Source organism: Pan troglodytes, chromosome 9, assembly GCF_028858775.2.
Source record: "Pan troglodytes isolate AG18354 chromosome 9, NHGRI_mPanTro3-v2.0_pri, whole genome shotgun sequence".
NCBI classification, from domain to species: domain Eukaryota; kingdom Metazoa; phylum Chordata; class Mammalia; order Primates; family Hominidae; genus Pan; species Pan troglodytes.
In genome coordinates, this window is record NC_072407.2 from 68,229,202 (window position 1) to 68,776,956 (window position 547,755).

Consider the following 547,755-nt stretch of genomic DNA (forward strand, 5'->3'; position numbering starts at 1 on the left):
ACTCCGTCAAAAACAAAACAAAACAAAACAAAACAAAAAAACCCAGGGGTGAGAGCCTTTGGGACTGATCACACATGAAGGCACTCACACAGCACATGTGCACACACACTGATACCTCAACTTCTTGGCAGAGCCCAAGCTGGACAGGTCAAGTGTGACACAGGTAACCAGGGGAGGGGTGACACAGGTCAGCCTTGACTGCATTCACTTGCCTGCTCCAGAAACATCACCCTGCACCCGACCCCACCGCCCCCAAGCAGTGGATGCTGGGGCCACTGGGGCAGCTGAGGGAGCAGGGATTCAGGTCTGGGGTGTGTGTGTGTGTGTGTGTGTGTGTGTGTTACATGACTTTGAAAGTCTCTTCCTGCTCTAACCGTCACTGGAGCCACAAGGAGGTCCTTTCAGAGGGAGCACATTCCAACCTCCTCAGTCACTAACCCCCGCCTTGTGGCCGTAGAAACGTTCCTGGCCTCTGACCTCACCAGCTTCCACCCAGGGAGGCCAGGAGAGAACCCCAGGGGGCCACAGCCATCGCTGGAAGTTTGGGGGCAGGGAGGCCTGAGGGACCCTGCCACTGTGCCTTGGTGGCTCTGTAAGACTGGCTCAGTCCCTTCCCATCTCTGAGCCCCAGAGAATCCCTGCCTTTTGGGGCTGCAGTGAAGGAGAGGAGGCTTGGCACCCTGTGCATTCTCAGCATAGCCAGGGCATTGGAGGTGATATTTATGTTTATCAGTTTCTATTCACTCTTTAATTGAAGTCTATGTTGTTTTTGTTTGTTTGTTTGGTTGGTTGGTTTGAGATAGGATCTCACTCTGATGCCTAGATGCCTAGGCTGGAGTGCAATGGCAGGATCGCAGCTCACTGCAGCCTCAACCTTCTGGGCTGAAGCGATCCTCCCTCCTCAGCCTCCCGAGTAGCTGGGGCTACAGGCGCGTGCCACTACGCCCAGCTAATTTTTTTTGGCTCAAGCAATCTGCCTTCCTCGGTCTCACAAAGTGCTAGGATTACAGGCGTGAGCCACCGCACCTGGCCTTTGAAGTTTACGTTTTTACTTGAGATTAAATTCATGTAACAAACAATTAACTACTTTAAAGTGTACACTTCAATGCCATTTATTACATTCACAATGTTGTACAACCACCACCTTTCTTTAGTTTCAAAACTTCATCACTCCAGAAAACACCCCACACCTATGAAGTAATTACTCCCTATTTCCCCCTTCCCTCATCCCCTGGTATCCACTAATTTGCTTCCTGTCGCTATGGATTTGCCCATTCTGGGTATTTCAAATAAATGGACTCATTCATATATTATGTGATCTTTTGTCTGACTTCTTTACTTAGCATAATATTTTTCTTTCTTTCTTTCTTTTTCTTCTTTTTTTTTTTTTTTTAGATGGAGTCTTGCTCTGTTGCCCATACTGGAGTGCAGTGGCCCAATCTTGGCTCACCGCAGCCTCTGCCTCCTGCACTCCTCAAGTGATCCTCCTGCCTCAGCCTCCCGAACTGCTGGGATTCCAGGTGTGAGCCACCGCACCGGGCCAGCATAACATTTTCTTTTCTTAGTATTATTATCTTTTTTAAAAACGGAGTTTCGCACTGTCGCCCAGGCTGGAATGCAGTGGCATGATCTCTGCTCACTGCAAGCTCCACCTCCTGGGTTCACAGCATAACATTTTCAAGGCTCATTCATGTTATAGTATGTATCAGTACTTTGCTCATTTCTATGGCTGAGTATATATAACCATTTATTTATTTATTTATTTTTGAGATGGAGTCTCGCTCTGTCGCCCAGGCTGGAGTGCAGTGGCACGATCTCCGCTCACTGCAAGCTCCGCCTCCCGGGTTCACGCCATTCTCCTTCCTCAGCCTCCCGAGTAGCTGGGACTACAGGCGCCTGCCACCACGCCTGGCTAATTTTTTGTACTTTTAGTAGAGAAGGGGTTTCACTGTGTTAGCCAGGATGCTCTCGATCTCTTGACCTTGTGATCCGCCTGCCTCGGCCTCCCAAAGTGCTGGGATTACAGGCATGAGCCACCACGCTGGGCGTTTTTTGGACAGATATCTATTCAAATCTTTACTTTTTTTTTTTTTTTGTAGAAATGAAGTCTCAATATATTGCCCAGGCTAGTCTCAAATTCCTGGCCTCAAGTACTTCTCCTGCCTTCACCTCTCTTCACGCTGAAATGACAGGTGTGAGCCACTGCTCCCAACCATTGCCCAGACTGGAGTGCAGTGGTGCGATCTTGGCTCACTGCAGCCTCCACCTCCTGGGTTCAATTGAGTCTTCTGCCTCAGTTTCCCGAGTAGCTGGGATTACAGGCATGTGCCACCGTGCCCGGGTAATTTTTGTACTTTTAGTAGAGACAGGGTTTCACCATGCTGGCCAGGCTGGTCTCTAACCCCTGACCTCAAGTGATCCTCCCACCTCAGCCTCCCAAAGTGCTGGGATTATAGGTGCCCGCCACCACACCTGGCACATTGCCCATTCTTAATTTTTTTTTTTTTTTTGAGACGGAGTTTTGCTCTTGTCACCCAGCCTGGAGTACAATGGTGCAATCTCAGCTCACCACAATCTCCGCCTCCCTGGTTCAAGCGATTCTCCTGCCTCAGCCTCCTGAGTAGCTGGGATTACAGTCACGCGCCACCACACCTGGCTAATTTTGTATTTTTAGTAGAGACAAGGTTTCTCCATGTTGGTCAGGCTGGTCTCGAACTCTCAACCTCAGGTGATCCAACCGCCTCGGCCTCCCAAAGTGCTGGGTTTACAGGCGTGAGCCACTGCGCCCGGCCAATTTTTTTTTTTTAATGTTGAGTTGTTCTTTTTATATTCTGGATACTAAACCTTTATCAGTTATATGATTTGCAAACATTTTCTTTTATTCTGTAGGTTGTCTTTTCACATTCTTGAAAATGTTCTCTTTTTTTTTTGGAGACGGAAAGATGTTCTTTGATGCACAAAATGATGCATTACTATTTTTTATTGAAGCCCAATGTATCTTTTTGTTGTTGTTGCTCATGCTTTGGATGTCTAATGTAAAAATCCATTGCCAAATTCGAGGTCATGAAGATTTACTCCTATGATTTCTTCTAAGAGTTTATAGTTTTAGCTCTTAGATTTAAATTGTTGACTAAATTGAAGTCAAGCACACATACAGTAAAGTGCACACATCAGTGTGTTCAGCTTAATGACTTTAAAATAATTCATTATTTTTTATTATTATTTTGAGACGGAGTCTTGCTCTGTTGCCCAGGCTAGAGTGCAGTGGCATGATCTCAGCTCACTGCAACCTCCGCCTCCTGGGTTCAATAAATACTCTTGTCTCAGTCTCCTGAGTAGCTGGGACTACAGGCATGCGCCACCACACCCGGCTAATTTTTGCATTTTTAGTAGAGATGGGGTTTCACCTTATTGGTCAAGCTGGTCTCGAACTCCTGACCTCAGGTGATCTACCTGCCTCAGCCTCCCAAAGTGCTGGGATTACAGGTGTGAGCCTCCGCACCCTGCCTTATTTATTATTATTTTTAAGACAAGGTCTCACTCTATCTCCCAGGCTGGAGCACAGTGGTGCAATCATAGCTAACTGCAACCTTGTACTCCTGGGCTCAAGCTATCCCCTAACCTCAGCCTCCCAAGTAGCTGGGACTACAGGTCTGCCACCATGCCAATTATTTATTTATTTATTTATTAGTAGAGAGGAGGCTGTTGCCCAAGCTAATCTCAAACTCCTGAGCTTGAGTGATCCTCCTGCCTCCGTCTCTCAAAGTATTGGGATTACAAGTATGAACCACCAAGCCCAGCCTCAATGACTTCTGCATCTATATAAACCCATGTAACTACCACCCTTATCATGATGATGTTTTTAGCAACTCGGAAGGCTCCTCTGAGTCACACTCCCCACCCATAAGTAGCCACTATTCTGACTTCTGTCATCATAGATTAGTTTTGCCTGTTCTTCAACTTCATATACATTTGACCATATGGCATGTTCTCTTTTGGTCCTGGCTTCTTTTAGTCAACATGTCTGCAGGATTCATCTGTGTTACTGAGTGACCTGGTAGCTTGGTCTTTTCTCTTGCTGCATCCCATTGCACAAATATTCCACAATCGGTCTCTCCATTCTCCATTCCCCTGCTGATGACTTGGGGGGCCTTCCAGTTTTGGACTATTATGAATAAGGCTGCCATGAATATCCTTGATACATCCTTTTGGGAGCCAGTTGTATTCATTTCTCTTGGCTATGTGCCCGGGTTGGGAGGAATTATTGGGTCATATGGTTGGTGTACATTCAGCTTGAATCGATCCTCTCCACCAGTGCTCCAACGTGGATGTACCATTTTGCATCCCACCCATGTTGTTCAATGGGTAACAGTTCCAGTTGCTCCACATCTGAAGACGACTTTTTTTTTTTTTTTTTTTTTTGAAACAGGGTCTTGTTCTGTCACCCAGGCTGGAGGGCAGTGGTGTGATCTCAGCTTACTACAACCTCTGCCCCCCAGGCTCAAATGATTCTCCTGCCTCAGCCTCCCAAGTAGCTGGGACTACAGGCGCCTGCCACCATGGCCGTCTAATTTTTGTATTTTGTGGAGACGGGGTTTCATCATGTTGGGCAGGCTGGTCTCGAACTCCTGACCTCAGGTCATCCGCCCACCCTGGCCTCCCAAAGTGCTGGGATTATAGGCATGAGCCATGGCACCTGACCTGGAGATGACATTTTAATTCACTTCTACAAACATTTATTTTCCTTGGTCCTGGCCCCATCCTCTCTCCCCTGAATGCTCTCCACAGCTTCCAGCTCAGCACTTCCCACCCTGCAGCCTTAGGGATAGTTTTAATCACAAAAAATTTTAAGAGTCTGAGCATTTCACCCTCAGACTTGGACCTACCCCAGCTGGAATTGCTACCCAGGAAGGCCTGAAGCCTGGGAAGGGATGGGCTAAGGGTGCTTGGCGTACCCTGTGTTCTTTTAGGTTACGTGCTGCCTGGGAGACTTGAGGGGCTAAGAGGATAACACTAGTGGCTCTTGCTCATTGAACACTGATGAACCAGATGCCATTCCAAGTAACATGTTTAATCCTCACAGCAACCCTGTGAGAGAGATGGTATAATACACCCATTTTACGGATCAGGAAATGGAAGCACAGAGAAATTAAGCAACTTGCTAAAAGCCACACAGTGAGGAAGGAAAGTGTGCAGAATCCAGATCCTCGTAAATCTGGCGGGGCTTGGCCGAATGCACAGGCTTTTCCTTCATAGGCACCTGCTCACTCTCAGCCCCAGGCTGCCAGACGGAGCCCCTCACCTTTGCACAGATGGCTCCCTCTGCCCAAGGGACCTCCCTTGTCCCCTCACCTGGCTGACTCTTATGCTGCAGCTTTCAATTTCCCCACCATTACCTCAGCAAGGTCTTCTGCGAGCCCCAACCCAAGTGAAATCCCTTAATCCCTTATGCAATGAGCAATACAGTCCCCTCGTGCAATGAAGGACATTACCTTTTATTCTCCCTGCTTGGAATAATGTTTGAAGGTATTGCATTTTGGAGACGGATATGCGTGTATCTATATGTATATCTGTATCTGCATCTACCAAGTTGATGGCCATAAAAAGGGGATGTGGAAAATAAATTATTTTGTTTTATCATATTTTATTTATTTATTATTTGAGATGAAGTCTTGCTCTGTCGCCCAGGCTAGAGAGCAGTGGTGCGATTTTGACTTACTACAACCTCTTCCTCCTGGGTTCAAGCAGTTCTCCTGCCTCAGCCTCCTGAGTAGCTGGGACTGCAGGCACCTGCCACCATGCCCGGATACTTTTTTGTATTTTAGTAGAGACAGGGTTTCACCATGTTGCCCACGGTGGTCTTGAACTCGTGAGCTCAGGCAATCAGCCCACCTTGACCTCCCAAATTGCTAGGATTATAGGAGTGAGCCACCACACCTGGCCTGGAGAAGAAATTATTTTAAAACGTCGTTTTTATTTTTAATGTTGCTTTACACTAAAACATTTAATTGCATTTCTTTTTCAACTAGGTAATACATTAAGATATTTTAAAATTCAAAAGCTACAAAAGGGGTAGAGTGAGAAGCCTCCCCTCCATTTTAACCAGTTTCTTGCGTATTTTTTCACCCAGAAGGTAGCCTATCTACATCCCGTATCGTTTCTTGCTTTTTGGTTTTCTAATAATAATCTTGGAAGATCTTTCACTGAGTATATGTAGATCTGCCTCGCTGGAAAGAAAAATCTAGCTGAGCACTGTGGCACACGCTTATAATCCTAGCACTTCGAGAGGCTAAGGCAGGAGGATCACTTAAGCCCAGGAGTTGAAAGCTGCAGTGAGCTGTGATCAGACCACTGCACTCCAGCCTGGGCAACAGAGTGAGAGCCTGTCTCACGAAAACAAAAACAAAAGCTACCTCGTCGTGGTTTATCTTACATTCGGTAGAATGCACACTTTGTTAATGTGCTGGTTATGTGTATACACCTGCATAGCCACGTTCCAATCCAGATACAGAACATTTCCATCCCCTTAGAAAGTTCTCTCCTGCCTCTTTGCAGTCGATTCCCCCACCCCAGGAAATCACTTAACTCATTTCTGTTGTCATCGATTAGTTTTGTCTGTTGCAGAATTTCACATCAATGGAATCGTTCACCGCGTGCTCTTTTGTGCCTGGCTTCTGTCCCCCACTGCATGGATGTACCACAGTTTCTTTATCCATTCTTCTGAATTAACTGAACTAAAAGTTGAATGGAGCCAGATGTCGGGGAGGTAGGGACGATTAAAGACTTAGTCCCAGGCGCGTGGTGGCGGGTGCCTGTAGTTCCAGCTACTCGGGAGGCTGAGGCAGGAGAATGGTGTGAACACGGGAAGTGGAGCTTGCAGTGAGCCGAGATCGCGCCACTGCACTCCAGCCTGGGTGACAGAGCAAAACTCTGTCTCAAAAAAAAAAAAAAAAAGACTTGGTCCCAGGCCAGGGGTGGTGTCTCATGCCTGTAATCCCAGCACTTTGGGAGGCCAAAGGGGGCAGATCACCGGAGGTCAGGAGTTCAAGACCAGCCTGGTCAACATGGTGAAATCCTGTCCCTACTAAAAATACAAACATTAGCTGGGTGTGGTGGCGCACTCCTGTAATCCCAGCTACTTGAGATGCTGAGGCAGGAGAATCACTTGAACCCGGGAGGCAGAGGTTGCAGTGAGCTGAGACCGCGCCATTGCACTCCAGCCTGGCCAATAGAGTGAGACTCTGACTCCAGAAAAACAAAAAACAAAAAAACCCCAGCAACTTCGTCCTCCTGGCCGCAAGGCACTTTCAGCCCAGAGAGGTGGTCAGACACTCAGACTAGTCCTGGTGCTAAGGAGACAGTGCTGGGGGGAGGAGCCAGAGAGTGCCAGGGCCATTACTGGAGCCCCAAAAGGAAGAGTTCTTTCCACCTGTGGTGGGGGTGGGTAGGAGAAGACTTCCTGGCAGACGAGGATTTGGGAAAAATATTCATAAAAAGTGGGGCTCGCTTTCCCTCACCAGCCACCCCTCCAGCCCAGGACTGTGGGGTGAACATCAAAGACACAGCTCCAGCCTGGCTGGGTCTCTAGTAGTTCAAGTGACTTCATTATGTGACTTCGGGTCAGTCTCTTTCCCTCTGGGAGCCTCAGTTTCCCCTTCCTGCAGATGAGTGGTTTACATACTGTGGACCCTGAAACTAGAGGTTTCCATGGAGATGGCAGGGGCTGGGATGGGGTTTTGGGCCCCTCATCCTTGCTTCAGTAAGCGTCACTCAGCAGGCAGGAGGGGCTCTGGCAGTGGACGACTTGGGTTTGAATTTCAGTTCAGCCACTTCCTGGCTGGGCAAGCTGGGCAATTCCCTAACTTCTCAATGCCTCAGTTCCCTCACTTGTAAAGAGAATGCTGGCCAGGCGCAGTGGCTCACGCCTGTAATTCCAGCACTTTGGGAGGCTAAGGCAGGTGGATCACCTGAGGTCAGGAGTTCAAGACCAGCCTGACTAGCATGGAGAAACCCTGTGTCTACTAAAAATACAAACTTAGCCGGGCATGGTGGTGAATGCCTGTAATCCCAGCTACTCGAGAGGCTGAGGCAGGAGAATTGCTTGAACCTGGGAGGCAGAGGTTGTGCTGAGCCAAGATCGTGCCATTGCACTCCAGCCTGGGCAACAAGAGCGAAACTCCGTCTCAAAAGAAAAAAAAAAGATGCTAATAATCAGACCTGCTTTTCACGGTTGTTGGGGAGTGACTGAGCCATGGCATGGACAGTGCTGAGCATGGCACCAGTACAGTAAGCGATGGATAAATGTTAGTGAGAATTTTCTTGCTGTTTTATTTTGTGCTTTACGGGCAATTTCCTCTGAAGGGAGATATCAGGGGCTCTGCTGTCAGTGCCCAGGATGGATTTGCCTGCTTAGCCTAGCCCCTTAAGTTTCTTGGAGTGGCTCCTGCTTCCTGCAGACCCAGGCTCAGACAGTTGGAGCCTGTCACCCAGTTCTCAGGCTCCCCCTAACTCCTCAGACCTGGGCCATACCCCGACCCAGTACCCCCTGGGTGCCAGCTCCTGCTCTGGGCCAGGAGTGGGATGAAATGCCCGTCCTGGATGAAAGGCTGGCAGGCCTGGGCTGGGCCAATAAACCGCCCCACCCATCCTGGGAGGACCTCTGGGCACCGGTGTAAACTGAGTCATGGGGGGTGAGGGGGTGAGTCACACAGCCTGGGAGTGGGAGCCAAATGGGACAGAGCTCGCCTGTGTGGGGTCCCTGGCCCCATCTCAAACAGCCACAACTCAGCCCACCTCCAACACCCATCAGGCCCCTGGCCCATGGCAGAGGTAAGCGGGGCCAGACCAGGTTCCCAGAGGGCAGGAGCCTGGAGGCTGGAGTCCCAGCACGCACGCATGTATCTGTGTGTGAGTTTGTGTCATGTGTTGTGAGGGGCGGGTGGCAGACCGGAAAGGGAGGCTCTGACTCGGGAGGAAAGGATGGATTGGGGTTTGGAAAAGAGTCAAAGCCCTGGAGAGATTTTGGCGGGAATGCTTCGCTGCCCTCTCCTGGCCTCTGAGGGTTGGGCTGATTTTCCTGCCTGAACCAGCTTTCTCCCTTTAGGGGAGGGAGGAAGAGGAACTGGGCCCTGGTGGGTGACCTCCCCGTCCTCTAGGGTCTACAGAGGGCAGACTCGGTCGGAGGAGGGAAGATCCCCAGAAGCCAATTTGGGCTTCGCCCCAGAAAGGTCTTTACCCTCGGGGCCAGAGCTGCTCAGGGACCAGGGACAGAGCTCCCTGGGACACGGGTGTGTACAAGGACTCTTGGGAGTTGTGGAGGTCCCCAGAGCATTTCTAGCCTTGACCTTGGCCAAGTTGCCAAGTTATTTAACCTCTTTCTGCCTCAGTTCCCTCATGAGTAAAAGGAGGAGGTCTGTGAGGACCATAATGAGTTAATGCATCTGAACTGCTTAGGGTGTGCCTGGCACAGAGTAGGTCTGTATACAGGTTTGCTGTTTTTCTTTTTCTAGACAGGTTTGCCAGGCTGGAGTGCAGTAGCTGGATCATGGCTCACTGAAGCCTTGACCTCCCAGGCTCAAGCGACCCTCCTCCCTAATAGCCTCCTGAGTGCTGGGAGTATAGGAATGTGCCACCATACCTGGCTTTTTTTTTTTTTTTGGTAGAGATGGGGGTCTCATTGTGTTGCCCAGGCTGGTCTTGAACTCCTGGGCTCAAGCAATCCTTCCGCCTCAGCCTCCCAAATTGCTGTTATTATAAATATGAGCCACCATGCCCAGCCCATGTTTACTTTTACTATTTGAGCCTGTTTTCTTATCTATAAAATGGGTAAGAAAGGACCCCTGAGGGAGGTGGCCCTTGTACAGGTTTCTCTCTGGTCCCAGTCTCTGGTTTTATTCCCTGGGAAGTTGCCCCCTAAGCCCTGCCACCCTGCCTGACTCTATCTCCCGGGGATTTTTTCCCAGTAAGCAAAGGAAGATGGGGTTGGTGGGCTTCTCAGCTGGGTGTCCTCAGGTTTACCCCTAGGTGCCTGGGGGATGTGTGTCAGAGGAGTGGGGAGTTTCCCTCCTCAGATGAATCAGCTGTGTGACCTGATCCTCATCCCTGCCAGAGCCCCTCCCAGCCGGCAAGAGTGGGGCGCAGCTGCCCCACTGGGAAAATCCCCCAAATCCTGCCAAAGCTCTTGCTGAAGCGTTCTCTTGACTCAGCTGTTTTAGTCCTCTTTGAGTCTGCCCAAGTTCCAACAGGAGTCAAGTCGGGCAGATTCTCTCCTTCCCTGGACAGACCCTCTGGAGCCTCCTCCCTGGGGTCTGGGGTTTGCAGTATGTGGGAGTGGGAGGAAAAGGAGTTGGGGCTTTTTCCTGGCCTCAGTCACCCTTCCCCTGGTTTTATAAAAGGAGCAGAGCACAGGACTTGTCCAAGTTTGCCCAGCACCCCCTGGGCCAAAGGCACTTCCCTGCTCCAAGGTAGGAACAGGCCAGCCAAATAGAGCAGAACTCACTGCCAGCCTGAGGGGGTGGGTTTTGGGGGGGCCATTGACCTGGCAGGGGGCCAGTTCCCACTGTAGACCTGGAGACCCTTCCTGCCCAGTAGGCTTCGTCATTGCACTCTCTAGGCCTCAGTTTTTTCATCGGTAAAAAAGGGACTTTCGGCGGGGCATGATGGCTCATACCTCTAATCCCAGCACTTTGGGAGGCAAAGGTGGGCGGATCACCTGAGGTCAGGCGTTCGAGACCAGCCTGGCCAACATGGCAACCCAGGAGGCGGAGGTTGCAGTGAACCGAGATCATGCCACTGTACTCCAGCCTGAGTGACAGAGTGAAACTCCATCTAAAAAAAAAAAAAAAATAGACTCTCAGTTTTGGCCCAGCTTCTCTCCCAGGTGGTTCTGAGGACCCAACCTCCTGTGTGCTTTAGAAACCAGATGCTGAGTCCTGCAGGGTCTCATCTATCCTTGCAGCCCCCACCCCAACAGCACTTCGATAAAGTGGAGGTTCAACAGTGCATAAGGTGCCCTGGAGTTGGGTGAACTGGGTTTGAATCTTGGCTCTGCCACTTACTTTCTTCATAACCTTGAGCCAATTATTGAACTTGTCTGGGTCTCAGTTTCCTCTTTTGCAAAATGGCAATAATAATAGAGCCAGGTGAAACTTAGATGAAATCATGTAGGTAAACGCTTAGCACCGTGCCTGGCTCTTGTCATGAATAGAATGAGGAAACTGAGGCCCAGAGAGAGAGTGGCTTTCATTCACTCACTCATTTATTCAAGAATGTTTGGCTGAGTGCAGGGGCTCATATTTGTAATTCCAGCACTTTGGGAGGCTGAGGTGGTAGGACCGCTTGCGCCCAGGAGTTCAAAGCTGCAGTGAGCCATGATCATGTCATCGCATTCCAGCCTGGGCAGCATAGCAAGACCCTATCTCAAAAAAGAGGCCGGCCGCGGTGGCTCACGCCTGTAATCCCAGCACTTTGGGAGGCCGAGGCGGGCGGATCATGAGGTCAGGAGATCGAGACCATCCTGGCTAACACGGTGAAACCCCATCTCTACTGAACATCCAAAAAATTAGCCAGGCGTGGTGGCGGGCACCTTGTAGTCCCAGCTGCTCCGGAGGCTGAGGCAGCAGAATGGAGTGAACCCGGGAGCCGGAGCTTGCAATGAGCTGAGATTGCGCCACTGCACTCCAGCCTGGGTGATAAAGCGAGACTCCATCTCAAAAAAAAAAAAAATGTTAATTTGGCATCTGCACTAGGTTGGGCCCTATGCCGGATGCTGGAGGATAAAGCATTGCCACTGTCTGAAGGGATCTTACAAACAGATGAGAGCAGCAGGCGGGCGGGAGCTGTGGGAGCCTAGGGGACATGCCTGCAACACTTGGGGTGAGGAAGGATCCGGAAGCATCCTGAAGAATTACACCTGAGCCAGTGGGTCTGCAACGTGACGCCAGCCAGGGAAGTGGGCGAGGGTAAGCTAAGCAGAGGCTACGGCACCAGCAAAGGCGTGAAAGTGAGAAAGGCCACCATGTGTACAAGAAAGTCACACGCAGCTCAACGTTCTTGGACAAGGAGTGCAAAGCAGGGAATGGAGATGGGATGAGGCAGAAGGGTCCAGCAGGGGCTGGAGTCGCCAATTACCTCATTCATTCATGTAATAACTTACGGAGTCGTTGTTCTGGCCAAGCACTGTGGTAGGCTCTGGGAACAGGGCTGAGATCTAGCCACTGTTCCTGCCTTCACAGAGCACAGTGTGGGCATGGGGCTTAGGGGCCAGCAGGAGACAGACATCAATCAAGCCATTACACAAGTCACCACACACTCTGGCCATCAGGGCTGCAAGGCAGGTGCTCAAGCAGAAGGAACAGCCCGAGGCCCAGGGTTGTGCACCAGGGGGTGAAGGAAGTAACAGATGGCTCCAGCAGGGTGAGCATGGGCAGAAAGGGGTGCCCGAGGGAAGCGGGGGAAGTCTATGGGAACCAGGTCACGGCCAGTGCAGGAGAGCAGACTCCATCCTGCAGGCTGTGGGGAGCCATGGAAGGGCTTTTGGCAGGACATGGCCACTCTGCAGGAGGGATCTGTTGACCTGGCTGTGGAGAACGGAGCGGGGACAAGAGGAGGGTGGAAGTGGCTTGGGAGACAGTGAGTTGTGGGCTGGGGCAAGGCACAGGGATGAAGAGGGGCTGTGTGTGTGACACACTCAGCTATGGAAGAAGCCAGTGCTGTTGACCCCACTTGGGCATCTCTGTGGGACCCATGAGGTACCTTGGCCCACTTTGGTGGAGTGCAAGGCCCTGGCAGCCCGAGGGAGGCAGAGCACCAGGCTCCAACTCGGAGACCACCCAGCTCTGGGGACTTCCCAAGGCTGGGCAGAGGGGGACTCAGCCCTGGGGAAGCTCAGGGTGGGGAGGAAGCTGGAGAGAGCACTGAGCCAGCATCTCATGACTCAGCCACTTCCACCCAGTCAGCCCGGTGGCATCTCTGCTACCCTGCTCTAAATTCCGATTCGGTGAGACTGCTGGAGGCTGAGTCAGTCCCGGCACGGCACGAGAGCTGTGTCCCAAGGGGCTCCCTGCCAGACACCCTGGCCCCCAATCAAGGCCAGGGCCAGGCACGGGGCTGGAGAGGTGGCGGGGTGCAGGAGCCAGGCTCCGAGGCTACAGCAAGTCCCAGCAGAGTGGGGCGGCCCAGTGAGATCACGTAAGTGAACATGCTTTGTGAGTTATGAAAAGCTCACTGTTTTCCTCAGTGGGCTCAGGGACCTCATTGCCTGAGGAAGGGACTGGGATGCAAGTCCTAGCTCTGCCCACCTCATCGCATGACACTGAGAAAACTCCTTTCCCCTCTTGGCTTCAATTTCCTTGACCGCAGAATGGGGCCAACATCTCCCAAAGGGGTTGGGAGAATTAAATTTAATGCATATGAAAGCGCTTTGCAAACTGTCTAGTGGGCCCTATGATGGTCAGGGTGGTAGGAGAGGAGAGTATGAATGGCAGGGCTTCCAGAGAGACTACCTAGGGTTGTGCAGGTTGTTCACTGCACAAGGATGTCCAGCCTAGGGTGCTGAAATCCAGCCCATCCCATCCTCTGCTCCCCAAACCGTGTACCCCGGCCTAGGACTGCTTGGACTTGGTACCTTTCTTTAATATGCACAAATGCACCCTGAGGGCTAGCAGTGGCCCCTTAGACGTTCCTGGAGGGGTCAACCCCTGGAATTATGGGAAATCTCTGAGAAACTGATTAGGGATGGAGGGGAAGGGGGGCTGGTTTTGCAGAGGTTCTTAAGAGACAGTGCCTAACCTCAGCAGTGAGGCACAACTTATTGCTAGGGGCAGCTATGGGGGCCTGGCCGGGTCAAGGGGGTAGTCTCTCCTGGCCCTGCCCCTCCCTAGCAACGAAAGCAGGTAACCACCAAGACAATATTTTAAAAAACACTCAAGACACAGACCCAAGCCGGGTTTTATTGAAATGCCAGGAGCAGGCACATGTCAAAGTAGCCAAGGAAGGGGGGACAGTGGTACAGGCTGTGTAAGTTGGCAGGGATGGGCAAGCCTCATGTCCATGGTCCTGGCATCCCCTCTGCCAGGGGATAAGTAGGCACAACTACCCTCCCCTCAAAATGGCATGCTCAGGCCAGTGGGGCCCCTACCCCTGGACCATGAAGGCTCCAAGAAGGGCTGGAAGCACTAAGTTTTCTCTCTCCTGAGGGGGAAGGAAAGAAGGGGAGATGCAGGAGGAAGGGGAGGTATAGCGGGGGATGAGCGTTCCAAGAAGTCTCTCCTCCTAGGTGTCTGCACCCAACTCATGGTGCTGGGCAGTGGAGAGGAGCAGCATTACAAAGGGAGGCTGAAGGCTCATCCCTCAGGGAACCGGAGCCCCCCAGCCTGTGGGGCTTGTGTCAGCCCTGAACAGAGGGCAGAAGTTCAAGGGGACTGAAGATGCAGGTAGTTCCCAAGTGACCTAGGAGTCCCCAGAGCTGGGGGGTGTGGCCTTCATGGGACAAGGAGGAAGACAGGAGGATCCAACCCCAGCATGGAGCGGGGAGTGGGCAGTCTCCCCAATTTGGCCCCTCTAGGTCAGTTCCACGTTGTTGGCACGGTCAAGCACTCGGGAGCCACGGGCACTGCCCCCAAGCTGGAAACGGCTCTCATAGAGAGTGGGGCAGAGGTGCCAGCGATTGGCCCGGTAGATGCCCAGGTAGGTGTAGACATCAGGCTTGTAGGTGAGCAGGCACTTAATGCCCGCCGCACGGATGGCTGAATCCGCCTCCAGTACACCCAAGCGGTCCGTGAAGTCGTCCGTGTAAACACAGATGACCTGGCGCCCACCCTCCTTGGCCCGTGGGCTCACCTTGGCCACCTGAAGCCGGCCTTCAACCACGGCCCGGGCAATGCCAGCCCAGGCGTGGTCCAGCTTGAAGCCCGGTGCCAGATGCATAAGCCACTTGCCCGAGAGCACGTGGTGGGTGATGGCGAGCTGGCGCAGGGTACCCGGTGTGATGGGCCGCCCACTGGTCTGCAGAGCTTCCCAGGCTGCCTGCAGGCCCTGCACGTCCCCGGAGTTGGGGCTGTAGCCCTGCCCATACACTGCAATCCAGCCCACAGGCTCTGAGTTGGGTGAACCGGGGTCCCCATAGCGGGTAACTTGGGATGGTGGGTACTTGGCCAGCCAGGCATCCAGCTCAGTGGCAGGCGTTGTGCGGGCATCAAACACTAGCCAGGGGTCCATGTCAGCTGCCATGGCCTCTGCAGCCAGGTGCTCGGCGGTGAAGCCATCCTCACGGCCACCTGGAGAGTCCTCCTCTTCCAGCTCCTCACCTGGTTCCATCCTGCTGTGAGGGAACCGAGTCAGGGCAGGGTCTGAGACAATAACTACAGATGCCAGGCACTGGATTAAACTGTGGCCTTGGGTAAGAGTTACTGTCGATGCGCCTCAGTTGCCTCATCTTTACAACGGGATAACAACTGTTCCTGTCCCGTAGATCTGCTATGAAAATTAGATGCCTGAGGAGTCAGCGCTCCAGAAGGGTTGCTGCAGTTATTACTATTCTCCTTGACTTACAGAAAAGGAAACTGAGGCTGAGAAAAAGGACTTGCCCAAGGTCACACCTGTAGTGCGTGGCAGGGCCGAAGGGTGAATCCAGGCGTGGGAGCAACCGGCCCCAGCTACACCTCCCGGCCCTGCCAAGTTCCCCTTTTCCTGGCAGGTATCCGGTGCGCTGGCATTTAATAGAGGAACGCAAAGAAGCGCACGTTCGCGCAGCTCCCGAGGCCGGCTCTGTAAGGCCAGGCCTCCCGGGCAGGCGTTATCGGGCCCACTTAATGACGAGGACGCTGAGGTCCAGAGAGGTTACAGGCCGTTCCGAGGCCAATGGGGCGGTTCCCAGACTCGAACCTGGGCTTGTTAGAGCCTGCAGGAGAGCCAGGCTCCGGCCGTGCCGCGCCCGCCGCCATTAACGCCCACGGCCCGAGCTGTGCTCCCGCCCCGGCCCTGCCCTGCCCCTCCCGCCGCCCGCAGTCACCTCCGGCCTTCGCTGCGTTCGACGCCGGCCCAGCCCCGGGCCCGGCTCCGCTCCTGCCGTGGCTCCGCGCCACCGCCGCCGCGCCCCACCCCCGCAACGGCCGCCGCCGCCGCCGCCGCCATCTTAGCGCCGCGCCACCTCAACAACTTTATAGACAAGCGCAGCCACAGGGCGGAGCCGCGGGCCTCAGCGGCCGCCGCGGCCGCGCTGTGGGGCGGGGCCGGCAGGGGAAGGGGCGGGGCCGACGGGGAGGCGCTGACTGGGGGCGGGGCCATCGCGGGAACCCCGGGATGGGCGGGCCGCGGGGGGCGGGGCCAACGTTCGCTCTTCTGGCCTTGGGGGCGGGCGGGAGCGGCGGTCCAGACTGGGGAGGGACGCGCACCGGCCAGGAGGCTCCAAAAGGAGGGCACTAGGGCCCTGCGAGCGGCGTCTTAACCGGCGGCGCTAGGACTCCGCGGGAAACGGCGGGGGCGGAGCGGGCGGCACCAGGACCCAGGGGAACCGCGGCGGGCGGGCGGCGAGCAGGCCCGGGAGCCGGGAGGCTGCGGGCGGCGGCGCTGGACCCGACGCGGCGAGAGAGGCCCCGAGATGCCGAGCAAGAAGAAGAAGTACAACGCGCGGTTCCCGCCGGTGAGCACGTGGCAGAGCCCGGCAGGAGTGGGCCGGCTCCCGGGTGGCTTGGGCCCAGTTCCCGCTGGGGAGGCGGGCGCGCCGCGGTGTTCGGGGGCCTGGACGCCCCGCCCCCTCCATGCCCTCCCCGCGTCCGCGTCCCCCGCCCCCTTTCTCCGGGGATGCCCCTTCCTCCCCCAGCACCCCCTTAGGGGACGGTGGCGACGGGGTCTGAACTCTGCTCCCCCACCCGCAGGCGCGGATCAAGAAGATCATGCAGACAGACGAAGAGATTGGGAAGGTGGCGGCGGCGGTGCCTGTCATCATCTGTATCCTGCCGGGGGCGGACCGGGTCTAGGGGCGTGGGGGAGGGAGGCAGCGGGTCGCCCTCTCCCGCCCCGGAGTTCTCCTTGACGCTCCTCAGCCCGGGCGCTCGAGCTCTTCCTAGAGTCTCTGTTGAAGAAGGCCTGCCAGGTGACCCAGTCGCGGAACGCGAAGACCATGACCACATCCCACCTGTGAGCGGCGAGGAGCCGGGAGGGGCCGGCGGGTTTGGCGCGGGGAGTTCACACACTGAGGGAGGCAGAGCCTGGGTGGCGAGGGAGGTGGGCGGCAGCCGGGACACCAGCAAGGCCACAGACTGGCAGAGGAGAGGCTGGGCTTCCAGGCAGAGGGAGCCACCTGAGTAAAGCAGGGCAGGCCCGGGAGCGGAGATCGGCCCGGGCTCCAGCCTGACATCTGGGGCCCCTTGCTGCCACCCACTGCGGGTTTGGGTGTCTGGGCCCCTCTTGAGTGCCAGCTCCTCCTCATCTCTTCCAGGAAGCAGTGCATCGAGCTGGAGCAGCAGTTTGACTTCTTGAAGGACCTGGTGGCATCTGTTCCCGACATGCAGGGGGACGGGGAAGACAACCACATGGATGGGGACAAGGGCGCCCGCAGGTGGGGCCAGGGCCTGGCATACAGTGGGGAAGGCCAAGGCCACAGGGCTTGGGGGTGGCCAAGGAGTAGGGAGAACTCCGGGCAGATGGACTGTACCTTCCCAAAGGGGCCGGAAGCCAGGCAGCGGCGGCCGGAAGAACGGTGGGATGGGAACGAAAAGCAAGGACAAGAAGCTGTCCGGGACAGACTCGGAGCAGGAGGTGAGTGAGGCCCCTGCCCTTGGTGATGGGACAGGCAGCCTCGCCCCAGGCTGAACTGGCAGGAGGCCAGCTCTCATCCTTTTCTGCAACCTGTTTGCTCACTGGTTTATTTGTAAATTGGGGCTATGAGGATCTACTGCTGTCCCTGCCACTCCCAGTGATGGGTTCGTGTCTTTTCTTGTCAACTCTGACCTCTGCGGTGCTCACAGGATGAATCTGAGGACACAGATACTGATGGGGAAGAGGAGACATCACAACCCCCACCCCAGGCCAGCCACCCCTCTGCCCACTTTCAGAGGTGAGCAGCCCAGAGGCATGGGAGGGTGCTGGCAGACTCCCCAGAGCCAACTTACTCCTCTTGTTCTCCCTGGCCCCTTGGTCTTGTTGATTGTGGCAGATTTGGGGGGTGGAAGGAGAATAACTGAGGAGGGCTTGAAGGCAGGAGACTGTTCTCCCGAAAGATCCTGCTCCACCCTGCCAGGGCCCGTGGGTGGGGCCTGGGCCTGCCCTGCGTGAGCTGCCCTGGGCCTTGGCCCCATGGATCTGGAGGGTGGTGGTGGGAGGGTCAGATGGGGGAGGGAGGGTCTTGGCAGCTGCCCCTGTGGAGGGCATGGTGGGGCTCAGGCCTGACTCTCTCCTGCCTTCTGCCCTGCAGCCCCCCAACACCCTTCCTGCCCTTCGCCTCTACTCTGCCTTTGCCCCCAGCGCCCCCAGGCCCCTCAGCACCTGATGAAGAGGACGAAGAAGATTACGACTCCTAGCGCCTTCTGCCCCCCAGACGATAGCCCCTTTTAGTTGGTTTTAGTTGCTCTGGGGGGAGGAGAGAAGGTAGAGCTGTTCTTAAATTTATTAAAAAAAATAATAAAAGGGAATCTCAGTGTCTGTTCCAGGCTCTGCGCAGGACGTCATGGTTGCCATCCCATCCACCCACCTGCCTTCCCCACATGAAACTGGGAGCTGGGGCCGGGTGCGGTGGCTCATGCCTGTAATCCCAACACTTTGGGAGGCTGAGGCGGGCAGATCACCTGAGGTCAAGAGCTCAAGACCAGCCTGGCCAGCATGGTGAAACCCCGTCTCTACTAAAAATACAAAAATTAGTTGGGCGTGGTGGTGCATGCCTGTAATCCCAGCTACTAGGGAGGCTGAGGCAGGAGAATCGCTTGAACCTGGGAGGTGGAGGTGGCAGTGAGCTGAGATCACGCCACTGCACTCCAACCTGGGCGGCAGAGTGAGACTCCATGTCAAAAAAAAAAAAAAAAAAGAAACTGGGAGCTGGGGCCGCGTCAGTGGCAGGTGAGGTGGCAGCGAGGGGAGAGAGGGGTCATCCTGGGAGGCTGGAGGCCCTGGGTCTGCTGAGTGCACCACGGCTGCGGACAGAAGGGAGTTGGGAGAGCTTGCAAGTGCTGGGCATGCGGGGGACACTTGCCCCGTGGTGCTGACCCCCGGTGGGCTGCTGACCCCCGGCGGGCTGCTGCCCTGCTCTGAGCAGCCCCTTGTCTCTCTGATGGAGACTGTTCTGCCCCCTGTAGGCTGCTGTGAAGGGATAAGTGGGACAGGGAACAGGTACAGGTCTTGGAAACTGTAGAGTCCTGTGTCCAGTGTAGTGAAGGGCAGGTGGAAACGAGCAAACAGAGAGAGATGGTGGAGGGCCTTGAAGGTGGTTTTTGAGCAGGGCAGTGACACAGTCTGTTCATCCAGATAACCTTTCAGAGCAGACCCAGGAGCTGTGCTGCCTGTAAAGCAGAGGTACTCGGTGAGGCTGGGGAGGGCGCAGGTGGCCCACATGGGGCCTCCTGGAGCCCGCAAGGCATTCAGTTTTAAAGGTCTGCTGGCATGGTGGCATATGCCTATGGTTCCAGCTGCTTGGGAGGCTGGGACAGGAGTTCCAGGCAGCAGTGAGCCATGATTGCACCACTGCACTCCAGCCTGGGCAGCAGAGCAAGACCCCATCTTAAAAAAAAATCTCAAAAAGAAAATGTATACATATAGTCTGTTTCTTAGCAAGCTCACTGGCTTTCTTGTGGGCACTGGTGGCAGCAGGGAACTGACTCAGAAGTCTGGGTGAGGGTGATGGCAGCTGGAGCAGGACGAGATAGGGGCACAGTGAGCAGTGGGCAGACTTGGGTCTGTGCTGGCCTCAGCCTTGAGCATGGAGATGGCTGACTGGACGTGGAGGTTGAGGGGATTGTTAAGGGTGACCCCCAGGTTTCTTTCTGCAGCAGCTTTGGTGGGCAGGGGCTCCTTCCCTGCTAGGGGACACAGGAAGAACAGGTTCAGCCTGAAGGTCATAGTCTGGCTCTGATGACTTGGGGGTGCCTGTGAGGCTGCTGGGGGAAGGTGCCGAGTGGATGCGTGAACATGGGACAAAGACGCGTGTAAGCCTCAAAAGCAGGTGACGTCGCCGAGCATGGGGTGCTGGGGCAGACCACCAAAGATGAGAGGGCCCAGAACCCAGGCCACCCAGGTTCCACAGTGGTGCCCATCCAGGTACATCTGGAAGCAGGGAGAGGTCAAGTGTCAGATGCTGTGGACAGGAGGTGGCGCCTGCAAGGTGTCCCTCGGCTTTCCTGGAGCCTCTACCAGTCCTGCTTGGGCCTTGGTGGTGGTTGTAGGGGGTGAGGGGGCTGGAGGTGAGAGACCCTGAGGCGTGTGGAAGCAGCACTTAGGGATGCCAAGCAGAGACCGCTCAGAGTGAGGGGCACAGGGGTGGGGGGTGGTTTGTTTATTTACATATATATTTACATTATATATTGTATATACATACATTTCTCACACTATATGGATGTATAGGGGTGGTTTTTAGATGGCGAGAATGCAAGCCTTTAGAGAGAGAGGGGCTGCAGGGATAGGATGGGAAAGAATTGATGGGGTGAGGTCGGGGAACCTCAGGCCAACCTCAACCTGCCAAGGGACAGGGCAGTAAGTGGGTTTTGGGGGGAGGACTGAGGTAACTTTTTTTTTTTTTTTTTTTTTGAGATGGAGTTGCTCTTTTGGCCCAGGCTAGAGTACAGTGGCGTGATCTTGGCTCACTGCAACCTCCACCTCCTGAGTTCAAGCGATTCTCCTGCCTCAGCCTTCTGAGTAGCTGGGATTACGGGTGCCCGCCACCGTGCCCAGCTAAGTTTTGTATTTTTAGTAGAGACGTGGTTTCACCACGTTGGCCAGGCTGGTCTCGAACTCCTGACCTCAAGTGATCCCGCCTGACCTGGCCTCCCAAAGTGTTGGGATTACAGGCATGAGCCACTGTACCCAACCAGAGGTAACAATTTTTTTGTATTTTAAATTTTTTGTTTTGTTTTGTTTTGGAGCCAGGGCCTCTCTTTGCTACTGTAGAGCAGTGGCACGATCATGGCTCACTGCAGCCTTCTGGGCTCAAGGGATCCTCCCACCTCATCTTCTGGAGTAGTTGGGACTATAGGCATGGTGTGTGTGTGTGTGTGTGTGTGTGTGTGTGTGTTTGTGTGTGTAGAGATGAGGTCTCACTATGTTGCTCTGGCTGGTCTCGAACTCCTGGGCTGAAGTGATCCTCCCACCTTGGCCTCCCAACATTCTGGGCTTACAGACATGAGCCGCCACACCTGGCTGGTCTTCACAGTTTTTATCTGATGGTGTCTGACTTCTCTGTGAAGCAGGGGGCGGGTCTCCTAACCTGAGTGAGGGACGCAAAGAAGGAGAAGATGGGTTAAAACACCCAAGACTGATGGGAGGGTGAAGGATTTGAGGCATGGAGAGGGGACAGCCCTGGGGAGCTGGAAACAGGCGTCTACGGGCCCTGCCTGCCTCTGGGTGCCCTGCTGTGGTAGCAGTGCTTTTGGTTTCTTTTCAGGAACCATCTCTCCTCTGCTGGAACCTGTGCTTTGTGCAGCTGAGCCCCCTCCCTGGGGCTGAGGGGTGGGAGTGGTGCACCAGGCTAGTCCATCACAGAGCCACCCACACTCCACCACTGGTTGGTGCAAGGGTGGGGTCCTGAGCCCTGGGACTTCAAGTGGGACCATCGGGAAAGGGTTTTGACAGGATCGCTGGCAAGATGACAGTGGCCACACTGGGGCAGCAGAGCTGGCGGAATGCATGTGGTCCGGGAGCTGTTGGAAGTCACTTATTACCCCAAGGGCCCATCCTGCCTGAGAACAAAGCCAGTACAGGGAGCAGAGCCAAGAGGTCCAGAGACAAGAGCTTCCTGATGCCATCTGGGCACCTGGGGCTGAGCTGGCTCGAGGCCTGTGGACCTTGGACTTCTTAAGTCACAAGAGCCAATAAACATTTTCCTCCTGTAAGCCAGTTGGGTTTCTGTCACTTGTCACTGAAAGAGCTCTGGTTGGCATAGTCTGTGGACAGGAGGTGGATCTCACTGGCCCAGGGGCAGCTTTCTCTCAAAACAGGTTGGGGGTAGACCCAGGGAAGGTAGACACTTGGGGTCACCAGAGCAGAGATTGTGCCAAGTGCATGTGAGGAGTGGGAGAGGGAAAAGCCCCTGGAGGCCTGTTGGCCGGGTCCATCCAAGAGGTGAGGGTCAGAACGGGGAGGGTTCAGGGTGATGCCTGGGAAGGCGAGGAGGCCGGGGTGCAGGGTGCAGCCCTCACTGCATCCAGGTGAAAGGCCCGAGGAGGCCTAGGTGGGCGGGAGGAGCTGCCCGGAGCAGCCGGCCTGCACCTCTGTATTCTTGGCCTGCTGGTTCAGCCTTGAGGCAGAGCACTTAAGACTGGAACCTCTGGAGCCAGGCCCAGGGTTCAAATCCTGACTCTTCCACTTACTAACCTCAGACAAATTCTCCAACTTCTCTGTGCATCAGTTTTCTCATCTGTAAAATCGGGTTAGTTGTTACCTATGTTAATGATATGTACTATATATTTTCTTTTTTTAAACATATGTACTATATATTGAATAGTCACTTCTCAGTATCTGGGGAATTTGGTACCCCATGGATACCAAAATCCGTGGATGCCCAAGTCCCAAAGTTTGCTCTGCAGAACCTGCCAACAGGAAAAGCCAGCCTTTCATATCCATCGGTTTCACGTGCTGTGAATATTGTATTTTTGATCTGTGGTTGGTTGAATCCACAGATGTGGGACCTGCGGGTGTGGAGGGCCAACTGTACTGTATATACCTGTATGAGGGCAAAGCTTGCTGATGTCATAAAGCCCAAACATACAGGTTCAAATGCAATGGAAGTTTGTATCTTGCTTACATAAGGTTCATAATGGGATTTATCTGATCAGTGGTAGCACTTCTCTAAGAGGGACTTCAGGCCTTGGCTCTTGTGGTGCCGTCTTCCTCAGCCCGTGACTTCCAAAGTCACTGTGGAAGGGGAAAGCTCAGAGCCCATGGAGGTTTTTACGGGCTAGTATGGGAAGTAGCCCAGTGCCTCTGCCCACCTCCCACTGGCTAGGAGTTTCTGCTGACCTCACAGGCCACGCCCAGCCTTTGCCAAGTGTTAGGATGCAGCCTCCTGAGACAGAGGGCAGGGGCCCAGGGGAGATGGTGTTCCTGGCTGGGCCACGTGGCCTCTGGGTGCCTCCTAGGAGTGGTGAAAGATGGCCTTTGCCCAATGGGTGCCACTGGACACCAGGAAGGGGCAGCCTGTCAGTGCCCTGTCTGCAGAGCTCTGCTGGGGAACCAATGATTTTCTGTCTTTTTTCTAGCCGTGGGAAGCCTTTAGCCTAGTCTGTCTGAATGTCTTGGTCTGATCTCAGCTGCGCCCGGAGTATAGGTGTGACCAGTATGTGGAAGAGGGAGCAGCTTCTGAGGCCAGCATGGCAGCCAATGACAGTGACACTCCCTGCCAGGTGGAGAGCCACTCTCCATAGCCCACCACAGGGTTCTATCAGCAGATGTTTCCTGAGCATCCAACATCATTACTCAGCAGGGAAATGAGATGACAGTCACCCACCCATTAAGAGTCTGACATCCCTGGCTGGGCACAATGGCTCATGCCTGTAATCCTAGCAGTTTGGGAGGCCGAGGCAGGTGGATCACCTGAGGCAGGGAGTTGGAGACAAGTCTGGCGAACATAGTGAAACCCCATCTTTACTAAAAATATGAAAAATTAGCCGGGTGTGGTGGTGGGTGCCTGTAATCCCGGCTACTCAGGAGGCTGAGGCAGGAGAATCACTTGAACCCAGGAGGCAGAGGCTGCAGTGAGCTGAGATTTCACCATTGCACTCCAGCCTGGGCAACAGGAGCAAAACTCCATCTCAAAAAAAAAGAGTCTGACATCCCCAAGTACTGCAGAGGAAGAGGCTACATGGCACTCATACACGGCTGGTGGAAATGTCAGTAAGTACAACCACTTCGGAAAACCGTTCAGCAGTTTCTTATTAACACACACACTTCCCCTATAACCCAGCAATTCCACTCCTAGGTAGCTACCAAGAGAGATGGTGGCATAGGGCCACTGGAAGACATGTACAAGCCTGTAGCCCCAAACTGGAAACAGCTCAAATGCCCATCAGCAAGAGCAGGAATACGTAAATGGTGGAATGTTGTATGATAGAACAGCAGTAAAAGGAACCACTGTCAATGCAACACCCTGGGTAGATCTTGTAGACCTTACGTGGAGCAAAAGAAGCCAAACAAAAAAGTACATGGGCCAGGTGCAGTGGCTCACACTTGTAGTCCCAGCACTTTGGGAAGCCAAGGTGGGCAGATCGCTTGAGCTCAGGAGTTCAAGAGCAGCTTAGGTAACATGGTGAGACCCTGTCTCTACAGAAAAATACAGACATTAGCTGGGCATAGTGGGGCCCGCCTATAATCCCAGCTACTCAGGAGGCTGAGGTGGGAGGATGGCTTTAACCCAGGAGGTAGAGGCTGCAGTGAGCTGAGATTGCTCCACTGCACTCCAGCCTGGGCAACAGAGTGAGACCCTGTCTCAAAAATTAATTAGTAAAAATGAAAAAGAGTACACCCTGATGTAATTCATTTAAGCCAAGCTCAGGAACAGGAAAAACTAATCAACAGTGATGGAAGTCAGTACATCCATAAGGGGTGGGGATTGGCTGGGGGTTGGGTACAGGGAGCCTTCTGGAAGTGTTCTTCAACTTGACCTGGGTTATGTATAAAACGATTAAGCTGTACACTGAAGATTGGTGCACTTCTTTGATACCTTCATAAAAGTTTTACTTAATCTTTATCTATCTATTGAGACCCTATTGCACACCAGACACTGTTCTAGGTAGTGGCGATCAAGTGAACAAAATGTTCTTGGAGTTTATTTCTGAAGTGGTGAGACAGACAATAAAGATGTATCATGCCAGTCATGGTGGCTCACACCTGTAATCCCAGCACTTTGGGAGGGTGAGGCGGGTGGATCGCCTGAGGTCAAGAGTTCGAGACCAGCCTGACCAACATGGTGAAACCTCGTCTGTACTAAAAATTCAAAAAATTAGCCGGGTGTGGTGGCAGATGCCTGTAATCCCAGCTACACGGGAGGCTGAGGCAGGAGAATCGCTTGGACCCGGGAGGCGGAGGTTGCAGTGAGCCAAGATTGTGCCATTGCACTCCAGCCTGGGCAACAAAAGCGAAACTTCGTCTCAAAAAATAAAAGATGAATCGCATGTCGGCTGGTGATCCATGCTGTGGGGAAAATAAATAAAGCAAAACAGGTGATCCAGGGTGATAAGGGAGGCCTGCATCCTTTTTTTTTTTTTTTTTAGAGACGGAGTCTCGCTCTGTCTCCCAGGCTGGAGTGCAGTGGCACGATCTCAGCTCACTGCAATCTCCGCTTCCTGGGTTCAAGCGATTCTCCTGCCTCAGCCTCCCGAGTAGCTGGGATTACAGGTGCCTGCCACCACGCCCAGCTAATTTTTTGTGTTTTTAGTAGAGATGAGGTTTCACCATATTGGCCAGGCTGGTCTCAAACTCCTGACTTTGTGATGTGCCTGCCTCGGCCTCCCAAAGTGCTGGGATTACAGGCATGAGCCACAACACCCAGCTTTGGGGGGCCAGCATTCTTAACTGAGTTCAGGCAAGACTCTGGTGACAGTGAGCATGGAGTGGGCGGGCTCACAGCCTTCCGTGGGGAGAGGGCTCCAGGGAGAGGGAAGAGCAAGGGCAAAGTCTGGGAGAATTGGATTTAATCTGTCAGTTTCCCTGTGGTCTCCTCTGCTCCCACTGTGTCAGCCACCACCCAGGGCCTGACTCAGGGGCCACCAGCTCTGGACTCAGCCCACCTTAGCTGGGAGGTGTCCTTGTGGCACTGACAGCCCCTTGGGCCTGAGAAGCTTGGTGCAAAGGGAGAAGGAAGAAGCATGGGGCACCTACCACACCCCTGCCCTGGGTGCTGCTGGACCTGGGGCCCCAGAGGCTGGGGAAGGAGGCAGAAGGGGAAGGAGGGTTGAATGACTGAGTGAACCTGCTCGTCCTCTCCCAGCCTCATCCCTGGCCTGGTCAGGGAGCTGACGTGCTGTGGGATCTCTTGATTTCCCCTTTCCCTCTCTGGGCTTTGCCCTCCACAGCCATGAAATAGGTCTGCGGATGCCTCCCCCGTGGTTGATGGGAGGCAGGAGGCGTTGCAGCAGCACGTTGCTCTGTGCTTGTCAGGTGTGAGGCCACCATCAGTTTCCCTGCACCCCCGAGCCCTCCTCTAGGAGAGATGTCCTCATACCCCCACCTTATGGATGAGGAGACTGAGGCTCTAGAAGTGACATAGTGGCCCAGAGGTAGGCAGGGGTTTGGTCTAGGCATGTATGTCGTCCAGGACTTGGAGAGGTGGAGTTAACAGCTTAACCCCCAATACACACCCAAGGGCCATCCCTTTCTCTGGAGCAGGGACACTTGGCTCCAGGACATAGACACGACCAAATTCCCACTCAATTAGGCTATGGGCCCTGAGGCAGGGGACTGGCACCCGTGCTCTGGACAATCTACCAGGGGCCTGGTCCCTCCCCTCTTTGGTGCAGGGCCTTTGATGAGAGTGGGTCTGGACTTTCTCGGGGGGCTCCTTGTATCCGGAGAGTGACAGGGCTATGTGACTGCCACCTCCCATCATCAGTGAACTATTTCTATTTTGAAATCCCATTTTTCCTATTGTGTGTTCAAATGTCGTTTTAAAAAATGGAATAAGGACTAAGATTTTTGCCAGTAATCAGAGAGCTGCAAAGAAAAACAGGATCCCACACGATGCCCATCAGATAAAACTGAAAACCAGATAAAACCTGTTGCTAGTGAGGATGCCAGTGAATGGAATTCTGGCATTTGGTAGGCGTGTAAGTTAGTGGGGATGTTTGAAAGGGCATTTTGGCAGTTGTGTGTCCCCTGGCAGGTCCACTCCTGGGTTAAACCTCTCACAAGCAGAAAGATGTGTCCTAGGCATGGTTTGAGGTGGCAGAAAAATCAGTGTCCATCAATGGAGAACTGCCTGGGCAGAAGGCAACAGGGATAGAGCTTAAATGCAGAGTGCTGAGTGACAAATAGTCAAATAGAGAACAAGAAACAAAAAACGCAGACATACATGAGAATCCTTTATATGGCATTTCTGCCACTTACTCTGTTACCTTGGACAAGTGACTTTAAGCTGTCTCTACCTCTGTTTTCTTTTTTCTTTTTCTTTTTATTTTTTTGAGACAGTCTCTCTCTCTGTCGCCCAGGCTGGAGTGCAGTGGAGCAGTCTTGGCTCACTGCAACCTCCACCTACCAGGTTCAAGCGATTCTCCTGCCTCAACCTCCTGAGTAGCTGGGACTACAGGTGTGTGCCGCCATGCCCGGCTAATTTTTGTGTTTTTAGTAGAGTCAGGGTTTAGCCATGTTGGCCAGGCTGGTCTCAAATTCCTGATCTCAAGTGATCCGTCAGCCTCGGCCTCCCAAAGTGCTGGGATTACAGGCATGAGCCACCGCGCCTGGCCTGTTTTCTTTTATAAATAAATAAAAGAAAGGCAAGGGAATGGTACTTGTGATCCAGGCCCTCCACCACGGGTCTGGTCCCTCCCCTTTTTGGTACAGGGCCTTTGATTAGAGTGGGTCTGGACTTAAACACAGGTGTGTGTGTGGAACAGGGCATGGAGAGGTGAAGTTAACAACCCATCCCGCCACACGTGAGGCCATTCCTTCCAGGTTGCAGGGATGCTCGGCTCCAGAACATGGACGAGACCGTATAGATACAAATATATATGTATATGTCTCTATATACACAAATATATGTATTTTTATATGTATATGTGTGTGCCTATATATGTGTGTATATATATGTGTGTGTGTATGTGTGTGTATATATATGTACACACATATATATGTACACATATATATATGTATATATATATTTTTTGAGACATGGGATCTCACTTTGTTGCCCAGGCTGGTCTCAAACTCCTGACCTCAAGTGATCCACCCTCCTCAGCTTCCCAAAGTGCTGGGATTACAGGCATGAGCCACCCCACCCAGCCTCTACCTCTGTTTTCTTTTCTTTTTTTGAGGCGGAGTTTCTCTCTTGTCACCCAGGCTGGAGAGCAGTGGTGCTATCTCGGCTCACCACAACCTCCGCCTCTCAGGTTCAAGCGATTCTCCTGCTTCAGCCTCCCGAGTAGCTGGGATTACAGGCATACGCCACCACACCCGGCTAATTTTGTATTGTTTTTAGTAGAGACAGGGTTTCTTCATGTTGGTCAGGCTGGTTTCAAACTCCTGACTTCAGGTGATCCGCCCGCCTCGGCCCCCCAAAGTGCTGGGATTACAGGCGTGAGCCACCTTGCCCAGCCTATCTCTATTTTCTAATCTGTAAAACGGGGATCATAATAGCACCTCCTTCAGGGACATGTGATGGTTTCATGAGATATGATATGTAAGTCGCTCAGCACAGTGCCTGGCATACAGTAAGCACCCAATAAATGGTGCCTGCTGTTATGGACATTTATGGAAATAAGATCCTGGAAAGCAGATTGGAAGGGCATGTACTAAACAGACAAGGGGATGTCGTGGCTCAAAGCAGCAGGAGTAGGACTGGGATGCAGGGAAGGGGAGAGTCCATTGAAAGGGGAAGCTTTAGGCTGGGTGCGGTGGCTCAAGCCTGTAATCCCAGCACTTTGGGCAGCCAAGGTGGGCGGATCACCTGAGGTTGGGAGTTCCAGACCAGCCTGACCATCATGGAGACACCCCATCTCTACTAAAAATACAAAATTAGCCGGACGTGGTGGCGCATGCCTGTAATCCCAGCTACCCGGGAGGCTGAGGCAGGAGAATTGCTTGAACCCGGGAGGCGGAGGTTGCGGTGAGCCAAGATCGTGCCATGGGACTCCAACCTGGGCAACAGGAACGAAACTCCATCTCAAACAAACAAACAAACAAAAAAGAAAAGAAAAGGGAAGCTTTTCAGGGCCCTATGGCTGCATGGAGTGCCCCAAACTAAGGCGCATGTCTGCTTGATTCTATGCACCCTGTGTTCAAAAAACAGAAAAGACATTGTCAGAATGGGCCCAACCTCAGGGGACAGCATCACATAGGGCAGGGTAAAGCATGGCCCTGCAGGATTCATGGGATCATACATTGTCTTCATTCAGTCACTCAAGAAATATTTGCTGAGCACCTACTCTGTGCCGGGCCCTGCTCTGGGCTTGGGGAAGGTGAACTCAGAGAAAACACACAGAGCCTCTGCTCCCTAGCTCAGTCCAGTTGGGGGAAGGGGCAGCAGACTGATGGTAAACAAATAGGTACATTCACGCCTCTCCAGGGGTAGTGGGGAGAGGGGACCCCGAGGAGGCCAGGGTGTTGAAGCCGCAGCAAGCAAGTGGGTGGGCAGGGCCCTGGTTCCTCCAGGGGGGTGCGGCTGCCCTGTTTTTAGCCACAGATGCTCTTCCATTCCAGCCTGGTGCCCAGAATCGGTTTCACTTTCCTCTTACCCGTTTTCTTAGAGTTTGGTTTCTGTTTTGTGGGTTCCCTGCCCCCCTTCCGCCTTTGTCTGGAGTTGCAGATTAGCCTAGTGGTTCTCAACCCTGGCTACATCTTAGAACCCTGGGGAGCTTTTTTTTCTTTTTTTCTTTTTTTTTTTTTTTGAGACAGGGTCTCATTCTATCTCCCAGACTGGAGTGAAGTGGCGCGATCTTGGCTCACTGCAACCTCTGCCTCCCAGGTTCAAGTGATTCTCCTTTCTGCCTCAGTCTCCCCAGTAGCTGGGGAGGCTACTCGCCACCACGCCTGGCAATTTTTTGTATTTTTAGTAGAGACAAGGTCTCACCATGTTGACCAGGCTGGTCTCAAACTCCTGACCTTAAGTGGTCCACCCGCCTCGGCCTCCCAAAGTGCTGGGATTACAGGCCTGAGCCACTGTGCCTGGCCGACCCTGGGGAGCTTTAAAATACCCATATCTGGGCCTGTCTTCAGTTAGATCAGAAGCCCTGAAGATGAGCCTTCCCAAACTCTGGTCTCGTCTTCTTAACTCGGTGAGAACAATGGTTGCCCTCCCAGTGCAGTGGTAGGAAAATCACCTATGCAATGTCAGGGCTCCTCCCCTTTATCTTCCGTTTTTCAGGGATCACAGCCCTGAGCTGCCCTTTGTCTAATATCTGAAAACACTTGTTTCCTGTGCTTTGTCCAGTTTCTTAGCTGTTTGTAGAAAAAGGGCAATTTCAGTTCACCTTACTTCCTCAAGGCCAGAACCTAGAGTCCCTCCTCATCCTTTGAACTCCCCAAGTCCTTCACCTGTCCCCTCTCCAAGTTTCTTCCCATGCTCTGGCTGGGATAACTGTGCTTGCAGGTTTCACCTCCACTTCTGGAAAGCGCCCCTCTTGGGGACACAGGGCCTGTCGGATTCACGTCTGTGTCTCCGGGATGTCTCACAGGGCCTGGCACGTGGTAGGTACGTGGTGGGCATGTTTTTGTGCATGGGTCTGCCCTGCCCTTCTTCCTTCAGGCCACCCCAAATCATATCTGTATCCCTAGAGAACTGACGCCCACCCCACTCCAACCAGGTGGCACCTCCAGGACCGCTGGTCAAGATACCCTCCCCACGGCCATTGGTCAGGGGTGGCCGTGAGACTCAAGACAGCACATGTGGCCGGGTGCAATCGCTCACGCCTGTAATCCCAGGACTTTGGAACGCTGAGGCAGGCAGATCACCTGGGATCAGGAGTTCAAGACAAGCCTGGCCAACATGGCAAAACCCCATCTCTACTAAAAATACAAAAATTAGCGGGATGTGGTGGTGGGTGCCTGTAATCCCAGCTACTCAGTAGGCTGAGGCTGCAGAATTGCTAGAACCTGGGCAGTGGAGGTTGCAGTGAGCTGAGATCGCACCACTGCACTCCAGCCTGGGCGATTGAGCAAGACTCCGTTTTTTTAATAAATTACCCAGTTCCAGGTTTTCTGTTATAAGCAACAAAGAATGGGTGAAGACATTTATTTTTATCTTTAATAATGTATTTAGGCCAATTGTATGCTAGGGAGACCTGACTACTACAAGACATCATTGTATGCTTGCTGAATAAATGAAATACCATTGATTAATTTGCAAACCACATTCCCAGTGCACCTGAGGTGGCTTCCAACAAGAACAAGGAAGGTAAAATTTAAAAAACAGAAATGGAGATTCAAGAATGTGGATGGGTGCAGTGGTATACACCCGTGCTACTAGTGGTGCACTCCCAGCTACTCTGGAGGCCCGAGGAGGGAGGATCACTTGAGCCCAGGAATGTGAGTCCAGACTGGGCAACATAGCAAGATCTTATCTCTAAAAACAAAAAATTTTAGGCCGGGTGTGGTGGCTCATGCCTGTAATCCCAGCACTTTGGGAGGCTGAGGAGGGCGGATCACGAGGTCAAGAGATCGAGACCATCCTGACCAACATGGTGAAACCCTGTCTCTACTAAAAATACAAAAATTAGCTGGGTGTGGTGGTGCACGCCTGCAGCCCCAGGTACTCGGGAGGCTGAGGCAGGAGAATCTCTTGAACTCGGGAGATGGAGGTTGTAGTGAGCCAAGATCGTGCCACTGCACTCCAGCCTGGTGACAAAGCGAGACTCTGTCTCAAAAAAAAAAAAAAAAAAAAAAAATTTAGGCCACATGGGATGGCTCACACCATAATCCCAGCACTTTGGGAGGCCAAGGCAGGAGGATCACTTGAGGCCAGGAGTTTGATACCAGCCTAGGCAACATAGTGAGACCCTGTCTCTAAAAAAATTATTAAAAAATTTTTTAAATAAAATAATAAAATATAATTAAAAGAGAAAATAAAGATCAGAAACAATAGCATACATATATAAATATGCAACCCATAAAGGCCTGTAAAAGTGCTTTATTAATTCAATATCAAATTTAGTTCTGAGCTTTCTGGCAGCCAAAGCAAAAAACTTTTTTTTTTTTTTTTCCGGAGAAAACTTCTTCAGTGGAAAGAAATTTTTTCCTAGACTTTAGCTGCAAAAGAACAGTTTCAGATGGGGCCCGCGGTGTGATGTGGTGAAGGCCAATCTCAGCCGCATTTGCACAGCCAAAGCCTGTAATAAGCCTCCCACAATGAGTCCTTGGAGAATGGGGTCCAGGCGATTCAGTTGTTCTCATTTGGGCTCGCCTTGACCTCTCAGTGGCTCTTGTCATAGTTGGTCGCTTGCCTCCTCTTTGAAACACTTTCTTCACTTGGATAGGGGCCCTCACTCTCTTGGCAATCTTTTTTTTTTTTGAGACGGAGTCTCGCACTCTCACCCAGGCTGGAGTGCAGTGGCGCCATCTCGGCTCACTGCAAGCTCCGCCTCCCGGGTCCACACCATTCTCCTGCCTCAGCCTCCCGAGTAGCTGGGACTACAGGCGCCCGCCACCACGCATGGCTAATTTTTTTTATTTTTACTAGAGACGGGGTTTCACCGTATGAGCCAGGATGGTCTCGATCTTCTGACCTTGTGATCCGCCGCCTCATCCTCCTAAAGTGCTGGGATTACAGGCGTGAGCCACCGCGCCCAGCCTCTCTTGGCAATCTTCTTCCCCACCGTGGGCTGTGGTCTTGTCTCCATGGCCACATCTCCCTGACCTCTCTTGACCTCTTAATGGTGGCGGTCCCGGGCTCAGACCTCTCCCCTGCCCTCCCTTCCCCTCCCTTCCCCTCCCCTCCCACTTCCTGGATGACAGGCCACTGTTTCCACCCCAGGCCCTCCAGTCTAATTTCTACTCACAGCCAGAGGGAGTGCAGCCATTACATCTTATGCCATTTCCTCATCGTCCTGTGATCACCTAAAGTTACTAAACAAATCTCTATTAAAGTGCCCAGTTTTGTGTAGTGGCCAAATCCCAGAACTTGATTTAGAATGAAGTATTCTTGGGCTGGGCGTGGTGGTACGCACCTGTAGTCCCAGCTGGTCGTGAGGCTGAGGCTGCAGGGATCGCCTGAGTTTGAGGCTGCAGGGACCCAGATAGCACCACTGCACTCAAGCCTGGGCAACAGAGCGAGAGCTTGTCTCAAAACAAACAAACAAACAAAAAAAACGAACACAGCTTTTTCCACTTCTGGCCATTGCAGCCCCCACTGATAAGGAGTCAGGGAAGTCGGGTCTGCGCCTCTCCCTGGCCCCACTCCCAGGCTTGAGAAGACGCTGCCTTTGGAGAACAGGGAGGGAGGGCAGTGGGTGCAGAGAGTGCATCCTGGATTGACACTGATGTAAGATGGCATCTCACTCCTTGGGTGGCAGCTGTCTAAAGCTGGCTCCTGCCCTCAGGGGTTTTATGGGCTCCCTTATGTACTACCCCCTTGACTGAAACTCCTGGCAAAGGGGCAGCCCCTCTCTGTTGACTGGCTCTGGTTTTCTTTCAAGTGGCATGCACTACCCCACTCTGTTGCATACCCTGTGCCAGAGAAAACAAGCCCGTGGGGCCAGACCCCTTTTTCCATTCCTGCGGTCCAGTGCCCACTGCAGGTCACCTCCTTTCTGGAGGCCTTTCCTACCAATGACCCACGGGGGTGCCATGACTGCAGGAAGCCCACCTCAAGCGCTCTGGGGGGCTTCCTTGAAGCACTTCTCACCAGATTTGAGGTTAGAAGGCAGCTCCCCAGCTCCACCCCCTGCAGACTCACTGCCATAGCAGCTCTTTCCAAATCAAATCACCGCAAACTGCCCCTTTCAAATCCACCCTCGATCCCTTTATACTCTTGCAGTGGATGAGGGGCTTTGACAGTGGCAACATGGGTTTCTGCTTTCTTTAAAATTTTGCAATTTGGCCAGGAGCAAGCACTTCACTTTGGCATTTCATATCCATTCCATTCTAGAGCCTCAGTCAAATATTCTTGCACGCTGTTCATCCTTAGGACAAACCCAGAATCCTTTCCCTGGCTCCCAGGCCCCACGTGATCTGACTCTTGAGCACCCCCCTCGTGGAGGTTTATTTATTTATTTTTTTGAGGCGGAGTCTCACTCTGTCGCCCAGGCTGGAATACAATGACGCGATCTCAGCTTGCTGCAACCTCCGCCTCCTGGGTTCAAGCGATTCTTGAGCCTCAGCCTTCCGAGTAGCTGGGACTACAGGTGTGTGCCACCATACTTGGCTAATTTTTTGGTATTTTTTTAGTAGAGACGGGGTTTCACCATGTTGGCCAGGCTGATCTCAAACCTCTGACCTCAAGCGATCTGCCCAACTCGGCCTCCTAAAGTGCTAGGATTACAGGTGTGAGCCACCGTGCCCAGCCCCCCATGGAGGTTTAAAATATCAAAATACCAACCTGGGCACAGTGGCACACACGTGTAGTCCCAGCTACTCAATAGGATCGTTCTAGCCCAGGAATTTGAGTCCAGTCTGAGCAACATAGCAAAACCCCATTTCCAAATAACATAAAATATCAAAATACCAAAAAACATTACAAATAATTGTATGTTGGTAAATATAGAAACTTAAGCAAAGTAAATACCTTTCTGGAAGAATGTGAAATGTCAAAATTGGCACAAAAATATCAAAACTTCAGTAGACCCATAACCAGGAAAGAAAATTGAGTAGCTCATGCCTGTGACCTCAGCACTTTGTTTTATTTTGTTTTTGAGATGGAGTCTCACTCTTGTTGCCCAGGCTGGAGTGTGGTGGCGCAATCTCGGCTCACTGCAACCCCTGCCTCCCATTTTCAAGCGATTCTCCTGCCTCAGCCTTCCGAGTAGCTGGGATTAAAGGCGCCAGCCACCACGCCCAGCTAATTTTTTTGTATTTTTAGTAGAGACAGAGTTTCACCACGTTGGCCAGGCTGGTCTCGAACTCCTGACCTCAGGTGATCCACCTGGCTAAGCCTTCCGAAGTGCTGGGATTACAGGTGTGAGCCACTGCACCCGTCCTAACCTCAGCACTTTGGGAGGCTAAGGCAGAAGGATCATTTGAGGCGAGGAATATAAAATCAGCCTGGGAAACATAGCGAGCCCCTGTCTCTTGGGAAAACAACAACAACAACAACACTACAATAGGCCGGGCACAGTGGCTCACGCCTATAATCTCAGTACTTTGGGAGGCTAAGGCAGGCAGATCACCTGAGGTTGGGAGTTTGAGACCAGCCTGGCCAACATGGTGAAACTCTGTCTCTACTAAAAATACAAAAATTACCCGGATGTGGTGGCACATGCCTGTAATCCCAGCTACTTGGGAGGCTGAGGCACGAGAATCACTTGAACCTGGGAGGTGGAGGTTGCAGTGAGCCGAGATCACTCTACTGCACTCCAGCCTGGGCGACAGAGCAAGACTCCATCTCAAAAAAAAAAAAAAAAAAACTAAAAGAAAAAGAAACTTGTAATCTGAGACTCCAATGTGAAAAAACCCAATAGAAATGTTTTTATAGGGCAGTTCTACCAGCCTTTGGAGGAACAGATGGTCCTTATCTCACACCAGTTGTTACAGAAGCCAGAAAGAGAGAAGGCTGCCCAATTTCTTGTATGACCCCCGCAAGCCAGATAAAGACAGTATCAGAAAAGTCTGTACACAGAGCATTTCGTTATGAACACAGATGTTAAGCGTAAACTAATAGAATAGAATATAGGAAAATACCCCACCTAGGGATAGGAAAAGGAAGGCTCTCAAAATACAAAGCTCTATTCAAAAACATTTATGAGTCTAACTCCATCAAAATTAAAGATTTTTTTTACCAGACTTAAAAAAAGATTAAGCATTTCTGGCCAGGCACGGTGGCTCACACCTGTAATCCCAGCACTTTGGGAGGCCGAGGTGAGTGAATCACTTGAGGTCAGGAGTTCGAGGGCAGCCTGGCCAACATGGTGAAACCCCATCTCTACAAAAATTAGCCAGTCGTGGTGGCACATACCTGTAATCCCAGCTACTCAGGAGGCTGAGGCAGGATAATTGTTTTGAACGTGGGTGGTGGAGGTTGCAGTGAGCCGAGATTGCACCACTGCACTCCAGTCTGGGTAACAGAGCGAGAGAGCGAGAATCCGTCTCGAAAAAAAAAAAAAAGTACCAGACCTCATTTTATGACCCCAGGGTTAGTCAAAATTCATAAGGTGAATAATGTCAATGTTTGGTGAGAACGTGGGCAGACAGAAATCCTTGGTCTTCTGTAGGCACATAAACTGACAGCCCTTCTCTCAAGCAATCTGAAATTAGGTGTATGTTTATGCCAAGACCTTACACTCTCAGTCTTGGATAAGTAGGCCAGAGAGATTCTCATTCAGGTGTACAAAGAGGCATGTGCAGCGGCGTTGACCACGGTGTTCTTTGTGAGAACAGGACTTGGGAGCCAGTCTGGCATCCATTGTCAGAAGGATGAATTAAGTAAAGCATACAAAGGGAAACTACGGAACACTATGCAACAGTCAGGATCTACAAGGCTTTTAAAACACAGTGCGGGCCAGGCACAGTGGCTCACGCCTGTATTCCCAGCACTTTGGGAGGCTGAGACGGGCGGATCACCTGAGGTCAGCAGTTCAAGACCAGCCTGGCCAACATGGTGAAACCTGGTCTCTACTAAAAAATAAATACAAAAATTAGCTGGGTATGGTAACGCAAGTCTGCAATCCCAGCTACTTGGGAGGCTGAGGCAGGAGAATTGCTCGAGCCCGGGAGGTGGAGGTTGCAGCGAGCCAAGATTGCACCACTGCACTCCAGCCTGGGCAACAGAGCGAGACTCTGTCTCAAAAAAAAAAAAAATCGAAAAACAAAAAACAAAAACAAAAACCACAGTGTTAGCAGCGGAGGGTGGCATGTGCCCATAATCCCAGATACTTGGGATGCTGAGGTGGGAGGATCTCTTGACCCCAGGAGTTTGAGGCCAGCCTGGGCAATATGAGACCTTGTCTCTAAAAACAAAACGATGGGGCATGGTGATTCATGCCTATAATTCCAGCTTTTTTTTTTTTTTGAGAAGGAGTCTCGCTCTGTTGCCCAGGCTGGAGTGCAGTGGCGTGATCTTGGCTCACTACAAGCTCTGCCTCCCGGGTTCACGCCACTCTCTGGCCTCAGCCTCCCGAGTAGCTGGGACTACAGGCGCCCGCCACCATGCCCGGCTAATTTTTTGTATTTTTAGTAGAGACGGGGTTTCACCGTGTTAGCCAAGATGGTCTCAATCTCCTGACCTCGTGATCCTCCCGCTTCGGCCTCCCAAAGTGCTGGGATTACAGGTGTGAGCCACTGCGCCCAGCCTAATTCCAGCTTTTATTTATTTATTTATTTATTTCTGAGATGGAGTCTTGTTCTGTCACCCAGGCTGGAGTGCAGTAGTGTGATCTCAGCTAGCTGCAACCTCTGCCTGGGTTCAAGTGATTCTCCTGCCTCAGCCTCCTGAGTTAGCTGGGACTACAGGTGTGTGCCACCATGCCCGACTAATTTTTGTATTTTTAGTAGAGACGGGATTTCACCGTGATGGCCAGGCTTGTCTTGAACTCCTGACCTCAAGTAATCCACCTGCCTCAGCCTCCCAAAGTGCTGGGATTACATGCATAAGCCACCTTGCCCAGCCTGATTCTAGCATTTTGAGTAGGCTTAAGCGGGAGGAGTCCTTGAGGCCAGGAGTTCAAGATTAGCCTAGGCAGCATAGTGAGACCTCTGTCTCTCCAAAACTAATTTTTTTTTAAAGTAGCCAGGCATGGTGGCACATGCCTGTAGTCCAAGCTACTCAGGACGTTGTGGTTGTGGTAGAGGATCACCTGAGCCCAGGAGTTCGAGGCTGCAGTGAGCTATAATCACACCACTGCACTCCAGCCTGGGTGACAGAGTGAGGCCTTATCTCTAGAAAATAAAATAAAATTTAAAAACCCTAAAACACAGTTTTGAAGGAAACGAGTAAGGAACAAAAGTGAGATCAATACTGCTTATGCAAATTAAATACATACAATACCATTTATTTATTTTTATACTTAGTTTTATTTTTTATGTTTTTCTTGAGACAGGGTTTCACTCTGTCACCCAGACTGGAGTGCAGTGGTGTGATCATAGCTCATTGCAGCCTCAACCTCCTGGGCGCAGGTGATCCTCCCGCCTCAGCCTCCCGAGTAGCTGGAACTACAGGGACATACCACCATGCCCAGCTAATTTCTTTGTATTTTTTTGTGGAGCTGGGGTTTCACCATGTTACTCAGGCTGGTCTCCAACTCCTGAACTCCAGCGATCCACCTACCTTGACCTCCCAAAGTGCTGGGATTACAGGCGTGAGCCACTGCACCCGGACCACAATACCACTTACATAAACAAAAAATACATACACACAAAAATGATAAAAGCTTCACAATGATCCATTAACATCTTTCTTTCTTTCTTTTTCTTTCTTTCTTTCTTTCTCTCTTTATTTATTTATTTTTTTCAGAGTCTTGCTCTGTTGCCCAGGCTACAATGCAGTGGCATGTTCTCAGCTCACTGCAACCTCTGCCTCCCATGTTTAAGCAATTCTCCTGCCTCAACCTCCTGAGTAGCTGGGATTACAGGCACGTGCCACCACGCCTGGCTAATTTTTGTATTTTTAGTAGAGATGGGGTTTCACCATGTTGGCCAGGCTGGTTTCGAACACCTGACCTCAAGTGATCCACCTGCCTCGGCCACCCAAAGTGCTGGGATTACAGGCATGAGTCACCACGCCCAGCCTATTCACATTTAAATAGGATGGAGCGGGGATCAAAGATGAAGAAGAAAATACAAAGGCAAAACAAGAGTCGCATTGCATCCATTGATGCTTCTTGTATGCTGTGAAATAAGGAATACAATAAACTCAGCTATCTGCTCCCCAGGACTAATGAAGAAGAGAAATGTGCAAAGGACATGGACAGGAATTCACAGAGGTAGCACAAATGGTCCATGGAGATAGGAAAATACTTGAACCTCACAAATAATGAAGGTGTGGAGACAAAAATGACCCCATCTTAGACGCGAATCCGCCATGCTGACTTCTGAATAGCTGCAGTCCTGTGAATACCTCCTGATTCCTACTCTATTTACTGCCCTTAGCATAAGACTATGTCCACCTTGATGTTATCACACCAATTATAGGCTATGACGTATGCAGATTCTTGCCTGTTCTGGAGGGCTGCCTTTAATTGTCTTGCACAGAACACTCATACCCTTTCCCTATGGTACATAAGCCTTGGCTCTAGGATGACAGGCACGGAGATCTGTTTGTCTCGTGGCTGCCCAAGACCAAGCTTGTCTGTAAGGTCCCCCAAATAAATCACCCTGTACCAGCAAACTGGATTTGTCTGCCTTGTTCTTTGGTTTCTCTGCTCCTTCAGCATTCGGGAGCTGCCTTGCATATCTGGCCCTTTCATGAAAGAGAAGAGAATACAAGTTATTGCAACAATGTAATAATAGCTTTTCATCTATCAGATTAGCAAAGTGAAAATTATAATTGCTGGTGAGGGTATAAATACTGTTGATGGAAATCTATAATGATTGAGCCTTTAGGGGGAATAATTAGGCACCATCAAGATCTAAATGGCTTAGAGCTAGCTAGTTTGCTTATAGAACATTACCTTGCAGAAATCTCAAGACACATTTCCAGGGATGTCTGCAGCTGCAGTGTCTGGAGTGAGGACGCAAGCGGAAGCAGTCCCCGTGTTTGACAAAAGGACACAGGTGATGTACATTAGGTGGGTCAGACAGCCAAACAGTGATGATGGTAAAGACTGGGTGGCTCTGTATGTCCTGACATGGAAAGAATATAACATTCTAGTATGCAAAACCAGGATGATCCCATTTTTGTTGAAAAATATGTATATGTAGGTTTGTATACACACACACACACACACACACACACACACACGCACGTCTATCTCTAAAATCACAAGATATTCAAATGGTACCCTGGTTCAGGTCTTGGTTTTGCATCGGAGGCCAAGGACAAAGCAATAGCCCCAGGGCCCTGCGTTGCTAATCAGGTGCCAGGCCCCCTTGCAGGGAGGACAGGACACTCCTGACCTCAAGTGATTCACCCACCTCAGCCTCCCAAAGTGCTGGGATTACAGGCGTGAGCCACCGCGCCCGGCCCAGACTAGACATTTCAATTTCAATTTCTGAGGCTGTTCTTAGTGATCAGAGGACTTTTCACTACCTGAGGTGACTTGAGAAGTCATAGTGCCTGCTCACGTCTTATTCAGGCCTGGGAACGGCTTGGCCCAAGGGGGAGTGGGTGGGTGGAAAAGGATGCAGCTGTCTCTGTCCGAATGCTGCACCCCGCCTTGCTCAGGATGTCAGTTCCACATTTGTTTGTGCTCACAGGGGAAAAACACGGGCCAAATACACACCCAATAGTTAACAGCAGTTCTACTGCACAGACTTAATTTTTTTTTAGACAGAGTTTTACTCTTGTTGCCCAGGCTGGAGTGCAGTGGTACGATCTCGGCTCACTGCAACCTCTGCCTCCCTGATTCAAGCGATTCTCCTGCCTGAGCCTCCCAAAGTAGCTGGGATTACAGGCACCTGCCACCACACCCTGGTAATTTTTTTGTATTTTTAGTTGAGACGGGGTTTCATCATGTTGACCAGGCTGGTCTCAAACTCCTGACCTCAGGTGATCCACCTGCCTCAGCCTCCCAAAGTGCTGGGATTATAGCTGTGAGCCACTGCACCTGGTCATATTTAAATTTTTGACAGTGTGCATATATTACTTCTATTATCTGAAGAACCAATAAAGATATGTTTTCTATCTGTACATGTATTTATTATTTTATTTTATTTTATTTTATTTTATTTTATTTTATTTTATTTTATTTTATTTTATTTTTTGAGACAGTCTCATTCTGTTGCCCAGGCTGGAGTGCAGTGGTGTGATCTCGGCTTACTGCAGCCTCCACCTCCTGGGTTCAAGCAATTCTCCCATCTCAGCCTCCCGAGTAGCTGGGACTACAGGCATGCACCTCCATGCCCGGCTAATTTTTTTGTATTTTAAGTAGAGACAGGGTTTATCCATGTTGCTTAGGCTGGTCTCAAACTCCTGTGCTCAAGCCATCCTCCTGCCTCAGACTCTCAAAGTGCTGGGATTACAGGCGTGAGCCACTACTCCAGGCTCCCATTGCAGGTTTTAAGCAGAAGTCTTTAAAAAATGGCCCAGGCTGGCCGGGCTCGGTGGCTTACGCCTGTAATTCCAGCACTTTGGGAGGCAGAGGCGGGTGGATCATGAGGTCAGGAGATCGAGACCATCCTGGCTAACACAGTGAAACCCCGCCTCTACTAAAAATACAAAAAATTAGCCGGGCGTGGTGGCGGGCGCCTGTAGTCCCAGCTACTCGGGAGGCTGAGGCAGGAGAATGGCGTCAACCCAGGAGGCGGAGCTTGCAGTGAGCCGAGATTGCGCCACTGCACTCCAGCCTGGACGACAGAGCGAGAGACTCCGTCTCAAAAAAAAAAAAAAAAAAGAAAGAAAGAAAGAAAAAGAAAAAAGAAAAAAAAATGGCCCAGGCTGCTGGGTTGGGAATTGACCATGAAGAAGCAGAAAGTCTATGTAGAAGACAACGGATGTTGAGAATGCTCCAAATGGCTGGTGGTAAGCGTTCAGATTCTGAATGCACTTTGAAATCAGGAACAACTGTTGGATAGGACGTGGCATTTCAGAGAGAGAAAAGCCTAGGCTTTTGGCTCGAGAAACTAGAAGGATAGCATAGTCACTAGGCCAAGATGGAGAGGGCTGTGGGGAGGGTCGGGGAGTCAGTTTCAGAGTTGTTGAATGTGAGATGCCTGTTAGACACCTAGATGGAGCAGTGGACTGGGTTATTCGAGTTTGGGAGGCAGGACTCACCTTCTGAGCTTGAGGGAGATGTCCGGACTACAGATGAAAGTGGGGTTCATTGTCTGATAGATTTTATTTAAAATGAGCCTGTCATGCCTGTAATCCCAGCACTTTGGGAGTCTGAAGCAGGAAGATCTCTTGAGCCCAGGGGTTCGAGACCAGCCTGTGCAACACGGCTAGACGTTGTCTCTACAAAAAATACAAAAAATCAGCTGGGCATGGTGGTGCACACCTTTAGTTCCAGCTGCTCAGGAGGCTGAGGCGGGAGCGTCACTTGAGCCCAGGAGGTCGAGGCTGCAGTGAGCCATGATCACGCCACTGCACTCCAGTCAGTCTAGGTGACAGAGTGAGACCTTGTCTCAAAAAAAAAAAAAAAAAAAAACAACCAAAAACCCAAAAACACAAAACCATGGTCCTGGTGAGTCCAGTAAAAGAGGAGCTGTGGCCGGGCATGGTGGCTCATGCCTGTAATCTCAGCACTTTGGAGGCCGAGGCAGGCGGATCACGAGGTTAGGAGTTCGAGACCAGCCTGGCCAACATAGCGAAACCCCGTCTCTACTAAAAATACAAAAATTAGCCAGGCATGGTGGTTTGCGCCTGTAGTCCCAGCTACTTCGGAGGTTGAGGTAGGAGAATCGCTTGAACCTGGGAGGCGGAAGTTGTGGTGAGTCAAGATCTCACCACTGCACTCCAGCCTGGGCAACAGAGTAGCTGTGGACAAAGAAGACAGACCGGGCAGCTGTCCCTCTCCTGCAAGAGGAGGAGGAACTGGCAGAGGAGCTGGGGAAGAGCTGGCCACTGACCTCATGTTAGTGGGAGGGAAGGCATCGGTGATTTTGGCAGGTGCAGGCTCACAGGGTGGTGGGGGTGACAGCTTGCCTGGAGTGGGTTCAAGAAAGAAAGGCAAGGGGGAAATTGACCTTGCCCAGTGAAAACTCTTTCAGAAGGCTTTGCTGCAAAAGGAACAGAGAAATGGGGCAGTGTTGAAGAAGGGGAAGTGAGTCAAGAAAGAAGGAACAGTAGTGCTGATGGAAATGATGCCAGAGAGATGAGACATTGCTGATGCAGGAGAGAGTGGGAGGACGGCCGGAGCCACATCGCTGAGCAGGCAATCAGCAAATGAATGAATGTGTGTGAAGCGGTGATAAGAGAAGCAGAGCAAATGGTGGTGCCTATTAGGGACTTAGGGGATCTGGGCAGGGAGGGCTTCTTTGGCAGGTGTCATTTTAGCAGAAACCTGGAGGTCCTGAAGGAGTAAGCCATGTGGATTCTGGGGAGAGAGCATTTCAGGAAGAAGAAACAGTTGGTGCAAAGGGCCTTAGGGGAGACTGGCTGGCGTACCGAAGGGAGAGTGTGGTTGGATCGGAGCGAGAAGGGATCATGGTGGCACTTGTGGGCAAACACCTGTGAAACATGCAGGACCTAGTGGGCCAGTAAGGACTTTGCCTTTTACTCAGCGAGACCCAGGACCCATCACAGGCGTGATGGACTCTGTTTTTGTTTGTTTGTTTTTTTTTTTTTTGAGTTAAGGTCTTGCTCTGTCACCCAGGCTGGAGTGCAGTGGTGCAATCAGGGCTCATTCTGCCTCCTGGGCTCAAGTGGTCCTCCTACCTTAACTTCTCTAGTAGCTGAGATCACAGGCATACTCCACCACACCTGGCTAATTTTCGTATTATTTTTTGTAGAGAAGGGGTTTGCCATGTTGCTCAGGCTGGCCTCGAACTCCTGGCCTCAAGCCATCCGCCTGCCTCAGCCTCCTAAAGTGCTGGGATTACAGGTGTGAGCCACTGCGTCCAGCTGGGCTCTATTCTTCACAGAATCACACTGGTTGCTGAGTAGAGAATGGTATCAGGACAAAAGCAAAAACCGGGAGGTTGGGTGTGGTGGCTCACGCCCGTAATCCCAGCACTTTGGGAGGCTGAGGCAGGTGGATGGCTTGAGGCCAGGAGTTCGAGGCCAGCCTGGGAAATATAGTGAGCTCCCATGTCAATAAAAAATAAATAAATAAGCAAAAGCCGGAGATTAAGCGTTACTGAAATGATCCAGAAGAGAGAGGGTGTTGGTTTGGAGAAGTGCTGGATTCTGCATGTATTTCAAAGGTGGAGCTGGTAGGGTTTGCTAAGGCATTAGGGGCAGAATGTGAGTCAAACGAAAGAGTCAAGGATGATGCCAGGGCGTTGACCTGAGCAACAGGAATCTCAGACATGCCCCTGACTGGGATGAGGCAGGCCAGTAGTCTGACCTTCAGCATGTCAAGTTGAAATGCTTATTTATCCAAGTGGGGATGTCAGATGGGCCACTGGATATTTAAGTATGGGAGAGGTCAGGCTGAGATACGTAAACCTGGGGACAGGTGGAAAACAGCAGGTGCTGGCCTGGCGCAGTGGCTCATGCCTGTAATCCCAATGCTTTGGGAGGCCGAGGCAGGCCAGGAGTTCAAGACTAGCCTGGACAACATGGCAAAACCCCATCTCTACCAAAAAATATAAAAATTAGCCGGGCATAGTGGCGCGTACCTGTAGTCCCAGCTACTCGGGTGGCTGAGGTGGGAGGATCACTTGAGCCTGGGAGGTTGAGGCTGCAGTGAGCTGTAATGGCACTACTGCACTCCAGCCGGGGTGACAGAGTGAGACTCTGTCTCAGAAAGCAAGCAGCAGGTGGCTTTTAAGGCCATCAGACTGGATGAGCTCACTTAGGGAGGGAGTGTGGTAAAGGAAAGAGGTCTGTATGCACCTCATGAGAATATCAACCTGAGAAACCCAGACCTGCCCTCTGCCAAGGAAGAAAGTGGCCCAGAGTTCTGGACTGTCCAGGAAATCACCTGGGGTTGAGGTCTGGAAGGGGCTCCGTTTCTGAAAGTGAAGCCGCCTACATGTGCCTTCCACTGGGTCCCAGGTGTGGGAGAAGGATGGCAGCCCCCTAGAAAGAAAAGAGTTTGCATATTTTGGGTGGCAAAAGAGCTTCACCTGGAGCAGCACTATTTAGGATATTTACATTGGACGTGCTGATTGTGAGGTGCCACTGGGATGGAGTCTGAGAGCAGAAGAGGAGCCACAGGGCCACAGTCTGAGAAAAATCCTGCCTCTATGGCATCTTCCAGGATAGTCTGCTTCCCTGGGGCCACATCATTGATTAATTAATAACGGCAACACGGCCCGGTGCAGTGGCTCACACCTGTAATCCCAGCACTTTGGGAGGCCAAGGTGGGTGGATCACTTGAGGTCAGGAGTTCAAGACCAGCCTGGCCAACATGGTGAAACCCTCTCTCTACTAAAAAAACAAAAAATTAGCCGGGCATGGTGGCACATGCCTGTAATCCTAGTTACCCGGGAGGCTGAGGTGGGAGAATTGCTTGAACCCAGGAGGCAGAGGTTGCAGTGAGCCGAGATCACATCACTGCACTCCAGCCTGGGCAACAGAGCAAGACTCCATCACAAAAAGAAAAAAAAAAGATAATAAGAATAACAGCAACGCTAACATAGCAGTTCCCATGAGCCATGAGGATGTTCTGTTTGTATCTGCATAGTGATTTAATCCTTACCACTATCCTGGGAGTAGATCCGATTATAACCATCCCCTCCCCATTGCCTATGAGAAAACAGGCACCGAGAGGGTACGGGACAAGTGGAGGAGCTGGGATTTGCACCCAAGCGCTTCCTCTATGCTCTTAGCCATGATGCTCTGCTGCCTCAAAAGAACGGCCAGCTAGTGTTAGTAATAATAACATTTACCAATTTCATCGTTTGGGGTTTCATGTAGTCCTTGCAACAAACCTATGAGCTGGGCCCGTGATTCCAGTTTTGCAGAGTGGGGAGTTGGTCACAGAGCTAGTGAGACCAGGCCTCCAGCCCAGCTGGTCCGTCTCCAGGGCCTCAGCTCAGCACCACATCCCTGTACTGCAGGCCTCAGTGGTCAGCACCAGGCGTCCCATGGGGACTTAAGATTCCAAGGCTTTTGAGCACTGCTAGAAGTTTGGGGTAAGATCTTTTACTTTTTTTATATTAAAAAAAATATTTTTTTGAGATGGAGTCTCACTCTTTCACCCAGGCTGGAGTACACTGGTGTGGCCTTGGCTCACTGCAACCTCCACCTCCCGGGTTCAAGAGAACCCGGAGAGGGAGAGCCTCAGCCTCCCGAGTAGCTGGGATTACAGGTGCCCACCACCATGCCCGGCTAATTTTTGTATTTTTAGTAGAGATAGAGTTTCAATCCAGGTGGGAGATGGGGTTTCACCATGTTGGCCAGGCTGGTCTCCAACTCCTGACCTCAGGCAATCCGCCCACCTCGGCCTCCCAAATTGCTGGAATTACAGCCACTGCCCGGCCTGGGGTAAGCTTTCAATGTTGTAACTCCCTCCAGAACCTCATGGCCCATGAAGATGGCCAGGTGGGCCTGGGCCCAGGCTCTGAATGGCCTGCTGCCTCTCTCCTGGACACAGCATTCAACTTCCTGGCTGGGGCTGGGAGTGCAAAGATTTGTTTATTTGTTTCTTTTTTATTGAGACAGAGTCTCACTCTGTCGCCCTGGCTGGAGTGCAGTGGTGCAATCTGGGGTCGATGCAGCCTCTGCCTCCCGGGTTCAAGTGATTCTCGTGCCTCAGCCTGAGTAGCTGGGATTACAGGCATGCGCCACCAGGCCTGGCTAATCTTTTTTGCATTTTTGGTAGAGACGGGGTTTTGCCATTTTGGCCAGGCTGGTCTTGAACTCTTGACCTCCAGTGATCCACCTGCCTCAGCCCCCCAAAGTGCTGGGATTACAGGTGTGAGCCACCACTCCCAGCCTGGGAGTGCAAGGATTTAAATAAAATCTTGTGAAAGTTCAGTTTGGCTCCTTCAGGGACTCGGCCAGGCCGGGGGGCAGCACAGGAGACAGGCTGACTCCCCTGTACAGATGGATGGGGAAACACAGGCAGAGTAGGGACAGGGGACTTACACCAGGTCACACGGGGAGCCTGTGGATGAGGCAGAGGCAGGACTTGGGCCTGGGTCTCTGCGCTAAATGACTCCTGGGCATCCTGCTGAACTCTCTCCCAGAAGGAGATTGGCCTCACATACCCCACTGACCCCTTCCTAGCATGCTTTTTGCCAGACCCGTTGAGACTGGCTGAGGACTGGTTGCCATAGAGATGGCCTGTTAGGCAGTTCTACGGTGGGGATGGGGGATGGGGCAGGATGGGGCAGGACACCGATATGCTAAATACCTACCAACAGTTGGTTAGGACCCCGTCGGCGCGACCAGGGCAGGACGTGCGGCTCCAGGCTCCAGGAACCAGAACGGGGCTGCTCAAGCTGCTGTCGACCATCTCTCAGGACAAGCAGGTGAGGGAGGCCCAGTGAGGACACTTCCAGCTGCCTAGAGCCAGGTGGGTCAGGGAGGCCTGGGCTGGGGAGGCCCTTGAGAAGCCACAAGACCTGAGCTGAGGTCCAGATGAAACTCAGGGAGGCAGGAGTGGGACAGGGACCACAGGGAGGCCTAAGGGCCTTGGGAGAAGCCGAGGGATGACGCCCAGGAGTGACTCCCAGGGATGATGGAGCCATTCAGGGAACACTGCGGAAGGAGCAGGGTTTCAGGAAAGATGAAGACCACCTTGATGAAGACCACCTTGGTTTCTGCCTTGGCTGTAGCAGGTCCAGGGCCCAGTGGGACATTTGGGAGTGCAGTCCAGGGCCCAGAGGTGGCCTAGTGCAATGGTGACAAATCTGGGCTCCACCACTTCCCAGCTGTGTGACCTCAGTTACTCAGCCTCTCTGAGCCTCAGCTTTTTCCTCCACATGATGGGGGTGATAGTGAGTACTGGCCTCCTAGGGTCCTTGGGAAGGTTATGTGTGTTTATGCATGAAAGTCCTGAGCACACAATAGGTGCTCAGCAGGTGGCAGCTGTTGCTATTTTAATATGCAGAACGGAGGTGGTGCTCGGTCGGGCTTTTTGTTTGTTTGTTTTTTTGAGATGGAGTTTCACTCTTGTTGCCCAGGCTGGAGTGCAACGACACAATCTCGGCTTACTGCAGCCTCCAACTCCTAGGTTCAAGCGATTGTCCTGCCTCAGCCTCCCAAGTAGCTAGGATTACAGGCGCAGGCCACCACACTCGGCTAATTTTTTTTGTATTTTTAGTACAGACGGGGTTTCGCCATGTTGGCCAGGCTGGTCTCGAACTCCTGGCCTCAGGTGATCCGCCCCCCCCCCTTGGCCTCCCAAAGTGCTGGGGTTACAGGTGTGAGCACCACACCCAGCCCTGTTTGGTTGGTTTTTATGGTAACGAGGGCCCAGAGGGACCCAGCCAGGCCCAGCCAGGTGCATAGAGGGAGCACCCGGGTGAGGTGCAACACAGTCCAGGAGGCTGCTCAAGCTGGCTGCTCCTCCCCTACTGTCTCTGCCCAGGGCTGCCTGGGGAGTGGTGATGGTGTGCCAAATCAAGACCTGCAGCGGAGGTCTCAGAGCTCAAGGCAGACAGCAAAGAAGGACCGCAAGCCCAGGGGCCAGAGCAAGAAAGGACAGGGCTCTGAAGAGTCTGAAGAGTAAGCAGCAGTGGGATGGGTCAGGAGGCTGTTGGGGGTCAGGGCTCTCTGGGGGCTGGCGCCGACCCTGACCCCCACCCTTTCCTTCTTCAGTCTCTTCCCGCTTCTTCCTCGGAAACCCTCCTTCCCCTTCCAGTGGGCCTGGGAGAGCATCGCCACAGATGTCCGGGCTGTGCTTCAGCCAAGCTCCCCAACCCCTGGCCACCAAGCCCTGCCCATGCCCTCCTCGTTCTCCCAGCGTCAGTCCAGGCGCAAGTCCACGGCCAACCTCCCAGAGGCCCATGGCTGCTGCCGGAAGACAGAGGCGCAAAACCTGAAGGCGAGACAGCAGCTGGGAGCCTGGGGCGGTGTCTCCATCCCTACTGGCAAAGGGGAGCTAGGACCAGAGCCCCCCAGTGGTCTCCAGCTGCCTGGGAGGAGGCCAGGATCAGGATCGGCGTCCGACAAGCAGGTCCAGCTGCAAGGCCTGGGTGCTGAGGAGGCCGAGAGGGATCTGAGTTCTGGGGTGCTGCCCCAGCGCCCCAGGAGGGGGTCGATCTCAGAGGAGGAGCAATTTTCAGAGGCCACAGAGGAGGCTGAGGAGGGAGAACACAGGACTCCCTGCAGAAGGAGGGCTGGTTGTCAGAGAAAGGGGCAGATTTCTGGAGAGGAAGCCTCGGATGAGGGGGAAGTGCAGGGCCAGAGCCAGGGGAGCAGCCCCAGCTTCAACAACCTCCGAAGGCCACAGTGGAGGAAGACAAGGGCCAAGGAGCTGCAGGGGCCGTGGGACCTGGAGAAGCTGCACAGGCAGCTACAGAGAGACCTGGACTGTGGTGAGCATGCGGCTCAGAGCCTGGATTCCCCCGAAGCTACACCGCAGGGAACAGGGAGCAGTCAGGGAGGCAGGGGCTCAGGCAGGCTGGGCTGTGCTCTGGGTGCTGGGGGGGGGGTTGCCTGGCGGGCTGAGAGGGAGAGGGCAGCCCCTGACTTGGTCCCACTGTGGGCAGGCCCCCAAAAGCTGCCCTGGAAGGCTTTGAGGGCTGCCTTCCAGGCCTCCAAGCGGAATGGAAAGGCCTATGCCTCGGGATACGATGAAACTTTCGTGTCTGCCAACCTCCCTAATCGCACCTTCCACAAACGACAGGAAGCCACCAGGTAAGAGGGAAGAGAAGGGAGTGGGAGCCCAGAATGAGAAGTAGAGATGGAGCCACTTCTCCAAGAGATGCTTAGGCATTTGAACTCTCATTCATTTCTTTATTTATCCATTCACCAAACTTTTGGATCATCCATCCATCCATCCATCCATCCATCCATCCATCCATCCACCCATCCATCCATCTATCCAACTACTGATAACATCCACTCAACCATTCATCCATCTCTCTCAATACCTGGCCAATTATCTATTGATACAACCACTTTTATTTCCCATCTTTTGTTCTATCCATCCATTAAATTATTAACTAAGTGATTAATGCAACATTTATTATCTACTCATGGGCCCTTAGGATATAACTATGAAAATACTTGGAATTAGCTGGGCATGGTGACACGTGCTTGTAGTCCCAGCTACTCAGGAGGCTGAGGTAGGAGGATCTCTTGAGTTCAGGAGATCAAGACTGCAGTGAGCTATGATCCCACCATTGCATTCAGCATGGGCAACAGAGTGAGACACTGTCTCTAAAAAAGAAGTTAAGGGGCCGGGCGTGGTGGCTCACGCCTATAATCCTAGCACTTTGGGAGGCCAAGGCGTGTGGATTGTCTGAGCTCAAGAGTTCGAGACCAGCCTGGGCAACATGGCGAAACCCTGTCTCTACTGAAAATATAAAAAATTATCCAAGTATGGTGGTGTGTGCCTGGAGTCCCAGCTACTCAGGAGGCTGAGACATGAGAATCACTTGAACCTGGGAGGTGGAGGTTGCAGTGAGCTGAGATTGCAGCACTGCACTCCAGCCTGGGTGACAGAGTGAGACTCTGTCTCAAACGAACAAACAAACGAACAAAAAACCCAGCCTGGTCAACATAGCGAGACCCCTGTCTCTACAAAGGAAAAAAAAAAAGATTAGCCTGGCTTGGTGGAAAGTGCCTGTAGCCCCAGCTACTCCAGAGGCTGAGTCAGGAGGATCTCTTGAGCCCAGGAGATCAAGGCTGCAGTGAGCCATGATGACATCACTGAATTTTAGTCTGGACAACAGAGCAAGCCTCTGTTTCTAAAGCAAAGGAGACAGTGGGAGCTGAAGGGGAGACTGGAGGCTGTGAGGAGACTGTTGGCAACACTGAGGTGAGGAACCAGGAGGCCCTGTGGATGGAGGGAGGGGATCCATTTAAGAGACACTTAGAGGCTGGTTCAATAGGCCGTGGTGACTGGTGACAGGAGGCATGTGAGGGCAGGGGAGAGTTCATTCAGCATTCTTATAGCACCCCACAATTTTTTTTTTTTTTTGAGATGGAGTCTCACTCTGTTGCCCAGGCTGGAGTGCAGTGGCACAGTCTTGGCTCACTGCAACCTCTGACTCCCAGGTTCAAGTGATTCTCCTGCCTCAGCCTCCCAAGTAGCTGGGACTACAGGAGCCCACCACCATGCCTGGCTAATTTTTGTATTTTTAGTACAGACGGGGTTTTACTATGTTGGCCAGGCTGGTCTTGAACTCCTGACCTCGTGATCTGCCCGCCTCGGCCTCCCAAAGTGCTGGGATTATAGGCATGAGCCACTGCGCCCAGCCACAATTCTTTTTTTAAAATTTATTTTATGTAATTGATAAATAAAAATTGTATTTATGGTGTACAACATGAGGTTTTGAAATATGTTTATATTGTTGAAGGTCTAAATCAAACTAATTAACATGCATTACCTCGGTTTTTTTTTTTTTTTTTTTTTTTTTTTTTGAGACAGAGTCTTGCTCTGTTCCCAGGCTGGAGTGCTGTGGTGTGATCTCAGTTCACTGCAACCTCCGTCTCCAGGGTTCAAGCAATTCTCATGCCTCAGCATCCCAAATGGCTGGGATTACCGGTGCCTGCCAGCACACCTGGCTAATTTTTGTATTTTTAATAGAGATGGGGTTTCACCATATTGGCCAGGCTGGTTTCGAACTCCAGACCTCATGATCTGCCCGCCTCAGCCTCCCGAAGTGCGGGGATCACAGGCGTGAGCCACCACTCCCGGTCTTACTTGATTTTTTTTTTTGTAGTGAGAACACTTAAAATCTACTCTTTTATTGATTTTTAAGTATACAATACATTGCTTTTAACTACAGACACCAGATCATACAATAGATCTCTTGAACTTATTTCTCCTCTCTAACTGAAATTTCTTATCCTTTGACCAACATCTCCCTTCTTCTCCCCACAAACCCAGTGAGGACTTGGTAACCACCATTCTACTCTCTGCTTCTATGAGTTTGACTTTATTTATTTATTTATTTAGAGACAGGGTCTTGCTGTGTTGCCCAGGCTGCAGTGCAGTGGCACAATCATGGCTCACTGCATCCTTGACTTCCAGGGCTCAAGTGATCCTCCCACTTCAGCCTCCTGAGCTCTAGGACTGCAGTCATGAGCCACCATGCCTGGCTAATTTTTTTTTTTTTTTCTGAGACGGAGTCTCGTCTCACTGTTGCCCAGGCTGGAGTGCAGTGGCGCGATCTCAGCTCACTGCAAGCTCCGCCTCCCGGGTTCACGCCATTCTCCTGCCTCAGCCTCCTGAGTAGCTGGGACTACAGGCACCCGCCACCACACCCAGCTAAGTTTTTGTATTTTTAGTAGAGATGGGGTTTCACTGTGTTAGCCAGGATGGTCTCGCTATCCTGACCTCGTGATCCACCCGCCTCAGCCTCCCAAGGTGCTGGGATTACAGGCGTGAGCCACCGCACCTGGCTGCTGGCTAATTTTTAAAATTTTGGTAGAGATGGGGTCCCGTTATGCTGAGTTTGACTTTTTTAAGATTTGGCACATAAGGGAGATTATATGGTATTTGTTTTCCTGTGCCTGGCTTATTTCACTTAACATAGTGTCCTCCAGGTTTATTCATGTTGTTGCAAATGATGGGATTTTCTTCTTTTTAAGGCTGAAGAATGCCATTGTGTATATATACCACCTTTTCTTTATCCATTCTTCTGTTGATGGAATCTTAGGTTGATCTCATATCTTTGCTACTGTGAATATTCCTGCAATGAACATAGGAGTACAGCTACCTCTTCAACATACTAATTTCATTTCCTTTGAATATGTACCCAGAAGTGGGTTGCTGGATCACATAGTAGTTCTACTTGTAATTTTTTGGGGAACCTTGATATTGTTTTCTATAATGACTGTACTAATTTATATTCCCACCAACAGTAAACAGAGATTCCCTTTTCTCCACATCATCACCAACCCTTATCTTTCATCATTTTGGTAATAGTCATTCTAACAGGCGTGAGGTGATATCTTATTATCATTTTATTTTGCATTTCCCAGATGATTAGTGATTAGTGATGAAAAAGACATTTGTATGTCTTTTTTTGAGAAATGTCTATTTGGGTTATTTGCTTATTTTATTATTATTATTATTATTATTATTTTGAGATGGAGTCTCGCTCTGTCCCCCAGGCTAGAGTGCAATGCCACGATCATAGCTCACTGCAGCTTTGAATTCCTGGGCACAAGTGACCCTCTCACCTCAGCCTCCTGAGTAGCTGGGATTACAGGTGCATGCCACCACATCCAGCTGATTTATTTTTTAACTTTTTATTTGTAGAGATAGGTGTCTTGCTATGTGGCCCAGGCTGGTCTCAACCCCTGGCTTCAGGTGATCCTGCTGCCTCCACCTCCCAAAGTGTTGAGATTACAGGTGTGAGTCACCATGCCCTGACTCTTTGCCTTTTTTTTTTTTTTTGAGATGGAGCCTCACTTCGTCACCCAGGATGGAGTGCAGTGGCATAATCTTGGCTCACTGCAACCTCCCCCTCCCAGGTTCAAGTGATTCTCTTGCCTCAGCCTCCTGAGTAGCTGGGATTACAGACGTACACCACGAGGTCTGCCTAATTTTTTTGTATTTTTTTAGTAGAGACAGGGTTTCACCATGTTGGCCAGACTAGTCTCGAACTCCAGACCTCAAATGATCTGCCCGCCTTGGCCTCCCAAAGTGCTGGGATTTCAGGCAACAGCCATCGCGCCTGGCCTTTGCCCATTTTTTGAGTTATTTGCTTTCTTGTTACTGAGTTACTTGAGTTCACATATTTTGGATATTAACCCCTTTTCAGATGTATGGTTTGCAAATATTTTCTCCCATTCTGTATGTCATCTCTGTTGATTGTTGCCATTGCTGTGCAGAAGCTTTTCAGTTTGATGCAACTTCATTTGTCTATTTTAGCTTTTGTTGCCTGTGCTTTCTGGGTCATAGCCAAAAAACCATTGCCCAGACAAGTGTCATTAAGCTTTCTTTTGTGTGTGTGTGTGTGTGTATGTGTCTGTGTGTGTGTGGCAGAGTCTCAATCTGTCACCCAGGCTGGAATGCAGTGGCTCAATCATGGCTCACTGCAGTCTTCACTTCCTGGGCTCAGCTGATTCTCCCACCTTAACCTCCCGAGTAGCTAGGACTACAGGTCTGGTCCACCATGCCTGGTTAATTTTTTGTATGTTTAGTACAGATGGGGTTTAAGGCTGAAGAATGCCATTGTATATATATACCACCTTTTATACACAATATATACACAATATATACCATTGTGTATATATACCATGTTGCTCAAGCTGGTCTCAAACTCCTGGGCTCAAGCAATCCACCTGCATCAGCCCCAAAGTGCTGGGGTTACAGGTGTGAGCCACCATGCCTGGCCTTTTTTTTTGGCTCAAGATTGCTTTTGCTGTTTGGAGTATTTTGTGGTTCTATATTAATTTAAAATTGTTTTTTCTATTTCTGTGAAAAATGTCATTGGAATTTTGATAGGCTTGCATTGAATCTGTAAATTGCTTTGGATAATATGGACATTTTAACAATATTAATTCTTCCAAAGCACCCTTCATTTCTTTTTTCTTTCTTTCTTTTTTTTTTTTTTGAGATGGAGTTTTGCTCTTGTTGCCCAGGCTGGAGTACAATGGCGTGGTCTCGGCTCACTACAACCTCTGCTTCCCTGGTTCAAACAATTCTCCCGCCTCAGCCTACTGAGTGGCTGGGATTACAGGCATATGCCACCACGCCTGGCTAATTTTGGCATTTTTAGTAGAAACAGGGTTTCACCATGATGACCAAGCTGGTCTCAAACTCCTGACCTCAGGTGATCCGCCTGCCTCCACCTCCCAAAGTGCTGGGATTACAGGCATGAACCACCGTGCCTGGCCTGGAAGCAGGAGACTTCTAGAAAGAGTAGGGAAAGGCCTTGAGCTGGGACCGAGGGCTGAGCCTCCAGGGCAGTCTCTGTCATGGACTTCCATGACAAACCCTACTCCCAGGACACTGGCTCTGGACACTGCAGCCCCTCCCCACAGGCTTCCATATTCCCTTATCCAGCCCCTGGCCCTCCGTGAGGCTCCTGCTGCCCGTGAACCTCTCATTCCCCTTCCCTTTCTCACCCAAGGAGCCTGCTGCAGGCCTGGGAGCGGCAGCGGCAGGAGGAGCGGCAGCAGGCCGAGCTGCGGCGGGCCCGGACACAGCATGTACAGCGGCAGGTGGCCCGCTGCCTGGCAGCCTACGCACCCAGAGGGAGCCGGGGCCCTGGGGCGGCCCAGCGCAAGCTGGAGGAGCTGAGGTAGGGAGCCTGGGCTTCGGGAGGCCTGGTTGGGAGAGGGCAGGGAGGCCATGTCAGGTCTCAGTCTACAGGACCGAAGAGCACCAGCCCTCGCCTTCCCTGGGGCTAACCAGGCCACTTCACCGCGTTTCCAGATAAGGACGCTGAGGCATGGGGAGAAGGGGTCTGTCGAAGGCCATCCAGTTAATAATGACAATCTCTGCAGCTGTTGAATGGTCAAGGTTAAAATATTCTACATGTATGATCACACTTTCAAATCTTCATTTTCTGATTTCCAATGCCAGACATGCTTGTTATAAAATTTCAAAGATTACAGAAATAATGCCTGGAGAAGGTGAACAGCCGTGTGACCCCACTCTGGGAGACAACCATTGTTCACAGTCAGCTGAAGAGTCGCGTTTTGTTCTCTTCCTATATTGTGACCATTTTCCTTTTTTTTTTTTTTTGAGACGGAGTCTCGCTCTGTCACCCAGGCTGGAGTGCAGTGGCACGATCTCGGCTCACTGCAATCTCTGCCTCCCAGCTTCACGCCATTCTCCTGCCTCAGTCTCCCGAGTAGCTGAGACTACAGGCGCCCGCCACCACACCCAGCTAAGTTTTTTTTTTTTTTTTTTTGTATTTTTAGTAGAGACGGGGTTTCACCGTGTTAGCCAGGATAGTCTCGATCTCCTGACCTCGTGATCCACCCGCCTCAGCCTCCCAAAGTGCTGGGATTACAGGTGTGAGACACTGCACCCGGCCATGACCATTTTCCTAATAAGCAGATTTGTGGGCTAACCTTTTTGGACTCCTAACAGGTCCGTGAAGCAGGGAGTATTGCTGCTGGTGGGCCAGGTCAGGTTCTTCCCTTGGCCGCACAAAAGAAAAAGTTTATTGCAAAGCAAAGGCCACCTTGACCAACATGGTGAAACCTCATCTCTACTAAAAATACAAAAATTAGCCAGGTGCGGTGGCACATACCTGTAATCCTAGCTATTCGGGAGGCTGAGGCAGGAGAATTGCTTGAACCCGGGAGATGGAGGTTGCAGTGAGCCGAAACTGAGCCACTACACTCCAGCCTGGGCGACAGAGCAAAAACTCCATCTCAAAAAAAAAAAAAAAGCCCACCCTGAGGACTGCTCAGAGGGAGAGATGGCAGCTTGTGCCTTAAGAGGAATTCCTTTTATGGAAGTTGTTTATACCTAGTCACAAAATACTGGTGAGGTCAGGTATGCAAAGGTGGACCTGTGGTGGGTGCATGCGCTCAGCATCTGCATGCTCCAACATGCATCACATGTAACATTAGCATATACAATCTCTACCTAGGGGTGTGTTTTTTTACCATCAAAACGAGGAAAATGTTGCTATAAGCTAAACCTTGAGCCTAGCTGTGTATGCAGAACCCCGAGAAGTCCTTAGCTCCCTCCAAGGCAGGAATTTGTAGCTAATAGCTTCTTGGGCTTTTGGTGCTGATTGGCTGGAGATCGGGGAAGCTACATTATGAATAAGGGGCTTTTTTTTTTTTTTTTCCTGGGCTGTGCTAGGTATCAGGGAACTTGTAGCCATCTGGTATCCCCTAAGACTGCTTATCTTGCAAAAGAGTTAGGTACTCGGCTGTACGCCGTGGCTCACACCTGTAATCCCAACACTTTGGGAAGCCGAGGCAAGTGGATCACCTGAGGTCAGGATTTCGAGACCAGCCTGGCCAACATAATGAAACCCCGTCTATACTAAAAAAAAAAATACAAAAATTAGCTGGGCGTAGTGGCGCGCGACTGTAGTCCCAGCTACTTGGGAGGCTGAGGCGGGAGAATCACTTGAACCCGGGAGGCGGAGGTTGCAGTGAGCCGAGACTGCACCATTGCACTCCAGCCTGGGTGACAGAGAAAGACTCTGTTTCAAAAAAAAAAAAAGAAAAGAGTTAGGTGCTGATGCACGAGGGCACAAGGGCTGCAGAGCTCCTGCGAAAGGAGCCCCTGGGGCTTCATACAAGGGGAAAAGTCAGTATGGCCCGCTCACCTTACTATCCTACCTTGGTATCTCCACCTGCATAACCCCACCGGTGAGGAACCTGAGGCTCAGAGATCTTCAATAATTTGTCAAAGGTCATGCATGGGCAGCAGAATTGGGTTCCAGCCACGATGCTGCCCTGCCTGAGCACTCAAATCCTCCGCTTTTAGATGAAAGGCACCAGGACCTTCCCCCAAGAGCCCAAACCAATGACACATGTAACACAAATAAATCAAATAAATATGACCAAAACCAGTGCCATTGATTTGAGCACCTCCTGGGTGCAGCGGGCGCAGGGCATCTTTTTCTGCACCCTGTCTCCTTTGGTCCGTGGCAAGTGGGGTGAGGGTCCTGCCCTGCCTTAAGGCCACTGACGGCTCAGCGGGGTTCTTATCACCTACTCTTTGAGGCTCAGTCTTTTTTTTTTTTTTTTTTTGAGACAGAGTTTCGCTCTTGTTGCCCAAGCTGGAGTGCAATGGCGCGATCTCGGCTCACCACAACCTCTGCCTCCCGGGTTCAAGCGATTCTCCTGCCTCAGCCTTCCGAGTAGCTGGGATTACAGGCATGCGCCTCCACGCCCGGCTAATTTTGTATTTTTAGTAGAGACAGGGTTTCTCCATGTTGGTCAGGCTGGTCTTGAACTCCCGACCTCAGCTGATCCGCCCGCCTCAGCCTCCCAAAGTGCTAGGATTACAGGCGTGAGCCACCGCGCCCGGCCGAGGCTCAGTCTTAATCACCCCAGTTTTACAGATTTGGAAACAGGCTCTGAAAGGTCAAGTGTGTTTTGGGGGACTGCTTGGGCCAATGTTTAGGGGGATCCTTTCTCCTTCCCAATCTTGCTCTGTTGCCCAGGCTGGAGTGCAGTGGTGTGATCTCAGTTCACTGAAACCTCCATCTCCCAGGCTCAAGCAATTCTCCTGCCTCAGCAACCTGAGTAGCTGGGACCACAGGTGCGCGCCACCACACGTGGCTAATTTTTTTGTATTTTTGGTAGAGACAGGGTTTCACCATATTGCCCCAGCTGTCTCAGACTCCTGACCTCAAGTGATCTGGCTGCCTCGGCCTCCCAGAGTTTTGGGATTACAGGCGTGAGCCACCGCGCCCAGCCAAGTGTTTTGTTTTCACAGTGAGGCAGGAAGTGTAAGGTTCAGAACTCCAAGTGGCAGGTGCAGCAAAAAGAGTGATTCAACCTCACTCCTTTTACTTTCTATTTGAGAGGGCTAAGGCATAAGTAGGTATCTCCCATGCAGTCTCTCAGCCATTACAGCCTATGAACTTCGCTGTCTGAGCGGAACAGGAGACTCTTTCCTGCCTAGGAAGGGCAGGCACAAAAGAGGTTGTCCTGTGGGAGGGAGGGATGTGTCTCCTTCCATTCTGAGATGATGGACGGGGCTGACACCCATAGGCACCACTTCCCTTTCTGCTCAGGGCTCCTGTCATTGTTTTTTTGAGACAAAGTCTCGCTCTGTCGCCAGGCTGGAGTACAGTGGTGCGATCTCGCCTCACCATAACCTCCAACTCCCCGGTTCAGACGATTCTCCTGCCTCAGCCTCCCAAGTAGCTGGGATTACAGGCGCACGCCACCACTCCCAGCTAACTTTTGTATTTTTAGTAGAGGCAGGGTTTCACCATGTTGGCCAGGATGGTCTCGATCTCCTGACCTCGAGATCTGCCCGCCTCGGCCAGCTCCTGTCACTTCTAACAGAAATAGCATAAAGTATCCAGCAGGAAAAGTGCACACAATATCACAGAAAAGATAGGGACTGCCAGCTCATTTGCCACCTCCCCTTGTAACTGCCATAAATTCCTTCCTAAATGGTGAAAGCCGTTTTTGCAGTAACTTGTGTTCCTGGCCATGGGTTTTCAAGTCCATGTCTTTTTCTCAATGAAGGACGGTACCTTCCCTGGCACAGGGCCACAGCAAGGGTGGCATGGCCCAGCAAGGCTGAGTTTTTCCACCGGGCCCAGCACAATCGCTGAGATCCCAGTACAGGTCTTGGGGTCTTGTCTGTGTCTCCCCTCCCCTCCTGTCATCTTGTCTGCGTCTTCCCTCCCCTCCTGTCCATGGGTGCTGCCTCCACACCTCAAGGCCTCTCTTACATGCTTCACAGATGGATGCCTGGTCCCATGTGGGTGTGGCTCGAAGGCCCCTCTTGCTGCTAGAGTGCTCTCTTCATGAGTGGCAGTGATACTCAAGTTTGTCAAACAGACACATTTCTGACAAGTGCACAAACTGGGTTTTGGGTTTTTTGAGACAGGGTCTTGCTCTGTTGCCCAGGCTGGAGTGCAGTGGCACAATCTCAGCTCACTGTAGCCTAGACCTCCGAGGCTCAAGCGATCCTCCCACCTTGGCCTCCCAACTACCCAGGACTACAGGTGCATACCACCATGCCTGGCTAATTTTTGTAGAGACAGGATTTCACCATGTTGCCCAGTCTGGTCTCAAACTCTTGGGCTCAAGTGATTCACCCTCCTTGGCCTTCCAAAGTGCTGGGATTACAGGTGCGAGCCACCACGCCTGGCCAAATTGGGTTTTTATAAATGAAAATTGTGCTTCCTCAGTGGAACCCTGATCTCTCAGGGGTGTGTTTTTTAAATTTGAAACATTTTTTTTTTTAGTTTCTCTGTCCCATTTTCCAAGCTGTCTGCTTACAAGAACCACAGAGAATGCTGGCAAGCTTGTCCGATCCCTACTATAGCACAGTGAAGTAAACTGAGCCCAGAGCCAAGAGCCCAGAGAGAGGCCTCACCCAAAGTCACACAACCAACAACCACAGCTCCCCCTCAAGGGAAAGAGGATGGGGAGGGGAAGCTATGTAAGCACGTGTCTGGAAGCTCAGAAGCCAGCACTGGCCCCTTTCCCATGGGGGTGGCACAGGAGGATGGGCAAACCCCAGCTGCACAGGGCTCGGCCCCTCACTTCCCAGCTGCACAACTTTGAACAAGTCCCTCAACCCTCCTGATCCATCCGTAAATTGGGTGAATAATTTCCACCTTGGCTGACTTCACAAGGAATCCAGGCAAGAATGGGAATGAAACAGCTTTGTAAAGGTGAGGGTGAGGACATGAATATCAAGTCCTTAGTGAAGATAAGCGGGCTCAGGAGTGGAGATCAACAGTTGTGTCCATGGTTAGCTGCACAAAGGCCTGTCTCCCCTGCAGGCGCCAGGAGCGACAGCGCTTTGCTGAGTACCAGGCGGAGCTGCAAGGCATCCAGCACAGGGTGCAGGCCCGGCCCTTCCTGTTCCAGCAGGCTATGCAGGTGAGGCTGGCACCTGGGCAAGCACATAGCTGCCCCCTGTGAAGAGCTGGCTGAGTGGGTAGGGAAGCAGGATGCAAGTAGGTCCCTGCAGATAGGATCCCAGGGCTGCTGCCCTCTGGAATCCCTGGGACCCCCTCAGTAACCCGAGCCCCACCTTGCCCTCGGCAGCCCTGGTGCAGAGCAGGAAGCTGTCTTCTCTCTCCTCAGGCCAATGCCCGGCTCACCGTCACTCGGCGCTTCTCCCAGGTGCTGTCAGCACTGGGGCTGGATGAGGAGCAGCTGCTGTCTGAGGCAGGAAAGGTGGACAGAGAGGGCACCCCCAGGAAACCCAGGTGAGTCTCCCCGTCAGGTCAAGAACTGACTCTCCCATGCTGCTGCGGGAAGGGGCGCCCACACCAGCACTCTGGGCTCTGGAGGGCCTCCCCCAGGACAGGCAGAGAGCCCAGAGGAAGGCAAGGCCAGGGTTGTCATTCCTACTTCTCAATGAGGAAACTAAGGACCTGAGGGGCAGGGCCTTCTTTAAGGACACAGGAGCGAACAAGCAGCAGAACCAGTCTGGGACTCTGCAACCATCTGAGCGGCCACACACCAAGTCCCTCATTAGGGGCTGGCACCACCACGCTGGTCACCCCATGCCTTAGAATAACCTGGTACAGAGCAGCGATTATGAAGCCCACTTGACAATAAGGAAAGTGAGACTCGAGAAGAGTCACTTTGCCCAGGATCACACAGCAAGCCAGCACTGAAGCAGGGTTTGAAGCCACATTGTCAGTGGTTTCCTTGGGCATGGGGGTGGGAGCTGCAGAGTCAGGGGCCTCTATCTGTGTCTTGAAGGAGCCACAGGTCAATGGGGGTGAGAATGGAGCACTCTCCTCAGAGGCCCCCAAGGACAGAACCCACCGGCAGCCAGCCTGACAGGCACTACAACCCCAGCCTGGACCCGGAGTGCAGTCCCTGAGATAAAATTAAAGGCTTTATGGCAAACACAGTGTGGGATTTCTGGTGGTGGGGGTGGTGGAAGCTACGGGTTGGAAGTTGGAGGTGGCAGGTGGGTGGGCAGCAGGCTTAGCTCTGTCCCCGCACCCCCTCCCCACCAGGAGCTTTGGCTCTTTTGGTTCCCCCCACCCAGTACACACAGCCCCTTCTCTGCTCCTGAGGAGTGGGGACATCTCGAAGAGCAAGAGCTGTGACTTCTCCACCCCATCTCCAATGTATATGTTGGGTCCTATAAATTCAAGCATGAATAAGATGAAATGACTCCTGCCTCTGAGGACGCCCAGTGAGTGGGAGAGGGGGTGGATCCTTAAAGGGGCGCATACGACATAGCCTAACACATGCTGAGTTGCGCCACACAGGGAGCCACAGACCAAGCAACCATTGGGTGAGGGGAGGGGTTTCAGGAGAGATTGGGATTGTGTGCACTGGGCTTTTTTTTTTTTTTTTTTTTTTAAGACAGAGTCTCGCTCTGTCACCAGGCCGGAGTGCAATGGTGTGATCTCAACTCACTGCAACCTCTGCCTCCCAGGTTCAAGCGATTCTCCTGCCTCAGCCTCCTGAGTAGCTGGGACTACAGGTGTGCGCCACCACACCCAGCTAATTTTTGTATTTTTAGTAGAGGCGGGGTTTTACCATGTAGGCCAGGATGGTCTCGATCTCTTGACCTCGTGATTCGCCTGCCTTGGCCTCCCAAAGTGCTGGGATTACAGGCGTGAGCCACCGCGCCCGGCCTGCACTGGGGTTTTAAGTCCCAATAGTTTTAAGTTACGGCTGGTCTCCTCAAGAAAAAAACTCATACACACAGATGTGCCACATTTTGCATTCAATTTCAGGGGTTCCAGGGATACACTGACGCCCATGTGGAGCTCCTAAACAATCTTAACAGTTCACGGGGCCAGGTTTTAAAAATCCAATCCAGGGCCAGGTGCAGTGGCGCATGCCTGTAATCTCAGCACTTTGGGAGGCCAAGGCGGGTGTATAGCCTGAGCTCAGGAGTTCGAGACCAGCCTGGCCAACATAGTGACCCCACCCCCTACCCCCGCTCCCCACCAACCATCTACAAAAAAATACAAAAATTAAAGGGGCGTGGTAGCGTACGCTCGTAGTCCCAGCTCCTGGGAAGGCTGAGGTGGGAGGATCACTTGAGCCGAGGAGGTCGAGGCTGCAGTGCGCTGTGATCACGCCACTGCACTCCAGCCTGAGCAACAGAGTGAGATCCTATCTCAAGGGAAAAAACAAAACAAAACAAAAAAAAACAGGGAACGTGGGAAGGAAGCGTTCCCTGACGATACTGGTTATAGCGGGTCTGAAGCTGGGCTGTGGAATTGGAGATCTCGGGAAAACAACACCCGTTGGAGCCACGACCCTAGGAGTCCACTAAGCGAGCGCCCATTGTAGGAGGGAGGTGTCTACGGAAAGACCGTGAGGTAGTGAACACCCCGTTGCCGGTGAAGTGCAAGCGCAGGGAGGCCGGGGAGGAACTTCCAGCCACGAAGACACTGACTTAATGGGCTCTAAGTCCTTCCAGTTCTGGGATCCCACCTCCGGGTTAATTCCGCTTCCCTTGAGGAGCGCATGCGCAATGGGACCACTCGCTCAAAGAAGCCAGCCGACCCGAGACGGCGCGAATGGGCAGTCGAGCGCTGATCCCGGCCTTCCCATGAGCCTCTGGGGCAGGCTCCAAGGCGAGCGACGGAAGCAGCCGCTCTTAGTTTCCGGCAACACGACAGCGGCTGCCGAGCGACCCGGAAGTATTCCCATTTTGCGTTGTCTGGGCTCGGCGGCAGCCGGGCTCGGACTGGACGTGCCACTATGGGGTCGTCCAAGAAGCATCGCGGAGAGAAGGAGGCGGCCGGGACGACGGCGGCGGCCGGCACCGGGGGTGCCACCGAGCAGCCGCCGCGGCACCGGGAACACAAAAAACACAAGCACCGGAGTGGCGGCAGTGGCGGTAGCGGTGGCGAACGACGGAAGCGGAGCCGGGAACGTGGGGGCGAGCGCGGGAGCGGGCGGCGCGGGGCCGAAGCTGAGGCCCGGAGCAGCACGCACGGGCGGGAGCGCAGCCAGGCAGAGCCCTCCGAGCGGCGCGTGAAGCGGGAGAAGCGCGATGACGGCTACGAGGCCGGTGAGGAGGCGGGGCCTGCGCAGGGGGCGGGTCGGGCAGGGGTCCCGGAACGCGTGGGTCTGGGTGTGCGCGCAGTGTCAGCGAAGCTCTTCAGGCCAGGAAACCCCCAAGCTGTCTACCAGCTCTATTAAATAGTCTTTCTACGGGATCCCTTGAGCCCAGGAGTTAGAGGCTGCAGTGAGCTGCGGTCCCGCCAGTGTACTCCAGCCTGGGCAACAAAGCGAGACTCTGTCTCAAAAAGAAAAAAGTCTTTCTACGGTTGTTTGGGATTAGAGGTTGACTTTCTCCACTTAGCTGCTTGAGGACAGAGGGCTTCTGTTTTCCTCAGTTGTCTGGTACAATCAGATTCTCAATAAATATGTTGAATGAGTGAATGAAGTAGTGTCAGCATATACAGAGGCAAGAAAAACCTGGTATTGGACGAATCGTGTAGGGCGCATGGTAGAGAAATGAGGAAGTAAGATAGACAGGGATGTGAACACAAAGGACCCTGTACTGTAGGCTCTGTTAAGAACTGTAGATTGTCTTGAGGATAGTAGGGAGCCATGGATGTGAGTTGAGGAGTGAGTTGCTCAGATCCGTATTTTGTAAACATCACTGGATTGAGAATTTAGTCAAAGGTAGTCAGGACTGGAGACCAGGAAACCAGGAGGGCTATAGGCCAGGGGAGGGCTGATGGTGGCCTGCACCAAGGCAGCAGCAGTGGGATTGAGAGAAGTGGACAGGTTGGAGAGGTGTTTTGGAGGAGGAATGAACAGAACTCAGCACTTGTATGAGGGTGGGAAGAAGGAATGGAGGATGACTCCTTGAATTTTGGCTTGAGCAGCCAGATAGGTAGTGGGTGTCATTTCTACTGAAATTGAGGAGTAGGGAAGAGAAGCAGATTTGGAGCGGGTGTGGGGGGAGATAGTTCACTTTTGGGGTTGTCAAGGTTGATGGTAATGGGGAAATCCAGAGTTTGGACTGGATAAAGCCATTGGGAGTCAGTATCTGGGTGGCCAGTGAAGCCCCTGAAAGACTGTGACATGAGAAGAGGGGGTCAGGACTAGAACCTGAGAAATGCCCTTATGTTAGTAGTAGGCAGAGAAAGATGTTAGCAAAAAAAGGAGACAGAGTAACCAAAAAGGCAGGAAAACCTTTGTGTCATGGGAACTTTGGGAAGAGTATTGTTAGAAGGAGGGAGTGATCAGCAGTCCCACATACCACAGGAGATCAAGCAAAACCAGAACCGAAAAGAACCCACTAGATTTAGAAACGAGGAGGCTGGTGACCTTGGGGAGCCTGGAGAGGTTGGGATCCACGGCCCAGGTGGAGAGAGAAGCCTTTAAGATAAAGGAGAAGGTAGGATGCGGGATGGGAATGCAGGAAAGGAAGAGTTGTTTTTTTGTTTTGTTTTGTTTTGTTTTTTTGAGACAAAGTCTTGCTCCATTGCCCAGGCTAGAGTGCAGTGGCACGATCTCAGCTCACTGCAAGCTCTGCCTCCTGGGTTCAAGCAATTCTCCTACCTCAGCCTCCTGAGTATCTGGGATTACAGGTGCGCACCACCGTGCCTGGCTAATTTTTATATTTTTAGTAGAGACGGGGTTTCACCATCTTGGCCAGGCTGGTCTTGAACTTCTGACCTCATGATCCATCTGCCTCGGCCTCCCAAAGTGCTGGGATTACAGGCATGACCCACCATACCCGGCCCAGACCTTGTCTCTTAAAAAAAATGAAAGAAAAAAGTAGAGGGCAGAGTGGTGACTACAGCAGTTTGGATGTCTTGGGTCAGGAAAGGAAGGTGCACAGAAGAGGCAGGGCTCTGAGACTGGACCCGGGCAGAGGAGCTGCTGGGGAGCTTGGGTGGAAGAAGCTGCTGTTTTCTGGTGTTTCAGCAGGCCCAGGTGCTGGTGAGGGGCCCTCATTTTTGATCCTGCAGCTGGAGCCAACGATGCTGGCTTCTTGGCCCTGTGTTCAGCTCCTGAGCCATGCTTCTTCTTGTTCCAGCTGCCAGCTCCAAAACTAGCTCAGGCGATGCCTCCTCACTCAGCATCGAGGAGACTAAGTGAGTACTGTCTCCCTTGTTTCTACTTTGTTTTTCTAAGAGAGGTGGCTCTGGGGCCAGCACGGGGGAGGCTTTCTCACATGAAAGTGTGCTAATCAGAGTTGGAAAGATTGTTTAAATCATCTTAGCCAACAGTTGACTTATAGAAGAGAAAACTAGAACCTAAGAGTAAAGTGGCATTCACTGGTTAGACGCAGACCAGGCTGGCGCCCATGTTTCCTGCTTTGGAGGCCAGGGCCCTTCCCAGTGTCCTAGGCTGCCTGGGGCAGACTCTGTGTTTGGGACCACTCACTCCCACCCTGTTTCTCCTCCTGTCTGTCTGGAAATGCACATGGCACCCTGTGTCTTTAATAGCCCCTAACACTTGTATCTCTTGTTGTCAGCAAACTCCGGGCAAAGTTGGGGCTGAAACCCTTGGAGGTTAATGCCATCAAGAAGGGTGAGTATGGGGCTGAGGATAGGGTTTGGGGGAAAGAGGCCATCTGAAGGGATCTTTGAAGAAGGTGGGGTTAGAGGGCAGGTTCAGCACTGTTTAGTGGTCTTACACATGCATATTTGCCGGAAGGCATGAGGTCCCTCCTTGCTGGTATAATGGGGATCTGGGGCTCCGCCTGCTCTCTGAGTTGGAGCTGTGGCCGTCGCATACTCACTCTGGCTGTGAGGAGTTGTTAGATGGACTGGAAGATGTGCACACTTGCTGCAGACTGCGCTGTGCGGGGGTGGGTTTCTTGTTTTTCTTTAAAGCACGATTTGAGGGGCTTTGGAAGCCACAGAGGGTCCTGTCGTGCTGCATGGGTTGGCCAGGAGTGTGGGGACGAAGTGGGAGCAGGGAGGTGAAGGATTGTTCCTTCCTGTCCTGACCCCTTCTGGCCCCCTGAGCTGGAAGGGGGCAGGGTGAGTGGCTCCCTCCTCTCCCCACCAGCCATGGGCGGGCATAGCCTCATGTCTGGGCCCCCCTTCCAGAGGCGGGCACCAAGGAGGAGCCCGTGACAGCTGATGTCATCAACCCTATGGCCTTGCGACAGCGAGAGGAGCTGCGGGAGAAGCTGGCGGCTGCCAAGGAGAAGCGCCTGCTGAACCAAAAGCTGGGGTGAGGGGTCCTGGCCAGGGCAGGCAAGGGAAGGGCTGGGGAGGCCACCATCCTTGGCTGCCTCTTGAGTGGGGTGGGGAGCAGGAGCTGGGCTCCTCGAGCATCACTTTCTCCCCTCTTCAGGAAGATAAAGACCCTAGGAGAGGATGACCCCTGGCTGGACGACACTGCAGCCTGGATCGAGAGGAGCCGGCAGCTGCAGAAGGAGAAGGACCTGGCAGAGAAGAGGGTGAGCACCTGGGCAGCATGGCGTGGTCGCCTAGTGCTTCTGGTGGCCTGACGGCACTGAGGCAGGGGCCGACCCCAGAGAGGTGAGACGGGGCTTGGAGAGGGGAAGGGCCGTGGTCAGTAGCATCCACTTTGGATTCTCAGCAGCTTTCCTGCAAGGCCTGCCCTTTTTGCACTCCGCTTGGTAGAGCCCTGAGTGTTTTCTGGTGATGCTGAGTGGCCTGAAGTCCTAGGTCACCCCTCCCTGTCCCGTAGGCCAAGTTACTGGAGGAGATGGACCAAGAGTTTGGTGTCAGCACTCTGGTGGAGGAGGAGTTCGGGCAGAGGCGGCAGGTGAGGCTGCAGCAGGGGTGGTACAGGGGGCACTGGTGGCCTCGCTACCGGAATCCCGAGGTTGGGTGCGTGGAGGGAGGTTCCTGACTCGCTGATTCTTCCCTTAGGACCTGTACAGTGCCCGGGACCTGCAGGGCCTCACCGTGGAGCATGCCATTGATTCCTTCCGAGAAGGGGAGACAATGATTCTCACCCTCAAGGACAAAGGTAATGCGAGCTGGGTGCCCTGGGTGGGGGCACAGCCTCTGCTGAGTTGCGGACAAGTGTGAATGGCCACTGCTCTGTGCTGCCCCCAGGCGTGCTGCAGGAGGAGGAGGACGTGCTGGTGAACGTGAACCTGGTGGATAAGGAGCGGGCAGAGAAAAATGTGGAGCTGCGGAAGAAGAAGCCTGACTACCTGCCCTATGCCGAGGACGAGAGCGTGGACGACCTGGCGCAGGCACGGCCTGGGCAGGCTGGGTGGCGGGGGCTGAGGTGTAGAATGTCGGGAATGGGGGCTCTGAGGAGGTGGTGGCTCAGTGGCTTTTCAGGAGCCAGCCTGGGTCCCAACCTGTACCTCTTGCCTTGCAGCAAAAACCTCGCTCTATCCTGTCCAAGTATGACGAAGAGCTTGAAGGGGAGCGGCCACATTCCTTCCGCTTGGAGCAGGGCGGCACGGCTGATGGCCTGCGGGAGCGGGAGCTGGAGGAGATCCGGGCCAAGCTGCGGCTGCAGGCTCAATCCCTGAGCACAGTGGGGCCCCGGCTGGCCTCCGAATACCTCACGCCTGAGGAGATGGTGAGCCCTCCCGTGCCTTATACTCGGGGTCACGATTCTCCCTCCCTCTGGGGCTCCTGCCCTGCCCGCAGGCACTGAGAAGACAGGGCGAGTATTTGTGTTCACAAAACGCTTGGCCTCGCGGGCGAGCACTAAATGGCAACCGGGGGAGGCACCAGGTGTGGATGGGTCAGGGCTGCTGAGCCAGATGGGCCCCAGTCTGTTTCGGCTCTGCCATGCTGCCAGCTCGTGCCTTGGATAAACCATTTAACTGTGAGCCTGGGGCACCCCATCTGGAATGGCAGTGACAGGAGCCGCCTCCTGAGGTTGCTGTGAGGATGAGTGACAGCGTGGGTGAGGGGTGACTGGAGAGGTGTGCGTGGATTCTGTCCACAGGGTGACTGTGTGAACGTGAGGTAGACAGCTGGTGCGGTAGGCGTCTTCCTCAGTGGGTAAGAGCAGGACTCTGGAGCCAGACTGCCCAGCTCTCCCACCTAGGAGCTGGGCAACCTTGGGGAAGGTACTTAACCTCTCTGTGCCCCAGTTTCCCTAGCTCACCAGTGGAATTGAGATAGTAACCACCCCACATGTTGCTCATGTGTGGGAAGCGCTCAGGACACTGGCTAGCACAGAGGAACACCAAAGAAGTGTTCACTCTCGAGGGCTTGTGGCGACCTGCCTTTCTGTGGCCCCCGCTCCATGTCTCGCCCCTCTTCCCTTAAGGTGACCTTTAAAAAGACCAAGCGGAGGGTGAAGAAAATCCGCAAGAAGGAGAAGGAGGTAGTAGTGCGGGCAGATGACTTGCTGCCTCTCGGGGACCAGACTCAGGATGGGGACTTTGGTTCCAGGTGGGCTTGGACACGGTGGTGGGGCGAGATGGCTGGGCTGGGGTGGCCTGGGGACCGGTGCTCACCAGAGAGGCCTCCTTCCCTCAGACTGCGGGGACGGGGTCGCCGCCGAGTGTCCGAGGTGGATGAGGAGAAGGAGCCTGTGCCTCAGCCCCTGCCGTCGGACGACACCCGAGTGGAGAACATGGACATCAGTGATGAGGGTGAGGGCCCGGCCAGGGGGTGGGAGGGGCAGGGACAGGAGCCGCGGGTTGGAGGAGATGGTCTGAGCAGGCATCCCCTGTGTTTCCCCCAGAGGAAGGTGGAGCTCCACCGCCGGGGTCCCCGCAGGTGCTGGAGGAGGACGAGGCGGAGCTGGAGCTGCAGAAGCAGCTGGAGAAGGGACGCCGGCTGCGACAGTTACAGCAGCTACAGCAGCTGCGAGACAGTGGCGAGAAGGTGAGGCTGGGCGTGGGCGGGCCTAGGGCTACCAGTGCGTCAGCAGTCACCTGTCCTCACGAGCACCTGTGTCATAGGCGACAGCCACATTCCTGTCTGAAGCCTCTTTTCCATTTGTTTTTTGTTTTCTGGGTGTTTTTTTTTTTTTTTTTTTTTTTGAGACAGAGTTTCACTCTGTCGCCCAGGCTGGAATGCAGTGGCGCAGCCTCAGCTCACTGCAACCTCCACCTCCCAGGTTCAAGTGATTCTTATTCCTCAGCCTCCTGAGTAGCTGGGATTACAGGCGCGCGCCACCAGACCCGGCTAATTTTTATATTTTTAGTAGAGACGGGGTTTCACCATGTTGGCCAGGCTGGTCTCCAACTCCTGACCTCATGATCTGCCTGCCTCTGCCTCCGAAAATGCTAAAATTACAGGTGTGTGCCACCGTGCCCAGCCCACTATTCTGTTTAAAGTCATGTTTTGCAAAAATTTTTAGATGCCTGCTTTAGTAGGGGATCCTTTCCTCGCCTCTCTCTTCTGTGCATGTTTGTTGAATGCCTGCTGTGAGTAGTGCATTGTTCTTGGGCTGAGAAGGTCATTGGTGAACAGGACAGCCATGGGGCCCTGGGCTCATGGAGCTGGCTTTCTAGAGTGTGTGGGGGAGAGCGTGGGGAGCAGCAGTGACTTTGTTAATGCAGGAACGGTAATTTCTGATGGTGGTGGGAGCTGGGCACTCAGTAAACCAAGATAACGTGCCGGGGGTTGGGATCTTAGATGGGAGAGTGCAGGGAAGACCTTTCCAAGGTACTAGTTCATCTGAGACTTGAGTCACACAGAGGAGCCAGCCTTGCGGGGGGTTAGGGGTGGCAGCAGGTGGACAGGCTGGCATTTAGGCAGTAGACCAACCAGCAGGTGTCTCAGGAGAAGCGACCTTAGAGTGCCTGAGGGCCAGGGAGGCTGGAGCAGAGCAGAGAGTGAGGGGTGGCGTGAGCTGAGATGGAGAGGTAGGGGGCCAACGCAGGGGGAGCCTTGACCCCATGGTTGTCGCTGCCCCACAGGCACAGTGGGCCGGGCACTGCTCACATGTTCTGTGTTTGTTGATTCATTCCATCCTCCCAGCAACACCCTATGAGGAAGGTTCTGTCATCTCCATCATTCCAGAGGCCACACTTTTAGCCCTACCCCACACTTCTCACCTAGGAAGAAGCCAAGAAAGCGTGTCCAGGAGAGGGAGCAAGGGAGGGAAGCTTCTGATACTACTGGGAGGCAAAGTGGGGACAGTTGCAGTGGATTCAGGACCCGGAGGACAGGGGAGTTGAAGAAGTGAGGGCTGAACCCGGGACGGAGGCCAGGCTTACTGTTGAAGGGCTGGAGAGGACGTATTTGAGGTTTAAGGACATATGGTCTCTGTTAGGCACCTTGGATGCTGTGCTGTTATAGGGAAAACAGCCAAGACAGTCTGTAAGTGAGTGGGCGTGGCTGGGTTCCAGTAATACTTTATTTCTAAGAACAGGTGTTGGGACATAGTTTGCCCGGCTAAAAAGGAACAGAGAAATGGGGCAATAGGCTGACAGGGCTGTTTTACGACTGAAATGAACATAAGGGTTTCTAGCCCCGTGGATCTCAGCCTGCCTGCACATTAGACTCACCTAGGAGGTTGTTTTTGTTGTTGTTTTAAGAAACAAGGTCTCGCTCGGTTGCCCAGGCTGGAGTGCAGTAGTGCAATCATAGTTCACTGCAGGCTTGAACTCCTGGGCTCAAGGGATCCTCCTGCCTCAGGCTCTCAAGTAGCTGAGACTACAGGCATGCGCCTGTGGGTCTCAGTGTGTTGCCCGGGCTGGTCTCAAATTCCTGAGCTCAAACGATCCTCTCGCTTCCACCTCCCAAAGTGCTGGGGTTACAGGCATGAGCCACCAGGCCTGGTGTAGCCTAGAAAGTTTTTGTTGTTGTTTGAGACGGAGTCTCGCTCTGTCACCAGGCTGGAGTGCAGTGGCGCGATCTCGGCTCACTGCAACCTCCACGTCCCGGGCTCAAGCAATTCTCCTGCCTCAGCCTCCTGAGTAGCTGGAACTACAGGTGCATGCCAGCACGCCCAGCTGATTTTTGTATTTTTTAGAAGAAACAGGGTTTCACCGTGTTGGTCAGGCTGGTCTCAAACTCCTCACCTTGTGATCCACCCTCCTCAGCCTCCCAAAGTGCTGGAATTAGAGGCATGAACCACCACACCCGGCCACTTAGAAGGTTTTTTAAACATATGAGCCACACCCCACACACTGTGCAGGCAAAAAAGTGGAAAGCCTATCACAGTGAACACCTTTGTCCTCTAGAGTCAGTAATTATAAACATTGTTACAGTTCTTTTCTTTCTCTTCTTTTTTTCCTGACCACTGGGAGTTGCAGATATCATGACACTGCATCCTTAACGACTTCAGCAGGCATCTGGCGAAATCAGGGCCTTCTCCCGCATAGCCACACTGCCCTAACAAGCCCATAAATGCTGTAAAACAGCAGCTCGCATGTCAACATTTTCAGTTATCCCCCAAAATGTCTTTTTAGTTTTTTGTTGTAAGCAGCATCCAATCAAGTTTCCCACCCGCAAAGGAGCCTTTTCTGACTACCGGAGATTCTAGAGTATGTGGGAGACACATTTATGACGGAAGAAGAAAAAGATCTCGGCAGGCGGTGCTGGGGCCTAGAGTGCAAGTGGAAGGTGGGCTTGAGTGAAGCCAGCTCGTGTCGTCATTTATTTCGGGAGGGAAGGTGGGGAGGGCACAGCAGCTGTGGGTGACCTTGTTTAGGGGAAGTCAAGGCAGCCCATGGCCGATTGTTCTGGTGTTTTCCAGTGAAGAGGTGGCAGAGGTGGTGGTGCAAAGAGACGGGAGATGCTGTTCTGGAGAGTGGAGAGCAGATACACCCCGGGAGAAGAGCAGGCCTGCCAGTGGCAGTGTGGATGGTGGGATTCATGAGCTGAGGAGGGGGATGGTGGGATTCATGAACTGAGGAGGGGGATGGTGGGATTCAGGAGCTGAGGAGGGGGATGGTGGGATTCATGAGCTGAGGAGGGATGGTGGGATTCATGAGCTGCTGAGGAGGGGGATGGTGGGATTCAGGAGCTGCTGAGGAGGGGGATGGTGGGATTCAGGAGCTGCTGAGGAGGGGGATGGTGGGATTCATGAGCTGCTGAGGAGGGGGATGGTGGGATTCATGAGCTGCCGAGGAGGGGGATGGTGGGATTCATGAGCTGCTGAGGAGGGGGATGGTGGGATTCATGAGCTGCTGAGGAGGGGGATGGTGGGATTCATGAGCTGCTGAGGAGGGGGATGGTGGGATTCATGAGCTGCTGAGGAGGGGGATGGTGGGATTCATGAGCTGAGGAGGGGGATGGTGGGATTCATGAGCTGAGGAGGGGGATGGTGGGATTCATGAGCTGCTGAGGAGGGGGATGGTGGGATTCATGAACTGAGGAGGGGGATGGTGGGATTCATGAGCTGAGGAGGGGGATGGTGGGATTCATGAGCTGCTGAGGAGGGGGATGGTGGGATTCATGAGCTGAGGAGGGGGATGGTGGGATTCATGAGCTGCTGAGGAGGGGGATGGTGGGATTCATGAGCTGCTGAGGAGGGGGATGGTGGGATTCATGAGCTGAGGAGGGGGATGGTGGGATTCATGAGCTGCTGAGGAGGGGGATGGTAGGATTAATGCCCCGAAGCAGTGGATGGTGGGATTGAGGATTGGGTTTTCTAGGGAGGAGGGACAAGGCAGTTAAGGGTTTCACAAAGGAGAGGTTCTGTTGATTTCCCCCTGAGTCTAAACTGGGTAACGAGGGACATAACAGAGAATGATGGGTGTGAGGACAGGGCCTGGAGTCGTGATGTGGTTGAAGAATTACTGGATTGAAGTTAATACAGTCAATGAGCTAGAAAGAAAGGCTGGAGAGGACAGAAAGGATCCTTGGAATTGAGGGGTTGTTTTGTTTTGTGATAGTGTCTCACTTTGTCACCCATGCTGGGGTGCAGTGGCTCTATCTCAGCTCACTGCAATTTGCACCTCCTAAAGGTGCTCTGTCCACATGCAGTCATTGGGGGTTAGGGCTTCCCGATATGAATTTAGGGGGTACACAATTCCTAGATAGGACAATATATTGTCAAGATGTCCATCTCATGTAGTTCATTTCTAGGTTAAATGCAACTCCAGTAAAAATCCCAATAGGGATTATTTTGGAAGCTGGAAAACTGATTCTGAAATTGGATAAAGTAGGGGCATTGTGGCAGTGTGGGATTGCATAAGGATAGACTAACAGAACAGAGAGACCAGACAGCGGGGCCCCGAGACAGAATTGTGTCCCAGTGGGAAGAGTCGCTCGTCAGTGCAGCGAGTGGGCGTGGGACAGTCAGTTATCTATTTGGGGAAAAAATGAAATTGGGTTTGTACCTCACACCTTGCAGATAGATTAAGAACTTCAAAGTAAAAACTTCACATTTCGGAATCAAATTAAGGAAATTACATTTATAACTTTTTGGTAGAAAAGATCTTTTAAGTTGTCAGCATAGCCAAGGCAGGAGAATTGCTTGAGGCCAGGAATTTGAGACCAGCCTGGGGCAACACAGCAAGACCACCCCCCAACCAACCCCATCTCTAAAAATGTTTTTTTAATTAGCTGGGCATGGTGGCATGTGTCTGAAGCCTCAGCTACGCCGGAGGCTAAGGCAGGAGGATTGCTTGAATCTAGGAGTTCGAGGTTATAGTCAGCTATGATAGACTATAGCTGACTATATCACAGATAGCTATGATAGCCTGGGTGATAGAACAAGATCCTGTCTCAAAAAAAAAAAAAAAAACAAGAAACCCACAGGTTCCATGGGTGAGTTTCTTCAAGAAACCATGAAGAAAAAGGTGAACATGTAACTACATAGAAATTGAGAACGTGGCCGGGCGCGATGGCTCACGCCTGTAATCCCAGCACTTTGGAAGGCCAAGGCGGGCAGATCACGAGGTCAGGAGATGAGACCATCCTGGCCAACACAGTGAAACCCTGTCTCTACTAAAAAAAATACAAAAAAATTAACCAGACGTGGTGGCGGGCACCTGTAGTCCCAGCTACTAGGGAGGCTGAGGCAGGAGAATGGTGTGAACCCAGGAGGTGGAGCTTGCAGTGAGCCGAGATCGCGCCACTGCACTCCAGCCTGGGTGACAGAGCGAGACTCCGTCTCAAAAAAAAAAAAAAAAAAAAGAAATTGAGAACGTAAGTTTTTTGTTTTTTGTTTTTTTACAAAACATACCATGAAGAATATAAAAAGGCAGACCAAAAAGAGAAGGTATTTGCCCATATATACCACCAAGAATGGGTTGGTGTCAAGAGTATACAAACAGACAAAACAAATCAACACAACAGAAAAATAGGCGAAAGATGTAGATAAGACAGGCAGTTCACAGAAGAGAAAGCCTAACTCACCAGGAAAATACCCGGTGAATCCAGTTTCAGGAGGGATCACAGAAAGGTGAACCAAAACAGTGAGGCACCTGCCACCTGCCAACAATTCCGCAGAAAGGTCCAAGCCTGACAGTAGCGAGTAGGAGTAAAGGACATGGAGCGGCCAGAGTCCTCAGCCACGCTACTCATAGCCATGGGCAGGAGTCTAATCAGTTGAGAGGGAATGTGTGCGTGCCCGGGGCCCACCCCACACCTCTCCCGAGTGTGCCCATGTGCACCAGGAGACATTGTCAGTGGGCCTGCAGCCGCAGTACTTGGGACAAAAAAAGTCCATCCTCAGTGGGCTAGAGAGCCAGATCAAGGAGCATCCAGCTCACGGGCTGTGATTCCATAGTGGAAACTGATGAGCTACAGCCATGTGCATCAGGGTTACTCTCAGGGGCACAGATTTTTTTACAAAACAAATCACAGAAGAGTCATACAGTGTGACTCAGGTTATAGAATAATTAATACACAACAAAATAACTGTTCAGGGGCAGGTCCTTATGTGCCAAAGCCATGAAGACAAGCCGGTGAGTCATGACCATGGATGGGGAGGGGACACTCAGGTCTGGGCAGGGCATTAGTGATGCTGCCCCAGCCCCAGGGAGAGGGACATGGGTGTGTGTTTAGTTACTGTTTTAAAAACTATATCAGCGGCTGGGTGCGGTGGCTCACACCTGTAATATCAGCACTTTGGGAGGCCTAGGCAGGTGGATCACAAGATCAGGAGATTGAGACCATCCTGGCTAACATGGTGAAACCCCCTCTCTACTAAAAATACAAAAAAAAAAAAAAAAAAAATTAGCCGAGCATGGTGGTGCATGCCCGTAATCCCAGCTACTCAGGAGGCTGAGGCAGGAGAATCACTTGAACCCGAGAGGTGGAGGTTGCAGTGAGCCAAGATCGTGCCACTTCACTCCAGCCTGGCCAACAGTGAGACTCTGTCTCAAAAAAAAAAAAAAAAAAAAAAAAAAAACCATATCAGCCGGGTGTGGTGGTTCACACCTATAGTCCCAGCACTTTGGGAGGCCGAGGTGAGTGGATCACTTGAAGTTGGTTTCGGGACCAGCCTGGGCAACATGGTGAAACCCTGTCTCTACTAAAAATACAAAAATTAGCTGGTTGTGGAGGCATGCACCTGTAGTCCCAGCTACTCGGGAGGCTGAGGCAGGAGAATGGTGTGAACCCAGGAGGCGGAGCTTGCAGTGAGCTGAGATCGCGCCACTGCACTCCAGCCTGGGCGACAAAGTGAGACTCTGTCTCAAAAAGAAATAAAAATTAAAAAACAAACAAACAAATGTTCCTGGATGTCCTGGAAGACTTTTTTTTTTTTTTTTTTTTTTTTTTTTTTTTTTTTTTTTGAGACAGGGTATTGCTCTGTTGCCCAGGCTTGAGTGCAGTGGCAAGATCACGGCTCACCATAGCCTCAGCCTCCAGGCTCAAGCAATACACCCACCCCAGCCTCCCAAGTAGCTGAGACTACAGGCATACACCACCATGCCTGGTTGATCTTTGTATTTTTTGTAGAGACTGTGCTTCACCTTATTGTCCAGGCTGGTCTCGAACTCCTGGGCTCAAGTGATCCTCCAGCCTCGGCCTCCCAAAGTGCTAGGATTATAGATGTGAGCAACCACCCGGCCCCTGGAAGAATTTTTTTTTTTTTTTTTTTTTTTTTCGAGACGGGGTTTCACTCTTGCCCACTCTTTTGAGTGCAGTGGTGTGATCTTGGCAGCCTTGATCTCCCAAGCTCAAGCAGTCCTCCCACCTCAGCCTCCCCAGTAGCTGGGACTATGGGCGTGTGTGACCACAATGTCTAATTTTTATGTTTTTTGTAGAGATGGGATTTGGGTATGTTGCCCAGGCTGGTCTCGATCTCCGGAACTCAAGCAATCCACCCGCCTCAGAAGATATTTTTTAAAAAATGAATGTAATATAAAATGAAAGAGGGGTGCAGAAGTGGACATAGTGACTCGAACCTTCACTGAGGAGTGAGGACTTTGCTGTCTGGGCTGCAGGGTTGAGGGAGAAGTTTTTTAAAGAGGGGAGATGGTAATCATTGTGTGTGGCTGGGCATCTGCGACAGGAGGGAAAGCAGAGGGTGCTGGTGGCCGTGTGGGGGTCGCTGGATTCAGTGCTGGCAGCATGAGTGAGTTCTCTTCCCATGTCACGGAACCTGCTTTCTTGGTGAAGCAGGAAGCGAGAAGCTGGGCTGTGGGAAGTCAAGCGTGGGCCACCTCACCACCCTGCGGGTTCTAGAAGTGCTGTCTAGAGTCCTGAAACCGGAGTTTGTCGGGGGAGGGGCGGGTGGCAGGAGGGAGCCTGGAGGAAGGAGTTTGAGGCTGAGGTAGTGTGCGAGGGGCTTTGGAGGGGGATTGGCACAGGCCTGGTCAGGAAGGCCCTGTAGGATGTTGGGTATTCATTCAAAGGGCATCCAAACCCATTGATGGGTTTGGAGCAGAAGAGTGACCCCAGTGAAAGAGGTGCAGAGTGGAGTTAGGAGGCAGATAGCAGCTGGGCCTGCATGGGCTGTGGGCGTGGCCTGTCTGGCTGCTGCCAGGGAGGACCCTTAGGTTCCTGGGTCTCAATGGCATCACCCCAGAAACTGCTGGGTTTGCCCACAGCTGCTCCCTCCCCCAGGTGGTGGAGATTGTGAAGAAGCTGGAGTCTCGGCAGCGGGGCTGGGAGGAGGATGAGGATCCCGAGCGGAAGGGGGCCATCGTGTTCAACGCCACGTCCGAGTTCTGCCGCACCTTGGGGGAGATCCCCACCTACGGGCTGGCTGGCAATCGCGAGGAGCAGGAGGAGCTCATGGTGCGTCTGGGGCGGCCCCGCCCTCTGCTTCCCTCGGCTGGGTGGGCTGGCTGGGTGGGCTGGCTGGGGCCGGGGCCGACCCTGGTCTTTTATGCCCCAGGACTTTGAACGGGATGAGGAGCGCTCAGCCAACGGTGGCTCCGAATCTGACGGGGAGGAGAACATCGGCTGGAGCACGGTGAACCTGGACGAGGAGAAGCAGCAGCAGGATGTGAGGGCCGCGCCGCTGGGGGGTGGGCGTTTGGGGGCGCTCAAGCTGGAGATGAGCACCGGGCTCGGTGTCTAGAGCCTCAGCCTCCTCATCCAGAGTGGGCTCTGCAGACCTCCCACGGCGATCTGAGGAGTAAATGAGGAAATTAAATGTTGTGGAGGGCTGGTGCCTGGCAGGTGGTGACCAGTGGGTGGGGCTGAGAAGAGCCGGTATGGCCTGCTAACCACCCCCGCCATGTGTCCCGTAGTTCTCTGCTTCCTCCACCACCATCCTGGACGAGGAACCGATCGTGAATAGGGGGCTGGCAGCTGCCCTGCTCCTGTGTCAGAACAAAGGTAGGGAGCTCAGGGCAGCCATGACTTGGGTGGGCTTGGGTGCTGCTGCAGGTGCAGGCAGGGCCCCCTCCGGTCCCCTCTGCTGCCCCTTTCTCTCAGTCCCAATGCTGGAGCCAGCTGCCCGGCCCAGAGCCACTCCTTCCCCTCCACTGTGGCATCTGTCCGTCTGCTCTGCCTTTGAGGCTCCACACCTGCTTGGGGAAGGAGAGGGGAGTTGAAACTGTTCCAGCTGTGGCACAGAGAGCCCTGGTGTTAGGACCCCAGCTCTGCCATTTCCCTGGCCAGTGACCCTTGGCAAGGGGCTCATTTCTGCATCTTTGCTTTGCCTGTAGAACAGGCCTGATGGCTTTCCAGAGGCAAGGAAAGGGAGATGCCCCCACAGGGCCTGCTCTGCCTTCTCAGGCGGCCCTGGAGCTGTGGCTCTCGAGGGGTTGGGAGTCTCACAACCCCTCCATCCCTAGGGCTGCTGGAGACCACAGTGCAGAAGGTGGCCCGGGTGAAGGCCCCCAACAAGTCGCTGCCCTCAGCCGTGTACTGCATCGAGGATAAGATGTGAGTGTGGTGGGGCCTGTGCAGGGCTGAGGGGCCTGTGCCAGCTCGGAGCTTCGGGACCACAGCAGGCGGCAGCTCCTCACACTAAGGCCTCCTCTGTCTCGGGCCAGGGCCATCGATGACAAGTACAGCCGGAGGGAGGAATACCGAGGCTTCACACAGGACTTCAAGGAGAAGGACGGCTACAAACCCGACGTTAAGATCGAATACGTGGATGAGACGGGCCGGAAACTCACACCCAAGGAGGTGAGCAGGGCCTTTTGCAGGCGGAGGCCCGGCCTGCCACAGGGAGGCCAAGCCCAGGGCCATGCAATGCCCCAGGGTCCTGGCTCCACCAGCCTCTGGCTGGGGGCCTGATGAATGCCACGGATGGGGAGGGGGCCCTCAGGGCCGAGGAGGGCTGTGCCTCAGTTTGTCTCTAGTGGGCACAGCAGTCTCTTCGCAAGCCTGGCAGGAGGGTCAGACAGGCACTCGGGACCTCTGCCCTCCTGTCCTCACCTGCGTGAGCCCTTCACTGGCTTTCCTGGCCCGCAGGGCCATTCCAGCGTCCAGGCCCTTCCAGCACTCTCGCAGGCCGCCCGACCCTCCTGCCCTACCACTCAGCTGCCCCCTTGCTCTCTGGGGTTTGTCTCCCTCCAGCCCCAGCGTCCAGGCCCAGCCCCTGCGTGGCAGGTCTCCAGGTTCCCCATGCTCTGCCCCCATGGCAGCGCATCCACTAGCCAAGCTGGTCTCCCGGCCTCTGCTGGGGCCCTGCAGGGTGCCAGCGTCTGTGCTCTTTTCCCATCTCCTTCCCACTGCACCCCAGGCCTGGCATTGGGGTCAATCAACACCCGCCCTGTTATTATACACCTTGTGGGCACAGGTGGCTCCGGCCCCACCCAGGGCCCTGCATCTCCTCTCATGCCCCGCGTCCCCAGGCTTTCCGGCAGCTGTCGCACCGCTTCCATGGCAAGGGCTCAGGCAAGATGAAGACAGAGCGGCGGATGAAGAAGCTGGACGAGGAGGCGGTGGGTGCCCTTGGGGACATGGGGGGCCCTGTGCCTGCCGGGGCAGGGGTGGCTGGTGTGTGGGGCCTGCTGCAGCCCTTTCTGAGTGGCCCCGACCCCTCAGCTCCTGAAGAAGATGAGCTCCAGCGACACGCCCCTGGGCACCGTGGCCCTGCTCCAGGAGAAGCAGAAGGCTCAGAAGACCCCCTACATCGTGCTCAGCGGCAGCGGCAAGAGCATGAACGCGTGAGTGGCTCGAGGCTGATGGGGTAGGGTGTGGTGGGGAGGGGTGACGTGGCCTGTGCCCGCCTCTGCAGCCTCACGCCCCTGTTCTTCTCTGCAGGAACACCATCACCAAGTGACAGCGCCCTCCCGCCCCGGCCCTGCCTCAACCTTCATATTAAATAAAGCTCCCTCCTTATTTTTTCCTCCCTGGTCGTGGTACAGATTCCAGGGTTGGATCTTTGGTTGGGTGTGGCACAGAGTCTGGCTCCTGCTAGGTGAGACCTGGCCATCAAATGACACAAACAACTAAACGATGGAAGAGAGAGCGAGCCCGGGTCCTGTAAGGCTCCTTCCTTCTCCCCTGGCTGTCGGTCACACCTCTGCAGGGCCGGCTCTCTGATAGAAAGTGGAAGGCGGTTTTAGAAACTCATCACCCTGCTCTCTCCTGGCCTCGGGGGCTGCACAGGTCACTGTCCTGGAATGTCTCCCGGTCAGGGCAGCCCAGGACTGCCCAGCCTGGTGGGCTGGGGATTGGGCTTTGGGTAGGGCACAGGTGCCACCTTCTGTCCTGGCTGTCCTGTGCCACCCTGGTCTGTGTCTAGAGGAGTGAAACTCCCAGGGTTGGGCTGGGAGTATTTGGTGCACGCGGTATGGGGAGGGCTGAGCCCAGTGCCTCCTGGGAGACTTGTCCCGTGTACAGTGACCCAGAAAGATGAGATTCCTTGGCCTGAACTCTGTGATAGAGTGTGACTGAGCTGCTGGGGGACATGTGAGCCTCAAATCCATAGAAAGACAAACGGCCACCTTGGGTGCCCAGGATACTGGTGCCCCGCCCCACGTACACCCACATACTTCCCAGATGGCTCCCACATTTTAAGATTTTAAAAATGAAACCAAAAAATAAATTGAAGAAAACTGTAAACTTTAAAGAATAATCAGCTGGGCGCAGTGGCTCATGCTTGTAATCACAGCACTTTAGGAGGCTGAGGCAGGAGGACTGTTTGAGCCCAGGAGTTTGAGACCAACCTGAGTAACGTGGCAAAACCCCATCTCTACCAAAAATACAAAGATTAGCCAGGCGTGGTGGTGAGCGCCTGTAGTCCCAGCTACTTGGGATGCTGAGGTGGGAGGATCACTTGAACCTGGGAGACACAGGCTGCAGTGGGCCCTGATTGAGCCACCACACTGCAGCCTAGGTGACAGTCAGACCCTGTCTCAAAAAAAATAAAAAAATTTTAAAATAATCTTGGGGTGAGGAAACTGTAGACAAGGTGCAAAACCCAGTAGCCTGAAAATGCATGGTTGGCATTGACGCTGTCGCTTCTGCACGGCTAGAGCTGTGGGGCTGAGTCTTAGCCTGAAAATGCACGGTTGGCACTGACACCATTACTTCTGCGCAGCGGGAGCTGCGGGGCTGAGTCTTTGGGTGCCCTTCCTTGAGCTCTGTATTCTCTATAGTTTGACATCTGACTCTTGATTCTGTTTTCACCTTGGCTGCTTCCTTGGCTTCCTCAGGAAGGGTGTCCTGGGGTGTCTAGGCTGGGACTAGGACTTGGGGCAGTCACAGTCTGTTTCTCTCAAAAGCCTAGGAGGAGGCTGGGAACAGTGGCACATGCCTGTAATCCCAGCACTCTGGGAGGCTGAGGTGGATGGATCACTTGAGGCCAGGAGTTCGAGACCAGCCTGGCCAACACAGTAAAACCCTGTCTTTGACTAAAAATACAAAAAAAAAATTAACATGTAGGCCGGGCGCGGTGGCTCACGCCTGTAATCCCAGCACTTTGGGAGGCCAAGGCGGGTGGATCACGAGGTCAGGAGATCGAGACCATTCTGGCTAACACGTTGAAACCCCGTCTCTACTAAAAATACAAAAAATTAGCCGGGCGTGGTGGCAGGTGCCTGTAGTCCCAGCTATTCGGGAGGCTGAGGCAGGAGAATGGCGTGAACCTGGGAAGCGGAGCTTGCAGTGAGCTGAGATTGCGCCATTGCACTCCAGCCTGGTCGACACAGCGAGACTCCATCTCAAAAAAAAAAAACATGGCATGATGGCAAGTGCCTGTAATCCCACCTACTCAGTAGAATCGCTGGAGCCCAGGAGGTGGAGGTTACAGTGAGCCGAGATGGTGCCACTGCACTCCAGCCTGGGTGACAGAATGAGACCCTGTTTCAAAAAAAAGGAAGCCTAGGAGGTGCTTCCAGGGTTGGGACTGGGCAGTCAGGTGTCCCTGGCATGGACCCCAGGCCCTGGCCTACTGTCCAAGTCACACCTTGACGTCTGCAGGAAATGGCCCATTAGGAGGCTGTCAAAGCTGCTGTCACAGCTGAAAATGACCGCAGCCTGGGCTAGAGCCCAGGTGGAGCCAGGGTAGAAAAGACCAGCTTCAGCTCTGCAGCCGACTAACTTTCTGGCTCTAGTAACTGGGCAGACTACGTGGTGAACCAGGGGCCTCCTCGTTCACGCCATCTTGCTTCCTCTCTGCATCTCTGGCTCTTGGTCCTAGCCCAGAGACTTCCCTTCTCTGCCCTGGTGTACTCTGCTCTGCTCCCCAGCTGTGTCCTGCCCATGTGCCCAGGGCTGGGAGGGGTTGGGGACTACCAAATCCCTGGAGGCCTGAGCCCCCAGAGCAGACAGAACCCAAGGCGGCTTCCCACCTCTGCTGCTCGGTAGCCGGACGACACCAACGGTGCTTCCCCTGCCCTCAGGTACCTGAGGGGCAGCGATGGCTCAAAGGCTGCCCTGAGGGTCAGTGAGCCCTCAGCCAGGGCCTCAGCCAGGTGGGTGGCACTCAGGGAGGACAGGGTGCTTATGTTTGCCCTCTATGTTTCCCTTCACTGCTGCCTGACCTGAGGCAGGTCACCAAGTCTCTGTCTTACCTAGAAAATGTGTGTGTTGAGGGTGGGGGGCGTGATCTCAAGACTTCTAGGGCCACCCTACTGCATAGTTGAGGACTGATCCTTCCACAACTTCAACAAAAATGTACCGAGCATCTGCGAGCGCTGCCTAAGAACCCAGAGCAAAGCCGGACAGGCTGCCTGGGCCCGTGGGGCATGGGCCCTAAGAGCAAGCAGCCACTGCGCAAGGGCACAGCCAGGTGTGAAGGATGGGACGAGGCCCAGCTCCTGCCCTCCCAGGGCCCATCTCTCCTCGTGATGGGCCTTCCGGGTGTGGTGATGCCAACCCCAGCCCACAGCCCAGCAGTCCAGTGCTGTGTGGCCTTGGCTCTGAGCAAGACCAGGATGGGGTCCCCCTCTTGCTCTCGGGGCCTGCCCTCTCCTGTGCCCACCCCCTGCCCAGGTCCTCCAGGCTCCTCCAAGCCTCTGCCTGTGGCCCCAAACCTGCCCCACCCAGCCCCAGGCAGGGCCCTGCCTCTTCCTCCACAATTCAGAGATGCTCTGGAGGGTGCAGGCAGGCCCTGCCAGCATGGGCTCCCTGTGGACCTGGGAAAAAGTGCCCTTCTGGGCAGTGGACGCAGGCCTCAGGAGCACAGCCTGGTGGGCAGATTCACCCCCATTCATCCTACAGCGTGGTCCCTGGCGCCCCTCAGTGCCAAACCCACGATTGCCCTGGGGCTTTAGTTCCCTGCCCTGCCTTCCCCAGCTGGTCCTGTCATTGTCCCTTGGCATCCTCAAGAAGGGCTCAGCCCAGGTGTACATTGGGCAGTGGACTGAAGGGGACAACCAGGGTGAGGACCTGGCTTTGCTGGTGTCGGGTCTCTGCGTTTCAGTGCCATGGGTGGGAAGGGCAGGCTGGTCCCAGGAAAGTGGGGATTCAGCAGTAAGTTCCCAGGAGGAGCAGGATTAATTGGCTGGAGTTCCCAGAGAGACCCACCAGCAGCCACGTGGACAGTGGAGAGCAGGGTGGGGCTGAGGACCCTGGCAATGCAGAGGTTGCTAAAAAGATTTTCCGAAACCGTGACACTGTTTAGAACCCATAGGAGAAAAATGATAGCTACTAAGATTTAAAAAACAAAAAAACAAAAAAACAAAAAAAAAACTACAGAACCCATAGGAAAAGTTGCAAGCGATACAAAGTGTTTCCCCTTGAACCATTTGACAATCGGTGGTCAAGGGGATTCCGTACCGCCCCAACTAAGTGTGTGTTTCCTGCAAACAAGGGCGTTCTCCCACATAAACTAACGCCACCTAGGACATTGGGAAAAGTACCGTTGATGCGTCACTTCCACCTCGTTTTAGACCCCAACTGTCCTAATGTCAATTTTTTTTTCTTTGAGTCGTAGCCTTATTTATTTACAAGCACTGGATGAGTCCCTGGCCACCCCCCAGGACAGAGCAACCCTACGCAGCCCCAGCGCAGTTAAATACAGTTGGGAGCTAGGGGACTGGAGGGAGGAATTAAGGGAAATACAGGACTAGGGACACATACTCTGTTAAGTGGTCACATACGGGCCAGATCCTGTAGTCTGCAGAGCCATGGCTGTCACCACCCCCACACCAGGACATGAAAGGTAGGGAGAAGAGCCTGAGGGAGCCGAGGCAGGCCCAGGGGTGCCCACCCGTCGTGCCCTAGAATGTGGAAGGGACAGGAATGGCTCTCAGGGAGTGTATGGGAAGGACGAGGCCAGAACTGTCTTCTTACGGGACCCAGTTTTAGGAAGAACACCTGGTTTGCTTTTCTGTAAACACAGCGGCCTTGAGGGAGCAGCTGCCCAGCAGAGGCTCTGCCTACCCCAGACCCGAGCACAGTCTAGCTCCTTCCCACCTCTACCCAGAAAGGATGGCAGCTGCTGGCTCCCAGCTCCCTTGAAGGGACCAGGCACAGTCTGTGAGTCCTCATGGGGCTCAGGAGAAGCTCTGGACAGGGTGGCTGACCTTCAGGCAGGCCCGAAAGAGGGCCTGGCCCAAACACAGCACAGCCAACAAGATGACAGACACCAGGCTGCATGGAGGCCTCCATGTCGCCCTGCATGCTTCCCTGAGCCAAAGCAGGTAGCAGATATGTCACTTCCACGGATATCTGCACCCATAGATGACACTTTCCAACAGTGAGGGTGACATGTGAACTCTGTCCATGGAAGAGTATTCCTGCAGTGCCCACGGATGGCCCTGACACCCACCTGAGGTTCTGGACCCCACAGTGATGATTCCTTTGCAGTAGGGCCGAGGGCAGGTAACCTGCTGGGAAGTCACTTTGCAGATGAGACAGCTATGAGGACTTCAGACATCTTTCTCCCTCGGGTGCGTTCTGGATTGGAGCAGCTTTGTTGCAGGTACTGCATTGACTACAAGCTGATGAGTTCTGCCTTCCACCTTGATGAGCAGTGGGCACTCTCACTCCCCAGGCTGGTCAGGGTGAGTAGGGGGCTGGGTGTACCTCATAGAAGGGGGTATGCCTGGGGTGGGGCAGGTTTACTGGCTTCACTCAATGGTACAAAGGGGGTCAGCATCTCTGGGCCCAGCCCCACTCCCATCCCACCCCACTAAATCATTGCCAAGGGAAGCCTCTCCATCTGCGGCCACCACTAGCAGGTCACCAGCCTAGTAATATCCTTTTTACTTTTTTTAAGACAAGGTCTCACTGTGTCGCCCGGGCTGGAGAACAGTGGTACAAACATGGCTAGCTGCAGCCTTGACCTCCTGGCTCAAGTGATCCACCCACGTCAGCTTCCTGAGTAGCTGGGACCACAGCTGCATGCTATCATGTCTGGCTAATTTTTTTGCAAAGACAGGGTCTTGCTATGTTGCCCAGGCTGGTCTCAAAATTCCTGGGCTCAAGCAATTCTCCTGCCTCAGCTTCCCGAAGTGCTGGGATTGCAGTACTAGCCACACCCAGCCGATAGTAGGTTTTAGCAAAAGGATTCAGTTCAGGCAACTGCACCCATTGCAGTTCTGGCCATGAGCCACCACACCCAACCAGAATTATTTCAAAAGATTTTAAGATAGAATATTTTGACCTCACATCCCTAGTAGGATATCTATTAAAATTTTTTTAAATTAACATAATGAAATCTTAAACACATTTAATAGTCTTATTGTTAGTAATAATAATGATGATATTGGCTGGGCATGGTGACTCGTGCATGTAATCACAGCACTTTGGGAGGCCGAGGCAGGAGGATTGCTTGAGGCTAGGAGCGGGAGACCAGCCTGGGCAACATTGCGAGATCCCCATCTCTACAAAAAATTTAAAAATCAGCCAGGCATGGTGGCATGCACCTGCAGTCCCAGCTACTCAGGAGGTTGAGGCAGGAGGAGTTGGAGACTGCAGTGTTCTAGGATCATGCCATTGCACTCCAGGCTGGACGACAGAGCAAGACCCTGTCTCAGAAAAAAACCCAAAAAATACAAAGAAAAGAAAACTGAAGCTGTGTAACAGGTACAATGGGATTCATTATTCCATTCTATCTACTTTTGAGTATGTTTGAAAATTTCCATTGTAGAACTTTGTTTAAAAAGAGAGAACAAGAACATGTTGGCTTAGCAACAGAAAAGCATACATATGTTCAGCTAAAGACATGAACAAGAATGTTCTTAACAGCACTATTTATAACAGCCCCAAACTGGAAACAACCCAAATGTCCATTAACAGAAGAATGAATAAATAGCCGGGCATGGTTCTTAGTGCCTGTAATCCCAGCTACTGGGGAGGCTAAGGATCCCTTGAGGCCAGGAGTTCAAGACCAGCCTGGTGACATAGTGAGACCCACCTCTAAAAATATTTTTTAAATTTAGCTGGGTGTGGTGGCTCATGCCTGTATCTGTAGTCCCAGCTACCCGGGAGGCTGAGGCAAAGGATTGCTTGAGCCTGGGAATTTGAGGCTACAGTGAGCTATCCTCACACTTGTGAATGGCCACTGCACCCCAGCCTGGGTGACAGAGTGAGACTCTGTCTCTAAAAAAAAAAATCAACAAAGGGTAGACATTCATATAACCGAATGAGTAACATGGATGAACCTCATGGACATGAAACTATACATACTGTTTGCTTCCATTTAATACAAAATCTGGAAAAATTATTTTATTCTGTTAGAAGCAGTATAGAAGGCTGGGTGCGGTCACTCATGCCTGTAATTCCAACACTTTTGGAGGCCAAGGTGGGAGGATTGCTTGAAGCCAGGAGTTCTAGAGCAGTCTGGGTAACAAAGCAAGACCCTGTCTCTACAAAAAAATTTTAAAAATTACCTGGGCATGGTGGTGTGTGCCAATAGTCCCAGCTACTCAGGAGGCTGAGGCACAAGAATCACTTTAACCTGGGAGGTGGAGGTTGCAGTGAGCCGAGATGGTGCCATTGCGCTCCAGCCTGGGTGACTGAGTGAGGCTCTGTCAAAAAAAAAAAGCATCGTTTTAAATAATGACATAAATATAAAAAATGGCCAGCATGGCTGGGCGCAATGTCTCACGCCTGTAATCCCAGCACTTTGGGAGGCTGAGGCGGGCGGATCCCGAGGTCAGGACATCGAGACCATCCTGGCTAACACAGTGAAACCCCATCACTACTAAAACTACAAAAAATTAGCCGGGTGTGGTGGCGGGTGCCTGTAGTCCCAGCTACTCGGGAGGCTGAGGCAGGAGAATGCCGTGAACCCGGGAGGTGGAGCTTGCAGTGAGCCGAGATCGCGCCACTGCACTCCAGCCTGGGCGACAGAGCGAGACTCCATCTCCAAAAGAAAAAAAAAAAAAAAAAAAAGGCCAGCATGAGAATGAGTGAAAGTTCATAAACTCTTCCTATGGTGACTCACATATGGCATAAGGAACTAGCTCACTGGTTTTGCCTTCTCCTTCCTCTCTTCTGTAAGGTTCTTCATTTCCCAGGCCTGTAACTTGCTGTCTTCCCACTACGGTGCCTTCTAATAAAGAGCTTCCAAAACTAAAAACAACGTAAATCTTTGCTGTGGTTATTTTTTGACACATCAAAAAAGGCACCAAGCCTAGATGTTTTTAAAGCTTCAAAAGTTTATTGACCGGCACCGTGGCTCACACCTTTAATCCCAGCACTTTTGGAGGCCAAGGTGGGCGGATCACCTGAGGTCAGGAGTTCAAGACCAGCCTGGCCAACATGGCGAAACCCTGTCTCTACTAAAAATACAAAAATTAGCCGGGAATGGTGGCAGGTACCTGTAATCCTAGTTACTCAGGAGGCTGAGGCAGGAGAATCACTTGAGGCCTGGGAGGCGGAGGCTACAGTGAACTGAGATGGTGCCATTGTATTCCAGCCTGGGTGACAGAGTGAGACTCCGTCAAAAAAAAAAAAAAAAAGGTTATTATCTAAAGGCTTTACCTTTAGATAATAGATCATTCAAATGCTATTTAAACTACTCCAGATCAGAGAAAAAGATGGTAAGCGCTCTTAACATATTTTATGATATTAATAAAATACTGATAGCCAAATCTTCTCATTGTTTCTGAAGTTTGTTTTCTAGAAGTTCCTTCTGTCTGCTGGTGATAAACTCCTATATTCTGTTGGTCTGAATGTCTTCACCATGGTGTAGGGAGGAGACAGCCGTCCTGGCCCCCAGGGCTGTGGTGAGAATCAAAGCTGTCCTGCCTTGGGCATGTCTCCAAAGCCCAAACACACTGGGAAGACGGAGTTGGCCCCACTCAGGGTCTCCACTCAGGCCAGGCTGGGTCCCACTTCCCTCTCCCTGAGCCCCGGACACATCGATGCTGTCATTGCATGCTGATTCTCCGAGTCCCTGAGCCCCGTACCTCCCGGCCTTAAGGAGCCTTGCCAGTGTCCTCCCCACCTCGCCCCTGCCCAACAGACACAGCACGCCACCTGCTCTGCCTTGGGTCCCAGGCCTTTCCCTCCCCAGGCACCTGTTCAGGGGCAGTGAGAGAAGCAAAACAGCCCTTCTGTGCCAATGCACACTCCACCTGGGGGAGGAGGCAGACAGGAGGGCTCCTCAGAAACGGCTGATTTGTCAGCCCTGGACAAAATGAAAGGGAGAAGCAAGAAGCAGGACAGATGGGCAGGTCTCCTGCGGCCCACCCCCCCAAAAAAGGAATGTGTGGACTGGGTGCAGTGTCTCACGCCTGTAATCCCAGCACTTTGGGAGGCTGAGGCGGGTAGATCACCTGAGGTCAGGAGTTCAAGACCAGCCTGACCAACATGGTGAAACCCCGTCTCTACTAAAAATACAAAAAATTAGGCAGGCGTGGTGGCAGGTGCCTGTAATCCCGGCTACTCAGGAGGCTGGGGCAGGAGAATCTCTTGAACCCAGGAGCCAGAGGTTCCAGTGAGCCGAGATCACGAAGCAAGGAAGGAAGGGAGGGCACGAGGAAGGAAAGGTGTGGCCACAGATCGTGAGTAGGATCGATAAGACAGACCTCCATTGTCAAAAGCTAAATTATGGCAGACACAAAGTGGATGGGAGACCCACGTGAAAGAAGGCACTTGGAGCCTTCAGAGAAGAACGCAGGGAGGCAAAACCCCCAAAGGCCTGAAAGCTTCAGCAGTCACTAGAAGGGGAGCTGAATACATGTGCTAAGGGGCCCTGGGGAGACGACCCCTCCAGAGGCCGCAGTTCTTAGGTCTCACCAGCCCCTCCTTGCTGCCCATCTACCAGGTCCAAGGCTCCCTGAATCCTCAGACATTAACTACAGGGGTACCTCATCCTTGTCCAGAGCAGGGTTTCTGGGGGACACAGCCACAGACACCTCCATGTGAGTCCTCCTGCACCTCAATTTGGGTGCTTTCTAACTGAAAGACCAGGGCGGCCAGGCGCGGTGGTTCACGCCTGTAATCCCAGCACTTTGGGAGGCCAAGGCGGGCAGATCGCCTGAGGTCGGGAGTTCAAGACCAGCCTGACCAACATGGAGAAACCCCATCTCTACTAAAAATACAAAATTAGCCAGGCGTGGTGGCGCGTGCCTGTAATCCCAGCTACTCGGGAGGCTGAGGCAGGAGAATCGCTTGAAACCAGGAGGTAGAGGTTGTGATGAGCCAAGATCGTGCCATTGCACTCCAGCCTAGGCAAGAAGAGTGAAACTGGGTCCCCCAAAAAACAAAAAAACCAGGGCAGTTCCCCACCACCCTCCAAGCACTGTACTCCAGCTTGTAAATGCTGCTGGGGAGGAAGGCCACTTCTGATCATGCCTTGGTGAGTGAATCCATCTCTGGGGGCGTGGAACTTGTGTTCGCAGTGGTCTACCAGCATCCTAACTGCTGTTGGGGCATGTGGACCCTTTGATTGGACCAAGAATGCAGTTCCCTTATGAGACTGTAACTAGGTTAGATGCTTTCGGGTTCTGTAGCCCAAGGCAAGGTGCTGACTTGCTGGTTTTACGTGCTTAGGGTGACCTCTGCTGGTGGCTTCTCTAAATGTTGGCTGAATACACAGCCAGGAACTGCCGGTACCGTCTCACATCAGCCAGTAGTTGGAGCCACATTGCTACCAGGAGGAAAAGAGTGCTCTTCTCATACAAGAATTATTAAAACAAAGTGATGCCCAATGCTGTTCAAGAATGAACAGCCTGGTCTGGTTAGTAACAAAGGATTCTGGTACTTGGCAACTCATTGTGGATTAGCAAGGGTTAAATAACAAAGTGGGTATTTTAGCGTCATGAGAATCTATCACAATAACTGGAAGAATTGCTGCCAGTACTGGCACCTGGTGTACAGCCCTGGGCACTGCTAGTTCTTTTTTTTTTTGGTTGGAGTCTTGCTCTTGCCCAGGCCGGAGTACAGTGGCGCCATCTCGGCTCACTGCAACCTCTGCCTCCCCTCCTGGGTTCAAGCGATTCTCCTATCTCAGCCTCCCGAGTAGCTGGGATGACAGGCGTGCACCACCACACCCGGCTAATTTTTGTATTTTTTAAGTAGAGACAGGGTTTCACCAGTTGGCCGGGCTGGTCTCGAACTCCTGATCTCAGGTGATCCACCTGCCTTGGCCTCCCAAAGTGCTGGGATTACAAGCGTGAGCTACCGTGCCCAGCCTGTACTGCTAATTCTTCATTCCTCAGTGTCACCAGATGAGGCATGCGGCATGCCTCCACACCTCCCACAGGGGCTTTTGGATTCTCTTGCAAATGTCACCAGTGGATCAAACACACGCACAGCATGAACTGCTGGTGGTGTCCGTGGTGTCCTGACTTCTTGCTTCATCAGTGATTTTCTGAGAGCGGCTCCCACTGAGGAAACCGCCCACACTTCTCTGTATGCTTCTCAGACACAGGTCAGTAGAGATGTTTGGGCCTTGAATGAAGACAAAACCCACGGTTCTGTGGCCCAAGTCACTTTCCTGGGAGACAACTGGGCAACTACTAAAGACGAAGCACCAGGCCGGGCACGGCGGCTCACCACCTGTCATCCCAGCACTGTGGGAGGCCAAGGTGGGTGGATCACCTGAGGGCAGAGTTCGAGACCAGCCTGGCCAACATGGTGAAATCCCGTCTCTACTAAAAATACAAAAAAATTAGCTGGGTGTGGTGGTGCAGGCCTGTAATCCCAGCTACTCGGGAGGCTGAGGCAGGAGAATCACTTGAACCCTGGATGCGGAGGTTGCAGTGGGCTGAGATCGTACAATTGCACTCCAGCCTGGGCGACAAGAGCGAGACTCCATCTCAAAAAGTAAGTAAGTAAATAAATAAATAAATAAATAAAAATAAGTAAAAATAAAGCAAACCATGTAAAAAGAAAAAAAGTGCACATGGAATTCGGACAATGGTTGCCTTGGGTGGGACAGCAGAGAATGGGCTGGTCAGGGTAGGATGGGAGGTGGAGTATGTTACTTGGGTTATTGTTAAAGTCCTAGCCTTTATTTTGTGGTGGTGGGTTTGAAGCTGCTCACATTATTAAAAATAACCAACCAAATATTTAATTATTCTTGACTTTTAATTTTTTATTGAAAGGGAGTCTCACTATGTCACCCAGGCTGGCCTCAAACTCCTCAAGGGCTTAAGCAATCCTTTCCCTTCAGCCTTTCAAGTAGCTGGGATTACAGGCATGTGTCACCATGCCCAGCCAAAATGTTTAAATATAGGCCAGACTCAGTGGCTTATGCCTGTAATCCCAGCATTTTGGGAGGCCGAGGCGGGTGGATCACCTGAGGTCAGGAGTTCGAGACCAGCCTGGTCAACATGCTGAAACCCCGTCTCTACTAAAATATAAAAATTAGCCAGGCATGGTGGTGAGCGCCTGTAATCCCAGCTACTCAAGAGGCTGAGACAGAAGAATGGCTTGAACCTGTGAGGCACAGGTTGCAGTGAGCTGAGATTGCACCACTGCACTCCAGCCTGGGTGACAGAGCAAGACTCCATCTCAGAAACAAAACAAAACAAAACAAAGAAAGGAAAAAGAAAAAGAACTACAGGATAAACCCAGAGGGATTGGTTTGTTTCCCATTGGTTATGAGAAAACAAAAACAAACAAAAACAAAGGGAGTATAAGTGGGAAATACGGTAAGAGCAGCAATTAATGAAATACCAATACAAAGAATGACAACAAAAAGCTGGTGCTTAGAAAAGACTAATAATGACCTTCTGCCAAGATTGACCAGCTATAACAGAGAGAAGGCACAAATAAACAATATTACATATAAAAAGGGGGACATAACTTTGGATACAGCCAAGATTACAAACATAAGGCAATCATACAAATAACTTTGCGCCAGTAAGTTTGAAGCCATAGCAAACATGAGAAAATATGGGGGCTGGGTGTGGTGGCTCACACCTGTAACCCCAGCAATTTGGGAGGCTGCGGTGGGCAGATCACCTGAGATCGGGAGTTTGAGACCAGCCTGGCCAACATGGTGAAACCCCATCTCTACTAAAAATACAAAAATTAGCCGGCCATGGTGGCACATACCTGTAATCCCAGCTATTCGGGAGGCTGAGGCAGGAGAATCACTTGAACCTGGGAGGCAGAGGTTGCAGTGAGCCGAGATGGGGCCACTGCACTCCAGCCTGGGCGACAGAGCAAGATCCTGTCTCAAAAATAAATAAATAAATAACATGAAAATATTTTTCCTTGAAAATATGACTGAAGAACAGAACACCTGAGTAATCTATTACCACTGACAATCTAATTCCAAACCTACCTACCCACCCACCCAAAAAATCGCCAGGCATGGTTGGTTTTACAGCAAGCTTTACCAAAAATTGTAGAAATGCAAAATTCCAATCTTATACAAACTCTCGTAATGAAAATAAAGGGAAAACACTTTCCAACTTATTTATATGAAGCTGGTATAACCTTGATACAAAACAAAGGGTGGGGGCAGTACGGAAAAGGAAAAGCTTAAACCATTTCACCTATACACCTGGATGCCAAAATACCAGAGAACCAAATCCGGCAGTATAATAACAAATCCATTGTGACTGTCTTCTTCCAGGAATGCAAGGATATCTTAAAGTGAGAGAATGTTATGATACTCCACCACATTTACAGATTAGAAGAGGAAAACCATGTGGTGAGCTCAGACTGCCATCTGTGCTCCCTGGCACACACACAGGGGTGGCTGGGTGGCAAGGGGGGAAAGCGCACTGGGCCACACGGGGAAGCCCTGGTGGAAATGACCTGGCTGTAGAGGTTAGTCCTGAAGTGACAGAGGTGCAGATTCTGAAGGGCCACAAAGTCTCAAGCATAACTGCAAGAGAAGCCAGTAAGTACTATTAGGCAGCCAGTCACAGGGACTGGCCATGACATCGGGACAAGGGGCTCTTACATCAGATCTCAGCTCACTCAGGGAGATCTATTCATACATGGTTGGATCCCACCATTCAGTTGGGAGAACAGAGGTGGAATCCAGCTTCAGAGAATGACATAGGAAAGTAGCATGCAGAATACAAGGACCCTACCTCCATCAGTACCCTTAGCTACAGCCCACAGAAGCTGAATGGCTGGTAAGAGATGAAGAAGTGGAAACGAAAAGGTTTTAGGGGGAAAAAAAGATGTTACTAGGTGGATCACAGTATCACTGAGAGAATAGAGAAGAACATAAGACCAAGCTTACAGATAAAACGCCAAAACACACACACACAAAGTGGGGAACAGTCAAAGGACTATTTAGAAGAAAACATATAGCCCTGAATATATTAGAAAACAAATTGAAATTAAATTAGCTAAGCACACATCTCAAGAACCCAGAATGAGCAAATAAACCCAAAGAAACGAAGGAAAAGTCCAGTAAGGAAGACCTCTTGCAAAGCTAGCCAAATAAAATACACAAAATATAAACATATTTTGTTGATTTCACCTGCCCTCACCCCTTGCCCCACTTTTTCTGGTAATAGAACCTCTCTATTCCATGGGAAACATATAAGAATTACTTGTGGCTCATCCTGCCCCACCCCAGTCCTCCACACCCTCCCACCCCCAGCCCTGGCCACAGTGACTGCTCAAGCACAGCAAGTGACCTGAGGAAGATCAATCGCCCTTCACGGAAATACAGGGATCCTCAAGAGCCCCAAGGGGCTCTGTCTACAAGGACTGTGTATAAACTTGAGCGTCCTGGCTGGGCGCAGTAGCTCATGCCTGTAATCCCAGCACTTTGGGAGGCCGACGCAGGCGGATCACGAGGTCAGGAGATCGAGACCATCCTGGCTAACACGGTAAAACCCTGTCTCTACTAAAAATACAAAAAATTAGCCGGGCGTGGTGGCGGGCGCCTGTAGTCCCAGCTACTCAGGAGGCTGAGGCAAGAGAATGGCGTGAACCCCGGGGGGCGGAGCCTGCAGTGAGCCGAGATCGCGCCACTGCACTCCAGCCTGGGCAACAGCGAGACTCCGTCTCAAAAAAAAAAAAAAAAAAAAAAAAAAACTTGAGCTTTCTACAGAAAACATCTGTAGGAGGGAAAGAAATTAATCAGCCGGGAGCAGAGATGACAGAGATAAATGAGAGAGCCTGAGGAAATCATGCTGCTGGCATTGGTTCATCCCTGCCCGATGCGCACCACTCAGAGACCTCAGGTCAATGAGCCTTGTTTACTTCTCCTAATTTGAGTTCAATTTTGTCATTTATAAGAAAGTCCCGCATACGCCAGGCATGGTGGCTGTCACCTGTAATCCCAGTACTTTGAGAGGCCAGGGCAGGAGCATCACTTGAGCCTGGGAGTTCGAGACCAGCCTGGGCAACATAGGGAGAGCCTGTCTCTACTAAAAATAAAAAAAATTAGCCAGGTGTGGTGGCGCGCACATGTGGTTCCAGCTACTCAGGAGGCTGAGGTGGGAGAATCACTTGGGCCTGGGAGGTCAAGGCTGCAGTGGCGCCATGATGGCCTGGGCAACAGAGTGAGAGGCTGTCTCAAAAAAAAAAAAAAAAAAAAAATTACTGGGTGCAGTGGCTCACCCTTGTAATCCCAGCACTTTGTGAGGCTGAGGGGGGCCAATCACCTGAGGTCAGGACTTTGAGACCAGCCTGGTCAACATGGCAAAATCCCATCTCTACTAAAAATACAAAAATTAGCTGGGCGTGGTGGCGGGTGCCTGTAATTCCAGCTACTCGGGAGGCTGAGGCAGGAGAATGACTTGAACCCGGGAGGTGGAGGTTACAGTGAGCCGATACTGCACCACTGCACTCCAGCCTGGGCGACACAGTGAAACTCTGCCTCAAAAACAAAACAAAAACAAACAAAAAAAGAAAGTTCCAAATAATACAAATATTATGCATGAACTTTTGCCCAAAAAGCTTAAATATATATGAAATATGATCCTAGAATGATACAAATGATCAAAATTGACTCAAGGATAGAAAACTTTAGACAGAACACAACTGAATAAACTAAAAGGCAGTCAAAGATCCACCCCTGAAAAAGGTACCCAGCACAGATGTTTTTGTAAACAAGTTCTACAAAACGTTGAAGAAACAAATGCCTGGCCTATAAACTATTCAAGCCTGAAGAAAAAGACGTCTCCAAACCCATTTGCAAGGCTAGCGTAAAGCTAATCTCGAAATAGAACAGGAAGGTCATTTTTTAAAAAGAGGGAGGGGATTGGCCCAGGGAGAGAGATAAAACTCCTAAGTAAATACATAATATACTGTAAAACTAAGCAAGGTTTATATCAGAAAGTAAGGTGTGTCCAACATTAGGAAACCTATTACTGTAACTCAGTACAATCATACAATAAAATCTTTTGATTTTCTCCATAGATGTCAACATTCATCACTGTTAAACAAAAGGGAAGGAGAAAAAAAAAAAAACAGTAAGATGGAACAAAGAAAACATCTTCAGTCTAATGAAGATCATCTACCGGAAGCCCAGAGCAAGCGTCCTACCTCAGGATGCAACGTGAGAACCATTCCCACTGAGAAAGCATCAATCAAGGGTGCCATGCAACCACGGTGGAGGTCCTGGCCTCTGAGATTCACAAGAAATAGACATGAGTGTAAAGGAGGAGATAAAACTGCCATTAGTGGGATACGATTTGGCTATCTAGAAAGCCACAAGATCAACTGAAGAACTGCGCATTAGACAAGGTGGGCAACACAAAGATGGACACACAGGTGGATGCCAGGGATGGGGAAAGGTGATTTCCACAGATCCTTCACTACCAGTAACTAGGACTTTCATAAAACTCCTAAGACTAAACCAAATTGGAAGTAAAGGCCCATTTGAAGACCACACCACCTTACCAAAGAACATACCTCATTTCTGGACAGGAAGATGAAAAACTGTTAATTTTTCTACAATATTTATTTAAACAAAACTAAAAATAAACTGTTAAGATACCACTTCTTGGGTGGACATAATGGCTCACGCCTGGAATCCCAGCCCTCTGGGAGGCTGAGGCGGGAGGATGGCTTGCCCAGGAGTTTGAGACCAGCCTGGGCAACATAATAAGACTGGCTCTACAAAAAAAAAAAAAAAATAGAAAAAGAAAAATTAGCCCGATGTGGTGGTGCACACCTGTGGTCCCAGCTACGCAGTAGGCTGAGGTAGAAGGATCGCTTGAGCCCAGGAGGTGGAGGCTGCAATGAGCCGTGATTGCACCACTGTGTTCCAGCCTGGGTGACAGGAGTGAAACCCTGTCTCAAAAAAATAAATGTTGAAACTCCGTCTCTACTAAAAATACAAAAATTAGCCGGGTGTAGTGGCAAGTGTCTGTAGTCCCAGCTATGGAGAGGCTGAGGCAGGAGAATCGCTTGAACCTGGGAGGCGGAGGTTACAGCGAGCTGAGATCATGCCACTGCACTCCAGCCTGGGTGACAAAGCAAGACTGTCTCAAAAAAAAAAAAAAAAAATGCCGTATGGGCACACGGATCAATAGGACAGATTAGAAATTCCAAAAAAGATCCATATATATGCAGGAATTTATGTTTTAAAAGATATTTCTGGCCAGGCGTGGTGGCTCATGCCTGTAATCCCAGCACTTTGGGAGACCAAGGCAGGTGGATCACGAGGTCAGGAGACTGAGACCATCCTGGCTAACCACGGTGAAACCCCGTCTCTACTAAAAATACAAAAAATTAGCCGGGCGTGGTGGCGGGTGCCTGTAGTCCCAGCTACTCAGGAAGCTGAGGCAGGAGAATGGCGTGAACCCGGGAGGCAGAGCTTGCAGTGAGCCGAGATGGCGCCACTGCACTCCAGCCTGGGCAACAGAGCGAGACTCCGTCTTAAAAAAAAAAAAAAAGAAATATTTCCAGTGAGCAAAGAATGAACCTTTCAAGAAATAGTACAGGGACAAGTGACTTTCCCTTTAGGGAAAGTTTGCTACCTCTCAGAAAAAACAAACTTCAGATGAATTAAAGATAGATACACACACATACATATCTTTAACCCATCTCGTTTATTTTTTGTATATACATCTACATACATTTTATACATTATATTCATATATACATATATACAAATGTATATATGTTTAAAGCCACGCTATAAGAGGAAGTAAATGAGAAACAGACAAATGAAGTGGTAGCTGGAGGACGTGGGAATCAGTACAGGTTTTCACGCCTGTTTCAGAAATGGGAGATTCTACAGCACGCTCGACACTAACACATCACATCCATAACATATCACATCCAATAGACAGGACAGCCAAAAACACAAAACAAAAAAAGAATCAAATACCCAAACCCAGACACAACAATACTCAACAACACAAATACCCGACCAAAGTCTTTAAGAAAGCAAAAGAGGCCGGGCACAGTGGCTCACACCTGTAATCCCAGCACTCTAGGAGGCCGAGGTGGGTGGACCACTTGAGGTCAGGAGTTCGAGACCAGCCTGGCCAACATGGCAAAACCTCGTCTCTACTGAAAATATAAAAATTAGCCAGGCATGGTGGCGCACGCCTGTAATCCCAGCAGTTTGGGAGGCTGAGGCAGGAGGCTCATTTAAGGTCAGGAGTTCGAGACCAGCCCGGGCAACATGGCAAAACCCCGTCTCTACTAAAAATACAAAAAGTTAGCCAGGTGTGGTGGTGCATGCCTGTAGTCCAAGCTACTCGGGAGGCTGAGGCAGGAGAGTTACTTGAACCCAGTAGGTGAAGGTTACAGTGAGCCGAGATCACGCCACTGCACTCCAGCCTGAGCAACACAGGGAGACACTCTCTCAAAAAAAAAAAAAAAAGATAGTCTCCAAAACACAAGAGGTAGGGTTTAAGTCCCATTGGCTTACGACAGGAAGATATGTGCACATCTGCAGAGCTGGTAACAGGGAGGCAGGCATTCCCTCTGATGGTTGCTGTTTCTTAATGAGGCATGTGTTGTGGTAACTACCACAAGGGGGAATTGATAGATAAGACAGAAGTTTTGAAACAGACATCCCAGAGTAGATCTGCTGGGCAGTGCTTAGTGTCCATCTGAGGTTTGTAATGATAAACCTAAGGTACAACTGGTGGCCAGGCTGGCTGTTTTCTCACCTAATGATGGTGACTTGGGTTTGGGCACAGAGGTGAATGATTGGGTTTACCCAGGGTTAGGGTTTTACTAGCGGAACAGAATGGAGGGAGACAGAGGGGTATAGGGTGGACTACGGAATTGATGCTACACAAGAGGGAAGTGAAGGCAGGTTACTCATGAGAATGTCAGGGCTGGTTAGAAGAATGAAGGGTGAGGGTGGAAAAGCAGCCTCTATTTAAAAGGTTATAAGACAATCAATGCCCTCAGGGAATAATCAGGTTTCAAATAAAGTCAGGAGATGGATGGACCATTCAAAACAAAGTTAAGGATAGAGAGATTTGCCAGCCACCTTCTGGAAGTGATAGATGGTACAGAGTGGGAGAGATGAGGTCGCATGTGGGGATGGACACAGTAGCTGGAGGTGAGCACTCCCGTACACAGGGTGACTAGAAAGGCGGGGAGAACAGCACGAGGCACCATGGGCTCCTGAGCGTCTCTTAGAGGCAGGTGGGTGTTAGGTCCTAGGGCTGTCATCCTGAATGCTTAAATTGGTATGAACTGCAAGCAGGCAAGGAAGCAGGAGTGCTCCCAGCTGTTAAACACATGCAAGGAGGCCCAGAGCACGGCCTGGCACTTTCTAAGTGCCCAATAAGAAAGAACAAACCACCTGGGAAAGACTCCAGCCATTTCCCATTTCCTCCCCATTCAGCCCACCCACCCACAAGGTCTCTAATAAATAGGGAGCAGTTTTTCACTTCATCACAATCTCCCTCCCCCGAGAGAGCCACTCAGACACCAGAACAAGTCACCAACCCACCAGGGGTTTAATTCTCTGAATCAAAAGATCAGTTCAGAGAGGAGCCCTACTTTGTCCTCATGCAGGGGTGAAGATCTGCAGAGCACCCTGGGAATGTCCAAGCCCAGAAGAGCCAGGGGCCAGTCCCTGAGCAAGTGGAGAATTGGGTCCTGGAGTCTCAGGCTGCCTCCTCCTCTTCGCTCTCCTCCTCACTCTCATGATACTGTCTGCGGTTTGTGTTAACAAACAGGTCAGAATCATCTTCTGAGCTGGACTCCTCTCCTGATAACTGTGGCTCAGCTGGGAGTTCTGGTTGAGTTTGTCTGCACGAAGGGAAGAGAGCAGGGTTAGCCCAGCGCCTTCTGGGAAAATAAGATCTACAATCAAGGAGTTCCAAAAAAAGGACCATCCGGCCCAGCAGTCAGGGCCCTACAGCACCCTTTAAAGACTCAAACAAGGGACACAGGAGAGCAAACAGTGGGGAAACGTGGCCAAAGAAACAGGCTAAAGACTGACCCCACTCCCCAAACGTGTGCCACAGCCATTTGTTTTAGTTAGAAATAATGATTCTACGACCACCAACTAACACTTAATGGACCCATATCACATAATAGATACTGCACTAAGCAATTTTACAAGCCATCCACTTCTTTAATCCTCACAAAGCTCCCATTTTACATATAAGAAAATAGAGTTTGAAGGAATTAAATAACGTGCTTAAAGTCATTCAGCTTTAAGTGGCAAAGCCAAGATTTTAACCCAGAGCATCTGACCTTCAAGCCCCATTCATAACCATGTTATACCACATGCTTAGGAGCTCTCAACAGATACCCTATGTAAGGAGGAAAGAAGGCTCTATTTTTCCCTCAAGGCACCAAAGCATGAACCCCTTATTTTCCATGTACCCCACCCCAAGGCTTGTTCCTCACCTGTTCCTGTTGTTGTTGTGTTTCTCAGCCACTTCAGAGAAGGCCTCAGGCCTATGCCAAGAGATGAGCCAAAGTCAGAAAGGACAAATAAATTTCTCACAAAAGAGCTGCTTCCAGCTGTGTCTGCCTGGGATGCCATGACCTTCCCTCCCCTAATTCCCAAGCTAGGAAGGCAATGCCTCCAGAAGCCAGACAGCCAATGATCAAGGGGACCACCTACCAAAACCCCTCCTTCTGCAGAGAGCGCACGTGGTCCTTGCAGAGCACAAACGAGATTTCAGCCTTCACCTTTTCTCCCTCTTCAATGGGGTCAACAATGAGAAAGTCCCCTGTAGGTAAGAAGAGAAAAGGCAAAGTCAGGCCTGCTTGCAATAAGGAAAGCCAAAGCCATAGGAAGTGGTTCTATCTCCTAGAGAGGGCTGCCTCTCTCACCTCTCTCTCTTTTTTCTTTTTTTTGAGACAGGGTCTTGCTCTGTTGCCCAGGCTGGCAAGCAATAGCATGATCATAGCTGACTGCAGCCTCCACCTCCCAGGCTCAAGTGATTCTCAGGCCTCAGCCTCCTGAGTAGCTGGGATCACAGGCACGTGCCCAACTAATTTTTTTCTTTTTGTAGAGACAAGGTCTCATTATGCTGCCCAGGCTGGTCTCAAGCGATCCTCCCATCTCAGCCTCTCAAAGTGCCGGGATTACAGGAGTAATCCTCTCACCTCTCTTGATCCAGATGTTCTTGCGGTATTTGGAGGGCATGCTCACCAGGAAGCGCTGCCCTTGGGCTGTCTCCACCTCATGCAGATTGTTCCCTGGGGTCCTGAGTACCTGGTTCAGGAGAGACCAAGAATCAGTCTCATCAGTCAGATCAAACACCCTCTCAGACACGCTGCACCCTACCCCCACCCCAGGGGCCCTCCAGGGCTGCAGGGGTGGGGAGCAGAACAGCTTGTGCCCCAAGCCACTCACCCTGACAATCTGCTGCTGGTCGGAGGGCACTATGTGCTCCCCTAGCACCTCCTTCACCACATGCTTCCTCTTGGTGGCCTGAGACATGCTGAAGTTGTCCCACGCTGGTTAGGAACGAAGACACTGTCAACTCCTCCTCCTGAGTTCCTTGGATGGCAGGCTCAGAACCCAGGACTGTTCTGAAGATGGGGAGGGGCCTTTTACTGAGGGGTGACACGGTGTCTTGGTTAAGAACATGGGTTCTGAAGTCTAACTGCCTGGATTCAAATCCTACCTTGGTTTATTTCCTAACTATTCAACTTCTCTAGGTCCCAGAGAAATAACAGCTAACTCAGCACTGTTACAGTATGGTATGAGGCCACCACTTCTCCTGTTGGCCTTCTTCGTTTCTCCCCAACCTCCCCTTTTCCCTAGTTTATAAGACAGGAGAAAAGGGAGAAAGCAAAAAGTTGGAAAGAAACAGAAGTAAGATAAATAGCTAGATGACCTTGGCACCACCACCTGGCCCTGGTGGCTAAAATAATAATAATCTTATTAACCCCTGACCAAAACTACTGGTGTTATCTGTAAATTCTAGACATTGTATAAGAAAGCACTGTAAAACTTTTTGTTCTGTTAGCTGATGTATGTAGCCCCCAGTCACGTTTCTCACGCTTACTTGATCTATTATGACTTTTTCACGTAGACCCCGTAGAGTTGTAAGCCCTTAAAAGGGCTAGGAATTTCTTTTTCGGGGAGCTTGGCTCTTAAGACACGAGTCTGCCGACGCTCCCGGCCGAATAAAAAAACCTCTTCCTTCTTTAATCTGGTGTCTGAGGGGTTTTGTCTGCGACTCGTCCTGCTACAACAGAATGGGACAATACAATGCATGTCATGTAAAAGTAACTCCGGCCGGGCGCGGTGGCTCACGCCTGTAATCCCAGCACTTTGGGAGGCCGAGGTGGGCGGATCACGATGTCAGGAGATCGAGACCATCCTGGCTAATACGGTGAAACCCCCTCTCTACAAAAATACAAAAAATTAGCCGGGCGTGATGACGAGCGCCTGTAGTCCCAGCTACTCGGGAGGCTGAGGCAGGAGAATGGCGTGAACCCGGGAGGCGGAGCTTGCAGTGAGCCGAGATCGCGCCACTGCACTCCAGCCTGGGCGACAGAGCAAGACTCCGTCTCAAAAAAAAAAAAAAAAAAAAAAAAGTAACTCCTATAATCTTAAGTACTGGTGTAATATAAAACTATACGCATGCTCCAGAGAAGTCATCCTGGCAACCTCTCTGGAAGGAGTTTGAAATAAACCGTATCTTTCTCAACACGCTTGTACACCCCAAGTCTAGCATAGTCACACAACAGAGAAGTTCAGTCTGGCAACACACTACAGCCGGAGACAAATTAGGTGGCCACCGTGATGGTCCAAGCCAGGAACTAGTTAATTAAAGGTTGAGGTGAGCAGGCTTGTCTGCGACATTTGCATATTTCTGACTTGCGTACTTAGAAGACGAAGGCCAGTACCCTTAAGACTGATGGTTTCCGAAGGAAACACTGTCATCTCTAGTTGCTGTCCTCCTTCCTCCTCCCTGTCTATCCCGGAGAAAAGACCCTCAGAGAAACACCCACACTTAGTCTCTGGCCCTCGGCTCCCAGGAACGCTGCCGGAGCAACCCCGCCGTCTAGGCTGGACGCTGAGAGAGGATCGTCCACGACTCACTTCAAGGCTGAACCAAGAAAACACAGTAAAGGAACTTGCCGGCGGCCGCGACGGTAGCGTCAGCTAGAAATCAGGTCTCCAGTGTTCCCAGTTCCCACCAGTCCAACTGCGAGGAGTGCGACGTGAGTCTGAGTCTGATCCCTCCGAAAACCGTACTTCCGGCGCTGTCTCGGAGGCCTCCGGTCCCCTCCCTTGTCCGTCTTCTAACTCTTCCCCACGCCAGGTCCGTCAAGCCTAAGTCCTTGAGTTCCGGGTCCGGGCAGCAGAGAAAGGAAGTCCTCTCCCTGGAGGCCTATCTCCCTCAGAACTGCGCGAGAAGCGAGACCTTAGAAGGCAGGGCTTCCCGCGAAGGACCGGAAAGCAGCGCCTACTAAGGACGCCGTCGAGGTCCGGGGCGCCTCAACTCTATAGCTCTAACTGGCTAGAAGTGCCCAACGTGGAAGGTTTCTTTTTTAAAGGCGGCTCTTGAAGCGACCCGGAAACGGAAGTGGAAGAAAGTTCTAGTGGCTTGAGGTATCCGCAGGAGCGGCCGGGTGGCGGGAGGAACCGTTACGGGAACTGAAGTTGCGGGTGAGCGCCAGCCGCGGAGCAGGGCCCTGACTGGAGGCCAGAGGGGTTGCGGGGAGAAGGGGAGGAGAGGGGTCGCAGGCGCTGTGGCGGGCCCTGGGGGAGAGCTTGGCCGCGCTGCGGGGAGGGGGCGGGGTGCGGCGCGTGGGAGCCGGGCCGCGGGAAGGGGCGGGCCGCAGCGGCGCTCGGTGGGGGCGGAGCTGGGGCGCGGCGTGAACCCCGCGGGCGGGGAGCGGGTGTGCGCAGCGCTAGGTGTGCGCTTCGCCCTGTAGGTAGAGAGACCCTTTGGTTAGCTTTCCACGCCAAGTGGCCGTTCCAGGCAGTCAGTGTCGTCTTGGTTCAGCCAAGGTCACAGAGGGAGTGACAGCTTCCGCGCAGCCCTGGCTACGGACTCTGGGAATCTTTCCACTGCCCCGCTTGCGCCACCTGTTAGGCAGGATCGTTTTTCCTCTGGGGCAAGATCAAAATCCAGGTCCTGCAGGAAGAAACTCCTCTTAAAAATAGTAGGGAAGAGTCTCCCTGGAACTGGTTTCTCCTTTCAGGATGAGGGGGATCGAGCAAGCCACGGTAGCCCCTGGCTTGGCTTCCTCTTACTATGAGATTGCTCGTGGGCCCTTAGGAGTTCCAGGTCTTCAGCCCTAATCTGCCTTTTTTTTGGGATTCCTAGATTAAGCCTGATCAAGATGACAACCTCCCAAAAGCACCGAGACTTCGTGGCAGAGCCCATGGGGGAGAAGCCAGTGGGGAGCCTGGCTGGGATTGGTGAAGTCCTGGGCAAGAAGCTGGAGGAAAGGGGTTTTGACAAGGTGTGGGGTGGCTGCGTGTACCTAGTGCAAGCGGGGGGTGGAAGGGAAGTGATTCCATCTGCTGGGGGATGGACAGTAAGGTATAATCTGAAGAGGCTGCCAGAGCCTGGGCACCTGGTGGAGAGGAGAGGGGGGCAAAACCTGCGCTGCTTCCTGGGCTTGTGTGCTCTGAATGGCACAGGAATGGCTGTCTTGCTCTTATCTCTCACTGAGCACTGAGCAGCACGCCCCTTCCTTTTCCCTGTTTTGCAGGCCTATGTTGTCCTTGGCCAGTTTCTGGTGCTAAAGAAAGATGAAGACCTCTTCCGGGAATGGCTGAAAGACACTTGTGGCGCCAACGCCAAGCAGTCCCGGGACTGCTTCGGATGCCTTCGAGAGTGGTGCGACGCCTTCTTGTGATGCTCTCTGGGAAGCTCCTAATCCCCAGCCCTCATCCAGAGTTTGCAGCCGAGTAGGGACTCCTCCCCTGTCCTCTACGAAGGAAAAGATTGCTATTGTCGTACTCACCTCCGACGTACTCCGGGGTTTTTTGGGAGTTTTCTCCCCTAACCATTTCAACTTTTTTTTGGATTCTTGCTCTTGCATGCCTCCCCCGTCCTTTTTCCCTTGCCAGTTCCCTGGTGACAGTTACCAGCTTTCCTGAATGGATTCCCGGCCCCATCCCTCACCCCCACCCTCACTTTCAATCCGTTTGATACCATTTGGCTCCTTTTTTGGCAGAACAGTCACTGTCCTTGTAAAGTTTTTTAGATCAATAAAGTCAGTGGCTTTCATGACTGGGCTTTGTGCACTGAAAAGCAAGTGGGCTGGGAGTTGCCTCTCCTCCAGGGACTGACCATGTTTCCCTCACTCCTTATCAGTAGAGACCGAAACTGGCAGCTTCCCTTCCACTCCCAGAGGGCAGCCACCCTAGCCATGTAGGCCTCAGGCAGGTGACTTGTGTCTCAATCCCTGAGTGATGTGGGAGAGGGTGTGGGTGGATCTTTTCCTGGGAGCCAGATGGACTGTGCTCCAGATGTCAGTTAAGTCAACAGCTGGGCTAGGCAGCACCTGGTGGAAAAGTCAGTGGGAGTCAGAGGTACCAGACAGGGTGGGCCGGATGTGGGTGACAGTTGACCTGCCAGTCATCATATCATCTGCTCTCCCGGCCTCTGTAAGGGTGGGCAGGGTGCTTGCCATCTTCCATGATCTCTTAGGGAGGAGAAGGAGCACAGGCATCACAGCTGGAAGGATGTGAGGGGAGTACACCTCAGTACATTTTAGTCCTGTTCTTTTTGTTTACTTTTTAACTTAATAGGGACAGGGCCCTGCTCTGTTGCCCAGGCTGGCCTTAAGCGATCCTTAAGCCTCCCAAAGCGCTGTGACTATAGGTGTGAGCCACCATACCCGGCCAGCCCTATTATTTCTTGAACACTTAGTATGAACCAGGCTTGAAGCTAAAATCTTCGCAAACATTTTTTTCTTTCACAATAATAAATATTTTCTCCTTTACAGGTGAGGAAATTTGAGGCTCAAGAGAGGCTAATTTGCCCATGGACTTGCTCCTGGGAAGTAGCCAGACTGGAACTCAAACTAGCTTGGAAACCCACGGACCCGGCCATGTGTTCCTTGGTCGTGGCTTAGCCTCTCTGAGCCTCAGTTTCTCCACTTGGAAAATGAGGTGGTTGTAGGGAAAGGATATTTGCAGCAGTATAAACAACAAAGGACTATTTCCATAGCACATACAGAATTGCAATCAAGAAAAAAGCGGACTGGCTGGGCGCAATGGCTCACGTTTGTAATCCCAGCACTTTCAGAGGCCGAGGTGGGTGGATCACCTGAGGTCAGGAGTTCAAGACCAGCCTGGCCAACATGGTGAGACCCCATCTCTACCAAAAATACAAAAATTAGCCGGGTGTGGTGGTGCACGCCTGTAATCCCAGCTACCCAGGAGTCTAAGGCAGGAGAATCGAACTTGGGAGGCAGAGGTTGCAGTGAGCCGAGATCACGGCCATTGCACTCCAGCCAGGGTGACCAGAATGAAATTTTGTCTCAAAAAAAAAAAAAAAACAAAAAAACAAAAATGGGTAAAAGACCTAAGACAGCCACAGAAGAGGGTTCCCTCCCAGTAAATAAGCACAGGAAAGGTGCTCCATATTGCTAGTAATAAGACATCACATGCCATTAACACCCACCTGACTGGCAAACACTTTTAAGTTGGACAATACCAAGTATTGATGAGATAATGAAGCAACAGGAACTGATACCTAGCTGGTGGGAGTATAAATTGGTCTAAACAATTTGGGAAGACAGTTGGGTGTTATTTAGTAAAACTGACACGCCCTGTGACCAAGTAGTTCCACTCTCGGGACTGTGCCTTGAAGAAAGTCCTGAACACCTGCAGCAGGACCTAGATGAGTTTGCAGCTGCATTGTTGGGAGCAACGCTAGCGGCTGTCAATACTAGAGTAGATAAATAGGCACTCATGCCACCGGACACTGGACGGAGGTAAAAATGAACAAATGATAGTTGTGTACAACACGAATCTCAATAGCGAATGAAGACAAACAAATTCTTAGGAATTTCTACATAGATGGTAAAACTAGAAGGAAAACAAAGGAAATGATTATGGTAAATAGTAAAGGAAAAAGTCTACAGGGATTATCTTTGGGGGAGGGTGTGGAAGGGCTTAAGGGTAGGCTTGGCCTACCCTGACCTGTGTTTCTGACCTATGGGGTAGTGGTACAGGCATTGACCAAAAGTGTATGTTCTGCGCCCTTTTCAGTGTATTCGCTACATCTCAACAATAGATAACAGGAAAACCAAAAATAAAGACCTGAGGCTGGAACGATTGCGCGAAAGGTCAGAAACTAAATTGTTATTTGTAGGGATGAGAGTTCTGTGCAAGGCTGGGACTGGGAAGTGCGAGTGGCCCAGCTTGAAAGGGACACCAGGTGACTGCAGCAGGGCCCAGCTTGTGCTTCAAGCCGCTTCCTGGGAGGCTGCTGGTCTGCGTCCCGGCTGAGGTGGTCACGAGGGCTCTCTTGAGTTTCAGACTGTTTCTGATGTCTTCCCGGCTAAGTCCCCTCAGCCTTGACCCTCATGCTATGATGCTGTCGCAGGCCTTGTGTGCTTAGGTGGGGGCTTTGCAGGGCTCCGGCCTCACCACACCTCAGCCCTGATGCTGCCAGCTTGTTGCTGGTGCTCTGTGAGGTCATGGAGACGACTCCTCCACGAAGCCCTTCTCTGGGCTCCTGCCCACGCTGGCCTCCTGGTTTGGCCTCGCCTGGCTGTGGCACTGGGACCCTGCTGGAAGCCTGCGGCTCATGCTGTCTGCTTTATTTCCTTGTCGTCTGCTTTTCCCGGCTCACCCACAGGCTTTGCCATAGAAGGGACTGGAACCTGCCTTCTCACCTCTCCCTTGGGGCACAGGCAGTGCATATACCAGGTGGCAGGCCACAAACCCTTTAGCAGGACTCCATATTGCATCCCACACAAGTTCTTGGCTCTGTCCTGGGACAGCAGTAGACAAAGGGCATCTAGAATGTACCTTGTGACAGTGTGGCCTCTCAGATCCAGCCCGACTCAGCCAGCAGGACAAAGGGACCACGGCTTGGAATGCTGGCGCAGAAAGCAGACCTGGCTGGTGAGGGGTATGAGTCAGGTTGTCTCAGTGTCAGCCCGTGGTGTCCAACAGGACATGCCTGGCCACCCACTAGCCTGGGACATAGGTGGGCCCAGAAATCAGCAAATACTGACCCCATCCCCCCATCATACCCAGCCAGAGCTTGACCCCCTCAGCTGGTCTAGTCATGAGTGCTCAGAGCCAGCCTAGAACTTGATGTGAACCCAGCCCATGCACTCTGGGGTCCCGAAGGGCTCCTGCTGCCCCCAGAAAGGAAGTAGAGGGAGGCTACCTGGACCACCACAAGCCCTGCCCCCGGCAGCCTGCTGAGCATGGAAGGCTCCCAGCAGGTGCTTGTGACTGTCGATCCCTTTCCAGGCTGGCCACTCCCTGTGGGGACCAGGGCTCTTTCCTGTCACTCCCAACCTTGACTGGTGGCAGCCTTGAAGAGCCAGCCAGGCCCGATTCTGGGGCTTTGCTCCCCATGCGATCTGGAGCAAGTTGCTTCACTCCCCTGAGCTACAGCCTCCTCTGCCAGCTGATACAGGGTTGTGAAGATTCAACCAGTGAATCAGCGGCGCTTAGGAGCGCTCCTCCCCAGAGGGGAGCTTTAATCCCTGTTGGATTACAGGTTTCCTTGCTGAAAGATCTCCTTTCCAGGATATGGGGCTACAGAGCCCTGGGGGGAGGGCAATATCCTCTGCCCAACTGAAGGTTCAAGGAAGAGGGTTCTGGGGGAAGCATCAAAGCCTTGGAGAGCCTGATCCCAGAGGGAAGGAGATGTCAAGAACCTGCCCTGGTCATCTCCACCCATCAGGCCAGGGGCAAGAGATGGGTGCTGTGGACAACCTGGGGTGGGATGTCTGGGCCACTGCAAAACTGGAGGCTCTGCCCTGTGGCCAGTACATTTGACTGACCTCAAGCTCATGCTTGGCGCAAACCTCCTGGAAGCCAGAGTGGTCCAGACGGGATGGAGTCAGGCCCTGGGAAAGTCTGCTCAGGGACACCCCATCTGCAAGAAACAACCCCTACACCATGCACAGCAGACCTCAAACCCCTGTGGAGCAGCCCAGGACTCATGCACCGGGACCCACCACTAACCTTTCCCCTTTGATCTCCCATTTCCTCCTTGTAGGAAGAGATAATAATCATTGTCTGTGCAGAGCTGCTATGGGAATGAAAGAACATATATTGAATCCCTGGCGCAAGGCCTGGCACACAGCAAGAGTTCTTACCATTGTTAATCCTCCCCACCTTTTCTTACCAAGATACCACTTCTAGCTGTGTGACCTTAGACAAGTGTGCCGACCTCTCTGATTAACTTCTTCATCTGCAAAGTGAGGATAATGTGTACTCCCTCAGGGTGCTTGTGAGAATCAGTGGGTGAAAAGTGCTCAGAAATTGCTAGGTTGTACTGCAAAAAAGTCCTTGGCATCAGCACAAAGCAGAGGCAGGTGGAGTGGGTGCCCTTGGTGAGTGGCAGACAGGCCTTGGCTAGTTTTTGAGAGAGCTGTTGGAGGTACCTGTGGCCATGGCTAAGCTCCAAGTGATGACACAGCAGGCCCAGGGGAGCTGCCTCTCCCACCTCGCCCCTGTGGCACGATCCTGGGACTCTTCCTGTACCCCTCCCAGGCTTTCAGCTCAGAGTCCTGGCCAGGCGTCATCCTCCTGATCAACTCAAGCTCGGCCAGCACTTCCACAAACTGGAGTCTGTCCCTTTAAGCCAGACACCTGAGGCCGCCAGGAACTTGTGACGGTTCCTTGGAATCCCAGGAAGATGGCAGAGTTGGTTTTCCACAGCTGGGCTGAGGAAGTGAGGTGGGTAGCAGGCTGGCAGCTGCCCTGGGCAGTGAGTGACCGCTGTGGTCTAGGTCTCTGTGTGGGAAATCACTTCCTTTTGTGGTCCTGGGATTCTAAGGCCCAGAATCAGGAAGGGAGGGTGACACGCTGGATGCCTACATACAATATCCATCACAGTGACAGCTGCCAGCTGCTCTTTACGTACTGTGACCTAGCACCTCTTCCAAGCCCCAGTGAAGCCCCTGGAGGCTCTAAGCACTGCAAGATCTTAGTGCCCCAGGGACAATAAGCCCCTGCCCCCCAGCAACATGGAATTACAAATACAAACTACACTGAACTCTAAAATGCAGACAAATAATTCCAAGGCCTGCCTGTAATCCCAGCGTTTTGGGAAGCTGAGGTGGGAGGATCTTGTGATCTCTTGAGGCCAGGCATTCGAGACCCACCTGGCACTACTGTGAGACCCCATCTCTACAAAAAAATTTAAGAATTAGCCAGGTGTGAAAAAAAATTAACCTGGCATGGGGGCATGCGCCTGTGGTCCCAGCTACTTGGGAGGCCGAGATGGGAGGATAGCTTGAAGCCAGGAAGTCGAGTTATAGTGAGCTATGATAGCGCCACTGCACTCTAGCCTGGCTGACAGAGCTCTGTCACAAAAAAAAAAAAAAAAAAAAAAAAAAAAAAAAATTCAACAAAATCCAGACTTTTCTTGCGTTGACTACTTCAACACTGCTTTTCATCTGTTCCTTTTTTTTTTGAGACAGGGTCTTGCTCTGTCACCCAGGTGGAGTGCAGTGGCACCATCACTGCTCACTGCAGCCTCGACCTCCCAGACTCTAGTAATCCTCCCACCTCAGCCTCCCGAGTAGCTGGGACCACAGGTGTGCACCACCATGCACAGCTAATTTATTTTAGATTTTTTGGTAGAGACGAGGGCTCACTATGTTGCCCAGGCTGGTCTCAAACTCCTGGCCTCAAGTGATCCTCCTGCTTCCGACTCCCAAAGTCCTGGGATTACAGGTGTGAGCTACCGTGTGATTAATAGATCACCACCTATTAATAATAATCAATTAATTATTGGAGTCTTTTTTTTTTTGAGATAGAGTCTTGCTCTGTCACCCAGGCTGGAGTGCAGTGGGTGCCGTCTCAGCTCACTGCAACCTCTGCCTCCCAGGTTCAATTGATTCACCCACCTCAGCCTCCCAAGTAGCTGAGACTACAGGTGTGCACCACCACGCCCAGCTAATTTTTGTATTTTTAGTAGAGATGGAGTGTTGGGAGCCGAAAGGGCCAAAGGGATTGTGACCAACTCAGCATTCCGCTGAAGGCTATATGATCAAACAGCCACCTGTTTATCACGAATGCAGGATGTGGGCAAACTCCCACTGCCCTGCCACCAAAAGGTTTGCTGAGGGCCTCACTCCTTGGCACTGGGGTCCCTGAAGTTATCTACTGAGAAAATTAGCACCTATTGTTCAAAGGATGCAGTCTCACAAGCCTGCTGTGAACCAAACTGCTGACCGACAATTACCTGACATACCCGACAATCACCCTCCCCCTTTCTCGCTATCTCTTTTGCCTACTACATACAGAGGGCTGTGTAAAGCTCAGGGCCCTTGTCCACTAGAGGCAAGGTGCCCCCTGACCCCTTCTTCCAAATATACTCTTTTGTCTCTTGTCTTTTATTCCCACGTTTGCCCGGCTTTGTTCAGTCCCCCTAGGTCCGTGCGGGCTACAATGGGGTTTCACCATGTTGGCCAGGCTGGTCTCGAACTCCTGGCCTCAAGTGATCTGCCCACCTCGGCCTCCCAAAGTGCTGGGATTACAGGCGTGAGCCACCACAGCTGGCAATTATTGGAGTCTTTAAAAACACAGTCATGGGCCTTGTTTGCTGGTACCTCCAGCACATGCTCACTGTATCCACGGGACAGCCAGATTCGAAACATCAATATCAGAACAAACTTAGGAGATAAGGTGTCTTTCAGACGAGGGCACGGAGGCTCTGTGTGGGAGGTTGAGGGACTTGCCCAAAGCCATGCCGTCAGTAAGATGGCAGAGCTGACATGACTGACACCCCCTCCTTCTGGGCAGTTTGTGTCCTGTGGGCTCAGTCTGGTTTAAGACCACAGATTTGACTTAGACTGTCAGCACACACAAGCCAGTGTCACCATTTATTTCCTGCCGGTGTCTTTGGGCAAATCCATTTTCCCTTCTCTGTAAAGTGGAAACTATTTTTTTTCTTTTCTTTTTTTTTTTTTTTGAGACAGAGTCTCTCTCTGTCGCCCAGGCTAGAGCGCAGTGGTGCCATTTTGGCTCACTGCAACCTCTGCCTCCCAGGTTCAAGCAATTCCCCTGCCTCAGCCTTCTGAGTAGCTGGGAATTCAGGTGTGCACCACCACGCCTGGCTAATTTTTGTATTTTTGGTAGAGACGGGGTTTCACCATGTTGGCCAGGCTGGTCTTGAACTCCTGACCTCAAGTGATCTGCCTGCCTCGGCCTCCCAAAGTGCTGGGATTACAGGTGTGAGCCCTCATGCCCGGCCTTCTCCTTTTTTTTTTTTTTTTTTTTGAGTCAGCGTGTAGCTCTGTCGCACAGGCTGGAATGCAGTGGTGAGATCACGATTCACTGACTTGAACTCCTTGGCTCAAGTGGTCCTCCCACCTTGGCCTCTCAAAGTGCTGGAATTACAAGCATGCCTAGGTGCCTGGCCAGGTAGAAACATTAGTCACTCGCGCTCCAGGAAGGTTGTCAGGCAGCGCTGAGCAGTAATGTGTCCTACTCACCTGCTGTTTATCCAGCACCAGACCTCTTCTAAGAACTTTACCTGTTTCAGCTCACTGAATCCTCATAACACCCATTGTACAGAAGAGGAAACTGAGGCAGCAAGTGGTTAAGTGACTTCTCCGAGGTTACACAGCTAGGAAATGGTGGCAACAGTAAGAGCCCACGAAGAGCTGCGGTTGGTAGTTCATTCTGGAGAGCCCTCCCGTGAACCGTCCCTGTACTGGCACTTGTTGCTGGGGACTGTTGCTGTCCTCTCCCTCCCCGGGCCAGGTGTGTCCTGGAGGGCAGGGAAGCGTCTTGGCACGCGGGTGCGCGCCGCCCCCTCGGCCTCCTGGGCTCCCTGAACCTCGCAGGACCCCGGCAACTTCGAGCCCCGCCCCAGCTCCGGGCCGCGGGGGCGCATCGCGGGCGTCGGGCGGGGCGGCCCAGCGGGTAAAAGCTGCGCGGCCGCGGGCTCGGCACTCAACGGCTCTGAGGGCTCCGACGGCACTGACGGCCATGGCGCGTTCGAACCTCCCGCTGGCGCTGGGCCTGGCCCTGGTCGCATTCTGCCTCCTGGCGCTGCCACGCGACGCCCGGGCCCGGCCGCAGGAGCGCATGGTCGGAGAACTCCGGGACCTGTCGCCCAACGACCCGCAGGTGCAGAAGGCGGCGCAGGCGGCCGTGGCCAGCTACAACATGGGCAGCAACAGCATCTACTACTTCCGAGACACGCACATCATCAAGGCGCAGAGCCAGGTGCGGCGGGCGGGGTGCTGGGAGGGGACACCCGCCCCAGATAGGGGAGGCAACAGGCGCTGCCCCAGCGTGCATGAAGGGGGCCTAAAAGCGCAATCGGGATATTTTCATGCAATATTTTAAAAATCGAATTAATGCTAAAACTCCACGATGGACAACCATCTAAATTTCAAGGAAAGACATAATTAAACCCTGTATTGCACTACCTGCCTTCCTGGCTTGCCTGGTCCTAGTCTCTGCCCTGATGGGGTGGATCAGGGAGGAGGGAAGGCAGGTGGGGACAGTGGGCAGCTCCCTAGATGGGGCATGTCTGATGTCTGCCAAGGCTGCTGGTGGGGCTCAGCCTCCAGGCCTCTCCACCCTCCATCCCCACCAGAACTTCCCCCACCCCCCACCCCCCCATCTGAATCATCCCCTCTCCCTCTCTCCCCACCTGAGTGCCTGGGGGCAACAGGAGAATATATCAAGAGGTGAGAAGTGACGATCAAGGGTCAAGACCCCTGACCTGCCCCTACCCTATGTCCCCAGCTGGTGGCCGGCATCAAGTACTTCCTGACGATGGAGATGGGGAGCACAGACTGCCGCAAGACCAGGGTCACTGGAGACCACGTCGACCTCACCACTTGCCCCCTGGCAGCAGGGGCGCAGCAGGAGGTAACAGCTGGGCTCCTCCAGCCCCAGCCCTCCCCAGAGCCTCAGGCACTCAGGTTGTCCATCCTGAACTGGTTTGGCTGGACACGTAGATGTCTAGATGTCTGGCTGAACCTGTCGTCCTTCTGGATGAGTCAGCCTCTGGGCCAAGATGGGGTGCAGAAAGGAAGCTGGGGCTTCCCTCGGGAATGGGGAAGTTGGCTACCAAGATCTGGAGTCTAGCCCCAGACATGCAGCTTGACATCCGTTGGGTCAGTGATTGTCCCTCTCTTGGCCTGGAGCGGCCTGGCAGGCAGAGGGCTGGCTGTTGGGAGGAGACAGGTCGAGGCTGGGCTCACCCCTCCTTCTCCCCCATATTCCCTCCACAGAAGCTGCGCTGTGACTTTGAGGTCCTTGTGGTTCCCTGGCAGAACTCCTCTCAGCTCCTAAAGCACAACTGTGTGCAGATGTGATAAGTCCCCGAGGGCGAAGGCCATTGGGTTTGGGGCCATGGTGGAGGGCACTTCAGGTCCATGGGCCATATCTGTCACAATAAATGGCCAGTGCTGCTTCTTGCATTGGTTTCTTCCAAGTGCTTCGCTTCTGCCCCCATCCCCCACTCCCACTTCTGGCAGCTCCCAGCTCCCCAGCCCAAGCTGAGAGGTCACCCTGCCACCTGCAGCAGAGCTGCTGCTGTCCCAGCCCAGACAGTGCTGAAGGTGCAGGGCTGAGCCTCCAAATGTGGAGCCCCCAAACACCCCAGCATCACAGGCATAGAGGAACAAACCTTAGAGCCCCCACACACAGCCAGAGACTCCCAATATTCTCAGAGGTCAGGGGTGGGGGCAGACTCACAGAGGAGGGGCGATGGCCTGAGATAAGAACAGGGCCGGCTGCCTGGGAGCACTCTGAGGAGGAGTCTGTGCTCTGCTCCCACTCAGCCCCAGGAGGAGCTCATGGGTGGCATGGGGGGCTTCAATCAGGCAGTGTCCTCACCCAGGACACTGAGCTCCCAGCCTATAAAGATTCCTCCACCTGCATGTGGCCCAACGATGGCAGAGTCCCTGCAGGCCAAGAGACCATGAAGGCTAGGACAGTGCCTCTCAGTCCACACTGTGGGCTCCACGCCACAAGGACGCCTCTTTTCCCTTGCCCTGGGCAAGACGCCTGAAAGGGGCTAGACTGGGAGCCGTAGAGGGACAGAGATTGTCTAGCGCCCACAGGAGGGGTGAGGGGACAGATTCAATGTAATGTCATTTAAAGAAAACAGCATTGCAGCTGGCCTCATGCCTGTAATCCCAGCACTTTGGTAGGCTGAGGTGGATGGATCACCTGAGGTCAGGGGTTCAAGACCAGCCTGGTGGCTGCGCGCGGTGGCTCACGCCTGTAATCCCAGCACTTTGGGAGGCCGAGGCGGGCAGATCACGAGGTCAGCAGATCGAGACCATCCTGGGTAACACGGTGAAACCCCGTCTCTACTAAAAATACAAAAAATTAGCTGGGTGTAGTGGCGGGTGCCTGTAGTCCCAGCTACTCAGGAGGCTGAGGCAGGAGAATGGTGTGAACCCGGGAGGCGGAGCTTGCAGTGAGCCGAGATGGCGCCACTGCACTCCAGCCTGGGCGACAGAGCCAGACTCCATCTCAAAAAAAAAAAAAAAAAAAAAACACCAGCCTGGCCAACATGGTGAAACCCCATCTCAACCAAGAATACAAAAATTATCTGGGTGTGGTGGCGGGTGCCTGTAATCTCAGCTACTCAGGAAGCTGAGGTAGGAGAATCGCTTGAATCCAGGAGGCAGAGGTTGCAGTGAGCCGAGATTGCGCCACTGCACTCCAGTCTGGGAGACAGAGCGAGACTCCATCTCAAAAAAATTAAAAATAAAAAAAAGAAAGAAAACAGCATTGCAACATTTGCACATCTGAATTTGTGGCTGCAATTCATACCCCCCCCCCATACATATACACACGCACACACCCAAAGCACAACACACCAGACATACACACACAGACACCCAGAGCACACACTCAGATGCTGGCAGATATCACATGCATACCCAGAGAAACACAGCCTAGCAACTCATGAGCACAGAAGCAACACACCCTAGAGAAACAACCTGGAGATGTACACACAAAACTCAAACACAACCCAAGGACCCACATGCCACACCCAGAGGTTCCTCAGATGAACAAGCACACACCCACACTTGGGATATGGGCCTTGGGGGCGCTAGGTATAGGCACCATCAGGCCCAGGCAGGCAGCACTGCAGTGGCTGCGGAGAGCATCCCACGGTCCTTCCTTTCTGACAAGGCCTCACACCCTGCTTGTGCCTGCCTGGTCCCCTGCCCGTGCCTGCCTGGTCCCCTGCCCAAGGCTGGGGCCTAATAAGCAGCAGCCCCAGCTCCCAGGCCCTGCTGTCGGCCTTTGGAGGCCAGATTGGGGTAGAGACGGGGAAATGGGAAGTAGACCCTGGGTCCCACCTGGGAGTGAGAAGCTGAGGGGTGGCATTTGACAGGAGCTGGGGACCCAGGAGACAACATCCAGCCCTGCTTCTGCTCAAGCTTGTCAGATGTGGCAGCTCAGACAGCCCAGGGTGTGTGCGGGGCCTGCTGCTTGGAAGGGCTCCCATGTGCCACCAAGCAGGGACTCCCAGCATGGGGCAGGCACAGGGTGGGTGGCAGGAAATGCCTGTTGAATGAATGTGTGAGGTGGTGGAGAGAAGCAAGGCCCAGAGACACCTGCCCGGTGACCTCTCCGCCCCTGGAATCTGTGCCCAAATCCCAGATGGCATTTCCTCCGCATAGTCTATTCCTGGGCCCTGGGCCCTGGGCCAGCCAGTGCCTTCTGCCAGACCAGGGAGGGGAGGTGCTTCTTCTGTCCTGGGACCCTGGAAGCTCCAGCACTGACTGGTCTGGTCCAGAGATGGGAGGGTTGGCAAAAAACTATTGCCCTTCAGCTCCCGCTCCTGACTCCCTCCGGCCTGAACTGCACCCTGGATTCGCCTCTACTAGAGGTGAGATGGCTGTTGTAGATAATGGAAAACCCTCCACTTAAGGAGAGACCCCTGGGGCCAGAGCGAGGCTTGAACTTGACTCAGTGCTAGGTCTCCAGCACCCAGCATAGGCCAGTGTCCCACTGTCACCCCCAGCCATGGGGACAGGGGCTCTGGACATCCAGCCTAGGCTCAGGCTATCAGTCGGGGAGGTCATCTAAGTCCTAGAGCAGGCAATGGGGTGCAGCCTTCAGCCTCATTCCCTGCTTCCCTCTCCCAGCAGCAGGGTCCTCCACACATCCCTGCCCGCCCCTTGCCCTGAGGCCAGAAGGACTTGAGCAGCCCCGACTCCACCTCCCCTCAGTGGGGCTCTAGAGTCTGACCCCAGAAAGGGCAGGATATGGCAATGACCTCCGACCTCTGGGTTCATGATATCCCCATCCAGTTGGTGCTCTTCTACTGGAGCTGAGGGTCCTGGTAGGATTGAGTTCCTGGGCTCTGAGTCCCCATTCCTAGAGCCTATTGGGCCCCCAGGCCCTGGTAACCCGGGGGTGTTCAGGCCTATTCTTTTTCTCCTGACTTGTGGGCCAGATGGGCCTTCCTCCCCAAAGCAGGGTTACTGCCTCCTCGGCCCTCCCGGCACCGCCGGCACCTGAGCTCAGCCCACGTTCTGCCTCATCCCTCCAGCTGCTGCTAATGCCCTGCTGGGCTGAGCTAGCATGTGGGCGCTGGTAGGGCTGGAGGGGATCCAAGAGCAGCTCCTTTCACATGCAACACGGGCACACACTCGTTCGTGTGTGCGCACCAATTCCCTTCCCTGCGCCTTGGCCTAGTCAGTGAGGACATGGAGCCTCCTGGGGTTTAAAAACTCTGTTGGGGCCCCTACTCTGCAGGGCCCGGACAATCATTCCAGCAGATCTGGGGACCCGTCCCAGTGCACCCAGGTGGGCAGACTGCCAGGGGCTGAAGTCTGTATCTGGTGTCCTCCTGGGGTCAATTCCTGAAGTCCTCTTCTCCAGCCTGCAGGGGTGAGTGGGGCACTGGTGGGTGAATGAGCCAGACTTTGCCTTCCCCGATCCCCATGGGAGTTACTTGGAGCCATTTCTGGCTACAAGCCCCTGGGGTTCCCCTCGCCGGCCCCTTCCCGCTCCTGCCTGGTTCACCTCAAATGTGGTGTCCACAATCTCATCGATGACGGCTGCCTGGGAGCGGAACTTCTGCTGCTCCTGCTCCACGCTTGCCACCAGCTGCAGGTAATGGAACAGGAGCTCCTGCTGCCTGCGGGTGGGTGGGGGGGTCGCAGAGACAGGGGCTGGGCTGACCTGCTGGCTGGGCCTACTGCACCCCAGAACCACCCAGAGGCTCTTCTTGCCTGCCTCCTCCCCACAAAATTTATATGACTGCAGACCTGCATTTCCAGGAGGTCTCCTTTTCCAGATATGAGAAAGAGCCCAAGTCTGCCTGTAGCGCAGAGGCTTCTGGCTTTAATTGTTTATCTTCCTAACCACCCATCCCTCCACCCACCCATTCGTCTGCCCCATTCCTCCCCATACGCCCACTCGACCATCCGCCCATCCATCCACCCACCTCCTTATCCAGTCACTCACCCATCCGGCCCTCCAGCCACTCACAACTCACCTCCCCCTCCACCCACCTGCTCTTCCCTGTAGCCACCCCCCACCCACCCATTGACACCTTCATCATGCTGTGTAGTCAGTCACCCACCTGTCCCTCCACCCACTCATCTGCCCACCACATTACCCATTGTCCCATTCACACCCTCCCCGCCATCTTGTCAACCCATTCATCAAAGAACACTGGAAACAATGAACACAGCAAGGTACTCCGAGGAGATGGAGATGAATGAGAGACAGCTTGCCCTCAGAGCCAGACAGCTGCTGACACTTTGAGGCATGAAATTGGGTTCTGAGGGGTCCAGAGGAGGGAAACCTCGCCTGATGCTGGCGACCTGGAAAGACTTCTGGAGGCAGCGTCAATGAGCTGAGTTTGAAAGATAAGTGAGAGGCCAGGCGCGGTGGCTCATGCCTGTAATCCCAACACTTTGGGAGGTCAAGGCAGGTGGATCATTTGAGGTCAGGAGTTCCAGACCAGCCTGGCCAACATGGTGAAACCCTGTCTCTACTAAAAAAATATACACACACACAAATAGCTGGGTGTGGTGACATGCACCTGTAATCCCAGCTACTCGGGAGGGTGAGGTGGGAGAATCGCTTGAACCCAGGAGGCGGAGGTTGCAGTGAGCCTAGATGGTGCCACTGCACTCCAGCCTGGGTGACAGAGTGAGACCCTGTCTCAAAAAAAAAAAAAAAGAAAAGAAAAAAGAAAAAAAGAGAAAGATACATGAGGGTTTACCAGGCTCGGGCAGGGCTCCTGGTGCTCCCAGGCCTGGCTCCCCAGAGATCCTTCTCATGGGGACAGCATGAGTCCCCAGATGTCCTGGCCCAGCTGGCCACTCAAGTAGACAGGAATGGAGGTTGAGCATCGGACCTCCAGGCCTTGATCTAAGCTGTTCCTCCAACCGCCTCATTATCCCTCCACTTGGCTGAAGTCTACTCATTCTCCATGGCCCAACACAGGTCTTTAGAGGTGGGGTCCTCATGGGCAGGGGCTGAATCTGTGTCCTCTTTGGGTCCCTGGAGCCCTCACAGGGCCCAGACTTGACAAAGGTTGGGGATGGTTCTGGGGTGAAGGAATGGGTGGCACCCCTGCTGCTGGGATTAGCCAGGTGGCACACACACCTCTGGATGTGCAGAAGCCACCCAGGGTCTCCTCGTTGCACCCACAGGCTCATCCACAAGCCTTAGCGCTCCATCCCCTTCTAGAGGGGCAGGCAATGTCCCTTTCCCTCCAGCCCTCCAGCCAGGCCCCCAGGCCTCACCCTCAGACCCCAGGCCTCGCTCCCTTCCTGTCTCCTCACTTCTCTGTCATGGTCCCAAACTTTTTCTCGATGAGCTGCTTCAGCATGGTGCCTTCACTCGCCACCTCTTTGGGCTCTGGATGTAGAGAAAGAAGGGTGAGGTCAAGGCCTGGATTTGGAGAGGAGGCAGAGGAACCCCATGTGTCAGGAAGATAAGGGCTAATGGAGTTTCTGGCCAGGCTGCTCCAGGAGGTTGCTTCTCCGGGCATGCAGCACGATGCAGTTCCCTTTGTTTGCCCGTCTAGCACCCACCCCACTTCTGGAAGAAGTGCCCCAATTGTCTTGAGGAACAAATCACTTCTACCCCCTTTCAGTCCATGTCCTTTGGCTGAGGTTAGCCCCACCTCCAGCTTCAGGGATACCCCCTTTCAGTCCATGTCCTCTGGCTGAAGTTAGCCCCACCCCACCCCACCCCACCCCCTCCCAGCTTCAAGGACAGGTAACTTAGGCCTGGCCAATTAGAACTTCTTTTTTTTCTTTTTTTTTTTGAGACGGAATCTCACTCTGCCGCCCAGGCTGGAGTGCAGTGGCACAACCTTGGCTCATTGCAACCTCTGCCTCCCGGGTTCAAGTGATTCTCCCGCCTCAACCTCCCGAGTAGCTGTGATTACTGGTGCCCACCACCATGCCCAGCTAATTTTTGTATTTTTAGTAGAGACAGGGTTTCACCATGTTGGCCAGACTGGTCTTGAACTGCTGACCTCAGGTGATCCGCCCGTCTCAGCCTCCCAAAGTGCTGGGATTACAGGCATAAGCCACCGTGCCCGGCCCCAAGTAGGTCTTTTAAGATTTGACAAGCACAGTCAGGTGTGGTGGCTCACACCTGCAATCTCAGCACTTTGGGAGGCTGAGGTGGGAGGATCATCTGAGGTCAGGAGTTCAAGTTTGAAACCAGCCTGGCCAACATGGTGAAACCCCATTTCTACTAAAAAATACAACAACAACAACAACAACAACAACATTAGGCGAGTGTGCTGGCGCATGCCTGCAGTCTCAGCTACTCAGGAGGCTGAGATGGAAGGATTGCTTGAGCCTGGGAAGCATAGGTTGCAGTGAGCAGAGATTGCAGCACCGCACTCCAGCCTGTGTGACAGAGCAAGACTCCATCTCAAAAAAAAAAAAAAAAAAAAAAAAAAAAGACTTGACAAGCAGTTTAACTGGCTTTGGGAGGATTGTTCTAGGGTCCTCTGGACTAAAGTCCTCCTGAGTCTCAAATTCTAAAACTCTAAAACTGAGTCTGGAATTCTGTGACTGTGGAAGGAGGTTAGGGGGATGGAGAGACTGGCCCCCACTGCGGACGGGCAGGTGGGGCCAGGGCGGGCCAGGCCCATACCTGCAGCTCTGAGCTCCGTCAGTGAGTCTTCCAGCAGCTTCTCTTGGATCCGGGCGGCCCTCTGGGAAGAAGAGGCCTCAGATCTGCCAGAGTCCCAGGCCTGCTCAACCCTGGAGGCCCCTGGCCTCACTCCTCCAGCTTCCTGATCTGGTCCACCTGTCCCACCCCACTCGGTACCTCCTGCTTCGCTTTCTCAAGGCCTTTGAACAGCGCCGTCTGGAAGCTATCCACCAGGACAGTAATCACCAGGCTGGGGAGAGGGACAGGGGTGTGCCCTCAGCGAGGAGGCCAGAGGAGAGGGGCACCCGGTACTTCTTGTGGGTTCAGCATGGCATGACCAGGGTGAGAGGGCTGGGGTAAGGGTCCCAGGGGAGAGGAGGAAGTGCGGGTGGTGCTGGGCAGCAGAGCAGGGGTGAGTCCTCACTTGAGGAAGATGAAGTACTGGATGATGATGTAAATTATGAGGATGGGAATGATGTACCAGGCGCCTAGGGGGAGCAGGCCAGAGGGCACAGTCAGGCTGTGCTCGCCACCCCCAACCACGACCTGCTCCCTTCCCACACCCCGACATGCAGGCATCAGAAGCCCCACTTTGCCGATGGGGTCACTGAGCCCTGGCCGGTCCACCCCACCAATCCCCGGCCCTCCCTGCAGCCTGGGGCCTGCCCTACCCTGGGCACGGCTGTCCATGTAGATGAGGGACCAGTCATCCAGCGTGAGCAAGGTGAAGAGGGTGAAGATGGTGGTGAAGATGTTCTGGAAGCGCTTGGGGTCAGATTTGCGGAACAGTGCCCGGAGGACCGCGGAGAAGAGGACTGGCTGTTCAGGGTCAAACTCAGCTCTCCAGTGCTATCCCCACCCCAGCGCCCCTCGTCCTGCCCCATCCCTGCTCCCCGCACCCCTTTCACCGCAGCCCCTCAGGCCCCCACCCCAGCCCCTGCAGCACCAGGATACAGAGGCAGGTAAACATGAGGATGAGGATGGCTGCGATGGACGGCAAGGACTGGCCCAGGGTCCCTGTCACTTCCTGGACGCTGGTCAGGAAGCTGTGGGCAGAAGGAGCGGGGACTGAGTCATCGGTGAGGGGCGGGGGTGTGTGTCTCTGCCCAGCAGCCACAGCTGGCGCTGAAGGCAGGAGGCTCCTGACTTGTTGGTGACTTGGGTGAGTCCTGGCCCCTCTCTGGAAAAATGAAGGGGCTGATTCCAGTGCATGACAGAAGGCAGAAGCAGGCTGGGGTCAGCAGCCTCCTGCGCCCCCATCCCTTGAGCAGGTCACAGTGGATTTCTTGGGGGCCCCGGTCTGTGTCCCCTCTTCCTTTGGAGTCCCCACCCCAGGTGGGAGCCGTGGCCACTGACCTGAGCCTCCGCAGGACCCGGATTGCCCTCAGGGCCCGCAGGCTCTTGAAGACCTTGAGGATCCGGAAGAGGCTTTGGTGGTAGATGGCGAAGGAGTGGGTCTGCATCAGCAAGAAGTCCAGCACGGCCATGGCCATAATGAAGAAGTCTGAGGGCACGGGGTGCCTGAGTCTGGCGGGCTCCCAACGCCAGCGCCCCCTTCCCCATCCTTCTCTCGTCCCGAGCCTCCCCCAGACTAAACACACGCAGCCTGGCCCCGGCCGCACCCACCCAAATTGTTCCAGAAGTCAAAGAAGTACGAGAGGCCCAGAGCAATGATCTTGAGCAGGGCTTCCACCACGTAGATGCAGAAGAATATGCAGTCCAAGGCCATGAAGTACCACTCTGCAGGAACACAGGGGTGCACTCAAGAGCTGTCCCCAGCACCCAGTGCCCTCTCTCTCCTCAGCATTAGCCTCACACAAGCCCAGATTCCCAGGCTTTCCCCGGCTCTGCGTAAGCAGCTGCGCGACTTCACTACTGCTGTGTCTCAGTTTTCTTGTCTTTAAAATGGGGATAATTGTGTCCAGGAGCAGTGGCTCACACCTGTAATCCCAGCACATTGGGAGGTTGAGGCGGGCGCATCACTGGAGGCCAGGAGTTCGAGACCAGCCTGGCCAACATGGTGAAACCCTGTTTCTACCAAAAATACAAAAATTAGCTGGGCATGGTGGTGGGCACCTGTAGTCCCAGCTACTTGGGAGGCTGAGGCAGGAGAATCACTTGAACCCAGGAGGCGGAGGTTGCAGTGAGATCGCGCCACTGCACTCCAGCCTGGGTGACAGAGCCAGACTCCGTCTAAAATAAAATAAAATAAAATGGGGATAATTGAAGTCCACTTGATAGAGTTGTGAGCGTTAAATGCATGAACACAAGCGAAGTGCTTAGAATGGAGCCTGAGACAGCGAGCCGGGCAGCTCCTGTCCTTCACCCTGCTCCACGGCGTTGGAGGGCCCAGCCTTCCCCGACCTTCCACCCTCGCCCCTCCAGGGCCTTCTCGGGCTCCCGGCCCTTCCGCGAAGCTCGGGCTCCAGGCGCCCGCCCGCCCTCAGCCGCACATTTGGAGCAGATGCGCTCCCTAGTGGCTGCGGCGCGAACAGCACCGCCTCCCGCCTAGCGGGTCCTTCTGTCTCGGGCCGGCCTCAGCGGGGTCTTTCTGAGACGCTCTCTAATACTGGGTAAGGCCATCTACTTCCCAGGGGTGAGGATCAAGTGAGCTGAGTCCTATAAACCGCCCGGCACTGGATCAGGCCCACGGAGGTCCTGGAAGAGCATCGGTGGCTTCTCCATGGGAACAGGACTCCCTGGCTCTTACCGCCCCGGATCTCGACTTCAGCGAAGGTCTGGGCCACCAGCATGACGGTGTTGAGGCAGACGACGAAGAAGATGAAAGTTTCAAAGGCCAAGGATTGGGTCAGGTTCCGGATCATTTCCCGGAAGCCCTGAATGAGGAAGGTTAGCTTTTCCCACAGCCACTGGAAGAGATTGGTAGAGTGTCCCTTCTTGCGGGTCCGCTGGAGCCGGCCGGCTGAAAGGAACAGGGCCAGAAAGTCAAGTGTGTGCAAGAGGGGACACGAGGTCCCAGGCACCCCCCAGCCTGGCTCAGCGTCCATGGTCACTCCTGCCTGCTTGCTGGCCCTCTGCCTCCCGGGTTCAAGCAACTCTCGTGCCTCAGCCTCCCAAGTAGCTGGGACTGCAGGTGCCTGCCACCACGCCCGGCTAATTTTTGTATTTTTGGTAGAAACAAGGTTTCAACATGTTGGCCAGGCTGGTCTCGAACTCCTGGCCTCCAGGGCTTCCACCACGTAGATGCAGAAGAATATGGAGTCCAAGGCCATGAAGTACCACTCTGCAGGGACACAGGGGTGCGCTCAGGGCTGTCCCCAGCACCCAGTGCCCTCTCTCTCCTCAGCATGAGCCTCACACAAGCCCGGATTCCCAGGCTCTCTCCAGCTCTGCGTAAGCAGCTGCGCGACTTCACTACTGCTCTATGTCTCAGTTTTGTTGTCTTTAAAATGGGCATAATTGTGGCTGGAAGCAATGGCTCACACCTGTAATCCCAGCACTTTGGGAGGTTGAGGCAGGCGGATCACTGGAGGCCAGGAGTTCGAGACCAGCCTGGCCAGCAAATCCCCAACAGGCTGGTCCTGTGCCTTCTGTGGCAGGGGCCAGCCTGTTGGGGATTTGCAGTTGGCTTCTGGGGATCCTGAGGGCTCCCACTCCTATGCCTCCATGCCTTTCTTTGCTCACGTGGCAACTTACATATGGAAAACCCACCCTCCTCATCATCCCATCCTCTTGGTAAACTTATCCTCTCCCTTTCAGGTCCTGATGAAATGTTCCCTCCTCTGGGCTGCCTTTCCTGTCCCCATTTAATAACACACTTGCCCCTCTCTGCTTGTTCCTGAGACTGTTGTCATATTTTGTTTGTTGTTGTTGTTGTTTTCTGAGATGGAGTCTCGCTCTGTTGCCCAGGCTGGAGTGCAGTATCGTGATCTCGGCTCACTACAACCTCCGCCTCCCAGCTTCAAGAGATTCTCCTGCCTCACCCTCCTGTGTAGCCAGGATTACAGGCACGCACCACCACACCCGGCTAATTTTTGTATTTTTTTGGTAGAGACAGGGTTTTGCCATATTGGCCGGGCTGGTCTCCAACTCCTGACCTCAAGCAATCTACCCACCTTGGACTCCCAAAATGTTAGGATTACCGATGTGAGCCATCGCACCCAGCCTATTTGTTTGTTTTTTGTTTTTTTTTTTTCTACAGAGTCTTGCACTGTCACCCCGGCTGGAGTGCAGTGGCACGATCTCGGCTCACTGCAACCTCAGCCTCCTGGGTTCAAGCGATTCTCCTGCCTCAGCCTCCCAAGTAGCTGGGATTACAGGGTTGCACCACCACGCCCAGCTAATTTTTGTATTTTTTTGGTAAAGATGGGATCTCACCATGTTGGCCAGGCTGGTCTTGAACTCCTGACCTCAAGCGATCCACCCACCTCGGCCTCCCAAAGTGCTGAGATTACAGGCGTGAGTCACCGCGCCTGGCCTGTTGTCATGTTTATTGAACTACTAGGAAGAAAGTTTGGTGGCGTATGAGCTAAAGGCCATGGTCCCTCCTTGCCCTCCAATAAGGCCCTCATTCAGGCATTAGTTCCTAATCTCTGTTCTCAAGCAGCTCACAGGTGAGTGGGAGAAATCTGGACAGATAGGATCCACCGTGGTAAATGTTCTGAGGGCAGGCCCCGAGCACAGGATGATCTGTGGTCAGCTAAGTGACCACCCCTAGTCTTGGGCCCCTCGAGGGCAGCGACTGTGTTGAATTTTTCCCCATGCTGCCATGGCCCAGGCAGGCCACACACCCACATTGGATGAGTATCAATGTTTGACTGGTGGACATATGAATAAATAAGGCAGTGACTGAATGAACAAACACCTCATGGCCTAAAGAGGTGCATAATTCAAGGAATAAAAGATGGGACCATGAACAGTCAGGAGAGTGAATAGCCAGTGGGGGACCTGTGCAGGAGGGTAGGGCCTTACGATCTGCGGAAGGACAGTGCGGGGCCGAGATCAGGTCTGGATCCTGCGCCAGGCAGCAGGAGTTGGCCTGGGGGGCCCAGCAAAGACTCACTTTTGCGTTTCTGAAATTGCCCTTCTTCTTTGCCCCAGTCTTCTGAATGTTTGGTGGAGATATCCTGGGTATGGACTTTTTTGGACATGTGGGTGACACGTGAGCGGATTGTGCTGGAGGACCGAGTCATGCTGTGAGCCGAGCCCCGTGGGTGTGCTACGTGATAGGGGAAGACTCCTGTACGAGAAGCAGCAGGGCCGGGGGCATCGTGAATCAGGCTCCGGGACATGTGTGGGATAGAGAGTTGGGAAGTGCTCTGGACGTAGTCGCCGTGGAGGTAACTGGACTGATAGGCGCCGTGGTGGTCTCGGTGCTGATGGTAGTCTCGGTGCCGGTGGGTCCGGTGGTAGTGGTGCTGTGTGTGGTGGGGATGCTCGCCATGGTGGTACTCACTGGGGTGGTGATCACCTTGGTGGTACTCGCTGTGATAGTCAGATATCCCACGCTGGTAGGACCCCACAGAGGAATGAGGGGAAATGGTCTCTCCGTGATGAGGAGACTTTCCATGCTGGTGGGCTTCATGATGACGGGACCTGCCATGGTGGTGGACTTGGTGATGGTGGGGCCAGCCACGGTGGGGGACTTGGTGATGCTGGGACTCATCGTGTTGGAGCCCGCTAAGGTGGGAAGCCTCGCTGTGGTGGAAGGACTCACTGTAGGGATTGGGTCCATGGGGGAGGTAGGACCCACCATGGTGGGAAGCCTCACCGTGGTGGGGCACGCCAGAGGAATAGTGGGATAAATTCTCACCGAGATATTGGGGTCTGCCATGGTGAGACCCCCTATGGTAATGGGAGTCACTCTGCTGATGGAACCCACTGTATTGGGACCCATCATGATGCCTCCTGCCATCACGTTGGAGCTCATCATGGTAGTCCTCACCGTAGGAACGGTGGGAGGGGACGGCGCCTTGAGAGGGAGCCAGACCAAAGCCTGTGGGGCCATGGGCTCTGCCGTGATTCCGTGCCTCGCTGTGGTGGTGAGATTGGTGGACATGGGAGGACAAGGCTTGGTCGTGGAAGTCTTGGAACTCCGGAGGGTGGTGAGATTCACCACGTTGGTGGGGCACGCCGTGATGGTGCAACTCGTAATGTTGGAGAGCTCTGCTGTGGCCTGGCCTGTGGTGTGGGGGTGATGAGTGAGAGCGAAAGAACCTGTCTGCGTTATTGGTGTCTGCCTCATTCTGAGCCTTTTCAGGCACTGAGTTTTGATCCATGACTGTGCTGGGAACTCTGGAGCCAAAAGAGCTCAAGACCTGGGCCCAACAGGCCCCACCTGGATTTCCCTTCTTTCCTGAGCCAAGCTCAGTGCAGACTGTGGCACTGGGCTTCCAGAAAGGCCTGACTATTCTCATGGAACTCTCCCCTCTATGATGTCACCAGCAGGCCAGGGCCTCATTCCCAAATGCCTCTTCCTGGGCTATAGTTCGGAATCAAGAATTATTGTGTCAAACTCCTTCATTGTAAATGAGGAAACCGAGGTCAAGAAAAGGGAAGGACTAGACCAAGGTGACCTCACAGGTCACTGTCAAAGCTGGACAAAGAAGTCCATGGGGGCGCCATGGCTTCATCAGCTACTTTAGCCCTGTTGTTGGAAAGAAAATGGTCCAAGTGGTCCAGTCTTCAGTCCCATCTAGAGATTAGCTGGCTCTGGGGTGAAGACTGCCTGACTCCCTCATAAGTAGGTGTGTGACCTTGGGCTTGTTGCTGAACTTTCCCGTGCCTCAGTTTCTTCCTCTGTAAAATGGGAATAATAATACCTAGCCCACAGGATCAAAAAAGTTAAGATATGTAAGCCTTATATTAACAGCATAATACATGGTTTTTGTTGTTATTGTTGTTGTTGTTTGTTTCTTTGTTTGTTTTTGAGATGGAGTCTCGCTCTGTCGCCCAGGCTGGAGTGCAGTGGCACGATCTTGACTCACTGCAACCTCCACCTCCCAGCTTCATGCCATTTTCCTGCCTCAGCCTCCCAAGTAGCTGGGACTACAGGCGCCCACCACCACGCCCGGCTAACTTTTTCTATTTTTAGTAGAGACGGGGTTTCACCATGTTAGCCAGAATGGTCTTGATCTCCTGACCTCGTGATCCGCCTGCCTTGCCCTTCCAAAGTGTTGGGATTACAGGTGTGAGCCACTGCGCCCAGCCCATGTTTTTTTTGTTTTTGTTTTTGTTTTTTGAGACAGTCTCACTGTCACCCAGGCTGGAGTGTAGCGGCATGATCTCCACTCATGGCAATCTCTGCCTCCCGGGTTCAAGTGAGCCTCCTGCCTTAGCCCCCTGAGTAGCTGGGATTACAGCCACCCACCACCATACCCCACCCCGGCTAATTTTTTTTTTTTTGAGACAGAGTCTTACTCTGTCACTAGGCTGGAGTGCCGGGGTGCAATCTTGGCTCACTGCAATTTCTGCCTCCTGGGTTCAGGCAATTCTCCTGCCTCAGCTTTCCTAGTAGCTGGGACTACAGGTGCACACCACACCCAGCTAATTTTTGTATTTTTAGTAGAGACGGGGTTTCACCGTGTTGACGAGGCTGCTCTCGAACTCCTGACCTCAAATGATCCACCCACCTCGCACTCCCTAAGTGCTGGGATTTCAGGTGTGAGCCACCATGCCTGGCCAATACATGTTAATTGGCATTATTATTCTCTTCTTGATCTTGGAACCCCCCTTTAGGGTTATTACCAAAATTAAACTATCAGCCATCATTTATTGAGGATTGCTTCATACACATTTTGTTTTCTTTCTTTCTTTTTTTTTTTTTTTGAGACACAGTCTTGCTCTGTCGCCTAGGGTGGAGTGCAGTGGCATGGTCTCAGCTCACAGCAATCTCCACCTCCTGAATTCAAGCAATTCTCCTGCCTCAGTCTCCCAAGTAGCTGAAAGTACAGGCGTGCACCACTACGCCCAGCTAACTTCTTTTGTATTTTTAGTAGAGATGGGGTTTCACCCTGTTGGTCAGGCTGGTCTCGAACTCCTGATCTCAAACGATCTGCCCGCCTCGACAACCCAAAGTGCTGGGATTACAGGCATGCGCCACCGTGCCCGGCCCATACACATTAAATTTAATCCTCACAATAGCCCCACATGGTAGATATTGTTTATCCCCATTTGACAGACAAAGGTGCTATGGCTCAGAGAATATAAATGAGTTGCTTGATGAATGAAAACTTACCGTCAGTGCTATCTCACTCCAAGTCTGTATCTGTAACCTTCATGCTGTCCTGTCTTCCTCCTGGAATCCACTGCAGAGCTTGCCCTGTATGCTGAATTCATATGTGCACAGCGCAGCTCTTCTGGAAGCTTATGGGTCTCAGCTTCTTGAGTGCTTGGTCAGAGCCATGTCCATAGTGGCTGCTGGGTTCCCAGTGATGAAAGAGACACGGCTCCTGTTTTAAGGAGCTCACTATCTGTTGCCAGCAGCAGACAAAGAAACAATTTGTGTGGGCTGGGCATGGTGGCTCACACCTGTAATCCCAGCACTTTGGGAGGCCAAGGCGGGTGGATCACCTGAGCTCAGGAGTTTGAGACCAGCCTGGGCAACATGGTGAAACCCTGTCTCTACTAAAATACAAAAAATTAGCTGGATGTGGTGGTGTGCGCCTGTAGTCCCAGCTGCTTGGGAACTTGGGAGGCTGAGGCATGAGAATTGCTTGAGCCCAGGAGGCGGAGATTGCAGTGAGCTGAGATCACACCATTCCAACAAGAGCGAAACTCCACCTCAAAAAAAAAAAAAAGAAAGAAAGAAAAAGAGAAGACTCTACCCTGAGAGAGAACAACAACCTCACATGTTGATGACATGATCTCTGATACTGAACAGGTTTTCATTTTTGTTTTCTTGATGATAAACTGAAAAACAACTTGCTTTTTTTTTTTTTTTTTTTTTGAGACAGAGTCTCCCTCTGTCGCCCAGGCTGGAGTGCAGTGGCGCGATCTTGGCTCACTGCAATGCCGCCTCCTGGGTTCACGCCATTCTCCTGCCTCGGCCTCCCGAGTAGCTGGGACTACAGAAGCCCGCCACCACGCCCGGCTAATTTTTTGTATATTTAGTAGAGATGGGGTTTCACCATGTTAGCCAGGATGGTCTTGATCTCCTGACCTCATGATCCGCCCGCCTCAGCCTCCCAAAGTGCTGGGATTACAGGCGTGAGCCACCACACCCGGCCATAACATGATCTTTATCCTGGCTGATGAGTCAACTTATTTCACCAATAAAATGGTGACTGCTTACCATGCCATAGCACTAGTAAGATCTGTAAATGGTCAGCATGATCATCGAGAAAATGTTTCAGCTTTTCCAAACAAACAAAAAGCCAAGATAGATTTAATGTCATTTCATATCAGGAATCATCAAAAGTCTGTCTTGGAAGAACTACCTTGGCATTTATACTGATGGTTCAACTCAGTGGTTAGCTCCATAAGAATTTTTACTGTTCTTGGATTGGAAAGAAACAAAACCACAAACAAAAACCTGATGTTGTCACAACACACTGCTTTCTTCACAGAGAGGCACTGGTGTCAGAAACTCTTGGAGATGAAAAGTAATAATGGAGCAAAACGTTTGCCTTTATTCAACAAAGACTCGCTCACTTGAAAATGTTTTAAAAACTGGCCAGGCAGGCTGGGCTCAGTGGCTCATGCCTGTAATCCCAGCACTTTGGGAGGCCGAGGCGGGTGGATCAGGAGGTCAGGAGATCAAGACCATCCTGGCTAACACGGTGAAACCCCATCTCTACTAAAAATGCAAAAAATTAGCCGGGCGTGGTGGCGGGCACCTGTAGTCCCAGTTACTTGGGAGGCTGAGGCAGGAGAATGGCGTGAACCCGGGAGGCGGAGCTTGCAGTGAGCCGAGATGGCGCCACTGCACTCCAGCCTGGGTGACAGAGCGAGACTCCGTCTCAAAAAAATATATAAAATAAAATTTAAAAAATGTGGCCAGGCAGGCTGGGCGTGGTGGCTCACGACTGTAATCCCAGAACTTTGGGAGGCTGAGGCAGGAGGATCACCTGAGGTCAGGAGTTCGAGACAAGTCTGGCCAACATGGTGAAACCCTGTCTCTACTAAAAATACAAAAATTAGCTGGGTGTGGTGGCGGGTGCCTCTAATCTCAGCTACTTGGGAGGCCAAGGTGGGAGAATCGCTCGATCCTGGGAGGCGGAGGTTGCAGTGAGCCGACATGGTGCCACTGCACTCCAGCCTGGGCAACAGTGCTGGGATTACAGGCGTGAGCCACCAAGACTGGCAATATATTTGTTTTTAATTTTAAAAACTAAAAGAAAAGCCGGCATGGTGGCTCATGCCTATAATCCTAGAACTTTGGGAGGCCGAGGCAGGTGAATCGCTTGAAGCTAGTAATCTGAGACCAGCCTGGCCAACATAGCAAAACCCTAGCTCTACTAAAAATACAAAAACAAAAACAAAATGCAGCTGGGCATGGTGGTGGGAGCCTGTAGTCCCAGCTATTGAGGAGGCTGAGACCTGAGAACTGCTTGATCCCAGAAGGTGGAGGTTATAGTAAGCCAAGATCGTGCCACCGCACTCCAGCCTGGGTGACAGAGCAAGACTCTGTCTCGGAAAAAAAAAAAAAAAACTTAGAAAAACTGAAATGAATTAAAAGCACTGTATAAAAACATAGACAAGGCATTCTTTTTTTTTTTCCTTTTTGAGATAGAGTTTCACTTTTGTTGCCCAGGCTGGAATGCAATGATGCGATCTTGGCTCACTGCAACCTCTGCCTCCCAGGTTCAAGTTCTCCTGCCTCAGCCTCCCGAGTAGCTGGGATTATAGGCATGAGCTACTGCGCCTGGCCTGAGCACAGCCATTTTCTTTTCTTTTCTTTCTTTTTTTTTTTTTTTTTTTTTTTGAGACAGAGTTTCGTTCTGTCGCCCAGGCTAGAGTGCAGTGACACGATCTCGGCTCACCGCAACCTCCACCTCCCAGGTTCAAGGGATTCTCCTGCCTCAGCCTCCCGAGTAGCTGGGACTACAGGTGCCCGCCACCAGGCCTAGCTAATTTTTTTGTATTTTTTTGGTAGAGACGGGATTTCACCGTGTTAGCCAAGATGGTCTCCATCTCCTGACCTCAAGTGATCCGTCTGCCTCGGCCTCCCAAAGTGCTGGGATTACAGGTGTGAGCCACTGCGCCGGGCCAATTGAGCACAGCCATTTTCTAGCACACGCAGACATCTGGTGGTGGAGCACTCTGTATGGGACCATTGAGAAAGCATGGGTCTGGCCAGGTAAAGAGGCTGACACAATCTACAGCATGAGTCATCCCATCTCATCACCGAGGGCTGCTGCACCGATGGCTCTCTGATGGGCACTTCATATGGGAATCTTCCCACCCTGTGACTATTTTGAGAAGCTGGCCACAGTCCTGTCTCCTAGGCCATCGGATTGCCAGTTGTGCTCTTTCCAAGTCTCTGCAGCTGGCCAGCCTATCAGATGCTGCTCACCAGTCCATGTAAATCTGTACCTTAGGCCACCTTTCCTCCACAGAAAGCATCCACAGATGTATTGCCCCAAAGTTCCACCCACTGGGAGAATTTTCCTTCACCACTGTCTGTAACCTCAAACTCCTGGGCTCAAGCAATTCTCCCTCCCCCTTTAGCCTCCCAAGTAGCTGGTACTACAGGTATGCACCATCACACCTGGCTAATTTTTAAACCTTGTTTTTGTAAAGACTGGGTCTCACTATGTTGACCAGGCTGGTGTGAAACTCCTGAGCTCAAGCGATCCTCTTATCTCAGCCTCCTAGGATGCTGGGATTACAGGCATAAATCACCATGCTTGGCGCTCTTGTCTTGTCTGTCTGTCCCTCCCTTCCTTCCTTCCTTCCCTCCTTTTCTTTTTGCTTTTTTTTTTGACGGAGTTTTGCTCTTGTTACCCAGGCTGGAGTACAATGATGCAGTCTCGGCTTGCTGCAACCTCCACCTCCCGGGTTCAAGCAATTCTCCTGCCTCAGCCTCCCAAGTAGCTGGGATTACAGGTGCCCACCACCACGACCTGCTAATTCTTGTATTTGTAGTAGAGTCGGGGTTTCGCCATGTTGGCTGGGCTGGTCTTGAACTCCTGACCTCAGGTGATCCACCTGCCTTGTGCTCCCAAAGTGCTGAGATTACAGGCGTGAACCACCAAGCCCAGCCTCTTTTCTTTTTTTAAAAAAACTGAGTTTCGGCCGGGCGCGGTAGCTCACGCCTGTAATCCCAGCACTTTGGGAGGCCAAGGTGGGTGGATCACGAGGTCAGGAGATCGAGACCATCCTGGCTAACACGGTGAAACCCCGTCTCTACTAAAAATACAAAAAAATTAGCTGGGCGTGATGGCAGGCGCCTGTAGTCCCAGCTACGCGGGAGGCTGAGGCAGGATAATGGCGTGAACCCGGGAGGCGGAGCTTGCAGTGAGCCAAGATTGCGCCACTGCACTCCCACCTGGGAGACAGAGCGAGACTCCGTCTCAAAAAAAAAAAACAAAAACAAAAACTGAGTTTCACTGTGTTGCCCAGGCTAGAGTGCAGTGGCGCAATCTTGGCTCGCTGCAACCTCTGCCTCCCAGGTTCAAGCAATTCTCCTGCCTCAGCCTCCCAAGTAGCTAGGATTACAGGCACCTGCCCTGACGCCCAGCAAATCTGACGCCCAGCAAATCTTTGTATTTTTAGTAGAGACAGGATTTCACCATGTTGGCCAGGCTGGTCTCGAACTCCTGACCTCAAGTAATCTGCCTGCCTTGGCCTCCCAAAGTGCTGGGATTACAGGCATGAGCCACCGTGCCTGGCCCCTCCAGTGTTTTCTTAAATCCAGGCTAGAGGTCAGCAAACTCCTTCCATGAAGTGGTAAATGTCTTAGGCTTTGGATGCCATATGATCTTATTGCAGTTACCCAACTCTGCCAGTGTAGAGGATAAACAGCATTAGACAAGAAGTAAATGCATGAATGTGGCTGTGTTCCAATAAAACTTTATTTACAAAAACAGGTGGTAAGCCAGATTTGCTTGTAGTTTGCTCATCCCTGGTCTAGACAGTCAACAAATCAATAAAACCTCTGATGTATAATGTTTGTTGATTTGTAGTGTAAATACTCTCACGATGGCTGATTTCAGGCTATCAATGTAACACCACCAAGTGCTGTCCTGGAAGAGATAGGCAGTAAATAACACACTACTGGCTGGGCACAGTGGCTCACACCTGTAATCCAGCATTTTGGGAGGCCAACGCCTGCAGATCGCTTGAGCTCAGGAGTTTGAGACTAGCCTGGGTAACATAGTAAGACCCTGTCTACTAAAAAAAAAGATTTAGCCTGACAGAGTGGCACCAGGGATGCCAGGCTGAGGTGGGAGGATCACCTGAGCCCAGGGAGGTCAAGCCTGCAGTAAGCCAAGATCTCACCACTGTACTCATCTGGGCAACGGAAGTGAAACCCTGTCTCAAAAAAAAAAAAAAAAAGTAAATTGTAGTAAACTAATTAGTAAGTGATGAGTTTTGAGTATTTATCGTCTTTATTACTTATTTATTATTTTTTTGAGACGCAGTCTCACTCTGTCGCCCAGGCTGTAGTGCAGTGGTGCAATCTTGGCTCACTGCAACCTCCACCTCCCGGGTTCAAGTGATTCTCCTGCCTCAGCCTCCTGAGTAGCTGGTATTATAGGCGCACGCCACCATGCCTGGCAAATTTTTGTATTTTTAGTAGAGACGGGGCTTTATCATGTTGGTCAGGCTGGTCTGGAACTCCTGACCTTGTGATCCGCCCGCCTCGGCCTCCCAAAGTGCTGGGATTACAGGTGCGAGCCACTGAGCCCGGCCTATTGTCTTTATTATTTATACAATTTATTTAATTGTAATTTTATACAATTTAATTTTTTTTCTTTTTGCACCAGAGTCTTGCTCTGTTGCCCACCCTGGCGTGCAGTGGTACGATCCTGGCTCACTGTAACCTCCACCTCCCGGGTTCAAGCAATTCTCCTGCCTCAGCCTCCTGAGTAGCTGGGATTACAGGCACGTGCCACCATGCCCAACTAAGTTTTCTATTTTTAGTAGAGATGGGATTTCACCATGTTGGCCAGGCTAGTCTCAAACTCCTGACCTAAAGTGATCCACCTGCTTCGACCTCCCAAAATGCTGGGATTACAGGCGTGAGCCACCACGCCCAACGACAATTTAATTTTTAATAATGGTTGTGTCCAACAACTGGCTTGCACAATTCAGCTTTTTTTTTTTTTTTTTTTTTGAGACGAAATCTCGCTCTGTTGCCCAGGCTGGAGTGCAGTGGCGCGATCTTGGCTCACTGCAAGCTCTGCCTCCCAGGTTCACGTCATTCTCCTGCCTCAGCCTCCCAAGTAACTGGGACTTCAGGCGCCCGCCACCACGCCCGGCTAATTTTTTGCATTTTTAATAGAGATGGGGTTTCACCGTGTTAGCCAGGATGGTCTCCATCTCCTGACCTTGTGATCCGCCCGCCTCCGCCTCCCAAAGTGCTGGGATTACAGGCATGAGCCACCGCGCCCGGCCACAATTCAGCTTTCAAGAGCCAATAAGAGGCTGACCTGACATACCGTTGTGTTCAGGGAATGGAATGTAATCCAGTGTGGCTGGAATATGATGGCATAGGGGGCAATGGGAGATGTAGGTGGAAGGTTTTGGGGATCAGATTAGGTTGGCGTGGGGAGAGGTGGTTTCAAACAGGGGAGTGAAAGGATCATATTGCTTTAACAAGGATCACCCTGAATACAGAGTGGGAAGCACGTTTGGTGTGGGGAACGTCCGAGGCAAACTGTTGGATTAAGGCAGATGTTGTAGGGAAAAAGGTGTGCAGAGTCACAGTTATTCAGGAGTCAGAATCTACAGACGTGGTGACAGGTGGCACAAGGGGAAGGGGGAAGGAGGCATTGGGAGGTGCCAAGGTTTGGGCTCAAGCATCAACTTGAGTGGGGGGTTTCAGTCATGGAAACTGACAGACTGGAGATGGAGCCAGTTTGGGTAGAAGATGAGATGTTTGGTTGTGAGAATAGTGGGTTTGATCAAGCTGGGGGACACCCAGGCGGGGAGCCCTGGGCTGGAGACAGAGTTGGGATACAGGAGCCAGGGTCCTACTCCTGTGGCCCCAGCTCATGGGGGTGTCCTTATTCTCAGGGCTCTGCCCTGGCTCTGGGCCACCTCTGGGAGCCACATTCCCTCTCTAGTTCTCAGTCTTCCCATTTGTTTTTGTTTGTTTGTTTGTTTGCTTTTTGTTTTTCTTATTGAGATGGAGTCTCACTCTGTTGCCCAGGCTGGAGTGCACTGGAGTGCAGTGGCGCGATCTCACCTCACTGCAACCTCTGCCTCCCAGGTTCAAACAATCCTGCCCCAGCCTTGTGAATAGCTGGGATTACAGGCACGCACCACCATGCCCAGCTAATTTTTGTATTTTTAGTAGCAACAGGGTTTCACCACGTTGGCCAGGCTGGTCTCAAACTCCTGACTTGAAGTGATCCACCTGCCTCGGCCTCCCAAAGTTCTGGGATTACAGGCGTGAGCCACCATGCCCGGGCTGAGTCTTCCCATTTGTAATGGAGTATGAGAGCCTGACTCCTTCACCCTCTGTTGCCTGGGTGTTGTAGCAATCCCATGAGATCGAGATGAAGGTGGAGGATGGGGGTGGCAGAGGGTGATCCTGTCCTGTCCTTTGCCCACTGGAGGGCACCAGGGAAACTCTTGCTGGGGAGAAGAGGATTGGCTGGCAGGGATCCTCAGATTTCTGTAGCCCTGCTGGGCCAGAGGAGCTAATCTAGAATCTATGAGGTTGAGAAAGGGGCTCCCCTTCCTCTTCTCCATGCCATTCTCTGGCTGGGACTGACTGTCTAGCCCCTTTCTTCAGGCACCTCTGCCCCACAGCCCCTCTCCACGCCTCTGGCCCATTCTGGGAAGCTGCCTGGTTGTGTTGGCAGAGCACCAGCTTCTCTCTCTTTGCCTCACCTCACCTTGGGCTCCCAAAGAACTTGGGCTCTCTGCCTCTCCCTCCCACTCAAACCTGCTCCCAGGAGGCTTTTATAATGAGGCTGTTTAATAAGGAGCCTGCAGGGATGGCTGGGAGGGTGTTTCACGGGGTCGGGTAATGTATTGTGGTGGGAGGACCTGGGCTTTGGAGCCTGAGCAGTCTGGTTTCTGTCCTAGCTCAGCTTCTCCCGGCTGTTATGAGCCTGGGCACTTCAACTTTTTGTATCTCAGTTTCCTCTTCTACAAGAGGGGATATAGCTGGGTGTTTAGTGGTACCTGCCTGTAATCCCAGCTACTCAGGAGTCTGAGGGAGGATTGCTTGAGCCTGGGAGTTTACGGCTGCAGTGAGTCACGATTGCACCACTGCCCCCTCCGAGTAGCTGAGACTTGTCACTTGGGTGACAAGTGAGACCCTGTCTCTAAAATAAATAAAAGAGAGAGAGAAGAGTAACAGCTACCTCTTAGGGTGTTGTAAAAATCAAGTAAGTTGGCTGGGCCTGGTGGCTCATGCCTGTAATCCCAGCACTTTGAGGGTCCAAGGCAGGTGGATCGCTTGAGGCCAGGAGTTTGAGACCAGCCTGGCCAATATGGTGAAACCCTGTGTCCACTAAAAATGCAAAAATTAGCCAGGTGTGGTGGTGGGTGCCTATAATCCCAGCTATTCGGGAGGCTCAGGCAGGAGAATCACTTGAACCTGAGCGGCAGAAGTTGCAGTGAGCCGAGATCATGCCACTGTACTCCAGCCTGGGTGACAGCGCAACTCCATCTCAAAAAAAAAAAAAAAAAAAAATCGAATAAGTTAAAATACATAAAGTGTAGAGAAGAGCACCTAGCACAGGGGTCCCCAACCCCCAGGCCATGGACGTTACCACCTGAGCTCTGCCTCCTGTCAGATCACCATTAGATTCTCTTAGGAGTGTGAACCCCCTATTGTGAACTGCATGTGCGGGGGATTTAGGTTGTGCACTCCTTATGAAAATCTAATGCCTGATGATCTGAGGTGGAACAGTTTCATCCCAAAACCATCCCCCTTAACCCCTCACACCACGGACAAATTCTCTTCCACAAAGCCAGTCCCTGGTGCCAAAAACATTGGGGACCACTGACCTAGCATATAGTAAGTGATATGGTTTGGCTGTGTGTCCCCCCCACCCGCCCAGATCTCATGTTGAAATGTGATCTCCAGTGCTGGAGGTGGGGCCTGGTGGGAGATATTTGGATCATGGGGTAGATCCCTCATTAATGGCCTGGTGCCATCCCCTTGGTGATCGGCGAGTTCTTGCTCTGAGTTCACAGTGATCTGGTTGTTTGAAAGTGTGTGGCACCTCCCCTCAGAGGGCATTGACCTTGTTCCTGCTTTTGGCATGTGATATGCTTGCTTCCACTTCACCTTTCACACAATTGTAAGCTTACTGAGGCCTCCCCAGAAGCTGAGCAGATGTCAGCACCATGCCTGTACAGCCTGCAGAACTGGGAGCCAATCAAAACTATTTTCTTTTCTTTTCTTTTTCTTTTCCACTTTGTAGCCCAGGCTGGAGTGCAGTGGCTGATCTCAGCTCACTGCAAGCTCCACCTCCTGGGTTCACGGCATTCTCCTGCCTCAGCCTCCCGAGTAGCTGGGACTACAGGTGCCCGCCACCACGCCTGGCTAATTTTTTTGTATTTTTAATAGAGACGGGGTTTCACTGTGTTAGCCAGGATGGTCTTGATCTCCTGACCTCGTGATCCACCCGCCTCAGCCTCCCAAAGTGCTGGGATTACAGGCGTGAGCCACCGTGCCCAGCCCCAATCAAACCTATTTTCTTTAATTACCCAGACTCACGTATTTCTTCATAGCAATGCAAAAACAGCCTAATAGAGTAAGTGCTCAGTAAAAGTTAGTAGCATTGTTCTTATTAACGTGCCTTCTCTCAGTGGCATTTGCAGCTTTTTTTTTTTTTGGATGGAGTCTCTCTCTGTCACCCAGGCTGGAGTGCAGTGGCACAATCTCGGCTGTCTGCAACCTCTGCTTCCTGGGTTCAAGGCATTCTCCTGCCTTAGCCTCCTGAGTAGCTGGGATTACAGGCGTGCACAACCACACCCAGCTAATTTTGTATTTTAGTAGAGATGGGGTTTCACCATGTTGGCCAGGCTGGTCTCAAATTCCTGATTTCAAGTGATCCACCCCCACTTGGCCTCCCAAAGTGCTGGGATTACAGGCATGAGCCACTGCACCTGGCCATGCAGCTTGTTACTAAAGGCCTTTCTCCTGCTTACCTCAGTGGCTCCCCATCACCAACAAGAGAGCTGTCCTTACATGCCACGGCTGCAGATGGACAGAGACAGTGACTTCCTCAGCTCTGGGGACAGCCTGGCCTCCCCTGCTGGTCATCTCTGGACATTCCACTTATGCCAGCATCCCAGGCAAAACAATCCCAAGTTTTAGAAAAATTATTTTAAAAATCTCCTCCTGATTTGGCCCAGCAAATAGGACTGACTGACACAGTATGGCCTTTTGAATCATTCTCAGAGGAATTCAGCTGGGATCAGGAGAAATGGATAAATGTTTTTTGAGAGAACAGATGGCATCTGGGGCAAGAGCGCACCCCCACCCAAAGAAAAAAAGTGTCTTAAATGTTCATTGTTCCTTTTTTTTTTTTTTTTTGCCTCAAAAGTCACATTTATTCAAAGAAAAGAATGACAAGGCTGAGTGCAGTGGCTCACACCTGTAATCCTAGCAATTTGGGAGGCTGAGGCAGGAGGATCACTTGAGTCCAGGAGTTTGAGACCAGCCTGAGCAACATACTGAGAACCCTGTCTCTACAAAAAAAAGTAAATAATTAGCTGGGTATGGTGGCATGAGCCTATAGTCCCAGCTACTTGGGAGGCTGAGATGGGAGGATCACTTGAGTTCGAGGCTGCCGTGAGCTATGATCATGCCACTGCACTCCAGCCTGGGCAACACAGTGAGACCCTGTCTCAAAAAAAAAAAAAAAATCAAGGCTGCTCATAGCCCATACCATGGCTGTGGGGAAAGTAGAAGAAGTCACCCCTTCCTCAAAATGCTTTCTTCCATCTGCTGAAAAACTCTTGTAATAGATGTGTCAAACTATAGCATCTGTAACATGAAAGGTGTTGACCCTGGAGGAGTCCTGATGAAACCAGAGATGCCATCTTGGGAGAACCTCTGTGTGCCAGGCCCTGTACTAGGGGCCTGCTTATTTCACAGGTGAGGAAAGTGAGGCTCAAAGGCTAAGTTCAAAGTATGTAACTGGTAGATGGCAGAGCCAGGGTTTGAACTCCAGAGCCCCAGTGTTTAATCATTAGGCAAGATCATCCCCATCGAGTCACTGTTGGCCAGGTTTACTGCCTCCACATCGTCTCTAGACCTTAGGGTGAGCTCCTCAAGGCAGGGACCACTTTTCACTCACTGCCAAAGCTCTGGCACTGTTCGGAGTAGGCACAGAGGTAGGCAGCACCAAGTGTTTGTTGGTGGAAGGAGCCTCTTTGCAGGAGTTCTAGGGGCTGAGGCCTGTTCCCCTGGGTTGTGGCTGAAGCTGGAGATGTTCCCACCAAAGAGTTCCAGAGCCCCTGCTCAGCTTTAGGATTTGCTCTTGCCCCTGAGTCAAACAGAGCACCCTCTCCTAGTGCCTGATGATTCCATTTGCCCCTGATTCCAGATTTTTCTGAGGCCAGAGTTGTGCTCTCTGCTGAAGCAGGGTAAGGTTTTTAAAGGAGGGCCCGCCTACCTGAGGGCCAGGGAGGCCAGGGGAAGCCTATTGCAGTGGTTTGGCTATTTGTCCCTTAAACCTCATGTTGACATTTGATCCCCAATGTTGGAGGTGGGCCTAATGGGGGGAGGTGTTTGGCTCATGGGTATGGATTCCTCATGAAAAGATTAATGCCCTTCCTGGGGGATAAGTGAGTTTTTTCACTCTTAGTTCCAAGAGCTGGTTGTTAAAAAGACCTGGCACCTCCTCTGACCCCCTTGCTTCCTCTCTCACCCTGTGGTCTCTGCATACTTGGGCTCCCGAGCGGAAGCAGCCTGAGACCCTCGCCAGATACAGATCCCAATCCTGAACTTTCTAGTCATCAGGATTGAGTCAAATAAACCTTTTTCTTTACCCAGCCTCAGTCACTCCTTTATGGCAACACATAATGAACGAGGACACTTATCAAAGTAGACTTGGCCGGGCATGGTGGCTCACGCCTGTAATCCCAGCACTTTAGGAGGCCAAGGTGGGCAGATCACCTGAGGTCAGGAGTTTGAGACCAGCCTGTCCAACATGGCCAATCCCCGTCTCTACTAAAAATACAAAAATTAGCCAGGCGTGGTGGTAGACACCTGTAATCCCAGCTACTTAGGAGGCTGAGGCAGGAGAATCACTTGAACCCAGGAGGTGGAGGTTGCAGTGAACCGAGATTGCACCACTGCACTCCAGACTGGGTGACAGAGTGAGACTGTCTAGAAAAAAAAAAAGTAGACTTAAAGGCACGTCTGAATTTTCCAGGCCAACTGAGGGCAAGGTGAAGGATTTTCCTGGCAGAGGTATGACCAGAGGCTAGGGCTGGGGGTGCAGATGGAGACAATGGCAAGCACCTTATTGGCTGGGGGCCAGAGGACACCTGTTTTTGGATAGATCACTTTGAGTCTGGTACAATTCTTTACTGCTGCTTAATGTCAGAAACTTAATTATGCTTTTGCATGATTCTAATTATTGCCTTTTTCAGAGCTCTGCTGGTAAAAAGTGGGGTGCCATAAAAACAGTCCCTTTTCAAGCCCAGCGTGTCATGCATCCTGCCAATCAATCACTGTAATGTCCATTGTCCAAACAGGTCAACCGTTGTCTCCATGAAAAACTGGATAAAGAGTTGCTGATAGCAGTGTCCTGGTTTTTCCCTTTACATTCTTTTGGGGGAAGGTGCTGGGAATCAGCCTAGCTTGTGGCATGTGACCTTTTTTATTTGAATGGCACTACAGACAGCACTTGTGAGCACAAACTCTGAAGCCACACTGCCTTGGTTGAGATCCTAGTGGCCACTTTCTGGCTGTGTGACCCTGACTTAATTTCCCCCAAGTCTCAGTTCCCTCACCTGGAAAACGGCACCCATCTCCAAAGTTAACATACATAAAGCCCTTAAACGGTGGCTGGCACACCGTAGACCATAATAGCTATTGTTTTTTATCACTTGTCCAGATATGTCGATATAGCTCTGAAGAAAGTAACAGAAAAAGTTCCAATTCTCTGCTAGTCTTAAGGGAGATTTCACCTGGAAGTGCTGGCTATCTTGCTGTGTTAAAGGAAACTGCAGAAAGGGACTGGTCTTCATCTGAGTCAAAGTTGTCTCCTTGTGAGGAGAGCAGGCCATTAGTGAAGTCAGTGATTCACAGGAGGAGGTCAAATTCTGAGTTAGGCAGCTCCTTATCTGAAAATGATCCTCCTTCCACCCAAAGAGGTGTTGTGCTCTAACCCCTCCAGTCTTTCCTCTTTGCTTACCTGTCTTGCTCCTGTTCCAATGTTTTCCCATAAGCTCCATGAAAATAAGGCCCTATCTGGTTCACCTGTATCCCCAAGTTACAGAGATGATGCTCAGTAAATGTCGCAGAATTTTGTGAAAAAGAACGATGTGGAAAGTGAGTGGGGCTAAGGTGGCCAGTCTGTGTTGGGGGCCCAGTCGGTCAAGCGGTTGAGGAGGGTTGTAGGCCTATGCCAGGTGGCGGGGGACCTTGAGTCCAGGCCCCCATCCTCATGGGTCCAGCCACAGCTCCTCCTGGGCATCCGTTTCATCCTCAAATGTGGGGAATCCGGCTTCTATGACTGACATACAACTCGCACATTTTAAAGATGTTTTATTAAAAAAAAGAAAAACCAACCAAACAAAAATCCCAACCCAAGAACTCTTGGTTCTGGGAGACTGGGAGCAGCTTAGGTCTGTGGGGAGGGTAGAACCTGGAAGACAGAAAAGTATAGGGAGCCTCAAGCCCTGGGAGGGAGAGCAAGAGCAGCCTTTCCCTAGGGCTGAGCCTCTCTCCATGGGGCCTGGGCTTATCCACTTGGAAAAAACAGGTTGTGGGGGCTCAGCCCCCAGAAAAAGGCAGGGTGAGCAGTTCTGGACAGCCCTCAGGCCTCTCGTCAAAATCACCAACCAGCTGGGAAGGAGAGGGTGGCCCAGCGCTGGATCCAGCCTATCAGCGCCGTGCCCGAAGGCAGGGTTCAGCCCACGATCGGGAGCGGGGGCTCAGATAGGGAGGCGTACCCCAAAGTTCAGCGAGGGACTCAAGCCCCTTGAAAAGAAAGGGCTCTCATGGGGGCAGGACATGGAGGCAGCCCCTGGCTGGACTCCTGGGAGGGCAGGGCAGGACCCATACTCCTGGAGGCCTGCGGAGCTCAGGGACCTTGAGGGCCGCGAGGCAGCACTCGGATGGGCCGAGGCGGGGGATTGTCCAGGACGGGCTCGGGCCGAGCCCGCGCACCGCCCCGGCGCTTCTGCTTGCGCAACAGGTAGTTCGAGTACTGGACCTCGGGCATGGCCAGCTTGAGGCAGGCCTCGGTGGCCGGGCCGGCGCCGCCGCCGGGCAGGTCATAGCCCATAATGTCCACCTTGCGGCTGGGCTGCCACGGCTGCAGCTGCTTGGTGCGGATCTGCGCGGCAGGCCGCAGCAGTGGCTCGTCCCCGAAGCAGCGCCGCAGTAGGCGCTGGCGGGCCTCGCGCAGCTCGCGCGCCTCGCGCTCCACGCACGCGCGGCCCGCGCGCGCCACGCGGCGCCAGAAGGTGGCGTTGAAGTGGTCGTAGAGGCCGGCGTCCAGGGCGTTCCAGGTGCGCGCCGCCCGCGCCAGCGCCGCGGGGATGGCGGCCAGGCGCGAGCTGGCGGCGCGCGCGTTGAGCTTGGCGTAGAGCACGTCGTCCAGGTCCCAGGCCAGCAGGCGCCGCAGCAGCACTAGCGACTCGTCGAAGTACTCGGCGATCATGACGAGCGAGAAAACCTCCTCCACCTGGCGGATGAGGCCCGCCAGGTAGGCGGCGTCGTCGCGCGGGCTGCGCTCATTGTCGCCGCCCAGGTCGTAGGCCAGCGTGTTGTGTGCGAACATGGCGAAGTGCTCGCCAGCGCGGTAGTATGCCTCGGGCGCGCGCAGGAAGGCCTCGAGCGAGGCGTTGGGCACGCGCCGGAAGGCCGGGCAGTACTGGTTGTAGTAGCTGAAGAGCGACTCGAACATGGCGGCCGGCTCGCGCAGGATGGTGACATAGACGGTGCCGGGCGGCATGAGGCGCTCCAGCTCCGCACGGTCGAAGCGCAGGTGGCTGGCCAGCACGTGCGGCGGCCGCGTGGCCGGGTGCACGAAGTGCGCCGAGAAGTTGCGGGGGTAGCAGAACTGGTGCTCGCAGCTCGGGTGCGGCAGGGCCACCGTCAGGTTGTGGCGCTCGGCGAAGCGAAACAGGATGTTCTGCACCGTCGTGCCTGCCGTCTTGTGAGTCTTCAGGAAGGCCACAGTCATGTGCTTGGGGCGCGGCAGCGAGTTCCGCAGAGGAGGGCAGCTCAAGGGGAACAGCTTGGGGTACCTGCCAGGCCCAGGGGGTGTGCGGAGAGGAGGGTGTGAGGGGGCTGCCGCTTGACCCCTGCCCTTACCCAAGGACTGTGGGATGCCCCACAGCACGGCCCCGCCTGGGCTGCACTCATGGAAAGGTCGAGGGCGGTGCTTGGTAGCCTCTAAGATGCCCCCTATGATCCCTGCTGCCCTCCTGGTATTCACGCCCTTGAGTATTCCCCTCACCTGAGTTAGGCTGGACTTATCATTGCATCTAAAGAAGAGAAGAGGGCAGAAATGATGGGATGTCACTTCTTAAATTTCATCATAGAAAGACTGTGGCTGGCTAGTATCTTGGTGTCTTTCACTCAATCTGGGATGACAGATGATGGGGGAAGCAAGCTGCCATATAGTGGGCAGCCCTAAAGGGAGCTACCACTAAGTGGGAAAAGCCAACAAGGACCTAAGGCCCTCAGTCCACCAGCCGGCTTGAAGACCTGAAGCCTGTCAAAACCACGTGAGTGAGCTTGGAAGCTGATCCCTTCCAATCAAGCCTTCGGGTGAGACTGCATCACCAGCAAACACCTTGGTTGCAACCCCATGAAAGACCTTGGTCCAGAAGTTCCCAGTAAGCCACACCTGGCTTCCTGACCCAAAATAACAGAGATGTTTGTGTTTTCAGCTGCTAAGCTTTAAGATAATTTGTTTATGTAGAAATAAATAAGGGACAAAGACCCCTGGAGATCTTTGAGGAATCCCACTTTGTATATGTAGAAACTGAGGGCCAAAAGGAGAACAATCACTTACACAAAGTCTGGAGACGACTCACGTGGTCACTAAATCCTTTTGCTCTTTCTCATTTTTACTCTTTAACTGGCTCCTCACTTTGTAGATGGTTGGCACTGGGCTTTGCAGCAACCCATTGTTATGTTTCTCTTGAGGCTTCTAAAGCCTCATTCATTCAGTCATCAAATATTTTTTGGGTGTCCACTATGTGCCGGGTTAATGCTAGGTTCAAGAAATACAGTAATATACGAAAACAATCCTAGCCCTCGTGAAGCTTTCATTTCTGTTGCTTCATTCTTAAAACATGGGTGTTTGGGATTTCAAACCAAATTATCTGGCAAGGGGGGCTGGGCGCATTCACACCATTCTCAGGGGCAGACAGTGTAGAAAATGGGGACATGAAGTCTCCGAGAGGTGCAGGGATTTGTTGGGTTCACACAGTGAGTCAGGAGTAGGGTTGGGGTTCCCATGAATCACATGGTATCCTGTGTGAGGGTGACTGGCTGTGTCACACATATCATGTCTCACGTTATAGATGAGAAAACGGGGGCTCGGAGAAGTGAGGGGACTTGGCCTTGCCCAGCACTACGGAAGTTGTGAGAAGTTGTTTCCACTGGGGAAATGCTTAGCTGCATGCTGTGGGGAGTTGAGCTGGATTCGGATCTCAGCTAACTGATTCTGTAACTTTGAGCAAGTCACTCAGCCCTTTCATTGAAGAGCAGTCCCTGTCCAGGGAGGCTGTGTGGCCCTAAAGGGAAAGCACTTTCAGAATAGAGGGGAGGAGCAAAGCCTAGCAGGACCCTTCTAGCAGGTGGAAGAATGGGGAGGGGAGCTCCCGCCCCCTGGGGCCACGCCCCCTCGCCGGGGCCACGCCCCCTTACCAGCTGAGCTGCGCCCCCTGGTGGATGAGAAGGCTTACGGTGCTGCACCCTAGCACCAGCAGCAGGATTTTCCGGCGGCTCATCATCTTGGTGGCCTGCTGCAGGCGCTGGAGGATGGGTGGCATGGCGGAGTACCCACCCCTGGACCAGCCAGGGCCTCACTATCCAGGACTCCCTTCACAGGCACTCATGGGGGATCCTGCGGCTCTGGTAGCAGGGCCAGTGTTCCCGAGAAGCCTGGCAGAAGAAGGCAGACGGGTTTGCAGTGGGCAGAGGAGATGGGATCTGGCCCCCAGCAGGTCTGATGCAAAGAGCTCCAACAGGTGGGGTAAGCAGAGAGGCCAGGGCAGATCGGATTCCTACCTCCCGTTATCAAGACCCTATCTCCTCACTGCTCCAGATAACTTAGTCTTGGGTGGAATTACAGGGTCTGGGGTGTAGCCAGCCCTTCAGGCTGTAGCCACTCCCATCCCTCAGCCCTGTCTCTGTCTCTCTGCCTGCTCCTAACTCGTCTTTGTCTCATGGTTATTTGTACATGTCTCCCCAGTGGAGTGGCTTTAGCGCCAGGGCTTGGCTCAGAACATAGAGGTCTCAACTCAAAGTTTCCTCTCCTCCAGGACTCCTTGCCCAATTGCTTTAGCCCAGGGTTGGTCCTGACTCCCCAGAGAAACCGAGCTCCTCGGAAACACTGATCAGGCCTTCACCTCCTTGGATCGATATGGCTTTGAGTCGATACTGCAGGCTTACTCTATGTACTGTATTATTACATACTTAATCCCATTTAGTCCTCACCACAGCCCTGACCTAGGTATTATTCCCACTGTATAGATAAGGAAACTGAGGCTCTAAGAGATTATATCACTTGTCCATAGCTACACAGCTGGTAACAGTAGAAATGAGAGTCATACCTGCTGTTTCTGGCTTCAAAGTCCATGCCCTTAGACACTGTATATGCTATTTCTGTAGAGAACTGGTTTCCCCAACCTTGCCCTAGACTCTGGCAATTCTGCATCCTTCTGAGTCCTGAGCGCTCCTAGCTGGGCTCCTGCCCTGAGGGCCCAAGACTGAGAAATTCATGAGGGAAAGGAAGGTCTTGAAATCCTGGAGCCCTATCTGGATTCCATCCCCAGACACCTGAAACCCAGGCGGCCCCATCAGCTGACTCTGCAGGGAAAAGTGCCTGACCAAAGCAATGAGATGGCAGCCTGGGCGGGGTGTGGGTCGGGTAAGAGGTGGCTCCTGCTTGTTGCCCTACGGAGGATCTCCAGGAGAAGGTGAGCTTCCATCCCAGGTAAGCCCAGGAGTAAGAGAGGGGAGGAGGGCTTGGTCACACACAAGTCTCCTTTCCCCACAGGAATGCCTTGGCTTAAGGGCAGCCCAATCCTGGGCAGCTCCCGTGGAAAGTCCACTTCAGCAGTGATGCCTGTCCCCAAGCTAGGGTGGGGCCTTAGTCTCCAGGTTCAAGTTTAGCTTCAGCCCTCACACATATCCTTCTCCACGGGGGAGGGGGAGCCTGGAACCTGATGGGCATGTGCATGTGGAACTAGGACACCTGGGTCCCAGGAGGGGTAAGGTAATATGAAAACCCTTTTGATCATCACCTTTTCCGGGAGCCCTGGGCTTGGCTTCCAGTCTCTCTTCTTGACCCTGCTCCCTTAATCCTGGATTACATTTAAACCTGTTTGGGTGGAAAGATGTTCTGCTTATGCCTCCCCTTCTCTCTAGGCCTTATCGCTGCTTCCCTCCACCTGCCTGCAGACAGACTTAATCCGGCCGGAGCCAAGGGTAAAGGGTCCAGCCACAGAGGGTAACCAAGGGCACAGCAGAGGAAGTCTAAGGCCCTCCCTGTCTCTTCAAGGATTGCTGGGGCAGAGAAGGGCTGGCCTGGCCTGGCTGGGGCTGCTTGCAGGAGGAAGTGAGAGCCCTTGGCCCTCTAAGGATACACACCTTTTTCCTCTGTCACTCCTGCTGCTTAGAGAACTTGGTGATTAGACAGAAGTGTCCCAAGATGGGAAGAGGGGAGTCTACATCCACCTTTGCTAAACTTGCAGAAACCACCCTATTTCTCAGAGGATTCAGGGTCAGCCAAGGAAGTCAAGCCTAGCTATGGGGGACCTTTCCCGAGGGCAGAGCTTCTACTGGCCGCACAGAGAGAGTGACAGGTGCCTGGTATCCCCCTCTGTCCCACTCTTGGGCCTTTCCCCACTTCCCTACATGGCTGAGCTCTGGGGAGCTAGCCAGGCCCCAGTCTGAGGCCTGCTTAGGGACAGGGGACAGGGCATCCTCAGTGCAGGAATTCCCTGGACACCAGCCCCTGAAGGTGGGCACCAGCTTCTGTATGGCCACTGTTAATGACAGGGTGTTCATCACCTCCTGATACAGCCTGGTCCATTTCTGAGCAACTTACAGCTTGTTCAGGTTCTTTCCGGGACAGCCAGGATTACCCTGCCAGTGGTAGCACCTGCTTCGGCCTGCCCCTTCCACCTCCCATTCTGCACTCTTGGTAGTGCTGCCCTCCTAGAGCACACAGAACATTTTTCTCCATGACAGACCTTCAGGTATTTGGAAGCAGTAACCCTGTCTCCTCTGGGTGGGCACTCGGCCAGGCTAAACATTCCAGGTCCTGAGAGAGGGTGCTGCTCGGACACTGTGGGAGGCCTGCCTTCCCTTGGCAATTTGACTCCAAGATGCCTGTTTTGGAGATGGGGCCAAGGCAGTGCCTCTCAGGGAGGGGGCCACTGGGCTGGGTTTCCATCGGATTTTCTGGCTGGTGTGGGGTGCGTGATGGTGCTGCTGGAGCTGTGCTTTAGAGCAGTGGCCCTGGCTCCTGCCCTCAGATGCTTCACACGACTCCCCATTGTGCCTGGTGTCTTCTCCATAGAGAGAGTTCTCCCAGCTATCCCAGGCAGGTCAGGACGCCCAGGCTCATCAGAATGTCAGTGCTAATTTTAGTCAGAACAATCTACCTCACGCTGCTGCCCAGTTTTGCAAATTGCTAGCTTTTCTCCAGGGAACCAAAGAAATAGTAGAGCCGACCAGAGCTTTGAAAATGGGCCTGGGTGCCCACCCTCCTAAAGGAGCCCTTTCTCCTCTGTCTCCTCTGAGCTCTAGAGCTGAAACCGATGCACTTGGAGGAAGGGGTGCCCTGGACTGGACCACTTGGACCTGACTGCTGGATGGCCCGGAGACTCCATCCTGTCCTGACTTGAGGGATGGGACAGCCCAGTGTTGAGGGACGCTGACCCAGGGTGCTCCAGAGGAGGGGCGAAGGGCTGAGGGGGTCTGCAAAGTACTGGCCTGGGAGAGCAAATCTTTCCACCTCCCTCTTTTTCCTCCTCCCCCACCCCCCAGCCTGCACCAGGTCTGCCCCTGGCCCCCCAGCCTCCTCTCTCTCTCATCCACCCCCGCGTCATCCCTGCCTTGGAATTCCCTCCATCCTCCTGTCTCCATTACTGCCCACCAGCACCATACCTCCCACTCCCTCAATTTCATCCCAGCATCCCCCAGGGATCCTGCCAGTGGGATCTGATCACCATAGGGGATAGGCCAGATTGGCCCGCTCACCCTATCTTCTCCCACTTTCCAGGGGTAGAGCGCCCCCCTCCTCATGCTTTCCAACCACTACGCCCCCAAGACACTCTCCCGCCCGCCTCTCGGCCCCCATCCCGGTCTGGTCCACTCCCACCCCTCCAACCCCATGCCGGCCACTGCAGTACTCACACCGCACGCCTGGGCTCTGCCTCTGGCCCGGGTTGGGGGCGGCCGCCGCTATCTCTGGACCCTTGTCTCGAAATCCGCACGGGGTCCGAGGGTGCCCGGGGCCCTGCGCGCCGAGTGCCGGTGGCTTGCCTCTCAGCGCCTGGATGGGATCAGGTGGCAGCGTCCACTAGGCTCGCTCCTCCCGGCTCTGCCCGCCCCCCGCCCCCCGCCCCCCATCGCACACCGGAGGAAGGCGAGGGGCGGGGCCAGGCCACGAGCAAGTAGGGGAGAGGGGAGAGAGGGGAAAGGAAGGGGGACGGGGGAGGGGGGGTGGTTCCCTGGCTTGCCCGCTGGCTGCCGTGAACAGTCTCTGGGTGGCATCTTCAGATGCAGTTGTCTTACTCTGGCAACCTTGCAGAGTTGGACACTAATGTGGCCAGCTCCCTTCTCTCACTCAGGCAGGGAAACTGAGGCCGGGAAGGTGTCTGGATACTCCTGCATTGCTGGGTATTCCGGGGCACCGCCGGTCATACTTGGGCTTCTGGGTGAGCCAGATGCTGGTACACGTGCAAGTACCCACATCCTCTCTGTCCTCCTCCAGTAGAGAAGCAGTGCTCCAGCCTTGTCTGGTCCCATCTCTGCCCACACACCCCCTTCCCTTCCAGCGTGTCCCCCATACCCTCTGATGTAGCTTCTGGCTGCTCACCCATTTTTCCTCACTAGGACTCCAGACCCACTCACTCCTGACCAGAGCTATAGTGAGGCTGGGACCCCTGCCTAGGCACCTGCCACCAGGCATCAAAGAACCCAAGTTCAATCCTGGTTTGCTCTTAAATCCCAGAGTCAAGAGGCAACTCCCTAAGCCCTATTGCTTCCAGCTGTAAAATGGGAAGCTGTTCTGAGGTAGCAGAGATAATACACACGAAGGCTCCATATGAACTTCTTAGTCCTCAGCTCCCATCACCTGGGAGCTGGGCAGCAGCACCTCCCAAAGCCATGCCAGACATCAAGAGCCCTACACTGAGTTCTGTGGCTGGCCTGCACACCTGCTTTCTATTTTGCTCTGGGCCTGGTAAAGCAAGGATCCTGGAGCTGGGTAGCCACCCAAAGGTGGGACTGGAAGGGGCTGGATACGCCCTTCTAGGCCCACATAGGAAATAGTATGAGGGTCCTTGTTATGGTTGAGGAGGAGGAAATAGGGACTCTCAGAGTCAGAAGGACTGCTGGTGGCCCCAGTTCGGCCCCTTGGGCATGTCACCTTCTCTGCCCATCAATCTTCCGCTGTGTACAATATCGTGGGGGAGGAGGATCTTGAGACCTTGCCTCCTTCCCAGGGCTGTTATAAAATGAGACTCCAGGCTGGGTGCAGTGGCTCACGCCTGTAATCCCAGCACTTTGGGAGGCTGAGGCGGGCGGATCACGAGGTCAGGAGATCGAGACCATCCTGGCTAACGCGGGGAACCCCGTCTCTACTAAAAAAAATACAAAAAAATTAGCTGGGCGTGGTGGCGGGCGCCTGTAGTCCCAGCTACTCGGGAGGCTGAGGCAGGAGAATGGCGTGAACCCAGGAGGCGGAGCTTGCAGTGAGCGCAGATAGAGCCACTGCACTCCAGCCTGGGCAACTGAGTGAGACTCTGTCTCAAAAATAAATAAATAAATAAATAAATAAATAAATAAATAAAATGAGACTCCATCAGCCTTTAGTTTATCCTGCCTCAGAGACCCCGCCCCCTTCCCTAGCACCTACACATGCCTTGGGGTCCTCAGCCTCAGATGACCTGCCCTGGGCTCTCCAGTTACAGGGAGCAGAAGAGCCTTCCTTTGGGCTAGAAAGGTTCTGCCTGAGTGGGCTGACAAGCTGGAGGGAAGGGCGCTGTTTTTCTGTCTTCGTTACTGTCCTTTCCGGGTTTGGCTTCTCCTCTGGGAGTGTGGCTGCAGGAGCCTGCCATAGTGATATTGATGGAAAGGGGAAAGGTCAAGGTTTGGGTAGGAGGAAGAGGACTTCCCACCCAGTGCTAGGATGTGAGCCAACCTTTCTCAACCCAGTCCTTTTCCCTGTCTCTCCCAAACCTCACCTTCCCCCGACCTGGTGCCCCATTCTTTTTTTTCCCTGTTCCCAGCTTCTTCTCCACTGGGGGCAGTTGGCAAAATGGAGCTGGAGAAAAGATCTGAAGGGGATGTGTAGGGGGAAAATGAGACCATTTCACTTGAGTCTCCCCACTCCCTTTCTCAACACACATAAAAACACACACAGGCTAGCTGTTGGTGAGAGGGCAGAGCTAGTGGCAGAGGTGGGGAGAGAAACTGAATTGATGGTGTGGGACAGGGAGAGGTGGATGCTAGGCAGGCAAGAATCCCTGCCAGTCTCTGCCTCTGTCTCCAAAGGCCAAGGGGAGTTGGGGTGGGGAGTGGGAGGCAAGGTGGGGCCCCCAGTGCAGGTGCGGCTGAGGGAAAAGGGCCTGAGTTTATTTTTGAGACTAAAAAAGACACAAATGCTGTCACCAGAAACATTGTTCCTTTTTTTCCAGTAATCATTTTTTGGGCGCCTCTTGAACGCCAGGCGATGCGAGACTGAAAATGATCAAGTCCCTGCTCACATTTTTGGGATAGAGGTAGGAAGAAAGGGCAAGACTTAACAAACGGTGGAGATTCGAATGTATTATGGGAGCTCTAAGAAAGGAAAGGAAAGCGGGAGGAGGCTTAGTGGAGAAGACGACATTTGAGCCGGCCTGGAAGGTGGAAAAGGGGGCTTTAGAGTCGCCCTTCCCCCAGGTCGGCAGCTGGAGCTCAGCCCGGGCAGGCCTGCTGCTCTCCCGGCTCGGATCCCCTTTCAGCCCATTCATCCGGGCCTGGGCCGGGGGTGGGCGGGCAGACAATCAGACACTGTTTTATCCCAGGCATCGGCTCCAGCCTCCCGCTTGGCGCCCGCAACGCGGGGCAGCCGGGGAAATGAGTCTCTCGGGACTCCCTGGGAGCGTAAGCGTTCGAGGATCTGACCGGAGGGCCGGGCCGGAAAGCTTGAGAGCCTTCGCTCCCGCAGGTGAGGCGCAGAAAACACTCCCTCGGGGAAGTGCCAGCCCTCCTCGCAGCCCCGCCCTCCGGCCCGCCGCCGGCCTTCGGGGCCGTAGCCGCGCGCAGGGCCCGCAGAGACCGACACCTGCGCACTACAACTCCCAGGAGGCCTCGCGACCAGACCGCCGAGGGGCCACTAGAGAAAGGTGCGTCTGCGGCGAATCCCGTCGCCCAGCGCACGGCAGCGGGTGTGCCTGAGTGCGCGTCGCCTCCCAACCAGAGAGGACGTGGCTTACGGCGCCACCGGAAGTTCCGGAAAGTGGGCCCTGAGGCTGGCCCGAGCTTCCGGGTTGGTCGCGCGCCTTCCTGCGGCTAAGATGGCGACGGAGCATCCCGAGCCTCCCAAAGCGGAATTGCAGCTGCCGCCGCCGCCACCTCCAGGCCACTATGGCGCCTGGGCTGCCCAGGAGCTTCAGGCCAAGTTGGCAGAGATCGGAGCTCCGATCCAGGGTGAGGAACACAGGAAGTCGAGGGGCCTTTACGGGCCTGCGGAGAAGCGGAGCCTGGTTACCCGGGAGACCCGGGCGCGAGGGGCGGAGGCAGGCCGCTGGGGCCTGACCTGGCCGGGCTGGCCTGCCCCATTGATCGTGTACTTTGCCCTGCAGGTAATCGCGAGGAGCTGGTGGAGCGGCTGCAGAGCTACACCCGCCAGGTAGGTGTTGGCGGCGGGACGTCAGGATAGGCCGAGCTTCTCCAGGAGACCTTATATACCCCATCATGGCTCGGTCTTCATTCTTTCTTTATCTCGGCACAGCAAGGCGGAGGCTTGCCCTTTTTAGCTTGTTCTTGCCTTTGCCAGCTTAGTTGTAATTTCTTGTATCCATCTTGGTCCTCTTCAGTGCCCAGCCAGAGCGCTGGCAGACAGGCACTGGGTACGTTTTGTTGAATGAATTGGGAGCGAACGTCGTTTAGTGAAACAGCTAGTTTTGGACTGACCTAGAGTCCTTTCTCTTTTGCAGACTGGCATCGTGCTGAATCGGCCGGTTTTGAGAGGGGAAGATGGGGACAAAGCCGCTCCACCTCCCATGTCGGCACAGGTAGGGAGATTCTTCTGTTTTTTAAGATTCCATCTGCTGATCCTTTTGTAGTTCATGAGCATGATGATTGGGTGTTCACGTGCATGTGTGAGATGTGACACCCTTGCACATTACTCGCCTGACCTGAGTGGGGGAAAAAAAAGATTCCATATGTTCAGGGTAGCCCTTCCTCTCACTTGCAGTGTTGGGCAGGGAGGTACTGCCATGACAGAATTGTGAGCTCTTCAGTTCTCTCTTTGATGCTGACACTTGCCTCCTTTTCCACTGTCTGCTTCTCCAAAAGCAGCTTGTGGCCGGGTGCAGTGGCGCATGCCTGTAATCCCACCACTTCGGGATGCTTAGATGGGACGATCGCTTGAAGCCAGGAGTTCGAGACCAGCCTGGGCAACATAGTGAGACTCTGTTACTACAAAAAATTTTAAAAATTAGCTGGGCACGGTGGCACGCGCCTATAAAGTCCCTATAAAGAGGCTCAAGGATTGCTGGAGCCCTGGGGTTGGAGGCTGCAGTGAGCTCTGGTTGCGCCACTGTACTCCATGTACTCCATCCTGGGTGACAGAATGAGACTTTGCTTCTTTAAAAAAAAAAGGGGGGAGGTGATGGGGGAGGGGCTGGGAGAGTGTCAGAAAAAATAGCTAATGCATGCCAGGCTTAATACTTAGGCAGTGGGTTGATAGGTGCAGCAAACCACCGTAGCACACATTTACCTATGTAACAAACCTGCACATACTGCACATGTACCCCAAAACTTACAATAAAATAAAATTAAACCAAAAAATAGGAAAAAAAAAAAAAGAGGCAGGGCGTGGTGGCTCATGTCTGTAATCCCAGCACTTTGAGAGGCCAAGGCAGGTGGATCACCTGCGGTCAGGAGTTTGAAACTAGCCTGGCCAACATGGCGAAACTCTCTCTACTAAAAATACAAAAATTAGCTGGGCGTGGTAGCACATGTCTGTAATCCCAGCTAGTTGGGAGGCTGAGGCAGGAGAATCACTTGAACCCTGGAGGTGGACGGTGCAGTGAGCCGAGATCAAGCCACTGCACTCCAGCCTGGGCAATAGAGCGAGACTGTCTCAAAAAAAAAAAAAAAAAAAAAAGAGAGGCAGGGCATGGTGGCTCATGCCTGTCATCCCAGCACTTTGGGAGGCTGAGGTGGGCGATCACTTGAGGTCATGAGTTCAAGACCAACCTGGCCAACATGGTGAAACCTCGTCTCTACTAAAAATACAAAAATTAGCCAGGCATGGTGGCAGGTGCCTGTAATCCCAGCTACTTGGGAGGCTGAGGCACGAGAATTGCTTGAACCTGGAAAGCGGAGGTTGCAGTGAGCTGAGATTGCGCCATTGCACTCCAGCCTGGGTGACAGAGCGAGACTCTTGTCTCAAAAAAAAAAAAAAAAAAAAAAAATACAGCTTGAATACAAGGAAGCCTGACTTGTCCTTACCCAGCTGGAAGCAATCACCCTTTTCTTTGCCTGCCCCAGGCACAGTTCCCATGTTCTTTTGCGTGACATCGAGGACTCCCTGATTTGATTTCACACCCCTTGCGTTTAGTAGTCATTGGGGTTTGCATTGCCCAGATACAGTGGTTCCTGTTTATGTAAGTCCTCTCAATTTCCATGTTCCTTCTGATCCAGGATTTGCCTCATTTTCTCTAAAGCAGTGGCTCTGACCTGGCATCTACTGATCTCTGTGTGTAGGATGAGGAGTCCCTAGATGGCCTCAGAGGCGTCTTTGAGTCTCCTAGAATTGTATGCAGAATCTGTATTCAGGATATCTTTCTGGAGAGAGTGGATAGCTTCCTTTGGTTGGTGCCGGAAGTTAACATTCTCATATCTTTATAGAGCTGTGGAGCATTCTCTCTTATGGAGTGGTAACTATGTATCATTTGACTTAGAATTCCAGCTCCTGACTCAAAGTAGATCCCCCAGATATTTGCAGAATGAGTAGATAAATGCTTCCTAGTTTTATGATCATATTTTCTCCACAGCTCCCTGGAATTCCCATGCCACCACCACCTTTGGGACTCCCCCCTCTGCAGCCTCCTCCGCCACCCCCACCACCTCCACCAGGCCTTGGCCTTGGCTTTCCTATGGCCCACCCACCAAATTTGGGGCCCCCGCCTCCTCTCCGTGTGGGTGAGCCAGTGGCACTGTCAGAGGAGGAGCGGCTGAAGTTGGCTCAGCAGCAGGCGGCATTGCTGATGCAGCAGGAGGAGCGTGCCAAGCAGGTAGGGCAGGTGGCAGCCCTGGCCTTGGACTCATTAGGTCCCTGAAGGGGCAGTGGAGCCTTAGAGAAAGCTGGGTCCTAGAACTAAGGCTTCTGGGAAGGTCGGGACTAAAGATTGGAACATGGGCCCTTGACTGGAAGAGGATCTCAAGAAGCAAGAGTTGTGGCAGATTGGCGTGTTGGGTATTGGTGCTGGTATGAACTTGTTTTCTTTTTTAAGCAGGGAGATCATTCGCTGAAGGAACATGAGCTCTTGGAGCAGCAGAAGCGGGTAATACCCCTCCCCCTAACCTTTGACCTCGTGGTCCAGTCCGTTGGCTGTCATTTATAGTGCTTAGAGTGCACCATTCAAGTTTTCCCTGGAGGCTACTTTGTTCTCAACTAAGTTCTAGTATCTTCCAAAGCTTTCAATTTTTCTTGAAGTTCAGGAATTGACAAACTATGACCTGTGGCCTGCATGTGTATGGCCTGTGAGCTAAAAATAACTTTAAAATTTTTTAAGGGTTATAAGAAAACCCAAACCAAAAATATGTACCAGAGTCTGTACAGCAACCCATAAAGCCTAAAATATTTACCTTCTGACCTATTATAAAAAGAGCCTGCTGACCTCTGCTCGCCTTACATGACATCATTCTAGATAGGACTCTGGGTAATTGAGTTATTTGTATTGGATTTAGACAGAATAGGACTGTAAGTCTGGGAATGTTATATAAGATATTTGGCCCCAGAGGTGCATTGCATCAGTCATTACCCAGTGGGTTACTCAGGAGTATTAAAAAGTAAGTGTTAAAAAGCAACAAGTATGAGCTGGGTGCCGTGGCTCACACCTGTAATCCTAGCACTTTGGGAGGCTGAGGTGGGTGGATCGCTTGAGCTCAGGAGTTCGAGACCAGCCTGGCCAACATAATGAAACCCTGTCTCTCAGAAATACAAAAATTAGCCAGGTGTGGCGGCGCATGCCTGTAGTCCCAGCTACTTGGGAGGCTGAGGTGGGAGGATGGCTTGAGCTGGGGAGGCAGAAGTTGCAGTGAGCTGAGATCATGCCACTGTACTCCAGCCTAGGCAACAGAGCCAGACTCTGTCTCAAAAAAAAAAGAAAAAGCCACAAGTCTGGACCTGTGGGTAAAGTACTGTCTTTGCCCAGATTGTGCTGGATCTTGAGGGGTGGATATAAGAAAAGAGCTCAAAAGTTTCTTCTGTATAATTTAATCTTTTGGGGAAGAAAACTCTCTGAAAAGTAGAAGGCATTGTTTGGCTCAATATGAAATTCTCTGCTAGGAACCAGAAGTTTCCTGGGGTTTTCCTTGGTGTTATTTCTAGGGATTTTCCGTTGTGATGAGAGGGCTCCTCCGTTTGGATTAGTAGCCTGGAAGTGTGGGGGTGGAGGGGATGTCAGCACCCAAGTGGTTCATGATTGTTCTCCTTGGGCCCATTACCCGGCTGAAAGAATGCATTTGCCAGGGGCTGCCTGCCAAATGCGTTTTCAGGCAGTATCTACTCCCACTTCCCTCCCGTAGGCAGCTGTGTTACTGGAGCAGGAACGACAGCAGGAGATTGCCAAGATGGGCACCCCAGTCCCTCGGCCCCCACAAGACATGGGCCAGATTGGTGTGCGCACTCCTCTGGGTCCTCGAGGTGAGACCCTGGAACCGAGGGGAAGGGCAAGGAAGGTGATTTAGACATTTTTAAAAAGACTTTTAAAGTATCTATCACATTTAAAAAGGGCATATATAGTAAATATATAGTTTAATGGTTTTTTACACACTGAACACACCTGTACAACCAGCACCTGGACCATGATCCAAAACATTACCAGCATTCCAAAAGCCACGCCACGTGCCCTCCTCCCCTGCAGGTTTACCATCACCCTTTCAGCAGGAGAGGTAATTTTTTACATGAGTGTTTTGCCTCTTCTGACATTGGATTTCTTTTTCCCGTCTCTCAGTAGCTGCTCCAGTGGGCCCAGTGGGCCCCACTCCTACAGTTTTGCCCATGGGAGCCCCTGTTCCCCGGCCTCGTGGTCCCCCACCGCCCCCTGGAGATGAGAACAGAGAGGTGAGACTGATGATTTATTCCTAGGGATAAGAGAGTGGTAGTTTAGGATGGGACTATTTTTGGATTTTTAGAGAAAGGTTCTGTGAGAAGATAGGGGGACTTAAATTCCTGGGGGTAGTGGGGAGCCCTACTTATTTAAACTAAGGGTATGGCAGAGGGACTGGGGAGACATTACTGAGGCAGAGTCTTGGGGTCCCTCTGAGGAACACTAAACCCCACTGAGCCCAGTTGGTGTTGCCCACTCTCTGCTGCTTACATCACCTGGGCAGCAGCCTTTCTAGTCTAAGAGGTGGAAGTTGGTGGAAAAAGGGCACTGTGGGCTGGGTGCGGTGGCTCACACCTGTAATCCCAGCACTTTGGGAGGCCGAGGCGGGCGGATCACCTGAGGTCAGGAGTTCTAGACCAGCCTCAACATGGAGAAACCCCATCTCTACTAAAAATACAAAATTAGCCAGGTGTGGTGGTGCATGCCTGTAATCCCAGCTACTCGGGAGGCTGAGGCAGGAGAATTGCTTGAACCTGGGAGGCGGAGGTTGTGGTGGGCCGAGATCGCGCCATTGCACTCCAGCCTGGGCAACAAGAGCAAAACTCCATCTCAAAAAAAAAAAAAAAGAAAAAAAAAAAGAAAAAGGGCACTGTGATTTGCCTTCTCTGACTGGGTGTCTCTGGCAGATGGATGACCCCTCTGTGGGCCCCAAGATCCCCCAGGCTTTGGAGAAGATCCTGCAGCTGAAGGAGAGCCGCCAGGAAGAGATGAATTCTCAGCAGGGTGAGTGCCAGGCGTTCTGATGCTGTAGCCACAGAACCTGGAGAGGCTGAGCTGAGTCCTCATCCCTCTGTCCCTTTCCCTGGCTCTTGGTAAAGGCAGGTTACTGTGAACGAGTGCAGGGCAGTGGCACCGTGAAGACTCATCACCACCTTCTTCCTTACAGAGGAAGAGGAAATGGAAACAGATGCTCGCTCGTCCCTGGGCCAGTCAGCGTCAGAGACTGAGGAGGACACAGTGTCCGTATCTAAAAAGGAGGTAGGGATTGGAGCTGAGTCTGGAAGGAAAGCCAGGAGATGGGACTTGGGTACGGAAATAACACAATTTGTAAGTGTTCAGTAAGTAATAGCTTCTATTTTGTGCCAATTTCCGCCCTCAGCATCTTATAGATATTTTTCATTTAATTGCTTTGAGTTCCAAGTACTATACGTGCCTACATTTTACAGCTGAAAAAGCAGAGGTTCTGAGACGCACAGTAATTTACCCAAAGGCATACAGCTTGTGAGTGGCAGAACTTTGGAGTCTGACTCCAAGGCCCCTTCGCAGCTACTTCATGAGATGGCCTCCTTGGGAAAAGCCTGACTGTTGAACTGTGGGGGAGAATGGGGGAGGAGTTTAGGGGTTGGGGTGCTGGCACAGTGCTTGGATTCCCTGACCCAGCTGGTTTTCCTCCTCTTGACAGAAAAACCGGAAGCGTAGGAACCGAAAGAAGAAGAAAAAGCCCCAGCGGGTGCGAGGGGTGTCCTCTGAGAGCTCTGGGGACCGGGAGAAAGACTCAACCCGGTCCCGTGGCTCTGATTCCCCAGCAGCTGATGTTGAGATTGAGTATGTGACTGAAGAACCTGAAATTTACGAGCCCAACTTTATCTTCTTTAAGAGGATCTTTGAGGCTTTTAAGGTACAAGGAGAGCACACTAGGAAGGGGCAGTGCCAAACAGGGAAGGGGCTCAGAGGTGGGTGAGAGGCAGCGGTGAACAGGCATCTTTTAGTGCTGCCCTTAGGAACTGGGAAGGGGCTCAGAGGGCAGGGGTTTCACCTTGTCTGCCTCCTCAGCTCACTGATGATGTGAAGAAGGAGAAAGAGAAGGAGCCAGAGAAACTTGACAAACTGGAGAACTCTGCAGCCCCCAAGAAGAAGGGATTTGAAGAGGAGCACAAGGACAGTGATGATGACAGCAGTGATGACGAGCAGGTCAGGCCCAGCCCTCCTGGTGGGAAGCAGGGACTCTGGGCACAGGTGGCTGAGATGCATCCAGAGAGGGACCATGGTGAACTCTTGCAGAGCTTTGGTGGCTTAAGGTTGGGGTGGGTTGGGCAGTTTCATTCACATCTGAGTCCTGCTTAAAAGGGCTGATTGTTCTGTTCTAGGAAAAGAAGCCAGAAGCCCCCAAGCTGTCCAAGAAGAAGTTGCGCCGAATGAACCGCTTCACTGTGGCTGAACTCAAGCAGGTAAGACCTGAGAGGATCCTGCAGGCCCTGGAGCCCAGCTGGGAGACCACCTGGGAAGCTAGGGAGGTGAAAAGGAGTTCTTTGAAGGAGGTGTGGGTGATTTGGGTTTGGGTCCTTTGAGGAAGAAGAAGAGCTTCAGAACTGAGAAGTCGGGGCTCTCGAGAACACGGATTACTATGTGTTTTCCAGCTGGTGGCTCGGCCCGATGTCGTGGAGATGCACGATGTGACAGCGCAGGACCCTAAGCTCTTGGTTCACCTCAAGGCCACTCGGAACTCTGTGCCTGTGCCACGCCACTGGTGTTTTAAGCGCAAATACCTGCAGGGCAAACGGGGCATTGAGAAGCCCCCCTTCGAGCTGCCAGACTTCATCAAACGCACAGGCATCCAGGAGATGCGAGAGGCCCTGCAGGAGAAGGTGAGGGCCTGGCAGGGCTCAGACCTGCCCCCGGGTGTCCCCATCCTTCATAGCAGTGTGCTTCAAAATGGGAATCTGGTTTGAAACCCACCTACCACCTACTTGTTACTTGTCTAATTATCCTTTTGTTTTCCTCCTCTGCTCTTCCTCCCCTCTGCCTTCACTTTGCCAGCTCACCTGGTGACTCCTTTCTCAGATGTACTTTGTGGCTAGAGATTCATGATGGTTGTGTAACTTCTTCATTTTAAAGCTTTTAGTTAAATGCTTTGAATTCAGGAGGTAGAAAAGAACATGGGGAAGTCTCTGCTTTCCAGAGAACTGATGAGATTCATCTCTTGATGAGATGGTTTAAAAACTAGTTATTGATATACACGGCTGAGGCTGATATTATATAGTCTGTTTTGTTCAGTATGGATTATGTAATTTTGAAAGGTTTTAGCAGGAAGGATTTTGATGACTTTCAGGGTGAGATAATTGAGGCTTCCCATGATCTCATTTGGAGTTGGGAGCTGGATTCTCTACATGAATTTGGTGAGTACTTGTTAAGGCTTGTTTGCTGCCATTCTCCACAGGAAGAACAGAAGACCATGAAGTCAAAAATGCGAGAGAAAGTTCGGCCTAAGATGGGCAAAATTGACATCGACTACCAGAAACTGCATGATGCCTTCTTCAAGTGGCAGACCAAGCCAAAGCTGACCATCCATGGGGACCTGTACTATGAGGTTCGGGAGGGGGCTGGGAGAGGTCAGGCTGGGCCTTGGGGTTGAGACTGTCTAGGGCTTTTGTTTGTTTGTTTGTTTTTTAAAAAAAGATGGAGTCTCACCCTGTTATCCAGGCTGGAGTGCAGTGGTGTGATCTCGGCTCACTGTAACCTCTGCCTTGTGGGCTCAAGCAGTCCTCCCATCTCAGCCCCCTGAGTAGCTGGGACCACAGGCACACCACACCTGGCTAATTTTTTGTATCTTTGGTAGAGACAGGGTTTCGCTATGTTGCCCAGGCTAGTGTGGAACTCCTGAGCTCAAGTGATCCACCCACCTCAGCCTCCCAAAGTGCTGGGTTTATAGGCATGAACCACCGCACCTGGCCAAGGAGGGCTTTTGAAGCAACTACGATAGTTCCTCAGCCTTAGAATTGCCCATCGACTACCCTTGGATGAGATGGAATTTTAAAATGAGGTTCTATTTGGAGGAGAGATGCAGATCGGGTGGCTTCTTTCCCTGATAGACTCTTCGTATCCTGTCTTAGAAATGATAATAGTTTGTGGTAGGTGGTTTAGGGATGGAGGGGCCAAGGGGCAGATGCTTTTAGGAAACTTTTAATATTGGGAGTGGTAGAGAAATTGCTGGTTTTTTCTGATCCTTGAAATCGTAGTCACCATGATGTCATGGAATTTATGAGGTGGAAGAATTTTGCATATCTTCCTGTCGAGTGCCCTCATTTTACAGATGAGGAGGCAGGTCCTAACGTTGGCCGTGTTCTCATAGTGGGTTATTGACAGCACTGTGAGTCTGGCCTGGTTTTTATTCCTTCCCCCACTTTGGCCAGGGAAAGAAGTGATGAGAATCAGAGTGGGAGCCAGGTAGCCCTCACTGGGATTTTATATCTGATGTGCGTTAGGATTGTGCTCCCACTCAGTGTCTGGGTCTACAATGTAGCATGCTCTGCTTTTCCCTCAGGGGAAGGAGTTCGAGACACGACTGAAGGAGAAGAAGCCAGGAGATCTGTCTGATGAGCTAAGGATTTCCTTGGGGATGCCAGTAGGACCAGTGAGTGTCAGTTAGCTGTCTGGGGAAGCAGCGAAGAGGCTGGTGGGGATTGGAGCGGAAGGCAGAGACAGGGATAGGGTTTGGCAGATGGTATCCTGTTCTCTTTTTCCTGCAGAATGCCCACAAGGTCCCTCCCCCGTGGCTGATTGCCATGCAGCGATATGGACCACCCCCATCGTATCCCAACCTGAAAATCCCTGGGCTGAACTCGCCCATCCCTGAGGTGAGCATTGTCCTTTCGTTCATTCTTGGCCATTTCTGCTTTTGAACTGGAAGGTAATTTGTTTGTTTTCCTTCTCTAACTCCACCATGTGTCTCTTTATTTACTTAAAAAATATTTTATTGACACATAATATTTGTCGTATACCATGTGTATGTGTAGAAAAACAAGTAATGGTTTTTGTTTTTTAAAAAAACTGACATGCTCATCATAAAATATTCAGTCAGAATTGACAAGTACAAAGATGAAAGCAAGTCACAATTTTACCACTCAGAAATAGCCAAATTCACTGTTTGGTGAATGTGTTTCCAGATATGTCTCTGAATATTAAGAATGACCAGAGAGAAATAATTTTACCTCAGCCAGATGTGGTGTCTCAACACCTGTAATCCCAGCACTTTGGGAGGCTGAGGTGGGAGGATCCCTTGGGGCCAGGGGTTTAAGACTAGCCTGGGCAACATAGTGAAACCGCACCTCTACTTTAAAAAAAAAGAAAAGAAATAATTTTTTTTTTAGCTTCACTTCAGTCTCTCGGAAATAATTTTATCTCAAGAATGTCTTCAAATTTATTCTTATTTTAAAATAAGCATTAAAAAAATTGATGAGTCATTAAAGTAAAACAGTAGTATTGTTAAATTTTAGATAGAAATTTCTGCCCCTTAAGATAAATAGATTCTGAACAAGCTAGCTTTCCAAAGTTAGGAAAACTCAATAAGAAATTGAAGTCATGTTTTCAATGTACGTATTTTGGTTTCAGACAGTAAAGACTCTGCCATGACAGAAGTTATTAGCATACTTTCTGCCTCCTGTCTCCTTATCCTGTTGCCTCCAGATTTTAGTTGTTTATTAATTTTGGTTTCTAATGCTTCATAACATTTGATTTAATTCTGCAGTCATAATTTCTGGAGTTCCCAAGTATCAGCTCTGTACTTTTGAGTGTGCCTTTTCTCTAGGGCTTCAGAATTTCTTTTGCAGCTAAGGAGTGAACTGATCGTGCTCACTGTCTTGCAGAGCTGTTCCTTTGGGTACCATGCTGGTGGCTGGGGCAAACCTCCAGTGGATGAGACTGGGAAACCGCTCTATGGGGACGTGTTTGGAACCAATGCTGCTGAATTTCAGGTATGGGCCATGTACTGGCGATCTTGGTTTTACTTAATGTCATGAAGGTTAGATTGTTGGTTTATAGCTTCATTATCAGGGAGTTGTGTGTTCTGACACAGCAGAGTCTGGAAAAGGGCATACATTTTCCTGAGATGTTAATGTAAGCTCCTCACTAGAATTTGAGCTCTAGGTAGGTAGGGATTATTGTGTTTTGACTCTTACACCCCTTCAGCTTAAAACAGCCTGGCACATAATAGGTACTTAGAAAACATTTGTTGAATGATAAAGTGATCTCTTTCAGACCAAGACTGAGGAAGAAGAGATTGATCGGACCCCTTGGGGGGAACTGGAACCATCTGATGAAGAATCCTCAGAAGAAGAGGAAGAGGAAGAAAGTGATGAAGACAAACCAGATGAGACAGGCTTTATTACCCCTGCAGACAGGTGGGAGAAGCAGAGAATGCCTCTTGGAAGTGGGCTATCTTTGGGGTCCTTCTCTTTACTCCAGAGCTTGTTCCTCTCTTTACAGTGGCCTTATCACTCCTGGAGGCTTTTCATCAGTGCCTGCTGGAATGGAGACCCCTGAACTCATTGAGCTGAGGAAGAAGAAGATTGAGGAGGCGATGGACGGGTAAGGGTACCAGACAGGGCTGAGAGGGGAGGACCTTCACTTCCCTTTGGCTGGCTGGCTGACTGTTGTTCCTTTCTCCCTCATCCCTTTTTAAACAATTATTGAACCAACTCTCTGCCAGGCACTACTGTAGGCAGTGAGGAGTCAGCAGTTGAGGTAAACTGGTAATCAGAGAACAAGATACTTTCAGATGTAGATAAGGATGTTGAAGCAGAGGAAACTGGGTAATGGGATGGGGTGGCAGGGACGCCTTTGGGAAGGCCTCACTGGGGAGGTGGTGCTTGAACTAAGACCCGAATGAAAAAGCGCCAGCCACAGGATCATCTGGGTCAGAAGTAACAGTAAATGCAAGCAAGTGCAAAGGCACTGAGACAGGGATGGGCTAGTATTTTGAAGCTCCATTTTTAGGTAGTTGAATGTGTAGTGTTGTTAGTTCTTCATGAATTGACCCGTTTATCATGAAATGACCCTCTCTTTATCCATTCTGCTCTTTGTTCCCTTTTTCCTGTTTTTCTACCTTCTTTTGGATTACTTGAACAATTTTTATGATTTCATTTTATCTCCAGTGTTGGTTAATTAGCTGTTAAGTTTTTGCTTTGTTATTTTAGTGGTTGCTCTGGGGTTTATAGATCATGTCTTTATCAGGATCTACCTTCTCTTGATGTTACACTGCTTCCAGATAGTATTAAGAGCCATTATAGTATACTTCATTTCTCTCCTCCCAATTTTTGCACTATATTGTCATATATTCACTTTTACATATGTTATAAATCCTATACTATATAGTTATTATTTTTGTTTAAATGGTCAGTTATCTTTTAGGGAGGTTTAAATAAGAATCATGCATGAAGCCATGTAGTTACCATTTTTGTTTCTTTCATTTCTTTGTGTATATCCAGGTTTCTATCTGATATCATTTTTCCTCTGCCTGAAGGGCTTCCTTTAACATTTCTTAAGTTAGGGGGCATGGTGGCTTAAGCCTGTAATCTCAGTACTCTCAGTACTTTGGGAGAAGGCTGAGGTGGTAGGATTGCTAGATTCCAGGAATTTGAGACCAGCCTGGGCAACATAGTGAGACCCCATTTCTACAAAATATTAAAAAAACATTTCTTGTATTGTGGGTCTGCTGGTTTTGAATTTGTTCTGCTTGAGTAGTCTTAAAAATTGTTTATTTGGCCTTCATTTTTGAAAGATCTTTGCCAGGTATAGGATTCTAGGTTGACAATCTTTTTTCTTTCAATACTTTTTTTTTTTCTTCTTTGAGATGGAATCTTGCTATGTCGCCCAGGCTGGAGTGTAGTGGTGTGATCTTGGCTCACTGTAACCTCCACCTCCTGGGTTCAAGCGATTCTCCTGTTTCAGCCTCCCGAGTAGCTGAGATTACATGTGCATACCATCACACCCAGCTAATTTTTATATTTTTAGTAGGGATGGGGTTTTGCCATGTTGGTCAGGCTGGTCTCGAGCTCCTGGCTTCAAGTGATCCGCCTGCCTTGGCCTCCCAGCTTGTTGGGATTACAGGTGTGAGCGACCGCATCAGCCTTCTTTCAGTACTTTTAAGATGTTGCTCCAGTGTCTTCTTTCTTGCATTGTTTCCAGTGAGAAAACTGCTGTCATTCTTACCTTTGTTCCTGTGTACATAATGTGTCATTTTTATTTGGCTGTTTTTAAGATTTTATCACTAGTTCTAACAATTTGACTACAATGTGCCTTGGTGTAGTTTCTGAATGTTTCTTTGCTTGGGGTTTTTTAAGCATCTTAGATCTGGGTTTTTAGTTTTTATTAATTTGGGGAAAATTTTGTCATGATTTCTGCAGATATTTTCTCTGTTCCCTTCTCTTTCCTTTGGGAACTCAAATTATTCCTCTATTAATGAAATAATAAATGAAAAAATAAATGAAGAGCTCACTGATGCTCTTCATTTTTAAAGAAATTCTTCTCTCTTTGTATTTCACTTTAGAAAATTTCTATTGCTATATGTTCAAGTTTACTATTATTTTCTTCTGTAATTTCTGATCTAACAGTAATCCCATACAATATAATTCTCCTTTCTAGAAGTTTGATTTCGGGTCTTTTAAATCTATTCTTTCTCTCTTAACTTTTTGAACATGTGGAATGCAGTTATAACAATATTTTATTTTTATGTTATTTTATTTTATTTTATGACGGAGTCTTGCCCTGTTGCCTAGGCTGGAGTACAGTGGCGTGATCTCGGCTTACTGCAACCTCTGCCACCCAGGTTCCAGCAATTCTTGTGCCGCAGCCTCCCAAGTAGCTGGGACTACAGGCGTGCGCCACCCCACCCAGCTAATTTTTTTGTATTTTTAGTAGAGACAGGGTTTTACCATGTTGACCAGGCTGTTCTTGAACTCCTAACCTCAGGTGATCCGCCTGCCTCGGCCTCCCAAAGTGCTGGGATTACAGGCATGAGCCACCACACCTGGCTATAACAACATTTTAATGTATTGTCTGCTAACTCTAACATCTGTGCCATTTCTGGGTTGACTGCCATTAGTTGATTCATTTTCCTCATTATGGATTGTATTTTCCTACTCTTTTGCACGCCTGGTAATTTTTTTTTCTTTTCCTTTCTTTTTTGAGAGAGGTTCTCACTGTGTTGCCCAGGCTGGTCTTGAACTTCTGGGCTCAAGCAATCATCCTGCCTCAGCTTCCCAAAGTGCTGGGATTACAGGTGTGAGCCACCAGGCCTGTCCAGTGCCTGGTAATTTTTTATTGAATGCTAGGCTTTGTGAAATTTACCTTGTTGGGTCCAAGATATTTTTGTATTCCTGTACATTTTCTTCAGCTCATTTGGGAATATAGTTATATGGAGATAGTTTGATCCTTTCAGGTCTTGTTTTGGGGTTCTTGAGGCAGGACTGAAGCAGTCCTCCCCATTGTGAGGCACAAGTACCTGTGTACTCTACCCACCACCCTATGAATCAGGAGGTTTTTCCGGCTGGCTAGTGGGAGTTACACTATTCCCAGTTCTGAGTGAGCAGCAGGTGCTGTTATGAATCCTTTTGGGTGCTTCTTTCCCTGTCCTTGGTAGGCATGTGCTGCTTAGTACTCCCCTGCATACTTGAGGACCTTCTGTAGGTCTCGAGTTCTCTCTCTGCTCTTTTCTCCAGTACTCTATCCTGTGAACTCTAGCTGCCTTGATCTCCCTGGACTTTCAGTTTCATCCTCCCAACTCACGGAGTCCTCAGGGCTCTCCATGAGTCTCCCCTCTGTTCTGTGGCCTGCAAACTCTCAGGTGTGGTATGCTGGGGCAGTTGAAGGGCTCATCACATTTGTTTCCTATCTCGCAGGAATCACTGTGCTTTGTTGCCCCATGTGTAGTGTCTTGAAAACCACTGTTTCATATATTTTGCCCATTTTTTGGTTGTTTCAGGCAGGAGGGTGTATCTGGTTCCTCTTGCTCCTTGTCAGGAAGCAGAAGTCTCAAGCTTTGCATATTCAAGGAAGAAAAATAAAGAAGGGTACTGTGGACAGAGTATAGTGAGGAGGGCTTGGGTAAGGGACCAGGCTATGAACCCTTTAGGTCATGGTAAGGAGTTTGGATTTTATTCAGATAATGATCAGAAGCCTCAGAGGGTTTTGAGCAAAGGTCTGACAGGACCCGACATCCGTTTTAAGGTATTTTCTCTGGCTCCTGTGTGGAGAATAGATTGTCACCTCTTCCAGTGGGAGAGGTGGAGATGATGGGCATAGTCTGGGGTGATAGTGGTAGATTTGCTCTTGTTCCTAGTGTAATCCTTGAAATTAGTGGTGAAACTGGCTGTGGATGGCTCTTGCGTTGGAAGGCCTGGAAGTGTGAATTACATACATGAGAACTCCAGGCATGACATTCTTCGGGTGGGAACTGTTGTCGCCTGCTCTCTCTTGCCAGCTTCTCTGTACCAAAGTTCTTTTGGAAACTTTGAGCCTCTCTGACCTTTTGACCTTTATGTGCATGTGGGAGTCCTGGTCTGTGATCCCTTGACTTGATTCAGGGGGCCCCTTAGCTCCATCTGTGTTCCCTGGAGTCAGCACTGTGCCACCCCCCCGCCCAATTCTTTTCTGTCATGGGCAGAACTGCAGAGGCTGCATCCTTGGGGAGCTCAGAAGCTCTCCAAGGCGCTGAGTGGAGGTGCCACCTGTATCTTTTGTTTCCGCTTCTGGAGACCCTTTTGTCCCTTGCTTTTTGGGCCTGATCCCATTGTCCTTCACAGAAGTGAGACACCTCAGCTCTTCACTGTGTTGCCAGAGAAGAGAACAGCCACTGTTGGAGGGGCCATGATGGGATCAACCCACATTTATGACATGTCCACGGTGAGTACTTGGAGGATACTGCTTTTGGAGGCTGAGAAAGGCAGCAGAAGCTAGGGCTTCTCTGACTCTTTGGAGATGACCAGGCCCTGATCTCCTTTCCAGGTTATGAGCCGGAAGGGCCCGGCTCCTGAGCTGCAAGGTGTGGAAGTGGCGCTGGCGCCTGAAGAGTTGGAGCTGGATCCTATGGCCATGACTCAGAAGTATGAGGAGCATGTGCGGGAGCAGCAGGCTCAAGTAGAGAAGGAGGACTTCAGCGACATGGTGGCTGAGCACGCTGCCAAACAGAAGGTAGGCGCTTCCAGGGGCGCTGGGCTGGGTGAGAGCCAGGGACCCTGGCCTGCCATTTTCAGTGGCGTGGTGCCCTCTAGTGGTGAGAGTGAGGGTGGCCTCTGCTTGCTGCCCTGTGCTTCCTTAGATTTGGAAGTCTTAGAAATCCTCCAGTGGGCTGCCCTCTTTAAGGACGATGAGGGGGAGGAACTCAGCCAAGTCTGAGAGGGAGCTCGAAGAGAATTCAGATTCAGCGCCTTTCCCACAGACTTCTATGTCTATGTCAGGCTGCCCACCCTTGTTTTGGGGGTCCGGGGGTGGTTCAACCTGTCGTAACCTGTGTCTCTTTCTCCCTATACAGCAAAAGAAACGGAAAGCTCAGCCCCAGGACAGCCGTGGGGGCAGCAAGAAATATAAGGAGTTCAAGTTTTAGGTCCCCTCACACTAGCCCTTTTTTTGGCCCTACGTCTGGATGCCTGGGCTTCACACAAGAACCACCTCTCCCGCAGTTCCCAAGGACTTGTCATTTCATGTTCTTATTTTAGACCTGTTTTGTAAATAAAGCTGTTTCCCAAGGAAAGAGATGAATATTTAACACTCCTGAGCCTCCCTCATCTCCTTTTAGCCCCTTCTTGCAAAAGGACTAAAATAGTCTCTTTCTACAATCACTGGGCTGCCCCAGTAACCACGAACATAAACTGGGATTAGACGGCGCATTTGACTGGTGGTGACGCCAACCCCAGGCTGAAATCTGTGTTTCACCACTGCCCTGCTTTGTAGGAAGGCTTGGGGGAAGTACCTCTAGGTCTGGTTTGACCTTACTACTTTGTCCTTGGGGAGTAAAAATAGCCAGATTAGCGCCCTAGCGCCGCGGAGGAAGTAACAGTGGGCTTGGGAAGTAGGCCAGGGCAGGCCTTCCCAACTGACCTTGTGACCAGAAGTTCAAGTCCTTACCTGTGCGACAACATAGCTCAAAAGCTAAATTGTCTTGAGTCCATATGAACCCTTGGGTTCAAGCAACACTAGTCGCTGGGGTTTGGGATTTGTATGTGGGATGGGGGGACTTACTTTCTCCAGGTTGTAATCTGGTCCTGAGCAGCCTTTCTGACAGACTAGAGCAGGCTGGATCACTGGCTCCCATGGGCATTTGCCAGCCTGTGGGGAGGGTAGTCATGCGCTGCTGTTGTACTACTGTTGGTGTTTAAGTGCACCAGTGGAGGCGCTCACTTGCCGGAGGGTTCAAGATGGTCTCGGGGTTGGGGGGGGCATGATCCAGATAGGACGTGGCAGCTGAGCTAGGCCTTAGGAGGAATGGAATTTTAGAAATTTGGTAACCAACAAAGCACTGGCACTCTAAAGAGGCATTTGGGGGGTAGGGAAAGAAGAGGAAGGTTGGCTCCAGATGGGCCCCGGGGTAGCTTGAGAATTCACTTATGCGAAGAACCTTCTGGACTCCAGGTCCCTGAGCCCCCGCTTGCCCTCGAGGCGGGAACTTTCCGGGTCACAGGCACCCGCGGTGGTGGCGGGCCCCGGGTCTCCGCCGACCTCTCTGTTTGCCGGGGCCGCAGGGCAGGGCTAGGTCGGCAGGCGGAGAGCCGGCTTCCCCGGGCAGACCCCCACCGCTGGCGGCGGGTTCCGCCTTGGCTCCGAAGACCCGAGGGGCCGAGGCGCGCTCCCGCGGCGGCCCCCTCCCTGCAGGGACCGAATCCCGGAAAAGCCGGGTTTCCGCTGGCGGGGCCGCGGCCGGCCGTGGGCGGGGAGGGGAGGAGCGGGGGCACACTGGCAGCGGATTTGAGGGCAGGACCCGTGGGCGCGCGCTGGCCACAGACCACCCCTTCTACTCCGCGGGAGCGAGGGGCGCGCGCGGCTGCACGCAGGGCGCGAGCGCGCCCGGCCCGGCCCCTCCGCGCTGGGTGGGGCCGCGCGGGCCGGGCTCCCCGCCCCCTCCCGGACACGCCCACCCGTGTCGGCCTCGCGAGCCGCAACAGGCAGCGGCGGTCGAGCGCGAGGCCCGCGCGCCCAGAGGCCCCGCGCGTGCGTGCAGCTCGCTGGCTGCTCGCGCTCGGGCAGGCGGGCTGAGGAGGCTGCCGCGCCCCCGCCGCCGCCGCCGCCGCGGGGGAAGCCTGGGAGCCAGATCGGCGTCGCCTCGGCCTCCGTAACCCCCGCCTAGCCGGGCCATGGCGGAACGCGGAGGGGCGGGCGGTGGTCCCGGAGGCGCCGGGGGCGGCAGCGGCCAGCGGGGATCCGGGGTCGCCCAGTCCCCTCAGCAGCCGCCGCCGCAGCAGCAGCAGCAGCAGCCGCCGCAGCAGCCGACGCCCCCCAAGCTGGCCCAGGCCACCTCGTCGTCCTCGTCCACCTCGGCGGCGGCTGCCTCCTCCTCGTCCTCGTCTACCTCCACCTCCATGGCCGTGGCGGTGGCCTCGGGCTCCGCGCCTCCCGGTGGCCCGGGGCCAGGCCGCACCCCCGCCCCGGTGCAGATGAACCTGTACGCCACCTGGGAGGTGGACCGGAGCTCGTCCAGCTGCGTGCCTAGGTGAGCGCGGGAGGGTGCGGCGGGGCGCCGGGGGAGCGGGGTGGCCGCCGGGGCCCAGCCCTCCCCGCCCCAGCGCCCATGGGGTCCCCGCCCTCCATCTCCCCGACTGTCCCGCGGCCCGGCCTGGCTCCAGCCAGGCCTCCCGGGACTCCTGCCACGGGGACCCGCCCTCTCCTGGCAGCCCCACCTTCTGCCTGGGGCCAGGACCACCCTTCTGTCCTCCCGGAGGGACCTTCTGGCCTCGGCCCCGGGCTTTCTCCGATTGGGCTGACCGAATCCGGCCTTCCTGGCAGTCAGTTTCCCTGAGTAAGTCACTCTCCTGCCTCGCCGGCGCCGGGAGCTGTACATACATGGATGTGGTATAGATCTCTTGATATTATTATTTCCCAATAGACTCAGCATGTGCCAAACTCGATTGTCACCTCTTGCAGGTAAAGCTCATATAATCACCCTAGGGGCTTCTCATTAGCCTTCGGCACACATGTTCATTTGAACTTCATATTACACACGTTCTGTCCCAAGCGCTAGGCTCTTAGTTTTGGGGCCCTATTTAATGTGTCCTCAAGTGTATTTTTACCTCCCCTCCCCCACTAAAACTGGTCCCAGAATCTCCCAGCTCTGCAGGGCTCTATGAAATTACTGCCTTGTTCCTAAATTCAATCCATTCCTCTCTGTCTGTTGGAACCATCTGGGGACTTTCCTTCCATTGGCAAAATAGGCCTGAGTTTGGGAATATTTTCTGTTTCTGTATTGGCAAGGCAGTCTGTCTCCAACTCTGGGGACAGTGTGCTGTGTCTTACAGTTTGCCACTTGAATAAGACGGTGTGTGGAGCTGGTTTCACCCAGAAAGCCCAGAGAAGTGCCTGGAGGTGTTCTTTTTTGTCACCTTGTAGCTGAGTTGATTCTGTTGCCTTGAAGTCTTGGGCTCTCTCCTCACTGTTGGTTAGGCAGACGGATGTGTAAGTCAGAGTTAGAGAGGATTGCTGGGCTCCCCCCTCAACTGTCTTCCTTTCCCCACCTTTATTCTGGATAATATTGTTTTATATATATATCCCAGATAGGAATGATGAGAGTACATCTTTCTGTTTCGCTCAGCTTAAGGAACAGAGCATTATCGCTTCTGTTGAAGCTCTCAGGGTGCCCCTTCCTGACTGTCTCCCCTCTTCCTTTTACAAAGGTAAACACTATTTTGAATTGTGTTTATCATTTCCCTTGTTAGAAAAAAATTAGTTTTACTACATAATGCATCTCTATATATTTTATAGTTCTGAATGTTCTTGAAGTTTGTGTACATGGTGTCATCCTGTATGTGTTCTGTGACTTGATTGGTTTTTTTATTTTTTTTTAAATCAGCATTAGGTTTGTGAGAATCATCCATGTGGTATGGTAGCCATAGTTTAAATATTTTCATGATGGGTAGTATTCTGTTGTGTGAATGAATATACTGTAATTCTCTTGAATATGTAGGTTGTTTCCTGTTTAACACCCACAGTAATGCACACATTTCCCCCCAGGACTCCTAGTGCTCTTGTGCAGAAGTTTCTTTAGGTTGTATTCATATGGAGGGGTGGGATTGCCGCTCGCAGGGTATAGATCTGGGACTTCACTAGGCAAAAGTAGATTGTTTCCACAGGCTGCTTCCACTCTGTGTTTCCACATCACTTAACAGATTTACACAATGTTTTTTTTTCTCTGTCCTTTCTCTAGGGAAATCAGGAGCCACATTAATTTAGTTTGCTGTGGCCAGATCCATAGCACAACACCAAGCTCAAGCGAGAGTTGAGTATGTGATGGTGTTCCTCTCTTGATCCTAAGCAGGCCTCTCTTTCTATACAGGCCCATCTTTTATCGCTGAAGTATCCTAACCCACCTCTTTCACACATAGAAACACTGTGTTCCTTCCTACGTGGGTCCAGTCTTTCCCATTTCTCCTTCACTTTCATGCCTGTGTTTGGTGACGTTTGGGCAGCTGCCTTCTCCATCTCGTTAGGTTGAAAAGGCGCGAGCCGACTGGCAAGGAGCTGCAGCAGAGGGGCGTGAATGAAATCATTGACTGCTGTTGATGTTTGGTCTGCCCCTAGGTCTTTTGGTCACTGCAAAGTCCACGTAATAAATTATTAGCCTAAGAAACAGCCAGGCATCCTGATCAAATGTATAATTATTATGCTAACTTGCTGTGAGAGGCTTAGGCGGACTTATTTTTACATTCCGGGAGTGTGCAGTTATGTCACGTTTACTGACCACTCCTTGAGTTTGTCCACTGTCCTGCTCCGACCTTGTTTTCCATCCATCACCCTTGTACCTCCTCACTCCTTGTGGAACACATGTGCTCTTTGAGCATTTTGCAGGCCGGAATAACACCCTGTGGGGAGAAAATGGCCTGCCATTGGTCTTTCCAATTATTAGAGTCATCTGGTTAATTTGAGGTCTCCTGGGTGTCCTTGTTCATGTTGTTTAGAATATATAGGCAACATGCAGCACTCTATGGAGGGATTAACATTCTTGTCTCATGTAACTCAAACGGGACACAAATACATGAGATACATGCCCTTTAGAAATGTAAACATGCTTGTGGATCTAAGGTTAGGTGTGCATAAGAATGTCATGGGATTTGGTCTCTTAGGGCAGAGAAGAGGGGCTCGAACAGTACAGTGTTAGGAAGGTCCTGCTGCTTTTCTTGATGCCTGTCAAAATATAATTTTCTTTTGAAAAAAATACCGTTTCCTGTATTAGATATTTAAATAAAGAGCAGTGTAGTTGTTCTTCAGGTAGGTGTCTGCTCTTATTTAACATCTGTTAAATTCCCCCAGAATACATAGTACTTTTGAAAAACTTTATATAGGTGAATAGCTTACTCACAGCTGGTTTTAAAAGAATGAAATTGTTCTGTTGATCACATTTTTCACCAGCATTTTTTGTTTTTTTTCTTTAGATGGAGTCTTGCTCTGTCATCCAGGCTACAGTGTAGTGGCACAGTCATAGCTCACTGCAGCCTCCAACTCCTGGGCTCAGCAATCCTCCAGCCTCAGCCTCCCAAGTAGCTGGGACTATAGGCATGTGCCATCACACCTGGCTTTTTTTTTTTCTTTTTTTTTTAGAAACAGGGTCTCACTATGTTGCCCAGGCTGGTCTTGAACTCCTTGCTTCAAGCTGTCCTCCTACCTCGGACTCCCAAAGTGCTGAGATTACAGGTGTGAGCCACTGTGCCCAGCCTTTTACCAGCATTTTTATTTAAAGACAAAATGATTAATATATGTCCATGATTAGAAATTTGAGCAGTATGGAAAGATGGAAAGCACAAAGGAAAAAGCCCCCAGTCCATCCCTCTTCTCACTTCCCAGAGGTAATCACTGTGAAATACAGTTGGCTTTTAAGATTCTGTTACAAAAAGGTAGTTTTGCTATAGTTCCTTTATCTTTTATGAAATTCAAGCTTTAGAAGTTAGCATTGTTTCCCCTTCATGCTAAGTAGTACTTCCTCTACTATGGTCCAGTATGGCATGGACCGTGGTGCAGGGTTATGGTGACCAGGTGGCATGCTGCTTGATGTTAAAGGAAGGGTGTTAGAGCCTCATTGTTGATCCCTTCCCTTCTGCCTTTGTATGGTGAGGTTTCCCTGATGTTCTTTTCTTTTTGTGTTGCTGTAAGTAGGAGAGGCAGAAAAATTACTAAATTTTACAAGCATTCAAAATTTCCTCAGTGGCATAAAAGTGATTATTAAGAGATGAAATGTGCTCTGCTGTATCACTCGCAAACCATATCCAAAGCCCATTTGCATACCCTTATGTGTATGTGAACTTAGGGTAGGAGTTGGCAGTTATCAGTCACTTTTCTCCTTAGGCCACATTTTTTTTAAGTGGGTGCTGAGGTCAAGCCTTAATGGACAAAAGCGTTGGATCCACAGAAGGTGGCCATAGCTGAGTCGGCATGACTGGTCTGCAGCAGAAGTGTTACTTTCATGAAAACGCTTGGGGGCATTTGCCCCTTTAACCACAGAAGCACTATACGAGCCAAGATATACTACTCTATCTTCTTACTATATACTAGGACAAACTCTTCCTTGCATTAGTTTAATTTTATTAATTTTTTTATGGTGTTTTGTTTTTTTTTTTTTTTTTGAGATGGAGTCTCGCTCTGTCGCCCAGGCTGGAGTGCAGTGGTGCAATCTCGGCTCACTGCAAGCTCCGCCTCCCAGGTTTGCTCCATTCTCCTGCCTCAGCCTCCCGAGTAGCTGGGACTACAGGCGCCTGCCACCACGCCTGGCTAATTTTTTGTATTTTTTTGTACAGATGGGGTTTCACTGTGTTAGCCAGGATGGTCTCGATCTCCTGAGCTTGTGATCTGCCCGCCTTGGCCTTCCAAAGTGCTGGGATTACAGGCGTGAGCCACCGTGCCCAGCCTTTGTTTTGTTTTTTTGAGACACAGTCTTGCTTTTTTACTCAGGTTGGAGTGCAGTGGCACAATCACGGCTCATTGCAACCTAGACCTCCTGGGCTCAAGCACTCCTCTCACCTCAGCCTCCTGAGTAGCTGGGACCATAGGCACTTGCCACCATGCTAGGCTGATTTTAAGATTTTTTTGTAGAGATGGGGTCTTGCTGTGTTGCCCAGGCTGGTCTCGAACTCCTGGGCTCAAGTGATCCTCCCGCCTCAGTCTCTTGAAGTACTGGGATACAGGTGTGAACCACTGTGCCTGGCCCATGCCTTAGTTTTTTCATCTTTATGGGAATACTTTTACTTACCATCCATTCTTAGATGTGGATGAAATATATATAAAATTGGATCTATAGAAGCGTGGGAGAAAGTATTTCTTAAATTATAGGTATAAAGTAAATGTAATTGATCAAATAAGAAAGACCTGATGAAATTTCTATTACTACCCTAGCATTAAAAGTCTTTTTTTTTTTTTTTTTTTTTTTTGAGACGGAGTCTCGCTCTGTCCCCCGGCTGGAATGCAGTGGCGCGATCTGGCTCACTGTAAGCTCTGCCTCCTGAGTTCACACCATTCTCCTGCCTCAGCCTCCCAAGTAGCTAGGACTGCAGGTGCCCGCCACCACGCCCAGCTAATTTTTTATATTTTTAGTAGAGACGGGGTTTTACCATGTTAGCCAGGATGCTCTCGATCTCCTGACCTCATGATCCACCTGCCTCGGCCTTCCAAAGTGCTGGGATTACAGACGTGAGCCACCGCACTCAGTCACATTAAAAGTCTTAAAAGCATGTTTGTACCTTAGGAGATTTGAATTTCACATTGTGAGTGTTGTAATAGAATATCATCTCTATCAGGGTAATAGTATCCATCGTCCCTGTGGAAGCTCAGATTACATGAGTTAGAAAGATAATGACTTTCACAGAGTCCATTTTACATGTATTGATTTACAGATCTTTTGGACACCTTAGCGGTTATGTGATTTCTTTCTAAACTAGTTTTCCAATTTCTTAGCTAAGCCAGTAAGTTGTCACTGTTGTTGTAGGAGCTGGAATGAGGGCGGGTACGCCTCAGAAAATGTTAGAGCTGCGTCTTTTCACTACCTCAGTTCAGGAGGCTTGTCCAGTTTGGACTTGGACTTTTTTTTTTTTTTGAGACAGGGTCTTGTTCTGTCGCCCAGGCTGGAGTGCAATGGTGCGATCTTGGCTCACTGCAACCTCCGCCTCCCAGGATTCTTGAGCCTCAGCCTCTCAGGTAGCTGGGACTATAGGCACACGCCACCACGCCCAGCACATTTTTGTATTTTTAGTAGAGACGGGGTTTCCCCATGTTGGCCAGGCTGGTTTCAAACTTCTGACCTCAAGTGATCCGGCGGCCTCGGCCTCCCAAAGTGCTGGGATTACAGATGTGAGCCACTGCGCCTGGACTGGCCTGGACTTGAAGGTGTTGATGTAGATGCCAGCATGCATCTACATGGTGGGTCCTCTGAAATTTGGTGTTGGCCTGGCTTGCACCCATGTTGTCACATTCCGGAAATTCCGTGGGAATCTAGCGTAGCTGTGGGAATGATTTGCCAACGTTGGTCTTCTTCCAGCATAGGGCTTGGGGTGATATTGAGGGCTCTTGAGGAAAGTCAGAGTTTGGAGTTGGACTTAGAACTTCTTTCAGAGGGCCATCAAGCAAGGTGGGCAGTCTCTTAGGTTGGCAAGCACTGACAGGGTCTTCTTTGTGGACCTAGATAGAGGAATAACCAGCTTCCAAAGGTTTTAGAGACCAAGATATGCACCAGCTCTAGAGTGTTACCCCTTATAGACGTTCACAGGGCAGTCAACTGGACCTGTGTTCCCCGTTATCTCATTAAAAACCAGAGAATGGCTTTGGTCACAACTCAGGGATCGCCACTTAGGCAGACCTGCACCCTGCCTCTTGACCTTGGGAATCGCAGTAGGACAGCTAACCAATGAAACACATCTAGAAAACTTCTAGAAAATAGTTTATTAAAACATTCCAAGGCTGGGCGTGGTGGCTCATGCCTATCATCCCAGCACTTTGGGAGGCTGAGGCGGAAGGGTCACTTGAGCCCAGGAGTTCGAGACCAGCCTAGACAACATGGCAACCCCTCTCCACAAAAAATAAACAAAATTAGCCAGGTGTGGTGGCGTGCGCCTGTGGTCCCAGCTACTCAGGAGGCTGAGGTGGGAAGAGCACTTGAGCTCTGGAGGTCGAGGCTTCAGTGAGCCATGATCTCGCCCCTGTACTCTAGCCTGGGCAACAGAGTAAGACCCTGTCTCAAACAAAAATGGTTGAATAGAGAATGTTCTAAGTCATTACTTTCCTTGTGTTGAGGTAGATGGCGAGGCATAGGTGATAAAATAGTGTTGATGGCAGGTTTGTTTATTTAATTTTGTGCAGATCCTTTTAAATTGTAAGTTTTTTGTTTTTTGTTTTTTTTTGAGACGGAGTTTTGCTCTTGTCACCTAGGCTGGAGTGTAAAGGCGCAGTCTCGGCTCACGGAAACCTCCGCCTCCCAGGTTCAAGCAATTCTCCTGCCTCAGCCTCCCGAGTAGCTGGGATTCCAGGCATGCACCACCATGCATGGATAATTTTGTATTTTTAGTAGAGACGGGGTTTCACCATGTTGGCCAGGCTGGTCTCGAACTCCTGACCTCAGGTGATTCGCCTACCTCAGCCTCCCAAGGTGCTGGGATTACAGTTGTAAGTAACCATGCCTGGCCAACTGTAAGGTTTTTAAGGTACAACAAAGGTTGGAATATTTGAGTTTAGTGCTAGCTTCAACAATTTTTCTGAATCTCAAATATCGTTCTTCCTCTTTTCTCCTTGTGAGTAATGATCTGTGTCCACTCTCAGATCAACCTGGGCTCCCTTCATCCTTTCAACACTTTCAGTACTTTTAGTTTTGTAAATACAGTGGTATCCACAGGTCATTTTGGCAAAAACACTTTTTAGAACTGTATGCATCTTAGAAATTGTGCTGTGGGTAATTTGCTGTGTATGTTTTTTAGTGACCTGGTATAAATATAGGTTGATGTGAAAGGAGTGACGCCTTAAATTTGCTCCCTACTGTAACACCTGTTCCCTTCTTTGTAGTCTGTGTAACTCCTCCAAATGACAGATCTTTTGGACACATTAGTGGTTATGTGATTTCTTTCTAAACTAGTTTTCCAAACTACCTCTCAAAACTTTATTATGAGTAGGATTTCCCCCAGCTAACATTTTGGGTATGACTGGCATGTTAATTGTCTCTGAAGGATTTTAGACTGGTTATTTTGTTTTTGATTTTGAGATAGGCTCTCACTCTGTTGCCCAAACTGGAATGCAGTGGCATGAACACAGCTCACTCTGTTCAGCCTCAACCTCCTGGGTTCAAGTGATCCTCCCTCCTTAGACTCCCAAGTAGCTGGAACCACAGGCACACGCCAACATGCCCTGCTAACTTTTTAATTTTTTGCAGAGACAAGGTCCCACTATGCTGCCCAGGCTGATCTCGAACTCCTGGGCTCAAGCAATCCTCCCGCCTCAGCCTACCATAGTGTTGGGATTATAGGCGTAAGCCACCGCACCCAGGCTAGACTGGTTATTGTGCTGAGATATAGGAAGGCGTTTTTTCTTTTCAGCTGTTTTCTTTTCTTTTTCTTTTTTTCTTTTTGAGACAGAGTCTTGCTCTCTTGCCCAGGCTGGAGTGCAGTGGCGCGATCTTGGCTCACTGCAACCTCTGTCTCCCGGGTTCAAGTGATTCTCCTGCCTCAGCCTCCCAAGTAGCTGGGATTACAAGTGCATACCACCATGCCCGACTAATTTTTGTATTTTTAGTAGAGACAGGCTTTCACCATGATGGCCAGACTAGTCTTGAACTCCTGACCTCAAGCCCGCGTCAGCAGATTACTGGCGTGAGCCACCGCCCAGCCTCTTTTCAGTTGTTTTTCTGAAACATTGTGTGTGTTTGTGTGTGAGTATGTGCACTTCTGTATCTGTCTGTGAGTTTTCTTTTGTTCCTCTTAGTAGGTGAGACATTCTTTGTAGCGGGTTTTTTTTTTTTTTTTAATAGTTTATTGCTGGGAAAAGGTCTGGGTAAAAAAAAAAAAAGTTTAGCACACGCTAAGGCTTGGGGCATCAGTCATCATTTACTGATCCCTCCTCACTAACCTTTTCCTGCCTCTTGTTTACAAACACCAAATGGCTTCAGGGTTTAGGGAGCAGCTTTTCCCTTCTGTTTTTCTGTTTTATGGTACCTCTCAAACACATTGCATTGTAATCCCTCCCAACCTCTGCCACCTTAGTCCTTCCCAGAAAGTAACCACTAGTGGCAGTTCAGAGTGATATTTTAAAATGAAAATCAGAACTTGTCACACCCCCTCTATAATCTTCCAGTTCATTCATTCAGCAAAAGCTTATAGACCAGCTGATATGTGCCGCAAGCAAAATCCTTGATCTCATGAAGTCTGCATTCTAGTGGGTGAAGATAAGAGACACCATCCAGTAACTTTCCGTCATACTTAAAAAAGATCCCCTTTTCATGGTTCAGGAGATGCTAAACGATGCAGCCCCTTCCCATGTCTTTGACCTCACCTTTGCGTTCTCCCCTTGTTCCTGCGGTGGGTCACCCTGGCCTTAGGGCTTTTGCACTTGCTGTTCCCTCTACCTGTGATACCCTTTCCCTGGATCCTTGGATCACTGAGACTAGCTCCTGGGTATCATTCAGCTCTTCACTGACCTGCTACCTTGGAAGGCTGTCCTCACCTGCCCAACCCCTTCTGGGAGTTTATAAAGCTACTTCACACCTACTCGCCATTACTGGAAATAATCTTGTTCCTTTATTTAGTTACTTTATAGATGCTCAATAACTACATTTGTCAAATCAATGACACTGATTTTCCTATAGTGTTTTATAATGTTTATTGAATGACTATCTGTTATGCACAATTCATCCATTCACCAAATATTTACTGAGTGTTTCTGTGTGCCAAGCACTGATCTAGGCTCTGGAGAAGCAGCAGCAGACAGGCTGACAAAGTCCATTCTCTCCCGGGGTCTGCTTTCTGGTGGGGGTGACAGATGAGGAACAATTATATTGTTATATCTGTGATAAATGGTCAGATAGCGAGTAGGGTCACAAAGAATAGTGTGGTGGGGAACTGAGTGTGGGGGGAAAGGCTGTCTTGGTGAGGGAGGGCCTCTGGTAAGGTGACAGTTGCGCTGATGCTCGCTGCAGTGAAGCTGATGACCAGAGCATTTACTGTGTGCCACAAAACTGCCAGAGCCAGGTGCTACAATCCCTTTTCTCAGAAGGGAAAATTGAGGCCCTGTGAGGTGAAGGCATTTTTTTAAGACTACAGTTTAAAAGTGGGCGGGGCTGGGATTTGTCTCATGACTCATGATTGCTAGACACCAGAGCCGTTTCTGTGTTTAAACTTGGTCCCCCAAGCCCTGTCTGGTTCTCATAGCTGACAAATAATATTTAATGCCTTATTCTTTGCCAGCTGGAATTACAAAACACTGCTCAATTTCCATCATAGACAGTGAGAGGCTGTGTGGCATAGTGGCTGTGAGTGTGGGTTCTGGAGCCAGTCAGGTCAGATTTTACTATTTGAGTGACTCTGGACAAGTTTTTAACCTCTATAATGCTTCAACTTTTCTCATCTGTAAATGGGCATAATAATTGTCCCTGCTGAGTGTGGTGGCTCATACTTATAACCCCAGCAATTTGGGAGGCCGAGGTGGAAGGATTGCTTGAGCCCAGGAGTTCGAGAGCAGCCTGGGCAACATAGGGAGACCCCGTCTGTACAAAAAATAGAAAAAAAAATTAGCTGGGCTTGGTGGCACATGCCTGTGGTCCCAGCTACTTGGGAGGCTGAGGCTGGAGGATTGTGTGACCTCAGGAAGTCGAGAATTCAGTGAGCTGTGTTCGCACTACTGCACTCCAGTCTGAGCGACAGATCAAGACCCTGTCTCAAAAAAAAAAAAGAAAGAAAGAAAAGAAAAGAAAAGTCCCTGTCTCACAGGATTATCATCAGAATTAAATAAGGTTAATTTTGTTATTAACACATGTTAATCGTGTGTGTGGCAACATAGAAAGCACTTAATATCAGCTATTACTGTTGCTGTTTTTCTTGTCAACCTAATTTCTCTGTCTTCCCTGCCCCTCCCCCCAACCAAAACAAAACAAACAAAACAAACATGCTTTCTTTCTAGAATTAGGGTAATATTCAGATTTCCTCGGTGGGACCATCACAAGGTCTTGGGTTCACCTGAGGCACAGATCCTGCCAAACCCCAAGCTTATTAGACTACAAAGTCAAAACAAAATATTTTGGTTCTCTGAAGCAGTGGCTGGGTCGGGATCCTGTTTCTACATCCTGCCAGCTTATATGAACGGAAGAGATGGTACAGGCCCCGCCTGCAAACCACAGCTTTGTTTTGAGCCAGCTTGACTTGACAGCTTCCCTGTTTTACCTGCTGACTTCTTTAGCCCTGGTTTGGCAGCAGAAGAGCAACTGAACCGGTTTACAGCTTGCCATTTGTCACCAGTGAAAACGGAGCAACTCCTAGGAAAATGAGGGTTTAAATGTAGTTAATTTTTTTTTCTCTTGTCTTTTTAAGTTTTCCTTTTTGTGTCTCAAGCCATAGAAAAACTACATTCTACTTTTACAGGAGAAACCTGATAATACATTTGTGGTCTCTCCTGAAACATGTAGATCTTTGGGTGTATGTTAATTTTCACCTTTAATAAGCATCAGGACTTTATTTTTCCATTTTGGTTGGAAATCTACAATTATATTTACTTGTTTCTGGTTCTTCTTTAAGAATGTATAAAACACAGATTAACATTTCCTTGAATCTGGATCTTAATGATGAATGGATTCTCATGGTAAACATCAGGGCTTAATGAAGAGTGTAGACTGGTACATGGGGCACAACTGCTTTCTTTAGTTTTTTGGTTTTGTTTGTTTGTTTGTTTTTGAGACAGTCTTACTCTGTCCCACAGGCTGGAGTGCAGTGGTACAATCATAGCTCACTGCAGCCTCGAATTCCTGGACTCAAGTGATCCTCTAACCTCAGTCTTCCAAGTACAGGTCCACATCACCATACCCGGCTAATTTTTAAATTATTTATAGAGATGGGGTTTTGCCATGTTGCCCTGGCCTCAAGTGATCCTCTCACCTCAGCTTCGCAAAGTATTGGGATTACAGGTGTGAGCCACTATGTCTGGCCACCTTAAAAAAAAAAAAACAAAAAAACACCTCATTTGTTATGAAGATAGATAAAATGTTTGTTTGTAAAATGTTTGCGCATCAGGCCGGGCGCTGTGGCTCACGCCTGTAATCCCAGCACTTTGGGAGGCCGAGGTGGGTGGATTACCTGAGGTCAGGAGTTACCTGGCCAACATGGTGAAACTCCATCTTTACTAAAAATACAAAAAAATTAGCCGGGCGTGTGGCGGTCGCCTGTAATCTCAGCTACTTGGGAGGCTAAGACAGGAGAATCGCTTGAACCCGAGAGGCAGAGGTTGCAGTGAGCCAAGATCATGCCATTGCACTCCAGCCTGGGCAGCAAGAGCAAAACTCTGTCTCAAAAAATATAAAATAAAATAAAATAAAATGTCTGAGCATCTATGTTCATAGAAATCATGACCTTCACATCTTTGAGGAGTGTCAGTGAAACTATGAATATGATGGTATAATATTTATACTGCAGCAGCTCTCATATCAGCCACCTTTTACATTGTCTTCACAAGCAGGTTTTTGTTTGGTACTTTAAATCACAGGCGATGGAATGGGGCAGTGTAATACGCCTTAAGTCTATTGTTTATGAAATTATGTCCTCAGAGTTAAAATATGTAGAAAGTAGTTGACAGCATTCTGTCATCTCTCCCATGCACCGCTTTTGCTGTGGATGAAAATGAATAAGCAACTCTGGAAACCAACGTCCTCTGGGAACATAAAAACTCCTGTGGCTATTAATGGATTTAATTGTATTTCCTCTCTGCCACCAAGATATGCAATAAATTGTTTATGCCCTTGCCGTTAGTGGGGAGAATTGTTCATTAAACGCATGTAATGTCATTATTGCTTTGTTTTTATTACTTGTAGATAGTCCTATCTCTCCTTTTAAAAAAAGTATAAAAAGAATGGCCGTAATTATTAAACACTGGCCATTAATCCCTTTGGTTGACTTTTTCCTCCATGGAGAAAAAGGAAAGTATCATCTCACTGGGGAAGCAAGCTTGGGCTGGAAATGGGTCATGGTCTCCCAAATCTAAGATCTGGCAGAAGGTTGGTTTTGTATACTTTGGACTTGGGCCAAGTGATATATTTACTTAGGCTCCAGAAGGGCCTGGTTCTAAGGCAGGCACACTGATAAATGAATGCCTTGTATCAAGTGTGGAGAGGCTTCATTATATTTAAATCCACTTAAGAGAACAGCTATAGAAGAATGACTGTTTAGGACTGTGGCTCTGTTTTCTTGTTTGTCATTTAGATATTTCTGCCAATTATAATAAATGTGGAGGAAAAAAAAAGCCAGCAAATTGCTATAGTCTCTTTAAAACCATGTGCCAGAAATGCTTTGACATTAAAGTTTGATTTCTCACTTGGCTTTACCCCACCATGTGGGTTTGGATAAGTCTTTGTAACTCTTCCTGCACATACCTCTACTGTTTCCTCATTTAGTTGAAAGATACTTATTGAGCACACATTACAGACCAGTCACTGCTTGGATACTGAGGAGAGAGCAGTGAACAAAACAGACAGAAATTCCAGCTCTTGCGGAGCTTACCTTCTGGGGACAGGGTGGGCAGCAGGCAGTAGTGAGTGAGTGAGCAAATATTAGGGTGTGTTGGACGGGAAGAATAAAGCTGGATGGGGATAAGTGGGCAGAGGAAAGAGGTCACGGTTTTAAACAAGGTGGTCTAGAAAGACCTCAGAAAGCGAGCCGGCCACATGGAACACACATTTAGGTAAGCTGGGTGCATTTTATGGGATGAGGCCCCCCAGTAGAGGGAACAAGAAGTACTGGCAGGTTCCAGAGCATCCAGGAGGCCAGTTTGGCTGGAGCCAGGTGAATTAAAGAGAGAGTAATGGATAAAGTCAGAGAGGTAAAACGGGTGATCTCACAGGCCATTGTGGGACTCTGGCTTTGATCTTGAGTGAGATGGGAAGTCACTGGGGCTTCTGAGCCAGCGAGGAGGCATGATGGTCACTTCCACCCTAAAAGAACCCCTGACCACTGTGTGTGGAAGCAGGGAGTCCGGTCAGGGGGCTGCTGTGATGATCTAGGTGGGAGCTGATGCTGGCTTGGACTAGGGTGGTGGAGGTGGAGATGAGAAAGTGGTGGGAGTCTGGGCGTATTGTCAAGCCTGAAGGATTTGCCTATGGATTGGATTTGAGGTGTGACAGAACAAAAGGATTCAAGGATGACACCAATAGTTCATTTAACTTCTTTGTGTCAGTTTTCTGTTTGTTTTCTTTAAAAATAATTATTGTCGTCTCTTTATCTTAGCGACTTTCTGTGAGAACGAGATCTGTGTGACAGAGCTCTTGAGGGAGTTTTTTTTTGTTTCCACTTTTACCATTTGTAATTAATTGGAAATAAAATTTCTTGGGAATGTACTGGGTGATAGAATAATCCATAGGTTGGCACCTGATTGTTTTAAAAACCTGGATGAGTTCTTCTTATGCTTTAGGCCACAGTGATGCTGTGGGAATGGCTGAGTCTCAATATCCCTAATTACTCTGCCGTTGTGTTTGCTGTCTGGTGTCCCCTCTGCAATCCTTATTTATTTGATGGTTTCCAAAGAGGTAGATTGCAGAAGCCATTAATAACTGTAGCCCCATAGCCTTTGTCACTAACCCAGCAAAATAGAAAAGTCCAAAACATCATGTTTTTTTCTTTTTAAATATTTTTTCTTTTCTAATGTAACTGTAAGAGTTTTTTTCTTTTTTGAAAGACTGGTTTGCTGTATCAGACAGCCTGTCTGCACTTCCTAGGAGCTGCTCTGTGAGGAGGAATCCTGCTGCAGAATGATCTAATTTGTGTAATCTTGAAGGTGGAGCTATTTTTGAAAGAGAACAGAAAAATAATGGAGCCCTTTGCTCAAGATTGCCAAACTGGATCTTACTGTTTTATAAAGGCAAAGGACTCAGAGTTTGCAGTTTGAACTCCTATTTCCCTCTCGTTCTGCTCATTATATCTAGATCAAATTTATGATAGATATACTTAGATAATTACTCTTGAAAATGACAGCTGGGTTTTCATTTGTTTCTTTCATTCGTTCATTTATATTTTAGTTAAGTATATTATTCAACTTGTGGTATTGATGATGTGAGTAGTATAAAAGAATAGTTACCAAGTTTAGGAATTCGAATTCTCTTTACAGTTCTTAACAATAGACTGATGGTTTGTAACTAGTTCTCAACCCTGTCATACCCTGTGACTCCCTTTAATATCCTGAAATAAAATTCCCAGATAAAATCTACTGACCTGTCTACAAAGTCTTAACTGTAATATGAAAGAAAAATGAAAGGAACATTATGGTAATAAAACATTATGGTAATAAAATATGTATTTCTGTGTAAATTCTCAGAAGACAAATGTAAATGCTCACAGCACATTGGAAACTGGAGCCATCAGGTGCTTGTGGGTACACGTGGCTTTATTTGTGTGAATATGACACCTATAAATAGAGGCCAATACAGGTGTATTGTGTTGGTGACTCAGATATGTAGCAATGCCACTGGCGATATGATTTTCTAAAATGGTGACTAAATCTTCATAAAGTTCTACACAAAACAAAGTATAATCTTTCCCTTATTTACATAGTAGTTACATTCCTGGAAAATTTAGTGTATATTTAGTGGTGAAAAAATGCTTATGATTTCTTTTTTTTTTTTTTTGAGACGGAGTCTCGCTCTGTCGCCCAGGCTGGAGTGCAGTGGCGCGATCTCGGCTCACTGCAGGCTCCGCCCCCCGGGGTTCACGCCATTCTCCTGCCTCAGCCTCCCGAGTAGCTGGGACTACAGGTGCCCGCTACCTCGCCCGGCTAATTTTTTGTATTTTTAGTAGAGACGGGGTTTCACTGTGTTAGCCAGGATGGTCTCGATCTCCTGACCTCGTGATCCACCCGCCTCGGCCTCCCAAAGTGCTGGGATTACAGGCGTGAGCCACCGCGCCCGGCCTGTAAGATCTCTTTAGGTCTAGGCTGAGATAGTTATAAACTGCTTTTTACTTAGATGATGTGTCTGGCAGGGCCAAAGGCCGATTTGTTATGAACCTGATGAAGCTTTTAAGTTTTAGGGCCCTGTACATGCACAGGCTACTTCCAGGGCCCTAATTAGAAAAACAAAAGCAAAAACACCTTTTTTCTTTTCCCTTGAGACAGAGTCTCATTCTGTCCGCCAGGCTGGAGTGTAGTAGTGTGATCTCAGCTCGTGGCAACCTCCGCCTCCCAGGCTCAAGTGATTCTCGTGCCTCAGCCTCCTGAATAGCTGGGATTACAGGCACACACCACCATGCCTGGCCAGTGTTTTAATTTTTTTTGTAGAAATGGGGTTTCACCAAGTTGGTCAGGCTGATCTCGAACTCCTGACCTCAAGTGATCCACCCACCTCTGCCTCCCAAAGTGCTGGGATTACAGGCGTGGGGCCGGCCCCAAACACCTTTTGAGCACGTTTTCAGGGCCTTCTGAGGCTGTGTCATGGAAATAAACAAAAAACCTTTTGTTTGGAATGTCATGTACACTCAGAAAAGGACATATATCATAAGCCTAACTTGATAAATTTTCATAAACTGAACATATAAGCAGCACTCACATCAAGAAACAACATTACCAACGCCCCAGAACATTACCATGCCCCCTTCTAATACCACCCCTCCCACTCCACCAACGATAGCTAGTTTCCTAATTTCCAGCAGCACGCATTAGTTTTGCCTGCTTTTGTGCTTCACACAGTGGATGAAGTACAAAAGAACGCTTGTTTTTTTTGTTTGTTTTTTTTTTTGAGACAGAGTCTTGCTCTGTCGCCCAGGCTGGAGTGCAATGGCACGATCTCTGCTCACTGCAACCTCCGCCTCCCAGGTTCAAGTGATTCTCCTGCCTCAGCATTCCCCTGTAGCTGGGATTACAGGCATGCGCTACCATGCCCCGCTAATTTTTTGTATTTTTAGTAGAGGAAGGGTTTCACCATGTTGGCCAGGCTGGTCTTGAATGCCTGACCTTAGGTGATCCACCTGCCTTGGCCTCCCACAGTGCTGGGATTGCAGGCATGAGCCCAGCCAAGAACACTTGTATCTAACTTCTGCTGCTCAACATTATGTTTATGTGATGCATCTACCTTGTTGCATGGAGTTGTAGTGAATGTAATCTTGTTGCTATGTAGTACTGTATTCCATGGTGTGAGTATATCGTAGTTTGTGTACAGTCCGCTGTTGATGGCTATATAGGAGATTTCCAGTTTGGGCTATGCTGAATAGTGCTACTGTGGGCATTCTTGTACATGTCTGTTGGTAGACCAAAGCACTCATTTCTCTGCAGTATATACCTGGGAGTCAGATTGCCGGGCTGTGGGGTATATGGACAGTATATTCAGCTGAGCAATATATGAAAGTTCCTGTTGCTGCACATCTCCACCAACAATTGTTTTTTTTGTTTGTTTTTTTTTGCCTTTTTCAAGGCAAAGAATTGGGCTGGAGTAAAATGATTTCTCCTATGGCTTTAATTTGCATTTCCCCGATGATGTTGAGCACCTTTTCATGTATTTGTTGGCCGTGTGTGTATCCTCTTTTATGAACTGTCTGTTCAGGTTGATTGCACATTTATCTATTTTGGTTGTCTCTCTGTTTCTTATTTACCTTTAGGAGTTGTTTTTCTCAAAAATATCTTCTCATACTCTGTGTGTTCCTTTTTTACTCTTTATATTTATTTATTTATTTTTATGACGATATCAAGCAACCTTTTTACTCTTTTAGTGGTGTCTTTCAATGAACAGAAATTCTTAATCTTATAATTCAATTTATCAATTTTTTCCTTTGTTTAGTACCTTTTATTTTCTATTTAAGAAATCTTTGCCTACTCTAAGATCATGAAGATGTCCTCTACTGTTTTCTTCTAAAAGTTTTATTGTTTGCCTTCGACATTTAGAGTTCCAGTCCATCTGAAATTGATATTTGTATGTGATGTGAGGTATGGATTAAGACACATTTCCCCTGATACGGATACTCAACCCTGTACCATTTATTTACAAGGTCATCCTTTTCCCACTGCACTGCATTATCACCTTGATCATAAGTCCCATGATATTTTACATGCAGTTCTAATTTTAGGCTTTCTGTTCTGTACCATCGGTCAGTCTGTCCATCCTTGCATCAATGCCGCCCTGTCTCCGTGACTGTATCTTTATAATAGGCCTGTTACGTAGTGTGTCTTCCCGCTTTGTGCTTCTTCATAATTGCCTTAAGGTAGTCTTTGCCTTTTGCATTTCCTTAGGAATTTTAGAATCAGCTTTTCAGTTTCCTTAAAAACTTCTCTTGGGGGAGAAATTTTATTCAGGATTGCATTGATCTCTATGGATTGATTTGCAGATAATTGAAATCTTTAAAATTGAATCTTTTAATTCATAGACATATGTCCCTTTATTTATTTAGGTCATGGTTTTGCATATTTTAGCATATAAGTATTCTGCACTTTTCTTTAGATGTATTCCTATATATTTGATATTTTTAAACCCTAAAGCTAATTTTATAATTGTAATTTTGTATGCTTTTTCTTATAGAGGACTCTTTTTTAAGCTGTAGGCCCTACAAAACCTCATTCTATCCCTGGGCAGAATGTTTTCACTCACATGAATGTTGAAAATCATGTGGGAAGCTAGTCATTTCTTAATTGTGCAGGACTCGAAGGTTCCCACAACTGTGGGTCGTAGGATGTTTGGCATTCTTATTTTTCCCACCACTGAATGTCAGTGAATTCTCAATCATTGTGACAACCCCAGAGACATTACCACCACCATCATTCTTTTGAGACTCAATTGTTAAAGACATTTTGCTCTTATTATGACAGTTATTATAGTCCATAAATGTAAGCATGCTTGAATGTCCCCAAGTGCGTGTGATTTTTTTGCAGGAAGAGACCTAAAATAAGTCAACAGTTTCAAGTGTTGCCATTTATTAATACAACCTAGACTTTATAAAAATTAGCAAACGGTTAATCTTTACAGACTTCTGTTTACAAGCTTCCTGGTAGAGTGGATTGAACGCTGGACTTGGAACCAGAAGAATTAAATCCTTCTTTTAGCAATTAGAAACTCTGTGATTTGGGGTCTGTGACCTTTTGCGGCTCAATCTTCTCCTCGAAATAGAAATAAGTAAATATAACTATCTAGCTGACTACTCAGAGTTCTTGGGAAGAACAGACGAGACAACTTATAAATGCTTTGTATCTCAGAGCACCATAGAAATGCCATTGGTGGCTGGGCGCGATGGCTCACGTCTGTAATCCCAGCACTTTAGGATGCCAAGGTGGGCAGATCACAAGGTCAGGAGATCGAGACCATCCTGGCTAACACGGTGAAACCCCGTCTCTACTAAAAATACAAAAAATTAGCTGGGTGTTGTGGCGGGCACCTGTAGTCCCAGCTACTCGAGAGGCTGAGGCAGGAGAATGGCGTGAACCCGGGAGGCTGAGCTTGAAGTGAGCCAAGATCGTGCCACCGCACTCCAGCCTGGAGGACAGAGCGAGACTCCATCTCAAAAAAAAAAAAAAAAAAGAAATGCCATTGGTATAAATTCACGTATTTGTTAACTCTTCTTTGCCGGGACTGTGGGCATAATTACCAAGAGGAAACCTCCTAAATAGTTTGGATCCATCCAGTTTGGGGTTCTTTGAACATGGACACTTTAGCCATAACTTACAGAAAGTGGCTTGGCTTGACTTGACTTGGCTTGGCTTGGCTTGGCTTGGCTTGGCTTTTCTTTTCTTCTTTTCTTTCTCTTCTCTTCTTTTCTCTTCTTTCCTTTCTTTTTTTTTTCAGATAGGGTCTTGCTCTGTTGCCCATGCTGGAGCGCAGTGGCATGATCTCAGCTCACTGCAGCCTGAACCTCCCAGGCCCAAGCAATCCTCCCATCTCAGCCTCGGAAGTAGCTGGGACTACAGGCCCGTGCTGCCACACCCAGCTAATTTTGTTTATTTTTTGTAGAGACAAGGTCCCACTGTTGCCTAGGCTGGTGAACTCCTGGACTCAAGTGATCCTCCTGCTTCAGCCTCCCAAAGTGCTGGGATTACAGGCATCAGCCACCGTGCCCTGCCTAAAAGTGGCACCTGTTTTCTAAAAGTGTGTGTATGTAGGAAGGCAACAAGAGCACTGATCTGTTGGGATTCCTATGTCTTAATTCTGATTTTGTAAATGAAAGTAGGCAAACCACTCACTTTCCAGACCCTTCATTGTCTTACTGCTTAGAAATGCTCTGAGGAGAAAGATAGAATCTCTAAAGAGTTTTATGTTCCTCAGTGAAAGGTATCAGATGAATATAGGTGATATATTATTATAATTAGATTTTCTTTCATATAAATGCACGATAACCCTGACTTTCCAGCCAATGGATTGAGAAATCCTTGGCCTGTTAGTGGATAAAAAGATAATGAGAACTTGGAATGTAAGTTGTGAAGAAGAAGGGATACAGTTTTTACAATTTTAATATGGAATATGCCTAATACTAATAAAATATTGAATTTCAATATGATTTCTCCACCCCAGTAAATCTTAGTCTCTTTAATTAGCATTACATTTAGCATACAGATTCTTAGAAAAGACAAATGCTCCTTTTAATTGTGTTTTTGTTTCATTTGAAGTTTCAGCATTTGATTACTTTCCTCCCTGGTTTGTTTTATTTATTTATTTTTTTGAGACAGACTCTCACTCCAGCCCAGGCTGGAGTGCAGTAGTGGATCTCAGATCACTGCAACCTCCGCCTCCCAAGTTAAAGTGATTCTCAGGCCTCAACCTCCCGAGTCTCTAGGATTACAGGTGTGTGCCACCACACCAAGCTAATTTTTGTATTTTTAGTGGAGACGAGGTTTCACCAAGTTGTCCAGTCTGGTCTTGAACTCCTGAGCTCAAGCAGTCCACCCACCTCGGCCTCCCAAAGTGCTAGGATTACAGGCATGAGCCACCACGCCCAGCCTGGTTTTATTTTTTGGTAGTCCAAATTCCCCAGTAGTTTTTTTTCTCGTTGTTGTTGTTGTTTTTTTCTTTTATTATTATTATACTTTAAATTTTAGGGTACATGTGCACAATGTGCAGGTTAGTTACATATGTATACATGTGCCATGCTGGTGTGCTGCACCCATTAACTCGTCATTTAGCATTAGGTATATCTCCTAAAGCTATCCCTCCCCCCTCCTCCCACCCCACAACAGTCCCCAGAGTGTGATGTTCCCCTTCCTGTGTCCATGTGTTCTCATTGTTCAATTCCCACCTATGAGTGAGAATATGTGGTGTTTGGTTTTTTGTTGTTGCGATAGTTTACTGAGAATGATGATTTCCAATTTCATCCATGTCCCTACAAAGGACATGAACTCATCATTTTTTATGGCTGCATAGTATTCCATGGTGTATATGTGCCACATTTTCTTAATCCAGTCTATCATTGTTGGACATTTGGGTTGGTTCCAACTCTTTGCTATTGTGAATAGTGCTGCAATAAACATACGTGTGCATATGTCGTTATAGCAGCATGATTTATAGTCCTTTGGGTATATACCCAGTAATGGGATGGCTGGGTCAAATGGTATTTCTAGTTCTAGATCCCTGAGGAATCACCACATTGACTTCCACAGTGGTTGAACTAGTTTACAGTCCCACCAACAGTGTAAAAGTGTTCCTATTTCTCCACATCCTCTCCAGCACCTGTTGTTTCTTGACTTTTTAATGATTGCCATTCTAACTGGTGTGAGATGGTATCTCATTGTGGTTTTGATTTGCATTTCTCTGATGGCCAGTGATGGTGAGCATTTTTTCATGTGTTTTTTGGCTGCATAAATGTCTTCTTTTGAGAAGTGTCTGTTCATGTCCTTTGCCCACTTTTTGATGGGGTTGTTGGTTTTTTTCTTGTAAATTTGTTTGAGTTCACTGTAGATTCTGGATATTAGCCCTTTGTCAGATGAGTAGGTTGCGAAAATTTTCTCCCATTTTGTAGGTTGCCTGTTCACTCTGATGGTAGTTTCTTTTGCTGTGCAGAAGCTCTTGAGTTTAATTAGATCCTATTTGTCGATTTTGGCTTTTGTTGCCATTGCTTTTGGTGTTTTAGACATGAAGTCCTTGCCCATGCCTATGTCCTGAATGGTAATGCCTAGGTTTTCTTCTAAGGTTTTTATGGTTTTAGGTCTAACGTTTAAGTCTTTAATCCATCTTGAATTAATTTTTGTATAAGGTGTAAGGAAGGGATCCAGTTTCAGCTTTCTACATATGGCTAGCCAGTTTTCCCAGCACCATTTATTAAATAGAGAATCCTTTCCCCATTGCTTGTTTTTGTCAGGTTTGTCAAAGATCAGATAGTTGTAGATATGCGGCGTTATTTCTGAGGGCTCTATTCTGTTCCATTGATCTATATCTCTGTTTGGTACCATGCTGTTTCGGTTACTGTAGCCTTGTAGTATAGTTTGAAGTCAGGTAGCGTGATGCCTCCAGCTTTGTTCTTTTGGCTTAGGATTGACTTGGTGATGCGGGCTCTTTTTTGGTTCCATATGAACTTTAAAGTAGTTTTTTCCAATTCTGTGAAGAAAGTCATTGGTAGCTTGATGGGGATGGCATTGAATCTATAAATTACCTTGGGCAGTATGGCCATTTTCACGATATTGATTCTTCCTACCCATGAGCATGGAATGTTCTTCCATTTGTTTGTATCCTCTTTTATTTCATTGAGCAGTGGTTTGTAGTTCTCCTTGAAGAGGTCCTTCACGTCCCTTGTAAGTTGGATTCCTAGGTATAAAGAGTCAAGACCCATCAGTGTGCTGTATTCAGGAAACCCATCTCACGTGCAGAGACACACATAGGCTCAAAATAAAAGGATGGAGGAAGATCTACCAAGCAAATGGAAAACAAAAAAAGGCAGGGGTTGCAATCCTAGTCTCTGATAAAACAGACTTTAAACCAACAAAGATCAAAAGAGACAAAGAAGGCCATTACGTAATGGTAAAGGGATCAATTCAACAAGAAGAGCTAACTATCCTAAATATATATGCACCCAATACAGGAGCACCCAGATTCATAAAGCAAGTCCTGAGTGACCTACAAAGAGACTTAGACTCCCACACAATAATAATGGGAGACTTTAACACCCCACTGTCAACATTAGACAGATCAACAAGACAGAAAGTTAACAAGGATACCCAGGAATTGAACTCACCTCTGCACCAAGCGGACCTAATAGACATCTACAGAACTCTCCACCCCAAATCAACAGAATATACATTTTTTTTAGCACCACACCACACCTATTCCAAAATTGACCACATACTTGGAAGTAAAGCTCTCCTCAGCAAATGTAAAAGATCAGACATTATAACAAACTGTCTCTCAGACCACATTGCAATCAAACTAGAACTCAGGATTAAGAAACTCACTCAAAACCACTCAACTACATGGAAACTGAACAACCTGCTCCTGAATGACTACTGGGTACATAACAAAATGAAGGCAGAAATAAAGATGTTCTTTGAAACCAACGAGAACAAAGACACAACATACCAGAATCTCTGGGACACATTCAAAGCAGTGTGTAGAGGGAAATTTATAGCACTAAATGCCCACAAGAGAAAGATCCAAAATTGACACCCTAACATCACAATTAAAAGAACTAGAAAAGCAAGAGCAAACACATTCAAAAGCTAGCAGAAGGCAAGAAATAACTAAAATCAGAGCAGAACTGAAGGAAATAGAGACACAAAAAACCCTTCAAAAAATTAATGAATCCAGGAGCTGGTTTTTTGAAAGGATCAACAAAATTGATAGACCACTTACAAGACTAATAAAGAAAAAAAGAGAGAAGAATCAAATAGACGCAATAAAAAATGATAAAGGGGATATCACCACCGATCCCACAGAAATACAAACTACCATCAGAGAATACTACAAACACCTCTACGCAAATAAACTAGAAAATCTAGAAGAAATGGATAAATTCCTCGACACATACACCCTCCCAAGACTAAACCAGGAAGAAGTTGAATCTCTGAATAGACCAATAACAGGCTCTGAAATTGTGGCAATAATCAATAGCTTACCAACCAAAAAGAGTCCAGTACCAGATGGATTCACAGCTGAATTCTACCAGAGGTACAAGGAGGAACTGGTACCATTCCTTCTGAAACTATTCCAATCAACAGAAAAAGAGGGAATCCTCCCTAACTCATTTTATGAGGCCAGCATCATCCTGATACCAAAGCCGGGCAGAGACACAACCAAAAAAGAGAATTTTAGACCAATACCCTTGATGAACATCGATGCAAAAATCCTCAATAAAATACTGGCAAACCGAATCCAGCAGCACATCCAAAAGCTTATCCACCATGATCAAGTGGGCTTCATCCCTGGGATGCAAGGCTGGTTCAATATACACAAATCAATAAATGTAATCCAGCATATAAACAGAACCAAAGACAAAAACCACATGATTATCTCAATAGATGCAGAAAAGGCCTTTGACAAAATTCAACAACGCTTCATGCTAAAAACTCTCAATAAATTAGGTATTGATGGGACGTATCTCAAAATAATAAGAGCTATCTATGACAAACCCACAGCCAATATCATACTGAATGGGCAAAAACTGGAAGCATTCCCTTTGAAAACTGGCATAAGACAGGGATGCCCTCTCTCACCACTCCTATTCAACATAGTGTTGGAAGTTCTGGCCAGGGCAATTAGGCAGGAGAAGGAAATGAAGGGTATTCAGTTAGGAAAAGAGGAAGTCAAATTGTCCCTGTTTGCAGATGACATGATTGTATATCTAGAAAACCCCATTGTCTCAGCCCAGAATCTCCTTAAGCTGATAAGCAACTTCAGCAAAGTCTCAGGATACAAAATCAATGTACAAAAATCGCAAGCATTCTTATACACCAATAACAGACAAACAGAGAGCCAAATCATGAGTGAACTCCCATTCACAATTGCTTCAAAGAGAATTGTTGTTGTTTTGAGATGGAGACTTACTCTGTTGCCCAGTCTGGAGTGCAGTGATGTGATCTCCACTCACTACGAACTCAGTCTCCTGGATTCAAGTGATTCTCCTGCCTCAGCCTCCTGAACAGCAGGGGTTACAGGCACATGCTACCATGCCTGGCTAATTTTTGTATTTTTAGTAGAGACGGAGTTTCACCATGTTGGCCAGGATGGTCTCGAACTCCTGACCTCAAGTGATCCACCCGCCTTGGCCTCCCAAAGTGCTGGGATTACAGGCGTGAGCCACCACACCCGGCCTCATTATTGCTTTTATTTTTAATCAAAGTTATACATATATTTTAGAGAGTCACGTAGTTTTACAGACTTATTTAGAAAACAATCTTTAGGTATTATCTGGTGAATTCCAGCTGTCGAAAACTGGGTTTTTCATCAGCACCCACATTTTCCCAATAAGTTTGTAATTTCTTCTTTTTTTTTAAATTTTTGAGATAGTCTCACTCTGTTGCCCAGGCTGAAATGCAATGGCGTGATCTGAGTTCACTGCAACCTCCACCTCCCAGGTTGAAGGAATTCTTCTGCCTCAGCCTTCTAAGCAACTGGGATTACAGGCATGCACTACCATGCTCAGCTAATTTTTTTATTTTTAGTAGAGACGGGGTTTTGCCAGTTGCCCAGGCTGGTCTTGAACTCCTGCCCTCAAGTGAGCCACCATGCCTGGTTTTCTTTTTATCTTTTTCTTTCTTTCTTTCTTTTTTTTTTTTTTGATGTAGGGTGTTTCGCTGTGTCACCAAGGCTGGAGTACAGTGATGGCTCACTGCAGCCTTAACTTCCCAAGCTCAAGTGATCCACCTGCCTCAGCCTCCCAAAGTGCTGGAATTAGAGGTGTGAGCCACTGCGCCCAGCTAGTAGTTCATTCTTTTTTATTTCCAAGTATTTCATTGAAACATGATATAATTTGCATATCCATTCTCCTGTTGATGGACATATAGGTTCTTTACAGCTTTTAGCTTTTATGAATAAAGTTGCTATGAATTTTTTCTTTTTTTTGAGATGGGAGTTTCACTCTTGTTGCCCAGGCTGGAGTGCAATGGCGTGATCTTGGCTCACTGCAACCTCTGCCTCCCGGGTTCAAGCGATTCTCCTGCCTCAACCTCCCTTGTAGCTGGGATTACAGGCATGCGCCACCATGCCTGGCTAATTTTTTTTATTTTGTGGAGACGGGGTTTCTCCATGTTGGTCAGGCTGGTCTCAAACTCCTGACCTCAGGTGATCTGCCCACCTCGGCCTCCCAACGTGCTGGGATTACAGGCCTGAGCACCGCGCCCAGCCGCTGTGAACATTCTTACACAGGTGTTTTTACAGACATACATTTTCATTTCTCCCTCTCTCTCTCTTTTTTTTTTTTTTTTAATGTAGAGACAGTCTCGCTTTGTTGCCCATGCCAGTTTTGAACTCCTGGCTTTGTGGAATCCTGTTGCCTCACACTCCCAAAGTGCTGGGATTACAGGCATGAGCCACCACGCCCAGCCCCATTTTCATTTCTTTGGGGGTACATATGTTGGAGTGGAATGGTGTGTCTTAGAGTAGGTGTATGTTTAAACTTTATAAGAAACTGCCAATTTTTTCAAAGTGATTGTATCAGTTTGCATTCCCACTAACTGAGGCAGACAGATTCTGAAGTGGCCCCCATGATAAATACCCCCTGGTATTTATGGCCTAGTAGTCCTGTGCCCTTGGGTGCAGGTGGGACCTGTGATCGACTCCTCACTGATAGAATATGGCAGAGGTGACAGGACGTGTATGGTCATGCATACCTGATTATTCCGAGTCAGATCATAATGCTCATCTTGTGAGGAGACTCTCTCCCTTGCTGGCTTTGGTGCTGTGTTGTGAGCTGCCTATGGAGAGGGCTCTGTGGCAGGGAGCTCAGGGCAGCTTCAAACCCACAGCTAGCAAGAGACTGTGGCCCTCAGTCCAGCAGCCCACAAGGAATTGAGTGTTGCCAACAACCATGTGTGCTTGGAAACAGATCCTATCCCACTCAGTTCTCAGATGAGACCATAGTCTCAGCCAGTACCTTGGTGGCATCTTATAGAGGACCCAGCTAAACTGTGCCTGGGCTTTTGACCTATAGAATCTGTGAGATAATAAACATGCATTAGTTTAAGCTGCTGCTAAGCTTTGCTAGTATTATTATGCTACAGTGGATGACTAATACGAGCAATATAGTTCCTGTTGCCCTGTATCTCCACCGACATTTAGTGCCTGTCTTTTAGATTTTAGCCATGTTAGTGGGCATGAAATGGAAACTCTGAGGCTTTAATTTGCATTTCCCTAATGACATTGAATACCTGCTAATTGGACATTTGGATACCTTCTTTTGCGAAGTATCTGTTCAAGTCTTTTTCTTATTTTAAAAATAGGTAGGGTGGGCATGGTGGTTTACACCTGTAATCCCGGCACTTTGGGGGCCAAGGTGGGTGGATCGCCTGAGCTCAGGAGTTTGAGACCACCCTGGCAACATGGTGAAACCTCATCTCTACTAAAATACAAAAAAATTAGCTGGGCATGGTGGTGGGCGCCTGTAGTCCCAGCTATTCAGGAGGCTGAGGCGCAAGAATCACTTGAGCTCGGGAGATGGAAGTTTCAGTGAGCCCAGATCATGCCACCACACTCCAGCTTGGGCTACAGAGTGAGATTCCGTCTCAAAAATAATAAAAATAATAAGAATAAGAATAATCAATATGTTTGTCTTTTTATAATTTATTTGTAGAAGTTCTTTATATATGACGGGTTAAGTTCTTAATCAGATATGTGTGTGTGTGTGTCTCTGCATGAATGTGTGTTGTATGTTTGTGTGTGTATCTGATAGAGTTTTCTTCTAGTCTGTGATGGGGAGGAACTTGCACATTCCTCTCACCTCATGCAGATTTCCAAACTGTTTACGTTTTACTGCATTTACTCTATTGTGCTATTTCTCTCTCTAAATCAGTTTTTTCTGGGTCATTTGAGACCATGTTATGCACATGCTATCCTAGCACCCTTAAATATTTCAGTGTTCATTTTCCCCCAGTTAAGGGCACTCCCAAATAACCACTACATACTCCTTTAAGTCAGACAATTTGCAGTGATAAAACCCTATTGTCCAATCTATTGACCCCATTCACAGTTTGCTGCCCCAACTATATCTCATTTCTGTTTTGTCCCAGAATCCCAGGGAGGAGTGTGCATTGCACCTAGCTGTCAGCGTCTCTTCACACCCTCCAGTCTGGGATCATCCTTTGTCATCCCGGTCGTTCTTGTCCACAACCGTTAGATATCCTGTAGGGTGATTGGCAAGGCGGATCTTATAGTATTTCTTTATGACCAAATTCAGGTCATGATTTCTTGGCAAAAGTATCACAAAAATGATGCTGTAATAGTCTCAGCACATCACATCAAGGGGCACATTCTGTTAACCAGCCCTGTTACTGCTGTTGTTGGCCCTCATCACCTGCTCATGTTGGTGTCTTCCAGGTATCTCTGTTTTTCTTACTGTAATGCCATTGTTTTTCTTTTCTTTTCCTTTTCTTTTTTCCCTTTTCCCTTCCCTTTTCAATGGAGTCTCACTCTGTAGCCCAAGCTGGAATGCAGTGGCACAATCTCAGCTCACTGCAACCTCTGCCTCCAGGGCTCAAGCAGTTCTCCTGCCTCAGCCTCCAAAGTAGCTGGTACTACAGGCGCATGACACCACACCCGGCTAATAGTTATTTATTTATTTATTTATTTATTTATTTTTGAGACAGAGTGTCGCTCTATCGCCCAGGCTGCAGTGCAATGGCACAATCTCTGGTCACTACAAGCTCCGCCTCCCAGGTTCACTCCATTCTCCTGCCTCAGCCTCCCGAGTAGCTGGGACTACAGGCGCCCACCACCACACTCGGCTAATTTTTTTGTATTTTTAGTAGAGATGGGGTTTCACTGTGTTAGCCAGGATGGTCTCAATCTCCTGACCTCGTGATCCACCCGCCTCGGCCTCCCAAAGTGCTGGGATTACAGGCATAAGCCACCGTGCCCAGCCTATCACTTTCTATATCATTTTCTTTTTTGGGGGGGTTTTGAGGGCAGGGTCTGGCTCTGTCTCCTAGGCTGGAGTACAGTCGCTCGATATCAGCTCACTGCAACCTCCGCCTCCTGGGCTCAAGTCATCCTCCCACCTCAGCCTCCTGAGTAGCTGGGACCACAGACATGTGCCACCATACCCAGGTAATTTTTGTATTTTTTGTAGAGTTGGGATTTTGCCATGTTATTCAGGCTGGTCTTGAACTCCTGAGCTCAAGTGGTCTACCCACCTTGGCCTCCCAAAATGCTGGGATTATAGGCATGAGCCACCATGCCTGGCCTATATCTGTTTTTGTTTTTTGAGATGGAGTTTTGCTCTTGTTGCCCAGGCTGGAGTGCAATGGCGCAATCTCGGTTCACCACAACCTTGGCTTGCTGCAACCTCGGCTCACTGCAACCTCCGCCTCCTGGGTTCAAGCAGTTCTCCTCCCTCAGCCCCCTGAGTAGCTGGGATTACAGACATCCGCCAGCACACCCGGCTAATTTTGTATTTTTAGTAGAGACATGGTCTCGCCATGTTGGTCAGGCTGGTCTCGAACTCCTGACCTCAGGTGATCTGCCCGCCTCGGCCTCCCAAAGTGCTGGGATTACAGGCGTGGGCCACCACGCCTGCCTTTTTCTTTATATATCTTAAAAACCATGTATTCAGACTGATCTCTTAAATTCCAATGTAACATTTTAGGGTTCTCTCCAGCCTAAGCCCTTTGCATGTTTGTAAGTACCTCTTCCAAGAGATACTTGGAAGAAACCTGGCTTTCACTATTCTCAGTATATTTACTTATTTGCTCCTTGTAACTGGTCTTTCACCTACTCTGACCTTGCCTTCTGTCTACCACATCTGCACGTGCCCTCACACCCCTGCCTCAGCACCCTGCGTCCTTGAGCACTAGTAGGTGGAAGCAGGAAAACAGACGTGTAAACTTCATAACAGTGACTCATAAGACAATAGAGGTGGAAAGCGAGAAGCCAATTTACTCTGCAAAATCATAAGTAGTATTTGTTCCATTATCTACTGTTGTGTAAAAAAGTCTCTCCAAAAGTTATCACTTAAAATAAGGGCAGAACTATTTTGCATACAAACTGCACTTTGGGCAGAGCTCAGCAATAATACTCAATTCTCTCTGCGGCACTCAAGTGAGGTGGGCTGGTTCAAAGTTGGAGCATCCAGGGGCGGAGGCTAGAATCTTGTGCAGTCTCCCTCACCGTGTGATGTCTGGCAGCTGATGCCAGCTATTAGCTGGGACCTCCATGAGAACTGTGGCTGGAACACCTGTAGTGGCCTTTCCACGTGGCTGCTTGGCTTCCTCACGGTACGGTGGCTGGGTTCCAAGGGCAGGCATCACACAAGCAAGAGCGAGCTGGCGGAAGCCTCAGTGCCTGGCCTCCTCCAGTGTGGAGAGTCACATGGCCTCATTTCTACTGCATTCTGCTGGTTAGAAGGAAGTCACTAAAGCCAGCCATATTCAGGGGGAGGGTAATTTGTTTCCACTTTTTCATGAGAGGACTGTTAAAGAATTTATAGATATGTTTTAAGACTGGCACAGAATTTAAAAATATACTATTTTCTGGAAGAATGGAAGATTCATTTGTACAGTTGCATTCGTTCAGTATTTTTAATTCATTTTGTTTAAAAGTTTTAAACACTTACATCTACTGGTATATAGGTATGCTTGCCCCATTTCCTTTTCTTTTCACTTTCTCTTTTTGCAGAACCCTGCTGCCAGCTAACTCATGTATGTGTCCGTTCATGCTTTTGTTCATTCTTGTGTGATACAGAAATGTATATACACATACATACAGTGGGTTGGGAATCTTGTTTTTAAAAAATAGAATCACATTGAAACTAATTTTTGCATCCTGTTTTTCTGAACACCTTGGAGAAATCCCTATAAATCAAGAGGTTTCATTCTAATTTGTTCTTTTTAGATGCTGCACATACTCTGTTTTCTGATTTGGTTATTTGATCATGACGGGGTAGGAATAGAGAGGGACAGGCTTCAAAGAAAGGGTAGTCAGGAATGAGAAAGAGGAGGAGTGCTAGGTATTCCTGGGGTCTTCAACCTGATGTGTCATCGAAGTGGGTGGGAAGTTGGGAAAATGGTGGTGGGGAGGTGTGTTGGTTGGTTTTAGCGGGGAAATGAGTATTTTTTTATATGCACTAAAATTACCTACCAGGCAGTTGAATATATAGGAGCAGGGAGTGAGTCCAAGGATAGGACTGGAGTTGATAGACAAAGCTATAAAGGGAGACGGTTACTGGGGGGAGAGCTCTGTCTCGCTTAGCATCACTTGCTGTTAGTGGTGGGCCCAGACAGTGACTGAAATATTTTCATTCCAGACCAGGGTCCAGTGTATTTATACTTGATGCATTAAGTTCTGATCTTTAAAAAGCTGCCAGTGTTTTAGAAGGAGAGTTTTTATTTTCATTTTATATGGTGTGGGCTGAAGGAATCTTTTGCTAAATATAACAATGTGAGTTTGCTAGTCTTTCTGAGGCATTGAAGGCATTTAAAATTTGAAACCAGAGCTACCTGATGGGAACATCCTTGATCTCTTCTCCAAGTCAAACCAACCTAGGCCACGTGTAATAATTAGTTCAATTGAATGGCTGAAGAAGGATTTATTTGCCCCTTTTATGTTACAGAGGAGATCCACAGTACAGCTAGAAAAGGGATGCAGAATGAACAGGACAGACACGTGATTCTGACCCTGATAACCACTCTGCTTCCATCGGATTTACTATTATTATTATTATTATTATTATTATTTTATTTTTTATTTTGAGACGGGTCTCACTCTCTCACCCAGGCTGGAGGGCAGTGGTGCGATCTCGGCTCACTGCAACCTCCGCCTCCCAGGTTCAAGCGAGTCTCCTGTCTCAGCCTCCCAAGCAGCTGAGACTACAGGTGCGTACCACCACGCCAGGCTAATTTTTCTGTTTTTAGTAGAGAAGGGGTTTCACCATGTTGGCCAGGCTGGTCTGGGATTCCTGACCTCAAGTGATCTGTCTACCTTGGCCTCCTAAAATGCTGAGATTACAGGCCTGAATCACTGTGCCCAGCCAAGTTTACTATTATTATTAAAAATACTGGTGGCCTTGAAATCAGTGTAAAATAATAATGTCATCTTTTTAGGAATAAAAATACTGCTCTCCCCATGCCCCACCGGCTGTAGGAAAATTGAGGGAAATGGTTGTTATTTTCTCCTTGTAGGTTGGATTACTGAAGCTCGGAGTGAGATGACCTGTGAGTTTTATTTATTTTTATTTATTTCATTTTATTTATTTTGGAGACAGATCTTACTCTGTGTCCCAGGCTGGAGTACAGTGGCACGATCTCAGCTCACTGCAACCTCCACCTCCCAGGTTCAAGCCATTCTCCTGCCTCAGCTTCCCGAGTAGCTGGGATTAAAGGCATGTGCCACCACGCCCAGCTAATTTTTGTATTTTTAGTAGAGAATGGGTTTTACCATGTTGGCCAGGCTGCTCTGGAACTCCTGACCTGAAGTGATCCATCTGCCTTGGCCTCTGAAAGTGCTGGGATTACAGGCATGAGCCACCAAGCCTGGCCAACCTGTGAGTTTTATATAAATGGCACAGTTGAAATGATAAACGTCCTTAAGATTTAATTTTGATTAGGGGAAGTGAGTGAAAGGTATTCCTCTTGTTGGTTTTCCCTGTATTCTGTTTGGTTTGGTCTTTTTTCAGATAAGTTCAACAGAACGTGGGGTGTCAATTATATGTAAAGTACATGGAGAAAGCTGCAAGGATGTGGGTGGCTCAGGCCTGTCCTTAGAGAGCTCCCCATCTTGGTATCTACAGCTCACAGCAAGACAGAGCAGATTGAAATAAGTAACAACTAGAGGTACATGTGAGGTAATTTAGGAGAAAAGGGCATTAGTCCCTTTGGAATCTGGCATTTGACCTGGAATTTTTCTTTTCAGTTTTTTGTTTGGAATTTTTTTTTTTTTTTGAGGCGGAATCTGGGGCTGGAGTGCAGTGGCACAATCTCAAGCCTCCACCTCCTGAGTTCAAGTGTTTCTCTTACCTCAGCCTCCCCAGTAGCTGGGATTACAGGTGTGCACCACCACGCCCAGCTGATTTTTGTATTTTTTTTAGTGGAGACGGGGTTTCACCATGTTGGCCAGGGTGGTCTCAAACGCTTGACTTCAAGTGATCCATCCGCCTCAGCCTCCCAAAGTGCTGGGATTACAGGCATGAGCCAGTGTGCCCAGCTGGAAAATTTTTTAAATATACAAAAATAGAGAAAGGTGTGTGATGAATCCCTGTGTACTCACCACCCTGCTTTATTATCAGCTCAGGGGCAGTGCTGTTTTATCTGTGCCTCCATCCCCTCCCCCCACTCCCACCCCCAGATTATCTTGAAGCAAATCCCAGACATCATCACATTTCTTTTGTAATAATTTCAATATGTGTCTTCAAAAGATAGGGACACTTTAAAAAATACATAACCACAATACCATTATCTCTCCTAAAATAATAGTAAGTCCTTAATTTTATCTGATTTGCAGTCACTTTAGTTGGAATTTACAAAAAGAAGATTTTAATAGATGGTGAATGGGAGGAAGGGAATTCAGATAGAGGGAATAACACATGGAAAATCAGGGACCGTGTGTAAGTGAAAGGTAATAAAAGTCTGATTTAGGGCTGTGGCATTGGGTGGAAAGGAAATTGCAAATGTCAGTCACGGCAGAGGTAAACTTAATGGAATTTTCCAGTTGAGGACAGCACGTGTGTCTTCCTTCTATTTCTGGTTAATAGTAGTCATTTTGAACCCTATAGAACAGGGTTGACAAACCATGGTTTGTAGCCCAAATCCTGTTCTCAGTCTGTGTTTGTAAATAAAGTTTTACTGAAATACAACCACACCCATTTGTTGATGTATTGTTGTGTATGGCTGCTTTCATGAACCCCACAATGGGCAGAGTCAAGCAGTTGCAGCAGAGACTCTATGACCTGTAAAACCCCAAATACTTACTACTATCTGGCCCTTTATAGAAAAAGTTTGCCAACCTCTGATCTAGAAGAAACTGGGCCCTGGATTTAGTGCTTGCTCTCAGAGGAGTTGAGTAGAGTATATGGATTAGAAACAGCCATGTCTTTGTGATATATAGGGGTATACAGGAGTCAGAAACAGTGGATTTTGTTTTGCTCTGTCTTTATCATTCATATTATAGCCTGAGAAAGTAAGTCTAAGAATCTTTCTGCCTCTGTTTATTATTTGATTTTATATTGTGAACTAAGCTCTGTGAAATCAGAGGTTTTTGTCTTTTCCTCGCTACTCTATTGGCAGGGCCTGGATCAGTGCCAGACATTTAGTAGGCATTCAGTAAGTAATTGTTGAATAAGTAAGCAAATATTTTAGTCTTTTTGCTTCTCTTCTGTATTACACACATTTGGAGTTTCTTGGGGGAACAAGGATGATATATTTGTAGGTGGCAATTATGTTATTATGTAAATCTGTTATAATTTTTCCCAAAAGTTCAGAAAATTGTTTCATTAGTACAATGGAGTATTAAGCAGCAGTTAAAACTAGTAATTATGGGCTGGGCACGGTGGCTCACTCCTGTAATCCCAACACTTTGGGAGGCCGAGGCGGGCAGATCACCTGAGGTAGGGAGTTCGAGATCAGCCTTACCAACATGGAGAAACCCCGTCTCTACTAAAAATACAAAATTAGCCAGGCGAGGTGGTGCATGCCCATAATCCCAGCTACTCCAGAGGCTGAGGAGGGAAAATCGCTTGAACCGGGGAGGCAGAGGTTGCAGTGAGCTGAGACTGCGCCATTGCACTCCATCCTGGGCAACAAGAGTGAAACTCTGTTTCAAAACAAACAAACAAGCTGGTAATTATGATAACTATAAAAATGAGGAGAAATGTTTATGGTAGGTCAAAATCTTAGGCACACTGCCTCCCTAAAATATGAATGAATATGGACAAAGACTGGAAGATAATGTGAAAATGAAATCATTTTAAGACAGTGGAATTTTTGGTGGTTTTTCTCTCCAAAATTTTCTTTAATACTATTGCTTACTCATCTTTTCAGAAATGATTTTAAATATGTATAAACTTTCCATGCCCTTCCCTGCACTATGTACAGAAATAGAATCTTTAATGTGGATCACAAATAACACAATAATCAGAAATTAGAGATGGTGTTGAATCTCAGCATTGGTAATGAGAATAGGCTTTATGGATACATATTCCACTTTATCCTGAGATACACAGCTACAGTATACTTTCTGGGAGGAGTATGCCTATAAGCATCCTTGGCTGGAACCTGAATTGGGTTTACAAGCTTACATTTAGATAAAAGCCTTTTTATTTGAGATGAAACCCATACAGGCAGGGTAGAAAGGAGTGGCCTGGGTGAGAATGTCTAATGTTTGGGTTTTCTCAAAGCGTCATTCCTCCTTTCCTCTTATTCTGGCTAGCTTTTCCACAGTGTCATGTAAAGAGGCAGCATTTTCTAGAAGATGCAAGTCATTTGAAGTAGTCATTTGGTTTTCTTCTCATTTCACTTTCAGCCTGCCTTTAAAAATGTAGCTGAGGCCCACCGCTGTGGCTCACACCTGTAATCCCAGCACTTTGGGAGGCTGAGGCGCGGAAGGAGCACATGAGCCCAGGAGTTCAAGACCAACCTGGGCAACAGAGGGAGAACCTACAAAAAATGAAAAATAAAAAATACAAAAATGGCCGAGTGCAGTGGCTCACGCCTGTAATCACAGCACTTTGGGAGGCTGAGGTGGGCAGATCACCTGAGGCCAGGAGTTCAAGACCAGCCTGGCCAACATGGTGAAACCCCATCTCTACTAAAAATACAAAAATTAGCCAGGCGTGGTGACACGTGCCTGTAATCCCAGCTACCTGGAAGGCTGAGACATGAGAATCACTTGAACCCGGGGAGGTTGCAGTGAGCTGAGATCGTGCCACTGCACTCCAGCCTGGGTGACAGAGTGAGACTCCATCTCAAAAAATAAAAAAATATATAAAAAAATTAGCCAGGCGTGGTGGTGCATGCCTGTAATCCCAGCTACTGGGTGGAGGTGAAGAGGTAGGCTGAGGTGGGAGAATCGCTTGAGCCCAAGAGGTTGAGGATGCAGTAAGCCAGGATCACACCACTGCACTGCATGCAACCTGGATGACAAAGCGAGACCCTGTCTCAGAGAAAAAAAAAAGATAAATCTTGTCTTTGTACCTTAGTTTCTCCACATGCAAAACTGGTTCTTTATACCTTTCCGAAGGTTGTGTGGTGAGTTTGCTGCTAAATAGGTTTTTGTGTTTCTTCTACCAAACTACCTTTCCAGGATATCTACAGTTGGTGTTCAAGCCATTGCCTCTGGGCTTCATGTGAGCATTCTTGCCACGGGCAGGAATTCTGCAGCACAAAACAAAGTACTAAAGATTTTACCCTTTGAGAAGCCTACTCCTTAAGGGAATATTACCTCCCAGGTTTAGCAGTTGGGAAGACATGAAGTACCTGTTCTCATTTCATTCAAATGCCATTCAGTGGTCTGTGAGTCTACATGAAATGACTCCCTGCGGACAGCACCCTCCCCCAGTCTGACCACCTACTACTTCCTCCCAGGTCACTCCCTTGCAGCCACGCAGGCTTCTTTGCTCTTTCCTGAAAATGTCAATTATGATCTGCCTTGGTCTCTGCACTGCCTCTGCCACATAGAGTCATGGTTCGTTTTCACTCCTCCTCAAAGTGTTTGCTCATGTGTCATCCGTCCCAGTGAGGCCTGTCCTGTGCTCCCCTCCCCCCTCATTATTCCTGCTTCCCTTTCTCCATAGCACTTGTCAACTGCTAACACACTATATCCTTTTCCTGTATACTATGCTGATTGTTTACTGTCTCCCTGTTTCCAGGTAGAATGAAAGCTCCATGAGGGCCATGATTTGTACTGATTTTGTTCACTGTTCTATCCCCAGTGGTTAGATTAGGGTCAACCACATAGTAAGTGCTTGGTAAATATTTGTTGAATGAATGAAATGGCTGGGACACTGAGTTTCACCCTCTGCTTGGAATTCTTTTACTTATATGATTGTTACCACTATACCACGTTGGCCAGGGATGCTCTGTTCCCCCTTTAATGAACAAGGACAAAAACATCTTCTCTTGGTTCTTTCTTAGCATAACTGAGATAGGCTGGAGAGTTCAAGGAAGTGTTTTGAGTACTAAGAACAATAGAGAAACCAGCATAGAGAATGCAACAAGTATTACAACAGTCTGGCTTAATAGTGTTTCACTCTTGGAGCTGCCATATCTAGCTTGTTCTCATATTTTGCAGGCCCCATCCTAATCTACCCACTTAGGAGAAATCTAATTCCAGCTTCATAGGACTAGTCCTGACCTTGCCTTGATGCCCTGCATGTGGCACCATCTCATAATCTGTTACTAAGGAGCTCCCTTTTGTACATCATGACAGCTGCCAACAAGGTCAAGAGAACCCAGCAAGGCCCATTTTCTAGTTTGAGTGTTGTGTTAGTCTGCATGGGCTACCATAACAAAATACCATAGAATGAGTGGCTTAAAAAGCAAACATTTTCTCACAGTTCTGGAGACTGGAAGTCCAAGATTAAGGTGCCAGTAGGGGTTGGTTTCTGGTGAGGCCTTTCTTCTTGGCTGCAGACGGGCACATTCTAGGTGTGTCTTCATGTGGCCTTTCCTCTGTGCACAGAGAGCATATGTAAGCCCTTGTGTCTTCCTTTAATAAGGATGCCAGCCCTATCAGATTAGGGCCCCACCCTTCTGACCTCATTTAACCATATTACATCCTTAGGGCACTATCTCCAAATGCAGTCACTTTAGGGATTAGGGCTCCAGTATAGGAATTTAGGGCCAGGTATGGCAGCCCACACCTGCAATCTCAGAGCTTTGAGAGGCCAAAGTGGGAGGATCGCTTGAGCCCAGGAGTTTGAAACCAGCCTGGGCATCATAGCAAGACCCCCTGTCTCTACAAAAGCTGGCAGCCTGAGTATTAAGATCTTATCTCTACAAAGAAAAAAAGAAAATTAACCAGACAGGGTGGTATGTACCTGTAGTCCAAGCTACTTGGGAGGCTGAAGTGGGAGGATCACTAGAGCCTGGGTAATTGAGGCTGCAGTGAGCCATGATTGTGCCACTGCACTCTAGCCTGAGTGACAGAGAGAGGCCTTGTCTCAAAAAGAAAGAGAGAAAGAGAGAAGAGAGAGAAAGAGAAAGAAAGAATGAATGAATGAGTTAGCTGGGTGTGCTGATGTGTCTGTAGTCCTAGCTACTTGGGGCTGAGGTAGGAGAATTGCTTGAGCTCAAGAGTTCAGGGCTGCAATGAGCTATGTTTGTGCCACTGTACTCCAGCCTGGATGACAGAGCAGCAAGACCCTGTCTCTAAAAACAAAACAAAACTAAGAATTTTAGGATGACACAACTCAGTCCATAGCAAGTGATACCTCTCTGACTGGAACAAATAACCTTATGCTTCAGGTGCAGTATCTCACACAGACACTATGGCCTTCATTCACTTTTTAAACTAGCATTTATTGAAGACAAAACTATGTGCCAAGTTTTATGCCAGCTGCAGGGGATATCCCGTACCCTCCACCAGTAGAGGAGACAGAGCCAGTTTCAGAGAAGGGTGATGAGTACCTGGAGATGGATGGATGTGTCAGGAAAAGTTTCATTGAGAAGGTCGCATATGGCCAGGCGTGGTGGCTCACGCATGTAATCCCAGTACTTTGAGAGGCTGAGGTGGATCACTTGAGCCAAGGAGTTTGAGACCAGCGTGGGCAACATAGTGAGACCCCATCTCTATTTTAACAAAAAGTAAAAGAAAAAGAGAAGGTCGCATATGGTCTTTCAGGTCTGTCAAGAAGTGTGTGCATAGTTTAACACACAACAGCATATGAGTCATGTCACCATCATTATTGTCATCACCCATCTTTATAGTAACAAGAAGGTAGTTCCTTCACACTCTAACCTAAGCCCTTTTTCTTCATCTTCACCTGGCTTTGGTTCTTTTGCTACAGTTACTCCAGCCTCTCTCCCCAGCCTTTATCTTCCAAATTTTCTGCCGTGTTGTTTCAACAGCCAGTGACTTTTCTGTTCATACTCTATTGATGATGAAGTAAAAATTGATTTTGATTTGTTTCTGATTTCTTTTCCTTAGTAAGTTTGAGTTGAACCTTTAGTTCTCTCTCCTCATCTCCTCGCTTTCTACAAAGGCAATTCCTGGTGTTAAGTGAAAGCTGTTCCCGTTAGAGCCTACTGTTTGCCATTAATAAGTGATAAGGGAGGTTGTCAGCCAGCATTAATACTCTGTTTATGAAATTACAGTTACTGATGCAGTATTTTGTGAAGTTCTTAAGATATAAACGGCACAAGTGATTTGATAAGTTATAGCTCCAGAGAATTCCTTACATAGTATGCCAGTATTTCTTTTTCCCCTCTCAACGGGACACACGTAACATTAAATTAAGTTTGTCTTGGTTGCCATTTACTTTAAACGGATCTGGTGCCTGTGCTCAGATATGTTTATGAGAGTATAATTGACTTCTCTGAAAGCATTGAGATTGAGGGAGTAGCTATATCTTACCTTAGTCTCATTGATGATTCATGGAATTGAAATAATTAAAAAGTACTTGTTACATGCCTGATTGCTTCATGACCCTTTGATAAACTACCAACACTCATATCAAATGTCTCCTGATTTAAAAAAAAATTGTTTTTTAATACATATATAGACAAGTTCTCACCGTGTCACCGAGGATGGAGTATGGTGGCTTTCACAGGCATGATCATAGCTCACTGCAGCCTCGCCCTCCTGGGCTCAAGGGATCCTCCTGCCTCAGCTTCTCGAGTAGCTGGGACCACAGGCACCTGCGTCTAGCTAAATGCCTCTTGATTTTAATGGCATGTCTTGTCTTCATAGCATATTCCACAAAAAACTCTAAAGTCTGATAGAAATGATCCTTCTCTTTCCTGTAGTTTTTTTTTTGTTTGTTTTGTTTTGAGAAAGGGTCTCACTCTGGTTGCCCAGGGCGGAGTGCAGTGATGCGATCTCGGCTCACTACTACAGCCTCTGCCTCCTGGGTTCAAGTGATCCTCCCACCTCCTGAGTACCTGAGACTCCAGGTGTGCACCACCATGCCCAGCTAATTTTTGTATTTTAGTAGAGACGGGGTTTTGCCATGTTGGCCAGGCTGGTCATGAACTCCTGACCTCAAGTGATCCTCCCGCCTCAGCCTCCCAAGGTGCTGGCGTTACAGGCATGAGCCGTAGCACCCAGCCAACATTTTACTCTTTATACGCGTGTTCAGCTACAAAACTTTCTTCCCTACCAACCCTCCCAAGTCTAAGTAAAATTGATCTCGGAGTCACTTGACCTATTTATCTGGTATTATCCTGGTACGCTGCTAGAGGTATATTTACAGGGTCATGTGTCACTTAAGGATGAGAATGTGTTCTGAGAAACATGTCATCATTGAGTGTACTTACACAAACCCAGATGGCATAGCCCACTACGCACCTAGGCTGTGTGGTATGGCCTGTTGCTCCTAAGCTACAGACCTGTACAGCACTGATTCAACTTTAGGCAATTGTAACACAGTGGTATTTGTGGATCTAAACATAGAAAAGGTACAGTAAAAATACAGTATAAAAAATGTTGCATCTGTATACAACAACTCCATTATAATCTTATGGGACCCCTGTTGTATATGTGGTTTATTGTTGACTGCATGTTGTTCTGCGGTGCATGACTGTACTAGTTTTAAAAGCAGAACTGTCTCTATAATCCACTTCTTAGCTTCAGGTACTATTTCCTAATATCAGACACGTGGCACTGACTTTTCTACTTAACTCCAGACTTATGTATCCAAGTGCCTATTTGACATCTGCATTTGGATATTGGATCAGCATCACAAATTTAATACAAGGACCTAACTCTTGATTCTCTCCACAACGCCAAACCTATTTTCCCTCTAATTGTCCCCACCTCAGTCAACTATATTATCCACCTAGCTGCCTAAGCCAGAAACCTAGGAATTATCCCAGATTATTATTCTTTTTTTTGTTTTGTTTTTTGTTTTTGACTCACTCACTCTGCTCAGGCTGGAGTGCAGTAGCATGATCTCTGCTCACTGCAACCTCCACCTCCCGGGTTCAAGTGATTCTCCTGCCTCAGCCTCCCTAGGTGCTGGGATCACAGGCATGCGCCACCACGCCCAGCTAATTTTTGTATTATAGAGATGGGGTTTCACCATGTTGGTCAGGCTGGTCTCGAACTCCTGGCCTCAAGTGATCCGCCTGCCTTGGCCTCTCAAAGTGCTGGAATTACAGGTGTGAGCCACTGCACCCAGCTCAGATTCTTCTTTATAATGCCTGCCTCATCTAGTCCCTCAGCAGGAGCTATTGATTCTGAACCCTTCCCATCCCCCGTGGTTCCCTTGCTCTCCTGTCGTTCACACCACCCTGTCTCACCTGCATCACGCAGTAGCCACCAGACTGATCTGTTTCACTGCCTGTACAGTTCTTCTCTACACTGCCGGCAGAGTGGTCTCTTTGAAATGCAGATCTGATTGTTGCACTCACCTGCCTAATCCCCTCCAGTAAAACCCAGACTTCTTCTCCTGGCCTACAAGATCCTGTTTGGCTTGGCCTCTGCCTGCTCTCCAGCCTGTTTCTTACCCGCTTCGCCTAGTTTGCTGCATGCCTGCCACATGGCCTGCCTTCTGCTGCTGCTTGGATAGGAGAGGCTCAGTCTCTCCTTAGGGCCTTTGCGCTTGCAGTTCTTGGAAATGCTTGGATGTCAGAAGGTTACATGGCTGTCCCGTTGGTGTCATTCAGGTCTCACTCAGCGCAGACAGGCCTTCCCTCGCTGCCCAGTTAGTCACATGCCTCTCGTTGCTTTCTTAATATTTTACTTTAAACTTTTTTTCTATTACATACCTTATCTGACATGATTTTGTTTGTGTGTTTTACAGGAGAGGGGTTATATCTGTCTCGTTCATGACTGAGTTCTCAGTGCCTGAACAGTTCCTGACATCCAGTAGACCCTTTATATCTATTTGTTGAATAAGTGACTGCTTTTCCCGTTGTGCATGGGCCAGTGCCAGGGGTCGAGTTGTAGTGAACTGAGAGTACATGGACAGTGCTGAATGGGGAAATGAAAGTTATCAAAAGCCTCTGGTGCCTTGCTTATTCATAGCAGATTTGTTCATAATAACAAAAGCTGGAAAGAACCCAAATGCCCATCAACACATGAATGAATAAACTGTGGCTATGATTTGGCTATAAAAAGAATGATACATGGTGGAATATGGATGAATCTTGAAAGCATTATGCTGCATGAAAGGAAGCCTTACACAGAAGAGCACATACTTAGGATTCCATTGATATGAAATTCTAGGAAGGGCATTTAATTTATAGTAAGAGAAAAGTGGCTAACCAGAACCCAGGATGGGAGAGGGTTGACTGGGATGGAACACAGAACTTTTAGGGTAATGGAAATGTTCTGTATCTTAAATATGGTGGTGATTACACAGGTATAAATTTGTCAGAACTTATCAAAATGTACAATTAAATCGGTCCACTTTATTGTATATAAACTAATTCTCAAAGTTGAACTGGTGTCTGACATTTAAATGTACTTTGGATTTCTTTTGTTTACCTACCCACTTCTTGGGCAGATGACTTTTCTTTTAATTTCCAGTTCTCCTAGCTACCTGCTGACTCATCCCAGACGTACTTACATTCCTGTTTCTGAATCAGTTCCAACATCCTTTGGGTCTCTTGTCCTCAATCTCTAGTTAGCAAAACATCTTTCTAATTGCAGGGTTATTGGTTATCTTCAGATATGCTATTGGAACTTACTTACCATCAAGGCTAGTTGGGTCTCCACCTCAAAGACTAAGTATCTCCAAACAGATACTTTTACAACGTAACAAGCAAGGAAAAAAAATGTTTGCAGCACATGTAGTTTGACAAGACGACATAAGAGTATATTTTAAACTCTCAGTTCCTTTAGGTATGATGACTTGTATACTTTGATCAGACTTCCTCTTCAGAAGTTGTAGTCTTTATGTTTAGGATTCCTCCTGTTCCTGTTAATACAGCAGCTGAACTGAAAGCTGTATAGAGATTTGATGAATAGTTGACTGTCTCGTGATCAAACTCTTGCTCTGACATTAATATACTTTATTTAGTATCAAGTCTAATTTTCATCTTTTATTTTTCCTCCCTTTAGTTCACAGAATCACCCAGTCCTTTCTTCCTTTATTAATACATTATTTTGCAAGTGATATATGACCACAGCCTCATAAAGTACTCAAGCAAACACATAGGGTATGATGTGAAAGTGCCACTGAAGCTCTTTTGCATCTCTCCACCTCCCCAGACAAAAATACGATTAAGAGTTCGGCAGACATTCTTCCAGATCTTTTCCTAAGCATTGACATAGGACATGTGTACAGATACATAGACATTGTTTACGTAAGCAGAATCACTATGAGTTGTTCAGCTTGTTTTTTTTCCACATAAAAACGTATCTTGGGTGCCGGGTGCGGTGTCTCACGCCTGTAATCCCAGCACTTTGGGAGGCCGAGGCGGGCGGATCACAAGGTCAGGAGATCGAGACCATCCTGGCTAACACAGTGAAACCCCGTCTCTACTAAAAATACAAAAAATTAGCCGGGAGTAGTGGCGGACGCCTATAGTCTCAGCTACTCGGGAGGCTGAGGCAGGGAAATGGCATGAACCCAGGAGGCAGAGGTTGCAGTGAGCTGAGATCCCACCACTGCACTCCAGCCTGGGCGACAGAGCGAGACTCCGCCTCAAAAAAAAAAAAAAAGTATCTTGGGGATTTTTCTGTTTTTGTACTTACAGGCCTATCTCATACTTTTTAATGGCTGCTTAGTATGCCATAGAATAGAGAAAACACAGTTTATTTAACTAATCCTACTAAATGGACATTTATTTCTAATTTTCACTCTAATAGTCAAAAAATGAATTTAGAAAATGCAAATAATTTGTGTTTTTAGGGTCTTTCATTTCTTATTTAGTTATATAATTATTCTACCTTTTAAAAAAGCTTATTAGGGTAGGAAGTGCCTCACTGATACTGTAATGTTAGAACTACACTGAAAACTTTGTTTCAGAAGAAAAAGTTGAATGTAAGTTCTCTGTGACTGCGGACTTCATTAGCATTGTGTCTTCAGGGCTTTCTTTTTAGGTATGATTATAAACCAAAAGCACTATAAGTGGTTACATAATTTTCTTACAGTTTGTATACCTCATTCAAAAGAAGCATACATCTCTAAGGATTAGAACTAGAACCATAAGCCAGGTGTGGTGGCTCACACTTGTAATCCCAGCACTTTAGTAGGCTGAGGTGGGAGGATCATTTGCACCCAGGAGTCAGAGACCAGCCTGGGTAACATAGGGAGACCCCATCTCTACAAAAAAAAAATACAAAAATTAGCCGGGCATGCTGGCTCATGGCTGTGGTCCCAGCTACTTGGGAGGCTGGGGTGGGAGGATTGCTTGAGCCTGGGAGGTCAAGGCTGCAGTGAGCTGTGATTGTGCCACTGCACTCCAGCCCAGGTAATAGAGCAAGACCCTATCTCAAAAAAAAAAAAAAAAAAAAAAACTAGAACAGTGACCTTTGGTTGTAACATGATCAGCAGTTGGTTATAATGAGTGCTTTAAATTAATGTTTTCCCATGGAGCTGGAGCCAAGCATTTGTGAAAAATGTTTTTTCTCTCTCCCTTTTTCAGTTTGAAATCCTGCTAATACACTAATTTCTGTGGAACTTTCTACCAGCCTCTACTGGTGACCAGCAGTTGCTGGTTTGTTAGCACTCAAAATATTTAAAACAAGCAAGAAACCTGTCTTTCCATCTCCTTGCCCTGTATATGGAGATGCACAAATATGGAAAATTCTGATGTTTAAGCAGAATTAGTTATATTTCAGGTAGATGGATTTGAATCTTTCAAAACCCCACATGAGGTAAGTATATTTCTTCAGCCCTGCTTTTCAGCAAATAGTGGGACTGCAGAGCAGGCTGACATTTGTCTTAGCTACCCAAGAAGGACCAAAATTGCCTTCCTGTTAGGTTTTGCCTGCATGTTTAGTTATGAGACAGCCTGAGACCCTGTTTTTCTTTCGTATTAGCTGACCTCGGTATTAACCTCACCTTCCCTCCTCCCCTTCTTTTTTTGGTTTCTGGTTTTCCTTTTCAGTTTGTTACAAGTACGCTTAAAGCACGAAGGCGTTGCAGTTGTTAGAGATTATTTTGTTCTCTGGCGGTTTAAGTTATCTTGACTTTAAGCTCTCTTCCTCTTAGACAAATAATATAGGCAGCTGTCATATCTGAGGGTTTTAAATTCTTGTTAACCTTTTAACTTATTGTGATTAAGATGAATTTGAAAAGAAAGCCATTTCCTCTATTTAAGAATTGCCTTGGCAAGAAGTTGGAAATCCTAGAACCTTGTTGCAAAGGAATGTGTCGCTATTTGTTATGAATGAGTCTGGTTGGGTCCAGTGAAACCTTCCTATTGCTAATGTGCAATTAGGTATCTTCAGTGAGGGAGAGACTGTCCTCTAAGCAAAGCAGCTAAAGCTCCAGGGGCAAAGGGCAGAGCGAATAAGCAGGGGCCTGGGTCATCGATTTTGTTCTCTGGCCTGAAAGCATTTGACTGCTCATCTCACATCCCTTCTTTGCCCTCAGTCATTAGATATTAGGTCTACTGTGGATGAATGAGACTGTCTACAAAAGGGTTCCAGTGCTCACCAAAAGCTGTTTGTAAATACGAAGTATTACATATTATCTTTCCTAAGGTTGTGAGAACCTAGAAGAACTGCCTTTGATTAATGCTAGAAAACAGCTCTTATGAGACATAAAGTTCATTTAATAATCCCACAAATGCTTACGAGCAACTATTCTATACCAGGCAGTTTTCTAGCTTTTTGGAAATAGAGTGGTGAACAAAATAGATGAACATCTCTGCCTTCATAGAACTTAGATTCTAGCTGGGCACAGTGGCTCACGCCTGTAATCCCAGCACTTTGGCTGAGGCAGGTGGATTACTTGAGCTCAGGAGTTCAAGACCAGCCTGGGCAACATGTTGAAATCACATCTCTACCAAAAATACAAGATATTAGCCAGGCGTGGTGATGTGTGTCTGTGGTCCCAGCTACTCATAAGACTGGGGTGAGAGGATCACTTGAACCTGGGAGGTGGAGTTTGCAGTGAGCTAAGATCGTGCAACTGCACTCCAGCCTGGGTGACCAAGTGAGACTCCATCTCAAAAACAAAAAAAAAACAACTCAGATTCTAGTTGGGGAGACATATACTAAATAAGATAACACAAATAAAGGGCAGTGTATAGTGAATTCAGTAGGGACAAATGCTGGGTAGAAAAAACTAAGCAGGGGAAGAAGACAGGAAGTGTCAGGAGTAGTACTGTGGCTTTATTATTATAAATTGTTTCCTTTTAAAAACGATGTGTATTATGCATTAAAGCATTGCTCTGAGAAGGGGTCCTCTGACTTCTCCAGACTGCCAAAGGGACCCTGGCATTGAAAGGGTTAAGGAGGCTGGGCGCAGTGGCTCACACCTGTAATCCCAGCACTTTGGGAGGCCTAGGCGGATAGATCACTTGAGGTCAGGAGTTTGAAGCCAGCCTAGCCAACATGGTGAAATCGCGTCTCTCCTAAAAATACAAACATTAGCTGGGCATGGTGGCGGGCACCTGTAATCCCAGCTACTCAGGAGGCTGAGTCAGGAGAATCGCTTGAACCCAGGAGGAGAGGTTGCAGTGAGCCGAGATCGCACCACTGCACTCTAGACTGGGCAATAAGAGGAAAACTCCATCTCAAAAAAAAAAAAAAGAGAAAAGAAAGAAAAAGAAAAGGTTAAGGACCCCTCATTAGAGTTACAAGACCAGCCCTCAACATGTGATTAAAAGATGTTTGTTATGGCCGGGCGTGGTGGCCCATGCCTGTAATCCCAGCACTTTGGGAGGCCGAGGCAGGCGGATCACCTGAGGTCGGGAGTTCGCGACCAGCCTGACCAACATGGAGAAACCCCATCTCTACTAAAAATACAAAATTAGCTGGGCGTAGTGGTGCATGCCTGTAATTCCAGCTACTTGGGAGGCTGAGGCAGGAGAATTGCTTGAACCCAGGAGGTGAGGTTGCAGTGAGCTGAGATTGCGCCATTGCACTCCAGCCTGGGCAACAAGAGTGAAATGCCATCTCAAAAAAAAAGAAAAAAAAAAGATGTTTGTTTCCTCTTTGATGCTTTATGTGATAATGATGCGGTAGACTTTCCACATATCTCCCTATTATATCTGGTAATTGTGGCTTTAAATTATTTGAAGCTGTCATTCACTTTTGAGACTAGTGTTTGTAGGATGTTTTTTCCATTTGTGTTCTGTAGAACCCCAGGGTACCCTGAAGCCTTTTTGGCACATGTGGAGGTCATTTTAAACGTATGTTTGGATTATTCATCTACGTTAGTCTAAACAAGTAATCAGATGCCTGGCTTTGAGGTAGGTATAAGTAAAGAGAATAGACTAAGGGGTTGGTGCATATTTATGGAACATAAACAGCATAGATGGTTAACAGATGCTACACACAGGTGAACCACTGATTTAACCTGTTATGTGTATGCCATTGAGCCACTATCAAGACCTTGAGCTGCTACCTAGTGTCTGTATAAAGATAAGAATTTCCAGCCAGGGGCCGGGTGCTGTGGCTCATGCCTATAATTCGGGCACTTTGGGAGGCTGAGGCAGTAGGATTGCTTGAGCCCAGGAGCTCAAGACCACCCTAGGCAACATAAGGAGACCTTGTCTCTGCAAAAAATGAAAATATCAGCCAGATGTGGTTGTGTGCACTGGTAGTCCCAGCTCCTTGGGAGGCTGAGGTGGGAGGATCACTTGAGCCTGGGAAGTCAAGGCTGCAGTGGGCCATGATTGTGCCACTGTACTCCAGCCTGAGTGACAGAGTGAGATCTTGTCTCTAAAATATAAATAAATAAAAAGGATATTTTCTAGGCCAGGCGTGGTAGCTCACGCCTGTAATCCCAGCACTTTGGGAGGCTGAAGTGGACCGATCACCTGAGCTCAGGAGTTTAAGACCAGCCTGGGCTTAGGCAACATGGCGAAACCCCATGTCTACAAAAAAAAAAAAAAAAAAAAAGAAAAAGAAAAAGAAAAAGAAAAAAAGATATTCTGAGCTTATTTTCTCGTTATTTCCTTCTCTCCCTTCCCAAATATTTTTTTGAGCATCTGTGTCAGCTAGGAATACAGAAACTAAAAAACGTTGCTTGCCCTTGTGACTGGGGAGATATAGACAATTGAATAATCAACCACAACATGTTATAGTAAGTGCTAAGATAAAGATAGGCACAAGTGTCAGGGAAAACACAGAAGTGGGACGCCTGAGCTGAGTGGGAGTAGGGGTGGCCCAAGAAGGCTTCCTGAACCAGTGGCACCAGATGGACAAGGGAGAGGCCCCCTGCTCCCTGCTTGTCCTCTGCTCTCTTCTGACCGGTAGCGTTAATACTTCTTTGGTTTAATGCAGGATCACCAGACTCTGTGGCCCACGACCTGTTTTTGTGTAGCCCATAAGACATACCTTTCTAAGTACTATAGCTGAAAAACATCAAAAGAGTAGTAATATTTTGTGACATGTGAAAATTATATGAAATTCAAATTTCTGTCTGTAAACCTCACTGGAACACAGCCATGCTCATTCGTTTGTATATGGTCTGTGGCTGCTTTCTCCCTACAATGGTAGAATTGAACAGTTGCATCAGAGACCTTATGGCCTGCTAGGCCAGAAATGTTAAGCCCTTTACAGAGAAAGCTTGCTGGCTCCTGTTTAATGCTTTAACTGCCCTACTGAAAGGCAGGAGGCTGAAAAAATGATGGTAGTCAAAAGGAATGCATGAAATCCTGTTATATTCTGTTAGCTGGTTGCAAGTAGTACACAGGATATATTTGAGACATCTCTTTTCCTATCTCCCACCAAAGCATAATTCAGGCGGATCTCAGTGCACAGGCACAGGCATTTGCCTCATTCTTGTTTTGTCTGTTTTGAATTTAGTTATGGGAATATTTTAATATCTCTCAAAAATAGGGTATCTGGTATGAGTCAGAATGATTATAGAACATGCTTGCCTGGAGAATAGGAAATGCGGGATCCACTCCTGGTGTGCTGTTAGCTGAAGGACGTCAGAACTGTCCTTTAACCTCCCTTCAGGTCTCTAAATGGTAGGATTGTTTGGGGATTACACTAGATCATCTCTAGGCACCGTTCAGCTCAGTAGAGACATTGCTGCATGGTGGAAGGAGTGACCTCGGTGTGAATCCTGGTTCTGTCCCTTTCTGCCCAGGAGACCTTGAGCAGCTTATCTAAATGCTGTGTGCCTTTGTTAGCTCATCTGAAAATGTGGCTGTAAGAATGACCTCATGAGAATGGACCGAGATCGTATTCTTAAAACTGTGAAAATTATGTCTGTGAACTCTTTTTTTTTTTTTTTGAGACAGAGTCTCGCTCTGTTGCCCAGGCTGGAGTGCAGTGGCACGATCTCGGCTCACTGCAACCTCTGCCCCCTGTGTGCCACCACTCTTGGCTAATTTTTGTATTTTTAGTAGAGATGGGGTTTCACCATATTGGCCAGGCTGTTCTTGAACTCCTGACCTCAAGTGATCCACCTGTCTTGGCCTCCCAAAGTGCTAGGGTTACAGGCGTGAGCCACTGGACCCAGCCTGAATACTAATTATATACTTCATTTTAATCAAACTTAATTTGTGAAATAGCTGGATTTAGGATTTGCTTAATGAAAGAGATATGACGTTCCTTTAAAAGCCAGCTTTTCTACTAGAATCAACATTATTTGAATTACATGCAATTATATGAGATCATATCAATGCATAGGAAGCTAGACATGTATTAGATTGTGGTTAAGGGCATACGCTTTGGAGCCATATAATATAGCTGTGGTTCAAAGCCTGGCTTTGCCATTTACTTACTAGCTGTGTATGATCTTGGTCTTCCATTTCCTCCTGGGAATGATAATAATACTTGCTGTGAAGATTAAATGAAATTACCCATGTGAAATGCTTAGCATGGTACCTAAGTAGTGCCACTCTAAAGTTTCATGGCCTCCTACTCTCTGGACACATACCTATCCTCTGTCTGCTAGAACTCCTCACTTCTCTGTTCTCCTAACTTACTTATCCTTCAGAGCCCAGTTCAAGGGACGTCTTCATGAAGTCCCACTCGCCCCAGCCCTGTGCTTCCACAGGGCCTGTGCACGCCTCTCTCTGCTTCCCACTGTGTGCGGGCCCTACCTCCTCCTTTTATTGTGCTTCACTTTCTTGTGCTTCACAGATGCTGCATTTTTTACAGATTGAAGATTTGTGGCAACCCAACGTTGAGTAAGTCTGTCGGCACTATTTTTCTAATAGCATGTGCTTACTTTGTATCTCTGTGTCACATTTTGGTAATTCTTGCAGTATTTAAAATTTTTTTATTATTGTATTGGTTACGGTGATCAGTGATCTTTGATGCTGCTGTCGTGATTGTTTTGGGGTGCCATGAAACACATCCATGCGAGACGCTAGACTTAATTGATAATGTTGGCATGTGCTCTGACTGCCCCACTGACTGGCCATTCCCCCATCTCTCTTCCTCTCCTCAGGCCTCCCTATTTCATGAGATACAGTATTGAAATTAGGTCAATTAATAACCCTACAATGGCTTTTAAATGTTCAAGTGAAAGGAAGAGTTACGTGTCTCTCACTTTAAATCAAAAGCTAGGAATGATTAAGCTTAGTAAGGAAGGAATATTGAAAGCCAAGACAGGCTAAAAACCAGGCGTCTTGCAGCAGTTAACCAAGTTGTGAATGTAAAAGAAAAGTTCCTGAAGGAAATTAAAAGTGCTACTCCAGTGAACTCCGGAATGCTAAGAAAGCAAAACAACCTTATTGCTGATGTGGAGAAAGTTTCAGTGATCTGGACAGAAGATCAAACCAGCCACAACATTCCCTTAAGCCTAAGCTTGATTCAGTGCAAGATCCTGACTCTCTTCAATTTTATGAAGGCTCAGAGAGGTGAGGAAGCTGCAGGAGAAAAGTTTGAAGCTAGCAGAGGTTGGTTCATGAGTTTTAAGTAAAAAAGCAACATAAAAATGCAGGGTGAAGCAGCAAGTGCTGATGCAGAAGCTGTAGCAAGTAATCCAGAAGATATAGCTAAGGTGGCTAGATGATGAAATGAAGGTGGCTACACTAAACAACAGATTTTCAGTGGAGATGATAGAGTGCTCTGTTGGAAGAAGATGCCATCTAGGACTTTCATAGCTAGAGAGGAGAAGTTAGTGTCTGGCTTCAACATTTCAGAGGACAGGCTGACTCTCTTGTTAGGGGTGAATGCAGCTGGTGACTTTAAGTTGAAGCCAATGCTCATTGACCATTCTGAAAATTCTAGAGCCCTTAAAAATTATGCTCAATCTACTCTGCCTGTGCTCTATAAATGGAACAAAAAAGCCTGGATGACAGCATATCTATTTAGAGCATGGTTTACTGAATATTTTAAGCCCACTGTTGAGACCTGCTCAGAAGAAAAGATTCCTTTCAAAATATTACTGCTCATTGACAGTGCACCTGGTCACCCAAAATTCAGATGGAGATGTACAAAGAAATTAATGTTGTTTTCATGCCTGTTAACCACAACATCCATGCCGCAGCCCATGGATAAAGGAATATTTTCAATTTTCAAGTGTTATTAGTTAAGAAACATTTTGTAAGGTTATAGCTGCCATAGGTAGTGATTCCTTTGATGGATCTGGGCAAAGTAAATTTAAAACCTTCTGGAAGGGATTCACCATTTTAGATGCCATTAAGAACATTTGTGGTTCATGGGAGGAGGTCAAAGTATCAACATCAACAGGAGTTTGAAAGAAGTCGATTTCGACTCATGGATGATTTCAAGGTGCTCACGACTTCAGTGGAGGAAATAACTGCAAAGGTGGGGGAAATGGCAAGAGAACTAGAATTAGAAGTGGGGTCTGAGGATATGACTGAATTGCTGTAATCTCGAGATAAAATTTGAACAGATGAGCAGTTGTTTCTTGTGGATGAGCAGAGAAAGTGGTTTCTTGAGATGGGACCTACTCCTGGTAAAGATGCTGTGAACACTGTTGAAATGATAATGTATACAATAATTTATAACAATAACTATGTATTACATAAACTTAGTGATAAAGCAGCAGTAAGGTTTGAGAGAACTGAATCCAATTTTGCGAGAAATTCTGCTGTGGGTAGCATGCTATCAAACGTATTGCATACTTTAGAGAAATCTTTAATGAAAGGAAGAGTCAGTGTGACAAACTTCATTGTCTTATTTTAAGAAATTGCCACAGATACCCCAACCTTTAGCAGTCACCATCCTGATCAGTCAGCAGCCATCAACATTGAGGCAAGACCCTCCACCAGGAGAAAGATTGCAACTTGCAGAGGGCTCAGAAAATTGTTAGCTTTTTTTTTTTTTTTTTTTTAATGAGACGGAGTCTTGCTTGGTTGCCCGGGCTGGAGTGCAGTAGCATGGTCTTGGCTCACTGCAACCTCCGCCTTCTGGGTTCAAGCAATTCTCCTGTCTCAGCCTCCCAAGTAGCTAGGATTATAGGCACGTGCCACCATGTCCAGCTAATTTTTGTATTTTTAGTAGAAACAGGGTTTTGCCATGTTGGCCAGGCTGGTCTTGAACTCCTGACCTAAGGTGATCCACCTGCCTCGGCCTCCCAAAGTGCTGGGATTATAGGCGTGAGCCACCACGCCTGGCTCAATAAGCCATTTTTATTTTTTTATTTTATTTATTTATTTATTTATTTATTTATTTGGGACAGAGTTTCGCTCTGTCGCCCAGGCTAGAGTGCTGTGGCGTGATCTCGGCTCACTGCAAGCTCCGCCTACCGGGTTCATGCCATTCTCCTGCCTCAGCCTCCCAAGTAGCTGGGACTATAGGCGCCTGCCACCGCGCCCGGCTAATTTTTGTTGTTTTTAGTAGAGGTGGGGTTTCACCGTGTTAGCCAGGATGGTCTCGATCTCCTGACCTCGTGATCCACCCACCTCAGCCCCCCAAAGTGCTGGGATTACAGGCGTGAGCCACCGCACCCAGCCCATTTTTAAATTAAAGTATATACTTTGTTTTTTTTTTTTTTAAGACAATGCTATTGCACAGTTGATAGACTACTGTATAGTGTAAACATAACTTTTATATGCACCGGGAAATAAATAATTTCATGTGACTTGCGTTATTGCAGTGGTCTGGAACTAAAGCCACAATATCTCCAAGGAACTGTTTACTTGCTGTCTCGCTATCAGACTGTGAGACTGTCAAGGGCAGGCATTCTGCGCAGCTTTGGCAATACCGTCTAGTTGTAAAAAAGACGGAACTGTTTCAGGCCATGGGCCTTCTAGTGGGAAGACAAATATTTAATCTCAAGTGTGCAAAATGCTGTCATAGAACAGGAGTGCAGTGGAGCATAATAGGAGCTCTGGACCTTGTCTGAACACATCAAAGAAGCCTTTTTTCTAAGGAGTGATTGTTTAAGTTGAAACCTGAAGGATGTGTGGGAATTAGCTAAGTGAAGAGAAGGAAGAGTTCCAGGCAGAGAAAACTGTGGACATAGTGGCTTTGGGCAAGTTACTCAGCTTCTTCTCTGCTTCAGTGTCTTCATCTATAAAATGGGAATAATATAACCTAGAGTTATATAGTTAGGGTTGTTGTGATCATAAAGACAGTATTTTAAGTCATCATCTTCTAATATTTCTGAAGTGGGGCATAATTGGTTCATTCAGGATAACTTCTGGGTCCACGTTTATGTATTGAATGGCTAAATGTATGGATCTGCTTACTGCACTTTAACCTTGTTCTTTACCTGCTCTGAAGCCTTTCTTGCATTTTAATGACAAGAACGGTCTATTTTGCCTTTCAGTGAGTTTGTTAATTATGGAGATCAAACTCTGCCTTTCATTACTGCATAAGTCTCATGGTGTGTCAGATATCTTAGGTCAGTGTGTGTCATCAGTTAGAATGCTTTCACCTTCAAGAAACAGAAAAGCCAGCTCAATGACTTAAACACACAGATGTTTATCATTTCAGAAAACAAAAGTCTGGGGCAAGGGTGAGTCCAGTGCTGGTTAACTGAGCAGCCTGGCAAAGGCATCAAGGAGCCAAGTTCATTTTGCCCTCCTGCTTTGTCATCCTCAGTACAGGCTTGCCCGCTGGCTCCCCATGGTCTCAGGTGGCCTGTCGCAGTTCCAGGTGCCACAGGGAGACACCAGAACATCCCATTGAGGAGGAGGAACTGTTTCTTTCCATGTCTGTCTCTTTATTGATGAACATTTGGGTGGCTTCCACCTTTTGTCCATTGTGAATAATGCTGCTTATGAACATTGGTGAACAATAAATTCTTTTTAAAAATACAGCATCTGGGGGCTAAGCTATGAGGATGCAGAGGCATAAGAATGATACAATGGACTTTGGGGACTCGGGTGAAAGGGCAGGAGGCAGGTGAGGGATAAAATACTGCAAATTGGGTACAGTGTATACTGCTTGGGTGTTGGGTGCACCAAAATCTCAAAAACCTATGGAAATAAAAAATTAAAGTACCACATCAATTAATGCATAGACCAAATCTTATTGCAATTAAATTTCTACTTTTAGCATCATTTGCTACAATGAAGTTCTAGTATTTGAAATATTTTGAGCCACTGACTTGCTGTTTAATGGGATTTGATCCCATAGTAAAGAAGATATAAACCAAGTAAGTCAAAAGGATCTTAGAAGCAATTTTATTCCATCCTCTATTTTGAAGATGTTCTGGATTCAGAGTGATTTTCCAGGGTCAGAGAGCTAAGTCATGTTAAATAATTCAAAGTGTATGAAAATACACATTACTCACAGATTCAAGTAGAGTAACCAGGGGTGTCTTTTGCCTCTAGTCTTACTCTAACCAGTGTCTAACTATGCCTGTGTAGATAAAATAAAATAGAAAACTGGGATAATTCAGGTATTCAAGTAATTGAAGAAAATCAGTCCTGTTTAAAATATCTGGGCAGGCCAGGCATGGTGGCTCATGCCTGTAATCCCAGCACTTTGGGAGGCTGAGGCAGGCAGATTACTTGAGGTCGGGAGTTCAAGACCAGCCTGGCCAACATGGTGAAACCTCGTCTCTACTAAAAATACAAAAATTAGTCATGCATGGCGGCGCATGCCTGTGATCCCAGCTATTCGGGAGGCTGAGGCAGGAGAATTGCTTGAGTCCAGGGAGCAGAGGTTACAGTGAGCCGAGATTGTACCATTGCACTCTAGCCTGGGTGACAGAGCAAGACTGTGCCTCAAAAAAAAAAAAAAAAAAGTGGGCAACTCTAATACTTATCTTTTAGGTATTTGCTTCAGTGGTCCACTTTATGTGTTAGTGTTCGACATTACTAGTGGGATTTTGCTTCTCATGCTCTATTTTCTGATTTCTATCACCAGTGGTTTCATAGTTGTATACAGTAATCTCTGGTTAGAGACAGAGGCAGTGGCCTGCTGGGGAACACACCAGACGGAAAGTGAGAGTTCCTTGTTTTGGGCTTTACTTTGCCCTTGACTTCCAGTAATCAGGGTGTTTCCTTGTTCTGAAACACGCTTGTGTTAGTCACAACAGGTTCACAACTGGCAGACAGGTAATCCCTGAACAAATAAATCCCAGTGGAACCAGAAAACTGGGTCTTGTTTTCCTTAATTGGAACCTGACTTAGAATCAGCTATTGAACTGGGAAACAAACAAAAAATAAGTGTTAGCCATTAGAAAATGAATTTAAATTACTGGTCTGTCCCTATTTAGAATTTCTTGCAATCATTTCCACTGTATGTAACACTGAAATCCTTTGTGGTTGTCTGCTGCAAAAATGAATCTTTGACCCAGCAACTTTAAATGCTTTTGACACCGTTGGGAATTTTGAGAATTGTTAATTTAATCTGCACTTGTCCTAGGTGGGGGTGGGGATGAGGGAGAAGTGATGTCCTTTTGCATTGGCAGTTATGCTGTTTGTAAGCAGAGGCTTATGCTTCTGGAACTTATGTTTACTAGGGAGTGATTATTAGCATAATAAGTGTCATATTCTAGCTTTTATTTCTGGAGGCAGTAAAGAGCCAGCCAAGCAGAGAGAAGAGTGGGAGGTGACTGGCAGCAAGGGCCTCGTCGCTATTAGTGCAACACTGCTGCGGGTGGAGGAGCGTTTCATCAAAGCAGGAAGAAGGGGAGGCCTTTTCTGCCTATGACTCCAACTTCCCTGCATGCCTCATCTTTGCAGGCCTTCAGTGAGGTTAGGATGTAAACGACTTTCTTTTCTTTCCCATCCCAAGCTCATCGTGGGTTCTCTCTAACTGATTCTTGTTCTCTTAGTAATTATTTAGCTGTCAAGCAGGGACTTGTCCTGACAAGGAGAACGGGAAGGCCCTCTGGTTCCTGTCTACACAATGTCTGTAGTCCCTTCTCTCAAAGACTCAGTGTTGAGACTCACATGTCTCCCCGAAGGGAAGGAGGAGGCATTCAAGTAGAAACACATTTACGTCAACAGGTTTTCTGAACCCCCGGTGAATTTTGAGTTCTTAGTGCAACCTTCCCCTGCTTCACCGTTCCTGTTTCTTCTCTGTGCCTCTGTTTTCCGGTTGGGGAAGTGGAAAGGATCCTGACTCTGGAGGAAAGTGGAGAAGAACCAGTGGGCCCGACTGCATCAAGGGCCTCCCCTTAGCAGAGAACCGCCTGGTCCTCCTCACTCACATGTGCTGTCTGTGTGCAGGGTGCTCATGGGAGATGTTGAAGAGGTGTAAGAAGGCTTCTTCTCTGTGTAACTGGGGAGCAAGACATGCACACAAAGACAAGTGCATCAGGGTACGTTCAGTGTGTAACTTAAAATAAGCGACAGACATAGTGTGGTGGGCAGAACTGTGTGTATTTCAGACAGCGGCTCAAGGACTGCTTGTCTCTTTGTAGGAACACTGTAGGCCAGAATCAGTCTGTTAAATGGGAGTTGATGTCCTGTGACCCTTTTCTAGATTAAATGGTCCTAATACTCTACAATAAATGCTTTTGTTTTTAGTTACTTGAGGAAAAAGATGGTATTTTTCAAAAAGTGAGACAGAAAAAGGCATATGGGACATTGTATGTATGTCCTGGTATGTGTGCACACCACCACCTGTGAAGCAGCCTTGCTGCTAAAGTAGACCCCGAGTTTGATAAAATGCCTAGATCTTACTGTGTATTTATAGGAAATACGAGGGATGGAGAAACATTGTAAATGGCTTTTTGGGGATAGAATCAGCAAATTCCAAACTGCATTATAGGATAAACAGAACAGTTTTTTCAACAAATAAATCATAAGGGGAAAAGGTGAGAAAAAAGCCTCTATAGATAAAAAGAGATTGAAGAGATGAATGAACCAATAGTCATATATGATTGATTCAGACAAAATGAAGAAAATGTGAGGCAATCTGGGAAATGTGGACACTGACTGATTATTTGATGGTATTAATGGTATTAAGAAGTTTATTTTATAAAACAAACCAAAAAAGACAAGAGGAAATTTATTTTATATTGAATATTGACAACAAATAATTAAATTTAAAAAATTTGTTAGTTAAGTGTGAAAATTGTGGATACGTTTTAAAAGAATATCCTTTAAAGAGACATACATATTGAAATATTTACATATGAAAAGAAATGCTGTCTGTGATTTGCTTCAGAATAGCCCAGGCAAGGGAGTAGGTGGGAGAATCACCGACACAGGACTGGTTATGCATTAAACATCGTTGAAGCTGGGTGTTGGGCAAACTAGGCTCATTCTACTGTTCTACTGTGTATATGTTTGAAAATTTTAGAATTAAAATTTAAAATTTAACAAGTGAGTGAGGGCTGGGCACAGTGGCTCATGCCTGTAATCCCAGCACTTTGGGAGGCTGAGGAGGGTGGATCACCTGAGGTTAGGAGTTCGAGACCAGCCTGGCCAACATGGGGAAACCCCGTCTGTACTAAAATTACAAAAATTAGCCAGGCGTAGTGACATGCGCCTGTAATCTCAGCTACTTAAGAGGCTGAGGCAGGAGAATCACTTGAACCCGTGAGGCGGAGGTTGCAGTGAGCCGAGATCGTGCCACTGCACTCCATCCTGGGCAACAGAGCCGGACTCCATCTCAAAAAAAAAAAAAATGTGAGTGAGATATCTTGACAAAAGACGGAGTAGTGGTTGCCTGGAGCCTGGGTAAAGGGGTGGCGTGGCTGCAGAGGGGCACAAGGGATCTTTTGGGGTGATGGGAATGATCTGCGTCTTGGCTATGATGGTGATTTCATGGGTATGTACATTTAAACTAATCAAACTGTTCATTTAAATGTGTGTATTTTATTGTATGTAAATTATACTGTAATGTCAATTTAAAAATTGATTAAAGTTAGTAAGAAGGGGCCAGGTGTGGTGGCTCATGCCTGTAATCCCAGCACTTGGGGAGGCCGAGGTGGACAGATCACCTGAAGTCAGGAGTTCAAAACCAGCCTGACCAAGATGGTGAAACCCTGTCTCTACTGAAAATACAAAAATTAGCCAGGTGTGGTGGCGTGCACTTGTAATCCCAGCTACTTAGGAAGTTGAGGCAGGAGAATCACTTGTACCTGGAAGGTGGAGATGGCGGTGAGCTGAGATCGCACCACTGCACTCCAGGCTGGGTGACAGAGCAAGACTCCATATCAAAAAAAAAAAAAAGGGGTTAAAAAATATTATTATTATTATTATTATTATTATTATTAAAATAGAGACGGGGCCTAACTATATTGCCCAGGCTGGTCTCGAACTCCTGGGCTCAAGTGATCCACCCTCAGCCTCCCAAAGTGTTGGGATAATGGTGTGAGCCACTGTGCTTGGCCAGTAAGAAGGGTTTTTGTGTATTATACACATAGTGTGGAATCAGTAGTGTCAGAAGTGTGAGGCACCCAGCACTGCCAGGCAGCAGGGATTACCTGGCTTGTGCTGCATCTTTATTTTTCCCTTCACCTCAAGTTAACTTTATCGTTCATATTTCTGATTTTGCAGTAGTGTCTCTAATTTCTCCTTGCAGCTGTAGAGTCAGCTTGAATTTTGTGATGTTTGTCCATGTGTCTGCCATCCAAAAGGACATGCATTTTTATGCTAGAATAAATGATGTTAGGAGGACATCTACCCATTTATGATAATTCTTTAAACATTCAATTGGCTACATTATAATAGTCAAGCGCTAAGGGTACACCTGAGCTGAAAACAATTCAGCTGGATTATAATTTTGATTTATTTTCCATCCAGTCTACCAACCAACCAACCAGTCAGCCAGTCAGCATTTATTGAATGTATTCTTTGCACCATCCCCCGAGTTGGGTTTTGGGTGCATGAGGATGAATATGATACAGTCCTGCCCTTAAGGATGTAACTTTCAGGGTGAGAAGATAGCTGTGTATAATTTCAGCAGCATGACAAATGCCATGGTCAAAGTGGGTGCAAGATGCAATATAGTAGGCCGCATTTATACATATTGGCCTCCTCCCTCCCTCCCCTCTAGCCCCCTTCCTTACCTGGTAAGTCAAATGAACCAAATGTCAAACAGTTTGGAAAGGAGAGTTGAAGCAGAAGGAAACTTCCTTCTGCCCCTTTGAATTTGTTACTTTTTCTTCCAAATAAAAATGTGTTATTTTTACAATACCATTATATTGACATTGCAAGGGTCCCTGGTGTTTTTATTGTTTTCTGTTGTCACTTTGTATCTCTTCTCCCATTCCCATCCCACTCCCATTAGCATCTTCTCTGATGTGTTTAATATGTATCCTTGGATATATATGTATTCTTACATGGTGTTTTCTGTAAATTTATATAAATAGTATTACATGATAATTCTCATTCTGATCCTTTCTTCATTTAAAACTATGTTTTTCAGTTCTGTTGGTGTTGTGTTTATATGGTGCTTTTAGCCACTGCATTGTATTTTTATTGCTCTGTCTACTGCGTTTTATTTGCCTGTTCCCCTAAGTGACAGACACCTTATTTGTTCTCCCTGTACCACAAACAATGCTCTGTGGGTATAGTGGCTCACACTTATAGTCTCAGAACTCTGGGGAGGCTGAGGCAGAAGGATCGCTTGAGCCCAGGAGTTCGAGACCAACCCGGGCAATGTGACAAAAACCTCATCTCTGCCAGAAATTAAAAACTTAGTTGAGCACAGTGGCATGTGCCTGTGGTCCCAGCTACTTGAGAGACTGGGGTGGGAGGATCGCTTGAGCCCAGGACGTTCAGGCTGCAGTGAGCCTTGATTGTGCCACCACTGCACTCCAGCCTGGGCAACAGAGTGAGACTGTCTCAAAAAATAAAAGATAAAACTAAATAAATTAATAAGAAAATCCTCATATATGTCTTCTTACGAACTTGTACAAGAGTTTCTCTGGCTAAATACCAAGAAGTATCATTGTTGGGTCACAGAGTATAATCATATTTAATTTCACTAAGTAATGCATGATTGCTTAATTTGTATTTCCACTACTAAGTGCAGTCCTTAGTATTTGACTTTAAAACTTTTGTGAGTTTGGCAGGTTTCACATGTTATTAATATCTTTTTAAACTCACATTTCTCTGATTACTAATGAGCATGGCTAGATTTCTGTATATACTGGGTAGTCTTTGGATTTTCCTTTTATGAATGACCTGGTCATATCATTTTCCCATTTTTCCAGTAGAGTTTCTTATATATTGTAGCTATTAATCCTAAGGCAGTTATAAATGTTTCAGATGTCTTCTTCTGTCCCTCATCTACCTGCTAACTTTGTTTGTGGTGTCCTTTATTCAGCAGAAATCTTTTGTTTTAATTTAGACATTTCCTTTGGTTTTTCCATTTATAAAGATTTGTGCTTTTTGATGTCTTACTTAAGAAATCTTTTCTGGGCCAGGCGTGGTGGCTCATGACTGTAATCCCAGCACTTTGGGAGGCCAAGGTGGAAGGATTGCTTGAAGCCAGGAGTTCGAGACCAGCCTGGGCAACGTAGCAAGACTCCATCTCTATGTAAAAAAAAGGCATTATCCTGTATTGTCTTCTAATTAGGTTTATATGTGTCTCAAATTTACATCTCCAGTTTGATTTTTTCTCTGATCTCTAAATTTGTATACTCACTGTCTACCTGATAGCCCCACCTAAATATCTAACAGATATCTCAAACTTAGCATTGCTAAAACTTATTTTATCCCTTCCTCATTAAAAAGAAAAAAATCTGTTCCTCTCCCAATCTTTATTCATCTAAGTACACTTGTCCCTTGGTATCTCTGGGGGATTGGTTCCACGAGCAGCCCTCCACAATGGATACTGATATAGGTTAGCTGTGTGTCCCCACTCAAATCTCATCTTGAATTGTAATCCCTGAGTTTGTTAAGGGAGGAACCTGATGGCAAGTGACTGGATTATGGGGGCGGTTTCTTCCATGCTGTTCTTGTGACAGTGAATGAATTCTCACAAGATCTGATGGTTTTATAAATGGTGCTTTTTTCCTGCGCTCTCACACACCTCTCTCTCCTGCCACCATGTGAGACAGTCCATGCTTGCTTCCCCTTCACGATGATTGTGAGTTTCCTGAGGCCTCCCCTACCTTGTGGAACTGAGAGTCAGTTAAAACCCTTTCCTTTATAAATTACCCAGTCTCATGTAGTATCTTTATAGCAGTGTGAAAACGGATTAATACAGATACCAAAATCCACAGATGCTTAAGTTCCTTATATAGTGACACTGTATTTGCATATAACCTACACACATCCTCCCTCGTACTTTAATCTCTTGAATACTTATAATAGTTAATACAATGTAAATGCTATGTAAATTGTTGTTATACTGTATTATTTAGGGAATAAACAAGAAAAAAAAAGTCTGTACATGTTCAGTATAGATGCAACCAGCCTTTTTTTCCCCCTAAATATACATATAGGTACATATTTCTTGAGATGGAGTTTCACTCTCTTGCCCAGGCTAGAGTGCAGTGGTGGGATCTCTGCTCACTGCAACCTCCGCCTCCCAGGTTCAAGCAATTCTCATGCCTTAGTCTGCTGATTAGCTGGGATTACAGGCACACGCCACCACGCCCAGCTAATTTTGTATTTTTAGTAGAGACGGAGTTTCACCATGTTGGCCAGGCTGGTCTCGAACTCGTGACCTCAAGTGATCTCCCTGCCTTGGCCTCCCAAAGTGCTGGGATTACAGAAGTGAGCCATGGCACCTGGCTTTTTTCCTAAATATTTTTGATCCATGGATATGGAACCTGTGGGTACAGAGGGCCGACTGTAAATGGTGCTGCCTTCCACCCTGTTGCTCAAGCCAAAAACCCCGGAGTCATCTTTGCTTCTTTTTCATGCTCTGCGTGTGCAATCTATCAGCAAGTTCTATACATTCTGACTCCAGAAAATTTCTGGAATCTGTCCTGGGCACTTTATGGCCTCCTGCTGCTACTCTAACCCATGTCACCTGTCTTCGTATAGCCATTATTACTCTGCTTTGCAGAGTTTATTTGTTGCATTTATTCATTAAAGACTCTCACCTCAGCTTTATAGCTAGCTTTGCAAGATAGAGCACTAGGTCTGGCTAGCCATATGCTGCCAGATGGAGGAGCTGAGTTTCTTTCCTATGTTCTGCTCCTTGGCTTCACTAGTGGCTGCTGGAGGCATCACTGTGCACAGATGCTTGGGGCAAAGGATCTTGCCAACCTCGATGCAGGTCACTGGAACAGCTGATAATGTCCGTGGTTTATAACCTGATGTAGATCCAGAGATGTCATTGAAAGATTTTTGCCTGCCAGCAGGTCTGAGTCTGAAGACCATGCCCAGGCTGGGGTGGCGCTATCATAGCTCACTGCAGCCTCCGATTCCTGTGTTCAAGCTGTCCTCCAGGGTAGCAGGAACTATAGGCACACACCACTACACCCAGCTAACTTTTCAATTTTTTTGTAGAGATGGAGTTCCACATCTGTCGGTCAGACTGGTCTGAAACTTCTGGCCTCAAGCGATCCTCCTATCTCAACCCCCCAAAGTGCTGGGATTACAGGTGTGAGCCACTGTGCCCAGCCAGACTTTTTTGTTAAATGTACCTTAAAGCAATGCTTTCTTCTTTTTTTTCCCATCACAAATTTAATTATTTATAAAAATATCTAATGGAAAGAAACTGGATTAGCAAGCCAGACAGATACTTGTCCTGGCTAAGTGTGATACTGGGCAAGTTGTTGACTTCCTTCTTCAGATGCCTGTGATACATACCCCATGTTTATTCTAATTTCTTAAAGATATGAGAACCTAGCTCTAACATAAGCATGAAATGCCTATTCCTGAGGCATTGATCACATTGTCATTGTTCCAGGTTCCTCTCTGTGCTCCCTGAAATCCCCATTAGCGTAATTCCCCACCATCCCCTTGTGCGGAGTCCACTGCCCCACTGTGCTGCTGCCCTCGACTGTTGTGAGGCCGGCTGAGTTTCAGTAACAGGGACTCGGTGATTAAATTTCTTTTTCTTTTTCTTTTTTTTTTCTTTTTTTTTTTGAGACGGAGTCTCGCTCTGTCCCCCAAGCTGGAGTGCAGTGGAGCAATCTCGCTCGGCTCACTGCAACCTCTGCCTCCCGGGTTCAAGTGATTCTTGTGCCTCAGCCTCCCTAGTAGCTGGGACCTACAGGTGCCTGCCACTACACCTGGCTAGGTGATGAAATTTCTTCAGCTTTCTCTGGCCCTCCCTACTTCTAGGATCCAAATGACACGCTACGTATCGTTGCCATTTCTGATTTGGATGTACAAATATAGGGACAGATGGGTTTGTGTTTGTTTTTGATGTATTTTTTTTCTTTCTTAATCTGGCTGTAAAAGCATTTCCAGTGGCTTATAGTTTAGTATGTGTTCCCAAAGTGGGAGCAGCCTATACATATGAAAGTCCAGTTGGGTAGGGCTCCCTGTACCCTGGCGCCAGGGCGTTGTTCTGACCGATGGTGCCCCCTGATGGCCAGTGTAGAAACTTGGTCATGGTGTCATCTTTTTCTCACTATCACTGGGGATTCCCTTCACTCCCCAGCAATTACTCACTTTTATTCTGTCTTGAATCTTAGATAATTATGCCGGAGATAATCCTTCTTATCTCCTCTTTGGGTTTCTTATTTCTTCCTTATTTATTGCTCTCTTACCTCAAAAATATCTTATTTCAGCCGAGTGCAGTGGCTCACGCCTGTAATCCCAGCATTTTGGGAGGCTGAGGCAGGTGGATCACCTGAGGTCAGGAGTTCGAGACCAGCCTGGCCATCATGGTGAAACCCTGTCTCTACTAAAAATACAAAAATTAGCCAGGTGTGGTGCTACTCCAGCTACTCGGGAGTCTGAGGCAGGAGGATGGCTTGAACCCGGGATGTGGAGGTTGCAGTGAGCTGAGGTCACATCGCTGCACTCCAGCCTGGGCAATAGAGATAGACTCCATCTCAAAAAAAAAAAAATCTTATTTCTTCTCACCACTCATTCTTTTCATTATATTTTGAACTAAAAGCTTGTCCTGGTAATGGCTAAAAAGTACTTAGTGGTGTGTCCATATCAAAAAGAAAGGAAGCCCTTGATTTTGAAGAGAAATTAGAAGCCACGCTAAGGACTCATGGTTGCCATCTTCACGAGCTCTGAGATAGGTAAGGCACGCCCTTCAGAATCTTTATGGGTTTTTGTTAGCTCCTCAGCTTTCTCCAACTAAAATTGCTTTGGCTTAAGCTTTAGAACTCAAGATAAATGAAAGTTCTTCATTTTAACTTTAGTTGATAAATTACTAGTATTACAGAGCGATTTTCTGTGTGGAAAACATGCCAGCACTGTCACCCAGACACACTGTGCACAGGTTCAGCATGTACCATGGCTGCCTGAGGCCTGCCCTCGTCCCTGCTGGCCTCCTCTCCTGCGCTTTTTTTTTTTTTTTTTGAGACAGAGCCTTGCTCTGTCACCCAGGCTAGAGTGCAGTGGTGCAATCTCAACTCAGTGCAACCTCCACCTCCTGGGTTCAAGCAATTCTTCTGTCTCAGCCTCCCGAGTAGCTGGGATTACAGGTGCCTACCACCATGCCTGGCTAATTTTTGTATTTTTAGTAGAGACGGGGTTTCACCATGTTGGCCAGGCTGGTCTTGAACTCCTGACCTCAGGTGATCCACCTGCCTTGGGCTTCTAGAATGCTGGTATTACAGACATGAGCCACAGCACCCAGCATAAAATGCAAATTCTGATTCAGTAGGTCTGGGGTAGGCCAAGATTTTGCCCCGTTTATTTATTTATTTATTGGACAGTATCACACTCTGTCACTCAGGCTAGAGTGCAGTGGCCTGATCATGGCTCACTGCAGCCTCAAACTCATGGACTGAAGTGATGCTCCTGCCTCAGCCTTCTTAGTAGATAGGACTGTAGACTTCTGCCACCATGCCCAGGTAATTAAAAAAATTTTTTTTATAGAGATGGGAGTCTTGCCATATTATCTGGGCTGGTATTGAAATCCTGTCCCCAAGCAACCACCCAAAGTGGGATTACAGGGTGAGCTATGGTGCCCAGACGGCTTTTGCATTTTTAATAAGTCCCCAGGCCATGCTGATGCTGATGGTCCATGGACTACCCTATACTTTGCAGGACCAAGACTAGGGTGAGTCAAGTGACATGCCCCACGAAGTGTGTGAGGAGGCACTTACTGTCTTGGCACTTGCACAAACCTGAGAGCAAGCACTTCTTTAAGTTTTGTACCCTGGGTCCCTTGCTTGCCTCACCCTAATCCCAGCCCTGATATTGTGTTTCTTATTATTGTTAGGCTTACTGCTGATGAGGCTACTAAATAGGACTCTTGAGAGGTGAGCTCTTGCTGTCTGCACTTTTTTTTTTTTTTCGAGACAAAGTCTTGCTCTGTCGCCCAAGCTGGAGTGCAGTGGCGCGATCTTGGCTCACTGCAACCTCCGCCTCCCGGGTTCAAGTGATTCTCCTGCCTCAGCCTCCCGAGTAGCTGGGACTACAGACATGCGCCACCACGCCCAGCTAATTTTTGTATTTTTAGTAGAGACGGGGTTTCACCATGTTGGCCAGGATGGTCTCGATATCTTGACCTCATGATCCGCCCGCCTCAGCCTCCCAAAGTGCTGGGATTACAGGCGTGAGCCACTGTGCCTGGCCGCTGTCTGTATTTTTAAACAGGTTCCCCAGGCGACCCTTAGGCACACCAAAGTTTGAGAACCACTGAAAAAGAGAAGTTCTGACTTTTAGGATTAATTTACAGCCTGTTATGAAACCAGTGCTTGCAACCTGAAAACATCATGCTACTGTTTACCTTTAGTTTTCATGATGTGCTTGAGATAGTGGTGGCTAAGCCCGAAATATATAAATTTTTAATTTTCATGTTTGTGGGTACATAGTGGGTGTATATATTTATGGGTTGCATAAGATGTTTTGATACAGGCAGGCAATGCATAATAATCACATGAGGGTAAGTGGGGTGTCCAACTCAAGCATTTATCCTTTGTGTTACAGACAATCCAGTTATACTTTTTAGTTACTTTAAAATGTATAATTAAATTATTTTGTACTATAGTCACCCTGTTGTGCTAGCAAATATTAGGTCTTATTCATGCTTTATAACTTTTTTTTAAATCCATTAGCCCTCCCCACTTCCCTCCCATCCACCCCCCTAACCCCACCACTACCCTTCCCAGCCTGTGGTAACCATCCTTCTACTCTTTGTCTCCATGAGTTTAATTGTATTAATTTTTAGCTCTCACAAGTAAGTGAGAACATGTGAAGTTTGTCTTTCTGTGCCTGGCTTATTTTATTTAACATAATGATCTAGTTCCATCCATGTTTCATCCATCCATCCAAAGGATCACATTCTTTTTTGTGGCCGAATAGTACTCCATTGTATATATATGTACTGCATTTATTTATCCATTCATCTGTTGATAGACACTTGCTTTCAAATCTTGCCTACTGTGAATAGTGCTGCAGTAAACATGGGAATGCAGAGACCTCTTTTCTATACTGATTTCCTTTATTTGGGGTATATACCTAGCAATGGGATTGCTGGATTGTAAGGTAGCTCTATTTTTAGTTTTGGAGGAACCTCCAAACTGTTCTCCATAGTGGTTGTAAAGTTGCAAATATTGACAGTAGTTACTCAAGTGGTGCCAAACTACAGGAGAAGGCCTACTTGTATTTGACAAAACCAACCTTTACCCACGTACTGAATCTGATAACGTGGCTTTTGCTCAAAATCCAACTCTGATGTGGTAAAAACCTTAATTGAAAGTGGACCATAGCTCAGTGCTTCTCAAACTCTAATGCGGGTAAGAATGTTCTGGGTGTCTCGTTAAAATGCAGATTCTGATTCAGCTGGCCTGGGGTGGGACCTATAAGTCTGCATTTCTGACAAGCTTTTAGAGGGTGCTGAAGCTTTAACTCTACAGCTGTGCTTGCAAACCGAGGAGATTTTTGACTGAGCTCTAGTTCGGAACTTTTTCCTAACATGTGAGAGTTTTGGTTAGGAATGTTTGGAGAAGTTATTCATGGATTTTACTTCAGCAGACAGGGAAAGATGCTTTGTATCCGCGTGACCTGCCTTGCCTACAAAAGCCAGTGATGGATTCCCAACCGTGGACCTCCCAGACTCAGGCATGACTTGTAACTTGTACTCTGCCGTCACGGTGCATGGCTGAGAGAGGGATGCCCACTGGGTAGAACTCTTTGTTTCGTTTTTTTAAATGTGTGAATAGGCAATACATTTACAAGGTTCAAAATTCAAAAGATATAGAAGGAGATACACAGCGAGTAGTGTCCTCCCCTTAATTCCCCATCCACTCAGTTCCCAATTTTCCTCACCCCTCCAACCCTGCCAAATTAGTAAAAGTACTTTATTAGTTTCTTGTGCATCTTTCCAACTATTTTTATGTAATACAAGCAAACATAAATTTATTTATATATAATTATATATAGTGTCTCTTTCTCACCTTAAAACAAATTAATGTTAACATACTATGGACATTGTTCTGCACCTTGATTTTGTTTTTTCATGAAAAAATTAATCTTGGAGATCTTTCCACATGTCCACATGAAGAGCTTTTTTTTTTGTTTTCTTTCTTATTGGTATCTTATTGTATGTATCTACCATACATATCGTGGTATCTTATTGTATGGATCTACCATAATTTAACTAGAAACTTATTTACTGATGGACTTCAGATTGTTTCCAATTTCTTGCTGTTAAAATGCAAAGAATAAATTCACATTTGTATATTTTATGTACATTACACATTTTGTTTTCTTTTATTCAGCAATGTTCTATTTTATGAAGTCTTAAAATTTTATGTATCTTGAACTTTTTGTATGTTTAATGAAATATTACTTTTATATCTTTAAGTTCTCCTTTGATGAGTTTGGAATGCTTTTTCACATTCCTAATGTTATTAACACAGAACAGATTAAATATATTTATATGCATTTTTCCTTTTTTTTCCCCAGAGACAGGGTCTCGCCGTGTGGCCCAGGCTAGAGTGCAGTGGTGCAATGAAAGCTCATTGTAGGCCAGGCACTGTTGCTCATCCCTGTAATCCCAGCAGTTTCAGATACCAAGGCGGGCAGATCACCTGAGATCAGGAGTTTGAGGCCAGCCTGACCAACATGGTAGAACCCCATCTCTACTAAAAATATAAAAATTAGGCGGGCATGGTGGTGGGTGCCTGTAGTCCTGGCCACTCAGGTAGCTGAGGCAGGAGAATCACTTGAACCCAGGAGGCGGAGGCTACAGTGAGCCGAGATCACACCACTGTACTCTAGCCTGGGCAACAGAATGAGACTCCATCTCAAAAAAAAAAAAAAAAAAAAAATGCTCATTGTAACCTCAGACTTCTGGGCTCCAGTGATCCTGGTGCCTCAGCCTCCTACGTAATGGGCCCTACAGGTATGTGCCACCACACCTATTTTTTGTTGTTTTTTGTAGAGATGCAGTTGTTTTTTGTTTGTTTTGTTTTGTTTTTTGAGACGGAATCTCACTTTGTCACCCAGAATGGAGGGCAGTGGCACATCTCAGCTCACGGCAGCCTCTGTCTCCCGGGTTCAAGCGATTCTCCTGCCTCAGCCTCCTGAGTAGCTGGGATTATAGGCGCCCACCACCACACCCAGCTAATTTTTGTATTTTTAGTAGAGACGGGGTTTCACCATTGTTGGCCTCTGGGCTGGTCTCAAACTCCTGACCTCAAGAGATCTGCCTGCCTTAGCCTCCGAAAGTGCTGGGATTACAGGCATGAGTCACCACTCCCGGCCAGAGATGCAGTTTTGATATGTTGTCCAGGCTGCTCTCCTGGGCTCAACTGATCCTCTTGCCCCGGCTTCCAGAGTGCTGGGATTATGGACATTGTTCTGTACCAATGTGTGCTGGGTGTGCAGTCACTGCCCAGCTGGGCTGCATATATTTTTTCCAAAACCCAGGTAAAATGTGTTCATCGCTTAAGAATCAGCATTTTTTAATTTTAATTTTTATTTTTTTGGGTGAGACAAGGTCTCACACTGTCGCCCAGGCTGGCGTGCAATGCCGCAATCTCGGCTCACTGCAACCGCCACCTGATCCTCACGCCTGATCCTTCTGAGTAGCTGGGACCATGGGCACTTGCCACCACGCCCAGCTAATTTTTTGTATTTTTTAGTAGGGATGGGGTTTCGCCATGGTGCCCAGGCTGGTCTTGAACTCCTGAGCTCAGGCAATCCTCCCACCTTGGCCTCCCAAGGTACTGGGACTACAGGCGTGAGGCACTGCGTCTGGCTCATCAGCATTTTATTAAAAAAAAAAAAAGAGGAAGGAGATAATTGCGTTGAAACCTGATAGTTAGAACTTTCAATTTAAGCTGAATGGGAGTGGGGCTCCTGAAAAAAAGGTTTGTGACCAGCATGGGCAATGTCTCTACTAAGAGAAAAAAAAAGAGGGAAGAAGGTTCAACCTGCTGCCATTTAACACTGCTTCTCCCAGGAGAGCAGCCCTGTGAGGCTTGGGTTTCTCTGAATGATGTCTTGGGTTTCAACATTGTCCCCTTACTTGTTAGCCACCTTCATGGAAAAAAACCCGCAATCCATGAATATTTGTCATCTCGCATGCCATTACTGGGCAAACAAAATGAATCACAAGCTGGGGCTTGAATAGAAATTCCATTATTTACAGACAGGTCAGATTAATCTATCTAGGAGGGACAGTGAAAGAGGCTATTTTTCCTGATGGTACTTTTTAAACTGCAGTAAGGTGGTGCTGTTAATGAAAATGCCAAAGAGAAAGAGTGATTTCCTTCCTAAGCAGTATTAGATTATAGTGTTGTCAGGAGTCTTGCAATTGAATTACCTTTTTGTAATCAATTCCACCTTATCAGTTAACTCTACTTGTAATGGACTGCTGGCTTCAAGAGACTGAGTCTGGATTATTTAAAACTTCTTGCTGTAAAGGAGACATCACCTGTAGCATCTCCCCTCCCCCAGGTGGAGCATCCCCTGTTGGAGCACTTTGGAGGCTGCAGTGTTATGAGCTCTGCCCTGTCTGGGAAGGGTTCTGGAACAGGTCTGAAGCCCTCAGAGCAAAGGCTCATTTGTCTGCTTGATGCCAACGTGCTGTGGGTTCTCCAGAGGCTGGGGCTGGTTGCTTCTGAGTCCTTGTTAGTATTGTTACCGCACTTCCCATTCGCATCTGCCTGTCATGTTCTACCACTAACCCCCAGGAAGAAATGAATGGGAAATTTAGTTTGCCATGATTTTTGCCCTGATTTAACATATGGTACTTAGTTTGGGAAGCCATTTGCTGTTGAAGACCTTCTTTCTTGTTTTTTTAAGACAGAGTCTTACTCTGTTGCCCAGGCTGGAGTGCAGTGGCACAATCTCGGCTCCTTGCAACCTCTGCCTCCTGGGTTCAGGCGATCCTCATGTCTCAGCCTCCCAAGAACCTGGGTTTACAGGCACACACCACCATGCCTGGCTAATTATTGTATTTTTAGTAGAAATGGGGTTTTGCTATGTTGGCCAGGCTGGTTTCCAACTCCTGACCTCAAGTGATCTGCCCGCCTTGGCCTCCCAAAGTGCTGAGATTACAGAGATGAACCACTGCACCTGGCCCCTGTTGAAGACTTTTGTGAAACACAGCATTTTTTAAAGTTTCATAAGTAATATTGGAATTAACTTAGAGTGGACTGTGTAAAGTAAATGCTTTGTCACAAACTTAACGGTGTCAACATGGTAACAATATTGAAAAATGCTTTTAATTTTGTGAGATGCGTATTCATAGAACTAAGAGTCAGAAGTTCTTGAACCTTGATTCCTGTTTGCCTCTTACTGATAAAGGACTATATTTAGCCTTTTCTTGGGTTGGGTCGTTATCAAAGAATGAGAAGACTAACTAATAGTAACAATAATATGTGTTTGCTGTATGACAAGAGCTAGCCAGGTGATTTGCAGTTTTAGTAGGGTAAGGTACAGCACTATGAACCATTTGTATAACAAAAAGGAAATGTATCATGTCAAAAGAGTAAACAAAGTTTTTTAGAGAAGAGGAAAACAAATCTTGAATTTGTTATTTGTACAAATATACATAGAAGGCTATCAGGGCTGTCTGAGTTTTCTTTCATGTGTGAGAATGAAGGTAAAACTTGCTCCAGGTGCTTAGATAAGACTTGAAGGAAACACAGGCATTTATTTGGTTTATTGTTAGATCAATGTAGAGTTGTACAGCAATCTTTTACATTTTCCACTCTCAAGACCTAGAAATGCATGGTATAATAGCTTAGAAAGACAACTGGTGTGAAGTATGTTCATTATTCTTTTTTTTCTTTGAGATGGATCTCGCTCTGTGGCCGAGGGTGGAGTATCTCGGCTCGCTGCAACCTCTGCCTCCCGGGTTCAAGCAATTCTCTTGCCTTGGCCTCCCAAGTAGCTGAGATTACAGGCATGCACCACGACGCCCAGCTAATTTTTTGTATTTTTAGTAGAGGTAGGGTTTCACCATGTTGGCCAGGCTGGTCTCGAACTCCTGACTTCAGGTGATCCACCCACTTTGGCCTCCCAAAGTGCTGGGATCACAGACGTGAGCCATCGTGCCAGGCCTGTTCATTATTCTTGATGATCTCACATTTGACTTACAGTGCACTTTTATGTCATGTGATGAGGTGATACGTTTGAAGATGAAAGAGGGCATTTAAAAGTAGCTGAGGACAGAATCAGAACTTTAGTAGTTACAGTGAGGAAGTCAAAATCTCTCCCCACAAAACAACAATAATACCAGACAAAATTGTTAAAAGCAACTGTTTCAGGGCTCTAGAAATGGAATAAATGCAAGAAAGAAATGGAGAAGCATTTATCCAAGAGAAACTGCCAAACTTCAGGTAAGAACAATGGGAGTCTTTAACTCCTTGCCTAAATGGTAGGGGGTTACTCCCATCCCCTCCTGCCATTGGTGTGGTAATTCTGTTAGGGCACAGCAGGCCGTGAAAACTAACAGCTTGGCTGCCAGAGGTAATGCGCTTGATTTGGAGCAGGTGAAAAGCCCCTGTCCGGTGGCATTGACAGTGAAAGTAATGACCCTCAGTAGCAAGAGAACAAGGAAGGCCAACAGTTCTGGTAGTGAGAGAGCTATCCCAAGTGGGTCAAGCAACAGACTGGCAAACTAGCCCAAAACTTAATTAACAGAGATCCTGGAAATGAGACAGTTATAGAGGGGTCTGAAGGGCTGTCCACACATTTCTGGCTGACTTAGAAGCCTCTGCACACATGCAGGTAAAACTAGAGAGATCCCATGGTACCCATTTGTCCCTGGTTGGCTGGGAATCTGCATGAATGTATGAAGGAAATGTGACAGGGCTGATCCGAAAGGAAAAGTGGGATAGACCTGAAAACTGCTTGAACTTTTGCTCCCTAACCCTGCACAGACCCATGGGCAGAGGTTGGAAGCCTAGTAGGCTCAAGAGATGCAAACACAACCTGTAACCAATCATTGCCTGATCACTAAGCTGTGTGTCAGCAAGTCAGGCTTAAAAATAAAAACAAGAATTTGAAAAGAAAAACTGGAAAAAAGAAGAAAAGAAACTGAGTAGAGACATCAAATAGCCACACATCACAGGGGAGACAGATTTTGTAGATTTAGTCAGGGCAAATTACTAAAGAAATAACACACGTGAAAAATTACAGTTGAGAGTTGCTACAATATATTCTCTAAAACATCTAGTTTTTTAAAATTATGATTATGTCTGTAATTTATTATGGTTATGTCTGTAAGGAATGGCTACAGAAAACAAACAGAAAAACAAACACTAATGGGACAAAAAAAACAGGAAAGGGTGGTTCATATTCAGGGAAGATAATCAGTCAATAGAAACTGTCTCTGAGAGAGCCTAGATGTTAGGTTTAGTAAACAAAGACTTCAACACAGCTATTATACATGTGTTCAGGAAATACAGGAAACTATGCATGTCATGTTTAAATATTTAAAGAAATGTATGATGACAGTGACTCAATAAATCTCAATAAAACAGAAACTGTAAAAAAGAACCAAATGCAAATTCTGGAGATGAAAAATACAGGAACTAAAATTAAAAATTCGCTACAGGAATTCAACAGCAGATTTGAGACACAGAAGAAAGAATCAGTGAACTTAAAGATAGATCAATAGAAACTGCCAATCTGAAGAACCTGAGAGAAAAAAATGAACAGAGCCTCAGAGATCTGTGAGACAACATCAGGCATACCAACACACATGTCACAGAATCCTACAAGGAAAGGAGAAGAAAGGGCAGGAAAAAAATGTATGAAGTAACAGCCAGAAACTTCCTACATTTGATGAAAATCATGAATCTATGAAAACTTCAAATCGGATAAATATTGAGGGATCCACACCTAGGCATATCCTGGTCAAATAATTGACAGGCAAAGACAAAAAGAGGCTGGGTGTAGTGGCTCACGCCTGTAACCCCAGCACCCCAGCACTTTGGGAGGCCGAGGTGGGCAGATCACTTGAGGTCAGGAGTTCGAGACCAGCCTGGCCAACATGGTGAAACCCCCGTCTCTACTAAAAAATACAAAAATTAGCTAGGCGTGATGGCACATGCCTGTAATCCCAGCTACTCAGGAGGCTGAGGCAGGAGAATCGCTTGAACCTGGGAAGTGGAGCTTGCAGTGAGCCAACATCATGCCTGCCACTGCACTCCAGCTTGGGCGACCAAGTAAGACACTGTCTAAAAACAGACAAAGACAAAAAGAATAAGAATGTCTTGAAAGCAGCAAGAAAAAGATAACTCCTCAAGTTTTTTATTGTAACAGTATGAATGTTTGCTGACTTCTCAGCAGAAACAGTGTAGGGTAGAAGGCAATGGAATGACATATTCAAAGTACTGAAAGAAAAAACGAAACAAAACAAAATTTTTACATCTAGCAAAAGTATTCTTCAAAAATGAAGGCAAAATAAAGACATTCCTAGATAAACAAAGACTAGGAATTGCTTGCTACCAGATCTACCTGAAAGAAGTTTTTTTGACTGAGAGGAAAATTCTACCAATGGACAGTAATTCAGATCCACAAGACTAAAGGAAGAACACCAAAATTGCCAAATATTTGGGTAAATGTAAGATAATATATAAAAATAGCTGAGGCTTAAAGTAGTAAAGAACATTCTCCTGGTAAGAGGAAAATGATAACAATGGAAACTTGAGTCAATTTAAAAGAATAAAGAATGCTAAAAATAGTAAGTATGTAGGTAAACATAAGAAATTTTCTAATGTAATTTTTCTAAATGGTAATTGACAGTAAAAAGCAAAAATAATAACAATGTATTATGGAGTTAAAACATGTAGAATAGAGAGTAAAGGGGTGATTCCTGGAGGCTGGGAAGGTTAGGGGGGAGTGGGAGGGAAGTGGGTTAGTTAATTGGTACAAAAAGAAAGAATGAATAAGAGCTAGTATTTGCTAGCACAACAGTGTGACTGTAATCAGAAATAATTGTGATATAAAAATAACTAATTATTGTCTGTGACACAAATGATAAATGCTTAAGGTGATGGATACCCCATTTACCCTGATATGATTATTAGGTATTGCATGCCTATATCAAAGCATCTCAAATAACCTATAAATATATACACCTTCTATATACCCACAAAAATTAAAAATAAATTTTTAAAATTTAGAAATGAAATATACGGCCATAGTAACAAAAGACATAAGGAAAAAAAAATACCTGAGACTCTCTTGTAGTTTGTTGAGTGTAATTGGCATAATCCTTTTGAAAGCTAGTTGGGCAGTAGCCATTAAAAATGTACTTTTTAAAAATTAATTATTATTATTATTTTTTGAGACAGAGTCTCACTCTATTGCCCAGGCTAGAGTGCAGTGGTGTGATCACAGCTTACTGCAGCCTTGACCTCCTGGGCTCAAGTGATCCTCTCAGCTTAGCTTCCCAGGTAGCTGGGACTACAGGCACACACCAGCATGCCTGGCTAATTTTTGTATTTTTTATAGAGATGGGTGTCTCGTGAGGCTGTACTCACACTCCAGGCCTCAAATGATCCTCTTGCCTCGGCCTCCCAGAGTGCTGGCATTACAGGTGTGAGCACCATGCCTGGCCTGCCATTAAAAATTTAAATGTTTAGTCCTTTTGACTTAGCACTTTCAGTTTTAAGAACACATATCATAGAAACACTACAATAACTTTGTAATAACTAAGAACTATAAAAAAGTCAAATGCCCATCAGAAAGGGACTGATTAAGTAAGTAGTATATTTATTTTGACTAAATATTATAACCATTAAAAGGAATGAAGTCAGGCCGGGTGCGGTGGCTCACGCCTGTAATCTCAGCACTTTGGGAGGCCAAGGAGGGCGGATCACTTGAGGTCAGGAGTTCAAGACCAGCCTGGCCAACATGGTGAAACCCCTTCTCTACTAAAAATACAAAAATTAGCTGGGCATGTTGGCGTGCATCTGTTATCCCAGCTACTTGGGAGGCTGAGGTGTGAGAATTGCTTGAACCAGGGAGGTGGAGGTTGCAGTGAGCCGAGATTGCACCACTGCACTTCAGCCCAGGTGACAGAGTGAGGCTCCATCTCAAAACAAAACAAAACAAAACAAAAAAGAATGAAGTCACTATATATGTTTTAACATGGAAAGGTGTCCACTTAACAGCTGCTAAATGTGATGCATTTGGTCGAAAAGAGATTGAGCAGCACAGAAGTATATGCTCAAAGGTATGTGTGAGCATGTGCACATGCACACACACTTTTTTTTTTTTTTTTTTTTTTTTGAGATAGAGTCTCCCTCTGTCACCCATTCTGGAGTGTAATGGTGTGATCTTGGCTCATTGCAACCTCTGCCTCCTGGATTCAAGCAAGTCTGCCTCAGCCTCCCGAGTAGCTGGGATTACAGGCGTGCACCACCACACATGACTAATTTTTGTATTTTTAGTAGAGACAGGTTTTCACCACGTTGGTCAGGCTGGTCTCGAACTCCTGACCTCAGGTGATGCACCTGCCTCGGCCTCCCAAAGTGCTGGGATTACAGGTGTGAGCCACCATCCCCAGCCAACACGCACTTTTTTTTCTTCAGCCTTTTAATAGTGATCTTCTCTGGCGATTTATAGGATTGTTCCACTTTATTATATATTTCCAAAATAAGAGGTTTTTTTTCTACTGTGTGTTTCTACTTTTTCTACTTTTCAAACTATTACTTTAAAAACAAATATTTTATAAACATATACATTTTAAAAAGTTGCCCATAGCATAACATTAACTTTGTATTTGAAATTGTGAGATGAAATCAAGTACCCGGTCTATAAACAGCACTTTCTACATCCATTCCACATCTTGTGTTCGTGTGTGTGTGTGTGTGTGTGTGTTTTACATGTCTGTTCAGTACATTATAAGATCTTTGGGGGGCAAAACTGATCTTTTTTTTGAGACGGAGTTTCGCTCTCTTTGCCCAGACTGGAGTGCAGTGGCATGATCTCGGCTCACTGCAACCTCTGCCTCCCAGGTTCAAGCAATTCTCCTGCCTCAGCCTCCTGAGTAGCTGGGATTACAGGCATGCACCACCACACCTGGCTAATTTTGTATTTTTAGTAGAGATGGGGTTTCTCCATGTTAGTCAGGCTGGTCTCGAACTTGCCACCTCAGGCGATCCACCCGTCTCGGCCTCCCAAAGTGCTGGGATTACAGGCTTGAGCCACCACGCTCGGCCAAAACTGATCTTATTCATATTTGTTCAATTTCTCCCCCACATCCCCTCTCTCTATTCCTATCGTATAGTGCTTTGCACATAACAGACCATCTGTGAATATTTATACTTTATTAAAGACATATAAAATAGTAATTATTCTCTACAGCAATTGGAATCCAATACAGTAATCTATATACAGTTATTTGATCCACTGACATACGTTCTTTCTCTTTCTCCCAAAAATAACCATTGAGACTAACAAAACCAAAACAAAACCGAAACAAAGAGCTCTAGCTTTTCCCATCTTCTCCAGTTACTAAATGTAGAACAGACTGGGTTTTGCTGACTTCTAGGCAGGAAACAGATTCTATTTCTAGGAACAGAATTCCTATATCTAACTGAGCTATTCTTTTTCTTTTATGTTGTTTCCTTTTCACTAAAATAGAAAAAAAAAAAAAAGAAACATTTTAAGCCTTTCTACCTTTGCTATATGACTTTATCACATGCAACATTTGGAATATTTGATCTAATAAATTTCTAAAGACAATTAGGACTTTGCCACTGAAGTGTTATTGTTCATTACTTGAAAACGTGTTACTTTTAAATGTTTTGTTTATAGCACTATGCCTTTAAAAGTAAGGTGTTATATTTAAAAATCCAAAAAGTAACTTACTTTCTGTTGGATTAGAGGAAATTTCCATTAAGGGAGATTGAAGTGGCTGCATAAACCCTCCTACAGATAACAATTGAAAGATCTGGGTAAAATATAAGAAACAACTAAAAGCATCCAAAAGCTGTCCCTAGAACCTGAGGAGAATTGACTCCTGAAACACTATAATAGAAGGAGCAAGAATTGCAAGTTTGTGACTTTTTTGCCAGAGGTTATGCATCAGTACCCATGGTGGTTTCAGTAGAAAGAAATGATAGTGGAAAGCTGCAGCCTTACAGATGAGAGGTGCCAAAGAAGAGAAGTCAGGGATGGAAGAGAAGCTGGAAAGTTGAGGGGGGAATCCTGGAAACAAGAGAGGACTACAGAAAGGGGGAGGCCCCACATCTGAGTGAAAACTGCCCAAATTCCTGGTTGACTATTAAACTCTAAATGTATAGTGAAATCCCAGGGAGCCCAGCAAAACAAAAACAAAAATAAAAATCAGCCAACCAATGAAACAAAGCAAGCAGGCAGAGGCTAGAGAGGAATCTACCCTTAAAAGACAGACCTATACTAGATGAGATCTGTGAGGTTCATGCTTTTTAAAACAGTATATCCCTAAACTGTGAGCAGCGAAGCAGTGGAAAGCTGAAGCCTTACTGGCTTGGGGTTCAGAGGAAAGACCCTAATATTGCCCAAGCAGCTGAAAACTTAGGAGGAAATCACAAGAACACAAAAGTCACAGAGTGTGAGCCCCTAAATCTGAGTATGATCAGCCTAAATCCCTGGCTGTCTGCAGATTACACAGAAGCATGGGAGACCCCAGGGAGCTAGGCTAGATGTTGTAAGAGCTGAGCAGAGATAGCAGCTGCTTCATACGACAGGAGAGACAGTTTGCAGTTTGAATCCAGGCAGGTTAACTGCCTACTAGAATATAAAAAGAGAAAGTTCTCAGAAGAACACAGTAGAATCCAGAGTTGCTATAACATCTTATCTACAATGTCAAGTTTTCAATCTACAATTACAAGACATGTAAATAAAGTGGAAAGTCTAACTCATACTCAGGAAGAAAAGCAGTCAGTAGAGACTGACTCTGAGCATCTAAGTGGGTACAGTGTTGGATTTTGCAGGCAGACTGCAAAGCCACTGTGCTATGATCAAAGAATTAAAGGAAAAATAAGTGAACAGATAGAGAAATTGTAACAAAGAAATGGAAAGTGAAAAAATGGAAGTTGTAGAGCTCAAATAAGTAATAGCTGAAATAAAAACTCACTGGAGGCCGGGTGCAGTGGCTTACACCTATAATCCCACAACTTTGGGAGGTCAAGGCAGCAGGATCACTTGAGCTCAGGAGTTTGAGACCAGCCCGGGCAACATAGTGAGACCCCACCTCTACAAAGCAATTTTAAAATGATCCAGGCATGATGGTATGTGCCTGTAGTCCCAGCTACTTGGGAGGCTGAGGTGGGAGGATCGTTTGAGCCCAAGAGATCGAGGCTGCAGTGAGCTGTGATCGTGCCACTGCACTCCAGCCTGGCTGACAACATGTCTCAAAAGAAAAAAAAAGTTCACTAGATGTGCTCAACAGCAGTTTTGAAATGACAGAGAAAAGAATCTGTGCCGTTGAAGATAGATCAATAGAAATTATCCCATCCAATGAAGAGAGGAGCAAAGATTGAAAAGTGAGTAGAGCCTCAGAGACTTGTAGGACGATATCAGGTAGCCTAACATAAGTGTACTTGGAGTCTTAGAAAGGGAAGAGAAAAATAGGCAAAAAACAATATTTGAAGAAATAATATCCCCAAACTTCTTAAATATGGTAGAAAACACTATAGATTCAAGAAGTTCAGTGGAGTCTGAGCACAAAGAAAAAGCACTCATAGGCATATCATAGTCAAATTGCTGAAACCAAAGATAAAAAGAAAATCTTAAAAGCAGATAGAGATCCTTTTGCAGCTCATGAGTGTGACGATTGGGTGTTCATGCATGTGTGTGAGGTGTGCCACCCTCTGAACCTTGTTACAACATCAGCACATTACGTCTCTGAACTTGCATGGGGAGGGGAAGCAGGTAGAGAAAAGTGACACATTACATAAAAGGGATCAGTGTTACAAATGTGACTGACTTTTCATCAGAAATGAAGGAGGCCAGAAGACACTGGAACAGTATAGTCAAATACTGAGAGAAAAACCCTGTCAACCAAGAATCCAGTATCCAGAAAAACACATTTTCAAAAATGAGGGCTAAAGGCATTTTCAGAAAAACAAAAATTGAGAGAATTCATCACCAGCAGATTTCCACTAAAAGAAGTTTTCAGAATGAAGGGAAATGATACCAGGTGGTAACTCATCTACAGGAAGAAATAAGGAGCATTGGAAATAGTAAATATGTAGGTAAATATAAAAGACTATGATTTTTTTCCTTCTCTAATTTCTTTAAGATACATATGTGTTTTTTTTGAGATGGGGGTCTCACTATGTTGCCCAGGCTTGAGTGTGTTGGCTATTCACAAGGACAATTATGGTGCACTATAGCCTTGAACTCCTGGGCTCAAGCTATCATCCTGCTTCAGCCTCCTGAGTAGCAGAGACTACAGGCGTGTGCCACTGTGCCTGCTGGTGACATAAGAAACAAGATTTTAAAGATTTTATAACACTGTAGTGCTGGGTTTATAATGTACATATAGGTTGGTCACAGTGGCTCACACCTCTAATCTCAGCCCTTTGGGAGTTCAAGGTAGGAGGATTGCTTGAGCCCAGAAGTTTGAGGCCAGCTTGGGCAACATGGTGAGACCTTTTCTCTACCTAAAAAATAAAAAACCTGGCCAGGCGCGGTGGCTCACGCCTGTAATCCCAGCACTTTGGGAGGCTCAGGTGGGCGGATCACGAAATTGGGAGATCGAGACCATCCTGGCTAACACGGTGAAACCCCGTCTCTACCAAAAATACAAAAAATTAGCCGGGCATGGTGGTGGGCACCTGTAGTCCCAGCTACTCTGGGGGCTGAGGCAGGAGAATGGCGTGAACCCGGGAGGCGGAGCTTGCAGTGAGCCGAGATGGTGCCACTGCACTCCAGCCTGGGTGACAGAGCGAGACTGTCTTAAAACAAACAAACAAAAAAAACCTTTTAAACATAATATATATATAGGTGTAATTATGACAACAGTAGCACTAAGATGGGGCAGGGCAAATGGAAATTTACTGTTGTAAGATTTGTACATTTTACCTGCTTAGAAGAGACACACTTTAAACACAGAGACGCAGGTTAAAAGTGAAAGGATGGAAAAAGATTATACCATGAAAAGAATACACATAAGAAAGCTGAAGTGGCGATATTAACATCAAATGAAATAAATTTTAAGATGAGGAATATTGCTAGAGATTAAGGATACTTTATAATGATAAAAGGGTCAGTATCTTACAGAGCTATAAAAATCTTCAATGTGTATGTCCCTGATAACAGAGCTTCAAAATACTGAACCAGGTGCAGTGGCTCACGTCAGTAATCCCAGTGCTTTGGGAGTCCAAGGCAAGAGTATTGCTTGAGGCCAGGAATTCAAGACCAGCCTGGGCAACATAGTGAGATCCCATCTCTGCAAAAAAGTTTTAAAAATTAGCTTATTGTAGTGGTGCACACCTGTAGTCCTAGCTGCTCTAGAGGCTGCGGCAGGAGAATTGCTTGAGCCTGGGAATTCAAGGCTGCAGTGAGCCATGATAGCACCACTGCCCTCCAGCCTGGGCAACAGAGTGAGACCCTGTCTCTAAAAAATAAAAATAGAAAGGCTACTAGGACTGGTAAGTGAGTTTAGCGAGATACAGTAGGATCTCACTACTGTAAGAATACAAGGTCAGTATATCAAGAAAACCATTTATGTTTTGGTCAGAATACCAAAATAACAGATAACTGGAAAAAAAATTTTTAGTATTCCACTTGCCATATCATCCAAATACATGAAGTACTAGGGATAAATTTAACAAAATGTATGTAAAACTTACATACTGAAAACTACAAAATATTAGTATAAATAGGCTCGTGGATTGGAAATCTCAGTATCATAAACATAATCAGTTTTCTACAAATTCATCTGTAGATTCAATACATTCTCAATCAAAATTTCTGCGTATTTTTGTTGTAGAAATTGAAAAGCTGGTTCTAGAATGTGTATGGAATGCAGAGTACTTAAAACTGGCAAAGCCAGCAAAAATTGAGGACTGACTTCTACAGCACCGCAAGGCTGTGATACTGGCAAAATAATAGACATGTACATAAATGAGAAGATGGAATCCAGAAAGAGATCCACACGTAAATAGACAATTGATTTGCAGCAAAGGTCCTGAGGCAATTCAATGGGGAAAGGAACATCTTTTCAACACATGGTACAGCAGCAACTAAATATCTGTGTGGAAGAAAACAAACATTAACCCATACCTTATACGCTGCCCAGAAAGCTCAAAACGGACCAAAGTCCTAAACGAGTTAAAACTATAAAGCTTCTGGAAAAATTATAGGGGAAAATGTTCATGTGACTTCTGGGTGTGAAAAGATTTTCTAAGTAGGATACGAAAAGCACATACCATAAAATAAATGAATGCTAAATTGGACTTTATCAAAATTGAAATGTGCTCTTCAGAAAGGAATGAAGAAAATGTACAATATGGGATAAAATGTTTACAACAGATAAATCTGACAAAGGATTGTAAAGAACTCTTATAGTTCAGTAATAGTAACCCCATTTTTTAAATGCACAGAAGATTTCAAAGTATACTTCACAAGGTAAGATAAAACAGTGGCCAGGAGCTACATAAAATACTTCATATTATTAATTATCAGAGAAAAGCAATTTCCAGCCATAATGAACTACCGCTCTTTACCCTCTACGTATGGCTAAAATTTAAGCGACTGATAGCTCCAGGTGTTGGCAAGTATGTAGCACAAGCAGAACTTTCATATCCTCTGTTGAGAATGTAAAGTAGTACTAGTTTAGAGAACAGTAGTTTGTTTTAAAGTTAAACAACAGTTACTCAAGGATACAGTAATTCCATGCCTAGATATTTATCTGAGAGGAATGAAAACGCAGAGGCTTCTCCATGAGTGTTTGTAGCAGCGTATTGATGACGGCCAAAGGCTGGAAACAATCCGGGGGCTCATCAGGTGAATGGATGAACAAACTGTGCTGTCCCAGTCCAATGAGAGCTCTGAGCAGGAAAAAGGAGCTCTAGACAGCATGGATCTGGCTCAAAAACATGCTTTGTGAAAGAAGCCAGACCCAGAGGTGTACATGCTGTATATTTATATAAAAGTCTCAAAGGTGCAAACCAGTGGATAGTGACAATAAAATAAAGGAGTGATTGCCTGGGGCTTGGGTGGAGGGAAGATTGCAAAGAGGCGTAAAGGAACTTTCAAGGGTGATGGAAATGCTCAGTGTCTTTATTGTGGGGGTGTTTCCACTGGTATATTGTATGTAAATTTTGTTTATTGTCTGTAAATTATATCCTCCACAAAGTTGTTTCTTCATTTTTTAAATTATATATATATATATATATATATATATATTTTTTTTTTTTTTTTTTTTTAAAGACAGAGTCTTGCTCTGTCCCCCAGGCTGGAGTGCAGTGGTGTGTGATCTCGGCTCACTGCAACCTCTGCCCCCCAGGTTCAAGCCATTCTCCTGCTTTCCGCAGCTGGGATTACAGGCATGTACCACCACGCCCAGCTAATTTTTGTGTTTTTAGTAGAGATGGGGTTTCACCATGTTGGCCAGGCTGGTCTTGAACTCCTGGCCTTAAGTGATCCATCCGTCTTGGCCTCTCAAAGTGCTGGGATTACAGGCGTGAGCCACTGCACCTGGCCTAAAGTTGATTTTTAAAAAAATCTTTCCGGCTGGGCGTGGTGGCTCATGTCTGTAATCCCAGCACTTTGGGAGGCCGAGGCAGGCGGATCACAAGGTCAGGAGATCGAGACCATCCTGGCTAACACGGTGAAACCCTGTTTCTACTAAAAATACAAAAAATTACCCGGGCGTGGTGGCAGGCACCTATAATCCCAGCTACTCGGGAGGCTGAGGCAGGAGAATGGCGTGAACCTGGGAGGCGGAGCTTGAGTGAGCCGAGATGGCGCCACTGCACTCCAGCCTGGGCGACAGAGCGAGACTCTGTCTCGAAAAAAAAAAAAATCTTTCCATGGTTTAATAAAGGCAGCTATTCAGTATTCACTCTCTAGGTGATGATTATACTTTAGGTTGTTTATTCTCTTTCCCAGAACCTCTTTCTTGTTCAGGTATCAGATTCCTCTTTGTGGTGATGTTCTTCTAGGAAGAATGTTCTGACCCCAAGTTCTGGTCATTTTGCTTTGTTTGATAATTTTGTCTCCCCTCAATTACGTAGGATGGTACATGTTACCAAGTTGTGACCAATGACAAATGAACAGATGTCTTCAGGGTCAGGAGAGACTTTTAGAAAAGATGGAGAAATGAGATGGATTATATTTCCTCCCTCCCCAACCCCACTAAAATGACAGTAAAGGAATTTTCTTTTAAAAAAGTTACAAATCTATAAGGATGAAGAGATTGGGAGAGGAGATCACAGTGGGCCAGAATTTTTCCCTACAAAATTTTGAAAACTGAAATGTAGGTGCATATATGATGAGTCATTTAGGTTTCAACTTCACCTGCTCCACTAAGTATTTGCAGTGGAGGAAGCTAACAGGAAGCAATCCTGTTTTCAGCCACATGTGGGCCATGTTCTGAGATAAGTTTTAGGTACCTGTGAATATAGGATATACACTGGGGCTGAAAACAGGAAAATGAGTTGAAAGTCTGAATGTGGAAGAGTTAGCACCCCAGATCCCCATCCCCAAAGAATATGTGTGTCAAAGTCTAACCTGGGGAAACCCTGTTATAAATGAGGGTGGGAGGCAGGTTTCTTACCCAAAATAGTAGATCAAGTTGAAGTCTGCATATTCAGCCAGATCTTTCCACCTACCTTCCTGTCGTGGCTCCTACTGTCTTGGCTGTGGGACTTGTTATCACAGACACCATCTCTGCCCACCAAGACATTGAAAGATCTCAGAGCAACTGACCCATCCTTGGCTCCTAGAATACTCATTTATAAGCCCCTCAGCCAGGACATTATCACATTTCTGTCTGGGGAAATTGACTAGCCTATGGGAAAAAAAAAAAACCTAACATGGTATTTAGAATTTCCTTATCCCATCACATGCTGTGAGGTCCCACAGGAAGCAAGCGGTGCTTATCCACATAGAATTTCTAGTTAGCTCTTTAGCACCTCTTTTGTTTTTTGAGACAGGGTCTGGCTCTGTTGCCAAGGCTGGAGTGCAGTGGTATGATCACAGTCTTGGCTCACTGCAGCCTCCTTCCCCTGGACTCAAGTGATCTTCTCACCTCAGCCTCCCGAGTAACTGAGACTACAGATACGCGCCACCACACTTGGCTAATTTTTTTGTATTTTTTGTAGAGACAAGGTTTTGCCATGTTGCCCAGACTAGTCTCGAGCTCCTGAGCTCAAGTGATCCACCGGCTTTGGCTTCCCAAAGTGCTGGGACTACACGTGTGAGCCACTGTGCCCGGCCTGCACTTTGAAAAACAAATTCCTTAGAGATAAGATGTTACATCAAGGAAACAAGAGCAGGATGCCATGTAAAGGAACTATTCAAGAATGTTCTTGAGAATTGAAAAATCTCACTAAGTGAAGATTGCAGTAAAGCAGTTGGAAGATAGGCCGGGCGTGGTGGCTTACAACTGTAATTCCAACACTTTGGGAGGCCAATGTAGATGGCTCACTCGAGACCAGGACTTTAAGACCAGCCTGTGCAATATGGTGATGATACCCTGTCTCTACAAAAACAGAAAAAACTAACTGGGTATGGTGGGGCACACCCCTAGTTCTAAGTACTTGGGTGGCTGAGGTGGGAGTATTGTGTGAGCCCAGGAGTTCTAGGCTGCAGTGAGCTATGACACACCACCACACTCCAACCTGGGTGGCAGAGAGAGTAAAGTAAAGCAGTTGGTCAAAGATAACAGACAATAAGTGGAAGAAAAAAGAAAATTAAAGGATATCTAGGAGGTCCAACATCTGACTATTGGAGTTCTAGAAAGATGAAGGACAAGGCATTATTTAAAAAGCAACACAAGAGGTTTTCCCCAAAAATGTCTCAGATGGATAAGAGCTCACCCAGTGTCCAGAATGAAAAAAGTGATGAAAAAGACCCTCAACAGAGTACATTGTCATGAAATTTTGTGACACTGATGACAAATTTTAAAGGCATCAGAGAGAAAAGTCACATAAAAATGATCTAAAACAAGTGACATTAGACCAGTTAACAATAGCACTGGGATCTATAAGATAATAGATGAATGCCATCTAAAGCCTGATGGAAAAATTTTCAGTCTGTAATTCTACACCTAGTCAAACTGTCAAATCAAGAGTGAAAAATGTTTTCAGAAATGCAGGGTCTCGGCCGGGCGTGGTGGCTCACGCCTATAATCCCAGCACTTTGGGAGGCCAAGGCAGGTGGATCACCTGAAGTCGGGAGTTCGAGACCAGCCTGACCAACATGGAGAAACCCCATCTCTACTAAAAATACAAAATTAGCTGGGCGTGGTGGCACATGCCTGTAATCCCAGATACTCAGGAAGCTGAGGCAGGAGAATCACTTGAACCCGGGAGACGGAGGTTGCCGTGACCCAAGATCACGCCATTGCCCTCCAGCCTGGGCAACAAGAGCAAAACTCAGTCTCAAAAAAAAAAAGAAATATTGAGTCAAAGAGTATGTGCATATGCAAGGTGGGGAGACATTACCAAACTGCCCTCCATAGGGGTGTGCCAGTTACATTCCCACAAGCTAGGTACCAGTGCCTGCTTCCCCACAGCCTGGCCAAGAGATTGTCGTAGGTTTTTCAGTTTTGGGGGTGGGGGAGCGGGTGGTATTTGCTGATCTGGTAAATGTAGGATGGCAGCTGTTTAGTGTTGATCAATCCACCCTTATGAGACTGACATGGAAGATTACTCCACTTTCACAGAAACAGTGGAAAAAGTCCAGCTATCTTTACATTTAACAAGCTGTAAGGAAATGCTAACGGATTAAGAAATTAACCACAGGACCTAATTAGAAAAAGATCTGGCAACATGCCCAGCTCATCCAGCGGCAGAGGGAGAAAATATTCTGCATTCGTGACACTGTTTAGAAAGGGGTAATTTAAATGCCCTTTAATCTGGGCTAGTATTGTCCAATTAAGAAGTCTGTTAGGATGATAACACTTGGGTTTTTTAATACTTAGTGTGGTGAAGCAGATTTATTTTCTCCCCTTAGTATATTTATATTGAATGGTAAAGGTTATAGTTTAATTAAATAAGCTACACATTTCCTGTTTCCTTTTAAACCACTGTGCTAGGAGTTAGATTCATTAAGAGTTGGACATGGTCTCTGTTCTTCAACACATTAGCGCAATGTGACTGAAATTCAAATTGGAGTTTGACACCGAAGTTTTATATCTAATTTAGGCAGCCTAACCTAGTTAACACAGATTGGTGCTAGATCCTGGCTGACACCCACTAGCTGCGTGACCTCAGGTAAACTACTGAAGTTTTCTGCACCTCAGTTTTCTCAAATATAAAATAAAGATTATAATTGTTTTGAGGATTAAATTATATACATTGCACATAACAGTATCTGGCTTATAGTGTTATATGTTTGCCAGTATGATGTTACACCCCCACAAATTGTGAAAGTTTTGTTTAAAAATATATTTTCCTGATTAAAAAAATTAATGCATGATCTTTATAGGAAATGTGGGATATATAGAAAAGCTTATTTTTTTTTGAGATGAGGTCCCTTGGCCAAGATGGAGTACGGTAGCCCTAACATGACTCACTGTATCCTCAATCTCCTGGGCTTGAGTGATTCTCCCACCTCAGCCTCCCAAGTAGCTAGGACTACAGGCATGTGCTACCATGCCTGGCTGATTTTTTTTTTTTTTTTTTTTTTTTTTTTTTGGCAAGGGAGTGAGGGTGGGGATGACGTCTCACTATGTTTCCCAGGCTGGTCTTGAACTCCTTAGGCTCAAGCGATCCTCCTGCCTCGGCCTCCCAAAGTGCTGGGATTATAGGTGTGAGCCACCGCACCTGACCAAAAAGCATTTTTTAAAAACTCATCTATCACCTCACCACTAATAGAACAGTGTTAGCATCTGGGCACATCCTCAGAGGCAGTCTTGCTTGCATTGTGGTTAAGAACATGGACTCTGAAGCCACCTACCTGGGTTCATATTCAGGTCCCACTGTTTACTAATCTCTGTTCATCTCTCTCAGTTTCCTCATCTGTAAGATGTGGCTAATAGTACCCCTCACTTAGTGAGGATAAAAGATGCTAATATATGTAGAGCATCTAGAATAGGCGAGGCAGAGGTAAGTGTATGTGTTTGTGTTGTTGTCGTTATTCTGTCTGTGTATATGGCCAAAGTTTAAAGAAATTTCATCAGCCTCTGAAATAGAGAATATATATATGGCACTAATGAGTGGTGCCGGCAGGCAAGAAGTGCTACAGGGGATAAACAAACATACACAAATATGTAATTTCTGTGACTGGCAGATGGCTGAAAGGCACTAAAAAAAAATTAGCCGGGCGTGGTGGCATGTACCTGTCATTTCAGCTACTCAGGAGGCTGAGGGAGTTAGGATCATAAGAGCCCAGGAGTTCAAAGCTTCAGTGAGCCGAGATCACACTGCTGTACTCTAGCCTGAGGGACAGAGCAAGAATCTATCTCTAAAACAAAAATAAAAACACCAAATAAATAAAAATAAAGAAGGCACTAGAGTGGAGATAGGAAACTGAAGTAGAGCGGATGGAATCTTAGTTCCCCCTAGCTAACTGGAAAATAATTTCTTCCTGGGCAATTAGAAAAAAAAGTGAATAAATCTTTGGTTTAAAACTCAAGTAAAAGATAAGAATGTCTATATTGTGGGTAATAAAAAAAGATCCTATTACTCTAATTTCATTGGGACAATGAATAAATTCCCACTTTAAATCTCAGCCAGAAAAGTAAGTAGAAATTCAATTGGCTACATTTTTTTTTCCTACGGAAAAACCCTTACTCTGATTTGCAAAACAGATAAATTAGAGAATGAGCATTCACAGCCTCGAGAGATTCACTATTGACTTCCTATAAATAATAGCTTTTCCACAGTCAGGTTGGATTCCAGGAGGAATGTGATGATTGCCATGAGAGGCAAACACACATTATTTTAGGAGCCCAACCTGATGGATATTAATTGGTGTAGTGGGTTGAATATTGGCCCTCAAGTAACCCCTGGTACTTAGGAATGTGACCTTATTTGGATCGAGAGTCTTTGAAGATGAGATAATCTTGGATTGAAGACAGACCTGAAATCCAATGACTGATGTTTTCTGTTGGTGGTGGTGGTGGTTTTTTTTTTTTTTTTTTTTTTTTTGAGACAGTGTCTCTGTCGCCCAGGCTGGCGTGCAGTGGTGTGATCTCAGCTCACTGCAACCTCTGCCTCCCAGGTTCAAGTGATTCTCCTGCCACAGTCTTCCCAGTAGCTGGGATTACAGGCACCCGCCACCACGCTAGGCTAATTTTTGTATTTTTAGTAGAGACAGGGTTTCTCCATGTTGACCAGGCTGGTCTAGAACTCCTGACCTTAGGTGATCTGCCCACCTCGGCCTCCCAAAGTGCTGGGATTACAGGCCTGAGCCACCACGCCTGGCCTGATGTTCTTATAAGAGGAAGGAGAGAGAGTTTTAAGACATAGAAATGGGAGAAAGGCTATGTGAAGACAGAGGCCAAGGTTGGAGTGACAGGGCCAAGAATGCCCAGGATTCCCAGCAGCCACTGGGGGCTGGAAGGGGCCAGGCGGGATGCTCCCTTAGAGCCTTTACAGGCCGCACAGCCCTGCCTACACCTTGGTGTTGCTCTTCTGGTCTCCAGAGCTATGAGAGAATAAATTATGGTTGTCTTAAACCACCAAGTTTGTGGTAATTTGTTGTGGCAGCTTTAGGAGATGAAAACAAGGCATAATTTGAAGTTGTCAATGGGAAAATTATTTTATGTACATGCGCAAAAATATATTTGCTAAGACTAATGTGTCTATTATGTGAAACCAAGTAAGCAATGTTAAAATTTTATCCGCAGTAAATGTGGGGTTGGAGAAGTCAAAGATACCATTTTAGATATCAGCAATCCTGATGGGTATAATAAAATGACCCTTTTTATTTGGAAAATTTGAAGACTGAATATGGTTATTAAATTTGCCATTGGAGAATAACTAGAAATCTAAAAGTGATACAAGTAAGTCTCATTTCCTATTAAAACAAAAAAGTTTATTGCAGTTTCTCCTTAAAAATAGTTACTGGTGGCCGGGTGTGGTGGCTCACACCTGTAATCCCAGAACTTTGGGAGACCGAGGTGGTTGGATCACTTGAGGTCAGGAGTTTGAGAACAGCCTGGCCAACATGGTGAAATGCCATCTCTACCAAACAATACGGAAATTAGTTGGGTGTGGTGGTGCGTGCCTGTAGTCTTAGCTGCTCAGGGAGGCTAAGGTGAGAGAACTGCTTGAACGAGGTGAGCAGAGGTTGCAGTGAGCTGAGATTGCTCCACTGCACTCCAGCATGGGCGACAGAGTGAGACCCTGTCTCAAAAAAAAAAAAAAAAAAAAAGTTATTGGTAGTCTGGCCTGATGCTGTCCTATCCCAGTATCTCAGTCACACCCAGCATTTATAATTACCTGGAAACCATGCTTTGTTTTTGTATTGCTGCTAACATTTCTGATACAAAGCTAGATGATTATTCAGATCTTACGTCTAAAATTTATACTTCCTGTATTGAGGTCTCAACAGTAGACTTAAAGATGCTCATTCATATCATCTTCCACAAGGTGGAAGATCTTTGAATAGGTAGCTATGATGTGATGTGTATTGTTATTTGAATCAAAGTCGTCTGGTTTCAAACAGTAAGATAATGGTATTTTCTGTCTGTGAAGTCCTTTATCAGGAATGTCTAAGGATTATTTTGTTTTCTCTCTCTGAGTGCAGCTGTTTGTTTCTAAAGCAAAATATAGGTCTTGCCTTGAGGTGGGATAGATAGGGAGATCAGAGAAAGATGGAATTATCTCTGGTCAAAAAACCCCAGCTGATTATACAATGCTTTAAAATGTACCATTTAAAGGTAAAATAGCAAGTTGTTTTGGCCTCCGTGACCTATTTTTAAAAAATGTTAATTGTCTTTGTAGATAAAGACATCTGGAGTCCAAATTGCAGTTTTCTTACTCTGTTTAAGCATTGTAAGACTGTCAGAAGCTGAACTTTGTGGGAGGGGAGTCAAGTGAGGAGAGAATGCAAGTAAGAAAGGAAAAAGAGTGAAATCACAAGTTGGTGTTTCCCGTCCTGGCTTTTCGGTTCACGGGAAGTGGCAGAATCTGGATTTAATGCCTCCATAATTGGGAAAAAGAGCAGAAATCTTCATATTTAGCCTCTGGGTATTACCGTGCAGCTTTCGAACTCTACAGAGTTAATGATTTCTTCCATGTGCGTTTTTCAGTTCATCACTCAAGTCTTGTTACAGAGGAGATACAGATCAACTCCTGATCTATATGATTTCAAAAATAGCACAGTGACCCTGGGGTAATGATATGGTAGGACATAATTGAACCTTTCTGGGCACTTGTGTGCTATGTCATTTGTCCTGTATGTAGTTCTAGAGTGACATCAGATCTATTAAAAAAATTTTTTTTTCATTTGTGAGTATAGTCCCAGCTACTGGGGAGGCTGAGGCAGGAGGATCCTTTAAGCCCAGGAGTTCAAATCCAGCCTGGGCAACATAGTGAGATCACTGTCTCTTAATACATATATATATTTTATATATGTATTATATAATATATAATATATAATACATATATATGTATTATATATATGTATTATATAATATATATTATATAATACATATATATAATACATATATATGTATTATATAATATATATTATATAATACATATATATGTATTTTTTTTTTTTGTAAAGACGAAGTCTCATTATGTTGCCCAGGCTGGTCTTGAACTCCTGAGCTCAAGTGATCCTCCTGCCTCAGCCTCCCAAAGTGCAGGAATTACAGGTGTGAGCCACCGCACCTGGCCTTCTAAAATTTTTTTTAAATAACAGTTTTAAAACATTGTTTATAGTTTGTTGACATTACATTCAGGTCCCCCTTCACATCTCTTCCCTATATTCTCAGGTGAAACTTCACTTCTCTCTTAACAGGGAATCCTCAGAACCACAAGAGATCTTAGAGAACATGTGGTCCCAACATCTTAACAAGCTGTGCTAGAAATTGAGTTGGTGGCCTTACTGCTGGCCAGTGTGGAGACCAAGCTGCAGGTGCAGGTTCCTTCTGCTGTACAGCATGCCCTTTATTGCAGCTTGAAATCTTGTCCTCTGTCCTCACTTTCATCTGCAACTGATTGTCTTCCTAAGAAGGAAAGATCCTTTAGTCAAATGTTTTTCCTGCTCCACTGAAATGTCTACTATTGTAGTCACCAGTATTCTTCATTCTGCCAGATCCGGTGATGAGTTTTCTGTTCTCAGCTTATTCCACTCCTCGGCAGCATCTGACACATCTTCTCGACCACTTTCTTCTCTAAGTTGTGAAGGCGTGTCCTTCCGGTTTTCCTCCCTCATCGGCAGCTCCTCAGTTTCCTTTGCTGAACTTTTCTCCTCTGCCAGACTTCTAAGCCTTGGAATACCCAGGGTCCCATTCTTGGCCTATTCTCTTTTCTACCTGAACTCTCCTCTGGAAGATCTTAGCCAATCCCATTGCTTTAAATACCATCTCTATGCCTCGACTCCTAAATCTGTCTCTCTAGGCTGATCTTTCCGTTGAGATCAAAACTCATAAGCAGCTGGCCTAATAGTAATTCAGTTTTCTACTCAGATATTTAAGATGTCTCAAACTTGCATGTCCTGACTTTTCTGCCCTATTTACCCCAAAACTTCTCCCAGTCTCCTTTGTCTGATTAAACAGCACCACCATCCATCCACCCTGTTGCTCAAGCCAAAAGCCCAGAAACATCTTGGAGTTTTTCTATTTGCCCCATACCCTGTGGGTATTTATATATATATGTATTAAGGGTAAAATATATATATGTATTAAGAGACAGTGATCTCACTATGTTGCCCAGGCTGGATTTGAACTCCTGGGCTTAAAGGATCCTCCTGCTTCAGTTCATCATCAGCAAGACCCGTCAATTCTATCAGTGTTCCTGAGTTCCACACTTAAATCCAGCTTTACTACTCTTCAGAACAAACTTCTTCCTGCCTTTCCTGGGCCACGCCACAGCCTCCTAACTGGTTTTCCTGTTTCCACTCTCCCCTTTCTTTGTCCATTATTCACCTAGCAGCAGGGCGATCTTGCACAAATCATTTTCTATCACCTCTTTGTTTATAATTCTTCAGTGGCTTTCCATCATAAACAAAATAAAGGTCCCTACTGCATAGTCCAGGCTCCGTTTGCCTCTGACTTCACATCTTTTTGTTTGTTTGTTTGTTTTGTTTTTGAGACAGAGTCTTACTCTGTCACCCAGGCTGCAGTGCAATGGCATGGTCTTGGCTCACTGCAACCTCTGCCTCCCGGGTTCAAGCAATTCTCATGCCTCAGCCTCCCGAGTAGCTGGGACTACAGGTGCCCGCCACTACACCCAGCTAATTTTTGTATTTTTTGTAGAGATGGGGTTTCACCATGTTGGCCAGGCTCTCTCGAACTCCTCACCTCAGGTGATCCACCTGCGTTGGCCTCCCAAAGTGCTGGGATCACAGGCGTGAGCCACCATGCACAGCCTGATGTCACATCTTACAGCTGTCGTCATTTGCCATGCACTAGACATCCTTGCCTTGTTTCCTTCAAATATCCCAGCCTCACTTTATTTAGGTTTCATCTTCTTTTTTAAAGTTTTACTCTATATGTATTTCCCTGCACAATTAATCGTTTATTTTTGCTTGGTTTTGAATTTGATATAGTACAATATTATAGGTAGTCTTCTGCAGCTTAAGCTTAGTTCATTCACTTTCATTGCTGGATAGCTTTTGATTGTGTGAATTTACAGATTTGTCTACTCCTCTGACAGTGTACACTTGGGTTCTGATGAGAACAGTGCAAATATTGTCTAGTATATAAGGAACTTATAATGGGCCAGGCAGTGTTCTCAGTGCTTTTATATATATGGGCACTAAGAGCAACCCTATGAGTTGGTATTATTACGATGCTCATTTTTCAGATGAGGGAGCAGAGGCATAGGAAGATGAGTAACTTACCCTTGTCATCTGGTAATGAGTGAAATTGCTGGATCATGGACTTCACATATGTTTAGCCTCAAAAGATGATGCCTAATAGTTTCTGAAGTGATTGTACCAGTTGATACTCCCACCAGCAGCATATGAGTTCCCATCGTGCCGCATCTTCACACACACCTAGTTTTGCCAAATTTGTGGGTGTAAAATGGTATTTTGATTTCAATTTGCATTTCCCCGATTCCTAATGATTTGAGCATATTTTTGTATATTTATTATCCATTAGTGTTTCCTCTTCCGGAAACATGGAGCGTCTGTTCATGTCTTTTGCCCACTTTTCCATTGATTTGTCAGTCTTTTTCTTACTGACTTATAGTTCTTTCCCTTTGTCAGTATTAGGAGTTTCAGTCTTCTCTGGGTTCATGGCTTTGGCTTGTCTTTTTTTTTTTTTTTTTTTTTTTTTTTTTGAGACAGGGTCTTACTCTGTGATCCAGGCTGGAGTGCAGTCATAGCTCACTGCAACCTCGAACTCCCGGCCTCAACTGATCCTCCCACCTCTGCCTCCCAAAGTACTGGAATTACAGGCATGAGCTACCACAGCTGCCTTTGGCTTGTCTTTTGAGTCTCTTTTTGGTGTCTCTTGATGAATAGAAATTCCTAATTTTAATATAGTTGGATTTCTCATTGTTTTCAATGTCTTATTTTTAGAAATCTACTCTTACCTCAGAGTCATAAAAATATTGTCCAATATTCTAAAATTTTGCCTTTCACATATAAGTATTTAAGCTACATGAAGACTGTTTTTATGTATGGTGTGAGGTGTGGATCCAACTTTCCTTTTTTGCATTTCATAGTTTATTTTTTTTCCCAGTTATTGAAATACTGCCTTTTTCTTATATTGTTTCTGCATGATTGTGGGATTATTTCTGGGCACTCTATTCTGTTTCATTGATCTTTTTGTTGTTCCTTCACTAATACCATAGTGCTTCAACTACTGTTTCTTTACAGTAAATCTAGATACCTGATAGCCTAATTTCCCCACCTTGTTTCTTTTCTTCAGGAGTGTCTTACAGTGGTGTGATCATGGCTCATTGCAACCTCAACTTCCCAGACTCAAGCAGTCTTCCCACCTCAGCATCCCAAGTAACTGGGACCACAGGCACATGCCACCACCATGCCTGGCTACTTTTTAAAAATTTTTTGTAGAGATGGGGTCTCGCCATGTTGCCCAGGCTGATCTTGAACTCTGGGCTTAACTGATCTGCCCACCCTGGCCTCCCAAAGTGTTGGGATGACAGGCATGAGCCACCATGCCTGGCCTGCTCCTCCTTATAAATTTTAGAATTAGCATCTGTGGAAAATCCTGTTGGAATTTTGATCGGTGTTGTGTTAATTTTTTATATCAATTTGGAGGAGAATCAACGTATCAATGCTAGAGTGTCTCTTGTGCATGAACATGGCATCTCTTTTGTCTTACAATGACATTTGTATACGTACAGTATATCTTACAACTCCATGCAGGTCTTGCACATCTTATGGAGCGAGACAGTGTAGAGACAGCATAGAGTAGTGGTTTTAAGAGCAAAGGCTTCGGAACCAGGCTGCCTGGTTTCAGTCCTCACTTAGCTGCTTACGGTGTCATCTTGGGTTTCAATCCTGTTGGTTTCAATCCTCACCTAGCTGCTTACAATGTCATCTTGGGTAAGTCAGCCTCTCTGTGCCTCATTTTCCTCATCTGTAAAATAGGCGCTAATATTTCTACTTCATAGGGGCATATAGTAAATGCTCAGTGGTTGGTAGCTGTTGCTATTATTTTGTTTTATCCCTAGGTGTCTTATTTTTTGTTGCTTCCTAAATAGTATATATATGTGTGTGTGTGTGTGTGTGTGTGTACATTTACACACATTTACATTTTTTAATTTTACATTTTTAAATTCTTTGTTGCTGGTGTTTAGAAATGCATTTGAGTTTCAGAAATCTAGCAACCTGGTTAATCTCTCATTAAGCCTAATAATGAGAATTCTTCTGGATTTCCCAAATGGGCTATCATAAATCAACCTGCAGATAATGGCTTTTGTTTCTTCCATTTCAAACTTCATATTTTTATGTCTTTTTTGTTATTTTACTGAGCTGGTCTTTTTTTGCTTTTAGCTGAACAGCCTTCTCAAATAGCTAGTCTTGACAACAGTATAACCTTGAATAAAAGTGGGACTGGTGAACACCTTGTCTTATTCCTAGTTTTTAAGAGAACGTTCTAATGTTTCACTATTAAAGTGTTTGCTGTAGATTTCTGATGTGTATCTTTTATGTCAAGGAATGTATTCTATTCCAAGTTTGCTAAGAGGACTTATCATAAATGGATGTTGAGTTTTACCAAATGCTTGATATAAATCTGTTGAAATGATAATATATTTTGTCCTTTAATCTGTTAATGATGAAGATTACAGGCATTGGTTTTCTAATGTTAAAGCATCTTTACATTCCTGAAATAAATCTAAATCTAACTGGTTCATTACTTTTTTTTTTTGGAGACAGAGTCTCGCCCTGCCACCCAGGCTGGAATGCAGTGGCTCAATCTTGGCTCACTGCAACCTCTGCCTCCCAGGTTCAAGCGATTCTCCTACCTCAGCCTCCTGAGTAGCTGGGATTACAGGTGTGTGCCACCACGCCCGGCTAATTTTTTTTTTTTTTTTTTGTATCTTTAGTAGAGATGGGGTTTCATTCACCATGTTGGCCAGGCTGGTCTCGAACTCCTGACCTTGTGATCCACCTGCCTTGGCCTCCCAAAGTGCTGGGATTACAGGTGTGAGTCACTGTGCCCGGCTATTTTTTACATACATTATTTGTTTTGCTAATATTTTGTTTTAAAATTTTTCATTACTGATCATAAAAGAGATTGGCTAATTATTTTTCTTTCTTGGGTACTGAGGTTATGTTAATTTTATGAAATGAATTGGAAAGTGTTTCCTCCTTTTGATCCTCTGGAAGAATGTATATAAGATTAAAATGATATTTTCTTTGAACATTTGGTAGAATTTGCCTGTAAAGATAATCTGGACTTGGTGTTCTCATTTTCAGAAGAGTTTAAACTACTGACCACTGTCTTTAATAGTTGTAGAAACTTTCAGGTATTCTCTAGCTTCCTTAATAATTTCTGTTAAATTATATGTTTCTAGAAATCTACCTTTTTCATCTAAGTTTCCAGCTTTACTTGCATAAAGTGGTTTGTGGCATAGTGTAGTCTTATGAATCTTCGCTTAATCTGGAGTATGCTCCTTGAAAAACAATTCTAGGTTTCTAGATTTTATTAGCCTCTTAAGACTAATATATATATGCTTTCTATTCTGTGAAATTTGCTTTTATCCTGCTTTCTTTTAGATTTTTAGGCTTATTTGGCTGTCCCTTTATTTTTTACTTCTTAATGGCTGCTTAATTCATTAATTTCAGCATTTCTTCTTTTCTCATATAACTACTTAAAGCTGTTGTTTCCTTTAAAAAATAATAAAATAAAGTTTCCCCTAATACCTGCTTTAATGGCATAGCAAAGTTTTGATACGTCATATTTTAGTGTTTGGTTCTGAATATTATCTGATTTATATTATAACTTCTTCTTTGACCCATGAGTTCTTTACAGGGTTGTTTTTATACTTTCAAATGCATTCTCTTTAAAGTTATCTTCTTATTACTGATTTCTAATTTAATTGCATTTTAATGAGAAAAAGTAGTTCTCATATTACTGATTCTTTGAAATTTATTGGTAAAGGCTGGGTGGGCATGGTAACTCATGCCTGTAATCCTGGCACTTTGGGAGGCTGAGGCAGGTGGATAGCTTGAGTCAAAGAGTTCGAGACCAGCCTGGGCAACATGATGAAACCTCATCTCTGAAAAAACAAAAAAAAAAAATTTGCAGGGTGTGGTGGCATGCACATTAGTCCTAGCTACTTGGGAGGCAGAGATTGCAGTGAGCCGAGATTGTGCTACTGCACTCCAGCCTGGTTGACAGAAAAAAACCCTGTCTCAAAAAAAAAAGAAAAAAAAAGGAAATTTGTTGGTAACTTACTTTATACCTAAATACAAGATCAGTTTTTGAAAACATTCTATGTATGTTTGAAAAGATTGTGTATTCTCTTGTTGTGGGGTTCCGGATTTCATGTGTTCGTTTGAATATTGGTAATGTTAGCATTTTTTTCTGTTTAATTATCAATTACTAAGAGAGGTATGTTAAAATATGCCCCTCTGATAAGTAAGCTTGTCACTGTCTTATACTTTTGTCAGTTTTTGTGGTATTTATTTTTAAGACATTTTATTAAGTTTATATAGGTCTAGAATTATCTTCCTGATGATTCTCTCTCTAGTAATTCTATTTTGTCTAATATTATCTATTCCAGCTTTCTTTTGATTATTATATATCTGGTATAACTTTCTAGTCTTATTCTAGGTGAATCTTATGAAGAACATATAAGTAGGTTTTGTTTTATAAATCTAATCTATATCTTTTACCTTAGGAGTTTAATATATTTATACTTACTGTGGCTATTGATATCCATAGGTGTTTTTTCTGCCATCTTAACTTATGCTTTCTATTTGTTCTTTTTTTGGGGGGGCGGTGTCTCTATTTCTGGATGACTCTTTAGCCTTCTTTGTCTCGTTTTGAATTCGTTGATGGTTTTTCTCTCATTCCATTTTTCTTTTCTTTTCTTTTTTTGAAACGGAGTCTCGCTCTGTCGCCCAGGCTGGAGTGCAGTGGCGCAATCTCGGCTCACTGCAAGCTCCGCCTCCCAGGTTCACGCTATTCTCCTGCCTCAGCCTCCCGAGTAGCTGGGACTATAGGCGCCCACCACCACGCCCCGCTAATTTTTTGTATTTTTAGTAGAGACGGGGTTTCACCATGTTAGCCAGGATGGTCTCGATCTCCTGACCTTGTGATCCGCCCGCCTCGGCCTCCCAAAGTGCTGGGATTACAGGCGTGAGCCACCGCGCCCGGCCTCATTCCATTTTTCTAAACTATGCATTCGAAAGATAGACATTCAACTTTTATTTTCTTAGTTTACTCTCAAGCTTTGAATGTGAATACTTAAGAGTTTAAAGTTAGTCAATTTCCATTCTCTTCTGAAACAATTAAAGGCCCTAAAAAATGCTTTAATCCAGTCAGTTCCTCCCACCACGCTTGCCGTACCGTTTACTGTGCGTAAATCAGACATTGCCATTCTTGTTTTATAAAAGCAATGTTTGTTTAAATTTCCCTATATTTTTACAGTTTTCTTTGTCCATCATTTATTTTTCTATCCTTGATCGTCTTTCTGGGACCTTTCCTTACTTTTACGGTATATCCTTAAGACACTTCATGAAATGTGTGAGCCAGCCTCCACGGTCTCCCTTATGATTGTGGCTCTCTGTGACTCACACGCCCACACCGAAGAGGGCTGACCTGTGTAAGCATTGGAACGTTGCAGCAGTGATGGAGCGTGACTTCTGAGGCTGGGTCATAAAATACGTTGCACCTTTTTGCCTTGCTCTTTCTTGGGCCACTCACTGTGGGATGCCGGCTGCCATGTCATGAGGTTATCAAGCAGTCCTGGGAGGATTCCATGTGGAGAGGAACTGAGGCTCCCTGTCAACTGCCAGTACAAACTTGCCAGCCTTGCAAGGCAGCCACACGGGCAGCAGATCCTGCAGCCCCATCAAAGTGACTGTAGCCCCAGCCACCAACTGGATGGCAACCTCACAAGAGATCCTGAGCTAGGACCACCTAGCCCAGCTGCTTCTGAATCTCTGACACACAGAAACTGTGAGATAATAAATGTGTTTTGCAGCCGGGTGCGGTGGCTCACATCTCAGCACTTTGGGAGGCCGAGGCAGCCAGATCACAAGGTCAAGAGATCGAGACCATCCTGGCCAACATGGCGAAACCCCGTCTCTACTAAACATACAAAAATTAGCTGGGCGTGGTGGCGCGTGCCTGTAGTCCCAGCTACTCAGAAGGCTGAGGCAGGAGAATCGCTTGAACCCGGGAGGCGGAGGTTGTAGTGAGCTGAGATCACACCACTGCACGCCAACCTGGTGACACAGCGAGACTCTGTCTCAAAAAAAAAAAAAAAGTGTTATCAGTATTGTTACACAGCAGTAATTAATACACATTAGTGAGAGTATTCTGGTAGTAAACTCTGTTTTTATCTTAAAATGTTTTTTGATTTTGGGTTTTTTTTTTTTTTTTTTTTTTTTTTGTGGAGACAGGGTCCTGCTATGTTGCTCAGTCTGGTCTTAAACTCCTGGGCTCAAGCAGTCCTCCCACTTCACCCTCCCAAGGTGCTGACATTACAGGCATAAGCCACCACATCCAGCCATCTGAAAATGTCTTTAATTAATGCCCATTCCTAAAATATATTTTATCTATATATACAATTCTGTATTCACAATTATTTTCTCTCAGCATATTGAAGACATTTTTTATTTTCTTCTGAATTCCATTATTGCTGTTAAAAGTCCATTGTCAAATAAAAGACTTGTATCTAGACTATGTAAAAAACCTAACACTCAGCTGGGCGCAGTGGCTCACGCCTGTAATCCTAGCACTTTGGGAGGCCGAGGCAGGCGGATCACTTGAGCTCAGGAGTTCGAAACCAGCTTGGCCATCATGGTGAAACCCTGTCTCTACTAAAAAATACAAAAAATTAGCTGGGCATGGTGGTATGTGCCTGTAATCCCAGCTACTTGGGAGGCTGAGGCAGGAGAATCGCTTGAACCCGGGAGGCAGAAGTTGTAGAGAGCCAAGATCATGCCACCGCACTCCAGCCTGGGCAACAGAGCGAGACTCCATCTCAAAAAGAAAAAGAACCTAACACTCAACAAACACCTCAGTTTAAAAATGGGCAAAAGATTCGGGCCAGGCGTGGTGGCTCACACCTGTAATCCCAGCACTTTGGGATGCCAAGGTGGGCAGAACACCTAAGGTCAGGAGTTCGAGACCAACTTGGCCAACATGGCGAAACCCTGTCTCTACTAAAAATACAAAAATTAGCTGGCCTGGTGGCACGCGCCTGTAATCCCAGCTACTCAGGAAGCTGAGGCATGAGAATCACTTGAACCTGGGAGGTGGAGGTTGCAGTGAGTCGAGATCATGCCATTGCACTCCAGCTGGGCAACGGAGCAAGACTCTGTCTCAAAAAAAAAAAGGCAAAAGATTTGAATAGAGATTTTACCAAAGAAGATATGCCAAATAAACACTTGAAATGATGCTCAAAATCATTAGTCGCTTGAGAAAGGCAAATTAGTCACGAGGGAAATCCAAATTAAAACCACATTAAATAAAATAACAAAAAAATCAAAAAACCATAATAAGATAACACTTACTGAATGACCTTAATCAGAAAAGCAGACAATAATAAATGGTGGTGAGGATATAGAGAAACAAGAACCCTCATACATTGCTGGTAGGAATGTAAAATGGCATAGCCACTTTGGAAAATACTTTGACAGTTTCATAAGAAGTTAAACATAAATTTACCATATGACCCTGCAATTCCAGTGGTAAATATACACCCAGGAGAAATGAAAGCTGGGTCCAAAACATTCAAAGACTTGTATGTTCATAACATCATTATTCATTAAAACTAAAAAGTGGAAACCACTCAAGTGTCCACCAACTTGTAAATGGATAAATAAATATTATTCACCAATAAAATGAATAAAATACTGATGCATGCTACAAATGGGTCAGTTTCAAAACATGTTAAATGAAAGAAGCCAGACATATTGTATTGTCCCTTTTGTATGCAGTATCCAGAAAAGACAGACCTATAGAGATGGAGACATGATTGGCTTCCTGGGAGGGAATGGAAATAGGGATTAACTGTAAATGGGCACAAGGGGGTCGTATTTTGATGATGAAAATATCCTAGTACTGTATTGGGGTGATGGTTGCACTATCTAACAAATTTATTGAAGATCATTGAATTGTATGTTTAAAATAGGTGAATTTTGGCCAGGGGCAGTGGCTCACACCTGTAATCCCATCACTTTGGGAGGCCTAGGCGGGTGGATCACCTGAGGTCAGGAGTTCGAGACCAGCCTCACCAACATGGTGAAATCCTGTCTCTACTAAAACTACAAAAATGAGCTGGGCGTGGTGGCAGACGCCTGTAATTCCAGCTACTCGGGAGGCTAAGGCAGGGTAATCGCTTGAACCCAGGAGGCAGAGGTTGCAGTGAGCCAAGATTGCACCATTGTATTGGTGCAACTGGTCTGCCTGGGCGACAGAGCAAAACTCTGTCTGAAAAAAAAAGAAAAAAAAATGGTGAATTTTATAATATGTAAATTAAACCAATACGGTTTTGTTTTTGTTTTGTTTTGTTTTAAGTCGTCAGTCTGGGTGCTTCTGTCTTTTTTCAGGCAGCTTTTAAGTCTTCTTTGTCTTTGGTATTCTACAGATTCACAGTAATATGTTTGATTGTGGATTCATTTTTCTTTACCCTCCCTTTGAATTTGTTGGGCTTTCTAAAATGTGAGAGTGGGTGGCTTTGGTAAATTCTGGAAATTTTTTTGCCATTGGCCCTTTGAATAATGCCCCTCACCTGTTCTGTCTATTTCCTTGGAGACTCATTGCATCTAGATTAGATTTCAGCTCTAACTTCTCTGTTTTCTAGGTCTAACTTTTCTTTTACACTTTCACTGTCACTTTGCTACGTTTTGTGTAAGTTGTGATCTGTCTTCCACTGTACAAACTCCATCAGTCCCAGTGGCCTTTAGGGGACATGGAGTGTGCTTATCACTTCCCATACATAGGTCACGGGCTTTACTTCTGGAGCCAGGGTGGTGTCACCTTCTCCAGGACCAAGTGGATTTCCACAAACCATGTTGGGGAGGGGTGTGAATGGCAATCACATATACTGATCATTCAACCCGGAAACCTGAGCGTCGTCTCTGATTTTTCCTTCTCTACTCTTGGCATCCTGTAGGTTGAAATATCACAGGGTTGATTCTGCTTTCTAAATGTTTCTCAGATTGAATTTTTTTCCTTTTGATCTCAGTGACCACATTCCAGGTTCAGGAATTCATCATTTCTCACCTGGACAGTTACAGTAACTTCCTAACTCTTCTTGTCTTTATACTCACCAGTTCCAATCTACTCCACACACTTTGACCAAAGTGGACTTTCCAAAATATAGACATTATTTCCTTCATTTTTAAAAATTTCAACTTTTCTTTTAGATATAGTGGGTACATGTGCAGATTTGTTGCATGGGAACATTGTGTGATGCAGAGTTTTGTAGTACAAATCCCGTCACCCAGGTAGTTATCATAGTACCCAATAGGTAGTGTTTTAAACAAACCACCCCACCTAGCTCCATCTCTGGTAGTCTGCAATGTCTGTTGTTCCCATATTTATGTACATTTGTGCTCAGTATTTAGCGCTCACTTATGTGAGAACATGCATTTTAGTTAAAGAGAGTATATCTGCATTTTAATGTTACTCCCCTGTCTAAAATCCTTTAATTTCTACGCCCCAGCATAAGATCCAGATTTTTTTTTTTTTTTGAGATGGAGTTTCACTCTTGTTGCCCAAGCTGGAGTGCAGTGGCGTGATCTCGGCTCACTGCAACGTCTGCCTCCTGAGTTCAAAGGATTCTCCTGCCTCAGCCTCCCGAATAGCTGGGTTTACAGGCATGTGCTACCACGCCTGGCTAATTTTTGTATTTTTTATAAAGATGGGGTTTCACCACGTTGGTCAGGCTGGTCTCAGACTCCTGATAGCAAGTGATCCGCCTGCCTCCGCCTCCCAAAATGCTGGGATTACAGGCGTGAACCATCATGCCTGGTCCATATACACTCTTAATTTCCACCTACTTACCTGCTTTCTTAAAGAACCAGTTCTGTGGCTTTGAACATGATGTTCTCTCTGACTGGAGTGATCTTCCCCCTCCCTGCCAGGTGAGCTCTGACTCATCCTTATTTTCTGTGAAGCCTCCTCTTACTCCCCAGGAAAGACGTCAGACACTCCTTTGCATTCCATAGTAACTTGCATATGTCTCAAGTAAAGCACTTATAAGTTAGGCTGTTGTTTGCATGCCATTCTCACTAGACTGAGGATGCTCTGAGGTCAGGGATCGTTCTTGATTTACTTAGCTCCATCCCTGTTCCTTCATTTGTCTTTTTCAACAGTGGCTGTCTATCCCAGGGCTACTGGTAGTTCTTTTTCAAGTCTGTTTTGGGCAATGCAAGGATAGCAAAAAGGAAAAGGAAGATTTCTTAGAAAGGGGAAAGGATCTCCAGGTTTAAAAATACTTTCAGAAATGTTCTGAGAGGAGAAATTTGTGTTAATTTTTGTGAGAGCATATTACTAAACAGCAGCCTCCTCTCCCCAAATTGAAAGTGGTGCATCCACTGCCTCCCGGGTTCAAGCAATTCTCCTGCCTCAGCCTCCCAAGCAGCTGGGATTACACCATGCGCCACCATGCCTGGCTAATTTTGTATTTTTAGTAGAGACGGGGTTTCTCCATGTCGGTCAAGCTGGTCTCGAACTCCTGACCTCAGGTGATCTACCCGTCTTGGCCTCCCATAGCGCTGGGATTACAGGTGTGAGCCACTGCACCCGACCAAAATAGATAATTTCTGTATTTCAGCTAGACTTTTCAGTTGTTCTTGGCAGGTGTGCTGATTTGCTGCACCTACTCTATCCTTCTATTAAAAGTCCACCTTCTCTTCCTATAAGGCTTTTTTTGTTTTGTTTTGTTTTTGAGACTGGTCTTGCTCTGTCATCCAGGCCCAAGTGTAATGGTGCGATCATAGCTCACTGTAGCCTTGACCTCCTGGGTTCAAGCAATCCTCCCATCTCAGCCCTGCAAATAGCTGGGCCCACAGTTCTCACACCACCATGCCCAGCTAATTTTTAATTTTTTTTTGTAGACACGGGGTCTCACATTGCTGTCCAGGCTGCAGTAAGCATTTTAAGAGTGGGAACTTTGCGTATTTTGTATCAACATTTAGCACATTTGTATTTGTAGCATAATAGTATTTGTATTCAACAATTAGCACAATAGTCCATAATGGATGCTTAAGAAAAATGTAGTGAATTAATGCATCCAGGTGTCTAGGTTCCATTTTTAATATTTAGATCTGCTTCATCTTTTCCAGAGAGTTGAACCAATATGATCTCTAGTTGTTATATTAAATATCAAGTGTTTTACTAAGTATTGAGTAGATATATAGGAATATTTAGTATATATATCATGTAAAGAATCACATTACAACAAACACCCAATAACCTACCACCCAATTTAAGAAAATTAATTTAATTATCAGGAGTTCCTTGTATGACCTTTTTTCTCATTCCTTTCCCTTCTTCTCAGAAGTAACTGCTATCCTAAATTCTGTTTTTATCATTCCCTTGAGTGTTGCCTTCTTGAACAGTATATTGTTAGTGTTGCATGTTTTGAGCTTCATGTACATGGAACCGTACTGGATGTGTTCTATTTTCTTATTTCTGTGTATAGCAGTAATTCTTTCCTTTTCACTGCTATGTAGTATTCCATTGTATTACTACATGTGCATGCGTGTGTGATAGACATTCACGGTGTTAAGCAGTTTTTTGATTTTTTGCTTTTTCCAAAGAGCAGTGCTAAAAAATTCTTGTTCCTGTTTTATGGTGGATTATATCTATCAGTATTTACTGTATTAAAATTGAAATAGAAATGTTTTAAATGTTTACTTAGTAACTCATTTAGAATAACAATTTAAAATAATAAAATTAAAATAAAAATGGATGTTTTTATGAAAAAGAACTGTTTTAAAACAAAAAAACAGAAGTGTGGCATTATTTTATATTTTTTTCAGATCTCTTTACTGTGTGGCTTAATAGAAAATAGCTAAGTTCTCACATCTCTTTCTGCATTCGATCTGTTACAGTATCAACAATAGTCAGAAACCTCACTGTATACTTGAGAGAGAATGAGGTTGAAATAAAGAAATAAAATATATAATTATTTTGAAAATAGCTTTGACCTTGCACATCTTCTGAAAGGGTTTCAGGAACTCCCACAGGTCCCAGATCACACTATCACACTTAAAGAACCACTGCCCCAGGGTGTGTCCATTCTCCCCCTTTGCTGGTAAGGCCAGACCCCTCCAAAGTGAACGAATGTATTAAGTTGTCCCCTGCCACCCACCAGCAGTGTTTAATTGTTTTAGTCACTGTCATCACATCACTTGATGTTGTCAGATTTATAATTTTTGCCAGTCTGGTAAAAATGAAATACTGTCTCCCTGTGGTTTGATTTGCATTTTCTTTGTTACTAATGAACTTAACCATCTTTTTATATTTTATTGACCACTTGCTCTCCTTTTCTGTTAAGTACCTATCCAGTATTTTTCAGCCATAACTCAAGTTTCATTCTACCTTGTAAAGTAATTTAAAAGGTTTCTTTTTAAAGTACACATTCGAGGGTCAAATGGACTGTTCCCAGTTTTATTTAAGCAGTAATTTAAACATTCAGGAAAATGTTTAAGATTAAGAATATTGTTTGGACCTCGGGTGATCGGCCCGCCCCAGGCTTCCAAAGCTGGGATTACAGACGTGAGCCACTGTGCCAGGCCTAGAGGTTTCCTAGATTTCTTTGGGAGCTATTAACTGGCACTTTTGCAGGGGGAAACTTGTGTAATGTTTGGGTCAGTATAACATTCAGTATTAACATATATACCCATTCTAATCAGAGGAAATGTATCTTGACTTAAAAGGTTTCTGTTATCTCTTTGGACCTCAGTTTCCATCAGTAAACTGGAAATAGTACTTTCAGCTCCAGTACTCTGGGTTCTAATTGACTTTGTTTAATCTTTACTTCAGTTGTATAAAGGGGCTTGAAATTAACTTAAACCATAGGTACTTTTTCTTTAAGTGCCCTTTAACAGTTAATTGTGGCCCTCTGAATTCTGTTCAGCCTGTTCCTTTTGCTCCCATTGTTTGTTTGTTTATTTTTATGTATTTATTTTGAGACAGAGTCTCCCTCTTTTGCCCAGGCTGGAGTGCAGTGGCATGATCTCAGCTCACTGCAACCTCCACCTGCCAGGTTCAAGTGATTCTCATGCCTTAGCCTCCTGAACAGCTAGGATTCACCACCACATCTGGCTAGTTTTTGTATTTTAGTAGAGATGGGGTTTCATCATGTTGGCTGAAGTCCTGACCTCAGGTGATGCGCCCACCTCAGCCTCCCAAAGTGCTGGAATTACAGGCGTGAGCCACCAGGCCTGGCCTAATTTTTGTATTTTTTTTTAGTAGAGATGGGGTTTCACCATGTTGGCCAAGCTGGTCTCAAACTCCTGATCTCAGGTGATCCGCCTGCCTCAGCCTCCCAAAGTGCTGGGATTACAGGCATGAGCCACTGTGCCCAGCAGATTTTTTATATTTTAATTTGATATTATCTTGGCCGAGCACAAATGCGCCACTGCACTCCAGCCTGGGCAACAGTGAGAAACTTTGTCTCAAAAAAACAAAAAACAAGATACTATCTTAATGCTGCCACCAGCTTTTTTGGTTGATTCTCTTGAGATCCAATAATACACAGTCATACATTTACAAATAAGGATTGTATTGTCTCTTTCTTTCAGCTTTTGTGTGTGTGTGTGTGTGTGTGTGAAACGGAGTCTCACTCTGTTGCCAGGCTGGAGTGCAGTGGCGTGATCTCAGCTCACTGCAACCTCCCACTCCCTGATTCAAGCGATTCTCCTGCCTCAGCTTCCTGAGTAGCTGGGATTACAGGCACGCACCACCACGCCTAGCTAATTTTTGTATTTTTAGTAGAGACAGGGTTTCACCATGTTGGCCAAAATGGTCTCGATCTCCTGACCTCATGATCCGCCTACCTCAGCCTCCCAAAGTGCTGGAATTACAGGCGCGCACCACCGCACCCAGCCTTATTTTTTTACTTACTTAATTTTGAGATAGGATGTTGCTCTCTCAACCAGGCTGGATTGCAGTGGTATGATCATAGCCCACTGCAGCCTTGACCTCCTGGGCTCAAGTGATCCTCCTACCTCAGCCTCCCTAGTAGCTGGGACTACAGGCATGAGCCACCATACTTAACAGATTTTTAAATTTTTTGTAGAAATGTGGTTTCACCATGTTGCCCAGGCTGGTCTCAAACCCCTGGGCTCAAGTGATCCACTCTCCTTGGCCTCCCAAAGTGCTGGGATTGCAGGTGTGAGCCACCATGCTCAGCCCTTTCAACCATTATCCCTTTTATTTCTAATTACTTCAGCCAGCTTTCCAGAGTTTTATGTAAGTAACACAGATAAGCCCTTCCTTATATTGTTCTTGTCTGCAGAAGGAATGTTCTGGTCTCTCATTGTTAATCCTGATGCTAATTATACACAAATATGTAGCTGTATATATTTATGGAAAGTATATTTTTTTTAAATGTATGTTAAGGAAGTATTTTTTCTGTTGCTTTTTTTTTAATTTTAATTTTAATTTTTTATTTTTTATTTTTTTTGAGATAGAGTCTCACTCTGTCTCCCAGGCTGGAGTGCAGTGTCGGGATCTCAGCTCACTGCAACCTCCACCTCCCAGGGTTCAAACGATTCTTCTGCCTCAGTCTCCTGAGTAGCTGGGATTACAGGTGTCCACCACCACACCCGGCTAATTTTTTTTATTTTCAGTAGAGACGGGATTTCACCATGTTGGCCAGGCTGGTCTGGAACTCCTGACCTCAGGTGATCCACCCACCTCAGCTTCCCAAAGTGCTGGGGTTATAGACGTAAGCCACCCCACCCAGCCCTATTGCTCTTTTAAAATTAGTAGTGTATGTTGAATTTTATTAAGTGCCTTTTTTAGCATCTAATAAAATAATTATGCTTATTTGTTCTTTTGAGCTTATTAATGTGATAATGTATTAAGTTTCTAATATTTCTTGTCTTAGGAGTCTCCCTTAGATATAATATATTTTTGTTTGATTAGTTCTTGCCCAAATTGGTTTTGGCTGGAACCTGGATGGTTTTTTGTTTGTTCTTTTTTTCCCCACACACCCTGGACAGTTTCTGTTTGTTTTTGTTCCTCCCACGTACCTGCTTTACCTCAGTCACTGAGACACATGTACTAATGGGTTGTCATGAATGAAGAACTGGAATTTCAGTGTCTAGGATTCGTCAAATGCTGATGACATGTAAGGTTCTCTTTAGCAAAGTTTAAGGAAGGCAGTTCACCTTTTTGAGCACTTCTGTATGCCAGAGTCTATGCTAGGAACTTTTCACATTTGCTAGTTCACACAGCAATTCTATTTTATAGATGAGAAAGCTTACATTTAAGTCTCTTCTGCAATACTAAAGGAGCTACTTTGGACCTGAGACTTTTTGTATCTGGTTTTAATAAGCAAAAGTCCACACCCTACCTCTGAGGCCTGTTTCCCAATCCAGAAAATTGTCATCAAGGAGATTGCAGAGAGAGATAGAAAATGTCATACATTGTGTTGGTCTGTGCAAGTAATTGGCATTCATAACCCAAAGATAAACATACCCTGGGTAACTGAAAATTTTCTTAGAATCTTATGTCCCTCTACTTCATAGAAAGCCACATCCTATGGCTATGGAGTAAAATATCCCTAAGGATGTGCCTTAGTTCTGTTTATTGTTTGGGCTTAAGTTTTTTCTCATTCGCTGATATTCTCCCATCTGAGTGATTTCAGGATGAAATTGCCCCATTCAAACATTTTCGGGAAGAAAATTTAGTTGCTTTGCTTTTTTTTTTCTTGAGACATGGTCTTGCTGTCACCCAGGCTGGAGTACAGTTGCGTGATCATAGCTCACTGCAGTCTCATCTCCCAGGTTCATGTGAACCTCTCACCTTAGCCTCCTGAGTAGCTGGAACTACAGGCACGTAGGCACATGGGCGCGTGTGCCACCACCCTGGGCTAATATTTTTTAATGTTTTTATTTTTTGTAGAAACAAGGCCTCACTTATGTGCTCAGGCTGGTCTTGAACTCCTGAGCTCAAGCAATCCTCCTGCCTCAGCTCTCCAAAGTTCTGGGATTATAGGCATGGGGCACCATACCTGGTCTAGTTGCTTTGCTTTTGAAAAATCTGCTTTAAGGTTACTGGTTTAAAAATAATGCCTTAAGCTGGGTGTGGTTGCTCACACCTGTGATCCCAACACTTCAGGAGGTTGAGGCGGGCAGATCGCTTGAACTGGAGTTTGAGACCAGCCTGGGCAACATGGTGAAACCTCGTCTCTACTAAAAATACAAAAATTATCTGGGTGTGGTGGTGTGCACCTGTGGTCCCAGCTACTTTGGAGGCTGAGGTGGGAGAATCACATGAGCCCAGGAGATGGAGGCCGCAGTGAGCTGAGATCATCCCACTGCACTCCAGCCTGGGTGACAGAGTGAGACCCTGTCTCAAAAATAAATAGATAAATAAATAAAAAATGCCTTAGTTCATTGTTTCACAATCAAAATTATGCTATTTCATATGAAATAATAGGTTCAGTATCTACATATATTTGGGTAACTTCTTCAGCAGTAAGAATATAGTGCTCAGAAATTTACTTGTTGGTGTTATTGAAGTTTGTTGAGACTTCCACAGGTGCCTGTAAAATAGAAACAATTTTAGAAATGTTTTTACTCTCACAAAGGAAAACCTTTTTCACAATTTTTTTCTCTTGGTTTACTCTTTATGTGAATAAATGCTGTTAAGGGAAGAGGCAGAGCTTATTCTTCCCATCTTCTGATTAAAGAACTCACACAGAGAGGAAAATGCCTTGCTCATATGACACAGCCATTTCTTGGTAGGACAAAGGAGTAATCCAGGTCACTTGTCTTCTATTCCTTGCATTTATCTGCTCTGGTCACAAAGGGACCAGTGTAGGACAGGCAAGCCCCAGAATTGGGGCTTAGCCCAGGAAGTTTCTTTGCTTTGCTCAGGAAAGAATTCAAGAGTGAGCCAGTGGTAGAAGAAACCAGCTTTATTGAGGTGGCAGTGTTACAGCACCGTGACTGCTCTGCAGAGCAGGGATAGACCTGGTAGGCAGCCTCAAGAGCAGCACTCAGTGGCAGTTCTGCAGTCGTATTTATACCCACTCTTAATTACATGCAAATTAAGAGGCAGATTATTCAGAATTTTCTAGAAAAGGGGTGGTAACCTGCAGGTTGTTGCCATGGAAAGGAGTAGTGACATCTGGGTGTTGCCATGGCAATGGTAAACTGACATACACCAGTGGGTGTGTCTTAGGGAGTGGTGGTGTTGCCTCTTTTCTGTTACAGCCAGTCTTCAATCTGGTCCAGAGTTCTGCCTCCTACCTCACGACCATCATTTTGATTTGGGGTCTAACTATTCAGGTTTTTATTTCATCCAGATCTTTGTTTCTCCTTTCTTCCCCTTTTTCTGTGCAAAATGTGACCACTTTGCTGTTTATTGATATCTTATTAGAAGGGTATTAGCCGGGTGGTAGTGGCATGCACCTGTAATCCCAGCTACTTGGGAGGCTGAGGCAGGAGAATCGCTTGAGCCTGAGAGGCGGAGGCTGCGGTGAGCCGAGATCGCACCACTGCACTCCAGTCTGGGTGACAGAGTGAGACCCTGTCTCAAAAAAAAAAAAAAAAAAAAAAAAAAAGAGATGAGAGGGGAATGGAATATGACCATTTCTCTCTTAGTGAGCCTCTCAAGTTTACATGAGAGTAGGTTAGAAACAGCTGTTAAATGCAAGTTGAGGATCATTTGTAGAAATTATTCAAGGCTGTTTCTCCTTTATCCTACAGTCACGTATAAACTAGAATTATTTAGAAGGTTTCAAAAGATTCTTGTCACTATATTTTGTTCTTTTCTGCACCCAGTTATCAAGTAGACAGCCTTATTCTTTCAGACTTAGTCTAATGAGAGCTAAATAATTTCTTGAGAGAATTTGCTTGTGCTCAAATATGTCCTCACTGAAGCCTTAGCCCAGTTACTCAGTGATCTCCTTTTGTGTAATTCAGAACTTAATTATGCACTGTCATGTTTGTTGGTTAATTGTTTGATATACTTAAATCCTGTCCTTTCAACTAGGTTATGAATTGCTCAAAAGCAGAGATTATGCCCATTTTTTTCTTTTTCAGCTCCTAGCACAGAGCTAAGTACAGAGAATATGTACAGTAAAAGGCTGATGGAGGTCTTTCTGGGAACACTCTATCAGCGGTACTCTGTCCTTCCTGCTGGTGGCAATGGGAATGTTCTCTGCAAGGGCTCACGAGGGCTTGCATGCCTATGAAGTGGAAGAGAAATGGCTTGAGGTGCAGGGAATGAGGGGACAGGCCAGGAACTCTCGGCCTAATTATAATAGCTATTGCCTCGCTGCTCTTATTGGACTGCTCTTATTGGAAGGAAATTGATCCCAAAGAGAGTCAAAGACAGGCTAAAACACTGAACTCATAAAAATATGAAAAGTAAGTGGTGAGAGCAGATCAAGGGACCAAGATTCGTTGTTTTGTTATTGTTTTATTAATGATGGTCTAGGACTTCCAAATGGAGTTTTAAAAGTTGAAAATAAATGACCTGTTACTAATATATTTTCAGAATGCCTATATAGAGAGGAAGATTATTTCTCAGCTGAGTAACCTGGGATCCTCCTTTAAAAGTCCTTTGGACTCTAATCATCTTTGTAATACTCTGTTTTACTTTGAAGGCAGACTCGACTTCTTAGAGTTCCAGCACATTGAGCCCTGTTTGTCTCATCCACCTTTTCACTGACCTTCCAAAGGTGGACTGGCTGAAGAACCCCAGCTGTCCATTGTGTTTGAAATCCCTTTAAGTAGGGACTCGGCTAGAGGTGTTCTTCTGCCTGATCCCCAGATGAAAAGGACGGGAGGGGAGTGACAGAGGAGTCTTCAGCCAGCTGCCATATCCCCATGCCGGACCATGGAACCTGACTTCCAGCGCACTGTAGCAGAGAGGTAGCTAGAGAGCAGAAAGTAGAGATTTGGCTCTCCTAGGGACCTTGGAGAGAACTTTGTTATTTCAGCTTTTGAGATATCTTCTCTTCCTTCATAAGGATGAGACCCAGGGTTTCCTGATAGGGCACTGCCCTTTAAAATGGACTTTGGGAATAATTTGGCCAACTGGTTCTTTTTGAAAGTATTAATGTTTGGGGGGTTGTAACTAAAGTCCTAACACCTTGGGAATCTGTTCCTGGTGAACATTACTTAAAGATAGGTTCACCTGCATACACAACAGAAAAACCACAAAGAAGAGGTTTCTTTCTTTCTCACGTAAAAATGAAAAAATCAGCTGGCAGCAGTGGCTCACACCTGTGATTTCAGCACTTTGGGAGGCCGAGGCAGGAGGATCGCTTGAGCCCAGGAGTTACAGACCAGCCTGGGCAGTGTAATGAGACCCCATCGCTGCAAAAAAAATTTTTTTTTTTCTAATTAGCTGGGTGTGGTAGAATGCACCTGTAGTCTCAGCTACTTAGAAGGTTGAGATGGGAGGATTGCTTGAGTCCCAGAAGTTCAAGATTGCAGTGAGCTTTGATCATGCCATTGCATTCCAGTCTGGGTGACAGAGCAAGACCCTGTCTCTTAAAAAAAAAAAAAGCCACATCTTGCGTATGGTTTACAGAGGCCTGCATGTGAAGCAGCCCCACATAAGCTCCCTGGCCTTGCTGTTTCACAGGCAGACCAAGCATGCAGCCAGCTTAAGGCCTATGTACTTCTTCCCCTCAACCTAGAACGTCTCAAGGAGGCCCACCCTGGCCACCTAACTCAGAATTACAGCCCTCCCCGCTCTCCTCTGCCTCTTGCTCGCAATACCTAGCTCTATTTTCACACAATCTGACCTACTACATAATTTACCTAATTATTATGTTTATTGCTTATTGACTGTGTCCTTTCACTAGAGTGTGAACTCAAGGACAAGACATTTTGTCTGCTTTGTTTACTGATGTATCACAAGTGACCAGAACAGCATGTGCCTCATTATAAGGCTGACAGATGAGTGACAGAGTAACGTGACAGAGCTGCAGTTCAAACCAGGGTGTATCTGACTCTACAGCCTTCATTCAGGCATTTTTTTTGTTTTAAATCAATGTGCAGATTGCATACAGTGGAGTGCATGGGTTTTGGATATAAGCCCTGTGGGTTTCTGCTGGTGTGTAGGCCCGTAACGTTGCCGTTGTTGGCCAGAGGGCTCCCTCATATCTCTTCCAATCAGTGCCTCCACCTGCCTTGGTCACTGTACTGGCATCACCACATGTTGGTCTTACCTGTTCTTGAACTTCACGTGGATGGTAAGACAGTACGTGGTCTTTTGGGTCTGGCTCTTCCGGCTCAGTGTAGTGGTTTTGAATCATCCATGTTGACACATGTATCATAGCTTGGTCTTTTTTGTATACTACATTTTGTTTGTTCATTCTTCTGTTGGTGGGTGTGTTGTTTCCAGTATAGGACCATTGTGAGTGGAGCTGCTTTGAACCTTATTTTTTAATTTTTTATTTAATTTTAAAATTGACCGATCGTACATATTCATGGGGTACGTAGAGATGTTTTGATACATGCAATGTATGATGAACAGAACAGGGGGATTAGCATACCCATCATCTCAAACGCTGATCATTTCTTTGTGTTGAGAACATTGACTCTCCTCCTCCTAGCTATCTGTAATTAATATTATTATTAACTGTAGTCATCTTTCTGAACACTAGAGCTTATTCCTCCTATCTAGCTGTAATTTTGTACCCTTTAAGAAATCTCTCCATTTCCCTCCCTTTCCCCTGCTATTCTCAGCCTCTGGTATCATCTGTTCTACTTTTTACTTCTATGAGATTAACTTTTTTAGCTTCCATGTGTGAGTGAGATCACGCAGTGTTTTACTTTCTATTCCCAGCTTATTTCACTTAACACAATATTCTGTTCCATCCATGTTGCTGCAAATGACAGGATCTCACACTTTTTTATGGCTGAATAGTACTCCATGGTGTGTGCACACCACATTTTCTTTATCTGTTCCTCTGTTGTCGGACCCCTAGGTTGATTCCTTCTCTTGGCTATTGTGAACGGTGCTCGGTAAACATGGGGGTCTGCATTGTCTCCCTGATACAATAATTTCCTTTCCTTTGAACCGATTCCCAGTAGTGGGATTGCTGGATCATGTGGTAGTTTTATTTGTAGTTTTTTGAAGGAACCTCCATGCTGTTCTCCATAGTGGCTGCACTAGTTCACATTCACTAGTTACAACAGTGTAGAAGAGTTCGCTTTTCTTTGCATCCTCTCCAGCATTTGTTATTTTTTGTCTTTTTGATAGTAGCCAGCCCAACTGGGGAATATGATACCTCATTGTGGTTTCGATTTGCGTTTCCCTGATGATTAGGGATGTTGAATTTTTTTTTATATGTTCGTTGGCTATTTGTATGTTTTCTTTTGAGAAATGTCTGTTCAGATCGTTTGGCGATTTTTTTAATCGGATTTTTTTTTGGCCGTTGAGATATTTCAGTTCTTTGTATATTCTGGGTATTAATCCCCCCATCAGATGAGTAGTTTGCAAATATTTTGTTTTATTCTTTTCACTCTGTAGATTGTTTCCTTTGCTGTGCAGAAGCTTTGAACGTTCTCGTACCTGTCTTGTTGTGGTGTGCCTTCCTTTCTCTTGGGTTCCCTTGAGAGCTGGTTATAGGAGTAGACACACACAAACACACACACATATATGTAAAATCTAATCAACTACCAAATGGTTTTCTCGAGTAACTGTACCATTTTCCACTGTCCCCAGCCATGAGTGTAAGTTCTGGTTACCCTACATCTTCACCAGCACTTGGAATTATCAGCCTTTATAATTTTGCTGTAAAATTATTTTCTGCTGTAGAAAAAACAATTAAAGCAGGAGTGTCATCAGGGAAAGACTCTTCCCTTCAGGCCTTGTATCCTACATTTTCACTGCATGAGAAGCGCCCACCAGTGAAACATAGGGTAGCAGGAAACCTGGGGTGGGCAGCTAACTAACCCAGCTTCCTAATCACTGAGACTACTTTGTTACAATGTCTTGCCAGACACAGTCAGCATGAGTCATCCTCACAACTATATCTAGGAGTCTTTCCATCAAATGTGTGCGAATGCGGGTTTATGGAGAAATTTATCTTACTTCCTTAGTGTTCTCTGTTATATTAAGGTATATGTTAAAAACGTTCATTTATAATTAAAATAATTCTTCTAATTTGCTAATAAAATGCTTTATACCAACTTCAATTGGTCTCTGGACTGTGATAGGCCTAAGTGTGCATCATGTCTTGACTACTTCCTATGTGACCTGGGGACATTTTCTTAACTCTTCCAGCATCCGTATCTGTAAAATAGGTATAATACCCACCTCTTAGCATTACTGTGAAACTTAAAAGAGATAATGAAATGCATGTCAGGCAACTAGTACCTGATAGATACTGAATGAGGGACAAACATTTTCTTGTACTTTGAAGAATTAGAATACATTTGAGTCCCCAAGTACCCTTGAGTCATGCCATTGAAAACAAACAAAAAAAATCCTGTTGAACTGATTGCCACAGGTTTCAAAATCAGTGTGTTGTGTGGCATTTCTGTGAAAACATGGAACATATCCAGTCTTGCTGTTGCTTTACCTAAGGTCCTAATTCTTTCTTGGCCATCTTGTTAACATGAGGTGCCGTGGCATAAAGGTCTGTCTTGTCTATTTATTCAACAAATATTTATTGGTCTGTGATGTTTTTTCCTCCTAACATAATTCTGCCATATTATCCTATGATGTTTTATATGTTATGTAAGAGCCTTCTGGGGCATAATAGAGCAGCAGCACAGAACGTAACGTGATTGTTTGCCTTTCCCGCTGCGCTGTGTAGCCCACATCCTTCTACAACTCCAACAACTGGTTCAGTACCAGGCGCAGAGTGAATGTTCTCTAAATGTGGGCAGTGTTGATGAGTGAAGAATCTTAAGCAGAGAAGAAACTCATGTCCCTGACTGACTCCTGTGAGACGTTTATCTTGCAGTGAGTTTATTCAGCAGCCACAAATCAATTTGAAGGTGGAAAATGTTTGCTTTGAAAACAAGGAAAAACCTAACCCATCAGAAGCGTTCATGATTAGCAGTCTGCGAAAGTTGATCATACACATTGAGTTATCCTCATCATACCCAACCAAAACAGAGCCGAGAAACTAGGGGAAAGGCACTCAAGGCATTGCTCCAGAAATGGAATTCTCTGCAAACCTGGCTGCTGAAACTGCCTGCTATAACCTGAAACCTGTTTTATCTGATGTCTACTGTGATGACGTGCTGCAGCTGTAAGACTAGCTTTGCCCACCACTCTCACTCACCTATCAGAGATTGCCAGTTTCCCAAAACCTTTCTTGTGCCGATGAACTTTCTCGAAGAGCAATAGTAACATTTCTCTTTTTTATAAAACATCTAAGCTTCTCTTTGTTCTTTGGACATACTGAAGACTACCTGATCTACAGGTATGCTCCCAATTGCAGCAGTTTTTTTCTTCTCAAATAAAACATTTGAATTTCAGAGATTTGTTTCTATTTTATTTGATTTTGGCAAGCCTCAGATGAGGACGAACGTTGGGCATATTCAGTCTTTTCCATTGGCTCATCCCAGTCATGTCCCATTTCATTTTGAGCCATCATTTTTTGCCTTGATGAAGGCACAAAATTCAGTTAAACAATGTACGTAGTTAACTACATTTGTTTTTGTTTGTTTGTTTGTTTGTTTTTTGAGATGGAGTCTCCCTCTGTCACCCAGGCTGGAGTGCAATGGCACAATCTTGGCTCACTGCAGCCTCCACCTCCCAGGTTCAAGCGATTCTCCTGCCTCAGCCTCCCACATTTCTTTTTATTTTTAAGAGACTGGGATCTTTCTATGTTGCCCAGGCTGGCCTCGAACTACTGGGCTCAAGCAGTCCTCCCACCTCAGCCTCCTGAGTAGCTGGGACTGCAGGAGTTAACTACATTTCTGAATAGCCATTTGTGAACTGTAATAATCCCTTTGATATCAGTAGAACCAGAGTTCCCTGTGGGACAGCACATCTCTGCTCTGAAGGGAAGGGAGAAACAGGCGGTGCTGTGGGCAGTCATTGAAGGGGGGATTTTGGAGGAGACAGCACGAACCCAGATGGCTCCAGAGCAACAGATGTCAGGAGAGTGTTTTAGGACATCAGAGTTGAGGGCACCCAGGTCACAGGCTGAGGAGGTGGTGACGTGATGGGGAAGGGCCAGGCCCTGGGATGAGGGGTGGTTCACTTCCTACTGCTGCTGTGACGAGTGGCCACAAACTTAGTGACTTCACACAACACACGTTTATTATCTTGCATTTCTGCAGGTCAGAAGTCCAAAATAGGTTTCACTGGGCAGCACGGAAGGTGTGGACAGGGCGGTGCTCCTTCTGGAGGCTGCAAGGAAGGACTGTTTTCTTGCCTTTTCCTGCTTCTTGAGGCTGCATATTCCTTGGCTCCTGACCCCCTCCCTCCATCTTCAAGGCCATCAGCCATATCTCCAGTCCCTGCTTCCTCCTTTGACTCTTTCCTCCCTGGCCCCCTCTTTTAAAGGCTCTTGTGATCATATTGGGTCCACCCAGATAATCCAGGATAATCTCCCCATCTCAGGAGCCTTAACTTAATCACATCTGCACAGTCCCTTTTGCCATGGGACTTTGCCAAGGTACCATATTCACAGGTTTTGGGGATTAGGAGATGACATCTGGGTGGTGGGGGCTGGGTATTTGGTCCACCACAAAGAGATTAGTTAGAATCCAGCTCTGTCATTTACTGGCTATAAGTGAATTTGGGCAGGTCACTACTCCACTTGAAATGTTTTTCTGTTGCATGCGTAGAACAGTGAGCCCCCCAACACACATCCACACAGTCCTGTTTTTGAGGTCTAGGTAAAATGATATAGATGAAGAGACCTGATAAGCTTTCATACATTTTATTTGATTTTGATTCTAGCTTAAAGCAAAGAAAGAGATTTGTTTTTCTTTGTGTTAGTCAGCAGGTCTTTGAAAGTACTTGGGTGACTGGGCGTGGTGGCTCACGCCTGTAATCCTAGCACTTTGCCAGGCCGAGGCAGGCGGATCACCTGAGGTCAGGAGTTTGAGACCAGCCTGGCCAACATGGTGAAACTGGTCTCTACTAAAAATACAAAAATTAGCCAGGCATGATGGTGGGTGCCTGTAATCCCAGCTACCCAGGAGGCTGAGGCAGCAGAATTGCTGGAACACGGGAGGTGGAGGCTGCATGAGCCAAAATCATGCCACTGCACTCCAGCCTGGGAGACAGAGTGAGACTCTGTCTCAAAAAAAAAAGAAAGAAAGTTCTTGGGTGAGGTTAATTCAAAACCAGAATTTAGTTCTGTTGACCTGGATTTGTCCTCCTTTAAAAAAAAAAACAAAACATGAATTATATTAATTTCTTCACATACTCTTGTTAATCTGATTTTAGCTAGAAGCCATTTTAGGAAACTTAATGTAACAAATATTTGCTGAGCAACTATATACTGTGCCCAGCATTTGGGCAGATGTTGGGGGGAGAGCAGTGGAGAGGCAAGCCTACTGCCTGCCCGCCGGAAGTTACACTCCAGTGGCATGATAGGAATTGTGCTGGGGACACATCACAGACTTTGCAAGGCATCGGGGGAAGTTCTCCTGGCAAAAATGCATAACCCAAGGCTGAGGAGGCGTTAGGTGACAGGGTGGTGCCAACAGAAGGAACAGCAGCCTCCAAAGGCCCTGAGGCGAGAGAGGGTGGCACTGCCACGGAGCCAAAGGAAAGTTAGTGTGGCTGGAGCTGAGGGAGGGCTGTGGAGACGCAAGACAGGGGCCTGAGCAGGGCCTAGAGGGCCTCAGCACGGAGGAAAAAAGAGGCATGAAATCCAGCCGGATTCTCTGGACTTGTCATGACTCTGGTAAGCAACATCCCTCATGTGTACCGTTCCCCAGAACCTCTCCCAGGAGAAGAATGTGTAAAGACTTTGACCACCCAGGCAGCCATAGAAAGGCAGCTTCCAGAGTCTCCCTCCCACTCCTGCTGGAAGTCCAGGGTGGCCCTGCTGTGGTAAGGCCAAGGTCAAGTCAGAGCAGAGTTACTGAGACTCCACAGTGAGGGACAATCCTGTCACTTTTGAGTTGCGGGGAATTTCTTGATTTGTGGCACTGAAGATTTTCTGCATATTTGGAGCAAAATGCAGCTGAAATAGAATTTGTGACCATTTAACCATTTCCTGCCAAATGATGTATGTTTTGTTTGTGTGGATTATCTCCTCTTGCTAAAGATTTACATCTGTACATCTGTCAGGTGTGATCAGGTGGAAAGTAGAAGAGGAACTGTGTGATTCTCCTCCCTTGGTCTCCTCTTCCCCCTCAGAAATGGCTCCAACATACTAGGCATGGAAAATGTTTTGCCTTTGGCTTGAGATAAATGATATCCATGGAAGTTCACGCAATAATGTACCTTTTGACACTTAACTTTAGAAGCTGGGCATGGTGGCATGTGCCTGTGGTCCCAGCTACTCAGAAGGCCAAGACGGGGAGGATCCTTGGGCCCAGGGCTCCAGTCTGGGCAACATAGTGAGACCCATCTCTTAAAAGTATAAACATTAAGTAAGAGGGGATGCTCTTCTACTGAGAGAGGGGACCCCTGGGACTGAGGACAGCATTCTCACATTCTTACTTCAGGTAAGGCAGATTGCCTAACCAATTGTTCATCACTTTTCTCGTAAGTTCCTCGCATATGACAGCATCTTCCTTCTCTGTTTTTCTAGGCTATTCAGCTTGACCCTGAAGAAACTCGTCATGCTAAAAGAAATGGACAAAGATCTTAACTCAGTGGTCATCGCTGTGAAGCTGCAGGTGAGTGGGGCAGGACTGTTTGTTCAGGGCCCAGGGAAGCTGGATAACCATTTGCCCACTGCTGCGGCTTCAGAAACACTACTGGGACCACCTCTGTCTTCCTCCTCTCAGCACAGCAAGGTGCACAGTGGAAAGATAACAGAGCTCACGGGACCTTCTGAGCCCAGCTCTGCCTCTTGGTTAGGGCACTCAGTTTCTTCAAACCTATCTTTGTCTGAAGAACAGAAATGGTTTTTCCTACACATACTGTGAGGATCAAGTGATATAGATCCTAAAGTGTTTATTGTAAACTACTCAGAAATTACTAGGCTGGCTAGCTTTGGTTTCAGTCTTAGTCCCAGGATTGCTAGATCCAGGTAGATGCACAGGTATGGGAAGCACTTTGAAGGTTTTCTTTTATTTTCTTTTGAGACAGAGTCTCGCTCTGCCACCCAGGCTGGAGTGCAGTGACGCGATCTCGGCTCACTGCAAGCTCCGCCTCCCGGGTTCACGCCATTCTCCTGCCTCAGCCTCCCTTGTAATTGGGACTACAGGCGCCTGCCACCACGCCCGGCTAATTTTTTTGTATTTTTAGTAGAGACAGGGTTTCACTGTGTTAGCCAGGATGGTCTCGATCTCATGACCTCGTGATCCGCTTGCCTCAGCCTCCCAAAGTGCTGGGATTACAGGCGTGAGCCACCGCGCCCAGCCTGCACTTCAGAGGTTTTCTATAGGGTGGAAGAAACTTACAGATTGTTATTTCAGACTTGGCAATTTAAAGTTTACTGGGATATTTTATCTCTATATAAATCCCACGTATAACTCCTTACATTTGGTATATTCAAGGGACCCAAAATATTTCACAAACATTTGTATTCTTAAGTATTCCTGAATTTAAGGAAAAGAGAAGGGAAAAGCTGAATTATAGAAGGGCTCAGGAATTTACCTGTTGCCAGCTAATTACCAAGCGACAGAACTGGGACCAGAAACTAAAGAGTGGGTAATTTGTGTGCTCATTAAATCCCATCACCAGACCTCCCTTAACTGATTAATCCTTTCTGCTGATGACTCCCTGGAGTAGAGTGAGATTCTGCAGTGCCTCTGGAGTCACTAAATAATGACTGGAGTCTTCAGCTTAAGGATGGTGTATTTACTGAATTCTTATTCATTGAAAAATAGCAAACTGTATGATAACTCCCTACTAACCAGAATATTTTATTAGCTAGTTCACCTACTATGCTGCAGTTTATTGTACTATATCACCTTCATTAAAATCAACTTCTATATCACTCTCAGTGTGTGAATCATATATTGAGGTGCCTCGGCCTCTTTCTGGGATAAAGACGTTAGTCCCAAATACATAATTTAGTCCTCAGAACTTAAAATGTTGGGCCGGGCACTGTGGCTCACACCTGTAATCCCAGCACTTTGGGAGGCTGAGGCGGTGGATCACTCAAGGTCAGGAGTTCGAGACCAGCCTGGCCAACGTGGTGAAACCCCATCTCTACTAAAAATACAAAAATTAGCCAGGCGTGCGTGTAGTTCCAGCTACTCAGGAGGCTGAGGCAGGAGAATTGCTTGAGCCTGGGAGGGAGAGGTTGCAGTGAGCTGAGATTGTGCCACTGCACTCCAGCCTGGGTGACAGAATGAGACTCCATCTCAAAACAACAACAAAAACTTAAAATGTTTTAATTACTCATGAATTCCTGTGTGTCCCACCTTATATTCTAATTCCCTGTTCATTTTATGCATAATTCCTTCCAAATCTATGAAATGTTCCCAGAACACTGTGTTGGGAAAGCAAGTGTGGGACAGCAATGTGAACTATTAGTGTCTTGTCCTCCTCTCCCGATTTTGGTCCCCATTTCTAGGTCACAGGCAGTGTTCCCGTTTTCAGGAATTGCTTCCTTTGCTAAAGAATGTTTCTGTCCTGTGCCGACACCATTGGGGTGGTTTTGAAAGTTCCCCACTGCGTTTGCCATCCCTGCAGCTAAATGCTTTTGCCAAAGAAATAATTTATTTCCTGATTAAATATTTAAGATTCTATAATTCTAAATTATACCAAAACTACAAATATTTTGAATTTTTAAATTGTTCTACTTCCAAGCAGCTGAAAGTAATTACAGATGTCACCACATTCATTTATTCAGTCACTTATTTATGCATTCATATAATAAATACTTATTGAGCATCTATTATGTGCCAAACATTGTTCTAGGCACAGGGGATAAAGCAGTGATCAAAACAGACAAAAATCCCTGCCTTTAAGAAGCATTGAGCAGTAATTCCCCAAAGGAGATCTGCAGACCCTGAGGTCTCTAAGACACTTCCAGGGGGTACAGGAGGCCACAACTATTTTCATGATAATACTGTGGCATTATTTGCCTTTTTCAGCATGTTGACTTTTGCACTGAAAGTACAAGAGCAACAGTGGATAAAGCTGCTGGTGCCTCAGCACAAATGCCCCCAATGTCCCAGAGGTCATTGTGTTGTTTACCATCTCATGAGTGAAATAAGAAGATAAAAGGGCTGGGCACAGTGGCGCACCCCTGTAGTCCCAGCTACTTAAGAGGCTGGGGCATGCGGGTCACTTGAGCCTAGGAGCTGGCTGGAATGAGCTGTTTGTGCCAGTGCACTCCAGCCTGGGTGACAGAGCAAGACTCCGACTCAAAACAAGGGAGAGAAAGCCAGTTTTGCTTAAGAATGTTCTTAAGAAAGCAGTAAAACGTGTTAATTTATTATATCTCAACCTTGAGTCTGCATCTTTTTCATATTTTGTGTGATGAGATGGGACGTGTACACTGAGCACTTCTGCCTTGCAGCAAAGTTCGATGTCTGTCTCTAAGATTAGAGCCTGTGTGAGGTGGAGCTACTGAGTTGTGAACCACAGTAGCTGCTTTTTTCATGAACACCATTTTTACTTCAAAGAGGGACTTCCAGACAAACAGGTTATTTAGACTCAGGTATTTGGAAGGTGTTTCCTTAAAATTGAACAGAGTTACCCTATCAATTCAGGGAAAACAACTTAATATTGGTTGCCAATGATAAATAAAATTTGACCTTTTTTTTTTGTTTGAGACAGAGTCTCGCCCTGTTATTCAATGGCGTGATCTCAGCTCACTGCAATCTCCATCTCCTGGGTTCAAGTGATTCTCCTGCGTCAGCCTCCTGAGTAGCTGGGACTACAGGCACCCACCACCATGCCTGGCTAATTTGTGTATTTTTAGTAGAGACGGGGTTTTACCATGTTGGCCAGGTTGGTCTCGAACCCCTGACCTCAGGTAATCTGCCCACCTTGGCCTCCCAAAGTGCTGGGATTACAGGCATGAGCTACCACACCTGGCCAAAATTTGAGCTTTTAAGTAAAAATTAGAATTTTGGAAAACTTGCTTCTGTCACTGAAAGCTTAACAGCTTCCCAGTTCTTAAAGACTTTTCTGAAGAAGTCAGAAGTGATATTAAACATTTTTAGTTTTTTATATTGTATAATATGTAACATTTGAATATTTTCTAAATGACTAATGCATGAGTTTACAAAATCATGCTGGATAAAAGATCCTTTCAAAGAACAAAATAGACCAGTGGATTGGGTTTTTAACTTTCTATTTTAAAATACTTTTAAATGTACCCAAGAGATGCAGGGTTAGTCTAAAGAGTTCCTGTATACCCCACCCAGCTTCTCCCAACACTAATATCTCTCTTAACCATGGTACATTTATCAAAACTAAGAAATTATCATTGGTATGATACTATTAATTAAATTCGACTTCAGATTTCCTAGTTTTTTCATTAACGTTCTTTTTCTGTTAATTGGATTTTAACATATAAGAGCACAAAAGTCTTAGTGATATTATTTAAAATTCTACTTTGGAAAAAAAATTTTTACTTTGCAACTAATCTTTAGGAAACTACCACTTAGAGAGTTAATGGTGTAGTATCAAAGGAAAATAGTCCACAACTGGCTGGTCACAATGGCTCATACCTGTAATCCCAGCACTTTGGGAGGCCAAGGTGAGAGGATTGTTCAAGCCCAGGAGTTCAAGACCATCCTGGGCAACACAGCAAGACCCCATCTTTACCAAAAATAAAAACTATCTGGGCATGGTGGCATATGCCTGCAGTCCCAGCTATTTGGGAGGCCGAGGCAGGAGGATTGCCTAAGCCCAGGAGTTCAAGTTTACAATGAGTTATGATCACACCACTGCACTCTACCCTGGGCAACAGAACGAGACCTTGTCTCTAAAAATAAAAAATAAAAATAAATAAAAAATTCCACAGTTGTCTGAAAAGGCTGTTAAAATGCTCCTCTGTTTTCCAGCTGTATATCACTTTGCATCTGGATTTTTTTCATATACTCAACCAAAGTAATGTTTTGCAACACATTGAGTCCAAAATAGGAATGAGAATCTAGTTGTTTTCTATTAAGTCGTTCATTAAAAAGATTTACAGAAATGTAAAACTATGCCATCTCCCTCATACACTGCTGTTGGGAATGTAAAATAATGCAGCCACTGTGTTGTTTTGTTTTGCTTTTGTTTTTATTTTAGAGACAAGGTCTTGCTGTGTTGCCCAGGCTGCTCTCAAACTCCTGGCCTCAAGCAATCCTCTCGCCTTGACCTCCCAGTGCTGGGATTATAGGCTTGTGCCACCATGCCCGGTTCTCAAAAGGTTAAAGACAGAGTAACCATATGACTTAGCAATTCTACTCCTAGGTATGTCCACAAGAGAAATGAAAACACACAAAATCTAACATGCAAATGTTCATAACAGAATTATTCACAAGCTAAAAAGTAGAAACAATCCAAGTCCATCAACTGATCAATGGATAAATAAAATGTGGTCTAGTCATACAGCTTCGGAATACTATTTGGCAATAAAAAAGAATGAAGTACCTCCATGCTCCAGGTGGATGAACCTTGAAAACATGATGCTAAGTGAAAGAAGCAAGACACAAAAAACCACATATTGTATGATTCCATTTATATGAAATAGGCAGATCCCTAGGGTTAGAAAATAGATTGTAGTTGCCAGGGGTTAGGGGTGGGGGTGGGGGTGGGCAGACTGCAGAGGGTGATAATTAAAGAATATGAGGTTTCTTTGTTGAATGATGAGAATGTTCTGACACTGACTGTGGTGATGGTTGCACAGCGCTGAACATACTGAAAGCCATTGAATTGTACACTTTAAATGGGTGAATTGTGTGGTATTTGAATTATATCCCAGTAAAGCTGTAATTTTTTTAAAAAACTATGTCTTCTCACTAAATTATTTTTGTTTGGGGAACATATATTTTTCATTTTAAAACTTTGTATGTAAACACATAATAGGTTTATTGTTAATTTTAAATGGATTAATAAATATTTTAAAATATCTGTTTTAATTCATAATATGGTGACTATTGAAAGATAAACCTACATAAACAAAATATTGATAGATATACCTACATACACAAAAGCTATTTGGGATTCTTTCTAAGAGTGTAAAAAGGGCCGGGCGTGGTGGCTCACGCCTATAATCCCAGGACTTTGGGAGGCTGAGGCAGGTGGATCATGAGGTCAGGAGATCGAGACCATCCTGGCTAACATGGTGAAACCCCATCTCTACTAATAATACAAAAAATTAGCCAAGCGTGGTGGCGGGCACCTGTAGTCCCAGCTACTTGGGAGGCTAAGGCAGGAGAATGGCGTGAACCCAGGAGTCGGAGCTTGCAGTGAGCCAAGATCGCACCACTGCACTCCAGCCTGGGCAACAGAGCGAGACTCCATCTCAAAAAAAAAAAAAAAAAAAGAGTGTAAAAAGGTCCTGAGGCCAAAAATTTGAGAATTATTATAGTAGAAGGAAAGAAACATAAAGAAAATAAGAAAATTATATATAGGCATTCCTGAAAAATTTTGTTTTATTTTTTGAGATGGAGTTTTGCTCTTGTTGACCAGGCTGGAGTGCAATGGCGTGATCTCAGCTCACTGCACACTCCGCCTCCTGAGTTCAAATGATTCTCCTGCCTCAGCCTCCCAAGTTGCTGGGATTACAGGCATGCACCATCACACCTCATAATTTTTCTATTTTTAGTAGACATGGGGTTTCACCATGTTGGTCAGGCTGGTCTCGAGCTCCTGACCTCAAGTGATCCACCTACCTTGGCCTCCCAAAGTGCTGGGATTACAGGTTTGAGCCACCACACCCAGCCACATTCCTTAAAATCTAATCCATTCCTGAAAATATGATGGATGGCAGAAGCCTATATTTTATTATTTAAGTGGGAAAAATAAGAAATACAGAATATCACAACACTATAATTGTGGTGTGTAAATTACTCATATTTTGAGTAGGAAGACTAAAAGACGAGCCTATCAAAAATAATAACTATGGGCCAGGCGCGGTGGCTCATGCCTGTAATCCCAGCTCTTTGGGAGGCCGAGGTGGCTGGGTCACCTGAGGTCAGGAGTTCGAGACCAGCCTGACCAACATGGTGAAACCCTGTCTCTACTAAAAATACAAAATTAGCCAGGCGTGGTGGCACATGCCTGTAATTCAAGCTACTCAGGAGGCTGAGGCAGGAGAATCACTTGAACCCGTGAGGCAGAGGTTGCAGTGAGCCAAGATGGCGCCACTGTACTCCAGCCTTGGCAACAAAGCGAGACTCCATCTCAAAAAAAAAAAAAAGAGGGAGGGGGGATGAAGTTGAAATATAGAGTTTTTATTGGTTTTCTCTTTGCTTCTTTGTTTTTTGTTTTTGCAATCAGAGTTAACTTACCATTCAGTTTAAAATAATGTTTTATAAGATGTTATTTGCAAGCCTCATGGTAACTGCAAATCAAAAAACCCTAAAACAGATACACAAAAAATAAAAAGCAAGAAATTAAAAACATACCATCAGAGAAAATGACTTTCACAAAAAGAAAGACAAGAAGGAAAGAAGGAAGGAAGATAAGACCACAAAACAACCAGAAAACAAATAACAAAATGGCAATAGTAAGTCCTTACTTATCAATAATAACATTGAATGTAAATGGACAAAATTCTGCAATCAAAAGACGTGGAGTAGTTGAATGCATTAAAAAACAAGACCCAGCTGGGCACAGCGGCTCATGCCTGTAATCCCAGCACTTTGGGACCCCAAGGCGGGCAAATCATGAGGTCAGGAGTTCGAGACCAGCCTGGCCAACACAGTGAAACCCCATCCCTACTAAAAATACAAAAAATTAGCTGGGTGTGGTGGCGTACGCCTGTAATCCCAGCTACTCGGGAGGCTGAGGCAGGAGAATCGCTGGAATCTGGGAGATGGAGGTTGCAGTGAGCCCAGATTGCACCACTGCACTCCAACCCAGGCAACTGTGCGAGACTCTGTCTCAAAAAAACAAACAAACAAAAAAAACAAGACCCAGCTAGGCACAGTGGCTCATGCCTATAATCCCAGCACTTTGGGAGGCTGAGGTGAGAGTATTGCTTGAGCTCAGGGGTTTGAGACCAGCTTGGGCAACATAGTAGGACCTTGGGTCTACAAATAATTTGAAAAATTAGCTGGATGTGGTGGTGTGCACCTGTAGAGTCATCTACTCAGGAGTCTGAGGTAGGAGGATCACTTGAGCTCAGGAGGTTAAGGCTAAAGTGAGCTATGATTGTGCCAGTACACTCCACCTTGGGCAACAGAGTGAGACGCTGTCTCAGAAAAACAAAAACGAAAACATGATCCAAACATCTATCGCCTACGAGAATCACACTTGACCTGTAAAGACACATAGAGACTAAAAATAAAGGGTTGGAAAAATATACTCTATGCAAATGGAAACAAACAAACAAAAAAAGAGTAGGAATAGCTATACTTATATCAGACAAAATAGATTTCAAGACAAAAATTGTAAAAATTGATAAGTTCATTATATAATGATAAAGGGGTCAACTCAGCAAGAAGATATAACAATTGTAAATATATATGCACCTAACACTGGAGCACCCAGATATATAAAGCAAATATTACTAGAGCTAAAGAGAGTGTTAGACCCCATTACAACAATAGCTAGAGACTTTAACACCCCACTTTCAGCATTGGAAAGATCATCCAGACAAAATAAAGAAACATCAGACTTAACCGCACTATAGACCAAATGGACCGAATAGATATTTACAGAACATTTCTTCCAATGGCTGCAGAATACACTTTTTTTTTTTCGTTAGCACGTGGATCATTCTCAAGGATAGGCCATATGTTAGGTTACAAAACAAGTCTTAAAACATTCAAAAAAAAAAAGTTGAGGCCAGGTGTGGTGACTCACGCCTGTAATCCCAGCACTTTGGGAGGCCAAGGTGGGTGGATCATGAGATCAGGAGATCCATAGCATCCTGGCCAAAATGGTGACAGCCCATCTGCCCTAAAAATACAAAAATTAGCTGGGCGTGGTGGCAGGCGCCTGTAGTCTCAGCTACTCAGGAGGCTGAGGCAGGAGAATTGCTTGAACCCTGGAGGTGGAGGTTACAGTGAGCGGAGATTGCGCCACTGCACTCCAACCTGGGCGACAGAGTGAGACTCTGTCTCAAAAAAAAAAAAAGTTGAAATAATATCAGGCATATTCCCTGACCATAATGGAATAAAACTAGAAATCAATAGCAAGGAATTTGGAAAGCAATAGGCACACATGGAATTAAACAGTATGCTCCTAAATGACCAGTGGGTCAATGAATAAATTAAAAAGGAAAATTGAAATTTTCTTGAAGCAAATGATAATGGAAACACAACATATCAAAACCTATGGGATACAGCAAAAGCAGTACCAAGAGGGAAGTTCGTAGCTATAAGTGCCTACATCAAAAAAGAAGAAAAACTTCAAATAAACAACTTAATGATGCTTCTTAAAGAACTAGAAAAGCAAGAGCAAACCAAACCCAAAATTAGTAGAAGAAAAGAAATAATGAACATCATAGCAGAAATAAATGAAATTGAAAAAAAAAAAGTCAACAAAACAAAATGTTTTGGGTTTTTGTTTTTTTTTTTCTGAGACGGAGTTTTACTCTTGTTGCCCATGCTGGAGTACAGTGGTGCAATCTCAGCTCATTGCAACCTCTGCCTCCCAGGTTCAAGTGATTCTCCTGCCTCAGTCTCCTGAGTCGTTGGGATTACAGGCGTGCACCACCATGGCGGCTAATTTTTGTATTTTTAGTAGAGACGAGGTTTCACCTTATTGGCCAGGCTGGTCTTGAACTCCTAGCCTCAGGTGATCTGCTTGCCTTGGCCTTCGGTGCTGGGATTACAGGTGTGAGCCATCACACCCGGCCAAAGAGTTGTTTTTTGAGAAGACAAAATGGATAAACCTTTAGCCAGACCAAATAAGAAAAAAAGAGAGAAGACACAAATAAATCAGAGATGAAAAAAGAGGTGACTGACACTGCAGAAATTCAAAGGATCATTAGTGGCTGCTATGAGCAGCTATATACCGATAAACTGGAAAACCTAGAAGAAATGGATAAATTCCTGGAAAGATACAACCTTCCAAGATTGAACCATGAAGAAATTCAAAACCTGAATAGACCAATAACAAAAAATGAGCTAGATGCCATTAACAAAGTCTTCCAGCAAAGAAAAGCCCAGGCCTTGATAGCTTCACTACTGAATTTTACCAAACATTTAAGAAGAACTATTTCAAAAAATAGAGAATAATTCCAGACTCAATCTATGAGACCAATATTCCTCTGATACCAAAACCAAAGAAAGTGACAGGGCAGTATCTCTGATGACCACTGATACAAAAATCATCAAGAAAATACTAGCAGAGTTTAGCAACACATTAAAAACATCATTCATCATGACCAAGTGAGATCCCAGGGATGTGCAAGGATGGTTCAGCATACACAAATCAATTAATGTGATACATCATATCAACAGAATGAAGGACAAAACCCATGTGATAATCTCAATTGATGCCAAATGGCTGGGTGTTGTGGCTCCCACCTGTAATCCCAGCACTTTGGGAGGCCAAGGTAGATGGATCACTTGAGGCCAAGAGTTTGAGACCAGCCTGGGCAACATGGCAAAACCTCATCTCTAGGGAAAAAAAAAAAAATATATATATATATATATATATATATATATATATATATATATATTCTGAAAAAGCATTTGATAAAATTCAACAAGGCTTCATGATAAAAATCCTCAAAAAATGGGTATAAAAGAAACATACCTCAACACAATAAAAGCCATATATGATAGACCTATCGCTTGTATCAGACTGAACGGAGAAAAACTGAAAGCCTTTCCTTTAAGATCTGGAACAAGACAAGGATCACCACTTTCACCACTGTTATTCAGTATAGTACTGGAAGTCCTAACTAGAGCAGTCAGGCAAGAGAAAGAAATAAAGGCATCCAGATTGGAAAGGAAGAAATCAAATTATCCTTGTTTGCAAATGATATGCTCTTCTATGTGGAAAAACCTACACTTCACAAAATAACTATTAGAACTGATAAACAAAATCAGTGAAGTTGCAGGATACAAAATCAACATACAGAAAATCGGTAGCATTTCTATATGTCAACAGTGAACAATCTGAAAAAGAAATCAAGAAAGTAATCCCATTTACAAGAGCTACAAATAAGATACCTAGGAATAAACTTAACCAAAGAAGTGAAATATCTCTATATTAAAAACTGTAAAACATTAATGCAAGAAATCTAAATAGACACACAAAAAATGGAAAGATATTCCATATTCATGGATTGGAAGAATCAATATTGTTAAAATGTCCATACCACCCAAAGCAATCTACAGATTCAATGCAATCCCTATCAAAATACCAATGACATTCTGCACAGAAATAGAAAAAAAAATCCTAAAATGTATATGGAACCACAGAAGACCCAGAATAGCCAAAGCCATCCTGAGCACAAAGAACAAAATTAGAGAAATCACATTATCTGACTTCAAATTATACTACAGAACTATAGTAACCAAAACAGCATGGTGCTGGCATAAAAACAAACACCTACACCAATGGAAGAGAATAGATAATCTAGCAATAAATCCATACATCTACAGTGAACTAATTTTCAACAAAGGTGCCAAGAACATACACTGGGGAAAGGACAATCTCTTCAATAAATGATGCTGGGAAAACTGGATATCTATATGCAGAGGAATTAAACTAGACTGTTGTCTCTCACTATATACAAAAATCAGATAAAAATTGACTGGAGACTTAAATCTAATACCTGAAACTATGACACTACTAAAAGAAAACATTTTTCCAACTGCTTTGGCCACTAAAATAATAAAAATAAAAGAAAACATTGGGGAAACTCTCCAGGAAATTGATCTGGGCAGAGATTTCTTGTGTAATACCTGGCACTGGCAACCAAAGCAAAAATGGACAAATGGGATCACATCAAGTTAAAAAGCTTCTGGGCCAGGCGCGGTGGCTCATGCCTGTAATCCCAGCACTTTGAGAGGCTGACAAGGGATCCCTTGTCCATCTGACAAGGGATTAATAACCAGACTATATAGGGAGCTCAAACAACTCAGGAAAATATCTAATAATCTGATTAAGAAATGGGCAAACGATCTGAATAGACATCTCTCAAAAGAAGACCTACAAGTGGCAAACAGGCATATGAAAGGGTGTGTAACATCATTAATTGTCAGAGAAATGCTAATCAAAACTACAATGAGATATCATCTCACCCCAGTTAAAATGGCTTTTATCCAAAAGACAGGCAATAGTGAATCCTGGTGAGGATGTAGAGAAAAGGGAACCCTCATACACTGTTGGTAGGAATGTAAGTTAGTATAGCGAATATGGAAAATAGTACGGAGTTTCCTCAAAAAACCAAAATAGTCCCATGTAGCACTATTCACAATAGCCAAGATTTGGAAGCACCTAAGTGTCCATCAACAGACAAACTGATAAAGAAAATGTGGTACATATACACAATGGAGTACTATGCAGCCATAAAAAAGAATGAGTTCCTGTCATTTGCAATAACATGGATGGAACTGGAGGACATTATGTTAAATGAAATAAGCCAGGCACAGAAAGACATACTTTGAATGTTCTCACTTACTTCTGGGAGTTAAAAATTAAAGTCATGGAGATAGTCTAATGATGGTTACCACAGGCTCATATGGGCAGTCAGGCAGTGATGATAGTTAATGGATACAAAAACATAGAATGAATAAGACCTGGTATTTGGCCAAGCATGGTGGCTCACGCCTGTAATCCTAGCACTTTGGGAGGCTGAGGTAGGAAGATTCCTTGAGTCCAGTAGTTTGAGACCAGCCTGAGCACCATAGTGAAACCCCATCTCTATTTTTTAAAAACTTTTTTTTTTTTTGAGACGGAGTTTCACTCTTGTTGCCTAGGCTGCAGTGCAATGGTGCAATCTCAGCTCACTGCAACCTCCACCTCCCAGGTTCAAATGATTCTCCTACCTCAGCCTCCCAAGTAGCTGGGATTACAGGTGTGCACCACCATGCCCAGCTAAATTTTGTATTTTTAGTAGAGACTGGGTTTCACCATGTTGCCCAGGCTGGTCTTGAACTCCTGACCTCAGGTGATCTGCCCGCCTCAGCGTCCCAAAGTGCTGGGATTACAGGCATGAGCCACCACACCCAGCCAAAAAAATTATTTTAATTATAAAAATTTTTTAAATGTTTTAAAGATCTGATATTTGATAGTGCAACAGGACGATTACAGTCAATGATAATTTATAGTACATTTAAAAATAACTTAAAGTATAATTGGAATATTTGTAACATAAGTAAATGATAAATGCTTGAGGCGATGGATACCCAATATAACCTGATGTGATTATTACATGTTGTATGCCTGTACCAAAATGTCTTATGTACCCCATAAATATATATGCCATGTACCCATAAAAATTATTAGTTAAAAATTGAAATAAAGAATAAATGAAAAATAACAACTTATTTTCAGACATCCAAGAAACCCCAACAAATTTCCTCAAATATCACTACAATACTCTTAATTTTTTTTTTTTTTTTTTTTTGAGAATGGGATCTCACTATGTTGCCCAGGCAGCTCTTATACTCCTGGGCTCAAGCTATCCTTCCACCTCTGCCTCCTTAAGTGCTGGGATTACAGGCATGAGCCACCACATCCAGCAACAATACTGTTAAATATCTATATGATAAGAATTTTTGGTTTAAATAAGAAGCATTTAAAACACCAGTAACCTGGCCGGTCGCGGTGGTTCATGTCTGTAAATCCCAGCACTTGGGAGGCCAAGGCAGGTGGATCACCTGAGGTCAGGAGTTCAAGACCAGCCTGGGCGACATGGTCAAACCCCATCTCTACTAAAAATACAAAAATTAGCCCGGCATTGTGGCACACGCCTGTAGTGCCAGCCACTTGGGAGGCTGAGGCAGGAGAATCGCTTGAGCCTGGGAGGCAGAGGTTGCAGTGAGTTAAGATTGCACCACTGCACTCCAGCCTGTGCAACAGAGTGAGACTCTGTCTCAAAATAATAATAATAAAACACCAGTAACCTAATTTTTAAAATATATTAATATTAATATTGGATATTTTAATGTGCTATGTTACTTTAGTATTAAATATAAATGGTTTTGCTTCTATACTGCAAAAGAAGATATACTGTTATATAGATAAACAAATGATACAAAAGTATATTAAAAATAATTTTGAAATTGGACCCTGGTTGGTAGTGCCCCAGGCACCTGGAAGAAGCAAATACTGGAACCCATGAAAGCTAAACCCCTGGGGAAGGGTAGGAAAGATGAGGACAGTAGCGCACCATGCCTGAAAGGGCTGGGTTGGGCTGGGCCTGGCTGCGATCCCGTGACACACTGCACTCCTCATCCTGCTACCTGCACACGCAGATTACTTCTAGCGAGTTTGAAATTCAGATAGTGAATTTGGGATACAAAGTTTTACAGGTATTTAGAGCACATACTTGGGTGGTGAGAGTTCATATAATCATATAATGAGGCTACTGCTGTTGGAAGGTGATGTCCTATAGTGACAATAACTAAGATAAAGGGGACCAAGAGGGCTGGGGTGGAGGAAGTTAACGGATTCCCTACGGTGGTCACGGTAGACCTGGTTGAGAAGATGACATTTACCCAAAGACTTTGAGGGAGGTGAGGGCCATGCAGGTATCTGGAAGAAGAGCCTTCCAGGCAGAGGGAAGACCCAGGACCAGGCCCTCAGGCCTTCATATTCTGTGAATATATGCTCTGAGCTGAGAAATCTTAAAAGAACCCTAAGCACTGATTACTTTTTTCAACTTTTATTTTGGAAAAATCTCAAACGTGCAAAAGTAGACAGAGTAGTTTACAATTCCCTCGAACCCCTTACTAAGCTGCAGTTGTTATCAACTCATGGCCAGTCTCGTTTCGTCTGTGTCCCCACCTGTTTCCCTTCACCAGTGTTATTTTGAGGCAATCCATACATCATAACATTTCACCCACAAATATGTCAATATGTATTTCAAAAATGTAGGCAGTATTTTTAAACAAAACCGCGATACCATTATCACACCTTGGCCGGACGCGGTGGCTCATGCCTGTAATGCCAGCACTTTGGAAGGCCAAGGGGAGCGGATAACTTGAGATCAGGAGTTCGAGGCCAGCCTGGCCAACATGATAAAACCTCATCTCTACTAAAAATACAAAAATTAGCTGGGCGTGATGGCACGCACCTGTAATCCCAGCTACTCAAGAGGCTAAGGCAAGAGAGTCGCTTGAACCTGGGAGGCGGAGATTGCAGTGAGCCGAGATCACACTACTGTACTCCAGCCTAGTCGACAGAGCAAGACTCTATCTAAAATAACAAAAACCTTAATATCACAAAATCAGTGTTCAAATTTCCAGTTGTGGCATGAATCTCATAAATGTGTGGGTCTTGTGGGAGAGAGTGGCTGTTGGTTTTGCTTTTTATAGTTTATTTGATGCATTCGGTCTTCAGTTGCCACTATAGCACTCGAGCTTCCGGGTGTCCTGAGGCCCTGGCCTGTGTGCGGACTGACTGTGTGCTTCTGCTGATGTTATTTTATTTTTGCTGTTTTTTGAGACAGAGTCTCGTTCTGTTGCCCAGGCTGGAGTGCAGTGATATAATCTTGGCTTTTGTTTTGTTTTTTTTTTTTTTGAGACGGAGTCTCGCTCTGTTGCCCAGGCTGGAGTGCAATGATATGATCTTGGCTTATTCCAACCTCTGCCTCCTAGGCTGAAATGATTCTCCCACACAGCCTCCTGAGTAGCTGGGATTACAAGTGCATGCCACTATGCCTGGCTAATTTTTGTATTTTTCGTAGAGACGAGGTTTCCCAGTGTTGCCCAGGCTGGTCTTGAAGTCCTGAGCTCAGGTGATCCGCCCACCTCAGCCTCCCAAAGTGCCAGGATTACAGGTGCCACCACACCCAGGCTTCTGCTGATTTTATACCCAGCCTTCCCTCTATGGCCATTACCCATAGGCAGCATCACTATAGAATGACATAACCATCAGGGCTCCACTTCCTTGGTCTCATTTTGGCCTCATGAGTGGCTGAGGCGTTTTTCCATGTGTGGAATTTTCCCCTAAGGGTCAGCACTGCGGCGTAGTACCATTTCAACAGAAACAGCTCCCAGAGTAATCACAGCTTTGCTGAAGACACGTGAGAGATGAGCAGCTCAAAAATTTGTCATTAATTATAAACAGGGATGAGTGTGGGGCTCAAATCTGTAATCCCAGCACTTTGGGAGGCCGTGGCAGGAAGATTACTTGAGCCGAGGAGTTCAAGACCAACCTGGGCAATGTAGCGATACCCCGTCTCTACAAATAAAAAATAAAAACGGTAAAAATAATGTTTCAATGAACAGCTCCTTGTTTACAGATTTGCTTCTTTTTAAAACTCATTCCTGGCCCAGCCTGGTGGCCTATAATCCTAGCACTTTGGGAGGCTGAAGTGGAAAGATCGTTTGAGCTCGGAAGTTAAAGACCAGCCTGGGCAACATAGTGAGACCTCGTCTCTCTTTTTATTAAAAAAAAAAAAAGAAGAAGAAAAAGAAAGGAAGGAAGGAAGGAAAGAAAGAAAGAAAAAAATCATTCCCTCCAAGTTCATGGGATCAAGGGAGAAAAAAGAAAATAATATATAAAAATCCTGCCCTTAGAATTTATTTTTTTGGATTACAATTTTTGAATGGAAATGTTTCTTTATTGCCAGGCTACTTTCTAAAAGGGTTATTGTAATTTACTTTGCTTCGACAATGAATGAATTTGGAAATTCTACCACATCCTTACCAACTTTGGATGTTGTGGGGTTTTTTTTATTGGTATTAATTTTAAAACTGATTTTTTTTAAGACAAATTTATTCAACACTGTTTATTTGTGTGCTGGGAATCATACTGAACAAGACATATCTTTGTCTCATGGATCTCGAAGTTTAGTGAGATTCAGTAACTGGCAGTAAGAGGGCTGTCTAACCCAAATACAAGGTTTGGAGGCGGGGAGGTTACAGAGGAAGTTCCTGGAGAAAAAAAATTCAGCTGAGACCTGAAAGATGAGTTGGTTACTTGTGTTCAGAAGCCAAAAAAAGCATCCAAGAAGAGAAGAAAAGCACATGAAAAGGCCCAGAGACAAGACAGTATGCCTGGGGAGTCAGAGGGAGGATCACTTGAAGTCAGGAGTTCGAGGCCAGCCCGGCCAACATGGCAGTAAGAGGGCTGTCTAACCCAACTATTAGGTTTGGAGAGCGGGGAGGTTAAAGAGGAAGTTCCTGGGAAAAAAAAGGAACAGTGGGCAGGGAGGGTCTTACACACCCTGGAGACTGACACTACCGGCCTCTTCCCCAGGAGTGCTGGGAACTCACAGACGTTAACAAATCATTTTGCTGTGATAACCTTTTATGCACCCTACAGCATCATATATGTAAAATCAGACTTATGGTAGAGGCTTGATTCAAATAAGTACAATAAAGACTCATGAAATATTTGGACTGGTAAGAATGTTTGGGCCGGGCTCAGTGACTCACGCCTGTAATCCCAGCACTTTGGGAGGCTGAAGCAAGCTGATCATCTGAGGTCAGGAGTTCAAGGCCAGCACATGGTGAAACCCTGTCTCTACTAAAAATACAAAAAAATTAGCCGGGCATTGTGGCAGGTGCCTGTAGTCCCAGCTACTCAGGAGGCTGAGGCAGGGTAATCGCTTGAACCTGGGAGGCGGAGGTTGCAGTGCGCCGAGATCACGCCACTGCAGTCCAGCCTGGGTGACAGAATGAGACTCGTCTCAAAAAAAATAAAATTTAATTTTTTTTTTTTTTAAAGAATGCTTGTAGAGTTTAGAAGTTGTTTGCAAACATAGTATTTCTTTTGGTCTGATTTTTGGTGACACAGCTTTGACAGATTTTTTTTTCTTTTTATTATTGATGTTATTTGAGACAGGGTCTCGCTCTGTCACCCAGGCTGGAGTGCAGTGGCAGGATCATGACTCACTGCGGGCTTGAACTCCCGGGCTCAAGTGATCCTCGCACCTCAGCCTCCTGAGTTGCTGGGACTACAGGCATGTGTACCACCACACCCAGCCAATTTTTTTTATTTTTTGTAGAAACAGGAGTCTCACTATGTTGCCCCAGGCTGGTCTCAAACTCCTGAGTCCAAGCAGTCCTGCCTCAGCCTCCCAAACAGCTGGGATTACTGGCACAAGCCACTGCACCTGGCCAAACAGACTTTTCTTCTTGGTTTCAGGGTTCAAAAAGAATTCTTCGCTCCAACGAGATCGTCCTTCCAGCTAGTGGACTGGTGGAAACAGAGCTCCAATTAACCTTCTCCCTTCAGGTGAGACTCTCCTAATCTTAGGCCCCTAACATGCTATATCCTGGCTAGTCCCCAGACAGTCCTCTAACCCAGAGACTGTTTTATCCCAGAGCCCCCATTCCCCAACTTGGGCGGGAATGAATAAAAGTCACCTGGAGGTTTATGGCTGGCCTGGAGGGCCAAAGCAACCCTTTAGCCAGTGACGGTAAGGGTGTGGAGACCTGGGTAGGCACCGTGGCCCCTTCCCTTCTTCTGCCTTGGCTAACACTGTTAGCCATCTGCTGCACCACATCACATCTCCTTAGTGATCCTCGCACACCCCGTGGACCGTGCCACCGTCAGCCTCCACGTCGGGATCTCCGTCCTTCCCCTCTACTCCGTATCCCTCCTAGTCGGTGTCCCTCTCATCGTAATTCCAGTAATTCAATGCCCAAATTGAAACACATGAAGAAAACACCTGATAAAGTGGCAAGGGAAGAGACAGTTCTCTGAATGGGTGTGGACCCCAGAGCTGTGGCGTAGAAGCCAGGCATCAAGCCGAATCAGCTCCACCAGCAGCAACTTCATGGCTCTCCTTTCAACCCTGACTGCCCCCTTTTAGAGACAGGAAGAATTGAAGCACAGAAAGACTGTGTGTCCTCTAGAACCCCTCAAGGACCCAGCTGCCCATTAACCATGCTCGACTCTGTTTTGTATTTCGTAGTACCCTCATTTCCTTAAGCGAGATGCCAACAAGCTGCAGATCATGCTGCAAAGGAGAAAACGTTACAAGAATCGGACCATCTTGGGCTATAAGACCTTGGCCGTGGGACTCATCAACATGGCAGAGGTGAGAGGAACACAGTCTCCAGACTGTTGGCCTTTGAGTCACAGAGCCCAAGGGACACCCCAGCCCAGCCAGTTGAGCCTTCCAGATGATTTTCCCAGCCTGCTGGCTAGGTGCTTAATTCTGTTTTACGAGTTAATTATTTGCTGGAAATTCAGAGTATACTTGTTTTTATCAAGTACTGTCTCCTTCATGAAAAGTTTTAATTTTGAAAAAGGTAAAACTCAAAAAATTACATAAAATTTCAAACTTTCAGAAAAGTTACAAGAATAGTACAAAGAGTTCCCATATGTGGATTCATCCAAGTTCTTTAACATATCACCACATTTCATATGCTCTCCTCATAGATATATTGATAGGTATTATTTTCTGAGCCATCCGAGAGTAAGTTGCTGGCACGACGCCCCATTACACGTTAATACTGCACCATGTTAATTTCCTTAACATGAGAATACTCTGCTGTCTAAACTCCCTGCCACCATCAAGATCAGGACACTAACGTTGAGATAAGATTGCCGTCTAACCCACAGTCCCTATTCGGATTGTGCTGAGTGTCTCAGTGATACCCTTTATGGACCTGGGATCCGATCTAGGATTATGTGCCGCATATCACTGTGTCCTTCGTCCCCTTCAGTCTGCAGCAGCCCCTAGGTTTTCCTTACCTTTCATGACCTTGACATTTTTTAAGTGCACAGGCTGGTTACTTTTTTGAATACTCCTCAGTCCAGGTTCGCCTGATGTTGCCTCAAGATTAGATTCCACCTGTGTGTTTCTGGCAGCATTACCACGGAAGTGCTCTGTTCTCAGTGCAGCTTAGGCAGCACCTGATGGCAATTGGTTCCTTTCCTGGGGATATTAACTTTTAATTTTTTTTATTTTTACTTTTTTTTTTTTGAGATGGAGTCTTGCTCTGTCGCCAGGCTGGAGTGCAGTGGCATGATCTTGGCTCACTGAAACCCCCGCCTCCTGGGTTCAAGTGATTCTCCTACCTTAGCCTCCTGAGTAGCTGGGACTACAGGCGTGCACCACCATGCCCAGCTAATTTTTTTTTTTTTTTTTAGTAGAGACGGGGTTTCACCATGTTGGCCAGGGTGGTCTCATTCTCCTGACCTTGTGATCCGCCCGCCTTGGCCTCCCAAAGTGCTGAGATTACAGGCGTGAGCCACTGCGCCTGGCCTTAACTTTTTTTTTTTTTTTTTTTTTAGAGACGAGGTCTTGCTCTGTTGTCCAGGCTGGTCTCAAACTCCCAGGCTCAAGCAATCCTCCCTCCTTGGCCTCCCAAAGTGCTGGGATTATAGGCATCAGTCTCTGTGCCCGGCCTGATATTATCACTTGGTTAACATGGAGTCTGCAGGGTTTTTCCACCACAAAGTTAATTAATAAGCATTTTGTACTTACTGGAAAAAATATTTTACGAGGAGGTAAATATATTAAGGGGAGAAGAAGAAAGGCAACTATCTTTTTCCTTATCACATCACCCACTAGTTTTAGCATCTATTCATGATTCTTGCCTGAATTGGTCATCACTATACTTGGATGCTCACCAGACAGTGAATTTCTAATCCCACCATTCCTTACATATTTATTAATTGGCTTTATTTATTTATTTATTTTCGAGACAGACTCACTTCATCACCCAGGCTGGAGTGTGCTGGCACAATCTCGGCTCACTGCAACCTCTACCTCCCGGGTTCCAGCAGTTCTCCTGCCTCAACCTCCAGAGTAGCTGGGATTACAGGGACCCGCCACCATGCCCGGCTAATTTTTTTAATATTTTTAGTAGAGATGGGGTTTCACCATGTTGTCTGGGCTGGTCTTGAACTCCTGGCCTCAAGTGATCCGCTGCTTTGGCCTCCCAGAGTGCTGGGATTACAGGCGTGAGCCACTGCTCCCGGCCTCATTAATTGGCTTTCTGTAGTAAGATAGTGCTTTTCCTTTGCTCTCATTTATTTGTATCAGTTATGGACCGTGGATTCCTGTTTTATTTGATGGGGCTGAATCTGCTACTATCATTTTTTTATTTTGATGCACAAACTTATCAGATTTGGCCCATGGGAGCCCCTTCATGCCAGCTTCGAGTCCTTAGTACTATGTCTCATCATTCGTTACATCCTACCATACTTTCTGGTACAAAACATTTCAGGCTCATCTTGTACTTTCCCTGACCCAGCTCCCAGAATGAGCAGTTTCTCTGAGGAGCCCTGGTTCTTTTCAGTAGAGGATGGTGTTCAGAAACCAAGATCTGGGTACCAGGAGTGCCCATGTCCCCAACTGGGTGTCATGCACTCCCAGTGAGCAGACAGAGCTGAGAAAGATATGTCTGTATGCACACATGTGCTCGTGTCTACACACACGTCACAGCTCCTTTCAGGTCTAGGTCCAGATCTATCTAACCATGAGCACACATCGATAATTTCAGTTCCAACCCAATGCCTTTTTATAGCTTTTCTTTCTCCATGTTTCTAATTCCCTTTTGGAATGGTAAGAAGTCAGGCTGTGGGCTGGGCGCAGTGGCTTACGCCTGTAATCCCAGCACTTTGGGAGGCTGAGGCAGGCGGATCACGAGGTCAGGAGATCGAAACCATCCTGGCTAACACGGTGAAACCCCATCTCTACTAAAAATACAAAAAATTAGCCGGGCGTGGTGGCGGGCGCCTGTAGTCCCAGCTACTCGGGAGGCTGAGGCAGGAGAATGGCGTGAACCCAGGAGGTGGAGCTTTCAGTGAGCCGAGATTGCGCCACTGCACTCCAGCCTGGGCGACAGAGCGAGACTCCATCTCAAAAAAAAAAAAAAAAAAAAAAGGCTGTGATTATTCTCAATACATGTACTCATTGGTGCAGCTCCCTGTGTGCCAGGCAGTTCCTCTCAATCCTAACAGGAAGAAGAAAGCAGCCGCTAATCTGTTTTTAAAATTATTTCTGTACTTTAGTAAATTAAATAGGAACAATTTTGTGGCCATGATAGAAAATTTGAGATAGTTCCAGCCCGTCTTTCTGTCCTGCTCAGTCAGTGTTTGTGTCAGTGTGGAGACGGGGCAGTGAATTCCCGCCAGCACCCACTGCCCCTGCTACGCCAGGCTCTGCCATTCCCTGTAGACTGGGCTCCTTTTCCTCATTGCCAGTGACAGGCGACCACCACCTATAGGCCTGGCCTCACCCAGACTCAAGAGCAAGTTTCTCTGTGAAGGACTTACACTAAAATTAGTCTTAGAGATTAGCAACCATTTCTTTCCTTCCTTCCTTCCTTTTTCTTCCTTTCTTTCCTTTCCTTCCTTTCCTTTCCCTCCCTCCCTCCCTCCATCTTCCTTCCTTCCTTCTCTCTCTCGCTCCCATTCTTTCTTCCTTTCTTCTTTTTCTTTTCTTTTTTTTTTTTTTTTTCCTGAGATAGAGTCTCACTCTGTCACCCAGGCTGGAATGCAGTGGTGCAATCACAGCTCACTACAGCCTCGACTTCCTGGGCTCAGGTGATTCTCCCACTTCAGCCTCCTGAGTAGCCGCAACTACAGGCATGCGCCACCACACCCAGCTGATTTTTTTATTTTTAGTAGAGACAGGGTTCCACCATGTTGCTCAGGCTGGTCTCAAACTCCTGGACTCAAGCAATCTGCCCGCCTCAGCCTCCCAAAGTGCTGGGATTGCAGGAACAGGCTACTGTGCCCGGCCGAGCAACCATTTTCTTTTCTTTTCTTTTTTAGATGGAGTGTTGCTCTGTGACCCAGGCTGGAGTGCAATGGCACAATCACGACTCACTGCAACCTCTGCCGCCTGGGTTCAAGTGATTCTCCTGCCTCAGCCTCCTGAGTAGCTGGGACTACAGGCGCCCACCACCACGCCTGGCTAATTTTTTGTATTTTTAGTAGAGACGGGGTTTCACTATGTTAGCCAGGATGGTCTTGATCTCCTGACCTCATGATCCGCCTGCTTCGGCCTCCCAAAGTGCTGGGATTACAGATGTGAGCCACCACACCTGGCCCGAGCAGCCATTTTCAATCTTTGATTGTTATCTTTAAGCACATGGCCCTGACCAGCACTTCTGGGGATAATTTTAAAGTTAAGACCTTAGGCCAAGTGCAGTGGCTCACGCCTGTAATCCCAGCACTTTGGGAGGCCAAGGCAGGAGGACTGCTTGAGCCCAAGATTTTGAGATCAGACTGGGCAACATAGTGAGACCCCATCTCTACATAAAATTTAAAAATTAGCCAGGCATGGTGGTGTGTGCCTGTGGTCCCAGCTACTGAGGCTGAGGCAGGAGGATCACTTGAGCCTGGGAGGTCGAGACTGTAGTGAGCTGTGATCACACCAGTGCGTGCCAGCCTGGGTGACAGAGTGAGACCCTGCCTTTAATAATAATAAAAAACAGGCTGGGTGCAGTGGCTCACACTTGTTATCCCAGCACTTGGGAAGCCGAGGCAGGCAGATCATGAGGTCAGGAGTTTGAGACCAGCCTGGCCAACATAGTGAAACCCTGTCTCTACTAAAAATGCAAAAAATATTAGCTGAGCGTGGTGGCAGACGCCTGTAATCCCAGCTACTTGGGAGCCTGAGGCAGGAGAATCGCTTGAACCTGGGAGGCAGAGGTTGCAGTGAGCCGAGATCACGCCACTGCACTCCAGCCTGGGCGACAGTGAGAGACTCCGTCTCAAAAATAATAATAATAATAATAATAATAAACAAAGTAAGACCGTGAAGCAGTAGGACAGTAGGCATGGATTTGAAAGTAAGGAAGAAAACGTATCAGCAGAATGCTGTTGCCCCTGGGGTCTTGTGCGTTCCTTGGCTGTGTTTCTCCAGGTGCCTCTGTAGTAACACGCCTCCACCACCTCCCCTGGCTCCTAGGTGATGCAGCATCCTAATGAAGGCGCACTGGTGCTCTCCAGGTGCCTCTGTAGTAACACGCCTCCACCACCTCCCCTGGCTCCTAGGTGATGCAGCATCCTAATGAAGGCGCACTGGTGCTTGGCCTACACAGCAACGTGAAGGATGTCTCTGTGCCTGTGGCAGAAATAAAGATCTACTCCCTGTCCAGCCAACCCATTGACCATGAAGGAATCAAATCCAAGCTCTCTGGTAAGAAGCATGCAGCATCTGGAGACCCTACGAAGAGGGAGCCCATCCTGGGAAAGGTGAACAAGACAGTGCCCGAGATGTTCCTGGGCAAGAGACCTTTAGAGACCCCTGAAAGTAAAATGTGGCTTCGGCCCTGGCCCTCCCCTCCACCCTGGCTGTGTTTCCACCCAAAAAGAACCATTGATTCCAGCCCATCGAAGTTTCTTAGGCCAGATCTTCCCATTGCAAGGTTATCTTACTCAGGTGTCTGTTGCAGATCGTTCTCCTGATATTGACAATTATTCTGAGGAAGAGGAAGAGAGTTTCTCATCAGAACAGGAAGGCAGTGATGATCCATTGCATGGGCAGGTAACTTTCTGTGGTCCCTCACATGGCGTGTCCAAGAAGCTCCTGGGGTTTCCCACCCTCATTCTGTCCCTGTACCCACTTAGGACTTGTTCTACGAAGACGAAGATCTCCGGAAAGTGAAGAAGACCCGGAGGAAACTAACCTCAACCTCTGCCATCACAAGGGTGAGCCTCAAAGGTCTGGGGAGTGGTTGGCTAAGATTTTCAGTCTGGGGGTAGGTTGGCAGCAGCATATTCAGGCCTAGTGGAGACTTCTTAAAATCAACACAGGGTCATCCCTTCAACGATTCCAATGAACGCTCTATATCCTCACCACCGCCCAATTAGACTCACTGTTGTTGGGAACCACAATTACTGATAAGAGTGTTATATCCTTCAGGTTATCGTCAGATAGAAAAAAGGAGGAGAACCCTTCTTGTAGAATTCAGAACAGATAGTGGTCCGTCAGGGAACAGACCGCCTCCCACCCATTCCAGTGGCTGCTTCATGTCACATGCTGTCCTCTGCAGGGAGAAAGCCAGCTTCCTCTAGGAGTAGCACTAGTTTTAATCATGTGCTGAACTTAGGCAGAGATAATAGGCTAGTCATGGGGTGCTCCTATGACCCTGGGCTTGCTAAGCTTTAATTACATCAGATATCGTTCCTGCCTTAACGGATCCATAACCTTGGAGACCAGGTGCCTTTTGATACTTTTCCTCCATAAGACTTCCTCAAGAGTCACTGTTTTGATGACATTTGAGTCCTGAACTGAGAAGCTAAAAACCTGAATTCCTAGGTGGTCTTTGACAGATTCTGGAGTGCCTGCATGAAGTGTGGGAGGGCCAGAAGTGCTGGGAGCATTTCCGAAGGGGAATTCACAGCTCCATTTACCCAGAGGCATCCTGATTCTCCCCAGTGCAGAGCTAGCCTAGGGACCAACCCCCTGAGAGCCGAGATGCCCACCCCTTCAGGGATGAAACGGAGGCCAGATCACTCTCCCATCACAATGAGGTGTCACTGGACTTCAGGTAAATCCGTGAGACTGTGACCTGGATTTCCCATCCAGTCAGCAACTAGGGAGCGGGAGGACTGTTTCCTTGTCCTCAGGTATCCACCTCTCAATTGGTGCTCCAAATGGTCCCCATGAGGTGTGTCACCAGTACCCCAAATGCTTGACCTCCATTGCACTCTGGAAATAGGGAGTGGCTGTAGGATCTCTCTCTAGTCAGCCCCTACTGCTGAGGCTTTCTTTTTCCTACTCTGTAACCAGAAAGCGGCCCTATTTTCTTCCCAACGGGTGCCCCCAGAGCTTCATAAGTCACCTCTTCCTACGTGGGGTCTCTTGCTTGGCATGACCCTGGATCATGACCGGAGTTCAGTGCTCCTGCTAATGTATACTCCCCCAGAAGTGTTTCTTTTTAAGCTGCAGGCACTTTCCAGTTCTATCCCAGAGACTCAGTGACCTCCCTTAGTGCCTGTCTCCTCTGTGCATGCGCATTCTTCTCTCCCACCAAGAACACAGATATACTTGACCTTCTGTGAACATGTCTCATGCTGCTCTGTCACTGGGAGCTCGACTTTTTTTCTCTGCTGTGAATGCCCTTTCTGCCCTTTCTTTGAAGACCTATCAGCCTCGCAAGTTCTTTGTTTTCATCCCCAGATGGCAAGTCTGTCATTCAGGCAGGAAGTACATACAACCACAGGCTAAGCATCGTGCCCAGAGACAAAGAGATAGGGCCCAGTCCATGCCATCAAGCGCACAGTGTCTAGTGACACCACACATTTCAACAAATAATTACAGCCCAGTAGGACAGGTGCCATAAGACAGAGCTTTGCAATGACACCAGGGGACTGTGGCCACCTGTCCCAGGAGTGCCAGGACAGCTTCCCAGATGAGATGCTGAGAGATGGGTTTTTTAAAATAAAACTTCACCAAGTGGATTTGGGGAAAATTTTTATTCAAGGCAGAAGATACCCTATATAAAGACCCAGTACAGTGCTGTGGCTCACGCCTGTAATCCCAGCACTTTGGGAGGCTGAGGCAGGCGCATCACAAGGTCAGGAGATCGAGACCGTCCTGGCCAACATGGTGAAACCCCGTCTCTACTAAAAATACAAAAATTAGCTTGGTGTGGTGGCACGTGCCTGTAATCCCAGCTATTCAGGAGGCTGAGGCAGGAGAGTCACTTGAACCAGGGAGGCAGAGGTTGCAGTGATCCGAGATCACCTCACTGCACTCCAGCCTGGCGACAGAGCAAGACTCCATCTCTAAAAAAAAAAAAAAAAGGCCCAGTACAACAGCATGCAGTTTTTCCCAGGAACTCAAAGCAGTGAGTTTCCACTTGACTATGGGGTGTGAAGGGTCAAATAGAGAGATAAGGCTAGAAACAGGCAGACCCAGGCTTCGGACACGTACAGGCCTGACTGCTGAGCTCTGTTCAAGTAGTGGAGGCCAATGAAGACTTCTAGTCGGAGGGTAGCATAAGCAGGTTTGCACTCAGAAGGACCACTGTGGGCTGTGGAGGGAGAAAGACCAGAAACAGGCGGGCAGGGTATGAGATGTCAGCTGAAGGCTGTTGCTATGATCCCAGAGAGGCAAGGAGAAAGGCCTGACTGGAAACAGTGGTGTCACAGATGGAAAAGGGAGGATCTGGGGTAGCTAGAATGGGCCTGCTGGGAGAACGAGAAGGAGAGACTCCAGGCGTAGATGTGGGTTCAGGTGTGTTGGCGACATCAGTAAGAGGATCGGGGTGCAAGGAGAAGACGGGACGCTGCGTTCCACCGTGGAGGTGGTAAGGCTGAGGTGCCCGCGCTGTGCATGCGCAGGTAGGAGTCAGCAGTGGGCACTGTGAATCCGAAGGGCAAGAGAAAGAGATGAGCTGGAGACCCACATTTGGGAGGTGTTGGGGCACAGGGGGGTGGAGGACCTGGGGATAGACATTCCTTCTCCCCGCAGCTGCACCCAAGGCCCAGGAGCTACACTGGAATTTGGCCTGTCTTCCTGACAGGCTTTGAGTGCCAAGGGCAGAGACCAAGTCCTCCAGTCTTCGTGTCTTCCCACAGCTCGTCATGAAAGTGGGCTCTGGTGGGTGTTTATTGACTTGAATTGACCCCAAGTGGACGTTGCTGAGAACTGTCATGCAATTTGTCCCTACAGCAACCTAACATCAAACAGAAGTTTGTGGCCCTCCTGAAGCGGTTTAAAGTTTCAGATGAGGTATGGCCTCTTACTCCCAAGGTTAATGGTGAGTAGAATTCCCCGGGTTTCACCCAGCATCCCTGGAGTACACTCTGTATTGCCACTGAGAGTCAGGATTCCAGGATTAATATTCCTGCTCCCCGTGGCATACCTGGTAGAGCCCTAAGGGAGAGGGTGGCTAAGAAGGACTTAAGCAAGCAGAGGAGAGAAAGAGGCTATGCACACAACGCAGGGCAGCACAGCTACGCCCGACCCTTGGTGATGCCCAAGCCTCTGGCATGCGATACAAGGACAGACCCGGCGGATGCTGCTGCGGTTGTCACTTAATTTCCCCTCTTATCCCACGGGAACATCAGTGAGCAGCAGCTTGTGAGGTGGAAATGTCCTTGTTGGTCAGCCTTGGAATAACCAGGAATGGGGCCGCTGAGAGAGAAGCAGTCTTTTCCCTGGGCTCCGGGAGGGGCCCGTTTCCACAGGCCTCTCAGTGGGCTAACAGAGGGATAAAGATGAAAATTATTGAGAGCGATTGCTTCGCCTTCCTGTGAGCTGTAAGGAGGGTAGGAAGAACCCACATGGGCGATGGGCCTCGGGATTCCTCAGCTGTCCCTCCTGGCACAGCTTCACAGTGTGGAGCAGTGGCAGGAACTGGGGGGAAGGTGGCCTCACTATGTCCCCGCCCTCAGGCTGGATCATGGAAATGACGTGAAGGTTACTCCAGCCAGTGTGAAGCTCTGGCGTGTCCCTTAAGCAGGACTATAAGGGCGGCCCAGGAGAAAGGAGCTGCTCATCAACCAAAATTGTTAATAGGGATGACCCTAAATTCAGAGATTCTTTTTTCCCTGCAGGTGGGCTTTGGGCTGGAGCATGTGTCCCGCGAGCAGATCCGGGAAGTGGAAGAGGACTTGGATGAATTGTATGACAGTCTGGAGATGTACAACCCCAGCGACAGTGGCCCTGAGATGGAGGAGACAGAAAGCATCCTCAGCACACCAAAGCCCAAGCTCAAGTGAGCCCCCCTCTCTGTAGCTGGCCTCCAGACTCTCCTTCCTGGCCATAGCAGTCTCCTGACCCCTCCCTCGCTGTCCCCTCTATTACCAGAGAATCTTGGTCCTTCATCCTTTCTGAACCTCTGGCTGTCTTGGAGAAGGTCACTGTTTTGCCTCTCACTGACAGAAGTCCTATAGGACTCTCAGGAAGTACCCCCTCTCCCGACCCGCCCCTCCTCTTCACCCTGCACTTCCCTGCTCACCGGGCGTTCTGGACACCCGTAGCTTGTTGACCCACCCTGAATGCCAGCTCCATTCAGCTCTCCCAGCATGCTGTTCTGAGCCCTGGCAGCACTGACCCTGGCTGTGCTCTTCACCACAGGCCTTTCTTTGAGGGGATGTCGCAGTCCAGCTCCCAGACGGAGATTGGCAGCCTCAACAGCAAAGGCAGCCTCGGAAAAGACACCACCAGCCCTGTGAGCGTGACCGCGACTGCGGGGCGGGGTGGGACCGTGGCATGTCAGGGCTCGACGCTCTGGCCCTCTGCATCTCTGATCAGGGCTCATGTTGTGACCTTAGAAAAGTGGCCCCATTGGCTGGGCATGGTGGATCACAACTGTAATCCTGGCACTTTGGGAGGTGGAGTTGGGCAGATCATGAGGTCAAGAGATCGAGAGCATCCTGGCCAACATGGTGACACCCCATCTCTACTAAAAATACAAAAATTACCCGGGCGTGATGGTGTGCACCTGTAGTCCCAGCTACTCAGGAGGATGAGGCAGGAGAATCACTTGAAGCCGGGAGGCGGAGGTTGCAGTGAGCCAAGATTGAGCCACTGCACTCCAGCCTGGCGACAGAGCGAGATTCCCTCAAAAAAAAAAAAAAAAAGAAAAAAGAAAATGGCCTCATCTTGTTTCAGCCTCAGTTTTCCTCCCCTCAGTCTGGCTGGGAGCTTAGCTCTTTGGGGTCATTGCTGTGTCAGGCTGGGTTGTTCCTTTTGGTCTGTTTCTGCCATGGCCCAGAGCCTTCCCTCTCAGAACACATACAATCTCCCCCTCTGCTGGGCGTGGTGACTCATGTCTATAATCCCAGCTCTTTGGGAGGCCAGGGCGGGTGGATCACTTGAGCCTAGGAGTTCGAAACCAGCCTGAGCAACATGGTGAAAGCCCATCTCTACAAAAAATGCAAAAGTTAGCCAGGCATGGTGGTGCACGTCTGTAGACCCAGCTACTTGGGAGGCTGAGGCAGGAGGATCCCTTGAGCCCAGGAGGCAGAGGCTGCAGTGAGCTGTGATCGCACCACTGCTCTCCAGCCTAGGTGACAGAACAAGACCTTATCTCAACAAACAAAAACCTCTCCCTTCGTGTCTGTTCTGTGGTAGCTGAGAGTGTGGCATGGAGTGGGCGTTTGGCCAGTAGTGAGTGGCCCTGCACCAGACTGGGGAAGGAGCAGGTATGGAGAGGAGGGGAGCCACTGAGACGTGCTCAGGAGGCCCTAGTAGGCTTTATTGGGCCAAGAATCCATAGAGGGGAGCAGTGCCCCGAGGAAATTTATAATTTAGTCAAGAGGTTTCCATTTTTTCTGGTGAGCAAGGGGAAAAGGGGGCATGTACTGTAGCAGCCGGAGCCACGACCTGGGCCTTGCTCCGCCCCTCCTAGAAAGGCCCTGCTCCCTCAGCAGATCACAGGCAGGGGTGGGTGTGAGCCTGAAGTGACCTCAGGCCCTAGGAAGCTGCTCTTCCTTCGTTTACAATGGAAGGCAAGTGAGTGTTGTCGCGATGTGAGTGCCCAGCTTAGGATTTGCCCTCCAAAGCCCAGTGTCTTTTCTGTAGATCAAAGAAACAAATCCTTTAAGTCCTCCTGTTCACCTGCTTTACTGGCAGATGAAGCCTAGTCATGGTTCACCAGGGGGAATACCAAACTCGCCCTGCAGATCGGTAGTAATTGTGTGGAGATGATAGGAAACAGGAGAGGCCTCTACCGCTGAAAAGCACGGGTCTGAAAGGGCAGGTGCCTGTCCTGGAAACCACCTTCTCTTGGGGCATCCCCTGGCTGCCCTTCTGCCTGTTGCCACCAGGTGGGGCTCTCTCCCAGCTCACCGCTCTTCCTGCTTAGGACAGCGCCCCACGTGACGTTAGTGAGGCAATGCATGGGAAACTGCAGCCCAAACAGACTCCTCCCTGGGAAAAACCCCAGGCCTGCCCCTGCAGACCCTGCACCCTAGACGCCGTTCCAGGCCGGGTTCATGGGGATCCAAGAACTGAGGAGACCTCGATTTACAAAAAAAAAAAAAAAAAAAAAAAACTCTTTCTAAATTTATTTTTTATTTTTATTGGAGTCGGAGTTTCGCTCTTATCGCCCAGGCAGGAGTGCAATGGAGCGATCTCGGCTCACTGCAACTTTCACCTCCCGGGTGCCAGCGATTCTCCTGCCTCAGCCTCCCGAGTAGCTGGGACTGCAGGCACGTGCCACCCACACCCGGCTAATTTTTGTATTTTTAGTAGAGATGGGGTTTCTCCATGTTGGCCAGGCTGGTCTCAAACTCCTGACCTCAGGTGATCCACCCGCCTCAGCTTCCCAAAGTGCTGGGATTAGAGGCTTGAGCCGCTGTGCCCGGCCTTTTTTTTTTTTTTTTTTTTTTTTGAGATAGGGTCTCGCTGTACTCCCCAGGCTGGAGTGCAGTGTGTACCCAGCCACCTCACTTTCTTTGGTATTAGTGTTTAGGATGTGGCTTGGAGATGCATTTCCTCACATGGAACTGCTGAATGGCCCTGCTGAATTGACAGCATCCACATGGGCAAACCCTACTGGGCAAACCCTACCCCTGGCCATGAGAGCCAAATTCCCTCTTAACTATATGGGATGACTCTAGAAAGATACCTGGGAGCTGGCGGAGGGAGGACTCTTTCTTAGTGTTCCAGGAATGTAGAGCAAGTGCCCTAATATAACAAAATGTAACTAAATTACTAACTGAGACAGTGCCCCAAAAGCAGTAAGCAGAACACCTAACACTGTGGATGTTCAATAAATGTTAGTTACCTGACTTATAAAACTTACAGAAAAAATTACTTAGACACTCTGAGCCTCGGTGCCTCATCTGTAGGGTTGTGGTGTCGGTATAGGAGCCCATTTGGCTCAAAAGCCGGTTGAGGGCGGACACGGTGGCTCAAACCTGTAATCCCAGCACTTTGGGAGGCCGAGGTGGGTGGACCACTTGAGGTCAGGAGTTCGAGACCAGCCTGGCCAACATGGCAAAACCCTGTTTCTACTAAAAATACAAAATTAGCCAGGCATGGTGATGCACACCTGTAATCCCAGCTACTCGCGAGGCTGAGGCAGAGAATTGCTTGAACCTGGGAAGCAGAGGTTGCATTGAGCCAAGATCCCGCCACTGCACTCCAGCCTGGGTAACAGAGCAAGACTCCATCTCAAAAAAAAAAAAAAAAAAAGCCAGGTGAGTGTCAGCCTTTATAATATGATGGCCTAAGGGCCTCTGTCAGGGCAAAAACACATTTGGGACAGGGTAGAGCTTCTGAGTTTGAGTCTTGACTCCACCACTCCACTGACTGTGTGATCTTGGGCATGTTACCACGCCTTTGCTTCCTCATCTACAAGGTACATGTTAAAGCTCGTGCCTCCCAAGGTAGTGAGGAGATGGAACAGGATCATGCACATCAGACTGCTGCGTGGGGTGTGCCTGATTGACTTACTGCACACGGAGCACTGCTCATTGCTCACCGACTACTATTGCTTTTATTATTATAATTCCTTAGTGCCATTTCAGTTGTGGACTCCTAAAATTGATAGAATCTAGATGTCTTTTTAGTGAGTCCTTCAAATTCCGGTTCCCTTGGCCACGTTTCAGACTCACTTTGCTGGTTCTGTGCTGATATTTCTATTTTGAAGAGCCCCATATGTCTGGATGTGGGTGTGAAACTTTGGAATCCTTTGGTATGAAAGGCGCTTTGGGAACAGCAGAACAAGACTGTGCTCTTAAATGGAGAACTTCTGAATGGATTAGGAAAAACCACGAGATTGTGCACATGTAGGCAGGTGTGCACGCACCACCTCAACTTGTGTGCTCTCTTCCCTGGTTTCCTAGCACTGTTATTTATTTATTTTTCTTAATCTTGCTTTTTGTTCCCCACATTTTAGAGGATTCAGTTTATCGCTAGAACCAGAAAGAATTTCTCCTGATACAAATTATTCCAGTTGTTGAATTTTCCCAAGGCTTGAGCACACAATGGCAACATAATTTGGTTCTCCAAGCTGATAACAATGAGCCCTGACAGTGCGTCAGGGCAGCCACAGATGCAGACTTCCAGCCAGGACTGCCTGCTGCTAAGTCGCTATTTCCACAGCACTATAAATAATGGCATTAGAGCCTAGTCCTTCATGAAATGATAGCCTACACATTACCCACTCTTGCCCCCTTCTCTCTGACACGGGCCTACACTCTTACCCTTCAGCAGCTGACATTGTCCATGAGCACAGTGGTGCAGACTTCTGGGACCTCTAGTGATGCCTCATCCATATCCCATGCCAAACACTTGGTCAGACACAGCTGGAGTCCTGCTGGTGTTCCAACATCTTTTGGGGGAAAAAGCCCTTTAGTGTTTATAGAAGCAGGAACAGAAATGTGATGAAATTGGGAATTTGTCCCCAGGAGGATTGTCTGGGACATCTGGAAGAGCCAGTAAATAGCCAGCAGGTGTCCTCTAAGCCCAATCCAAGTTAAAGATATTATCAGGAGATGGATATGCTAATTACCTTGATTTAATCATTTCACAGTGTATCCATACATCAAAACATGTTGTATACTGTAAATATATACAATTTTTATTTGTCAATTATAGCTTAATAAAGCTGGGAGGAATAAAGATCTTAATAAATGTTGCAGCTTTGACATGGAAGCAATGCTGTAGCTGTCATAGGGCTTAACAACAAGGCGTGCTACTTCAAAACCTCCCAGCAGACCTGTGTTATCACCCAGTTCATTCTCTTTAAAACGCGTTTAATTAATTTGTCATATTGAGATCGAAAATGGAGTGAAATTATCTTTAGTCTCAGGTCTAACCAGAGCTTTTCCATGATTCTAGATTCTATTAATGTTGGCCGAGGCTGGGCGTGGTGGCTCACACCTGTAATCCCAGCACTTTGGGAGGCTGAGGCAGGTGGATCACTTGAGGTCAGGAGTTCAAGACCAGCCTGGTCAATCAACATGGTAAAAGCTGTCTCTACCAAAAATACAAAAATTAGGCAGGCATGGTGGCAGATGCTTGTAATCCTAGCTAATCAGGAAGCTGAGGCAGGAAAATCACTTGAACCCGGGAGGCAGAGGTTGCAGTGAGCCAAGATTGCACCACTACACCCCAGCCTGGGCAGTAGAGTGAGATTCAGTCTCAAAAAAACAACAGCAACAACAACATTGGCTGATCATATAGACAAGGTGTAAATGAGCTAGCTCTGCAATCTGGAAGCAACCTGTTCTGTGGCTGTGAGCCATTACACAAGCCAAACCATCTGAAGATCTGGGGTCCCAGAGTCTGGCTCAGGCATGCTGAGTTAGTCCTGCAAATGGCCTGGAGCAGGGGTTCTCAACTGGGGATGATTTTGCCTCCCAGACATATGGCAATGATTGGAGGCATTTTTGTTTGTCACAAATTAGGGAGTGGAGAGTTGCCACTACCAGCACCTAGTGAGTAGAGGCCAGGGATGCTGCCAGACATCCCACAGTACACAGGACAGGCCCCCACAATAAGAATGAGCCAGCCCCAAATGTCAATCGTGCCAAGGTGGAGGAACCCTGGTTTAGAGTGTGACATAGGGAGCCTGCTGTGGTGATCCTTGTTCCATAGTTTACTAGGTGACCCTGAACTTACTAGCCTGATGCTTCTCAGTATTATATGATTGACTCAGAGAAAGGACTTTGAGTCATTGGGAGGAAGTGGGATATCATTTATATTTTTCTGCCTCCTATGGTTCCCTACAAGAAACAAAAAGATTCACGAAAGCCAGTACCTTCCCTGCATCTAAGACCTACAACCCACACACCACTGCTGGTGACTTTGAGTTGCTGTCTGCACAGCAAGAAGCAATATTAACAAATACGAAAATCTGGTTATGTGTCTATATTTGCAAAGGAAATTTTTAATATTTGTGAGAAATGCTAATAAGAGTTGGGGACAAATGGAGAATTAATTTACACCTAAATGGCTTAACATTGGGTGTCTTTCTGCTTAGTATATCCTGTTAGAGGGTTTTCTGGATGTTCCCACCAAGCAAAAAGCATTTGGCTACCATGGATGTCTTTAGTCTCAAAATCAAAGACCTGAACCTAGCATACTCCTTTCTCTGGCAAGCAAAGGAGGCCTCCCCTCTATGTCCTTCCTGGGCAAGTGTATTCACTGGATCCAGGGTCAAAGACTTCATGGATGCAATAGCAAAGCCATCTAAATTTTGAGCTTCTCTTGCCTAGTGACACCTCGTGGAGTCAGAATTTCTGGGTTCTGAATCTCCGTGTTATTGACTTGATGACAAAGATAACTGATCCCTCCAAAACCTGGTTTTCACAGAAATGTACCCGCCTCCCCGGCCCACATAAGAAAAAAGCCCTGAAGATTTTATGAGGTTTGAGATTAAATGAAAGTATTTTAAGCTTCATAGGGACCTAGTAAAACAAATTAAAGTGGTAGTTATTTGGATCAGTGATAACTAATTCTTACAATTTTTGCAGATGGAATTGGCTGCTCTAGAAAAAATTAAATCTACTTGGATTAAAAACCAAGATGACAGCTTGACTGAAACAGACACTCTGGTATGTATGGGTCAGTTTCCTGTTTCAGCTGTTTCAAATAGTGTTTGTCCCTTTAGAAATAACGGCAGAAGGACCCTCAGGACCACCATAGAAATTTCACCTAAATCTGCAGGCTTATGAATGTCCTGCACTCTCTTTCTCCTGAAATCCTTACCCGTGGAATGCAACCTACTACCTGGTGTAGACACCAGGTTGCTCTCAAACTTAGTATACCAGAAATGTCCTCATTCTGCCCTTTAATAAGAGCAGACCAAATGCTAGCTGGGGAAACTTCTCACCATCTGTCATCAGCGTTCTCCCTGGAAAATCATCCCTTCCTCATTGGATGTTGCTGTTTCCGTGGCCAGGCAACCCACAACATTCAGTCTCTGACTGGTACTGGTCCGTGTTCTAAGAGGTGCTGGAGCTGCCCAGGAGTGCAGGCCTAAGCCCCAATGAAGTGGAATTGAGTTGGTTGGGATGCCCAGTTTTTTTACAGGTCGAATTGCACAAACATTTACTGTGCACCTGCTTGTGCTGGGCACTGAAGATGCAAACATGAGTGAGCCACAGTTTGCATCCCCTGTACCTCCGGCCCAGGGAGGTACAGGGGATGCAAACTGGAGAAGCGACATCTGAGCTGGGCTTTGCAGGTTACATCAAAGTTCATCCCGTGGGACCAGAGGCAGGACCCTTGTGGGGAAGGAGCAGAGAACTTTACAGAATGCCATCTAGGGATGAGCCTCACGGTGGGACCTGCTGGGAGTTGACTAGAATCTGTGAAAGAATTATTTTAGCCTTATGTTTTCTATAGTAAATAAGACTACGTTAAAGATCTTATGTATTTAGGCTTGATTCAAGATTAATTTGAAACTCACTACCCTAACTTACATTTTCTAGTTCACCAGTAATCTGAATAATCCTACTTCCACTGTGGCCCCACCATAGTCCGTACTGCACGTGGCAAGTACAGTGTGGCCTTTTCAAAATTAAATTCCAATTGTGTCACTTCCTGATTAAAACTCTTCAGTGATTGGCCAAATCTCAGCAATTTAATGTTGAGTGAGTAAAAGAAGCCGAATGCCAAAAAATGCACGCCATAGGATTCCAGTTCTGTGAAACTCACAAACAGGCAAAACTAATCCATGAGGGTGACGTCAGCATACCTGTTACCCAGGGGAGAGGGAGGGGCATCGGGAGGCCTCAGGAGTGCTGGAACGTTCTGTCTTGATCTGGTTAATGGTCACCTGGGGGCATATTTGCATAAAAATTCAAGTTGACTATTCTAAATTTGTGCTTCTTACTTTATAGAAGTTATGCCCTCAGTAAACATTTTGAAAACATAAAGACCAGGCAGAGGCAGGGAAGTAGGCAGGTGTGCGGCCTGTATCAGTAGCAGAGTCCTCCCTGAGGGCTGGATCATTAGGGAGGTAGTGGGCCCAGGGAGGAGGCACGGGAGGTTAATTTAGAAAGGTGGCCCAGGCTGGGTCATGGTGGGCCTCAGAGGCCCCACTAAAGAATCAGACTTGGCCAGGTGTGGTGGCTCACACCTGTAATCCCAGTACTTTTGGGAGGCTGAGGCAGGCACATTGTTTGAGCCTGGGGATTCAAGACCAGCCTGGGCAACATGGAAAAACCCGTCTCTACAAAAAAAAAAAAAAAAAAAAAAAATAGTAATACAAAAAAATTAGCCAGGCATGCTGACATGCACCTGTACTTGGAAGGCTGAGGTAAGATAACCACTTGAGCCCAGGAGTTCAAGGCTGCAGTGAGCTGAGACCATGCCACTGCACTCCAGGCTGTACAAGAGAGCAAGACCCTGTCTAAAAAAAATTTAAAAGGATGTCAGGAATTAGGCTGGGGGCGGTGGTTCATGCCTGTAATCCCAGCACTTTGGGAGGCCGAGGCGGGCGGATCACGAGGTCAGGAGATCGAGACCATCCTGGCTAACACGTCTCTACTAAAAATAAGCCGGGCATGGTGGTGGGCACCTTGTAGTCCCAGCAACTCGGGAGGCTGAGGCAGGAGAATGGCATGAACCCAGGAGGCAGAGCTTGCAGTGAGCCGAGATCGCGCCACTGCACTCCAGCTTGGGCGACAGAGCAAGACTCCGTCTCAAAAATAAATAAATAAATAAAATAAGTAAATAAAATAAATAAAAAAGGATGTTGGGAATTCGAGACCTGCCTGACCAACATGGAGAAACCCCGTCTCTACTAAAAAAGAAATACAAAATTAGCCAGGCATGATGGCACATGCTTGTAATCCCAGCTAGTCGGGAGGCTGAAGCAGGAGAATTGCTTGAACTTGGGAGGCGGAGGTTGCAGTGAGCCAAGGTTGCGCCAAGATTGTGCCACTGCACTCCAACCTAGGCAATAAGAGTGAAAATCCATCTCAAAAAAAAAAAAAAAAGTGATCTGAGGAAAGGCAAAGGCCTGGGCTCAGAAGGTGGGATAGAGAGGGTGGATGTGAGAGTGTGGCCAGAGCGGGGACACACAGCGGTGGCTTGGGGATGAGGAAGGAAGGGAGAATCTCAACGGAGATGCAGGTGGCTTTGGCCAAGGTAAGGAATGGGGCTATGGCCCTCCCTGCTCTTCTAGACCAGATAAGGTCCGGTCAGGGCACCAGGGAGATGTATCTAGGGGTCCCCTCTTCACTCCTGGAGACAGCAGATCATCAGTCCACTCTTCTTGTGCCAGCAGGTCGTTTGTAACTGGATATTTACTGGATTGCAGCATATGGTGCCCACACGGGGTGTACTCAGTCACCCGTGAACAGTGGCGATTTTCCTTCGGCTGAGGCAGGAGCTTTAGGACCACTTGCTTTCGGGAAAAGAGAATGAGTAACTCTCTCTTCAGGATGGTGATGGGGCCTGGCCAGTCCAAGGAGGTTCCTGGGTGGTCACTGAGTGGGAGGTCATCTTCACTGTTTCCTCTCCTCCGTGGTAGGAAATCACTGACCAGGACATGTTTGGAGATGCCAGCACGAGTCTGGTTGTGCCGGAGAAAGTCAAAACTCCCATGAAGTCCAGTAAAACGGATCTCCAGGGCTCTGCCTCCCCCAGGTACTGCAGATGGAAAGGAAGCAGGGGGTACAGCCTGCAGCTGTGCTTAGCATGGGCTTCAGGGCTGAGGGAAAGTGGGGCTGGCAGCAGCTTTGGGGTTGGAGGGGCTATTTCACCAGCCTTTTTCCACCTCCCTGGCAGCAAAGTGGAGGGGGTGCACACACCCCGGCAGAAGAGGAGCACGCCCCTGAAGGAGCGGCAGCTCTCCAAGCCCCTAAGTGAGAGGACCAACAGTTCCGACAGCGAGCGCTCCCCAGATCTGGGCCACAGCACGCAGGTACTTCTGGGTGCCCCCAAAACACCAGGACCCTCTGAGATTCCCTGAACTTCAGGCTCTGTTTTGTTGGCTTCCTTGGACAGTTAGTTGGAGAGAAGAGGAATACTTGGAAATGCTCTGAACAAAAACTCTTGAAGAAAGACTAAATTAGAGAGGTCTCCTATATTCCTTGCTTACTGCCAGTGTGGAACTGGCTTCCACGCTGACCTCTAGGGCGCAGGCAGGGGAGCCAAAAACGCTGTGTGGTCCTGGCCTGCCACGGCTGCAAGTGTCGATTCCACACCACCGGTGTCTCTGCCTCCATCAGACGTCAGTCTGGAGATTGTGCCGTGAATCCACTGTTGCAGAGGACAGCAGCCTCTGGATCTCGTGGGACATCCTGACCTGAGCTCCCAACCTGAGTATTGCTGTGGGCGGTCATCGTGCTTTCAAGCCGGGAAGCCAACAATATTAAACTGTTTCAATGGAAGGACCTGAGAGTGGGTTGGAGAAGAAGTCAGAAGAACTGGGCCTCAGGAATTGTGTTCTCCTTTTGAAGGCCTGTGGTGTCAGAGATCTGGGACAGGGATTTTCCTGGCACACCTTACACAGTTCCAGTTCTGCTAGGGTTAAACAGCCAGCCTGTTCATTCCCCTGATAACTTACCAAGTGCATTGTCAGTGTGGCCTCCTGAGCTCCATGCTATTACATGGCTGAAAATGAACTTGAGACTAGAATAGCCCAGTGCCTGGGGTGAGGTATTGTCCTTCTTGTTAATCACTGTTCCTGAAATACCTTTTGTTCCCTCAGACAGCAGGTACCCACACAGCACTCACTGCCACTCTCATTATTTCTCTCCCCACTGCCCTCGTTTCTGTTTCTCTGAGCACCTGCTGGCCGCCCTCTGCCTCTCCCTTCCTGGTTCTTACGCTGCTGCCCCTCCTGCCACCCACACCGTTTCCCATCCGCGAGGCTTGCTGCACCTCCATCCTCTCCACCTGCCCTGGCAGGACAACCGCTGTGGCTTTGTTCCTCATCTCCATGTGTCCTCTAAGGACTTGCTTTGCTGCTTCTTTCTCCTCCTTTCCATCGTGGTCTGGCCAGTGGGAGACTGAGTCTCCCTCCCAAAGTCCTGATATCTGTTCTCTCTAACACCCCTGCTCCAGAGACTCCCCATGCACCAGTCCAGCAGCCCTGTCCTCAGGCTCCCCGGGGACTCCCTAACAAGAGACACTTTCTTTTGTTCCTGCAGATTCCAAGAAAGGTGGTGTATGACCAGCTCAATCAGATCCTGGTGTCAGATGCAGCCCTCCCAGAAAATGTCATCCTGGTGAACACCACTGACTGGCAGGGCCAGGTAAGTGCTGAAACTGCGAGGCCATGTGGGGTCCTGGAGGGCAGGCAATGCCCGGTTGCATTGTCAGTGTGGCCTCCATGCTATTGCGTGGGGAGGTGGGAAACTCACCCCTCCATCAGCCCCCACCTGCTCTGAACTGAGCCCAGAACTCTGAGTTCTAGTCCAACTTCTGTCATTGTCCAACTTGCGGGATCTTAAATCACTAAGTTTGCTCTACCTCAGCTTCCTCATACGTTAAAAAACAAACAAACAAAAAGCAACAGTAATTCCTCCAGGGCGCCACATGCGTCAGGCAGCATAGTGGAACGGGGGCCTGTAGAGAAGCACCTGGCTGTAACCTCCAGGGCTGCCCCATGAAGGCAGGTCAGCAAGGCAGAGCATCCCTGCCTGCTCCCTCACCGCTGTCCACCTGGCTTAGACACTGGTGCCGGGGACACCTGGAGTGTCCTAGCATGTGAAACCCCCTAAGGCTTCCCATCTCTCACACTCTGCGTGTCTCGTGGGTCGGCCCCACCCTCTCCTTACTGGCAGTCCGGAGACCTGGCTGCCTTTGCCCAGCTTCGGTCTGAACTGCAGAGGACAGGGGCCCTGCAGCTCGGTCTGGGTCTCACTTGCCTCTTGGCCCTTGTGAAGGAGCGATGTGTTCTCACCTGTGTCCCTGCTCTCCTCCCTCCCTATCCCAGTATGTGGCTGAGCTGCTCCAGGACCAGCGGAAGCCTGTGGTGTGCACCTGCTCCACCGTGGAGGTCCAGGCCGTGCTGTCCGCCCTGCTCACCCGGATCCAGCGCTAGTAAGGGCTCTGGCCTCCCTTCTCCTGCCCTTAGAGATTCCCTCTGACCTCATCTTCCAACCCTGACTTCTAAGCAATGATAGACCCTCCTGGCCTCATCAGACCAATAATTTGCAGAGGGGCGTATGTTTAGGGGGGTGGCGGCAGCAGACTGTAGGGCTCGAGGCCCCCACAGACCCCAGAGGATCGGAGGTGGAAATATCAATTCCTGTGCTCCCTGCCTCCCTGCCTGGACCCCCGCCATGCCTTGACTTGCTTTATCCTCTTAAAGCCATGATGAAGGAGAGGACACACTGGTTTTAAAAAGATCTTTTATTCCTTCCATCTGCAACATGCTGCTAGACACTCAGGAGTCAGTGCTTCCCCTACCCTCAGGGCCTTCTTAAAAGGCCCAAGTCCCTTGCCCTTGTGAAAGAGAACTATGGATTCCAGGCCTGGGGGCACACACCCTTCGGGCATCCCAGGCACACTGCCGAGTCCTACGTTAGCCTCAGCTGTTCCGTCTGCTTCATGGGCAATGCCCTCTGACCCTGGATTTTTCTCTTGGTTGTGAAAGCACTGTGGCTTATTCCCTGTATGATCCTCTCTGTTTTATTTTGTGGATTGGTTTGCTTTTCCCCTGTGGGTTGTTGAGATCACAGAAAGTCAGCTCTGGGCCTCCCCCGGGCAGGATCCTGGCACCCCCTGAGCACTGCTATGACGCTCCTCTTCCTCCCCAGCTGCAACTGCAACTCTTCCATGCCGAGGCCAGTGAAGGTGGCTGCTGTGGGAGGCCAGAGCTACCTGAGCTCCATCCTCAGGTTCTTTGTCAAGTCCCTGGCCAACAAGACCTCCGACTGGCTTGGCTACATGCGCTTCCTCATCATCCCCCTCGGTAAAGACGGGAGGCACCAGGAGGGCGTCGGGCGTGAGGGTTCCATAGACAGATGCCTCATCTGGAACAGGACGGTGGGGTTGGGGCCTAGGAAGGGACAGTCAAGGAGACCAAGGCCGTAGCCAGGGACAGCTGCTCCCACACTGTCTCATCTCCTGACGAATTCACCACCTCTGGTTTTCCATCTACCAGGTTCTCACCCTGTGGCCAAATACTTGGGGTCAGTCGACAGTAAATACAGTAGTTCCTTCCTGGATTCTGGTTGGAGAGATCTGTTCAGTCGCTCGGAGCCACCAGTGTCAGGTAATGGCCCCGTGTAAGGAGCTTATTCCCACCCCCGGGGTCCACAGGTGCCAGCCTGGCTGCAGAAGGAGGCTGAGGTCATGCTGCTTTCCTCCCTGCAGCTCTCACCTTCCCGGTCACTCTGTCCATTCATTTTTCCATAAGTGTTTATTAAGCGGAGGCTCACTGTGCACAGCCCCTCCACTCTGCCAGTTTTCATCCTCTGCTATTTGCTCTGCTCCTGTTCATCTGGAAGGAACAAGGGCCATGCTGGCATAGTGGCCAGGGCATCTCTAGTTGTAGAGATGAAATACAAGGAGCAGAGAATAGCAGTCAAGTGACAAAGCAGTCACTTGATAAATGAATAGCACCCCACCAACCAGGTGCTTTCTTGAATATCAAATAAAGGTGGCAGAGGTCAAGGGCACGGTGGATCACTTGAACCCAGGAGTTCAAGACCAGCCTGGGCAACATAGCAAGACCCTGTCTCTACAAAAATACAAAAATTAGCTGGGTATGGTGGTGTGCACCTGTAGTCCCAGCTACTCGGGAGGCTGAGGTGGGAGAATTGCTTGAGACCAGAAGGTTGAGGCTGCAGTGTGATCACGCCACTGCACTCCAGCTGGGGCAGCAGAGTGAAACTCTGTCTCAAAAGTAAAATAAAATAAAAATAAAAAAATAAAGGTGGCAGGGATCAGAAAGAGGTTGAGCTCTTCCAGGCTGAGAGGTAGTGAGGGCCTGGCGCAACTGAGAAGGAGGTGATGGCAAAAGTCTGTGGGGTGAGGCTCCTCCAGGCCACCAGATGGGTATGTGCAAGGACAGGCAGGAGCAAGTGGACATGAGAAGAAGGGTGTGCGTGGCCCAAGAAAGAGCAGGGCTTTGAGGAACTGCAAAGATTGGAAGGGAGAGGACCATCCTTGGGCTCATGATTCCTTCAAACCAAAAGGACCGTAGAGCCCCATCCTTCACTCAACTCCTAGAGTCTGACGGGTCTCAGGAAGGGAGCCCTCTCCGAGAGGGTCTGCAGATTTGCCAGCTGAAGTCAGTAGGCAGTTAGTGATCTCTTGGCTTTTCTGCAGAGCAACTGGACGTGGCAGGGCGGGTGATGCAGTACGTCAACGGGGCAGCCACGACACACCAGCTTCCCGTGGCCGAAGCCATGCTGACTTGCCGGCATAAGTTGTAAGTTTGACTTTGAGGGGTTTCTTAAAAATAGGTTGGGTGGGTTAGAGGAATCTTGAGTCTTCCTTGCTTTCTCACATTTTCCTTCTCCACATGCTATATTCCTTCATAGGAACCCAAAAGGATATGAGTGGTTTTTACCACCACCTCCCCAGCACTCCTTCCTTGCCCAAGGCCTCCCACCCATAGGAGCCTGAGTTCATCAGTTTCCTTTCCTGCCCTTCAGTATAAAGCAGCCCATCCTCGTAGCTGGAACTCAGACGTGGGAAGCAGGGAGCGTAGCTTGCATGATCAGGTCATTTGCCCTCATTTTGTGAGCTCCACATGCACAGCAAGTCCCAGACCTTCCCCATGCCGCCCCAGGATGTGATGGGCAGAGGCAGCCCAGCATCCTGGACTCTGCTGCAGCCACAGTGAGATAGGAAAGGCCAATTCCCCAGCACTCCTCCCTGTCTCTCCTACTAACTATGAAGCTCTCCTGTGTCTCCCAACAGCCCTGATGAAGACTCCTATCAGAAGTTTATTCCCTTCATTGGCGTGAGTACTGACTCCCTCTGCTTGGCACCCCACCCGTTCTCCTGGTCTTCCTGTTCCCCCTTACACAGGAAAACAAAAGATTCATCTAGAACAGTGGTTCTCCAGACACTGGAGATTTTGCCTCCAGGGACTACCTGGCAGTGTCTGGAGACGTGTTTGGTTGTTATACGGGGGGTACCCAGTGGGTGGAGGCCAGGGATGCCGCTGGTCATCCTCCAGTGCACAGGAGGTCCCGCAGCAGAGAATGGCTTGGCCCCAAGTGTCAGTAGTGCAGAGGTGGAGAAACCCTGGGCCGGGACATGGATTGGGCTGTCCCTTTTAGTGTCTGCCTTTTCCAAATCACGAACTGTTCCTGGGTCCATCACTGGTGTCTCCTGTTTATTACACCAGGCCCTGACCTCGCTGCCTTCACCCGGGGAGTGATGTCCAGACGTGGCTCACGGGAAAGGGAGCTGCTTTGGTAGTAGTGGAAGGCAGCATTCAGAAAAGTCTGAAAACAGATACTTCTGTCTTCATGGTTGGATAGGCCACTGAGAGGAAGGCTTTCTTCTTTCCTTTTTTATTTAACCAAGGAGAAATCTCTATACTAGTAAACTTTGAAAGTCAAGGAAGAACCCCGTGGATGTCTCATGGCAGGTGCATTGCCGGCTGTCTGTTCATCAGCAGCTGGGCCACAGGCTCAGCCTGACCTAGGGAGGGGTCCGGGGGAGCTGTGCAGTCCTGCCAGAGGCCAGAGCATGGCACCGGAGCAGGACTGAAAACTCCGATTTCCACTTAAAAGAGCTTTACATTTCCCTTCGAAACCAGCTTCTTTTTTTATTTTTTATTTTTTTATGAGATGGAGTCTGACTCTGTTGCCCATGCTGGAGTGCAATGGCACAATCTCAGCTCACTGCAACCTCTGCCTCCTGGGTTCAAGTGATCCTCCTGCCTCAGCCTCCTGAGTAGCTGGGACCATAGGTACATGCCACCACACCTGGCTAATTTTTTTTTGAGACAGAGTCTCACTCTGTTGCCAGGTGGGAGTGCAGTGGCGCGATCTCGACTCACTGCAACCTCCGCCTCCCAGGTTCAAGTGATTCTCCTGCCTCAGCCTCCTGAGTAGCTGGGATTACAGGCACGTGCCACCACACCCAGCTAATTTTTGTATTTTTAGTAGAGACGGGGTTTCACCATGTTGGCCAGGATGGTCGGTCTCAATCTCTTGACCTCGTGATCCGGCTGCCTTGGCCTCCCAAAGTGCTGGGATTACAGGCTTGAGCCCCTGTGCACGGCACGCCCGGCTAATTTTTGTATTTTTCTGCTGAGATGGCATTTCGCCATGGTGCCCAGGCTGGTCTCAAACTCTTGGACTCAAGAGATCCACCTGCCTCAGCCTCCCAAAGTGCTGGGATTACAGGCTTGAGCCCCTGTGCACGGCACGCCCGGCTAATTTTTGTATTTTTCTGCTGAGATGGCATTTCGCCATGGTGCCCAGGCTGGTCTCAAACTCTTGGACTCAAGAGATCCACCTGCCTCAGCCTCCCAAAGTGCTGGGATTACAGGCGTGAGCCACCGTGCCCCACCAGCTTGTATCTTTTTTTGTAATTTCCTTGAGGGTCCCTCGTAGCTTCTAGACAGGGAGGGGCTCATGTGGATGAGGGGGCCTAGCTCCCTGCTCTCCCTGCTCTCTGCGCATCCAAGATGTGGGTGTCTTGAGTGATCTCAGGAGATACCTGAGCTGGGGAAATCCAGCAGCCCTTTCTCGTGCCTTGCAGAGCCTCCTGTCCTGCAGTCTAGCCAGTCCCCGGTTAGCCCCTGGGCTGCTCCCATAGCCACATTACAGGCCCCAAGACCATGGCCCATAGCTGTGGCTGGTGGTTTGACACATCTTCGTGGAGCTGTGAGTTGCTGCTCACTCAGGCCTCGCAACCGAGAGAGACAGAGAGATAACAAATTTAAAACAAATTAAAAACCAAAAGAGCTAGCAACCTCACCAAATGCCAGGCGAACAAGGAGAGAAGGGGAGTTGTATTCAGGAAGCCCCAGAGTGGCAATTTGTTCCTCTCTGGGAATCAAAAGAAGGGCGCATAGAGAATCGGGACAGACTTCAGCAAACACAGCCTTGCTGTCGCGGCAGCCTCCAGGCAACCACCTGCAGGCCTGTGCGGTAGATTTCGCCCCATCAGGTTCCAGCCCTCTGGACTCCCAGCCCAGCTGCCTCTTTGCCTGGGCCTGGGCCCAGGACTTTACCTGTCACTTCAGACCACAGCCTGGATGCTCACCTAGTCTGTGGCTGTGTTCTTTTCTAGCCACTGGAGGGCCCAGGCTGTCCTTTCCAGAATTCTCTATGGAGAATTGAAAATTCCTAAAGAACCCCCCCACCCCCATTCAGTACACTTCCACATTCCAGGAAGACCAGAGAGGAGAAGGCTGGTGTCCACACCTTAGCACGTCCACTTGGCTTTAGACTCTCCCACCTGGCAGAGACAGAGCCATCTTCCTAGGCCCTCTGCCCACAGGACCTTAGAGAAACAACATCAGGACATCACAGTGGTTCCTGCCTTCAGCCCTTTATCCCCAGAGAAGAGCTGCAAAGTCTCGCATGCCCCACCTCATTGTTGCAACTAGGTTTTGTTGTTTTTTGTTTGTTTGTTTCTACAGCTGGGCTGTTCCAGATTTGCAAAGATTTTTTTATTTACTTATTTATTTGATGTATTTATTTATTTTGAGATGGAGTCTCGCTCTGTCTCCCAGGCTGGAGTGCAGTGGCGCCATCTCAGCTCACTGAAACCTCCGCCTCCCGGGTTCAAGCGATTCTCCTATCTCAGCCTCCCAAAGTGCTGGGATTACAGGCGTAAGCCACCACGCCCGGCCCAGATTTGCAAAGATTTTAAAGTCGGCAATAAAATAATGTGTAGTGATGGCTCTTGTGCCACCAATCTGTTTCTGGTTGGATCAGAACATGCCTGCTTTAACAGAAGGATCTAATGAGTGCCTCTTCTCTCCTTGCAGGTGGTGAAGGTGGGTCTGGTTGAAGACTCTCCCTCCACAGCAGGTGAGCCTGGGGCTCCCTTGTTCTGTGGAGTGAGGCTGGTGCCCTCCCTGTCTTCCCTCTAGTCCAGCAGGCCAGAAGTTAAGCTCTGGATGCCCTGAGGGAAGTCAGAGCTTGAGCAGGAAGCCTGTGGGCGCCCTCACTCCCCTGCTGCGGTGGTGGCTGGGGGAGGTGGAAGGAGCCTGGGGCCAAAGGAGGAAAGCAGGCCACGGGATGGGAGGAACCCCGGCTCCTTGCCACCACCAAGTCAGAGATAGCTTCCTCTGGCCAACTGTGTTTGTCGTTTGTCCCCTGACAGGCGATGGGGACGATTCTCCTGTGGTCAGCCTTACTGTGCCCTCCACATCACCACCCTCCAGCTCGGGCCTGAGCCGAGACGCCACGGCCACCCCTCCCTCCTCCCCATCTATGAGCAGCACCCTGGCCATTGTGGGGTAAGGCTCCTGCCCGTACCTGTCCTGCCATGCCCTCCATCAGGCCCACCCAGCTGATTCCAGTGACAGGCGCATGGGCTTAGAAGGTAGCCACAGGAAGCCGGGCGTGGTAGTGCACACCTGTGGTCCTAGCTACTCAGGCTGAGGCAGGAGGATTGCTTGAGCCCAGGAATTTGAGGCTGCAGTGAGCCATGACTGCGCCACTGCACTGTAGCCTGTGTGACAGCAAGACCCTGTCTCTCAAAAAAAAACCCAAAACACTAAAGTTAGAATTCAGAGACATATCACTAGCCGGCCTGGTCATGGGAGGACACTTTCTGCCCTGTTTCACAGTATTGGGTTGAATGAGACAATGTTGGCAGAGGCCTGTGAAGTGCTGTGCAAGTGTCTTGTTATGGGACCTCCCAGGTGTTGTTATGGGACCTCCCAGGTGCAAGAAAGAGCATGGCACTTGGGAAATAAAACACACGTGGGTTTGAGTGGTTCTGTCTTGTCTCTGCACTGCCTTAGCTTAGACAAGTTACTGAACTTCAATTTCATCTAATGAAAAGAGGTGAAGTGGCCACCTTGCAGGACTGTGGAGCAGGTTACATAAGAACGTGGAAACCAGGCCTCATCCTGTAGTTCCAGCCACTCCGGAGGCCAAGGCCGGAGGATCGCTTGAGCCCAGGAGTTCAAAGCTAGGCCTGGGCCACGTAGTGACGTGGATTGGGCTGTTCTTTCTAGTGTTTTCCTTTTTTCTTCTTTTTTAGGGACGTGGATTGTCTCCTTTGGTGACAGTCAGAGGGCCTCTCTAAAGGAAACAATCCACGTCTCTAAAAAAGAAGAGAAAAAGAACATGCGTGTCAGTGCCTGGCACAGTGAGGCGGCCCTGCTGAGGCGCTAGAGCTGGAGCCGGCGCGGGAGCAAGTGGCGGAGCTCGGGTTCAGGCTGAATCTCTGAGACCACTGGAAGCAGTGATATAGCAGGAGGCCGTGTCTTTAGGATCTCAAGTATCTACAGTTTAGATCAAGGGTCCAGCAGCAGGGGGCAGAGAGAGGGTGGAGGGGTGGGCTCCTGACAAGAAGGCTGAGGTGAGGAGAGCAGGCGTGGTCAGCGCTGGGAAGGAGCAGCCTGCCTTCCCTTCCCCCATTTCGCTGCCTTCCGCCTTCGCCTCTTCCCTTTCCTTGTAGCAACAGCGAGGATGGCATTGGCCGGTGGCTTCCCCCAAAGTGCCAGTAATGTGTTGGGTGGCACGAGGCCTGCCCCAGAGCTAGAATCCCAGTCCCTGGTCTCCCTCAGCCTCTGCTCCTCGGGGCACTTCCCTTCAGGGTCTTCTGGAGGGAACAGTAGAGGAAAGGAGGAAGTACCCACGCAGCCGAGTTCTGCCCTGGGGACCTCAGGTTCCTGGCCTCCTGGAGGCGTTTTCTCTCATCTCACCCCACAGCGGAAGGGTTTCTGTCCAGCATGGGTTTGGGGAGCCTTGGCACCAACCCTTTCCTCTACCTCCTTTCCCTTCCAAGTTAATCTTGTTTTTTAACGGAACCTCCAAAATGAGGCAGAAAGAGAAAAGTCAGATGACTTTCCTAGCCTGTGTACCTATTGTGTCTGACACCTCCTTTCAAGACACACCAGCCCTTCTCCTGGGAGCTAAAATTATCGCTGAGCTAAGAGTGCCATGAAAAGGAGAAAGCTGCAGGTCGGGCGGCACCAGCCGCTGTCCTGAGGCTGCACTGGAGCCGCCCGCAGGGGCTTCTGCCGGGCTCAGGCCTTCTCTCCAGCTCGAGGCTCAGTTTGGCCCAGGCTTTGCCTGCTGGGCGTGTGTGTGTGTGTGTGTGTGTGTGTGTGTTATATGTGTGTATATGTGTGTGCACGCATGCACTTATGTACACACACACATTCTTCCTTCATAAAGCTTCCTTCTCTGCTGCCCTTGTCATCCTGTGAAGATTTTATTTGGTTTCCTTTTCGTGACTTGGGCCTTTATTCTCCCCAGCTTTGTTCTCAGATCAGCCTGATTCTCCTCTCCTACATGAGCTGCTCTGTGTGGCTGGAGGGAACAGAGCTGCAGCCTTCCTCAGCCTGCCCTCCCGGGGACTGGCATGGCCCCTACCCCATCAGGCCTATGCAGTTGGGAGCTGAAGGCAGAGCTGACCTCTCCTCTTTGTTCCCTTTCCTCAGGAGCCCTAATAGCCCATATGGGGACGTGATTGGCCTCCAGGTGGACTACTGGCTGGGCCACCCCGGGGAGCGGAGGAGGGAAGGCGACAAGAGGGACGCCAGCTCGAAGAACACCCTCAAGAGTGTCTTCCGCTCAGTGCAGGTGTCCCGCCTGCCCCATAGTGGGGAGGCCCAGCTTTCTGGCACCATGGCCATGACTGTGGTCACCAAAGAAAAGAACAAGAAAGGCAAGTACCCCCAAGGCCGGGGAAGACCATGGGCCACCAGGCCTCCCGTCTCGTCTCTCAGGGCCTGGGAATAAATCTGCTTTTGGGATATTTGGGATGAAGAAGCATCCCATGGTCTGGCATGGGGTGCAGAGGGGGCAGTCCCACCTCCCCTTGAGGGACAAGGCCATTCCTTCTGTCATGCAGGAAACCGAGGCTGCAGAGAGTCGCTTGTTCACTCTCTGCTGAGCTCCAGTACTTTAGGGGCTGAGGCAGCTGCCACTGTGTAATGAAGGGGGCCTTTCTGGCCACTGCTGTCCGGGATGGACTGCAGACAGGGAGAGGCCTCTCTATATCACAGCTCCAGGTCCCTGTGACGCAGGAGTAGAGAACTTGCACCCAGCCCTGGAGGCCGCTCCAAAGAGGCCTCATGAGCAAAAGGACGTGGTTGTGTTTTCAGGATTAAGGGGCATACAGTCCATTCTGGATAGCAGGGGTAGCTTAAGGAGCTGGAGGGGAGTTGGAGCTGGCCCGGCTCCTGTGCGTGGGAGTGAGGCAGGAACCCCTATGGCTGGGCCAGTGCTGCGGCAGCGCCTGCCACCGTTGGTGCCAGCTGGGGACCCGCAACTGGTAGTGCACCTGCAGCACTGGCATGACCCCAACCCCGCCTCCTTTGGGTGCTGCAAAGCAGCTGTGCCTATTTCTGTGTGTGACTCCCCTCTGCAGAGTTCCCCTGGGGGGTCAGGCATGGGGCTGTGCCAGGCCCACAGCCAAAACCCACGGCCTGCAGCACAGAAACTTGCAAGGGGCAGCTGCCTGCTCAGCAGTGCCCTCCCTGCCCTTGCTTCCTTTCTGGAGTGGGAGTGGAACAGGGAGCACTCCCCGGCATCCCCAGGACAGCGTGAGGACAAACTCATGCTGCACTGGCTCCTGCATAGAGCATGCACCTGATAGGGAGGCAGGCCCCTGCCCCACAGGCTGCCTAGAACGTTCCAGCTGGAAAGGACTTCAGAGACCATCTGGACCAAGGTCTTCACTGAACAGGCGAAGATATCGAGCCCCAGGGGGAGAAGTGGGACCTTAGCCAAAGTCACCAGCTCAGTGCTGGGACTGAGTCAGGAACCTGAAGATCCTGACCCACAGCCCAGTGCCAGGGAGGAGGGGTTGGTTTGCAGATCACCTCCCCTCGCCACAGGAAGAAGAGGACAGTTGGCTGGGGAGGAGAGGGGTGGCGGCCTCCCCAGGGGCTGGGACACAGGTGGCCTTGCTTGCTTTCCAGTTCCCACCATCTTCCTGAGCAAGAAACCCCGAGAAAAGGAGGTGGATTCTAAGAGCCAGGTCATTGAAGGCATCAGCCGCCTCATCTGCTCAGCCAAGCAGCAGCAGACTATGCTGAGAGGTGCGAGGGCGGGCAGGGCCGGGAGGAGGGCAAGAAAGGGACTGGAGAGGGAGGCAGGCAATGGCCTTTCCCAAGGGGCCCTGGGGAGATGGCCTGAGCAGTCTGGTCACCCCTCCTCTCCTGTCACCCCCAGTGTCCATCGATGGGGTCGAGTGGAGTGACATCAAGTTCTTCCAGCTGGCAGCCCAGTGGCCCACCCATGTCAAGCACTTTCCAGTGGGACTCTTCAGTGGCAGCAAGGCCACCTGAGGCCCTGTCTCCCAGCCACTTTCCCTCCTGGCACTGCCACCAGCCTCACCGCCTGCGGGCAGGGGGAGGCCAGCAGGCCCGGGCCCAGCATCCCTTCCCTGGCACCAGGGTCTGCCTCTCACTCGCCCAGGTCCCGAAGGACACTGCCACAGGGACGCCTCCCCTCCCCTCCCCTCCAGCCCACCCCTGCACAGCCCCTCCTCATTCCCGCTTTTCCCCTTCTCCCTCCTGCTCCAGGCCCAAGGCGTGTTGTTTTTGCCTTCTGGTGCCCATAGTCCCCTGGACTGAGTCCCCCAGGCCTTCCTTCACCCGACTTCCAAACTCTTCCTTGTGGTATCAGTTTCCTTCCCGGAAATGAGAAAGCTGGAATCCTGGTCCCCAGCAGGAGAGCCTAGTCCTCCCCCAGCCCCTCCAGCCAACAGGGTGTCCTCTAAGATGCAGCTGCCAGATCCACTCACTCTGCCGCCTCCAGCAGGACCCAGGGCCACTTTCAACTCTTATGGGGTTCTCCACCTGCCCCAGAGCTTCCCAAGGGAGGGTAAGGGGGCACCCTGAGCCCACAGGACCCCTGCTTCACAGCTCACAGGGGCAGGAGGCAGCTCCCCCGCCTCCAGGACCCTGTTGCTATGGTGACACAGCGTTTCTAGGACAGAGGGGCCTCCCAGTCTCCCCCCACCACCCGTGCACGACTTCCTCACCACCCCCAGGTTCCCTGCAGATGTCGTGTGTGTCCTGAGTGTTTCTTTGGTTCTTTGCACGCCAAGTCTCTTGGTTGTACCATGTGACACACCCTGTGCACTGGTCGCTGTCTTCGTGGCTTCCACCCTTGTTGATGATGCTCCTGCCTCTGCCTCCCAGCCCCTCACCCAGCACAGCTCTGCCTGGACTTGGAGAGATGGGAGGCAGACCCTCACCACCATACATGCTGTCTGTGGCCCCTCAGACATTCTGTTTCATCTCCCATTCATCTCCCTCCTCCCACCGTGTCAGTTTTTCTGCCTTTCCCTGCTCTGTTCTTCCCCCTCCTTAGGCCCCAGCCTGGGCCCAGACCCATCCTCCCAGCCAGGTTTCCCTCCAGCAGGCTCCTTCCCTCCCTGTCACCTCCCTCTCACCAACCCGGGGTCTGAGCCCCTCAGTCCTGACCGTCCGTGTTCTCAGGAGTGGTTGAGGACACAGGGCCCCAGCCCAGCCCTCTGCACCCCCCAGCCCGGCCATCTGCGCCCCACAGCCCCTTTGGAGCTTTTCTCTTGTCCTCTCACTCCTTCCCAGAAGTTTTTGCACAGAACTTCATTTTGAAAGTGTTTTTCTCATTCTCCATACCTCTCCCAAGCTCTCCTCCAGCCCTTCCCAGGGCTCAGCCCTGCTGTCCTGAGCGTCTCCTGAGCCATAGAGAGGAGATAGGGGTGGGAGGGACTGAGTTGATGTTGGGTTTTTCATTCAATAAACTGGTGATTTCTTACCGACTGCCTTGGGCTTCTATGCCCCCTCACTGTGCCACAGGAGCTGCCCAACCCCTTTTCCACAGTGCAGCCCAACTCCAGTGAAAATCCACCAGGAACATAGGTGGAAAGAAGCGTACTCCCATGTTCTCAATCATGGAAACAGGCATGAAGGTGTCTCACCTGGCATGAGGCAGGCAGAGGTCGGAAACAGGAAAGATGTCATTTCCACACCAAAAGCCCGTTTTTTCCCCAGGACCCACCATCCCCAAATCCACCTCCCAAGGCAGTGACGTGTTGAGTGTGGCTTCCCCATCTTCTGATCAAAGGTCAGAACTTAGCTTCTCTCCCCTGCTCCAGGTTGGTGAAGTCCGAGCCAGTGGGGTCTTTGCCGCTGCAGGTGGAGGGAATAGGGCTGAGGGACATCTGTGGAGTTCCTTTTCCTGCCCGCCCTTGACTTAGAGATGGAAAGCAGTGGTAGCCACTGTCCCCTGGGCGCCCGGTTTTTCCACTAGCTTCCAAGACAGGCCTGCACACACAGCCTTCCCCATGAAGAAGTGCCCAGAGGTGGCCAGGCGCAGTGGCTCAAGCCTGTAATCCCAGCACTTTGGGAGGCCAAGGCAGGCGTTTTGCCTGAACTCAGGAGTTTGAGACCAGCCTGGGCAATGTGGCGAAACCCCGTCTCTACTAAAAAATATAAAAAATTGGCTGGGTGCGGTGGCTCACACCTGTAATCCCAGCACTTTGGGAGGCTGAGGTGGGCGGATCATGAGGTCAGGAGATTAAGACCATCCTGGCCAACATGGTGAAACCCCGTCCCTACTAAAAATACAAAGATTAGCTGGGTGTGGTGGCACGTGCCTGTAATCCCAGCTACTCAGGAGGCTGAGGCAGGAGAATCACTTGAACTCAGGAGGTGGAGGTTGCAGTGAGCCGAGATCGCGCCACTGTACTCCAGCCTGGCGACACAGCGAGACTCCGTCTCAAAAAAAAAAAAAATTTTTGCCGGGCGTGGTGGTATGTGCCTGTAATCTCAGCTACTCAGGAGGCTGAGGCACGAGAATCACTTGAACCCGGGAGGCGGAGGTTGCAGTGAGCTGAGATCGTGCCACCGCACTCCAGCCTGGACGACAGAATGAGACTCTGTCTCAAAAAAGAGAAGTGTCCAGAGGTGAAGGCTTGCAGGAGAGGCAGCGCTTGGCATCCTTGCCCTACAGGTATAGCCCCAGAGGAGTGGATGGCCATCCAGAGCTTGCTGTCACTGGCCTCAGTCTTGGGTTCCCCAAGCCCTGTGCCCAGACGACCTCACATAGAGAGGCTTGGGGACCCAGCTGTGTGGCCCTGCGCAAACTCTCTGAGCCTAGAAAATGAAAATCATACCTGCCTTCTAAATGAGGTGATAGCGGGGCTGGTGAGAGGAAAGGCCAGGAGAAGCAAATCATACCTAGTGTGACCTGGATCCAGGGTGTGAGTGTGGCTGCAGAGCAGGGTGAAGTGCCCACGAGGCCTTCCCGGAGCACAGCCAGGCGAGGGCTGCAGGGCAGGAGCTGTGCAGAGCTGGGGGCCAGGGAGTTCCAGTGGAGGGGGTGGGACAAGTAGACTTGGATCCCAGCTTCTGGCCCTCTTAGGTTCTGGCTTAGAGCTAGGAGAGAGGGTGAAGGGTGAACTCTCAGCCCGTCTGCATCTGACACCATATCCTCAGCCTCCCCTTCTGTGGCAATAAATGTCCCACCCTGCTCCCATCCTCGGGGCCCATCCCTCTTCACTCCTTGAGGGCTTTTCTCCTACAGTCGCCCTCTCTCCTGCACCGCGGGTTCTCCCCTCTGCCAGGACTTTCCACCCACTTACATGCATCCCAAGTGGGTATAGCTCAATATCAAAGACCAGAGACTTCCAGATTCCCTTCAGCTGCCATGCCTTGTCTCTGCTCCCCTTACAGCAAAACTCTTCCAAAGAGCTGTGTGTGTTCCCCGTCTCCACTTCTGCCCACTCCCTTCCAGTTTTTTCCTCACAATCCCACCAAAAGTTTCCTTTCCACAGTTGCCAGTGACCTGGGTTGCCCAGTCCTATCAGTAGCATTGGATGCAAATAATCACCCGCTTGAGTCTTTCCACCTGGCCTGTGGACAGCTCTGTGCTCTCCTCTCACCTCCCTGGCCTCTCCTTCTTGGCCTCCCTTGCTATGGTGTCCTCAGCTTCCCAGCCTCAAAACCCTGGAGGACTCGGGGCTCCAGCCTCTAATGTAGCCTCCTCTCTCCCCACACTCAGCCCTAAAGGGAGCTCACTCGGCCCCATGGTGTGAAATGTGCTCCCCTGGGGAGACTTCCCTCCTAGTAAATGCAAACTCGGTTCTTCAGTTCCAAGGCCAAAAACTGGGGAATCCTCCTCGATTCCTGTTTCTCTTGTACCCACCATCTAATCCATGAGCAAATCCTCCAGGCTTATCCTGACAGTGCCTTGCCCCTTCCTCTACTGCGATTATCTCTTGTCTGGATATTGCAATAGGCTCCTTATTATCCCTGCTCCCACCCTCTTCTCCCTGTAGCCTGTTCTCCACTCAATAGCCAGAGATTTTTCAGAGCTGAGCAGATCGTGTTGGATTGCTGATCCAAATTGTGCAGAGTGTCCCACCTACCTAGGTGTGTAAGCTGAAGCCTTACCTGTGAGGGGCCCACATGGTCTGATCTCCCAGGAGCTGCTGGATCTTAATTCCTCTTATGCTTCCCCTCCTCACTGGCCTCTCAACATTCCTCAAACACCACTCAGCCTCAGGGCCTTTGCACGGACCTTTGGTCCTGTCCATCCTGCTGCTGCCCTCAGGCCCGTGTGGCTTGCTCCCTCATTCAGGTCTTGGCTGAAATGTCACCTCAGGAGGTCTTCCCTTCTCCAACCCCTCTTTTTTTTTTTTCTTACTCATATTTCCCACTCCTTGGCATTAATTATTCATTTGTCTCTCCCACAAGAATGCAAGCTCCAAGAAAAGAGGAAATGTTTTTCCCTGTTGTATCCTTGGCACCCAAAATACTGCTTGGCCCATCACAGGTGCACAATAAATATTCGTTTGCAGAATGAAGTTCCCTCTTGCTGCTGGAATTGGGTCCCAAATCCAGATGTGCTACTCAAGACATTTTAACTGATGCCTTAGCCCAAAAGACACCTGGGTTTTCTCATAGGCTCAGAAGTAAGAAGATAGACTCCTACCCCGAGCAAAGAAGAGGAAATCAGCTGTGTAGGGACAGTTTGGAGCACAAGGCAACTCAGGTGGAAGGTGCTGACTCAGACCCTGAAGCAGCTGTGCCCAGTCACCAGGAGTTAAGGCTGGACCAGAGCAGAGCTGCCCAAGGTCCGCCAGAGACTAAAGGCAAAGGGATGGCCTTTTGATGCAGAAAGTGGAAGAGCCTCTATCTAACCTGCACGCCAACTCCAGACTGGTTTTATTTTTAAGTAAACTATTTTATTTTAGAATACCTTTAGATTTATGGAAAAGTTGCAAAAATAGTAGAAAGAGTGGCTATATACCGCCCTGCCAGTTTCCCTTACTGTTAACATGTTACATTCATGTGCATTTGTCATAACTAGTGAGTCAATTGTGATGCACGATTATTAACTAAAGTCCCTATTTTGGCCGGGCGCGGTGGTTCACTCCCATAATCACAGCACTTGGGGAGGCTGAGGCAGGTGGATCATCTGAGGTCAGGAGTTCAAGACCAGCCTAGCCAATGTGGTGAAACCCCATCTCTACTAAAAATACAAAAATTAGCCAGGCATGGTGGTGGGCACCTGTAATCGCAGCTACTCGGGAGGCTGAGGCAAGAAAATCGCTTGAACCCGGGAGGCGGAGGTTGCAGTGAGCCAAGATTGCACCACTGCACTCCAACCTGGGTGACAGAGTGAGACTCTTTCTCAAATAAATAAATAAATGTCCCTATTTTATGCATGTCCTTAGTTTTTCCCTAATGTCCTTTCTCCATTTCAGACTCCCACCCAGAATGCCACACTACGCTTGGTCATTCTGTCTTCTTTTTTGTTGTTGATTTTAGAGACCAGGTCTTGCTCTGTTGCCCAGGCTGGAGTGCAGTGGTGCCATCCTAGTTCACTGCAGCCTGGAACTCCTGGGCTGAAGCCATTCTCCCACCTCAGCCTTCTGGGTATCTGGGACTACAGGCATGTGTCATTACACCTGGCTCTTTGTTTTGTTTTGTTTTGTTTCGGTTTTTTTGGTAGAGATAGGGTCTTGAACTGACCTCAGTTATCGATCCTCCTACCTTGGCCTCCCAAAGTGCTAGGATTACAGGCGTGAACCAACACATCCAGCCCATTCTGCCTTCTTAGGATCCTTTGGGCTGTGACATTTTCTTAGACTTTTTGATCTCTATTTTTGATGACCTTGACAGTTTTGAGGAGTATTGGTCAGGCATTTTGTAGAATGTCCCTCAGTTGGGGATTGTCTGATGTTCTTCTCGTGGCTGGATGGAGGTTATAGGTTGTGGGGAGGAAGACCTCAAAGGTGAATGCCCTTCTCAGCGCAGCCTGTGAAGGGCACATGCCGTCAACATGACATCATGGATGAGGTTGACCTGGGCTCCTCACTGTAAAGTCCCACACACCTGCTCCCATGCTGTTCTCTTTGGAAGGAAGTCGCTGGTGCAGCCCACACTCGGGTGAGGTGTTGATTATCCCTACATGCATCATCTGGGATTCTGCTGTACAGGAGGTTTCAGACTAATCTTTAAACTGCTTCTTTCGCCACCCCTTTCACCTGCCGTGTCCAAGGACTGACAGCATTAATAGCTGTCACCGTCACCTACAGGGCATTGCCTTTGAGCCAGGCTGCTGCTGAGTGCCTTATATGGTTTATTTCATCGAGTCCTTAAAGCAGCCCTCCCTGTGAAATCAATTCTGCTGATGCTTCCTTTTGCAAAGGAGGAAACCAAAGGTCAGAGCCTCCCCTCCCAACTCTAGAGCCTCCCATTTAACCTAACCACTTATGTTGCGACCTGAACACTCACAGTCATCCCAGACTTCACATGGCCAAAGCAAGACTCCTGATTTCCCTTGATCTTCCCCAGTCGGCAATGGCACCAGCCTCCATCCTGTTACTCCAGCCAGAAACCCGGACTCATCCTGCGCCGCCCCTCCCAATCCATCAGCAACTCTTGTCCATGCTGCCTCCCAAACGCTGTTTCCAACTATAAGCCAGGGTACCTTCCTCGCATAGAGTCCTTTGTCGTCCTGTCCTCCCAGTGCCCTCTGAATAGAGACCAACCACCGTCCACCAGGCCCGTGGTCTGGCTCACTACCTTCACTTCTAGTTGCTTTCCCCCTGCCATGCTCACCACCCTCGAGCCACACCTGACCTTTCAGTGCTCACATCCCTCTTCCAACCCCAGAGTAAGCTCCTTTTCCTTTAAGATGTGGCCTTTGTATCACCTCCTCCAAGAGCCTTCCCCAACCACCCCACCCAAAGCCTGGTTGTTAGCCTCTGTCTCTTCAGTCATAGAGTTCACTATTACCTGCAGCAAATGTCTCTGTACCACATTCGAATGAGAGCTCCAGGAGGACAAAGACCCGAGCCGCCGGACTCATTGTTGCAGTATCCAGCACCCTGGCATGCGGCGGACCCTCGATAAAGGTTGGTTCAATGCGTGAGTGAGGGTTAAGTCACTCGTCCAATGCACACATATCGGCTGAGAAGAGGTCAGGTTTCTAAACCCCATCATCTGACTCAGGCCATATCCCTACTCAGATCCCATCTTCCCAACCATCCATACATCTGGCTTTTATTAACTTCCTACTAGTTCGTGTCCTAGGTACAGCATGAACCTAGGTTGGGTCCCAACCTATACAGGAACTCTAAGGCCAGTAGGGGAGACAAGCAGACCATCGACACACAGCATGACAGGTTGCACTGGTGCACACAGGAGGGATGTCCACCCTGCAGGAAGAGGTGTCCAAGAAGATGTCCCAAAGGGAATGACACCTGAGTGGCATACTGAAGACATCTGACAAGGATGGATGTTCTGGGCGTAGGAAGTAGCATGAGATAAGGGAGATAAGAGAGATAAGGGAGAATGTGGCTGATGCCAAGAACCACACAGGGCTCAGTGCAGCTGGAGACCATGGGGATGGTGAGTGCCAGTGGGAGCGGAGGAAGAGTCTAGGCCCTGAGGAGCCTCGTAGCTGTTACTGTTACTACTGTGAGCCAGAGCAAGGACTGCACACACTGTCCTGAGAGACAGGGGAGCTGGCAAAGGGACCTAGGCAGAGAAGTGAGACGACATATTTCAGAAAGATCTCCTTAATACAACACACCGGGAGAAACAAGACCTGCTCTGCAGACCAGCAGATGAGCTTGAAGGCTGCAGCAGCCATTTAGAAAAGATGTGATGAGGACATTGTAAAGGTGGAAGGGTTAGAAGGAAATAGATAAATCTGAGAGCGACTTAAGAGGTTGAATTAATAGGTTTTGGTAGCTGGTTAGAAAACGAGAGTTGAGGCCGGGCATGGCGGCTCACGCCTGTAATCCCAGCACTCTGGGAGCCCAAGGCAGACAGATCACTTGAGGTCAGGAGTTTGAGACCAGTCTGGCCAACATGGTGAAACCCTGTCTCTACTAAAAATACAAAAATTAACCGGGCATAGTGGCGGGCACCTGTAATCCCAGCTACTTGGGAAGCTGAGCCACAAGAATCGCTTGAACCTGAGAGGCAGAGGTTGTGGTGTGCCAAGATCGCGCCACTGCACTCCAGCCTGGGCAGGCGACAGAGTGAGACTCCGTCTCAAAAAAAGAGGCCTGGCATGGTGGCTCAGCACCTTGGGAGGCCGAGGCGGGCAGATCACCTGAGGTCAGGAGTTCGAAACCAGCCTGACCAACATGGTGAAACCCCGTCTCTACTAAAAATACAAAATTAGCCGGGCATGGTGGCGCATGCCTGTAATCCCAGCTACTCAGGAGGCTGAAGCAGGAAAATCACTTGAACCCTGGTAGCAGAGGTTACAGTGAGCCGAGACAATGCCATTGCACTCCAGCCTGGGCAACAAGAGTGAAACTCCATCTCAAAAAAAAGAAAACAGAGTTGAAAGAGAGTCCAGGACAGACTGACTGTCCTGTGTGAACATCCCTGCAGGAGATTTGGACAGGACTTAGTGCTATTCCAACTGGAAGTGGAATATATGGGTCTGGGTAGAGCTCAGGGGACTGATCTGGGCCAGAGATGGAGATGTGGGCCTCCCCACCGTGTGGGAGAGCTGACGTTGGGGAGAGGTGAGCTCATCCCTCGCTGGGCTCATCTCCTTCCTGATCACATGGGCACCTACTGTCCACACTACACAGCTCACGCTTGCTTCTATTCAGTCTCTGCCGCCTCATTTGTGGCTCACCTTCATTCTGAGTGCATCTCTGTCCAACAACACTGCAGGCAGAAGCTGCCCCGTATTTCTCATTCTTTTTCCACACCTTGCGCTCAGGGTCTGTTGACTACTAAGCTTGATGGTGATGAGAATAAACAACCACTAGGAATAGTGTCTGTTATGTACAAGGCCTAATGTTAAACCTTTATGCCTTTTTTGTTTGTTTGTTTTTGTTTTTTGAGACAGAGTCTCGCTCTGTCCCCCAGGCTGGAGTGCAGTGGCGCGATCTCGGCTCACTGCAAGCTCCGCCTCCCGGGTTCGTGCCATTCTCCTGCCTCGGCCTCCCGAGCCACCACGCCCGGCTAATTTTTTGTATTTTTAGTAGAGACGGGGTTTCACTGTGTTAGCAAGGATGGTCTCGATTTCCTGACCTCGTGATCCCCCCGCCTCGGCCTCCCAAAGTGCTGGGATTACAGGCGTGAGCCACCGTGCCCAGCCCCTTTATGCCATTTTATTGCATTCTCTGGATGTCCCAACAAAGTAGGTAATAGGAACCCTGCTTTACAGATGAGGAAGCAGGTAAAATAACAGACCATGCCTAAAAAGCGACACCACTAGCAAATGGAGAAACGCGGCTTTGAACTTAGCTGAGTCTGACCCCAAGGCCTGCGGTCCCTCCACTGAGCAGGGCAGGACCGGTCTACCCTGGCTGGGAGGTCACAAGGAAGAGAGGGTGCAGATTTGCCATAAGGCCACAGGACAGGAACCAGGAGCCTCTGGGGACAGCTTTGAGTAGACTGATTCTTGGCTCAGTGGCAGAAAGAACCAACAACTAGTGGTGTCCAAGGTAGACAAGGGCCCCTCAGGAAGCTCAGGAAGCTGGGGAGACATGGTCTTTAAGGAGCCTCCCATCTTGAGCACTTACGGGTGAATGTGCTGACTTTTTTTTTTTTTTTTGAGACAGAGTCTCACTCTGTCGCCCAGGCCTCTCAGGTTCAAGCAATTCTCCTGCCTCAGCCTCCCAAGTAGCTGGGACTACAGGCAAGAGCTACCACACCTGGCTAATTTGTTGTATTTTTAGTAGAGACAGGGTTTCACCATGTTGGCCAGGCTAGTCTCAAACTCCTGACCTCAAGTGATCCGCCCATCTCGGCCTCCCAAAGTGCTGGGATTACAGACGTGGGCCACTGTGCCCGGCCTTATCTGCTGACATTTCAAGTGGGATGACAGCCTTGGCAAAAGTGCCCCAGCCACTTCAGAGAAAGGGAGGGAATCTAGCCAAAAGAAAAAGAATAATTTAAGAAAGCAGATTTCAGTGGGACGAGGGCTTCTGAGGATCTAAAGGGATGCAGTAGGAGAAGTGGGAGTGATTTTCAGGGAGGAAACAGTAATATTAAAAGTAGCAAGAACAACTTCCCAGGCATGGGATGGCAGGGGGCTGCTGAGCACTGTGGAAAGAGCATAAGGAGCTGAATCACCACTGGGCATGGATTTCTTCCTTTATTCTCCATTTACTGAGTGCCCATCAGCAGCCTGGCATGAGATCAGCAGCTGCTGGGGGAGCACAGGACAGTGCAGGATGAAGTAACAGTCTCTTCCTTTGGGAGACACACAGTGCAATCCTCAGAGACAAGATAAAAAGCCAAGTGGCTGAAAGGGCCGAACACATGCGAGGCTAAGCGACAAGAGCATGAGAACCAGCAGGGAAGGCCCAGCCTTCCCCCACCAGCACACCGGGCGGAGCAGCCAGCGCCTAAGGAGAATCCCAAAGGAACCACTGAAGCCCACAGATGGTGAGCAGAACAATTGGAGCCAGGAACCTGCACAAGTCACAAAGGGAGATTGAGAAGTGTTCTCTCCATTTACCGGGAAAAAGGTGATAAAATAAATGTGCTCCCTGGCCAGGCGCAGTGGCTCACGCCTGTAATCCCAACACTTTGGGAGGCTGAGGCGAGCGGATCACCTGAGGTCAGGAGTTTGAGACCAGCCTGGCCAACAAAAAATTAGCCAGGTGTGGTGGCAGGCGCCTGTAATCCCAGCTACTCGGGAGGCTGAGGCAGGAGAATGGCGTGAACCTGGGAGGCAGAGGTTGCAGTGAGCTGAAATTGCGCCACTGCGCTCCTGCCTGGGGAACACAGCAAGGTTCTGTCTCAAAACAAACAAACAAACAAAAAAGCCTATTAAGCCCGGTGCAGCCGCCTTTCACTTCTCTGAGCCTCAGTTTCTTCACCTGCAAAACAGAGACACTGAAACAGCACTTTCAATCCAGGGCACACAGCACAGGCACCACTTAAGCTTTAAAGCCACAAGAGGCGGCCGGGCTCCGTGGCTCACACCTGTAATCCCAGCACTTTGGGAGGCCGAGGTGGGACGATCGCTTGATCCCAGTAGTTCAAGAACAGCCTGGGCAACATATGGACAGCCCATCTCTACAAAAAATAAAAATTAGCGGGGCATGGTGAGCACCTGCCTGTAGTCCCAGCTACTCAAGAGGCTGAGGCGGGAGGATCACTTGAGCCCAGGAGTTCAAGGCTGCAGTGAACTATGATTGTGGCACTGCACTGCACCCTGGGTGACAGTGGGGCCTCGGCTCTTAAAAAAAAAAAAAAAAAAAGTCCACTTTGGGAGGCCGAGGTGGGCGGATCATGGTAAATGGTAAATGGTAAAAATAATGGTAAAACCCTATGTCTACTAAAAACACAAAAATTAGCCAGGTGTGGTGGCATGCGCCTGTAGTCCCAGCTACTTGGGAGGCTGAGGCAGAAGAATTGCTTGAACCCAGGAGGCAGAGGTTGCAGTGAGCCAAGATTGCACCACTGCACTCCAGCCTGGGCGACAGAGCATGACTCCATCTCAAAAAAAAAAAGCCCCAAGAGGTGCCCAGGATTCACCCTGGCACCACCAAATCTCAATCTCTAGAGGGAAAGCCTTCTAAGAAAGTTATTTCTCAAAAGATTTTGAAACCCAGTGTCATGAAGAACAAAAGTGCCTTGTGCTCCATATTCTGTTTCCTCCCTGTGAACAGAACATGCTGGGCAGGTGGGAGTCCAGTCATGGTCGGATGTAGTCTCTATGCACAGAGGCAGACTTACCAAAATGCAATCAGTGCAACATATATGTAGGTATATATTTTGAGACAGGGTCTGGCTTTGCCGCCCAGGCTGGAGTTCAGTGGCATGATGTTATTTCTGCTCACTGCAACCTCCACCTCCTGGCTTGAGCCATCCTCCCACCTCAGCCTCCTGAGTTGCTAGGACTACAGGTACACACCACCATGCCTAGCTAGTTTTTGTATTTTTGTAGAGATGGGGTTTCACCAATGTTGCCCAGGCTAGTCTTGAACTTCTGAGCTCAAGCAATCTGCCCGCCTCGGCCTGACAAAGTGCTGGGATTACAGGTGTGAGCCACTGAGCCCAGCCCAACCAGTGGCAATATATCTGGAAAATAAGGCCAATGTGAGGGCTGAAGGATCGCAGATCCCAAACGCAACAGACCCCAACCTCAGGGGCCCTGGAGGAAAACTGACCAGCTGAAATGGACAAGGATAAACACAAGCTCAGCACTGATGCAAATAACATAATCAATGGACATAAGAAACAACAGAAGTTGCTTCCGGAGAGCGGGGCTGGATGGCTGAGGACAGCAGTCACAGAGATAACTACATTTCATTGTAACTTGCTTGTTTGCCTTTTTTTTTTTTTAGTTTTTTTTTTTTTTTTTTTTTTTTTTTTGAGACAGAGTCTGTCTCTGTCACCCAGGCTGGAGTGCAGTGGTGCCATCTCAGCTCACTGCAACCTCCGCCTCCCGGGTTCAAGCAATTCTCTTGCCTCAGCCTCTCCAGTAGCTGGGACTACAGGCGTGCGCCACCACGCACAGCTAATTTTTGTATTTTTAGTAGAGACAGGGTTTCACTATATTGGTCAAGCTGGTCTCAAACTCCTGACCTCAGATGATCCACCTGCCTCAGCCTCCCAAAGTGTTGGGATTACATGTGTGAGCCACTGAGCCCAGTCTTTGTATGTCTTTTGAATGTTGCACAAATGAAAGTATCTGCTATCCGGAAAAAAATCATTCCAGTCACGGTGTCTCATGCCTGTAATCCCAGCACTTTGGGAGGCCGAGATGGAGGACTACTTGAGACCAGCCTGGGCAACACATCGAGACCCGAGACCCTGTCTCTAAGAAAATAAATTGGAAAAAAAAAAAAAAGCCAGGTGTAGTGGCATGCACTTGTAGTCCTAGCTTCTTGGGAGGCTATGATGGGAAGATTTTGTGAGCCCAAGAGTTTGAGGTTACAGGCTGGGCCGAGGCCAAGGTGAGTGGATCACCTGAGGTCAAGAATTTGAGACCATCCTGGCCAACATGGTGAAACCCGTATCTACTAAAAATACAAAAAATTAGCTAGGTGTGGTGGTGGGTGCTATAATCTCAGCTACTGGAGAGGTTGAGGCAGGAGAATTGCTTGAACCCTGGAGGCAGAGGTTGCAGTGAGCCAAGATCGTGCCACTGCACTCCAGCCTGGGAGACAGACTCCATCTCAAAAAGAAAAAAAGGAGTTTAAGGTTACAGTGAGCTATGATCACACCAGTGCACACCAGCTTGGATGATAAAGTAAGAACCTGTCACTTAAAAAAAAACATTGGCAGAGCACAGGTTTGAGAAGAACCTGGTTGGATGTAACTGAGATGTGTAAAATAGAGGGTCTTCACTTGTGTCAAAGGCAGCCTGATTTACAGCTTTTTTTTGTGGACAGGTGGCATCCTTATTATGGGGGGACGTCCCTCTGATCTTTGCAGTTCATTCCTTGTCTCTGGTCACTGGGCCCTGGGCTGATCACCACCTTCTGAGCAGGACCCAGACGGACAAGCTAGACTACACCCAGAAAGGAGAAATTGGGATGGGGAAGGGTCAGGAAACTGCGGTAGGACTGAGTGAAGGGACCAGGGGCAGCCCAGGGAAGAGAGATGAGACCACGCGGGGCACCATCGCTGTCTCCAAATACCTTAACTGACACAAGGGAGCAGCCTTCTTTCTGAAGACAGAGCTAGGGCTGTGGATGAGCACTGCAGGAAGGCACTTCGGGGTCTATCAGAGGAAATTTCTGCTAGCCTTCCGAGTTGTCTCAGAGCCAAACGTAGTAAGCTACCTGTCACCGGATGTGCTTGAGCTAAGGGCGCTGAACCACCTCTGTCAGAGACGGTGCATCCCCCACCGGATGGGACCCCGGGATGCGGAGCCTGGGGTCAGATCTGCGAGCCAGATAACAGCGGCACTCACTTCTCGCGTCTTCGTGAGCATTAAGTCAATGAACCCAGGGCACCAAAGCGCGCAACACGCAGTAGGCGCTCAGTTAGTGGCGCCTCGCTCTGTACTCCAGGAAGCCCAACCTTCTCCCTGCGCCTCAGTTTCTCCCGACGTCCTCGATGGCGCCATGGCGCCACACTAGGTACCTTCGGGTTCGACCTCCCGAGCAGCTCCACACGCTGAGGCCCCGTGGCATTTTGCGGCCGAGGGCACCCCTCGGGGCCGACGGGCCCTGGGAACTGCGCCCCGGGCGGGTCCTCGCCCCGCCCCCGCCTCGATGGCCCCGCCCCGTCCCCCTCCCGCAGGAGCCGGCCCGGCCCGCGCTCCTTTAAGGCAGCGAACGGGCCAAGAGAAGCGTGTTTCGCCCCCTCCGACGCCACCGAGGTAGCGGCTTCACCTTTAAGGCGGCGCGGGGGCTGCTGGGAAGGCCGGCGGGATGGAGGCGGCGGGACCGGCTCGCGGCTGCGGGTCCGGGTGAAGCCGGAGGCAGCCAGAGTTGGAGCCGGGCCCGAGCACCAGGCGCAGGTCGGCGCCGGCCGATTGGGCCGGGAGACGGGGTCAGGCCCTAAAGCGGGGGAGGAGACTCCGGGTCGGCCTAGGGGAGGGGGTCGTCATGGGCGCGGCCTGTGGGAGGATCGGGCCAGCCCTGGTAGGGGGCGCGGTCCCGGGTGGCCCTGGGCGGGGGCGCGGCCTTTTCAGGGAAGGCCTCAGGGCGTTGCGCTGGCCTAGGGGAGGGGTCGTCGTGGGCGTGGCCTGGAAGGACTGGGGGCCGCGTACTCAGCCCCTCTAGTTGGAGGGCCTCCGCAGGGTCGGCTCGTCGGGAGGATGGGCTCCGCGGCTTGGCCTGCCTTTTGGGGATGGGGCTGTCCGAGGGGCTGGGCCCGGATCGCCGGAGGGGCCAGGGTCTCCTGCACAGGAGTGAGCCCCCACGTTCCCCATACCTGTCCTGGTTAGGGGGTCCCCGGGGAAACCCGGACACTGAGCCGCCTAAGTCGGCCTGAGCCGGTGGTCTGGGGCCGAAGCAGGATCCGGCTGCACCGCATTGCGTCTCCCAGGCCTAGACAAGCTAGGCGCGCCCTCTGTAGGCCAAGCGCGGGCACGGTGCGGGCTGCCGGCTGGGGGACCTGGGCACACGGGAGACTCAGGCGTCCGGGGACCGCCTGTTTACCTAATCCGGGGCGGACGGCGGTGTGGCCCCAGGCCCGGCGCCCGCCTGCCCGCACCCTCGTCCTCACAGACGCCACAGCCATGGCCATGATGGTGCTTCCGCGGGAGGAGAAGCTGAGCCAGGATGAGATCGTGCTGGGCACCAAGGCTGTCATCCAGGGACTGGAGACTCTGCGTGGGGAGCATCGTGCCCTGCTGGCTCCTCTGGTTGCGCCTGAGGCCGGCGAAGCCGAGCCTGGCTCGCAGGAGCGTTGCATCCTCCTGCGTCGCTCCCTGGAAGCCATTGAGCTTGGGCTGGGGGAGGCCCAGGTAGGTCAGTCTGGGGCATTGAGGTGGGAGGTCACTGGAGGGATCGAGCCTTCAAGAGGAAACCGGTAATGTAGGAGAAGAATCTGAGCAGGGAACCGTCTGTTTCCTGGAGCCCCATGTTAGGACCCCAGTAAATACCTTTTGAAGAAATAAATGCACTTTGGCGACCCCAGCCCTGCCCTAAGAGACCATGATCACCCTTGCCCCCACGCAGAGCCCCATTTCCGGCTCCCCTCTACCTAAGGGAGACTGGATGGCATATGAGAACAGAAAGAAAATCCTTAAGGAAACACAGCCTCCCACCAATTAATTCTTCTATTCACTCGTTAACAGATGAGTTATTGAGGGCCAGCCAGGGTGTTAGGTGGATACAGGGCCCAACAAAATAGACAAGATTCCTGCCCTATTAGAGACAAAAACACACATACAGAAATAATTGGTTGTTACAAATTGTGACGAGTTCTGCAAAGAAAAGAACAAGATTTCATGATAGCTCGCAGCAGCGAGTCTTGTCTACTGGTCATGCAGGACTTCTGTGAGGAAATGACAAACTGAAACCTGAGGGAAGAAATGAACCAGCCTCCAGGAAAGGGAGGCAGGGGAGAAGTTGCATGTGCAAAGGTCCTGGGGTAGGAAAGAGCTTGTGGTGGAGGAACTCGGGGAAGAACTGTGTGACTGGAGCTTCATGGAAGGGAGAGAGGGACAGAAGAGGCCTGGGGAGAAGCCAAGAGCCAGATCATGGCCTGGTTGGTTTAGGTTTTATTCTCAGGAAATCAGAAAGCCTCTGGAGGGCTTTAAGCAGGCAGGCAACACAGTCTGACTTGAGTTTCTAAAAACTCTCTCTGGCTGAGATGTGGAGAATAAACCTCAGTGGGTCGAGGATGGAATCACTCTCCAATGAGTGGTTAGGAAGCCACTGCTGGAATTCAAATGAGAGCTGGTGCTTGGAATTAAGAGGTGGCTATGACGGTGGAGAAAAGGGACCAGTTCTGGATGTTCTGGAGGTAGGTCCAGCAAGACCTGGGGGTGGAATAAGGGAGAGAGAGAGGAAGGCAGCATCACTCCCAAGTTTGTGATTTAAGCAAATTAAGGGAGGAGAGGGCCTTGGTGGATCAGAACTCTGTTTTGGCCTCCTTTAATTGAGGCTGCCAGGATGATATGCAGTTGGAGATGTCCAGGAGCCATTGGGATGTACAAGGAGTTAGACTTGTTTTATTCCCCTCAGAGCTTGGCTGAGCCCCTGCCTGGCACGTGAACCCTGGGGAAGTTGTATCATTTTGGTTTCCTTGTCTTTAAAATAGGGATTATGCCATCTGCTGTGTACACTTCCAGGCTGTTGGGGGAATTTTTTTTTTTTTTTTTTTAAAGCTAGTGGTTATGGAAACACCTGTCACTTAGGCATTTGCTAACCAACTACAAAGTACAGGGTCTCAGACAGCCTGGCCCTCTGCAAGGACATTCACTCCCTGCCAGTTGGCCGTCAGAGGTAGAGAGGACCACTCAGGGGCCCCACACCTGGTGGAGCACGTGCACTCTCACAGAGGGGGAACAATCTGCACGGAGGGCATGGGCATCAAGGCCATGTGTGAAGCTGGAGCAAAGTGGGAGGTGTGACTAGCTGGAGACACAACTGCAGAAATGATCCTGAACCGGGAAGGACTGGGAAAGGGTGGAGGCCGGGTGTGGTGGCTCACGCCTGTAATTCCAGCACTTTGGGAGGCCCAGGTGGGAAGACTGCTTAAATCCAGGACTTCATGAGACCCCGTATCTACAAAAAATAATTTTTCTTTTTTTTTTGAGACAGTCTCGCTCTGTTGCCCAGGCTGGAGTATAGTGGCACGATCTCAGCTCACTGCAGCCTCTGCCTCTCAGGTTCAAGTGATTCTCCTGCCTCAGCCTCCTGAGTAGCTGGGACTACAGGCACGCGCCACCACACCCAGCTAATTTTTGTATTTTTGGTAGAGATGGGGTTTCACCATGTTGGCCAGGATGGTCTTGAAATCCTGACCTCGTGATCTGTCCGCCTTAGCCTCCTGAAGTGCTAGGATTACAGGCGTGAGCCACCGTGCCTGGCCAAAAAATTTTTTAAATTAGCCAGCTGTGGTGGTGTGCACCCGTAGTCCCAGTTACTCAGGAGGCTGAGGTGGAAGGACCACTTGAGCCTGGAAGGTAGAGGCTGCAGTGAGCTGTGACGGTGCCATAGCCCTTCGGCCCAGGTGACAGAGTGAGACGTTGTCTTAAATTTAAAAAAAAAAAAAAAAAAAGAGAGAGCAAGAAGGGAGGTTGGACCCTAGGCAGGAAGGCAGGAAGAGACTGGAAACTAAGGAAAGGAGTTGCAGAGGCTGGGGAGAGGGGTGGGGGTTGAGGCCAAGGCCTTTGGATACTTTTCCTGCCCCTGTGGCTCCTCATGCCAACTGAGCATTTGGGACACATGCCCCTTCCCTACCTGGGAGCTGCAGAAAGGCAGGGGATGCTGTGGCCCCTCAGCAGAAGTGGGGATGGAGTCTTTGGGTGGTCCTTCAGCCATCTAGCAGAGTTCTGTGGGCAAGCGCTAGCCCTGAGGCAGGGAGCAGTAACCTACTGGCTGTGGCAGCAGGGGCTTGAGTACAACCCAGGGAGAGACGAAGGAAGGGGCTAGTAGCTCAGGGAAAGCACAGCACCCCAACTAGCCCTTTTGGGGTTCTCCTGATCCTAGAAGGAAGGAACTGGGGACTCCCAAGCCTCCTGGGTTTGGGCTTTGCATTATGGTGTGTCGGGGGCCTTGAGGAGATTCTCCCTTGACAAGCAGAGAAAAGACCTGCAGCTCCTCACTGTAGGGCCAGGCCTGGCCCTTCACTGGGTCCCAGAGCCCAACTAGGCCCAGGCTACAGTCATAGGCGAGGGGGTCGACAGGGCTCCGACCCTTACCTGGGCTGGTTGCACAGGTGATCTTGGCATTGTCGAGCCACCTGGGGGCTGTAGAATCAGAGAAGCAGAAGCTGCGGGCGCAGGTGCGGCGCCTGGTGCAGGAGAACCAGTGGCTGCGTGAGGAGCTGGCGGGGACACAGCAGAAGCTGCAGCGCAGTGAGCAGGCCGTGGCCCAGCTCGAGGAGGAGAAGCAGCACCTGCTGTTCATGAGCCAGATCCGCAAGTTGGATGAAGACGCCTCCCCTAACGTGAGCTCCTACCATGGTCACTGTTGCCCAGCAAGGGGGCCTGGGAGCAGGGAGGGGCAGCATGGAGCAGATTCGGCTCCACCCCAGCCCATGGACACCCCGGCTGCCCTGTGCCTCCTTCCCTGATGCTCATCCTGTCTTCCTTCCCAGGAGGAGAAGGGGGATGTCCCCAAAGACACACTGGATGACCTGTTCCCCAATGAGGATGAGCAGAGCCCAGGTGCGGATGGGCAGTTCTGGAGTGGGGGAAGGAAAGGTTGTGTGAACTCTTGGTCCTTGGGACCGAGTGGCTGCCATGTTCCTTCCTGCCTCACTTCTGATCATGACACCCTAGTGTGTTAGAGCTTCAAGAACAGTTGTACGTGCTGCTGCTTCTCACATCCCCCCAGCTCTGTGGTGAGCAGACATCACAATTAAGAGCTGTGGAGTCACCAGCCTGGCTTCCAGTGCTGCTCTGCCACTAGCTTCCCTGACCCTTGGGAGAGTTCTCTTCCTCTCCGAGTCACCTCTGAAGGAGGCACATGCAGACAGCCACAATGGGGCCAGTGCCTGCTTTGCTGATGGTACTGGTTATGCATCGGGGCCTCCACTCTGTACACAGGGACACAGGCTCAGAGGTTAGGCAGCTTGCCCCAGGACACAGAGCCTGAAGTACTGGAGCTGGGCCTCTACCCCCTCTTTCTATGGGGTAACTAGACCCACTCTATAAATGGGGAAACTGAGAAAGAGTGGTTAGTGACTTGCCCAGGGCCATGTGTCAAGTGGCTCAAAGGCACAGCTGGCATGTGCCATCCCAGTCCAGTGGGCAGATGGTACATCTGACCTCCTGCCCTTGGCCCTGCAGCCCCTAGCCCAGGAGGAGGGGATGTGTCTGGTCAGCATGGGGGCTACGAGATCCCGGCCCGGCTCCGCACCCTGCACAACCTGGTGATCCAATACGCCTCACAGGGCCGCTACGAGGTAGCTGTGCCACTCTGCAAGCAGGCACTCGAAGACCTGGAGAAGACGTCAGGCCACGACCACCCTGACGTTGCCACCATGCTGAACATCCTGGCACTGGTCTATCGGTGAGGACTCTCTGGGGGTGCCCAAATTCTTCTGGAAGGCTCCAGCCCTGGATCACTAACCCTTGGTGCCTGCTGTGGGCCAGGACTCGTGGCCCACCTGCGTGGAGCTGGGCTACAGATGCAAGTAAAACTGTCTAGTGTAAGAGAGAGGCTTGGCCAGAACTGGGGAGGGACTGCACATGAGGACTCCAGGGGTCCTGGGGAGTCCACACAGCTTCTCCAGGCACCAAGGCTGGAGGAGGGGCTTTGCCAGAAAGTGAGTTTGCCCAAACACAAGAGGGCTAGAAAAGGTTCCCATGGCAAAAAGCCAGCATGAGCAAAGGCACTGGGACCTGGAGAGCAGGACACGCTAAAGGGGCAGCAGGAGAGCCATGTGGCGCCCAGGAATGCTAGGCACCAGGCAGTCGGTGGGACCCCAGCACTGCGCACCCCAGCCAATTGTGAGAAAACTGCCTACAGCCCCTGGAGCTCGGAGAGCAGGAGCTGAGCAGGTCTCCCCACACTCTGGGTCTCACTCTGTCATACACACTCAGTGAGTACAGGAGTGACCACAGGGATTGCAGACCACTGGGGAGGGCCTTGAGCTGGAGGACAGCCCTGACCATGCTCCTACCTGCTCCCAGGGATCAGAACAAGTACAAGGAGGCTGCCCACCTGCTCAATGATGCTCTGGCCATCCGGGAGAAAACACTGGGCAAGGACCACCCAGCTGTGAGTGAGGGTTGGGTGGGAGGTGGGGGCTGTGCCCCATCCCCTGCAGGTCCCAGAGTCCTGCAGGGCCTGGGTCAAGAAGCTTCCGTTCTCCCACCTCCAGGTGGCTGCGACACTAAACAACCTGGCAGTCCTGTATGGCAAGAGGGGCAAGTACAAGGAGGCTGAGCCATTGTGCAAGCGGGCACTGGAGATCCGGGAGAAGGTGGGAACAGGCAGGGCTGGGCAGGCCGGGGGTCTGGGAGGCAGGGGCCCGGGCAGCCCTGAGCCCAACCCCTGGCTCCCTCTCCCATCCCAGGTCCTGGGCAAGTTTCACCCAGATGTGGCCAAGCAGCTCAGCAACCTGGCCCTGCTGTGCCAGAACCAGGGCAAAGCTGAGGAGGTGGAATATTACTATCGGCGGGCACTGGAGATCTATGCTACACGCCTCGGGCCCGATGACCCCAATGTGGCCAAGACCAAGAACAACCTGGTACCTTGGGGCTGGGAGGAGCTGGAGGATGGGAAGGAGGGAGGCAGGGATGAGGTTGGGGAAGAAGGAGAGAAAAAGGCTTGGCTGCATGCATCCCGCTCACTCTCTGGGTCTCCCGCTTCCAGGCTTCCTGCTACCTGAAGCAGGGCAAGTACCAGGATGCGGAGACCTTGTACAAGGAGATCCTCACCCGCGCTCATGAGAAAGAGTTTGGCTCTGTCAATGGTGAGTGCGTGGTCACCAGGTGCCTCTAGCCCATCCATCCCAGGCCCGCTCTGCCATCAGCACCCAGGACAAATCCCTCAGCAGAGCAGGCCCTCAGGCTTTGGCCTGGCTGGTCACCAGCCTCACCCTCAGATGGTGCCCAGCCACCTGTGCTCACATTTGCACACATGAGCACACACCCAACTCACGTAGCCCCCTTGGCCTGCTAGTGCCTCATACGCCTTTGCATCCCCCTTCTCCACTGGCGATTCTTGCTCACCTTGAGGGCCTGCCCCAGTGTCTCCCACTCTGGGAAACCACCTCTGGCCCCGGATGGTCAGTCATCTGCTCCTGAGTCCCTCGGAGCCTGGCCCATCATTCAGGCCTAGCACATGTCTTGGGCTGTGGCCTGAGGTGCAAGGGTCTGTTCTGCTCATCTCTGTCCAGAAGAGGGTCAGTAGTGTTTTGGGTCTTACTCTTGTTCATGCATTCAACGAAGCCCAACCGTGGTCTCCCCTCCCCTGACCCCAGTCCTGTGTCCAGCCCAACCAGGTGAGACCTATATGGTAGGCTGGTGACAGTCCCCTTTCTCTCCCCAGGGGACAACAAGCCCATCTGGATGCACGCAGAGGAGCGGGAGGAAAGCAAGGTAGCTCTGTGGGGCAGGCTGGGCGGCTGTCAGGGGAGGCTGGGATGTGCAGAGGGGGGCCTGCTCTCACTTCTTGTGACCATTCTTTCCTCCAGGATAAGCGCCGGGACAGCGCCCCCTATGGGGAATATGGCAGCTGGTACAAGGCCTGTAAAGTAGACAGGTGAGTGGGGCGGGGCTGGGCTGGGGAGCAGGGCACGGCAGGGCGGGCTCCACATTCCATACTCTCACCCCCAACACACCCCTCCTCTGCTGCTCATCTGGCAAGGCCCAACTCACAGGTCACCTGTCCCAAGAAGGCTCTGTCTTCTAATTCTCAGCCTAATTCTCTGGCTCTGGGTCTCCCAGCTTTTGGTCCTGGTGACAACATCCCATGAGGGCCCTGGGGCCAGGTCCCCAGCCCTGGGGTGATTTCCCCAGGACAGAAGAGGCTGGGTGGGCCCAGCACAAGGCTTGACATGGGAAGGAATGGATTCTGGCTACCCCGGAGGTCCATGCTTCCTCAGGGCCCCCTGTGGGCTGGGTGCCAGGATGGGCCCTGGGTCTGGGGGAACATGGAGTTTGAGACTGTCCCATCCACAGCCCCACAGTCAACACCACCCTGCGCAGCTTGGGGGCCCTATACCGGCGCCAGGGCAAGCTGGAAGCCGCGCACACGCTAGAGGACTGTGCCAGCCGTAACCGCAAGCAGGTGGGGCTCCATGCAGGAGGGGGTGGGCAGACACCTGTGTGGCCCTGGGTGTGGTCCATTCACTGCCTGATGCCCCTGCCCCTCCCTCAGGGTTTGGACCCCGCAAGCCAGACCAAGGTGGTAGAACTGCTGAAAGATGGCAGTGGCAGGCGGGGAGACCGCCGCAGCAACCGAGACATGGCTGGGGGTGCCGGGCCTCGGTCTGAGTCTGACCTCGAGGATGTGGGACCTACAGCTGAGTGGAATGGGGTGAGTCCGGGGCCTGGGCCGGGTCGGGCTGGGAGCCTAGGTGGCCAGCGGGGCCTAGAGGCGAGCCTGTCCACCTGCAGGATGGCAGTGGCTCCTTGAGGCGCAGCGGTTCCTTTGGGAAACTCCGGGATGCCCTGAGGCGCAGCAGTGAGATGCTGGTAAAGAAGCTGCAGGGGGGCACCCCCCAGGAGCCCCCTAACCCCAGGTGAGCCCCCCACCAAGGTGAGCCTCAAGAACCACCCCAGCAACCCCAGATGAGCTCCTGACCCAGAGTGTGCCCCACTGACCCCAGGCAACCTCCCCATCCCTCTCAGGCTCTACCACCCACCAGTCTGCTCCCTCCCCAGCCCCACTCTTCTCCCTGCCCCCATCTCCCGTGAGTTCCTCCTTGGGCAAATCCCAGGCTGTCCTTTTCCCTCAGGATGAAGCGGGCCAGTTCCCTCAACTTCCTCAACAAGAGCATGGAAGAGCCGACCCAGGTAGGGGCAGGCGGGTGTCTGGGCACTGGGCAGCTGCGGCCGGGGCTGCATGCGCGCTGCCAAGCTTCCCTCCAGCATGCCTCTTCATCCAGCAACAGTTCCTGGCTCTGTCTCAGGCCTACTTTGGGCTGGACAATGGGGAGACACGAGGGGAACCCAGCCTCTCCTGGGGGTGGACGTGTAAACGGCCAGTGCTAACACAGTCACTGTGGAGATGGACGGGAGTGTCAGGGCACCAGGGTGTGGCCTTGGGTCAGAACTGCCATTGCCTCTGCCCAGCTCAGGGATTCCGGCTGCCTCTGCCAGGTCAGACCCCTTCAGGCCAGGGAGGCACAGACTGGCAGCAGCACAGGGCTGAGCCACCTGCCCCCTCTGCCCACAGCCTGGAGGCACAGGTCTCTCTGACAGCCGCACTCTCAGCTCCAGCTCCATGGACCTCTCCCGACGAAGCTCCCTGGTGGGCTAATGCTGAAGGGGCAGCCAGTCACCAGAGCGCCCACCTGGCACACCCCCCTCACCCCAGCCCTGCGCATGGGCCTGCTGCTTGTCCCGCCTGTCTCTCCCACAGCCCCTGTCTTTTCTGTTCAATCTCAGGGTAACCTTCTCCCTTGTCATCTCAGCCTGAGCCCTGGAGGCTGGGCCTGCCCACTCCAGCTCCATCCCTTATTTATTCCTTCCAGCAGGGCCCTCTTCCCTAGGTTCGGGCCAGCAGGAGGTGCCGGCTGGAGTCTCCACCATAGACTCAGTGGCCTGGCCTCCCCAGACCCCAGAGCCAAGAACACTAAGCACTCGCCGGCCCTTCGGCACCCTCGCCCTCCCTCCCGACTCAACCCGGCCGTTGCTTCTGTATATAGAGAAATAAGTTATTGGCCGCGCCCCTCCCTTCAGTCCACGGTATACCCGGGCCTCCCCTCGTCCCTCTTCTAGTGGTACCGCCCAGGCCTTAATCACCCCCATTCCGTGCGGTGGTATCTCCCAGGCTCTACATTCTCGGGAGCGGCGCCTCCCAAGGGGGTCCTGGGACCTTCTCGCGCTCCTCCTGGCCTCTGAGGGATGCGTCCTACCCGCGCCATCGCCCCGTCCCCCAGGACGGGGACCTCCCCTTAGTCCGTCCTCCCACCGCCGGGCCCTGCCCCGCATCCCGGCCTTATGCACTGCCCCTCCCACCCGGCCCCGCCCAGGCACGACCCGACCCCGCCCCTGGCACCGCCCACCGAGCCATCCTGCCACGCCTACCCCCACGCCTGCAGCTTCTCGCGAGGGGCGGCGACGGTCCCCTGGTGGCAGGAGGGGCTCCCCCTGTTGCGGGTGAGGCGGTTGCTCTCTATTTTCAGATGTTGCTGTAGAAATAAAGACGGTTTAAATCTGAGCTGGGCTTGTTTTGAGACGGAGGTCGGGGGCCCCCAGCGTCTCTAGACTGGGGTGGAGCCGGGAAGGGTCGTGCGTGAGTGGGGGACAGTGTGTCTCGCTCAACCGCTGTCCGCGCAGCTGGGCCCAGATATTGTGCCCCACCCCGGAATTGCGTGGGGGGCCCACAAGTCAGGCTTTCCCTAAAACACTCACTTGTGGGGTTCTGGAGACCGCGGGCTCTTACGAGCTCTGCTCCTCACAAAGTTTTTGACCTCGAGTGAGTTTCCCGAGACTCAGTTTTTTCATCTATGAAATGCGGGTGATGACGCGCGGCTGTGAGTTAGGACTGCCCAGTACACGAAGAACCCTGGACAAATGTACTTTTATTAGTCTTACTAGAACACACATTCTCATTTAATGTTCACAACGTGGGTATTGGGAGGGCAAGGATGACTACCTCCGTCAGACAGATGTGAAACGTGCCAAGCCCAGCCCTAAATTGAGCTTTCTAACCACCGAGTCGCGGTCAGGCTTTCCAGCACTGTCCTCAAGCCTGAGTGCGTCCGGCGTGCAAACTACAAGCCCCAGAAGGCAATGCGCCAGCAGTGATGGGAGTGGGCGCGGAGGCGCGGGCTCCCCGACTACGCCTGCGCAGCGGGGCTGAGTTGGAGAACGTCTTAGACTACAAGTTCCGAGAATCAGCGCGGCGAGGCCTGAGAAGAGGACGTTTGCGCCTGCGCGTCGCGGGCGGGGCCTCTGGGGCGGAGCGGCCACCATCTTGGAACGGGAGGCGGAGCAGAGTCGACTGGGAGCGACCGAGCGGGCCGCCGCCGCCGCCATGAACCCCGAATAGTGAGTGAGCCCCGCCCGCGCCGTCCAGCGCAGCCTCGATCCCGAATACAGGGCTGTACGCTTACCGGGGTTGTCTGGCCCGGGTCAGGACTGTGCGGCGCCCCCACATCCGGGTCCCTCTTCCGCTGACCCCCCCCCCACATCCGGGTTCTGCCCCTCCCCCCAGGGGCCCCAGGACCCCGGCTCAAAACCCCGAGCCCTCGCACCCGGGGCCCAGACGTGGCGACCCCCAGGGGCAGCTCTTGGAGCTCGAGACATCGGTCCTACCAGGCCTTATCGGTCAGATGACCCCGCAGTCCCGGTCACTTCAGGCCTCAGTTTCCCCACCTGCTGCTTGACAACTGTCCCGGAGTTTTGGAGCCCGTCTTGATAGTTTCTGGTCTCGGGTTCAGGCTTGGGCCCCTGAGGTCGGGCAGTGAATCCCTCTACCCTTCTCTTTCTCCTGAAGCCCGGCTCCAGGGGCCGGCCCAGAAGCTAGCCAACTACGCGGGAGGCCCCGAAGCGCCGCTTGGGTCGCGTCTCCCGCAGGTCCTCTCTTCCGGGGCTGCCTCCTACCCTTTGCCTGGGTCGCGCTGTCCTGTCGCTCCCGGCTGTCCGTCCTTTCCCGCCCTCTCCTCGCTTTTGCTCAGGCCCCCAACGCCACCGTCACACCCCTTCCCTTGGCTGTCACACTGCCTGTGAAGTTTAGATGAATATGGAATTTGCTCTCCCCCTTCCTGTGGGATTCTCTGGTCCTCAAACTCTCCTCACTCTTGGTCACTCCCCCTGCGGGTAGGTGGCCCACATCTCATGCCCAGGACTAATAGTTTTCCCCAAGTATCAGTTATCTTCTTCCTCTTCTGCCACTTCCTTTTTCTCCTCCACATCCAGGTCTCAGATTTCCTTGGGGAAGGGTGAAGCTCTGAGCTGGATTGGGAGGGGAACAGAGAAGGGAACCAGCAGGCTCTCGAAGGGACTTTGGAGTCTGACAAACCTGGTTTGAGTCTTAAAGCGATAAACTGTGTAAGTTAGGGCAAGTCACTTCCCTTCTCTGGCCTCTGGTTTCCTCATTAGTTGACAATGACAAAACTGACTTCATTGAACTGTTGTGAAGATTAAATGAGATGATGCATTTAAAGTACTTCACACAGGGTCCGTCCACAGGTTGGAACTTAATAATATTAAATGTGATTACCTTTTGCCTTTTTTTTTTTTTTTGAGACAGGGTCTCTCTCTGTCACCCAGGCTGGAGTGCAGTGGCGTGACGATGGCTCACTGCAGTCTCCAACTCTTGGGCTGAAGCAGTCCTCCTGCCTTGTCCTCCTGAGTAGCTGGGAATACAGAGGCACACCACCACACCTGGCACATTTTTTAATTTTTTGTAAAGACAGGGTCTCGATATGTTTCCCAGCCTGATCTCAAACTCCTGGGCTTAAATGATCCTCGTGCCTTGGGCTTCCAAAGTGTTGGGATTACAGGTGTCAGTCACTGCACCCAGCCTTAAGTGCAATTTTCACTGCAACTTGACCACCTCTTCCTGGTGACTTCATAACAGGTTTTTGTTGTTGTTGTTGTTGTTGTTGTTGTTGTCTCCAAAGAGATGGGGTTAGCCGGGTGCAGTGGCTCACGCCTGTAATCCCAGGACTTTGGGAGGCCGAGGTGGGTGGATCACGAGGTCAGGAGATCGAGACCATCCTGGCCAACATGGTGAAATCCCGTCTCCACTAAAAATACAAAAATTAGCCAGTCATGGTGGCGTGTGCCTGTAATCCCAGCCACTCTGGAGGGTGAGACCGGAGAATCACTTGAACCAGGGAGTCGGACGTTGCAGTGAGCCGAGATGATGCCACTGCACTCCAGCCTGGTGAGAGAGCGAGACTCTGTCTAGAAAAAACAAAAGAAAAGAGAGACGAGGTTGTGCTGCATCACCCAGGCTGGTCATACACTCCTAGGCTCCAAGGATCCTCCTCCTGCTTCAGCCTCCCCAGTAGCTGGAACCACAGGCACACGCCACAGCACCCAGCCATCAGTCTCTCTACGTGGGTTTTCAACTTAATAGGTTCTAGGCTGGGCCCTGGCTTCTACTTCTGGGGCCTCCTCTGCCAAGCTAGGCACACGCAGGGCATGTACTGGGGATTCCCTAAATAGCTCCTACTGGACCAAACCATGAAGTCTCAGAAATCAGGGTAGGATACCCAGCTCTGTTGCCTTGGCAGGTCACGTGCCTCTCTGTGTCTTGATTTCTTTCTCCATAAAGTGAGAATTTAGACTCAGCAAGCTGAGAGCCCTTTGGGCTAGCTGTTTGTGGAGGGAGGCATCAGCCCTCCCTGACCGGGACTGTTGGGAAGATCTGGTGAGCACCATAGTATTCTAAACCAAGGGATGGCCAGGCGCAGTGGCTCACCCCTGTAATCCCAGCACTTTCAGAGGCCAAGGCAGGTGAATCAATTGAACCCGGGAGTTTGAGACCAGCCTGGGCAACATAGTGAGACCCCATCTCTACAAAAAATGAAAAGATTAGCCAGGGGCCGGGTGTGGTGGCTCACACCTGTAATCCCAGCACTTTGGGAGGCCAAGGCAGGTGGATCACCTGAGGTCAGGAGTTCGAGACCAGCCTGGCCAACATGGTGAAACCCTGTCTCTACTAAAAATACAAAACTTAGACAAGCATGGTGGCAGGTGCCTGTAATCCCAGCTACTCGGGAGGCCGAGGCAGGAGAATTGCTTGAACCTGGCAGACAGAGGTTGCAGTGAGCCAAGATCGCGCCATTGCACTCCAGCCTGGGCAACAAGAGCAAAACTCAGTCTCAAAAAAAAAAAAAAAAAGGTTAGCTAGAAGTGGTGGTGGTGGTGGACACCTGAAGTCCCAGCTACGCAGGAAGCTGAGGTGGGAAGATCACTTTGAGCCCACAAGGTAGAGGCTGCAATGAGCCGTGATCACTTCAGTGCACTGTAGCCTGGGTGACAGAGTGAGACCTTATTGCTAAAAAAAAAATAAAAATAAACCAAGGGATGCCTCATGGGGTGGGGGAATCCTGTAATTGTGACTCCAGGATGATGGTAGGTGGGCTCCCTGCCTCCCTTCACGCCTTCCCATCTTCTCTCTCCAGTGACTACCTGTTTAAGCTGCTTTTGATTGGCGACTCAGGCGTGGGCAAGTCATGCCTGCTCCTGCGGTTTGCTGTGAGTAAGAAGCCTCCCATACCATCCACCTGGGGTCCTGACTGGCAGCTGGGGGGAGAAGGGACAACACAGAGCACAGTAGTTGCAAGATCTGGGAACCAGGGGTGAAGATGTAAGACCTGCCACCAGTACATCTGCCCTGAACAAGACAGGGCTGGCCAGCTGAGTGCTGGGAATTGGGGCTTAGTGGTTCGGAGACCCAGCTGGGGCGGGGAACTGGAGGGAGGCTCTCCAAGTGGGCCTCACCTCATTAACTCCCATGATTTCATTGGCCCCTGAACTTTCAGGATGACACGTACACAGAGAGCTACATCAGCACCATCGGGGTGGACTTCAAGATCCGAACCATCGAGCTGGATGGCAAAACTATCAAACTTCAGATCGTGAGTGTCGCTCTTCCCAAAATCCCCAGTACAGAGGTATCCACCTTGGGAGGGAAGGGACTCTGGGACTCTGGACCTCAGCTGACCTGCTCCTCTGCCTACTGTCTCCTAGTGGGACACAGCGGGCCAGGAACGGTTCCGGACCATCACTTCCAGCTACTACCGGGGGGCTCATGGCATCATCGTGGTGTATGACGTCACTGACCAGGTACTCCTGGACTAGCCATCCTCAGCTTGGCCTCCTTAGCCTTAGGTCTTTGACTCTTCTTTTTCCTCCTTCCATCCTCTCTTTCCTGATGCTTCCTGGAAAGGACACTATTTGTCTGCTTGCAGGAACTAACTAGGAAAAAGAAAAAAAATAGGTGACTGTACTTGGACTCATTTCACAAGGAGGGAAACAGCCACAGAAATGGATCCTCTGAAGGCCCTGCTGCAGGTTCTGGCAGGACAAGGCCTCACACCTTCCTTCCCCACCAAGCCAAACTTGCCACCTTATTGTAGACCTTCTGGGCACCTTTGTGTTGTGGGAGTTTAGTCAGGCGGTTGGCTGCTATGCTGGGCCTGTGGCTTCCTGTGTGAAGACACAGTGCAGGGGGACAATTAGAGGGCCTTAGACAAAGAAGCAGGGAAGCTTGAGCTCTGGACCCAATGTGAGCAGAGATCCAGAAGCTCTGCCTCCAGCAGCAGCGTTAGTCCCATGTGACTAGCAGTGGTGGTAGCAAGGGCTGGAAGTGGTTCCATGAAACCTTATAGTTTACAGAACCTGGCCCAGCCCTCAGATTGCCTCTGATGCTCAGAAGAGGTCTGTGTTCCCATCGCACAGGTAAGGAGCTGGGCTCAGGATGGTGAGGTGACTTGCCGAGGGTCCTTCAGCTAGTCCGGTGGCAGAGGCAGAAAGCCTGGATGGCTCATTCCACCTGCTTTGTTTTTTCTACCAAATGTTGTTGCTTAACAGGGCCAATCCCTGAAGATAAGGAGAAGCTTAAATCAGCCGTGGGCCGGGAAGAGTCCCTGTCTGAGGAGCAGCCGGGCTCTTTAGCTCACCAGGGACTCATGATGTCCCCAGCTCTGGATGAGCTGTGGGGAAGCTACATACCACCCAGACAAGTTACCAGGGCCCACCTGACTGCCATATATCCAGTGATCTTATTTCAGCACATTGACCTCTCATGGCTTTGGACACTGTTCTCTTCTCTCTCCTTGAAAAGTGGACCATCCCCCGCTCCTCAGTCTCCTGCAGTACTCGATTCTGTATTGTCAGTGTCTATTTGCTGGTCTGTCCAGTGCTGCCTCCCATCACCCTGTGTTTGGTGCTTCCCCACTGCCCTGGACTCTCCTCCTTACTCTTGTGCATGGCTGCGGCCACTCTGTGGTTTGCTTCTGCCTTGTGTTCTGATTCCTGCATCTAACAGCCGTGGCTGTGGCTTCCCTCCTCTGTCCATGTCTACACTGGCACTTTGTGTCTGTATTAATCCTGATCTTCATGATCTTCTCTAGTAAACTAAATGGTGAGGTTTGTGTTTTCTAGATGAGGAAACTTGCTTGGAGAGGTGTTAAATAACTTGCCACCGGTCTCACAGGAAGGGCAAAGCCAGTTTTGGAGGGCTCTTGGCTTTTGAGCACACCCTTTCCCACCCTCAAGCAGCCTCTGCAGAATTCAGATGTCCAGCGCTGGCCTCACTATCTCTCCCCAAACCAGCGCCTCTATCCCCATTTTTAATATTTTTATTTATTTTAAGACATGGGGTCTCACTCTGTCACCCAGACTGCAGTGCAGTGGTGTGATCATAGCTCATTGTAACCTCAACCTCCTGGGCTTAAGGGATCCTCCTGCTTCAGTCTCCTAAGTCACTGGGACTATAGACACACACCACCATGCCCCAGCTGCATCCCCATCTTTGTGACACAATCCTTGTCAGCCTGACCAGGAAACTCTTCCCTCCCCCATCCAGTCAGTCTCGAGTCCCCTCTATTCTCTCCCCGTCATCTTTCTGAAATCTGTCCCCTCATAATAGCAGTGATGAGGATAATAGCAGCTCTTGCCAATTAAGCACTTGTTATGAGACAAGCCTGCGTTCATTCTCTTCATGGCTCACAATCAGCCCTTCTAGGAGGTACTGTTTATAGAAATGAGGAAACTGAGGCTCAGAGTGGTCAGGTAACATACCTGGGGTCACACAGTAAATGGCTGAGCCAGGCCTTCAGCAGCAGTGGTCTGACTAAATCCTGTGTGGTTCCCTGGCTCAGTGCACGTTCTCTTCCCTGGGTTATTCCAGCCATTCCCAGTTGGTCTCTATCTTGCTATTCTGATCTGGGCTCTGCCTCCTGTCAGGACTAGCATAGGTGTGATCCTGTTGCTTCTGGCCTAAGAAACGCCCACTGGCTCCTGGTCTAAGTCCAAGACTTAGCCATGCTAAGACAGTCTGTGCTGTGGCCTCTCCCCAATCCCCCCTCTTTCCTCCCCTCTTCCCCCTCTCCCCTCTTGCCTTTCTCCTCCCCCCTCCCCCATTCCCCCTCCCTGTCCCCCCTCCCTGTTGAGTGTCTGCATCCCAGCAACATTCCATTTCCTCCCATTCCCCAGACACACCATGCCCCTCCCGTTCAGTGACCTGGCACATGCTGGCTCCCCAGCTGGCACCTCTCCTGCACAAGGCCAGTTCCCACCTGCAAGTTTAGGTCCACTGTTGCTCCCACCTCAAGCAGAGGTGGTCTGGGGGCTCCCCAGCCCCTGCCTTCTAACCTGTTTTGCCCTTGTGTGTGGCCTGGTCTATTCATCTACTGTCCCGTGAATGTGTTAGGGCAGGGCCCAAGTATGATTTCCCCCTTTGTCCCCAGCACTTAGCACAGGACCCAACTTGGAACATGGCAAGAGGTCTAAGTTTGAGCCAGTGTGATATGACCAGGCTTCTGGCTCCTAAGGAGGATAAGTGGCCCTAGCTTGAGCACTTCCTTGAAAGTCCTGTCCTTTGTGTGTGGGGTAGGGGCGCAAGTGCTGGGAGAGTCTGAAGCCGAGTAATGAGGCTGTTGGTGCCAAAAGTAGGATGAATTTTAGGCTGTTCCCAGGATTCCTGTCTCCCCACAGGCCAGGGCCACCTCTGAGAGGACCCTCGAACTCCTGTGCTCCAAGGCTTCAAACCTTGAAGGGATTTTCAGGCCACGGTGGGAACGGTGGCTCTTGGGGACCCGTTACTCTCTGTTCCTATCTCCTGTCCGCTCTCTCTTTGCTTCTCACATGTGGTTAGGGCCTGCAAGTGTCTCAGGGAGAGAGACAGCTGCAAGGAGCAGAGCTGGCAGGCCCAAGTTGGGGCAGCTGTTGAGGTGTTGGGGCAGCTGGCAGGCTGCTGGGGCTGTTCTGGGTCTCGGATGGAAGAGGGCAGGGAGGAAGGTTCAGCCTGGAGCAGAGGGCTTCCTCTGCATCTCTGCATCGCTGAGCCCAGGACTCAAGGGGCCCGGAGCTGTACTGTTCCCCTCAGAGAAGTTCTTCTCCAGGCCTGGGGTAGGGGTGACAGTTGGGAGCAAAATAACTTTGCCCCCTGGCCCCCTTTAGGAATCCTACGCCAACGTGAAGCAGTGGCTGCAGGAGATTGACCGCTATGCCAGCGAGAACGTCAATAAGCTCCTGGTGGGCAACAAGAGCGACCTCACCACCAAGAAGGTGGTGGACAACACCACAGCCAAGGTAGCCGACGGGCCGGTCTGCCCGGGGTCGGGGCGCTGGGGCCTGCTGCCCCTCACCTGTTCTCCCCTCCTCTTCTCTCCCCTCCTCTTCTCTCCTCTCCCTTGTCAGGAGTTTGCAGACTCTCTGGGCATCCCCTTCTTGGAGACGAGCGCCAAGAATGCCACCAATGTCGAGCAGGCGTTCATGACCATGGCTGCTGAAATCAAAAAGCGGATGGGGCCTGGAGCAGCCTCTGGGGGCGAGCGGCCCAATCTCAAGATCGACAGCACCCCTGTAAAGCCAGCTGGCGGTGGCTGTTGCTAGGAGGGGCACATGGAGTGGGACAGGAGGGGGCACCTTCTCCAGATGATGTCCCTGGAGGGGGCAGGAGGTACCTCCCTCTCCCTCTCCTGGGGCATTTGAGTCTGTGGCTTTGGGGTGTCCTGGGCTCCCCATCTCCCTCTGGCCCATCTGCCTGCTGCCCTGAGCCCCGGTTCTGTCAGGGTCCCTAACGGAGGACACTCAGGACCTGTGGCCAGGCAGGGCGGAGGCCTGCTCTGCTGTTGCCTCTAGGTGACTTTCCAAGATGCCCCCCTACACACCTTTCTTTGGAACGAGGGCTCTTCTGTCGGTCTCCCTCCCACCCCCATGTATGCTGCACTGGGTTCTCTCCTTCTTCCTGCTGTCCTGCCCAAGAACTGAGGGTCTCCCCGGCCTCTACTGCCCTGGCTGCAGTCAGTGCCCAGGGCCAGGAATGTGGCCAGGGGATCCAGGCCCTGGGATCCAGGGCCCTGGGCTGGACCTCAGGACAGGCATGGAGGCCACAGGGGCCCAGCAGCCCACCCTTTCCTCTCCCCACTGCCTCCTCTCCCCTCCCACACTCCCAGCTCGAGCCGTCCAGCTGCGGTGGGATCTGAGTATATCTAGGGCGGGTGGGCGGGTAGTAGTGCTGGGCCTGTGTCTTGAGCCTGGAGGGAGTCTGCTCCTGCCGCCTTCTGCCCTGCCAGAGACAGACCCATGTGCTGCCTGCCCACCGTGCCCCTTTGTCCCCATGTCAGGCAGAGGCGGAAGGCCCACCGTGCCAGAGGCTGGGCACCAGCCTTAACCCTCACTCTGCTAGCACCTCCTCCCTTTCCCCAAGGTAGCACATCTGGCTCACTCCCCACTCCGTCTCTGGAGCCCACCAGGGACGGCCCTCATCCCCTGCCGCTACTTCTCTGGGGAATGTGGGTTCCATCCAGGATTGGGGGCCTCTCTGCTCACCCACTCTGCACCCAGGATCCTAGTCCCCTGCCCTCTGGCACAGCTGCTTCCTGCAAGAAAGCAAGTCTTTGGTCTCCCTGAGAAGCCATGTCCCTCGTGCTGTCTCTTGCCTGTCCCACCTGTGCCCTGCCCTCCAGCTTGTATTTAAGTCCCTGGGCTGCCCCCTTGGGGTGCCCCCCGCTCCCAGGTTCCCCTCTGGTGTCATGTCAGGCATTTTGCAAGGAAAAGCCACTTGGGGAAAGATGGAAAAGGACAAAAAATTAATAAATTTCCATTGGCCCTCGGGTGAGCTGAGGGTTTTTGCAAGGAAGTTGTGGTGGCCAAGTGTGGTCTGTGGTCTAAGCCCAGCCTTGGGGTGGGGGGATGGAACTGGAACCCTGGGCTAGGTGGGGTGCACGGGGGTCCTGGCTTGGTTTCTGTGACCTAAGGCTGCTGGCAAAAGCCCTTGACCCCGTTTCCTGGGGCCAGGAAAGCTGCTTGTGCTTCTGTGGTCTGTCCCCAAGGGCCCAGCACCGTTCTGTCAGGGAAAGAGGCAGGCGGCCATCAGCTCATACCTGGCGTGCCGCCGCCAACTCCCGCGGGGCACACGGCAGAGGTGTGGGGTCGCGCAGCCGCTGAGAGGGCCCCCACTGCACCTGGCCCAACCTCCTCCAGCGCCCCCCAAAACCCCACTGCCCCCATTCAGCCCCTGTCCTGGCGTCATTGTGTGTCCCAGCCAGGTGCTTCTGCCGTCTCCGACAGTGACAAGTGCCTCGCACTTCAGCCTTTGCCCTGAGCGCCCGCCCGAGGGGGCCGAGTGCGGCTGTGCCGGTGGCTGGAGTGCCGAGGGGTGCGGGGTGCCGGGGGCGGCCGCGTCTACGCTGTCCGGAGGGTGAACGGCCGCGGGCTTGTCGGGGCTGGGGGTGGCGCCCGAGCCGGGCGGGCAGACGAGGGGCCCGCGGAGACCCAGCCCCGCCCGAGGCCGCTCGCGCGGCGGCCCCGCCCCCGGCTCCGCCCCGCCGGCTTCGCGGGCTGGAGAGCGAGGGAGCCGCGGGCGAGGGATCGCAGGATGAGCGATCGGGGCCCGGGCAGCCGGCAACGGACGCGCCCCCCGAGCCCACCGGCCCGCGCCCCGCGCCCCCCACGGCCCCGCGGTCCCGGTCCCGGCCGCATCACCCACGTCCCCCGAGCCCCACGGGACATGCCCGGCCGGCCCTAAGCGCGGGCCGGGGGGCGTCCCCTTGCGCCCGGGCCCCGCGCTGGCGCCCCCCGGGCCGCCGCCCGGCGCGGGGGCCATGGCGTTCACCTTCGCCGCGTTCTGCTACATGCTCACCCTGGTGCTGTGCGCCTCCCTCATCTTCTTTGTCATCTGGCACGTAAGGCCGGGCTGGGGCTGGGGGCGGGGTGGGGGGCAGGGGCCACGCGGAGCTGGAGGGACCCAGGGCGGGTGGTCTCAGAGCCCAGGGGAAACTTGCTATCCCCCAGCCGTCGGCTTGTCGGCTTCGCCCCCATTAACACCCCCCGTGGTCGGCTTTCTTCCCGGGGCCCCCCTTCCTCCGCCGCCCCCGCCTGTCTGTGTGTATGTCAGTCGGTCTCTGACCCCCTCCTCTGCCCTCGTCCTCTGCTCCCATGCAGCCCGTGAGGTGGGGGGTGGAATTCTGGCATTTTTGTTCCTTTATCTTCTATGTCCCCCCCCACCACCATCCAGCCGCCTCCATTAGTCCATCCGGCAGTTTGTCTGTCTGCTGCCCCCCACCCTTTGTGGGTTTTTCCAGCCAGAGTGATGGAGCTGGTTGCTATGGCAACTGCATCTGTTTACAGGACCCACAGATCTCAGAGTCCATTAACCCTTTGCCTTCCCAGCCCCCTCCCTGACCAAGCAGCAGTTGGCTCTCATCAGCCCCCAGAGACCTAGCCCCCACCACCGGCTCACCTTGGGTTTCCCTACTCCTCCTGTTGGGGGCTTCCCAGCCCCCCAGGTTTCCTCTCCATTTTCCAGCTTCCCTCCTCTTCCTGTCCCCCTTCCCCTTTCTCTCTCACATACCCCTTGGTCTGTCCCTCGCCCTGGCCTAGCCTCACACCTGATTCTTCAAAATGTCCATTCCTCATCCTGCATCCGACCCATTGCTTCCCCCAGGCTCCCTCCTCCTCCCCTCCCGCCCCTCTCCTCCAGGGCCTCCTCTGCCTGGCTCCCGTCCCCTCACTACAGAACTATCAATCAGCCTCCAGCTGGTTGTTGGGGGCCCCTGGCCCCACTTTACTGCCCTCCGTCCCCACCCCCACCCAAACCCCGTGCCTGTTTCTGTAACAGCCTGCCCAGCTCGGCCCTGGCTGGCTCAGCTCAGCATCCTCTGCTCACACCTCCCGCGCACACCTCCCTGATTGTCATTCCCTTTCAGGGGTCCTCTCATCCCTCCCTCAATCCCATTTCCCATAGCCCTTCCCTCCTTCCTCCCGGTGCCTCACCTGCTTCTTTCCCGGGCTCCCCACTTCCTCTCTCCTTTCTCTTCCTGGGACCTGCCGCCTGCTCTATGGTTCCCCCTGCGCTCCCTTTGCCATCCCCTGCCACCTTGCTCTTTGACATCAGGAATCCATAGACTGACTGAACCCCTACTGTGTGAAGAGTGAGCCCCCAAAGGCACCTCAGCACACACCCCAGCTCCAGCCCTGTCACTCCTTGGCCTGGCTCTGCTCTCTCTCTGGGTCTTGGTTGCTTTGTCTTTCCCCCTCTCCCCCGCACCCCGAGTTACTCTATTTTTCTTTCTGTGGGGTAGGGGCAGGAGGGCTAGGGTTCTAAGGACTGGAGGGAGCTGGGGGCCACAGGCTAGGGAATGCAGAGCTGACCAGCTCCTGGGAGAAGGGCTCCTGGAATTCAAGAAGCCCCTTTTTGGGGCCTTCCCCACCCAGGGCCTTCCCACAGCCCCTGTGGGGTCCCTGTCCTCAGGGGATTCTCAGCAGTTTATCCACCACGCCTGCATTGATGCTTCCCAAAGATCAGGCTCTGGGTGGCTTTGAGGGGGTCAAGGATGAATAAAACCCAGACTTTGCCCTTGTGGAGTGCCCAGGCTGGGAGGAAAGGCCCAAGCTTTGAAGAAATGTCTTTGTTCATTCAACAGATATTGATTGAGCACTTATGTGAGGTACTCTGTCCACTCAGCCATTTAGCTGGACAATCTTAGCAAGTCATTTGTCCCAAGTCTGGTTCCTCGCCGGCAAAGTGGACCTGTGCACATCAGAGTGCCTAGTGCGGCCTGCTGGGTGGTAGGGGATAGGAGGCGTGGTCCTCAGTCCTCAGCTGCTAAGAACTAGACTCTTAACAGGGCAGGACCCCAGATCCCACTCCAGACCCTCAGCCCAGGCCCCAGTGGTTCCTAGGCAACCCTGGCGGTGAGTGACGCGTGTCAGCTGTCACCATGGGGGATTGTTTGTTCCGGGGGGCTGAGTCAGCGCCAGGCAGCCTGGGGGGTGGGAGGCGCGACGCCCGCCGCCTGCTGGTGGTGCCAGCTCTGGGGTACAGACGGCACCCTTCTGCTCCCTGTGGACCCTGTTGCTGTGCGTGCCAAGCGGCGCTGCCCAGAGTCAATGGGGAGCTGGGCGGGGAGGGGGGGTGATCCAGATGGCCTCAGCTCCCTCCAGGAAGCCCATGTTCTTTCTCTCTGAGCCGTCTGGGGCCTGGGATGCCTGGGGGTGGTGGGCCTGCTGCCTCATCCTAGGGCTGGAGCCGACAGGAGGGGACCCCAGCAGGCTCCTCTGCCAGCCCATGTCCCCCAAGTCACCTGTCAGCTCCTTCCCATCCCATCATCCCCTCAAACACTTGCTCCCCTGGAGAGTTTCCACCCGTGAGGACACTGCCGTCTGCCAGACACCCCAACACCTGAAGCCAGCTTAGACTTCTGCCTTCACTTCTCGGCCATTTGAACCCTCTGGAGTCTGGCTCCTAAAGAGCTGTAGAATCCCATGCACGCCTTCCGTCTCTACTACAACTCTCCTCACTCAGACCACCATCAGCCCTGCCCCTAACCCTCCAAACCGTCCCCTTGCTGGTCTGGCCTGAGTATGACACAGTGGTTAGGAATTTTAACTCTGGAGTCACACTGGGTTAGAATCCACTAACCAGCCGTGTGGCCCTGGACAAGTCACTTAACCTGCCTCAGCTTCCTCATCTGCAAAACAGACATGAAAATAAAACTAGTACCTAAGTCATAAGGTTGTAAGAATTAAATGAGTGAATCCACATACCGGCCAGGAGAAGCACCACTTAGATCTCAGCTGTGACTGTCAGTGAGCTCGGATTTCCTGCCCCACCAATCCTGAGACATGGACCAATCCTAAGACATGGACCTGACCACCCCACTCTGCTGCTGTGTACTCTTCAATGCCTCCCCCCAAAATTTTTGTGTTAAAGTAAGTCCAAACTCCTGGTCTGGCCTCACAGGGTGCCCATGTCTGGCTCTGCTGAATTCTCCAGCTCCTCTTCCACCACTCTCTCTTTTCTTCCTGCTTGCTGCGCTGTCACGCCAGCCCCATGAAACCCGCAGCCTCCTGAATGTCTCCTGACCTTTCACCCCTCTGCCATTGCACCTTCTACTGCTTGGACTGCATTTCCCCCATTTGCTCACCAACACCTACTCCGAGTCGAGCCTGAACTCCCTCACCCCCCACACAGGGTTAAGCGCCCACTCCAGGTCCTCCCTGTACCCCAAACCCTGATCACCTGGAAGGCAGAGTGATCATCCCTCTGGGCCTGGGTTCCTCCTGGGCAGGGGCTGCATCCCAGGCCTCTGGAGCCCCAGTGCTCAGCACAGGGCCTGAGACTTGGCAGGGCAGACACGAAGCCATGTCTTGGGATGTTTTGGAAGGGGGTGTAGTGGACATGGGCCTGAACTGGGCATCCAGACGCTAGGGTTCCCTTCTGGACTGTTGTAATGACCTTGGACCAGGCCCTGCCCCTCCCTGGACCTCGGTTTCTCCACCTTTGCAACAAGCTCCACCTGGCTGGTCCTCTTCAGTAAACTATCCCACAGAAGGACTTAGGGGGAGGCCATAAGCTGCTGCCCCAACCCTGACGGGCACACGCCCCTCCCCCAGATCATAGCCTTTGATGAGCTGCGGACAGACTTCAAGAACCCCATCGACCAGGGGAACCCTGCGCGGGCAGTAAGTGATACATGTGCTGTGCCGAGGTGTGTCCGTCCGTCTGTCTTTCCATCTGTCGTGCGCTGGGGGTGGGAGACAGGAAGACGGGGGTGGGGTGGGGGGCCTACGGCCATGCCCCCTTCCTCTCTGTCTCCGCCCCCAGCAAACACCTGGCGCGGGCTCAGGGCTGAGTTCCTCTTGGCGGGGCGGTGGTTGCCAGGCTCTGGGCCGTTGCCATGGAGACGCGGGTGAAGGCCCTTCCATGGTGACGGTCGCCATGGGGACGGCGCGGCTGCTTCCGGGCCGTGCCGACAGTGCCGCAGAGATCGCTCTGGCGCCCCCTGGCGGCCACATGTGGAGCGGTGGGAGCTGCTCCAGTACCTGCTTCTCCGCCTCCCCATCGCGGCCTTTTCCTTCCCCCAACAGCGCGAGCGTTTAAAAAACATCGAACGCATCTGCTGCCTCCTGAGGAAGGTCAGTGTCAGGGCTGGAGGCAGGAGGCTCCTAGCCCAGCGCTGCCCCCACTGTCTGTGGCCCAGAACCAGGCCTTCCCCTGCTTTGGGCCTGTTTGATCCACTCTACTTGGGAGGGAGTGGGAAGCCAGAGGCCTTTTAATCCCCAGAGGTCACGGTGGGTGGGCACCTCCCAAACCCCAGCTCCTCTCTGTCCCCTTGAAGGCTGGTCTGTCATAGCATCAGGCCGCTGACCTCTCACCCTCACTCCCCCAGCTGGTGGTCCCAGAATACTCCATCCACGGCCTCTTCTGTCTGATGTTTCTGTGTGCAGCAGAGTGGGTGACCCTGGGCCTCAACATCCCCCTCCTCTTCTACCACCTCTGGAGGTGAGGGTAGCAGCTGCCTTGGGGAGGCTGAGATGGGGAACAGGGGCAGGATGGGGGTGGGAGTCCTGATGGCAGACACTCAGGCCCCTGTCTGCCCCAGGTACTTCCACCGTCCTGCAGATGGCTCTGAGGTCATGTATGATGCGGTCTCCATCATGAATGCTGACATTCTCAACTACTGCCAGAAGGAGTCCTGGTGCAAACTTGCCTTCTACCTGCTCTCCTTCTTCTATTACCTGTACAGGTGAGGCCTTGCCCACAGCAGTCAGAACTCAGGGAAGGGATGTCCCAGCATCACGCTTCCAATCCCAAGTTCCTGCCTTTTGCCCTTGAGGACTGAGGGCAGCCCAGGGTGTGACCAGGTGGGCATCTGGGTGGCTGTGTGTGAGCAGGGCTAGGCTCACTGGCTCATCTTCCCACAGTATGGTTTATACGTTGGTGAGTTTCTAAGGGGGAAGCCGGCCAGGGAGCGAGCCCAGAACGGACCGGACGCCTGTGCACCCCCAGCCCTGCCCCTTGGCCGCAGAGGCCTCAGCCCTGGGGAGGGAGGGGGCACTGGTGCCCCCAGCCTCTCCAACCCCCAAACTGCTGCTGCGGGGAACCCCCCCCCCACCTTCAGAGCCCTCCCCCTTGGACTAGAGCGGCTGGGCAGAGCTCTAAACAGGGGCAGGGGCTCCTCTGCCAGCCTGTGGGCATGGCAGTCATTCCTGGAAGGGGCAGGACCTCCGGCCTTGTCCATTTCGGGGGAAACTTGGGCCCTGCCAAGGGGCAGAGCTTGACCCTGGAAATTCTGGGCCATCCCCCTCCACCCCCACCCTGAGGCTCCCCCTGCAGGTGGGGGGGTACCCGCACCAGAACGAGCAGGCTCAGCAGGGGGGCAGCCCCACCCCTAGTCTGCCCTCCCCTCTCCCCCAGGCTCTTTCTCCAGCCCTGTCTCCATCTGCCCCAACCTCAGCCCACCTTGTCTCTTGGACCTATTTTCTATGTCGCCTGGAGGAGTCCGGCACCCCCTCCCCGGCCATTTGTGACAAAATATGAATAAACTACTGCAAATATGTGGGCCCCGGTTCTGCTCCTGGAAAGCTTGAAGAGGAGATGGGGGCCGATTACAGGGACTGTATAGGGGGCAGCCCTAAGCTGAATCCCCAGCCTGGCTTGTCTCACCCCACTAGCCCACAGACCCTGCTGGAGCCCCCCAGAGGGATCAGACGCCTTCCAGGTCCCCTCAGCAGCCTCCTTCCATCTTCTCTTTCCCAGCTGAGGCTGCTGAAACCCTTACAAGGCAGTATCAAGGTCATCAAAGTCATGAAGCCCTCCCTGGGTCCACCTTCTTCCTAGACGGCCCCAAGCCTGGTCCCCTGGGCAATGCAGAGGCGCAGAGGTATCTGTAGCTCCCCATCAGGCCCCAGGAACAAGGGTCAGACAAAGTCAAGGAAATCAAATCTTCAATGAATGAAAAACTCAGTGCCATCTGGGGCCAGGGGGTCACCGGACCAGGTGGAAAGTCAGCCAGTATATGATGAGGGGCTGGAAGGCTGCAGCTCCCAGAGTCAGGTAGAGCTGGAGACGCTGCCGGGGGACGGGGCCCCCCATGCTGTCGGGGCCCAGGGCTGCTGTCCGCAAAGAGCGCACCTGGAAGAAAGGAGAACTGAAGCCTGGCCAGGAGGGGGAGGTTTGCCCTCAAGTGAAGGCAGGGGAATGGGGGGGTGCACCAGACTCACAATGAAGTACATGAGCGCCGATGAGGTCCAGGCCAGCGCCACGTAGTAGCCATCGCTGCCGAACAGCAGCCCCGTGAGCACACTGAGGATCATTCTGGGGGTGGGAGGAGGAAAGGGTTGGTGACTCCCAGGGGTCTAGGCCTGAGATTGGCCCTACCCCCAACGCCCAGAGCCCAGCTAGACCCCACCTCCCACAGCGCCTTTTACTCTCAATCTGTCCCCACAGGGACCCAGACCCCAAAGGGGTATGGAAGGCCCAGGACTCAGCCCCAGGACCTGGATCTGAGACCCCCTTCTCTCCCCAAGACTCGCAGAGTGACTCTCAACACCTCCCCAACCTCTGCATGGCACGCAGATCCTCAGGAGACTGCTGGAGACAGCTGCTCCCTCTTAACAGAGCAGTGCTAGAGGTCACTAGGGGCCGAGACATGTCCAGGGTCACAGTTCGAGGCTACAGCTATGCAGGCCCAGATCCAAGGCCACCTCCCCCTGGCCCACAAGTGCTCACCCCACGTATTTGTAGCCACTGTAGGCCAGCAGGTGAAAGGTGCTCAGGTCACTGCGCACGGTGGCCAGGTAGAGGCCCAGGAGCAGGGCCAGCACCTCCATCACCACCCACACCAGCGCTGTGCTTGCACACAGGCCCAGCACCTCCGGGGAGAACCTGCGCCAAAGCAGGGGTGGCTCAGAGCCAGGCATCCTGAGGCGGGGGTGAGGAAGAGAGACTGGGGCAACAGAGGGTGAGCTGGGGACCACCACATATGCCCTAGGGAGGTTGGGAGAAGAGCTCACAGGGAGGGGAGGGTAAGGGAGGGGCTTGGCACTGACCTTTTCTGAATGCCCAGTGCCATCCCAGCCAGGAGCACGTAAGTAATGAAGGCCATCGCTGCCAAGTGCCAGAGAGATGCCATCAGCTTGGCTTCCTCCATCAGAGCTGCCTTACTAGGCATTCGGGTTCACCGACACGTCCCATACTTCCTTCTCTGAATAGCCCAGCATGGCCTGACCTCCACATTCTGCTTCCAAATGCCCTGCCTGGAATGCCTGTCTCCGATCAGCCCTCTCCCACTGTGTAAATGCCACCTGACCCTTCTTCCAGAACCACAAGCCACCTTTCCTGTCCCTGTGCTGGGAAGCTCATCAGTGTTCTGCTGCATCTCAGAAACTGTATCATGGGCCAAGGCCATTGTTCCGCCTATACAGGGACCAAACTGGTTTCTGCCAAGGCCAGAAGCCAGGTTCAGTGGACACCCATGCTGTCCTGAGTCTGGGGTCATGGAGATGACCTCACCGCAATCAGCAATTCTAAGTCTCAGCACTGGCTAGGGCTCTGGCTGCCCAACAATGCAGGGAACTCCAAGTTTAACTTTGGGCAGTATTCATAAAAGCTCAGAGCCAGTGGGAGCCGGGCATTAGCAGCAGTTTTAACTCTGTCTTCTGCCCCGCTTAAAGCACTAGAATTGGCTGGGCGCAGTAGCTCATGCCTGTAATCCCAGCACTTTGGGAGGCCAAGGCAGGCAGCTCACTTGAGCCCAGGAGTTCAAGACCAGCCTGGGCAACATGGCAAAACCCTGTCTCTACTAAAAATACAAAAATTAGCTGGGCCTGGTGGCAGGCGCCTGTAGCCTGCAGTCCCAGCTGCTCAGGAGACTGAGGCAGGAGGATCACCACCTGAGCCTGAGAGGCAGAGGCTGCAGTGAGCCAAGATCACACCACTGTACTCCAGACTGGGTGACAGAGTGAGACCCTGTCTCAAAAGAAGAAGAAAAAAAAAGCACTGACATGACCACCAGCGGGGAGTGTCTGGAGTTCTGGAGTCAGGAAATCAGCTGTACCACCTGTCAACTCTGAGGCCTCAACGATACTGAAGCTCCTCTGAGGCTTGGCTTCAACATGTAAAATGGGGATGCCAGTTCCAGCCTTACACGGTGGCTACGATGGGCACATGGGATAAAGGATGGAAGCCCCTGTGCTGCCCAGCACACCTAGGCTGGCTGCCTGCCCTCAGTCCCACTGGCTGCCCTCACTGTAAGCTCATCTGCGGGCTGGTCCCTGCACACTCACTCACCCTGGGTGTCCACGATGGGCCTGGCCCTGTGCAGCCAACAGGACAGAGAAGAGTCAGCTGTATGTGTGGGCAGCCTGAAAAATGCCATGTGGACAGGCAGTTGTGGGAACCCAGAAGGGAGCCACCACTTGCTCAGGGGGTCAGGAAAGGCTTCTTGGAAGAAGGGATAACAGAGCACGCCTTGGAGGACAAGCAATAACGATGATAAGAGTTAATGTTTCCTACGTCCTTCCTGTGTGCCAGGTGAGGTGCTGAGCAAACATCACCTTGCTGAATCTCTCCAACAGTCCTTTGGGGTAGGGACTACATTAGTCCTGTTTTACTGAAAAGTACAAATAACCAGCCTGAAATCCCATAGCTGGAGTCTGCAAAGCCAGGTCTAAACCCAGAGCTCCAGGCTGGGGAGGGATATAGTCCAAATCAAGAGACAGGAAGGTCTCAAAAGGGTGTCCTGGGGACACTGAAGGCACATTCAGGAAGCTCCTTACTGGTCACCCTGCACTGCCTGCCTGGTGTCTTGCAACTGCCACACATACACAAAGCACCAAGAACAGATGCTGACTCAGTAGCTGAGCTTCTCTTCCCATTCATCCCTCAAGGCACAAGTCCCCCCCGACCCCACCCCACCACGTTCCCCAGCCCAGGTTGGAGACTCACTGGGGATATAGAGGTCAGGGGCGTTGAGGTCTTGCCGGGGGGGCAGAGGAGCATCACGACTGTACTGCACTTCCCAGTTCTGGCAGTGGCAGTGGCAGCAGCGGCCACATCAGGAGGGGAAGAAGAGAAAAGAGGAGAGAAGGGGGTTGAGGTCTGGGGGCCAGACTCGGGCAGAATGAGGAAGGCCCACCAGCTCCCTTGGTAGGAAGCTCACCTGGTGTGTGTAGGGGAAGACCAGCAGCCCTAGCTTCTTGGCCACGTAGGCTGTGTCCACAGCAAAAAAATACTTGAGTTTGCTCACAGACACAAAACGGTGCAGCTGGGAGGGGAGAGAGGAAGCTGTGGGCAAGCCGCACCCCAAGCCTCAGGGTGCCCCTCTGTGTGCTCCATCCCTGAGGGCACTGTGAGGAATCGGGTGGAATCCCATGATGCCCCAGCCCTAGCCAAAAATTCTGCCACCCGTGCCCCGGGGGCAGGCCACACCTCCTTGTGCACCATGTCCTTCCCATGGGATGCGATGGAGCTGCCATAGGCCATAGCCACATTAGCCATTGGGTCCCCAAGCAAGTGGTTGACACTGAAGGCCACGTCTGCTCCTGTGGCTGGGTATCCCCCGGGCTGGCTGGAATAACCACCGCTTGTGTCATCGAAGAGGGGAGGGGGATCCGGGGCTGCCCGGGCCCTGTGCTTGGAGCCTGTGGGTTTGGAGGTATCAGAGTAGATGACAGAAATACCAAGCATGAGCCCAAACCACCGCCCCTTCCCTGGCTGGACAGCCCTGCACGGGTCCTGGAGGCACCGATCAGTGAGGGGACCCCAAGCTGGGTGAGGGGGAGCTAACTGAGAAAAAACTGTGATGAGGGATCCTTTGCGAGAAATCCGTTGCTAAATGTAGGCAAAGAAAGAGCTGAGGCAGCGCCTAGAACTGGTTGCCCACTTGGGGTTTCTGAAGGCCTCTCACTGGAAGTGACCTCTGAACTGAGCCACAGTGAGTAGAAGTTTGCTAGGTGAAAATAACTGGGAGGGCATCCTTCCGTGAACAAAGCTGGGAGAGGCGACAGCTGGCTACCTGGAGGCCCTGGACAGTGATCAGGGACCTCATCAGGTTCACAACAGTCAAAGGAGTTTCTGGAGGAGGAGGCGGACCCCGTTTTTGCCCGACTCCGGCATGGGATTCCCAGGACTGGGCCGAGAGGGCGAAGTCCGGGACGTGTTGGAGTGTTACGAGGGGCAGGAACCCGAGTGACACCCCCGCCCTGGGCAGCGGTCCCAGTCGCTATCTCCCTCGGGGTGAGCGGGCCGCGCCGCCGACTCTCCCCCCGCCGGCCGCGCCGCGCCCCGCCCGCGCCCCACGCACCGTGGGCTCCGTAGCCCGAGTGATAAGCCATGGCCGCGACGCTCGCTCTCCCCGAGGGCCCGCTGCGCCGCCTCGTGGGTACGAATACTAATGAGGCAGCTGCTCCGCGCCCAGGGTACCGACCGAGGCCACCCGGCCGCGCGACACGTCCCCCACCCCACCGGTCTCGGCCACCATGTCCGTGGCGTCATCCCCCGCGCCTGCCATTGGCTCTTCGGCGGCGCCGGCTCGCCCCTCCCCTCTCCCAATTGGCCACTGACGAGCTCTGGCCTGAGCGGATTCGGCAGAAGGCAACATCCGGGTGAGGGACAGGCGGAGCGACTTGCGGTGCCTGGGATTGGATCACGGGCTTGCCAGTTCACGGTGGGAACAGCCAATAGAAGAGTTAAGGAAGAAGGTGGGCGAGAATTATTTGCGCGCCTGCGCGGTGAGGCACTTGACGCACCCTGCCACGACTACACCAGGGAGTCGAGAGGTAACCTGCAGCTGGAGTCAGGAACAAAGCTTCCTTGGTGGGACGTACTCCAGGAGGGAATGGGGCGGTCGAGTTCCAACCAAGCCCTGCCCTTCGGGGCGCCTGTTTCTTCCTCTCTGGGCTTGTTTTCCTCCCCCGTCACCTACACTTCACCCAATCTTGGAACGGAGCCCCGGCAGCCCCGGAGGTGGTGGTGGGAGGCCGGACCTATCAGTGACAGAGCTGCCAAGCAAGCCCCAGGATGCTGACCCCTCCCGCCTCCCACTCCTCTTCTCCGCGCGGGTGCTGTCCGTCGTCCGGTGCTGAAAATGTCCTCCCGCCTCAGCCGCCATCCTGTAGACTCCCGGGGGCCTGCGTATGGGAAGATTTGGGGTCTCGAACCACACGCTCCTAGCGAGCGCGTGGCCGCACGCACACATACACGCATACTGCAAAACTGGGGCCCAGAGGATCCGAAGTCTGAGAGATTGGGTGGTATAGGTGGGGCAGGATCCTGCCCCGGGCCTGTCCCATAGACTCTCCCGTAGTCCAGCAGATTTGGGGGCAGAGGTGTGCTGATTTGCGTCCTGAAGCTGCAGCCTAAACTCCTGAGTCATCGCCGGGCCTGTGGTCTTCTTGAAGTGAGGCCCCTAAGCCTCACTTGTAGTCCCGGGGGTTCCTTTCTCTCCACCCAGGTTCTGATCACTCCCACCCCCGCGGAGACAGTCTTCAGGGGCCTCCCTCTCACAGACCTTCAGCCACCGCTTTCTAGAGAGCATGAGCAGGTTCTCTGCGACCTCTCTAATTAGCTACCAGGTATCCAGTTACACCAGATGACCTTCCTGCTCCCCAAACTCAGCCCACGTGGTCTGATTGCAGTGCCATTGCCCAGAGGTCCCCTCCACCTGGGATGCCCTTCCCCCTCATATCCACTTGTCCATAAGCCTGGTTATCTTTAAGAGTCAGTTCATCTCGTGCCTCTCAGAGGGACAAAGGGGACAGAGACCTGACCCGGTCAGGGGTGGAGGTCATAGGCTGGGTTCTAGGCCCCCTCTGGGTGCACCCAATTTGCCCTGCATGTAAGTTCCATGAGGACAGGCCCTGTTGTCATTCTCCACTTCCACCCTTGTCTTCCCAGTGCCAAGCACAATACTTGCATATGGAAGACACCCAATAAACATCTGTGTCCAAGAAATTCATAATAAATAGATAAAACCCTGGACCAGTCCTTTCCTGTGTCCACATCTCAGTTACCTTTAAGTGGGTAAGGATGTTTAATTGAATGGTCTTTGAGTTGCTCTTTGCCTGAACACACGCACATACAAAAATGAATTAACCCACCAGTATTGCAGCTCATTTTCTGCCCATATTGTCTAGTTTGGGAGCAAAGCCAGACCCAGACACAGATGTGAAGATCTGAGGCCCTGGAGGGCTAGGAGGTAGCACTGGGGCCACGTGTACCTGGGAGGGGGTCATCTAATGCAAGTCAGTTCCCTTGTCACTGCAGGGCACAATGGATGCTTGTGAACTGAATCCAAAAGCTTTCTATGTCTTTTCTTTCTTTCTTTCTTCTTTCTTTCTTTCTTTCCTCCTCCTCCTCCTCTTCCTTCTTCGTCTTCTTCTTCTTCAAGACAGGGTCTTACTCTGTCACACAGGCTGAAGTACAGGGCATGATGGATGCTTGTAAACTGAATCCAAAACCTTTCTATGTCTTTTTTCTTTCTTTCTTTCTTTCTTTCTTTATTTCTTTTTCTCCCTTTCTTTCTGTCTTCTTCTTCTTCTCCTTCTCCTTCTCATTCTTCTTCTCCTTCTAGGCAGGGTCTCACTTTATCACGCAGCTGGAGAACAGTGGTGCAAACACAGCTCACTGCAGCCTCTTACTCCCAGACTCAATTGATCCTCCTGTCTTAGCCTCCCAAGTAGCTGGGAATACAGGTGCACACCACACCATCATGCCCAGCTCATTTTTTAATTTTTTGTATAGGCAGGGTTTCGCCATGTTTCCAAGGCTGCTGGAATTCCTGGTCTCCAGTGATCCTCCCACCTCGGTCTCCCAAAGTGCTGGGATTACAGGCATGAGCCACTCAGTCCAGCTTCTATCCCCATTTTTCAGATGGGAAAACTGAGGTTGAGAGTGGAGCATGCTGGCCCAAGGTCACGCAGCCTAGGGTCCCTTGTGTCCTGGCCCCAGCCTGCCTGTCCTAAGCTGAGCCCAGCACCCCTGCCCAGCCAGTGAGACCCGTCACGCTTTTCTCAGCTGTAACTACCCTCTTCTCCAAGTGAGGCTTCAGGGATGGGATCTGGGTGGGCTTAACTCTGGGCCTACTCCTTAGAGATGGGACCCCGCGAGCGCCCACCCACCTTGGAGATTCTCCTTCCTCGAGGGTTTTACAGCCCGGGAAGCTCAGGCGCCAGAGGGTTAGACCAGCTCAAGGTCGCGAGCGCGAGCGCGGCCGGAGGAGAACCCAGGGGTCCAGCCGCCCAGCGGGGGCTTCTCGGGGACGGGCGGAGCGCCCGCGGTGCCAGGCGCTGCCGGCGGCGCCGCCGGTGCCGCGGGGGCGGGGTCAGCGGAGGGCGGGGCGCCGGGCACCCGGGCCGCCAACGCCGCCGCCGCCGCTGCAGCCACGCTCGGGCTCGAGCTCCGCGCACTCCCTCCGCGGCCGCCGAGCCGAGCGGACGCCCCCGGGGGCCGCGTCGCAGCCCTCCGTGCTCCCCCCTATCATGCCCGGTGCCCGGGCTGGGGCCGCCCAAGCAGCCAGGACACCATGCCCGAGGACGGCGCTGGCGACGGCGGGGAGGTGCCCGCGCTCATCCCGGACGGCGAGCCGCTGCGGGAAGAGGTACCGGCGCTGGGGGGGCCGGAGCCGGGCCTGGTGCGGCGTGAGAGGGACCAGTGCAAAAGGCGACCCCAAGAGAGGGGCTGAGGAGGGAAGTCCCAGAGCCCCTACGGCCAATGACGTCATTGGGGTCACCTGCGCCCTGCCAAGGGTCCAGGGACCCGCGTTGGGGGTAGGGGTGGGGCGGCTGGACAGCAATATGCGGGGCGACTTCCGCCCCCGGCGCCCCCTCATCCAGCCTCGCCCGTCCTGTGACGTCAGTGCCTGGCCCCCACGCGTCCCAGTGCCGCAGCGCAGCGGGGGATGCTGCCCCCACCCCCAGGGCCGCGGGGTCAGGTCCCCAGCCCGGCCCAGCCGCTCACGAGGTGTCCGGGCAGCGCCTGCAATGCAGCAGCAGTCGCAGAGCCTAGAGGGGAGGAGGGGAAGAGGAAGGGAGGCGCCTGGGTACCCCTTCTCCTTGTCCTCGAGGTGAGGATTGAGGGCCCATTCTGCTGGCTGGGACCCCCGACGGCCCCTCCTCAGCCCTAGCCAGGAAGGTCTGCAGGACCTGGGGCCCCGAGTGATGTGTGGGGTGATAGGGTGGTGAGTGGGGCTGTGCGTGCATTTGGGTGAATGTAGCCTGCTTCTGTGTGTGTGTTGTGTGGGTGTGTGAATTGGGTGTGTGTGCCCTGTAGTCAGGTGAGGGGTGAGTGGGTGCCTGGCTCGGGTTGTCACCCAGTGGTCTAGGTGTGAGCATGTGAGTGAGTCCCTTTGTGGGCAGGTCTCTCCCTGTGGAGTCTGAGGAGCCTGGGGGTCAGTTTGCAGTGGGGGGTGGGGAGATGTGCACTGTGGTCAGGTGAAGGTCTGGTATGTCTCTGGGCTTCACTGCACGTGCAACGTGTATGTGCACGTGTGTGTCCTGTGGTGGATGGGTATGTGGTGTGTGCATGTGTGTATGTGTGTGTACCATGCTACGGTTCTGGGAGTCTGTGCCCTGGGGACAGGCGAGGGTCTGGAGTTTCCTGGGTGACAAGCAGTGTGGCCCTCCACGGTGGGTGGGTCTGTGATGAGCATGTGTTGGAGGGGCGTGGACAAGTGTGTGTGCACCTGACAGGCCTTGCAGGTCAGCTGGCGCTGTGCTCCCATGCTGGGTGATGGGGACAGGCTGTATCTGGGCTGGGCTAGGGGGTGGTTCCTCTCCTCTTGGGCCTCTGGAGGCCTGGTAGGTCTGGGGTAGGAGAGGTGGCCCCTTAACCCCCCTTTTGTTGTTCCACTTTTTTCCTCCCCTTTTTACCCTTCCCCTCTCCCCACTTTATCCCTACCTGCTTCTCTCTCCATGGCACCTGAGGGTGAGGTGGCTAGGCTGGCAGCCCTGCCAGGGAGGGTGTGGCAAGCCCTCTGAGCCAGGGAGTGGCCCCTGCTGCCCAGTAGCTGTGTCCCACCCCCTTGCTCAGCACAGACGGGGAGTGGAGGATGGCCCTCCATCTGCTCCCCACCCCAAGACTCGCATCTCCCCTGTTCTTGAGGCTCCCTCTTTCTCGTCAACTCAAAAGCCTCTGCCGAGACTTCTGAGTCCCTATGGAACAAGGGACCAGAGGGAGTCTCAGGGTAATGGTGATCATATTTATTCCCATGGCCAGACCCTGTGCTCACTTCTTCACACATATGATCTTGTTGAATCCTCACAATAGAACCAGTTTACAGATGAGGAAATTGAGGTCCAGAGAGGATGAGGGACCTGCCCAAGTCATACAGTAAGTAGTGGAGCCAGCACTGGCTCCTGGGCAGTGGAACTCCAAAGCCCATGCTGTTTACACCTCAGACCCCTTCCACCCTGGCTTCCCAGAACAACAGGACCAAGAATCAAGGCCCAGAGAGGGCAGAGATATAGCCAAGTCCACACAGCAAATCAGGGCAGAGCCAGGACCAGAACCCACAATAGCCAGTGCAAGGATCCATCCCTCCTGGCTGAGGTGGGCCTGCTGTCTCCTGTGTGCGGTTGGCCGAGTGCTAGCACGGCACAGTGGAGGATGGGTTTGGGGCAGCGAGTCCTGGGTTTGAACCTGCAGCGCCACTGTGAGTGAGCTGGAAATGTGAAGCCTGGAGCAAGCTGCTCATCCCTCTAAGCCTCAGTTTCCTCCTCTGTAAAATGGGGCTCACGGTATCACCTTCCTCAGCCGGGTTAAGCAAAGTGGCAGGCCCCACTGATGGCCCCACCTGACACAGACTTCCCTTTCTCTGCCCACCTGCAGCAGCGGCCCCTGAAACAGTCCCTGGGAAGCTCCCTGTGCCGCGAGTCGCACTGGAAGTGCCTGCTCCTCACGCTGCTCATCCACGCCTGCGGGGCCGTGGTGGCCTGGTGTCGCCTGGCCACAGTGCCGCGGCTGGTCCTGGGGCCCGAGGCCGCCTTGGCCCGGGGAGCCGGGGGCCCGCCACCGACCTACCCGGCCAGCCCCTGCTCCGATGGCTACCTGTACATCCCGCTGGCCTTCGTCTCCCTCCTCTACCTCCTCTACCTGGCTGAGTGCTGGCACTGTCACGTGCGGTCCTGCCAGGCGCCACGCACCGACGCCCACACGGTGCTGGCGCTGATCCGCCGGCTGCAGCAGGCGCCGCCGTGCGTCTGGTGGAAGGCCACCAGCTATCACTACGTGCGGCGCACCCGCCAGATCACGCGCTACCGCAACGGCGACGCCTACACCACCACGCAGGTGTACCATGAGCGCGCTGACAGCCGCACGGCCCGCGGCGAGTTTGACTACTCGGCGCACGGCGTCCGCGACGTCTCCAAGGAGCTGGTGGGGCTGGCGGAGCACGCGGCCACGCGGCTGCGCTTCACCAAGTGCTTCAGCTTCGGCAGCGCGGAGGCCGAGGCCTCGTACCTCACGCAGCGGGCGCGCTTCTTCAGCGCCAACGAGGGCCTGGACGACTATCTGGAGGCGCGCGAGGGCATGCACCTGAAGGACGTGGACTTCCGCGAGTCGCTCATGGTCTTCGCCGACCCCCGCAGCCCGCCCTGGTACGCGCGCGCCTGGGTCTTCTGGCTCGTGTCGGCGGCCACGCTGTCGTGGCCCCTGCGCGTCGTGGCCGCCTATGGCACGGCTCACGTGCACTACCAGGTAGAGAAGCTCTTTGGCGCCAGCTCGCCCCCGCCGGGGGCCGTGCCCAGCGGGCCCCCGCTGTCCCGCGTGGCCACAGTGGACTTCACTGAGCTCGAGTGGCACATCTGCTCCAACCGGCAGCTGGTGCCCAGCTACTCGGAGGCCGTGGTCATGGGCGCAGGCTCAGGCGCCTACCTCAGAGGCTGCCAGCGCTGCCGCCGCTCTGTCAGCAGCAACTCGCTGCCCCCCGCCCGGCCCAGCGGGCCCCGCCTGCCCTTCAGCCGCAGCCGCCTCTCGCTGGGCGCTGGCGGCCGGGCCACGCCAGGGGTCTTCCGCAGCCTGAGCGGGGGGCCGCTGGGGCGCCGTGGAGAGGACACGGAACCCCTGGAGAGCCCGCCCTGCTATGAGGACGCCCTCTACTTCCCGGTGCTCATTGTCCACGGAGACAGCGGCTGCCAGGGGGATGGGCAGGGTGCTCTCTGAGACCCCCACGGCCCCCAGAGTGGCCCCCTCCCCACCATTCCACCATGGGCTTAGATGCCCGAATGATTGTTGTCCAAAACAGGCGGGAAAACAGACCAGCCACACACAAGGGGCAGGGGTGAGGGTGGGGGTGGGGGTCCTTAAACAGACTAAAATGCAGTTACCTGTGGTCATTTTGGAGGAAGTGGAAGCCTAAGAATCGCCCCCAGCATGGCTTCATCCCCCAAGATGGCCGATGATCTGGCCTGAAGGCCTCTCACAAAGGGCAGGAGAAGAAGCTTCCAGAAAGGCTGGGATGGAGGAGGAGTCCTGCGGCCAGCTGTTGCCTGCAGCAGAGGCTGCCTGTGGACACTACCCTACCGGGGCTGAGGCCATGCTGGGAGCCCCCCCAGTGACGCAGAAGCACAAATTGGAGGGTTGGGGCCGTGCCCAGCCAGGTTGGCTTCCCTGGGGCTGAAGAGCTGGCTGTGGTGGCACCATGGCCTTGGCCCTGCTACTCACCTAACATTCCCATCCTCCCCTGATAGGCCCCTCCTCCTTGCCTGCCCTCTCTCCCGCTGCTCAGGGCCAGTCACTCCCCCCACATGCAGCTACCCCTACAACCTGGGGTTCCTTCTCAGGGCCTCACCTGGTCCCCACATCCCCTGGCCTCTGCTCCTGCCTCCCAAAGTCCATGTCTGCCTCCATCAGCCACACACACGCAGGGACGCCCATTCCTTGCCCTCCCGGACTTATCTACTCTTCACTTTCCTGATGATCCATGGGGCCCAGGCCTAGAGGGCATCCGAGGGGCTGGGCCTTGGCCACAGCCTCTTGGATGATGTCCTTGCTCCACCACGCAGGCCCTTGCTTCTCCCATCAACGAGTCTTGGCCCAGGGGACACTGACCCTCCCCCAGGGAGGAGAGAGGAGTTCCTTCCCTTTCAACGAGGGCTTCCACGCCCTCTAAGGGGTGGCGGGGAAGGGAGGAGGCTGAGAAGATGCAGATTAAATAAAGATACGGAATGGAAGGCCTGTGCATTCCTGGGTCATGGGTCTAAGGCCTCCACTACAAGCATTATGGGCCCCCATGGTTCAGGGCACGATGAGGGGTTCTGGGAAGGGACTCAGAATTGGGCTCCAGTGTTCCCAGGAACCAACTAAGCAGAGGAGAGGAAACCTCCCCTGCCTAGCCTGGGGCCTCTGAGACTCAAGTGTGAGGCGCTCTGAGCACCTGGCTCCCCTGACTCCGGTATCTGGGCCTGGGTCACTGCTAAGGCATTGTCAAGGTGGCCCTTGTTCCAGCTCAGTGGGACATTCCACTCTGCTGCTGGGCATGCCGAGGGCTAAGGGAGTGGTGGCCGGTCCCCAAAGTGGGGAGAAAGAGCTATGGTCTGTGACTCGAATTCGGTGCCCCCCAGCGGCTACTGACATTATCAATCTGAGGGAAAGGGCATGAAGCAGGTCAGAAGACACAAAGCTGGAAAGGGCAGCCCCAAACCAGGGCAGGCTGGCATGGAATCCAAAGGCAGAGAAAACGTCAGGGAAAAGGAAGGTCCTGACTCCCTGATGGAGCTCTGAAAGATTCCTGGACGTGGCATTGTCACATGTGCAGCAGTAAAGGGTGTTCACTGTGCAAGGGCAGTGGGCTAAGGGGCAAGCCTGCATGGAATCCAGCCTACAGGCCACTCCCCAAACTCTGGCATGGAGCTACATCCACTTGGAGAAAGGGGACCGTTTTCCTTTTCAAGCAAAGGTGGCATAAGGGCTAGTGGTGGCCCGGGAAGTGTGCTGAGAATGGGTGGATTTCCCTAAGCAAAGACATGGCAAGCAATGTCTTGGACAGCCGATGCTGCCCAGACAAAGGCCTGGTTGTCGGGCATGAGCTGAGGTGTGACAAGGAGAGAGAAGCAAGAAGCCATGGAAGGCTTTGCTGCAGCTTCCATGCCAAACCCTAGAATTTGTCCTTAAACTGGAGCAAACTGGGCAATCTGGAACCATGGAAGGGGGTTGGGCAGGGACGTGATACAGTCAAGGCTGCATTTTAGGATATTTAGCAAAAGTCCAGCTACCTGCTGGCTCTGTCGGGAGGGTGGAGTGAAAGACCAGAGTTCTCCCTGTGCGTTAACCCACAGCCTCTCTTCTTTGGGTGTGAAATCAGTTCCTCGTTCAGAAGCAAATTAGGTGGAAAACCCTGTGGTGCCCAAACATTCAACAAGGCTGCAGGGGGTGGCCAGGCACAGTGGCTCATGCCTGTAATTCCAGCACTTTCGGAGGCCGGGGCAGACAGATCATTTGAGGTCAGGAGTTCGAGATCAGCCTGGCCAACATGGTGAGACCCCCCCCACCCCTGTCTTTACAAAAAATACAAAAATTAGCTGGGTGTGGTGGCGGGCACCTGTGACAGCTACTCAGGAGGCTGAGGCAGGAGAATCGCTTGAACCCGAGAGGCAGAGGATGCAGTGAGCTGAAATTGCGCCACTGCACTCCACCTGAGACTGTCTCAAAAAAAAAAAAAAAAAAAAAAGGCTCCAGCAGGTAGGGAGGCCAGCATGCTGGTTTCAGCTCCTTGCCATGGGAAAGACCCTTTTTCCTCCATTCTGCTCTAACACCGTAGCCAACAACTGCCCACTGGCCACTCACTGTCCATTCTCCTCCCTTCCCCAATAACAGAACCCCAGTTTTGCTGCAGAAGGAAATGTGCCCAGCTAAAGGGCAACATTTCCAGCCTCCCTGGCATATATGGTATGACTGTGTGGCTGAATTCTAGGATATTAGATATAAACAGAAGGTGCTGGAAGGGATCTCCAAGAATGCCCCTTGTATAGAAGCAGTATTGATGAAGGCCATTTTTGTCCTCTCTGCTTCAGCCTGCATTCAGCCTTGGATGCATATGTGATAGCTGGAACGCCAGCAGCCATCTTGGAGCAGGAAGTGACCTTGAAAATTGTAGCCACAGGCTGGGCGCGGTGGCTCACGCCTGTAATCCCAGCACTTTGGGAGGCCAAGGCGGGCAGATCTCGAGGTCAGGAGATCGAGACCATCCTGGCTAACACGGTGAAACCCCGTCTCTACTAAAAATACAAAAAATTAGCCAGGCGAGGTGGCAGGCGCCTGTAGTCCCAGCTACTTGGGAGGCTGAGGCAGGAGAATGGCATGAACCCGGGAGGCGGAGCTTGCAGTGAGCCGAGACTGCGCCACTGCACTCCAGCCTGGGCGACAGAGCAAGACTCCGTCTCAAAAAAAAAAAAAAGAAAAAGAAAATTGTAGCCACATGCTGAAGACAGCAGAGCAACAAGGGAAAAGATCCTGGGCTTCTGATGACACCATGCAAGTTTCCATGTCATCCCTTGGGTCGCCTACCTCCAGACTTCAATGAGAAACAGAAATAAATTGTAAGTCTGCTTAAGCCCATTGCTTTTTTTTTTTTTGTCTCTATTACCAGCAGCTTTTACCAATTATCTACTGCCACATAACAAATTATCCTAACCCTAGTGGTTTAAAAGAGCAATAATTATTATGCTCTCTCCTGGCTTCTGTGGGTCAAGAACTCAGATAGGACACAATGGGGATGGCTTCTATGCTCCACGACATCCAGGGCCTCTGCTGGAAGACTCAAAAGCTGGGGCTTGAATCATCTGAATGCTCATTCACTCACATGTCTGGCAGTTGATGCTGGCTGAGGGCTGAGGGCTGAGAGCCTAACTAGGGCTGTTGGTGGGAACACCCACACAGGTCCTCTCCAAGCGGCTTGACCTTCCTCATAACATGGTGGCTAGGTTCCAAGAACAAGTATACTGAGAGGGTGAAAGCTGTATTGCGCTTTGTGATCTAGCCTCCTAAGTCACATGGCATCACTTCTGCCCCTTTCCATCGGTCAAGGCTACTATGAAGGTCCACTCAGTTTCAAGGGGAGGGAATATAGGATCTCATCTCTCTGTGGAGGCTTGTCAATGTCACATTGTTAGAAAAGCATGCGGGATGGGAGATATATTAGTGGTCATCTTCAAAAATGCAATCAACCGCTGAGCCAAATGCCATTTGCCATTCCTAACTGATTGATACCTGTAAAGTGATCTGCAAAATGAACACCAAGCTCTTTATAGTGCTGGTTTAAGGAAGGAAGGTGGTGGCATGTCAGATATGGGCCTGCTCAGGGCAAAGTGAGCTGCTCAGATCATTTATGGGGACCTTCAGGCCTATGGTAGATTAAATATGGCCACAAATTCTTTGCCACTCCTCTCCTCAAGAGGTGGAATCAGGCCGGGCGCAGTGGCTCACGCCTGTAATCCCAGCACTTTGGGAGGCCAAGGCAGGTGGATCACTTGAGGTCAGGAGTTCAAGACCAGCCTGGCCAGCATGGTGAAACCCCAACTCTACTAAAAATACAAAAATTAGCTGGGCGTGGTGGTGTGCACCTGTAGTCCCAGCTACCTAGGAAGCTGAGACAGGAGAATCACTTGAATCCAGGAGGCAGAGGTTGCAGTGAGCTGAGATCACGCCACTGCACTCCAGGCTGGGCAACAGAGCAAGGCTCCATCTCACAAAAAAAAGAAAAGAAAAGAAAAGAAAAGAAGTGGAATCTGTTCGCCCTTTAAATCTGGGCTGGACTTGTGATTTGCTGTGACCGATTGGATGTGAGGGAAGAGATGTTGGCCCACTTCTGAGGCTAGGCCTCAAGGACTCTCGCAGCTTCCACCTTTGCCCTCTTGCAATCCTGAGACCACCATCTGTAAAGATGTCCAGCCAAGCCTCCTGACAGATTTGAGGCTGCGTGGAGAACTGAGGCCCCCAGCCAAGAGCCAGCATCAGCTCCAGATATGGCATGACAGAGGCCATCTTAGACACTGTAGCCCCACTTGAGCCGCAGATGACAGGAGCCTCAGGAGTGACCCAAGGTGAGACCAGCAGGTGAACTACCAAGCTGATCCCAGCCCAGACTGCTGTCCTATAGAATGAGGGGAAATAAATCCTTGTTTTAATCCACTACATTTTGGAGTGATTTGTTACATGTTACATGATCACTGTCACAAGGCTGTAAACCCACCTGCACCTCATGAGGGAGGGCACTGGGCCTGCACAGCCAGGAAGAGGAGGGATCCAGAAGCCCCAGTGTTTGATGGACAGCTCTCAGCTCACAATCTCCTGATGGGAGATGGGGTGGCCACGTGTTCAGACTCTCTTGGAGTCAACATCAAGCCAAGGTGTTCTCTTCTAAACCGTTCTCAAGAGAAGAATTCATGCCTGAGGAGGGGTGCAAAGCCTGGCTCCCAAACCCCAGCGGCCTCTGCCTCTGCTCTCTCCTGACATGGGCTACCCACAGCATGGCAGGAACAGAACCTGTAATTTCCACCCCTACCATCACCTGCTCCTCTCTGTCTTCCATCTCAGGAAATAGAGCTACCATTCAGCCAGTTGCCTAAGCCAGGCACCGGCACGGCAAGCCTCTTCTTTTTTTTTTTTTTTTTTTGAGATGGAGTCTCGCTCTGTCGCCCAGGCTGGAGTGCAGTGGCCAATCTCAGCTCACTGCAAGCTCCGCCTCCCGGGTTCATGTTCATGCCATTCTCCTGCCTCAGCCTCCCGAATAGCTGGGACTACGGGTGCCCGCCACCATGCCCGGCTAATTTTTTGTATTTTTAGTGAGACAGGGTTTCACTGTGTTAGCCAGGATAGTCTCGATCTCCTGACCTTGTGATCTGCCCGCCTTGGCCTCCCAAAGTGCTGGGATTACAGGCATGAGCCACCGCGCCCAGCCGCCTCTTTTTTTTTTTTTTTTTTTTTTTGAGATGGAGTCTCACTGTCACCCAGACTGGAGTGCAGAGGCGTGATCTCAGCTCACTGCAACCTCCGCCTCCCGGGTTCAAGTGATTCTCCTGCCTCAGCCTCCTGAGTAGCTGAGATTACAGGCACATGTCACCACGCCTGGCTAATTTTTGTATTTTTAGTAGAGATGAGGTTTCACCATGTTGGTCAGGCTGGTCTCAAACTGCTGACCTCGTGATCTGCCCACCTCAGCCCCTCAAAGTGCTGAGATTACAGGCGTGAGCCACCCCGCCCGGCTGTCTCTTCTTTTTTTGAGACCGAGCCTCGCTCTGTTGCCCAGGCTGGAGTGCTGTGGCGTGATCTCCGTTCACTGCAGCAACCTCCGCCTCCAGGGTTCAAGTGATTCTCCAGCCTCAGCCTCCCGAGTAGCTGGGATTACAGGCACCCGCTGCCACGCCCATCTAATTTTTGTATTTTTAGTAGAGATGAGGTTTCTCCATGTCGGCCAGGCTGGTCTTGAACTCCTAACCTCAGGTGATCTGCCTGCCTCAGCCTCCCAAAGTGCTGGGATTACAGGCATGAGCCACCACGCCTGGCCTGTTCTTTCTTTAAAACTTTGTATTATGTAAAATTTCAGCTTGTAATCCCAGCACTTTGGGAGGCTGAGGTGAGAGGATCACTTGAGCTTGGGAGTTTGAAACCAGCCTGGGCAAGATAGTGAGAGCCCATCTCTACCAAAAAGTTAACAATTGGCCAGGTGTGTTGGAGCTCACCTGTAGTTCCAGCTACTCAGAAGGCTGAGGTGGGAGGATCGTTTGAGCTGGGAGGTCAAGAGGTCAAGGCTGCAGTGAGCCGTGATTGTGCCACTGCACTCCAACTTGGGTGACACAGCAAGACTCTAGTCTCAAAAATAAAATAAAATAAAATATCTTTCTTTCTTAAATTTTTTTTTTTTGTTTTTTTTTTTTTAGACAGAGTCTCGCTCTGTCACCCAGGCTGGAGTGCAATGGCGCAGTCTTGGCTCATTGCAACCTCTGCCTCCTGGGTTCAAGTGACTCTCCTGCCTCAGCCTCCCGAGTAGCTAGGATTACAGGTGTGTACGACCACACCTGGCTAATTTTTCTAAAAAATAAAATAAAATTTCAAACATCACAAAAGCAGAAAGATTGGTGCAGTGAGGCCCCTTCTACTCAGCACCCAGTGCTGTGGTGATCATCCACCTGCAACCACTCTGGGCTCCATCCACACTCAGCCCCACTTATTTGGGCTCCAACCGGATTATTTGAAGAAGACCTAGAAGCTGTAGCATTTCGTCAGCTCCCCTCACCCGCCCCACCACGCGTGATATCGACCACCCAAGATTCTACTCAGAACACAACACACCCCACCTCCTCTCCACCCCAAGCCACCTTGCTCCAAGTGCCCAGGATTCCTCCCCCATGACTCCGACAGGCCTCCCACGCCCACTTACTCCTGCAGCCTATGCAGAGACCTCATGTAAATCAAATCACGTCCCCATTGGTTTCTGTCTGAAGTTCTCTCCCACCGACTCTCAGCTCGCTTTGCATTTCCTTTCGGCCACTCACCATAAGTTACAATTATTTTCATTTATTTATGCACGAGTTTCTTTATCTGTTTCTTCTATTAGAATTAAGGCCATGGGGCTGGTCATGGTGGCTCACGCCTGTAATCCTAGCCTTTGGGAGGCCGAGGCGGGCGGATCATGAGGTCAGGAGATCGAGACTATCCTGGCTAACACGGTGATACCCTGTCTCTACTAAAAAAAAAAATACAAAAAATTAGCTGGGGCGTGGTTGCGGGTGTCTGTAGTCCCAGCTACTTAGGAGGCTGAGGCAGGAGAATGGTGTGAACCTGGGAGGCGGAGCTTGCAGTGAGCTGAGATGGCGCCACCGCACTCCAGCCTGGGCGACAGAGCAAGACTCTGTCTCAAAAAAAAAAAAAAAAAAGAATCAAGGCCATGGGAGGCGAATAGTTACAGGGCCAGACCCTTGAGTTGGTTGAATAATTCCAACTCTCCACTACAACCTGAGAAGCCCTGGGCAAGTCACTTATTCTCTCTCTTCTTCAGTCTTCTCATCTGCAGAATGAGAGATGACAATAGAACCTATTTACTTCAGGCCGGGCGCGGTGGCTGACACCTGTAATCCCAGCAGTTTGGGAGGCTGAGGCAGGCGGATCACGAGTTCAGGAGATCGAGACCATCCTGGTCAACATGGTGAAACCCCATCTCTACTAAAAATACAAAAATTATCCAGGTGTGGCGGTGTGTGCCTATAGTCCCAGGTACTTGGGAGGCTGAGGCAGGAGAATTGTTTGAACCTGGGAGGTGGAGACTGCAGTAAGCCAAGATCACGCCACTGCACTCCAGCCTGAGTGACAGAATGAGACTCCATTTCAAAAAAATAGATAGATAGACAGATAGATAGATGATAGATAGATAGATAGATAGATAGGAGATATATAGTTTTTTTAAAATTCATAGACAGGGTTTTGCCATGTTGCCTAGGCTAGTCTCAAACTCCTGGGCTCACAAGATCCTCCTGCCTCAGCCTCTGCAGTAGCTGGTACCAGAGGTGTACACCACCATGCCCAGCTATATATGTTTATATTTTGTAGAGATGGGATCTCCCTATGTTGCCCAGGCTGGTCTCAAACTCCTGATCTCAAGCAATCCTCCCACCTCGGCCTCCCAAAGTGCTGGGATTACAGGTGTGAGCCCCTGTGTGCCCAGTCAAATTTTTTTTTTTTTTTTTTTTGAGGCAGAGTCTCGCTCTGTCACAGAGGCTGGAGTGCAATGGTGAGATCTTGGCTCACTGCAACCTCCACCTCCCAAGTTCAAGAGATTCTCCTGCCTCAGCCTCCTAAGTAACTGGGATTACAGGCATGTGCCACGATGGCCAGCAATTTTTTGTATTTTTAGTACAGACAGAGGTTCACCATGTTGGCCAGGCTGGTCTTGAACTCCTGACCTCAAGTGATCCACCTGCCTTGGCCTCCCAAAGTGCTGGGATGACTGATGTGAGCCACTGCACCCGGCCTATAAATAAATATATATTTTTAAATATTTATTTATTCCCCATCTAATCTTATAGACGGCCTTATCTAAGGCTCTCTTATTTATTTATTTATTTTTGAGACGGAGTCTTGCTCTGTCTCCCGGGCTGCAGTGCAGTGGCATGATCTTGGGTCACTACAACCTCTGCCTCCTGGGTCCAAGCGATTCTCCTGCCTCAGCCTCCCAAGTAGCTGGGACTACAGGCATGTACCACCATGCCTGGCTAATTTTTGTATTTTTAGTAGGGATGGGGTTTCACCATGTTGGCCAGGCTGGTCTCAAACTCCTGACCTCAGGCGATCCACCTGCATCGGCCTCCCAAAATGCTAGGATTACAGGCAGAAGCCACTGCGCTTGGCCAATAAATATTTTCTTAAAAGATACTATGTGACCGTGTTTAAATCAGGGTCTCAAGCATAGGAAGTGCTCAATAAAGATTGCTATCATCATCATTTGCATTATTATAAATTACAAGTGGACGCTCCCTCTTACAACATACGCACACTTCACCAGCAGCCAGCGCGGTGCCTGGCACACATAATGGATGTCTAGTCAATCTGTGTTAAGTGAATGATTCCCGATCTCCTACCAACACTTCCAACTTCCTGGGGTTAGCTGGGTCCTGAGGGCCAAGTGGACCACGGCCCAGACCAGCCAAAGTTTTCATTGCTTGGCCACACTTGCAGTGGAGCTTTTCTGATCTTTGGTTAGTGGGCTTGAGAACTTAGGGCACCCAGGGAAGCACTTGCCACCTACCTAATCCAGCAAACCATGGCATTCTATGTTTCCTCCTTGGATCCAGACCCCAGACCACTAGACCCCTAGAGCTTCCCCGAGGTGGCAGGCCCAGGTGCATTCATTTTTTGTGAGTTTCATCTTCCCTCTTACATCACACCTGCTGCCTTCTGTTCTTCAGAGCCCGTGAGTATGAAGTCACTGCTGAGATGGCCTGGGATGTATCTGGAAAGGGCAAGGAGGATCAGGCATCCAGCCAAAAGTTGGATACACCCTGAGTGAGGATGGGGAAGGTGCACTGCTGCCCTTCTGGGTAAAGGTCAAAGCTCCTGGAAGTCAGATTCAACAGAGACCAAGACAGACAGATTGGCTAAACTGATGACTACATATCAAATGTAGCTGTGCCACATCTGCTCCAAGGAGGCATTTCTGTCCAGAATATCAGCTGAGACTGAAATTGGCTAGTTCTCAGTAACCCATGGTCACAGTCCAAAAGATAGATGTATTTTTCTTTTTTCCTTTTTTTTTTTTGAGACGGAGTCGCGCTCTGTCACCCAGGCTGGAATCCAGTGGCGCAATCTCGGCTCACTGCAGCCTCTGCCTCCTGGGTTCAAGTGATTCTTCTGCCTCAGCCTCCCAAGTAGCTGGGATTACAGGTGTGTGCCACCACGCCCCACTAATTTTTTGTATTTTTGGTAGAGACAGAGTTCCACCGTGTTAGCCAGGATGGTCTCGATCTCCTGACCTCGTGAGCCACCCACCTCGGCCTCCCAAAGTGCTAGGATTACAGGCATGAGCCACTGCGCTTGGCCATAGATGTATTTTTCTTCTCTTTTTAAAAAACATATAAAATAAAACGGACCAAAATACGAATACTTTTTTCAGTAGAATAGTTTCAATTTATGTGTTATAAAAGCACAATACAGGCTGGGCGCAGTGGCTCATGCCTATAATCCTAGCACTTTGGGAGGCCAAGGTAGGCAGATCACTTGAGGTCAGGAGCTCAAGACCAGCCTGGCCAACAGGGCAAAACCTTGTCTGTACAAAAAATACACGCCTGTAGTCCCAGCTACTTGGGAGGCTGAGGTGGGAGGATCGCCTGAGTTTGGGAGGTTGAGGCTGCAGTGAGGCATGATTGTACCACTACACTCCAACCTGGGTGACAGAGTGAGACCCTGTCTCAAAAGAAAAAAGCACAATACATTATAAAAGACAATAACATTGTGCTATAAAAGACTGCAAAAGTGGGCCAGGTGTGGTGACTCACACCTGTAATCCTAGCACTTTGGGAGGCCGAGGTGGGCAGATCACCTGAGGTCAGGGGTCTGAGACCAGTCTAGCCAACATGGTGAAACCCTGTCTCTACTAAAAATACAAAAATTAGTCGGGGGTCGTGGTACGTGCCTGTAATCCCAGCTACTGGGAGGCCGAGGCAGGAGAATTGCTGGAACCCAGGAGGCAGAGGCTGCCGTGAGCCGAGATCGTGCCACTGCACTCCAGCCTCGGCAACAGAGCGAGCCCGTCTCAAAAAGAAAATTAAAAGAAAAGAGAAAAAAAGACTGCAAAAAGTATAGAGACTATTTTAATAAAGATCAAATTCCGGTTGGGCATGGTGGCACAAGGCTATAATCCCAGCATTTGGGGAGGCCAAGGCCAGAGGATTGCTTGAGGCCAGGATTTCCAGACCAGTCCCGGCAGCATACTGAAACCCCTATCTTTAGTTAAATTAAGTTTTAAAAAAATGTTTTTTGAGACAGGATCTCACTCTGTCACCCAGGCTGCAGTTCAGTGCTGTGATCACGGCTCACTGCAGCCTGGACCTCCTGGGCCCAAGTGATCCTCCTTCCTCAGCCTCCTGAGTAGCTGGGACTACAGGCATGCACCACCACATTTTTCATTTGTTTTATTTTAAGAGACAGGGTCTCACTATGTTACCCAGGCTGGTCTCAAATTCCTGCGCTCAAACCATTCTCTTGCCTCAGCCTCCCAAAGTGCTGGGATTATAGGCGTGAGCCACCTCGCCCAGCCTAATTTTAAAAAGATCAAGTTCAAACCTCCATAATTAACTTCTGAGATGAAAACATAATCATGTAGAAACTCAAACAATGTGGACATACATGAAGTCAGGAGTAGGAGTGCCCTCTGTTGCTTTCCAAAGCCAAACTGGGAAACCACGGGTAGGAGTGCTAGGACTCCTCGTCATGCTTAAGGTGGTGGTGCTGGTGGTTTCTGGGACTCTCCCAGCAGTGGGATATAATGGAAACTCAAATCTGACCTTGAACCTGGACCTCGGTTTTGAGCCCCAGATTCGGGTAGCCAGGTGTCTTACCAAGCAGTCCACTTAGATAACTTCCCAACACCTCAAACTCAACATAGCCCAAGCTGACCATACCATCTATCTTCCCAAAGCACCTTTTTCACCTATGTCTCCATCTCCGTGCGTGGCATTACCCAGGAGAGGACCTTTCTTCTCCTTCAATTCAGCCAGTCACTGGGTCCTGTTCAAATCTTCCTGCCGGCCACCCCTCAATGTTGCCGTCTTCTCCTTTTCCAACTCTGCCTCTGCCTAAGGTCTCTTCTTGCCTGGGCAGTGCCCTAAGTGGTCTTATCATAAGTATACTTGCTGTTCTCCTATCTAGTTACTTTAGTATCCCTCATCCCTAGTGGAGTCTCTGAGGCATAGCAGGGTCTCAATTAATATTGAATAAATGAATGCACAGTTTATTATCTTAGTGTGCAGGGGGCTCCAGTGGCCTCTACCTGTAATAGCCCTTGGGTCAGAAGGCAATATGGGAACTCTGAGTGTAAGTTACCCTCTTAGGAACCGGGAAAATAGCCTAGGTGCTCTGTGGGCAAGTCCTGCAGTAAAACACCTGGGAGGGTAAAACACCTGGGAGGGCAGAAAATGAAATCTACACTTTATTATTTGCCTATTAGTGAGAGAAACTGCCACATAAAAGTTGCCCATCACTTTTTATCTAGCTGGTATTAAGACACAAGTGGCTGAGCGCGGTGGCTCACGCCTGTAATCCCAACACTTTGGGAGGCCAAGGCAGGAGGTTCACCTGAGGTCAGGAGTTCAAGACCAGCCTGCCCAACATGGCGAAACCCCCCGTCTCTACTAAAAATACAAAAATTAGCCAGGTATGGTGGCAGGTGCCTGTAATCCCAGCTACTCGGGAGGTTGAGGCAGGAGAATTGCTTGAACCCAGGAGGTGGAGGTTGCAGTGTGCTGAGATCAGAGGTGGAGTTTGCAGTGAGCCAAGATCACGCCATTACACTCCCGCCTGGGCGATAAGAGTGAAAATCCATCTCAAAAAAAAGCCAAAACACAAATACCTCTTTTCTGTACAAATACTTTTTTATTTAATTAATTAATTTTTTAGACACGAAGTCTTGCTGTATTGCTTAGGCTGGCCTCAAACTCCTGGATCAAGCGATCCTCCTGTCTCAGCTTCCTAAAGTTCTGAGATCACAAGTGTGCGCCACTGTGCCTGGCCAACAAGTATTTCTTTTCTTTTCTTTTCTTTTTTTTTTTTTGAGAGAGAGTCTCACTCTGTCGCCCAGGCTGGAGTGCAGTGGCGCAATCTTGTCTCACTGCAACTTCGCCTCCCGGGTTCAAGAAATTCTCTCGCCTCAGCCTCCCAAGCAGCTGGGACTACAGGCGCGTGCCACCGTGCCTGGATAATTTTTTGTATTTTTAGTAGAGACGGTGTTTCACCGTGTTAGCCAGGATGGTCTCGATCTCTTGACCTCGTGTTCCGCCTGCCTCAGCCTCCCAAAGTGCTGGGATTATAGGCGTGAGCCACCGCGCCAGGCCGCCAACAAGTATTTCTTATGTTGTTTGGACCTAACTTTTTTTTTTTTTTTTTTTTTTTAAAGCAGGGTCTCTCTCTCTCTCTCTCTGTTACCCAGGCTGGAATGCAGAGGCATGATCTCGACTCACTACAACCTCCACTTCCTGGGCTCATGTGATCCTCCCACCTCAGCCTCCTGAGTAGTTAGAACCACAGATACATGCCACCACACTCCGCTAGTATTTTTGTATTTTTTTGTTTGTTTGTTTTTAGAGACAGGACTTTGCCATGTTGCCTGGACTGGTCTCGAACTTCTGAGCTCAAGTGATCTGCCCGTCTCGGCCTCCCAAATTGCAGGCGTGAGCCACCGCATTATGAAATGGAACTGTGGAGTAATTCTTTCATGACATTCATAGGCCAAAAAATACCTAACAGCAGTTCGATAGTGTCATGAAAAAATTACTATGTTGTTGGACCTATTTATGAAATGAAATTGTTAGGTATTTTTTGGCCAATGGTGTCAGGAAAAAATTACTGAGACACCCAAGACAAGTGAAGGAGAGTGTTCGAAGCCTCTACCTCAGGGATGTGGTGGGCTTCAGACGTCAGTTTCTGCTGATTCAGCTCTCCCCGTGATCAGTTACTGGACTCTGTCTTCAGGGATCCCCAGAGCCAGCTAAAGCAGATGGTGTCTTTGATAGCAGCTTCCTGCACCATCCTGAAGATACTCATAGGCTTCAAGCAGGAAACCTTAGTTTTCCTCATATAGAATCCTTCCTCCTCTATAGTATCTCTGCTTTTCAAATGAGGAGGCAAACATAGAGCAATAAAGGAATGTCCCTGAGGTCCCCCAGCCATTAAGCAGTGGAGCTGGCATGCAAACAAGGCTGATGCAGAGTGCTAGCTCTTACCACTGTGCTAGTTGGCCTCCCAGGAAAATCACTGGACTCACTGAAACCAGGCTAACACATGGGCCGACAGATGCCCCAAGGCCGCACCTCGCCTGGGCACACGGTCCAGATCCCACGATCCCAGCAAATGCTTTATTTACCAGCATCACCTGCCAAAGCCACAGACGACAAACTCTCCTTGGGGGAGGAAGGCTTCAATCTCTCTGGTCAATCTCAGTGCCGTCAGCCTCTCTGAGAGTCTGCGTCTTGCAGCCTCACCCTTAAAAGTGAGTTTCCCAGGGTGTGGGCATTTTCTTTTCTTTTCTTTTTTTAAACAGAGTTTCACTCGTCACCCAGGCTGGAGTGCAGCTCACTGCAACATCCACCTTCTGGGTTCAAGCGATTCTCCTGCCTCAGCCTCCTGAGTAGCTGGGATTACAGGTACCCTCACCATGCCTGGCTAATTTTTGTATTTTTAGTAGAGACATGGTTTCGCCATGTTGGCCAGGCTGGCCTCGAACTCCTGACCTTAAGTCATCCCCACGCCTCAGCCTCCCGAAGTGCTGGGATTACAGGCGTGAGTCACTGCGTCTGGCCAGGTGTTGGCATTTTCTGATTAGAGACTTGGCTATCACATATGGACTGGCTTTGCTGTAGGGGGTAAAGATCACAGGATCTGCCTGGGTTCAAACCCCCACTTACTAGTTGGTCAACTAGGGCAGATGGCTTAATGCAGTTAGGCAAGTGCCTTCAGCTTCCTACTCTGTAAATTGTGGTAAGAACGGCACTTACTTCTTGGAGGTTGTTATGAATCTTACATGGATTAAGCCAAGTAAAGCCCTTAAAAAAGGACCGGGCATGTAAGAAGTGCTTCAAGGCTGGGCATGGTGGCTCATGCCTGTAATCCCATCACTTCGGGAGGCTGAGGTGGGTGGATCACCTGAGGCGAAGAGTTCAAAACCAGCCTGACCAACATAGTGAAACCCTGTCTGTATTAAAAATACAAAAATTAGCCGGGCGTGGTTGTGGGTGCCTGTAATCCCAGCTACTTGGGAGGCTGCGGCAGGAGAATCGCTTGAACCTGGGAGGCGGAGGTTGCAGTGAGCCGAGATGGCGCTATTGCACTCCAGCCTGAGCAACAAGAGAGAAACTCCGTCTCGAAAAAACAAAAACAAAAAAAACAAAAACAAAAACAAAACAGAAGTGCTTCAAGCATTCACTATTATTATCGTCATTATTTAGCACTAAACCCTATTTACATTTGTAATGGCTAGTGCACGAGCATTGGAACCTGGTCTGGAAAGTATCCCTCTCCCCAGGCCTGATTTGCCCGGAGGTGGGTAAGGGCAAGGTTGGCAGCTAAGGCAGGAAGCAAAGGGCCCAACTGGAGCTCAGTGGTGTCAGCTCCCTTCCTCCTCAAGGGTTGCTCCCTGTCTGTCCCACTAATGTTTGAAAAATATTTTACTGGGCTCCTAGCCCTGAACTTCAGCGTCTCCTGCCCTCCAGGCTGTTATTTTCAGAGGTAGAGATGAGAGCTGAGATAGGGTCTCCCTTGAGACACTGTCCCTAAAAACTACGACCTTCAGCTCCTAATTGAGGGCTTCCCCGCCCAAACCCACCCCTTCGCAACACACCCCCCAGGGAAGGTGTCTAGCCTTTGGAGCACTAGGTGGGGGCGGGGGAAACCTGGTCCTAGGAATTCTAGGCCGCCAGATGAGAGGCGATGCTTTCGCCCTCCAGGCGAAAGGATTTGTCGGGGAGAGACAGCAAGAGTTCGACCAGCCAGCCACTTTAGAGATTGTCAGGGGCGCTCAGCTCATAGGGTGGCTCGAGGGCCAGTGCGAAGCTCCCTTAGGGACGAATTTCCACATACGACGAAAGGCATCTGCGAAAGGATGGGCTGTCCCGTGGGGGAAGTCGGCAGATATTTAAGTAACACTAACATTTAACGAATTAAGCAGCTATTTCTATTTACTGAGCAATTAGTACGCTTTGAGAGAGAGGCCCTACCGAGACCTCGCGGTGGCTGTAAGTCCGCGGGGCCGAGGCCAGGTGGCGCCAAAAGCCCATCGACGCCATCTGCCCGGCTGTCCGGGCCCAGTCTCCGGGCTCGCCCAGAGAACCCGAAATCTGGACAAACGGAAACCGTAGGTGGAGGAAGAAGAGGGCTCCAGGGCTAGGTTCAAGGGCATCGTGGTGAGAGATGAGGGGTTCGGAGGACTGGTGGATCTGGGCATATCGCGAAGGTGGTAAGGGACCCAGGGGTGGAGTGGGCGGTGCTTGCGCCAAGAGGGTGAGCCTGAGTGTGGGCGGGGCGTGCGATAACAGGCTCGCTCGGTAGCGCTCTTCGCAGAGAGGTATTTGTGCGCTACGCCGCAGCCTGGGCGCTCTGGGTGGGCGGGACTCCAGGGCCCCCAGGGGCGTGGCTTGCATCTTTCGTGGGCGGCCCCGGGGGCGGGGCTCCGTGTAGGTGAACCGCTACCTCCGCTCGACGTGTGAGGTGTGACAGTCCTGCGAGGGCGCAGTTCTTCCACTTTTGTGAGCTTGAGAGGGGGCGGAGCTTGTAGCTGGGGACGGAGCCTGAAGAGGAGGTTGAGGGGAACTTCACACGTTTCCCTGGACGGCGGAGTTTACATCGTCCCCCGACAGAGTTAAGACTTCTGAGGGATTCCCTGCTGTGTCCAGGGCTCTGTGAGGCGAAGCTTGCAGTTGTGTTGGGCGGGGCCTGTAGCGCCGCGTGAAGAGAATGTGTAAACTCGGGGCGAAGTTCATACCTCCTAGAAGCCGAGACTAATAGTTCCGCCAATCTGCGCGCGCCGAGCGGAGGAGGTGGGGCTTGTAGGTTGTGGGCGGGGACTGGGCGGGGCCAAGAGGGCAGGGGGCGGGCACAAGCGCTGCTGGAATCTTTTGAGTTGGCAGGGGCGGGGCTTGTGGCTTTGTGGGCGGGGCCTCTGGAGAGCTCCCGGGGGCTCTCTTCTGTTCTGCAGCGAGTAGCCGTGGCTCGTAGCTCCCGGGTCCGGGCTGATACCGCCGGAGTATGCAGTTCGCCGCCGCGCCCGAATGAGGCGGGGCCTGCGAGTAAGTGGGCTGAGCCCGGGCTGGGCGCAGGCCGGGGCTCTGCCCTAGGAGGCCGTCTGTTTAGGCCCGCACGCAGCTCCGCATCTGGTGCTCATTACCAGATGACAAAGAGCCGGCTCTGGGCCCCCTTCCCCACTCCCATCCCCCGCCTCCGACTGCAGTGTATTTAACTGTTTCCTGCCCTCGAGGCGCTCTAGATCCCTACCCGAGGTCACGGAGGGGACTCCAGACCATCCCGTCTCTGCAGGCCTTGTCGCTCCCCAGGCTTCCTCACCCCCTTCCCAGACTCAGCCGTCTGGGCCGCCTCGCAACCCTCAATGGCATCCAGCAAACCTGCCCGACGGCGTCTCCGAGGTTAAAGCTGTGCAGGATCTGGCGGGGACGTCTGGTTTGAGTTAGGGGAACGTGAGAGCGGGGACCGGGGGCGGTGCGTAGCGTTCCCTCCGCCCCCTCCGCGACCCCCTGGTTCATCCCCAGCTCCGGCCCCTCCTTTCCTGGTTCCCTGGGGCCCAGCTCAGCCTTCCAGCTCAGGTCCAGGCCCGAAGGGGGCGCTGGGCCACTCCTCCTCGCCTGCCCGGGTGGTCGTGGCGGCTCTGCCCCGTCCTAATTAGAGGCCCCCAAGAGGCTGTAACTGAAAAATTACAGAGGCGGTGGGAACTGGCGCCTCCCCTCCCCAGGTCTCACCCCCGCCCCCCAAGGCAGTGAGCCCGAAATGAGGGAGGTCACTCCCACCAGGCTGTGATCTTTGACCAGGCCCTCCAGTTCCTGGGACACCTCAGTCCTGAGCAGCCGGAGCCCTCGCTCAAGCTCGGGTCTGCTGAGCTCTGTCTGTCCCCCACCACCCCCAGCCAACATGGACAAGAGCAAAGTGCGGCCCTGGCAAAAGGAGGCCTTGCTCCTGTGGCTATCCAAGCAGTTAGCATGGGATCTCTCCCAGGTTCCCGGCCTTTCCCATCCCAGCCTCCTCCCCGGAGCAAGCGGAGGAATGCCTCCAAGAGCACCCACAAACCAGGGGTTGGCAGTCCCCTTGAGTTACCCTGAGCCCCAGCCCCCAACTTCCGCGAAACTTACAGGGATGGGAAGGGAAGTGTCTGAAGAAAGGAGCAACTCACCCACTAGACCCCTCCTTCACTCCTCTGAATCACCAGCCCCAGAGCCTACTTTGACCCCTAAACCCCAGTCCGGTTCAGCAGATGCCCTAATTCCACAACCGTCCCCCAGATTCAGCCCCACCTTCTTGGAGCTTTGGTAAAATAAGGAATAAATATGAAATTCTCCCCATGCCAAACCTCCCACTGCTGGGCTCAACTGTGTGACCTTGGGCAAGGCTCTGCCCTCTCTGGGCTCCTGCTTCCCTGAGAATCTCTGAGGCATACCCTCCCTTAAAGGGATCTTACCTTATCTCTTTGAGGACTCAGACAAACTGAAGGAAGATCCCTCCTTTTTGCTGAGTCCTCCCAGAACCTCCCTTAAGCACCAGTGGGGGTCAGAAGCCTTGGGTAAGGTTGACACCCCATTTATTGGAGAAGACCCCAGCACCTGCCCCCTGAGGTCTTAAGGGCTTTGGTGTATCCTTGGTCACGAGCGCTGGGCCAGGAAGCAGAGTTCCTGAGAGCCAAGTCTAGTGGTTGAGAGAGGACCCTGGCTGGGCCTGGGGAGCAGGAAGCCATCTGTCCAGCTGGGCAGCCCCCATGGGTCCCTGGTGCAGCCCCGGCCATGTGTCCAGCGCCCCATACTCCATGAGGGGGGTCTGCACCCCATCACACGCTGGTTCTGCAGGTCTGCACCCCTGTGAGGCTGCCCCTGGGGGGCATGGGTTCTGTTGGGCTCTTGCTCCCAGCATGGATGACCCAGCGATAGCAGTCAGTGATGCGCTTGTTGGGTGCATGGGGGCCACAGCGGGTGCAGTACACGATGCCCAGTGCAAGCAGGACCACCAAAAAGACACACGTTGGCACCAGGAGCGCCACCAGCAGCCACCGGTCATCCCTCTGGCTGTGCTCGGCAAGACCAGCCTCCCCCAGGGCTGTTGGGGCTGCTGTGGGAGCTGGTGAGGGCAGCCACAGGGCCAACTTGGGACTGGGGCCATCTTCCCTTGGGATTTGGGGGGCTTTGGAATGGGGATGTGTAGGGCTGATGGGTGAGGTCTGGTTAGTGGGGCTCTGAGAGGGCAGGAGGGTGGGGAGGGCTGCGGGCTGGGTGGCAGCAGGCACAGAGATTTGATGGGCAGGAGACACAGGGGACCTGGAAGTGGTGGTCAGAGAGGGCTGGGCAGTTGGGATAATGGGAAGCTGGGTGGCCTGGGTTCTGAGGACAAGGGCATCTGGGGCTTGAGGGGGTAGCTGGGCACCGAGGGTGGTGACCAGAGGGGCATGGCTAGGTGGGATTCCAGGCAAACGAGTGGTGGTCTGGGTGCCAGCGACCCGGGTGTCTGGAAACATGGGGGACTGGTGGGCAGGGAAGAGCTCCGGATATTTGGTTGAGATCATGGGGGGCTGGTGGGCAGGGGGCTGTGCTGGATGAGAGACAGAGAGAATACCAGGTTGGTAGGCAGAAGGCAGATCTGGATAGTTGGCTGCGATCACGGGGATCTGGTGGTCACGGGACAAAGCTGGGTGTGTGGCAGGGATCACAGGAGGCTGGTGGGCAGAAGGCAGTGTGGGGCGCGTGGCAGAGACCACCACAGGCTGGGTGACGGAGAGCACTGAGGAGTGGTAGGGGACCCTGGGGGCACTGAGCGGGGGTGGCCAGGTGGGCTCCGGGTAGGGTATCTGTGGCTCTCTGTCCTCTGGGAAGCTCGGTCTATAGGCCAGGGCAAAGTCAGGCGGCTGCGTAGGCTCCATCCACAGGATCCCAGGCATCTCCGTCCAGCCACCATTGAAGGCCTTCCAGGCCTCGTCTTCATCTTCCTCATCCTCCCCGTCATCCAGCAACTCATCTCCGAGGTCCTGGGAAGCCTGGGCACCCATGGCCCCTGCAGGGCTGCAGCTGATGCCATCAGCCTCCAGCTCATGTCCCTCGCTACAATAACACTCGAAGCCACCAACGTAGTTGACACACATCTGCTGGCACACACCGGCAATCTGGCACTCATCTGTGTCCACACAGCGGTGTGGATCATCCTCCGCTGGCCGGAAACCCAGGCGACAGTGGCAGCTGTAGCCTTGTGGCCCACCGGGCTCACACTGCTGCTCGCACGGAGCCTGGGCACAGGGGTCCTCGCAACTGCGCCCGTCTGCTGCCAGCCGGAAGCCCTCAGTGCAGCGGCATGACACGTGACCATCCACCTCCTCCACACATTCGTGTTCGCAGCCCCCGTTGTCAGGGCTGCAGCCAGTCCCCAGGCACAGGGGCCCAGCCCGTGACCAGCCCACACCTCCCTCAGGCTGCTTCACGCAGAGCAGAGAGGCTCCCCTGCCAGCCTGGCACTGCACAGCGGCCACGGAGCCGAAGGGCAGCCACTCAAACTCTGTGGAGACCAGGTGGAAGGGCGTGGTATACACGGCTGGGCCGGCCTGGCCCGCCTCATCTTGCAGCGCCGGGCAGGCGCCCTCGAAGCCAAACTGGCACAGGTAGCCGTCGACAGCCAGCGTGCACGAGCCCTCCAGCCAGCGGTGCTCGCCACTTGCCTCCAGGGCCACACAGCGCTGGGCCGGGCAGGGGCCTCCAGAGGCTGGCTGGGCCCAGTTGGTGAAAGCCGTGTCCTGGTCCCCTGTGGTCCACGTGAAGCCGCGCAGTGGGCGCTGCAGCTGGCATTGCCGGGCCTGCCGCTGCAGCCCGATCCACAGCAGCCGGCTGGCTGGGCCCGCACCCACCAGGCTGTCCACACGCTGGGCCTCCTCGGGGGTCCGAGGAGTGGCCAGGTCGCCCCCCAGCTCGCGGCAGGCTCGCCAGGCCTCCAGGAAGGTGCGGCGCCGTGGGAAGAGAGCGTAGCAGCTGCTGGGGCCGCAGGCGGCACGGGGCTCAGCAGCCCAGGGGTTCTGGCCCAGTGTGGGCCCTGCGGCCGCCCAGGCCAGCAACAGGCGCAGCAGCATCGCGATGCCCCCGGACTGGTCCGGCCCCGGGCCGGCGGCAGCTCTTGACAGGGGGAGGGCCTGGGGCCTCCTGCGGGCGGGCCGGGGGCGGGCCTGGGGCCGGGCTCAGGCCTTGTAAGGAGTGGGCTGGGGCGGCTGCCAGCTCCCTGCTCCCTCTCCCCCGGGGGCCGCTAGAGCAGGAAGCAGTGGGGTGGGGGGCTCTAAGGTTGGGGGTGGAGGAGGGGAGAAGGCGCAGTTGACGGCTGCCCCAGGCCCCATGGGGCTGAGAGTCAGGGGGTGGGAAAAGCCTGCCTGCCGAGCTCTGTGACCCTTAAGTTGGGGCTCCGGGCTGTGGGGTGAGGTCGCTTCCGAGAGACTCAGAGACCCAAATCTGGACACAGCAGCCCCATCACACCCGGGAGCAGTCTCAGCCCAGCTGCTCACCATGCACGGGAACACCCTCATGCCCACTCCTTTCTTGCCCCACAGACGCGCGCATGCGCCTCCCCCACCCCCAGCCCCATGCAAGAGTGCACTCTCTGCCAAGCTGTTTGTCCCTTCACCTCACCGTGGACCTATGCTGGCTCGCAGATGACTCCCTTGCCACACGTACACACATTCTGACATGCTGAGACCCTAGGTGCACATACAAAAATGGTGTGGCATTCTACATGGCCTGACATATGAAGACCTCCGATTCGGCCTGAATGGAAACAGCTTGGTCACCCAGGCACAGGCATCCTCAGCCTCTCATTTATTTACTGAGCCCCTGCGTCAGCCTCTCCCCCCAACACTCAAGCTTTCTGGTTCCAGCTGGGCCAGCGTGTGGGGGTGTTGGGGGAGTGAGGGGGCCAGGGGCTGCCCTCCCCTCACCCCAGCTCAGCCTGGGGCCCTGGGAACCTGGGCTTAGAGGGGGAGGAGGCAGCCCCTAAACAGGAAATGCCTCTCTGGGCTCCTGCGTCAGGAAGGCAGGGTGCGTGGTTTAGGGGGCTGGGTGGGGGCTGGGCTGCATGCAGGATGTGGAAGGCTGTGAGGGGACCCATGCAAGGCCATGTATGGGCATGGGGCACACAGTGACATATATGTGTATATGTGACACAGGCATCACGTGTGTGGAGCCCTCCCTGCCCCCGGGGCCGGCTGTTTCGGCCTGGCCAGGGTCCTCTTCCCGCCCTTCCTGGAGGCCTCTGGAGGCATGTGCACTGAGCCCATCACCCAGGATGGCCTCTGGGGAGCTGGCTGGCGGATTAACCCATGCACACCCGCTGCACTCTTAGCAGAAGTTAGAAACAGTGTGGGGAGGTGGGGGAGAGGTTCCGCCCTTCAGTAAACTGCCCTGATGCAGCTTCCCCCTCTGCCACAGATGGATCGACTTTGTGACTGCAGGGGAGTCACTGGCCCTCTCTGGGTCTCCTTTTTTCTCAGTTGCAACATGAGGGCAATGAGTCCAGGATCTTTAGCTCAGCAGGGCTGAGATATTGCGTCACAGCGCTCAGTGTTTGCAAATGTGCTTTGTCAGCTGTGGAGCCTGAAGCAAATGTTCCTGTCTTCTGAGCATATGTGGTGGGTGGAGACCAGGGTGCGTTTTTGCAAACCACCTTACAGTGCCTAGGCTGGCCCTGCAGACCCAGCCAGCCCCTCGAGAACCAGGGCTTAGGAAGTTCTTGCCATATGCCTGGAAGTTCCTTCTTACAAGGTCTATACATGTGAAGCACACAGAATGACTCCCCTTCTCAGGAGACAAAAGTCAAGATGGAGGAGTTCATCCTTCTGTTGGCTCAGGCCCCAAACCTTGAGATCATGCTTGACTCCTCTCTTTCTCCCACAGCCCACATCCAGTCTCTCAGCAAATCCTGTTGGCTTCACTTTCAAAAGAGATCCAGAATCTGACCACTCCTGGACACCTTCTTTGCCACCCACCCCCGGCCCAGGTGGCTAGCAACGCCAATCTAGATTTCCCCAACAGCCTCTCCCGTGGTGTCTCTCTTGCCCTCTCCATCCTGCCAGAGGGATCCTTTCAAAATCCAAGTCAGATCTGATCACTTCTCCATTCAGAACCCTCTGAGCCCCCCATCTCGCTTAGAGGAAGGGCCACAGTCCTTGCCATGGCCTCCAGGTCTATGTCATCTGCCTCCAAACTCTGGCCTCATTGCTGTTCCTTAAATGCTCCAGACACTCTGCCTCACAGCCTTGGTCTTGGCTGTTCCTGCTGCCTGGAATGCTCTTCCTCCAATATAAAAATGCTCTGCTTCTTTACCTTCTCCAGGGCTCAGCTCAAGTACCAGAGTCCTTGACCATCTCACCCCACCCCACACCGCCCCCTGGGGCTCCTTGACCACTGGATCTTCCTGCATTTTCTCGCTCTGCACTTATCACTATCTGACATTAAATATATTTACTTGTGAAATTAGTTGGACGTGGTGGTGCACCTGTAATCCCAGCTACTCGGGAGGCTGAGGCAGGAGAATCATTTGAACCTGGGAGGTGGAGGTTGCAGTGAGCCAAGATTGCGCCACTGCACACTCCAGCCTGGGCGACAGAGCAAGACTGTGGAAAAGAAAAGAGGAGAGGAGAGGAGGGGAGGGGAGGGGAGAGGCGAGTGGGAGAGAAAAAGAAAAGAAGGAAAGATGTTGGGAACAAGCCCCCCAAAATTTGGCCATAAACTGGCCCCAAAACTGGCCATAAACAAAATCTCTGCAGCACTGTGACATGTTCATGATGGCCATAACGCCCACACTGGAAGGCTGTGGGTTTACCAGAATGAGAGCAAGGAACACCTGGCCCCGCCCAGGGCGGAAAACCGCTTAAAGGCATTCTTAAGCCACAAACAACAGCATGAGTGATCTGTGCCTTAAGGACATGCTCCTGCTGCAGTTAACTAGCCCAACCTATTCCTTTAATTCAGCCCATCCCTTCGTTTCCCATAAGGGATACTTTTAGTTAATTTAATATCTATAGAAACAATGCTAATGACTGGCTTGCTGTTAATAAATACGTGGGTAAATCTCTGTTCGGGGCTCTCAGCTCTGAAGGCTGTGAGACCCCTGGTTTCTCACTTCACACCTCTATATTTCTGTGTGTGTGTCTTTAATTCCTCTAGCACCGCTGGGTTAGGGTCTCCCCGACCAAGCTGGTCTCAGCAGAAAGAGAGAACGAACGAAAGAAAGAAAGAGAAAAGACTTACATGTTAGACCTAAAACCATAAAAACCCTAGAAGAAAACCTAGGCAATACCATTCAGGACATAGGCATGGGCAAGGACTTCATGTCTAAAACACCAAAAGCAATGGCAACAAAAGCCAAAATTGACAAATGGGATCTAATTAAACTAAAGAGCTTCTGTACAGCAAAAGAAACCACCATCAAAGTGAACAGGCAACCTACAGAATGGGAGAAAGTTTTTGCAACCTACTCATCTGACAAAGGGCTAATATCCAGAATCTACAATGAACTCAAACAAATTTACAAGAAAAAGCAAACAACCCTATCAAAAAGTGGGCGAAGGATATGAACAGACAATTCTCAAAAGAAGACAATTATGCAGCCAAAAAACACATGAAAAAATGCTCATCATCACTGGCCATCAGAGAAATGTAAATCAAAACCACAATGAGATACCATCTCACACCAGTTAGAATGGCGATCATTAAAAAGTCAGGAAACAACAGGTGCTGGAGAGGATGTGGAGAAGTAAGAACACTTTTACACTGTTGGTGGGACTGTAAACTAGTTCAACCATTGTGGAAGTCAGTGTGGTGATTCCTCAGGGATCTAGAACTAGAAATACCATTTGGCCCAGCCATCCCATTACTGGATATATACCCAAAGGATTATAAATCATGCTGCTATAAAGACACATGCACACGTATGTTTATTGCAGCACTATTCACAATAGCAAAGGCTTGGAACCAACCCAAATGTCCAACAATGATAGACTGTATTAAGAAAATGTGGCACATATACACCATGGAATACTACGCAGCCATAAAAAATGATGAGTTCATGTCCTTTGTAGGGACATAGATGAAGCTGGAAGCCATCATTCTCAGCAAACTATCGCAAGGACAAAAAAACCAAACACCGCATGTTCTCACTCATAGGTGAGAATTGAACAATGAGAACACGTGGACACAGGAAGGGGAACATCACACACCGGTGACTGTTGTAGGGTGGGGGATGGGGGAGGGATAGCATCAGGAGATATACCTAATGCTAAATGACAAGTTAATGGGTGCAGCACACCAACATGGCAAATGTATACATATGTAACAAACCTGCACGTTGTGCACGTGTATCTTAAAACTTAAAGTATAATAATAATAAAAAAAATTTAAAAAAGGAAAGAGAGAAAGAGAGAAGGAAGGAAAGAAGGAAGGAAGGAAGGAAAGGAGAAGAAGGAAGGGGAAGGAAGAAGGAAAGGAGAGGAAGGGAGGGGTGGGGATAGGAGGGAAAGGAAGGGAAAGGAAGAAGGGAGGGAGGAAGGAAGGAAAGAGAGAGAGGAAGGAAGGAAGGAAGAAAGAAAAAGAAATTTACTTGTGGATTTGCTTATTGCTTATGGCCCAAATCTCCCCTAGCCAGTGTTTCTCAACCTTGGAGTTACTGGTATTCAGGCCTGGGTAATTACTTGTTGTAGGGACTGCGTGGTGCATTGCAAGGTGTTTAGCAGTGTTCCTGGCTCCTATGTAGATGCCAGTGGCATCCCTCCAGTTGGACCATCCAAAATGTCTCCAGACATTGCCAAATGTCATGTTCCCTGGAAGCAGCATCACTCCCAGGGGAGAACTTCTGCCCTTGGAGACTGTGAGCTCCATGAGAGCAGGGTTGTTATTTGGTTCCCTGCTCTATCCCCAAGCCTAGAAAGCTCCTGACTCATTCACAATGCCTCGTGAATGAGCTTCAAAGAAGTGATGAACCTGGCTCAGGGAGATGCAGTGGGGAGCTGGGATTCTTCCTGCAGCCAAAGCTCACGTGTCCCCAACACTCACTGGCCTTCCACATGAAGTCAGACCACCTCTGGCAATCGGCAGGCCTTTTTGCAGATGGGGAAACTGAGGTACAAGGAGTTTCAAAGAGTGTCGGTGGCAGGAATGGGACTAGAGCCAAGGTCTCCTTATTCTTATTCCAGTTCTCTTTTTGCTGTAGCACCCTCAGGCATCATTTGAGCAAAGTTCTGAGAGTTAGGCCTCAAGTCAAAAACCAAAGACGGGGCAGGGCACAGTGGCTCACGCCTGTAATCCCAGCACTTTGGGAGGCCAAGGTGGGCCCATCACATGAGGCCCGGAGTTCGAGACCAGCCTGGCCAATATGGTGGAACCTCGTCTCTATTAAAAATACAAAAATTAGCCCGGCGTGTTGGTGGGTACCTGTGGTCCCAGCTACTCGGGAGACTGAAGCACAAGAATCGCTTGAACCTGGAGGCGGAGGCTGCAGTGAGCCGAGATCACCCCCTGCAGTCCAGCCTGGGTAACAGAGACTCCATCTCCAAAAAACAAAAACAAGATGGGAGGAAGGCATACCAGGAAGAAGGCACAGCCTGGGCAAGACTACTGAGGTGGCAGAGCTCAAGATGGGTTTGGAGAATACAAAGGACTCCACCAGGCTGAAGTGAGGGACATTGTTAGGGACAGTAAGGAGTGGAGAAAAGGAGCAGGGGCCTGTCTTGAAAGGTGTTGAAGTTGTCCCTAAAAGTCCGGAGCTCCCTTCTGGAGGCCATGGGGAAGAGAGGCATGATGAGAGATCTCTGTGGCTTGTGTGTGGTGGGTGGAGGGGGCTTGGAGGCCAGGGACCAGTTAGGAGGCTGTTGCAATAGTCTGGGAAAGGGGAGGGAGCTGGCTGGAGAGCCCGGCGGCAGGGCGGGCCGGGCTGGGGGAGGCAGCCTCCGGAGGCTCCTTAGGGGCAGTCCTGAGCCTGGTCCAAGGGTGTGGTGAGCCCAGTCATGAGTCGGGCAATGGCCAGTACTAGGGCGTCTAAGGGGACGGACGGCTGCAGGCCGTCTGACAAGTGGGTGGATGGGATCAGAGGTCAGGAGTCCAGCCTCTGTGGGGGTGAGGGGTTGGGGGGCAAGCAGGCAAAGCAGGAGAAGAAAGGTCAAAGGCCAAATTCCAGATGTCTTGGCTGGGCCTACTTGCAAGTGGAAGGAGGCCTGAGCCAGCATGAGGGATGGAGAAGGCAGGAAGGGGCACCTCTGGCCTCTGTGAGGCTAAGCGTCTGGTGGATTGGGAATGAGACTTGGAGAGGTATCTGGTTGCTCAGTTCGGGAGGGTGCCCAGCACTCAGCAGCCTCCCCAAGGTTGTGTGAGGTAAGGTTGAGGCTGCCCAAGAACTGTTTTATCTAGTGAGGCTGGAGGATGTAGCGGGCATAGCATCAGGGATCTGGGTTTAAGGGGCTGGAGAGGGGTTGGTTGGGGTCTTGTTCTTCCTGCTAGTCTTTCAGCCTAGCAGAGAGAAGATGCTAATTGATACAATAAATGCTTGGAGGATGGGTGGGTGGATATATGGATGGATGGATGCATGGATGGATGGAGGCATGCATGAGTGGATGGATTGATGGACGGATGGATGAATGCATGCATGGATAATGAATGAGTGGGTGGCTGGCTGGGTGGATACATGGATGTTGATCTGGGGTGGGTGTGTGGGTGGATGGATGCATGGATGGGTGAATGCATGGGTGTGTGGGTGGGTGGATACATGAGTAGATGGGTAGACGGATGAATGCATGTATGCACAGATGTATGAGTGGGTAGAAGGATGCTTGGGCAGAAGATGGATGGATGGGTGGATGGATGGATGGATAGATGTATGCATGCATAGAGCTGTATGTGGCTGGACAGATGCATGGGTGGGTGGCTGGACAGATGCATGGGTGGGTGGCTGGACAGATGCATGGGTGGGTGGATGAGTGGGCAGAGGCATGCATAGATGATGCATGGGTGCATGGTGGGTAGATGCATGAGTAGATGGGCAAATGGATGGATGCATGGGTGGGTGGGTGGATGGATGCATGCATGCATGTATGAAGGCATGGGTGGGTGGATGCATGGGTGGATAGATGGATGGATGCATGGGTGGGAGAGTGAATAGATGGATGGATGGATGGATGCATGGGTGCATGGGTGGGTGGGAGGATGTTTACGTGGAGAATAGGTGGATGGGTGGTTGGGTGGACGGGAGGCTAAATGGAAGGATGTAGAAATGAGTAAGTGGATGGATGGATAGATGGGTAGGTGGGCAGGTGTGTGGATGAGAAGATTTTGAGATGCATGTTTGGATATAGGGCCACAGGCAGAAGTGGGAGGTCCTGAGTCATAACTAGCAGCCACCATGATGAATGACATGCTCAGAACAGAACTCCGCGGCTCTGCAGAAGTGCAGCCCAGGAGGACAGGACAACTTAGACTACCACTGGCAGGGATCAGGTGTGATGCTTCTCGTGGTACCAAACAGCCTGTTTTCTGCTGGGTTCTGAGGCCAACATGTCTCCCTGGCTGAGGGTAGGGACGATGTACCTTCCAAGCTCAGGAGGCCAGGCTCAGCTCACATCGGGGGTCAGGAGGCTGGGGTTCCCTGCTCTGATCATGGCCCATATGAGGGGAGCTCATCTGAAGAACAGCATGAACACAGAGGCCCATGGCCTGAGAAGGAGCCTTGTCTTGCAGCTACTGGGACAGGCAAGAAGCAGATGGTGGTTTTGGATGCCATGTGTGGGCCTGTGGGGGTGAGGGTGAGGGCGGCCTGAAGAAGGGCTGGCCCAGAGAGGGCCCAGTGGAACAGCCAGGGTGGGGTATCGAGTGTGATTAGGGGACACCCCCCAGGCAGGCGTCCTGGACGGCCTTGGCACGCCAGGCCGCTGAGCCAGCACATTGCTTTGTGTACAAATCACCTCCTTTTCTCCTTTTCTTCTGTTCCCATCCCCCACCTCCCTCCACGCCTAAATTCTTCCCAAACCACCCCAGCCTTCGGACTGTCAGGAGGAAGCTTTGATGTGTGGTGGGTGGGAGGCCACTGGTCTTGGGTGGGCGCTGGGGGGTCCCTGCCACCCAAGTCCAGGCATCTACCCCAGGCAGGAGTTGGGGAGGGAAGGGAGCGACTGCAGCCTCCTCCCCCTCCCCAACCTGTGTGCTTCTGGATGGGAGATCCCTGCCGGAAGGGGAGGCAGTGGTGCTGGGGAATGGGCCGGGTGGGAGGAATAGGCTTGGGGAAGGGGGACCCAGGAAAAGCGTGGTCCAGACCAGGCCTAGCCCCTGAGGGTAAAGGATCCTGCCGACCGAAGGGGGCTGAGGGTTGGGGGTGTGTTTACCATGGTGAGAGGCCATGTTCGTGTTCCTGGATGCTTGCATGTGTGCATGTGTGTGTGCACGTGCATGTGTTTGTGTATGTGTGTGCGCGTGTGCATGTGTGTGCTTGCAAAGGCCTGGGACTGCTGTGAGTGTACAGCTGGGTGATGTGCGTGTGTCCCCGCGAGTCCACACCTGTGCCCACAGCTGTGAGGGAGCAGCATATGGCTGCCCCCAGATTGTCCAACCTGGGCCCAGCTGGGACCCCAGTTCCCTCTCGTGGCAGAAGCCTGACCTGAACATCTGGCCCCATCTGCCCATAAGAAAGGGAGTCCCAGAGCACGTGTCAGAGCTAGAAGGGCCCAGGCCTCCTGCCCCAGTGTAGGAGCAGCCCTTCTCAGGGTCACAGGTTCCTCACCTGTGCAAGGGGTGCCTGTGGAGTGGACACTGTGGTCCCCGTGGTGTCTGCCAGAGGCCTACCACCCAGGGCAACCAACTCGTCCAGGTTTGCTGACCACTTTCTTGGTTTCAGCACTGAAAGTCCCATGTCCTAGGACACCCTCAACACCCCTGCCAATCCCAGGAAATCGAGATGGCTGGTTCCACTTGCCTGGGACACTTCTCTTTCCACCACATCCTTCCCCCTGCTACCCCTGTCCCTGCCTCCCCCCACCCCATCTCTGGAACCTTCTCTGAAGGTTCTTACTTTCCCCTTTGCTTCCTGTCTTGTGCCCTCTTCCTCCTGCCCCTTACTGTCCCCAGGGTCTCACTCCGTCTCTCTCTGGCTGCAGGGGTCTCTTTCTCTCTGCTCCCCTCTCTTCCCTCTCTGTCTCTCTCCTCTCCTGCCCTCAGGATCGTCCCCTGCTTGGTTTCTGGGGTCTGTCTCTCCATTCTCTGCTCACTTTGGTCTCCCCCTCCACCACCGGTGTCTCCCTGTCTCTGTCTCAGGGTCTCTGGCTCGCCACCTTCCCTGGGTGGTCCAGACCTCCCTCTTGTCTCCTGGCACCACACCCCCACGGGGCTGGCTGGGGTGGAAGCCAGGTCTGGGGGCTGTGACCAGGCCGGGAAGGGGAACCCAAGCAGACATGATATTTATGTTAGGACTTCAAAGTGGGGCAGAGGCCGCAGTGGGGGTGGAGGGAGGGAGGGAGGTGCTAGCAGAAGCCAGACTAAGGTCAGCACCGGCCCCTCCCAGCTGAGGGTCTCCTTGGTGACACATACCTCCCCGTGGGACCCTGAGACTCGGCGTAGGGACAGAATGGACTATTTTTGTGCAGAGTTCCAAGAAAGGCACTTCCTGCACCTCCGCCCTGCCCCCAGCCCCATCCTTTCTTCCTGTCACCCTGCAGCTGGGTCTGGGCGCTGCGGGCCCCACCTCCTCTGAGCATCAGCCTGGCCCCGGAGACAGGGGTTCTGAGGGTGGCAGAAGCACAGGGCTCGACCTCAGCAGGAAAACATCCCTGGCATGGGGACAGCCCGTGCGTTCCCGGCTCTCTGGCAGAGGCCTCGCCTGGCAGGGCTGTGCGGGGCTGTAACCCAGTTGGCCCCAACCCAGCCAGGCGGACCCAGCCCTTTGGGGCCTCTGAGCTGTCAGCCTGAGGGCCTGAGGGGCCAAAATGGGCCAAGAGGGTCACCACACCCCTGCCCCCACCCTTGGCCTAACCCCTGCTAAAGACACCCAGCTGCTAGGACCTGGAAGGCGTGGGGTCAGGGGCCCTGGCCCTGGGTGGGGTGGGTGGGAAGGGCCGATTGTCTCATCCTGCAGCTCAGCTGAGCCCCGAGCCCCTCCCAGGGGCTGCGTCCAGCAGGCACCCTTCAGGCTGGGCCACCCCCTCAGGAAGTCCTCTGCCCCCAGACTCAAGGCTCGCTCTGGACCCAGGACCCTCTGGTCCAAAGCCCATTCAGGCCCCAAATGCCCCAGCCCCTGGGCCAGTGTCTCCTCCAGGGTCCTCCCCAGGCTCTTCCTGTGAATCACTCAGGCTGGAATCTGATGAGCTCAGGCCTCCCCACCCAGCACTGCCTGCCTCTGCCTCCTGCCTGGCTAGTGGGGTCACCACACCCCTCATGGGGGTCTTTTCCAGCAACCCACATCTCCCACCAGGGTCTAGCATGGGCTGGGGTGGGTGAGTGGTGGTGGGACAGGCCAGGGCTGGAGTGAGGAGACTCGGGAGAGGGCTTGGACCGCTTCTGTGTGCTCCAAAGTATAAAAGTCTGTGTGTGTCTGTGTGTGTGTGTCTGTGTGTCTATGTGTGTGTGTGTCTGTCTTTGTGTGTCTGTGTGTCTGTGTGTGTATGTCTCTGTGAGTTTCTGTGTGTGTCTTTGTGTGTCTCTGTGTGTGTTTGCACTTCAAATGCTTGGAGAGTGGGAAGGGGCAGCCGTGTGCTGTGTCTCGGGAGAGTGTGCGCCGTTGCGTCTGAGTGGGGGATGGAGTGTGCCGGTGGCAGTTCTGCACAGGTAGGTCTAGTGCATCATGGGATCCCAGTGTAGGTGGTCACCATGTGTCTCTGTGTCAGCCTGTCCCCGTGTGTGTGTCCAGGAGTCACACTCTGAACCCAAGAACAAGGGTGCTGAAATATTTCAGTGTTTGCAGATCCAGGGATGTCTGAGTGGGTGGCTGGTCTGTGTCAGGGTGTGTCTGGGAGGAGGGGCGCCAGTGTGTCCCTGCACCCCATCCCGCAGGAGTGAATGGCTGACAGTGTCAGGGTGTGCCTGTTAACCCAGGGGGTGCCCCAGGGTTGTTGCACGTGCCCGTGGCTGGCAGGATGTGCACCCTGTGTGGGAATGTGGGTCAGACAGTGTCACTGTGTGTTAATTGTGGGTGTGAACATGGGTTGCAAGGCCATGGCAGGGTGCTAGATGCTCTGTGTTGAAGGTGTGGCAGGGTAGGGTGGGACTCAATGACTGCCTTCTGCTGCACCCCTTTCAGGCCACCCAGTAGGCCCCTGGTTCCTAGAACACACTGGCCCACAGAACCAGGGATATGCAGCCCTTCCCTCACTCCCCATTCGCAGGGTCCCAGGGACCCACCACCGGGTGCTTTCCTCCTAGCAGCAGGCTGGGAGCACTGAGTCCCCTGGGTCCTCCGCCTCAGCAGAGGGGACCCTGCACGTGGCCAGGAATGAGGTGCGCTCTGCCCCCTGGTGGCAGCGATGAAGGATGCGCCACCCTGCACCCCAGGAAAGCGGAGGGACGGTTTAGGCTGCGTCTTTCCGAATCAGTCATTCCACATAGATTCACAAGTGCCAGTTCCGGCCCGGCCATTGTTCAAGGCCCTTGAGATTTAACTGCGAACAAGGTGGGGTTGGCTCTGGCATTCTAGTGAGGGAAACAGACAATAAACTTGCATACAGAACCACCGTGACTTTAGGAGTGATAAGGTCAATGCTTCCAAGTAAGGAAATGACCCGGCTGCTCTTTAATAGATCCAAACGTCAGAGTTCCAGTCTTGCCCTGCAGCAGCAGACGCTGGGCCAGGCATGTCACCTCTTGGAGCCTTGGCTTCTTTTTCCATAAGGACAAAGGCTGGGGAAGGGGTGGCATGGAATCCCTAGGACACAGTGAGCTTTCAATTACCACCCAGATCACGCCATGCAAATGGAGAGATGTGACCTATTTCCCTTTGGCTGGAGCTGGGGGCGCTTGGTGCTTGGTCTATAACAGACACTTTTGTTGTTGTTGTTGTTTGATTTTTTTTTTGGAGTCTTGCTCTGTCGCCCAGGCTGGAATGCAGTGGTGTGATCTCAGCTCACTGCAACCTCCACCTCCCAGGTTCAAGCAATTCTCCAGTCTCAGCCTCCCAAGTAGCTGGAACTACAGGCGTGAGCCACCTTGCCCAGCTAACTTCAATATTTTTAGTAGAGATGGGGTTTCACCATGTTGGCTAGGCTGGTCTTGAACTCCTGACCTCAGGTGATCGGCCTACCTCGGCCTCCCAGAGTGCTAGGATTACAGGCCTGAGCCACCTTGCCCGGCCTATAACAGATGTTTGATAGATGTGCTGAGTGGACATATAAATCAGCCCCTCTGCTTTGAAGGACTACAGAACCTGGTGTCTGAGCCCTTTGTCCTGTAACAAGGCACTTTCCCTGAGCAAGTCTGAGTTTTCTCATCTGTAAAATGGGGCTAGTGAGACTGGTCTTACACTGGCCTATCATTGTCTGCCTTGCCTGGAGGCTCTGCCCCAGGATCATAATCTTGTTGATGCTGATTTGGCCTGGACCCCTGACCAATCAGTTTCTTTTTTGTTTTCTTTTCATTTCTTTTTTTTTTTTTTTTTTTGAGATGGAGTCTTGCTCTGTTGCCCAGGGTGGAGTGCAGTGGTGTGATCTCGGGTCACTGCAACCTCTGCCTCCCGGGTTCAAGTGATTCTCTTGCCTCAGCCTCCCCAGTAGCTGGGACTACAGGTGTGTGCCACGACGCCTGGCTAATTTTTGTATTTTTAGTAGAGACGGGTTTCACCATGCTGGCCAGGCTGGTCTTGAACTCCTGACCTCAGATGATCCACTGGCCTCGGCCTCCCAAAGTGTTGGGATTACAGGCGTGAGCCACCAAGCCCAGCCCAGAGTTTCTTGAGAAGAAAAACCACAAGACCCAGGCAGCAGCTCCCTGTGGTGCCCCATCACTGGGGAGGGCAGGGAGGGGGTCAGGTCATGCTGAGCCTGGCAAGGGTGGGAAGGGCTTGCAGAGGCCCCAGAGCCTCATTCCCATGAGACCAGTTGTACATCCGGCCCCTGGGATCCTCCGAGCACCCTCTACAAACATTCCAGGTCCTTCCTCTGGGACTGAGCTTGACACATCCCGTGTTTGATTCCCAGAACCAAGTCCTCCCTTATACTCCCCAGGTTTCTGCCTCACTGTCCCTCACTCCTGGTTATCAAACTCCAATCAGTGAACAACATTTATTGAACGCCTATGGCATTTGTGCTCAGCATTGGACTGTGTGAGGCACTAGAGGTGAGTGGTGAAACAGGGAGGGGAATAGAAGAGCCAACGGGACACTTCCTATCAGCGAGAACCTTGGGAGGGCGTGGAAGTGGGGAGGGAAGAGCTGCTGGTGGCCTAGTGACAAAAAAATGGGAGCCGTGCAACTGGGCTGTATCTGGACTGCTCATCTGAAAGTCAATGTCTGGCTGGGTGCGGTAGCTCACGCCTGTAATCCCAGTAGTTTGGGAGGCCAAGGCAGGCGGATCACCTGAGGTCGGGAGTTTGAGACCAGCCTGGCCAACATGGGGAAACCCCGTCTCTACTAGTAACACAAAAATTAGCCAGGTGTGGTGGTGCACACCTGTAGTCCCAGCTACTCGGGAGGCTGAGGCAGGAGAATCACTTGAACTGGGAGGCGAAGATTGCTGTGAGCCGAGATGGCACCACTGCACTTTAGCCAGAGCGACAGAGCAAAACTCCATCTCAAACAAACAAACAAACGAACAAAAAAACCCAAAAAGCCAATGTCCACGATTTCTACCTCCCAGTTGTCATGTCTGACATTTGGGCTGACGTCCCCTCTGTGCTCAGTGCCCGAGGAGAGAGCCTCTGGGGTCATCCTCCATAAGGGGAAAATTCCTTCCTTCCTGGGGATGGCCCCCAAGAGGCTGGCCTTACCCAGACCCCAGAATCTAAGGGACCTGGGGGCTAGTGGCCTTGGCCCCTGTGCTGTCCCCAGGTTGCCTGATGCTGCTGGACTGCAAGGCCCGGGACCCCCTCTGCTGCTGCAGCATTGGAGGCGCCCTCACCCCTGGGTGATCACCCTCTCGGCAGATTCCCGGGCCGTGCACACCCCCTCGTGGTTGGTGGTCGGCACTTTTCCTTGTTTGGATTTGCTGCCTGCTCTGGGCTTCCTTGGGGGCTGCCCCGGCCTTTGTGGGTGGCTTAGAATGGAGGGTGGAGTTGGAACCTGATGCCCTGGTTTGGGCGCGGGAACCCTTAAGGACTTGCTATATGACATCCTGGGAGTCACTTTCCTGACCCTCAGTGGGCCCAAGTCATGGCCAAGTAAAGCTTTTGTGAGGGCCAAGAGTTTAGTGCAGAGAGCATGGTTTCTGAGCCCCCTCTCCATTCTGGAAGCTTATCTGCCAGCTGGTGGATCTCCCCAGAGATGCTGGAGGGCCTGGGAGGACTCCAAATCTTGGTGAGAGACTGTAACTTGGGTATTTTCTCCCCAGGGCCTGATTTCCAGGGGAATAACCTCCCTGAACTGGGCATCAGCAGGTGGGAGCCCTGTCTGGCAGAGAGCGGACTCCGGGAGAGAGTTAGCAGCCCAGCTCTCTCCCTCCCTTTCTGCCATGAGCTCTGCTTGTAGCAAAATCACCCATTTTGATCACTGGGACACTTCTGGGAGCCGAGCAGGGCAGCAATAGTGTCCCCACTTTACAGATGAGAGTACTGAGGCTTGCAGGTGCAGGTCCTTCTGGTGTCCAGGACAGGGGTGGGCCCCAAGCCTTTGCTGCTGTTCTGTGGCCTCTCTAAATCCTCCTGACACCTAAGAGCCATTGGAACATTTTAGGGTCTGGAAGTCCCAGCCTGGTGGGAGATACTTGGGTGGAGCCCTGCCTCAGCCATGCCCATGAGGGGAAGGGTAAAAGGAGCTGAGACCATCGCCCTCCCCACGTCAGAGGTTGGGCATCTGTCAGATTCGCCCCCACTTGGCACACCCTCATTGCAGGCTGGCTCACCCTCAGCTGGGGGAGAAGAACAAGAGGCAAGGGGCCTTGGGCACACAGTCTGGGGGTCCCCGAAGCCCCCTCATCTTTATTCCAGTTCCTCAGATGTGGCAGTTCCCCCAGCTTCCCTGGAAACAAGTATCAGACAAAGGTGGTGGCAGACACAGGACAGGGCCCTGGGTGGGGCTGCTGGCGCTAAAAGGATTTCTCAGCAGGCTCAGGGTCTCCCGCCCCGAATGACCCTTCTGGCCACTTCAAGCTACTCCTCTGCTGCCCGGCTTCCCTCTGCCTCTGGTTCCCCTGGCTGAGCAGGGCCTTCCTGGGCTTGACCCTGGCCCCCTTCAGCAGTTGTCTCAGACTGTTCCCGAATGTCCCTGGGGCTGGCTTTGACCCCAGCATCCCCATCTCCCTGGCACCCTTGCTCCTCCCCTCTGCTTCTTGCCTCTGACTGCCCACTGCCCTCCTCCTCTGTCGCAGCCCCCTGGGTCTCAGGCCACTCCGCCCGGCGGTAGACGAGGTAGCCAGTGGTGGGCAGCCTGTGGGCCAGGGCCCCAGGGGGCAGGCGGTGGTAGCCCTGCTCCTTGTACAGGAAGAGGCCAAAAGTGTTGGGCTGGGTCACTCGGAACTTGGTGGCACAGAGCTGGTTCAGGGTGGCAATCGAGGCCTCTGGGGGCACGGCCAGGGTCTTGGAGGTGCAGCCACTGCTGGGATCCTGATAGGCTACTCGGAGGAGGTGCTATGCAGGAGGAGAAGCAAAAACAAGTACTCAGCCCTGGCTGGCATGCATCTGGCTCCAAAGCTGAGCCATCAGCTTTCTGGGCTGTGCAGGGACAGGGTGGGTAGGTGGAGATCCAGTGGGAGAACCAAGTGGCAAAAGCTCTATGAGCTCCAGGGGTCGGCTTGTGGGCCACAGCCGCAGGTGCAAGGACAGCCCAGTGGGGCGCTCACAAGCCTGAGATGAAGATTTGATAGTGAGTAATTTGTGCCCCAAGCACTCTCCTGCATTAACTCATTTAATCTTCACCTCAACCCCAGGAGGTAGGTCCTATTACCCCATTTTACTGATGAGAAAACTGAGGCACGAAGTAGTTAAGTAACTCGCCCAAGTCCCCACAACCCAGTGGCAGAGCCAGGATTAGAACCCAGGATCTGTCTACAGAGTCTGGACTCTTCACCAAGGACAGGAAGGTGAAAGGCGGGGATGGCGTCTGGCTCTGAGGACACGGTGGAGGGCCTGTTACCTGGAAGCAGTGGGTGGCAGGCAGGCGGCGCTGCTCCCAGAGGCTGAGGGAGCGCCGTAGCTCCTGCACGGGGCTCAGTGGGAGGGTGTGGGCCTGACCCAGGCCACTCAGCAGGGCCAGGCTGGCAGAGAGGCTGGTCAGGTAGTAGCCACCTGGGACACAGGGTGGAAGAACACGGCTCAGGCTGGGTGTGGGGCACCCCATCCCCTCTCCCCTTCCCTGCTTATTCAGGGCCCACCCAGACAGGGAGGTGGGTGGGGGTCCCTCACCCTCTCCAGTAAGCAGGCTGGGCTCCAGCAGCTCCGACATGTACTCGGCCTCCAGCAGCAGCTCAGGAAGGTCACAGTGGGCCAAGACGAGGCTCAGCAGAGGCAGGAACTCGTCTGCACCCGCGCCCTCCCCTGTGGGGACATGGTGAGAGGAAGAAGCTTCAGGTACAGTCCTTGCTTTAGGCAGTGACCCCTCCCCATGCCCTAGCAACCATTGAGGGGCTTCAGAAAGGATGCGCTCCTCTCTAGGCCTCAGTTTCGCCATCTGCAAGAGGGGAGGGTGGGCTCATTCTCTCCTGCAGGGCTGTTCTAGGGTCCTGGGGACCTGCCGCTGGGGGGCCCGCCTCTGACTCAAAGGGGCAGGGCAGGGTGAGGTGGTGGCAGGGACATACCTTCCTGGGTCCTCAGGGCCATGTAGAGCAGCTTGCAGGCCTGCAGGAGCCGCTTGACCTGGGCGCTGGGTGAGTAGGTGCGGAGCAGCTGCAGCAGCTTCTGGCGCACCTGCTCCAACTCTACTGGGGAGGGCAGGCTCAGGTGGGACCCGAAGGCTCCGGGGCCCTGGGCCCGGGCCAGGCGGAGGCCCTCAGCTAGGCGGCCCAGGGAGCCATCTGCGGCAAGCCGGCGCCGCAGGCGGGCTGCCAGGATGGGCCGGAGAGGCTTGAGCACAGAGCAATGCAATGACTTCTCCAGGACATGTTCTGCCGGAGGAGGGACAGGGAGGGGTCAGGGGAAGACTGGGGGTATGGGGGGCAGAGGCAAGGGGAGAAGGGAGCAGGCGTAGAATCGGGGAGGAGAGGCAAGGAAAGCAGGAGGAGGTAGCCTGGGTGAGACAGAAGAGTTGGGGGAGAGAGGGGATGGAACTCTCTCGAACAGTGGTAAGACAAGATGGATTTATAAAGCAGCAGAACAGAATCAGACAGGCTGGCGCTGTGGAGGGGAGCAGAGGGTCGGATGGGGCAGTGCTGGAGCTATGGAGAGACGGAGCCTCACCCAGCCTCTTAGGTGACAGCAGCTTCTCAGGGCCCAGCTCCGCACTCAGCATGGCCCGGGCCCGGCTCAGCGCCTGACGGATGCCCTGCAGCTCCTGGGGCTCGGGCCCGGCCCGCACCTGGGTCAGTAGGTCCTGCACCAGCTGGCCCGCGGCTGTGTGTCGGTCCTGCATCAGTGCTGCCGCGGCCCGGCCCACCTGCCGCTCCGGTGCCAGTAGGGAGCAGAAGGCAGTGCTCATGGACCGAAGCAGAGGTCGTCGGCGGTCCAGGTGGGGTGAGGTCGCTGGGCTCCCCTGGGACCCTGGCACCCCCTCCTCCTCGGAGCTGCTGGGGGAGCCGCAGTCCACCTCTTGGAGGGAGGGCATAGGCGGAAGGCTAGGGCCACTGCCTGCTGGCACGCGGTACCCCACTGAGCTCTCCCTCCGTAGCAGCTGGCAAGGGGGCAGCCGCTCTGTCTGGCTGGGGACTGCCCCTGGCAGCACGGGGACGGGGGGAGGTGGCACGGCAGGTGGAGACAGGGGGCTGGAGGTCTCTGTGGACACGCGCACTTTGAAGCTTCTCTTGAATTTCTCCCGCTTGGTGGGCCCTAGGTCCCCCGGGAACAGGGGGTTGAAGAAGCACAAGGCGGCTCCGGTGCCCTGGTCCAGCTCTTGAGGGGACCGGGCCTTCAGCTGGGGCAACACTGGGCCTCCAGCCGGGCCCTGCTGAGCCTTGATGTTGAGGGAGGAGCTCCAGAACTCTAGGGAACAAGAAACCGACTGGGGCCTCCGGGATTGGTTAGGGGAAGTTTCCCAACCAAGGCAAGGCAGGGGCTTCGGGCGGTGTGCTGCGAGCCTTGCCTTCCCATCAGCCTCAGCTTGTTCATCTGTGCAATGGGTGGCAGGAAGCCCTTACCAATGCCCAGATGGGAGATGGCCTCCAGCTCTTTGTGAGTGGCTGCGTGGTGGATGGCTCTGGGGAGCTGCAGCGGGAGGAGAAGGATGTCCCTGAGGCCAGAGAGGGGAGCAGAAGGGAGTGAGGGCCGAAGAGGGCGGGAAGGATGGGCTGTCCCAAGGAGCAGGGCCCCTGGACACCAGGCACCCTGCAGGCAGACTCACCGGGTGTGGCAGTAGGCACAGATGAGCTGGACTAGGTCTGGGAACATGAGCTCCGAGCCCTCCAAGGAGACGCCTGAGAGAGGAGGGAAGTGAGGTGCTTCTCTGGGGAACCTCCCTGCCTCCAGCCCCTTCCCGCCAGGCCAGACCCTCACCGCCAGGGCTCTCCAGGATGTAGTGGCTGGAGACGAAGGAGGGGCCACTGGCTTCAGGCAACCGCATGCACAGGGCCTGGCACTGGCGGGTGTTAGATTTCCGCACGAGGAACGTCTGCAAGTGGATAGGGCTCAGGCAGCTCAGGACCTTGGCGTCCCATCCCTCTCCCTCCCACCCCTGGCTGGCCAGTCCCTGGAGTTTGGGGCAAGACTCACCCCCGGGGGCTCAGTCCTCAGCATGTGCAGTGCGGCCGCTGCGTTGGCTTGCAGCTGCAGCCACACGGGCCGGGTGAGCAGCAGGCGCTCCCACAGGCTCACAACGCGCCCCAGCCGCTGCGGCCCGCCTGCCTGCCCGCCGCTGGCATTGGGCACGTCATACAGTGGGTCCTGGGCTGGCCTGGGGGCGGGCACCCAGATCTGAGCAGGGAGCCAGGGGCTGGGACCCTTGCTCTCCTCTTCCCCACTCCCGGGTTTCCCACCTTCTCTATCCCCGGATAGGCCCTTCTCTCGCAGCCCCTCCCTGCCCCACCTGGCTGCCCTGCCAACTTCACTAACTTTTCTCTCGCCAGGTGCCCAGTAGTGAAGCTGGACGGGCTGGGGGCTCCAGGAGAGCCCACGCCTGACTCTCCAGGGCTTTCCATGGCTGGGAGCTCCTTCGCTTCAGGAAGAGAATCCAGTCCCAAGGCAAGGCACGCACATCCCCAGTGAGTAACACTTCCTGAGGGCGGTCCGCCTGTCACACCCGCCAGTTAACTCTTGTGTGTCCACCCTGCCTGGCCAGTGCCTGCCTCCTCTGTTCTGGACCCTGCTTTGGGGGTCAGGGGTCCCCTCCATGCTAGCCCTGCTCTGAGGGCCCCAGCTGGGGGATGCCACCTCCACACACGGCCTCCTGCAGCCTCACCAGCTACTCACATTGCACACGTGGGCGGGAAGTGGTTAAGCGGCCTCAGTCCCCACAGGCCCCAGCCATGCTCTGGGGGCACCTTTGGCTCTGTGGTCAGTTGCTCATCTGCCCCTGGCCTCAGGTCAGCCTTGTGGGAGAGCACCCTCTACTGTCCATAGATGACTCATTCCTGAACCTGGGTTTTAGGATTTTAGGTTGCCATGGAGAAAATATGCCATGTCTCCATAGAAACCAACCTATTTGCTTAACTGAGGTTCTGGGGGTGGTTCTGACACTCAGCGCTAACCAGGGGGAGTCTGGCTGTGAGGTCGTCAGCACATGGCGGTGCTGCCGGCTGCCTCCCACGCACGCAGGCTCTGCCAGCCTGCCTTGCCAATCTGCCAGGCAACTGGGACAGGTGCAGACATGACCCAGGCTCCAAGCACACGCATCCACCCTCCCCGCCGAGGCACTCTCCCGGTGCCATATGTTGACTCTGCCCAGCGCCAGGCAGCCCAGCGCCCACCTCCCCCTCCCCAGCCTGGCCCCACGCACAGTGCTCCAGCCTCTGCTGGGTAGTGTGAGGAGTGGCAATCTGCAGGCACCCTAGAAGTCGGCCTGGTTCAGGTGCTCCCCACAGAAGCCCTGATTCTCTTGCAAGGTAAATCACACACACACAGGGCACGCCAGAGTCCCAGGAAAGGTTTTAATTCCAGTCCTTGGAATCTGAGAAGCAGACACCAAGAACTGCCCTGAGAACACCTGGGGGGCCTGGCATCTTGCCTCCAGATCCAGCCAGGGTGGACAGACCCCCAGATAATCACGTCTGACTCAGAGTTCCCGCACAGTGGAAACTGGCTCCCTGGCCCTGAGGCCGGACAGCCTGCATCCAAGATCAGCAAGAGGATGTGGCTTCGACTTCGGCTGTCTTCTCTGTCAGGGGAGCCCCAAGAGATGGATCTTCAGGAGTGGGAGGTGGCAGGCGGCTCAGGGATGGAGACAGCAGCCTTGCCTGGTCAGGTCAGCTCCACGGCCACAGCTGTGCAGGCCTCGAGGAGGGCAGAGGAGGAGTCCAGGCCAGTGCCAGCTGGAGTGGGAGGGCCCAGCAGCACCACAGGAGCCTGGCTGGGCAGACCCTGAGGGGCCTGTGGGTCCGCCTGTCTGCAGGAGGAAGACGAGAATCCTGGATGCAGTGCCAGCTGCTCTGAGGGTCCCCCTGGCTGTGAACAGCAGGGTCAAGGTCCTGTGCATATGTGGGAAGAAGAAAACTGTCACCAGTTAGGAAGCTGAAAGGAAGGAGGCAGCCACTTACTGAGTGGCTTTGGGCTGGCCCAGGACAGGCCTCCTGGGCAGCTCCACAGCCCTCCCTGACCCCTCCTGAGTGGGAGCTCCATCAACCCAGAGCTTCCCCAGCCCCATCCTGGTTCCTGCTCCTCAAACTCCCACAAGCCCCTCAAATCTAGACCATCCTAACTTTCTTGAGCCACTGATTCTGACACAGTCACAGCCTTTCTCTGGGCTCCTTCCTGGAAGCTGAGCTGAGGAAAGGTGATGGCAAGGGGGCAGGGAAGGCCATGCAACAGCCATGGTTCTTACCATCCGATTTTCTCTTCTGAGGGGACACAGCTGCCCTAGCCTGGGTGGGTGAGAAGAAAAGCTCCCCTGAGAGATCACCTCCAGCTTGGCAATCCCTGCCCCACCCCCCACCTCTGTGGCTTGTGGGCTGTTGCCTCAGTGCTGTGCCCCCAGGACCGCGAGCATAGGCCCCACCCAGGCAGAGCTCCCATGCTCCTGACTGCTGGCCAGCTCAGCGGCTCTCCTGCCTCCCCGCCACCCTCCCACCCCATCAAAACCTGCCCCGGAACGGGAAGGGGCTGACACAGACTAGAAATCCCTTTTCCCAGGGCCGCCTTGAGCAAGAGGACTTGTGAGCCAACTGCAATCCAGGGACCCTGGGCTGAAGATGGGGGAGCCTTGGTGAGCAGAGAACTCCCAGGCCTGCAGATGGCAGAGCTGCTGCCAGGGTGGGGGGCCCTGAGGTGGGGCAGGTCACGTGGGCAGCAGCGGCCCCCACCTTTTTGATGGCTGTCCAGTCCTCCAGGATGTCGATCTCTTGAAGCATGTACACGATGTATGGGCCTGTGGTGGGGGTCAAGGAAGCCTAGTGGAGGTGGCAGGTGACGAGGGCAGGGCCACCCACCTGACATTCAGGAGTGGGGGTACAGCGGACAGCATGGAGTGGGAGCTGAGGACCTGGGTCTGACGTCAGGTTCCACCTCCTACCTCTTAACCCCCTGGTTCCGGGGGTCGTCCTGGAACCAAGTCTATGGAGGACACCAAATGTTGTTCCCTGTCCCTTGCTCACCCTCACCTCGTCTTAGGTCAGCTGGCTGAGGCCCATCCCATCTCACTCTGCAGCACTGGCCCTGACCTGGCCCCTTCCCTGATCCAAAGACAGACGCAGGGCTTATCCCTTCAGAGACAACTCTCCCTCCCCCAGTGCTCCCTACTTGATGTCTCCATGCCTTCACCTTCCATTCACTCAAGTCATGGCCTTCCAGATTCCTCCCTCCCTGCCCGGGCCTGCTCTCCAGCACCAGGTTGCCATAATGACTAAGACTGGCTGCTGCAGGAATACCCTCAGGGGTGCAGGAGGACTCAGCTCTGCCAGGACAGATGAAAGCACAGCAGGCCCTGGACTAAGCTTAAGCTAGCCCTGCCTAGGGAGGGGCGGAGGCAGCCGGTGCCCTCTGGGATGTGGGTACCCCATGGTAGGGCACAGAAGCACACAGAAGAGTGAAGCCATAGGCACCAGGGTAAGACCAGAAGAGGCCTCACAGAGGAGGTAACGTTTGAGATGAGCCCTGGACAGTCGGGACAGGCAGGACTTCCAAGAGGAGGGTGGGATATGAGCAAAGGCTCCCCAGGGAAAGCTGGGGACCCGCTCGGACAACCCCGGGAGATGGAAAGGCCTCAAAGGCCAAACCTCACTCAGGCTCAAGTGCAGTGGCACCATCACGGCTCACTGCAGCCTCGATCTCTCAGGCTCAAGCAATCCTCTTACCTCAGCCTTCAGAGTAGCTGGGACTATAGGTGCACACCACCACGCCTGGCTAATTTTTGTTATTTTTTCTAGAGATGGGTTTCACCATGTTGCCCAAGCTGGTCTCGAAAAGAACTCCTGGGCCCAAGCAATCTACCCGCCTTGGCCTCCCAAAGTGCTGGGACTGTAGATGTGAGCCACGGAGCCCAGCCCGTTTCTGTTTTCCTAGGGTTCACATAGCCCAGAGAGACCCAGGACCCCGTAAGAAACTGCTGACAGCTGGATTTGCCTGGACATATTCACATGACACCAAGCAACCACGAGTGCATCTAGTGTGACTGTCCTCCATGTCCCCTCCAACCCCCTCCCCCGGGTCTGGAGGTGACCCTAACATCCTGCCCACTTTTAGGCCACCTTGGGTGAAAGGATACCAGAAACCAGAGGTGCCTTCTTCCTCTTGCTGGGCGGTAGGGAGTCCCAAGACCTGGAGCTGCCTCTGGCGTGCAGTTTGTCGTCCCACCATTCTGCCCCGAGACCCAGAGTTAGAATTGGGGTGCTGGCCCACAGGATACTCCCTTTTCTGTAGCCTCTGCCTCCACCATGGGCCGGCCTGGCCTCATCTCCCCTGTCCCATCACCACCCTGGGCTTGGGGTAGAAGCCCCTTAGGGCTGTTCAGGTCCTGCCTGCACAGCTGCACAACCCTGGGAAGAGGCCACTGCACTTCTGTGAGCCTCATCTGTTTAGTGGAGAGTGGGATGACGACAATTCCTGCCACCCCAGGACTCCACATGAACACAGGTACTATGAACATGGAGGGGACTAGAGCTATTGCATGTGACTGCATGTCACACTGATACCTGTTTTGGAAAGAGCAGGGGCAGAAGAGGCAGGGAGACCCACTCTGCTTGAGCCCCCATTATGTGCCAGGCCCTTTCCAGGCCTGGTCTCCTTCAGCCCTCACACTGACCCCAACAGGCAGGTCCTCTGGCTGTCCCCTTGACTTCAGGACATCTGAAGCCCAAAGAGGGGTGGGCGTGGACTGAGCGGGGCCCAGTTCCGGGGTGCCCAGGCTCTCGCGCTTACCAGAGCTGAGGTCCAGGCTCTGGCGGTCCTCCTCCAGCCTCTGGATCCGCTCCTGCAGCTCCCCCTGCAGCGTGTCATAGAGCAGCAGCTTCTCACTCTGGAAGAGGGGGCAACAGTTCAGCAGGACGGATGGGGTGAGGCCACTTCAGGCTTTGTGCCCTGCCTCGCCCCCAGTGTGCCCAATCAGGCCCACCTCCAGGTGCTGTTTGGCTCCCTGCAGCTCACATTCGTACTTATTCCTGATCACATCCAGACAGAAGCCCTTGTAGATCCCTGCAGAGAAAGGGAGGAGGGTCCCTGCTTGGCTGGGGAGCCCGGTGCCCACATAGGAGGGCTGAGAGCAAAGGGCAAGGCCGGGCAGGAACGAGAGAGGAAGGGGACAGGGTGCCATGGGTTCTGGGAGGGGAAGAGGGTGCAGAACCACCCACAGACCTGCCACCTGAATGCGAATCTTGAGGCTCCGCTGCAGCCCCCCAAGGGGCTCCGTGTATTCAGGGGCTCTCTCAGCCCCCACTTCCTCCAGCCGCAACCGCAGCTGACTCAGTCGTTCCCTGAACAACCTGCGTGGTAAAAAGGCAGCCGTGCACCCATTTGCTCACCCATCGCTCTTGGGCAAACACATACCCAGCACCCATTCCACAGCAAGCCCGGTGTTAGGTGCGCACTTCCTGGGCACCAACCACGCCTGCCCAGTACCAGGCCCACCACCTCCTCATCCCAGATCCTCGCAGACCCAGCCCAAGGTGTCCCCACGCTCACTTCTCCTTTAGCTCCGAGAACTGCTTCTCTAGGTCCAGCATCTCACTGACACACTCGCTGCGGCGTCGCTCATAGTCCTCATCATCCATCTCTGGGACAAGAGGCCAGTAAGGGCTAGCTCTGGGGAGGAGTGGTGGGTACCCGCATGTGTGCATGTGCGTCCTGCATGTGTGTGTGTGCATGCATGCCTGTGTGTAGGGCCTGTGTGTGTGTGCGCGTGCATGCTTGTGTGAAGGGGCTGTGTGTGTGCGTGTGTGCTTGTGTGTAGGGGCTGTGTGTGCATATGCGTGCGTGCTTGTGTGAAGGGGTTGTGTGCACGTGTACTTGTGTGTAGGGGCTGTGTGTACGTGCTTGTGTGTAGGGGCTGTGTGTGCGTGTGTGCGCTTGTGTGCAGGGGTTGTGTATGTGCTTGTGTGTAGGCGCTGTATGTGCATGTGCGTGCATGCTTGTGTGTAGGGGCTGTGTGTGTGCATGTGTGTGTGTAGGGGCTCTGTGTGTGTGTGTGTGTCTGTGTGTGTAGGGGCTCACCGGAGCTCTCCTCTTCTGACTCTGTCTGGCTGCCGCTCCGCTCCTCCTCACTCTCTTCCTCCTCCCCATTCATCTCAGCAGCAGAATCACCCTCTGCTTCCATCTCTTCTGTGTCTTTGCTTGGAGGCTGGACAGGCATCTGGACTCTGGGAGAAGGAATGGAGCTATCACTTATGGCTGCCCACAGCTCAGAGTGGGTAAGAGGCAGCAGGGAGCTGAACACAACTCGATCCCAGATGGGGAAAGCCAGGGAAGTAACTGGCCTGGCCACACCTTGAGCACAAACTGGGTGACAAGGGTGCAAATGGCCATCTGCACCTCTCACAGAAGGCTGGGAGCTGTGGAACTGCTCCTGCTCTTGGATGTCACTGGTGATCCTAATCCTAGCAATACTGGCCAAGGCTGTGATCCACAGAAAGGAAAGGCCCAGGGGGCACTCTCCACTGCCTTTGCAACTGGACCTAAATTTCTTTTCTTCTTATTATTTTTTGAGACAGAGTCTCGCTCTGTTGACAGGCTGGAGTGCAGTGGCACGATTTCAGCTCACTGCAACCTCCTCCTCCTGGGTTCAAGCGATTCTCCTGCCTCAGCCTCCTGAGTAGTGAGATTACAGGCGCCCGCACCACACCCGAACTGGACCTAAATTTCTAACTGGGGCTTTCAAGGTCTTTCCCAGACTGGACTTGACCTACCGGTCCAGCTCCTTCATCCCACCATATAATGGCTAGTGCTTGCACTTCCACTATCCACCCTCTGCCTCAGCTGTTCCTTCTGCCTATAATGTCCTCGGCTTCTCTTCCAGATAATGTTACAATCTCCTTGTCTTTCATTGTGCTCTGGGTCAAATCCCATCTCCTTCTGCTTCTTCTTGGACCGCAGGTCATCAGTGCTCCCCTCTCTTTTCTGTGTCTTCAGCTTCTAACTCTTAGCAACCTCCTTCCCATGAAACTTTGGATGTGCTTGGGTATTTCCTAGCATTAACAAAACACAGAAACACAAAACCTCACCCATTCCACCTAACTGCTCCATTTGCCACTTCACAGTTACACTTTTCAAGGTCTCATGAACACTGGCTGTTCCTACTTTCACCTCCCACTTGTTCGATGTCCTCAATCTCAGCTGAAACTGATCCCGTAGCATTAACCAATGACTTCCTTGTGGCTAATGCCAATATTTTTCAGTGCTTATTTTAATTGTCTGCTCGGCAACATCGAACACTGGTAAGCATTCCTTCTTTTACTGACTCATCTAACATGTATTGAACATCTAACATATGCTAGGTACCGTCAGACGCTATGGTATGCAGGCGCCCAAGTGTGACTGTCTTTGACCTCATGGAGTTTACAAGTTCCTGGGAGACAGGGGCAAAGGAGCACACTATAACCATGATAGGAGGAGAGTTAAGACCAGGGGCATAAGGGAGGGGTATATAACCAGGACCTGGAGCCCGATGCAGCAGGGAGGCTTCCAGACAAAGATGGACCAGCTGGGTGAGCTGCACTTATTGAGGGAACATTCCAGGTAGAGTCAGTAGCAAAGACCCAGAAATAAGAGAAGGAAAGCAGCTGGGGGAACATGGGTCTAAGTCTCAGTGAGAAATCTGAGCTGCAGGGATTTGGTCGTCAGCATACAGCAAGTTCTTCATGCCACAGGAGAAGGTGCAACCAGCAAGGCACAATGTGTGTGATCAGAAGACGCCCAGGGTCACCAAAGGGGCAGATGAGGAGACCCCTACAAAGGAGGAGGCAAAACCCGAAGTGGTGGAGAAAGAGAGTTTTAGAAGAAAGCCAAGTACTGCCAAGGAGTAATTGCACTGATAGTGCCAAGTACTGCCAAGAGATCACCTAAGAAGAAGAAAACAGTCCTCTCAGCAGATAATCTCTCAACCTCCTGCAGGCTTCTATTTTATTGTGTTCTTCCAACTTCTCTGGACACTGCTTTGTAGTCCTTTAGAACAGTGCAGACACCACTCCCTCCAGGAAGCTTTGTTTATATCTATTTGCCTGTTCTCATATCTGTCCCCGCAATCAGTCTATCAGCCTCACTAGGGCAGGGGCTGCACATGTAACTTATTTACCTAGCACAGTGCTGGTTCACTTGATGACTGGAGGATTTGCAAATACAAATTTAACAAAAAAATTTTTTGTGAGACAGACATTAGTTTTTACTTTTCGGTAGTCCCAGGTCCCTGTAATGGTAGCAAACTTTCCTTGACACCAGTTCAAGTTGTGTATAGTAAGCCTGGCCTAGGTGAGTGTTTAGTCATATTCCTCAACAATTTCACTAATGACCTGCACCTGACTTGAAAGGCTCGGTTCTCTAAACCAGCTTCATCTTTCCCGTTATCAAGCCTCAGTTCCCAACATTTGCAATGCCTCTTCACTGTTAGTATATTCACTTTGTAAGATGCAGCTTAAGTCTATCTCTTCCAGAAGCCTTTCTTTCCTCCCCCTGGTTCTGATTATGAGTGAGTTAAGTCACAACCTTCCCACCTTACCCCGGGTGCAAAAAGCGGATAACCATTCCTGCTCTGAGTGTTGAGGAGCTCACAGGTGGTAAGGGATGGAAAAGCACACTGTAAAGCGCTGTACACAGGCAATTTATCTTTTCAGAATGGCAGCTCCTCCGGGGCAGGCCCCTAGGGAAGGCAGACCCTCCCCACTCTCGCAGAGGTCAATCCAGCTTCTCCGCAGCGCCCAGGGGGCCTCCCGCTCCCTTCTAGATGCGCCGGAGCGGGCCGGAATATCACTGGCTCGCCCGCAGCCCAGCACGCGTCAGGCCGGTTAAATCTCTGCTTCGGCCTCGGAGGAGGAGGTTGTGCCGGCCCTGCTCGACTAACCGGAGAGGCCGAACCAAAAGCCATGCATGACGATACGCACCGCGGGGACTGGAGCCTCTGGCCTCACGACGGAGATTCCCTGAGAGCTGCCCGTGGTTGCCGGTACCGGCTGCTGCAGCCGGACTCCCGTAGGCGCTGCGCGGCTCCCTTTTCTTCGGGAGGCAGAGCCTATCGGTGCTTCCGTGTGCGTCATCAGGAGGCGACCGTCGGGGATGCTCACAGTTGGACAGTTTGGTCCCGAGGCATGCTGGGATACCGCGGGCCGGTCTCCATAGTAACTGGCCGACATTCGCGCAGGCCTTCGGCCTGCAGGGAAGGCCCTGATGTTTCAGTGCTTTGCAGACGGTGCCCTTCGTCCGCGGCCATCTCCCCACGGCGTGCAAGGGGAGAAGCCGGCCCCGATCCCCCCACCCCCAGCTCAGGAGAGTAACGGAGCCAGCTGTGGGTGTGAACACGCATTTATTTACACATTGTCATCGGTAGGCACATACCCAGCCCAGCCTGTTGAAGGGACAGATCTCAGTCTGTCACCCATGGAACCTGCAGACCCTTCCCTCCTCCAGAACCCTTGAAGGCGAAGGCCTGAGAGAACCAGGAATTTTAGGCTTCTGTTCAAGAGCTAAGAACTAAATTTTATGCCTTCATCTGATTTCTTTCCAAAAAGTCCATTTCATTAAGTATTCAGACTTCTTAGCTCCATCCCATTCATACTTTTTGCTCTCCTACTACCCACCCAAGATTGTTAATAATAACAATAATAATAACAACAATAATAATACTGCGATAATATTAATACTTCACATTTGTACGAAGCTTACAGAATGTTTTCACATATAGCATCTCATCTGAGCCTCCCAACAGTTCCGTGAGGTAGGTATTCTCACCTCCCTTTTTACAGACAGGGTAACCGAGGCTCAGAGAGGTAACGGGATTTACTCAAGGCCACACAGCTAGTTAGTGGTAAAGCTAGGAATCGATCCCAGCACCCCATATCCAAGTCCAGTGTTTCAACACCACAGCTACCTCTGTAAAGTGGAGCGACATTTCTTACCCCAGTCAGGCCTAAATGGTGGCCTGAGGAGCCAAGAGGCTGACTTCTCAGATTAGGGGAGGGAAGGGCTCAGCAGCGTCGGGGAGAGTTGGGGTACTTGGCCTTCAACTCCTGTTTGAACTGGCGATATAGGATCTTATTGTGCTGATTTTCAGCCTCCTTTTGGGGATGGAACTTCAACGCTTCTTTGAAGCCCTTATGAACCAAGAAACCTTCGTTCAGGACCTCAAAATCAAACCCCGCCACATGCAGCTCGCAGGCCTGCAGGAGGAAAGACAGGTTAGCAAAGTTTGATGACATTGACAGGCCTGAGACTGACTTCCCTAAAGCCACAGTCCAGCGTCCTCACCCCTCTGGAAGTATCCTGGATCTTCCACACCATCCACCCACCTCCTGAACTATGATCCCTCCTGCTTCATTGCCTCCTTTCCATCCAGGGCCACTCCTCATAACTCCCTGATCCCACCACCCCTCCTGCCCCATTACCCCTGCCCTCTCCCTTAAGAGCACCTGGCTGATTCGGTTGAAGCCGTACTGCCGAAAGCGCTCGTCGAAGGTGGGCACCTTGCCTCCTGCCACGTAGAATGGCTCCCAGGGGTCCTGCCAAGGTACCACGTAGGCGGGCCGCAGCAAGCTCTCTTCCGGCAGGTTGACCCAGCGGGAATAGTTGGTGGGTGCCTGGCAGGGGGTGCACAACCCATAATAGAAGGGCCGCACCTCGCCAACCTGGTAGAGCTGCACCAGCTCGTTTTTGTTCATGGGCATGCGGCGGGCTCGTCGGATCTCGAAGGCAGGCACCACCAGCGCGGTGCCTCCCCACTGGTTGCTCTGATCCAGCATTTCCCGCAGGCCTCTCCACAGCCCCTCGCTGGGCACCATGTCCACATCGATCACCAGGGCATAGTTGGCCCCCTCACGAGCCAGATTCCTCAGCAGGTTATTGGGGTAGGAGACATTGGTGCCCAGCGCATAATTAATCCCGGGCTGGGCCACCCTGGCTAGCTTGTCAAAGACCTCCTGGCAGGACCGCAGCAGGGCAAACTCCCCCGGCTCCCGGGGGTCGGGCACGGCTGCCTCGTAACGCGAGGGGCACACGAGGTGCATGGCGACCCTGGCGCGCATGTCGGGGCAGTGGCTGCTCAGCGCGTAGGCCAGCACCGTGGCCAGCTGCGCCTCCTCCTTGGTGGCCGCGAACACCGACACGGACAGCGGGCCCTCCCAGCGCTCCAGCAGACCCGACAGGTGCAGCAGGTTGTCCACGCTGGCGTGCGTGGCCAGGATCACATCGTTGGGGTCCATGGTGGTCTTCAGCAGGCCCCTGTAGACGCGGTAATCGCCGCTAGCGTCCAGGACGCCTCCAGAGGCCAGCGCGGTGCGGAGCTGCGCCTTGACCTGGTCCACGGACCGTGGGGACGGGGGAAAGAACTCAAAATATTGGTCTTGCTCCTCCTGCCCGTGCAGTCCGGACAGCAGCGACAGGTAGAGCAGCTGCAGCATCGCCACCAGCATGAGCGCGGCCAGCAGCAGCTGGTAGAAGGCGCACCGGATGGCATAGGACATCTGCATGGCTCTCGGGGCTCGGGGCGCGCAGCAACGACCACCCGGCCACAGACTACGCCAGCGGCCGCAAGCCCGGATTTACCGCAGCCTGCCGAGCGCAGCCGAGGCGAGCCGAGGCCAGCCGAGCTTCGAGCGCCGCCCCGCCCGCCGCCCGCCGCCCGCCGCCCGCCGCCCGCCGCCCGCCACCGCCCCCAGCCCCCGGCGCGCCGGCTCGCCCCCTACGAGGGAGGAGGAGCCACGGCCCCGCCGCTCGGCCGCGCGCCGTGCAGACGCCCCGCCCGCCCGGGCCCCGCCGGCTTCCCGGGACGCACTCCTCTCCCTCCCCGCCGGCGCGCGCACCCTGGACCGAGCGCGCCCTGAACGCGCGGCGCGCTCGGCCGGACTCGGAGGGAAACCGCGGCAGAGCTCGGCTGCAGCGTGGTAAAGGATGGCGCGGGCTCAGCAGAAAGGAAATCAAAACGCTCCCTTCCTTCCGCGGCTTCTTCTTTCCCTGTGTCCGAAGAGGTCTGCGTTGCGACATACGTGGTAGTGCTTGGAAGGTGCGGAGTAGATGAGAGATAAGTGAATGTGGACAAACCTATCACGTAGGACGAGGTGGCCGAGTGGTTAAGGCGATGGACTGCTAATCCATTGTGCTTTGCACGCGTGGGTTCGAATCCCATCCTCGTCGGCCCTGTTTTATAGAGGTTGGGGGGGAAGCATCTAAATTTTCACATCCTGCCTATTTGGAGCAGCAAGCTGGAGGTGCGAGGGGTGAGGCATCTAAATTTTCACATCCTGCCTGTGGAGCAGCAAGCTGAAGAAAACTGAACTGGGGGTGAGAGTGGAATTCGATCCCAAGTCTCTCTGGTCTTTATCCACCACGCATCTCCTGCCTGCTCCTACTTCAGGTGTCTGTAGCTCTGGGCAGAGGCCAAAGGTGTTTTCTTTCCTTCTAGAAAGAGGGCCCAGGGGTTGGTGGCACGGAAAAGACTAGAACCGGGATTCTGGCCAGTGTGAAGTTGGGGGCCAACGTATGATCTGCAGGAATCAGGGAAGCCCCCCATTGGAGGCATCGCCCTCCCCGTCCGAAGTAGTGGTACTTATCCTACTCTCCAGCACTTCTCCTAGGGCGGAGACCTTGTGTCCACACGCCCTGCTCCCCAACACACACAATCTCTTTTTTTTTTTTTTTTTTTTTTTTTTTTTTTGAGGCGGATTCTCGCTCTGTCGCCCAGGCTGGAGCGCAGTGGCGCGATCTCGGCTCACTGCAACCTCTGCCTTCCAGGTTCAAGCGATTCTCCTGCCTCAGCCCCGAGTAGCTGGGACTACTAGCGCGTGCAGCACGCCCGGCTAATTTTTTGTATTTTTAGCAGAGACGGAGTTTCACCGTGTTAGCCAGGATGGTCTCGGATCTCCTGACCTCCTGATCCGCCCACCTCGGCCTCCCAAAGTGCTGGGATTACAGGTGTGAGCCACCGCGCCCGGCCGCACACAAACTCTTAAGCAGAAGGCTTTGAACATTCCAATATCAGGCCACTATACTCTTAATAAGTATTTGTGGATTAATTCATCTGTGGACTCTTTAGAACAGGAGAGGCCGTGGGAAGGGCAGACACTGCCACTGCTAAATCAATTACCGTATATTACTCAACTTTTTAGGCTGAGCCAGGGAGGCCCCTATAGGGCAGAGTGCTCTGAATCTTGGGATGTCAGGACAGACTGGGCAGGGCTTCAAATAAGGATAAAGTGTTTGTCCCGCTATTCCACAGGCAGTAGGGTGCCAAGGTTGTTGAGTTGAAGAGTGATCAGAAAACCTTTATTTTGCAGCCCAGAGCAAAAACACACACTGAGTACCTGCTCTCTGCCAGGAACTGTGTTAGGCACGAGGGATGGGCCTTGCAGGAGACACAGGTATTGTCCTTGAGGGTTTCCACTGGTGACCTTGGCTGTAAAGAGGAGAAAAGCAAGTGCAGATCCTTTCAGCACAGGCCTTATAGACTGGAGGCTCAGAAGTCAGACATGCTGCCATGTGGATTTTCTTTGACCTCCTCAGTGTTTTATTTTTTATTTATTATTATTATTATTATTTGAGACAGAATTTTGTTCTTCTTGCTCAGGCTGGAGTGCAATGACGCGATCTTGGCTCACTGCAACCTCCGCCTCCTAGGTTCAAGTGATTCTCCTGCCTCAGCCTCCTGAGTAGCTGGGATTACAGGAGTGCACCACCATGCCTGGCTAATTTTTTGTATTATTTTTTAGTAGAGATGGGGTTTCATCATGTTAGCCAGGCTGGTCTCGAACTCCTAACTTCAGGTGATCCACTCGCCTTGGCCTCCCAAAGTGTTGGGATTACAGGTGTGAGCCACTGCGCCCAGCCCTATTATTATTGTTATTATTTTGAGACAGAGTTTCGCTCTTGTTGCCCAGGCTGGAGTGCAATGGCTCGATCTCGGCTCACTGCAACCTCTGCCTCCTGGGTTCAAGTGATTCTCCTGCCTCAGCCTCCGGAGTAGCTGGGATTACAGGCATGTACCACCATGCCCAGCTAATTTTGTATTTTTAGTAGACTAGGGTTTCTCCATGTTGGTCAGGCTGGTCTCGAACTCCCGACCTCAGGTGATCTGCCCACCTCGGCCTCCCAAAGTGCTGGGATTACAGGAGTGAGCTACCAAGCTCAGCCAGTGTTTGTATTTTCAGTGGACAAGTTTTTTACTTCCTGGGTTAATTTTTTCCTAGGTATTTTATTCTTTTGTATCCTATTGTAAATGGAGTTGTTTTCTTAATTTCCTTTTCACGTTGTTCATTGTTAGTGTATAGAAATATAACTGAATTTTTGTTGTTGTTGTTGTTGTTGTTGTTTTGAGATGGAGTTTCGCCCTTTCACCCAGGCTCGAGTGAAGTGGCGCGATCTCAGCTCACTGCAACGTCTGCCCCCCGGGTTCAAGCAATTCTCCAGCTTCAACCTCCCGAGTAGCTGGGACTACAGGTGCATGCCACCACACCCGGCTAATTTTTGTATTTTTAGTAGAGACGGGGTTTTGCCATGTTGGCTAGGCTGGTTTCAAACTCCTGACCTCAGGTGATCCACCTGCCTCAGCGTCACAAAGTGGTAGGATTACAGGCATGAGCCACTGTGCCCAACCTGAATTTTGTGTGTTAATTTTTTTTTTTTTTTTTTTTTTTTTTGAGGCAGAGTCTCACTCTGTCTCCCAGGCTGGAGTGCAGTGGAGTGATCTCACCTCATTGCAACCTCCGCCTCTTAGTGATTCTCCTGCCTCAGCCTCTCGAGTAGCTGGGACTACAGGCGTGCGCCACCACACCCAGTTAATTTTTATATTTTTAGTAGAGACAGGGTTTCACCATGTTGGCCAAGCTGGTCTTGAACTCTTGACCTCGAGTGATCCACCCACCTCAGCCTCCCAAAGTGCTTGGATTACAGGCATGAGCCACTGAGCCAGGCTATTGTGTGTTAATCTTGAATTCTGCAACTTTGCTGACTTTATTAGCTCTAAAAGTTTGTGTATGTGTGTACGTGTCTGTGTGTGTGTGTGTGTGTCTCTGTGTGTATGCATGTATTCCTTAGGATTTTCTATATACGTATATATTATGTCATCTGTGACTATGAATAGTTTTACCTCTTTTTCAATTTGGTTAACTTTTGTTTCTTTTTCTTGCCATTTTTTTTCCCACCCCAATGCAGAAGCTCATTTCTTGCCAAATTGCTCTAGCTAGAACTTCTAGTACAATGTTGAGGAGATGAAACGGTGAAACCACGTATCCTTCTCTTGTTCCTGATCTTTGGGGGAAGGCTTTAGGTCTTTCGCCATTAAGTATGATGTTATTTGTGGATTTTTCATAAATGCCCTTTATCAGGTGAAGGAAGTTTCCACCTATTCCTTGTTTATTCAGCATTTTTATCTTGAACGCATGTTGGATTTTGACACATGCTTTTTATCTTGAACGAGTGTTGGACTTTGTCACATGCTTTTTATCTTGAAAGCGTGTTGGATTTTGTCACTTGCTTTTTGTTCATAAATTGAGGTGATCACTTGGTGTTTCCTCTTCATTCTATTAATGTGGTGTATTACATTGATTGATTTTCTTTTTCTTTTTTTGAGACGTTCTTGCTCTGTTTCCCAGGCTGGAGTGCAGTGGAGCGATCTTGGCTCACGGCAACCTCTGCGTCCTGGGTTCAAGTTATTCTCATGCCTCAGCCTCCGGAGTAGCTGGGATTACAGGCATGCGCCATCATGCCTGGCTAATTTTTGTATTTTTAGTAGAGATGCCATTTCACCATGTTCGCCAGGCTGGTCTCGAAATCCTGACCTCAAGTGATCTGCCCGCCTCGGTCTCCCAAAGTGCTGATATTACAGGCATGAGCCACCACACCCAGCCTTTCTTTTTTTTTTTTTTTTTTGAGATGGAGTCTCGCTCTGTCACCCAGGTTGGAGTGAGTGGCGCGATCTTGGCTCACGGCAACCTCTACCTCCCAGGTTCAAGTGATTCTCCTGCCTCAGCTTCCTGACTAGCTGGGATTACAGGTGTGCACCACCACAGCCAGCTAATATTTTTTGTATTTTTAGTAGAGACGGATTTCACCATGTTGTCTAGGCTGGTCTCAAACTCCTGACCTCAAGTGATCCACCTGCTTCAGCCTCCCAAAGTGCTGGGATTACAGGGTGAGCCACCGTGCCCGGCCACACTGATTGATTTTCATATGTTAAACAATCTTGCATTTCTGGAATAATTCCTACTTGGTCATGGTGTATAATTTTGTTAATATGTTGCTGGGTTAGGTTTGCTAGTATTTTGTGGAGGATTTTTGCATCTATATTCATATGAGATACGGTCTGTAGTTTTCTTGGGATGGTCTGTATATTAGTTTGGCCTCAGGTCACATAGAATGAGTTGTAAAGTGTTTTCTATTTTTTGGAAGAGTTTGAGAAGGATTGTTGTAAATTTCTTTTTACTTTGCACACTACACTGTTATAGGATTGTTGTTAATTCTTTTTGTTTTGTTTTGTTTTGTTTGTGACAGAGTCTCGCTCTGTCACCCAGGCTGGAGTGCAGTGGCATGATCTCGGCTCACTGCAACCTCTGCCTCCTGGGTTCCAGCGATTCTCCTGTCTCAGCCTCCAAAGTAGCTGGGATTACAGGTGTGTGCCACCATGCCCAGCTAATTTTTGTATTTTTACTAGAGACGAGGTTTCACCATGTTGCAGGCTGGTCTCAAACTCCTGACCTCAGGTGATCTGCCCTCGTCCGCCTCCCAAAGTGCTGGGATTATGGGCATGAGGCACCTCGCCCAGCCGGATTGATGTTAATTCTTTAAGTGATTGGTAGAATTCACTTGTGAAGCCATCTGGTCCTGGGATTTTCTTTGTTGGGAGGTTTTTGATTACAGATTAAATCTGGTTACTTGTTATAGGTCTGTTCAGATTTCCTGTTTCTTCTTGCATCAGTTTTGGTAGTTTGTGTGTTTTCAGGAATTTGTCCATTTCATCTGATTTGTTAGCATACAGTTATTCATAGTATTCTCTTATAGTCCTTTTTACTTCTGGGTAAAGGCATACCTCACTTTTTTTTTTTTTTTAGACGGAGTCTCGCTCTGTTGCCCAGGCTGGAGTACAGTGGTGCAATCTAGGCTCACTGCAAGCTCCACCTCCCGGGTTCACGCCGTTCTCTTGCCTCAGCCTCCCATGTAGCTGGGACTACAGGCGCCTGCCACCACGCCTGGCTAATTTTTTTGTATTTTTAGTAGAAACGGGGTTTCATCCTATTAGCCAGGATGGTTGCAATCTCCTAACCTTGTGATCCACCCCCCTCCACCTCCCAAAGTGCTGGGATTACAGGCGTGAGCCACCACGCCCAGCCAGGCATACCTCACTTTATTGCACTTTGGTTTATTGCACGTCACAGATAATTGCATTTTTTTTTTTTACAGATCGAAGATGGCGGGTTCCTGTAGTCCCAGCTACTCAGGAGGCTGAGGCAGGAGAATGGCATGAACCCGGGAGGCAGAGCTTGCAGTGAGCCGAGATCGTGCCACTGCACTCCAGCCTGGGTGACAGAGCGAAACTCCGTCTCAAAAAAAAAAAAAAAAAAATCAGTAAGTGTTGTGTGTGTGCTGACTGCTCCACCGACTGACTGTTCTCCCCTTCCTCATACCTCCCTATTTCCTGAAACACAAAAATATTGAAATTAGGCTGATAATTCTACGTTGGCCTCTAAGTGTTCAAGTGAAAGGAAGAGTTGCACTTCTCTCACTTTAAATCAAAAGCTAGAAATGATTACACATAGTGAGGAAGGCATGGTGAACACTGTGATAGGCTGAAAGCTAGGCCTCTTGTGCCAAATGGTCAGCCAAGTTGTGAATGCAAAGGAAAAGTTCTTGAAGGAATTAAAAGTGCTACCCCAGTGAACACACAAAAGATAAGAAAGTGAGGCCGAGCGTCGTGACTCATGCTTGTAATCCCAGCACTTCAAGAGGCCAAGGCAGGCGGATCCCCTTGAGCCCAGGAGTTTGAGAACAGCCTGGGCAACATGGCGAAACCCCGTCTCTACTAAAAATACAAAAAAATCGCCAGCCATGGTGGCGCATACCTGTAGTCCCAGCTACTCAGGAGGCTGAGGCGGGAGAATCACCTGAACCCAGAGGTCTAGGCTGCAGTGAGCCATGATCATGCCACTGCACTGGAGACCTTGGAATACGTTGATGACTTTGAAGGGTTCAAGACTTCAGTGGAGGAAGTAACTGCAAATATGATGGAAATAGCAAGAGAACTAGAATTAGAAGTTGAGTCTGAAGATGTAACTGAATTGCTGCGATATCATGAGAAAACTTGAATGGATGAGGAGTTGCTTCTTCTGGATCATCAAAGTGGTTTCTTCAGATAGAATCTACTCCTGGCAAGGATGCGGTGAACATTGATAAATGACAACAAGGATTTAGAATATTATGTAAACTTAATTGATAAAGTACCTGTAGGATTTGAGAGGATTGACTTTAATTTTGAAAGAACTTCTACTGTGGGTAAAATGTTATCAAACAGCATCGCATGTTAGAGAGAAATCTTGCATGAAAGGATCAATCAGTGCAGCAAATTTCATCGTTGCCTTATTTTAAGAAATTGGCACAGCCACCCCCATCTTCAGCAACTACCATCCTGATCAGTCAGCAGCTATCAACATCGAGGCAAGACCCTCCACCAGCAAAAAGATTACAACTTGCTAAAGGTTTCAGGATTATGACTTACTGAAGGTTCCGGTGATCACTAGCATTTTTAAGCAATAAGGTTTTTTTTTTTCTTTTTTCTTTTGAGGTGGAGTCTTGCTCTGTTGCCCAGGCTGGAGTGCAGTGGCGAGATCTCAGCTCACTGCAACCTCCACCTCCCAGGTTCAAGTGATTCTCCTGCCTCAGCCTCCCGAGTAGCTGAGATTACAGGCACGCATCACCATGCCCAGCTAATTTTTGTATTTTTAGTAGAGATGGGGTTCCTCCATGTTGGCCAGGCTGGTCTCAAACTCCTGACCTCAGGTGATCTGCCCTAGCCCACCGTGGCCTCCCAAAGTGCTGGGATTACAGGTGTGAGACACTGCACCCAGCCACAATAAATATTTTTAATTAAGGTATATACATTGTTTTTTAGACACAATGCTATTGCATACTTAATAGACTACAATGTAGCATAAGCATAACTTTTTTTTTTTGAGACAGAGTCTTGCTGGAGTGCAATCCTGCGATCTCAGCTCACTGCAACCTCTGCCTCCCTGATTCAAGCAATTCTCCTGCCTCAGCCTCCCGAGTAGCTGGGATTACAGGCACCTGCCACCACGCCCAGCTAATTTTTGTATTTTTAGAAGAGACAGGGTTTCACCATGTTGGTCAGGCTGGTATCAAACTCCTGACCTCAGTTGATCTACCCGCCTCGCCTCCCAAAGTGCTGGGATTACAGGCATGAGCCACCGCGCCCGGCCAAGCATAACTTTTATATGCACCGGGAAACCCCAAATTATTGCAATATTTGCTTTATTGCAGTGGTCTGAAACCAAACCTGCAATATGTCTTAGGTGTGCCTATAATTGGTAGTAATATTACCACTTGCATTTCTTAGTATTAGATTTTAGTACCTTAAAGGCTTCTCTCTATTTTTCGTAGTCAATCTAGTTAAAGGTGTGTCAGTTTTGTTGATCGTTTCAAAGAACCAACTTTTGGTTTCATTAATTTTCTCTATTGCTTTTTTCCCTCCATTTTGTTTGTCTTTAATCTTTATTATTTCTTTCCTTCTGCTACCTTTGAGTGTAGTTTGCTCTTCTTTTACTAGTTCCTTAAGTTATTTATTTATTTATTTATTTATTTATTTATTTATTTATTTTTGAGACGGAGTCTTGCTCTGTTGCCAGGCTGGAGTGCAGTGGTGCGATCTCGGCTCACTGCACTGCAACCTCCACCTCCCGCGTTCAAGTGATTCTCTTGCCTCAGCCTCCCAAGTAGCTGGGACTACAGGGGTGTGCCACCACGACCAGCTAATTTTTGTATTTTTAGAAGAAACAGGATTTCACCATGTTGCCCAGGATGGTTTCAATCTCTTGACCTCGTGATCTGCCCACCTTGGCCTCCCAAAGTGCTGGGATTACAAGTGTGAGCCACTGCGCCTGACCCCTAGTTCCTTAAGTTCTAAAGTCAGGTTATTGTTCTGAGATCTTCTTTTTTAACGTAGGCATTTATAGCTATAAATTTCCCTCTACGCACTGCTCTTACTGCATCCTGCAAGTTTTGCTATGTTGTATTTTCGTTTGCATTTATCTCAAAGTATTTCCTAATTTCCCTTTTGATGTCTTTGACTCATTAATTTTTAAGAATATGTTGTTTAATTTTTATGTATCTGTGAATTTTCCAGCTTTTCTTCTGTTGTTGATTTCCAGTTTCATTCCATTGTGATCAGAAAAGACCCTTTATATGATTTCAGTCTTTTAAAATTTATTGAGACTGTTTCGTGACCTAACATAGGATCTGTCCTGGAGAATATTTCACAAGCACTTGAGGTTATATATTCTTCTGTTTATAGGTAGAGTATTCTGTATATGTCTGTTGTGGTTTTGGATCTAAAGTGAGTCTCTTATAGACAGTTTATAGTTGAATCACTTTTTGTTTAATTAATTAATTAATTTTGAGACAGGGTCTTGCTCTGTCACCTAGGCTGGAGTGCAATGGCACAATTACGGCTTACTGTAGCCTCTACTGCCTAGGCTCAATCAATCCTTCCACTTCAGCCTCCTGAGTAGCTGGGACTAAAGGCGCACGCCACCATGTGTGCCTAATTTTTAAATTTTTTATGTAGACATGAGGTCTTGCCATGTTACCTGGGTTGGTCTCAAGCTCCTGGGCTAAAGTAATCTGCCCTCCTTGACCTCCCAAAGTGCTGGGATTACAGGCGTGAGCCACTGTAATCCCAGTTGAATCTTTTTTTTTTTTTTTGAGACGGAGTTTCGCTCTTGTTGCCCAGGCTGGAGTGCGATGGTGCCATCTTGGCTCACTGAAACCTCCACCCCCCGAGTTTAAGCGATTCTCTTACCTCAGCCTCCCAAGTAGCTGGGATTACAGGCATGCGCCACCATGCCTGGCTAATTTTGTATTTTTAGTGGAGATGGGGTTTCTCCATGTTGGTTAGGCTGGTCTCGAACTCCCAACCTCAGGTGATCCGCCCGCCTCAGCCTTCTAAAGTGCTGGGATTGGCGGGGCGCAGTGGCTCATGCCTGTAATCCCAGCACTTTGGGAGGCTGAGGCGGGTGGATCATGAGGTCAGGAGATCGAGACCATCCTGGCCAACATGGTGAAACCCCATCTCTACTAAAAATAATACAAAAAATTAGCCGGGCGTGGTGGCGGGCGCCTGTTGTCCCAGCTACTCAAGAGGCTGAGGCAGGAGAATGGCGTGAACCCGGGAGGCGGAGCTTGCAGTGAGCCGAGGTCGCGCCACTACACTCCAGCCTGGGCGACAGAGCGAGACTCCGTCTCAAAAAGAAAAAAACAAACAAACAAAAAAATTAAGTGCTGGGATTACAGGCATGAGCCACTGCGCCCGGCCCTAGTTGAATCATTTTAAAAATCCATTCTTGAGCCAGGCACGGTGGTTTATACCTATAATCCCAGCACTTTGGGAAGCTGAGGCAGGAGGATTGCTTGAGCTCTAGGAGTTTGAGACCAGCCTGGGCAGAGAGATCCTGCCTCTAAAAAAAAAATTTTTTTTAATCCATTCTGACAATCTTGCCTTTTAATTGGAGAGTTGAGTCAATTCCATTTCAAGTAATTACTGAGGCTGGGCGCAGTGGCTCACGCCTGTAATCCCAGCACTTTGGGAGGCCAAGGTGGGCACATCACTTGAGGCCAGGAGTTTAAGACCAGTCTGACCAACATGGTGAAACCCCGTCTCTAATAAAAATACAAAAAGTAGCCGGGTGTGGTGGTGCACACTTGTAGTCCCAGCTACTTGGGAAGCTGAGGCAGGGGAATTGCTTGAACCTAGAAAGCGGAGGTTGCAGTGAGCCGAGATCACACCACTGTACTCCATCCTGAGCGACGGAGTGAGACTCTGTTTAAAATAATAATAATAACAATTACTGATAAGGAAAGACTTACTTGTGCCATTTTGCTATTTGTTTTCTACGTCTTGTATCTTTTCATTCCTCATTTCCTCCATTAATGCCTTCCTTTTTTAAAAGATAGGGTCTTGTTCTGTTGCCCAGACTGAAGGATAGCAGTGCAGTCACAACTTGCTGCAGGCTTGAACTCCTGGCCTCAAATGATTATCCTGCCTCAGCCTTCCAAGTACCTAAGACTACAGGCATGTACCACCATGTGTCTTGCTATTTTATTTTATTTTATTTTTATTTTTGTGGAGACGGAGTCTTGCTATGTTGCCCAGGCTGGTCTCAAACTCCTGGCCTCAAGGGATCCTCCCGCCTTGGCCTTCCAAAGTGCTGGGATTATAGGTGTGAGCCACCATGCCTGGACTTCTTGAGTCTTTTATGAGCATGCATCTTGCCCTGCATGTATATGGCTTTCTCAATTCCCTCATATTTGAGGGAGCTTTTCAGTTCCCCAGAGAATGTCTCCCCACCTTTTCCTTACAACCTTTCAGCTTGTCTGTTGTTCATGTAAACTGTAATCTTTGCTCTGGACAGCAGAGGTTTGTTAATTTGCCTTTCAGTGTTTTGGAGAACTGTCCTCTTAAGTAGAAGCTTTTCCATCTTGAGAGATTTCTGAGTCAGGCAAAACAAAAGCGAATGTCTGGCATCCGTTCTTTAGGTAGTCCCCAGACAGGTCGGAACTAATAGATACAATCCTTTGAGAACAAAGTCTGCTTTGCTCCCTTGAGAACCAAAGGCTAGGGTCCCACAATGGGAATGCCATCTTCACACCACCACTAACTCAGAAGGGAAATGGGGCAAGGGCAGGTAAAATACTGCAAAACTCTCATTATATTAAGTTGCCACTTTCTTGATTCAGCACTTGCTTGGTTGTTGTAAATCTTTGATTATTTTCCAGAGTTCCGACAAAGGTGGTTCCAACAGTCGTTGCTCATGTTTTCCGTTTTTTTTTTTTTTTTTTTTTAAGGCACAGGCCCTTGGAGCTGTCTGTTTTACTACTTTTGCTTACATTCTATTAATATTGAGCCCCATGGAACCTCAGTTTATTCATCTGTAAAATGTGGTAGTGCGCAGGGCTTCTGCTTCACAAACTCTGGGGCTGCAATGAAAAGGGAGTCCAGGCCGGGTGCGGTGGCTCATGCCTGTAATCCCAACACTTTGGGAGGCCAAGACGGGCAGATCACTTGAGGTCAGGAGTTCAAGACCAGCCTGGCCAACATGGTGAAACCCCATCTCTACTAAAAATACAAAAAAATTAGCCGGGCATCATGGCACGTATCTGTAATCCCAGTTACTCAGGAGGCTGAGGAATAACTTGAACCCAGGAGGCGGAGGTGGCAGTGAGCCGAGATCGCACCTCTGCACTCCAGCCTGGGTGATGGAGCAAGACTCTTATCTCAAAAAAAAAATAAATAAATAAGGGGGAGTCTAGCCAGGTGACCTCAGTCAACAGTAGTTTGTTCAAGAAACCTTGAGAAAAAGAGAGCAAGAAGAACAAGGATGCCACCTGGCTCCATCTAGGATATCATGATGACTCTAGTGACCACAAAGCAATTCCCCATTCTATTATGTTGTTGACCCTGCCTGTGACCTTGACCCTGCCTATGACCTATTCCTTCTAATGTGCCAGTAACCTCGAGACAACCCCCACTCATGTTGTGGCTTCATTCTCCCAGGAGAGATGATCTGATTGGTTCCTCTCATCAGGGAAGCTGGACCGGGCCACCTCATAGGCTGCTGGCCAGTCAGTGAGTGGCTGCCATGGCTCAGACCCCAGCCCTGGTCCAGTCAGCCCTGGCTAGAGATGCCATTCCCATACAAAGCAGGGCGTGAGGGTTAGGTAGGGGGGCCTCTGGGGCCACTCAAAAGGGGCCAAACTCTGACAACATGTGGCATGTTGAGGCAGGTGGAAAAGCAGATCACAAATGTCAAATGCTTTTCATGTAGTAGAATTCTTTTTTTTTTTTTTTTTTTTGAGATGGTCTTGCTCTGTCACCCAGGCTGGAGTGCAGTGGCGCAATCTCGGCTGACTGCAGCCTCCACCTTCCGGGTTCCAGTGATTCTCCTGCCTCAGCCTCCCAGGTAGCTGGGATTACAGGCGCCTGCCACCACTCCCGGCTAATTTCTGTATTTTTTTAGTATAGACCAGGTTTCACCATGTTGGCCAGGCTGGTCTCAAACTCCTGACCTCAAGTGATCCGCCCACCTTGGCCTCTCAAGGTGCTGGGATTACAGGTGTGAGCCACCATGCCTGGCCTCATGTAGTATAATTCTAACTACCAGTCTCCTCTTCCATAAAAGGGTCAGCAACTTGAGGGTAAGGATGTCTCTCTCCACTGAGCCCAGCTCAGTGCCCTGTGCAGTGCGAGTGTTTGCTGATGGAAACTGGCTGCTTCTGTGGGAATCCGGGCCTGTCGGCAGAGCTGTAACAGGGTGGGCAGGTAGCAGTAGCTGGGGACTAGGCATCAGGCGAGGGGCAGGCAGGTGTAGCCAACCAGTCCAAGAATTTGTTTCCAACATCAAAGCCCCTGCACCCTGAGCTGATGAAGTTGTGCTGGGTCTACTGGGAAGGAGGATGGGAAGACGGAATCCCAGGTTGTGACATCATGATCCTGAGGGGTAAGTGTCCTCTTTTTGGGCCCCATCCTCCACTGCCCAGCCCGAACCTGGGCTTGCTGTGGGTGACGGGTGGCCCCAGTGGGTTTCCTGGGACTGTCTGGCCTGGGAGGTGGGCAGATGGTTGTCTGCCTTCCTGGTCCCAGGTGGATCTGGCAGGTCTAGGGAGCTTTTTTTTTTTTTTTTTTTTTTCTTTGAGGCAGAGTTTCGCTCCTATTGCCCAGGCTGGAATGCAGTGGCACGATCTCGCCTCCCGGATTCAAGCGATTCTCCTGCCTCAGTCTCCCAAGTACTGGGATTACAGGCATGCGCCACTACGCCCGGCTAATTTTGTATTTTTAGTAGAGATGGGGTTTCTCCATGTTGGTCAGGCTGGTCTCAAACTCCCGACCTCAGGTGATCCACCTGCCTCAGCCTCCCAAAGTGCTGGGATTACGTGAGCCACCGCGCCTGGCTTCTAGAGAGCTTTTAGGTACAACGGACAACAGCTGTACTCTCCTCTGAAGGTAGAGGAGAAGGAGACCCAGCAAGTGTTGGGGTCCTGCCTCCAACAGTCCCAGAGAGCACAGGTAGGCCTATTGGTCTTGCAAGAGACTCCAAGACTCCAACAACCGTTTCCCTAATATCATCAGAGGTGGTACTTTAGTTCCAACCTCACTCCAGGACTCTAGCTCAGGCAGGTCATAAAGAAAAGGGCCTGGATTTGACCCAGGACTCTGGGTCAGCATGCATGCACTTATCCACGAGGTTAGCTGGCCTCCATAGAGGCAGCCTCCCTCATATCTCCTGTATCAGTCGTCCTCTCTAAGCCACTGTCTAGGCCCCATCACCTCCCCGCTGGACTGCTGGGATCAACTCCTCTGTGGCTTCTCTGCTTCTGCTCCTCCTCCACCTCAGACTAGCAAATTCATATTCATCCCTCAGGGCCCAGCTGGGGAAATACCTCCTCTGGAATGGCTGCCCTGACTTCTCAGGTGGAATCAGTGGCTCCCTCGACATGCTTCTGCAGGGCCCTCACAAGACGTATCACAAGTTATATTTGGCTTCCTGTGGCCTTGGGAGCGGGGACTGTGTCTCCTTTGTTTCAAAGTCTCCAGACCAGGCAGGGCCTGGCTCGGGGCAGCTGTCTGTGAACAGTGCTCAAAGGAATGAATCCTTCCTTGGGGTCTGCCCTGTGGCTTATTTCAGCAACCAAGGTCATATCTTGCCTGTCTTCCTCCTTGATGCCAAAAAGCCCCTGGCTTCTGAGCAGGTACCCTGTGCTGGTTGAGCACCTAATATCTAATAGGTGCTCAGTGAATGTTCACAAAGGCAGGTGGGCAGAAAACCCTTGCTTTTCTCTGGGACGGGCAGGGTAGTATAGGTGTGTGGTGAAGCAGGCCTTTCCTCCATCCGTGTGTAGAATTGGTGGGGTCGCCAAAGCCCTGCCCACACTGACTGCCTCTCTAAGGCCAGATTTCCAAGGAGGAGCTATCCTGGGGAGGCAGAGGATGCTGGTGAGAGCCCAGGGACTCATGGAGTGGGAGAGCAATAGTTGTCCATCCAACTAGGTGCTCTGCCCAGGAGCTCAGGATTCCTTGCAGGTCAGTACCCCCCAGCTATCATGTGGTCCAGAGGACCCAGCACAGAGATGCCCACCAATCCCTACCCCTCTCAGGGCCTCAGTCATCCCACCTGTCAAGGGGGTACAATCTTTCCGACCCCACCCAGTTCACTGAGGCCAATAGAGCCAACAGTACTTCAGAAATAAAGACTTGGTGAACGCATCATACAAATAAATGGGGTTGTTATTAGACCCAAGAGCAGGGTCAGAAGGAGAAACAGCAAAAACAGGGAGTAAGTGCCCAGGCTCCTGCCCCAAACCCCTTGAGGAAAAGAGAAACAGGTGTTGGGCAGGAAGAACAGCACCTACAGGGAGGAGAGAGAGGGGATTGGGTCCCGGCTCTACCACGGACCAGTCACTTTCCCCAGGACTCAGTTTTGTCACCTGTATAATGGGGGAAGCACAATCCTTGCCTGACTCCTTCCAAGAGCCTCAATTAGGCTTCGGTGAGAGAGTGGGTATGGAAGAGCTTTGCAAACTGTAAAGTGCAGTGCACACATGCAGGCTAGCTGTGGCTCTGGGGCCCAGGCCCAGCTGGGCTCTGCGGACTAGGTACAGTAAGTGTTGGCAATGAAAACACTGCTTGAGGCTGAGCCTGGCCCTTTGAGCACCCTCAGGTCCTCCATATCTGTTCCTCCTCTCAGGTGCCCACAACTTCCCTGGCACCTTTTACCCTGGGTGGCTGAGGCCTGGGAAGACGAGGCGCTCCTGGCCTGGGCTGGCCCCGCCTCCCACTCTGAACCCTCTGGTCACCTCTGCTCCTGATGATGATGAACAAATGCAGACCTGGTGGTGGGGAGCAGCCGTGCCCTGCACCCTCTTTTCCCTAGTCATCACCCTTTCCATGAGGTCTTGTGCGAGTCACTCCCATTCCTGGGTGAGGGTTAGAATGACCGGTGGTGATTTCTTCCCCGCAGCACTCCAAGTGGATGAAGAGCAGCTCCTGCCCGCTGCTGGCAGCCTCAGGCCCAGGGGCCTCCACCCCGCAGAGGCCTGAGCCAAGCTCGCCATTCGCCCTGGGCTGGATCTCAGCTCCGGAAGGAGACGTCGAGAAGAGGCTGCCAAAGAGCCTGGAGGGGCCACTTCAGAGCAGCGCCTTGAAGAGGAAGGAGAGGGAGGCTCCACAGGAAAGTCCCAGGGCCAGGAAGAAGGTCATGAGGGCGCCGGCCACCTCCCTCTCGTGTGGCAGCACCTGCCTAGAACACCCGGGAACAGGAGCTCTTAGAAAATGCTGGGTCTAAATCTGGACCCAGCTCCACTGCCCTCTGCCCATCCAGTCTGGGCTCTGACCCAACCCCTCTGTCACCATAACTGGCCCCTTCTTTCCGGGCCTCAGTTTCCTGGTCTGTAAATGAGGCTGCTGGATAAGGATGTCTCTCAGGGCCTCTGAGTCTAACATGATGGGATTCCAGATTCCACAGCCTGCCCTTTCCACAGTGCTCTCAGCCTGTCTGCCCTGCCAGCTTCATTCTCTCTGGATTCTCCACTCCATTGCCCCTTGAAGAAATAGCCCATAACCTTGTTTTTGGTCAAAACCTTAGCTCTCCTTCAACTGAGAATTTTACAGTTAGATGGGCCCTGAGGGATGACAGTTCAACCCATTTTTTTTTTACAGATAGGGAAACTGAGGCGCATTGAGGCGGCCCCAGAACCAGTGCCTGGGCTACTTGGTTGGGCGGGTACCTCCCTAGCCCAGTTCTCTCCCCTGCAGTTAAGGCTTGGCCCAGTAGGGGGCGCCAGCAAGGCCTGCAGACAGCTAGGGTTGGGCTGGCCAGAAGCAGGATGGGCCGTCCCTCCCTTGCAGGCGGTCCCTTCCCAAAGACTGAACCCACCTCCCCACTCCCAGCCCCCCACCTCACCCCATTCCCCCGGACCTGGGCGCCAGGCACATGGTGAGGGACACCAGGTAGCCATTAGAAACAGCAAAGAGCAGCATGAAGGTGATGAAGTAGGCATCCTGCGGGAAGAGGATGGGCAGCCGGGACCTCTGGGGCACGTGGCACAGCATGAAGAGGGGCACGAACAGGAACCGCAGGCAGACCAGCAGGGGCAGCAGCCGGCTGTCCTCGTCTGGCTGTGGTAGAGGCTGAAGTCAGCATGGTCCCTGGAGCCAGGTCTCTGCTCCAGGGCATCTCAGGACACCCATAGAGTACTTTTTTTTTTTTTTTTTTTAGATGGAGTCTTGCTCTGTTGCCCAGGCTGGAGTGCAGTGGCCCTGATCTCAGCTCACTGCAACCTCCACCTCCTGGGTTCAAGAAATCCTCCTGCTTCAGCCTCCTGAGTAGCTGGGACTATAGGCGCCCGCCACCACCATGCCCAGATAATTTTTGTATTTTTAGTAGAGCCAGGTTTCATCATGTTGGCCAGGCTGGTCTCGAACTTCTGACCTCGAGTGATCCACCTGCCTCAGCCTCCCAAAGTGCTGGGATTACAGGCGTGAGCCACCATACCCGGCCTCTATTTTTTTCATTAAAAATTTGTGTGTGTGTGTGTGTACAGACAAAATCTCACTGTGTTGCCCAGGCTGGTTTTGAACTCCTGAGCTCAAGCGATCCTCTTGCCTTGGCCTCCCAAAGTGCTCGGATTTTAGGGTTTTTTGTTTGTTTGTTTGTTTTTGAGACAGAGTCTCGCTCTGTCTCCCAGGCTGGAGAGCAGTGGTGCGATCTCGGCTCACTGCAGCCTCTGCCTCCCTGGGATTACAGGTGTGCACCACCACACCTGCTAATTGTCTTTTTAGTAGAGATGGGGTTTCACCATGTTGGCCAGGCTGGTCTCGAACTCCTGACCTCGTGATCCACCCGCCTCGGCCTCCCAGAGTGCTGGGATTACAGGTGTGAGCCACCGCGTCCAGCCCCAGAGTGCTAGGATTATAGGTGTGAGCCACCACGCCTGGCCCACCCATAGGATAGACCCATCTGTCACCCCCTGACCTCCTCTGACCTGACCTACCTGGTGAGCCAGTGAGGGAAGACCCAGCACTGGGGCCTGGGCCAAGTCCACCCAGAAATCAGGGACTGGCCTGGGGCTCACCTCTGCCTCTCCCAGGCTCCAGCTTGTGCTCTCCACCGCATCTACAGTTTACGTACTCGGTTCCTCAGAGCACCCACTGGTGGTTCCACAGACCCCCCCTGGGGGCAGATGGGGTTTCTGAGTGGGATTGGAAGCTGTAGATCAGCTCCTGTCCTGACTTGGATGAGACCAGCTCCTCTTTCACCTGCGTTATGTATTGTCTCTTTGGAAGATTTCATTTAAAGATACAGCACCATGGCTAAAACCAACCCCAAAACTAAGACTCTTGCTCAGTCCCTCACCTGGTGCAGGAACCTCCATGTAACATTCTCTGAGCAGCAAAGGCTGGATGCTGGGGACACAGAGGTCAGCTGGACATGATTTTTGCTTTCAGGGAGCTCACAGTGCAAGCCCTGGCCTGCACGCCTCCAGGGCCCAAGTGCTCCCTGCTGCTTGGCCAGTGGTTGCATTACCAGGCCACTTGGACTACCAGAAAATCACCTCCATGCTCTTTCAAGCCCTCGGATCCCAAACTGCTTCCTAAAACATCGGATCACCCAGCCCTGGTGTGCTTACCCACAGGAAGTAAGAGGTCAGGCTCCGTCCCAGCCAGTCCATGATGTTGAAGAGGAGGAAGCAGCAGATGGGGTTGAAGAACTGACCTGGGAGGGAAATGGCTGCAGCTCATACTGGTCTCCAACTCCCCTCTCCCGTCCTCTCCCCTTTGTACCCCCTGCCCTGCCGTCTTCTCCACCCTGACACTCACTCCACTTCCCGGGACTGGTGGAGCTGGTCACCATGGCTGTGATGGCGGGGAAGACGGACAGGGTGACTGTGAAGACCAACACAAGGCACAGCGCTGTCAGCCAGATCTGGGAGCCAGAGGCAGGGGTGTGAGCAGGCAGGGCAGTCCCAGGGCCCCACCCTCTTGCCCAAGCCCCATGTGGGAGCAGGACACTTGGGGCCTGGCCCAGCTGTGTCCCTGACCCACTATGACCCTATGACCTTGGAGTCAATGTGAGCCCCATTCTTCCCCAAAGATGGTGGTTGGGGGCTGTATCCAAGCCAAACCTTCTGGAAGACAGTGAAGACTGAAGGTTTTCCTGGCTTCTGGGGCTCATCTGGCTCTGATTCCGGCTCCTTCTCCAGGTCAAGATCCAGGGTCAGAGCTACTTTCTGGGGACTACTGGGAATCCCGTTCTCATCTGGGGTGAGGGGGGACGGGGAAGGGTCATGCTTGTGACCCAGGTTTCCCGACAGCCAGGCCCAATGAAGGGAGATTCCCAGCAGTTAAAACAAGTGATCCTCAGCTCGGCATGGTGGCTCACGCCTGTAATCCCAACATTTTGGAAGGCCGAGGCGGGCATATTGCTTGAGCCCAGGAGTTCGAGACCAGCCTGGGCAACATGGTGAATCCCCATCTCTACAAAAATAAAAAAATTAGCCGGGCATGGCAGCCTGCACCTATAGTCCCAGCTACTCGGGAGACTGAGGTGGCTCACTTGAGCCCAGGAGGTCGAGGCTGCAGTTGAGTTGTGATAGCACTGCAGTGCAGCCTAGGTGACAGAGTGAGATCCTGACTCAAAATAACAACAACCCCCTCACCCCAAAACAAAAAAAGGTGATCTTCCTCCAGCCTAAGCTGAGGCTGCAGGCGAAGGGAATTCATGATGGAAATATGCATAGCTACCAGGAAGCGCATGCATGGGTCGGGCGATGAGCGAAGCACCTTAGATGGATTATCTCATTACCATTGCTTTACAAATGACACATTGAGGTTCAGAGGGGTGCAGTGGCTAAGTGGTTTGTCTCAGGCCACACAGCTGGGATGTTGTGAAACTAGTATTCCAATTCAGAGGTCTTCGGATCCAAAGTTTGCATGCATGGAACCTCTATCGCCTCCCCATTTTATAGAGGTGGAAACTGAGGCCCAAACAACAGCAGGGATGACTTTAATCCTACCAACTTCCCTTCATGATCTTCCTGTTTGCACAAGGCTACTAGGGGTGGGCTCTGGCTGGGAACAGATGGAACAGCTTCCCAGGGGAGGTGGCTCTAGCGTCCTCTGCATCTCCCACCTCCCCAGGAGGGTCTCAGGGCTTACCAGACTGGAGGAGCTCAGCTTTGGTCTCCAGCTCCTGAGCTTGGGCCTGGGATGATTTATTGGCCAGGTAGTAGCGGGCAAACTTCTGCAGAAGGACAGGAAAGTGTTGGGCCTGCCTGGCTTGCCTGAGGTGTCTGGATCCCTCCCCATACCATTGGCCTGGAGGCTGGGGCCCCTCAGTGTCTTCTCTGGGGGTCAGGGCTGAGACCAGGTCTCCTCCACCTCCCCTGGCCTCTCTCAGGGCCTCAGGCTCAGGACTCTATCCAAGATGCTTTGAGGTGGGGCCTCGAGCCCAACAGTAGGCTCACCAGGTGAGGCAGGCTCAGGTAACACACGATGGACATGAGGATGCCCACACAGGGCGTGATAAAGTACCCCAGGGCAGAGGTCTCGGCGTCCACGCCACCTGCGGAGGAACTTCAGCTGCAGAAGAGAGGCACCTGGTCCCGCTGGCTCCCACAGGGCTTCCAACTCTTGTCCCACTTCCCATTGTGTACTTCTCAGACCCACTCCCAGCCTCTTCTGCTCCTCCCTTCACTGACAAATGGGAATCTTGTACAGGGCCCCAGAGCAGCCCTGCACTTCTCTCACTTTCCCCATGTGTCATTTTTGTTGAGCACGTACTATGTGCCAGTAGCCTTCTCTCATTGCATGCTCATTACAATCTGAGCAGGGAGCTATACCAATCACGTCGGTGGGGAAACTAGCACAGAGAGGTGACAAGCCTTGTCCAACACCCCTAGCTGGTAAGCGGTGAAGCAGATTCAAACCCAAGACTATCTGAATCCCAAACCCATCCCCTTATCTTTCAACTTCAACCTGCTGCCACATGCCAGTATTAGCCCCAGGAATCCTGCCCCTGTCCCTGAGTTAACCCAGTCCTCACTTGGTTATTACTCCTCACTGCAGGGCCCATGAGCCCCACTCCCTAGCCCCAGACCCAATCCCCATTTCTATATCACCCGCTTACCTCCATCTTCACCCAGAACCCATGTGTCTTGCTCTCACATGCCCTCTCTCTTCCCCAAACCTCAGAGGCCACCCCAGCCCTCCAGCCACCCAAGTGCACTCACTGGCCATGGACAGGAGCATGGCAAGGGCAGCAAAGATCCCAGCCAGGCCCTGGCCGCTGAGGAAGAGGGTGCTGTAGGTGGAGGGCATGGTGCCCAGCTGCCCGAAGAGGCTGCCCTGTAGGACTGCACTGAAGGCTGTGGAGGACAGGGATGGGGGCTGCTGCTCAACTAGGCAAGACTCAGAGGCTCCCTGGAGGAGGTGCCAGCAGGATACACAGGGGACTCTGGACAAGGTTGCGCAGGTGTGAGCTTCCCTAGGGACTCTGAGCACTCGGGGGCAACACCCGCTATTCAGTCCTCTTCTGAGGTGCAGCCATTGGTCTGTGGGGCTGTTGACCAGGAGGCCTGCTCCTAGGTCACCGGACAAGTGACTCTTCCCCTCCCTGTGGGCCTCAGTTTCTTCACCAGGGATATGAGCGACCATGATGCTGTCTGCCCTTCTCGGATATGCTGGGCCCTTTCAATGATGAGGCCAGGCTGAAGCCCTGCATAGGCTGGCTGGGGAGGGGGTGGAGGTGCTCACAGTTGATGAAGCAGACGGAGGCCATGGTGATGGAGAAGAAGGGTCCGGGGCTCATGTCCACCTTGACCAGCGCTGCCGTCAGGGCAAAGAGCATCAGTATGGCCAGCAGGCTGCCCAGAATGCGCACCATCTCCGGGACGCTGCTCAGAAGCAGGCAGAGTGCATCAGTGGGGCCCAGGCCAGAGGGGGCTGGGGAAGGAGGCTCGACACCTGGGGCTGGGCAGTAGAGCTGGGGGGCAGGGGGCACAGGGGAGGGCCTCAATGAAGCTGCCTCAGCAGGGGGCGCAGGAGCCAGGGCAGGCCTCTCACCACTGGTACAGGAAGGAGTTAAGGAGGGTGAAGAGCAGCAGGGGCAGCTGGGACAGCAGTGTCACCCAATTGTTGAAGTTGAAGGCATCCTCGGAGCCCGTGTGGTTGGTGCTCAGGATCCTGGCTGTGCTGTTGCCGGCCCCGGCCAGTCGCACCTGGAAGTACTGCCAGGTGGGGAGGTGGTGGAGGGTCAGCACCTCTCAGCCTTCCCCCGCTGCCTTCCCCCTCACTTGTGATTGCTTTCTAATGTCTGTGGGGACTTGTCTGCCTTGTCCTTGTTCTGTTCCCAGCAGCCGGCACACAGTCGGAGCTCCATGAATGTGCGCTGAGTTAAATGGCTGAAGTCTGGGACACAGCCCAAGCATTAAGAGCCCCCAGCAAGAGCCTCGATCCAGCCTTGGACGGCCCCTCCTCTTCAGTGCCCTGGTTCCAGCCCCCATCCCCACTCCTGCAGCAGCTGCTACATTCATTCATTCCACGGGTATTTATTGAGCGCCTACTGTCAGCCAGGCTTTGGCCTAGGTGCTGAACAACTGCATTCTCTCTAGAGCACATAGCCTGCCACTCCTCTGCTTAACCTCCTCACTCCTCAACACCCCGCTTCATGCCTCCCTATTGCCTGCAGGGCAAAGCCCCAAATGGAACAGCTCTTCAGAATCAGATCCTAGTCTCCCTTTGTGCCCCATCTTCTGCTCCATCCTGCTAAGCTCCAGGCAGCCCTGGCTGTGGATCTCTCTCTAAACAGGCTGATCGTCTCTTGCCTGCCTGCCTTTGGCATGGCTGTCGCCTCGGCCTGGAATGCCCTACTGACCACACCCCTCCACATGCACTTTGCCTACCCTACTCCCAATTTACAAATCTCCTCTTCCATGAAGCAGAAGGAACTTTCTCCCTCCCCTGGGGACCCACTGCACTCTGCTGCAAGCCTGGAATGTCACGCATCATGTTACATTATTAATAGCTCTTTGGCCCCCTCTTGCTCTCAAGCCCAGGGGCTGATTCATCTCTGGGTTTCCAGGGCCCAGCACAGAGCCAGTACCCAAGAAGCATTTGCAAAGTTGTTGCAGTGAATACAGATGAATAACCCGGTCCCAAAGACAATGCAAACCCCACATTTCTGCCTTCCCTGAAGAGCCTCCCTGCTGTTTCCTCCTGTGTCCCCAGTGCCTGCTCCACAGTAGGTACACATTAAAAGTTTGTTGAATGAGGCTGGGCACGGTGGCTCACGCCTGTATGGGAGGCCGAGGCGGGAGGATCACGAGGTCAGGATATCGAGACCATCCTGGCTAACACGGTGAAACCCCGTCTCTACTAAAAATACAAAAAAAATTAGCCGCGCGTGGCGGCGGGCGCCTGTAGTCCCAGCTACTCGGGAGGGTGAGGCAGGAGAATGGCGTGAACCCGGGAGGCGGAGCTTGCAGTGAGCCGAGATCGCGCCACTGCACTCCAGCCTGGGCGAAAGAGCCAGACTCTGTCTCAAAAAAAAAAAAAAAAAAAGAAAGTTTGTTGAATGAATGAGTGAATGAATGAAATTCATGGTATTTCAAAGAAAATCAAACGTTCGATAACCGACTTTTGGGGTGACTGACTCAGGAATAACGACACACAGAGAGGGGTGGGCAGCGCCTTTGCTCATTCCAGACCCTGTGGGCTGGTGGCCTTGCCCCTCTGAGATGTGGGCATTGCTGAAGTTCTACTTTCCTAGCCACGGGGGAAGCATTCCCCTCTCCGAGCTTCAGCCCATAATGAGCTCAACGAGGGGTCACAGGTGCGCGGTGAGGAAGCGCCCGCTAAGCCTCATCCAAAGGGCTGGAGGGAGGGGTGCTGGCTGTGGCCACGAGGCTGCCACGCCGCCAGGAGTCTCACCGGGATGGCGGTGATGAAGAAGTTCCAGGGAAGGAGGGTGCCCAGCCCCAGGATGAAGAAGCTGATCCCGACCAGGTGGTAGCTGTGGGGATCGGTGGGAAGGTCACCCCGAGGACGCACCCGCCTCCGCAGGCCCTCCCGCCTCCCAGGCCACCCCCTCCGGAGCGGACTACAACCCCCATCACCCCGCTTCCGGCGGCCGAGGGAGTCGGCTGATGGGAATTGTAGTTCGATCCGGTCTTCTCTGAGCCTCGGAGCGCCTTCAGGGAGCGGGTCTGCAACGCCCCCGGCCACTTGCAACGCACGCGGGCCCACTCACCTGTCCCGCGGGGCGTCTCCTCGCGCCATGGCCGCCGCGGCGGATGTGCCTGGGGTGAAAGGGACAGAGAAGCCGCACCTGCACCTGCGCTGGGGCGGAGGGCCGCAGACCGGTGGGGCGGGGGGCGGGTCTCCCCAGATTCGGGGCAGGGCGGCTGGAGCCGCACAGGTAGCCTCGGGCGGATTTCGGCGTGTCTCGCGCTCCGCAGGCTGGGACCTGGGCTCCGCCCCGAGGCGGGGACAGAGGGTCGCGCCACCCGTCTCTCCTTCCCCCACCCGCCTCCGGGACTCGACTCCGGCTCGGGCCCCGCCCCACCTAGGCGCCTGCGGAACCCGCCCGCTCCCCGCACAGCCCCTCCCCGCAGCCCCCCGTCCTCTCCGCGGGCGCGGGTCCCGGATCCCTGCGACGGAGGGGAAGGCGGGGGTAGGGACGAGGTGTAACCTCACCTCCACCCCCCGCCGAGAGCTCTGTAGGGGCAGCACTGGTGCGGGGCTCTTCCCGCTTCGTCAGCTCCGAGGTGATGCCAGAGCCGCTCCTGCGACCCCTAAAGCTGGAACCCACCGGGGCGCCCCCTAACTAGCCGCTGCAGAGTCCCCGCCCAGAGCGTAACCCGAGCCGGGCCCGGGCGGGGGAACCAGAGCTGCCACAGGTCGCCCGCGATCCTGGCGGGCTTCGCCGCGCTGGGTCCCCGGGAGTGCCTGGAAAAAAACAGCATTACTTTCAACTCCCTACTCTTTTTCTGTTAAAAAAAAAATTTTTTTTTTGAAAAGACTATAAATCATTAATTTGCTCCTACTCTCATAATCTACGAATAGGTGTGGATTCTCTGCAATCCCCGGGCGAATCGGGGACGCTGGAGAAGTGAGAGGCTCCAAAACACAAACTATTTTTTTTGAGACTGAGTGTCGCTCTGTCGCCCAGGCGGAAGTGCAGTGGCGTGATCTTGGCTCACTGCAACCTCCCCCTCCCAGGCAGGTTCAAGCGATTCTGGTGCCTCAGCCTCAGGAGTAGCTGGGACTACAGGCGCATGCCACCACGTCCGGTTAATTTTTGTATTTTTAGTAGAAACGGGGCTTCACCAGCTCTACTGAAGAGGTGGCCAGGCTAGTCTCGAACTCGTCTTTTGACCAGGCTGGTCTCGAACTCTTGACCTCAGGTGATCCGCCCGCATCGGCCTACCAAGATGTTGCTATTACAGGCGTGAGCCACCACGCCCGGCCACAAACTATTTTCTTAAGCAATGACATTTTATAGCCATTCCCAGGTTGCTTATGTTTTTCCTCCAGCCGACTGAGAGTCTGTAGGGGCAGAGGCTGTGCTTATCTAGTCCATTGGTTTACTGGCAGCATCTAGCGCCGTTGAGTGATAAATGGGTGGTTGCAGTAAAATGCAGGTGATTTTAGGGAGAACAGGGACAGCATTAAATTACACCGAAAGAGAAAGTTATTCTTCCCATTTTCTTTCAAGCCTCTGAATATGTCAAGGGTGTTAACAGGTTGCTAACACTTCTTAATCTGCCTTCCCATCCCTTCCCCTCAGTTAGCCTCAGAGGGTCTGCTGACAATTTTATCAAAAGTTATTAACTTGTATTTTTCTTATATTTATTTTTATAGCAACTTTATTTTCAGGGCTACTCATACTGGTTTCCTATTTATGATTATGATATCAACTTTTCTTTGAAAAATCAATTTATTTATGGAAAATGAGTTATTTAAAGAAAATCAAGCGAGGCCGCTGGTGCAGCACAGCTATGGCACAGGTTGTGAAGGAAGGACTTGAGAATGGAGGCTAGGGAGCACTGAATTTGTTGAGACAGTGAAGGGAGAGGATGAGGGCATTTCAGGGAGAGAACAGCCTGTCCCAAGACAAGGGACAAGAGAGTGCTGACACATTCTGGGACATACAAATAGATCCCTTTGGCTGGCATTGGTGGGAGGAGGGGACAGAGCCTCTACAACAGCCAGGCTGGTTATGGCAAGTCTGAGGGCTGATTAAGGAGTTCAGATTTCATTTCAAAGCACAGACGGTCAGCTGGAGCCGATTCCATCGTCCTTGTAATAAATATTTTGTTACTATCCTGCAATGAAACTCATATAAAACAAAACCTACCTATACACAATAACATTTGATGTCGAGATAATATCCTGATTTTACTGCAGATGAATCATAAAGGAAATTATTTAGTAATAACATGGTGTGTGTGAATGTGTTAATATTCATGGTACATGAAGCTGTCAAATGCTTGCCCCTCTTTCTAAAACTGCAGTGAATCCACGGCTACAAACTCACATGCGATACAGGCATGCAGTGAAACTGGCCACTCAGAGACCCACTAGTTTGCCAGGATTTTCTTTTCTTTTCTTACCTTTTTTTTTTTCTTTTCTTTTTCTCTTTTTTTTTTCTTTTTTTTTTTTTTCAGACGGAGTCTCTCTCTGTTGCCCAGGTCAGAGTGCAGTGGCAGGATCTTGGCTCACTGCAACCTCTGCCTCCTGGGCTCACACGATTCTCCTGCCTCAGCCTCCTGAGTAGCTGGGATTACAGGCGTGTGCCATGATGCCTGGCTAATTTTTGTATTTTTAGTAGAGACAGGATTTCGCCATGTTGGCCAGGCTGGTCTCGAGCTCCTGACCTCAGGTGATTTGCCCGTCTCAGCCTCCTAAAGTGCTGTAATTACAGGCATAAGCCACTAAACCCAGCCTCTTTTCTTTAAAAAAAAAAACACAATTTTTTTTTTTTGAGACACAGTCTTGCTCTGTCACCTAGGCTAGAGTGCACTGGCGCAATCTCAGCTCACTGCAACCTCTGCCTCCCAGGTTCAAGTGATTCTCCTGCCTCAGCCTCCCCTAGTAGCTGGGATTACAGGCACAAGCCACTATGCCCGGCTAATTTTTGTATTTTTTAGTAAAGATGGGGTTTCACCATCTTGGCCATGCTAGTCTTGAACTCCTGACCTCGTGATCCACCCACCTCAGCCTCCTAAAGTGCTGGGATTACAGGCGTGAGCCACAGTGCCCGGCCTAAAAAAAAACTTTTTTCCTCATTTATGTTTTAAATTTTATTTTTATTTATTTTATTTTATTTTACTTATTATTTTTTAAGACAGAGTTTTGCTCTTATTGCCCAGGCTAGAGTGCAGTGGTGCAATCTTGGCTCACTGCAACCTCCACCTTCCGGTTTCAAGCAATTCTCCTGCCTCAGCATCCCAAATTGCTGAGATTACAGGCGCCCACCACCACGCCCAGCTAATTTTTTTGTATTTTTAGTGGAGACAGGGTTTTACCATGTTGGTTAGGCTGATCTCGAACTGCTGACCTCGTGATCCACCCGCCTCGGCCTCCCAAAGTGCTGGGATTACAGGCGTCAGCCACCGCGCCTGGCCCTATTTATTTATTTTTTTGATACATAATAGATGTACATATTTTCAGGGTGTATGTGATAATTTAATCTATTCATATAATGTGTAAAGATCAAACTAGGACAACTGAGATGTCCATCACCTTAAATATTTGTCTTTTATTTATGCTAGGATGTGATTTTCTTAAATGTGACCAAGTCCTGGTCAAGTTCCAAAGAAGTCAAAGGGCAGCTGTCCGTCAACACAGACAGTAGCTGTGTTACTGAAGAATGCTGTGTATATTCAAGCCTTGCAAATAATACATTTTGTCTAAATGTAAAAAGGATTTAGAGTCTAGGCTCAGAAAAATTATCAACATGGTTTTAAAAAATAAATAATAGATTTTATTTTTAGGTTGTACTTAATCTAATGTTAAACCTGTGTACTGAATTTCATTCAACATTGATGATGATGACGATGATGCTGATGATGATGATTATTATTATTATTATTTGAGATGGAGTTTTGCTTTTGTTGCCCAGGCTGGAGTGCAATGGCGTGATCTCGGCTCACTGCAACCTCCACCTCCCACGTTCAAGCGATTCTCCTGCCTCAGCCTCCCGAGTAGCTGGGATTACAGGTGCGAGCCACCACACCTGGCTAATTTTTGTATTTTTAGTAGAGACAAGGTTTCACCATGTTGGCCAGGCTGGTCTCGAACTCCTGACCTCAAGTGATCCACCGGCCTCAGCCTCCCAAAGTGCTGAGATTACAGGCATAAGCTACTGGGCCCAACCTGGCTTCTTTCATTTATATGTGTGCTTAAGGTTCCTGCATGTTTTTTCTTGGCATGATAATTCATTTCTTTTTTTTTTAATTTTTTAAATTTTTGAGATGGAGTTTCACTCTTGTCACCTAGACTGAAGTCCAGTGGCATGATCTCAGCTCACTGCAACCTCTGCCTCCCAGGTTCAAGTGATTCTTCTGCCTCAGCCTACCAAGTAGCTGGGATTACAGGTGCCTGCCACCATGCCCAGCTAATTTTTGTATTTTTAGCAAAGACAGGGTTTCCCCATGTTGACCAGGCTGGTCTCGAACTCCTGGCCTCAAGTGATCTGCCTGTCTCGACCTCCCAAAGTGCTGGGATTATAGGCATAAGCCACCGCGCCCAGGCAACACATTTATTTTTATTGCTAAATAATACTCCATTGTATGAATTGCCATGGTTTGTTTATCCGTTTACCTATTTCAAGACGTCTTGGTGGCTTCCATGTTTTGGTGATCACAAATAAAGATGCTATACACAATTGTGTGGAGGTTTTTGTGTGGACATAAGTTTTCAATTTATTTGGGTTAAATGCCGAGGAGCACCATTGCTAGGTCATATGGTAAGACTGTTTAGTTTGGTAAGAAACTGCCAAACTATCTTCCAAAGTGCCTGTACCATTTTTTGTTCCCAGCAACAATGAAACAATTCTTGATGCTCCACATTTTTGTGGGCACTTGGTGTTAATGTTTTAGAGTTTAGCCAGTCTAATAAGTATGCAGTGATATCTTGTTTTATTTATTTATTTATTTATTTGTTAATTTTTGTATTTTTTTGAGACGGAGTCTCACTCTGTCGCCCAGGCTGGAGTGCAATGGCTCAATCTCGGCTCACTGCAACCTCTGCCTCCCGGGTTCAAGTGATTCTCTGCCTCAGCCTCACCAGTAGCTGGGATTACAGGTGCACGTCACCATGCCCAGCTGATTTTGTGTATTTGCAGTAGAGATGGGGTTTCACCGTGTTGGCCAGGCTGGTCTTGAACTCCTGACCGCAGGTGATCCACCTGCCTCGGCCTCCCAAAGTGCTGGGATTACAGATGTGAGCCACCATGCCTGGCCCTTTTTTGTATATTTTGGATAACAGTCTGTTATCTGATGTGTGTGTTGAAAATATTTTATCCCAGTCTGTGGCTTTTCTCTTCATTCTCTCAACAGTGTCTTTCGCAGGGCAGAAGTTTTTAATTTTAACGAAGTCCAACCTATACTACTTATTTCATGCCTTGTGCCTTTGGAGTTGTATCTAAAAAGTTATCACTATATCCAAGATGATCTAGGTTTTCTCCTATGTTATCTTCTAGGAGTTTTATATAGTTATGTACAGTTTAAGTGTTTTATATAGCTTTGTGTTTTACATGACCAATTTTAAGCTAATGTTTGTGAATGATTTAAGGTCTGTGTCTAGATTCAATTTTCCCATGTGGATGTCCAGTCGTTCCAGCACCGTTTGTTGAAAAGACTGTCTTTATTCTGTTGTATTTCCTTTGCTCCTTTGACCAAGATCATTTGACTGTATTTATGTGGCTCTATTTCTGGGCTCTGAGTTCTGTTTCATTGATCTATTTGTCTATTCTTTCACTAATAGCACACTCTCTTGATTACTGTAGCTATATTAATTTTTTTTTTTGAAATGGAGTCTCGCTCAGTTGCCCAGGCTGGAGTGCAGTGGTGCGATCTTGGCTCACTGCAACCTCCACCTCCCTGGTTCAGGCGATTATCCTGCCTCAGCCTCTTGAGTAGCTGGGACTACAGGCACATGCCATCATGCCCGGCTAATTTTTGTATTTTTAGTAGAGATGGTGTTTCACCATATTGGTCAGGCTGGTCTTGAAATCCTGACCTCGTAATCTGCCTGCCTCGGCCTCCCACAGTGCTGAGATTACAGGCATGAGCCACCGCTCCTGGCCGTTATATTAAATACTTAACTTGGGTAGTGTCAGTCCTTTGAGTTTGCTCTTTTCCTATATTGTGTTGGCTATTCTGAGTCTTTTGCCACTTCACCTAAGCTTTAGAATCAGTTTGTCAATATCCACAAAATAATTTTCTGGGATTTTGATTGGAATCATGCTTAATCTATAGATCAAGTTGGGAAGGAGAGATATCTTGACAATATGAAGCTCTCCTATCCATGAACAGGGAATATCTCTCCATTTTATTTATTTATTTATTTATTTATTTATTTATTTATTTAATTTTGAGACAAGGTCTCACTCGGATGTCCAGGTTGGAGTGCAACGGTGCAGTGACAGCTGACTGCAGCCTCAACCTCCCGGGCTCATTCGATCCTCCCTCCTCAGCCTCCTGAGTAGCTGGAACCACAGGCATGTGCCACCACTGAGCTAATTTTTTAATTTTTTGTAGAGAATAAGTCTCACTATGTTTCCCAGACTCATCTCAAACTCTTGGACTCAAGTGATCCTTCTACCTTGGCCTCCCAAAGTGCTGGAATCCTAGGCATGAGCCACCGGTCCCAGGCCTCTCCATTTATTTAATTCTTCTTTGATATCTTTCATCAGAGTCTTACAGTTTTCCTCATATGGATCTTGCATATTTTGTTATATTCATTACACGTAACTATTTCCATTTCTGGGATGGTAATGTAAATTATAATGTGCTTTCATGTATGTTTATTGCAGCACTATTCACAATAACAAAGACTTGGAACCAACCCAAATGTCCATCAATGATAGACTGGATTAAGAAAATGTGGCACATATACATCATGGAATATATGCAGCCATAAAAAAGGATGAGTTCAGCTGGGCGCGGTGACTCATGCCTGTAATCCCAGCACTTTGGGAGGCCAAGGCAGGCGGATCACGAGGTCAAGATATCAAAACCATCCTGGCTAACACAGTGAAACCCCGTCTCTACTAAAAATACAAAAAAATTAGCCGGTCGTGGTGGCGGGCGCCTGTAGTCCCAGCTACTCGGGAGGGTGAGGCAGGAGAATGGCATGAACCCAGGAGGCGGAGCTTGCAGTGAGCCGAAATCGTGCCACTGCACTCCAGCCTTGGGACAGAGCGAGACTCCGTCTCAAAAAAAAAAAAAAAAAAAGGATGAGTTCATGTCCTTTGCAGGGACATGAATGCAGCTGGAAACCCTCATTTTGAGCAAACTATCACAAGGACAGAAAACCAAACACCGCGTGTTCTCACTCATAGGTGGGAATTGAACAATGAGAACACTTGGACACAGGGTGGGTAACGTCACACCCAGGGGCTTGTCGTGGGGTGGGGGGCAGGGGGAGGGATAGCATTAGGAGAAATACCTAATGCAAATGACGAGTTAATGGGCGCAGCAAACCAACATGGCACATGTATACCTATGGAACAAATCTGCACATTGTGCACATGTACCCTAGAACTTAAAGTATAATAATAAAAAAAAAAGAAAAGAGGAGCACCCACTAAAAATGTTTGGTTGATTTCACAAAGCAGTTTGTACCTTCTGAAATGTACAAGTTGCTTAAAAAATTGCATTTTTTTCCTCTTTTTATAGAGTACATTCTTTTTTTTTTTTTTTTTCTTTTGAGACAGAGTCTCGCTCTGTCTCCCAGGCTGGAGTGCAGTGGTGCGATCTCGGCTCACTGCAAGCTCCGCCTCCTGGGTTCACACCATTCTCCTGCCTCAGCCTCCCTAGTAGCTGGGACTACAGGCGCCCGCCACCACGCCTGGCTAATTTTTTTGTATTTTTAGTAGAGACAGGGTTTCACCGTGTTAGCCAGGATAGTCTTGATCTCCTGACCTCGTGATCCGCCTGTCTTGGCTTCCCAAAGTGCTGGGATTACAGGCGTGAGCCACCACGCCCGGCTATGGAGTACATTCTTAATGTGGTAAAAAAATTATAATGTGCTTTAAATTTTGCTTATTCATTGCTATATATAAGAATATGGGGCGGGGCGGGGTGGCTCACGCCTGTAATCCCAGCACTTCAGGAGGCCGAGGCAGGCGGATCACCTGAGGTCGGGAGTTCGAGACCAGCCTGACCAACATGGAGAAACCCCGTCTCTACTAAAAATACAAAAAAATTAGCTGGGCGTGGTGGCGCATGCCTGTAATCTCAGCTACTCGGGAGGCTGAGGTAGGAGAATCGCTTGAATGCAGGAGGCGGAGGTTGCGGTGAGCCAAGATCGCGCCATTGCACTCCAGCCTGGGCAACAAGAGCAAAACTCTGTCTCAAAAAAAAAAAAAAAAAGATTGACTTTTGAATATTAACCTGTATCCTCCAGCCTTGGTATAATTGCTTATTATTTCCAAAGCTTTTTTGATTCTTTCAGGTTTTCTACCTAGGAAATTATGTCATTAGCAAACAAAGACAGTTTTATTTCTTCTTTCCCCATCTGTATGCCTTTTATTTCCTTTTATTAACTTATTGTGTTGGCTAAAACTTCCAGTAGGATGTTGAAAAGCAGTGGTGAGAGGGGACATTCTTGCCTTGTCCCTGATCTTACCGGAAAAGCTTCAAGTTTGTCGCTATAAAGTATATAGTTAGCTGTAGTTTTTTTTGTGGATGCTCTTCATCAAGTTGCTTTCTAACCCACAAAATGTCTATTTCCCATGATTCAACCTAATAACAACGTGGGAAAACATTCATTGATTTGTAGTATTTTGTGAACATTTTTGATGGCCAAGTATTGTCGATGAACAATGCAGTAACTTGCTGAGTGGGCGGGTCACGAGGTGAGGAGATCAAGACAATCCTGGCCAACATGGTGATACCCCGTCTCTACTAAAAATACGAAAGTTAGCCAGGCGTGGCAGCACATACGTGCCTGTAATCCCAGCTACTCAGGAGGCTGAGGCAGGAGAATTGCTTGAACCTGGGAGGGGGAGGTTGCAGTGAGCAGAGATTGCACCACTGCACTCCAGCCTGGCTACAGAGCTAGACTCTGTCTCAAAAATAATAATAATAATAATAGAAATAAAAACCAAACAAGCAAAAACAAGACAAAATAAAAACCAACCCTCTTTGCCACTGCTGGAAGCGGTTGGCTGCATCACACCAACTCTTAACTCTGAACATTGGTAATTTAAGAGGAAACTATTCAGCATGTATGGGAAGTCATTAGGGTTGAAATATCATGATACTTGGTTTTTACTTTATATATTATATGTACTTTATATGTAATTATGTATTATTATGTTTTTTCATATAGATGGAAAAATGTTGCAAAATATCAACAATTGCCACCTAGGTTGTGGGTTTACAAGTGTTCATTGTGCTATTCTATCTTTCTGTGGATTCAAAGCTTTCTATGAAAAAAAGTTTAAAAAGTAAGAATTTCTCTTACTTTTCCTATTTAACCATTCGTCAGAAAGTGTTTTTTTTTTTTTTTTTTTTTTGAAATGGAGTCTCGCTCTGTCTCCCAGGCTGGAGTGCAACGGCGCGATCTGGGCTCACTGCAAGCTCCGCCTCCCGGGTTGACGCCATTCTCCTGCCTCAGCCTCCCGAGTAGCTGGGACTACAGGCGCCCGCCACCACCAGGCGCCCGGCTAATATTTTGTATTTTGTTTAGTAGAGACGGGGTTTCACCGTGTTAGCCAGGATGGTCTCAATTTCCTGACCTCGTGATCCACCTGCCTTGGCCTCCCAAAGTGCTGGAAAGAAAGATGTTTTTATATGTTTCCTAGCATTTTTTTTGAGATGGAGTTTTGCTCTTGTTGCCCAGGCTGGAGTGCAATGCTGTGATCTCAGCTCACCACAACCTCCACCTCCTGGGTTCAAGCGATTCTCCTGCCTCAGTCTCCCAGGTAGCTGGAGTTACAGGCATGCGCCACCACGCCCAGCTAATTTTGTATTTTTAGTAGAGACGGGGTTTCTCCATGTTGGTCAGGCTGGTCTCAAACTCCCGACCTCAGGTGATCTGCCCACCTCGGCCTCCCAAAGTACTGGGATTACAGGCGTGAGCCACCGTGCCTGGCCTTCCCCGGCATTTTAGTTGCACTATACCGGGAGCAGTTTCTCTGAATCATATTGCCTGACTCCTTAAACTTGTTTTTGTTTAATAACGTTGTTCATTGTATAGCTAAACCATAATGTTTTAAAGTAGTCCCCTATTGGCTGGGTGTAGTGGCTCACGCCTGTAATTCCAGTACTTTGGGAGGCCAAGATGGGAGGATCTCTTGAGACCAGGAGTTCGAGACCAGTCTGGTCAACATAGTGTGACCTCATCTCTTAAAAAAAAGAAAAAATGGCCGGGCGCGGTGGCTCATGCCTGTAATCCCAGCACTTTGGGAAGTCGAGGCGGGCGGATCACGAGGTCAGGAGATCGAGACCATCCTGGCTAACATGGTGAAATCCCGTCTCTACTAAAAATACAAAAAAAATTAGCGGGGCGTGGTGACTGGGGCCTGTAGTCCCAGCTACTTGGGCGGCTGAGGCAGGAGAATGGCGGGAACCCAGGAGGCGGAGCTTGCAGTGAGCCGAGATCACGCCACTGCACTCCAGCCTGGGTGACAGAGCGAGACTCCGTCTTAAAAAAAGAAAAGAAAAAAAAAAAAAAGAAAAGAAAAAAGAAAAAAGGCTGAGAGGCTGAGGCAGGAGAATCGCTTGAACCCGGGAGGTGGAGACTGCAGTGACTCGAGATTGCGCCACTGCACTCCAGCCTGGGCAACAAGAGCGAGACTCCATCTCAAAAAAAAAAAAAAAAAAAAAAAAAGTAGTCCCCTATCGATGGACATTTACGTTAGATTGTTTCCAATCTAGAAAAAAGTACAAAAAAGAAAAAAAAGCATAAAATAAACAAGAAACAAAAACAAACACAAAAATAAAATAGATGATTTCCATTCATCTGTTATTATAAATAATGGTGCAATGAATAACATTTGGGAGTTTATCTGTAGGTGAAATTCCTAGAAGTGGAAATGCTTTCGAGGATATATACAGCTAAATTTTTTTTACACCTGTAATTTTAATAGATGCTGCTAAATTGCTCTCCACAGAGATTGCACCAGTTCACAGTTCCACCAGCTATATATGTTGGTGCCTGTTATCCAGCCAGCAGGATGTTGTTAAATGTCTTGTTCTTTTTTTTTTTTTTTTTTTTTGAGACAGAGTTTTGCTCTTGTTGCCCAGGCTGGAGTGCAATGGCGCGATCTTGGCTCACTACAACCTCTGCCTCCCGGGTTCAAGCAACTCTGCCTCCCGGGTTCAAGCAACTCTGCCTCAGCCTCCTGAATAGCTGGAATTACAGGCATGCGCCACCACGCCTGGCTAATTTTTTTTTTTTTTTTTTTTGTATATTTCGTAGAGACGGGGTTTCTCAATGTTGGTCAGGCTGGTCTTGAACTCCCAACCTCAGGTAATCCGCCCACCTCAGCCTCTCAAAGTGCTGAGATTATAGGTGTCAGCCACTGCACCTAGCACTTTTTTTTTTTTTTTTTTTTTTTTGAGACAGAGTTTCATTCTTGTTGCCCAGGCTGGAATGCAATGGGCGATCTTGGCTCACTGCAACTTCTGCCTCCTGGGTTCAAGGGATTCTCCTGCCTCAGCCTCTCGAGTAGGTGGGATTGCAGCAGCGCGCCACCACGCCTGGCTAATTTTTTGTATTTTTGGTAGAGACGGGGTTTCACCAAGTTGGTGAGGCTGGTCTCGAACTCCTGACCTCAGGCGATCCGCCCTCCTCGGCCTCCCAAAGTACTGGGATTATAGGCGTGAGCCACCGTGCCCAGCCTAAATGTTTTGTTCTTAACCAAACTGTAGGTGGAAACTGGTATCAGTATAGTTTTAATTGGCATTAACCTTTTGTTGTGGGTTAGCAACTTTTAATAGTTAAATCATATAAAGTTGTCAGTTTTATAAGTCAAAAGTCAATATTGGCAACTTTATATGGTTCAAGCTAATCTATTTAAAAGCCTCTTTTTCTGAGAACTGTTTCTGTTATTTGTCCATTTTTCTACTGGGTTGTTGCTCTTTTTGTTGCTTCTTAATAGTGAATGGCAAGAGGTCTTTTTTTTTTTCTTTTTTTTTTTGAGACGGAGTCCCGCTCTGTCGCCCAGGCTGGAGAGCGCAGTGGCGCAATCTCTGCTCACTGCAAACTCCGCCTCCCGGGTTCATGCCATTCTCCTGCCTCAGCCTCCCAAGTAGCTGGGACTACAGGCGCCTGCCACCACGCCCAGCTAATTTTTTGTATTTTTAGTAAAGACGGGGTTTCACAGCGTTAGCCAGGATGGCATCGATCTCCTGACCTCATGATCCACCCACCTTGGCCTCCCAAAGTGCTGGGATTACAGGCATGAGCCACCGCACCCGGCCGGCAAGAGGTGGCCTCCCAAAGTACTGGGATTACAGGCGTGAGCCAACCGCACCCGGCCGGCAAGAGGTCTTTATTTTGGGAAAATTAAACATTTGTGTGTCATACGAGTTGTGAATTTTTTCTTAGTTTGTCACTTGACTTTGCTGATGGTGGTTTTTCTCTGCGGATTCTTTTTGTTTTTGTTTTTTTTTGAGATGGGGTCTCACTTTGTCACCCAGGCTGGAGTGCAGTGGCATGATCTCGGCTCACTGCAACCTCCACCTCCCAGGCTCAAGCCATCTTCCCACCTCAGCCTCCTGAGTAGCTGGGACTACAGATGCACGCCACCATGCCTGGCTAATTTTTTGTATTTTTGGTAGAGACAGGGTTTCACCATGTTGCCTGGGCTGTTCTCAAACTCCTGAGCTCAAGCAATCCGCCCGCCTTGGCCTCTCAAAGTGCTGGGATTACAGGCATAAGCCACTGCACCTGGCCTATGCAGATATTCTTGATGTCGACTTTGGTCACCTGGTTAAGTCATGTTTGCCAAGTTTATCTAGTATAAAGTTACTATTTGTCAGCCGGGCACGGTGGCTCACGCCTGTAATCCTAGCTTGGGAGGGAGACAGAGGCGGGCGGATCATGAGGTCAAGAGATCGAGACCATTCTGGCCAACATGGTGAAACCCCCGTCTCTACTAAAAATACAAAACTTAGCTAGGCATGGTGGCACACCCCTGTAGTCCCAGCTACTTGGGAGGCTGAGCCAGGAGAATCGCTTGAAACTGGGAGCCAGAGAGCTGAGATCATGCCACTGCACTCCATCCTGGGAGACAGAGCAAGACTCCATCTCAAAAAAAAAAAAGTTATTATTTGTCCTTTCCATACCCTATTCTTTGGAGGCTAGTTGCTAAGTCCAGCCTACAGTTACAGGAGGATGGTACTAAGCTCTACCTCTTGGATTAAGGAGTATCTCTATATATTACATATTATTTGAAATTCTTCTGTAAGGATGATTTGTCTCTTCTCCCCTATTTGCTTATTTATTCAATTATTTTATATCAGTATGATCAGTATAGACTCATGTGGATATATTTCATACTTTGACTTATAATTCAATACCATGCTATTTACTTTGTTGCTCAAATTGTTCCAGCATTGGCTGCTGGAATTTCTTTCAAGTTGGCTTCCATGGCCCTGTGACATGTGACAGGCTTTTTTTTTTTTTTTTTGAGACAGAGTCTCGCTCTGTCGCCCAAGCTGGAGTGCAGTGGCACGATCTCGGCTCACTGCAAGCTCCGCCTCCCGGGTTCACACCATTCTCCTGCCTCAGCCTCCTGAGTAGCTGGGACTACTGGCGCCTGCCACAACGCCCGGCTAATTTTTTTTTTGTATTTTCAGTAGAGACGAGGTTTCACCGTATTAGCCAGGATGGTCTCGATCTCCTGACCTGGCGATCTGTCCGCCTTGGCCTCCCAAAGTGCTGGGATTACAGGCATGAGCCACCGCGCCTGGCCTTTTTTTTTTTTTTTTAAATAATCAGAGTCTCATTCTGTTGCCAGCCTGGAGTGCAGGGGTGTGATTATACCTCATGGCAGCCTTGAACTCTTGGGCTCAAGCAATCCTCCCACCTCAGCCTCCTGAGAAACTGGGACTATAGGTATGTATCACCATGTCCAGCTAATGTAATTTTTTTTTTTTTTTTTTTTTTTTTTGAGATGGAGTCCCGCTCTGTTGCCCAGGCTGGAGTGCAGTGGCGCCATCTGGGCTCACTGCAACCTCCGCCTCCCAGGTTCAAGCTATTCTCCTGCCTCAGCCTCCCGAGTAACTGGGATTACAGGCAAGAGCCACCATGCCTGGCTAATTTTTGTATTTTTAGTAGAGATGGGGTTTCACCATGTTGGCCAGGCTGGTCACCAACTCCTGACCTCAGGTGATCCACCTGCCTTGGCCTCCCAAAGTGCTGGGATTACAGGCGTGAGCCACCGCTCCTGGCCAAGACCATGTTTCTTAAAAAACAAACAAACAACAACAACAAAACAAATATCTATATCTATATATTTATATATAGATATAGATATAGATATATATACACACACACACACATAAGCAGAGGGACAGGAACCAAGAACATCACACGATTTCACATCCTAGGGTCCTCCAGAGCTCAGATTATAGATGGATGGCCGGGAGGGGGTGTCTACCACTCTAATTTGTTAATCACCAGAGAATCGCTTGAACCCGGGAGACGGAGGTTGCACTGAGCTAAGATTGCGCCATTACACTCCAGCTTGGGCAACAGAGCGAGACTACATCTCAAAGAAAAACAAAAACAGCTTGGCTAAAAAGACCAGCTCGGCCTTGCCCGGAGTGTCCACAAGGGGGCAGTCGAACATTTGCTTACGAGTTCCCCAAGGGCGAAAGATCGGTTTTTAACCTCATTCAGGAACAGAAGATGGAATCTCGGGCTTTGACGGGCGATAAATTAGAAATAAGATCCTTGCACAAAGCCAGGACCCTTGAAGGGCTGCAATCACTTTGTAAGGAAGACCAGTAAACTTCCCACTGGCCAAGGAGGCAACCGGGAAGCTCATCTCAGCTGTTGCCTTGGCTGGGAATAAAACAAGGTTTCCTAATCTCCAGGCGGGCAAGGAGCCTAAATCAGTCTATTCCGTGGGAAATTCAAGCTGATACATTATCATAAAAATTAATCCCAGGCTGTTTCTATATCATGGTCTGAGTTTTTGTCCTCCTATTCCAATTAATGTGTTGAAACATAATCATCAATGTGATACTATGGAGGGGGGTGATTAGATCATGGAGGTAGATTCCTTATAAATGGAATGGCGTCTGTATAAAAGAGGCCTCAGGGAGTTCCCTCACGCCTTCCATCATGTGAGAACACGTGAGAATGTGCAATCTGTGAACCAGGAAACAGGTCTTCACCAGATACAGAACCTGAGAGTGACTTGATCTTAGACTTCCCAGCCTCCAGAACTTTGGGAAATAAATTTCTGTTGTTTACAAGCCACTCAGTCTATGGTATTTTGTTGCAGCAGCTCTAACAGACTAAAACAGCAGAAGCAACTACAAGAACACTTTGGTGGAACACAGCCCTTCTCAACATGCTCACAGCCATATGAAGAAACAACTTCCCATGAGCAAGAATGAGCAGACAGCCATCAAAAGCATTACCTCCTTTAGGGGCTAACTCATGTTTCTGGGTAGAAGCTTTATAATAAGTCTCAACAGGCTGGGCACAGTGGCTCAGGCCTGTAATCCCAGCACTTTGGGAGGCCGAGGTGGGAGGATCACTTCAGCTCGGGAGTTCGAGACCAGCCCGGGCAACACGGCAAAACCCTGTCTCTACCAAAAATACAGAAAATTAGCCTGGCCTGGTGGTATGCACCTGTAGTCCCAGCTACTTGAGAGGCTGAGGTGGGAGGATTGCTTTTGAGCCTGGGAGGCAGAGGTTGCAGTGGGCCAAGATCTCACCACTGCACTCCAGCCAAGGTGACAGAGTGAGACCCCATTAAAAAAAAAAATTCTCAACAACTTAACTTGTTATTTTCTCAACAACTTAACATGTTATTTTAATGTTATAATTAAACTCTTAGGGTTATTTTATAGCATATGAAAACTGCTTTTGAAATTCATCTTGGAGAAGACATGAGAGAGAATAACTAATGACAGATTTAATTTTTTTTTTTTGAGACAGAGTCTCACTCTGTTGCCCAGGCTGGAGTGCAGTGGCGTGATCTTGGCTCACTGCAACCTCCGCCTCCCGGTTTCAAGCGATTCTCTTGCCTCAGCCTCCCGAGTAGCTGGGACTACAGGTGCGCCACCACACCCAGCTAATTTTTGTATTTTTAGTAGAGATGGGGTTTCGCCATGTTGGCCAGGCTGGTCTTGATCTCTTGATCTCTTGATCTTGTGATCCGCCCCCCCAGGCCTTCCAAAGTGCTGAGATTACAGGTGTGAGCCACCGTGCCTGGCCAGAGCTTTTCATTTTCTTTAAACTCTCCAGGGTAGTTAAAAGCATCAGCTGCTCCTCAAAAGATATTTATTAATTGCAAAGAGAAACGTAGTTATTTTGCAGTGGAGGAACTCAGAGCAAACACTGCCTTAACCAAGCACTCAAGGTTAAAATCACCAGTTTAAAGGCCAGGCATGGTGGTGGATGCCTGTGGTCCCTGCTATTTAGGAGGCTGAGGTGGGAGGATTGCCTGAGCCTGGGAGGTCAAGGCTGCAATGAGCCTAGATTGTGCCACTGTACTCCAGCCTGGGCAACAGAGTAAGACCCTATCTCAAAAAAAAAAAAGTTTGTTAAGTCACTAAGTTTGTGGTAATTTGTTACAGCAAACCTTATGGTTTACAGTGTGGCCCAGACTGAGAAAAGATTCTCCAGCCAAACCAGGCTGCAGTCTAAGCAATCCTCTTCTTGTCTCTTATTACTCTGTGGAGCCAATGACACCAGATGGAGAAACTGTATGGAGCTCAGGGAAAGGCTGTATGGGAGAATTGGAGCACGTGCCCTGTGTTTTGTTGGTTTTATTTGGTTTTGGTGGGGTTTTTTTGTTTTCTTTTTTTTTTCTTTCTTCTTCTTTTTTTTTTTGAGAGAGTCTCACTCTGTTGCCCAGGCTGGAGTGCAGTGGCATGATCTCAGCTCACTGCAACCTCCACCTCCTGGGTTCAAGAGATTCTCCTGCCTCAAGCTCCCGAGTAGCTGAGATTACAGGTGCCTGCCACCACACCAAGCTAATTTTTGTATTTTAGTAGAGACGAGGTTTCACCATGTTGGTCAGACTGGTTTCGAACTCCTGACCTCAAATGATCTTCATGCCTCGGCCTCCCAAAGTGCTGGAATTACAGGTGTGAGCAACTGTGCCTGGCCTGTTTTTTTGTTTTTTGTTTTGTTTTTGTTTTTGAGACAAGATTTCACTCTGTCACCCAGGCTGGAGTGCAGTGGCACATCATAGTTCACTGTAGCCTCAACCTCCTGGGCTCCAGCAATCCTCCAGCCCAAACCTCCTGAGTGGCTGGGACTCCATGTACACGCTGCCACACCTGGTTAATTTTTAAATTTTTTGTGGAGATGAGTTCTCACTATGTTGCTCAGGCTGGTCTTGAACGCCTGGGCTCAAGCGATCCTCCCACCTTGTCCTTCCAAAGTGCTAGGATTCTAGGTGTGAATCACTGTGACTGGACTCCCTGTCTTTTTTTTTTTTTTTTTTTTTTTAGTTAAACTTTTTTTTTTTGAGACAGAGTCTCACTCTGTTGCCCAGACTGGAGTTCAGTGGCACAATCTCAGCTTGCTGCAACCTCCGCCTCCTGGGTTCAAGCAATTCTCCTGCCTCAGCCTCCCAAGTAGCTGGGATTACAGGCGCCCACCACCACACCCGGCTAATTTTTGTATTTTAGTTCAGACGGGGTTTCGCCATGTTGATCAGGCTGGTTTTGAACTCCTGACCTCAAGTGATCCACCTGCCTCGGCCTCACAAACTGCTGGGATTACAGGCGTGAGCCACCACGCCTGGCCGTTAAACTTTTTATTTTGGGATAATTGTGGATGTACATGCAGTTCAAAGAAATAATACAGAGCGATCCTTTACCCGGTTTTCCCCATTGATAATATCTTGCAAAACTATAGTACAATATTGGCCGGGCACGGTGGCTCACACCTGTAATCCCAGAGCTTCGAGAGGCCGAGGCTGGGCGCTGTGGCTCATGCCTGTAATCCAGAGCTTTGAGAGGCCGAGGCCGGGCGCAGTGGCTCACGCCTGTAATCCCAGCACTTTGAGAGGCCGAAGCCGGCCGCGGTGGCTCACGCCTGTAATCCCAGAGCTTTAAGAGGCCGAGGCGGGTGGATCATGAGGTCGGGAGATCGAGACCAGCCTGGCCAACATGGTGTAACCCCGTCTCCACTAAAAATACAAAATTTAGCCGGGCATGGTGGCGCGCGCCTGTAGTCCCAGTAGCTACTCTGGAGGCTGAGGCAGGAGAATTGCTTGAACCCAGGAGGTGGAGGCTGCAGTGAGACAAGATCGCGCCACTGCACTCCGAGCCTGGGCGACAGAGCGAGACGCTGTCTCAAAAACAAAACAAAACAAAAAACTATAGTAAAATATCACTACCAGGATATTGACATTGATACAGTCAAGATACAGAACACTGCTATCACTTCAAGATCCCCCATGCTGCTCATTATGGTCATACTCACTTTCTTTCCCCATTCCCCTCTCCTTCCCCACATCCTCAACCCCTGGCAATCACTAATCAGTTTTCCATTTCTATAACTTTGTCATTTCAAGAATATTATATAAAAGGAATCATAGGCTAGGTGTGGTGGCTCACGCCTGTAATCCCAGCACTTTGGGAGGCCGAGGTGGGTGGATTACCTCAGGTCAGGAGTTCAAGATCAGCCTGGCCAACATGGAGAAACCCCATCTGTACTAAAAATACAAAAATTAGCCTGGCATGGTGGCGTGTACCTGTAGTCCCAGCTATTAAGGAGGTCAAGGCAGGAGAATCACTTGAATCTGGGAGGTGAAGGTTGCAGTGAGCCAAGAGCCAAGATCGAGCCACTACACTCCAGCCTCAGCAACAGGGCAAGACTCTGTCTCAAGAAAAAAAGAAAAAAAAAAGGAATCATACAGTATTCAACATTTTGGGATCGGCCTTTTTCACTTAGCAGCATCCACTGCAGGTTCATTTAGGTTGTTCTGTGTGTCAGAAATTCATTCAGTTTTTTTCTTTTTTTGAGACGGAGTCTCGCTCTGTCGCCCAGGCTGGAGTGCAGTGGTGCCATCTCAGCTCACTGCAATCTCTGTTTTCCAGGTTCAAGTATTCTCCTGCCTCAGCCTCCTGAGTAGCTGGGATTACAGGCACGCACCACCACGCCCAGCTAAGTTTTGTATTTTTATTTATTTATTTTTATTTTATTTTATTTTTTGAGTAGGAGTTTCACTCTTGTTGCCCAGGCTGGAGCGCAGTGGCACGATCTCGGCTCACCACAACATCCACCTCCCAGGTTCAAGCGATTCTCCTGCCTCAGCCTTCTGAGTAGCTGGGATTACAGGCGTGCACCACCATGCCCTGCTAATTTTGTATTTTTAGTAGAGACAGGGTTTCTCCATGTTGGTCAGGCTGGTCTTGAGCTCCTGACCTCAGGTGATCCACCTGCTTCGGCCTCCCAAAGTGTTGGGAATACATGCGTGAGCCGCCGCGCCCGGCCTAAGTTTTGTATTTTTAGTAGAAACGAGGTTTCACCATGTTAGCCAGGCAGGTCTCGAACTCCTGACCTCAGGCGACACACCTGCTTCAGCCTCCCAAAGTGCTGGGATTACAGGCGTGAGCCACCATGCCCGGCCAAGTTCATTCACTTTTATTGCTAGCACTCTTCCATGGTATTGATTGTTTAACAGGCTATATAACCATTTGCCTGTTGGACAACATTTGGGTTGTTTCCAGTTTTGAGCTATTCCAAATAAATCTGCTGCAAACATTCCTGTATAGGTTTTCATGTGGACATGAGTTTTCATAATGCCCAGGAGTGCAGTTGCTGGGTTGTCTGGTAGATGCATGTTTAACTTTTCAAGAATTGGCAGGCCAGACACGGTGGCTCACGCCTGTAATCCCAGCACCTTGGGAGGCTGAGGCAGGTGGATCACGAGGTCAGGAGTTCGAGACTAGCCTGGCCAATATGGTGAAACCCCGTCTCAATTAAAAATACAAAAATTAGCCGGATGTGGTGATGGGCACCTGTAATCCCAGCTACTCAGGAGGCTGAGGCAGAAGAGTCACTTGTACTCGGGAGGTGGAGGTTGCAGTGAGCCGAGATCGTGCCACTGCACTCCAGCCTGGGGGACAGAGCGAAACTCCATCTCAAAAATAAATAAATAAGTAATAAAAAGAATTGGCCAAACTCTTTTCCAGAATGGCTGCACCATTTTACATTCCCACCAGCAATGTGTGTGACCCAGTTTCTCTGTAAACTTGCTAGCATTTGGTGTTGTCTGTGATCCATTTAGAGTTAATTCCTCCGTTAGATTGTGAAACCTAGCTTGTAATTTTATTTCTTTGCCTATGTATGTACAATTGCTGCAATGCTACTTGCTGAAAAGGCTGTCTTTCCTCCACTGAGGAGGCTTTGTCTAAAATCATTGGGCGTATTTGTGCAGGTGTATTTCTGGGTTCTCTTTTCATTTGATTGATCTAGGTGTCCATCCCTCTGCTGACACCACACACAGTCTTGATGACTCTAGCTATATAATAAGTCTTAAATTCTTAGAGTAATTCCACTAACTTATTCTTTTCTTCAAAATTATTTTAGCTATTCTAGTTATTTTGCCTTTTCATATACATTTTAGAATAATCTTGTCTATACCTATAAAAAATCCTGCAGGGTTTTGATAGGAGTTGAATTAAATCTATATATCAACTTGGAGAGAATTGACGTCTTTATTATGCTATCTTCCAATCCATGAACACACTATGGCTTTCCATTTATTTAGATTTTCTTTGACTTCTTTCATGAGCATTTTGTAATTTTCAGCCTACAATTCCTTTACATATTTTCTTAGATTTACACCTAAGTATTTCCTTTCTATTTTAAGCAATTGTAAATGACATTATATGGCCAGGAACGGTGGCTAAAGCCTGTAATCCCAGCACTTTGGAAGGCCGAGGTAGGCAGATGACTTGAGGCCAGGATTTCAAGACCAGCCTGGCCAACATAGTGAAACCCCATTTCCACTAAAAATGCAAAAAAAACCTTAGCTGGGTGTGGTGGTGCATCCATCTCTGTAATCCCAGCTACTTGGGAGGCTGAAGCACGAGAATCACTTGAATCCGAGAAGCAGAGTTTACAGTGAGCCAAAATTTCACCACTGCACTCCAGGCTAGGCGGCAGAACGAGACTCTATCTCAAAAACCAAAGAAATAAATAAAGCAAATAACATCATATTTTTAATGTCTGTGTCCATGTGATTATTGCTAGTACATAGAAATACAATTGATTTTTGTATGTTGAGCTTACATCCTACAATCTTTTTTTTTTTTTGAGATGGAGTGTTGCTCTGTCGCCCAGGCTGGAGTGCAGTGGCGCAATCTTGGCTCACTGCAAGCTCCGCCTCCCGGTTCACGCCATTCTCCTGCCTCAGCCTCCTGAGTAGCTGGGACTACAGGCCTCAGTCACCACGCCCGGCTAATTTTTTTTTGTATTTTTAGTAGAGACAGGGTTTCACTGTGTTAGCCAGGATGGTCTCGACCTCCTGTCCTCGTGATCTGCCCGCCTCGGCCTCCCAAAGTGCTGGGATTACAGGGGTGAGCGACTGCGCCCAGCTTTTTTTTTTTTTTTTTTAATAAGCACAGGGTTTCACTATGTTGCCCAGGCTAGTCTTGAACTCCTAAGCTCAAGCCATCCACCCACCTCAGCCTCCGAAAGTGCTAGGATTACAGGCGTGAGCCACCACACCCAGCCATATATCCTGCAATTTTGTTACTTATTACTTCTAGAGTTGAGTGTTTTCTTTTTGTTTTTGTTGTTGTTGTTGTTTTGTTGTTGTTGTTTTGTTTTGTTTTGTTTTTGAGACAAAGTCACGCTCTGTTGCCCAGGCTGGAGTTCAGTGGCTCATTCTCGGCTCACTGCAAGCTCCGCCTCCGGGTTCACGCCATTCTCCTGCCTCAGCCTCCCAAGTAGCTGGGACTACAGGAGCCCGCCATCACGCCCGGCTAATTTTTGGTATTTTTAGTAGAGACAGGGTTTCACCTTGTTAGCCAGGATGGTCTCGATCTCCTGACCTCATGATCTGCCCGCCTTGGCCTCCCAAAGTGCTGGGATTACAGGCGTGAGCCACCGCGCCTGGCCGATTCCATGGGATTTTTGTATGTTAATAACCACATCATTTGCAAACAGGCACAGTTTCATTCCTTCTTTCAATCTGTATGCCTTTTATTTCCTTTTCTTGACTTATCTCAGTGGCTAGAACTTCTGGTACTAAATTGAATTAAGATGCTGGAGTACGCCTGTAATCCCAGCTATTTAGGAGGCTGAGGTGGGAGAATTGCCTAAGCCCAGGAGATCAAGGCTGCAGTGAGCTGTGATTGCACCACTGCACTCCAGCCTGGGGGACAGAATAAGACTCTGTCTCAAAAAAAAAAAATTTTTTTTGAATAAAAGCGGGAAGATCTGACAGCCTTGCCTTGTTCCCAATCTTAGAAGCAGTTCAGTTTTTGCCATTAAGTATAGTGTTAGCTGTCGAGTTTTTGTAGATGCTTTTTATCAAGTTGAGAGAGTTTCCCCTATTCCTATTTATTTATTTAAAGATGGAATCTTGCTTTGTCGCCCAGGCTGGAGTGCAGTGGCGCGATCTCAGCTCACTGCAACCTCCACCCCTGGGTTCAAGCGATTCTCCTGCCTCACCCTCCCAAGCAGCTGGGATTATTACAGGCATGCACCACCATGCCTGGCTAAGTTTTGTATTTTTAGTAGAGACGGGATTTCGCTATGTTGGCCAGGCTGGTTTCAAACTCCTGATCTCAAGTGAGCCACCCGCCTCAGCCTCCCTAAGTAAGGGGATTACAGGCGTGAGCCACCGCACCCGGCCATGCCTGGCTAATTTTTTTGCATTTTTTGTAGAGATGAGGTTTCACCGTGTTGCCCAGGCTGGTCTCAAACTCCCAGGCTCAAGTGATCCTCCCACCTTGGCTTCTAAAAGTGCTGGGATTTCAGGCATGAGCCACCGCACCTGGACTGAAATGCAATTTCCGTATCAATTGATATGATCATGTGATTTTTTTTCTTTAGCCTGTGTTATGGGCTTATGTGTCCCTCTTCTCCTCTGCCCCAAAATTCATGTATTGAAGTCCTAACCCCCTGTACCTCAGAATATAACCATATTTGGAGATACAATCTTTAAAGAAGTAAAATTAAAATGAGATTATTAGAGTGGTCCCTAATCCATTATGACCAATGTCCTTATAAGGAGAAGAAATTTGACCACAGACACACACAGAGGGAAGATGATGTGAAGATAGAGAGAAGAAGGCCCTCAGAAGGAACCAATCCTGCTGACACCTTGATCTTGGACTTCCAGCCTCTAGAACTGTGAGATATAAATTTCTCACAGTGCTTTCCCCAAGTCTATGGTACTTTGTGGCACCATGCCCCCTTCAGAACACAAGCTGAGATACTCATAAAGAACTGAGTTGCTCTCCCCTCTCCCCTCTCCCCTCCCCCCTCCCCCCCTCCCCTCTCCCCTCTCCCCTCTTTCCACGGTCTCCCTCTGATGCCGAGCCGAGGCTGGACGGTACTGCTGCCATCTCAGCTCACTGCAACCTCCCTGCCCGATTCTCCTGCCTCAGCCTGCCGAGTGCCTGCGATTGCGGGCGTGCGCCGCCACGCCTGACTGGTTTTCGTATTTTTTTGGTGGAGACGGGGTTTCGATGTGTCGGCTGGGCTGGTCTCCAGCTCCTAACCGCGAGTGATCCGCCAGCCTCGGCCTCCCGAGGTGCCGGGATTGCAGACGGAGTCTCGTTAACTCAGTGCTCAATGGCGCCCAGGCTGGAGTGCAGTGGCGTGATCTCGGCTCGCTACAACCACCTCCCAGCCGCCTGCCTTGGCCTCCCTAAGTGCCGAGATTGCAGCCTCTGCCTGGCAGCCACCCCGTCTGGGAAGTGAGGAGCGTCTCTGCCTGACTGCCCATCGTCTGGGATGTGAGGAGCCCCTCTGCCTGGCTGCCCAGTCTGGAAAGTGAGGAGCGTCTCTGCCCGGCCGCCATCCCATCTAGGAAGTGAGGAGCGCCTCTTCCCGGCCGCCATCACATCTGGGAAGTGAGGAGCGTCTCTGCCCGGCCGCCCATCGTCTGAGATGTGGGGAGCACCTCTGCCCTGCCGCCCCGTCCGGGATGTGAGGAGTGTCTCTGCCCGGCCGCCCTGTCTGAGAAGTGAGGAGACCCTCTGCCTGGCAACCGCCCCGTCTGAGAAGTGAGGAGCCCCTCCGCCCGGCAGCCACCCCGTCTGAGAAGTGAGGAGCGTCCTCCCTCCTCATCTGGGAGGGAGGTGGGGGGGTCAGCCGCCCCGTCCGGGAGGTGAGGGGCACCTCTGCCCGGCCGCCCCTACCGGGAAGTGAGGAGCCCCTCTGCCCGGCCAGCCGCCTCGTCCGGGAGGGAGGTGGGGGGGTCAGCCCCCCGCCTGGCCAGCCACCCCGTCCGGGAGGCGAGGGGCGCCTCTGCCCGGCCGCCCCTACTGGGAAGTGAGGAGCCCCTCTGCCCGGCCAGCCGCCCCATCCGGGAGGGAGGTGGGGGGTCAGCCCCCCTCCCGGCCAGCCGCCCCATCCGGGAGGGAGGTGGGGGGGTCAGCCCCCCACCCGGCCAGCCGCCCCGTCCGGGAGGGAGGTGGGGGGATCAGCCCCCCGCCTGGCCAGCCGCCCCGTCCGGGAGGGAGGTGGGGGGATCAGCCCCCTGCCCGGCCAGCCGCCCTGTCCAGGAGGTGGGGGGGGCGCCTCTGCCCGGCCGCCCCTACTGGGAAGTGAGGAGCCCCTCTGCCCGGCCAGCCGCCCCATCCGGGAGGGAGGTGGGGGGGTCAGCCCCCCGCCCAGCCAGCCGCCCTGTCCGGGAGGTGAGGGGCGCCTCTGCCCGGCCGCCCCTTCTGGGAAGTGAGGAGCCCCTCTGCCCGGCCAGCCGCCCCCTCCGGGAGGGAGGTGGGGGGGTCAGCCCCCCGCCGGGCCAGCCGCCCCGTCGGGGAAGTGAGGGGCGCCTCTGCCCGGCCGCCCCTACTGGGAAGTGAGGAGCCCCTCTGCCGGGCCAGCCGCCCTGTCCGGGAGGGAGGTGGGGGGTCAGCCCCCCGCCCGGCCAGCCGCCCCGTCCGGGAGGGAGGTGGGGGGGGTCAGCCCCCCGCCCGGCCAGCCGCCCCGTCCGGGAGGTGAGGGGCGCTTCTGCCCGGCCGCCCCTACTGGGAAGTGAGGAGCTCCTCTGCCCGGCCACCACCCCATCTGGGAGGTGTACTCAACAGCTCATTGAGAACGGGCCATGAAGACAATGGCGGTTTTGTGGAATAGAAAGGGGGGAAAGGTGGGGAAAAGATTGAGAAATTGGATGGTTGCTGTGTCTGTGTAGAAAGAGGTAGACATGGGAGACTTTTCATTTTGTTCTGTACTAAGAAAAATTCTTCTGCCTTGGGATCCTGTTGATCTGTGACCTTACCCCCAACCCTGTGCTCTCTGAAACATGTGCTGTATCCACTCAGGGTTGAATGGATTAAGGGCGGTGCAAGATGTGCTTTGTTAAACAGATGCTTGAAGGCAACATGTTCGTTAAGAGTCATCACCACTCCTTAATCTCAAGTACCCAGGGACACAAACACTGCGGAAGGCCGCAGGGTCCTCTGCCTAGGAAAACCAGAGAACTTTGTTCACTTGTTTATCTGCTGACCTTCCCTCCACTATTGTCCTGTGACCCTGCCAAATCCCCCTCTGCGAGAAACACCCAAGAATGATCAATAAAAAAGAAAAAAAAAAAAAAAAAAACTTTATTGGTGAAGCAGGTAAAAAAAAAAAAAAAAAAAAGAACTGAGTTTTGCCTGACCCACCAAGCCATGGCTGGGCTTGCAAAGTTATTCCCCACCCTTAATGAAAGTTGTGCATATGACCTCAAGCTCAAGCATAGCCTGGAAGCCGAAGTGGGTCTAACAAGCAGGGGGCTCCCACTTCCAGTGTCCCCAGACTCTCCCTGCCTGGCCACGTCTCCCTCAACTTACACCCATGGCCTGATGGGGAGTTCTGAGCCCAGCACACACAGCACATGTGTGACATGGCACCAGCTGGTAGTGGACTGCTATGGCATCACAGCGCACGCATGGGTGTCACTGAAAGACAATGCAAAGAGATATCTCCAAGCAGATAGAGTTTTGAGGGGTACATCTGTCCACTTTGTTTTGATGGAGAGTAGTTCTGAACTGTGGCTCTACACAAGGGCTGTGAATAACAGTTTAGCTGTTGTGAGAAATATTGTTACCTTAGGAGTTAAAAGCTTGGATTTGAGCTGACTGCCTGGGTTGAAGTCCCGGCTTTGCTACTTACTGTCCATGCAACTTTAAGCAAGTGATCAAACTTTCTGTACCCCTATTACCTCTTCTTACCATTTTAAAGAAGGTAATAATACCATCTACCTCATAGAGTTGCTGTGGTGAGGACTGAATTAATATAGGTAAAGTACTTAGCACCTGGAACACAGTAAACACTGTGTAAGTTTATCTGCAATGGATGATGATGGTGATGATGATGCCCAATAGTCAGGGATTTGGAAGGAACAGAGCTAGGATTCATAACAAAAAATTCTGGCAGATTCACAAATGGTTCAAATCCTATAGGGTTGAAAATTTCCCCCACCAGGGAAAGAATGCTGATCAGCATGGTACAGGCTGAAGGCAAAGAGAAGGTGGAGGGGGTTATGAAGAAAGGTAGTTGTAAATATCAACTACTGCCTTAGGGCTGTTGCAGAAATAAAGATTCCAACAGGCATCAAATGCTTTGTCCTTGTCCTATTATGTGACCCTTTTCACTTTTCTTCCCCTCTGCCTTTCCTCTTCTGTTTTATATATGGTGATCCTTCTCAGCCAGGGGTGATTTTGACCTATGGGGGACTGATATGGTTTGGCTCTGTGTCCCTACCCAAATCTCATCTAGAATTGTAATCCCCATGTTTACAGGGAGGGAGGCGATTGGATCACGGGGATGGCTTCCCCCATGCTCTTCTCATGATAGGGAATTCTCACGAGATCTGATGGTTTTAAAACCTGCGCTCTCCTGCGCTCTCACTTCTCCCTCCTGCCGCCTTGTGAAGAAGGTGCCTCCTTCACCTTCCACCATGATTGTAAGTTTCCTGAGGCCTCCTCAGACATGCAGAACTGTGAGTCAATTAAACCTCTTTCCTTTTATAAAGTACCCAGTCTCAGGAAGTTCCTTATAGCAGTGTGAAAACGGACTAATACAGGGACCCTTGCCAATGTCTAGAGACATTTTCAATTGCCATGACTTGGGAAAGGGGAGCGCTACTGGCATCTATCAGGTAGAGTAAGGGAGGCTGCTAAATATCCTACAATGCACAGAAAAGTCCCCCACAACAGAGATTATTTGGCCCAAAATGTCAGTGTTCTCAAGGTGGAGAACTGATAGAGAGTACAGATGGTGGTTCATATTTTAAGTCCACAAGTTACAGGATATCAAGATGGAATTGGGATTGAACCAAAGAAGGTTGAATAATACCCAGAAATGGGTGTGATGACTGAGCTACTATGTTGTCTTTTAAGGAGTGTGATATGGCTTGGATCTGTGTCCCCACCGAATCTCATGTCAGAGGTGGGGCCTGGTGGAGGTGACTGGACCAGGTGGGTGAAGTTCTCATGAATGGGTTAGCGCCGTCCCCTCCATGTTGTTCTCTTGTGATAGTGAGTGAGATCTGGTTGTTTAAAAGTGTGTAGCGCCTCTCCCTGCTCTCTCTTCCTCCTGCTCCAGTCCTGTGAAGATGCCTGATCCCACTTTGCCTTCCACCATGATTGTAAGTTCCCTGAGGCCTCCCCAGAAGCAGATGCTGCCATACTTCCTGTACAGCCTTCGGAAGCATGAGCCGATTAAACCTATTTTCTTATCATTTACCCAGTCTCAGTTATTCCTTTATAGCAGTACAAGAACAGACTAATACAGAGTGACTTAGTACTTTTATCTTTGTATGAGAAAGAGAGAGTTTTTGTGTTGGGGCCGGGTGGTGGTTGATGTCATTGTTTGGATGTTTGAGGATGAGGGCACAAATGAATGTTGAGTGTCTGAAAGGGTGGGATTTGGCAGGCGTGGCAAATTGGTTAACTCACGATCTCTCCCAGTCTCTTTCCAGTGTGCTTTCCTGTTCTTCAGATTCTACAAAGAGAAACACTCTGTTTCCCAGACTTGCTTACAGCAAGGGACTTAGATCCCGCCAGCCAGAGGCACTCCCGTGAGATGGGCAGCAGTGCAGGAGGCATCTGTCCTGCCGTGCAATGCTCAGGCACAACCAGTTTTGGAGCCAACAGTCCTGACATTGACTTTCTATCCCTCAGACGCCAGCCAAGGCAGTGCGTTCCTGGAATCAACGCTCTCAATAGCAGCTTCCCAATCCTTGGCCAAAGTGATGTCACTCAGAGCCAGCGGTTAGGACAGAGGATTCTCCAGCCTCAGATTGCGGCAGAGTTCACAGTACCCTGGGGTGGGCTGATTCTGCAGGGTTGTTTTTTATGTCATTTCTGAAGGTCCAATTAATAGCCTATTTCTCCAGCTCTTCCAATTATTTTATAAACACTAAAACCCTATATAGAATCCCTTAATGCTTAAAATGGTAAGAGTGGTTTCTGCAATAGAACCCTGATCGATACAGCAATAAATAGTATCCACAATGACTTATCAATAAGGAAAAGGAAAAAGAGAGAGAAAATTAAGTAAAAGACATGAATATTCCAGAGGGAAAAAATAAGAATGTTCTATAAACTTGAAAAGATGTTCAACCCCATCAGTATTAAGGGCAACCACAACAAGATACATTTTCACATCCACCAGATCAACAGTTTTGATGATGCCCCTAAGTAGTCCTGAAGCAGTGCCTCCCAACCTCTCTCACCTAATGGTGCACAGAGAAAGCCATAGAATGTTATCAGCACAGGCTGGGCGCTGTGGCTCACACCTGTAATCCTGGCACTTTGGGAGGCCGAGGTGGGGGGATCACTTGAGATCAGGAGTTTGAGACCAGCCTGGCCAACGTGGTGAAACCCCATCTCTACTAAAAATACAAAAATTGGCCAGGTGTGGTGGTAGGCACCTGTAATCCAGCTATTTGGGAGGCTGAGACAGGAGAATCGCTTGAATTCAGGAGGTGGGGGTTGTAGTGATCTGAGATCGCACCACTGCACTCCAGCCTGGTTGACAGAGTGAGACATCATCTGAAAAAAAAAAAAAAAGAAAAAAGAAAATACAAGCCAGTAAGAACAAGCTATCAACAGCCTCCAAAGACTTACATAAGATCAGTATTTCTGCAAGAAAATCAAGAAAGCAATAGACCCAAGAAGATTCACTGAAAAACAACGCCAACGCGTTAAGAACAGCAAGCAAAGAGGAGGCATTTTTCTCACTTAATAGTAGATACGTACAAGGGTTCCACCACAGCAGGAAGATTACATCGTAAGACAACAACATTCAAACACGAAACACAGTATATATAAAATTAGAGATATTGCTGGGTGCAGTGGCTCACGCCTATAATCACAGCACTTTGGGAGGCCCAGGCAGGCGGATAATCTGAGATCAGGAGTTTGAGACCAGCCTGGCCAACATGGTGAAACCCCGTTTCTACTAAAAAATACAAAAATTAGCTGCACCTGCAATCCCAGCTACTTGGGAGGCTGACCCAGGAGAGCTGCTTTAATCCAGGAGGTGGAGGTTGCAGTGAGTGAGCCGAGATTGTGTCACTGCACTCCAGCCTGAGCAACAAGAGCAAAACTCCATCTCAAAATAAAATAAAATAAAATTAGAGATATTGATAATTGGGGAGGAGGGGGAGAGACTGGAGCATCTAGCTCCTATGAACACCCAAAACGCTGGAAGATAGGGAGACCCCCTGACCCTCTCCTGACTGTGGGCTGCTTGGTTTGTTAACGGTGGAGTAGCTTAGGATGGGCTCCTTCGTTCATCCTAAGGAGCAGGGGCTCACAGAGATGTGTTGGACTCACTTTCACCCTGCTACCTCATCCTAAAAACCTCTGGGTCAGAGGCCCAGAGACCTGAGTTCCACCCTTGGCTGTCTGAAACCTCTGGAAAACCATTTCACTTCTCCCAGTCTCAGTCTCCTTATCTGTACATGGGAATGATTTTAATGCTCACTGTCCTGCTTATCTCAAGAGACTGTGAGGCTGGTCAAAAGAGACAAGGGGTGTGGAAGTGAAAGGGCCCAAGAGCACTTTTCACAGTCATGAGTGCAGGAGGCCGTTCTGCCCCGTGCTGCTCTGGGATCTTAGGCAAAGCCACAACTTCTTTCGGCTTCAGTTTTTCTCACTTTAAAATGATAATAGGCCAGGAGCGGTGGTTCATGTCTGTAATCCCAGCACTTTGGGAGGCTGAGGCAGGCAGATTGCTTGAGTCTAGGAGTTCAAGACCAGCCTGGGCAACATGGCAACACCCCATCTCTACTAAAAATACAAAAATTAACTGGGTGTGGTGGTGCGCGCCTGTAATCCCAGCTACTCAGGAGGCTAAAGCGAGAGGATTGCTTGAACCCAGGAGACAGAGGCTGGAGTGAGCTGAGATCGCACCACCGCACTCCAGTCTTGATGACAGAGTGAGACCCTGTCTCAAAAAATAAGTAAAATAAAATGATATTAATATTCTGCATTACAGAGTTGCTGTGAGAATGGAGTAATACGAGGAAAGCACGTAGCAAGTGCCTAACACATGGAGCGCGCTCGCTGAACGTTAATCACAAGTGTGATTGATCACAAGTTAATCGTAAGTGGTAAGAATGAGTCCCGCGTTAATCAGGGTTCTGGTGTGAAAATTGCTGAGTTCTTTTATGCTCTTCCCCTCTTGCAGACGCCAGAGGGCGACATAGACGGCGGGACTCCAGCCGCCAAGCACGCCCGCCGCAGCCCCACAATCGGCCACGCGGTGGCGCTAAGCCACACAATACTTGGTTTTCCGCAGGCTTTGGGGAGCAGAGGGCTGACCGGGGGAGAGCGGAGACCGGGTAAGGGGGGCCTTGGGAGCCAGGGAGCCCTGAACCAGAGGGTCAAGGACCCCTGGACGGAGTATTCCCCGGGCTCCTGGGACACAACAAGATCAGCTGGGAATGAATGGGTCCTGGGCTTTTGGGAATCTGAGTGGGGCATCCCTTCCTCCGGGCGCCGGGCTGCACCCGCTTACCCTGGGCAGCCGCGGGGCCGTGACGCCTGGCGGAGGGGGCGCGCATCTCGGCGCGCGCCTGTCTTCGCAGTGGCTCATTCATCGCCGCCGAGGCACGCCGTTGCCATGGGGACGTGATGCAGGCGCGGGGAGCGGGAGGGAGAGGGAGGCCCCGGGTGACGTCCGCGCTCTTCTCGCAGCTAGTCTCCCGCGGCCTCCCAATTCTTGCCTAATTTGGAAGAGAGCCGCAGCCCTTCTGCTGATGCGCGCGCGCTGGCGCCTTTTTAAGGCAACTGGCGGAGTGGCGGCTCCACCAGATCCTGGGAGCTGCCCCCGCCCCCGAGCCGCGAGCCCCGCGCCGGGCCGGGGAGTCCCCGGCGCCACACGCCCCCACCACCCCCATCTTAGCGCCCCCCACCCTCTATGGAGACATTTCAACCAGGGAGAAGGGAAGTCCTGCCCTTGCCCCTCGCCCCCGCCCTGCTCCTCCAACAGGGGAGACTTCTGTCCAAACCTTGGAAAGAAACGAGATGCCAGGCCTAGCGCCTTCGGGGATCCTCTCTGGACAAGGCCACAGGGTGAAAACACCAGGTGAGGACTTCACTACCCTTGGGGCCACCATGGGACCCTGGAGACCTTTGCCTCCCTCCAGGCCCCCCCGACCCCTTAAACTTTTTCTCCCTGAGCTCAGCCTGGAGCAGAGTTAGGATCCTGGGAAAGCCCCTTACCAGTTGCTCCAACCCCCTCCTTAAACTGGAAGGGAAACTGAGGCCCAGAGAAAAGTAGTGATTGACTAGGGCCACATGGCACGTTCCTAGAGGAAGAGCATGGGCCAGAACCCACAGATGCTGACCTCCTGGCCAGAGGTCAAGGCATTCCTTATGGTTGAGCATAGCCAGCCCCGTGTGCCAGTCTCCAGCCCCTGCCCTGCACCAAGCAGAGGGGCTGGACACCTCTGTCATGGCACCAGCTGCCTCTCCTTCCCCAGCACAGTCTGGACCTGGGCGGACTTTTTGGAAAAGCTTCTGGATGCCACGGACTCCACGACCGACCAACTAGGTTGCTGCTGCTTGCAAACATCGCCTCCATTGAAGGATTCCTGCAGCCACCAGCTCTGGAACTTTCTGGAACCAAACATTTCCCCAGACTGCCTACAAGGACCAATTGGCCTCTGGATGTAGGTGTGGCCTGCAGGGGTCCGGCAGGGCTCCCCAGAGTCAAGTGGACCCAGCCCTTTGGACCCCCTGCCCGGTCCTATTGACCTCTGCTCTCTCCCTGCAGCACTTCCTGGAGGCGTTTGACCGGGACTTGGGAGGGCAGCTGAGAAGTGCCTGACCATTCTCAAGGAGCTGCGTGGATTCCAGACATCTCTGGGCTGGTCTCTGGACCGGGATGGGGGACCCAGAGGTGGAGCCGAACACACAAGCAGCACTTGAGGGCTCCGAGGGTGGCAAGGAGAGAAGTTCCTGCTCTGGTACAGCCCTGGGACCTTGAAAGGTGCTTCAACAGAGCGTCCACTCCCAGCGCCTAGCCCTGGGACCTTGAATGGTGCTTTAACAGAGCGTCTGCTCCCAGCGCCAAGCCCTCAGTGCAGAGGGGGAGACTCAGGCGGCCCTCAGACACAATTCGCCAAGGTCGCACAGCAAGTCAGGGTGCCGCTAAGACTAGGACCTACAGCTCTGCCTCCTGGCCCAGGCTCCTCAGCACCTGGGCCCCAGAGGACAGCCTGTGGGAGGCCCACATGGCCACTGCACCATGAACCAAGGACCTGGTCCGGGTCCACTTCCACCAAGTGCTGGCCGTGTGTCACTTGGGTCACTCCACTCTCTGCATTAGGTCTCAGTCATCCAAGACCATCTTTCAAGGGCCGTCACTCCAATTATGAGTCTGGGATTTTCTGAAATTGAGCATTTTGGCCAGGCTGTGGGGTCCCTCTATGACTGCCTGTAAGACACTGCCAAGGGGACTTTCTTCCTTTCACCAGACTGAAGCTAAGAAGTGCTGGAGACAGCAGTTGCTTTAGCCACAGGCTGTGTAGACCACCTGAGGATGAGCTGGGGGTCTGTTTTGTGCACCTTGGAACCCATCGGATCCCTCCAATGGTGAGTCCCCTGGTGTACCCAGCACCAAGCTGTGAGAACGACCCCCAACGGGTTGGGTGGAAGAAGCAAAACTACAGGCTCAGTCCCAGTACTTACTCCCCTGTGTCCACACAGGCCAGGTCTCCAGGGTCCCTGCCCATCCAGGGCTGAGAACGTGGTCCTCTGGGAGCCTTCAGGCCCACTCGGACCCCAGCATTGGGCAATGGGCTCATCCCTACCTGAAACTGGGGCTTGGGGTTGCAGCATTCAACTTCCAAAGCCCAAGAGGCACTGGGACAGGTGGCCCAGCAGGCTCAGAGATGCTCAAGTGCCAGAGGTTGGGAGGGCCCTTTGAGGCTAAGGGGTCTGACCCACTGCCATTTTGCAAATACAAAAACTGAGGCCCAGGGAGGGAGAGAGGTTTGCAGAACACGCCCAGCAGGCTAGTGGCAGAGCTGGGAACAGAATCTGCATCTTCCGCTGCTCCTATTCAGAACTATTCCCCTGCACCAAACATAATCCGCTGACATCTAGACTGAGCTCAGCTCGTCTTCTTCTTGGACCTTGGACTCCTTGGCAGAAGGCTCTCCCAACTCACAGCCTGTCAGGGATGGCAATTCAGGGGCTTTCCCTTCAACCCGATGGTCCTTTCCACCAAAGCTTCCTGGTGCTCCTCCCCTCCCACCAGTGTTCAGCCCTTCTTGGCTTCAGAAGCTGCTCCATCAGCAGCCGTAAGGGTCACTCTCCCCTGCTCACCACGGTTCACCCAACTCCCTGTGGTTCCCGCATTCCCCAGCATGGGGAGCACCATTCTCCCTGCTCGTGGGGGTCTCCTCTTTGTTGCCCCTCGGCCCAGTCCCTGACCCTCTCTGACCACTGGAGCCTTAAATCCCATCAGTCTTTCCTGGGACCCCCTGGACTGTTCCCTGTAGATTCCCTCTCTGTTGGCCCAGGGCCTGTGAGAGTAATGATGGCTGGCATGTCATAGGGCTGCTGTGAGGTTTTCATGAATTAATACACTCATCAGGTACACAAGGTGTGGGTAGGTGCCTCATCTGTAAACTCCTATGTTACGAGCTGTGCCCTGATAGTAACAAGGAGAGACTTGAAGCTGGAGCCTCTGGAGGCTGAGGCATCTGTGGGTGGAAGGGGAAGAAAGGAGGTGCCAGCCTGGAGGAGTTTTTAGTAATGGGAGATAATGGGAGCCACAAGGGTCTTAAGCTGGGAAGAACATGGTCAGGTCGGCTTCCGGAAGAATGGCAAGGGGAGCTGGGCTGCTGAGCACCAGAAGGGTGTGTTGGGCCTGGCCCGGGCCCTCCGTCTCTGGCTTTGGTGAGCAGTGGAGGGGGCAGCTGCTGCCCGGGGAAGGAGCCTGCTGGGGCCCGAGCCAGAGCCCTGAGGGGCACTTTATGTGCATCCCTCCACTTCTCCAGGCTGCAGCCTTAGCCTGGTTTACTCCATCTGGTGCTCTCAGACCTGGCCTGGATCAAAGCTGCCGGTGGGTACCCAGGCTATTTCTACACTTGCAGTGCCAGGACATGTGCTGCCTCCTGAACCAGCCCCTGCCATCTCTGCATAGCCTTGTTCAAAATTATATTTTTCATAAAGTTAAGATAATGACCAACATTCTGCCATGTGAGCATTTCTTGTGCTCCTTTTATGCATCAGGCATTTTCTGAGTGTTTTAACTAATTAACTCCTTTAATGCTAACATCAGTCCCTTGATAGGGGTGCCATCATTCTCCCCACTTCTGTATTTAACAAATCGGTAAACTGAGGCACAAAAGGTTAAGTCACTTAACTGACCAATGTCACAAAGGCAGTCTGTGGAGGAGGCAGGACTCAGCCCAGATTCTCCTCCCCCGCCACCCTCTCCTGCCTCAGGTACATCCCCTCCCGCTGGCCTTTCCACGTGGACCGTGTCTCTCCCACTGCCTCTTGATGGTCCTTCAAACATCTGCAAATGCCACACCACCTCCTCAAGCCTCCTCTTCTCTGAGGAACATCTCTCCATTCCTTCCATCTTTTAAAAAATTCTTACAAATGTTTATGAAGCACTTTACGCTGGAGTTGACAGTGGGCAAAGCAGTCACAGTCCCTGCCATGGTGACCACAGTCTAGTGGACAAGAGACAATAAATTCCTCACCAAAATAAAGGATTAAATCGCTATTTCACCAAGTGCCAACAGAGGCCTGGGGTGCCTGCAAACCTGTAACTGAGGATTTGGCCTCAGCGGTAATGTCAGGGAAGGCTTTCCAGAGGAGACGATATTTAGGCTGAACTAACAGGGGAAAATAGGAAGAACTCGGCAGAGGAGAGAGGCAGTAGCACCCCAGGAGAGAGAACAGCATGTGCAAAAGCACTGTGGCGGCCGGGAGGGTGGCAGGCCAGGGACTGGAAGAAGGCTTATGCAGCTGGAAGAGAGGCAAGGGGTTGCATGAGGCCAGACAGGCTGGAGGGCTTACCAGAGGCAGGCCTGGGGGATGGCCTGGGCCCTGCCTCACAGCCCTGGGTGCAGTTGGCTCCTCCTCACTGGCTGCTCTGCTCAAGGCTGGGCTTGGACCCATAGCATAAATCCTAGAGCCAAACCTCCTGGCCCTGACAGAGGCTGCCCTCTCTCCACTTTTGCTGCATGTCCCTGTTAACACAACCTCAGCTACAGTGGCTTCTTTTGTGGCTACCTGGCACTGTGTTGAATCTCATTTATGAGGCCACACTCCTCTGTCCACCCAGCCACCCACCCAGCACAGCCTGGCCCAGTCAACACTGACTTGCCACCAGTAGCTCAACTCAAATGCACCTGCTTGGGGAGGCCGGTGCCAACTCCTCAGGCAGGGTCACCCCTCCTTTTGCTCTCCCCAAACTCCCAGCATGCCTCCTTGACAGCAGTATCCCACTGAAGTGGCTGGATGGACCCCTTGCTCTCTCACCAGCCTGCAGGTTCCATGAGGCCAAGACCAGCTGTCTGTGGGCACCATCACATCACTGCAGAGGCTGGCACAAACTCTGCCCTCAGCTGTTTGTTGCATGAATGACTTACACGCCTGAGCCCCTGCCCTGTGCCAGGCCTTGTGCTGGATGCTGGGAACATGAAGACCAGTTGTAGATGCTGGTAGGGGAGACAGCCAAGTAAACATGCAGGGACAATGCAGGGTGCAGAGTGCGGTGACGAGGAAGCACAGGGGCTGGGGGGCACTGAGGGGGTCCCCGGACCTCACTGGAGGACCAGAAGGGCCAGAATTTGCCAGCTGGGAGTGGTGGTGGAGAGGACTCTGAAAATGAATGTGAGGAAAATCCGCCTCCTCCAGCCTCCCCAGGGCACGTCAAGAGTATTGGTCGCTGCTCTGCATTTGAAAAGTGGCTTTAGTTGACTAGGTTTCTTTCCCCTCTTGGAATGTGGCTGCTCTGACTTGCTCCTCACGGCATTCCTTGCGTCCTCTTCTCTCAGCCCTGCCTTCAGGACATTGCCCACAAAAGTTTCATCTTTTCCCACCTGGGCTCTACTCTCCCTCTCCCACCCCCTCCATGGTTCTATGTCCCTCACCTTCCTGGCTTTCAGCTCATTCACCCAGCTCTGGCCGTCTCAATGCGTGGGTGCCAGCCTGCACCCTCTTTACATGAGCTTTGTTGATTTCATAACCATAAATAGATAAAATGTTCTGAATGCTTTCATGTGCAAGTAGAATTGAGGGAGTGATAGCATAATGAAAAGGCCTCAGGAAAAGGAAAACAGCTTGCTAAGATGCAGCGGAAGACAACACGGTCACTGCACAAGCCAGCTCTGCGTGGGTTTCCTATTCTCACTGCACTGACCGCGGAGCCATGGACGCAGGATGGGGAGGTGCTTAGGAATCTGTTAGAAAACCTTTCCCTGGTTTCAAATCCACCAATTCAAAAGAACAACCTAGAAAAAAAACAGTAGAAGTCAGGAAAACCTGGGTTCAATTGTGGATTTATCTCATTCTAGCTGTGTGATCCTAGGCAAGTTAATCAACCTCTCTGAGAAGGCATAGAGAGATTCTTCCCCCCTGGGTCAGACTGGAGGCTTCGGGAGGCCCGATATCCCACAATACCTTCCTTTTCCTCCCATATGTAAATTTTGTCTTCCTGACAATTCGTTAATCACCAGCCCTGAGACCCCCCTGCCCAAAATGCAGTCCTGAAGACTAAGGTTGGAATAGGGATGGAATGGGGTACCCTGCCTCCTCATTGCCTGTTCCAACTCCTGGTGCAGGAAGTGGAGCATCATCCTGCATGGGGAGGGTACATCTCCACAGCCACAAAAGGGGCTGGAAACCAATAAGGAGGCTGACCCATTGGGCTTCCCACCTCTCCTCCTTTAAGTTGTCCAGGAGCACTACTTCTCCATAGCCTTTGGAACAGTAAAGGGGGCTGAAATGATAGCTTGGTATACCCTGGGTTAAGAGAGCTTTCTGGGTGAGAAAGAGAAACAAGTGGAGATATTCCTGGTGTGAACTCATCCTCTGGTCTAAGGATGGCACGCTTTTTCTCTAAAGAATCAATTAGTAAAAAAGTGTCAAAAAGTTCTTTAGGCTTTTTGAACCATATGGTCTCTGTTGCAACTACTCAGCTCTTCCATTGTAATGTGAAAACAGCCATAGACAATGAGTAAATGAATGAATGTGACTGTGTTCCAATAAAACTTTATTTACAAAAGGAGGCAGCAGGCTAGATGTGGCTAGATTTGCAGTCCATAGTTTGTCAACCCTAGCCCTATCACGTGGTGCAAAAGAGAAAGCTTGGGTTGGGAGCAGGAACTAGGGGTGAGGCTCAGCATTGCCAGACTTGCTGTGTGACTTTGATTAAGTCATTATCCATCTCTGAGCCTTTGTTTCACCATCTATCAAATGAGCATCATAATATCAGTCAAGGCTGGGTGTCGTGGCTCACATGTGTAATTCCAGCACTTTGGGAGGCCAAGGTGGGAGGATTGCTTGAGGTCAGGAGTTCAAGACCAGCCTGGGCAGAAAAAAAAATTTTTAATTATCTGGGTGTAGTAGTTTATGCCTGTAGTCCCAGCTACTCGAGATCCTGACACAGAAGATCATTTCAGCCCAGGAGTTTGAGGTGGCAGTGAGCTATGATCAGGCCACTGCACTCTAGTCTAGATGACAGAGCAAGACTGTATATAAATAACAATAATGATATCAGCCAGATTTGTCGTGAGAATGTGTCTAACAGGCCAGAGCAAATCTGAAGTCTTTTTGTCCCTCTGCTTCATAACGTTAAGTGGATTTGCACCCACTGCCCATGCCAACCTCAGCTGGCCATGCCCTTGCCTGCTGAGGGTAGCAGCAGCCTGCCAGAAAGGAAGGTGTCTCTCTCCAGGGTCAGATTCTTCATCTGTCTTTCCAAGCTCGAGCCCCAAGTGACCCCATTTCTGTAGCAAGCCAAGCACGGGAGGAAACAAGGAATCCCTTTCTTTCCACCATCCAGTCATTTGGCAACAAGCTACAGTTCACTTGAGAGAGTGATGTGGCTGCAGTGGCTGGTGGCCAGGCTTTGGAGGAAGCCTTGGAGACTCAGGCTGGGAATAGAACTATGAAAAATGGGCTTCAGTGCTCCTCTGGAACATTAACCTATGGCCATAAGTTAAGTAGTTGCAGCTGTGGTCTCACTGGTAACTTGCAGCACCACCAATTGCATCAATGCATCTTTCTTGGACCATCTTGCCCACCTGTCTGGTCTGACCACTACTGCAAGCTTGCATCCTTTGGCATATTGTCATTTTCTCTGAAGCCCCATTCAGTGATTCATTCATTCATATTCTTTCTGTCTCTCCCCACTTCCCTTCCCTTCCTCCCCCTTTCTCTTTCTCATAGACACATTTGTCCAGAGCAAGACAAGATCACACTTTGACAGCCCTCTGTCAAGATCCTTGCTCCAAATCTCCAGACTAGCAGCCAGGAGTCTCCATGCTGTTCTGAAGAAGCAGATTCCTCACCCACCCTTCAACTCCTTCCCAGGAGGTAATCCTCCTCCAAATCTCTGGAAAAGATACACCTCCTCTTCTCTGATAAAGGCTGGGGGGTGATGCCCCTCCCCCAGTTTCCCAATAAAGCTATGCAAGACAGGGGCAAGGGATCTCACGGCCTGTTTTTGCTACAAAAACCCTTTTTCGGAAAAAATAATAAAGAAAGGAATCAGCCAATCCCTCCTCGATGCCATCACCTCTTCTCGGTGATTTTTCGGGGAAGGAGTGGGTGGGTTGCTATGGCAACAGATGCGAGCTCGTCTCAGTAAAGAAGGGACCTTGATATTTTTTTCTCTCATTCTCTCAGTTGTGTGTGTGTGCGTGCATGTGTATGTGCGCCTGTGTGTGTGTGCATGCGCGCTACACATGCCTGTGCCCACACCAGGAATTTTTTTTTTTAGAACTAAAGAAAGCCCTTCTCTTCTCTCAGCTCTCCAAATATGGAGTGATGGAAAACCACTTACTCCTGCAGGCCAGGGAGAATTCAGGATGATTCAAGAGAAAAGGGAGAGGTCATGTGGGGCTCCTTTCCTCCATGTTTTTACTAGAGATTGCATGCAACAAGAGAGCTTTGCAAATGGTTAGGGGGCCTTTGGAAAGAGGGGAAGATGTTAGGTGGAAAGAGGTGAGCAAGATATAGATGGTGCAGGAACCCAACGGATGACCTCAGAGAGGGCAACAGAAGCTATATTGAGTCTGGGGACGCATGTACATCCCACCACACCATCAGATGCTGAAAGACCCAGAGCAGACTCAGATATGGACACAAACACAGACACTGACAGAAAGGCATATGGAAAATTGTAGACATAAATACACACAGGCACAAACATAGAACTGCACAGAACATAGGAAGTTGGAGACAAAAAAAAAAAGACAAGCATAGATGCAGGCATAGGTAAACATAGATATACAGGGGTACAGACTCGCAGCTACAAAGACACATGCAAACAGATAGAGATGTAGACATACAACCACGTCCAGACAGGTTTGGAGGCAGACACACAGGACACACAAACACAGTCTCAGTCAAATGAACACACACACACACAAACACACAGACACACACACAGAGTCTGGCTCTTTTCCTTCAATTGCCCAAGCATCCTTGAGCAGTAGTGCATAGCTGAGGATGCTGCACGCTTGCCCAGTAGGTTTGGCTGAGAGGCTTGCTCTCCCATTCCTTCTACACGCTCACCCCAAAGCCCCTCTCCCAATTTACTCCCTTGCCCACTTTCCCACAGCCAGCAGGCTCTGATGCCTCCCCCATCTCAGGCTTCTAATTCTTAGCTTGTTCTGCTGCTGCCTGCCACTTGGGGGAGAGAGTGGGGTGACTCAGCCAGGCCAGGATGACTCACACTGCCAGTATTTTTAGCAGCGGCCAGGAGCTCTCTAGTGTGCCAGCCGCCCCCCTCCTCCTGCTTGCTATTTCGGAACCGTCACTGGTGATATAAATAGCTCCTCTCCCACGGCCTGAAGCTGCTGCCAAGCTATTTTTGGTTCTGCACAGTTAAAAATAGCTTCACGGAGGTGGGAGGCAAGGGGAGTGGGAGCTGGCCTAGGGAGAGGAGACATTGGGGCACACAGAGCTTCTCAACTTGAATCAGAGTGGGCGAACTAGGATGAGCCCTTCTCTACCCCCTCCCTTGTCCCTTTCTAGACCCTTCTTCCCTCCCAAAGTGTTTCTTCCCATTCCATTCTCCTGGAAAAAGCCAGGGGCTCTTCCCCTGAGCCCAGTTCTCCTCCCTTGCTTACTTCACCCTTAGAGCCCAGAAATCTTGGCCCCCTGCAAACCCTCCATATTCATTCACAGAGAATAAGGGGACAGTCAAAGAGTAGGCTCACTCTGAGGCCTGTGGGTACCCCAGCTCTACGTCGATGTCCCCGGCAAACCGTAGCATGACTTCCATGGTGACTCTTTCAGCACCACGGACAGCGGTCGGCGCAGTATTCCTTCACTGCAGATTCGCTCAGATTGCTGGAGGCCATGACACCCAGCCAGTAGACTCCTCTTATTGTGGAGGGGGACACTCAGAATGCCTCACAGGCAGCTTTAGCATCAGTGAGTGAAGAACACAGGAACAACCCCCCTGGAATTTCATACGGAAGGGGATCCAAAGATCAAGGGATTGTTCAAATGGAAGCTTGAGAGAGGGGTGGGTAGGTACATTAGAGGTCAGATTGAGATGAAAGAAGCAACACAGACCCGTGTCCAGGAGAAATCATCTCTCTGTCATCCAGGTCAATGGGGTTAGAGACAGTGGCAGACAGATAAGCGGACATCGTTCCCTCCACCTCAGCTGTGACACTGACCACAGGATGGCCCCAACCTCTGCCAAAATGCATAAGACACCAGAATAGGGTCTCCACACCTTGTACACCTCTTCTAAGACATACTTCTCCTCAGCCGCCTCTCCTCCCACTCTACCTCTCTTACTACCACCCCTTTCCATGAGGAGCGGGGAGTTCCCTGGCCCCAAATTGTCCTTTTTGATGGCAAAGTTCATCTCCATGCTTCCTGTGTGACTGGGACTTCCCAGTCCCACCCTCCAATTTTTAAGTGGCCTCATTTCCAGCCACTTAAGTGATTCCATGCGCACACAGCTACTCCATCAAACGAGATTTCAGATAAGAACATTCCCTAGCCCACTTGCTTCTTGCATTATTGAATCCCAGGATAAGAACGGCGCATCCTCGCCCCTGTAGACAGCAATCATCTGTGGTGAAAAGAGAAAAAAAGCGGGTGTGTGTGGGGGGGTGGGGATAGGGCAAAGGTGACAGGATATGAAAAGGATAGAAAAGGATGTGAAAGGACAGAAAAAGAAACGAAGGTGGAGAGTGGAGAGCTGAAGGTGGAGAGGCAGAGCCAGGAGCCTTAGAGGCGCAAATGTGGAGAGGGGTGGAGGGAACCTGGCAAAAATACAGGGTCCCTGGTAGGTGCAGGGGTCATGGAGGGTCCGGCGCTGCCCCTTCGCTTCTCAGCTGCTCCCCCGTCTTGCCCGCCTAGGCAGGGCGGGGAGCCCTCCGGAGCCGTGCGGAGGCAGCCAGGCCCCGCCCGCCGCAGCCGCGGCAGCCGCCGGAGGATTCCTGTCCTAATATGGAGCTGGGATTCCCCCGGCCCCGCCCCCGCCCCCGGCCCGCGGGGAGACAGAGGCTGGCAGCAGGGCGGGGGGAAGCGCTCGCTTGGGGGCCGGCAACGGGGGGAAGGGATGCCTAAGTGCAGACCCAGGTCCTCGACGTGCCCCCACGTCCCTGCCTCAGTTTCCCCTTCAGTAAGGTTAATTAGCTGAGAGGGAAACCACGAATCACTGCAGACTACAGCGCTGGTGTTGGTTTCTATTCTTGGCTGTGGGAAAACAGGATCAACGCCAAATTCAGCTGGTCCCTTTCCCACCGGACCCCCTTTCCACCCATCCTTGGGACTTAGACCCCCATGAACACCCCCTGATAAGCCGCCAAGGCCCGATTTGGGAAGCGGGGGCGGGAATTTGTTCTCTAAAAATGGCCAAGGGAATCCCAGGTTAAATAGTCCCCAGAGAGGAACCCCAGCAGTGACCTGTCCCACGGAGGCCAAGGAAAGTCCTCCTTCCCTGCATGTGAACGTGACCTTGTCTGTCAAGTAACGAGGGGGATTTGTAGACAACCCTGTTCTTCCCCATTCCTCAACTCCTCAGAAAAATTAGTGTCAGTGCCAGCCCCTCTCTGCCCTCTGCGGACTCCTGCCGCGGGCTTCAGGCCGCCCTAACCCTGGCCCTGTCGCTTCCCTCAACTGAACGCATTCAGACGCCAGGGTCCCCACACTCCATTCAAGCTTTCCTAACGCAGCGCCTTCCTCTCCGCTCAGCTCCCGCCAGGCTTGGCCCCCTCCGCAGCCTCCTGCTCCCCCCTCGCCCGCCTCCCTCCCTCTCTCATTCTACGTCATGAGATGACGTCGGAAGCCGGGCGGGAGGAGGAGCCCCCCTCCCCAGTCAGCGGCTCCCGCTGCAGCTTGCTTAGCCCAGCCTCCCGCTCTCCCGCCCCCCCGGCTCTAAAACGAGCCCCCCACGCCTGGCAGGAGCTATATAAGGCGGCGTGAGGCAGGCGAGGGGGGCAGCGCAGCCGAGCGGAGCCCAGGAGAGCAGAGAGCGAGCCTGAGCGAGAGACGGGGAAGCACGGAGGAGGAAGCCGCCGGTGCGTCGGGACGGGAGCGCAGGTGCTCGGGCACCCGAGCTGGAGCTCCGCAGCCGCCGGTCATGTACCGCTCCACCAAGGGCGCCTCCAAGGCGCGCCGGGACCAGATCAACGCCGAGATCCGGAACCTCAAGGAGCTGCTGCCGCTGGCCGAAGCGGACAAGGTCCGGCTGTCCTACCTGCACATCATGAGCCTCGCCTGCATCTACACTCGCAAGGGCGTCTTCTTCGCTGGTGGTGAGCATGCTGGGGCTACCGCAGATCCGAGCTGCCAGGCGCCGGAGACCCTGGAGCTGAGGGAACCCGCTGGGGCTGCCGCATGTCTAGGGCAGCGTGCTGGCGAACTGGGGAGATTCGGGACTTTCTACTTTTCCTCCTGAGCTCCCTCCAGACCTCACCTTAGTTCTGAATGAGAGTTAGAGAGCCTGGACGGTGTCCCTAACACCAGATTATGAGAGGAGAAGAGCCAGGACAGAGCGGCCTCGGTGCCCGCCAGTGCAGAAGCGCTCCGGGAGCCGGGGAGGGAAGCCCGGGAAGTTGCAGGGATGGAGCTGCCTGAGCCTAGGGGAACATAGCTACTGTCCGCGGTGCTGAAAGGGATCTCCTGGCGCCTTCCGGGCGCTGCCCATGGTGCTGACGGCTGCGTCGGCCGTGTATGGCTCTGTCCATGGTTCTGAACCCACAGTCGGCTTCGGAGCTCTGTCCGCGGTTCTGAAATTCAGAGCCGCTTTGGAGCTCTGTCCGCGGTTCTGAAATTAAGAGCCGAGGAGGAGCCGACCCCGCTTTAGAAGTCGAGGGCTTGTGGGCTATGGAGATACAGCAACAGGTTCCCTGGCCAAGAGCTGCGGGCAGCGGGTCAACAGGTGTTTGCAGAGGCAGGTCCATGAGAAATTCCTCTGGATTCTCTGAAACTCAGACCATGCCTTCCTCACTTCTTCTTTGCCTCCCAGTCTTACTCCTGACGCACTACGTCTTCTCGCCCTACAGGCACTCCTCTGGCGGGCCCCACGGGGCTTCTCTCAGCTCAAGAGCTTGAGGACATCGTAGCGGCACTACCCGGCTTTCTGCTTGTGTTCACAGCCGAGGGGAAATTGCTCTACCTGTCTGAGAGTGTGAGCGAGCATCTGGGCCACTCCATGGTGAGTGCTAAGGGTCCTTTCAGCTGAGGCTGGGCATGGAGTGGGTGCCGTGAGCCTTCCACTCCTGAGGAACTGGGAATTACTATGGAGGGAGAGGTTATACCCTACAAGATACTGTAGATCAAAGATTGGCTCCTGCTGTTCTCCCTAATGGTCATCTCTTCTTTTCCTCCCTCCAGGTGGACCTGGTTGCCCAGGGTGACAGCATCTACGACATCATTGACCCAGCTGACCACCTCACTGTGCGCCAGCAACTCACCCTGCCCTCTGCCCTGGACACTGGTAAGGACTCCCTTCTCCCTTCCTCGGTCCAATTTCCCACCTGCTGCCCTTCTCCCCACCATCCACTGTCTCTCTCTCAGCCACTCACCCTCTTATCTGTTTTTCTCTTCATCTATCTAGATCGCCTCTTCCGCTGCCGCTTCAACACCTCCAAGTCCCTCAGGCGCCAGAGTGCAGGCAACAAACTCGTGCTTATTCGAGGCCGATTCCATGCTCACCCACCTGGAGCCTACTGGGCAGGAAACCCCGTGTTCACAGCTTTCTGTGCCCCTCTGGAGCCGAGACCCCGCCCTGGTCCTGGCCCTGGCCCTGGCCCTGCCTCGCTCTTCCTGGCCATGTTCCAGAGCCGCCATGCTAAAGACCTGGCTCTACTGGACATCTCCGAGAGGTAAGCCTGGAGTGTTCAGATTCCAAGAGAAAGGCAGGCCAGAGATGAAGGGACCCTAGATTCTGGAGTCAGGGGCAGGGAGGATGGGGTTTAGGGGGGCAGAGGATCTGGGAGGGAGTGAGATGCATGGGTATCAAGCAAGGAAAACAGAAAGCTGACCTCACCCTTTCCACCTTCCCAGTGTCCTAATCTACCTGGGCTTTGAGCGCAGTGAACTGCTTTGTAAATCATGGTATGGACTGCTGCACCCCGAGGACCTGGCCCACGCTTCTGCTCAACACTACCGCCTGTGTGAGTGTCCAGAGAGGCTGGGGACAAGATAGCAAGCTGGGAAAGGGCATGGGAGACCAGACAAAGAATGATCTGTAGTCAAGAGTGATGCTGGGGAGATAACAGAGGCCAACAGTTTCGGATGCTATAGGGTGAACATGAAGGTGAGGATTCAAGGCAATAATCAAATCAGAACTGGGGGACTCTGAGTGGTGAGGTCAAGGTAGAGAGCTGAGTGGTGCAGGTGAGGGTAGTCAGAAGAGAGGATGTCACGGCTATCTCAATTCAGTGGAGAGGTGACCAAGGGTGGGGAGTAGGTAGAGTTGCCTGGTGGACATCCTAACTCTGCATCTTCTTTCTCCCCAGTGGCTGAGAGTGGAGATATTCAGGCAGAGATGGTGGTGAGGCTACAGGCCAAGACTGGAGGCTGGGCATGGATTTACTGCCTGTTATACTCAGAAGGTCCAGAGGGACCCATTACTGCCAATAACTACCCAATCAGGTAAGCCACAAGCCAGGGGACTAGGGGGCAGCTGAGGTCGGCATGGAGGAGACACAAATCAGGGAACTGCTCTGGATATGGACGTCGGACCCTTACCAGCTGCCTCTTCTCTCCTCTCCAGTGACATGGAAGCCTGGAGCCTCCGCCAGCAGTTGAACTCTGAAGACACCCAGGCAGCTTATGTCCTGGGCACTCCGACCATGCTGCCCTCATTCCCTGAAAACATTCTTTCCCAGGAACAGTGCTCCAGCACTAACCCACTCTTCACCGCAGCACTGGGGGCTCCCAGAAGCACCAGCTTCCCCAGTGCTCCTGAACTGAGTGTTGTCTCTGCATCAGAAGAGCTTCCCCGACCCTCCAAAGAACTGGACTTCAGTTACCTGACATTCCCTTCTGGGCCTGAGCCTTCTCTCCAAGCAGAACTAAGCAAGGATCTTGTGTGCACTCCACCTTACACGCCCCATCAGCCAGGAGGCTGTGCCTTCCTCTTCAGCCTCCATGAGCCCTTCCAGACCCATTTGCCCACCCCATCCAGCACTCTTCAAGAACAGCTGACTCCAAGCACTGCGACCTTCTCTGATCAGTTGACGCCCAGCAGTGCAACCTTCCCAGATCCACTAACTAGCCCACTGCAAGGCCAGTTGACTGAAACCTCGGTCAGAAGCTATGAAGACCAGTTGACTCCCTGCACCTCCACCTTCCCAGACCAGCTGCTTCCCAGCACAGCCACCTTCCCAGAGCCTCTGGGCAGCCCTGCCCATGAACAGCTGACTCCTCCCAGCACAGCATTCCAAGCACACCTGGACAGCCCCAGCCAAACCTTCCCAGAGCAACTGAGCCCCAACCCTACCAAGACTTACTTTGCCCAGGAGGGATGCAGTTTTCTCTATGAGAAGTTGCCCCCAAGTCCTAGCAGCCCTGGTAATGGGGACTGCACGCTCTTGGCCCTAGCCCAGCTCCGGGGCCCCCTCTCTGTGGATGTCCCCCTGGTGCCCGAAGGCCTGCTCACACCTGAGGCCTCTCCAGTCAAGCAGAGTTTCTTCCACTACTCTGAAAAGGAGCAGAATGAGATAGACCGTCTCATCCAGCAGATTAGCCAATTGGCTCAGGGCATGGACAGACCCTTCTCAGCTGAGGCTGGCACTGGCGGACTAGAGCCACTTGGAGGACTGGAGCCCCTGGACTCCAACCTGTCCCTGTCAGGGGCAGGCCCCCCTGTGCTCAGCCTGGACCTGAAACCCTGGAAATGCCAGGAGCTGGACTTCCTGGCTGACCCTGATAACATGTTCCTGGAAGAGACGCCCGTGGAAGACATCTTCATGGATCTCTCTACCCCAGATCCCAGTGAGGAATGGGGCTCAGGGGATCCTGAGGCAGAGGGCCCAGGAGGGGCCCCATCGCCTTGCAACAACCTGTCCCCAGAAGACCACAGCTTCCTGGAGGACCTGGCCACATATGAAACCGCCTTTGAGACAGGTGTCTCAGCATTCCCCTATGATGGGTTTACTGATGAGTTGCATCAACTCCAGAGCCAAGTTCAAGACAGCTTCCATGAAGGTGAGTCAGCCAAAAGGTCCAAGAACTCAAGTCCCTGTCCTGCCAATGAAATGCTGGGTAGATTTAGGCAAATCAATTCCCCCTCTCTGTACATTGATTTTATTAAGGGGATGTCATCCCCTGCTGAAGAGAGTAGCAGTGGAGATAAGAAAAAATGAAAGACTTAATATGAAAGTTTGAACAAGCAGACTTGGTAGGGGTTGGGGCTGTGGGATAGAGTGCTAGGGAATTCTTAAGTAAGGGCTTGTGCTTAACTCCATGAGAGGCCTAGATCAGTCTTCAGCACCCCATTTTACAGATGAAAATAATCAAGGTCACAGAGTTAAACAGACTTTCCTTAGGGTGCACAACAAACTGATGGAAGAGGGACTAGAGCTCTATCCTAGTATCCTAGCTCCCTGAAGGGGATACAGAGCAAGAGTTTATGCAAGTTGGTAAAAGAAAGACGAGGCTCAGCCCCTGACTCCATTGAGGTAGCTCCCTGGTTACAGCTCCATCCTTCCTAAACTACAGCCACAGTTTCACTCCGTCCATCCAAATTGCCCCCTAATCTGCTGAGCCTCTGGCCATCATTTCATCATTGAGCCAATATCTTTGAAGCCCATACTAATACCAACACATTCTCAGCCCCAGGATCCTCTGTGCTAATTGGTCTAACTGATTGTGTTCTCTCTCTCTATCTCTCTGCAGATGGAAGTGGAGGGGAACCAACGTTTTGAATAAGTCTGTGACTTAACGTCGTCAAGTATGGCATATTGTCATCAAGACGTGGAGCCGCTCTCCACCCCCCCGGGACTGTTGGGGGGATTCTGGGGGCCAGAGGGGGATATATATGATTCCCCAGGCCCTGCAGGATTTGGGGGGGGGAGGTGGGAGGGCAAGGGAGGGGAGCTTCTTTTTAAAATCAAGAGACTTCGAGCGATCCCAGTTTCCATTTCAATCTGTATTCACTCGTAGTGAGTTTCCTTGAATGGGATTTCAAGCGGAGAATGGGGGAGTCTCACTTCCCCGCCGCCTTGCCCCATTGGCCTGGGCCAGTTCTCCACTCCTAGGGGTCAAGCCACCCCTAGCCTTGGTGGGGGAAAGGCAGGGCCCACCTGGGCCAGCCCGTGCCCTGAGGGGCTCTTGACACCCACGTAGAATTCTCTACACACCAGTAACGGGATTTCAATTCCGATGGACTCTGCCGCCCTGGCGGCCCTTCCTGTGACTTTTGCGCCCCGCGCCTGGGGTGGGGGGTGCGAAGAGACGCTACGTTCCTTTCCGATGGAGGAAGGCAGACCTGCCGTCACACGTGTGCTTGCACGAGTGCGTGTACCTGGTGCGGGACTCACCCGGCCGCCAGACTGCCTGGGCCTGCCCAGATGGCCACCTCGTGGTGCTGCGGTGACTTTGTAGCCAACTTTATAATAAAGTCCAGTTTGCCTTTTTGGTACCTCTGGTGTCATGCGCTGCTGTGTAAAAGGAAGGGTGGAGGATAAGTTTGGGAGGCTTGGATGGGAGCCTGGGGGCCAGGAGGTAAAAGCTGGACCTGTTTATGGCCCCAGCATTTCTTCATCCACTTGTGAATTCATTCATTCATTCACTCATTCATTCATTCTTTCACTCAACATCCACATGTACATTGTGTGGCCCATACTGTGCTAGAAGCTAGAAAGTTTAGGGCTGAAACAGATGTTATGTCTTGCCCTCAAGGTGCTTGGCGTCCAGTACTAGAGAATGCTGGCATCTCCTCTCTGTGCCAGGCTTGCAGTGCTCGTGGTGTGGGAGGGAAGAGAGGGCCTAGGAGTGGACAAGAGGATTCAATTTGACGTTGGGTCTGGGCATGGGTTTGAAGCTTCTGCTCACAAGTTCTTTCTTCACCTGGTCCTTCAGGGAAGCAACTTCCCTGTGGGGCCCTGGATCGACTCACTGGAAATTATAACCACGTCTGTTATCCTTGCACAGGGCTTTCAGCTGACACACACTTTTACCTCTCTTATTTGCTGCAACAATGCCTCTGGGCAGGCATATTAGTCCATCTCACTGATGAAGAAACTGAGGACCACAGGCAAAAAGTTATTTGTTCCCACAATTGATGACAGGCATGGGTGGATGGGCAACATACCCAGAGCATCTGCATCCCAGCCCTGGGCTGTTTTCTCTGCTGGCAGAGCCAGTGAATCACCACCCATCCCAAATCATCTCATCCCAGATTACTCAAGAAGGGCAAATGTGGGCTGGAGCAGGGTCCTCTCTCCCAAGTGTGGGGTGAGAAACCCCTTCTTTTTGCTCTCCAGGTCTGTAAAGTAGAGCGGAGCAGAATATAACTCAGTAAGTCAAGAGAAAAAAGTTTCCAAAAATGCTGTTTTCCTCCAAGCTTGAAGCCCAAACAGCCACAGGGTAGGGTGAGGGGCAAATGAAAATGAGGAGATGGGCTGGGCACAGTGGGTCACGCCTGTAATCCCAGCACTTTGGGAGGCCAAGGCAGGAGGATTGCTTGAGCCCAGGAGTTTGAGATCAGCCTGGGAAACATGGTGAAATCCCATCTTTACAAAAAATACAAAAATTATCTGGGTGTGGTGCACACTTGTAGTCCCAGCTACATGAGAGCCTGAGGCTGGAGAATCTCTTGAGCCTGGGAGGTGGAGGTTGCAGTGAGCCAAGACTGCACCACTGTACTCCAGCCTGGGCGACAGAGCGAACCCTGGATTCAAATCTCATCTCCACCAATTATTTGCCAAATGGGACTTGAGGCTCAGTTTCTCCACAAGTGAAGCAGGGCTGACAAACATGGTACTTATCTCCCAAAGATGCTGTTAGAACTTGATAGTGTCCATTTATAAGCAGAGAAGCACAGAATTGACTTAAGTTATTCAATTGAATTAGAAGGCAATGGTGACCTCAAAGGCTTCCCCAGTGAAGTACAGAGGCTGGGTTCCAGGAACTGAGGGCACAACCTGAGAAAGCCCCTAAGCCTCCTTTTATTCCAAATCCTCCAGCTCTGGGGCCATGCCCTTCAGACAGTCCCATGGGAAGGAAGACACTCCTAGGGACCTGTCACTATTTTTCCAACTTGGATGGGTCCTTGGGTGGAAAAGGAGGGTGGAGTTTTGCCCTCTGCCTTCCTTGTGCATCTGTTCTCCAACTTGGACAAAATAACTGGATTGTCAGCCCCAGGAGGACCCTGGCATGGAGCACAGGACTGGCACATAGCAGACACACTCAAAATGTCTTCTTGAAAGGAATCTTTCTCTCTCTCACTTTCTTTCTTTCTTTCTTTCTTTCTTTCTTTCTTTCTTTCTTTCTTTCTTTCTTTCTTTCTTTCGAGGCAATGTTCACTATATTGCTGGACTCAAACTCCTGGGCTCAAGTGATCCTCCTGCCTCATCCTCCCAAAATACTGGGATTGCAGGTGCACAGCACCCCACCTGGCTGAGAGGACACTTCTGAAGTTCAGTCAAAGGGTTTCATTAGACTCATCAGTTTCTACTGTAAAAATGTGTTCCTAAGTTCCCCAGAGGGAATCTTAAGTGACCATGAGCTCAAGACATGCATTGGAGTCCCATATAAAAACCTCCCTGGAGTCATTAAAAAAAAAAAAAGGAAAGTCTGGCCACACAATTGTGGCAGCTCATGCCTATAATCCCAGAACTTTGGGAGGACGAGGTGGGAGGACGGCCTGAGCCCACGAGTTCAATACCAGCCTGGGCAACAAAGCAAGACCCAATCTCTACAAACAAAAATTAGCTGGGCGTGGTGGCATGCACCTGTAGTTCCGTCTACTTGAGAGGTTGAAGTGGGAGGATTGCTTAAACCCAGGAGTTAGAGACTGCAATGAACTATGGTCACACCACTGCACTCCAGCCTGGGCAACAGAGCAAGACCCTGCCACAAAAACAAAACAAAAAGGAAAATCTGAGAAACCTAAGGAAACATAATGATGAAATAGAATGTAATATACTAGAGCAGAAAAAGGATGCAAGGTAATGAGGAAGTCTGAATAAAGTATGGACTTCAGTTGATAATACTGTATCAACATTGACTCATTAATTGTGACAAATGTATCATGTAAGTGTAAGATGTTGGTAACAGGTGGAAATGGCTGTGGGGTCTGTGGGAACTTTGTAGGATCTTCAAAACTTTTCTCTAAGTCTAAATCTATAATAGGCCAGGCACGGTGGCTCAAGCCTGTAATCCCAGGATTTTGGAAGGCCGAGGTGTGTGAATCACCTGAGGTCAGGAGTTCGATAGCAGCCTGGCCAACATGGTGAAACCCTGTCTCCACTAAAAATACAAAAATTAGCCGGGCATGGTGGCGTGAGCCTGTAATCCCAGCTACTTGGGAGGCTGAGGCAGGAGAATCACTTGAACCCGTTAGGCGGAGGTTGCAGTGAGCTGAGATCATGCCATTGCACTCCAGCCTGGGTGACAGAGTGAGACTCTGTCTCAAAAAACAAAAAACAAAATAAAACAAAAAAGCCCCATAACTTTTTTTATTTTTTTTTTTTTATATGGAGTCTTGCTCTGTTGCCCAGGCTGGAGTGCAGTGGCACGATCTCGGCTCACTACAGCCTCTGCCTCCCGGGTTCCAGCGATTCTCCTGCCTCAGCCTCCTGGGTAGCTGGGATTCCAGGCGCATGACACCACGCCTGGCTAATTTTTCTATTTTTAGTAGAGACGGGGTTTCACCATGTTCGCCAAGCTTCTCTCAATCTCTTGACCTCGTGATCTACCAGCTTCAGCCTCCTAAAGTGCTGGGATTACAGGCGTGAGCCACCACGCCCGGCCGCCCCACAACTTTAAAAGGTAAAAATTATGGAAGAAAAAAAGAAACCCCTCCCTGGTATTTGGTGGCAGTGACAGGAGATGGTAGAGCGTGTGTGGACAAGAAGGTACCCTGACACTCAGAATTGGAGAGCCAGGCCGTCGGCCCATGCGGAGAAAGAAGTTGAGCGAGCCCATTGCGCCCCCTGCTGGACATAGAACCATCTGCTTCTGTTCCCTTCCCTGGCATGGTCCCTGTGGCTCGGAGCATCAACAATATTGCATCTTAGAATAGATGGGTAAACTGAGGCCCAGAGAGAAGAAAGGAATTGCCCAATGGCACTTCCAAAGTGGCTGCAGAAGCCAAATCTGACTCTCAAGCACCCTTGCCACCAACACCAGATTGCTGCCCTGGGAGCAAAAAGGTATGAGAAAGGGCTGAAGTTTTGGAGTCACAAAGACTGAGGTCAAATATTGGCTCTGGCACTTCATTTTGCATGTGATAAACACTTATGACACCTACATGCGCCAAGGGCTTTGCTGGGTCCTGGGGAAAACTGAACAAGACAGACAAGGTCCCTGGACTCACAGACCTTACACTGAAGTTGTGGGGAGACGTAACAAAAAGTAAAATAACTCTCTAAAGGGAGCATGCAGTGCGTGCAATGAAAGAAAGAACCTGCGTACTGTGGCCGAGCGGAACTGAGGAGGGGGTGCTAATTTAGAGTGTGGCGTCAGAAAGCTCTTCTAAGGTGACATTGAGCTAAGACCTAAAAGATAAGAAAGAAGAAGAGGCCGGGCACGGTGGCTTGTGCCTGTAATCCTAGCACTTTGGGAGACTGAAGCAGGTGGATAGCTTGAGTCCAGGAGTTTGAAACCAGCCTGGGCAACAAGGCAAAACCCCGTCTCTACAAAAAAAAAAAAAAAAGCAAAAAGTTAGCCAGGTGTGGTGGTGTGCACCTGTAGTCCCAGCTACCCAAAAGGCTGAGGTGGGAAGATCACCTGAGCCCAGAAGGGCGAGGCTGCAGTGAGCCTTGATTGCACTTACACCACTGCACTCCAGCCTGGGTGACAAGAGTGAGACGTCGTCTCAAAAAAAAAAAAAAAAAAAAAAAAGTCCGGGCGCTGTGGCTCACCCCTGTAATCCCAGCACTTTGGACTTTGGGAGGCAGAAGCAGGCGGATCACGAGGTCAGGATATCAAGACCATCCTGGCTAACACGGTGAAACTCCGTCTCTACTAAAAATATAAAAAATTAGCCGGGCGTGGTGGCAGGCGCCTGTAGTCCCAGCTACTCGGGAGGCTGAGGTAGGAGAATGGTGTGAACCCAGGAGGCAGAGCTTGCAGTGAGCCGAGATTGAGCCACTGCATTCCAGCCAGGGCGACGAGCGAGACTCCATCTCAAAAAAAAAAAAAGACCTGGCACAGTGGCTCATGCCTGTATTCCCAGCATTTGGGGAGGCCAAGGTGGGTGGATCACCTGAGGTCAGGAGTTCAAGACCAGCCTGGCCAACATGGTGAAACCCCTGTCTCTACTAAAAAATACAAAAATCAGCTGGATGTTGTGGCAGGTGCCTGTAATCCTCTACTAAAAATACAAAAATTAGCTGGATGTGGTGGCAGGTGCCTGTAATCCCAGCTACTCGGGAGGCTGAGGCAGAAGAATCACTTGAACACAGGAGGCAGAGGTTGCAGTGAGCTGAGATTGTGCCACTGCACTCCAGCCTGGGTGACAGAATGAGAGAAAGAAAGAAAAGGAAAGAAGAAGGAAAGAAAGAAAAAAGAAAGAAAGAAAGAAAAGAGAGGAAAGAGAGAAAGAAAAGGAAGGAAGAAAGGAAGGAAGGAAGGAAAGAAGGAAAGAAGGAAGGAAAGAGGAAGAAGAGTGCTCCAGGTCAAAGAAAAGCAAAATTAAGGGTATCAAAATGGGAAAGGATTGACCTGTTTAAGGAATAGGAAAGAAGTCAGTGTGGCAAGGGGAAGAGTGGCTGGAGAGAAGGAAGATTACCCAGGGCCTTTGGACCAGGATAAGAAACTTAGATTTTATTTCATGTGCAATAGGAATCCTCTGGGGAAATTTAAGTGAGAGAATGACATATAATTCACATTTTTAAGCCATCCCACTGAAAGTTGTGTGGAGATGGATTGAATGAGGTAGGAGGAGAAGCAGAGACCAGTTGAGGCTTCTGCAGTGATCCAGGCAAATAGGACGAGAACTCACACCCAAGTGCTTCCCGCAAGTCCAGGCGGAGGTGAGTGACTGGCTTTGGAATGCTTCAGAGGCAGAACTGACAGGATTTGCTAATGGATTTCAAATGGGGGTGAGGAAAAGAGAAGTCTCCTGTTTCTGACTTTAGTGAGTGAGTGAAGGGTTGTTGTTTACTTAGAAAAAACTGCCTGGTCACGGTGGCTCACGCCTGTAATCTCAGCACTTTGGGAGCCTGGGCGGATCACGAGGTCAGGAGTTCAAGACCAGCCTGGCCAATATGGTGAAACCCCATCTCTACTAAAAATACAAAAATTAGCTAGGCGTGTTGGTGCGCACCTGTAGTCCCAGCTACTCTGGAGGCTGAGGCAGGAGAATTGCTTGAACCTGGGAGGCGGAGCTTGCAGTAAGCCGAGATTGTGCCATTGCATTCCAGCCTAGGTGACAGAGTGTCTCAAAAGAAAAAAAAATAGAGAAAAAGATGGAAAAATGGATAAGAAAGTTTTGTTTTTGTTTTCCTTTTTTTCTTGTCATGGAATTTCGCTCTTGTTGCCCAGGCTGGAATGCAGTGGCATGATCTCGGCTCACTGCAACCTCCGCCTCCCGGGGTCAAGTGATTTTCCTGCCTCAGCCTCCTGAGTAGCTGGGATTATAGGTGTCCGCCACCATCCCCAGCTAATTTTTTTTTTTTCAGTAGAGACAGGGTTTCACCATGTTGGCCGGGCTGGTCTCTAACTCCTGACCTCAGGTGATCTACCCACCTCGGCCTTCTAAAGTGCTGGGATTACAGGTGTGCAACACCATGTCTGGCCAAGAAAGTTTTAAAAGATAAGAAAGGATTCCCACCCTGGCCGCAGGCTGGGTGTCTCTGGCTTGCTGAGTAGGTGTGGGTGACTACCCTGAAGATGCCTTCCGGAACATGCCAGCACCGCAGATGCTGGCAGTCTGCTGTGCCCGTGATATTGGGCAAAGAGGAAGTGGCTATTTCTACACTTGGTGTTCAGAAACCAGTGAGCACTAAGAATGGTTTATAGCCTGACATTTCTTAGAAAAAAGAAAAAGTTAAACAAGATTCCAGGCATGGTGGCTCATGACTGTTATCCCAGCAGTTTGGAAGGCCGAGGTGGGAGGATCGCTTGAGCCTACAAATTTGAGACCAGCCTGGGGAGCATGGCGAAATCTCATCTCTACAGAAAAAATAACAAAAAAAAATTAGCCAGGCATGGTGGTGTTCACCTGTGGTCCTAACCACTTGGGAGGCTGATGTGAGAGAATCACTTGAGGCCAGGAGTTGGAGGCTACAGTGAGCTATGATTACACCACTGCACTCTAGCCTGGCAAAAGGGCGAGACCCTGTCTCAAAAAAGGAAAGAAAGAAAAAGAAGAAAGAGAGAGAAAGAAGGAAGGAAAGAAGGAAAGAAAGAGACTTCTTTCGGCACAGTGGCTAATGCCTGTAAGCCCAGTGTTTTGAGAGGCTGAGGCGAGAGGATTTGAGGCCAGGAGCTTGAGACCAGCCTGGGCAACATAGCAAGATACTGTCTCTTTAAAAAAACAAAATAGGCCAGACATGGTGGCTCACGCCTGTAATCCCAGCAGTTTGGGAGGCCAAGGTGGGAAGGTTACTTGAGGTCAGGAGTTTGAGATCAGCCTGGCCAACATGGTGAAACCCCATCTTTACTGAAAATACAAAAATTAGCTGGGTGTGGTGGCACATGCCTTTAATTCCAGCTACTCGGGAGGCTGAGGCAGGAGAATCGCTTGAACGTGGGAGGCAGAGGTTGCAGTGAGCCAAGACTGTGCCATTTCTTGTCTTGGAGACAAGAATGAAACTCCATCTCCAAAAATAACAACAATAAAAATAAAAGTAAATAAAAAATAAACATAATTTAAAATTCACCAGGCATAGTGGCATGCACCTGTATTCCCAGCTACTTGGGAAGCTGAGGCTGGAGGATCCCTTGAGCCCAGGAGTTTGAAGCTGCAGTGAGCTATTACTGCACCACTGCCTGGGTTACAGAGTAAGACCCTGTCTCTAAAACATTTAAAAATAAAAAAGCCAGGCACGATGGATCACGCCTGTAATCCCAGCACTTTGAGAGGCCGAGGCAGGCAGATCACAAGGTCAGGAGTTTGAGACCAGCCTAGCCAACATGGCAAAACCTGTCTCTACTAAAAATACAAAAATTAGCCAGGCGTGGTGGTGGGTGCCTGTAATCCTGGCTACTTGGGAGGCTGAGGCAGGAGAATTGCTTGAACCTGGGAGGCGGAGGCTGCAGTAAGCTGAGATCGTGCCACTGCCACTGCATTCCAGCCTGGGTGACAAGAGCAAGACTCTGTCTCAAAAAAAAAAATTAATTAATTAAAAAAAAATTTTTTTTTAATGAAGTCTTGGCCAGGCACAGTGGCTCACGCCTGTAATCCCAGCACTTTGGGAGGCCAAGGCGGGTGGATCACCTGAGGTCAGGAGTTCGAGACCAGCCTGGCCAACATGGTGAAACCCTGTCTGTACTAAAAATACAAAAAAATCAGCCAGGTGTGGTGGCAAGCGCCTGTAACACCAGCTACTTAGGAGGCCGATGCAGGAGAATCACTTGAACTTGAGAGGCAGAGGTTGCAGTGAGCCAAGATTGTGCCACTGCACTCCAGCCTGGGAGACAGAGTGAGACTCCATCTCAAAAAAAAAAAAAAAAAAAAACTAAGCCACTAAGCCATCATTTAAAATTGCTTTAGATAATTTTTAGGCCAGGTGCAGTGGCTCACACTTGTAATCCCAGCACTTTGGGAGGCCGAGGCAGGCAGATCATGAGGTCAGGAAATCAAGACCATCCTGGCTAACATGGTGAAACCCCGTCTCTACTAAAAATACAAAAAAAATTAGCCGGTGTGGTGGCAGGCGCCTGTAGTCCCAGCTACTTGGGAGGCTGAGGCAGGAGAATGGCATGAACCTGGGAGGCAGAGCTTGCAGTGAGCTGAGATGGCGCCACTGCACTCCAGCCTGGGTGACAGAGCGAGACTCCATCTCAAAAAAAAAAAAAAAAAGAAAGACCATTTTTAAATATTCTAAATAGTTGCTAACTTGAAAGTATACAGCGTTGTACAGCTATATAGAGTATGACCCCAGTTTGTTTTTTCAAAAAGCATTATACATAAATACACACACAAAGAAAAAAAGGAGCAGAAAAGATATACACCAAATATTGGCAGAAGTCTCATCTGGGTCGTGGGATAACATGAGGTTTTTATTTTCTTTTAGGTGTTTATCTATGCTTTCCATATTTTCTCAGTGTAAAATGAAGTGTCTAGCACATAACAGATGGTCAGTAAATGCGAATCTCCTTTCTCCCCCAACTCCTGCTCTCTTCTCTGAAAGGACAATGAGGAAATAGAAGGCCAAGGGCTTCCCGAGGACTTCTCCATCAGGCAGGAACCTACTGAAGCTTTGCTCTTTCTGTGGTCTGTAGCTGTCAGCCCTACAATAGTTCATGTTCAGCCAACATCTGACCCAGAGCCAGGGTCAGGAGCTTAGTAGAAGGGCCTGAAGTAGCCCCTGGGATCTGGGTACTCCATGTAGTAACCCTGCCTGGGGCTGAACTGAGATCTCCACAGGGACTTGTTTCTGCTGAGGTGGCAAGTTGTTCAGAGATAGAAGAGATTTTTGATGGAAGAAGTAAGCAATACACCCCAGCCCTAGCACCCATAGTTCCCACCCTGGGGAGGGGAAGAACACAGGATTTCAAATGAGAAGGCCTGGGTTCTATTCCTACATCTGGCACCAATTCAGAACCTGGGCAATAAAACAAAATTATAACTCAAAAAAGAAAAAAAAGGACCTGGGCAAGTTACTTTGCTTGGCTGAACCTCAGTTTGCACATCTGAGAAGCAGTATGAAGACCCCAATTTCCTAATGTCTGCCCATATTGGCTACCACCAGTACTGGTTCCCTTCCCTGAGGTCCCAAGATAGAAGATGACAGTGGGTAAGAAAGGATGTTTATTCAGGCCTGATGCCTCGATACAGCTAGATGTACAAAAATATATCATTCAAAGTCATGAAAACCATCATCATATTGGTGTGACCTTCTTCCTCCCCTTGGGCACAGCTTTTGCAACTGCCTCCTTTGAAATCTGGGAGTTGGTGGGGCAAGGGTCACTTCTTGGCAGCTTCTTCTTGGGCGGCCAAATCTGCCTCCTTCTGAGCAGCCAGGAAGATGGCTCGTTCCTTCTGGAAAGCTGCAAGCTCTTCTGAACTGAGGCTGCAAGTGAAAAAAGACAAATGGTTGGCGCATGATTGGTCACCAGTGGGAGCTCACAGGACCCTATGTCTTGCAGGGGCTTGAAGGGGCCCCTGTCTCCAAGCCCAGCTTGCCTGGCCCCTTCTGCCTCCCTGACTTCCCAGCCTCCATACCTTTGCTCACTTCCTCTCCGGGGACAACATCTCCCAACCCCCAACACCCCTATCTTTTGTTCCCTTATTAAATCCCTACTCATCCTTTGAGGCATCAGCCAGGCCCCAGTCCAGATTAACTGGGGTACTCTGTGCCCCAGAATATGCTGTACAATGACGTCACGGGGCTGAGCATGTGTGTCTCTCCCAGGACAGGAGTCAGATTTACCCATCTCCATGCTCCCAGTAAAAAAAAAAAAGATTTGAGAAAATTCAAGTCTGTGTCTGCTCCATGCTTAACCCCACTCTTCTTGGGAAATAATCAGTTGTCAGCCTTGACATGGGATGTGACACAGCAGCAAGAGGCCAGTAAAGGGTTGAATGCTATCTCTGTCCCGGCGGTTGTCTAGGCCAGACACCCTCCCACCCAACATCTTACTTCAATGAAACAATTCCTGAAGTCATCCGAAGCCCCATGACAGGGGTCCCTGTTTGCCTCAGGAGCAAGCATGAACCTGACACAGCTCAAAAGTCCTTCGCACTGGTCCTTCCCTCATACCATTCTCCACTTGCCTCTAGGACGACAGACCCAGGTCACACTGAACTTCTCCCACTTGGATCCTTCATGGAGATCTTTCCATTTCTTAGAACATTTGCAGAACAACGTCTAATACATAACAGGTGCCCAATAAGAGTATTCCAGATCAATGAATGTGGCCTCCCACCCCCGCCCCATCCTCTAGAATCTAGGGTCCCTTGACTTAAAAGCTGACTTTCCCACTGCAATGGGCCCTCTCAGCTCTGCCCGAGTCCAGAGCTTTCTGGGCCCTCTCGTCACACTGCACATGCCAGGATACTTACTCCTTCACCACGCGAATGCCCAGAGAACGGGCAGACCCGATGATGGAGCGGACAACAGACGACAGGGGTACGTCCTGCAGGGCGAATGCCTCATCCTGAGCTTTGATGCGGGCAATCTCATACACATGCTTCAAGGTCACCAGGCCTGCCACCTCTTTCCCTGGAAGGAAGGAACAAGTGGCTCTTCAGGTGTTACTGCTTCCTTCTGGAGCCCCCAGAATCTCAGATGCTTACCCTGGCCCTCACCTGTTTGCCGGGCCCCCTTTTCAATCCCAGCTGCTGCCTTCAGGAAGTAGGAAACAGTGGGCTGTCCAATCTTAATTTCAAATGTCCTGTCAGGCTTAACAGAAAAAAGAAATATGAGATTCTCTCTTCCTACTGCCCCATCCCAGGGAACTTCTAATGTCTTGCCCCTGCTTCCTTCATCTCACTTTCCTATGGCATCCCTCAAAAAGACCACAGAATCACAAGAAAAAAATAAATCGGGGTCAGGCGCAGTGGCTCATGCCTATAATCCCAGCACTTTGGGAGGAAAAGGCGGGTGGATCACCTGAGGTCAGGAGTTCAAGACCAGCCTAACCAACATGGTGAAACCCCATCTCTACTAAAAATACAAAAAATTAGCCGGGCGTGGTGGCGGGCGCCTGTAATCCTAGCTACTCAGGAGGCTGAGGCAGGAGAATTGCTTGAACCCGGGAGGAGGAGATTGCAGTGAGCCGAGATCGTGCCACTGCACTCCAGCCTGGGTGACAAGAACAAAACTCCATCTCAAAAAAAAAAGAAAGAAAAAAATAAATCTGCAGCAAACATCCCTGTCCCCTCTATTCCTGCCCTCATTCTGCTCTGGAAGCCCCAGTGAGATGGAGGGGCAAAGGGAGGAACTGCAACATGGCAAGATGGGGCTGGTTCAGAAAAAATATGATCTAGTCCTAAATGGGGAAAGTGGAGCCCAGTAATAGGAAGTCAAGTCAGGAGCAGAGAAACAACTCCAGATGACCAGTCCCAGGGCCGAGGAAGAACAGAGGGAGAAGGAAACCAGGGATCAGAGTCCAGACTCCACCTTCACTAAAATCTTGGTAGGCAGAGGAATGCCTTCCTTGATGTCCTTTGTCCTCTCATTGAACTCCTTGCAAAACTGGTTGATGGAAACGCCTCTCTGTGAGGGAAGCAGAGGGGGTTAGTGGTGAGAGGAGGGGACGGCTTCCTATCGCCCAGGAGGCGCCGTCCGTTCCCTCCTTCGTCTTCACTTCTCTGTGTTCCCATCTGTACCCAGATTCAACTACCCCTGCGTGAGCCAGAAGATCGTACGCATCTTCCCACGTTATCCTCATCACAGCACATTGAAGAAGGGATGAGGAAGCCCAGGTGGAAGACACTTTGTAACCAGCACAAGGACATAAAGCGTGTGAGAAGCAGAGCCGAGCTCTGAACCGAGGCCCGGGTGGGCCTCCATCCGCGCCCTCCATCCGCGCCCTAGCTTCCACCATCCTAGACAACCCCCACGTCGGGTTCCCACCACGGCCGCACCTGACCCAGCACTGGGCCTAGTGGGGGCCCGGGCATGGCCAGGCCTGCCCGCACGATCGCCCGGATCACACCGCCGACCTCGGGCTTCCTGAGGCCCCGGGCGGCCCGGCCGAGCTTTGACATGATGCGGGGCTGCTGGCTTCAGTTCACCTCAGGTGAGCAGCAAGAGCGAAGCTCTGGGCGCCACCATCTTGGGCCAGAGGTCAAGGGTCCTCACGTTAGGCTAGGGCAGGTGAGGCCAACAAACAGCAGCCTTGTTTCAACCCTATTGCTCGCCAACTAATAAGACAAGGAGGATGAGAGGAGGATAAAACACTTTTTAACTTGTTTTATGCAGATAAAGGAAGGGCCCGAATGGCCTAGGTACACACATTCCCACAGGAACGCGCACAGGCACTACCTCGGACAGCTAACCAGTAGGGTGGGACCTTGATACCCCATAGCATTGTGGGTATGGTAGTTTTGACTCCGTGTGCAGGTCCGGCCAATTGCTATGCGCCAGGGCGCCATCTGCTGCACACGGTGATAATCCTAGGGTTTGAAATACACCTGGGGCTCCTGATTGGTAATGGAAGTCTCTCCTCTCTCTGTTCCTCACATGCTGTTGAAAGGCAGTACGGTTGAGTGTAGACCCTGAGCTGGGCACGGTAACTTACGCCTGTAATCCCAGCACTTTGGGAGGCCAAGGCAGGAGGATCGCTTGAGCCCAGGAGTTTGAGACCAGCCTGGGCAACACAGCAAGACCCCATCTCTACTGGGTGGGAAGATCAGTTGAGTCCAGAAGTTGGAGGCGGCAGTAAGCCAGGATTGCACCACTGCATGTGAACTTAATCGAGTTTCTTATGCTTTGTCTCCTCCCCACTACAGCAGGTATTGTAATATGTAGCACCTACCTCTTAGGATTGCTGTGAGGACTAAGTTAGCAAAGTGCTTAAAACAATGCCCGGCACCTAGTCAGCATGTGCTATTATTAACCGTACAATTAAGATAAAACCTGAGTTGTTGTGAGGCTTAACAGACCCAGAACATTCGATATATCATCTGTGACCAAATAAGCCAGCATCTTATTGTATCATGAGGAAAGCAAAAATCACCTGGTGACCTTTGAATCATGAGGAGAGCAAAAATCACCTGGTGACCAGAGACAAAAACTCCTTATCTGAGGAATTGAAAAGTAATTAAACTTCCCTAGTGTGTCCGGAATTGGTGGGTTCTTGGTCTCCCTGACTTCAAGAATGAAGCCGTGGACACTCGCGGTGAGTGTTACATTTCTTAAAGGCCGCGTGTCTGGAGTTTGTTCCTTCTGATGTTTGGATGTGTTCTGAATTTCTTCCTTCTGGTGGGGTTCATGGTCTCGCTGGCTCAGGAGTGAAGCTGCGGACCTTCGCGGTGAGTGTTACAGCTCTTAAGGCGGCGCGTCTGGAGTTGTTCCTCCCAGTGGGTTCGTGGTCTCGCTGGCTTCAGGAGTGAACCTGCAGACCTTTGCGGTGAGTGTTACAGCTCAATAAAGGCAGTGTGGACCCAAAAAGTGAGCAGTAGCAAGATTTATTGCAAAGAGCAAAAGAACAAAGCTCCCACGGTGTGGAAGGGGACCCGAGCGGGTTGCCACTGCTGGCTGGGGCAGCCTGCTTTTATTCTCTTATATGGCCCCCGCCCCACATCCTGCTGATTGGTCCATTTTACAGAGAGCCGAGTGGTCTGTTTTGACAGGGTGCTGATTGGTGCGTTTACAATCGCTGAGCTAGACACAAAGGTTCTCCATGTCCCTACTAGATTAGCTAGATACAGAGTATCCACACAAAGGTTCTCCAAGTCCCCACCAGAGTAGCTAGATACAGTGTCCATTGGTGCATTCACAAACCCTGAGCTAGACACAGGGTGCTGATTGGTGTGTTTACAAACCTTGAGCTAGATACAGAGTGCCGATTGGTGAATTTACAACCCCTAGCTGGACATAAAGATTCTCCAAGTCCCCACCAGAGTAGCTAGATACAGAGTGTCGATTGGTGCATTTACAGTCCCATAGCTAGACATAAAGGTTCTCCACGTCCCCACCAGACTCAGGAGCCCAGCTGGCTTCACCCAGCGGATCCCGCACCCGGGCTACAGGTGGAGCTGCCTGCCAGTCCTGCGCCGTGCGCCCGCACTCCTCAGCCCTTGGGTGGTCGATGGGACTGGGTGCCGTGGAGCAGGGGGTGGTGCTCGTCGGGGAGGCTTGGGCCGCACAGGAGCCCATCGGGGGCGGGAGGCTCAGGCATGGCGGGCTGCAGGTCCCGAGCCCTGCCCCGCGGGAAGGCAGCTAAGGCCCGGCCAGAAATTGAGCACAGCAGCTGCTGGCCCAGGTGCTAAGCCCCTCACTGCCTGGGGCCGGTGGGGCCGGCCGGCCGCTCCGAGTGCGGGGTCTGCCGAGCCCACGCCCACCCAGAACTTGTGCTGGCCCGCAAGCACCGCACGCAGCCCCGGTTCCCGCCCGAGCCTCTCCCTCCACACCTCCCTGCAAGCTGAGGGAGCCGGCCCCGGCCTTGGCCAGCCCAGAAAGGGGCTCCCACAGTGCAGCGGCGGGTTGAAGGGCTCCTCAAGCGGGGCCAGAGTGGGAGCCCAGGCAGAGGAGGCGCCGAGAGCGAGCAAGGGCTGTGAGGGCTGCCAGCAGGCTGTCACCTCTCTCTAGTATCCAATGTTGGCATCTGGTTCCAGGACTCTTCAACTTAAAATTTATAAGCAACTAGAATTTCTAAACATCTCGGGAATGCCATGCCAAAACTCACTTTGCAACCCTTGCTGACATTAAGGCACCAGAATTACTACAAATGTAATCATTTATCAGATCTACGTGGCTAGTGTGGTCCAAATTGCCCTCAAGCTCCCTCTTTAAGGTCCATAAATACCCCTAAGGAAAATCCGCCAGCATGGTCAGTCCTCTCTTGCTGAGGCATCCCTCTGCACTCCTCTGCAGCGTTCTTTCTAATAAAACTTTCTGGCCCGGCACGGTGGCTCACACGTGTAATCCCAGCACGTTGGGAGGCCGAGGCAGGTGGATCACGAGGTCAGGAGTTTGAGACCAGCCTGACCAACATGGTGAAACCCCATCTCTACTAAAAATACAAAAATTAGCTGGGTGTGGTGGCACGTGCCTGTAATCCCAGCTACTCAGGAGGCTGAGGCAGGAGAATTGCTTGAATCCAGGAGGCAGAGGTTGCAGTGAGCCGAGATCGTGCCATGGCACTCCAGCCTGGGCGACAGAGCAAGACTCTGTCTAAAAAAAATAAATAAATAATTTAAAAATTTTTTAAAAAGTCAATCTCTCCCTGTCCCATGGGAATTTCCCTAAGAGGGAACATGCTAGATGCCTGCTGTGTGGAAGGGATAGGGAAGTTCTGAATATCCCTCTTACACTGTTTGCCAAGACCAGCTCGGTCTTGGATACCCTAACCCAGTGGCACTAGAGGAATTAAAGACACACACACAGAAATATAGAGTGTGGGGTGGGAAATCAGGGGTCTCACCGCCTTCAGAGCTGAGAGCCATGAACAGAAATTTACCCACATATTTATTGACAGCAAGCCAGTGATAAGCATTGTTTCTATGGATTATAGATTAACTAAAAGTATTCCTTATGGAAAACAAAAGGATGGGCTGAAACAAAGGGATGGGCTCTGGCTAGTTATCTGCAGCAGGAACATGACCTTAAGGCACAAATCACTCATGCTACTGTTTGTGGTTTAGGAACACCTTTAAGTGGTTTTCCATCCTGGGTGGGCCAGGTGTTCCTTGCCCTCATTCCGGTGAACCCACAACCTTCAGTGTGGGCGTCATGGCCATCACGAACATGTCACAGTGCTGCAGAGATTTTGTTTATGGCCAGTTTTGGGGCCAGTTTGTGGCCAGATTTGGGGGCCTGTTCCCAATACTGTTCTAATTCTTTTCGTAAATTTGGATAAGGATCTAAAGGAGCAGTTGGTTTGGCTCTGAGTCTTTCTTCCTCTAACCCACCTGCTGCCCCTTGATCTTCCTGTCCCCTATTTTGTGAGATGTACAAAGGTGGTAAGCATGATATGGGGTCCCAGGGCTTTTTGGTGGGCAAGGGCTTTTTACTAGGTTCCTTTTCCTCTTCATGGGGGCTAATTCCTTGATCCAACAGAGAGGTAACCTATCTCTTCTTGTGAGGATGGGATTTTATCATTTACTTAGAGAATTAAGGCTTGGCACATCCAATCCTCATCTGAGACAAACTTAGGCCAAAAGACCAAAGGCTTACGAATAGGGTCTTTGGGCCAGATAAAAGAACAATACTTTATCATCTTTTGCTTTTCCTTGTCCCTGGTTCAAGGGTTCTTCCTCCAAACCTGCAACATTCTCCCCAAAGGACTATCTGGGGAAATGTCAGAGAAAGTTAATTTGTCTCCATCTTTCCTTTTTTCCCTAGGCCTAGAATTCCTGTTTCCCATTTTCCGTCAGTCTCTGTGTTGGAGCTTTTCTCTGTGTACTCAACCCTCCCCCCACCCCGGAGTTTTCTTGCACACCACAAGAATCGCTTCATCTGTCTCCAGCTGTTTCCCTTGCAGGATAAGGGGACCATGGATTGGGACTCCACACTCACTTCATATCGAAGATACTTCTCAGTCACACACACTTGACCTCCAAAAATGCCCATCCAACAAGGCAGTACTTATATTCCAATTTTCTGTCCTTGGCTCTCCAATTTTCTGACCTTGGGTCATGCATGAGGTTGCCTGGTTGCCATGGTGCCTGCTTTTCTCCCTATGTCACCTCTGCTGCCTCCTGAATAACAGTCTCAGGTTTGTCTATGGCCTCTGTGGGGAGCCGGGATGGCCAGAAACAGTGGGCCACCTAAATCAGGTGGGATGCATCTCCCCTCTCTCCCAGAGTCCCACTCTGCACAGGCACATAGATCCCGGATGAGCCCCCAGATTTGTGAGAAACAAGCCCACCCGTCCAAACCCAAAGAACGGACTCAGAGGCACGAAGAACAGTGAAAGTGAGACATTTAACAGCCATCTTGCAAGATCGGGTGTCTGATAGGCAGGCATACCTGGGGCAGCTACAGCAGGTAATTTATCTCCTAGCACCCACTTCCCTTCCCCAGTTCCTCACTGGTTGAGTACTATGGCGTTACAATCATCCCAGACATTGCCTAAGTTTCATCATCCCCCTCATAAGGTTATACACTGGTGACCTTCTCTGCTTTTCAATTTCCCAATAACAAAACTTTCTTCCCTTTTATGGGCTGACTCATCCTCTACATTCTGTTCACTTATTATGACATTCTGGGTGCATGAGCCATGCGGTTTGTTACATTCGCAGGCTGGCTCTCAGTACTTAGATTTATCATGCCTTGAAAATGAACCATTTAAAATGTTTTCTCACAAACCAATGTATCCCTTCCATGTATTGATTTATTGTCTTTGCTTATAACTCCTAACTCCTTAAAACATATAAAACCAAACTGTAACCCAGCCACCTTGGGCACACTTCCTCAGAACATCTTGAGACTGTTCCCCAGGCTATGGTCACCCATATTGGCAGAGAATAAACCTCTTTAAAATGTTTTACAGAGTTTGGTTTTTCCATTAACATGCCTCATATAGTAGAATCAGAGAATCCACATAAAACCACCCTGGAAATTGTGGACACATATAAAATTTTTATTAGGAATACTTTTGGACTCCCACTAATTAAATATGATTGTCTCTACCTCTGAAGTCCATCAAGGGCTTTATAGCACTCAGGCTTGTTAACCTTACCACAGCTCTGGAGCCAAGCTACAAAGCCTTGAGCAAGGTAATTAACCTCCCTGTGCTTCACTTTCCCTACTAGTAAAATGGAACCAATAATAGTACCTATCTGGGCCAGGCACAGTGGCTGATGCCTGTAATCCCAGCACTTTGGGAAGCCAAGGTGGGCAGATCACGAGGTTAAGAGAGCGAGACCATCCTGGCCGACATAGCAAAACCCCGTCTCTACTAAACAAATACAAAAATTAGCTGGGCGTGGTGGCACACACCTGTAGTCCCAGCTACTCGGGAGGCTAAGGCAGGAGAATCACTTGAACCCAGGAGGCAGAGGTTGCAGTGAGCTGAGATCAAGCCACTGCACTCCAGCCTGATGATAAAACAAGAATCCATCTCAAAAACAAAAAAAAAATAGTACCTATCTGGCAGGAAATTAGTTAATTCATGTAAAGCACTTAGAAAACAGCCTGGCCCAGAGGAAGCAAGGCTGGGTCTGATTTAGCTCTGTGTGCCCACAGTGCAATAAATCCCTCCTGAATGAAGGAATTGTCACAAGGCAAACCCCAAAATTGGGGTTCGACCTAGGAGGCCACATGGGTTCTTGGCCTCATGCAGGAAGGAATTCAAGAGCAAGCCAACAGAGGAAAGTAAAAGCAAGTTTGTTTTTTTTATTTTTATTTTATTTTATTTTATTTTATTTTTGAGATAGGGTCTCACTCTGTCACCTAGGCTGGAGTGCAGTGGCATGATCTTAGCTCACTGCAAGCTCTGCCTCCCAGTTTCAAGCAATTCTCCTGCCTCAGCCTCCCGAGTAGCTGGGATTACATGTGTCCACCACCACGCCTGGCTAATTTTTGTATTTTTAGTAGAAACGGGGTTTCACCATGTTGGCCAGGCTGGTCTCAAACTCCTGACCTCAGGTGATCCACCCACCTTGGCCTCCCAATGGGATTACAGGTGTGAGCCACTCTACCTGGCCTAAAAACAAGTTTATTAAGAAAGTAAAGGAATAAAAGGGTAGCTACTCCATAGGCAGAGCAGTGGCATGGGCGGGCTGATTGACTGAGTATACCTATGGTGATTTCTTGATTATAGGCTAAACAAGGGGTGGATTATTTATTAGTTTTCTGGTGTAAACCGAAAATAAAATTCTAAGCCCCCCCACCCAACCATCTAAACAGACCCCTCCTCTCAGCCAAGGGCATTCCAAAGTTAACCTGAAAAACTAGTTTAGGCCATGATAAGAATTGGGGGTTGGACATACCTCATTATACCCTTCTCCCTTTTGGAATTCAGGAAAAGCCAACCAGCATTAACATCAACACAGACCTTAAGTCTGATAAGAAACATTTGCAGTCTATTCTCTCTGAAGCCTGCTACCTGGAGACTTCATCTGCATCATAAAACTTTGGTCTCCACAACCCCTTATTGTGATAACCCAAACATTTCTTTCTGTTGATGCCGGGTCTTTAGATAATAACTTAACTCTTTCAACCAATTGCCAGTCAGAAAATTTTTAAATCTACCTATAACCTGGAAGCCCTCACTTCAAGTTGTCCCACCTTTCCAAATCACTTCAAATTCTCCCACTTCAAGTATTCCCACCTTTCTGTTGCTTATAACGGAATACCTCAATATACATCTTACATGTTTTTTTTTTTTTTTTTTTGAGATGGATCTCTCTCTGTCACCCAGGCTGGAATGCAGTGGCACAATCTCAGCTCACTGCAACCACTGCCACCCAGGTTCAAGCGATCCTCATGCCTCAGCCTCCCAAGTAGTTGGGATTACAGACATGCACCACCATGCCTGGCTAATTTTTGTATTTTTAGTAGAGACAGGGTTTCACCGTGTTGGCCAGCCTGGTCTTGAACTTCCGATCTCAGGTGATCTGCCTGCCTTGGCCTCCCAAAGTGCTGGGATTACAGGCATGAGCCACTGCGCCTGGCCTCTTACATGTATTGATTGATGTATTATGTCTAAAAGGTGTAAAAGCAAGCTGTACCCTGATCACCTTGGGCACATGTTGTCAGGACCTCCTGAGGCTGTGTCATGGGTGCATCCTTAACCTTGGCAAAATAAAACCATCTAAATTGACTGAGATCTGTCTCAGATACTTTGGAGTTCACACTGGGAAAGGGGTAGAGATTTCTAGGACTGAGGGATCCTCCCCTTTTTAGACCACATAGGGTAACTTCCAAACGTTGACATGGCGTTTGTAAACTGTATCGGCACTGGTGGGGGTGTCTTTTAGCATTCTAATGCATTATATTTAGCGTATTTTCAGCAGTGAGAACAATCAGAGTTTGCTTTCATTGCCAGCTTGATTTTACTGGGTTTGGGGCTTTTTTTTTTTTTTTTTCCAACATCTTGTTTTATCAGCAGGGTCTTTATGACCTATATCTTATGACATCGGCCTGCTGACCTCCTACCTTATCCGGTGACTAAGAATGCCTGCTCCCCTGGGAATGCAGCTCTGAAGGTCTCATCTACATTTTACCCAGACTCTATTCAAGATGGAGTCACTCTGGTTCAAACACTTCTGACAGAATCAGGAAGTTGACTGGCATAGCAGGTGGCTAGAGAGCCAAGAGTGCAATCTGGGGCAAACTGCTCTAGGGGTGCAATTTCCACTTCCAGTCAATGGAAACACAGTTTTGATTATTCTGGCTCTTATAGACTACCAGGAAGCAACTCCCCAGGGTACCTCAGTAATATGTGAAATCAAAGTGAGGTCATGTGTGAGGTTCAGTGGCAATAGTAAAGATGAGCCTGGACAGGTGGGTAGGGGCCAAATCATTCAGGCCTTGTCAGCCCTATTAAGGAGTGTGGACTGTGCAATAGGAAGCCATTGAAGGGTGTTAACCATATGCATCATATTTGCATTTTGAAAAGGTCACCAGAGCTTGGGTAGGTAGGAGGCATTGGAGGAGCATAATAGTGGATGCAAAGAAACCCATTAGGCCAAGGAAGGAATAGGGTAGAGAGATAATGGTGACTTGGACCAGGGAAGAGGAGGGGCACCCATTCAGGAGCTATTTAGAAGACAGAATTTATTTTATTCAACCAATGCTTGTGCAGTGTGAACTGTGTCTCTGAACAGTAATTCTTTTGTTCAGATGGAGTCTCACTCTGTCACCCAGGCTGGAGTACAGTGGCTTGATCTTGACTCACTGCAACCTCCACCTCCCAGGTTCAAGCGGTTCTCCTCCCTCAGCCTCCTGAGTAGCTGGGACTACAGGCGCGCATCATCACACCCGGCTAATGTTTGTATTATGAACAGTAATTCATTTAAACCTCATCACTACTCTAAGAAGTGTAGGTACTATTTCTGTGTTTTTGGAGACAGAGTCTCACTCTGTCACCCAGGCTGGAGTGCAGTCGCATGATCTAGGCTCACTGCAAACTCTGTCTCCTGGGTTTAAGCAATTCTCCTGCCTCAGCCTCCCAAGTAGCTGGGACTACAGGCGCACGGCGTCACACCAGGCTAATTTTTTGTATTTTAGTAGAGACAGGGTTCACCATGTTGCCCAGGCTTGTCTTGAACTCTTGAGCTCAGGCAATCTGCCAGCCTCGGCCTCCCAAAGCACCAGGATTACAGACGTGAGCCACCACTTCCAGCCTACTATTTCTATTCCCACTTTACAGATGAGGAAACTGAAACACAATTGCAATCACACTGTATACAAAATTTGTGTGTTGTGTATTGGTATTTTACTTTGAGCACTGTCTTAATCTGTTTTTGGTTGCTTATAATAATCTGTATTCTGTTGCTTATAACAGAATACCTGAAACTGAGTATAATAAATAAAATTTATTTCTTACAGTTCTGGATGCTGGGAAGTCCAAAGTTGAGAGGGCACAACTGGTGAGAGCCCTCTTGCTGATGAGGACTCTCTACAGAGTCCTGAGGTGATGCAGGATATCACATGGCCAGGGGGCTGAGTGTCTAGCTCACGTCTCTCTGCCTCTTCTTTTTTTTTTGAGACAGAGTCTCACTCTATCCCCCAGGCTGGAGTGCAATGGTGTGATACTGGCTCACTGCAACCTCTGCCTCCTGGGTTCAAGTGATTCTCATGCCTCAGCCTCCTGAGTAGCTGGGATTACAGGCGCCTGCCACCATGCCTGGGTTTTGCCATGTTGGCCAGGCTGGTCTCAAACTCCTGATCTCAGGTGATCCACTCGCCTCGGCCTCCCAAAATATTGGAATTACAGGTGTGAACCACTGTGCCCGACCGATTCTTCTTATAAAGCCACGAGTCCCACTCCTGTGATAACCCACTAATTCATTAAGTCATTAATCCATTCATTTATAAATGGATTAATCCATCTATAGGGCAGAACCTATCACCTCTTAATGGCCCCACATTTCAACACTTCCTCATTTAGTAATGTAAACCAAAAATAAAGATCTAAGCCTCCCAACCATCTGAATGGACCTCTCCTCTCAGCCAAGGGCATTCCAAAGTTCACCTGAACAACTAGTTCAGACCTTGATGGGAAGTGAGAGTCGGGTATGCCTCATTATTCCCTTCTCCCTTTTGGAATTCAGGCACAACTCACCAGTAAAAACAGATCTTAAGACTGATAAAGCAGACTCTTTGTAGCAATAGGATACCAAATTCCAGCCTGACTCTAGTATAGCATCACATGACAGATAGCAGGCCCTGAAAGAAAGTAAAGTATTTTACTCCAAATTATGTTTCTTTGCCATATATTGAAATAGTCCTGTCATGGGGGAAATCGACATTCTAAAGAGAATCTCCTTCCTTTTCCGGGTCTTTTTCCTGATCCAGGAGAAAAGTCTGACAGGCAAAATTTACAATCTATGTTCTCTGAAGACTGCTACCTGGAGGCTTCATCTGCATAATAAAAACTTTGGTCTCCGCTGGGCGCGGTGGCTCACGCCTGTAATTCCAGCACTTTGGGAGGCCGAGATGGGCGGATCACAAGGTCAGGAGATTGAGACCATCCTGGCTAACACGGTGAAACCCTGTCTCTACTAAAAAATACAAAAAATTAGCCAGGCATGGTGTCGGGCGCCTGTAGTCCCAGCTACTTGGGAGGCTGAGGCAGGAGAATGGTGTGAACCTGGAGGCAGAGCTTGCAGTGAGCTGAGATCGAGCCACTGGACTCCAGCCTGGGCAACAGAGCGAGACTCCGTATCAAAAAACAAACAAACAAACAAAAAAACTTTGGTCCCCACAACCCCTCATCTTAACTCAGACACCCCCCTCTATTAATTCCAGGTCCTTAGATAAATTCTTTCCACCAATTGCCAATCAGAAAATCTTTGAATCCACTTATGATCTGGAAGCTCCCCTCCCTAGGCTGCCACCACCTCCCCCCAGCTTCCAGTTGTCCCACCTTTCTGGACCAAACGAATGTACATCTAACATGTATCAATGTCTTATGTCTCCCTAAAAGGTATGAAACCAAGCTTGGGCACATATTCTTAAGATCTCCTGGGGCTGTGTCACAGGCCATTGATCGCTCATATTGGGATCAGAATAAATCTCTTCAAATATGTTACAGAGTTTGACTCTTTCCATCGACAGGATTAAGTTTCAACATGTGGGTTTGGAGGAAACAAACATCCAAGCCATAGCAAACATTTAATGCTATATCACAAGTGTATTAGTCCATTCTTACATTGCTATAAAGAAATACCTGAGACTGGGTAATTTATAAAGAAAAGAAGTTTAATTGGCTCATGGTTCCACAGGCTGTACAGGAAGCATGGCAGTGGCTTGGCACAGTGGCTCACGCCTGTAATCCCAGCACTTTGGGAGGCCGAGGCAGGCAAATCACCTGAGGTCAGGAGTACAAGACCAGCCTGACTAACATGAAGAAACCCCATCTTTACTAAAAATACAAAATTAGCCAGGTGTGGTGGCGCATGCCTGTATTCCCAGCTACTTGGGAGGCTGAGGCAGGAGAACTGCTTGAACCCAGAAGGTGGAGGTTGCGGCCAGCTGAGATCATGACATTGAACTCCAGCCTGGGCAACAAGAGCAAAACTCCATCTCAAAAAAAAAAAAAAAAAAAAGAAAGAAAGAAAAGAAAGAAAGAAAAAAGAAAAGGAAAGCATGGCAGCACCAGCTCAGTTTCTGGGGAGGCCTCAGGAAACTTACAATCATGGTGAAAGGGTGAAGGGGAAGCCAGCATATCTTATACAACCAGAGCAGGAGAAAGAGAAATGAGGTAGGTGCTACACACTTTTAAACAACCAGATCTCGTGAGAACTCTATCATGAGAATAGCACCAAAGGGACAGTGGTAAACCATTCAGGAGGATCCACCCCCATGATCCAATCACCTCCCACCAGGCTCCATCCCCAACACTGGGGATTACAACTGAACATGGGATTTGGGTGGTGACACAGAGCCAAAACATATCAACAAGTGTCTTCTATGTTATGAAATATCCCTCCTAAATAGGATTTTACTGACTAGAACGGTTAGGGATGGCCTCTTTGAGGAAGTAACATTAGACTTGAGAGAAGGAAGACAAGGGACTTGTTACGGGGAAGAGCCTTCCAAGCAGGAGTAAGTGTGTGTGGACCCCTGAGGCAGGTGTGGGCTGGTTGGCTCTGGAGACCACCAAGGAGGTCAGTGCAGCTGGATGGAATGAGGGAGGGGGCAGGGGAAGGAGAGGAAGTTGGAGAGGATGGGGAAAGCAGATCATGGCAGGCATTGGAGGGCAGGTAAAGACGTAGGACTTTACTTGGGCTCCAGTAGGAAGTCACTGGAATAGGTAAGTGATGGGATGCAACTTATGCTGTAGAAAGATGACTCTTGGCTGCTGAAGGGAGGCTACAGAGAGGCCAAGATGGAAGCAGGGACTGTTAGGAGGCTGTTGTCCTCCAGGTGAGAGATTTTGGTGCTGCAACTAGGGTCATGAAGGGGGAAGTAGAGAAGATCATATAGGCAAGTGTCAGTGCACATTGGTTCCACAAATATTCCCCAAAGACCTACTGCATGCCAGGTCCTAGGTCAGCCACTGGACATACAGAAATGAGAAGGTTTGACATCATCTTTGAGGGTCTCACAGGCTATGCACTGGCTTTCTATCTTTCTTGGCCATGAGTATTAGTAAAAAAAAAATGCATTTTACATTGTGGCCCAATGCACATATGTGACATATACACAGGGAAATACCAGTTTCATGAGACAGTTCATATCTTTACTCTATGTAGTGTACTCTATTTTCTATTCTGTTCTATTCTATTCTATTCTATTCTATTCTATTCTATTCTATTCTTTCATTAAAAATGCTGGTTGAACCCATGAAGTCAATTTCATAACTCGCTGGTAACTCACAACCCTACCTTGCAAAAAGCCTTGACCTAACAGGAGAGGTAAATACATGAATAGAGCACTAGGTGCAGAACCACATGGTGAGTTCTCTGTGAGGGGCAGGCACAGCTGCTGCCCTGCAGGGAGGTGCTCTCTGTGCATCAGCTCAGCTAGCTGCTGTAACAAAACACCACGGCCTGGGCACGGAAACAACAGAAGTTTATTTTCTCACAGTTGTGGGGGCTGAAAGTCCAAAAGCAAGATGTTGGCAGAGTTGATTTCTTCTGAGGCCTCTTACCTTAACTCAAAGATGGCCACATCTCCCTGTGTCTTCACAAGGTCTTCCCTCTGCTCTGGTGTCTCTGTGTGTCCAAATTTCCTCTTCTGATAAGAACATTAATCAGATTGGATCAGAGCCCACCCTAATTGGCCTCATGTTAAGTTAAATCACCTCTTTAAAGGCCCTCTCTCCAAATACAGTCACATTCTGAGGTACTGGGGAGCCAGGGCTTCAACATATGAATTTGCAGGGGTCGGGAGACACAATTTGGCCCAAAATAGGCATGTTCCCCAGCCTGGGGGACAGGGAAGCAGAGGGAACAGCAGAGGTACAGGATAGTGTGGGGCAGGAGGGAGGGGCACGTGCTGTGGTGTCAGTGGAGGGTATGGTGTGAAGTAGGGAGTATCAGGCTGGAAATGTTGGCAGGGGCTGGATCTGAAGGGCCTTGAATCCTGCACCAATGAATGTAGACTAGCTTGCAGAGGGGTGAATCTCAAGTGTCAGTGCACCGCAAGATTGCCTGGGACATTGTGACAAGTGCAGGGATCCTTGGAGGGGACATCCCAGAAAGCTGCACTTTAATCAGTATCTCAGATGGACCAAGACCCACCCTCAGCAAAGAAGATGCAGGTGCCATTGACGAGATGTAAACAGGGGCTTGACACTGGCTCAGTTGGAGAGGATAGATTGGAGGGGCAAGAATGGAGACAGAGAGGCCATCAAGGGGGCTGTCCTGAGTGCCCAGCCAAGAAATGATGAAGTCTGAACTGATACTAATAGTGGTTGACTTTTAGAGAGTGTTTAACATATGCCATGAGCCAGGCCTGAGCTAAGCACCCTTCCTGGGTAATCTTACTGATTTCTCACAACAGTCTTGTATGGTAGGTATCTTTATTATTATTACTACTTTTATTTTGAGACAAGGTCTCGCTCTGTCACCCAGGCTGGAGTGCTGTGGCACAAACATAGTTCATGCAGCCTCGATCTCCCAGGCTCAAGCAATCCTCCCACCTCAGTCCCCCAAGTAGCTGGGACTATAGGCACATGCCACCATGCCTAGCTAAATTTTGTGCTTTTTTGTAGAGACAGTTTTGCCATGTTGCTCAGGCTGGTCTCAAACTCCTGGGCTCAAGTGATCCTCCTGCCTTAGCCTCCCAAAATACTGGGATTACAGGCATGAGCCACCACACCCGGCCAGTGTCTTTATTTATTTATTTATTTATTATTATTTTTTAAGATGGAGTCTTTCTCTGTCACCAGGCTGGAGTGCAGTGGCGTGATCTCGGCTCACTGCAATCTCCGCCTCCCGGGTTCAAGCGATTCTCCTGCTTTAGCCTCCTGAGTACATGCGCATGCC

At 50.0% G+C, this 547,755-nt stretch overlaps 23 protein-coding genes, 2 long non-coding RNA genes, 3 other non-coding genes and 1 pseudogene across 97 annotated transcripts; 17 read left to right on the top strand and 12 right to left on the bottom strand.

The window, feature by feature from the left end:
- Positions 1-13,910: 13,910 nt before the first annotated feature.
- Positions 13,911-16,204, bottom strand: C11H11orf68 (chromosome 11 C11orf68 homolog). Of its 2 annotated transcripts, none has more exons than XM_009423499.4 (2): positions 16,010-16,204; positions 13,911-15,319 (listed from the first exon to the last, which is right to left on the bottom strand). In XM_009423499.4, the coding sequence occupies exons 1-2, from the start codon at positions 16,129-16,131 to the stop codon at positions 14,560-14,562; spliced, it is 882 nt and encodes a 293-aa protein (XP_009421774.1). In that variant the 5' UTR covers positions 16,132-16,204; the 3' UTR covers positions 13,911-14,559. The 2 variants fall into 2 exon arrangements, with proteins under 2 accessions (XP_009421774.1, XP_001170442.1); XM_001170442.6 differs by having other exon boundaries at positions 13,911-15,316; positions 16,010-16,201.
- A 166-nt stretch (positions 16,205-16,370) lies between these two features.
- Positions 16,371-18,629, top strand: DRAP1 (DR1 associated protein 1). Its single transcript, XM_003313138.7, has 7 exons — positions 16,371-16,639; positions 16,875-16,947; positions 17,043-17,136; positions 17,438-17,557; positions 17,664-17,757; positions 17,967-18,055; positions 18,413-18,629. Exons 1-7 carry the CDS (start codon positions 16,598-16,600, stop codon positions 18,516-18,518), a joined length of 618 nt encoding a protein of 205 aa, XP_003313186.4. The 5' UTR covers positions 16,371-16,597; the 3' UTR covers positions 18,519-18,629.
- A 24,258-nt stretch (positions 18,630-42,887) lies between these two features.
- On the top strand, positions 42,888-61,300 carry TSGA10IP (testis specific 10 interacting protein). Of its 7 annotated transcripts, XM_016921271.4 has the most exons (9): positions 42,888-42,977; positions 47,059-47,166; positions 48,228-48,364; positions 48,458-49,176; positions 49,351-49,498; positions 54,895-55,065; positions 60,217-60,316; positions 60,524-60,648; positions 61,151-61,300. In XM_016921271.4, the coding sequence occupies exons 1-9, from the start codon at positions 42,972-42,974 to the stop codon at positions 61,272-61,274; spliced, it is 1,638 nt and encodes a 545-aa protein (XP_016776760.1). In that variant the 5' UTR covers positions 42,888-42,971; the 3' UTR covers positions 61,275-61,300. The 7 variants fall into 7 exon arrangements, with proteins under 7 accessions (XP_016776760.1, XP_016776759.1, XP_063639173.1 ...); XM_016921270.3 differs by lacking the exon at positions 42,888-42,977 and having other exon boundaries at positions 46,824-47,166; XM_063783101.1 differs by lacking the exon at positions 42,888-42,977 and having other exon boundaries at positions 46,954-47,210.
- Positions 61,301-62,987: 1,687 nt separating this feature from the next.
- Positions 62,988-79,951, top strand: SART1 (spliceosome associated factor 1, recruiter of U4/U6.U5 tri-snRNP). The gene is made up of 20 exons (XM_016921273.3): positions 62,988-63,437; positions 65,424-65,481; positions 65,865-65,920; positions 66,445-66,571; positions 66,695-66,800; positions 67,055-67,132; positions 67,240-67,339; positions 67,429-67,571; positions 67,703-67,909; positions 68,612-68,736; positions 68,824-68,939; positions 69,032-69,174; positions 77,266-77,439; positions 77,540-77,650; positions 77,898-77,985; positions 78,447-78,537; positions 78,648-78,783; positions 79,455-79,544; positions 79,648-79,769; positions 79,867-79,951. Exons 1-20 carry the CDS (start codon positions 63,125-63,127, stop codon positions 79,883-79,885), a joined length of 2,403 nt encoding a protein of 800 aa, XP_016776762.1. The 5' UTR covers positions 62,988-63,124; the 3' UTR covers positions 79,886-79,951.
- Positions 77,649-103,056, bottom strand: EIF1AD (eukaryotic translation initiation factor 1A domain containing). Of its 23 annotated transcripts, none has more exons than XR_010147254.1 (9): positions 102,908-103,030; positions 101,168-101,346; positions 100,918-101,026; positions 100,430-100,538; positions 100,210-100,260; positions 99,352-99,603; positions 92,512-92,633; positions 86,889-87,026; positions 77,649-77,775 (listed from the first exon to the last, which is right to left on the bottom strand). XR_010147254.1 is itself a non-coding variant. In XM_054661414.2 (7 exons), the coding sequence occupies exons 3-7, from the start codon at positions 101,252-101,254 to the stop codon at positions 99,459-99,461; spliced, it is 501 nt and encodes a 166-aa protein (XP_054517389.1). In that variant the 5' UTR covers positions 101,255-101,346; positions 101,826-102,008; positions 102,778-103,056; the 3' UTR covers positions 97,412-99,458. The 23 variants fall into 23 exon arrangements, 8 of the variants coding, with proteins under 8 accessions (XP_054517389.1, XP_063639175.1, XP_063639174.1 ...); XR_010147258.1 differs by having other exon boundaries at positions 102,778-102,913; XR_010147260.1 differs by lacking the exon at positions 77,649-77,775 and adding an exon at positions 101,826-102,008 and having other exon boundaries at positions 86,683-87,026; positions 102,908-102,997.
- A 186-nt stretch (positions 103,057-103,242) lies between these two features.
- On the top strand, positions 103,243-105,014 carry BANF1 (BAF nuclear assembly factor 1). Of its 4 annotated transcripts, none has more exons than XM_016921282.3 (3): positions 103,243-103,381; positions 104,103-104,241; positions 104,494-105,014. In XM_016921282.3, the coding sequence occupies exons 2-3, from the start codon at positions 104,119-104,121 to the stop codon at positions 104,638-104,640; spliced, it is 270 nt and encodes an 89-aa protein (XP_016776771.1). In that variant the 5' UTR covers positions 103,243-103,381; positions 104,103-104,118; the 3' UTR covers positions 104,641-105,014. The 4 variants fall into 4 exon arrangements, with proteins under 4 accessions (XP_016776771.1, XP_016776769.1, XP_016776770.1 ...); XM_016921280.3 differs by having other exon boundaries at positions 103,307-103,438; XM_016921281.2 differs by having other exon boundaries at positions 103,341-103,474.
- Positions 105,015-112,848: 7,834 nt separating this feature from the next.
- CST6 (cystatin E/M) lies at positions 112,849-114,375 on the top strand. The gene is made up of 3 exons (XM_522067.8): positions 112,849-113,167; positions 113,696-113,821; positions 114,187-114,375. Exons 1-3 carry the CDS (start codon positions 112,928-112,930, stop codon positions 114,268-114,270), a joined length of 450 nt encoding a protein of 149 aa, XP_522067.1. The 5' UTR covers positions 112,849-112,927; the 3' UTR covers positions 114,271-114,375.
- Positions 114,376-117,644: 3,269 nt separating this feature from the next.
- On the bottom strand, positions 117,645-127,517 carry CATSPER1 (cation channel sperm associated 1). Of its 4 annotated transcripts, none has more exons than XR_010147568.1 (12): positions 126,084-127,454; positions 123,771-123,983; positions 122,687-122,800; positions 122,417-122,564; positions 122,015-122,106; positions 121,732-121,875; positions 121,485-121,548; positions 121,238-121,310; positions 121,061-121,121; positions 119,689-119,803; positions 117,953-118,067; positions 117,645-117,809 (listed from the first exon to the last, which is right to left on the bottom strand). XR_010147568.1 is itself a non-coding variant. In XM_016921283.3 (12 exons), exons 1-12 carry the CDS (start codon positions 127,435-127,437, stop codon positions 117,783-117,785), a joined length of 2,481 nt encoding a protein of 826 aa, XP_016776772.2. In that variant the 5' UTR covers positions 127,438-127,517; the 3' UTR covers positions 117,645-117,782. The 4 variants fall into 4 exon arrangements, 1 of the variants encoding a protein (XP_016776772.2); XM_016921283.3 differs by having other exon boundaries at positions 119,728-119,803; positions 126,084-127,517; XR_010147569.1 differs by lacking the exon at positions 121,485-121,548 and having other exon boundaries at positions 119,728-119,803; positions 126,084-127,449.
- Positions 127,518-142,860: 15,343 nt separating this feature from the next.
- GAL3ST3 (galactose-3-O-sulfotransferase 3) lies at positions 142,861-150,161 on the bottom strand. Of its 2 annotated transcripts, XM_016921284.4 has the most exons (3): positions 149,940-150,161; positions 146,220-146,456; positions 142,861-144,586 (listed from the first exon to the last, which is right to left on the bottom strand). In XM_016921284.4, exons 2-3 carry the CDS (start codon positions 146,342-146,344, stop codon positions 143,416-143,418), a joined length of 1,296 nt encoding a protein of 431 aa, XP_016776773.2. In that variant the 5' UTR covers positions 146,345-146,456; positions 149,940-150,161; the 3' UTR covers positions 142,861-143,415. The 2 variants fall into 2 exon arrangements, with proteins under 2 accessions (XP_016776773.2, XP_054517392.2); XM_054661417.2 differs by lacking the exon at positions 149,940-150,161 and having other exon boundaries at positions 142,861-144,826; positions 146,220-146,308.
- Positions 150,162-152,632: 2,471 nt separating this feature from the next.
- Positions 152,633-169,820, top strand: SF3B2 (splicing factor 3b subunit 2). Of its 4 annotated transcripts, none has more exons than XM_508570.9 (22): positions 152,633-153,440; positions 153,596-153,642; positions 153,950-154,027; positions 156,017-156,256; positions 156,476-156,526; positions 157,773-157,890; positions 158,201-158,310; positions 158,983-159,079; positions 159,243-159,334; positions 159,759-159,974; positions 160,130-160,267; positions 160,444-160,524; positions 160,714-160,941; positions 161,514-161,663; positions 162,618-162,707; positions 162,823-162,930; positions 163,939-164,046; positions 164,330-164,472; positions 164,558-164,659; positions 168,874-168,973; positions 169,076-169,261; positions 169,602-169,820. In XM_508570.9, exons 1-22 carry the CDS (start codon positions 153,308-153,310, stop codon positions 169,671-169,673), a joined length of 2,688 nt encoding a protein of 895 aa, XP_508570.2. In that variant the 5' UTR covers positions 152,633-153,307; the 3' UTR covers positions 169,674-169,820. The 4 variants fall into 4 exon arrangements, with proteins under 4 accessions (XP_508570.2, XP_009421775.1, XP_009421776.1 ...); XM_009423500.5 differs by having other exon boundaries at positions 152,913-153,440; positions 158,204-158,310; XM_009423501.5 differs by having other exon boundaries at positions 153,080-153,440; positions 156,479-156,526.
- Positions 154,067-154,151, top strand: LOC112204933 (small nucleolar RNA U13; annotated as a pseudogene).
- Positions 168,205-170,446, bottom strand: LOC134807259 (uncharacterized). The gene is made up of 2 exons (XR_010147262.1): positions 170,309-170,446; positions 168,205-169,593 (listed from the first exon to the last, which is right to left on the bottom strand). It is a non-coding gene; the product is annotated as an uncharacterized LOC134807259 (long non-coding RNA).
- A 753-nt stretch (positions 170,447-171,199) lies between these two features.
- On the top strand, positions 171,200-344,785 carry PACS1 (phosphofurin acidic cluster sorting protein 1). Of its 2 annotated transcripts, none has more exons than XM_001170787.7 (24): positions 171,200-171,773; positions 292,474-292,561; positions 310,230-310,319; positions 311,002-311,127; positions 316,047-316,191; positions 316,448-316,539; positions 316,623-316,703; positions 319,675-319,734; positions 320,562-320,722; positions 321,085-321,178; positions 327,438-327,518; positions 330,446-330,561; positions 330,703-330,838; positions 332,070-332,174; positions 332,858-332,964; positions 333,684-333,838; positions 334,031-334,141; positions 335,200-335,302; positions 335,797-335,839; positions 338,834-338,876; positions 339,172-339,307; positions 341,468-341,694; positions 342,953-343,072; positions 343,206-344,785. In XM_001170787.7, exons 1-24 carry the CDS (start codon positions 171,418-171,420, stop codon positions 343,319-343,321), a joined length of 2,892 nt encoding a protein of 963 aa, XP_001170787.1. In that variant the 5' UTR covers positions 171,200-171,417; the 3' UTR covers positions 343,322-344,785. The 2 variants fall into 2 exon arrangements, with proteins under 2 accessions (XP_001170787.1, XP_063639178.1); XM_063783108.1 differs by lacking the exon at positions 171,200-171,773 and adding an exon at positions 171,878-172,079.
- LOC112204924 (small nucleolar RNA U13) lies at positions 251,381-251,485 on the top strand. Its single transcript, XR_002938667.1, has one exon. It is a non-coding gene; the product is annotated as a small nucleolar RNA U13 (small nucleolar RNA).
- Positions 344,786-357,468: 12,683 nt separating the features above from the next.
- On the top strand, positions 357,469-367,935 carry KLC2 (kinesin light chain 2). 11 transcript variants are annotated; one of them, XM_063783111.1, is made up of 16 exons: positions 357,469-357,555; positions 358,614-358,889; positions 361,814-362,044; positions 362,195-362,264; positions 362,889-363,111; positions 363,735-363,822; positions 363,926-364,027; positions 364,121-364,294; positions 364,420-364,519; positions 365,098-365,147; positions 365,243-365,310; positions 365,730-365,838; positions 365,929-366,087; positions 366,168-366,292; positions 366,509-366,566; positions 366,949-367,935. In XM_063783111.1, exons 2-16 carry the CDS (start codon positions 358,662-358,664, stop codon positions 367,030-367,032), a joined length of 1,869 nt encoding a protein of 622 aa, XP_063639181.1. In that variant the 5' UTR covers positions 357,469-357,555; positions 358,614-358,661; the 3' UTR covers positions 367,033-367,935. The 11 variants fall into 11 exon arrangements, with proteins under 11 accessions (XP_063639181.1, XP_522069.3, XP_063639182.1 ...); XM_522069.8 differs by lacking the exon at positions 357,469-357,555 and adding an exon at positions 357,708-357,938 and having other exon boundaries at positions 358,651-358,889; XM_063783112.1 differs by lacking the exon at positions 357,469-357,555 and adding an exon at positions 357,711-357,970 and having other exon boundaries at positions 358,651-358,889.
- A 332-nt stretch (positions 367,936-368,267) lies between these two features.
- Positions 368,268-377,544, top strand: RAB1B (RAB1B, member RAS oncogene family). The gene is made up of 6 exons (XM_009423503.4): positions 368,268-368,768; positions 371,858-371,930; positions 372,218-372,313; positions 372,426-372,521; positions 375,861-375,992; positions 376,101-377,544. Exons 1-6 carry the CDS (start codon positions 368,755-368,757, stop codon positions 376,293-376,295), a joined length of 606 nt encoding a protein of 201 aa, XP_009421778.1. The 5' UTR covers positions 368,268-368,754; the 3' UTR covers positions 376,296-377,544.
- A 682-nt stretch (positions 377,545-378,226) lies between these two features.
- On the top strand, positions 378,227-384,598 carry CNIH2 (cornichon family AMPA receptor auxiliary protein 2). 4 transcript variants are annotated; one of them, XM_001150473.8, is made up of 6 exons: positions 378,227-378,589; positions 382,302-382,370; positions 382,776-382,823; positions 383,078-383,190; positions 383,291-383,434; positions 383,613-384,245. In XM_001150473.8, the coding sequence occupies exons 1-6, from the start codon at positions 378,509-378,511 to the stop codon at positions 383,638-383,640; spliced, it is 483 nt and encodes a 160-aa protein (XP_001150473.2). In that variant the 5' UTR covers positions 378,227-378,508; the 3' UTR covers positions 383,641-384,245. The 4 variants fall into 4 exon arrangements, with proteins under 4 accessions (XP_001150473.2, XP_063639187.1, XP_054517394.1 ...); XM_063783117.1 differs by lacking the exon at positions 383,613-384,245 and adding an exon at positions 384,448-384,512 and having other exon boundaries at positions 378,395-378,589; XM_054661419.2 differs by lacking the exons at positions 378,227-378,589; positions 383,613-384,245 and adding exons at positions 381,460-381,617; positions 384,448-384,598.
- Positions 384,599-384,618: 20 nt separating this feature from the next.
- YIF1A (Yip1 interacting factor homolog A, membrane trafficking protein) lies at positions 384,619-389,227 on the bottom strand. Of its 2 annotated transcripts, XM_001171153.7 has the most exons (8): positions 388,994-389,227; positions 388,120-388,331; positions 387,851-387,955; positions 387,637-387,715; positions 385,740-385,797; positions 385,420-385,575; positions 384,912-385,005; positions 384,619-384,822 (listed from the first exon to the last, which is right to left on the bottom strand). In XM_001171153.7, exons 1-8 carry the CDS (start codon positions 389,022-389,024, stop codon positions 384,676-384,678), a joined length of 882 nt encoding a protein of 293 aa, XP_001171153.1. In that variant the 5' UTR covers positions 389,025-389,227; the 3' UTR covers positions 384,619-384,675. The 2 variants fall into 2 exon arrangements, with proteins under 2 accessions (XP_001171153.1, XP_009421785.1); XM_009423510.3 differs by lacking the exon at positions 385,420-385,575.
- A 2,812-nt stretch (positions 389,228-392,039) lies between these two features.
- Positions 392,040-396,857, top strand: TMEM151A (transmembrane protein 151A). Of its 2 annotated transcripts, none has more exons than XM_522072.7 (2): positions 392,040-392,287; positions 394,516-396,857. In XM_522072.7, exons 1-2 carry the CDS (start codon positions 392,213-392,215, stop codon positions 395,845-395,847), a joined length of 1,407 nt encoding a protein of 468 aa, XP_522072.2. In that variant the 5' UTR covers positions 392,040-392,212; the 3' UTR covers positions 395,848-396,857. The 2 variants fall into 2 exon arrangements, with proteins under 2 accessions (XP_522072.2, XP_009421786.1); XM_009423511.5 differs by lacking the exon at positions 392,040-392,287 and adding an exon at positions 392,521-392,752 and having other exon boundaries at positions 394,516-395,938.
- A 17,808-nt stretch (positions 396,858-414,665) lies between these two features.
- Positions 414,666-417,234, bottom strand: CD248 (CD248 molecule). The gene has a single exon (XM_003313146.6). The coding sequence runs from the start codon at positions 417,197-417,199 to the stop codon at positions 414,926-414,928; it is 2,274 nt and encodes a 757-aa protein (XP_003313194.1). The 5' UTR covers positions 417,200-417,234; the 3' UTR covers positions 414,666-414,925.
- A 14,933-nt stretch (positions 417,235-432,167) lies between these two features.
- Positions 432,168-436,939, bottom strand: RIN1 (Ras and Rab interactor 1). 4 transcript variants are annotated; one of them, XM_009423512.5, is made up of 10 exons: positions 436,773-436,939; positions 436,077-436,257; positions 435,861-435,975; positions 435,709-435,781; positions 435,506-435,597; positions 434,613-435,350; positions 434,015-434,320; positions 433,623-433,754; positions 433,354-433,505; positions 432,168-432,848 (listed from the first exon to the last, which is right to left on the bottom strand). In XM_009423512.5, coding segments are annotated over exons 1-10 (2,268 nt in total). In that variant the 5' UTR covers positions 436,775-436,939; the 3' UTR covers positions 432,168-432,371. The 4 variants fall into 4 exon arrangements, with proteins under 4 accessions (XP_009421787.2, XP_003313195.2, XP_009421788.1 ...); XM_003313147.5 differs by lacking the exon at positions 436,773-436,939 and adding an exon at positions 436,416-436,601; XM_009423513.4 differs by lacking the exon at positions 436,773-436,939 and adding an exon at positions 436,390-436,513.
- Positions 436,940-437,435: 496 nt separating this feature from the next.
- BRMS1 (BRMS1 transcriptional repressor and anoikis regulator) lies at positions 437,436-445,204 on the bottom strand. 3 transcript variants are annotated; one of them, XM_001171301.7, is made up of 10 exons: positions 445,037-445,204; positions 442,158-442,303; positions 441,630-441,720; positions 441,303-441,430; positions 441,064-441,143; positions 440,871-440,967; positions 440,218-440,310; positions 438,818-438,882; positions 438,340-438,379; positions 437,436-437,986 (listed from the first exon to the last, which is right to left on the bottom strand). In XM_001171301.7, exons 2-10 carry the CDS (start codon positions 442,294-442,296, stop codon positions 437,979-437,981), a joined length of 741 nt encoding a protein of 246 aa, XP_001171301.1. In that variant the 5' UTR covers positions 442,297-442,303; positions 445,037-445,204; the 3' UTR covers positions 437,436-437,978. The 3 variants fall into 3 exon arrangements, with proteins under 3 accessions (XP_001171301.1, XP_009421790.1, XP_063640263.1); XM_063784193.1 differs by having other exon boundaries at positions 437,443-437,904; positions 445,037-445,193; XM_009423515.4 differs by lacking the exon at positions 438,340-438,379 and having other exon boundaries at positions 445,037-445,184.
- Positions 445,205-445,436: 232 nt separating this feature from the next.
- On the bottom strand, positions 445,437-447,685 carry B4GAT1 (beta-1,4-glucuronyltransferase 1). Its single transcript, NM_001279898.1, is given in 2 exon segments — positions 445,437-446,308; positions 446,558-447,685. Coding segments are annotated over 2 exon segments (1,248 nt in total). The 5' UTR covers positions 447,614-447,685; the 3' UTR covers positions 445,437-446,116.
- A 371-nt stretch (positions 447,686-448,056) lies between these two features.
- Positions 448,057-453,676, top strand: LOC129136310 (uncharacterized). The gene is made up of 3 exons (XR_008537847.2): positions 448,057-448,146; positions 449,417-449,500; positions 453,534-453,676. It is a non-coding gene; the product is annotated as an uncharacterized LOC129136310 (long non-coding RNA).
- TRNAS-GCU (transfer RNA serine (anticodon GCU)) lies at positions 448,196-448,277 on the top strand. Its single transcript has one exon. It is a non-coding gene; the product is annotated as a tRNA-Ser (tRNA).
- An 8,948-nt stretch (positions 453,677-462,624) lies between the features above and the next one.
- Positions 462,625-472,576, bottom strand: SLC29A2 (solute carrier family 29 member 2). 7 transcript variants are annotated; one of them, XM_009423517.3, is made up of 14 exons: positions 472,458-472,576; positions 472,108-472,359; positions 471,662-471,710; positions 471,343-471,424; positions 469,477-469,640; positions 469,168-469,307; positions 468,645-468,779; positions 467,880-467,977; positions 467,572-467,656; positions 466,539-466,672; positions 466,234-466,339; positions 466,044-466,129; positions 464,333-464,532; positions 462,625-463,654 (listed from the first exon to the last, which is right to left on the bottom strand). In XM_009423517.3, the coding sequence occupies exons 3-14, from the start codon at positions 471,688-471,690 to the stop codon at positions 463,543-463,545; spliced, it is 1,371 nt and encodes a 456-aa protein (XP_009421792.1). In that variant the 5' UTR covers positions 471,691-471,710; positions 472,108-472,359; positions 472,458-472,576; the 3' UTR covers positions 462,625-463,542. The 7 variants fall into 7 exon arrangements, with proteins under 7 accessions (XP_009421792.1, XP_063640258.1, XP_063640260.1 ...); XM_063784188.1 differs by lacking the exon at positions 466,539-466,672 and having other exon boundaries at positions 466,234-466,299; positions 472,458-472,560; XM_063784190.1 differs by lacking the exon at positions 466,539-466,672 and having other exon boundaries at positions 472,458-472,560.
- A 42,521-nt stretch (positions 472,577-515,097) lies between these two features.
- Positions 515,098-520,785, top strand: NPAS4 (neuronal PAS domain protein 4). Of its 2 annotated transcripts, XM_001171566.5 has the most exons (8): positions 515,121-515,449; positions 516,200-516,351; positions 516,531-516,633; positions 516,754-517,021; positions 517,203-517,312; positions 517,658-517,793; positions 517,915-519,350; positions 520,041-520,785. In XM_001171566.5, exons 1-8 carry the CDS (start codon positions 515,275-515,277, stop codon positions 520,067-520,069), a joined length of 2,409 nt encoding a protein of 802 aa, XP_001171566.1. In that variant the 5' UTR covers positions 515,121-515,274; the 3' UTR covers positions 520,070-520,785. The 2 variants fall into 2 exon arrangements, with proteins under 2 accessions (XP_063640264.1, XP_001171566.1); XM_063784194.1 differs by lacking the exon at positions 517,203-517,312 and having other exon boundaries at positions 515,098-515,449.
- A 6,418-nt stretch (positions 520,786-527,203) lies between these two features.
- On the top strand, positions 527,204-527,343 carry LOC112204899 (small nucleolar RNA SNORA43). Its single transcript, XR_002938645.1, has one exon. It is a non-coding gene; the product is annotated as a small nucleolar RNA SNORA43 (small nucleolar RNA).
- A 2,933-nt stretch (positions 527,344-530,276) lies between these two features.
- MRPL11 (mitochondrial ribosomal protein L11) lies at positions 530,277-533,499 on the bottom strand. Of its 3 annotated transcripts, none has more exons than XM_522076.7 (5): positions 533,071-533,499; positions 532,604-532,699; positions 531,790-531,883; positions 531,544-531,703; positions 530,277-530,551 (listed from the first exon to the last, which is right to left on the bottom strand). In XM_522076.7, the coding sequence occupies exons 1-5, from the start codon at positions 533,191-533,193 to the stop codon at positions 530,446-530,448; spliced, it is 579 nt and encodes a 192-aa protein (XP_522076.1). In that variant the 5' UTR covers positions 533,194-533,499; the 3' UTR covers positions 530,277-530,445. The 3 variants fall into 3 exon arrangements, with proteins under 3 accessions (XP_522076.1, XP_001171575.1, XP_063639188.1); XM_001171575.8 differs by having other exon boundaries at positions 533,149-533,292; XM_063783118.1 differs by lacking the exon at positions 530,277-530,551 and adding an exon at positions 531,262-531,349 and having other exon boundaries at positions 533,071-533,292.
- Positions 533,500-547,755: the final 14,256 nt, after the last annotated feature.

Excerpts from the sequence above, each read along its gene's own strand:
- CNIH2 (XM_001150473.8), top strand. The coding sequence starts at position 378,509 with ATGGCGTTCACCTTCGCCGCGTTCTGCTACATGCTCACCCTGGTGCTG. Across the intron at positions 378,590-382,301 it reads TCTTCTTTGTCATCTGGCAC|ATCATAGCCTTTGATGAGCT; the intron begins GTAAGGCCGGGC and ends CCCCTCCCCCAG. Across the intron at positions 382,371-382,775 it reads AGGGGAACCCTGCGCGGGCA|CGCGAGCGTTTAAAAAACAT; the intron begins GTAAGTGATACA and ends TTCCCCCAACAG.
- CATSPER1 (XM_016921283.3), bottom strand. The coding sequence starts at position 127,437 with ATGAGAATAGTCAGGCCTTTCTGGAAGCCCAGTGCCACAGTCTGCACT. Across the intron at positions 121,876-122,014 it reads CCTCATGTTTACCTGCCTCT|TCCTCTTCTCCGCGGTCCTC; the intron begins GTATCCTGGTGC and ends CTGAACAGCCAG. Across the intron at positions 121,549-121,731 it reads CATGGACAGCCGTGCCCAGG|GCGCCTGGTACATCATTCCC; the intron begins GTAGGGCAGGCC and ends TGCTCCCCCTAG.
- CD248 (XM_003313146.6), bottom strand. The coding sequence starts at position 417,199 with ATGCTGCTGCGCCTGTTGCTGGCCTGGGCGGCCGCAGGGCCCACACTG.
- YIF1A (XM_001171153.7), bottom strand. The coding sequence starts at position 389,024 with ATGGCTTATCACTCGGGCTACGGAGCCCACG. Across the intron at positions 385,798-387,636 it reads CCCTGACCTCTATATCCCCA|CGATGGCCTTCATTACTTAC; the intron begins GTGAGTCTCCAA and ends GGCACTTGGCAG. Across the intron at positions 384,823-384,911 it reads CGGCGCTCATGTACTTCATT|GTGCGCTCTTTGCGGACAGC; the intron begins GTGAGTCTGGTG and ends CCTTTCTTCCAG.
- NPAS4 (XM_001171566.5), top strand. The coding sequence starts at position 515,275 with ATGTACCGCTCCACCAAGGGCGCCTCCAAGGCGCGCCGGGACCAGATC. Across the intron at positions 515,450-516,199 it reads GGGCGTCTTCTTCGCTGGTG|GCACTCCTCTGGCGGGCCCC; the intron begins GTGAGCATGCTG and ends CTCGCCCTACAG. Across the intron at positions 517,313-517,657 it reads TGCTCAACACTACCGCCTGT|TGGCTGAGAGTGGAGATATT; the intron begins GTGAGTGTCCAG and ends CTTTCTCCCCAG.
- BANF1 (XM_016921282.3), top strand. The coding sequence starts at position 104,119 with ATGACAACCTCCCAAAAGCACCGAGACTTCGTGGCAGAGCCCATGGGG. Across the intron at positions 104,242-104,493 it reads AGGAAAGGGGTTTTGACAAG|GCCTATGTTGTCCTTGGCCA; the intron begins GTGTGGGGTGGC and ends CCTGTTTTGCAG.
- RAB1B (XM_009423503.4), top strand. Across the intron at positions 371,931-372,217 it reads GCCTGCTCCTGCGGTTTGCT|GATGACACGTACACAGAGAG; the intron begins GTGAGTAAGAAG and ends CTGAACTTTCAG. Across the intron at positions 372,522-375,860 it reads TGTATGACGTCACTGACCAG|GAATCCTACGCCAACGTGAA; the intron begins GTACTCCTGGAC and ends GGCCCCCTTTAG.
- RIN1 (XM_003313147.5), bottom strand. The coding sequence starts at position 436,501 with ATGGAAAGCCCTGGAGAGTCAGGCGTGGGCTCTCCTGGAGCCCCCAGC. Across the intron at positions 436,258-436,415 it reads GGGCACCTGGCGAGAGAAAA|GCCAGCCCAGGACCCACTGT; the intron begins GTTAGTGAAGTT and ends GCCCGCCCCCAG. Across the intron at positions 433,755-434,014 it reads GGCCCTGAGGACCCAGGAAG|GGGAGGGCGCGGGTGCAGAC; the intron begins GTATGTCCCTGC and ends ATGTCCCCACAG.
- SF3B2 (XM_508570.9), top strand. The coding sequence starts at position 153,308 with ATGGCGACGGAGCATCCCGAGCCTCCCAAAGCGGAATTGCAGCTGCCG. Across the intron at positions 153,643-153,949 it reads TGCAGAGCTACACCCGCCAG|ACTGGCATCGTGCTGAATCG; the intron begins GTAGGTGTTGGC and ends TCTCTTTTGCAG. Across the intron at positions 168,974-169,075 it reads ACATTTATGACATGTCCACG|GTTATGAGCCGGAAGGGCCC; the intron begins GTGAGTACTTGG and ends TCTCCTTTCCAG.
- GAL3ST3 (XM_016921284.4), bottom strand. The coding sequence starts at position 146,344 with ATGCCACCCATCCTCCAGCGCCTGCAGCAGGCCACCAAGATGATGAGC. Across the intron at positions 144,587-146,219 it reads CAGGGGGCGCAGCTCAGCTG|GTACCCCAAGCTGTTCCCCT; the intron begins GTAAGGGGGCGT and ends TGGGCCTGGCAG.
- SART1 (XM_016921273.3), top strand. The coding sequence starts at position 63,125 with ATGGGGTCGTCCAAGAAGCATCGCGGAGAGAAGGAGGCGGCCGGGACG. Across the intron at positions 77,440-77,539 it reads AGGAGCAGGAGGAGCTCATG|GACTTTGAACGGGATGAGGA; the intron begins GTGCGTCTGGGG and ends TTTATGCCCCAG. Across the intron at positions 77,651-77,897 it reads AGGAGAAGCAGCAGCAGGAT|TTCTCTGCTTCCTCCACCAC; the intron begins GTGAGGGCCGCG and ends TGTGTCCCGTAG.
- TSGA10IP (XM_016921270.3), top strand. The coding sequence starts at position 47,020 with ATGGGGCAGGACACCGATATGCTAAATACCTACCAACAGTTGGTTAGG. Across the intron at positions 55,066-60,216 it reads CGCAAGCTGGAGGAGCTGAG|GCGCCAGGAGCGACAGCGCT; the intron begins GTAGGGAGCCTG and ends TCTCCCCTGCAG. Across the intron at positions 60,649-61,150 it reads GGCACCCCCAGGAAACCCAG|GAGCCACAGGTCAATGGGGG; the intron begins GTGAGTCTCCCC and ends TGTGTCTTGAAG.
- CST6 (XM_522067.8), top strand. The coding sequence starts at position 112,928 with ATGGCGCGTTCGAACCTCCCGCTGGCGCTGGGCCTGGCCCTGGTCGCA. Across the intron at positions 113,168-113,695 it reads TCATCAAGGCGCAGAGCCAG|CTGGTGGCCGGCATCAAGTA; the intron begins GTGCGGCGGGCG and ends CTATGTCCCCAG. Across the intron at positions 113,822-114,186 it reads CAGCAGGGGCGCAGCAGGAG|AAGCTGCGCTGTGACTTTGA; the intron begins GTAACAGCTGGG and ends TTCCCTCCACAG.
- TMEM151A (XM_009423511.5), top strand. The coding sequence starts at position 392,588 with ATGCTGCCCCCACCCCCAGGGCCGCGGGGTCAGGTCCCCAGCCCGGCC. Across the intron at positions 392,753-394,515 it reads CCCTTCTCCTTGTCCTCGAG|CAGCGGCCCCTGAAACAGTC; the intron begins GTGAGGATTGAG and ends GCCCACCTGCAG.
- C11H11orf68 (XM_009423499.4), bottom strand. The coding sequence starts at position 16,131 with ATGGCGGCGGCGGCGGCGGCGGCCGTTGCGGGGGTGGGGCGCGGCGGC. Across the intron at positions 15,320-16,009 it reads GAACGCAGCGAAGGCCGGAG|CAGGATGGAACCAGGTGAGG; the intron begins GTGACTGCGGGC and ends GTTCCCTCACAG.
- DRAP1 (XM_003313138.7), top strand. The coding sequence starts at position 16,598 with ATGCCGAGCAAGAAGAAGAAGTACAACGCGCGGTTCCCGCCG. Across the intron at positions 16,640-16,874 it reads ACAACGCGCGGTTCCCGCCG|GCGCGGATCAAGAAGATCAT; the intron begins GTGAGCACGTGG and ends CCCCACCCGCAG. Across the intron at positions 16,948-17,042 it reads GGCGGTGCCTGTCATCATCT|CCCGGGCGCTCGAGCTCTTC; the intron begins GTATCCTGCCGG and ends GACGCTCCTCAG.
- SLC29A2 (XM_009423517.3), bottom strand. The coding sequence starts at position 471,690 with ATGGCGCGAGGAGACGCCCCGCGGGACAG. Across the intron at positions 471,425-471,661 it reads GGAGACGCCCCGCGGGACAG|CTACCACCTGGTCGGGATCA; the intron begins GTGAGTGGGCCC and ends CGATCCCCACAG. Across the intron at positions 468,780-469,167 it reads CTCCGTCTGCTTCATCAACT|CCTTCAGTGCAGTCCTACAG; the intron begins GTGAGCACCTCC and ends TGTCCTCCACAG.
- PACS1 (XM_001170787.7), top strand. The coding sequence starts at position 171,418 with ATGGCGGAACGCGGAGGGGCGGGCGGTGGTCCCGGAGGCGCCGGGGGC. Across the intron at positions 320,723-321,084 it reads ACACCAAAGCCCAAGCTCAA|GCCTTTCTTTGAGGGGATGT; the intron begins GTGAGCCCCCCT and ends TCTTCACCACAG. Across the intron at positions 330,839-332,069 it reads ATCTGGGCCACAGCACGCAG|ATTCCAAGAAAGGTGGTGTA; the intron begins GTACTTCTGGGT and ends TTGTTCCTGCAG.
- BRMS1 (XM_009423515.4), bottom strand. The coding sequence starts at position 442,296 with ATGCCTGTCCAGCCTCCAAGCAAAGACACAGAAGAGATGGAAGCAGAG. Across the intron at positions 441,721-442,157 it reads GTCAGAAGAGGAGAGCTCCG|AGATGGATGATGAGGACTAT; the intron begins GTGAGCCCCTAC and ends CTCTTGTCCCAG. Across the intron at positions 438,883-440,217 it reads GAAGGCACCTCTGGTTTCTG|GCCCATACATCGTGTACATG; the intron begins GTATCCTTTCAC and ends CCCCCACCACAG.
- MRPL11 (XM_522076.7), bottom strand. The coding sequence starts at position 533,193 with ATGTCAAAGCTCGGCCGGGCCGCCCGGGGCCTCAGGAAGCCCGAGGTC. Across the intron at positions 532,700-533,070 it reads TAGGCCCAGTGCTGGGTCAG|AGAGGCGTTTCCATCAACCA; the intron begins GTGCGGCCGTGG and ends CTTCCCTCACAG. Across the intron at positions 531,704-531,789 it reads AAAGGGGGCCCGGCAAACAG|GGAAAGAGGTGGCAGGCCTG; the intron begins GTGAGGGCCAGG and ends CCTTCCTTCCAG.
- EIF1AD (XM_054661414.2), bottom strand. The coding sequence starts at position 101,254 with ATGTCTCAGGCCACCAAGAGGAAGCATGTGGTGAAGGAGGTGCTAGGG. Across the intron at positions 100,261-100,429 it reads CTGCAGAAGGAGGGGTTTTG|GCCTGAGGCCTTCTCTGAAG; the intron begins GTAGGTGGTCCC and ends CTCTTGGCATAG. Across the intron at positions 99,604-100,209 it reads CACAACAACAACAGGAACAG|ACAAACTCAACCAGAACTCC; the intron begins GTGAGGAACAAG and ends CCCTTCGTGCAG.
- KLC2 (XM_063783111.1), top strand. The coding sequence starts at position 358,662 with ATGGCCATGATGGTGCTTCCGCGGGAGGAGAAGCTGAGCCAGGATGAG. Across the intron at positions 366,088-366,167 it reads CTACAGCTGAGTGGAATGGG|GATGGCAGTGGCTCCTTGAG; the intron begins GTGAGTCCGGGG and ends GTCCACCTGCAG. Across the intron at positions 366,567-366,948 it reads GCATGGAAGAGCCGACCCAG|CCTGGAGGCACAGGTCTCTC; the intron begins GTAGGGGCAGGC and ends CTCTGCCCACAG.